Source organism: Notamacropus eugenii, chromosome 5 (genome assembly GCF_028372415.1).
Source record: "Notamacropus eugenii isolate mMacEug1 chromosome 5, mMacEug1.pri_v2, whole genome shotgun sequence".
Classification (NCBI taxonomy): Eukaryota; Metazoa; Chordata; class Mammalia; order Diprotodontia; family Macropodidae; genus Notamacropus; species Notamacropus eugenii.
Genome location: NC_092876.1, coordinates 320,314,454 through 320,891,169, shown reverse-complemented (window position 1 = coordinate 320,891,169; position 576,716 = coordinate 320,314,454). Strand labels below are relative to the sequence as shown.

The following is a 576,716-nucleotide window of genomic DNA, read 5'->3' as shown; positions in this document are numbered from 1 at the left end:
TCTATTTTCCTCTAAGGGAACAGAATAAGATGGATCACAGAGAAACTGTTGAACTCTGATATAACTTAGGCACTTATCTTAAGCATAAATATATTTTGGATCCAACCTCAGACCAAGTGTGTGAGTAAATGTAGAATATAAGTTCCTTGAGGGCAGGGACTGATTGGTTTTTGTCTTTTATTTCCAGCATCTGGCTCAGTGTCTAATACTATTTGGTGGGGTGTGAGGAGGAAAAGAAAGGAATAGTGACCTGCATTTGAGATTCTACTGGTACAAGGAACTCCAGGTAAGAAAATTCCCTCTACCAATGAAGGTCAGCTCTCTTCTATGACTTTTAGTATTTGAGTGTTCTCAAATTTCTCACAGAGACTTGCCCACAACCAATGTCAGAGGCAGAACTTGAACTCAGGTCTTTCTTATTCTGTGGCCAGTTCTCTGCCAGAGTAGGTACTGAATAACTTTCCTCCTGTAAAATGAAGGGGTTGCACTAGGAGCCAGGTGGCACCATAGTGCACAGAGTGCTAGGCCTGGAGTCAAGAAGACCTGAGTTCAAATTTGTCTTCTGACATTTACTAGCTGTGTTACCTTGGGCAAGTCACTTAACCTCAGTTTCCTCAACTGTAAAAATAGGGACAAAGATAGCACCCACCTTCTCAGGTTGCTATAAGGATCAAATAAGTTAATATTTGTAAAACACTTATTACCAACAATATTATTATTACTGGATTATCTCTTATAAATCTATGATCCCAAATATCAAATAGAAATGAAAGCAATTGGAATAATCTATAAGAACAAAAGGAAAAATGGAGAAGTTTCAAGCAAATGCTTTAAAGTGACCCAGCCTTCAACAGTTCTTGCAGAATTCTCTATCCCGCTCAAGAGTATCCAGAATGGAAGATCATCATAATGTGGAATTGTGAGTCTTGGAGTTAAATGTTGAACTTGCTGGGGCAGAAACAGAACACCAAGGCAGCTTCGCTTCATCAGAGAAATATGAGGCACTGACCTGAAATTAACTCCAAAAGTCAAACTTTTTTTTCTGAGTATCCCTGATGCTTTCCAGACAGCATGTGGATGTCAGGACCCCATCAGGAATGTGATGGGCCCCCTTGGAAAGCTGTTGCAGAAAGAAAGCAGGTGACTCAAGTTATGTTTCCAGAAGACAGTAGGGGCTAGATGCATTTCTCCTTCAATAACAGACAGGTTTCTAATGATTTCTGCTATAGTCAAAGTACACAGAGCTAACAACAAAAACAAACAGAAACCAAGCACACATTTCATCCCTAAATGGCAATGGACATTTAAAATCAGAAAGGACCTTAGGCCTCTCATTTTAAAAATAAGAAAGATGGTGGCCAAAGAGACTCCCATTTTGAATTTCCAAAAGAAATGGAGGTAGAAAGTAGTAGACTCAGAATTCAAATCCTGGCCTTCTGACTATCCTGCCTCTCAAAGACAAGAGAAAGAAAGAAAGAGAGAGAGAGAAAGGAAGGAAGGAAGGAAGGAAGGAAGGAAGGAAGGAAGGAAGGAAGGAAGGAAGGAAGGAAGGAAGGAAGGAAAGAAGGAAGGAAGGAAAGAAGGAAGGAAGGAAGGAAGGAAGGAAGGAAGGAAGGAAGGAAGGAAGGAAGGAAGGAAGGAAGGAAGGAAGGAAGGGAAGGAAGGAAGGAAGAAAGACAGAAAGGAAGAGAAAGAAACTCTAGGAGACCTTGGCAACATGGCTTTGAAGGATTAAGAAATTTTATATTGTGGAGAAGTGGATGTGGATAATAGAGAGAACTTTTATAAAGGGTGGCTGTTCAGGGCACCACATAACACAGCAGAAGTCCTCTCACTGAAGGTGTTCTGGTAGAAATGATTAAGCCATTGTACAAAGGAGGAATTCCCACATCAGGCAGGAAGTTGAATAGATGACCTCACAGGTCTTTTTACTGAAATTTTATGAGCACAGTGGGGAAGGACAGCCTGTAAGAGGAAAGCTGAAAAACAAACCTGAAATTTCACAATTTCTCCATGGGCTGACCCAGGCTTTCTGAGGGTAGCGACTTTTACTCTAACAAGCAACATCAGAGATGTTGCTATAAACCATGAGGTCCTGTTGGCTTTGGCGCCTTCCAGTCAGGTTCACTACTGAAAGGGTTCCATAATGTTCAGGGGAGAAGTACTTTGAAAATCAGGACATAGGAAGAAAGATGCTATCTGCATCCAGAGAAAGAACTGATAAATAGAAGTATGTCTAGAATAATTTTAGATACATATGTATATATATGTATGTATGTATGTGTGTATATATGTATGTATGTATATATATATACATATATTTGTATCTAATGGTAGCCATTTCTAGGGTACAGGAATGGGAGAGGGAAAAAAATTGTAAAATAATTTTGTTGTATATTTGAAAGGAATGAATTGGTATTCATGCATAGTAGATTTGCAGTTTCATTATAATAGTCTTTTTTATTGTACTATGTTATGAAAATGTTTGTTTTATTCCAAAAATTAAATTTTTTTTAGGGGATGTGTAGAATCCAGTGGGTGACAGACTTTGACAGATTCGGAGTCCAGGTTGAACTGGAAGGTCCACGGGAAGGATCTGTTCCGCGGGGGTAAGCCCCCAGCGCACAGCGCAGCGCTGTCAGCGCAGCAGGGCGGAAGGGACCTGAGAAGCCCGAGAGTGGCGGGCGAAACCAGCGGAGCAGGAGACAAGCCAAACTGAGCCAGTGAGAGCCGCTGAGCACCAGATATCAGCGCAGCAGCCCTTGAAACCTTCAGCCTGAAGACTAAACTTCGGTAAGTCATCTACTGGAACTTCCGGGAGGTAGGATGGCGGAGTGATCAGTAAATGCTCTCTCCTCCCCCCTGATGACCGTGAAAGAACCATAAAATTCTTCCCCAGATAAATCCTGGATCAGCGGGAACAGCAGAAGGGGGCAAATAGTCTCATAACACCAGAGGCTAGAAAAATAGCAAAGGGGGATTCTTCCTACTGTGGCGGAGGCGATCTGGAAGGACAGACGACCCAGGGCAAAGAAAATTCGCACTGAGACCCAGGCAAGCCTCAGAGCCAGGAGACAAGCCCCAGGCAGGGCGGAACACGCATTAGCTTCTAGGCATGCCCCAGCCCTCCAGGGGAAAAGGGAAGACAATAGGGAAGCTGGGATCACCATCCCCTGACCTTGCCTTTGCCTCAGGTCAGCTGAGGAGATCCCCTGAGACCAGACCACCCCTCCCACACACCTAACAAACTAACTCCAGGGTTGATCTGGGAAACAAAAAAAAAAAAGCCTGCTTTTAGCCTAGACACACATCAGCTCAACTTAAAGATCTGTACCTTCTGACTGAAATTTTTTTTAAAAAAAAGAAAGAAAATCAGGTTCAGTGTTTGAAAATATTAATCTCCCCTTGAAAGAAACAATGAAAAGGAGTAGATTTATCTCTATTTACCAATGCATATCTTAGTGCCTTAAACTCTCAGGGTTGATAAGCCTGGCCCAGGATCCCTCTATTCTGATCCTCAAAATTTCGACCCATTAGTTAATCAATAAAATATTATACTGCCTTTGGTCTTTCAATCCCTTACCCCATCGTTACATCTTTGCTAACCACTCCAAACCAAAACCCTGGGTTACGCCCCACCTTCCACCCTTTCAGCTTTTGTTCATCTGCTATTGAATGCAGTTGCAAGAAGTCACAGAACCATGCTAACCAGGTCTACCACAAATTATAGTATCCAGTCTCAACTGAACCTTCATTGTTGCCTGCCAAAACTTTGATTTTTTCCTCCCAAAGTAGGTATTCCAAACTTAAGCTTCCTTTCCCAAGTACTTACTACCTTTCCTCTCCCTATCATCAGAGGGCTTCAGTTCAAATTTCAAGTCCTCTTACCTTTTGATCCAATCATGGAAGGTGAATGTCCTTTCTCATTGCCAAGTTCAATCTCTCTATTTATATATTTGAGCCCGTTTCCTCTTATATCAATGCAAGAAATTTCCCCTTTACATCATTATTTAACTCTTTCCCTAACTTTCAGTCTCCCTTTATCCAGTTACAGTACTTACAAGTTATCTTCAAACATGTCCAAATCTCTATGATCATTAAAAAAAAAAACACTTTCTCTTGAAACTGAAAATTGAAGGGATGTCCATCAATTGAGGAATGACTGAATAACTTGTAGCGTAGGATTGTAATGGAATTCTATTGTGCTGTAAGAAATGATGAGCAGGATGGATTCAGAAAAACATGAGAAGATTTATACAAACTGATGCAAAGTGAAGTGAGCAGAACCAGGAGAATACTGCACACTGTAAGAGCAACATATTACAATGATTGGATTAGATTATATAATTATAATGATGCCCACTGTGAAAGACTTAGCTACCTAATCGATACAATGATCCAAGACAGTTCCAAAGGACTCATGATGAAAAATACTATGAAGAACACTGTTCACACCCATAGTGTGTGTGTTCATCCTTCGTTGCCAAAGAAGACCATGCCATCAGAGAAACAATGACATGACTTGTACTTGACTTTATTTTGGGTGAGGGAGGATTGTCACATCCATAGAGATGACCTCTGAATGCAGATTGAAACATACTTTTTTCATTTTATTTTCCTTGGGTTTTTTTGAAACATGACTAATTTGGAAATATATTTTGCCTGATTTCACATGTGTAATTGATATCATATTGCTTGCCTTCTCAATAGGAAGGGGAGAGGCAGAGGAGAGCGAGAGAACTTGGAATCCAAAATTTTAAAAAAAAATGAATGTTAAAATAAATAAAGTATGTTTTAAAAAAAAAAAAAAACCTTTCACTTGACTACCATTTCCTCATGTTACTGTTAATGTATTTCTGCACCATTGCAAAGCCAAGTTCCCAGAGAAAGGATGGCTATACTCTTTGCCTCCACTTTGTCACTTCTCAATCCCTTGCAATCTGGTTTTTATCTCCACTGCCCAAATGAAACTGCTTTCTCCAACCGTTTCTTAATTTCCAAATTCAATAGCCCTTTCTCAGTTCTCATCCTTTACCTTCCTGTAGCATTTAACACTACTGACCACCACCCTCTCCTTCTGAATACTACCTCTTTCTAGTTTTCATATCATTGTTTTCTCCTGATTTTTTTTCTATCAATATGAGTCCCTCTTAGGCCCCTTTGCAGAATCATCCTCTATATTCCACTTCCTCTGTGTGGTTATTTCCCAGGGCATTGTCTTTAGTACTCTTATCTCTCTTTATTCTTTCTCTGGGTGGTCTCCCCAGTTCCCATGGGTTCAAATATCATCTCTGTGTACCGGATTCCAAAATCTCTACAACCAGCATTCAAGTGTCTTCTGAGTTCTAGCTTCACATCTACAATGATCTGCTAGACATCTCGATCTGAATGTCTCATAGGCCTCTCAAATTCAACATATATAAAACAGAACTCTTATCATTCCCCTTAAACCTCCCATCTTCCTGACTTCCATATTTCTTTAAAGGGTAACGCCATTCTTCTAGAACTCCAGGCTCTGAAGCTAATTAAGAGTGACCATTTACCCTTGACTCTTATTTACCACATTCCCATATATTGCCAAATCATCAATATTTCTTCCTCAGTATTTTTCATATCTGTTCCTTTCTCTTTTTTTCTTTTTTCTTCATTTTCTTTTTTATTTATGGAATAAAACAAGCATTTCCACAGCATAGTATAATTTTTAAAAACGATTGCACATGAAACTGTAAAACTGTTATGTACAACTTGTTATTCCTTTTAGACGTATAATAAAGTTATCATATAAACTTATTTCTTTCCTTTTTTCCTCTCCCCTGCCCTAGAGATAGCCACTAATGGTAGCGAGTATGTGTGTTTGTATATATATAATATGTGTGTATGTATATATGTATGTATTTATGTGTATACATATGGACATTTGTAAAATCATCCTATGCATACTTCTGTTCATCAATTCTTTCCCTGGGTTCAGACAGCATCTTCCTTCATAGGTCCTTTGTAGTGAATTTGGGTATTTATAATAGTCAAAATAACTTAGTCATTCAAAGTTGTTCTTAAAACAATATCGCTGTTGCTTTATACGGTGTTCTCTTGGTGTGGCTCATTTTGTTCTTCATTGTTTCATGCAAGTCCATCATTTCTTATTGTTATTCTTGCTCTTTTATCATACCACAACCCACCTAGTCCAGACCTTCATCACCTCTTATCTACATTACTGTAAAAAGCCAAAGGCTTCTGCTATCCCCGCCTCAGTTTCTCTCTTCTCTAATCCTGCTTCCATAGAGCTCCCAAATTAATATTCCTAAAGCACAGGTCTAACCATGTTATATCTCTGTTTGGGAAGCTGCAGTTCCTCCCCATTCCCTAGAATAAAATAAACACATTGGGGGGGGGGGCGGGTATCGAGGCATTTAAAGCCATGCACCAGCCCTATGATTTCCTAGATTAAAACACTCTTCCCTGGCCAGCAGTCCCCTATAGGTGTTGTCTTCCTGCTTTAGAATGCAAGAAGCCTTTTGTATTTTTATCTCCAGAGTTTATTGCAGTGCTTGGCAAAAAATAAGGTCTTAATAAATGCCTTTTCGATCATTCTCAAGTTGTAGAGCTGAGGAGAGAATGTATTCTAGATGTAGGGGACAGCTAGTACCAAAGCACAGAGATGGGAGACAGAGTTCCCTGCATGAACTTGTAAAAAGGTCAATTTTGTTGGATGAAAGAAGGGGTAATATGAAATTAAATTCAGTCAGAAAATGTAAACCTCTTAAGGACAGGGATTATTTCCCTTAGACCTTTTTAACTCCAATGCCCTGCACGTAGTAGGTGCTTAATTAATGTTTGAATTGAAAATGAATTGATGAATGGTAAAGAGGCCATTAGTAAATTCTCAGCTCAGTTTTCACTTTTCCAGTATAACCAGGCCCACTTCCTCTCACCCTCTTTTCCCAAGTCCTGCCTTCCAATTCTTTAATCATCTTTGTGGGCATTTGGAATTGCTAGGGTAAAAAAAAAATCTTTCAAATGTTTCTTATTTTACTGTATCCCTCAGCCCAACCACTGAAGTCAAATATTTATCCAAAATGTGTTGTGCTGAATTACTGACTCTGGAGTCAATTCTGACCTAGTTCAGACTCTATCCACAAGCCTTGATTACAAGAGCTCCAGCAGAGCTGGAGCTGAAAGGCAGAAAGATGGGCTTGTCAGCCCCTCAGACCCTTTAAAGGCAGTCAGGAATTATTCCTTGTTAATTCCTACCACATGGCAAATTAAATTCTATTTAGCTGGTTTTTAAAATATTCTCCCCTCTTGATTTAATAAAGGCTGGAGTCAAGCCTTTATTCATAAACAGGCAGGGAAACAAATCCGAGTGAGTGGCCGGCTCCCATAAAGTGTTCCATCTTCTCCCTTCTCAGAAATTCAGCTGCACCTCTCAGATTTCACTACCCTGACAGCTTTAAAAGCTATGTCATGTTGTTTTTAAAATCTGACTTTGTTTACAGTTGCAAATAGGACATGATTTTGTTTCAAGACATTTGAAATGGGAATATGAGGTGGTCTAGTCTTGACTGTTTTTTCTCAGCTCCTGCCCAAATTTCTTAGAATGATGATGTATAGGTGTGTGTGTGTATATTTAAGGGAAGAAGGGGTAGGGGTTAGGAAGAAGAGGTTAAGGGTCCCATCCATCCTAGTTAAAGCATGCTTTCAGATAACCTATACTCAATACACTTCGGATCTCTTACACATCAGACCCACCTTCTGTTTATGTGCATACATTGTTTATTTTGAAATAGAGTAGCTGACAGGCCAGGTCACCTGGGTTGTTACAAGAGCCTCCTGGCTTGTCTCCCTTCCTCCTCTAAACCATTCTTCATCCGGCATTACCAGGGTAATCTTTCCAAAGCTTAAGATCTTGCAATGGCTTCCCATTGCCTCCAGGATAAAGGCTAAACTCTTCTGCCAGCTTTTCCATGCTACTCTTTCACAGATACATGACTCTCACCAATAAAATGTATAATCCTTAAGGACTGAAATTATTTTACTTTTATCTCTGTGTTCCCAGCACCTAGTAATAGTATCTGATACATAGTAGGTAACAAAAGCTTGTTGAATTGAATTGAAAGATTCCATGCAACATTCTTCACTCCATAACCATCCCCCCGAGATGGCATTTTGCAATGAAATAAGATAACATATATAAAGTGCTTTACCAATTTTAAAGGACAATACAAATACTAGCTATGTTTATTATTACTATTTCATCAGCTTTTCCCTTTGCCTACAATGTAGCAATTCTCAAACTTTTTTTGGCCTCAGGATCCCTTTACAATCTTAAAAATATTGAGGACCCCAAAGAGTTTTTGTTTATATGGATTATATCTATCAATCAAATTAATGAATGGAAACAAAATTGATAAAAAATTTTAAATATTTCTCCATTCATTTAGAATAACAATAATAAGCTCAGTACATGTTAATAAATAACATTTTATGAAGAATTGTATTTTCTAAAAAATAGCAGTGAGAAGAGTGGCAGTTTTACATATTTTTGAATATCTTTTTAATGTCTAGCTTAACAGAAAGTTGCTGAATTCTCATATCGGCTTCTTCATTCAATTTGTTGAGATACATCATTTTGCCTGAAGTTTATGAAGAAAATCTGGGCTCACAGAGATATACAACTGGAAAATGGTGGAATATTTTGATAGGCAAATAATGCATTAGTATTATTATGAAAAGAGTTTTGATGTCCAGGACCCCTTGAAAGGGCTACAGGGATCCTTAGGCATACATAGACCATACTTTGAAAACTACTGCTGTAATGTACTTTCCTAACATTCTCCTTTCGGAATCTTCATCTTCCCTTCAAGACTCAACTTTGCTGCCGTCTCTTCCATAAACCTGTCCCTGGTCTCTCTCCCTGCGTACAAGAGCAAGTGCTATTATTGCTCAAATACTCCCAGAATACTTTCCTATATTCCCCCTTGGGTATCATGAGATCGCATAATCTTGAATTATCCTCATCTGTTTATATCCTTTTGAGTAGATTGTAAGCTCCTTACAGGGAGAAATAGTTTTGTCTTTGTATCCCAGTGCCTAGCACAGTATCTTACATAGAGTCAACACTTAACAATTATTTGTGGATTAGATGATTATTTTGTTGTTTTATTAGAACTTTTTGTATTGTTGTGTGTTTTATGTATAATATCAGATCAGTCGATCAACAAACATTTATTAAGCACCTACTACACTCCAGGCACTGTGCCAAATGCTGGGGACACAATAGCGAATAGCAACAGCCAAGACAATTTCTGCCTTCAAGGAGCTTATGATCTAAAGGGGAGATAACATGCAAACAGATACAAAACAAGCTATGTAAAGAATAAAGAGGAAATGATCCACAAAAGGAAGGCATTGGAATTAGGAGGGGCTAGAGAAGGCTTCCTGTGAGAAGTGAGATTTTAGTTGGGACTTAAAGGAAGCCAGAAAGGGTCAGTAGTTACAGTAGAGAAGGGAGAGCATTCCAGGCATAAGGGACAGCCAAAGAGAATGCCAAGGTCTGAGAGACAGAGTGTCTTGTTCGTAGAACAACCAGGAGGCCAGTGTCACTGGAGCATAGAGTATATGTCAGGACGTAAAGTATAAGAAGAATGGAAAGGTGGGAGAGGTTAGTTTGTAAAAGGTTTGGAAAGCCACAAAAGAGCATTTTGTATTTGTTCTTAACAGCAATAGGAAGTCAGCAAAGTTTTTTGAGTTGGGGAAGCAATGTGACATGGTCAGATATGCAGTTTAGGAAAGTCATTTTTGTGGCTGAATGAAGGCTGGATTGGAGCAGGGACAGACCTGAAGTGGGCAGAGCCACCATCAGGCATGAGGTGAAAAGGGCCTGCCCTAGAATGGTAGCAATGTCAAAGGATAATAAATTAGAGCTGAGAATTTATACTTTGTCTCCCCAGTTAGATTGCAAGCACCTCGAGGAGAAGAAGATCAGCAAGGAGCCGAATCAACCATGCATGTAGGCAAGCTAAATGGTCCCCTGAATGGTATGATATACCACAGTTTCTTCCAAAATAAACAAGTAGCATAAGGAAGATCTCCCCGATGAGAAATATCTTTCACACATTCCACCTACCAGAGATTCATCTGGTTTGACATATTCCATTGTTATAATACAACTACTCTCCAGGGAAGAGTAAACCTATTAATCATTCACACCTTAATTTTCCTCAGTTAATCAGATTGCTATCATCCTCCACTTTGAAATTTATTTACTTGAAACACTGGTTAAGGAATTAGTGGCAGGGGGATAGAGAGAAGGAAAAAGAGTCTCTAAACTTGAACTCCCATAATGGAAAAAAAAATCACCAGAACTATTAAAGAAAGTAATACCTTAGAATAGATGTAGAGAGACTGGTGCTTTGATGTTGCCCAGAATGACCGGTGATTTTGTTGCTGGCATGTATGCATGATAAAGGTATGACTGTAGACAAAGGCTGAGGCTCAGAGTCCTATGAGTTTTACCTAGCCTTTGTATCATTGCCCCTAGATTTATTTGCATGGCCACCAGGACCATTATAGAGCATCGGCAGGAGCTTCATCACCCATACTTATCTAACATACTTCCTTTGAAGTTTTGAGTAGAGTCGCCAAAATGATGTGAAGGGGCACAGATCTGTGATCAGGGCCATGACAGAAGGTCAAAGGAACTCTTTTCTCAAGGACTTCAAGCAAGAGCCAGACAAGAGTAAGTCAAAAGAATATAGTCTTAGTCTGAGATTTCTGCTGGCTTTTGAAATAGTCCTGATGTGTCAGAGAGAAGGCTAGGAATGAAGTCATTAAGATCTGGGATCCAAGGAACAGAGATGAGAACTATAAACGCATTCTTTTTCCATAGACCAGTTGATTCCTCTTCATACACCTCAAGAAAGGTAATAAGTATTATCGTCCAAAGCCAATGAAAGCCACAGGAAGCAGCTGTAACGTTTTCCAGCTGTATAAGCACACATAAATCATTTGACCTCATTGTACTCCTATTTCTTTATCTATAAAATGGGGATAACAATACCTATTTCAATTACTTCACACCATGGTTGTAAACTTAAACAAGAACTCCTATAAAACACTTTGTAAACCTTACAGCACTATATTAATTTCAGGTTTTATTTTGTTGACTGACTTGTTGGGTGTGATGGTTCATAGCTTTATTTAGTTTTTTCCTAAAAGAGATTTAACCATCTCTTATCTTCCTCACATAGAATGTGAGCTCTTGGAGAGCAGGGGATGTTTCATTTTTATCAAGTGATTCCTAGAACCTAGCACAGTGCATGACACACAGTAGGCACTTGCTATATGTCAGATGATTAATTGCCAGGAAGAGGCTTAGTAGGCTATGTACCTCCCAGCAGATGGTAGCAAAAAGCAACAGATGGCCCTGAAGAGTTTGAATAACTAAAGGAATCAGATCACAGAAGAGCAGCTCAGTGAACACCAGAATAGGGGATATCCCTGGCAGAGATCAGAGACCCAAATTCCAGCAGGGAAATACAGAGAGCAATACAATAATATCAGTATGGTACTCTAGCATCTCTGTAGCATCTGAAGAATGAGTAGCCCCACCCACGTGTGCCTCCCCTGAATATAGCCTTGACACACTTCATCCTGATATAGATCCCCCTTCATACATGTTCTTTGACTATACACATTCCCTATGCCTAATCTTTCTATGGGTATCCCCTGGCCATGCTTATTCTGTACACGTGTGCCTTCCTCCACTGTTGGTATTATAACCTTAGAAGAGTGTATTCATGCATGGAGGGGGAATTTTTTCTTATCACTAAGTTTGCTATGCTGTTTGATTAAGTGTCTTTTACTTTTAACCTAATGTGTCTTCTGGCCTTGTAAAATTAAATGCATCAGTGAAGATTTGTAAGCTATGGTTCTGAGTGAATGCTGCCCACAAAATTCCTGGAACTCACTGTGAGGGTAGAGAAAGAAGATACATGTGCTAAACAGAGAATATGGTATTATCTGATTTTGATTTAGAAAGGACCTCAGAGATTATCTAGTTCAGCCCTCATTTTACCTACGAAGAAATTGAGATCCATAGAGGTTACGCAACTTGTCCAAGTTCACACAGTTAGTGTGAGCTAAACCAAAGCTAGATTTCCAGTTCAGGTCTTGGAGTCTTAGACTGCAATTCTACTTCTTGTTCTACTACAGTATAAAATTAAATAATAAATGCACCTGCTCCCCTTTCTGCCACTGCAAAATAATATATCAAATACACAGGGCAAATAAATCCCTAGCTAAGGGGAAAAAAGCATTCCCTAAAGATAATCAAACAGCTAAGCCAGGCTCCTTATACAAAACATAACAGCAGCTGGCGTACTCTTGTCTAAGGAGTCGTATCTCTTAGGCTCCTGCCAGAAGCTTTAATTCGCTTCAAGTTCTTTGTTCCTGTGATCTCAGGCAGCAGACACCTTGGATTTGGGCCTTCTCCATTCTTTCCCCTCTGGAGTTCCTTGATAAAGGATCCCTGCTTCATTAGACATAGAAGGGCCAAGGGTAGAAAGCAGCTGGAACTTTGAATGTCTAGTTGTTAGACAGCGGACCTCAGTCAACTATCAGTGTCTCCCTTTGCTCTCCCTAAGCAATGAGCTCCTTCCTGAGTGTGATTAGGTTCTGGGGAGGAGGAATAGAAAGGAAAAAATGAAAGCCCTCCCAGACAGAAAATTAGTACCTAATATGTTCTGCCCCCCTACCCCACCCCTAGGGATGAGAAAAAAGGGAGAAAAGGATACTAAAATGTCCCCTAAGTAGGTGTACAATCTGAATAGATTGAAAAAGGAGGCAGAGCATTGATGGCAAGGTAAAATGCCCTAGGCTAGCAGTTCATAATTGTCTCATATACCCCTTTGGCAGTCTAGCAAAGCCAGACCCCTTCTCAGAATAATGATTTGTGCCTATATTCATCATAAAAAGAAACGTTAAATTTCATTTACAGGCGAGTGAAAATTAAGATGTATTTTTTCCTTTCCAAATTGATAGGCCTCTTGAAATCTATCCACAGGGCCTCTGTACCTAAGAACCCTCGTCCTACAGAACAAAGTGTTTAGAAGACAACAAAGAAAGCAGCCTTACTCAGACAAGGAGTTGATATCAGGGAATAAGATGAGACATGCCTAAAAGGGTAGATCCCAGAATGTAGAGAGCTGATTGCACTGCCTCAGACTGGTTCAACCTATACTAATTAAGGAGCCATTGAAAGCTTTTCAACAGAGAGATGACATAATGCAAAGAGTTGCCTAAAGATTATTCTAAGGGCAGATGTTTTACACTGCTTTAACCCCCTTGCATCAAAATCAATTCTGAGTCATGTAGTAGGTAATCATTCTCTAAAGGAGACCAGATGGAATATATCATTTTTTCTTGCTTTGTCTTTGGGATATTTCAGAAAGAAGCCTGGGGGTCATTTATTTAACCATACCCAACTGCTCAAGGGAAAGTATGTGGGATGGAAGATGGTCTAAGAGAGAATAGCTCCCCTCTACCCCCACATTTCCACCATACACGCAAGACCCCAGAAACTAGTAGGAAATACGATGCAAGTGCAAATGGTTACAAGTTACAATATACATTTAATTGGGAAGATAGGATCCCGCTTATCCAACATACAAGAAGAAATCATGCTCACAATCCTCTGGAATTCTCTCGTTTGTGAGGTATGTGGCAATGAGAACTGGTTTACAAAAGAAAGTTTCAGGAAAATGGAGGTACTCTGAGCTAAAGGCCGTTGCTGACCTGTAAGTACAACTAGCCAAGACACTCTACAGGGTATTCTTTTTCTGTAGGCCACTTGCCCTCCCTGCCCCCCCATCCCCACTCCCCCCGACTCAAAGAGATAAAATATTATATTCTAGAGACAAGGAGAACTTCAGGAAGCAGAGCTTTGGAGCAATTGAGGAGGGGGCCTGTATTGAACAAGCACCTACTGGGAGCTGAGACCTGGAAGAGGCAGCACTATAGAGGATAACAAAAGTAGCCCAGTGAGAGGGAAATATGGAGATTTAGGAGCAAACATCAGCTGACCCCCTACGTGGGATACCCACCCACATCACTGTATAAGTCACTGAGAGTATATCCATCTCTGGGAGAAGGATTGATCATCACTGCTGTATTTTCTATTGTCTGACATGAGTCCCATCCTTTTTTCATTAACTTGAAAATAAAACTAGCCATGTATTATCTCATAAGGCTATGTGATTTTTAGGGCAAATGGAGTATACCCTTAGATAGAGGTATCAGACACCAAATTGTCTGTGTAGGAACAAACCAGAGAAGCGAGAGGTCCCCAAGGTATACAGGGGCCCATCATATCAGGAGGAAGTTTCTGACAAAAAACACCCATACTACATGCCACTCTTCACTACCAGTTGAGCCATACAGGAGCACCCAATTACAGCATAGCTGCAGGTACAGAATACCAGCTGGGCCCATGATAGGATGTTATATGTATGATATGTACTCAGGAGACAAATCCTAAATTCACTGATTTTGTTTGTAGAATCTCCAAAGTATTACTCAACTAAAACCCAGGATTTCTCAAAGGAGCCAAAGCACCCCTAGTCTCTTAGAAATAACCAAGAAACAACAAGGACAGCGGCAGCTTTCCTTCCCTGTTAATATCCAACTTTTCTCCATGCACAGGTGAATGGTCAGGACACAGCCTTCACAGCGGGGGGCCAACCTGAACTTGGCATAACTGGAATTCCATGGATGGTTTTCATTCAAGTCTACTAATTCACACTTGGAATGCCACCTGGAAGCAAGTATAAAGGCAGACCCAGTTTTTTTAAAGGAAAACTCATACAATGGAGGCGTTATCTGAACTGACCCTTCATTCCATTACAGGAGGTCCACACCCGGCTAACATCAGCACTATCCCACTTGAATCCTGCGTAGTGTATGTAATCTAAATTAAGAACTTGATGATATTTTTCTTTGTCAGTTTTCACCTTCTATGTCCATGCAAGTTTCTCACAACTTTGTATAGCATCCTCATAAATTCTTTCATGCAGAAAGGAAATCCTCTAATGTTACTACCTTTTAAACAATAGTCCTTTGGGAAATCAATATTGAACCCCAAAAGATGAGTTTCTAACGATGAACTTTCAAACAGCATGAAAGTCTGGTGGAAAAAGAATTCTGGGAAGGAAGGATTATTCTACTTCTAAGTTTCATTAAACAATCTCCTATTCAGTCTATGCATAAAGTCAATGCTGCCTCCAACTGCCTTTCGTTTCCATAGCTCACCTCCTCTGCCCATTTTTATCTCCTTTCTCTGGAACCCAGCTATAAAAGGGAATAGTTAATTAATTATACAGGAATATCCAACTAAAATGTATAACCTAGCATTTTCTTCCCTAGGGTTTTATGTTGAAAAGCATATCCAATAACTTCTCAGAGAATAGTAGGGAGTCTCCTAGTTTTATTTAGTTAGTTAAATTAATTCCATTTTAATATTTCCATTAGCCATTTAATTCATTCTAAAACCTGGCACTGCAAAGTAATAAAACCTTCCAAATATTGACAGACAGAAAAGTAAATGTCATCCAGCTCTAACCATATGTTTTTCAACCAAATTCTTCCAGATAGAGAGCTTGCTGTCATAATCTATTTATCCATTAATAATAGACCTAGTTTTATCACCACTTATTCCCATCCCACAATTAAGTAAAAGAACCAGAGAGTCTCCACTAAGTCAACATCTGTGTTTGGTAAATTTTGAGAATCCATTGCTAGAACCTTCTTGGTCAGCAGGCTAAAAACGCTCAAAAAGGAACAGGAGCATGCTAAGTGATGAAGCTGAAAATTCAAAAAAAAAGCACCAGTGACACTTATTTCAATGAATCTATGATCTCATCCAAATAGGCACTCCCAGCAGTTTTACAGGTATGATCTCAACCAGGGCTGCTGTATTCTGCATGACTCTCATCCAAATCCTCCCATAAATCCTCTCTGGGAATTCATCAAAAGAATCATGGGTTTTCCTCTAAATCAGGGACTCATAACCTGGGATCTATGAACATTTTAGTGTTTGTTAAATTATTTTGAAAACTACATTCCAATATAATTCATTTTCTTTGAAATCCTGTGTGTTGTCTTACATTATTCTGAGAGGAGTCCATAGACTTCACCAGACTGTCAAAGAGATGCTTCACACACTCACTCACACACACACACACATACACACACACACACATATTAAGAAACCCTGGATTAGATCTTAGAGTTTCCAACTGAATAAATGCATTTAGAAACTCAATAACCCAGTGCTTGATAAACCAGAAAACAAGTTATTTTGGAAAGACTGCCCAATTTGATAAAAACTGCTAGGAAAACTGGAAAGCAAGGCAGAAATTAGGCTTGGACCACACCCTTATACCATACGGCACAATATGTTCAAAATGAATATTAAAGATTATACTATTAAAAAAATTAGAGGAGGAATAAGTTTTATGCCTCTCACAGCTATGGGAAGAACATATATTCTTAACCAGAAGATAGAGGCAATTAGAGAAGATAAAATAGATAATGCTGATTATGCGAAACTGAAAAGTCTCAACAGAATCAAAATTAAGCCACCTCATATAAAGGAAGTGTTTGAACAAGAAAAAATATTAGTATCATAGTTCTCTCTAAGGTTTTGTTATCTAAGATATATAAATTATTAATAGTCACATATGAAATGAAAAGTCATTCCCCAACAGATAAGTTGCTAAAGGATAAGAAAAGTCCTCAACAGAAAAATTATAAACTATTGCTCTTATGAAAGAATACACCAAATGACTAATACGAAAAGAAATGCAAATCAAAACAACTCTGACATTTGACCTCATACCCTGCAAATTGTCAAAGATGACAAAGGATGGGAATAGCCAATGTGGGAGGGCTATGGGAAAAATAGGCACACTAATGGATCACTGGTAGAGCTTGGATCAATAAAACCATTTTGGAAAGAAATTTGGAATTATGCAAATAAAGTGACTAAAATGTCTATATCCTTTGACCCAGAAATTGTATTACCAGGCTTATACCTCAAGAAGACCACTGATAACAAGAAAGCCCCAATATACAGTAAAATATTTGTAACAGCACATTATGTGATAACAAAGAATTGGAAACAAAGTAGATGCTCATCAACTGGGGAATGGCTTAACCAATTGTAGTTTATATATGTAGTGGAATATTACTGTGCACAATATAATACTGAGAACAATATGACAAATATAAAGAAGCATGGGAAAAATCTACATGAACTGATGCAGAGTGATGCAAGCAAAGTCTGGAAAACAAATATAATAATTATGAGAATACACATATACATATCTAAAGTGAACATTGCAAAATTCCAAAGAACACACATGACTCAAAAGACAGAAGAGGCCAAGCCCACCACTTTGCAGATGTGGTGGTCAATTTTCTTCATTGTTTTTCTCTTTTTTCTTTTTATGGGACAGAAAGATTTTTTTAAATATTTTTATATTGTATCACTCTCTGGAAAGGAACAGGGAAAAGATGCTGGGAGAAATTATGGTGGTGTAAAAAACAGATATAAGTAAAACTATTTTTATAAAAAAAAAAAAAAAAAGGAAAAATAACCTGAAGAATCCCTGCAGATACATACCAACGGACAACACAGATTGGTCAGGCTATGTGTTAGCTATGCCTTGAACTTAATACATAACTAATCTACAGTGACATTTTTTTTAATAGGTTTTGGTCATTTGTTTAAAAAAAAATTAACACTGCTCTCTTCTACCAATAGCGCACTACATTTTTATTTATCCAGATACTCATGGGGAAAGATCATCCATCAGTTTACAACTTGGATTCCCTTTCCACAAATCTACTAATGGTTTGATTTAATATTTACCAAGAGCTTACAACATACTCTGTGAGAAAGAAAAAAGAGTAGGGGATAAAATGCAAATGAAGTCATTCCCTATTCTCTAGAAACCTAATTGCTCAGTAAACAAGGGCAACCCATTTGAGTAACTGCAGCAATTAAGAGGCCCTTCACTGCTTGCTGTCCATATTGTTCACACTCTGGACTAGTGCCAGAAATAATATTTGGAGCCAGCCCCAATTGACCCCACAGGAGAAGGGACCAAAGTTCTGACAGATGTCTAATGCTCCCACCTTTCATGAATAAAGGACCTTTTTTATTTCAAAATTTTTCAAAGTGCTTTTCCTATCTGTGCTATGATTGGAAGAGCCCTGGATTTGGAGTCAGAAGGCCTGAGTTTGGATTCCTGTTCTGTCATTCACTAGATATGTGACCTTGAATAATTCACAATCTTTTCTGAGCCTTAATTTCCTCATCAGTGAAATGGGGAGGGGAGGAAGATACTGCCTACCTCCAGGGCTATTGTGAGGTTCCAATGATCAAATTTTTGTTTAATGCTAAACTATAAAGTGCTATATGAGCATCAGATATTATAAAGTTATATTTCTATATAACTAAGTCATCATTTTTGTTGTCATTCAGTCATTTTTCAGTAATGTCCAACTGTTTGTGACCCCATCTGGGGTTTTCTTAGCAAAGATACTGGAGTGGTTTGCCATTTCCTTCTCTAGCTCATTTTACAGATGAGGAAACTGAGGTAAACAGGGTTAAATGATTTGCCCAGGGTCACATGTCTAGTGTCTGAGACCAGATTTGAACTCGGAAAGATGAATATTCCTGACTCCAAACCCCACACTCTAGCTGCCCCCTCTGCTACCTAGTTGTCAGCAGGTAGCTGTTATTATTGTATCGCTGGTACTCATATCTCTTGTTTGTTCTAGTAAAGGTACTTAACAGAGTACACCATTTGACAATTTTCTGGTTACCAAATGAACTCAAAATTCCCACATTTCACTTCCTCATAAACACAATAGATTCAAAGTTTCAGTCTTGTTTCCCTTCTGCCCTTTTCCATAGTGGGTTTTCCCCTTCAGACAAGTTCCTCTCCTGATCATTGTAAAACTCATTCAAGTTCCCTATTTCAGTGGGACTGTTTTATGATCAAAATCGTACATGCTTGCCCTTCCTTTTTTCCCCTTCCATTTCCTTTCATTTTTAAAATAAGCTTTATCAATATAATTTGTCTTGATACTGTAATTTAATTTCCAATATTCGAAGCTTCCTTTGTGTCAAAGGAAAACAAGTAAGCATCTAATACAGTGATTATATTTAACATTGTATATCATATTCTGTCCAAGAAGTCTTCCACCTCACTGCCGTGAAGGAGGAGGTATGTTTCATTACACTTCATTTATCTCTAGGACCAGGATTGGTTTTCCTTTTTTAGGTTCATTTTATTAATGTCTTCTGTCTTTACATCAGTCATTTCTCACTAGTCTCTTCAGCCTGAACCCTGCTTCTGAAGAACAAAAATAGCTAAACAATGACATCTGATCCAGCAAACTTGGCCAACGGTATATACAATATACCCTCCTGGTAGCACCTCATCTTTCTGCTATGAAGGAACTAGGGATCTTTTATTTAGCATTCTTATTGCTTTTCTCATTAAGAGTTCAATTTCCTTTTACAGTAGTGATCATTTCACTTATATTGTTATAGTAATAGCGTATTTTGTTCTTTTGTTTCTATTTACTACACTCTGCATCAGTTAATGCTAACCTTGCTGTGTTTTTCTGAATTCTTTATAATTGCTTACTGTCCAATACTATGCCATTAAATTCATATGCCATAGGGTTTTAGTTTTTCCCCTAATCAATTGACACCTACTTGTTTCCATTTTTTTGCTACCTCAAAAAAAAGTGTTAGTTTTAAAATTTTGGTACATGTTTCATTTTTGTTCCTGTCTTGGACCTCCTTACGGTGTATTCCCCATAGTATAATTACTGGTCAATGGTATGGACAGTTTTATCACTTTTTTGGCATAATTCCAAATTGGAATCCAGAATATAAGACCACTTTATAGCTCCTCCAAGAGCATATCAGTGATATCCTGAAAAATGAAGATATCAAGAATCAAATTATGGAAATAATTAATAACTGTATAAAAAAGAATGATCATGACAAGACCATAAAGTCTGGGATACAGCTAAAGCATTTCTTTGAGGTAAAATTTTATCTATGAATGCATATATTAAGAAAATAGAAAAAAGAAATAATAGACAATCTGAATATGCTACTTAAAATATTTGAAAAGAAACAAACAAGCAAACACAAAGTAAATATAAATAAGGAAATCTTGAAAATTAGAGGAGACGGGTAAATTTGAAAGAAGAGCCTTTAGGACCGATAAACCAATCTAAAAACACTAGTTCTTTGGGGGGGGAAACGAATATAAAACTTTCATTAACCTAATGCAAAAGAAAAGGGTAGAAAATCAAATGGCCAAAATGAAAAATTAACAAGGCAAAATTAAAGCAAAGAAGAAATAAAAGTAATTGTCAAAACTGTAGAAGAAGGTATCTGCCTTACTGCAGCCCATCATCTCTGACATTTCTACCAATTTGTGTTGTGAGGTGAAACTCAAAGTTGTTTGGAGTTTTTTTGCATTTCTCTTCCTAGTGAGCTGGAACATGTTTTCATGTGTGTCCCCCACCCTTTTCTCATCCCTTCCTTTTAACAAGTCTTTATAAATCCTTTCTTTGTAGGCATAGTATCTCTACTTTATTTTCCAAAATATTGACCAATTCATTCCAAAAGTTTTTTGGAGACTAAATGTTGCTCAGTCTCCCTCTCCTCTGATCCTTTGCTTGGCTGGAATCTGCCTTTCCCACCCCCAGACATCCCTTGGCCTTCTGGAGCAGCTTATTGTACAAAATTCTCCTTGTAAATCTCTATAGTTCTATGAGACTGGAAGGAAAGAGAACAATAATAGCCCTATGTGATAGACAACAAAACTGAGGCTCAGACAGGTTGTGACTTGCCAGATCACACAGTAAGTCAGTGGATGAGGAAAGATCCCAACTCCTGGACTCAGCTCAGAGCTCTCTCCACAATAAAATACTAATAATAGTTGGCACATACGACATTTTGAAGTTTGGAAAGCCTTTCATATACACTATTACGTCTCATCTTCATAACAATTCTTTGAATTGGATATTTGATGGAGCATCATTCCCATTTTACAGATGAGGAACCTGAGACTCACAGAGTTTAAAGGAGTAGTCCATAGTTCACACTAGCATTGTCAGACTCAAATATAAATAGGGCCATTAAGCCGTACATAAGAATCCCTGATGGTACATACTGAAGTTTTTATTAAAAAAAAACAACCTATAAACATTATCTGTATTTTATTGTATTTTTTATTTACTCTGCCAAATATTTTCCAATTATATTTTAATCTGGCCATACTCTAGAGTATTGAGGGCTATGTGTTTGACACCTCTGGTTTCTACAGCTAGAAAGGGTAAGAGGCAGGTCTCCTGATTCCAAGTCCAGAGCTCTTTTTTACTATAAAACATTAATTACAACTGGCATTTATGAAGCATTTTAAGATTGGCAATGCACTTGAATTATGTTGTTATATTTTATCTTCTTAGTACTCCTAAAAGGGAAATATTAATAGGTATTACTATCCCATTTTATAGATGCAGAAACTGAGACTCAAAGCAGTTAAATAATCAGCCCTTAGTGGCAACTAATAAAGGATATGAGGCAGGATTCAAGATGGAATGTCCTAACTCCAAGTTCAATGTTCTTGTGTATGTTTCCTTTCCATGATTCCTCAACACTGAATGCATCTGCCCATTATTTAAAAAGGGAAATCATCGTCACCATCCCATCTACATTTGATGGATAAATATTGATAAATCTGTGTTTGAATTCCAGAAAATGTGTCCTATGCTGCAAAACAGCAGAGTCTTTACTGAACTTACAACCTACATGCATGCTAAGATGCTATGATGGTTTTCCCATCAGAGTCTTTTGCATGACTTCCGGAGCTCCTGTGGTCTTAAACTTGGGCTGAGGCTGTGTTGGACTAGGTCCCTTGTTCTGCAGATGCTTCCTCCAATCTGTTCTTGAGCTGTGAGGTGAGAAGAATTTGCACTGAGGTACAGCCTCATTGCTCTAACAGCAATTTTCTCCATTTGTTATCTACAATGTTTGGTCCTTAAATTATCTCAGCAAGCCCTGCTGACATCATCCCTGGAATCAATGAAGCTCAGCCTCCAAGCCAGGGGAGGGGGAAAGAATTTGGGTTTGCAGAGCCAAAAGACAAGTTCATAAATTTTCATTAAATTACTAGATGTTTTTAATTTATAGCCAGGCCAAGATGGCTTGCGTCTCTAAGGAACTGAGAAACACTCTGTAGAAAAGACTTAACAGTAGAGAGAATGACAGAAGTGTTGATTTGATGATTTTGTGGCTTTTTCAGACATTGAGATGCTATACAATAAAATGTTCATTATCCTACGATAATGGGCCACCTCTAGGGTATAATGGGGGAAACAGCTAGGGTAAGGGGACTTCAACATTCTTACAGCCCTATAATTTCATGTTCATGGGTGATACATTCACGCCTTAGCAGACCAAAGGATTGTAGATTTTAGATATGGAAAAGACCTTACAGGCCATGCAGTCCAATCCTCTCATTTGACAGACCAATATATGGAAGTCCAAAGCAGGTAAGTGAATTTGGCCAACACTACACAGAGAGTAGGTGGAAGAACTGGTCTCTTGATTTTATTCCTTAGACATAAGGAAAAAGGTGATGATAGAATGTCTGCAAGGGAAACCTTGTGGAGAATAAGGAAAATTAAGTAAACAAGGTTAATTTCAAGATGAAGAGGGGAGATCCAGCAAGTTTTCAACACTGAATATTTGAGATTTCAACACTGGCCTTCATTTGCAATGACTTCAATACCTCATTTCTGTGGCTTATGTATATTTATAACACACAAGTGAAAGGTGGAAACATAAGGAAAGGTATTTCATAGGATGGTAGATTTAGAGCTGGAGGTACTTATTTGCAGAGTTTAGAGCTAGCAGGGATAATGTACTCCATGCTCCTATTTAGGTAAAGAAACTGAAACCCCAAAAAATCACGAAATCTCATTGTACTATCTGGAGGAAAAATGCTGGAAGGCAGAAAGATAAAGTTAATGGCAAATTATTTAATTTCCCATCAAGTAAGAAGCAATCCTAATTAAGTACTGAAGTGTTTTGTTTTGTTTTTTTCCAATAAAGACCTAGACAGTTGAGTGATTTACTCAAGGTCACACAGGTGGCAGAATCAGAATTCAAACCCAGATTCTCTGATTTCCAATCCAGCACTCTTTCCCCTGCACTATGCTTCCTATCTGCAACAGTTGCTATGACCTAGATAATGTTTAGATACCGCATTTCACCAAAAGATTTTTTTCAACACAGAAGATTAAAAATAATTTATTTGGGAATTGTAGGTGGAAATCAGAAGGAATGGAAAACAATAACCTGACCTAGAGTGAAGGACACTGGATTTAGATTCTAAGGAGTTGGGTTTAAATCTAAGAGCCCAAGAAATACTTCTCCTTATGTTCCCAACTTTAAGTTTCTAATTGTCATAGTTACAGATATACCACTTTAGGGAGGTATTGAAGGCACTGAAAATGGGAGACGGCATTGAAATATAAACTCTGCAGTGCTGAAAAGTTACTGGATCTTCCCTCTTAAGCCTAAAACTACTCAATGCCTCCTTTTCCACTCCAACTTTCCACAAAGTTTCCCTCACAGGCTTCCTCTTGTCAACTTTCCCCTTATGTCTATGGAATTAAATCGAGAGGTGGGGCTCTTCTGTCCCTTGAGAATGATTCTTGTGTTCTAACATCTCTTATTTGGAATCCACCAATCCAACAGGAGGGTGGTTAGCTGGCGTTTCACAATTAAACAATAAGGTACAGCCCAGGGAGACTGGGGCAGGGGGGCCTGTGGGCCAAATGAGCCATACATAATCTGCCACCAGGTTATTATCACTTGATAAATACTCCTCTTGGAATCTCTCACTGCTATTACCAAAAGTCATCTTGGTGGGAAGAAAAAAAGAACTCCTGGCAAGAGACAAATATTCAGTTTACATTGTTGAGCAGTTAAGTCAGCAGCCAATTGCATACATTAATCTATCTTAAGAGGGCCCTGCTCCTTCCAAGATTCTCAGAAAGCTCCTGATGACAACAAAGGTTAACAGTAGTGAAGAGGGTGGGAGAAGAGAGGAGAAAGAAAAGGGGCACAAATAACTTTATCTTGGGAGTTTCCAACAATACAAAATATGAAATCATATTGCAATTGGCTGTCCAAAGGCTGATCCTAGCTCCCTGGGATTCATTAAGGAGCAAGGCACAGTGTTGGGGGGGGGGGGGGGCGGGCTCACTATTTTTTAGAGGTCAGATTTCTTTCTTTCTGAGAATCAAGGCAATGATGTCACTGAGAGGCAACTAGAAGGGACCTTGGAGATCATCTGTTCCAGCCTCCTCATTTTCAGATGAAGAAACTGAAGCCCAAAGGGGTGATTGAATCTCCTTAAACTGGAGGAGGGGGCAGAAGGGGGAGGGGAGAAATACTGAAAGGCAAGGAATGAAAGCTAATGGCAAATTATATAATTCACTATCAAGTAAGAATCCACCCTATTCTAGTACTGAGGTTTTTTCCAACACTGAATAATAACTAGCTAGAATTATTTTTAAGCACCATCATATGCAACTTTCTGAAAATGAAAGACTCGTTGCCTTTCCGTGGGTTACTCATTTTCCATGGAAGAATTGCATTGTATACTTAGCACACAGCAAAAACCCTGAATCCAGCACATTTCTTTCAGGCAGGAAAGCCTGGGGGCATGTGTAGGTATGGACAAAGGAATGTAAGAAATCCAACCTCCACATCCACATTCTGGAATAGCACATGCTGGGACTCTTGAAGGTGACCTGTTTCAAAACGAGAGCTCCCTAAAAAGAGAAATCCTTGTCTGCTTTTCAAAGGCCACAATGAAGAAAGTTCTGGAACCTCTTACTAAGAGAATCCCCAGCTTCCTTCAAAGCACAGCTCAGGTGGGCCCCTACAACTCAAGGCCGTTCTTTATTTTCCCCCAGTTATTAACATTCTCCTTCTCTTACAATTTTTTAATATGATTTCATAGTTATTTTGCAGTTACTGGTGTACATGTGGATAGAGTTTGAGACCTGAAATCAGGAAGTCCTGGGTTCAAATCTGCCCTTGGATCCTTAGATGTGTGACCCTGGACAAGCTTCAATTTTTTCATCTGAAAAACAGAGATAATAATAGCAACCCTCTCTTAGGGTTGTTGTGAAGATAAAGTCAAGTAATATTTGTAAGGAGTTTTGCAAATCATCATCATCGTCTTTGTTGTCATTTATCATCGATGTCATATGCCTCTATAAGATGTCAATAAGCTCTTGAGGTGCAGCCGCTGTTTAATTTTTTTGTCCTTGAATCACCAAACCCTAGGACAGTGCCCTGTACATATTAGGTGTTTACTATGTGTTTGCTAAATTGAACTGCTGAAACAATTTGTGGCGAAGTGGAATGTCTTTAAAGGAGCAATTAATAGCATGTCAAAAAAATAGAAGGGAAGAAGCATTTATTAAGCTCCTACAATGTGTCAGACACTCTGCTAAATGGTGTTTGCCAATATTTTCTCATTTGATCCTCACAATAAGCCCAGGAGGTAGGTGCTATTATCATCCCCATTTTATAGTTGAGGAAACTGAAGCCAGCAGAGGTCAAGTGACTTGCCCAAGGTCACACAGCTACTAAGTGTCTGAGGCCAGATTTGAACTCAGGTCTTCTTAACTTTAGACCCAGTACTCTCTCCACTGTGACACTGAGCTACCTTGAAACAGTAAGGGGAAAACTACCTACACTGTGTCGTGTTTCCCATTTTCTGACTTATTAGAGAATAAAATGATATCCTATTCTACCTAAGAGCATTTTGGACTTGGACTTACCAGAGCACATGAAAGATGTAATAGAGAACAAAGTACTCACATCCACTTACATCCATCTCCATTCTCAAACAACAGTCTTCTCTATTATTGACTGTAGTGGAAATTTAATTAAGAAGCTTGTTAATGAGCATCTTAAGAAAGCTGCTGCATTTTTAATGCAGATAAATATTGCCTTGGACATAGAATTAAGAGCAGTTAGGATTCCTAGCTTTCTGGAAGGCTCAGTTCATAGGCCACCCCATGATTTCCCTTGCTGTAAGTACTTCCTGTCCTCAACTCATGTTTATACTTAGCTGTTTGCACTCTTCTAAACCATAGTGCCCCCAAACAACCCCAAGCAGAATATAAGCTCTTTGAGGCCAAGAAATATTTTTCGTTTGTCTTTTCATTCCAAGTTCCTGTACATAGAAGATACTTGAAAAATGCTTGTTGGATTATTCTTAACCAGAAGTGTTAAAAGGATGGTCAGCAGGTCATACTGCTGACAATAGCCCTCCGGAGTACCCTGAGAACAGATTAAAATGCAATTGGGAAATATTTAATAAAATACTTAAAATAAAATAGCATATAGATAATGTTAATATCTTATTTTCTAAGTAAATATGCACCTGGCAGGGATCTTTATGTATATTTAGTGGTCCCCATTCCGATTTTAAGTTTGACACCACCGATCTTAACGATGCTGAACCTTTAAGATGCACAAACAAGTCTTATAACTGCTGTCATCTTTTTCATAATGTGCAGTTTTCAGAATATGTATGACTTCATATTACTCCCACCTCACCCACATACACATGTACACACATGCATGCACAGCTGCATGTCTGGCTTCACGTATACAGACAAAATAATCAGTGAGTAAACCAAACTTTTTCCCTTTCCCTCTTGGTGTTTCTGATATTCGACAGCTAAAAGTAGAGTTCTGAGAGTGGGTGTCTGATAGATAAGCTTCAAGTCAAGTACCATGCAAAACATGTTCTAGGTCATTGAAAATGATCTCAGTTCAAAATCACATTTCTGCAAAAAACTGTGCCACGTTTAACTGCTGGAATATCAACTCTGAAAGGGCAATTCAATACGTTTGTATTATTGTTATAGGAGAAAAAAACAGAAAAGAAACTGACCAACTGGATAGGGTTCCTATCATTTGAATCTGGTAGCAGGAATGTCAAAAAAGTTAACTAATTATATTAATTTCTAAGGTAATGTGCTGTAGCTTTAGAAGTATCACATTGCAGAATGGACGTCTACCATCACTGCTACACAGTGATGGAGAAGGGAGGAGGAGGCTAGAGTCCTAAGCTCTTAGCCCAAGGCCAACCAGTCCCAATGCTAAGGGTCAAATTATTCACAAGTGTACTCAGTTTGCATAGTATAGTAGAAGGACACAAGATTTGATGTGAGAAATCTTGAGTTCAAATCCTAGCTCTTTGAGTGACCTTAGAACCTCAGTTTCTTTCAACTGAAAAATTAGTTTAAACTGGATGATCTCTAAAGTCCCTTCTGTCTCCAAATCCGACGATCCTATGAACCAAGAAGATATTAATAATAACTGACATTCACATGGGATTTAAAGCCTGTAAAGCCTTTTGTGTGCACAATCTCACCTGAACTTCACAACAACCCCATGAGGTAGGGCATCACCACCCTCATCTTCCAAATGAGGAATCTGAGTCTCAGAGAGGTTAATGCAGCTACTGGAAAGTACCAGATGTGGAATTTCAACTCAGGTCATCACACCTCTTTGTATGATGCCACTCTGGGAATAGGGAAGGGGAGGAAGTAGGTCAAGGTAGAGACAAGAAAAGCTTTAGCATGGATCAGAGCACTGAGATTACCAGAGAGAGAAAGGGACAAGGTCTAAAGCCTGAAGTGCAAGATAATTTCAAGTCATAGAGACAAAAGCCATAGAATCAGCTCGGTGATATGTTTGTTGTTCAGTCACTTTCAGTCATGCCCAACTCTTCATGACCCCATTTAGGGTTTTCCTGGCAAAGATATTGGAGTGGTTTTCTGTTTTCTTCTCCAGCTCATTTTACTAATGAGGAAACTGAGGCAAATTGAGTTAAGTGATTTGCCCAGGGTCACACAAACATCTGAGGCCAGATTTAAACTCATGAAGCAGAATCTTCTTGACTTCAGGCCTAGTCCTCTATCCACTATGCTACCTAGCTGCCCTTTGTGACCTTAAAAAAGTTATTTAAATATTTTGAACCTCAGTTCCAACGCTTACTGATATAGTCCCTTGAATTAATTTCAGAAACAACCACAGAGCTTAGAAGGTTCCTCAGAGTCATCTGATCTAACTGTCTTATTTTTTACAGATGAGGAAACTGGAGTGCAGAGAGGAAAGTCCCTGTAGCTAAGCAAAATAGAACTAGACAGTCAGGGTTTAGCATCTGGACAAGATTTTTTGAGGGTGTCTCTAAATTTCATTTCAGGATTGATCAAGCATCCATTTCTAAGGAAATGGATGCTATGTGAGGGAGTTCTTTACATGATGGATCTTACAGGAAAAAAAATAGGTAAGGAAAACAAGGCAACAAGCATTGATTAAGCTCTTACTCTGGGCCAGACACTATGAGTTAGGATATTTATCATAGAATCATTGACACAGATCTTGAAAGGATTTCACAGGCCATCTGAAATCCAACTCCTTTTATAGATGAGGGAACTGAGGCTCAGATGGGAAAGTTGAAGAACTTTCCTAAGGTTACACAAGAAGGAAGCATCAGAGGCAAGAAGAGAATCCAGAAACATGATTTGACACTATAACCAGAGCATTTTCTACTATACCATGCTCTCCTTCAAACTCCCTAAAGGGAAAATAGGATGATAGATGAAGTAGAAGGGATCTAGGAAACCATTTAGTCCACTTTTATAGATAAGGAAACTGAGGCCCAGCGAGATTACATGACTTCTCTGTGGTCACATTGGTGGGCAGGATCTGATCCAGGCAGTTTGAGTGAAGTGACTTGCCTTAGGTCACATCGCTAATAAGTATCAGACAGTTCTTTCCTGATTCTAAGCAGAGCAGTAGGATGCTGTAATGAAGTACTGAGTTTGGAGTCAGGGAGACTTGCCTTCAAATCCTTCCTCCAACATAAGTTGTGTGACCATGGGCAAGTCATTTCACCTCTATTTGTCTCAAACAATTCCCTAGAACTTATCTAATAAACAATGACTAGGCTGTGATATGTGACCTATATTGGTGGAGAGAGTTTTCACACCTGGAGTCCTTTCCTGGATTCCCACATCTAAGTGAAAAGATCTGGTACTGAATTGGAGAGAAATGTTCACCTAGTCATGTGTGTTCCTGAAGAACGCACATCTAATGAAAAATTCATAATAAATATCCAGGGAGTCACAAAAGACATCGTTGTTCAATAACTTGTAGATGAACTTAGAATTCCTTTTGTGTCAGCAGATATAATCACCAATTCAAAATTGCTCCTTTGGTTTAAAATAATCAACGGTGACCCAGGAAACAAAATGCCCCCATTCAGGGTTGGGATTAAAAAATTTCACAGACAAGCTGAAAAATTTGGCTCAGCAAATGGTTACAAGGCAGTGTTGAACAATGAGGTACCAAAGTTCTAAAGAAGTGCCCTGAACAATTCAAACCAAATGAGGAATACTTTAAATGAATGTTTGCCATGCAGCTGCTTTTAATCTTTCCTGGTACCATAGAAGGACCAAGGACACCATTTACCTGCCTGGTTCATGTACTATGAAATTAGATTTGTTTATTTTATTTGGTGCCCTAAAACAAAGCTGATGACTGTTAAAGTTGGGACGGAAGAGACTTTACAGATCATCTATTCCGATTTCTTTATGCTATAGATAAAGAAAGAGAGGCCCAGAGAGGGGCAGTTACCCAGCATCCTGTAGTGAGCTCTAAATTCAGCTGGCCAGCCAGAGACACAGAGAGAAACAATTCAAGTGTTGAGTTTATCTAGACCAGTTACTTGAGTAAGAACATGCTTTCAGTCTTGCCCTTCTAGTCTCCTAGACTTTTCAGCAGCATTGACACTATTCAACCACTTTGTCTTTTTTAAAATTTATTTTCTTTTATACTGTCTACTTCCAAAAAATTATCTTGTTTATCTTTCTTACCAATGAATGAATGAATGAATATGATTGAATGAAACAAAATTTATTAAGTATTTACTTGCAGGCAGACAAGAACTCTTTCATTTTTGTCTTTGTACCCCAAGTGCCTACCATAGTACCTGGAAAGTAGTAGGTGCTTTAAAAAGTAAATGCTTGTTGATGGATTCCTAAATAACCCATAAGACTGGCTCTTCTACCTCTGATGGTTCCTTCACTCTCTTTTATTGGTACTTTGTCCTCATCCTGGCTGCTAAATGGAATCTTTCTCACAAAGTTCTATTTTAAGCTTCCTTTCCTTTTCTCTCTATACTCATTTCAATCAACAAGTGTTCATTAAGTTCTTTCTATGTACCAGAAACCATGTTAAGGTGGGAACAAAAAAAAAAAAAACAAACTGAAACCATCCCAACCCTCCAGGAGCTTCCATTCTAGTAGGAGAAATAACATATACACAGAGGAATATATATATATACATAATATATATATACATACACATATACACACACATATATGTACACACATACACACAAGTACATATAACATAGGTAGGTAGTTCAAGGATATGCAGCCCCAGCATCTTGCAAAACCAGGAAATGCTTCATAACAAGAAAACTGGTGGTGCTTGAGCTAAGTCTCTTGGTGATCGCATCCATTCTTGTGAATTAAATTATCACTGTAGTGCTAATAACTTCCAAATATCTATCTCCAAATCCTATTCCCTTTCTGAATTCCAGTCCAGCATTTCCAAATGCATTCCCAACTTCTCCTCTTATATTTGCTAACCAAACATTAAACTCAAGGTGACCCAAGATGAACTCAATCATCTCTTCTCAAAGTCTGCCCCAACTAACTTTCTCCTTGATGACACCATCAAATTCTCAGTCATCCAACTTGGTTGATTTTTTTAATCCTTATCCCATTTATCCAGTTCAGTGCCAAATTCTATTGATTATCACTCTATACAGGAGTGAGGAACCTGCAGCCTCAAGGCCACATGTGGCCTTCTAGGTCCTTAGGTGCAGCCTTTTGACTGAGTCCAAGTTTTACAGAACAAATCCTTTTGTTAAGGGGATTTGTTCTGTGAAGTTTAGATTCAGAGGACCATACTTGAGGACTAGAGGATGAAGACAGGTTCTCCACTCCTGTGAGGTCTCTTGCATTCCCACTGTCACTACTTCATTCAGATCTTAATTACAGACTACCTGGACAATTGTTGTAGCTTTCTAACTATTCTCCCATCCAACCCTACTCCAGTCTACCTTACCTACTGCCCCAGTGATCTTCCTAATTCACATGATTAATCATATTGTTCCCCTGCTAATGTCCCTTATTTGCCCATCCCACCCCAAATTGCTTAGAGTAGTAGTCTCCAAAATTGGTACCACAATCTCCTAGGGGATGTGGGAAGTGGAAGAGGCAGGGACAGGGAATGGCATAAACTCAAGGGATGTGTGATCAATCGTTGGAGAACGGAATAGTGGGTCACATCTCACCTTTCCCATGATAACCAATCATGGGCTTTTCTCCAACACAACTATACCACCTTTTTTACTGTCATAGGTCAATACTCTCCTACCCCATCCCTTCACTTCCCTCTTATTGCTGCACTAGCCATATGCCCTTTAGGGTGGTTATAACCTAAATGAGATTCAGGCACCCAAAATATTGGCAGACAAACTCCTTTCGCCCCAGCATCCCCATACTCTGCACCAGGTTCCCCTCAGTAGGTACCATACAATGCTCCATCATGAGATCTCTTCTTCTTCTATTTTATCTCCCTTGGTGATCCTATCAGCTCTCATGGGTTCACTTTTATCCCTATGCAAATGATTCTCAGATCTATATTTCTAGCCCTAATCTCTCTCCTAAGGCCCACTCTCAAATCGCCAACTGATTCTTTGTACATCTTGAGTTGGATGTCCTATAGTCATCTCAAATTCAACATGTCCAAAACAGAACTCATCTTTCCCTCTCCTCTCTTCAACTTTTCTGTATTGTGGAGGGTACCACCATTCTCAAAGTTAGCTAGCTGCACAACCTTGGTGTCATCCTTGATTATCCCATCACACTCATCCCATATATCCAATCTGTTAAATCTCTTCCCACCTTCACCATGTGCATGCGTGTGTGTGTGTGTGTGTGTGTGTGTGCATGTCCTATTAAGTTAACATAGCTATCACCCTTACACAGGCTCCAATTAACTCAAACTTAGACAATTGTGAAAACCTTCTGATTATTCCCCTTGTCTTAAGTCTCTTCTCACTCCAATCTACCGTCTACCCAGCTGCCAAAGTGATTTTCTTAAATGTTTTTCTTAAACACACACACACACACACACACACACACACACACACACATCAACTCAGTAAGCTCTAATGGTTCCTGATCACCTCCACGATCAATTATAAAATGCTATTTGGCATTCAGCCAACCTTTGCAACCTGTCTCCTTCTTACCTTTCTGGTTTTCTTACACTTTGTATACACTTTCTTACACTTATATACACTTCATATCTTCTATAAATTAATCAGATGGGATATTTATAAATCACCTAGTGATTATATGCCTGGCACATAGTAGGCGCTTAATAAATGATTGTTTCCTTCCTCTTCCTTTCTCTACATTCCAATAACATGGGTCTCCTTGCTATTCCTTGCACACAACACTTCATCTCCTGATTTGATGCCTTTGCATTAGCTCTCCTCCATTCCTAGCATGTCCTCCTTCCTTCACCCCTACTTCCTGGCTTCTTTCTAGACTCAGGTCAAATCCCACCTTCTATAGGAAACTTTTACTAGTCTCTCACCACTACCAGTGCTTTCCCTTTGAAACTATCTTACATTACACAGTATATATCTGGCATGTATACAATTATTTTGCATACTGTCTCCTCCTTTAGAATGTGAGTTCCTTGAGGGGAAGGTCCATGTTTTTGTATATTCTTTATCCCTTACACTTAGCACCAGTGCCTGACACATAGTAAGGGCTTAGTAAATGTTTGAATATATATCAACTGACTGATTGAATGGGCAGGCTCCACTCTCTAAGACAGTGGTGGGTTAAATAGGATCCTTTTCCCCATCCCAATTTTGCTGTTTGAAGTTGGTAAGAGTGACTAGTACAAGATTAGCAAGCTGGATGGGCTGTGACATACATTGCAGATATCAGTAGAGGATCTTTCTCCCCAAACCTACACCTCTTCCAAAATCCTCTATTTTCAAAGGCACAGTTATCTTTCTAGGAGAGTCTCTTAGTTTCTCAATTTCTTCCTTATCCTTGACTCATCACTCAACTGAAATTACTTTTTCTGTAGTTACAATGATCTTTTAACTGCCAGATCTGAGACAAGAAAGATCTCTTTCTTGATCTCTTTTGCAACATTTGATACTGTTGATGACCATCTACTTTTAGCTACTTATTCTCTGCTTTCTGGCTAAAAATGAAGTAAGTATGTCAATTATAAAAAACTCATATTCTCACACTTTGAAAAACTTGAAAATAGAGTTTTCCATCTTGTTTAAAAATCTTACAAAGTTTCAGTGGATTTTGAACCAATTTGTTAAAAATATAAAAATGCAATACCAGCTGATTATTTTGCAAAAACAACTGATTTATACCAGAGAACATAAAAATTTGCTAACTGAACATCACCAAAAACCTTAGCATATTTGGTAGAAGGATGAAAAAAATGAGTATCTTGATTTAGTAACTTCAGTCAGCCAAATACTTCCCCCATTTAGATCTATTTATCTTTGTGATATGTTTTGTGCAATTAGATAGCTATTAAAACTTGGTATCTAAATAAACTGAACCAGCCTTTTGAATTACTGCCTCACAAACTGTTAAACCAAGATTTTTAAAAGCAATATGGCCTATTCAGTCATATTGCTCTCATTAAAATATCATTATGATAATATTTTAGCAACAAAAGAGGGTTTATACCATTCATAAATAAAATATTTTTAAATACTTCATCTTAACCTCAAGTTTTTAAATTTCCATTTTTGTGTAAATCTTATAACATACACATAAAATTTGTAAATTGTATTTATATTGAAGGAGTATCCTTTAAAAAATTCCTTATAGAATAATGGGCTCAAGATAGTTTGGAAACCACTGGCTTAGAGAATAAGCAGTAGACTTTGTGGTCTAAAGTCAAGGCTTTGGGGTAGGCTTTATGTTCACTTTATGGAAAGTCATCAGAACAACCAAAACATTGATCATATAACTCAGTCTGGCTTCATGCTACATTATAGACAAAGCATTGGACTGGGAGTCCAGTTTTCCATGGACTCACTAGCTGTGTGACCTTAGGCAAGTCAACGCTTTCAATAATCTACCTTTTCCAATCTACCTTTTCCAGACTTAATTCACACTACCTTTCCTCTCAGTTCTATTTGTTGAATACCTCCTCTTTCTTCAAAACCCATTTCCAGTGAACCAGAGACAGGTTAGTAAATGTTTAGCACAAGTTTTCAAAACAAAAAGCACACACAATTCACTTTTAAATTTAATCTGCTTTATTAACATTATCTCCATCACTTTCTTAAGTCTAAATAACCAACAAAATAATAAATCAAGGCCTGCTTTGTAGCATTTGCCAGTTTCTGAAGAGTAAATGTTCACCCCAAAAATCTAACAACTGACTTACAAGCCAATTATCTCTGACTCCAACACACTCTTGGATGCCTCCCACTCTATAACATGAAGCCTCACTTAGCAAGATACAGTCAGTAATCCCTCTGTCCTGGAATTCTCATCTATCTCTCACAAACCTCTTGCAGTTACCCTCATTTTAACTTATATCAACAGATATTTGTATCCTTATCTTACCAACGGACTATAAGATCTTTTTAGGATAAGGACTTTTATTTTCATATTTATATACTTAGCATTTGGTACATACAATTCCCAGAATCCATTGCATGTAACAATGGGTTCTGCATGTACAATGTGGGAGGCAGCATGGTGCAATGAAGTGAGCATTAGCTCTTGCAGTCAGAGGAACTGGATTCAAGTAACACCTCTACTGCCCTTTACCTTTTTATCCTGAGAAAAGTGAATAGCCATTAGCTTCATTTCCTCATCTGTAAAACAAGGAGATTGGACTACAGATGTTCTGAGGTCTGTTCATATATCTATGTTCCCATGAAATACTGGGAAAGAGTGGAATGTAATGGGGCAGAATGGAGTATTTAATACCATCTAGATAAATCTTTTAGTACTTATATAGATTTTTGTGAGAGAAAAGCTTAAGCTTCAAGGAATAGCAGAGCTAAGCTAACGAGATGTCCCATCACAGAAAACTTTCACATTCCTGGATGAAGAATGAATTTAGAATGGAACCTATTATTGATGGCATTCAGGTTGGGTTGAACATAAGAAGCAATACATGAGTATGATGTATAATATTTTTGTCCATCTAAGCTATTATTAAGTTACTGAAGATAAACAGAAGACTCACGATGAAGAATGATATCCACCTCTTGATAGAAAAGAACTAGTCAAGGTGTAGAATGAGCTAGTTAATCTTCAGCTTTGGTGAGGGTAACATTCCTGGAAAATGGCATGAAAGTCAAAAACATAAATGTTGATATATTAAACCTATGGGAAGTAAGAGGTTAAGTTCTAGCAACCACCAAAAACTAATTTTTCACTAGACATTGCTGAAAATACACTTTTCTGCATACAATTCCTTATAATAAAACATTAAATCTGATAATGCGTACTTTTCCTAACAAAGTAACCATTAAATAATCCATAAAATGCAGTTATACAAAATAAAATTGGTAGCATGCAAAACATTTTTCTCACTAGTAATTCCCTAAAATTCTGTGACCTTTTGTGCTTACATCTCAATTTTTAAAAAAAACTTTGATTTCAGACAATATTCACTTTTTATAACACATGAAAGCTACAGTATCATAAATACTGTATAACAAAATTCTAAAAAGTAAAATATTTTTAACCCAGATCTTACCTTCCACTGTATCAGAAGGGAGTGTGAAGGTATTATACTATATACTATACTGCTGTAAACCTCTCTACCCTGGCCACCCTCTGAAAATCAAGGGAGAGGTTGCTAGGAATTTAGTCACTGCTGCCAGAAGATGCTGAGATGGGCAAAGTCTCAACACAACCTTAGAATCCAAAGGACTTGCACTATGTTTGGGGGACATAATTGCAACATAAAATTTTATTCTAAAAGCAAACAATAAAAATATGCAATGAATGCACAAGTAGCTCTTTATAATGGTAGAGTGCCAAGACCAGTGAAGAACAAAGTGGCAAACTTGTACCCATTACACCTTTCATTTTTTTTCTATACTGCACATAACTTCGAACATTCATGGTTGTCAACATGAAAGTGAAAATGAGATTACTAACAAAATCATGGAAATACTTAAAGTCACAAAAGTTAAATGTACAAATGTTGAGGATTGACATGGCCAATGTGGGAATTTGTTTTCCTTCACCATGCATATTTGTTACAAGAATTTTGGCAGATAAGTAGCTTGTGATATGGAGTGCTGGGCCTAGAGTCAAGAAAAACTGAGCTCAAATCCAGCCTCAGACACTTTCATGCTGTGTGACCCTGGGCAAGTCACTTGACTCTTGTCTGCTTCAGTTGCCTCTACTATAAAATGGAGGTAATAAAAGCACCTGCCTTCTAGAGTTGTTATAAGACTCAATAATTGTAAAGTGTTTAACTTGGTGCCTGGCACATAGTAAATGCTTTATAAATGTTAGATATTATTTTTATTATTGTTTTTATTTAGATTTTTTGAGGAGGAGGTTAAAGGTGGGAAGGAGGAAAAAAATAAAGCTTTTCAATTAAAAAAATTTTAAGATATGATAAGGTGCAGAAAATACATGAGGTTGGAAGAGGAAGTAGTTTGTTATCATTCTAGAATTTCCAGTTAAGATTCAATCCACTTACCAAAAGAAAAATATTAAATCTAGTAACACAGGACTGAGGAATTTAAAATATTCTGGGGCATAGTAAATAAAATTTTAAGAATGTAAAAGAGGTCAGAAAGAGGACATCCAAACTTACACTGACTTTTCCTTGACTCCATCTCCTTGCAAAATAAAGTATAGGCCAAAACTCTTAACCATCACTGTTGGCCTGAAAGACCATCTGGGTTGGAAGATAAGGAAATGGGAAATACATTCTGGCTCAATATCAGAGTAAATTTTTAACTATCAAAACTATCTAACAATAGAATTAGATACCTGGATAGGGAGTGAGATGCCAGTCATTGAAAAGTAAACCATAAATATCTAGATCAAGGTTCTAAACAACTTTTTTTTTCTGCCATGGATCTTTTGACCGTCTAGTGAAACCTAGGGGCTCCTCAAAATTATGTTTTTAAATGAATAAAAAACATATAGGATTGCAAAGGAAACCAATTATATTGAAATTCATTTATCAAAATATTTTTTTCAATTTCAGTACATGCATGGTCTCCTGAAATCTATCCATGGATCCCTTAACATAGTTATCTATGTATTAAGTAGATGACCATCCTTCAGGAAAGCTGTAGAAGAGATGTCAGCATTGCTAGACAAAAAAGGTTGAGGACAAAATGACCTCTAAATTTCCTTCCAACTAGAAATTTCATATATGTGTGTGTGTGTATATATATATATATATATATATATATATATATATATATATATATATATATTATATATATATATAATTCTAGATGTATTCATGACTGTGGAATTATACATATGCTTCATACTAAATATAAAAATCCTAAGTTTCAATTCATTATTGATCTGTCATCATGTCATAGAACTATATGTATATTTTACATATATGTCACATACTTCTTATACCAAGCAGTTGGGTTTCATGTGTATGTGTAGGTATGAGTGGAGAGAAACATTCAGTCAATCACCAGCAAAATCTACATAATGTCCAATATCTAATTTATATGTGAAAGATTCACATATTTTCACCCTCAAGATGTTTTCAAATTTCTGGATGTTTAGTATCAAGTAAACTGATATCCAACTGATTGATAGTGTCAGAAAAGATACTAACAGTTTTCTCTTCATTTTAGGCACCAGTCTGCCAGAAATAATTTTATATTATTTTAATATGTAAGTATTTCTAACCTAAAGAGTGAGATGTCCAACGTGACATAGTTTCTCCCTGGCTTCTGACTTGTCTCTCCACCACAAGATGATTTGAGGTAATATTTATAGGAATCTTGAACAAGAAAAAAATGACAATATGTTAAAATAGGATTTTAGAGTTAACATTCTGAAACAAGTTGCTATTACTCAGTTCCTTGCTGTCCTACTCCCCTTAAGTATTCTCCAGGAGTAACAACAGGGATATTATTCTGTGGGATCAAAATCTTCATCTTTTCTCAGTAGAGACGGATGGATCATTTCCAGTGGCTTCAAGGGGTAGGCAAAAAGCAGCCTACCTTTAGATGGGTTAATAGCCAAATCACTTCAGAGGTATTCTTTGTTCAAATATCAGCTTCCACTCTTGATCTATTTCCTTATTAAAAGACCTTTTTATCCAGATTCAAACTGGGAATCTGGAAAAGATTTTTTAGACCAGATGATATTTCAGTTTTACCAAAAAAAAAGAGGTTTTTAGTATGCTTCCACAATGGAATGTTTCCTTTTTCATCTAATGAATTTCAGCACCCAATGCAAGGAGAATTCTATACTGGATGGAATGGGTTGGAGGGAAAGAATCCCATAGAAGATAGCCTGATATGTGACTTTGAGAAAATGTGGAACAAAATTGATTTAAATGTTCTCCAGTAATGGAATTTATGCCCCTATCCTATTTCCTCACATATATATTCCATAATCAGCTAATCAATAAATATTTATTAAATATGTATTGTGTGCCTGGTACTGTGCTCTGCTTTGGGGATACAAGTACAGTCAATGAAATGACCCCTACTCAGAAGAAGCTATCATTCTAAAAGGGAAAATGTGACCAGCTACACAGTGGTGCCTTCTACAGAAATAGTGAAGTTTAGAAAAAGGGAAAGTTTGAAGGAAAGATAATGAGTTCAAGGAATGATGAGTTCTTTCCAATAGACTTAGATGACTGAATTACTGAATTCCCCATCCCACCCCCACTTTATTTTGCAAATGAAAAATAAGGCACTGAGACCAGAAGTATCATGCCCAAGTTTAAGCAGCTCAAGGATTTTGTAAGTTCTCTTTCAACAAAAGTATTTTAGAAAATATTATTCAAGCACCAGGCTAATGCACTGATCCTTATGTAAGTCAGTTAACTTTGCTCTGTTCCAAGGCCAAAGTCTGTGTCCTTAACCCTGGCTAGTCATCCCACTTGCTGTCCATTACAAAGGGTTTAGGGTCTTAGAGCTGGAACTCCAACTGTGGTCTAGTTCTAGTTGCTCATTTTCTATACGGGAGAACTGAGACCTGAAGAGAAGTGACCTGTCCAAAGTCACAACCCAAATTAACGATAAAGGATATATGAAGAAAGACACTGCCTGCTAGCAGAGAAAGAACTGATATGAAGTATGTATAGAATAATTTTATATATATATCTATTTGTGCGTAATGGTAGCTACTTTTAGGGTGGGGGAAGGGGAGGGAAAGAAAATATAAGAAATGTACATGATTATTTTATATTTAAAAGGAATAGCAAATTGTATATAATAAATTTGCAGTTTTGTACTCAATCATCTTTTTATTATACTGTCATGGGAGTGCTGGCTTTATTCCATCAATTTAAAAAATTAAAATCAAATGTTTAAAAAGTCACAGTGGCAGTAAATTGCAGAGCCAGGAATCTCTCACTCAAGTCCTCTTATCTTCTTACTTCAAATGTAAACTTTCTTATACATGATATAAGATGATACACTCCTTTCTACTCTTAGAAAAATAACTCAAATGTCTGACAAGAGCATGGAGTATATAAAGAACAGCATGTTACAATTTAATCAATAAAGTATGTAAATATTTTAGTAAAACATTATGTAGAGAGATGTAGATATATTATTCCTTATTAAAATTAAGGATAACATAGTGTAACAGAACATGGCATGACATGGCATGTTATGTATGATGTGTGATATGGTATGGTATAGAACAGTATGGCACTATAAAAGTAGTGTATCATAAATATGCTATATATGCTACAATACGCTAACTATAATACACCATATACTATAATCCGCTACAGGCAGCTAGGTGGTACAGCGGATAGAGTGCCAGGCCTAAATCAAGAAGACTCGTCTTCGTTAGCCAAACACTTACCAGCTGGGTGACCATGGGCAAGTGATTAATCCTGTTTACCTCAATTTCATCATCTGCAAAATAAGCTGGAGAAGTAAATGGCAGACTACTCTTTGCCAAGAAGACCCCAAATGGGTCATAAAGAAACATAACTGAAAAATGACTGGACATGTTAATATATGCACATATATAATATATGCAAATAATATATATATTTTATTTATATGTGCTATGTGTGTACATACACACGTATACATATTTATATATATATATATGTATATATGCTAGAGTGGAAAGTATACATTAGATTTCAAATCAGATTTTTAAACCCAACACTTAGCTTTTCTGGACCTTAGTTTCCTCACTTATGACATAAGAAAGTTTGCCTAAAGACCTATGAGGTTCCTTACAGCTCTGTATCTATGATTATACACACACACACACACACACACACATACTTTTATACTTGGGGCAGGAGGAGGATGATTATTTCATCAGTGTAGGGAATGGCTAATGTGGAAACTTCCTCTACCAATGCAGATCAGCAATGTCTGTGTGATGTCATGGTGTAATGTCATGGCAGTGACCTGGGCCTCTGAAAGGTGAGAGGATTTGCCTGTCCCCACACAGCTAGCATGTGTGGAGGCAGGACTTGAACCATGCCTTCTTGATTCATAAGCTGACTGTTCACCATTCTATACACAATTTTATTTGTGTATGTATCTTAATGAATATAATTGTAGTAAAAATATATGAATGTGTATATAGGCTCAGACACAGGCATCAACTCCTGGTAATGCATTTAGGAAGGTGGAAAAAAGGTTTGTCATAGAAATGTTGGAAAATTCCAACAATACTTAACGGCAGCTAAAAGAGGAAATACAAGAAGTTCGGAATGAGTCAGACTGTACTAAAAAGGTCGCGTTCATCTTCCTCTGATATTCATGGGAAGCCACATTATTTTCCTTGATTTTCTATGAGGGTTCAACTCAGACCACTACTGGAAGATGAATGTTTCCTTGTCCTCTGTAACACAACGATGGACAATGATGGTCATTAGGTCTTTACAGGAGGTGATATGAGGGTCACGCTCCCCAGACCTCCTAGGAAATTATCTCCTTGTATCCCCCATCCCAATATCCTGAAAGCTTTTCACAAAATCAAATATTTTTTCCTAAACAGACAGCTTAAGAGACTTCACCAGGCAGTTAAGGAGACTTAAATCAAGCATGCTGCATGACAAAGACAGATCTGGCTAGTATGTTCTGAAGTGTTCCCCATAAATCTTTCCAATGGAAAGTTTCAGATACTCTAGGGCACAGAAAGAATTTACAGCCAACAAGAGGAAGAGGACAATGGTGGCTTCTCCAATTACTTGATCTAGCTTCCATTTCCCACGGTCTGCTCTAGTAAGTGGGTCAGATCATTCCTGTGTGGGGGAAGATTCTTACATAAGGAAGCAGTACCCAGAGAAATGGGTTATCCTGTGATGGAACAGAACCCTTGCTGACCAACTCCCACTAGTCTGTGCCCCACCCCCTTCCAGAAGGGTGAAGCATGAGCTCATGGGGAGCCTTTGAACAGAATTCTAATCCCCTAAAGAACCCACATGAAAAGATCCCCTGGTTCTGGAACAATTCTCCCCATAAGCCATGCAAGACCCAATGCAATGGAAAGCCAACACATTATTCTAATTACTCCTCAGAAAAAGCAGAACAACTGACAATTGCCACCCACTTATAACCAGATCCACATTACTGATCCCTTTCCCAGAATCTAGTCAGATTATTATCACAGTAAACTCATGGGGCAGATGGCCAGGTTTCTAAAGTGAGTATACTTTGAGCAGGGTTTATGATCCTCCAACATTAGGAAAAAACAGTTTTATGATAAAAGCCAAGAAGTGACGAATGGAAGATGATGTGCTCTAAAGGCTACAGAATTCTCTCTTAGTGTAGATCTGACCATGTCACTCCCTTTTCAGTAAACATCAGGGACTCCCTATTACCTTCATTGACAATTATCAAATCCTTTGTTTGGCTTAAAAACCTCTTTATAACCTAACTTCTTCCTACTTTCCCAGTCTTCTTACAATACTTCATGATCCAGTGACTATTCCTTGAACAACACGTTTCATCTCTTCTTCCAGATATTGTTGCCCATGACCAGAATTCTGTCCCTCCTGACTTCTGCCTTCTGGTTTCCCGGGCTTCCTTCAAGTCTCAGCTAAAATTCCACTTCTGAATGAAGCCTTTCCCTGTCCTCTTTAATGTTTGTGCCTTCCCTCAGAGATTCTCTCCAATTTATACTGTCTATTTCTTGTACATGTACAAGAATGATGTACAATGTACATCATTGTTTGTATGTTGTCTTTCCCATTACACTGAACTCTTTGTTTGTCCTAACTTTGTATCCCAAAGTTTAGCGCAGTGACTGTCACACAGTAGGTGCTTAGTAAATGCTTGTCCATTTGACCCCAGTATCTTGGAATAAGGCCTTGATTTTATCTACCTTCCAACATTCTAGGCATCTGTTTACCCACCGAAAAGGCCAACAGTACTAGGGTGGATAATCTGAGGACCACTCCCTGCTTGGAGCTTCCAAGGGCACCTCTAGTGTTTCATCCTAACTATTATTGAAATAGTTCCTTGAATTCACATATCACACTTGTATTTTTTGAATAAAAAATACAAAAAAATAAATATAAAATACATCTGATCCTCACAAAAATCCTTTGAGAAGCAGAATGAAGGAAACAGGTTCAGAAAAAAACAATAACACAATCATGTCAACCAGAGAAAAACCGAAAGAACACACCAAAAACTCAAAGCTGCCTAATTATAATGACCAAGTTTAGCCCTGGAGAAGGGGTAAGAAAATGCACTTCCCTCCTTTCACTGCAGAGGTGAGAGATGATGGGTGTATAATACTGCATATATTGCCAGGGATTATGGTTGTTCTTAGTTTTGCTAACCCACTTTTTTTCTGTTTCTTAATCTGTGTTACAAGGGATGACTCACTGAGGAGGAAAGGGGAGGGATATAATTGGGAATGAATATTATGTGGAAACAAAAACAATTCAATGAAATTAGGTATAATTTTTTAAATAATAAGGATAAAATGGAAGAAAAACTCCTGTGAAGTAGGCAGTATCTTGCATTTAATAGCTGAGAAAACAAAAAACCCAAGCTTCCTATGAGCTCTGTCCAGCAGGAGCAGAGATGTGGATTTTTCCATTCTGTTTAAGAAAGTTAATTCAGTAGAGGCAAATTCTTTGTTGAAATTATGTTCAATCTGAGTTCACTTTCCCAGAAACAAAGGTGGTGTAGAGGAGAATGTGCCCCTAGGTTTGGGGAAAGGGAATATTTGTGCTTATATTCTTGCTACATCTTCAAAGGACATATCCCTTCATAAAAGCTAATTGATATTAATTAATAAATGGGACTGGAGTACTAATCACTGGTTGTAACACACGGAAATGGGGACTCAAGCTGATAACCTCAGGAGAGATACCTCAAACATGGCAGGGTACCACTAACACCCTGAAGGTGAGAGTAGCTTTCCATTGGGAGAGTGAATCCAGAAAAGTTACTAACTACTAACAAAGATAATTAGACACAAGATAGGGAGAGAAGTTTTGGAATATTTTGGAAAGACGTTATATGGAGGGGTTCTTGAGCTGTATCCTGAAGGGAAAGAGTGATTCTATGAAGAAGCATGGGTCCAGGGCAGCCAAGAGTTCAGAGCTGAAAACTTAATTGCCAGCCTTTAATAGTCTCATAAGTCTCAAGGGGCAGCTTTGTGGCTCAGTGGATAGAATCTGGGACTACAGTCGGGAACATTCATCTTCATGAGTTCAAATCTGGCCTCTGACACATCCTAGCTATGTGACCCTGGGCAAGTCATTTAACCCTGTCTGCCTCAGTTTTCTCATCTGTAAAATGAGCTGGAGAAGGAAATGTCAAACCACTCCAGTTTCTTTGCCAAGAAAACCCCAGAGAGAGTTATGAAGAGTCAGACAACGAAAAAACAAAATGACAATTAGTCTTGTGGTCCCTTCATCTCAGCAGAGAAATAGTTTAGCTTCAGGAAACAAGAGAAGTTTGGAAGAAGACCTCAGTTCTAATTCTATCATAAACTAGTTTTGTGAGTCTGAGGAAATGATAACTTCTCTGTGACTCAGCTTGGTCAGCTGCAAATGGGGAGAAAGAGAGAGGTGGTGTGGACCACTGGAAAGAGCATGGGATCAGAATTTAGAGGGCCTGGGTTCAAATCTTCTTTCTGATACATATTATCTGTGTGACTTTGAGGAAGTCACTTAACTTCTTCATCTGTAAAGTAAGGGAATAGATGGACCCTGAGGTCCCTTTCAACTCTAGATTCTTAGGATTCCTGTCCTAACTCCTTTCAGAGTGGCTATGCAGAAAGAAGATTACAAGTGTACTTTGGAAAATGTGAGGGTAATATTATTTTCTCTAACAAGAGCACCATGATAGGATGTGGTATTGAAAGGGTAAGGCAGGGGCAAAGGATGGTAGTGTTGTAATGCAGTACATTCATTCACATTGAGATATGCAGCCAAACATTTGGAATTTAGGGTTAATGACTTGTCTTCCAAGACATCTGCCTCAAAGAATAGGGACATCTCCCAAATAACTTAACTTTTATTTAATAACTCATTATGACTATCATTAATGAATTACTTTAAACCCTTCATAAAGCTATATTTATATTTTATATTTTCCATCTTTTGTTGTTTTTTATTAATGTCTGACACTTCGTGACTCCATTTGGGGTTCTCTTGGCAAAGATACTGGAATGGTTTGACATTTCCTTCTCCAGTTCATTTTTACAGATGGGGAAATTGGGGCTAAGAGCGTTAAGTGACTTGCCCAGGGTTACAAAGCTAGGAAGTGTCTGAAGTCAGATTTGAATTCAGGAAAATGAATCTTCCTGACTCCAGACCTAGAACTCTGTTCACTGAGCCATCTCACTGCCCATTTTCCATTTGCATCACTTCATAGGGTAAAGAGTTTCATAACTTTACTACCCATTCTGGAAAGTAAGGATTCCTTTTATCTACTCTAAGTCTTCTAGGGTCTAGATTCTCAAAGATACTCCTTCTAAATCCCTTTCTGGTGAGCAATCACACTGCCCATGTTACTGTTTTACATTCTATATTTCACAATAAATGAAGGGACCAACCCATAGAAGTCAATTAATCAAAAATTAGATATTCCAACCACTTCTAAACAATTCTCTATCATTAATAATTGCAGCTTTGTGCATGCAATAAAGCAATTAAGTCCACCTTCAGTATTCTGACCTACCAAGCCTCCCCATGACACCCTCTCCACACATACACTCCCAGCAACTCTGCCAGTGGCCCAGAGGGCACAACTGCTGAAAGGTCAAAGATTTTGCATCTTCAAGGTGCCAAGGGTCCTCTCAGGGTGTAACCTCAGAACTGGCCCTTGTCTGTTCACATGGATCTGTTCCTCCTGCATAGAATCAGCAGGCAGAGAGGATTGTTCTAACTTGCTAACACTTTAGAATTAGGGAGAAGGGGGAAAGTCAAAAGTGTAACTGTAAGGCAGGCACATTCAGAATAAACCTACAGAATTAAAAGCAGAGAGAGAAAAAAGGAAGGATGACACCCTACTTTCAATTAATTTATGGTCATATCAGTATTTTTCTGTTGTAATATATATCTCTAAGTAAGATATGTATGTTCATATGGGTTATCTAAACATAGATTCAGCTAGCTCACAGGTTGCTTAGATATTGCTAGAATCTGTTTCATCCCTCCCCAAGAAAGACAGATTTCTGCCTCAAGGGGAAGAGGGAAAGTGAGGGGATGAGAAAGTAACTAGGCACTTGTCCCTTTCCTTGACTGTCTACAAAAAGGAGTATTATCTGTTTCACATACACATATATGACTAATCTAGGGATACAGTAGGTTTAGAACAAAAGTCACTTCCCTGACCTCTATTCTTGAGCTTATCTTCACTGGTTTAACTCATCATCAAAGTCAGGTTACCCAAAAGACCATGGCAAATAGTAAATAGTGAGCAAACTCACTTATTCAAACAAACAGAAAACAGAAAAATGATATCCATTAAGAATATACCCCAGAATGCATGAGTCAAGTCAACATTTTTAAGTGCCTTCTATTTGCCGGGCACTGGGCTAAGTGCGGAGTATACAAAGAAAGACAAAAATAGTCCCCTGCCTTCAAGGAGCTCACAATTTAATGGGGGAGATGATATGCAAATAACTATGCACAAATAAGATCTACATCGGATAAACTGAAGATAATTTCAGAGGGAAGGCATTTAGTAATTGAGGTTCTTATTGCTCTTCCTTCATTCTCAAAAAGGATCAATGACATCAGAGGGTGATGTCTAGACTTGCAAATGAATTGGATTTAAGTGAGGCAGAGCTGTGCAAAGTCACCAGTCTCACTCCCCCATTGTCATCTGAGTTCAGTAGCAAGATATAGGTCAGGACAACTGGCAATGGATACAATTGAATCCAATGGAAGGTCTTCGCCTTTCTAAGCTAAGGTCATTCCTAGATCTCAGTTTGTCTGCAGCAATGCCAATTCAGTAATTTAAGGCTGGGTAAGAATTAAGTCAAAAGGTGGACTAGTGACTGGGAAACACATCTTGTGGAGGAGGAATTTTTAACTGGAACTTGAAGGAATCCAGAACAAACCAAGAGACAGACACCAATCTCACCAAAGGGAAAATTTTTCTCCAAAGTCTCGATAGAGACATGCTGGAAATCAAAGACTTATTGAGAATCTGACTTCCCCAAAATGTCTGCAGTTTTCAAAGTATTTTTTTTCTTTTTCTTTCATCTTTCCACAAGAGCATGTGGAACCACACATGTGTCTCTCCCAAGAAGCTTTTGTGCTAACTCTGCCTCTCACAGAGGGAGAGTTAGTATTTTCCCCAATTGAGACACATCTCTGTCCCTGAGGCAGAAGCATGCAAAATACCCCCAGGCTTGGGTGAAAGTCCAATTACACTGTGAAAACAATATAATTCAATCCAAGGTGACAGTTAGCAGAGATGAGACATCTACCTATTGGAGTCTTCCCAAATAGGATGTTCATTCTCATTGAGGTTTGCAGCCAAGAGTAAGGAAAGTTAGATCAAAGAAGAAAGTTGACATGCTACCAAGATCCAAGGCTGAATTGCAACACCATCTCTGCTATCAAGCACAGACTGTCCTGAGGGAGTTTAAGCTGTGTCTCATGTCCAGGAAGCCTGGAGGTCAGGGCTGCCCCCCACTCCAGCAATATAATCCTGTACATCCTGTTTAACTTCCCTCACCTGCAGACTCTCAATCACTCCAAGGACCACTTTACAGTGTCCTGTGATGCATGTTTCTAATTCACGCAAGCCTGACCCATCATATAATCTTCTGGCATGAGCCAATCTGTTTCATAAAGGTCACTTGGGGGAACTTGGAGAGTTTTCCTTTTATAAGAGAAAATAAGGGCTTTTCTCTTATAAACAGAACTTTCCATTTATTCAGCTGTCAGGCAAATCCAAACATTCAGGTTCAAATCCTAAAAGCTTTAAGCAGATTGAAAAATTTTGGCATTGTACAGTCCCCCACTCTGAACGGCAATCACAGGAAAGACATTCCTGGGACCATAACTACATTTTTTTTACAAATAACTTAGACCCAGGAGATTTCTAACATAAAGGGAAATGTCCCTCCTACTTCCCTAAAACTCCCCCACTCCAGGCCTGCTGGTCTCAAACCCCTTTCATTTTTAAGTTCTCATCCAAATGCATAAAAAAATATTCTTTGGAGTGTGCTCCATGCAAGAGAATGATTAAGTTAGTACTTAAAATTCAGTAAGAACCCATTGAAGTAGCTCATTACCACATGGCTTTAAATATACTACAGATCAAATCATCTGTCCCAAAATTTCCCCAAACAATATAGTAACAGGCTGAAGTAAGAGGCTTCACCTAAAAGAGACATCAGTAACCTCTGGCATTCACACTAAAGGATACACAGGGGTGCTTTTCCTGGTACAATTGGGCAGACAAAAACAAACAAAAACCGTGAATTTTGTCTTATGCTTCTTCCCACCTTCCTCTCTATGCCCCTCCAAGATTCTTCCTCCTATTTGCCACCCTCCTTTCTATTGCCCCTTTCCCAATCGCTTCCCTTTTTCCTCCATAGTCCTAGTATGAAATGTCTTCATGCTGTCCTCTGCCCTTTCAAAGTCCCTACTTCAGCACTCCGTCCTAGTCTTCTCTTGGCTGAAGTTCCTTCCCCCACCCCCATCCTTAGTTGCCCTGCATTTCCTGCCTAATCTCTTTTTCAACTTTAGCTAAGCCTTATTTTGACATCATTCATTGAGGTGTGAATGACAGTGGGTTTAAGTGGATGGAGATAGGACTGGACTGGTAATTTCATTGTTTAGAGAGCTCCTGGGTGACAAAAATCCCTCTGCTAACACAAGTCAGCACTTTCTGTTCAACTTACATTCTTAGAGTGTTGCCTAGAACACTGAGAGCTTAAGCGCTTCTCCCAGGATCACACAGTTGGTTTGTGTACGAGATGGGACTTGAACCTGATCTTCCTGACCAGGAAATCCAGTACTCCATTTCACACTTCTGCCTTGCCTCTTTCTGCTATATTAACTATGTGAGAGGAAATGTATATTTGTAGAAAAGGAACCTCTCAAGTTTAATGGACTTCCAATTAGTATACTATGTAAAGGAAAATTGTTTTTTATTTAAAAGAATTTATTTCAATAATTTACACTCCAACCTCCACCCTATTTTCCCCCAGAAAAATAGGAGTAAGCAATATGTCACCTCACTTCTGAAAAGCTTCCTGATTTGGTCTTAGATTAGAAAAAGAGAATCAGTCCTCTGCCCAGACTTCAATGTTTCTTCAATAACACAATAAGATGCTTAGAGCCACCTAGATGCAAAAACCTGAGAGGCCCCTCCCTCCACTCTTCCTTACCTTTACTTTGATAGATCTATTTATGGGACCACTGAGATTGGTCCCCCCCTAGTGCATAGAAAGAAGCAACTCATGGGAAGGTTACCATTTGTTCTTCTACCATGTTCTACCTAGTCCTGACTCAAGTGAGTGTGGAGGGATATTCAATGTCTCCCTCCTAAACCCATTCCATGGACCCTCTAGTGTCTAACTGTCTTTCCCACAAGCTCAGGTTTAGCAAGTTTAAACTCCAGGGCACAGCCAGGCCTTTCCCAACCCCTCTTAATTCTACTGTATTCCCTTTGTTAATTCTTTCTTACTTAATCTGTATATTTTTTGTATATATTTGTTCATATGCTGTCTCCCCCGTTAGATTATAATCTCTTTGAGGGCAGAATTTAGCATAGTGATTAATTGAAAAAAGGAGCTGATACTCCTATTCTTTCCTGCCAGTCTATGTAGTACTTTGAGAGAAGAAAATGTGTCATTTTTTTCCATTTTTATCACTCACTAAGATCTAGTACACAGTGTCTTCCCTGTACATGCTTTGCCAATGTTTACTGAATTAAATCAAATCAGTCTCGTGTTTATTATAAATGAGAAAATAGATCACAAATGAAAAAGTACTGGCTCTGGAGTCAAAGAACCTGGATTCAAATCCTGCTTCTGACCCTTACTAATCAATCATGGATAGATCACTTAACTTCTCTGGGCCTCGGTTGGGTTATCTGTAAATAGAAGGGACTAGACTAGATGACCTAGGCCTTTAGATTTATGTTCCTATTATCTCCCCATGCAGTGAAAATCTTCAGCCTGGTACTCTAGAGACCCAAGTTTATCTCTTTACTTCTGTTTACCTTGAAGGCCCTCTAGACCCACGTCAAGCGAATCTATTGGATACCTCACTACTAGTGTTAAAATATCATGGGAAACCATTTTATGAAAATTAACCTTCCTATACCACCTAATTTTGGCAAAATCTGTCCATTCTGTTCGTTGATTTTAAGCTGAAACATTGAAAGCCCAACAGATACGGGAAATCCCAGCTTCAAAGCCCAAAATCTGGTTGTATTCTGCTTCCTGTCTAATTCCAAAAACAAAGATTTGGTCCCAATCTACAAATGAAACGGAGGTATGTTGTCACTATTCAGAGTAACACAATTACCAAGTCATAAACTGCCCAGGCATTCATCTTTATGATTTCTAACAAGCCACAAAGGATTTCTTTAATGATTAAAAGCCTATAAAGCCCAGGCAAAGGACATCTGGGTGCTAGTGGCAGTTGCTAAGAAGCCTTGGCTTAACCATGTCCTTTGAGTCCCCTTGGAAGGCACATCATACAGAGACAGCTACCTCTGTAGTTAGTGGTCTATGGGAGTGGGAGTAGGCAGCAAGTGCTCCTGTTCTGGAGAGAATAATTTGGAGAGAATAAGAACAGTCTGATCATCAGGGGAGCTGATTGTGGGTTGAGCTGATCAGAAGGAAAAGTGAAATAAAAACAAAGCCAGAAACTTAATGGCCTTTTCTCTTGTCTGGGCTCAAGTTTTTGGCTTTTTGTTTGTTTGTTTGTTTGTTTTGTTTCTAATTCCCATAAAGTCTTCTCTGCAAAAAGGGAAATCGGGAGACAAAGGCACCCAGATGACAGATAGGATAAAAATCTAGACAGGAAGTTAATATGATGGTTTTGGGAGATTGATTGGGAGGGCCAACTGCTTCAGGAAGCAGAGGTTAATATGAATTAATGATAATAAATGCTTGATTCTATCTTTCAAGAATCCATGATTCTATGAGTGAAGGATAAACTTATCAACTTGGAATTTGTGAGTAGAGAGCCCTAGACTACCTTGAAACCTAAGAGAAGTCACCCCTTTAGGGACCCAACCAGCAGATGAATTGATAAAGCACTCATAGGGGGATACTAAAGAGGAAAATAAGTAGATTGTTAGGCTTGAAGCTAGTAAGATCTAAATTCAAATCTTTCTTCTGATACCCTGTGTATAACACTGAGACTATTATTTAACCTCTATATGCCTCAGGCAGCTCCCTAAAATGTATGGAGGGAAATTTCTCATAGCTACTACATTTAGAGATGTAGCATCCATCAGCTATCACTTGTTAGGTGTTTACTATGTGCTAGTCACTGTGCCTTTTATAGATAGTGTTATTTGAGCTGAGGTTTAATGAAAGCCAGGGAAGCCCAGAGGTAGAGGTGAAGAGAAAGAATATTCCAGGCATGAAAAGTAGCCAGTGAAAGGGCAAAGGGTCACGACATGGTGTGTCATGTGCTGGAAACAGCAAGAAAGTCAATATCCCTGTATTTTAAAGTTCTAAGAGAAGAGCAAAATAGAAGAAGATGGGAATGGTAGGAAGGGACAGGTTGTGAATGCCTTTAAAGCCAACCAGAGGATTTTATTTTTCATCCTAGAGGTAATAAGGAAACACCAGAATTTATTAAATAAGGAAGGACATGGAACATAGTCAAACCTGCAAATTTAGAAAGATCACTTTGGCAACTTAGTGGGAAATTAACTGGAGGAAAGGAGTGGAGATATAAGGCAGGAAGACTAATTATAAAGCCAATGCAACAGTCCAGGCATTAGGTGATGAGAGACTGAACCAGGATTGTGGTTATGTGAGTTGAGAGAAAGGAACATATATAAGGGATGTTGTGAACACAGCAATGACAAGACTTGGCCACAGATTGGATATGGGTGGGAGGGGGAGGTACAATGAGAAAGAGTGAAGAGTTGAGAATGATACTAACATTTCAAGCCTGGGTGACTAAGAGACTGGTGTCCTCAAAAGTAATAGAGAAGTAGGGAGGATGCTTTTGGGGGAAGGGAAAAAATAAATGCTGTTTTGGGCATCTTGAATTTGAGATGCCTGCATAATTTGAGATGTCTAAGAGATAGCTGGTGATGTGAGACAAGAGCTCAAGGAAGAGATTAGGACTAGATATATAGATCTGGAAATCATCTTCACAGAAATAATAATTAAATCAATGGGAGCTGATAAGATCACCATAGATTAGGGAGAGAGAGAGAAGAGGGTCCAGGGCAGAGCTGTGGGGGACACCTATAGTTAGCAGGCATGATGTGAAGAACTAGCAAAGGATACTGAAAAAGAATGGCCAGATAAATAGACATAGCCAGGAGAGAGCAGTAACATGAAAATTTGTACAATAAGAAGTATACAGAGGAAAACAGTCCTCAAAAGTGTAAAAAGCTACAAAAAGGTCAAGAAGGATGAGGACTAAGAAAAGGCCATTAGATCTGGCAACTAAGAGATCACTGACGATGTTGGGGAGAACAGTAACAGTGTGTCCTTATGACTATGAGATATACAAGAAAAGATGACCTAATCCCACAGCAGACCAAGACATGGAAAGCCAGAATCTAATCAAGTTGTAATTAATGTGGTTCAGATATTAAATAGCAAAGGAGTCCAGAGAAAAGCAATAAGTGCCATGGGGATTCAGAGAGAGAAAGAGGGAGAGAGAGAGAGAGAGAGAGAGAGAGAGAGAGAGAGAGAGAGAGAGAGAGAGAGAGAGAGAGAGAGAGAGAAACTAGTGAGGTCAAGGATGGACAAAAAAGTCGTCATGGGCACTCTAGCTGGGCCTTGAAGGATGAATATGGATTTGAATAGCCTTCAGGAGTAGAATGACATCCCAGGTAGAGGAGGGGGTGAAAGCATGAACAAGGGTATGGAGTAGAAAATGAATAAAGCATGAAGTTTTCAGGAGACAGTGAATGAATCAGTCTGATTAATTAGGTAGGTATTAAAAAGTAGTGGATAAAGATAGATTGGTATACTGGGGTCTAATAATTGAGAGCCTTAACAGGACCTTGAGAAGTTTAGGCTTCATGAAATAGATAAGAGGGAAACATAGGACTTTCATCTCTTTTCAGAACTACCTTATTGGACACTTCCTGATCCCAGAAGCAAATGCCTCCTAACTTTATACCACATACCATTTTTCCATTTCTGCCAGGGGCTCAAGAATAGGTAATTATACATCTAATTATGTTTCTTGATGATAACAGACATTTATATAACAATCAAGATTTGCAAAGTACTGTATAGGTATTATCCCAATAGAAGGTAAGGTCCTTGAGGCCAAAGACAGCTTTTGTCTTTGTCTTTGTCTCAGTGCCTAGCATATATTAAGTGCTTTATAAATCCTTGTTGATTTGAACCAAATATCACTTGATGCTCATGACAACACTGTGACATCATTATTTTATAGAGAAGGAAACTGAGGCTGAGTAGTTAAATGACTTGTCTTGGCTTTCATACCTAATAAGTATATGAGGTGGGATACAAACGAACTCTTCCCAACTCCACATCTGCGTGCCACACCATGCTGTCTCATGACGATGGCTCCCTTTCAGATCTAAATCTATGTCCCTATAACAGTGATGGTGTTACAGAAGGTCCTAAGTGTTAACAGAAACTATGATGTTTGAAAATTATTGCAGAGAGAGCTGAAATTCTCAACAGAAATGCCTGGAGGCTTCAGGGCAGCATATGTGAATTGAAAGGAAAATAACTATTCCATCTTCTGGGAAAACACCAAGTACCATCAAATACCTAGACCTTACCCTTTAATGAGTTCACAGGGGTTTCCTTCTCTTCTCCCAGAGCCTTTCAGTAGAGCTCTCATTTCTGGTTCACTGTCTCTGCTCACTCAGGGATGCATTTTTGGTAGATATTTTATGTGAAGTTTGAAACTGAGAATTTATAGAGTGTAAGAAAAAACAACAATATGTGTGTGTGGTGTTTTTGCTTAGACCCCATTACACTTTTCTCTAAGGATCATAGCATTCACTAACTAATCCTTAGACAGGTAAGGAATTTTCACCCCCATTTGTTAAATAAGGAAACTGATAAAAAGAAAACTGAACAACTTTACGATATGGTTGGTTGGATCATGACCCTTCACCCAGAAGAGGGGGAATGCGTAGATAAGGCCAGCTAATATGACTAATAAGTATCCAGAAGCACAACCCTGTCTCCAAAGGGATTCTTCCAACCTTTGTGCTTATCCTCATCAGAGCTACTCCTGGTTAGTTTTCAAACATAGCAGCATTCTACTTACTTTGGGTTGGGACATCCAGTTTCCTTTGTCTACAGAATAGCAGTAGTAATAGTAGTAGTAGTAGTAGTAATAGTAGTAGTAGTAGTGGTAGTAGTGGTAGTAGTAGTAGTAGTAGTAGTAGTAGTAGTAGCAGTAGTAGTAGTAGTAGTAGAGGTAGTAGTGGTAGTAGTAGTAGTAATAGTAGTAGTAGTAGTAACAGTAGTAGTAGTGATAGTAATAGTAGTAGTAGTAGTAGTAGCAGTATTTGTATACAGTGCTTTAAGGTTTGCAAAGAATTTTGTATCTTATTTTATCCTCACAACAATCCTGGGATGGGAGTGTTATTATCATCCCTATTTTATGTACTCCATTTACACAACAATCTTTTTCCATCCTCTCTAATTAGTTCTCTTTTAGAATGGTGTCTTTTTCTAGAATCTTCCTCCCCTCATTTCATCTCTCCTTTTTCTCTGTTCCTTGAACTCCACAGATTTTGATGTTTGTGTCTACATGACGATGTTAAATGGAAATTATGTATTAATTGGAAATCAATCAACAAATGCTCAATGTAAAGCTCTCAGAGGTCTAGCACAATACTAGGTGCTGTTGGGAAGGTAGAAAAAACATAGATATCCCTGCCTTCAAGGAGCTTGGAAACACAAAAGAACAATAGGATGAGGGCAATTTGTCTTCAGGCTGTCTATATCTGAATTCTATCAAATATGAGGAGGAAGAGAAGGAAAATAACAATAATAACAATATATCACAATATATAGCTCTTAAAAGTGCTTTTCTCATAATAGTGTTATAAGGTGGGTACTGCAAGTATTATTATCCTCATCTTGCAGATGAAGAAACAAGGCAGGGAAGGGTAAGTGACTTGTCCAGAGTTGCACAGTTAGAAGGACCAGAGTTGCCACTTAAATCCAGGTCTTCAGATGGCAAGTCTATTGCTCTCTCTCCAAGGATTTTCTCTTCCTGGGCTAAGATCTCTTCCCATGAGCTTCAGATCTTGTGCTTTCCTCACCCTCCTATAGAGATCTCAGCGCTCTAGCTCCTGAATATTCTCTCTGTGGCTTTTTGTCTCTGTCTCTCTGTGCCTCTCTGTCTTTCTCTGTCTCTTTATCTCTGTTTCTCCTTGTCTTTCTCTGTCTTGTCTCTGTATGTGTGTGTGTGTCTCTACCTCTTTCCCCCTCTATGTCTGTCTGTCTGTCTCTCTCTCCATCTCTCTGCCTCTGTCTCTCTCTCTCTCTCTCTCTCTCTCTCTCTCTCTCTCTCTCTCTCTCTCTCTCTCTCTCTCTCTCTCTCTCTCTCCAATGCTTCACATTCTCATATCACCCAGGACAAAAAATATTCCAGAAGACAGGATGAAGGAGAGGAGGGAAAAGATGGCAAACTAACTATGAGGGGAGTGACAAAGAGAACAATCCAGTTGCATATGCAGTGGTCCTTGGAGAGAGAGAGAACTGTCCCTCAGAAATTCTGGTCTATGCCTCCCAGGGGCATTGGGAAATGGGGAGAGGCAGGCCCCCAAAGAATGATGTTATGATGGCTGGACTATGGTGGGAAAGTTGACTTGAGGTTGGTGACAAAAGATCACAAGACAAGACACAGCAATAACAAGCACTGTAGAGAAAGAGGGCTCTGTTTTGAGTGGGGAAATTGTCTTACCTATTCGCTTACTGCTCTATGTGGACCATCAGGCATCAAATGATAAGGCTAAACTTCCATTACCCACTACTCTGAATCAGGAGCCCTCATGCTATTCCCAGACTTCCTCTAAACCGAATTTCTGTTCTCTTTCTTAACCTATGCTGCTCAGGAGGTCCACCCCTAACTTCCTGTTCATTATCAGAACTGAGATAACTCTTCCTATTCACCTAGCCCTGTCAGAGACAATGGGACTGAATATGTGTCCTCGCTCTCAGCCACTGACCCCTTCCTTTCAGGTAAAATGGTTCACTAACATGGAGGATTTTAAAATAGGAGGAAAAATCCCTCAGCACAGTTCAGATACACAGAAATGTCTCTCCACCACCCATAAGGACAAGGTCTAACATGCACACATGCAGCTAAAAGCATAGTAGAGAATGATTATTCTAGAATGCCAGAGAAGAAAGAGATTACTATGAGGTGGTCAGAGAGACTTTATATAAGAGGTAGGCTTTGAAATGTACAAGGTGAAGGAAGGGGGAGAGAGAGAGAAGGAAGTTAATACTGGCAGAGAGACCAGCATTTAAGGGGAAGTGAGCATTCCTGTCAGACGGGTTAGGGAGAGGGAGTGGGTGGTAACGTGACCGATTTGACTGCAACAGTAGGATGACAGGACCCAAAATAGATAAATGCTTTTTTTTATAAAAAGCTGAAATATGTTAAGAGCATGGAGAAGAAGAAAAAAGGGATATTCCTGCTGCACGGGGCAGATGGTATAATGTTAACAGATGATAGGGAAAAATCAGAACTACTCAACTGTGGCTTTGCTTCCATGCTCTCTGACAAGGAGGATGAATCTCCAAAATGGAAAGGGTAGAATAAACGTAAATAAGAAATCCATCTGTACTGGATGTCATGTGACACAGCGAAAAGAGGACTGAGTCCACAGTCAGAGAACCTAGGTTCAAACCCTGCCTCTGACACCTATTTCCTGTGTGTTCTTGGATAATTTGGTCTCTCTTGGTCTTTGGTTTCCTCATCTGGAAAATGATTATGCTTAAAAGCATAAGAGAGACTGAAATACGCTAGGATAAGAAAGAAGGAAGAGATCCCTATGGGCTGAAGTGGTCAGATTGGTCTCATATAAGGGGTAGGCTTTGAAATGTATGAGGTGAAGAGGGTGGATAAGATGGCCTTCCAATTATAGACGTATGATTAGTCATACTATACGACTGAGGCAATAGTGAGAAGAGGCAATGTTGTGTCATGAAAAGAAAGCTATCCTTTAATTCAAAAGAACTGGATTCGGCCTCAGTTCTTGCTACTTTGAACAAGTCATGTCCTTTTGCTGGCTCTCGGTTTCCTCACCTATAAAATAAGGATAATAATGTTTGTACCATCTTTCATACAGAATTGTTGTAAAGATCAAGATGGGTAATGTGCGTGACTTCGTAAACTTCAAGTGATAGATGGGGCAGCTAGGTGGTGCAGTGTTAGGGGACCAGACCTAGAGTAAAGAAGAACTCTGTTCAAATCTGACTTCAGACATTTGCTAGCAGGGTGAGCCTGGGCAAGTCACTTATCTCTGTTTGCCTCAGTTTCCTCATCTATAAAATAAGTTGGAGAAGGAAATGGCAAACCACTCCAGCACCTTTGCCAAGACAATTCCAAATTGGGGTTACAAAGAGTCAGACATGACCGAAATAACCAAGTAATAACATAAAAAATATATAAATGTAAGATATTATGATTAAGAGAGTACTCAAATACTAAAAACAGATCTGTGATTTCATCTATCTGGATGTTCCTTGCAATGACACAGATTCTGTGCAAGTTTCATCCATCTCCTCCTGTAAGTTCCACACCCAAAGGGTAGTCAAATAAGATAATGTTTTTACAGTGTCTGGCCCATAGTAAGTGCTATGTAAATACTTGTTCCCTTCCTTCCCTTCCAAAGGAGGGCTACTCACCTTGCGGGCTGAGTGCTGGGGACCTTCCTCATGTTCTCTGGCGATGATGATACCAGTAACACATATGAGCAGAGCACGGAAGAGACTCTAGAGATGATACAACCATCTCATTTTAGAGATGAAGACACTGAGGTTCAGAGAATAATCTTCACTATGACACTGGAACTTGGCCCCATTAGCATGACACTCTCACTTTCCTGTACCTCTCTGAGCTCATTTCATGAGGATTTTGTCCAAAATGTTCTGAATGTGTTCTTACCAAATAGAGAGGGAAAAAAAACTCTCCAGAGAGGAGAGTAGTACTTCCCTGAGTGGCAGAATTCAAGATTAATCAGGCCAGCCACCACCTGGAACAGATCCACTGAACTGAGAGGCTTCACAGATGTAACAGTGGAGGAAAAGAAAGTTTTTTTGGCCTTCATCACCGCCCTGGAATGTTAGAAGGAAAATGTCAAGAAATTTTTCAAATCACTTTCAATCTGTTTTATATTCCCCATTACTTTAACTGCCTTGTACAATGCCTTCATTTGCTTTTTGGTCATTTAATTATCAATGAATCATCAATGTGAAAATAAAAAAGTATAGTGTTTACTACTGCACCCTCAGTAATAGGAAGCCACATGGTATAGTGGAAAATACATTATACCTAAGGGTTCGAAGATTTGGGTTTGAATTCTGACTCTGACACTGACTAGCTATAGAAGGGAAAATGACTTAACCTATCTGAAACTCAATTTCTATACCTATTAAATGAGAACAATAATTCCCTCCCCCTTATACCTTGCAATGTTATTGTGAGGGAATATTTTGTAAACCCAGTAGAGATAGTCTGAGATCATAAATCCAAAAGCCTTAGGAGTTTTACTGCGCCCCCCGCCCCCAGGCCAATGGCCCTACTTCCAACCAGACCACAAAGTTGTTATTGCGGAAAAGAGGCTCAGCTTCCTTGCCACCAGCAATATCAACTGCTAACCAAATGCCATGCACTGACATGTAAGCCCAGGAAACCCTGGAGTGTCAGTATCCCTCCAACATACCTACTTCTGACCCAGCCCCCAAAGCCATCAACCCAAGAATCAGATCTCTTTGGGGATATGGCCTGAAACTACTTCCATGGATGTGGCAGCTATAGCTACCAAAGAAAGTTCTCACTACCAAAGTCCTTAGCATGGTCAAATATAATATGACCAAATACATAGTCAGTTTAAGAAATTGATATTTTTTTCATCTCTGGAAATGGCATGCAAGAAGAGACATCACAATCTGTTTTTTCAACTGCAACCTAAAGACCATTGGATGTTTCCATCTTACTTGCTAGTAAGACCTTCTCCTTTCTGTGGCTTCTATCCTTAGAATGTGAGTTCCTGGAAATCAGGGGCTACCTCGCATTTTTATATGAATCCCAGGCACCTAGCATGGTACTTTGTACATAGTAAGAGCTTAATAAATGTTTTTAAATTCTTTTGTTCATAAGCTTTAAAGAGCTACGTAAACATGCTATTATTAATAATCATACCACTTCATATTTATTTGCATATAGCCCTTTACAATTAGAGTCAGAAACACCTGGATGTAAACTACTGCCTTTGTGACCTTGGAAAAGTCATTTCACTTCTCTAGGTTTCCTGTCTTTTCAAATGAAAGTATTGGGCTACATTTAGAGTCAGAGAAACTCAGCAGAGATTCCACCTCTGCTACTTAATATTCTGACCAAATCACTTAACCTTTTTGGGGTCTCAGTTTCCTCATCTGCAAAAAAAAGGAGGCCTCTTCCCTTTCAGCTCCAAATCTATGATATTCTGATATCCAAGTTTCATTTCAATCCTAGGCACTGCGTTCTTTTTTTTTTAATTTATGGAATAAAACAAGCATTTCCATAGCATAGTATAATTTTTTTAAAAAACACAATTTAACATGAAACTTCAAATCCATTATGTACAATTTGATATATATATATATATCAAATAATCATGTAAATTTCTTTTTCTTTTTTTACTTTTCTTTTTCTTCCTTCCTCCCACCCCCACTTAATTGTGTCTATTAGACACAAATATGCATATACATGTAAAATCATTCTATACATACTTTTATTTGTCAGTTCTTTCTCTGGATGCAGATAGCATTCTCCTTCATAGGTCCTTTGTAGCTAATTTGGGTATTTATAACAGTCAAAATGATTTAGTTGCTCAAAGCTATTCTTAAAACAGTACAGTTATTACTGCATACAACATTCTCTTCATTCTGTTCCTTTCCTTTTTCATTATTTTGTGCAAGTCTATCTATGTTTTTTCTATGATCATCAAGTTCTATGTTCTAATGGATACTTGGCCACTTGTACCCCTGAAAACTTCTATGAGGTATATATATGTATATATACATATATATATATACATACATACACATGCAAATATTATTTGCATATCCCTATTTCACAAATTGAGAAACTATGGCTTAAGTGACTAATATAGCTTAGTGACAGACTCAGTTCTCTTGACTCCTAAGTCCAGGGATATTTTTATTGCTTTCCATATTATTTTATAAGGTTACCAATAAACATCATAACCCTTGAAATATAAATCCTAATCTCAAAATCATGTGACTGAGAACAAGACCTAACTAAGAAAGTGAAAACTGATGTCTTCCTGGGAGCCAAAAGAGTAAGAGTAGGAGGTGTAAAGGGTTGTTGAGACAAGCAAGAATAATAAAAGCCTAAAGAGGAAGAAAGGTATTCTCACTCACCTAAGAACGAATTATGAGGATAGAGATTAAAAACACATTTGAATTTTAGACCACAGAATTGGCAGTGCCCCTGGAAACCCAACCATATTATATATATAATGAGCTGCTAAGAATGCAATACTTCTCTTGCTAAATCTAGAGTTACAGTAGGCCCTACTTTAATTAAAGCTAAGTTTGTTATTAAAATTGTACATGCCCAAGTGTAACAACTGCCACCTAATTGCAAGGTCTCAGCAGGAGTTTCTATAATCAGAATTTAAAGTAATATCTCCAACTTCCAGCACCTTTCAAAAAAGAGGCTTAGAGATCTTTAGCAACATTAATTAATGTCACTCCAGGAGGTATAGAGCATGTAGGTTTTGAAGTTCCTGTCAAAATTTGGGAATTTTTCCAAAAGAGAATGTCTGCCTTCAGAAATCCAATGCATGCATGTATATACATGCATATGGGATATGTGTGTGTATGTGTGTGTGTGTGTGTGTGTGTGTGTGTGTGTGTCTGCAGGGCATTACAATTCCCAAGGCTTTTGGATTCACAATCCTGTACGATCTCCATTGAGATAACAAAATACTTTCCTGAAAACAACCTTGTAAGGTATAAAGAACAAGAATTGTTGTTTATATGTAGAAGAGAATGCTGGAGTCAAAAATCATACAGTTTCAGCACAGAGCCAAAATGGCAGAGTAGAAGCAGGAACCAGAGAGAGCTCTCCCCCCAAACTCCTCAAAAAACCTGTAAAAAATGACTCTAAACAAATTCTAAAGAAACAGAAACCACAAAATATCAGGCTGAAGCAATTTGCCAGTCCAAGACAATCTGGAAGGTTGACAGGAAGGATCTATAGCACCAGGCTGGGAGCAGGGCGCAATCAGCCTGGACTGAAACACAAGCAACTGCTGTGGATTCTAGACTTCTCAACCCACAAACGCTCAAGACAGCTTCAAATGTCAGTGAGAAGGGTCTCTCATCTGACTGAGAGGGGAGCATGGTCCAGCCCCAGCCCCAGGGCAGCTTCAGTCACTGCTGAAATGAAGGCTGCTTCTGGAGACTTCCACTTAACAAAGCTCAAAAATCAAGTAATTGGCTAGTAATGAGCAAATGGTAAATAAGAAACAGACTACAGATTATTACTCTCTCAGTGAAGAGGTATTTTCTTTTGTCATTGGTGACAAGGAAGAGCAAAACGTACCAGCAGAAGAAGACAACAAAGTCAAAGCTCCTGCATCCCAAGCCTCTAAGAAAAATATGAATTTGTCTCAGATCATGGAAGAGCTCAAAAAGGATTTCAAAAATCAAGTAAGACAAGTAGAGGAAAAACTGGGAAGAGTAATGAGAGTGATGCAACAAATCATGAAAATGAATCAATAGCTTGTTATAGGAAACCTCAAAAAATGCTGAAGAAAATAATACCTTAAAAATTAAACTAACCCAAATGGAAAAAGAGGTCCAAAAGCTCACTGAAGAAAATAATTCTTTAAAAATTAGAATGGAGCAAATGAAAACTAATGACTTTATGAGAAATCAAGAAATTATGAAACAAAACCAAAAGAATGAAAAAATAGTAGACAATGTTTTCTTTGGAAAAACAACTGACCTGGAAAATGGATCCAGGAAAGTTGATTTAAAAATTATTGGACTACCTGAAAGTCATGATCAAAAAAAGAGCCTAGACATCATCTTTCAAGAAATTATCAAGGAAAACTGCTCTGATATTCTAGAATCAGAAGGTAAAATAGAAATGGAAAGACTCACCTCCTGAAAGAGATACCAAAAAGAAAACTTCTAGGAATATTTTAGTCAAATTCCAGAATTTCCAGATCAGGGAGAAAATATTGTAAATAGCCAGAAACAATTCAAGTACTGTGAAAACACAATCAGGATAACATAGGATTTAGCAACTTCTACACTAAGGGATTGAAAGGCTTGGAATATGATATTCCAGAAGTCAAAGAAGATAAGATTAAAATCAAGAATCTCCTACCCAGCGAAACTGAGTATAATATTTCAGGGGGAGAAATGGAACTTCAATGAAACAGAGGACTTCCAAGCATTCTTGTTGAAAAGGCCAGAGCTGAATAGAAAATTTGATTTTCAAATACAAGAATTAAGAGAAGTATGAAAAGGTAAATAGGAAACAGAAACCATAAGGGGCTTATTAAATTGAACTGTTTACATTCCTACATAGAAAGATGATATTTGTAACTCATGAGACCTTTCTCAGTATTAGGATAATTAGAGGGAATATGTGTGTCTATGTAGGTATGTAGGTATGTATGTGTGTGTGTGTGTGTGTGTGTGTGTGTGTGTGTGTGTGTGTGTGTGTACAGAGAGACAGAGGGCACAGGGTGAGCTGAATATGAAGGGATGATATCTAAAAAAGAAAATTAAGTGTTGATAGGACTGTCCTAGGAGAAAGATAAAGGGAGAGGTAGAAAGTAGTTAATCATCTCACATAAAAGAGGCAAGAAAGAGCTTTTACAATGGAGAGGAAGAAGGGGAAGCTGAGAGGGAGTAAGTGAGCCTTACTTTCATAGAATTTGACTTCAGGAGGGAATAACTTACACACTCAATTGGGTATGGAAGTTTGTCTTACCCTGCAGGAAAGCAGGGGGGAATGAGATAAGAGAGAGAGCATAATAGAAAGGACAGCAGATTGGGGGAAAGGGTAATCAGAAATGAACACTTTTGCAGAGAGACAGGTCACAGGAGAGAAATGAATAAATGAAGGGTGGGACAATAGAGGGAAATATAGTTAGTCTTTCACAACATGACTGTTATGGAGGTCTTTTGCATGACTACACATGTATAACTTACATCAAATTGTTTGCCTTCTCAATGAGGGTGGGTGGGGAGGGGGAAAGGGAGAGAATATGGAACTCAAAGCTTTAAAAACGAATGTTAGAATTTGTTTTTGCATGCTAATAGGAAATAAGATATATAGGCAATGGGGTATAGAAACCTATTTTGCCCTACAGGAAAATAGAAGGGAAGGGGATGGGATGAGGGGGTGATAGAAGGGAGGACAAATTGGAGGAAAGGGCAATCAGAATACATGCTGTCCTGGGGTAGGGGTAGGGGAGAGATGGGGAGAAAATTTGAAATTCAAAATTTTGTGTAAATGAATGTTAGAAACTAAAAATAAATAAATTTCTATTTTTTAAAAAATCATACTGCTTCCTAGTTGTAAGTTCTGTCAGTGTCTATCTGGTCCAACCCATATCTGAATGACAATGCCCTCCACAATGTACCGGATAGGTTATCGTACAATCTCTAAGTGAAAACCTCTAATGACTACAACCTTCAGAGCTCCTCTGATGTGGCCAATGTGACCTTCAGCACATCACTTCACTCCCCAGGGCCTCAGCTTCATCATTACAAAATGAGGGGGTTGGACCATATGGTTTCTGGTATCCCTTTTAACTGTATTTCTAGAAACTTTGGAATACATCATTTACCTCCAAATTTACCTCTTTGCAATTCCATCCATGGCTCCTATGGCAGGAGTATAAGAAATATATTCCATTTTGCATGTGACAGCCATTCAAATACTTGAAAACAGTTATCATGTGACTCCTAAGTCTTCTATTCTTCATACTAAGCATCCCCAGTTTCTTCAGTCTATATGCATATGACTCAAAGTCCATTACCATTCTGGTTCCCCTCCTCTGAACATTTTCCACCTTATCAATGTCCCTCCTGAAATTAGGGCGTCCTAGAACAAAACATGATCCCCCCCAGAGGTAGTCAGTTAATCTGATCCAGGAAAGAAGAAAGGAAGGAAGGAAGGAAGGAAGGAAGGAAGGAAGGAAGGAAGGAAGGAAGGAAGGAAGGAAGGAAGGAAGGAAGGAAGGAAGGAAGGAAGGAAGGAAGCATTTATTAAACACCTACTATGTGTCAGACACTGTGCTGAGCATTTTACAAATATTATCTCATTTGACCCTCACAACAAGCCCGGGAATAATGTACTGTTATGATTTTTCCATTTTACAGTTGAGAAAACTGAAACCTACAGAAGTTCAGTGACTTGCCCAGGGTCACACAGTTAGCAAATGTCTGAGGTCAGATTTGAACTCAGGTCTATCCAATTCCAAGACTAGCAGTCTATCCATTGTTCCACAAAGCTGCCTCTGTCCAGGATCTATTAAAAGTTGGGAGAAAATAATTAGAGTGAGAGGTAGAGATTTTTGAAAGGAAGAGGTTAGATATCTGTTTTGAGACTAGTCTTTGACATCAAGACCATCACTTTTAAAGGCTGAATTATATGATACATAGAGCAATGATCTGAGAATCCTTATGAAGGCCTAGGTTATTCTACTTTCTACCACTAGCTAGTTGTATGGCCTTGTCCAAGTCAAGGTCAAATACCCAGTAAGCTCACTTAGGCATGTGCTGAAGGGACCCTAAAGTTAGTGGAAGTAAAAAGGCTAGTCTGGAGCCTTTCCTTCCTAGAAAGGCAACCCTTCTTTTATGGCCTGGGGAAATGAGAGACCAATTGAGTTTGGACTTCTAAGAAGCAGCTATTTCCTCTATTCCTTCCCTAGAGTCCAGACTCACTCATTACAGGGGAGAAACATCTAACCACTGAGAGCTCACAGAGGCTAGTTATAAGGGGACTATGTAAATTGTCTTCAGAACTCATAAGAGCCATGACTAGGAGAGAAGAGAAGTACAGATAGGAATGTGTTGTTTCCTTAGCTGCACAGGACACTTCTAGTAGCTTTAGAGGACCTAGGAAAGATTATCATTGTCCAAATGGAAAGGGGGGAAGAGAATAAGGAAGGGAAAATGAGCCGATTTTTCAGTGACTATGGGGCCACAGAGTTCTGAATATAGCCAGTTTATAAACTTTTCTCTACCCCAGTTTCCTTACCTATAAAATGGGGGCAATTCCTGCACTGTCCTTATAGGGCTGTTGTAAAGTTACACTGAGATCATGGTTATGATCATGAATGCGATTGTTTGAAATCATGAAGCACAAAAGGCAGCAAGAGCATTGGAGTTGGAGTTGGGAGAGACCTGGGTTTGAATACTTACCAGCTGGGTAACTATTAACAAGTCACTTAATCTTTATGAACCCCAGTTTCATCATCTATAAAATGGGGATAAAATAGAGTACCTATATCACATAGTCAGTAAAGATCAAATAAGGCAATGGATACAAAGGGCTTCCCAAACTTTAAAGTGCTCTGTAAATTACAGGTTTTTAACACATTTTTTAAAAGGTCTTCAGGGAAATGCCACAGGACCTGTCTCTGCCCTGTGTGTTTTGCCTTTTATTCAGTGATTTGAATAAAGATGTAAAGGGCATCCTTATCAAATCTGCAGATGACACAAAATTTGGAAGGACAGGTAACACACTGGATGACAGCCAAGATAAAAAAAATAACTTAACAGGTCAAATCAAATCGGATGAAATTTAATAGAGGTCAATGGAAAATTCTGCACTTGGATTTTTAAAAGTCAATTTTATAAGTACTAGGTATGGCCAGACAAAAGTGAATCTGAAAAAGATCTTGAAGTTTTAGCAAACATCAAATTCAATATGGCAGTCAAAAGAACTAATGTCTCTGAGGCTGCCGTAAGAGAGATTTGATATTATAGGAAGGTTTTTTAAGGGGGGAGAAAGGGAGAGTTGCCCAGGATCACACAGCTACTAAGTATCTGAAGCCATATTTGAATTCGGGTCCTGACTCCAGGGCTCTATCCTCTTTGCCACTTAACTGCTCCTAGTATATAGGACTTTGAAAATCAGCATGAGTACCAGACTGAGAGTTAGCCTGGAGTTCAGGTCCTACCTCTGTGGCATACCAGTGGTGTGACCCTGGGCAAGTCATTTAACCACAGAGTTCTTCCACCCTATCTCCCCTCCAAAAAAACTCTAGGACTAAAAGTTGCAGAATAATTATCAATTTGAGTTAAAAAGTGGGGACACTTTTCAGTGCTCCCAGAAAGCTCTCTAAAAATAAAAGTTCCAGAATAGGTGCCAACCAGCAATTCCTTTCTGAAGTTAAGAAGCTAGATGATATAGTGGATAGGGTACTGGGTCTAGAATCAAAAGACTGAGCTCTAATCTGGCCTCAGATCCTTCCTAGCTGTGGGACCCCTTAACTTCTGAGGCATCAGTTTAAAATGGATATCCTAATAACACCTACCTCCCAATGACGTTGTGAGAATCAAATGAGATAATTGTTAAGTGTTTAATACAGTGCCTGGTACATAGCAGACACTTAACAAATTTTTGCTCCCTTCCTTAATCTTCTTCCCTTCATGAAGGAGCTCTTTACATCAATTAAATCATAGGCACAGATCAAAAAAAAAAAAAAAGCATTCAGGACTAAGAAGCTGATAATGACTGCCCTGATTGGTCAACATCTGGGGTGTGACATTCAGTTCCAAGTACCATGTTTTAGGAAGGACATTGATAAGATGGAATATGTTCAATAGATGGCAACCAGAATGGTGAGGAGTCTTGAGTTCATGGCATATAAGAAGAGACGATGAACTGAGGATGGTTAGCCTGGAGAAGAGAAAGACAGGTTGACATGATAGTTGTCTTCACGTGTTCAGAAGAACTGATAAATAGACTTCTTCACCTCAGCTGTGAAAGGCAGAATCAGGACGAGCAGGTGGAAGGTGAAAAGAGGAAATTTTACAAAAGGAAACGTGTCCTCTCAATAAGAGTTTCCAGGTAGTGGACTGAGGTGTTTTGGGAGACAGAATTCCCCTTCCCAGAAAGTTCAGAAGTCAAAGCCGGATGAAGTTTAAACTTCAGGTTCCAGAAAACCTCTATGCTAATAAGACACAGCTAGGTCCCAACTAGCACAAGTAATGAATCCCATGAAGTGGTCCCATGTATTCATATTCGCATTATTTGAAGTTGTGATTATGTAAAGTCTGGTCATTGGTTCCTGCAGTACAAATTAAAATAATTCAGCTACTTCACAGGATTCATTATTCACACTAATCATGACCTTGTTAGATTCAAATTTCTTTAGACAACTTCCTTCCCCCCTCCCACCCTCCAAAATGAGTTATCTAGTTATTTGGCTCTGGAATGTTGTTGCTAAGGCAATATTTGGATGAGAGACCACAACACTGTGAGTGAAGTGGTCTAATGACTTTCAATGTTATCTTTAAGAAATTGGGTCAAGATTCCCAGAATCCAGACTAGAGCTCCCACCCTAGTCACAGTCTACAGGAAATTTATCAACAACAAACGTCATTTTTCAGAATTCAGACGTCTGGTGCCTTCTTACATGTGAAGCAGAAGGAGTCCCAGATTTTCTCTCACATCACAAGAGTGATCCTTGCTCATTCATCCTTCATGTGTGGATATTGCCCTCTTCAAGAGGAAGCCAGCTCTTGATAAATCTGCTGAATCCTCACATACCTCCCCAATGACAGCCTTTAAACAAAATAGCACTTATGTAACCACTCTGCATCACCAGCCAACAATCTCCATGAAATAATCCCATCAGCTAACCAGAACCACAAATGCGTTCCCACCATATTTTGGCTTTTTACCTCCCCAAAGGGAAAAGGCATCAGTGGGAGAAAGTCGTGTGCTGTATTTATCTCCCTCAGTATCAATCACAAACTTTAGCAGCCATCCAAAGCAGCATCATTGCCCTGGACAATCTTTGGAACCTAGGCAGGGAGAAGACTCCAGCCCCTTGGAATGGTAGTCTCTCCCAGGCCTAATGGACCCTGGAAAGAAACAATCAGTGCTATAGGAGCTGTTGATAATCACCACTCAAAGGTGCTTTGTGAATGTGCAAGATGCCAAGAACACAAAGAGAAGAAAAATTGACTGCCACTGCCCTCAAATGATTTGCTTTATTTAGGGGCAAGGCTGTGAGCGAAGTTTTAGCCTGGGAAGGGGAATTTTGGTACTCTTTCCCATACTGCAGGGAGATAAGGAGTTATACATTCTAGCTCTTCCCTGAATTTATGATTTGTAACTTATCATTCTGTCCTTAAGTATATGCTATCTTGAGCTATTTCCTAATTATTTCATATGATAAACCCATAGCTGGTTTCCCCAACTAAACACTAGACCAGCACTTCTCAAATTGTTTAGTCTCTGGACTCCTTTATACTCTTAAAAAATTATTAAGACACCTCACCCAAACAGCTTTTGTTTATATGGGCTTTATCTAAGAATATTAACCTAATTTGAAATTAAAATTTCAGTATTATTAGAAAAGTAGTTTTGACCCTAAAGGCCACCCAAAAGGGTCTCGGGGACTCCAAGAGTACACAAACCACACTTTGAGAACTTCTGCTCAAGACTGTCACTGAAGGGTAGGGGTTGAGTCTTATTCTTTCAAAAAGGTTTATCCTTTAAGCACTATCTGTGCCATAGTTCTTAACATAGGACTGGGCACATAGTAGGAACGCAGGGAATTCATTTGGATTGACTGATCAAAGTCACTGATCAAAGTTGAAAGTCCTTCTGTTTGGGATTTTCCAAGAACCACATAAGCTTTGATGACAGATTGCCCAGCTCCCAAAATCCCTCAGTCAGCAACATCTGCCTCCTGGCAGCTTCCCAAACCCAAAGGCCTGATATACTTTAATAGTTTGGCCTGCCTGAATTAAGGCATTCCCTGGATCCTATGATCTTCTAACAGAGCCTGTGAGTTGCAAATAGAAAAGAATGATAATTCTGTTCAAGGTCTCAGTGCTTAATAACAATATACCTCTTAGATTTAATATTAATTCAATAGTGAGAGAAGTCAACATTTAGCATTCAACAAAGTTACAAGCATTGTGTAAGGCACCTGGCACTAGAGGAGACACAAAGATAACTAAGACCCATCTCAATTTTCAAACTCAGTGAAGAGGATATTAGATGAACCACAAATAATATAGCAAGCAATCTGCCCAATATGTGTTCTAGCTATCTGGTTAGGAGATAGGAAATGGGTAGGAAAAGTGAGAGAAGTGGAAAAAATGTTGACCTAAAGCATGGAGAAGGAAGTGAACAGGATATATTCAGGGTACTTTAAGAGGAGTGACATGGTACTTAATAAATGCATGTTGATTTTGACTGATTGTTTCTTGGGTGCTGAAAGATCTGATGGAAGTGATTGGTGAGTCACTTCTCAATGATATGAGAAAGATTGGGAAGAACTCGAGGTGTAAATTGGGAATGGAAAAAGGCAAATACACTGATTTTCTAAAAAGAGAAGAGAATTTAATCTGGGTCCTCTAGATCAGTGAGAATGGCTTTTTTTCCTGGAAAAAAATAACCTGGTATTTATTAGTAAAGAAATAATTAGTGAACATCTAGAAAGAAGAGCAGTGATTGCAAAGATCTTGCATAGTTTCATTCAAGAACGGGTCATCCATCACCTTATCTGGATTTGTTAAATCCAGAATTTATTTTTAATGAACAGGTCACACTAGACTACTTTTATATCTGCTTTTTTTGCAGGGTTAAAAAAACCTGTAGATCAGGGAAATGCCTTATATGTAGTTTTCTTTAGGAAAGAGTTTGACAAAGTATTTCCCATATTACTCCTGTGGAAAAGATAGAGAAATGAAGGATAAATGAGAACATAACTGGATAGAGGACAAGTTGAATGTCCAGATCCAAAAAAACAATCCTTGATCATTCAATATAGCATCTAAGTGATACAGTGGATAGACTCTGGAAGTCAGGAAGACTTGGGTTCATATCTAACATCAGACACTTCTTGACTGTTTGACCCTGAGTAAGTTACTTAACCTATATTTGCCTCAGTTTTCTCATGTGTAAAATGAAGTTAATAATAGCACCTACCTCCAAGGGTGGGTCTTGAGGATCAAGTGAGAGAATGATTGTAAAGAACTTGGTCCATTGCCTGCCACATATAAGCAATATACAAATGTTAGCTATAATCATTATCACCAATATTACTTATAATGTTAATAATATAACAATAAATACATCTTCAGCACATGAAACACTCCAGAAACCTATGCTCAGCTGTATGCTATTAAACATTTTTATCAATGACCTGGATAAAGACACTGAAAACATGCTTATCAAATGTGTAGATGACATGAGACTGAGAAAGTTAATGAACATGTTGAATAATAGCACCAAAACCCAAAAAGATCTTGACCTGCTAGAACATTTGACTAAGTCTAATGAGATGAAATCTGGTAGTGATAAATGTAAGGTCTTTTTCTATTTTGTTCTATTTGTTGGCAGCCTCTTTAGTACCAGGGGTTACAGGAGTGTTCCATCACACCTGGCAGAATGAGAAGTCTTACACTTAGGTTGGAAAAACTGGTTTCAATAGTACACGAAGAGGGAGACATGGTCAGACAGCAATTTGAAAAAGATCTAGTGGCTGGCAAAACACTCACTCTCCCGCCTCCTCCAGGGGTATTCAAACAGCATCTGGAAGACTATCCTTCAGGAATGTAATAGTCAAGATTCCTACATTGGATGAGAGGTTAGCCTAGATGACTGAAATTATCTCCAAAAGAGGGGTCAATGATTCTAAACGAATGTCTTGTTTTTCTAATTCATTTGAAACTCTTGCAAAGTAAGAATAAATCCTTCCTTTTTTGGTAACCACAGAGGGAGCATGTGTAGAGTAGAATAGAAAAAGGCTATTTGTCCCCCTCTTCCCCCCCAAAAAAATCCTGCCAAAAAGTCTAGCTTAGGACTATGTGTTTAACAAACAAAAATTTTAATGAAAACTTTATGAAAATGAATGAGTGACTTGCAAGATCCACCAAATAAAATATACTCTTTGTGCCAGAATAGGCTACTTCACCATCTTTACCATCCAGAAGCTTACAATCCAGCTGTAGGAAAGCATTATATAAATGTTAGCTATAATTATTGTTAATGTTGTTACTGTTGTCATAAAAGCTAGGTGGTGCAGTAGACAGAGCTCTGGGCCTGGAGTCAGGAAGACCTACGTTCATATCCTGCCTCAGACACTTACTAGCTGAATGACCCAAGGCAAATCACTTAACCTCAATCTCAATTTCTCCATCTGTAAAATGAGGATAATGATAGTAGTTACCTTCTGGAGTTGTTGTGAGGATCAAATAAGGTAACATTTTTTAAGCCCTTGGCACAGTGCCTGGCAAATAGTATTCATTTAATAAATGCTTGTTTTCTTCCTTTTGTTGTTAAGAGGACAGAATTAACACACTTTCTCAAAAAATCCAATGTGGTTCTGATACCAAAACCAGGAAGAGCAAAAACAGAGAAAGAGGGGGGCGGAGCCAAGATGGCGGAGTAGAAAGACGCACATACACATAGCTCTGAAACCACAACCCATAGAACGGCTACAGGGAAATAACTCACGGCAAATTCTGCACCCAGAGGCCACGGAACATTGGAGCGAGGGAGATTTCTGTTCTGGAGAGACCTGCAAACCTCTCGCGGGGGGTCCTTCATGCTGCGGACTGGGCGCCGGGACTGGGAGCTGAGTGCAGCCCTGCCGCGGCCGTGGCACCGAGAGGAAAAGATCCGAGCTGGCTTCAGGGACGGGATCTCCAGCGGCCACGTGGGTCCCTCCACCCACAGAGGGACCTGCAAACCTCTCGCAAAAGGTCCGTCGCGCTGCAGACACGGAGCCCAGCCCAGACCTGCTGCGGCCGCAGCTGCGGCACCGAGAGAAACAGATCCGAGCAGGTTTCAGGGACGGGATCACCAGCGGCCACACAAGTCCCTCCACCCACAGGTGACAGGGGTCAGTGAGAGAGTGTCTTTGGTGGGTCGAGAGGGGAGTGGGGTGCCCCCATAATTCAGGCCCCCCCGGGAGGTAGAAGCTGAGAGGCGGCTGCAGACCAGGGCTCGCCAAGCGGGCGGGAGCCTGAATCCATTGTGGAAGGTCTGTGCATAAACCCCCTGAGGGAACTGAGCCTGAGAGGCGGTCCTGCCCCGACCTCAGCACCTGAACATAATCTCATACTGAATAGCAGCCCTGCCCCCACCAAAAGCCCTAAGGCTGGAAGCAGCATTTGAATCTCAGACCCCAAACGCTGGCTGGGAGGATCAGGAGGCAAAGTGGGTGTGAAGAGAATATTCAGAAGTCAAATCACTGGCTGGGAAAATGCCCAGAAAAGGGAAAAGAAATAAGACTATAGAAGGTTACTTTCTTGGTGAACAGGCATTTCCTCCCTTCCTTTCTGATGAGGAAGAACAATGCTTACCATCAGGCAAAGACACAGAAATCAAGGCTTCTGTGTCCCAGCCCACCCAATGGGCTCAGGCCATGGAAGAGCTCAAAAAGAATTTTGAAAATCAAGTTAGAGAGGTAGAGGAAAAGCTGGGAAGAGAAATGAGAGACATGAAGTCAAAGCATGAACAGCAGATCAGCTCCCTGCTAAAGGAGAACCAAAAAAATGTTGAAGAAATTAACACCTTGAAAACTAGCCTAACTCAATTGGCAAAAGAGGTTCAAAAAGCCAATGAGGAGAAGAATGCTTTCAAAAGCAGAATTAGCCAAATGGAAAAGGAGATTCAAAAGCTCACTGAAGAAAATAGTTCTTTCAAAATTAGAATGGCACAGATGGAGGCTAATGACTTTATGCAAAACCAAGAAATCACAGAACAAAGAGAGAAGAATGGAAAAATGGAAGATAATGTGAAATATCTCATTGGAAAAACAACAGACCTGGAAAACAGATCCAGGAGAGACAATTTAAAAATTTTGGGACTACCTGAAAGCCATGATCAAAAGAAGAGCCTAGACATCATCTTCCATGAAATTATCAAGGAAAACTGCCCTGAGATTCTAGAACCAGAGGGCAAAATAAATATTCAAGGAATCCACAGAACACCACCTGAAAGAGATCCAAAAAGAGAAACTCCTAGGAACATTGTGGCCAAATTCCAGAGTTCCCAGGTCAAGGAGAAAATATTGCAAGCAGCTAGAAAGAAACAATTCAAGTATTGTGGAAATACAATCAGGATAACACAAGATCTAGCAGCCTCTACATTAAGGGATCGAAGGGAATGGAATAGGATATTCCAGAAATCAAAGGAACTAGGACTAAAACCAAGAATCACCTACCCAGCAAAACTGAGTATAATACTTCAGGGGAAAAATTGGTCTTTCAATGAAATAGAGGATTTTCAAGTATTCTTGATGAAAAGACCAGAGCTGAAAAGAAAATTTGACTTTCAAACACAAGAATGAAGAGAACCATGAAAAGGTGAACAGCAAAGTGAAGTCATAAGGGACTTACTAAAGTTGAACTGTTTACATTCCTACATGGAAAGACAATATTTGTAACTCTTGAAACTTTTCAGTATCTGGGTACTGGGTGGGATTACACACACACACATGCACACACACACACATACATAGAGACAGAGTGCACAGAGTGAATTGAAGAGGATGGGATCATATCTTAAAAAAAAATGAAATCAAGCAGTGAGAGAGAAATATATTGGGAGGAGAAAGGGAGAAATGGAATGGGGCAAATTACCTCTCATAAAAGAGGCAAGCAAAAGACTCATTAGTGGAGGGATAAAGAAGGGAGGTGAGAGAAAAACATGAAGTCTACTCTCATCACATTCCACTAAAGGAAAGAATAAAATGCACACTCATTTTGGTAGGAAAACCTATCTCACAATACAGGAAAGTGGGGGATAAGGGGACAAGCAGGGTGGGGATGATAGAAGGGAGGGCATGGGGAGGAGAGTGCAATTCGAGGTTGACACTCATGGGGAGGGATAGGATCAAAAGAGAATAGAAGTAATGGGGGACAGGATAGGATGGAGGGAAATATAGTTAGTCCTATACAACACAACTATTATGGAAGTCATTTGCAAAACTACAGAAATTTGGCCTATATTGAATTGCTTGCCTTCCAAAGGGAAGGGGTGGAGAGGGAGGGAGGTAAAGAAGTTGGAACTCAAAGTGTTAGGATCAACTGTAATGTTCTTGCCACTAGGAAATAAGAAATACAGGTAAAAGGGTATAGAAAGCTATCTGGCCCTACAGGACAAAAGAGAAGACGGAGACAAGGGCAGAGAGGGATGATAAAAGAGAGAGCAGATTGGTCATAGGGGCAATTAGAATGCTTGGTGTATGGGGTGGGGGAGGGGATAAAAGGGGAGAAAATTTGTAACCCAAAATTTTGTGAAAATGAATGTTAAAAGTTAAATAAATAAATTTAATTATAAAAAAAAGAAAAAAAAACAAAAAAACAAAAAAACCAGAGAAAGAAAACTTTTTACCAATTTCTCTAATGAATATTGATGCAAAATTTTTTAAATAAAATACTAGGAAGAAAATTATAACAATATATTACAAAGACATACACTATGAGCTGGTAGGATTTATACCCAGAATGTAGGGTTTGTTCAATATTAGGAACACTATCAGCATAACTGACCATATCAATAAGGAAAACAACAAAAACCATATAACTATATCAATAGATCCAGAAAAGGCTTTTGACAAAATACAATACTCATTTCTACTAAAAACACTAGAGAGTATTGTCTTCTTCTGAGTTTGCATCTTGATCTTCCATGGCACCCTAGTAGTTTTTATGTACAAGTACTGTTTTTGCTGTTTGCTCATTTTTCTAGTCTATTTCTTCACTTGTAACTTTATGTTAAAGCTGGAATCTGCTTGGTTGGGGGCAGAGAGAGGTTTGGCACTGCCCCAAATTTCAGATTTTTGGGGATGCTAGTTTTCAGAGCTAGTTCTGAGAATCTGTAGGTTTTTTATATTTGCAATATGTTCTCCTGGCCTATGCTCTGTTTTTTACCCAAGAAGAGACCTGGCTCCTCTGGAGCTACAAATGCTAGCAGTCTTCTTGGCTCTGGAACTGTGACCAGGTCCACTGCTCCCTGTGGCCACAAGCACTACTGCTCCTCTTTACCCTGGAACTGAGAACTTAAACTCCACATGGGGCCACACAACAGGGTCCTGCACTCAGTGGCAGCTAAGTGTCTTTGTGATCTCTTTCTGATTAGTTGTCTGACTTCCTTACCATCTCTGGCTGAGAGCTTTCTGGAGAGACTGGTATTGCTGTTATAGCCACCTCCAAGCCCTACTGGTGGTATTACTGTCGCCCCCAAGGCCCACTGGTGGTGTTGCTGCCAAATGGTGACTGGGCCAGTCACCATCTCAATGTCGCAGGCTTCTTCTGAGAACTCCAAAGTTGTCTTGGACCAGAAAAACATCTTGCCTTGACCTTTTGTTGGGAAAATTCAGCTGAGCTCCCACTTCTACCCTGCCATCTTTCTTGGTTGTTTGGCAGCCTGTTAACAACCACCATGCATTTCCCCCTTACCTTCTGTGTGACAATAATGTTTAATTTTTCAATGAGAATAGTTTTCCATGACTTGCCTCAATATAAAACCATCGTTACTGGTATTAAATAGAGGAGTCAATTTTTTTTTTAAAGATTGACTTTTGTTTCTAAGAGAAGTTTTAGGTTCATAAACAATTAAAAAACAGGAGCAAAGCAGATATCCTTCTTACTGTAAGCATAATAGAAATTTAGAGACAGGAAAGATATTTATGGTAGGTGCTCAATAGAAGCTTGATTAAATAACTGATTGATTGAGCCAACATTGATTTGAAAAGACAAACAAACAGGACAGAACAAATAGAAGTTGTATAGATAGGCACACATTTTGGAAAAGGCTTTCTTGAATGAGGGTATGAGTATACATAGATGAGCCCAGAAACTTTCCCCCCTCTCTTCTAGACCACTTCCTGTGGCTCCAGAGCATCACATTGCTGAGTTACAAAATAGTCCAGTTCTGTAAATTACATAGAAAGATAAACCAAAAATAACTCATGAAGCAGACCCATGCAGGAAGAAGGTAAAGAGCTATGCTTGCAATTTAAAGACTGTGCCCCTCTCTCACCGTGACTGATATTTTCCCATTGACATTGGAGAAACAGTTTGTACCTGAACAGGCTTTCCACCAGGCCTCTTGGAGCAGGGGAAAGGAAAGACATTCCCACCTTTCAGACTGTACCTTTCCCCAAATATCTCTAGAGATAAGAAAATCTCATTGTTCCTTCACCATGTAATCACATCTGAGGGGTGTGCTATTGGCTCAAGTTCTGACATGCAGACTCTGCTCTCAAAGGACTCCTTCAGAAAGCATTAAATATTCGGAAGTATGGGGCTGCTGCTTTCAGAAAGTTCCAGCAAGTTGTGGGCCGTTAGCACCACCTTCTCAGATAATCACAGGCTCACACTGTCCTGGGTCCACTGAATCATGTTTAAAAATATTTCTCCTTCACTGGATCAGCTCCTACCACCACCAGGAAATCCTAACTTTTATTCTCAAATGTGAAAAGAGCTCAGCTTAAAAATGACGAAGAAAGTGTATCCACCTTCAAGGCCTTGTGTAACTTGATCCACTTTGTCTTATCTAATTTCTTATAACTCTCTAATATATCCTATCTCTTCTGGTCAGTGCAGTGTGCATAACTTGGAAGCTGAAGCAAATACAACCAAGAAGGAAGATGGATGGGGAAATTGAGAAGAGCCTAACTATGGCTGCAGTCAAGCTGGGAGGAATGCATTCTACCCTCCTACCCTGCAGAGAATCCACTCCTACCCTTAGGAGTTGATGAAAGAGGAGGAGGACGGGGAGGAGGAATATGTGGTCTCCAATGCCATGGTGGCAGGACCTTGGAAGTAGTGACACAAGAGTAGCTGTGCCTTTCTTTCAGCAATCCAGCCACATGTGGTATAGCAAATAACCATGAGACAAGGCATAAGGATGGTGGTCACTGTATGTAGGGAGCTCTGCCTCATCCTCATGCCCTAAGACACTGGCATTCTAGAACAAAACCCTCCTCACTCCAAGCTAATGATACCTCTCCCAAAGTGTAAGACTCAAGAAAAGTTCTCAAAGAGTCAGTACTCAAACATGAGATGAACTGAAAGAGAGTGTATCTGCTTTCATGGCCTTACATAACCTGGTTCACTTTATCTTATCTAATCTTATATCCCATTAACTCTCCAATACACACCATCTCCTCCAGCCAGCTGGTCCTCTGCTGTGGCCAGAAAAGTTCACAACCTCCTCTAGGCTTTAGCTCAAGATAGGAACATAGATTTAAAACTTGAAAGGACTTTAGGGACCATTAAGTTAATCTTCCCTCATTTTGCATAGATAGATCACATAACTAGTGTCCATTCAACTTCCCTGTCTCCAGCTCCACTCTATAATGCTTCTCATTTCCTATCCAGACATTATTTTGCAGGTAATCATATATATTTGGGGGTCTGAACTCATGATTTCATTGGTGCAAGGAATACCAGTGTGGGAAAAATCCTCCTCTGCTGTAGCTTGGCTAACAGTCTGTAATTTATAGCCTTATAGTGCTTCCTGGGGCACTAAGAAATTAGGTGACTTGTTTAGGGGCATGCCACTTTTATGCGCCAGAGGTAAAAATTAAACCCTAGTCTTTCTGACTCTAAGATAGGCCTTCTATCTACTGTCCCATATTGCCTCTCCATTTTATCACATGCTATCTTGGACTGGCATTTCAATCAATCAAATCAACAAACATTTATTATTTAGCAATGATTTGCCAGGCACTGTACTAAGCACTGGGGATACAAAAAAGGGCAAAAGACACTCCCTGCTCTTAAGGATTTGCACTTTCTCTTGAGGGAAATGGAATTATGACCAAAAGTATAGAGGTGCAAATGACCATAGCTTGGGAGAAACAGAATAAAAATCTTCTCAACTGGAGGAAAGATTTCATACCCAAGAATAACTGGAGATAAAATTGGTAAAGTGAAATAGGACTAGATTGTGGTGGGCTTTGAATACTAGGCTAAAGCATGATAACTTTATCAACACAAAGTTTATACTCTCATGAGGAAGACAAAATAAATGCATGGGAAAGGAATAGAAAAATTATTAAGGGGTAAATTGTGTGGAACAGATACAAAGTGCATTCAGAGTTTAGGGGTTATATAAACTTTGTTGTAGAAGAAAAAGCACTGGACTGGGAGGTAGAGGGCCTGGGTTTGAATCCTTCCTCAGCTGTGTGAGGTAAACAAATGGGCAATTTACTTGACCTCTCTGAGCCTCGGTTTCTCCAGCCATAAAATGGATCTTCCAATCCATAGCAATAGCCCTGGATCTTAAGCCAGAACTTCTCAGAAGATTTAGACCAACATTCAATAATGAAACCACTTTATTTGGGACATTTGGGGATGGATTAAGTGGCTCATCTGAAGATACCCAAGGCTGGGAATATAAAGGGGGAGGCAGCCAACCACAAGAGATGTACAACAAGCATCATAGATACACACCCGCATACATATGCATGTACATATACACACACATATACACACATGCAGACACATATGCACATGCACCCACATGCACACATGCACGCACATGCATACACACAAACCAGGATATAGCAGCCAGTCTTTTTTGACATCTACAAGAAGGAGAAATCGATGATGGTCACATGAGAACCAAAGCCACAACCACCTCTTGAGTTTGGGCAATCCTTCCACTAAGTTTTCCTTGCTCTTTGTGGGCAGAGACTAGATGTTTTGCTCCCCCTTATATCCCCAATGCTTAGCCCAGTACCAGACACACTTTTTTGTTGTTATTACATCATTCACTTCTGTCAGATTCTTAATGACCCCGTGGACCCACTGTCCAAGGGTTTTCTTAGCAAAGATGCTGGAAGGATGTTTTGCCATTTCCTTCTCCAGTAGATTAAGGCAAAGAGAAGTTAGGTGACTTGCCCAGGATCACACAGCTGGTAACTCTCTCAGGCAGAATTTGATTCGGGGTTTCCTGACTCCAGCCCCACACTCTACCCACTGAGCTATCTAACTGCCCTACCTGCCTCACACACCTAGTAAGTGTTTAATAAATGATTGTCAACTGACTGATACTTTGGAATTTGGGGTCCAGTGTCAGGGCAATTGGAGAATTATAAAGAGGGATGGGTTTTGAGGATAAGAGTAGAGTCTCATCACATCTGATTGGCTTCCCTCTCTGATATCACAAAGAAGGAGGAACCAAGGTTGTACCTTTGGGCACTGGAGACAGAAAGCTTTTGCAGGAACTTTTCCATGCATCGAAACTTCCAAAAAGGCAGTGAATGCCAGGCAGCCTGTCACAAAAAAAAGCTTAGATCCAAAAACCTAAGGGGTTTTTTTTCCCCAAACGATCATAATGGGAATAATACTACTTTTGCTACCTACCTCATGGTTGTAGTAACTGTCGTACCCTATAATTGTAAGATCCTATTATTAACCACTCTAAAATTTTGCCAGGAATTAAAATCAAACTCCCCAGTCAGAGTTTCCGGAGCCCTCCTTTTTTGTGAAAACAGGGAAAACTCCTGCCAAGCTCTTGCAGTCCTCAGTGGTTTTTACCTTCTCAGACCTCCTTTATTTTCCACTTACAGTCAATATCACAAAATCCATCCCTTGATTACGTTATTTTATATTATCCACTCATGATTTTACATATTAGATTTGGTTCCCATTACAAGGTAAGTTGCTTGAAGCCAGAGTCTACCTTATAAGAAACATGGGCTTTTAGAGTTCTGAGGAGCCCTTAAAGATTGTCTAGGCCAAGGTTCTTAATTTTTTGTGTCATGAGTCCCTCTGGTAGCTGGCAAAGTCTATGGACCTGTTGGCATAATAATATTTTGAAATATTTAAAACAAAATAAGAATATAAAATAAAATAACTACATTGAAATATCATTATCAAAAAAATTTTAAATAAAGTTCAAGGACCCAGGTTAAAAAACAATTCCTGATCTAGTCTAATATTTTCATTTACAGATGAATTATTGCCTCAACCACCATCATAACCAGTAGTAAATACCAGATTCAAGATCCTAACCCAAATTCTCCAACTTCAGATCTAGTGCTTATTCTGCTGCACCATCCGGTGTCCCCCACACCAATCTGCTTCTCCTATTCTTTGTTGGCATCCCCAACAGTGACCCAGCATTCAGGACCAGGAACGCTCTTGGAGCTGAATAAATATGTGTAGATTGACCCAAAGTTGGGTCTAGTTAAGTTTCCATGATTTTAAACCATGGAACAACCAACATGAGGACTTCTAGGAAAACTATGTTCCTTTCTTTTCAGCTACTCAACAACAGTCTTCTGCTTCTTGAAAGCCTACTGCCAATAAGGTTGGCTGCATGCTAGGCCAATATTTGAGAAGTCTTCTAAACATGAGAAAACTTTAAACCTTTTTGACTAGTGGACAGGCACATATTTGCTAAATAGTCCTAGAGGTCTGGAATGTGGGAAGGGCACATGATGAGAGGAGGAGATGTCTACCAGAGTCTGTTGCTGCGGATGAACTTCAGTCCCAAGCTCCTTGTTTGCATCCTCCTCTCTAAAGTGAGCTCAACTCCAGAAGTCAAGCATTCCAACCCTCCCACCTCTAGGTCTGGTCCTTTTCCTAACAGAGAGTAACGTACTGTCCAGATGCGGCCACACTAAATGATATTCCATTGGGCTATGTTTTTTAAACAAGGGATGATTTGTATTTTTAACTTCTTTTAACAGATACCTAAGGAAAGCAGCTGATTTAGGCCCAAGTCTTGCGGCTGGCAGACGTGACTTTGGAAGGGACGTTTCAGCCTCAAGGACTGTTCTAGGTATGGTACATCACTCTTCCTGAGCTTTCTCCTTTAAAGCAGATGATTTTCAGATGGGTGGCAATAGGGAGAAGGGATAGAAAAATGAAACTTTTAGCTACTTCTATCTCTCTCAAGTAACAGGAAAAGTCCCAAGGATTAAAACTGTCCCCTGAATGATTGATTGAATGAATGAGTAGATGAATGAATGAAAAAAGTATTATTACCCTATGGGCCAAGCACTGTACTAGGCACTGGTGATATAAATAGAAAAGGAGGACAGTGACTTTGATTAAATTTATATTCCAGCGAGAAAAGACAAGACATAAAGAGGAGTGACAGCCAGGGAAACTTGTCTTGGTCCAGGAAGTCACCTGTATGAGGAGAGGAACACAGGTCATTCAGCTGGTCCACTTTTTCTAGAAGCAATGGTAGTGTTGATTTGATTATAATTGTCAGATAATTGGGGGTTGGTAGAGAAAGGGAAAGATAACTCAGTATGGAAATGTAGAAAATGGTCAGAATAAAGAAACATGGTTTTAGCAAGAAATTTAGAGCTGAGTGGTTTGGAGATTAGGATTAAAGAGGCATCCAGCCTGGGTCATAGACTCCAGCTTTGCTGTTCAGCCATTTTTCAATCATGTTCAACTCTTCATGACCCCATTGAAGATCAGGCAAAGATACTGGAGTGGTTTGCCATTTTCTTCCTTAGCTCATTTTACAGATGAGGAAACCAAGGCAAACAGGGTTAAGTGACTTGCCCAGGGTCACACAGCTAACAAGTATTTGAGTCTGTGTGTGAATTCATGAAAATGAGTCCTCCTGACTCCAGGTCCAGCTCTCTACCCACTGCACCACCTAGCTGCCTAGGCTCCAGTTTTAGCAGTTCTAAATGACCTGCAGTTCTGACTACCTATGCCTCTCCCATAAAAAGGCTCATCTCCTTCATGAGGCTTTCCATTTACCTTTATATTTGGGAGATTTTAAATTTCTCTTAAAGACTAGATTAAAGCCTTGAACTACAAGTCAAGAGACCTGGATTTTAGTGCTGGCTCTACCTTGCATGGTGGCATGACCTTTCAACGATTTTATTTTTATATAATGTTCTTCATGTTGTAGTTGCTATTGTTTGAATTGCTTTTGAGGAGTAAAAATGAGCTGCACAGATCCATCCACAAGCTCCCATCTTACACAATGGTGTAGTCAAAAGAGCATTGGATTTGAAATTAAAGAGGGTGAGACTGGGTGAGACTCCTGCCTCTACCATTTACTATATATGTGACACTGCAAATCCCTTCACTTCTCTGAAGCTCAGTTTCCTTATCTGTAAAATGAGGGGTTCAGAAAAGATGATCTCTGAGTTTCCTGCCAGTTCCTACTTCCCATGATTCCTCCCTACTGGCAGGTGGCCCATCACTCAGTAACAAGACTTGATCCAAAGCCCATCAGCTGGTTTTTTTGTGTGGCCATCAGCCCCATGGAAAAATGAAGGTCTGGCAATACTGGCAGAGATGGACTTTCAGATGCTGGCATTCAAGTTACAGCTGGTTTCCTCCCACAGCACAGGCCACAAATAGTACATAATCTCAATCTCAGGGCAGGAAGTAAACGATGCCATTTGCAAGAAAGAAGAAAACATCGGCTCACCTCCCCCTTCTCTAGGGGGCCAAAGCCTTCATTGGAGGTAAAAGTCTCTCTGTAGTGTATCTTTACATTCCTGTTGCCCAGTAGGACCACCACCTCAGCCAACTACTATAAGTGAGCAGTTAGATCTCTCTCTCTATCTGTGTGTGTGTTTGTCTCTCTCTTCCTCTCTCGCTTCTAGTTCCGTCTTTCTCAGCAGAAGAGACACTATAATCTCTGACTTTCTTCAAGTCTCAGCTAAAATCCTACCTTCTACATGAAACCTTTTCCAGGTCCCCCTCAATGCTAGTATCTTCCCTCTGAGATTATCTCCAATTTATTTTTTATATTTCTTGTTTGTACGCAATTGTTTGCATCTGTTTCCCCCATTAGATCATAAATTCCTTGAGGGCAAGGACTATTTTTATTTTCTTTGTACAATGCCTGACACATAGTAGACACTTAGTAAATTGTTGACTTGACTTCCATTTTTATTTTTCAGCAATGCCATTGAACAACTCTCCCTCAGGCCTGCTTCATCCCTGTACCAGCCTTGAAGGGGTTTTCAAGAACCTTAAGAAAGGCCTTGGCCATGTCCCACCCCCTTCCCTTATGCACTGGCTGATGCCTGCAATTTCATTATCAGAGTTTCTTCCCATTAGTGTAGAGGGCTTGGGTCCTTCTACTACAAATAATTCTGGGAGAGGTCCCACTCTGCCCTGCTTTCCTGACTTGCCAAATGAGAGTGAATGAAGCTCTAAGAGCAATTTAGAAGAGGATTAGAGGAGGGGTACATACAGGCCCTAGACACCTGGGGACTGGAGGGGGCACATTCGTGATGAATGAACACAGAAAGGAGGAGGTTGGGGCACCAAAGACAAACTTTGTCAACTTGACAGTTTCACTGAGAAACAGTTCTTGTTGTTCTATAGACATGAGAAATAACATTCAGATTTTTCAAAAGCTTTAAAATTCAGAATTATTGCACACAGTGGATAGAGTGCCAGGCCTAGAGCCAGGAAGACGCATCCTTCTGAATTCAAATCTGACTCAGACAGTTACTAGCTGGGGGACCCCAGACAAGCCATTTAAACCTCATTTGACTCAGTTTCCTCATCTGTAAAATGAGCTAGAGAAAGACATTACAAACCACTCCAGTATCTTTGCCAAGAAAACCCAAAATGAGATCAGGAAGAGTCAGACATAACTGAAAAATGATTCAACAATAACAATAGACCATCTAGCCCAGCACCTTCATTTTACCGAGTAGGGAATTGAAGCCCACTAAGCGGGGCTGTTTAGTTGTTTCAGTCATGCCCAACTCTTAGTGACCGCATTTGGAGTCTTCTCGGCAAAAACCACTGGAGTTGTTTGCCATTTCCTTTTCCAGCTCATTTTACAGATAAGAAACTGAAGCAAACAGGGTTAAGTGATTTACCCAAGGTCACACAACTAGTATGTGTCTGAGTCAGATTTGAAATCAGGTGCCCCTGACTCCAGGCCTGATTCTGGAGTTTACTGTTCCACCAACCTGTCCCTAGTCACTTCCCAAGTGAGCAGCTTATCTGGAAATCAGACTCAAGTCTTCCAATTCCAAATCCAATAAATCCTATTAAATCTCTCTCTCTCTTTCTCTCTCTCTCTCTCTCTCTCTCTCTCTTTCTCTCTCTCTCTCTCTCTCTCTCTCTCTCTCTCTCTCTCTCTCTCTCTCTCTCTCTCTTTCTCTCTTTCAGACACACACACATACATATACACACAGACATACAAAACCCCAGAGTGATAATGCCATATAATCTCAGTAAGAAAAGCTCAGTAACTAGACCAGTCTCCAAAGGATTTTCCTTTCTCTGAGTCACTTGTGCTTGTCATTTTTTATTACTCCTTGCAGACATCTCTCAGTGGTTTTATTTTTAGGATCTCATACATCCCCAGTGTTTCTAAGCTTACCCAGACTTAAGGGTAAAGAAGTTTAAGCATGTTAAGATGGTTGCTGCCAATAGGCAGAACTCACCTAGCAATCTCAGACTATTTGAAAACTTGTCTACCAACCTCTCAGTTATCAAACATTGTCTTTGATTGTCCCTTCGCCTCCCTCATTCACGGGTTTTGCTAGGAAAGTAATTATCTGTGAAAAATTCTCTCTTCTCCCTCCTTGCCCCCTACTCAACATCACTCTGAGCAACCAGAGCAGAGTCATAGTTCCCCATCTGAAGATGGTAGAGTCAGACCTCAAATAAAACAAAAGACAGCATGCATCCAGTTCTTGCTTGGGCATTTCAGTCATATTCAACTCTTTGTGACCCTATATGGTATTTCCTTGAAAAGATACTAGAGTGGTTTGATATTTCCTTCTCCAGCTCATTTTACAGATGAGGAAACTCAGGCCAACAGGATTAAGTGACTTGCCCTAGGTCACAAAGCTAGTAAATATCAGAGTCCAGATTTGAACTCATGAAGATGAGTCTTCCTCATGCAAAACCCAGTGCTCTATCCACTATGCGATCTAGTTGCTGCCTCTCAGTAGAGCAGATCAGGACTGCTGAATTCCAAGGCTTCTGTATGAGTTCATGAAATTTAATGAGTGGGAAAAGAAGAAATGCTGGCTGGTCTGGAAATGACACCAGAGTTATTTGTCATGCCTCATTGTCCCTTACTCACTTCTAAAGAATTAAGCCCATCCTTCTTCTGTTCTCAAAAAACAGTATAAAAGTATCACATAGAAAAAATTACTCATTAACATCTCTGGCCAAGAATCTGTGCTATAGACGACATTATCACTGATAAATTTATAGAAGATGCAAATTGTGCATCTCTAGGTCTTAAGAGCTTTTCTACAACAGAACTTCCAGCTCCACTACTTATTTCTTGTGTGTCCTTGGGCAAGTCACCTAATTTTCTCAGTCTTATCCATGAAATGAGGGCCAGAGGAGAGAGGAAGGAGTTGAACATCACAGTCTCCAAGATTCATTCCAGTTTTGCCTCCTAGGAACTTCAGGATAGTCTAGAATAGGCAGAATCAGTTTGTCTCAGAGATGGAAGAGATGAATTAATCACTTGCTTAGTGCTGAAGAGTCAAATGCCTCTCATATATTTGCCAATCCTCCAAGAGATTCTGTTTAAAGAGCAGGAGAGGGGGTGGAGCCAAGATGGCAGAATAGAAAGACGCACATACACTAGCTCTTCCCCCACAGCCCATAAAATGCCTGTAAAGAAAGACTCTCAACAAATTCTAGTGTAGCAGAAGCCACAGAACAATGGAGTGGAGGAGATTTCCAGCCCAGGATGTCCTGAAAGGCTGAGGGGAAAGGTCTGTCACACAGGAAGCAGAGCCCAGCCCAGCCTTGGTCACACTGCATGGCACCAGAAGGATGACCTGAGCAGGCCTCAGGGGCAGAATCCCCAGCAGCAGTAGCAATGGTTTGCAAATCCCTCCACCCACAGGTGCCAAAGGTCAGTAAGAGGGTTTTTTTCAGCTGTCCAAGAAGGGAGCAGGGTCTCCCCATAGCTCCAGCCTCACGTGGCAGCAGAGGCCACATAGGTGGCAGCAGTTTCCACAGCAGCCTGCATCCATTGTTGGATCGTAAAGCCCCTGGGGGAACTGAGCAGCTGATCTGTACCTCATCCCTGTGTGGCAGCCCTGCCCCCACCTAATGCTGCTGGGGGAATTGAGCAGCTGATCTTTATCTCACACTGAATGTCAGCCCTGCCCCTGCCTAAAGTCCTTGGGGGAATTGAGCAACTTATCTGAATCTCAGCCCCCAGTGCTGGCTTTGTGTAACTGGAGGCCAGGTGGTTGTGGAGAGAAAACTCTACTACTCACAGATTCTGGGCACAAAAGTTTCTGGTTGCTCCCAGACCAGTGTACTAGCTTGACTGTGCCACCTTGGAGGAACTGAGATCTTACAGATCCCCAGTGACAAAGGACCCGAAAGTCAAGTAACTGGTTGGGAAAATGCCCAAAAAAGAGAAAAAAATAAGACTATAGAAGATTACTTTCTTGGTGAACAGATATCTTCTCCCATCCTTTCTGATGAGGAAGAACAATGCTTACCATCAGGGAAAGACAAAAAAGTCAAGGCTTCTGTATCCCAAACATCCAAAATAAATATTTAATGGTCTCAGGTCATGGAAGAGCTCAAAAAGGATTTTGAAAATCAAGTAAGAGAAGTGGAGGAAAAATTGGGAAGAGAAATGAGAGAGATGCAAGAAAATCATGAAAAGCAAGTCAACAACTTGCTAAAGTAGACCCAAAAAGATGCTGAAGAAAATAACACCTTGAAAAATAGGCTAACTCAATTGGGAAAAGAGGTTCAAAAAGCAAATGAGGAGAAGAATTCTTTAAAAAGCAGAATTAGCCAAATGGAAAAGGAGGTTCAAAAGTTCACTGAAGAAAATAGTTCTTTAAAAAATTAAAGAACAGGAGAAGGGAAGAAGTCACACTTTAAATTCTTCTCTTTCTTGGGTTCCTAATGGGATCATTTTATCAGATTCTTTCTTCATTAGGTTTCAAGAGTGAACTTGGTGATTTGGGGCACAGAAGACAAATTTTAGAGATTTCACTCAAATCACTGATTCCAAATGAAGAAGCATCAATATTTAGAGAAAAAAGGACAAAATAAAAGAAGTAACAGAAATGGGCCCTCCAAAGTACACATGTTGAAGTATAGTAAGTGAATAGTATGGTAGTTGGAGGGGGTGGGAGCAGCTAGATGGTGCAATGGATTGAGTGCTGGGCTTGGAGGTAGAGAAACTCATCTTTCTGAGTTAAAATCCAGCCCCAGACACTTACTAACTGTGTGACCCTGAGCAAGTCACTTAATCCTGTTTGCCTCAGTTTTCTTATCTGTAAAATGAGCTGGAGAAGGAAATGGTAAACCACTCCAGTATCTTTGCCCAGAAAACCCCAAATGAAATCACGAAAAGTCAGACACAAGTGAACAAAAACAACAGTAGTCTAGCAGTTAGAAGACTCTGGGTTCAACTCTATTATTAATTAGTTTTCTGATCTTAGCAAATCATTACAACCTCCTGTCCCCTCAGTTTACTTATCTGTAAAATTAGTAAACTACATGAAAGAAGGGAAGTGGAATGGAATTATTAGTATGAAATTAAATTATATATACATATATATGAAAAGGTAATGTAGGCCTCATTTCTTGAATATATAAGGATTTGAGTTAAATTTATAAAAATAAGAACTGCTGTCCAATTGAAAAACTGTCAAAGGATATAATAGGCATTTTTCAGAAAAAGAAAACAAACCTATCTATATTCATATGAAATAATGCTCTAAATCAATATTGATTAGAGAAATGCAAGTTAAAACAGCGCTGAGGTACCACCTCACATCTGGTTGACTAACAAGATGGAAAATGGAAAATGACAAATGCTATAGGGAATGTGGAAAAGCAAGGACATTAATGCACTTTTGGTGGAATTATGAACTAGTCCAACCATTCTGCAAAATAATTTGCAACTATGCCCAAAGGGCTGCAAAATTGTACATACCCTTTGACTCAGAAATACCACTAGGTTTTTTGTAAAAAAAAAAAAAAAAAAAAAAAAGGTAAAGGATCTATATGTACAAAAATATTTATAACAGCTCGTTTGTGGTGGCAACAAATTGGAAATTGAGGGGATGCCTGAATGACAACTTGTGGTATGTGATTATGGTGGAGTACTACTTTGCTATAACAAATGACAAGAGGAATGGTTTCAGGAAAACCTGGAAAGACCTATATGAATGGATGCAGAGTGAAGAGAGCAGAACCAGCAAATCACTGTACAGAGAAACATCAATACTGTAATGATGATCAACCGCGAAGACTTAACTTCCCTGATCAATGCAATGATCCAAGACAATTCCAAAGGACTCATGCTGAAAAAATGCTATCCACTTCCAGAAAGCTGATGAACTTCGAGTGCAAATTGAAGTATAATTTTTTTTTACTTTCTTTATTTTTCTTACTCTTTTGCAACATGAATAATGTTTTATATGATTTTACAAGTATAAATGATATATTACTTGCCTTCTCAATGGATGGGTAAGGGGCTAGAGGGAAAGAGAATTTTCAAGAAAAAAATTTAAGAATGTAAATATATAATTTTTAAGAAATTAAAAGGACTTCGTAAAATTAAATAACTATACAGTTACAGGTATTTTTCCTCTCCTTTCATTATTTTATGCTTCCATGGGGTACCCTAGTAATTTTGTCCCCTAAGATGACCTCAGAGCTAGTTAGATTACTGAAACTTGAACAAAATGAAAGGGGATTCATATTTCATTTATGGTAAGGTTTACCCATTCCTCAGTGCCAGAAGACCTGAATTCTAGAGCAGCACTGAAACTAATTAACTAGGTTATCTTGGACAAATCATTTAACCTCTCTGAGTCTCTGCTTCCTCATCTGTCAAGCATGGACAAAAATAACATGATATTCCTACCTTAAAGGGGTGTTTTGAAGATCAAAAGGGATCATGGATAGGAAGGTACTTTGAAAAGTTAAAGTTGTCACATATATAATGAATATCATATTGCTTGCCTTCTCAGTGGGTAGAGGGAGAGAATTTAAAATTCAAAATTTCAAATAATGAATGTCAAAAAAATTTTAAAGAAAAAAAATATGAAGTTAAAGTTGTACATTAACAGGCATGGCCAAGGTGGAAAAGGATTACATTTACCAGAATGTTGGGCCCCAGAATATTAATGCTCATTAGAAGAAAACAAAATTCCATTTCACATGTGGCTGTATGCCCACAACAGAGCTGTTGATTAACGAAAGTGGACGTAGGTAAGATGTCAGAGTAACAGAAAACTCAATTCAGTTTGTAATGCCTTGAGTAGAGCGCCATGCTCAATGCAAGCCTAGAAAGAGATGGATTCCAGATTAACCACATGTAGAAATGACAGCAAGGGAACAAATGTTGAGTAGACACAGGCTCCAGTGCAGTCTCCAGCCCCTAAGATCCATCTAACAGTGTGCCTGGCTCAAGAGTGAGCCTGTACCCATGCCTTCCTCATCAGAGTCACGAGCTTCAGAGGAGTTTCTGTCCCAGACTGCTCTTAAAGGAAAGGGAATGAAATTGTTCTAACAGCAGAATGTGATTAAGAAATTTTTTTGGTTGCTTTACTATTCATTTTTCTCTTGACTAAATATTGTACTGCTTTAATACTGTTCCTTGCCTGGATTTATTAACATGACTAGCAGCTGAATACCTAGACCCTTAAGTTAACTTTGGAAGTTCTTAATTGAGAAGGAGCAAATAAGCCAGATTTACTGATGAGAATCCCCCATGATTTGAATGCCAGCCTGTGAAAGATCCAGACCTGAGTGTACAGTGAGCTACATATGTGATTTAAGTTATTACTGTTGCTATTATACAGAGTACTTCAATACAATGTCTTATACATTTGTTGTTGTTTTCCAGTAGTTTCAGTCATGTCCAACTCTTTGTGACCCCTTTTGGGTCTAAGTGCCTTTGGCCCAGAACAGTCTTTTATGAATAGGAAGAAGGAGCCTATGGTGTGTGTGAGTACTTTCTTTTCTTTCTTTTACAGTTTCCAAAGATACTAGAGTGGTTTGCCACTTCCTTCTTCAGCTCATTTTATAGATGAGGAAGAAACTGAGGTAAATAGGATTAAGAGACTTGTCCAGGGTCATACAGAAGTGTCTGAGGCCAGATTTAAACTCAGGAAGATGAGAGCCCTGTACTCGGCCACTTTGCCACCTAGCTGCCCTGTTCCTATACATGGAGACCAATATATTTATTTGTGATGAAAATGTTTTTTATATGGTTTAGACTGATAGCTTCATTAGCATGAAGCATCTCCATGGGAAAACAATAATACAGATCAACAACTTAGCTGAAACTTAAGTCCTAGAGAGTTTTCTGGGGCTCTAACAGGCCCACCGACACACAACCAGAATGAGCTAGAAGCAGGTCTTCAATTCAGTTCTTCCTGACTTCAAGATTCAGTGTCATTTTATAGATGAAGAAACTGAAGCTCACAAATGTCATTTGCCCAAAGGAACAGAGCTAAGATACGGCCCAGCCAGGATTCAAATCTAGGTCTTCTGACTGGGAATCTATTGTACTTTCTCCTAGACATAGCTACCTTTCTATCTGGACTTATGAATAATTTACTAACAAACTCTTTTTAATGTTTATTTTATATTGTATCTTGACTAGTCAGTTCAGTCTGCCCCTTTCTTGCTCCACCAGATTCCTGATTGACTCCAAGTCCTGTAGAACAGATATTTGTTATTAAAGATCAGTAATACTGAAATACCTCTTCTGCAATGTGCCCTAATGAAAGGAGAGATGGTGAGAGAATCCAGAGACATTCAATGGAATACTAGAAGCAACTCTTTTCAGCATCTACTGCCACTGGATGCAGCCTCTGTTTCTCTCTGTTCAGAGACTAGGCACTGAGGAATAAATGAACAGAACTGTGGAAGTTTCACTGTGGAATTGGATTGCTAGTTCTTATGGGTTATTGCCAAAGTGCCTTTGGTCCAGAACAGTCTTTTATGAAAAGGAAGAAGGAACCTATGGTGCGTGTGAGCATTTTTTTCTTTCTTTTACAGTTACCAAGGTCCTCCTGTCCCCAAAAATATCAATCATTAATTTAATCAATCAGTGAGCATTTATTGAGCATCTACTGTACCAGGTGCTGTGGGAGATGCAAGAAAAGGAGACAGCAAGGTCACTACCCTCTCAGAGTTTATAATCTCCTGGGGGAAACAAAACTAATATGCGTGAAACGAGGAATAAGTAAAGGTCAAATCATATGCTACAGACAATAAATGCTATTGGATTCCAGAGAAAGGACAGATCTCTGTGGGCTAGAGCTGCTAAGGATAGTTTCATAGAGGAGCTTGGGCAAAGCTAAACCCTGAAGAATGGGCAGGATTTAGGGAAGGGAAAGGAGGAAAGAAGGCATTCCAATTGGAGGAAACATCAGGAGCAAGTATGCAGAGATGAGAATACAAATGTCACATTCTAGGTACCAAAAGGAAGTAGACCTGACTAAAACACACAATACATGAAGGGGAGGAGGTAGAAGATTAGGTTGGAAATGAGGGTGGAGATAGACTGTAGGATCTTATTCCCTTTCTTGGGACCAGTGCCAAGGGGAGCCCCAAAAATAGTACTGCCCTCCCCTTATGTCAGGTAAAGACATAGAGGAAAATGGATGTGACAAAGGTGGTAGTAATCGGCTTAAAATCAAACCCCACCACAGCATGCTAAATTGTCCCTGTGATTACTCTCTCTAAAATATGAGCCAGTGCCTGGAGAGGTTTTGCAAGCCGGCAGAATGGAAATGTGCTTCTAAATGCACATTTGAAATGTGGTGTTGGACTCTTTCCTTGAACCAGCAGCCAATACCCCTCCTCCTTCCCTTCCCTCTAGCTAACCCATAAATCAGCCTGCTTTTCTCTCCATCTGCAGGTTCCCTCCCGCCACCTCAGCTGGGCTACTGGGACTGAATTTTTGGTCTTCTGTGTGTTGAGACTGACAAGGTATTTGCTATGGCCAAAATGTTTAGGATGCCTGGATTGTTGTAACAAATTCTGAAATTACCTTTCAGCAAGAACAGGGGCAACCAGACCCCTGTAATTTAGTACATTTGGTATAACTTCCCTTTTCTCTGTCCACTATTCTTATTTTGCTCTTTCTTCCTTCCCTTGGGGTACCCACTATCTTCATGCTGTACTAGTTGCTTCCCAACAGGGCAAAATCATCTGTCAGAGTTTTCTGCTTTGGGTAGGAAGTTGTTCTAAGGTTTCTTTCAATTCTAAGGTGCTATGACTATAAAATCAACTCCATTTCCCTGAGTTGTATGGGGTTTAATGGCTCTAGTCTGGGTCATACTTCCAATCTTTTCCCTTGCCCATCTGTCAGACCACACAGATATCAAACTGATATTCTTAAAACATAGATCTAACCATTCCCCCCTCTACCCAAACATCTTCAGTGGCTTCATATCACCTCTAGAATGAAATATAAAATCTATTCTTTCAACCTCTATACAATATGGTTCCCACCTGCTTTTCTGATCTTACTTTCTACCACTACCTTCAGTGTACCCTACTCTGACCAAAAATTCTGCTAGTTCTGTATGCAACATTCAACTGGACTTATGTGAAATGTACTCACTGATCACCATCACTTAGAACCCCTAGATTCATTTAAAACACCTTAGGTACCACCTTCTACATGACACATTTTCTGATCCTCCCAGTTATTAGTGTTATCTCCCTCTATTTTTTTCTTTATTTTTTAACATTAGTTTTTTTTGAGTTCCAAATTCTCTCCCTCTTTCCAGTCCCTTCTTTACCCATTGAGAGGCAAACAATGTGATATGCATTAAATATGGAAAGTCATGCAAAATAAATTTCTATATTAGCCGTGTTATTTTAAAAAATCCAGAAAAATAAAGTAAAAAATAATATTATTTAATTTGCATCCAGAGTTCATCAATTCTCTCTCTGGTGGCAGAGAGAATTTTTCGTCATGAGTTCTTTGAAATTGTCTTGGATCACTGTATTTATCAGAGTAGCTCAGTCTTTCACAGTTGATCATTACAGTGTTGCTATTACTGTATATGCTGATCTGATTCTGTTCACTTCACTCTTCACATAAGTCTTTCCAGGTTTTTCTGAAGCCATCCCCCTCATCATTTCTTTACAGCACAATAGTACTCCATCACAATCATATGCCACAGCTTGTTCAGCCAATCCCCATTTGATGGGCATCCCCTCAGTTTCCAATTCTTTGTCACAACAAAAATATAAAATCTATTCTTTCAGCCTCTATACAATATGGTTCCCACCTGCTTTTTTGATCTTACTTTCTACCACTACCTTCAGTATACCCTACTCTGATCAAAAATTCTGCTAGTTCTGTATGCAAAATGTAAAATATATGTAAATATTTTTATGCATTTGGATCCTTTCCCTTTTTTGGGGGGATACAGTCCTAGTAGCAGCATTGTTGGATCAAAGGGTAGGGAGTTTTATAGCTCTTTGGGCTATATTGTGTAGGGGTTTAAAGAGCAGATTTTTTATTTTATATATCACCCTCTTGAAACTGTTTTGTATTACCTTGAATTTACCTACCTGTGTGTATATTATACAGTCCCACTCCATCTCCCATGTGAGCTCCTTGAGAGCAGAGATTGGGTTTTTTTGTCTTTATGTCCCTAGTACCCAACATAGTAGTTTGCACATCACAGGGGCTTAATACTTGTATGTTCCCTTTCCATGGAAATTTGCATTTTAAAAGAGGATCCTGAATGTGGCAATACTTGACCCAAAGGAATAGATCAACTAGATCAGCACCTAGCTTTGGCCAGGTTTAGAGACAATTCTTGCAAATTTCCCTCTCACTTGATATTCCGAGAGTATCTATTCTGCTATCTCATCTTCAACAGCCACCCCTTTTTCTAACTCCCTAAACTGTCTTCTTTCTCTCCATCCAGGTGAGCTTACTCCACCTCACTTACCTTTTTCTCTTCTGAGGAAAAACCTCTTACTCTTCCTCAAATTCCCTGTTTATCACTTCTTTTAAGACCTCACTCAAAATTCCCTTCCTCCAGGAAACTTTCCCCTGATGAGCAAAAGTCTTATAGTGCTTTTTCAATGAGCAAAGAGATACAATAGGGTATCTGATCTACCACCACTCTCCTCTTTGATCACTTTTTTATTTCAGCATCTCTTCGCTAGTTATTTGTATGGCTATGTCACTACTATTCACTAATGTGCTGCTCATTCCCATGCTCTTTGGTTAATGCAATAAACTTACCGAGGACAAGCCCTACAAGCCCTATAATTTATTCTTTAGATCCTTCCTCTCTCACACACACACACAATCACTAGCACAGGGTTAACATACAGTAATTTTCCAATGAATATGTGAACAAATGAATGAATCATCCTCTGACCTGAGAACTCCCCATAGAATTCACATCTATGTCCAGCTTCCTTAGTTCTTTTAGGACACCTTGTTAGTGTTTTTCAGTTGTGCATGACTAGCTGTGACCCCATTTGGGTATTTTTTTGGCAAAGACATTCAGGTGGATTGTCATTCCTTTTCCAGCTCATTTTACAGTTGAGGAAACAGAGGCAAATGAGATTAAGTGATTGCCCAGGGTCACACAGCTAGTAAGTGTTTGAGGTTTTCCTGATTCCAGGTCCAGCATTCTATTTACTGCACAACCTAACTGTTCTTTATGACAAAGTGCTTTATGATACCACTTAATTGTCTGCATACTTGTAAAAAATCTTAAAATGATATCTTAGTGTCAGTGATATTATTATTATTTGTATTTTTATTTCTGTCACATTCTCAAAGAAGGTTCTCTTCTGATGTCTCATCATGGCACAGAGAAGAATGGGTGCTTGAAGGCCATGTCAGGAGATCACAAGCTCTGGTAGGTCATCCCACACTGGAAAGGCTGTTAAAAAAGGCCTAGAAATGTGTGAGATGCAACCTAGATAACTTGGGGAGTTCATCACCAGGTTGGTCACATTGTGATGACCTTTTTTCATCCATGATAACTCTTCAACGCTAAGGCTGAGGGACTGCAATCTACACCAGTGGAGGCTGTGTCTACAATAATAAAATCCCATTGTGACAAATTGAACTAGGACTCAATGGCCCTTTGAATTAAGGCTCTACCTCTTACTACTTGTATAAACTTGGGCAAGTTCCATAATCTCTCTGAACCTCAATTTCCTCAACTGCAGAATGAGGGAGTTGGACCAAATGACCTCTTTGGATCCTTTTTAGATCTAAGATCTATGACTCTTGAAGTATGAAAACATCCAAGCTCAGGAGTTCAGTCACTGCATTACACACAGTAGACTCAATTGAATTTGTGAGAATAGCAAATATCATCTATCCTCTTCTAAAAATTTTCTCTTGGTGCTGTCAACAACTGAAATCAGACCTCCAAGTTCTGCATTTCTGGAACATTGGATTCAATTCAATTTAATTTGACAAATATGGAATTCATTTAACTTCATCAGACCATCCATGCTCACTCCACTTCCACTCTATTTTGAATCTCCAGATTTTTCTGCCTCTTTTCATACTTGGGACACTTCCTTCCACTACCGTGGCCCTCTACTCTGATTTATGAACCCTGGCCTGGACCACCATTTCATAACTAGCTCTACTCCTGACTCAGTACTTTTCCATATCCTTTGCAGAATCCTTGCACTTAGCCCTTGAATGCCCTTCTCTGCTTTCTAAATTCATTTTATGTGTTGTCTTCTCACATTAGAATGGAAGTTCACTGAGAGTAGATATTGCCTTTTTTTGCTTGTCTTTGTCTTCTTAGTGCTTAGTACAGTGTCTAGTACACAGTAAGAACTTAATAAATGGTCTCTCTATCTGTCTGTCTACCAAGTGACAGACACTGTGCTGAACTTTAGAGAAACAGACAATAACAAGACAGTCTCCATTCTGAAATAACTTACATTCTACTGAGGAAAACAAGTGTACAGGTAAGTAAATTCCAAATAAATACAAAATAGCTTCAGAGAACAAGGCACTAATTAAGGCCATCAGGAAAGCCTGTCGTAGAAGGTAGGACCTGAGCTGAAGTTTGAAAAGATCCGGGGGTTCAAAGATGTGTCGGTAAAGAGCAGGAGTATTGCAAGCATGGGAGGGTAGCCCTTACAAAAGCACACAGGTGAGAGAAGGAATGCCATGTTCAAGGAACTTACTGGGCTTATTCACAGCTCCTGGGTTAGCGGTATCCATGCCAAACTAAGCCTCGAAACTAGGCCTGAGGTGATTGGAAATTGTGTCAAGAACATGCAGCAAGATGACAGGTTTTCTGTCATCTGCAGCAGTCTCAATACTGGACTTGTAGTCTAATTAAGAGTCCAGATATCCACCTGGAAAGCTAAGTAATATTTTAAGACAACAAAATTACATGGCAGTATAGGAAAAGGGGTTAAAAGAGTGGTACAAACAGGAAATACATTAAGAGGTGAGAGAAGGGAGGGATACTGTGAGTCTGGGTGATGAGAGAAGGTTTCATAAAAGAGAAGTTGGGCTTTGAATGAGATGGCAAAATGAAAGTGGGGTGGAGGAAGTTTGAGCAATAAATGGGAAACCTAGAGGTGATACCTAGACATGTAGATGCCAAGACAAAAAGCGAAGGGTTATTGAATACTCACTTTACCTATTATAGCTTTGCCAAAAGCTTGACTTGCCCAAGCACATATGTCCTTGGTTAAGCTTCAATCCAGAGTCACTGTAATGAAATTGGACGCCTCTGAATGGACAGAATGCTCTTATCCTCTCATATGAATCCCATCTTTGTCTAGAACATCTCTGATTTCCTCTGAGTAGATCAAAGTACTGATAGGATAGCAACTTGAGGAAGTTCAAGAGTAGGTAGAAATCAATGAAATTCAATAAACTTCATGTAAAGTGCATCAATAAAACTTTTTTTAAATACACAAAAGAGCAGAATGAAGTTCAGAAGGGAACACAGATAAGTAGAACAGTTTGTTTATTGTCATACTAGATGAAATATACCCTTAAAGACAATATGTAACAGAAGTTCTTCATTTTATATCCAATCCCTTTTTCTGGTTTTTTGGTTTGTATTGAAATATTTATAATTTGTTGATGATTGTTAAGTTAATAACAAAAAAAATAAACTTCATTTTAAAAAATCATCATTTGTTTAAAAAAGATGTATGAGGAGGGTGAAGAAGTCATCTCTAAGTCTTAGGCGTTCATGAACCAAATCAGCTTCCTAGGGTATCAGATCTTCTTCCTGGAATTGGTCCAAGGCTACTCTTTCATTTGATTAGAAGACCTTGACTTGCCACTACTTTCCAAACTTCTTCATGAATTGAATTCTAGCTCAGTACACAGAATTTACAGGATTTTCTTTGGTCCCTGAACATTCTTGAGACCATTCTTGACCCTATTTACCTGTTCAGTCACCATCACCATAACCAGATGTCTTGCTCTGGTGACCTTTTTCTCCTTTCTGTCTAGCTCTTGGTGGAACACAAGAGTGTACTTTTTATAGTTTCTTTACAAGGGAGAAGAATATATACATGTAGCTACAGCCTGATAGTGTGGGATGATACTAGAGTAACATTGTCAGAACTAGTCACTCATACTTGCCCAACAGTAATGAGGTCCTCATCACTCCTCTCAGTCACTCAGTCACTTCCCTCCAATAAGTTTTTCCTTTCAAACTGAACCCAGGAGGAGAAAAAGGGAAGCATAATGGTACCTCCAATGCCAGTCCAACTCTTCAGGGTCCCCTTTTCTCCTTTCTCAACCCTCCCCACCTTGGACAGTCAGCTGATTCATTCATTTCCTAGGAGAAAAAATCTAGGTATTAGTATTCCCTCTCTGCTCTGGGAAGTTGGAAAAAATGTAATCAATAACGATTTTTTTTCTAGCTACTAAGTATCCAGCCAGAGCCATGTGGGCAAAAAATCATTGTAAATCTATGACTCCTCTGTATTATATTTGAATGATATACATAGATTAGTAATGCAATGGTTAACCATGTTTATCAAACTAGCCCAGCTTAGAAGACTAAATAAACAGAAAGGTAAACCACATTTAAAAAACAGAGATAAGCTTCCAGAAACTGTAACATTCCCTCTTAGGAGAAAAGGAGAAAGGAACATGAAGAAATTATGGTACACTACATATAATTCATCTACGCAGCTTTGATCCTGAAGTCCAGTGCTAAGGATCTCATGGCTCTATTGCTTGAGATATAAATATGAATATAGATATGGGTAGGAGTGAAAATCCTCACCCTTACATGTGAATAATGAAAGTGAGATGGAAAATTCAATAGATATAGATATATGATGCACACATGGATTTTCTCTCTCTCTCTCTCTCTCTCTCCATATATATATATATATATATATATACGTATAAATTTTATATATATACATACACACAGATACATGTACACACGCATATTTGCACACATGCACACACACACATATATATACACATATATAGATATATAGTGGTTGCCACACTCTTCCACTTCTATATGCTGCCCTGGTGCTGGCACACTCTCTGCTGAGGTGCCTTCAGCAATCCCCAATCCCTTAGGCAATGGAAAGGTAGCTTGTCAATCATCATCCAAACTGACAATCACAGGATCAAGGCAAATTCCCCAGGGTAAAGGAGGAAGGATGCTGAGGTGATTTCTATCCAAAGTAGCAGGAATCCATCTCCAGTATCCTGATCTTCTTGCCAATGCTAAGATAATTCTACATACAAAATCAGAAGTGAGAAAGTGCTCTCACTGAGTTAATTTTATTTTTTTAGTTAAATTATTTTGTTTTCAGTATTCAACAATCACTTCCATATATCTTAGATTTTTTCCCCTCCCTCCCCCTCATTCCCTCCCTCTCTTCCCACTCCCTCCCTGAGAGGGAAGACAATCTTATATAGGTTCTACACATACATTCCTATTAAATACATGTTGCATAGAAGAATTAAAATGAATGGGAGAAACCATAAAACAAAACATAATACAAAAGAAAATGTTCGTCTTCTATCTGTGATCCAATTCCATAGTTCCTTCTCTGGATGTGGAACACTGAGTTAATTTTAACTAGATTTACTGGTCCTTTGCCTTCTTCTATTGCCAAGTTATACTCTCATTTTCCACCTGAAATGTGTTCACTAGGGCAATCAAGGACCAAGAGAGAAAATGAAAAGTACAAATTCTTCTACTCACAGATGGAAATTTTGTTAATTTGGTTTCATGCTCAGTATAATGGAAAACATAGGTTCAAGTCCAGGCTATGACAATGAGAAGCAATATAACTATTAAGAAAACACTTATTCTCTCTCTTGCCTCAGCTCTATCATCTGTTAAATGGGGATATGAATACCTTCGTTAGCTATCTAATAAGGTTGTTGTGAGAAGAGTTTTACAAATTTTAAAGTGCTATATGAATATGAGTTATTATGATTATACCAGTCTGCTTCAAATAAGGAACAGTATCAAATGAGAAATTTGAATATACCTCCTAAATTCTTACCTCTAATTTATGATACCTGGATGGGTGGTGATTTGCTTTGACAGAAGAAATATGCCAAATAAACCATGGACTTTTCAAAGTATCCCCAGTTACTGCTACACCTCCTTCATTAAAGAGACTATGGACTGGTTTTTTTTTTTTTCATCAAGGGACAATGTTTCTACTGTAACTTCGTGTTATGACTTCCTATTTATGGCTTCTTCATGATTTGGAATGTTGGCTTTTCCATCTCACTTTTCCCATTCACATGTAAGGGTAAGGACTTTTCCCTCTACCCCAAATTAATGCAAACATAGAAGACCTTTATATTGAATCAGTCAAGCAATCAAAGGTGTGAACTACTTATGAATAAATCCTTAATCAGTTTGAGAGGAGTCATATTTAAGATGAAAGCAAATTATATTTCCTAGATGGTCGAAAAGAATCAGTTGCTCTCTGCAGGGCAAATGGACAAAACAGCAAGCCAGTCAGAGAATTTGTTCATTCTACTAGTGAAGCAGACAAGCTTTGGGAACTTCCAAACTCTGGAGCACCTAAGCTTCTAAGGATTTTAGACTTTGCCTCAGGGAAAATTCCCAAAGTCTTTTTATGTTTGACCCTGAGAGTGACCCTTAAGGGACTGGGTAGGTAGAAGAAAGAAAAAAGCCAAGCAAATGGCATGGGAGAAGCAAAAGGATAGGAAAAATATTGTGATAAGACATGTTGGGAGCTAGATCACAAAACAATAGATTTTAGAGCTGGAAGAGGCTGTCTAACTTCTCTCACTTAACAAATGAGGAAACTGAGGCCCAGTTAGGCAAAATTACTTGCCCATGGTTAACCAGCTAATAAATAGCAAAGTGAGAGATTTGAACAAAGATTTAAGCCCTAGTCCTCTAATTCTAAATATCTCCGTACCAAGCAGCAACCCAGCTTGAATCTATATGCAGAGCTCTGTCTTCATGGATGGAGTTCAACACAGTCAAGCATCCTTCAAGAAATGGAGACAAAGACTGAGGCATCACGAACAGAATCCCAGAACCAGCCAATGACCATCCAATATAGACAAACAGGGTGGTGCGAGTACGACTCTGTGATTTTCCTCCCTCTGCTTCTGTGTTGCACATTTGCCCCTCTTTTCTTCTAGCCACATTCCCCCTTCAAGGTCAGGATCAAACAAAAAGTATTAGGAGTAGTTTGTCCTCAGCTAAAATCTGAAACCCCTTGGGGCTTAGAAACTACAAGAAAAAATGGCTTGATCAGAGGGTACCTCTGCTCTCGCTTCATGTCCAAATCTAATTTGACAAAATCCCGAAAGGTCAGCTACCAGTCTAGTTTTTTTTTCTATATCTCTCAGTATCCTATCCCATTTATCCTTGATTGTATTTGGTTTACACTCTTTCCTACTCCCTTGAATCTGGTGTTTTGAACTCCCTCCCTGGATCTCAGTCTACCTCACTTGATCTCCCACTGAAATCACATTATACAGTACTTTCCTGGAGGACCTCTTGCCCAGTCCCAGACTCACCCAAAGTTACTGGCCATTAATGCCTTATCTCCTACCATATATTAGCAAGTTTCTGAGAAGAACAAGGATCAAATAAATGAGCTGGTAAGAATCTAAGTAGACAGAAAAAACCTGGAAACTTGCAAGAAGGGCAGAATCAAGCAAGAAGTCCAAAATTCAGGGAGTCAGGAACCAGGATATCTACAGAAACCCAAAGAGCAAAAACAAAGGTGGACCTGGGTAAAGAAGAGAAGGGATTATCTCAATCATAGAGTTTTTGTACTCTTTCTCTTAGGAAAATAACCAATATCCAACCATAGCTCTTAGTGGGAGGGAACAGGGAGATGGCAGAAAAAGAGTGGGGAAAACTGCTACTGGTGGGCAACTCCTTTCACAAGCAGTGCCTGACACCTAGACTTTTCCAGACACTATAATTTACCATTAAGCCAACTCTGGGACTGTTTAAGTGTGTAACAGAATAAAAGGTCTTGGGGGTGCCAATGGAGCTGCGATAGCCCTGTGATTTGAAAAATGATTAATGAAGAAAGAGCTGTTCTTCAAGTGAAGTAGAATGGACTGAACAAGATCATCTAGGGTTTATTGTTTTTGCTGAGAGCTGTCGACTAAATTTGAACAGGGTTGGAATGCCAGGGGAGCTGAAGCAAAATAAGCACTATAATTCACTTGATCTCATAGATGGAGAATAATCAAAGGAATGGAAATTCCCCGAGCTTAAATTCTTTCCATTCACAGCTTGGCTAGATCACCACCTGCTCAGGTTTCCAGTTTCATCAGAGACCAGATTAACCTGTCCTTATCCTTTGCTAAAGAACCCAGAACAGCTAAAATCCAATCTTGGAAAACATACAAGCTAAATGGTGTAATGGTGAGCCTCCCTGGTGCATTTATGTGTTAGTTTTTATAGATCTATAACTATTTGACCAAAAGACTGAAAGCAGAGAAATTGAAAGCTAAGGTATGAGGATCCACTGCTTGTGGAAGAGATCAGACATAAAGATAAAAACACCTCTGAAAAAAAGAAAGAAGAAAAAAATAATAAATAAATTTCTAAACCATGTCTGGAATAGTAAGGAGATGGGGGGAATAGGATTACCCTTTGTTTTTCAAAAATTGATTAAGAGCAATTTCTCATGAACCACCCGTTATGTCAAACGAGTCATTCTCAAATTCCAGTTCAATTCAATTAAACATGTATTTTTTATCTACTGTGTACAAAACTCAACTACACAAATTTAGATAAGACTGTCCCATATGGTTAGGGGGATATGATATTTACACAAATATCTGGTCTCATAGCAATCCTGAAAATATTTTGTGGTCTTCAGTGTTATAAAGAGAGCAGACTAAGATCAATCACTCATTTAACAAGCATTCATTGATCACCCATTATAGGCAGGCTGCTGTGTTGGGTACTGGGAATGCAAAGGCAAAAATCAAAGTCCCTTGCCTCAAAAAGCATAACATGTTTCACATATAAATATATGTATATATATACATATATATGTATATATACTCACACACATATGTGCATATGTGTATGAAAGTCTATTTGTGTGTGTGTGTTCGTCCTTCGTTGCCGAACAAGACCATGCCTTCAGAGAAATAATGACATGACTTGCACTTGACTTTGTTTTGAGTGAGGGAGGGCTGTGCAGGTCACTAGCCTCACTTCTCCTCCAGAGCCATCTGAATCCAGTGACCAGATATTCATCAGGATGACTGGAGATGACCCAGGATGAGACAATTGGGGTTAAGTGACTTGCCCAAGGTCACACAGCTTGTGAGTGTCAAGTGTCTGAGGTGAGATTTGAACTCAGGTCCTCCTGACTCCCGCACTGGTGCTGTATCCACTGCACCACCTAGCTGCCACTATGTAAGTCTATACAAATTATAGGGATAGGACCTGTGACTTGATTAGCATAAAATGAGAAAATTATGTGAGAATAAGTAAACTTCCTCTACTAATGAATCTCAGCACATTCTCTGCAATTTATAGTCTTACAGGACTAATGGTGACAACTCAGGACCCTGAGCCCAAGAGCTTTGGGCACAGCAGGGTCTGCCCCTCCAAACCACCAAACTCACTTCCAGCCCAAGTTCCACAGTCATCACTGAGGGTTAAAATTACTGTGGAGAGGGGGGCCTACTTTTTTCATCACTATCAGCAAAAACTGTTGACCAACTGCCACCAATAGTCAAACAGGTGCAAGATCCCTAGGAGCAGCGGCACCTCCCAGAAGCCCAGTCCTACTTCCAGTCCAGCCCTCACTGTCATTATCTGAGGAAGCAACTCCTGTGGAGAAGTCACCAGCCATCTCTACCAACTGCCACACACAGGGCAGACAAGTCAGCCTAGCTGAAGCAGTAAAGCTCCCTGACAGAGAGAGAAGAGGCGCCATATTTCAGGCAAGTCAAATCATCACCACTGCCTTGACCACTGTCTTCTAACATACCTTGATGAAGATAGCCCAGGACTCTAAACCCAAGAGCTTTGGAGACAGCAATGCTTCCAGACCAGCATCCTCAGCCATCACCTGAAAAACAAACTTTATGAAGATGCAGCCTGGCAACTGCTCTTGAAAGTGAAACAACCACAGTTACCATAGACTCAGAAAAGAGAATGCTTGACCCCAAAGTCCTTGGCATTGTAAAATATTCAACACCAGACAATCATATCATTTTATCAATGGAAATGACATTAAAGAAGAGATATCAACATCTGCTTTACTGCTACACTCTAAGGACCATGGCACTTTTCCATCTGACTTGCAGCTGAAACCTTCTATATGTTTTGTCTCTCGTTAGAATGTGAACTCCTTGAGAGTCGTGACTGCCTCAGTTTTCTATTTGTGTCCCCAGCTCTTAGCTCAAGGCTAAATGCTGGGGATACTAAGTGTTTTGCACATGATAAGAGATTAATGAGTGCTTCATTCTTTCACTCTTTAGAGTTCCCTAGAGCACAGAAAGTTCAATGACTTGACCAAAATCCCAGTCATTATATATCAGAGATAGGATTAGAACCTAGATCTTGCTGTCAGTTTTCTCTCCATCAAGTCATACTACCTCTGATATTCAGATTATCTGTGACTATATATAGACTATTGGCTACTGTTGAGGATTTGAATTGTTTTTCTAGAAACAGAAAAGCAGTGCCTGAATGGGATAAGGTAAATAGGAGTAAGAGAAAGAGGTTCTAGTATCTGAGCATACTCAGACAAATAGAAGGTAGCACTTGAGCTGAGTTTTGAAGGAAACTAGAGATTCTTTTTTAATATTATATGTTATTATATCTTCCAATTGTATGTAAGAAAAATTCAACCTTCGGGGTTTTTTTTGTAAATTTTGAGTTCCAAATTCTTTCCCTCCTTCCCTCCTCTCCTTATATCTCTGAAATGACAAGCAATTTGACATAGGTTATACATGTGCAGCCTTGCAAAATATATTTCCATATTAGTCAAGTTGTTAAAGAAAACATAGACCTCCCCTGCAAAGAAAAAGAAAAATTAAACAGTTTTTACAAGTATACTTTGATATGCTTTCAGGCTCCATCAGTTTTTTCACTAGAGGTAGATAACATTTTCATCATAAATTCTTCAGCATTGTCCTAGATCATTGTATTGCTAAGAATGGCTGCCATTCACAGTTGATCATAGTATAATATTGCTGCTACTGTGCACAATGTTCTCCTGGTTCTGCTCACTTCACTTTGCATCAGTTCATGGAAGTCTTTCCAAATTTTTCTGAAAATATCCAGCTCATTTCTTATAGCACAATGATATTCCATCGCAATCAGATCACACAGTTTGTTCAGTTACTCCTCAATTGAGGAAACTAGGGATTCTAAGAGGCAGAAGCAAAAGACAGAATCTGAACTGATCCCAGACTAATATTACTTTTAGGACAACAGCTCTAAGTGTGTGGTATTACAGTCACTAATGCCTGTATCTGGGCAATGACTAAGGGAGGCAATTTATGGAATGGAAGCAAAGAAGAAAGAGGAGGAGGAACAAGAGGAAGCTCCATAATCTGGTGTTAAAAAAAGCAAAGAACTTGAGCCATATACACGTAGTTAGTCCATAGACACCTCCTCCTTCACCACTATCAATGAAGGAAAACCAACAGAACTGCCCTCTCCCCACTTCAGTGATTTCTTGTTTTTTGAGAACAGATACTATTTAGTTCCTTTTAACCTGATTCAATCTGCATTAAATCAGGAAGGAAGCGAATAAAGGAAGGAGGTGATGGGACCAATACCACTCTAAAAGTGGCCTGCAGGTACCAAAGGGGCATGTTGCTCAGCTTTGTGAATTGTCAAAGTTCTGGGTGCCACTCCTTTGAGAGTCTGAAGTCCCTTGAAGCAACTAGGTGGCACAATAGTACTGGACCTACACTCTGAAAGACCTGAGTTCAAATCTAGCCTCGGGCATTTACTAGCTGTCTGATTCTGGGCAAGTCACAACTTCTGTCTGCCTCAATTATAAACTGGGGTAATAGCAGCAGCACCTATTTCCCATAGTTGTTGTGAGGATCAAGGAGATAATATTTGTAAGCCCTATATAAATGCTTATTATTATTAGCTTTCTACCAGCATTGGTACAATATCTCTTTTCCAGTGCTTTGAGTTAGGGTTGCATGTGTTCAGTCAACCCAGTCCCAGAATAGTAAATGATGGTAACTTACCTGCTAATCTTCCTGAAGTTCAGAGTATGAGCCAGAGTTACAGAAGACATCAAGGCAGAACTGGTCATCTGGCTGTTTTGTTGAGGCCACTGAGGGAGGACCCTTCCACTCAGATTCTCAAACCAGAGAGAAAGTATGCAGTTAAATTGTGTCTCATTAAACACTCTTTAGGGATTTATGTCTGCATGTAGTTTAGATTCACAAACACCAGCAAAAAGCACCATTTTCAGAACTTCATCTCTCCCTTCTGATGCCCCACCCATTCAGAGATTCTCTTCCTGAATCTTATGATCTGAGGTCCTTGCTATTAGCAGTCTGAGTGGCTGCTGCGCAGAAGAGTGCTCTGCAATTGGAGAAGGACTGATTTAGCCTCAATCTAAGGGAAAAAATCCTAACAATTAGAGCCAAGGGTTCTTACAGGCTTCAAACTTTACCTGGGAACAAAACTACCCAAAATTCTTTGTGTTTAACCTTGATCTTAAAGGCTATGGATCAGTAGAAAAATAGTCACACAAGTGAAATAATGAATTCCCTGTGACTGGAGGTCTTCAAATAGAGTAACATGTAAGCAGTATTATAGAGGGGTTACCAATTCAGGTACCAGATTGATCAGAATGATAAAAGAGCGCTGAGGTTTCTTTTATCTTGGTATTTCTGTGATTCTGGAGTGCCAGGTAAGACATTAGCAAGTAGGTAGAAGACTGAAATCTTATCCTTTCCAGGAGTTTTTGCATTTTATTTGGGGATATTTAGAAAAGATGAAAAACTTTTAAGAACCAATGGATAAAATCTGATCTCTAAGGTCTCTTTCAGGCTAAAAGACTAGGGCCTATGATTTATGAGCTGTTTCAGATATTTTGGCAATACAATGGAGAACAGACCACTTAGGGCAGCATGACTCTTTATCAGAGATGACAGAGTAAGGATTCTATCCTTAAGAAGATGGGTTAGCTGGATGATCTCTAAAGACAAATCAAGTCAACAAGTATTTATTAAGGATCTACTATATGCCAAGCACTGTGCTAAGAAATGGGGATACAAGACAAAGGCAAAAACAACCCCTACCCTCAAGGAAGTCACAATCTAATGGGGAGATAACATATAGGACAAGTTGGAGGTGCTCTCAGAGGAAAGGCACTAGCCTCAAGGGGGCCAGGAAAGGCTTTGTGCAGAAGATGGGATTTTAGCAAACACTAAACAGGAAAGCCTGACTTTCTGAGTTCTCTGCCGTCCAGTGGAGTTAAGAGGTTCCAGTTATTATGCTTATCACATAAAGCCATTCCTGTATGCACTGAAAACCCTACACACAGCTCCTGGCTCCTTGTGGACATTGCCACCTAGTTCTGCTGGTTCTTTGGAGAGGACTATATGCCCACATTTTGTGGTTGATTTTGCCACGCCTGGCAGCAAGGTACAGGATTATCCCTAGTGATGATAGAGCAAATATATCTCTCCTTGGGAGACTGTGCTGCGATGAGAATTATATATTTGGAGTCAATGAACTTGGGTTCAAATCCCAGCTCTGTCACCTACCATCTGCTGGACCTTGGGCAAATCACTTAACCTAGATGGAATTAAGTTTCCTCAGCTGCAAAATGAAGGGATTGCCTTAGATGACCTGTAAGACTCCTTCTATCTCTAAATTTCTTATCAAATGAGCCTGCAATATTATTATGCAGGTGAAAATCCTTTAAATTAAGGGTAGCCTTGAAGGGGAAATTTTATCAAGAAAGGTCCATGTTCAGCCTGAGAGTTAATGTGGAAGGAGTGAGGGGGTGTTGTTGCCAGGCAACCAGTCCTAATCTCTACTTCTGTCAATCAACAAACATCCTTTAAGTCTAGATGATAGCATATTTAAATCTCAGATTTTTTTTTTTAGTACAGATCTCCTTCTTCCCACTCACTGACTCCATACGCTCTGCAGGACAAGAACTCAAAATACTTCCTTCTAAGAGAAGATAAGTTTCCTACCTCCAAAGAGGTCACTTTCTAGTTAGAAAGATATGCATGTTCAGTGGTTGTCTATTATCTACTGGATTAAGTTCAAACTCCTCAACCCAAAGTTTGAAGCCTTCAATGATATGGCCCCAGAACATCTTTCTAGCCTCATCTTCTCTCCCCAATACAACAATCTGGACATTTCATTTCTACCCACCACACATTCCATGCTTATTCTCTAATCTATTTCTTTGTTTGCACAATTCTCCTAAGCTAGGACGACCTTGTTACTCACCTCTGTTCATCCAAATCTAACCCATCCTTCAGGACTAAACTGTTTCTTCTTCAGTGCCTCGAACATGCTATGAACATAGTAAGCACTTAGTAAATGTTTGCCATAGTTGAATCTAACTTCTTTTTTGAAGCTTCCTCTGACCATTCTACATCCATAAAGTGAAGGAATTGAAATAAATGACCCCTGATTCCTTTCAGTCCAGGATCTATGATCCTATCACTTTTGTCTTGTCTGAACCCTATGGTGTTTATAGTCTCTGCACATAACCTATTCCTCAATTCTACTGTTTTCTAATTATTTCATGTCTGTATGTCATTTTTTCCCTGACTAAATTATAAAATCATTGACATCAACGACTAGGTTTTCTCTTTCTCTGTGTCCTCCATGGTGTTTAGCACATAGAAAATGCTCTATAAAAACCTACCAAATGAATGGGTTCTTAAGTACCCTGAGGGTCCTGAACTGTCTTTACTCTCCACCATCCACTCCAGTGCTCACTCGCTATATTCCCTCCATTTGTGAGGGGTCTGTGATTAGCTCTCTAGGTCCATTTAACCACTTAACATTATTTGGCCTTTACATAGGTCAACATTTACTTCAAAGCTATAGCAAAAGAAAGCACAAATATTTTCCCCAACACCCTGGGGGAATAACCCTCCCTCTGCTACCTTTGGCTCAGAAAGAGTGAAAATTAGGCCTAAACTTTAGGTCAGTTTCTATATAACATTGGTCCGCCCATGCTGATGTCCAAATGCAACATGACTGCAAGGTAAGCCTGTGATTCAGTTACTCCCAGGTTGGGTTCTTGAAAATAATTCCCAAAATTTGCTCCTTACCTCAAGGTATCAATGCTGCATTGGCTGAACATCTGAATTCCAAAAAAGATGGGGTTTAGAGGAGTCCCAGGATCTCTCAAACTTGCAAAATCACAGGTTCTACTTCCCCCAAAAAAAACTTTCCCAAGAGCAATGAAGAAAAAAAATTACCAAAAACTATCTAGACTTCTTAAATAATTTTACAACTCATCAAAAAATCTCTCCTTCAATCTATGATTGACAGAATAGACTTATTTATTGAATGTCTAAGAATGCTCTGTAGCCTGTGTATTCAAAGCTCTTCCCTTAGAAGTCTTCATGATTGTCCCAGAAGCAGCTCTCTAGCATCTTCCATATGGAAAGGCCATCTTAACAAGCTGATAGGCTCTGTAAATGCACCAGACCCATTACAATAGTATTGAAGATACAATCTGGCACAGAAATTTCAAGACTTGAGAAAAAGAGGAACAGGATTTCCATGGGACGATTTGAAAAAGCCAGAAGCTGCCACCTCTCCAAGAGTATCTCTATTTTTGTCATTGTCTGTCTCCATAAGGCATCTAAGGATAGAGCAGATGGAATACTGGGTCTGGAGTCAGGAAGACTTGATTTCCAATCTGGCCTCCGATATTTATTAGCTATGTGACCTTGGGCAAGTCCCTTAACCTCAGCTTCCTCAACTGTAAAATTGGAGATAATAATAGCACCTACTTGTCAGAGTTCTGAGAATCAGATAAGATATTTGTAAAGCACTTAGCACAGTCCCTGGAACATAGAAGTGTTTGGTAAATATGTGTTCCTTCCCTCCTCCCTCCTATTAAAAGTATACTTATATCCTCTGGAAGAAATAACATTTTGGGTAGCTATTAATTTCATTCATGAGATATGTTTTGAGAAGGACACTAACGAACAGGAGATCGTGCAGGAAAAGATCATTAGAAGGATAGTACAGGAAGTCATAAGTACAGGAAGCCATGACATAGAAAGACAAGGTAAAAGCATTTAGAATTCTTAGTCTAAAGAAGAGAAAATTCAGGGATGACAGGATTGCCTTCAAGTAGTAAATGAGCAATTAGGTGGAAGAGGGTTAGACTTGTTCTTTTTAGCTCTATTGGCCCAATCTAGTCATAAGAAGTGGAGATTTTAAGGAGCTAGATTTTGGCTCCACATGAGGAAAAACTTCTAATGATCAGAGTTGTTCCAAAGTGAAGCATGCTGCACTGTTAGATGAGTTCCCCATTGCTAGATCTATTCTCCATATCTCCAAGAGGAAGCTAGAGGACTACTTATCAAGGATGGGTTGTCAGGCCTGAGCTTTGGCCAAGATCAGACTAGAGCTCCATCCCTGAGAATTTATGATCATAGTATCTGGCTATCAGATGACAAAGGGCAAGGCCCTAGGACCAAAGTGTGTGTGGGTGTGTTCATTTTGATTCAGGAAAGAGTGTGATGAGAAGCAGAGGACATTATGAGAAAACTGAATAAGGGGCACTGAAAACAAAATAAGAATATTACAAAGACAAATTTCACCAAGACTTCCAATTTTGCTAAGATCAGGTCCTGAAGACAGCTCTTAGGGAAATTCAGGAGGATACAAGAAGTATAGATGGTGCCAACTCTAGGAACAAAGTATGGGGTTGGAGAACTAGCTGGTCGGTGGCTCTCTCTTGAGCAGCCCCAAACTCAGGGTGAACTGACACTGTTCTCCCAAATGAGCAGCATGAACTGCCCTGAAACACATTTTTCAAAGTTTTTCCCTTGGTGGGAGCCTAGTCACAAGATGCCGACAAGAGCCAGGAATGCTGGGGTTTCTAAGTTTTTCTGGGATTTTTCTTCCCTTCCCCTCAGCTTTTTGGCTGAGGCCTCTCTTTTTCTTGGCCCCACTCTGCTGGGGGAAAAATGCAGTGGCAATTGGGATCCATTTGGGATACATCTGCAGACAGTGGCTTGGATACAGTTTGAATGGGAGGGAGGGAGGAAAGAGAAATTCTTGCCTCTGTTCTCCAAATCTGAAGTAGTCTCTTCTGCTTTCCAGTCAGAAGTGTGTCTCATTTCACTGATTAACCAGCAATAAATAGACAAGGATAAGGATCAGCCTGAGTAAGAAAACAGCCTCACTGAGGACTCACTTATTGGGATTTTTAGTTGCCATATGTATGTGTGTGTATGTGTATCTGCATGTGTATGAAGTATGCAGCAAAAGAGGGGAGGGAGGGAAGGATTTAGAGAGAGAGAGACAGAGAGAGAGAGAGAGAAGGAAGAAGAGATAATGTGCATGTTTCTTTGAATATGGATATAGGTAAATACATATATATGTATGTAATTACATACATGAATGAGTGAACAGAGATATACCTAAAACAGAATAATTAAAACTTTGCCTAGGATGCTCAATATCCAAAGTGCATGTTTCTTCCCAGCATTAGTCTTCCAGTCCATCAGCCCTATGCCTTCCATCCTTCATTGGGCTTGTTCTTTATAGAGCCATAACAAGGGTCGTATTTCTCTCCTGGTTCCTGCTTTTTATCATAAGTTGCTGTTACTCAGTCATTCAGTCGAGTCTGACTCTTCATGACATATACCATAACCCTTCCATCGTCCTTTATCTCTCAAAGTCTGTCCAAGTTCATGTTTATTGCTTCCATGACACTATCTATCCGTCCCATCCTCTGTCATTCCTTCTTCCTTTTTTGTTCCATCTTTCCCAATATCAGGATCTTTTCCAATAAGTCCCATCTTCTCATTATGTGGCCAAGTATTCAAGCTTCAACTTGAATTTCAATGAATAGCCTGAATTAATTTCTTTAAGTATTGATGACTTTGATCTCTTTGCTGCCCAAGAGAGTCCCAAAAGTCTTCTCCAGCACCACAATTTAAAAGTGTCAATTCTTCAGCTCTCAGCTTTTCTTAGAGTACAACTCTCACAGCCATTTATTGCTACTAGAAAAACTATAGTCTTCACTATATGCACCTTTGATGGCAAGGTCATGTCTCTGCTTTTTAGTAGGCTGACCAGATTTGCTATAGCTTTCCTTCCAGGGAACAAGTGTCTTTTAATTTCATGGCTGCGGTCACTGTCTGCGGTGATTTTTGGGCCCAAGAATATGAAATCTGGCACTGCTTCCATTTCTTCTTCTCTTTGCCATGAAGTGATGGGGCCAGTTGCCAAGATCTGAGTATTTTTTATGTTAAGCTTCAAGCCAGCTTTTACACTCTCATCTTTCATCCTCATTAAGAGGCTTCTTAATTTCTTTTCACTTTCTGCCATCAGAGTGTTATCATCTGCATATCTGAGATTGTTGATTTTTTCTCCTGGCAGCCTTAATTCCAGCTTCTGATTCATTCAGCCTGGCATTTGGGATGATGTACTTTGTGAATAAGTTAAATAAATAAGACAATATGCAGCCTTCTTGTGCTCCTTTTCCAATCTTAAACCAATCAATTGTTCTATGTTTGGTTCTAACTGTTGCTTTTGACTCACACATAGGTTCTTCAGGGGACAAGTAAGATGATCGGGCACTCCAGTCTCTTTGAGGACTTGCTACATTTTGTTGTGATTCACAGTCAAAGGCTTTAGTGCAGTCAGTGAAACAGAGGCTGCAACTCCCTTGTTTTCTCCATAATCCAGCAAATATTGGCAATTTGGTCTCTAGTTCTTCTGCCTCTTTGAATACAAGCCTGTTGTTCTGGTAATTCTTGGTTCACATTTTGAGGAAGCTTAGCTTCCAGAAAGTTAAGCATTCCTTTACCGGCATATGAAATGAGCACAGTTGTTTGGTAATCTGAACATTCCTTGGCATTGCCCTTCTTTAGGATTGGTACATCACATTTATCTTCTGCAATACAGTGACCACTGTCAAGTTTTCCAAATTTGCTGGCATATTAAGTGCCACACTTTAACAGTATCTTCTTAGGATTTTAAGTAGCTCAGCTGGAGTTCCATCATATTCACTAGTTTTATTGTTAGCAATGCTTTCTAAAGCCCATTTGACTTCTTCTCCAGGATGACTGGCTCTAAATCATTAATCACATATCATAGTTATTGGTGATGTTAAGAGCTTTCTTGAATAGTTCTTTTGTGTATTCTTGCCACCTCTTTATACTCTCTTCTGCTTCTGTTAAGTCCCTACAACTTTCATCTTTTATCATGCCCATTTTTGCGTGAATCTTTTCCTTGATATCTCTAATTTTCTTGAGGAGCTCGTCTTTCTCATTCTATTATTTTCTTCCATTCCTTTGCATTGCTCATTTAAGAAAACCTACTTATCTCTCCTTATTATTCCCTGGAATTCTGCATTCAGTTGAGCATATCTTTCCCTTTCCCCTTTCCTTTTCATTTCCCTTCTTTCCTCAGCTATTTATAAAACCTCATCAAATGGTCATTTTGCTTCCTTGCTCTTCTTTTTCTTTGGAATGTTTTTTGTTGCTGCCTGACGTACAATATTTTGAACCTCTGTCCACAGTCTTTCAGGCACTCTATTTACCAAAAAAAGACTCACTATCTCCAACTCTCTGAAATTTCACCTTCCTACCTGTCACCTCTGTCTCCTCAACCTCCTTTCCCCCTTTGCAGCCAAGCTACTCAGAGAAATTTCACAGACCTGGATATCATCTTCCCTTCACCCCCTACACTCAAATGAATTAAATCTTGGTGCTAATTTTTTTTAAGTCATAATTCTATGTGTGTTTATATGTGTGACTAATTATAAATTAGATAAGGTGTTCTCATGACATTGTGTATATTTTTCTTTCTTCAAACCACTTTCTGCCTCAATTTCTCAACATTTTCTCTCTTCCAAGTTCTTATTATGATTTTTTGTGGTCTACCCCAGGGGTTCTTAATCTGGGGTCCATGGATCCACACAGATAGATTTCATGAATTCTATAAACTTAGATGGCAAAAAAAATTACATTTATTTTCATTGGCCTCTAACTAAAATTTAGCATTTCCTTTTATGATGAATGTGAGCAAGAAAACATTCTGAGCTTCACCATGCTGACAAAGGAGTCTATGACACATGCAGAAATGGTCAAGAATCCATAGTCTATCATTTTCTGTGGTACCAGCTGGCCAAAATCATTGCACATATCTTATTTTAAAGGCACAGTGCTCTAAACAGAGTAGGTGCTTAGTAAATATTTGATAAAAATGGTCTCACCTCATCCATGAAGTTTTCTCTGACCACTCTGGGTCTATAGAAAGAAAGAACCAGACTGGAAAGCCTCTCAAGTCCTTCCAGCCATAAATCCATGATCCCATGTTCCTTTGCCTCTCTAAATTCCCACAATTCTTACAATGAAGGAGACGCTGGTAAATGTTTAATACTCAAGTCTTCAGGGAGGAGTGGGGGAAATGTGTGTAATACACTTTTAAGTTAATCTGTATTATTAATGTTTTCTTTGTCACATTTTTAAGTGTAGGCAATGAACAACAACAAAATTTGGAGGGAAGTGTAAATGATCACACAAAAAATTTAACAATTGGCTTTTGTGAACTGATTCAAGTAGCTTGAGTCTCTATCACAGAGACTGACTATGACTATGACCCATTCCTTGATTCTCTATTATCTTAATATCTGAGGTACCAATATTTATCTGGTAACCTGAACACTGCAAAAATAGGTTTCACATCATCTGGAAATTAATAATACTGGGAAGACCAATGCTAAAAATAAAGAGGCAGAGATAGAAGAAATTTCAAGCAAAAAAACATTTAAGAAGTGCCTCAAAGTTTGCAAAGCTCTTTAAACTTATTGTATCATTTGATGATAACACTGGGAAGAAAGAGCAAGGGAAGAGACTAAAGGATGGCAATGGACAAAGAAAGATTAAGCAAGGACATCAAAGACAAACTTAAGCACCTTAACATTTAGGCTCAAAGCCATCCCGGTCCCAAGATTAAATTCAATTAATTCAACAAACATTAAGTGCCTACTGTGTGCCAGTCACTGTGCTAAGCACTGGAGATGTTGTTGTTGTTTTTGTTGAATCATTTCAGTCACGTCCATTTCCTTCTCCAGCTCCTTTTACAGATGAGAAAACTGAGGCCAACAGGGTTAAGCAATTTGTTCGAGATCACATAGCCAGTAAGTATCTGAAGCCAGATTTGAACTTAGGTCTTCCCAGTATTCTATCCACTATACCACCTAGCTGTCCATAGCACTGGGGATACAAATAAGAAAAACAAATATAATCTCTGCCCTCAAGAAGCTTATTATCTAATGGGAAAAGACAACACATAAAAGGAAGCAGGAGAAGTGGGGAAGTCAGAGGGTGCCCAGCATCCTATTGTGTGGACTTCAAGTTAAGCAGAGTTGCAGATGGAAAGTGAATAGTGAGCTAGAAAGTGAATAGTGAGCTGAGGAAACTGAGAGAAGGAGAGAAGAGGCTAACAGAATTAGGAAGATGTCGAGTATCCAAGACTAAGTTACATGATGAGGAATCTTCAAGTGATCACTTCATCCAGTGATGCTGAGGAAAACTGGTACCAATTTTTCGGTCACAAACTTCCTAAGTTTTTAAAGAGAAAGAAAATCATCTGTCAAACTTTCTCGTTTTGGTCTAATCCAGGGGTGGGGAACCCATGGTCTCAAGGACACATGTGGCCCTCTAAGTCCTCAAGTGCGGCATCCAAACTTCACAGAACAAATCTCAGATCTCTAAGTGCACTGGGACATTTGGGAGCACTGTAAATTTAGGAGAGCTACGACTTTCATTGTAATGGTACTGTGAAGACAGTAAAGTTGACTGGAAAGAGCTCTGGCCTAAAGAGGTCAGAATATATGTGTTCTGGACCTGGCTTTGCTGTGGAGTATTTGTATGACCTTGAGCCAAGTCCCTTCCCCTATTTGGGCCTTAAGGTGCTTCCAGATTTAAAATTCTATGATTCTATATCAGAATTCTAACATCATAAAATTCCACTACTACAATATAAGCTCCCTGAAGGTGGAAAATTTTTTAAAATTTTTAACTTTATATCTTCAGTGATTCCCTCCCCCAAAGAAACAAGTATCTTCAACAACTAGCACAGCTCCTTGAAGATAACAAGCACTAAATAATGAATCAATAAGCAGTTTTAAAATAGGCACTTATTAAGCATCTACTATGTACCAGTTATTGAAAGCAATATAATTAATCATATTTCAAATAAAAATAACCCAAACCACAATAGTAAAAAAATAAGTATAGAGAAAGCCTTTGACAAAATACAATACTCACTTAGGCTAAAAAAAATTCTCCCAAGCATAGGCACAGAAAGGCCATTCTTCAATACAAATATATCATACGTATATAAATATATATCATAAATATTAGATAAATATACATAAATACATAGACACGTATATGTACATATGCATATAAGTGTGTGTGTGTATATAGATATATATTCCAAAGATCTGTAAGAGGAAACACAGGAAGCTTTCTCAATAAATACAGGGGAAAGGGCAAAATGTAACCTTATTCCATTATTTGACATGTTTTAGAAATTCTATTAATAAAAATAAAACAAGATAAAGAAATTAAGTACATAAACATTAGCAAGGAGAAGACAAAATTATCCCAATTTGTAGATGACTTTTTGGTTTGCATAGAAAACCCTAGAAAATTAGCAATGAAACTAATTTAGACAAACAATACTTTCAGTAAAGTATCAGGATATAAAATGCAACCACAGGAATTATCAGCATCTCTACATAGCAACAACAAATCCAGAAGAAATAACAGAAAGGGAAATCTTAGCTACAAAATGCAAAACATCTTGTAATCAATCTTCAAGGCTTCCATCAATGTAATTACAAAATAATCTTTAAAGAAACAGGATAAATTAAGTATTTGGAAGGATATTCCCTGTTAGTGGTTGAGTTACACCCCTGTAATTAAAAAGGTAATAGAATCTAAATTAATTTAATATTAAGTCAAACTACTAATGAGATATTTTATGGAGCTAGACAAAATAGTAACAAAATTCATTTAGAAGAACAAAATTTCTAGAATCTAAAGTCATAAAGTAAGAAGGAAAGAATAGCACTTCCAGTCCTTAAACTGTATTTCAAAATAGTGATCACCAATTTTGGTGATATTTTTCCTCTAAAAATAGAAAAATAGGTCAGTGGAACAAACTACATAAGCAAGGATCAGAAATGAAATATTCAATAACTTGTTGTTGTTTGTTTTTCAGTCATGTCCTACTCTTCATGACTGCATTTGGAGTTTTCTTGGCAAAGATACTATAGTAGTTTTCCATTTTCTTCTCTAGCTCATTTTACAGATGAGGAAACTGAGGTAAACTGGGTTAAGTGACTTGCTATGGATCACATAGCTAGTAAGTGTCTGAGGCCAAATTTGAACTTAGGAAGAGGAGCCTTCCTGACTCCAGAACTAGCACTCTATCCACTGCACCACCTAGCTGTCCCATTCAATAGCCAAGAATTCAATAAACTGGAGAATATATACTATATGGGGAAGACCTCCTGATTTGACAAGAACTCCTGGAGAAACTAGAAATCAGTTTAACTAAAGACCAAAAGCAAGTTCACACCGTGTACCACAATAAGTTCCAAATGAACACTCAAAAGGGAGAAAAATGGAAGGAGTAAACTGGGGGGAGGGAAATCTCTAACTAAACAAATTTAAGGGGCACAGTGTGGCAATGGAGAAAGAATATTGGTTTCATAGTCAGAAGATCTATCTGGGTTTGGATCTTCACTCTGCCACTTTCTGCTGTTTCTACCTTAGGTAAATTAATTGATCTCTCTGAACTTCAGTTTTCTCATCTGCATAATGAGAGGGTTCCTTCTAACTCTAAATCAATAATTTAATCTATGAAATTGAAACATTTTTAGAAGAACAAAATCAATGTATCTAGGATAAGGCAAACTTTTAACTGAGGAGAAATCTTTTTATCAAATATTTCTGATAAAAATCTGATATCCAAGGTATGTGAGGAATGAATGCTAATATATAGAACCTAGGCAACTCGGTGGCCCTCAGTGGATAGAGAGTCAGGACGATTTGAGTTTAAATCTGACCTCAGACACTTACTAACTGTTTGAGCCTGGGCAAGTCACTTAAACCTATTTGCCTCAGTTTCTTCATCTGTAAATTGAGTTGTAGAAGGAAATGACAGACCAGCCCAATATCTTTGCCAAGAAAATACCAAATAGGGTCATAAAGAGTAAGATACAACTGAAAACGACCAAACAACAAATATAAAATCCCAATGGGCAAGTGCCCAAAGGATACAAGCAAATAATTCTCAAAAACAATAACCATATGATAGATTGCTCTAAGTCACTAATATAAGGGAAATACAGATTAAAATAACTGAGTTTTGATCTCTTACTTATCAAATAGACAAAGGCAAGAAAAGATGTTAGAGAAACTGAAGACAGATACACTCATAAACTGTTAGTACAACTCTAAAGTAGTACAACCATTATTTGGAATTATGCTTTTTTAAAAATTTGACTAAAATGTCCACATCTTTTGATGCAGATATTCCTCTGCTATGCATAGAACCAAGAGAGGTCAAAGACAGAAAGGTCTCATACATATAAAAATATTCATTGAAGCACTTTTTGTAATAGGAAAGAACTAGAAACAAAGTAGATATTCATCAATTGGGACATTATTAAACAAATCGTGGTACATGAATGTAATGAAATATCACTGTAGTACAAGAAATGCTAAAACTGAACATGAAGAATTAAGAGAGACATGAAAAGACTTTTGTGAACTGAATATAGAGTGAAGTAACCAAAACCAGGAAAATGAGCCTTCACTACAATGATGTAAATAGAAAGAACACAAAAAAATAACTACCCAACACAAAATGCCATACAATTAATAATGATCAAACTTGAGCTAGGAAAAAATTAAGAATATGCATCCTATCCCATTTCTTCATTTCAGAAGTAGGAGACTATGGGTATGGAATTATAGATATGCACAAAGTATGAATCTTGAGGCCCAGGTGGATCAGCACACAGGTTGTGTTCTATGCACAGCTACATGTGGAATATTGTGTATACCAGATGCACGGTCACTGTGTTGGCTGGTTAACTCAACTGTGAGGTTTTTTCCATTTTTTAAAAAAGATTCCTATAAAAAGGAGCTGGGGCAGGGAAAAGGATATATGAAAGTGATCTAAAAACAAAACTCATCATAATGAAAACTTCATAAAGAAATTTAAAAGAAAAACATTCTGCCTCTGCCTGGTAATGTACAACTATCTGGCCAAAGAGGGAGTTCTCCCATGTGAATTGGCACCTACGCCTGTGCTATTTTGAAATACAAATGTGATTATAGTGTATTTGTAAGGCAAGAAGAGGGGTTAGAAGAGGCTATGGTTTTTAGAAGGGAAATTAATGAGCCAAATGTGTGGTAACAGGTGCATGTCAATTTATGTATTGAGGAAAGAAAGAGGAGGAAAATGACATCAGGAAAGCAGCAATTTAGCAATGTCACTTGTGGTGGAGGAGAAAATTTGTGTACAGGAAGTTTAGTCTCTATTTCTTTGTCTCCACATTTCTTTGGGATGTTTCTGCTTTCCTAAATCCTTTATCTAGAAAGAATAGTGGAGGGAAAAGAATATTGAAGTTGCATTTGGAAACTTGCATTTGATTTCTAGTCCGGTCTCTACCACTTGTTAGCCATGTGTGCCTGAGCCAACTTCACATAAGGTGAATGTCTATAGAATTTCATTTCCCTCAATGTTTAGAGCTGCAAAAAGATCACTCAGAGGCATATGTGTGAGAGAGAGGGCCTACAGCCTTATGACATTTTCAGATGAGGACTCTACTGGACCAGAAACTCCTACAAGGAAAGACGTTTACACAGCAGAGGTGATTAGAGAAAAAAGCACTGCTGGGGAAACAGAACACATGTTGTATGTCCATGCATGATATCATGGCTAGAAACCGATAATTGTAGAAGCAGCAGAGGAGAATGTAACAGCAAGGACTCCAGCATGCACAGGAGGAGCTGCTGTACAGGTTCTTAGATCTGCTTTTCTAAAAGGAAAGAAACTGTTGAGGGGTCATCAATCTACTTTAGTCAAGCACATATCATTCACTTAGTTCAGGGGAACTTCAGAGAAAATACAAACAAATTACAAGCAGTAATTACAAACAGAAAGACCAACAGACAGGGCTTCCAGCTGTCTGACCATAGACTATACACATGTCGTTACCAGAGAGAGAAGCACCAACATCTGAGTTTTCAAAGGATGCCCCGCCCCAGCAATCTTAACTGGCTGCCCAGAGTCTCATCTGCCACACAAACCTTCTTCCAAAAAGTAAGCCCCAAAGTAAAATCTCACCTCAGAGTATTTATACACTTTTCAGAGCCAGAGGGCAGGACTCTCTGACCCAGAGCCTCAATAGAAATTAACAGAAGGTAAGTGAACTTATCCACAGCATTCAAAACTTCTCCATTTGTTACAACTAATGGTTCCACATATGGATGGTGTGGTCGTGGCTGACGGAGCACCTGTGTTTTCTTGGTGTTAATTATTAGGCCAAAATTAGCACAGGCAGCAGAGAACTGATCCATACTTTGTTGCATCTCAGTTTCAAAGGCTGCATTGAGTGCACAATCATCTGCAAACAGAAAATCATGCACCAACACTTCCTGCACTTTAGTCTTGGCTTGTAGCCTTTTCAAATTGAAGTACACTACCTTGGTAGTATATTTTCCAGGGATGTACACACTGACAATGAGGTTGACACACACAATGCCATCACTAGCTCAGTTTTTGGGAGGTTCCGAAGAAAAGTTTGAGAGAGAAGATGTATTAGACTGACCACCAAACTGAATGTCTACAGAGCTGTTGTGCTGACTTCATTGTTGTACACCTATGAAACATGGACAATGTACCAGCTCTATGCCAAAAAACTGAATCACTTCCATTTGGATTGTCTTAGGAAGATTCTGAGGATCACCTGGCAGCATAAGGTACCAGACATTGAAGTCCTTGCTTGAGCTGAACTGTCAAGCATCCAAACTATGCTTCAGAGAGCACAACTCCAATGGACTGGCCATGTTGTTTGAAAACAAAAAGTATGCTTGCCGAAAAGACTATTTTATGAAGAACTCATATAGTGCAGGCGATCACATGGAGATCAGAAGAAGCGATACAAAGACACTCTCAAAGTCTCTCTCAAGAACTTTGGATTTGACTGTGTGACATGGGAGACACTGATACAGGACCATTCAGCATGGTGTGTCCACATCAGAAAAGGTGCTGTGCTCTATGAGCAAAGCAGAATTGAGGTAGCACAAAGGAAAAGTTGGATGCTCAAATTTGGAGTAACCACCCCAAATATTCACATGGACTATCTATGCCCAATCTGTGGTAGAGCATTCTGAGCTCGTATTGGTCTGATCAGCCACAGTCAGACATGCTGAAACTTCACTTTATCATGGTGATGTCATTTTGGTCCTCTTCCAGAAGGAAGGATAACAACCAACCAAGCAACCAACAAAACATATAGAGACCTATTAATGGGCTGGGAAGATCTTTAACTCTTCCCCCCACCTACCATTAACCTTAAATTACAATTACAGAGAGAGGCATCAGCATTCAGAAACATCAGCTACTTTCCTGTCCTAACTAGTCTCCAAAAGTGCCTGAGAGATACTCAAAGTATATAGCATTGCATTCTAAGTATCTTACATTGGGACTGTGAGTTCTGAAGTTGCTTTGCTGGAAACTTAGAGAAATTGATAGGGAATTAGACTATAACTCCCATAGAGATAAAAACCTAGCACTCTTTTAGACATGGATACAGAGAATATTTTATTACTAGATTCCTTCCTTTGCTATTTATACTGCTTCATGCCTTAATTAAATATTTGTGCATACGAATTTATGTTTCTCTGGTAAAAATAACAAAAATGTCAATAGTTAGCATATATATTCTACACTAAGGTTTTCAAAGTGCTTTATAAGTATCTTATTTTATCCTCACAAGATCTCCAAAAAGTAGGTTCTATTATTATCCCCATTTTATAAATGAGAAAACTGAGGCAAACAGATTTTAAGTTACTTGATTGGCTACTAAGTGTCTGAGTCAGAATTTGAACTCAGATTTTCCCTACCCAAAATTCAATGATCTATCTGTTTTTCCACCTACTTGTCTACCTCTGGTATAGTTTCATAATAGAGGCATACATCCAATGGATGTCTGTGCCATGGGTTGACTACTTACTATCCCCCCAAAACAGGCATGCTGAAGGAAAAAGTAATTAAGAGGGGGTAGTGTTATCTTTTTTTGCCTCAGCTACAAAATGGGGGTCATAACATGTGCACCACCTATTTTACAGGCCTGTTGTGGAAATCCAAAGAAATTATGGATGAGAAAATTTTATACAAACAAAAGATACCACCGTAATTCATCATACAAAATCCAACCCAGACCAGTCTTAAGAACAGAAAGAGAGTATGCAAGTGCCTTTATATTATTATTTGAAGCATATAAAACTCTGCCTGTTAAAAATACCTCCTGCACTGTCTGACACAGAACCTGAAATTCCAGCATTCAAGATTCATTCCTTTGAAGTTTGATGTTCTAGCATCCAAAGATAATGAAATCATAATCTAGCAGTAAAAGGGGATTGGAAGTTTATGGCAGAAAAAGAAAGATAGTTCTCTTTCTACCTATCTGACAAGACAGTTTGCTTGGTTAGATACTCATCTGGGTCAGGCTCATCTGGGCGTCTTCCAAGGTTCTAGCCTGAGCCCTCTCCTCTTCTTCAATACCATAACACTGAGTGATTTTATCAGCTTCTATGGAGTCAAGTATCATCTTAGATGATTCTCAGATCTATTTATCCAGCTCTGACCTCTCTGCTGACCTCCAGTCTCATACCTTCAATTACCTAATGGATATCTCAAAAGAGATGTCCCACAGACATCTTCAACTTCACATCTCCAAAACTGAACTCATTATGTTTCCTTCCAACCATTACCCTTCCTTTCAGACTTTCCTATTATTGTTGAGAGCACCGCCATCTTCCTAGTCACATCTGGACTATTATCATAGCCTACTGGTTGGTTTTACTGCCTCAAGTCTCCTCTCACTCCAATCCATCTGCCTCCATTCAGTTCAGCTTTCAAATTTTCTTGTTCAATCATTTCATTCATGACCAACTCTTCGTGACCCTATTTGGGGTTTACTTGGTAAACATATTGGAGTGGTTTGCCATTTCCTTCTCCAGTTCATTTTACAGGCATTCATTTTACAAATACAGAGGAAATTGAGGTAAACAGGGTCACACAGCTAGCAAGTAAGTATCTAAGAGCATTTTTGAATTTGAGAAGATAAGTCTTCCTGATTTCACGCTCAGTGTTCTATTTACTGTACCACTTGGCTGCCTTCCAATGACCCTCACACAAGACTTTCCATCTCCCAGCTCCCAGCTCTTTTCATTGATGGTTTTCCATACCTGAAATGCTTTCTCCCTATTTCCACCTCCTTACTTCCCTAGGTTTTTTCAAGTTTCTGCTCAAATCTCATCTTTTTTGAGAAGGTTTTCCTGGTCCCTCTCAATGCTTTGCTCTGAAATTGCTTCCAATTTACCCTGTTTATATCTTATATGTATAATGGAATTAGGAACATCTACACTGGAGACCTGCTTTGGGAGAATCATGGGGAAAAGGACCATGTGAGGAGATTCTGCATTATCCTTCCATGTGTTTGGGAGCAGCCTTTTCCCATTAGCTCTTTCTTTATCAGATCAATGCAGCAAAAGCCATGCCTGCTACTATGTCAGGCTCTTTTAGAAATTTTGACAGTTCCAACTGGACAGTTCAAGATAAAAACTGCTCCTAATCATGTGGTAGACTAATGTAGAATGTCCCTGCATGCTTCTGTCCTCCATGGTCTCCCTGAGAAACAGATGATCCCTATTGTGTTTAACATTGATGATGCCATCTTAGCAAACTGATGGTGTCTACACATGCACCTGACTCCCATTACACATGTTTATAGTTGTTTTAATGTTATCTCCCCTATTAGAATGTGAGTTCCTTCAGGGAAGGGATTATTTTTGCTTTTTTTTCTGTTTCTAGCTTAACACATAGTAAGCATTTGATAAATGCTGGTTGACTTGACTTGACTTTCTGGTCTACAACATAGTGCAGAGAAAACCAGTCTGTTCCCAACACCTCCCTTAGGCATGACTTTCTAGTCATCATCTTCAGTTTCACTCCATACAGGGAGAGTTTCCCTCAAACCTACCTTGAACAGGGGGAAAAAACTAGGGAAGAAGGAAGGACAATAAAACAATTGCCCAAAGAAAATTACTCCAGATCCCTACTTACTAAAGCCTTTTCTTCTTATGAAACTGTTGACCTGTTTTTCCTTACCCAAGGGAATCCACAAATGATCGAGATCCATTCTTGATCTCTGCTGTGGGGGAATTATAATATTGATTATAATTCTTTTTAATAATAGTTCCTTAGTTATAGCTGGAAAAATACACCAATGATATGGAAAGATAATTTCTTCTTCTTCTTCTTCTTCTTCTTCTTCTTCTTCTTCTTCTTCTTCTCCTCCTCCTCCTCCTCCTCCTCCTCCTCCTTCTTCTCCTCCTCCTCCTCCTCCTCCTTCTCCTCCTCCTCCTCCTCCTTCTCTCTCTCTCTCTCTCTCTCTCTCTCTCTCTCTCTCTCTCTCTCTCTCTCTCTTTCTCTCTCTCCCCCCCCATGTGTGTGTGTGTGTGTGTGTGTGTGTGTCCCAGAGCAGCAGCCACAGCCCCTTGATTTGTTTCTTCTTTCATTCCCCACAAAGACACAACCTCACGTGGAGAATGATGTCTTAGAGAAACCAGTTTCTTTCTGAGCACACTTGGCCAGTACAAAAATCAAACAGACTATTTAAAAGAAATAAGGAATGGGAAGCAGGTTCAGTATGAGAGGCAGAACAAAGTAGGACATAGTGAAGGTGAGGGGGAGGAGGAGCTTATCATTGTGCAGCCAACAGAGAACAGCTAGTCTTATTTTCACCATGCTCTCTTGCAAGTGCACAGTCATGGCATTGGCTGCTAGTGTTGTGAGGCATCCAGGTTTCCTGTGCTCTCTCCCTCCAAGTCTGTGTGTATCACTTGTGCTATAGTGTCATCCTATCAGAAGTGCCTTGGTCCCCTCTTACCTCATAAGATTCCAGTTTCCTCCTTCCTTTCAGACGAGAAGAGACAAAAACTTTCTTTTCAAACATGTTCACAGTCTCATGATAGCTGGAAGTCAGGTAGAGGAGATGCTGAAATTCTCTGTGGGTAGGTACCTGCTACAATAGCATTATAGAAATTTGGATCTAGAAAGTAATTTAGGGATCATTTTCTCTATCTCTCTTACTTTTACCAATAATGAAACAGGGCCCACTCCCTTTTCAATCAACCAGTCAGGTCTAATATTTAATGTTTCTGTGTTTATTAAGTACATTGGTATCCAGTGTCTGGTTATTCTTCTCTTTTGGCTTCCATAACACTCACTACTCTCTCTTAGTTTCCTGTCTCTTTAGCCATTCCTCAATCTCCTTTGCTGAAGCATCATCCATCTTCCATCTTCAAAGAACATGTATTCTCCAAGGCTGTGTCCTGAGTCTTTCTATTTTAGGGGTTTTCTCTTTCTGCAATTTTTTTCTCCTTGTCATCTCCTAAACCCAAGTGATTAGAATTATCTCTGTAGAGATGCCTCCAAAATCTATATATTCTACTTTAATCTCTCTCCAGAATTCTCCCTCAATGTCATCTGTCTGCTGGGCATGTCCACCTGGAACACCCCAATGGCACTTCAAACTCATAATGGTCAAAAATAAACTAACTACTTTCCCTCCTAAACCTGGCTCCCTTCCAAACTTCCTTGTTATTTTTTGTGGAAGGTATCACCATCATCATTCTGGTTACCCATGTTGACAAGCTTAGCTTCACCCTTGGCTAGTCCCCCTCCCTTGCCTTCCATAGCCAAGCAGTTGTCAAGTAAACAATTGTCTCTCCACAAAACCTTTTCCATCTAGCTCCTTCTTACCACTCAGATTGTCAAGACTATTGTTCAGATTCTCATCACCTCTCATGTAGACCATCACAATAGCTTCCTAATTAGTCTCCCTTCTTCTGCTCTCGCTTCTCTAATCCATACTCCACACAACTAACAAAGCGATCATCCTAATGCAGAAGTTTGGTTATGCTATAATTCTTTTTAAAAATATCCAGGGGCTCCATGTTACCCCAAGGATAAAATACATGTACCAAACATAGATGATAGCCTATAAGTAGCCAAGCAGAACAATGGATAGAGAACTGGGCCTAGAGACAGGAAATCTCCATTTCAAATCCAACCTCAGACACTTAACTAGCTGTGTGACCCTGGGCAGGTCACTTGACCTCAGTCTGCCTTGATTTCTTCAACTGTAAATGGAGATCATAGCAGTGCCTCCCTCCCAGGGTTCCTATGAGGATCAAATGAGATAATATCTGTAAAGCACTTAGCACTCTGCCTGACACATAGTAGGCACTTAATAAATGGTTGTTTCCTTTCCCCCATAGCACTTAGTTAAACCCTCCTTTTTCTTTTCTTCCCTTTCCTCTAGGAGAGGAAGAAACAGGACACTGCAATGTTAATAGGAAAGAAATTCACTGATTCCTTATTCTTCCATTTCTATTTCTCTCCTCTCTTCTCTGTTGTTTTCAGTCTCATAAATGTCAGAGGTAGAATTTTAATCCAGGTCCTACACTCTCCTCCCACCCCCAACCCCTTACCTGAGAATATAAGGTCTTTGAGGGTCTAGGAATCCTATTTGTGAAGAATCATGATTCTTTAAGTGACTTGGAGAGACTTTGGAGCATATATAACCATTCTTTATTCCATCTACCTACCATATGATGAGACTGAATAGCTAGAAGCGGGAGTGCATCCAGAAAGCCCTAGCTGACCAGGGTCTAAGGTCTTTCCTTCCACTGACTTCTCTCTGACAAGTGGCATTCTGAAGAGAGAAGAAAAACATAGTTGTGAGTGGAGAGGCCTTGGTCCAAGACCAAGATGTTGCCCCATGGTTCTTTGCCTTTAGTGCTTATTCTTTCATTTGAGGTGAAGGAGATTAGAGAGGACTACAACCTTGTGAACTCTGAGAGGTCAGAAGAGCAAGCTACCAGAAATCTGAGAGTCAAGTTCATGTTTAATTTTGAATCCAGCCTAGCTTGGAGGCCCCATAGAGCCACCTGACCTTCAGAACCCAGTCTATTGGAAGCTGAAATATGAACTCAACCAGCACCTGTACAGGATTCGTCCAATGCACTTGGTGTGACCAATGCAATTAGAAACTCTGTTGAATCTGAGCCTACTGAGGCAAAATAAGGAGATTATGTCCCTCAAGGTATTGAGGGAAACAGTTGTACTTCTGTTCTTGTTAAATCTTGAAAGTAAATATACCAATATAAAAGCTAATTGATGTTAATTGGTTAAATGGAACTAGGGTACTAAGCACTGGTAACTAATAGCTGGAAAATCACACCAGAAGGGGGATCAAATTGATTGTACTAGAGGAGAGATACCCCCAAATCATAGAACCTTGGAAAAGAAGTATAGCCAGCCTCACTTGAGGAGAGTGAGGCCTGAATTTTTGTTATAATGATATTCCCCCTCCCATCTCCACGCCTTTGCTCAAGCTGTTCTCCACGTCTGGACTCAGGCTCTCAGATTCCCTGGCTCCCTTCAAAGCTCAGACCAAAGGTTACCGACTACATGAGTCTTTTCCTAATATACCCAGCTACTAATGTCACCTCCAAAATTCGTTTTTATTAATTGCGTATTTACTGTGTATTTGTTTATAGATGAATGCGGTATTTCTCCAGATACAAAGTAAGCTCTTTGAAAGCAGGAGTTATTTCCTTTTTAGTTTTGTATCCTAACACCTAGTATAATATCAGGCACATAATAAGAGCTTATTAAATGCATGTTGATTATTATTCTTCAGTTTATATTGTCAAAGAGTTGCCAAGGGTATTGAGAAGTTGAGAATCATGTCCAGGCTCACATACACAGTACTGAAGGTGGACCTTGAACTCACATCTTTCTGGCTCTCTCTGTACTTTATCATGCTACCTGGCACACCATGATTACTTAATAGAAGAGAAGCTCCTTTTGAGTAAGGATTATTTCATTTATTATATTTTTATCCATAGAGCCTAGTTCATAGTGGGTACTTAACCAATGCTTGGTGATTAATTAATAAATGCCTGTTGAACTGAACTGAATCAGTATATGTTCATACATAGTGGAGAAGTAAATATGGGCTCTGGGAAATAACACCAGGGTGGGAAACTTACACTTTTTTTTAATCCTGATCACTCCATCAGCCTTAAAACTTAAATCTCTTGGATTTCCTGGCAGTCTGAACATCCCCACTGAAAGCAGCGATTCACACAGCCTTGAGCTGGAAGAGAGTGGTTTTTAAAATACTTAGGGACTATAATTAGCTGCCGATCTAACTCAAAGAAAAAAAATGGATAAATGCCATCTTTGGCAAGACTTTGGTCCTCCTGAAACTCCTACAAGGCTGTTTTCAAACAGTGAATACAGTGGGCTCTTAGAGACTCCCCTGGCTTTGGATTTCTCTGGAGAGGGAGCAAAGGGAAAATGAGGAGAGAGTCCCATGAGGAGCTTGGTTGTGAAGGCCCAGTTTCAAGCCTGACCTCAAATAGATGTCTGGTACTGCTAATGAACAACTTCTCAGGAGAGCATAGAGATGTTATGTACAGAGTTTTAGGCCTATAGTCTGTCTCCTCTGCTAGTCAACAGAGGGGAGTTTATGGGTGACCTAATTTGCCAGAACTGACCCTTAACAAATTCAGAAGATGACTTCTACTCCCTTCCTCCAGACTCCAGTCCTGCTGTGGTCCCCAGGCATTTTAGGCTATTTCCCAATTTTCCCCTGAGAACCAACCCTGGAAGAAGCTGTCACTACTGATTTCTTCCTATAGGACCTAAGCACATTGTGACTAAGGATTCCAGGGTCAGTTCAAGTAAGCTGGGTTTTTTTTTTAATCTAATTTAATTTGTTCAATTAATAAACTATTTTGTCTAAAGCCCACCTAATCTCTCTAAAAAAAAAAGGAAAAAGAAAAAGCACAATAAATATCCATATTCAAACAAAACAAATTCCTATGTTGACCATGTTCTAAAACTATGCTGATTGGATCCACTATTATTTTATGCTATATAATCTTAACTGGGTGCTCACCATGACAAGCAATCCTTTTGTACTTCTCCAATTAATTCACTATCCCACTCATCATAGCAACCCTTCTAAACCTATTCATCCCTTCTCAGATTTCCAATGGCTCTCCCTCACTCAGCTAAGAACTTTACCTCATATTTCACTGAAAAAAGTGCGGCCATTCACCATAAGATCCCTCTTTTCTCCTCCTCCTACTCATCTCACAGTGCCCAGGAGCCTTCTGCCACTGTATTCTCTTTCTACCCATTTTACATGAAGAAATCACCCTTCTCCTTACCAATGCAAACCTCTCTACATGCACAAGTGATCTCATTCTGTCCTTTTTTCTGTAACACATTGCCCTCCCTCCATCATCCCTACTCTCTCACTTATCCTTCATCTCTCCTTATCTACTGGCTAGTTCCCTGATGCCTACAAACCTGCTCATTTCTTCCCAATCCTCAAAAAAACTTTCATTTGTTCCATCCATACCCTGCAACTATTGTATTGCCTCATATCCCTTCTCTCTTTTGTAGCTAACCTTTTTTAGAAGGTCATAGGTGCCTCCAATTCCTTCCTCCTTATTCTTTTTTTAACTCTACAGTCTAGCTTCAAATCTCAGCATTCAAATGAAACTACATTCTCCAAAGTTACCAATGATCTCTCCATTGCCAAATCTAGTAACCTTTTCTCAGTGCTCATTCTTCTTGGCCTTTCTGCATCCTTTGACGCTGGCAATTGCCCTCTTCACTTTGGTTCCCTCTTCTCTCTAGGTTGCTATGACACTATTCTATACTGCTTCTCTTCCACCCTGTCTGACTGCTCCTCAGTGTCTTTTCTGGTACCATGGATGTCCTCAAGATTGTATCCTAGTCCTCTTCTCTTCTTTCTCTGTACTACTTCACTTGCAGATCTTATTAGCTCCCATGCTTTAATATTTTTTATCTCTATGCTGATGATTCTCAGACCTACTTATCCAGCCCTAACCTCTCTGTTAACTTTCAGTTGCCTGTTAAATATCTTGAACTGGATATTGTTTAGACATCTTAAACTTAACATGTCTAAAACTGAACTCATTTTTCAGCCCAAATCTTCCCCCTTCCCTTCTCTTCCCTTCCTTTCTTTTTCCTTCCTGTATTAATCCAAAGTACTGGGAATAAAAACCCACAACAAGGCAAAAACAGTCATTCTCATCAAGGAACTTACATTCTAATGAAGCAGACAACATGTAAGCAAGTGCATAAAACATGTATACAGGTTAAATTGGGATGCAATCTGAGAAGGAACTGCATTAGTAGCTGAGGCAACTGGGATAAACCTCTCATTGAAGCTGAGATTTGAGGTGAGCCAGGGGAACTCATCAGGGGAGGTGAGTGAGATGAGTATTCTAGACATGGGGCTACCATATACAATGGTACTGCAGATACTAAGGAAGATACAGGGATAAGTAAGACAGTGACTGTCATTGAGGGATTTTAAGAGACAGTCTCTATCATCTGATCTCATAGTGCTTAGTATTCCTCTTATGAACTTAGTATCTTATTTTTATTGCATTTGTATATTTTTTCTGCCCTTGCTTCACTCTCTTTTTTAAAGTAGGGATAATAATAGTAGTCCTGCTTACTTCACAGAGATATTCTGAGGTCCTTCTGTAACAGTAGATATTAATGATGTCTATAAGAATATATATGTATTAAAAGTAAGAATAATGGATGGAAAGATAGACAGATAGGCAGTCAGATAGATAAATCAGTGATAGATAAATAGATGGACACAGACAGATAATCAGATAGATAGACAGATAAATAGATAGATGATAGAACATTAAGTGTGTGTGTCAGATACTGTGCTAAGAGCAAGGGACATAAATACAAGGAAGCAAAACAGTCCCTGCCTTCAAGAAGTTTACATTCTAATGGAGGAAAGTAGCACATAAAGCAAGCTGCAGAGTGACGTAGTGGGGACAAGGAAGGGGTATGCTGAAAGTTGGATAGTTTGGAACTGGTAGCCAGAAGAGTGAAGGGGAGGTCTAGTTCTGGGCAAACTAAGACGAAAGCTCACCTATTGGGCCTAAATGTGATTCCAGGGGTATGGTACAAGGTTTCTGTGAGGAGAAGGTGGGAATGATGGCAGGAGTGAAGGTGGTATGGTTTGGAGTTGAAAGGAAAACTAAGGAAAAGAAAAGAAAAGAAAACTGTAAGGAAAAACCCGTAAACTGGCAACATGGAACCACCATCCCTCTGCCATCAGCTCCACTGAATGGTATGGCCCCTGCAGGCACTCACTCATTTCTACTCATGATTAATTTATTAAACATTAATTCATTAAGCTAACAATCATTTATTAAATGATCTCCCGCTCTTCCCTAGTTTGTAAAGGACTGACATGTAAAGTATTGCTTGCAGAAATTGTTGGTTTACTTGTTAGTAAGAAAAGGAATTACAAATATGTATGCTATGTAAATTGAATAATAGTGGACAGGCTGAGTAGCCCTGAGAAACTGCCCAGTGCCTGCTATGCTCTTAAGTTGTATTCTGCTGGAAAAGCTCATCTTTTTAACATTAATATTCTCCCAATGATATTCTATGACTGCAAACCATGGAACTTCATTATCCCAGAAGAATCAAAGTTGCAAGTGATCCAAAGGATTATGGAAAGATGCATGATGGGTAGGCTGTAACAAGTTACCCACAGAGGTATGTCAAAAAGTACCAGATCAAGTACAGGTTTTTCAATTCAGCACGCATTTATTAAAGGCTCTCTATACAAAAGGCATTATGCTACACAGCACATATATAAAAATAAATGGACATGTGCAAGTAAAAAAGGAGAGAAAGAAACAAGTATTTATTAAGTAACTAATAGGTACCAAGTACTGTGCTGAGTACTTTACAAATATTATCTCAGTTGGCCCTCATGAGATTCCTGTGCAGTAGGTGCTATTATTTTTCTAATTTTACAGTTAAGGAAACCAAGATAGTGGGTAGCCAGAAAATGAAGGGGAATGACTTGTTCAGGGTCACACAGCTAGTAAGCATCTAAGGTTAGATTTCAGCTCAGGTCTTCTTGACTTCAGCCCAATGCCACTGTGCCACCTAGCACCATATCAAGAGATAACAGATGATTGCCACAAAACAAAAAAAAAGAACCAGAAAAAGCCACCAGCATATTTGGTGGATATTCTTTGGAAACCATGGAATCCCCTGATCTAACCCTGTCACTTTCTTGTCAATAAACTTAGTATCTCTCTTCTGCCTCTAGTACAAATTCTGTTGGGTATTTAAAGCCCTTCATAACCTGATTCCAACATACACTTCCTGGCTTACTAAACACTATTCTCCTTAACACATTCTGTGGCCAAATGGGCCTTTTTGCCTTTTTGCCATACCATGCACCATGCCTTTGTGTAGGTTGTCTCAAATTCCTTCTTACCTCCAGTGTTTAGAATCCCTTAGCTTTCCCACTAGAAGGACCAGGCATATCAATTGACACAAAAGTCATTACTTTGAAATAAAAACTTTCAACTTGTCTCTATTTTCCTTACCTTATGGATAAAAAAAGTCACTTTACCAATTGATACCACTCTGTCCTCTGAGATATTCTTAATCTCCAGTCTTTCTTAAAGTTTAGCTCAAATACTTCCTACCTGAGGCCTTTTCTGAATCCCACAGATATAACTAGGAAAGGGACTATATCTGTTGTTTCACTAGGGTAGGGAAATCCCAGAGGAAAATTCCCTCTACCGGTAAAGGTTGGCACCTCCTCTAAGATCATATGAGAGTTGGCTCTTTCTAATCATAGAGAAATTTCATGATTTGACCAAACTTGTGGATCAGAGGTAGGATTCGAACTCAAGTCTTCCTGACTCCACCATTTTCCCACCTCCATGCGTTCATACACACTATTCTTTGTGTTTAAAATGTCCTCCTTTTCCTTTTTCATCTTTTGAATTCTTACCCATCCTGTTCATCCCAATTTATATGCCACCTTTAATAGGAAGTCTTTTTCAATATACTAGATTGGTAGCAACTTTACATCTTAGACTTCAGAGAACACTTTGTTTTATACTTCTTTAATTCATTTTTTATATGTGTGTTGGTTTTTTAATTCACGTCAATGGTACTTTAAAGTTTACAGAAACTCTTTCCCCAAAACACCCTGTTGAAGTAGGCAGCACAAAAATAATTGTATTATCCTTGTTCCAGAGATAATGAAACTGAGGTTTATAAATGTTAAAAGACTTGCCTGTGGTCACAGAGTCCTTGGAAAGAGGCAAGATTCAAGCCCAGGATTTCAGAGTCCAAATACAGCGTTCTTCGCACTATACCATGCTGCTGGTTTGGAAGTGGTTTGCTTGCATCTTCTAGCCAGTATTCTGATGCTAGATTTTTGAGTTAAATTGCTTCCCATTATTAGCACTCCAAGTCCCCAGTGCTAAAATGCAACGTCTTAAAAACCCCTGTGCTGGAAGCTGGCCTCAATTATGAAAATGCACCAGCTGCTGCCAAACACTCACTTTGGCACTAGAGGAGGATTAACTGTTTATAGCCGTGTAAAACATTTCCCAGAACCTCGAAAGATATGGATAAGCAGACTTCCTGCTCTTCTAGAGAAGCCAAGTGAAACCATTTAACTCATCTTAGGGTGGGGGAAGGGAGCAAAGAAAGGAAAGGAAAGGAAGAAAAAGAGGTTCACAGAAGACAGATTCAATAGGAAATCCTTATATCAACTTGGCATAACATCTAAACAAATGGATGCCTATGAAGTACCTACTATGCAAGGCTAGGCAGTGGAGATACAATGGCAAAAAAATGGAACTGCCCTCAAGGAACTTAAATTGACCTAGTGACCAAAAGTATGGATTCAGAGAAATCTGGAAGGATTTATTTGAACTGACAGCAGAGCAAAATGAGAAGCATCAGGAGTGCAATTTATACAATGCAACACTGTTAAGGAAAACAACCATGAAAGACTTACTAACACTGAACATTTCTTTTTTTTTTTTTTATTTAACTTTTAACATTTATTTTCACAAAATTTTGGGTTACAAATTTTCTCCCCTTTTATCCCCTCCCCCCCCCAAACCCAAGCATTCTAATTGCCCCTGTGACCAATCTGCTCTCTCCTCTATCCTTCCTCCCTGCGCTTGTCTCCGTCTTCTCTTTTGTCCTGTAGGGCCAGATAGCTTTCTTGAACCCTTACCCTGTATTTCTTATTTCCCAGTGGTAAGAACATTACTTTTGATCCTAACACTTTGAGTTCCAACTTCTTTAGCTCCCTCCCTCCCCACCCCTTCCCTTTGGAAGGCAAGCAATTCAATATAGGCCAAATCTGTGTAGTTTTGCAAATGATTTCCATACTAGTTGTGTTGTATAGGACTAATTATATTTCCCTCCATCCTATCCTGACCCCCATTACTTCTATTCTCTTATGATCCTTTCCCTCCCCATGAGTGTCGACCTTGAATTTCATTCTCCTCCCCATGCCCTCCCCTCCATCCTCCCCCCGACCCTGCTTGTGCCCCTGTCCCCCACTCTCCTGTATTATGAGATAGGTTTTCCTATCAAAATGAGTGTGCATTTTATTCTTTCCTTTAGTGGAATGTGATGAGAGTAGACCTCATGTTTTTCTCTTGCCTCCCCTCTTTATCCCTCCACTAATAAGTCTTTTGCTTGCCTCTTTTATGAGAGATAATTTGCCCCATTCAACTTCTCCCTTTCTCCTCCCAATATTTCTCTCTCACTGCTTGATTTCATTTTTTTTTTTAAGATATGATCCCATCCTCTTCAATTCACTCTGTGCACTCTGTCTCTATGTATGTGTGGTGTGTGCATGTGTGTGTGTGTGTACTCCCACCCAGTACCCAGATACTTAAATGTTTCAAGAGTTACAAATATTGTCTTTCCATGTAGGAATGTAAACAGTTCAACTTTAGTAAGTCCCTATGACTTCACTTTGCTGTTCACCTTTTCATGGTTCTCTTCATTCTTGTGTTAGAAAGTCAAATTTTCTTTTCAGCTCTGGTCTTTTCATCAAGAAAATTTGAAAATCCTCTATTTCATTGAAAGACCATTTTTTCTCCTGAAGTATTATACTCAGTTTTGCTGGGTAGGTGATTCTTGGTTTTAGTCCTAGTTCCTTTGACTTCTGGAATATCCTATTCCATTCCCTTCGATCCCTTAATGTAGAGGGTGCTAGATCTTGTGTTATCCTGATTGTATTTCCACAATACTTGAATTGTTTCTTTCTAGCTGCTTGCAATATTTTCTCTTTCACCTGGGAGTTCTGGAATTTGGCCACAATGTTCCTAGGAGTTTCTCTTTTTGGATCTCTTTCATGCGGTGTTCTGCGGATTCCTTGAGTATTTATTTTGCCCTCTGGTTCTAGAATCTCAGGGCAGTTTTCCTTGATAATTTCATGGAAGATGATGTCTAGGCTCTTCTTTTGATCATGGTTTTCAGGTAGTCCCAGAATTTTTACATTGTCTCTCCTGATTCTATTTTCCAGGTCAGTTGTTTTTCCAATAAGATATTTCACATTATCTTCCATTTTTCGAATCTGCACGCTATGTTCTGTGATATCTGTCTTTCTCATAAAGTCCTTAGCGTCCATCTGTACCATTCCAGTTTTGAAAGATCTATTTTCTTCAGTGAGCTTTTGAATCTCCTTTTCCATTTGGCTAATTCTGCTTTTGAAAGCATTCTTCTCCTCATTGGCCTTTTGAACCTCTTTTGCCAATTGAGTTAGGCTAGTTTTCAAGGTGTTAATTTCTTCAACATTTTTTTGGTTCTCCTTTAGCAGGGAGCTGATCTGCTTTTCATGCTTCTCTTTCATCCCTCTCATTTCTCTTCCCAGTTTTTCCTCCACCTCTCTAACTTGATTTTCAAAATTCTTTTTGAGTTCTTCCATGGCCTGAGCCCATTGGGTGGGCTGGGACACAGAATCCTTGATTTCTGTGTCTTTGCCTGATGGTAAGCATTGTTCTTCCTCGTCAGAAAGGAAGGGAGGAGGTGTCTTTTCTCCGAGAAAGTACCCTTCAATAGTTTTATTTCTTTTCCCTTTTCTGGGCATTCTCCCCAGCCAGTGGCTTGACCTCTGAATATTCTCCTCACACCCACCTCGCCTCCTGGTCCTCCCAGCTAGCGTTTGGGGACTGAGATTCAAATGCTGCTTCCCGCCTTAGGGCTTTTGGCGGGGGCAGGACTGCTATTCCGTGTGAGAATTAAGTTCAGATGGTCAGGTCGGGGCAGGGCCGCCTCTCAGGCCCAGTTCCCTCAGGGGGTTTATGCACAGACCTTCCACAATGGATCCAGGCTCCCGCCCACTTGGGGAGCCCCTGTCTGCAGCCGCCTCTCAGCTTCTATCTCCCGGGGGGGGGGGGGCGCCGAGCCATGGGGGCACCCCACTCCCCTCTCGACCCACCAAAGAGACTCTCTCACCGACCCTCACCTGTGGGTGGAGGGGCTTGTGCCGCCGCTGGAAATCCCGTCCCTAAAGCCTACTCGGATCTGTACCTCTCAGAGCCGCGGCCGCCGCAGGCCCGGACTGGGCTCCACGTCCACAGCGCGACGGACCCTCCGCGAGAGGTTTACAGGTCCCTCTGTGGGTGGAAGGACCCTCGTGGCCACAGGATATCTCATCCCTGTAGCCCGTTCAGATCTTTTCCTCACGGTGTCGCGGCCACTGCAGGGCTGCACTCAGCTCCCAGTCCCGGCGCCCAGTCCACAGCGCGAAGGACCCCCCGCGAGAGGTTTGCAGGTCCCTCCGGAACAGAAATCTCCCTCGCTCCAATATTCCATGGCCTCTGGGTGCAGAATTCACCGTGGGTTACTCCCCTCTAGCCGTTCTGTGGATTGTGGATTTGGAGCTATGTGTATGTGCGTCTTTCTACTCCGCCATCTTGGCTCCGCCCCCTCTGAACATTTCAATGACCAGTTATGACTCCAGAAAACTGATGATGAGTCAGGCTTCCCCACCTCTTGACAAAACAGTTATGGACTAAAGGTGCAGAATGAGACAAACTTTTTGAACACAGACTGTGTGTGGTTTTGACTTATTCTACTGTACTTATTTGTTACAAAATAAAGGTCACTTTATTTTGTTTGGTGGAGAGAAGAGTTATAAAGTTTGGGGGTGAGTGATAGTGACACAGAAAAAGAAAAAAAGAGTATCAGTGAAACATTTTTAAAATATCCAGGAGAGTGGTAAGAGGTCGGTCAGAAGGGGAGTCAGAAAAGCAAGGGAAATACAGTGTTGGGACTACCAGGTTAAATTGAAAATATGTTGCTCAGTCATTTTTCAGTCATGCCCAACTCTGAGGCCCTGTTTTGGGTTTTCTTGGCAAAGATATTAGAATGTTTTGCCATTTCCTTTTCCAGTTCATTTTACAGATGATGAAACTGAGGCAAACAGGGTTAAGTGACTTGTCCAGGGTCACACAGCTAGCAAGTGTCTGAGGTCAGATTTGAACTCAGGAAAAGGAGTCTTTCTGACTCCAGGCCCAGTACTCTATCTGCTTAGGGCAGCCACCTAGCTGCCCTAAGCAAATATACTTTCATATAAGCTGTCCAAAATAGATATTCATTTTTCTCTTCATTGTATAAGGAAATGTTCATGTTTGTTGATTTGTCAATTTAGTCATAACTAAAAAGGAAATTTAAAGATCCTGAATGCTGCACAGTTTTAATAACCAAACAGCCCCAAAAAAGAAAAGGCATCTCTCCTCACTTTTTTGGAGAGATGGAAGAACTTTGGCTGTGGTACCCTATATATGTCAGACTTTGGGGGAATATTTTGATTACTTTTGCTAAATTTTTTCTTCTTTTTTCTTCTGTATTATAAGTAATACCTCTCTGAGGGGAAGAGATCAAGGAGAAATACATTTGAAAATGGAGGTGAGGAAAAAACAAAAAATATCAATAAAAATTAATTTTAATTTTTTAAAACCCATAATATAATCCAGGGAAAACTTTCTAACAGTTAGAACCATTCGTTCAATAAGTATTTATTAAATGCCAACAGGAGGCAGCTAGACGGCTCAGTGGATAGAGTATTAGACCTAGCGTCAGGAAGATCTGAGTTCAAATCTGGCCTCGCTAACTAGCTATGTGACCCTGGGCAAGTCACTTAACCATTGTTTACCTTAATCCATTGGAGAAGTAAATGGCAAACCACTCCAGGAAAAGTGGCAAAGGCCAAGAAAACCCCAAAGATAGCACTGGTGTGCTGTGGTCCATGGGGTCACAGAGTCGAATGAGACTTAATGACTAAACAATGACAAAATGCCAGCTACGTTCAAGATACTGGTACACAAATATAAAAATGCTCAGTTCCTTCCCTCAAGGAACTCATATTTTATAAAGTGAGATGGAATGGTAGAGGAGCAGAGAGAACAGTATATACACAAAAAGGTAAATGTAGAATACACACCAAATTATTTGTGGTAAGAGGGCATTTGCTACTGAAGTTATTTCAGAAAAGGCTTTATTAATAGCTAGCACTGGAATGGAGCCTGGAAGGAAACTCGGATCCTAGGAGGCAGAGGAGAGGCAACTAGGTAGAACAGTGGAGAGAGAGCACTCTCCACTGGTGTCCTGGGGCCTGGCATCAGGAGGACATGAGTTCAAACCTGGCCTCAAACACTTACTAGCTGCTTGACCCTAGGCAAGTTACTTAACCCTGTTTGCTTCAGTTTCCTAATATGTAAAATGAGCTGAAGAAGGAAATGGCAAACCATTCCAGTATCTTTGCCAAGAAAATCCCAAATGGAGTTAAGAAATGTCAGACAACTCAAAATCAGTGATAACAATACAAAACAGAGATGAAAAAAATATACATTCCAGACATAGAGGACCTGGCCTACACCTGCCTTTCTGGGAAGAAAAATGCCATTCCATCATGCTCCTTCCTCAGGCCTCCTGGCCTGCTCTGTCTACAGTGGAAGGAAAGAAGCACCATACTATCCACTCCCCTCAGCAGTCCCCTCTCTTGAGCTGAATAACACCCTGAGAGAACTCCACTGGAAGACCAAATTCCTGGGGATTATGATAATCTTCCTGCGCTCATTTCTTAGTGATACACACACACACACACACACACACACACACACACACACACACACACACACACACACATACACACACACACACACACACACACACACACACACATCTCTTCTCCATTGCAGTGATTTTGAACTCCAGGATCCCGTTCTCTATCCTCCAATGCCCCCTTCCTCTTTCCCAACCCCATGATGTGCTACTCTAAAGCTACTCACCTTTCCCATTGTGTTCTCTGGAATTCCTGCTCCACGGATGACAAGTGTGCTTCTATCTTAGACTTTTTCCTTTACCACTACTTCCACCTTCTTGCTTTCACTGAGATCTGTCTCCCTTCAGATGATACTCTTTCCTGCCCTAGTTGAATGATTTCACTCCCCTCCTTCCACCATGGATGAAGTAAAATTGTTAAAATATTTCTTGCTCCCCCAATGCCACTTTCAAACTTTCCCTCTACCACCATCATTCAGTTACCTCTCCTCCACTGAGGTTCATTAAATACAAATTTACTACCCATTAAAATTTCTGGAAATTTATCTACAGATTCCAAGAAACTACCTTTCCTTCCTTAGTGAACTCAGTGCTGTCTCAGTCTTTCTCTGTTCCCCAGTTACTGGCCCCTCTTTTGTCTAGTTTCACATGAAGATGTGGCTCTCCTCTATGCCAAGGCAAATGCCTCCACATTCAGATTGCCCCTTCTACCATCCCTGCTCTCTCCATCTGCTGGCAGCTTCCTTACTGCCTAAAAACATGCCTAAATCTATCCCATCCTCAACAACCTCTCCTTTAATCTGTCTATTCACTCTGTCATCTATCATGGACTAACTATATCATCTCACCAGCTATCATTCCCTCTCCTCTTTTTTGCGGCTAAATTCCTCCAGCAGACCTCCCACAATTCATGTCTCCATGTCCTTTCCTCCCACTCTTTTCTTAACTCTACTGTCTGGCCTCCAATCTCATCATTCAATGAGAACTGCTCTCATCAAAGTTACCAGTTATCTCTTAAATGACAAATTTAATGGTCTTTTGTCAATTCTCATCCATCTTAACTTCGCTGTAGCCTCTTCCAAATATACCTGTACACTCCCCTCCCTTTTCAATTTTTTTTATGTATTGCTTTCCTCCATTAGAATATAAGCTCCTTGAGGACAGGAACTGTATTTCTTTTCACTTGTATTTGTGTTACCTGCACTTCGGATAGTGCCTGGAACATAGTAAGCAGTTATAAATGTTTGCTAACTAACTTGACACACATGACCTGAGCAACACTAGAAGAGTAGCCCTGAGCAGTCCATATAAAACCAATGTGTAAACTGATAAGCAGACAGACCAAATTACTGTGATCAGCCTCAGGCAGATTCTTCCTTGAGGCAGTTTGTAGTGAGTGAGGCAAATCCATAGGTCCTTGGAGGCCTAAAAAGGTGAGGTAGAAATACATCATGAACTCAACATCAGTTTCTGATGATATCCCTGGCCTCACTTTCAATGTATACATACATGGGCACATGACAAACTGAGTGTCCAGGTTTCCAAGTTACTGAGCTATAACAGGCAAATCAATGCCAGAAATGATAGATCAGCAGACCTTGCTTTTAAGCAAACCCAGTCTGTGAAAATCCAGATTTAGAACAGCTAAATAGGGAAATTGTTTGACTTAGAACACAATTCTTCACTTTACAAAAAGGCTCACCACAGAGTTTAAGTAATAGACTCCTCTATTGTATTTATTATATGGTTTGATTTTAAAAACCGTTATTTACTTCTCATGAATATATCTGTTTTTTAAACTGAATTGGACCTGTAAAAATAAAAAGAGAATGGCTGGAAGGACAAAATCATAAATAACCTACATTTATGGGCACAAAGAACTTTATATAAATTTGATCCTCATCAATACTCTGTGGGATAAATTATGGTAAGTATTACTATCTTCATCACTAATTGAGGAAAGTAGAATTAAATCGTCTTTCCAAAGTTACACATTTAGTAAATTGCAAGATCAAGCTTTAAACCCAGTTGTTTACATGTAATTGAGAAAAAAATAAAATCAAATCAATCAATCAATTAAAAATAAGATTTAAACACAATTCTTTTGATCCAAAAATATGATGCTGCCTCTCTCAAAACTGTGCTGACTTCTCTTCTCCAGGGAAGATCTGCTGATATCCTACTGTCATCCAACCATCTTATATGACAAAACTGCAGACTAAAACCACACTCTCATGATTCTTTTCCTTTCTCCTTTTTTCCTTTTTCTTTTCTTTTTTCTTCTTTTCATTCTTCTCTCACCTCTCCCTTTCCATCCTTAACTTCATGGTAGAAAAAGTGGTGGGTTTGGTGTCAGGAAAGACTGGGGTTCAAGTCATATCTCTGACGCTTACTGGAGGAGTCACTAGGAACAGGTTATTTAACCTTTCTGAGTCTCAGTTTCCTCATCTGTAAAATGGGGATACTAGCACCTACAACTGAAATAATGTATCTAAAATTCTGTATACAACCAACTATTATTTGCCCTCTTCTCCTATACAGACCTTTCTTAGTGTATAAAACTAAATCTCATTTCAGTAGGCAGGCAGGCAAGAAGAACTTATTAAGCATTTACTCAGTGTCAGAAACTGTGGTTAGAACTTGGAATATGAGTAAAAGCAAAATGAAAAATAGCACCCGCCCTCAAAAGGCTTACCTTCTAATGGGGGAAGACAGTGCATAGAACTGAAAAGGGAGGAAGGGAATAACAAAGCCTGAAGAAGCAGAAGCATAGCCAGGAGGGGCATGAAGCATAGCTAGTCTTGGTCCATCCCCAAAAGGAAAACAGAGAAACATTGTTGAGTCAAAATTCTGTATCATTCAAGAAGAGGCGGATATTTGTACCCTAGGTGGGGGAAAACGTATTTTACTAAACAAATGAATAGTGTTAAGTAAACTTGGGAGAAAATGCTTACTCAACTTCAGAAAACAAAATTTTTGAGAATATTAGCAGTTACCATTGGCATATAGGCCATTAGAATGATGATAATGATCCTTATACATTCATTATTGAAGGGTAGTAGAAAGACTCCTACTTAGCAAGACTACATTAGTCATAGCCTTGTATCACTTAATCACTACATGAAAAAACACATATTAAGTACCCACCACATTATAAGTACAATGAAAGATGCTAGGCTGGAGATGCAGAGAGGAAATTACAGTCCCTGCTCTCAAGCATCTTATAATCTATTAGAAGAAATAAAACACAAATAGCCAAGTACAGAGCAGAATATGTGTACAGGAAGACTACAAGCAGAATGGATTAAGAGATTTCTAACAATGATAAAAATTGTGTTTCTCGTAAGAGAATCAGCAGGTCAGATTTGTTTAATGTTCAGCCTGAATCAAGCTGAATTAAGCAGATTTTGCTGTTTCTATAGAAAATGTTGAAAAACTTGCTCAACTATTTCAATTACAAAGCCACATTTCCAGTTAGACCTGCCAGTACAGCTAACAATTTACCCAGGTCATAAGCCTTACTGGAATTTTATTTAAAAAATCAAATAAAGGCTATTTTGATATGTGGCATGTTGAAGCAAGATCTCTTAAAGGACCTAGACTATATAAACCATTTGGTCATTTTAAAAAAAAAGGTTGATTTCTTACAGACCACATCCTTCATCATAAGTGGAGCAGGGCAAATTCGGACCAAGGGGGAAATTCATTATCTGCACATCTTATCAATCTGTTTGAGTAAGAAAAGACAAGTTAAATTTTTTTAAAGAAAAAGAAATTGGTCTGCATGCTTCATTCTGCTATTCTTACAAATCCTCTCTATTTCAGTCTGCTTAAAAATATTAAATTTCAGTAGCATTCCAGTCTTTGACATTGTTTTAAATGTAATTTGAATAATGTGAAACAATTAAGAAAATTATTCATAGTAGTAGTTGTTTGAAAGGGGGAAACAATGTTGTTTTCATTGCAGGAAGCCTGTGGTTACCAGCCCGGATTCCTAAGAAAATTGTAAATGTCTAGATGTATTTTTCAAATACTATGCATATCGTAAAAAACTGAGCATGAGCTAAGGAAAATAATGTCACAATTCCACAGAACTCAGCATATACCCAGCAGAAAACTAAACCCCCCAAATCTTTTGTATATGAGGAACCAAAACTAGCCCTGGGCAAATCTGTGAAACAAGAGATATAGGAGAACCCCGAAATAGTAGCTTCTATCATAGCCCTACTGCTATTGGTGAGTTACTCTCTCCAGGCTTTCAACCTCTTATCAGTAAAATGAAGAGGTTGGACTAAATGACCTCTAATGTCAAGTCAATCAGGTCAAGAAGCACTTATTAAGCACCTCCTGTGTGCCAGGCTCTGTGTTGAGCACTGGACATACCAAATAAGGCAATCCCAATCCTTGATCTCTAGGAGCTCACAGTCCTACTTGGGAGACAACATGCAACTGACTTCAGAGACAGGATAAACTGGAGATAATCAACAGACAGACATTAGTAGCATTAAATGGAATGAGGAAAGGCTTCTTACAAAAAGTAGAGTTTTAGCAGGTACTTGAAGGAAGCCAAGGAAGCCAGGAGGTCAAGAAGAGGCGAGAGAACATTCCAGGCATAAGAGACAACCATGAAAATTCTCAATCATGAGACGGAACAGCAAGGAGGCTGGTGTCACTGGATCACAGAGTGTGTACAGGTAAGTAAGGCATAAAATGCAAAAGAGATAAGAAGGGACAGGTGATGAAAGGTTTTGAGTGCCAAACAAAAGATTTCATATTTGTTGCTGGAGGAAACAGAGTCACTGGAGTTTATTGAGGAGGGAGGGAGTAGACTGTGCCTTAGGAAGGTCTATTTGACAACTGGGTAGAAAATGGATTAGAAGGGAGAGAAGTTTGAGATGGAGAGACCAACCAGAAGTCGCCTGCGACAATCCAGGTTTGAGGTGACGAGGGTCTGGACCAGGGTGGTGACAGTGTCAAAGGAGAGAAGGAGGCATATGCAAGAGATGGCATGAAGGTAAAATCCACAAGGCAGGGCAATAGATTGAATATGGAGGGTGAGAAAGAGTGAGGAATTGAGATTTACACTAAGTTGAGAGCCTGGGATATTTGGTGAGACTCTTCATAGTAATGGGGAAGAGGGGATACTAGGTGGCACAGTGGATAGAGCACCAGCCCTGAGTTCAAATCTGGCTTCAGACACTTAATACCCATGTGACCCTGGGCAAGTCACTTAATCCCAATTGACTCAAAAAAACAAACAAAAAATAATGGGGAAATACAGAAGAAGTGGGGAGATTGGGGAGGGGGAGAGAAAAAATATTTAACTAGGGAAGAACTATGGACAAGTGTCTGGGTGTAAGTAACCTCTGTTATAAAGTGAAGGACTTGGACCAGATAAGACCCCTTATCTAAGGGTAGTTAGTTCTGATATTCTGTGTTCTAAGGGTAGCTTTCGCTCTGATATTCTATGTTCTAAGATCTATCCCCTCAATTCCCCTTCTGCTGCTCCTCTCCACCTGTTTCTTTGTTCAATGTTATTCACCTTAGCTCCCCTTTGGGGATATACTATCTTGAAGCTTTTCTCCTTCATTTAAGAAGAGAAAAAAACTACTTTCAGGAATAGATAAGAAAATCATTCTGTTATGAATGACTGATACAGCTTAAGCGTTAACTCTCCCAGGGGTATTTTAATTTTTACAAAGAAGCAAAGCTTTAAACTTAGACATTAAGCTCTAATGGAACTCTAGGCATCAGTGATGATTACCTGCTCAGGGATGGATTTGGGGTTAGGAATGAATCATCAGGACCTTGTATCCCCCATATCACACAGTATAGGTCTAACCAGAAATATGAGGAGAACCTATATAAGAAAGATGCTTCTTTAAGACATAAATCCCATAATTATTCCTTCCTTTCCCAGTCATAACTTATCTCTCAGTGATGCCTTACTGGATGACTATCTTTCAGTTTTGACTTTCTTGAGTCACAATTTCAAGTACACTTAAGATAAATTATCATGCAGATCCATAACTAGGGTGAGGATTATGGCCTTTGTCTCAGGATACTGAAATTTAGAGGGAGCTAAGAATATCTGTAGCTCTTTAGCAGCACAGAAAAATCTGAATTTAGTATCTAGTTAGCAAGAATAACAAAAATAGGAAAATACCCAATATCCTGTTTTCTCCTTCCTGTCTTCTTTCTGCCTCTAACCCCCCAACACACATACACACACACAACCCCACTTCACCCCCAAAAGTAAATTCACTCTTAAAATTTTAATTTGAATGCACAATCAGCGTCCAGGATAGTTTGTACTGCTTAGTGATACAGGATTTTAGGATCATAGATCTAAAAGCTGACAGAGACCTGAGAGACTATATAGTACAACTCTCGCATTTTATAGATGACAGCTCTCTTCTAAGCAATGCATTATGATTTTAGAGGTGACAGGAGAAAAAAAGGCAAAAGAGTTATAGGTCAAAAATATAAATGTAGCGTCATATGTATTTTAAATGTTTAAAAGAAAATAACAACGACTGCCCACTTGCAATAAATATGTCAATTATATTATTAATCCCTGGATGGGAATTTTATAAATAGGATAAGGATTCAGTTTTTGCAAATCAGTTTTTCTGATAACTCTGGGATCTCTGGGGATTGAGGAGGTAGAAGTTATATTAAGAATCTATAGAGGCTATCGGAAAATCTCAGCATCTCCACAGCCTAAATTGGGAGGGCGGAAATAGGGGAGAGTTCTATTCAGCCCATTAGAAATCACATTAGCCCAGACTGTGCCACTTGCCAACAGGAGCAATGATGAACAGGCTATCAGATCTCTTGGTGAAAAGTAGCAGCTAAAATGTCCAACACTAACCCCTCAAAAATAGTTCATTTTCCATTACACTGACAATAATTGGAAACAGAACAAATAGGAGAAATTGGACAATGGCATGGCATCTGCAGTTGGAAATAAAATAAACATCAGGATGATGCACATCTGATCAGAGGATGTTGCTGGCACAATGAGCTGGAAGCTTGCCCAGGACCAGCCTTTCTCTCCCTCCTTCCCACACTTCCTGATATTTAAAGACTCCTATAAAGGAGCACATAGCTCTTTTCCAGGAACTTTACAAGTCACATTTCCTTAACTGGATATTTACACAGAATTGCCTTTGGACTATATTGATTAGGATGAGGATATTGGTTTGGCCATTTGACCAGGGCCAAAGGGCAGATAGTTCCAGCATGTAATTTCACTTGACCACAAAACTTCATAGAACTTCAGAATTAGACAGACCTTCAAAGAACATCCAATCTGCTTGACAAAGGATCCCTTCCACAATTATACCCACAAAGTGGTCATCCATGCCACATTTAGAAACCTTTAATAAGGGTGGACTCACTTGTTCTGAAGGACAGCCCATGACACTTTGGGATAGCTTTAATTGTTAGGAAGTTTTTCCTTGTACCAAGACTAATACTGATTCTCTGCAACCCCTACACATCCCTCCTGGTTACTTTATCTGGGACCAAATGTAAAAAGTTTACTCCCTCTGCCACATCTTCAAATAACAGGATCACTGGTCTACCTCAGAGCTCACCTAGAACAACCCCCTTATTTGAAAAGTAAGAGAATTAAGGAAAAAGGAGTGCAGTGACTTGCCTAAGGTCACACTGTTAGTGACAGAGCTGGGATTTGAACTCAGGTCCTTTGACTCCAAGTATCTAATAACCCTGGAGACCACAGGAATTGGGGGAAAGAGAGGAAGAAGTAGTTGTAAAAAATAAAGAGGGGTTAGGCATGGGGGCAGAAATTACTATCTGCCACATCCTAAACTACTGGAGCAAAGTCCTTTTCATCCAACTCAAAATCACATTAACCTAGATTCTACAATCAGATGACAGGCCCTCTTTCTACAGTACAACAGTGCTCTCTTGAATGTTGCTGTCATGTACAACAGAATCTTCTTTTCTAGAGACTGAACATCTCAAATTCCTTCAATTAATCCCTGTATGACATGGTCTTCATTCCAAAGGGAAAGCAGTCATGCTCCTGCATTGAAGAGATATAGTTATTGATTGTCCCATAAAGGATCTGTTAGGATTGTCTCGATGCTGGAAATCAGTGGAGTTAGTTTGGAGCAAGTATGAATGAGAGCCTGGCCCCTGGGCACATATCTGTGACAGAATACGCGAAGAGTTATTAAGGTTGTGGATATGTTATATGTTTGTTATTAGATATGGTGAATCTGTACATGAATCTATAAGAAAAAATGATTTGAGAATGGCTTGTGAAAGATGTGTGGGCTGTGACTCCCCAGAAAGTTGAATTGCACCTAAAGTGAAACTTGATTTAAGAAATATGGTAAGAATGAAGATTTAGATGATTTAAAGAAGTGAGTCCCTCCAGTCTGTGCAACCAGTGACATTGAATACACAGATTAATTCTTGGTTGGTAGGTACAACTTAATCACACCCACTATATATTTCTCTGTTGCCCTTAAGGTAACTTTGCACTTGAATTCTTTGGAGACTCATCTCCATAGAACATTACTTCAAGAATTCTGTTGGTTAAAATATTGAAGGGCATATTCAGCAGTATTTATTACAAGGGCTTATCTGATGGCTAAATAAACCACATAATTCCCAGAGTCTTCCTTGAACAGAAAGGGATGGTAAATAGAGCTACAGTCAAGATTCTTCTCAAACCCAGGCGTGGATCTGGTCTACTTGCCCATTTTAATGTCTTTTGGCTCCATACCCTAGTGATGATTCATTTTTGGTTGCCCCATGTACAATGAAAAAAGAGCATCACCATCTAGCAGTTCAAGGTAACAGACTTAGGATACATTTGAAATGACTGGTCATTTTAAAAGGTAGGTTTAGAAGGAGAGGTAAGAGCCTCCCTCAGCTGAGTTCTTTTTTTGTACATAAGGGGATGAAGTCTTAGAATCAAAGACAGAGAGTTGGAAGGAACCTTAGAGGTCATCTGATCTAAGCCCTTCATTTTACAAATGAGGAAACTGAGGTCCAGAAGAGATGAAGTGCTTACCCAGTGTCACATAGGTGACAGAAATGGGATTCAAACCCAGGTTGACTAACTCCAAAACCAACACTCCCTCCACTATACCACATTGCCTCTTAATTGACAGCTGGCATTTCTTTAGTGCCTTCAGGTTTAATAAGTACTTTATTCACAGAAATCCTATGAGATATGTAATTTTATTATTATTATTATTTTCACCTTACAGATGAGGAAACAGTTAAGTAGTGATTTACTTGCCCAAGACCCTTGGGTAATAAGTGTCCAAATTGGAATTTGAATTTAAGTCTTCTGACTTCAAGTCTAGGGCTTCAAGTTGGGTAGGGGCTTCCGAATGCCTCTTTTTCTAGGTGCTTACCTGAAAGCTGACCTTATTTGTACCTTTTTGCAGTTCTGTTTACTGTTCAAACAGTCTATGGGCATCAGCCAAGAGGCAATGTCCACATTCCCTACTGCCTTGGTTTGTGCTGAATCTTACTGATTTTAGAAGGATAGGGTCTGGACAGTGACTCTGACTTAAGCTATTCCTCCCTTGGGGAATGGTACTGTCATTGACATCCAAAGAATTCCCCCAAAGAATGGGGAAAATTCATGAGACTGAGTGAGAAGGGTAAAATAGAGTCAGAAACTCCATTGGTGAGATCTCGCCACTGATCCTGAATGTTTTGTGTTAAATGACCAGGTGGTACAAAAGTAACCTTCCATAGCTGGGTGCTACTGTGTTAATAGGGATGGTGGGACTAGAGAGAGAACAGGAGGGGATGGGATGCTCAGTAAGTGGTGGTATCAAGGCAAAGCAAGAGAAGAAGAGTAAGTATCTCTCTTCTAGGGCATCTACATGGAGATACTTTCTTCCTGCAGTGGTTCTCCATTGGCCAGGACCAGAGTGACTGCTCTAGAGAAATAGACTTCCCCATGTCTACACTCTGAGTGGGTCTTGGAGTTCAAGTGGAGAGTGTGGGGAGGGAGGGAGAGGAGAAAGTACAATATACCAATGCTATGGCCCTATACAAAGTCCTCTCTTTCCTGTGATGCTTAACAAAATAACCATATACCCTTCTCTTTAGTTGAGATTGCCCCTATATTCCATCTCCTCCTATTGAAATAATCTTTTCCCTTTAAGACAAAGCTTGGGTGCCACCTCCTCCATTATGCCTTCTCTGAATGCCACCCCACCCTCGACCCCAGACACAAAGGACTTCCCCATTCGTATTTCCTACCTGCTGTGTCTGGAGAGCTTCTGTCTTATATGTTATACTTATGTATATGTACGTATGTCATATTCCTCCCCAATAGCTTATAATGGTAGGACACGTGTTTTTCATCTTTGTTTCCTAAACACTTAACACAGTGCCTTTCACATAGTAGATATTTCATAAGGGTTTATTGTGCCGAATTTTTGTAAACATATGAGCATCAATTAAAGAAAAGTGTAATAAGCACCTCCTATGTACTTGGCATAGTGCTGGGGATGCCAAAATGAAAGTCAAACAATTCCTGCCTTCAAGGTGATTATACAGGGGAGAGTCAGCATGCACATAAACAGATATATATGAAACACATACAAGATAATGATGGTGAGAGGGAATCACTGGAACCTAGGGGGTAGGAAACACCAAAAAAAGGCCTTATATAAAAGGTGGCACAGTCTTGAAAAAAAGCAAAGCTTCCAAGAAGAGGAAAGGAAGAAAAGAAAAATGCCACACATGGAGACAGGAAATAGAGTGTCATGTGTGAAGTCCAGCAAAAAGGCCAATTTGACTGGACCACAAAGTACATGGAAGGAAATAAACAATTCATCAAAAGAAAATTCAGTTGCGAATTCACTGCTAAAGAAGACTAGCCAATATGGTAGCAAAGAAGGAAGTAATACAGTCAGGTTTCCAACCCCGTCCCCCCAAATTCCCAACTACTCTACAAAGATATATGAAACACACCACATAGTTCTATTTGGGAAATCCAAGAAACACACACACACACACACACACACACACACACACACACACACACATACACACGTTATTTTTTTCCAGCCCAGGTCAGCATAGAGAAGCAAAGAAGTCTGTAGACACTAGGGAGAGGGTCTAGTCAATAGAAGGTCATGAGGAGCCTTCTAGTGGTTATGCATCAGACCAAGATAAGATCCCAAATCCAACAGAGAGGGACCTGATCTTGGGCAAAGAGCAGGAACAGGTGCCAATGGGCAATTTCATCATCTACTACCCACTGCTGGGTCACAGATCCTACACAGAATAAGCAAGGGACTTATGCCTAAGGGTGGTAAGCCAGCTCAACAGACTGTTGTGGTCCCTAATCTATATATTGAGCGAGAAGCAAGCACAGAATGAAGCAGTAGGTGTGTGGTTCTAACTCTAGCAGTAGATTGGGTCTCAGATCTAACTTCCAGTCTAGTCTGAAGTCAGCAGTCAACCAAGGCAGAAAGACCAGACCAAAGTGGAGCCTGCAGTTCTGTGACCTGGAACTTTCTGAGTTTTCCAGTTAGCCAACAGAAGCTGAGTGCAGTAGCAATCTACTGCAGTTCCAGTTACAGGCAAGAACAAAACAAGACCAAGTATGACCCAGCTATTCCCTCTAGAAGTGTGTAGAGTCTGGCACTAACACAAAATTCAAAATCAGGATATATTCTGAAAGAATGAGAAAACAAAAAAAGAATACTACCATAAGGAATGATTATAATGAACAGGACAGTCACATGACAACTCCACCTACCAACCCCCCACCAAGAAAAAGACAGAGAAAATTTTTAACACATTTTTAATTCAGAAAAAAACAAATTTTTAATTGAAAACTAAATTGGAAATTCTGGAAACTGAAGAAGAGATTAGCAAAATTAAAACAAAAAAGACACTGAATTATTTTTAAAATAGGAGCTGTTTTTAGAATAGATAATTAAAAGATAACAGACAATTTAATTATGTAAAATAGATAAAATAATTAAAATAGACAATTAATAAAATAACATTAATTTAATTTATAACAGGATGAAGAAAATCAAATTATAATTATCAAAAACAAAAAAAGAAGAATTTATAAGAAAGAAAAAAATCAGTAAAGGGAAATAGAACTTCTGGGAGTCAAGATGGTTGAGTAAGCAGTAAATCACCATAACTTTCTCATATCCATCTCCAAACAACCATGAAATAGCATTCCAAAACAAATCCTAGAAGAGCATAACCAGCAAAAAGACAGGATGAAACAATCTTTGAACCAAGAAACTTGGAAAATCATCAGGAAAAGTCTGTCTGACTCAGGTAAAAGGGGAGCACAGTCCAGGAGCAGTAGTGTCTCAGCAACACAGCAGCAAACTACACCTCAGCAAACCAGTGTGGTAGAGCAGGCAGACACCAAGACCTGGATCCCCATGTGCCTCAGTATAGCCAGGGGAATGGGAAGACTCCAGCATTAAGAATCACCAAGTGTTTCAGTACAGACCCAGGCAAACAGGCAACTTCCAGTGACCAGCCTCCACATGCTTCAATATAGCCCTGGGCAAAAGGGCAACCACCAACCTATGGGTGTCTAAACAAACAGTCAGTTGTCAGCACCAGCTCCTTCCACATACTTCAACATAGTCCTCAGCAAACAGGCAACTTTCAACAGCCAGACTGCCATGTGTTTCTGTGTATCCCTGGAGAAATGCAGAAAAATCCCACTGATCAGCACATACCAGACACTAACATTAGGACACCAGCCAACCACCAGCTAAGCTGCCAGACTCCTATAGCCTCCAGCATCATCAATCAACCCCCACTCCACCACCTCAGCACAGCACCAGATATGAGGGTCCCCCATGGGCCTCCCGGGGCAACATTGGTACAGTACCTGGTAAACAGCCAGGACCTGTAACCCATGGCACAAGAAGCCTGAGACAGTGCTCCTTCCACCCAGGAAGCTGAGCTCAAATTTAAAAAAAAGGAAAAAGGCCAAAAAAGATGAGCAGAAAACAACAAAAAAAAAGAATCTGACCATAAAAAAGTTACCATAGTGGCAGGGAAAATCAAGGCACAAACTCAAAAGAGGACAACAACGTAAATACACCAATGGGCAAAGGCCCAAACAAAAAGAAGTGGTCTCAAGCCCAGAAAGAACTTGTGAAAGAGCTCAAAAATGAGCTTAAAATATCATATAAGAGATGTAGAAGCAAAATTAGGAAAAGAAATGAGTGATACAAGAGAATTATGAAAAAAGAGTCAATAGCTTGGAAAAACAAAATAACTGCTTAAAAAGCAGAATTAAAAAGCAGTGGAAAAAGGAGATACAAAAATCCACTGAAGAAAGCAACTCTTTAAAAAGTACAATTGGCCAAATAGAAAAGAAAATACAAAAGTTAATTGAGGAAAATAATTCCTTAAGAGATAGAATTGGGCAAGTGGAAGTTAATGACTCTATGTGACATCAAGAATCAATCAAACAAATTCATAAAGATGAAAAAATAGAAGAAAATGTAAAAGAACATATCAGTAAATTGAAATGCAAGTTAAAAAAACTAGGAAAAAAGCAAATTAAAATCCTCAGTTGATTACCAAATTGGAAATCCTTAAAATCAAAGATGAGATTAATCAGATTGAAAGTAAAAATAAAACTATTGAGCTAATACAGAAATCTAGGAGCTAGTTTTATGGGGGGGAAAATGATAGATTATCCATTGGTCAATTTGATTTAAAAAAAAAGAAAGAAGCAAAGCAAATGTTCAGTATAAAAATGAAAAAGGTGAAATCACCACTAATGGAGAGAAAGACAACTATAAACAAATATCCCTAATACTGATGCAAAAATTCTAAGTTAAATAATAATGAGAAAACTAAAACAACATAATATATAATATATATATATGTATTATGACCAGTTTGGATATATGCCAGGAATGTAGGCACTGGTTGAATATTAGGAAAGCTATCAACATAAATGGCTATTCTTAATCACAGAACAACAAAACTCATAACATTATAGATTCAGGAAAAGATTTTGATAAGATACAACAGGCATTACTGTTGAAAAAAATAAAAAGCATAGGAATAAATGGATCTTTTCCTTAGCAACAATAATTAGTATCTTTTTTTTTAATCAACAAAAACTTATCTTCTCTCTTTACCACTCCCTACTCCCCAACTGACAGTAAAAGAAAAACAAAACCCAGGTTAGAAACCTATATAGTCAAGAAAAGCACATGTCAGTATTGTTGTATACACACACATACATACTTACATGCATGTATATAGATAATATATTATATGCATGTGAACATATGCATAGATAAAATTTTACCTTCTGAGTTTTTCATGTATCAGGAGGTGAGTAACATGTCATATTTAATCCTCTTGGAATCATGTTTGGTCATTATGCTGCCCAGAGTTCTTAAGAATTGTTTGTCTTTAAAAATCTTGTCATTGTATAAACTGTTCTCCTGGCTCTGTTTATGTTTCTGCTTCAGTTCCTACAAGTCTTAAGTATTTCAAAGTTGCTTGTCTTTGCAATACTTCAGTTATTGCATAAATTATTTTTGGTTCTGATCATTTCACTCTGCATCAGTTCATATAAGTTCTCCCAGGTTTCTTTGAAATCATCCCCTTCATCTTTTCTTACAGCAGTTTTCCACCACATTTATATAGAACAGCTTGTTCAGCCACTTTCCAATTGATGGACATCCTCTCAAATTCCCATTCTTTGTCACCTCAGAAAAAGCTACAAATATTTTTCTATACTCTTTTTTTGTTATGCTTACTCTCCCTCTGATTTCCCCCTCTGCTTTCCCCCCTTTCTCTCCAATTTTCCTGTTGAATGAAATGCATTTCTTTAGCCAGCTCAGTGTCAGTGTGTGTGTGTGTGTGTGTGTGTGTGTGTGTGTGTGTGTGTGCGCGCATAGTCTTCCCTCCTCTAAGCAATTCAGATGAAAGTGAAGTTGAAATATCAACCACTTCCCCCACCCCTTCCTCTTTGTTTGTATAGTTTTTGAGATGCACAACACAACTGCGTGATGAAATTTTCCCTAATTTTCTAGAGTCTGAGCCATTCAACGGCTCATGGCTAGACCATGTCAATATAATAAAAATAACAATACAACAAAAATTAATTTATAATTTTAATGCTATTACAATCAAATCAACACATTTGACAGAATTTGACAAAATAATAACAAAATTCATTTGGAAAAACAAAAGATCTAGAATATCAAGGGAATTGGTGAAAAGAAGTAAAGATGAAGGGGGAATAGTACTTTCCGACCTCAAACTATGTTATAAAGTAGCAATCATCAAAACCATTTGGTATTGTTTTAAAAATAGAGAGATGAATCAATAGAACAGAAGAGACAAGGGAGATTCAGGGAAAAAAGTGGAACTTAACCCAATGTTTGATAAAGTGGAAAACATAAATTATGTAAGGAAAAACTCCATATTTGAATTTTTTTTTTAAACTGCTGGGGAAACTAGAAAGCAGTCTGGCAGAAATGAGACTTAGACCAATATCTTACACCACATTCCACAAATACATTCTAAATGAATATATTTCCTTAACATTAAAGATCATACTATTTTTTTTGTTTGTTTTAGGGTTGTTGAGGGTTTGTTTTTGTTTTTGTTTTTTTGCAAGGCAATTGGTGTTAAATGGCTTACCCAAGGTCACATAGCTAGTGTCAAGTATCTGAGGCCAGATTTTAATTCATATCTCCTGACCCCAAAGCTGGTGATCTATCTACTGCACCACTAATCTGCCATGATACTATTTTTAAAAATAGAAGAGAAACAGATCACCTTTGTCACAGCTATGAGTAAGAGATATATTCTTAACAAATAAGATGTAGATAAAATTATAAGAGATAAAACAAGATAAGACAGCTGCTTACTTGAAACTGAAAAGCTTCTGCACAGATAACATTGTTGCATCAAGGATAAGAGAAGTGGTCAAATGGGAGAAAATCTTAGTATCAAATTTCTCTGACAAGAGTTTGATATCCAATATATATAAACTACATAAACGTATGTATGTGACTAATAACCATTCCCTAATAGATCAATGGTCAAAGGATGAAGAAACAGTTCTCAAAAGAATTGTAAAGTATTCACAGTCGTGAAAACAATGTTTCAAATCTCAAATCATAAGGAAAATGCTTATCAAAACTTTTACTTCATACCTTGTAAATTGAACAAAAAATTCCTCCAAAATGGCAGCAGTCAATGTTAGAGTCAATATTCTTGGATGAAATTGATCCTGTTTTTCACATAGTTGGACATGCCAAGTCTTAGATCCAAGAGTGTTAATATTTGTGAAGGTTTTTACATGGCTTCAATAGACAGGAAATGGGGGTGGGGGTGATATCAAGAACAGTGACTTCCCTTTAAGACTAGATGAGTTTATATGGTTCTAATGTGCAGAAAAGAGGAGGAAACAAAGGGAAGATGAACTGAATAGAACATAAGAAGAAGGGGGCCATTAGGGAGACACTTAAATTATTAAGAACCCAGCACCAGAGGGAAAACTAGATTTGGAGAAGCCAGAGAAAAATATAGCATGGCATAATGGCAAACACACTGACTTTGTACCTATGTTTCAATTTTGTTGTTAGCACTGTTAAGTTTGAACTTCTGCTATACGGGACTCGTTTCTTCAACTGTAATTGATGGGGTGCCATCAGTTGGGGAATGGTTAAGTAAGTTATGGTATATGAATATAATGGAATGTTATTTTAGAATGTTATAGGAAAAAACAAATATGAAAAATTCAGAGAAACTCAGACTTAAATGAACAGTAAGTAGAACCAGGAAAACAGTAAACTCAATGACTACAACTATGTAAATGGGGGGAAAAAACCCACTGAAATGAAACTGAACATCATACAATATAATGACCAACTTTGGTCCATCAGATAAATTGAGAAAATGCAGCCCTTTCCGTTTTTTTTTACAGAAGTGAGGGACTCTGGGAGGGAAGTATTGCATATATTGTTGCATGTGGTCAATAAGTTGACTATTTTTCGCTGAACTCCTTTCGTATTCCCTCTTTCTTTTTAAATTTCTGTTTCAAATGATCACTCACTGGGTAGGGAGTGGAGGGGGGTATATTCTGAAATGAATGTAATGTAAAGGTAAAAGGCATCAATAAAAATAAAATGAGGGGATTAGACTGGGTAATATCTAAGGTCCTTGCCAGCTCTGGCATTCTGTGATCTTATAAACTCAGATTAAATAAGAAGTCAGTAAAGATCAGCTTTGAATCTAATCTGTGCACAGATATTTCCCTGATTTGTCATTAGCACCCTTAGAATCTTCACTGTCTGTAGAAAAACTGTCACTGATGCCCTCAGGAGGATTGGTGGGCACAGTAAGTCCCTACAAGCAAGGGGACAGTACTGGGAGAAGTTGTGTTACAAATTCATTCCTAACATATGGAATCTCCAAAGACCCTTGGGTATATTAGACATGTAAAAGAGATGGAACTTCCTATTTCATACATATGCCTCACTCCTCCTACACCGTTTGACTTCCTTGGGAACAGCACTAAAAGTAAAGGAAGACTGGAAGGGGGAGAAGAGAAGGACGGAAGGTATTATTATGCAATCGTGGCATAATGGAAATAGGGATGGACTCAGAAGCAGAGAAGATGGGTTCAGATTCAGATTTTGCCAGTTTTAGGGCAAGTTCCTTAACCTCTCTTTACCTTAGTTTGCTCCTTTGTAAAAAGATTATGTTAGACTACCTACATGATTCCTAAAGTCCCTTGTAGCTCTAATTTCTATTAAAGTTCGATTTTTTTTTTATTGAATAGGAGAGTGGTTCTAATGCTATATACATGCCATTTTATAACTCAGGGATCTTGTTCACCAAATTTACCAGCTCCTGAGTTAGGAAGCAGAAAATAAGTAGACATTATTTTCTGCCTGACCTTCACACAAAAGCTCAAGAATTACAGTAACCATTTAAACAGACAGTCTGCCGCAAAGAGTTGGCTAAAGGCTTCTGTTTTGTTGGAGGTTTTTTTAAATCACAGTTGTTTCATAGTCTTTACAACTTGTGAAGAAACTTTTTTCAGCAATTACTATCTTTAATACAAACCAACCAGCTTTCAAGGAAGGAAGGAATCATGGGAGTTCCCAGGCTGGAAGGCCAGGGGCCAGGGGCACTGCTTTTCTCTATGATTGGCCTCCAAATTTAAGTTTGCTAGAAGAGGGAATTGATTTTTCCCCTCTTTTGCCCAGTCCCTATCAAAGGTTCTTGAAGGACAACCAAAAAAACTGCAAGTAAAAAGCAGCTTTTGATTGTGAAAGCCAAAGAAGACAGAAACACAATGTCACAAACCACCAAGGCTCCCTCCCTTCCTGCAGCTGTTTTGAGTCTTATCTCCCACTTCCACCTAAGACTGTAAAACAGAGTTTTCCTATTGAGACTTCTTTCAACCTTTTTTGTTTATTTGGTTTTGGGAGGCCTTGGCAGGGTGGGGTTTAGACTGGACCTTGATTTTATTAGTATAGGGAAAAACAAATGAAGAGACTCCCTCCACTAAGGCAGAGCTAGCCATGCTCTATAATTTGTCTTAAAGTTGCCTAGGGTGAGAGGATTTTTTTCTTAGAGAGGTTGTGACTTGAGGAGGGGGTCATGTGGCCAAACTGTTCCAGAGGCAGCGTCTGAACTCAGATTTTCCGGACTGATTCCAGCTTCGTTATCCACCCTATCCACTGGGCCACATTGTTTCTTATTGTCTCTAAATTCTTTCCACCTTAAGCCCCTTTAATTCTCATCAGCACCCCACTTTCAATGGGAGTTCTCAGAGGCATCATACTTTTTTTTTTTTTTAATGCTTTCTGGAATGAAGAAGGAGACTCAGTGTCCTTTTCTATGCAATGAATTTGACTATGTGATTCTATGGCTCCTTTCCACTCTAAATGCTATTGTCCTGTGAATCTGGAATACAACTGTAGGCAAGCATACTGCCCAATTACTGAATGCAGCCTTGCCCCGTTTAACAGAGAAGCTGAACTTAGGGGTTTCCACTCCAGATTGTCTTTGTCCAACTCAGCCCTTAATGCTCCTTTCTACCAAGCTGGGGAAGGGGGTGGAACTTGTGTCTTCTTTCTCTCCTTCTCGGTTCTTTTTTAAACCACTTTGTTTTATTCATACTTTACCCCACCCCCACCCTCTTGTCACCTTCTAACCTTTCTGCTAACCTCACAACCACATCATTTACAACCATTCCCCAGCCGCCACCACCCATTCACACTTTCTCCTTCTCTCTCTCTCCTTCTCTCTCTCTCTCTTTCCCTCTCTCCTTCTCTCTCTTTCTTTCTCCATCTCTCTTTCCTTCTCTCTCTCTCTTTCTCTCTCTCCTTCTCTCTCTCTTTCTTTCTCCATCTCTCTCCTTTTCTCTCTCTCCTCTCTCTTTTTCTCTCTCTCCTTCTCTCTCTCTTTCTTTCTCCATCTCTCTCTCCTTCTGTCTCTCTTTCTCTCTCTATCCTTCTCTCTCTCTTTCCCCCTCTCTGTCTTTCCCTCCCTCTCTTCTTCTTCCCCATTTCCCTCTTCTTCCCTCTCTCCATCCCCCTTTCTTTCTGCTTCTCAGTCTCTGTCACTATATCTTTCTCTCTCGCGGCTCTTTTCTCAATCCATTTCTGTCTTGTCACAAATCAGTACTGAAAAGAGCTCTCATTTACATGTAACACATTTAAACATGGTTTGTGTGAAATGGCAAGGGAGGGGCACCTAATACTAGGGAGAGAGAAATGTACCACAGACGCACAGTGTAGAACTCTCCAAAATATCTCAGGACCAACCTCTTTTGAAGACTAAAGTGGATTTAAAATGAATCCCAATGTCCTCCTGTACAAAGGTGCTGCTCCTTCCCCAGGTCACTTACTCAGTAATGGGACTGAATTGTAATGATACACACACACACACACACACACACACACACACACACACACACACACACTCACCCTCTTCTAACTTGCTAACCATCAGGAACAATACACATTTACTGGAGTACATACACACCCTCATCTGACCTGCTCAGCCTCAGCAACAGCACACCTTTACTGGGGCCCCAGGGTGCCTCCTGAAGCTGTGAAAGAGAGTAAAGGCAGCTGAGAGACTGGCCTCATTAGCCCCAGTTTCCAACCAGCTCAGCTACCATACCATTTGGAGGTTAGGCATTAGAAAACATGGTATAGAGGAATGTACTGCACCATTAGGCCCTTGACTGGAGACTTAAAAACTCACCTCTCAGGTGGAGACAAACAGTTCATGTGAAAACCTGGCAATGGAGTTTTTGCTGTCTATTAATTCAAAGGTAGGAAGCAGGAGAGACAAAAATCAAGGCCATTAGGAAATAAAATAAAAACATATCACCATTTCCCGCCCCATTTCTTTCTGTCTTCCTTTTTATATTTCCATGCTTTTTCATCAGGCATCAGGCCCCTCTGTCTTTATTGAGTGTTTAAAAAAACATTATCTTGCTTATGTAGTTATAAGGGGTGGTCATGCATCACAGTCTTGCATAGGCACCAAAAAAGCAGTGAGGAGAGCTTCAACAGAACACTTTGGAAATAAGATGTCCCAGTTTATCAACAAATCCCCAAAGGGAGTGGAGGGGCTGGGATAAAGAATGAGGTTCACTACCCTCTGACAGTGGATGATGCAATCTCTTTATCATTTGGCAGTAAACTAATGAAAGTGGGATCATTTACAAATCAGATTCTCTAGGGTTAGAGAATCATTAAACTGAAGAGTCAGAAGGACACTTTAGAAACCATTTTGTTCAATACTTTCATTTCACAGCTTGTGAAACTGAGCCCCAGAGAGGGGTGTGACTTGCCCAAATTAGTGGCAGAAGCAAAACAATCCAATTCTCCTGATTCCTAATCCAACTCTCTTGATGCTCCCCCTCCCTTAGAATATAAACTCCCTGAGGTTAAGGACTGTTTCATTTTTGTCTTTGTATTACCAACACCTAACATAGTTCATGACACATAACAGGCACTTAATTAATGTTTTGTTAATTAAGCCACACAGCTTCCCAGAGTTTAGCTATGTTAATCCTCATCACATAAAGAAAAACACCAGCTGTAACAAATATCCTTTCTGTATGGGATGCTAATCACTTCTCAGACATAATCATTGTATCCCTATAAATCTCTAAGATTAAGTCAAGGTCATCCATAATCTGCCTTCACCACCCTTATTCAAGCTTTTCTCCTTATTATCCACAAACTTCTTTGAGGGCAGGGACTATTTCATTTTTCTTCCCTCTCCTCTCCTCCCTGCCAATCTGTATCTAGCACATCCCATCATATAGGTCTTTAACAGAAAACTGTTAATTAGTTGTTGGTTGATTCTGGTATGATCACAGTCCCACAGAATATCTCTGAATCTGAGATTTTGTTGATCTCTCTACCTGTCAGTACAACTCATCCTTCAAAACCTAAATCAAATGTTACCTCTTCTTCCACAAAACCTTCCCTAAGTACCCTAATCTACAATAGCCACTTGCTCCAGTGAACTCCTATCCTACTCCTTTAAAAAAATAATGAAGTCTATTGTTTTTACATTGTCTAGATCTCCCCATATTCCTCTCACTCCTCCTTTCCACAGAGTCATCTCACAAAACAAAGAATTTCTGAAACACTTAAGTGAATTCCTCATTTGACACAATGTACATATTGTATACTGATTTGTATTGTTAACTATTCACCTTTTTCCAATTAGACTGTAAGTTCCTTCAAGCAGGAGCCCTGTGTTATATTTCTCTTGCATCCACTATAGCATTTAGTATAATGCTAAGCAAAGTAGGATCTGTTGCTGTTTTTGTTTTAGTATAATCAAGTGCCTTAGATTGAATCTTGCCTTTATCAACTGAGAGTCTTTTCTAGGAATAAAGTGTAGAAACAAGAATTTCTTTAACTAGAAACAGTATATGTATTTGTATTGTTGTTTTAATGTGTTAAAGTTCTTCCCATAAATGGGCCTGGGAAGATTTGCAGGAAGGCCCACACTTTTTGTTAATGAGGCACTGGTTCTCAAGGGTTGGGATGCCCTCTGGCTCTAAAAAGTATATAAAGACTCTGAGTTTCAATTTTACTTTGGGGCTTAGTTTTTGGAGGAAGGTTTGTGAGCCAGATGAGACTTTGGGAAGCTGCTAAGAAGCCCCCTGACTTTGAAAACCCAGATGTTGGTACTTCCCTTTCTATGTATATATGGTCGGGCAATTGCATCTGTCTGTCGATTTGTGATATGTCTGTTGCTTACTATTAGACAGTTTGAAAGTGCTATCTGTTGATTTAGATTTCTCTGTATTTTCTCTGAAGTTCAGGGTGCTGACTTTTTCCCCTGAACTAAGTGAATGATATATGTGTTTGATTAAAGGAGATTGTTAACCCCTCAAAAGTTGCCTTTCTTTTTGGAAATGCAGCTCTAAGAACCTGTGATAGGCCCCACTGTGTATGTCAGGGGGCTTACTGTTACAGCTCTTAATAAATAGTTTTTATTATTTTATTATTTATTATTTATTATTTATTGGTTCCTGGTTTGATCTAATTAGAAGTATTCTTCAATCATTACCAGAGTGTCTGGTCCTCAGTCTATCCTTTGGGAAAGTGTACCCCGCTATGAAGGGACACTCAAAGACAGAAGAAGGATTATTGACTCAGTGGAAATCAGGGATATAAACCATCAGACTTCACCTACTAAGCCCATACAGCTATTTGGGGGTGTGTGTGTGTGTGTGTGTGTGTGTGTGTGTGTGTGTGTGTGTGTGTGTGTGTGTGTGTGTGTGTGTATGTCCTAGGAATTCCAAGATATTAAAGCACATGAAGGATGATATGGGGGTATTTCTATCAGAAAGGAATTTCTCCAGTCCATTAGCTCTCTCCCAACCCTCAAACCTCTAAGTACACAGAGAGACTCACCCTCTACTCCTAGACACTAAGTGTATGTTTCTAACTGAAGACATCTCCAGTCATCCTGATGAATATCAGGCCACTGTACCCAGATGGCTCAGGAGAAGAAAGTGAGGTTGTTGACCTTGCACAGCCCTCCCTCACTCAAATCAAAGTCAACTGCAAGTCATGTCATCATCTTGATGACATGATACTCTTCAAGAACAAAGGACAAACACAATCTGTGAGTGAGTAGCAGCTCCTTTCCTCTCCTCTCTTCTCCTCTCCTCTGGTGTTCTGCTCAGTGGAAGGTAAACTCCATGGCCAAAAGCTGCCTTTTATTCCTTTGGATTTGCTGGCTACATTTCTTGCTCAAAGATCAAGCTTTCAATCCAATTCACTCCGGAGCTCATAGACTGGACAACAAGTTCCCACCCACCTAGCACAGAGTAAATGTAATAACTAAATAGTAATTGCTTCTCTTTTACCCAGGAACCCTGAGGGTCTTCCTCTCCCAATTTGATTTTTTTTTATTAAAGGGGCCATCCCTTGAGTAACTTAAAGAAGCCTATTCATTGAATGAGTGTATCTCACTGAAAGTGAGAATGTGATAAAACCTTAACTTCTGAGTGTCCTTTCCACACCCACCTCGCCTCCAGATCCGCATAGCCAGCAATTGGGGTCTGAGATTCAAATGCTGCTTCCCACCCTCAGGGCTTTTGGTGGGGCAGGGCTGCTATTCAGTGTGAGATTAAGTTCAGGTGCTCAGGTGGGGGCAGGCCTGCTTTGGGAGTCCCTGGCCATGGCTGCCTCCGCTGCTGCCTCCCGAAGGGGGCCTGAGTCATGGGGACACCCCACTCCCCTCTCGGCCAGCCAAAAAGACCCTCTCACCAACCTTTGGCACTTGTGGGTGGTGGGACCTGCGCAGCCACTGGAGATTCTGTCCCTGAAGCCTGTTCGGATCTGCCCCTCTCAGTGACTCTCGGCCAAGGCAGGGCTGGGCTCTGCTCCAGGTCTGGTGCAACAGACCTTTCGCGTTGGTTTTTCAGGGCTTTCTAGAACAGTAATCTCCTCCGCTCCATTGTTCTGTGGCTTCCGCTGCTCCAGAATTTGTTGGGAGTTCTTTATAGGTATTTTATGGGCTGTGGGTTTGGAGCTAGCATATGTGTGTCTTTCTACTCCGCCATCTTGGCTCCTCATGATAAGACCTTAGCCTGAAAGAGCCAGGGTCTCACATTGCATCCTGAGCCATCTCTAGTCATCCTGATGAATATCAGATCACTGGACCCAGATGGCTCAGGAGAAGGTTGGTGATATTACACAACCCTCCCTCACTCAGATCAAAGTCAACTGCAAGTCATGTCATCATCTTGATGTCATGGTCCTCTTCGAGAACAAAGGACAAGCACAACAACAATGTTTCTAACCTTCCTAACGTAAATATATTTTCACAGGCTTATCCACAGCTATAAGAATGCTCCACTTATGCAAAACCTCCATCACACCAAGAAAGATGGCCCCTCATGCATCAGTTTCTCCTCATCTTTCCCCACATTCCTTGTGAACACACCAAGAAATCCTTAGGAAAGCATCTCCATCTGTAGGTTATTCTAAGCCAGGCCAGGATTACAAGAAGCGGAAAGGAAAGGATGTCACAAAAGAATACTCCTATCAGAAGAGACATATGTCTGCAGCAAGAAATAGGAATCTTATACTAGTGTTCATCTGGAAGGGATATGCAGCTTAGGATATCACCTTCTCTGAAAGAGGATCATACCTCCCTGGACAATATATCACACCAGGAAAGGGAGTATATGAGTACCCAGGAGCAACTAGCACTCTAAGTCAGGGGAGATATATAACTAAAAAGAGGAAAACATTTTCATAGGAATAGAGGTTGCTCATGGTAAGGTCAGGGGAATGGTACCTCATGATTCAAAATTTGGAATAATTCCCACCATGCAATATTCCTTCCATAAAACATTCATTTTTTCATCAGTTTCTAAAGTCAAGATACAACAGAAAATAGGCAAATGATTCTAAGATCTATAGAGGCAATAAGAGAAATGTGAGGGAGCTCAAATTTGGTACTGTAGAAACTTTAGTCATATGAGGAATATGCAATGTATAAAAAAGGAGCAGGGAAAGGTATAACATAAATCAGGGAAAAAATCCAGAATAGAATAGGAGAAAAATGAACTGTGAGGAGGACAAAGCAAAGAAAATCTTTTTGGGAAAGAGTACAATGAAAAAAATATTAATTAAAATAATAGGCTAGAGGAAAGACAGGGAGAGAATATACATAGACAGAGGGTATGAGTATAAGGTGAATTTGAGGAAATGACACAAAAACATAATTAAGGAATGAGAAAGAGAGGAGAGCACTGGGAGCAGAAAGAAGGGAAAAGTAGAATGGGGTAGATTATTTCATGTGATTATCTATTATAGTGGAGGGGAAGATGGGAGGATGGGTGATGGGAATCACTCAAACCTTACTCTCATCAGTATTGGCTCGAAGAGAAAATAATATACACAATCAGCCAAATATAGAAATCCAACAGGATTTCTTACCCAACAGGAAAATAGGAGAGGGAGGACATTAAAACTTGAGTTGAGGCAAAAAAAAAAAAAAATGAATGAGTGGGCTAATGACCAGCAATTGACTAGTATCATAATAGTATAAGCAAAACTCATTTCAGAAACAAAATGCTTACTTAAAAGAAAGGGATAAGTACTAATACAATAGAAATAATATAGAAAAAAACAAGACTAACAGTCATAACTTTAAACAAAAATTGATGAAACAATCCAATAAAACAAAATAGTAAAACAAATTGTAAAAACCAACACTCTGCTATGGGCCAATAGTCGGAGTCAATATACATTTATTATCCAGAAGACCGAGCCTTTTGATGCAAATGCCAATACCTGTACAACCCAATCTTACTTTGGGGAGCTGTAAATACCTGTTAGCTATGAACTGCTCAAATTATGTAGATTGCCAAAAACTGGGGCAGAGAAAGCATCCAGAGACATACCTTGGATATAGTATTGTATCTACCCACCTATATATATGTTCTAGAACCTATTTAGTCCCTGAGCTCTTGGTCTGAACTCTACACATTATCTATTTCTCCATGTCTACCTTGAATTGCAAACCTTAACACATGCCTCTGACCCCAGTGGCTGCCTTTGCCTATTTCTTCTTGCCCAACTGCACCCCTCCATTTGTCCCTTCCCTGACATGAACCTTTGAGCAATGATCCTTGGCTCTCTGCTAATAGTCTGAAGCCTGCCTCTATCCATCTTCTAAGTTTTGCCTAGAATCAGCATGGAGTAGTGAAAATGGGGTCAAATTTGACATCAGAAGACCTGTGTTCAAAAATGCTTCTACTATTTATTAAACAGGGTGTCCCAGAACAAAAGATTCCACTTCTGAACTTCAGTGTCCTCAGCTATAAGAGGAGAACATAGGACTTTTAAGTGTCCTAGCATCATGATTTTTACTCTCAGGCTCTGAGTTTAGCTAGGGGGTGCAGTGGATAGAGCATGAGTCCTAGAGTCAGGAAGACCTGAGTTCAAATTCAGCCTCAGACATATCTTAGCTGCGCATTCTGGGGCAAGTCACTTAATCACTGCTTCAGTTTCTTCATCTGTAAAATGGGCATAATAATAGAACCTGCCTTGCAGGACTGTTGTGAGTATCAAAGGAGATAATATTTGTAAAAAGTGCTTAGCACAATACCTGGCACATAGTAGGTGTGCTATATAAATTTTACCTATTATAATTAGCTATGCATTCAAAATTCAAAAATTCTGCACTCTCTCTCTTCATGAACTGAATTTTCAGGCTTGATCTCTATTTACTGATCTAACCATTCCTTTTATAGGCCTGACCAACTGTTTCACTTGGCTTGCCCTGTTCTGTGGCCATAAATAACCCAATAGTAACAACATATTGAAAATGGGAACAATTGTCTGTCTTCAGAAATCTCTTTCAAATGGACAATTTCTCAGGAATTCTGGATTACTGTACGCAGATTATCTAAGGTTATATTCAATGTAATTCTATCATTAATAATTAAGTGTATACAATATATAAGGCACTATGCTAGGTTCTGGGGATACAGAAATAAAAACAAAATATGCCCTACCCCCAAGGAGCTTACCTTCTACGGAACAGAATATAATTTGTACACCATGTAAATATAAAGCAAAATAATTGGAGGAGGAGGAAGAAGAGGAGAGCTCAGATAACTTGGGGGATCTAGGAAGGCTTCATTGAAGGACTGAGCCTGGAGGGGAGACATTCTGAGATGTAGAGATGAGGAGGAAAGCTGAAGTATATAATACAGCCTCTGTCTCTGAGTCTGCAACATTCAGCAGGTGTAGTCATTTGACCTCAGATTCATACAATGGAGGGAAACTGAAAAGCAGTTTGGCAGAAAATAGATTTAGATCAGTAACATATCACATTAAAGGTGTAAGCATCATGTATCATATTAGACTTCTGATAGATGCTCAACTTAAATATAAAAGAACACATCATAAAAACAGAGGAGAATGGGAGAAGGTACCTTTCACAATTATGATTAAGAGGGAAATTCTTTTTTTTAATATTCATCTATTTTTATAAGTATTTGTCCCTCTGCCTATACTTACCCAAGATCACACAGTTAGTTACACAAATAATCCAAGAACTGGAAGAGTACATAAAAGTCATCTGCCCTCATATCAAACAACAAAAAAAAAAATTAAAATAAGAATCCTCATAACAACTTTTTATAGTCCAGAAAAAAATTCCTACATGGGCTATTACCAAAAATATATGCTTCATTCTGCATTTTAAGTCCATCACCTCTCTGGGAGGTACAAGTGGGTGGGGTTGAGAAATGTTTTATTTCAGTCCTCTAGCCTTGTGGTTTATTATTGCATTGGTTAGAGTCCAAAAGTCTTTCAAAGTTACAATACTGTTGTAATTGTTCAAGTTCTACTCACTTCATTCAGAAAGATCTCCCTGATTCCCTCTGAAATTGTCCATTTTGGCATTTCTTATGGCAAAAAAAAAATTCATATGCAACGATTTGTTTGGTCATTTCTCACTAGGTGAACAATCTCTTAATTTCCAGGTTTTGGCTACTATGAAAAGAATTTCTATAAATAATTTCGTAGATATACATCTTTTTTCTCTTTCTTTTATCTCTTTGGTGTATATAGGTCTAGTAGTGGAATAGATGGCTCAAAGGGTATGCACAGCTTAGTAACTTTGGTGGCATAGTTCCAAATTGTTTTCCAGAATGGCTAGACCATAGACCATAGCTGCCTCAACAGTGCATCGACTAGGGTTGGCTACATAGATATGAAGTCACTGGCATAGACATGGTAATTAAACTCATGAGAGCTGATAAACTTACCAAGTATAGATGGAAATGAGAAGAGGGCCTAGAATATAGCCTTGATGTGTACCCATAGTTAGTGGGCATGACATAGATGAAAATCTAACAAGAAGACTCAGAAGGAATGGTTAGCGAAGAGGGCAAGAAGGATGAGGTCTGTGAAAAGGCCATTAAATCTGGCAAATAGATTTTTTTCTGGAGAAAAACACTTGAGTTGAATGCAGAAGTCAGAGTGAAGAAGGTTTAATAGAAAGTGAGAGAAATGTAGTCGCCAAGTATAGCACACTTTTTCCAAGGACTTTAGTTGATAAAGGAAGGAGAAATAAAGGACATTCAGTAGTAGGGATGGTAGGATCTAGTGGGGGTGGTAAAAGAATGGGGAAGATATGGGTGCATTTGTAGGTAGCAGGGAAGGAACCAGTAAATAAGAAAAAACTATAAATGATAGTGAGGACAATCTGCTGAAGAAATCAGCAGGGGATGGGATCTAGGGTATCTTTAGAGGGACTGAACTCAAAAAGGAGGAGGTCCATCTATCTTCATCAGAAACTGGAGTAAAGTTGAAGAGGATAGAGGATGATGTCAGGAGGATGTGAAATGGGGAGAACGGAAAAAGAGGGAGCAACGTGTTTGGCTAATATATGTTTAACACCAAAATATATGCATATATATATTTAATGCTGAAATTGTTTCATGATTTATGGTGCCTTTAAATATAATACATTTTCACTATTTGTCTCTCTTTACTTTCTCATTTTTATTGTTGCCTAATCTAAGATTAAGACTGCTACTCCAGCTTTTTTGAATTCAGCTGAGACATAGTACATTCTATTCATTTTAACTCGATATACATTTTTATGTTGTAAGAGTGTTTCTTGTAAACAACAAATTGCTTGGTTTTGCTTCCTAATCTACTCTGTCATCCCCCTCTTTTTACCCCATTTACATTCACAGTTGATTGTCATGTTTGTTTTTCTCTTCATCAAATCTTATTTGTATAATATTATTTCTCTCCTTCCTCCCCTACGTCCCATCCTTTATTAAAGTGGGGGGAAAAAATGAAATCAACAGTAGGCATTTGCAGTTTATATCGCTTGGGACATTTTAATCCCAAGTCTTCTTACCTCTTCCTTCTGATCCAATCCTAACTCAGATCCTTGACATTTTTACTGAAAGATTCTTAAACATTAGGTTTTTTTTTAATTAACCCAGAAACAATAACAAAAAGAGGTCAACTTTTAAAAAAATGGACCAAAAACCCAACTTAAATATAGTCGCCATCAGTTCAATCAACAAACCATTTGGTTGTAAGAATCATTTAGTCTGAGAATCAAAGCATCAATAGACACAGGCCCTTAACTTGTGGATCATGAATGTACTTTAGCCAGTTAATTGTCTTTAAACGGAAGAGATGGGGTTGGAAATTTAATCTGAATTTCTCTTGCTGCCAACTAATTCAATTTCCATTCATCATAATTTTACTAAAGATGGAAAACAGCTGGTTCCCATCCTCATTATCCAGAAGTGTGCTACAGCAAAGATAGAGGTGTGTGTAATGGCACAGCTAAGTGCCCAAACTCTCCCCAGGGAAACTAGAATCTAACAAATTGTATTCAATATGTGGTATCCCTCTACCTCCACTCTCACTGCCATTTATGCCAGTAGACAATAAGCACTAAAAGAATGAGGGGCCATGGAGAAACTCCGAATTCTTCATTTCTTTTTCATTTTGACCACTTCTCAAGAGGAGAAAATGGAGGTGGGGGAAAAAAAAATCTCTTCTTGAGTTTACTGTAGTTGAAGGAATGTCAGTCTTGAGGGAGGCAACTATATTGGACAATATCTGCATACAGTTGGAATAAATAGATTCACTGTTTGAAATAATGTTGTTTTCATTTCCAATAGCAGACACACTCACTCTTAAGAGCAGAGGGATGGAGGAAGTATAACTATTGACAAAGCAGAAATCAGGCATTGCACTTTGGGGTAAACTCTCTAATGAGGACACAGGAATTTATTTTCATGAGGCAAAGAAAAGCTTATTTTTCTGAGGTAGGATGGCAGCTTCAAGAGGGTAATGAGATGCCCCTGCTGAGTGCGATGAGTTCTGATTCCTCAGCACTGCTATTCAAGTCTCCATTTATACTATTTACCTGACCTTTCATTGAGAGGCCACTTGATTTTTGGCTGCTTTTGGTCATCTGTACTTCCAGTCTCTGTTGGAACACATTAGGACATAAGCTTCCTTACCTGGGAGAATAAAATATGAGAAGAAAAAGGGAGGCCAGATGGGCATATAAAAGTGAATAGTGGCCTAAGGGACCTCTTCTGACACACCAACCTTTTATCAACTGCTGATACCAAAGCATAAAGATTTGGAGAATGCTGGAGTGCCCAGGCACCAAAAACGCAAAGACACCAAACTCATGTTGTCTCAATGGGCTCTGTCTCACTATATCACAGATAATGAAAGAACATCAGTTAAAATCTACAGGGAGGAAAAACCTTTCAGTAGATTCACAATGTGCTTCTATTAAGCCTTCTATTTCCAAGCTAAATGTTTCTCTTGATTAAGGCTTTTTACACAATAAATTTAGTTTGCAAGCCAGAACCCTACAAATGAAATGCAACTTGTGAAACATAATTTCTATTTTCTCACAAGATCTATTCTTGTTTGGTTGTTTCAGTCATGTCCAAATCTTTGTGACCTCATTCTAGGTTTTCTTGGCAAAGATACTGGAATGGTTTGCCCTTTCCTTCTCCAGTCGTTTTACAGAAGAGAAAACTGAGGCAAACAGCGTTAAGCAATTTGACCATAGTCATACAGCTAGTAAGTGTCTAAGGCCAAATTTGAACTTAGGTCTTCCTAACTCCAGGCCTAGTACTTTGTCCACTGTGCCACCTAGCTGGCCTCACAAGATAAATGAAAGAATTTTTTTGTAGCAGGCTTTTGGGTATGCCCCTCCCCATCATTCCTGGGAGATGCCCAGGGTGCACGTGGGGAAAGTGACATGCTTCCCAGAAAAAACGGGAACTGTGAATCTCAGAGAAAAGAAAGTGAAATAGACTAAGCTGCATGGATGAATTCACAAAGCTGCTCTGGGGAACTACATGTATGGAGGTGGTGCTGGCAGGATGGCGAGCTCAGAATGAAGACAAATACACAAATAGAGCCTCAACTAGAGAAAGAGGCAAGAGGAATGGAGCCTTAAAGAGAAACATCACAGAAGGAAGCCTGGAGAGAGACCAGGGAAGGAGATAACCAAGTGAATTGAGAAACAACAAAATATGAGACCTGGTCAGGGAAGGGTAACCCTGAACCTTGCCCTATGTGGCTATCACAAGTGGTCATTTGTGCAGATAGGAGGGGAAGGTTAACTCATAGAGGGATAGATTAGAACTGGAAGAGACCTTAGAAGCCATCAAGTACAGTCCTTTCATTTTATTGGAAAATTATTATTAATGTATTATTATTATAGGAAACTGAGAATTGAAAAGGTTAAGTGACTTAACCAGGATCATGAAGCTAGAAAATGTCTGAGGCAGAATTTGGGCCTCGTCGTTCCTGACTCCAAGTCAGGTGCTTTATCAACTACAATTGAGTTCTTGCCTATGACAAAAATAAGCCTCCCCAGGAGGAAAGTGGGTGGCACAGCAGATAAAGACCTATACCTGGAGTCATAGAGTTCTGAGCAAATCCAGCTTCAAATGCTTACTATGTGACCTTGGGCAAGTCACTTAATTTCTATCTGCTTCAGTTTCCTCATCTGTAAAATGGGGATGATAATGATAGTACCTACTTTTCAGGGTTGTGAAGACAAGAAATAATATTTGTAAAGCATTTGGCACCATGTATAGCATGTAGAAGTTGCCTAATAAATGTTTATTTCCTTTCAGGAGAGCAGGATTGACTGCCTGGGAACCCCAAACCATTTATGATAGAACTATAGGTGAGGGAAACAATATGTAAGAAGGAAGGAGAGTTTTATTGAATGTCTACGGGTTCAAGTATGAGTTCATTTTGAATTTTTTGTCAGATTAAAAAAAAAACACCTGTTCTAAATTTTATATTGTTTAAGCTGAGCATTTGCAGGGTTGTTGGGGGTCCTTTTGGGGAAGTCAAAACAAATGTCATTTCCAGGATTTCCCTGGAGGGGAGCATAAGCCAAAGAGATTTTGTGACATTCCCTGAAATCATCACCAGATCCATCATGTTAGAGGCAAGGAAAGTGACATGTCAGTTACCATGTTTATTTCTTACATTTCACAATTAGAAGCCACACTCTGCAACAACAATTTACTGAGCTAAAAAAACTCAATTATGCCAGAAGTCCTTATATTTTCCTTCACAATTTTTACATTTCAGAGTAGGGTTTCCTGGTTTCCAAGTACTGATAGATTTAATCAAGGCAAAAAAAAGTCTTCTTTGCATGGACTTAGCCTTGGGTATGAAACTTTAAAAGAGAAGCACAATTCCTGAATGTGTGGATTGCTCTTTCAATCCTTACGCATGATAGACAGACAGATGAGAAAATTCATTTTCTTTTTAAAATGTAAGTCCGTTTAAGTTCACAGATTAGGGCAGCTAAGTGGTACAGTGGGTAGTGGGAGTCAAGAAGTTCTTGAGCTCAAGCCTGGCCTCAGACACTTAGTAGCTGTGTGACCCTGGGCAAATCACTTAACCCAGTTTGGCTGTAACAGTATGGACCCCAGCATACTCAGGAGGGTCTCCTGTACAGGTTCTTAGATCTGCTTTTCTAAAAGGAAAGCTACTTTTGAAGAGTCAACAATCTACTTTAATTAAGCACATATATCATTCACCTAGTTCAGGGGGGAAAGTCAGCACCCTGAACTTCAGAGAAAATACAGAGAAGTAAATATTAACAGACAGTGTTTCCAACGGTCTGACCACAAGCAATACATACATCCCAGATCAACAGACATATCCAACTGTCTGATAATGTACACATAGTTAGTTACCAGATGGAGAAACACCAACATCTGGGTTTTCAAAGCCAGGGGGCTTCCCAGAGTCTCATCTGGCACACAAACCTTCTTTCAAAAACTAAGCCCTAAAACAAAACCTTACCTCAGATGACATATACACTTTTTGGAGCCAGAGGGTATCACAAACCTTGAGAACCAGTGTCTCATTAGAAATTAACAGAAGTTGTGGTCCTTCCAACAAAAAAAATCTCCATTAATCAAGCTTCCCTTAATGAGCAGGCCCATTAATGGGTGAGGAAGGTCTTTAACTTTCATTAGCATTACATTGACTCAGTTTCCTTCTCTGTAAAATGAACTGAAGAGGGAAATGGAAAACCATTCCAGTATCTTTGTCAAGAAAACTCCAAGTAGGGTCACAAAGAGTCACACATGATTAAAATGACAGAACAACAAAAAATTCACAAACTGAGGAACTTAGAAAAAGCTTAAAGAGGAACAGTGTTTTAGTTTTCTCACTCTCTCAACTCACAATTGTGCCAAGATCCTCAATTATATTCTATAATAACCCATTTCAGAACTTCTATTCTTGAGCAAAGACTGGCTACAAGTCAGCTTATGGGGCTACACTTCCTGTGATCAAAACCTGCTGAAAGAATAAATTGTATTAGGAAATGATTATTCATTTTATAAAAGTATCCTTCATAAATTGTTTTCATGCAAAAGAGTACTTTAGGATTTAATCAAAAGAGCCTCCCTATCACCAAGGATTCCTTAAAATAAGAAGGTGGTATAGTAGACAGAGCACTGGGCCTTGAGTCAGGAAAATCTGAGTTCAAATTTAGCTCAGACACTTACTAACTGTGTGACCCTCAGCAACTTACTTAATTTCTCTCTTCTCTCAGTTTTCTCAGTTGTAAAATGGGGATATCTCACAGGATTGTTTTTAGGATCAAAATGTGACAATAATTATAAGGCACTTAGCACAGTGCTTGGCACATAGTAAGCACTACATAAATGCCAGCTAACTATTATTATTGTTGTCAACATTGTTCATAAAATTTAATTCCTATTTTTATTACAAATTTAACAATCAGCCATAAACAAAAACATGTTGATACCATATACAAAGAACAAAGAGATTAGAACATGAAACTAAGTTTCTATTTCATACATTTTGACTCTATATTAAGTTTCAAAAGATAAAAACAAAATTTCTGTTTGTTTGGGTCTCCTAAATTTCTTTTCGCTTCCATGACGGAGGGAGGAAGGAAGGGCTTCGTTTTGTTTTTTGATGCTTTGATTGCTTCCCTGTAACTATCCACTAACTCACCTTCTCCAAGCCCATTAATAATCCTCTCTTATAGCAATCCTAAGTTTTATCCTAAGCATTAATTTTATCCGAAGTTTTCAGGACCATTTATGTCTATGTCTGTTAGGTAAATTAGAGGACCATGATAGTATGGAGCATGAGCTTAGGGAGGGTGAGTGCTGAAATCAGCTTGAATTGAGCTCAGAATCAAGTTAACTAATTTTCTGTGTGAATATTCCAAGCACCCTTGGAAATCAAAGTTGATTTATTGTTCTAATAATTGTCTGTACTCAAGAAAGTCATGAAGAAAGTGTTAATAATGTAGATTAACCTAAAAGGTGTGTTCTGCATATGTTTTTCTGCTCTGTTTTGTTGAGATTCAGTTGCTAAGCATTTACCACTATACCACTGTCTTAGGGACACATGTTGGAGTTATTAGACTGAGACCCAGACAGCTTCATGAGCAGAGTTCTGTTTGTGGTCTCTGTGGAAAGGGTTCTTAAGTTTTTGTGTGTAATGAACCTCTTTGACAACCTGGTAAAGCCTATGGACCCCTTCTCAGAATTTTTTGAATGCATAAAATAAAATACATTGGATTACAAAGGATACCATTTATGTTGAAATATAGTTATCAAAAATTTTTCCATCCACGTCCAGGTACACACTGAAATCTGTCCATAGACTCTTTGGGAATTTGAGATTCCCTGGTTAAGAACCCCTGCTCTGTGGCCTCAAATTTTCTAACCTAACTCTCCTCCTCACTTCAGTGTCATTCTGTGGCTGGCTGGCTCAGCTGTTAAGAGCTTGTTGCTAATGAAACCCAGGTCATGAGTTCAATCCCCAAGTGGACCAATTATCTTTCCTTTGTTCCATCCGTGGTCACAGGCAGTAGCCTTAGACCTGACCATCTGGCAATGCCATGCCCTTGATTTCAAGAGAAACTGGGCAAGAGAGTGTGGCTGGCTCAGTGAAAATCTAGCCCAGAAGGGCAATTCACTTAAATATCAGTAATAGTGGCCTGTCTGAAGGGTAATAATAGTCAAACATTCAATGAAAAAAAGACAATATCCCTCAGGAGAAGCTAAACTTTTGATCTGCTTCAGGAATAAGAAGCCAAGATCCCCGATTTCTCATGCTTACAAGGCCAACTTTTAGCCTAATTGCAAAGTAAAAGAAGTTTGTTCAGCATTCTCCTATCTCCCCTTTCTTCACTCTTCTCCTCCAACTCAGCACTCCTTCTCCCAGGTGCCCAGTGGCCTTCTGTTGCCATGTGACTGCCAGGATACCACACTGTGCTGTTCTTTGAAACCTTTATCTCCCATTAGCAATGTACCATGCCCTAGACTGGTGGACCCTAGACTATTTGGAGGGTAGGGGAGACAATCCAAGCAGTTATTGCAAGGAGTCTGAAAAGTAATTTAGGCACCAAGCATTGCCATTTAATCTTTATTTAGCTTATAAAAAAGTGCAAAATAGAACCAGCCATCTCATTAAATGACTCAGTACAAAAAAATATGCACACACCTTATGCAGTCAGAAGCAATGCCTCAAGCACATGTATAACTATTTTAAAATGTATGTAGGTGCTATTGTGATGAGAAAGATAAAAATTCATTTAAATGCTTTACTGGATTCATAGTAGCTTTTGGTCATTATGGATCATCTCAGTGAACAGACACAAATGGTGCAATCATTATCCTCTGGGGATGCATGAAACTTTTTTATGCTAAATAGGAGCTGTTTTCTACCAAAAAGAAAAAAAAAATGGGGAACTACTTTTCCAGGCCTACCTTTGCTCTTCTCCTCTTTCAACAGCCCTCTTCTCTCTGCCACACATTCCTCTTACTCTCTTGTCCCATTTCCTCAGAGTCCTGCTAAAGCATCAGACAAACTAATTCAAGTTAATGGCTGATAACCTCAGTAAGAAAGCTCAATTACCCAGGAGCTTCACAAGCATCTGGTTTAGGATTTTCCTATAGAATTAATCAATCCATCAAATTAACCAACAGGTCATTTATCAAGTGCCTACTCTGCTAAGTGTTCAGGGAGATGCAAAAGGAGAAAAGGACTCAGACCTTTACACAGAAGAACTCAAGATCTTACTGGGGAAATGTCTATTCTTACTGCTCCTGATCTCACCACTCTTGGAAGCCAGTCTACTCACTATTACTCATACGTCCACCTCCTTGCCTTCCATATGCTATTTCCTCTATGTGAAATATCCTTCCCTTCCTTTCTGCCTGCTCAAATGCTCATTAAGGACTATCCTGAATCCTACTTTCTCCATGAAGTTTCTGATGAATAAAAGTGTTGGAGAAAATGTCCATAATGCAGATTAAATTCAAGTGTGTCACACATATTTTTTTCAGAATGTTAAATATTACACCCCAGCTTAGGGGTCCCCAAGACTTTTTCAGAACGTCTACAAGATCAAAACTATTTTCATAATTCTTTTAAGATATTTTAATTTCTAATATGGTACATATCAATAGATATAACCCACATAAACCAAAGATGCTGGAGGAGGGATCTTCTATAACTTTTAGGATTGTAAAGGGGTCTTGAGATCAAAAAGGATAAGAATCACTGGGATCTACTGTTAGAAAAAGAGGGAACATTCCAAACAAAGAGAATATAATGGTCAGATCAGAGATGGGAATAAGCCTGGTGTGTTAACCAAATCTATGAGAAGAAGGCTTTGAAATGATATTCCCAAAAGAAAAGATGTTGAGAGATTCATCACTTGGATGTCATTCCTTGATGGACCAAATGTATGGGGTCCCTGCTTCTTTCTCCCAATACCCTTGAACTCCTTACAACCCAGATCTTGCTCCTTTATCTCTAAATCCTGACCCTGGTCTGGATCTGTCAGGATGGACTGACCAGTCCAAGCCTAGGAGAGCCTAGATCTCTAGACAGTTCTAACTTGTAAACAGGAGCTTCTAACCATATCTGATTCTATTCAACAAACCAGATATCATCTCCATTCAATTCAACAAGCTGTTATTATGCAACTCCTAGATACAAGGCTCTGTGCTAGATGCTGGGCATAAAGAAAACAGACTCGGTCCTCAAAGCATTTTGTTCTATTAGGAACTACAATGGGCAAACAGATAAGTAAATAAATATAAGATAATCTGAAAAGGGAGAGAACTAGGGGAATCAGAAAAGACTTCTCCTTTATCTTCTAAAGGTAGAGAAAGCTTTTAGTTAAAACATTCATCCAAGCCATTCACCCAGCCGCTTTCTCATTCCCCTAAGCCATAGCACCTTGCCATGTCTCCCCTCCACCCTCATCTTCCACCCCCTTCAGGGGGTGACCCTGAGCACTGCACATCATTAGAACTGCTGTCACCATCTCATTAATACTGAACTCATTACTGTGTAAATTACATTGGAATGGCTTGATTAAGAAAAGAATAACAGAATCCCAAATTATTCTCCTTTTGGATCAAATGGCAGCATAAATATTTTTTGTCACACCATGAAATTTATTCTGAATTTGAGCATAGGCAATTACTGAAGGAGATGAAAAGGATTAATGAACATTTTAGTGAGTTAAGCCCTGGAGCTCCAAGGGCTAAGGCAACATCATCCACCTACCTATGGGCAAGGAAATGATCTTTAAATGGCTATGTTCATAGTCTCTTTGATTCCTAAATATCAGTTCCTCTAGTTGTGAAATGAAAGTCTCAGGTTGGTACCAGGGAGGACCTCCCAGTTCTGAGAGAAGACTGATGGTATTATTTCCAAACTGGGTAGGAGTGGATTTGTATGTGTTCATCCTTCCTGGCTGAAGAAGACCATGCTATCAGAGAAATAACGGCATGACTTGCACTTGGCTTTGTTTTGAGTGAGGGAGGGCTGTGCAAGTCACAGCCTCACTTCTCCTCCAGGGCCATCTGAATCCAGTGACCAGATATTCATCAGGATGACTGGAGATGACCCAGGATGAGGCAGTTGGGGTTAGTGACTTGCCCAAGGTCACACAGCTAGTGAGTGTCAAGTGTCTGAAGTGACATTTGAACTCAGGTCCTCCTAACTCTTGCACTGCTTGCTGCTCTATCCACTGCACTGCCTAGCTGCCCTAGTAGTGAATTTAAGACCCTGATGAAAGAACTTCTGGATTTAGCACTTAGGAGATCACTGATAACTTCTAAGAGCAATTTCATTCAGGTGGTGGGTAGGATGAGGTTCTTCCTAGCTTTACGATTTTGCAGTTCTATATTATTAACTCCAAATCTTATTGTTGTGGTTGAACTTTCTAGAATATGTGGGTCATTTCCTTGTTTTAGTCAATACAGTCTAGTGACTATTACTAACCCATTTTTTAATGATTGAAGATCTTGCACTACAGTCATAATTCTGAAAATTAGTTCTTTTTTGTTATTATTGTTTTTAGCCAACATTTACATATAGGGCTTTAAGGTTTTCAAAGTGCTTTACAAGTATTACCTATCATTTTATCCTCATAACTCCATGAGATAAGTTCTCCATTTTATCTTTTTACATATTAGGAAACTGAGGTAGATGGAAGTAAACAATTTACCTAAGATTGCAAACCTAGTGTCTAAAAAAGGATTTGAACTTGATTTCTGCATTCCAAATCCTTTGCTGTTATCCCACTGGATAGAAATATAGATGATTCATAATGAATATAGACTACAGAGAATAACCACTGGCAATCAGTGGGTTTGGAATTCTGTGGTTTGTTTGTTTTTTTAATTAAACAAGTTAATTGGCCTTGGGAATCAGAAAACCTGTGCTGAATCCTAACTGCTACATTCTGTGTTAGTTTCAGGCAAGTAAACTATTAAGCCTCAGTTTTCTTCTCTGTAAAAATAAAGCTAATAGTCCTTATCTTGAAGTCCTTTAAAGATCTAATGACAAAATAGGCATGAAAAGTGCTTTGTAAATGGTAAAGTCCTATCCAAATGTATGACCCTGATTACCATTTTCATTGTAACTTTTCACTCTTTCCATTTATTTGCTTCTTTTATTCAAAGTGGTACATAGAAAAAAAAATGTCCAGTTAATTGAAGCTTTCAACCAATTGAGTTCTGGTTAATCAAGATTTTACTGGGATGCAGTAGCCAAGACAGCTCCCAGTAAAGACAGGAAATTTAGATTTCTTCAGTAACATCTTGGGTTCCAGAAACTGACAGTTATTTGCCTCTTTCCTCTGCTTTATATGTTGGAAGTCTTAGCCATTCCCTACATCCTAAAATACTATTCCAATCTGTACCCCTATCTTCCTAGAAACTTTGGCTTACCTTGATCCCAAAAGCCTCACTTGAAAATAGCTCACATTTCTGTAGCACCATAGGGTTTACTAATCACTTTGCTTAAAACAGCCTTATGAACTAGGGAACTCAAGTATACTCAATTTGCAGATGAGGGATTTGAGGCTCAGAAAAGGTAAGTGGTTTGCCCAAGTTCACATACTAATGACAGACTGAGGCCTCTGACACAGGTCTGTTTATTACCATTACAATTTTCTTTGCAATAATAAACATCAAAAGCCAATCAGGATTGAAAGGATTCCCTTTCTGCTCTAAATCATTATTGATTAGAGAAATATAAATTAAAACAACTCTGAGGTAACACCTCACACCTATCAGATTAGCTAATATGATAAAAAAGGAAAATGATAAATGTTGGAAAAAATGTGGGAAAAGTGGGACATTGATACATTGTTGGTGGAGTTGTGAACTGATCTAACCATTCTAGAGAGCAATTTTGAACTATACCCAAAGGGTAATCAAACTATGCATTAATCCGGCAATACAATTACTAGATCTGTATCACAAAGAGATCATAAAAAAGAGAAAAAATACCCACATGGACAAAAATATTTATAGCAGTTCTTTTTGTGGTGGCAAAGAACTGGAAATTGAGGGGATGCCCGTGAATTGGGAAATGGCCAAATAAGCTGTAGTTTATGAACATAATGGAATACTATTGTACTATAAGGAATAATGAGCAGGCAGATTTCAGAAAAACCTGGAAAGACTTACATGAACTGATGTTGTGTGAAGTGAGGAGAACCAAGAGAACATTATACACAGTAACAGCAACGTTGTGCAATAATCAACTACGATAGTTCTCAGCAGTTCAAAAATCTAAGACAATTCCAAAAGACTCATGATGGAAAACTCTATCCACATACAGAGAAAGAACTATGGAGTCTAAATGCAGATCAAAGCATACCTTTTTCTCTCTTTTTTGTTGTTTTTGTTTTTTGTTTCTCATGGTTTTTCTCTTTTGCTCTGATTCTTCCTTCACAGCATGACTAATGTAGAAATGTGTTTAATATGACTGTACATGTTTAGCCTATGTCAGATTGCTTGCCGTCTTGGGGAGGGTGAAGGGAGGAAAGGAGGGAGGAAAAAATTTAGAACTCAAAATCTTATAAAAGTGAATGTTGAAAATTATCTTTACATGTAATTGGAAAAAACAAAACACTATTAAAAGGGGCAATGGGAGTATTAAAAACCACTAAAAGTTCAGGAAAGTTGAGACTTGAAAAAAAGACAATTGATTTTTATTAATTATGAGGTAATTAATAATGATAAAATAAAAATTTCAGTAGATGTTTATATTCAGAACCCAGGTAGACTGCAGAATCTTAACAGGTGAGTGAGTTAGGAGAAAATGATGGTAAATAGGTATAGATCAAATCTGTACCAAACTTGAGATCCCTAGGCAAGGTGATGGTCCAAAGCGTATCAAAATGCAATTTGGAAATGTATAACATAATAAAAATATAAGAATATAAGAAAAGAAAGGATTCCCTCTGGTCTCATCTTATGAGGTCTTAGAAAAAAAGATTATTGTTCTTCAGGCTAAATTCATGCTTCAGTACAACTCTGCTTCTCAGAGACATTTATCCAATAGGGATAAGTGCCTTTTCATTCTTCAGGTGCTTTACTGGAAGTGCCTTACTTCTGAGAGAAAAAGCCTTGATACCTGAAGATATAGAACTACTGAGATCTAGACCTCATAGAGAGTAGGTACAGTTTCTCCTAATCAATGGAGTTCCATGATAACAAGCAGCTATTGTTATGTTGGAATGAGCAACAGTGCATCCCTATAAAAGAAGAAATCCAAGGAATAGAATGGAAGAGGAGGAGATATGTATGTATCTGTAGTCCTCCCTATGTTCTTAGAATTGGCCAAGACCAGGGCCCTGGGGGAATTGTATGCAATCATGGGTATGTGCATAGATGAGTATACGTACACACACACACACACACACACACACACACACACACACACATACACACACACACAACATAACCTTAAAAGGCAGGGTCATTTAATTTCTAGTCATCAGTTTCCTCATTCATTAAATGAATGGATTGGATCCAATGACAGTAAGAGCCTTTGTAGCTATGATCTTACAGTCCTGTGACTCTCTAAGGGAATCTGCCATATCCAGGATCCAAAAGCACCTCAGTAATCTTGTCTTCCTTTCTTCAGGAAGTCTCTTTCCTTTATTTTCATAACTGACTAGGAAAAAAAAATTTCCAGAATTCCACACGAATTTCTATTTGCCACATCTCACAAATCTTACCTTGGTCCACCAAGAAATGGGTTTTGCCTCTTCTAGGAGACTCCTCCATCTTCATTTCTTCATGTCTTTCTGGACATTCAAGAGCTTGGTCCTACAGGCCAAATTTTTTAAGACATTTCCCATGAGTTGGTTAGAGAAGGAATAGCTAGTCCTCTCATTTCACCTTGGAGGTGTATGTAAGCATAAAAGTGATTGGCCAATTTTCTTTTGTTCTTGATTCCAATGTCACATAAGTTCATATCTAATTTGATTCCACTGTCACCCACAAGTCAGGTAGCACTCAGTCGCCCACTAATTTTCTGATGATGACTTTCCCCTGAGTCTCTTTGTTTGAAATTTCCCTGCCCAAATTTCTCTACACCCTCTACCCCTCTTCCTAACCTCAGTGCGTCCCTTGGCATTGTCTGTCCATGTTAGGTTCTTGGCTTAGAATTCTCTGCAAAGATGGATGGCTCCATCTCTACCTGGCTGTCTTCCTTCTCAGTCATTTGAATTCTTTGAGACATGATGGTTTTGTATCTTCTGGACCCCGAGACATGTAGCAAACAAACATGGAGTTTGCTGTTTTCTTTACCTCTGGCTGCACTAGCAGATACTGCATGAATGAAACTGTGACTATTTCTCTAATATATTCAAGCAGCCCAGATGGCACTTGGTATTTTGCTGCCTTTGGTAGGTAGGTAGGTTGAAAGGAAACAATTCATCAGCATTAGGGTTAGGGTCAATATGATCTGCTTAATCCAGGGACAGGTGAGCCAAGTAACAATGGCATCTGAAAGAGAGAAAAAACACATACCTAGTACCCTGGAAGTCACTTCCCAGTGGCCTGCTGACCACAGCATTGTCTTCTAACTCAGAGAAGAATCTACCTTACCTAAAGGGTGTGATGTGGGGGTGAGAGGTAAAAGTGAAACGAGGGTAGTAGCCTGGAGAGGAAAGGACCAAAAGAGGGGCTTAGGTTTTTAGAGATTAACCAAGGCATAAAAGGTCCTCATCATACCCCAGAGGCAGATGCAAATCAAAAATATAAGGAGTTATTTGGAACTCCTGATACTCTTTCAATAGTTTCTTCAGCAGAAGAGAAAGGATTGCATTGAACCATTCTGATTTTTACCATACCCTCCAAAGGTACACATAGGGAGTGAGGGAGTGGTAGCTAGAGTTGAAATAGAATAGCCAGTGACTTGGTGAGACCAACTTTAAGAGGCAGAGGATCACCTTCCCATACACGCTGACTTAACCTCAGGAGCAGTTGAGTGTTGGCAGAATTTCAGCCATGGGAAGTGCTAATATACCCCAAATATACACAGTCTTATAGGCAACAGATGACAAGGCAAGCCAGTGTATAGGCATGGTGGCAATTCAGACTAAGACCTGGGACAAGTGCTTCCCAACACTTGCTGACAGCAGTGATTGAAAGCAAGAAAATATAAAACAGAATAAGAACTGATCTGTTGATCTAACTAAGACCAGTCAATTTGCCCTGGAAGCACCAGAGCAAGTTCATAATGCATCCACGGGAAGATTGTGGAATCAAGACAATGCCTACATCCACTGTAGTCAATGAGGAGTTGACTCCTCATGTATGAGGCTTTCTTCCATAGGATTCAGATCCCACAGGATTGCTCCTAACAGAGCAAGAATTCTTTAGACAGAAAACCTATTTGTCTTTGTCCATTTATGGGGAATATAAGTGAACCAAGGGTTTGACACAGAGTCTTTCGGAATATCTGACCATAGGCTCTGCTGACTTAATACACACCTTAGAGTTTCAATGCACTCCTTTGATAGTTAAAACAAAGCACCTGGAAAGGGATCTGATTCTTTGAGATAATGTTTATGACCACTTAGGGCCAATTTGTAGTGGGGGAGATTTTCTTTATTGTTAAAGGATTTATGTACAGTAACAAAAAGGGCCCTAATGACAGAATCCAGATTGATAATTGGGAGAGATCAAAAAGGTGGGATCAGAAATTTGTCCTAAATCTAGAGGAATATGAAATGGGTTTGGACCATATGGCATATAAAGTCTCTTTCAACTGTATAGCTATGATTTTCAGTTCATCTGCAACCTAAAAATTATTGCGTTTTCCATCAAGAGGAACGTGCAAATTATCTGGGACAAGAAAAATAATTTTAATAGTTCATTTTGTGACCACGGTGATCATAGGTGTTAGGTTTGATTCAGAACATCTGTCTTTGACCAGATGAAACCAAATTGAGCAGCTTTCCCCATTTTTAGTTAGTTCGCAGTTGAGTACTAGATTTTGTGCAACAGGCATGAGTTCTACTGTTTTCTTTTGTTGCATTTTGGATCCTGTAGTTTTTAAGAATGGATATTGCCTCAAAGAAGTATGAAAAAATTGTAGCTCCTACAGATCACACTTTGATGACATTGCAGCTGCTGTTAGTTTGAGGAAGCCAGATGTTTCAAGGATCATTCAAGGATCACTGGTAAAACAAGATCTGTCACACCAAAGGGCAAAGGAAAATGTAGTCCAAAACAAACAAACCAAAAAAACAGCGACAATTATTACTACAAATCAGCCTAATTAATCCACAGAAAATAAACAAAGACCTTCAGAGAGACCTGAAAGCTAGAGGCGTAAGAACCAATTGTTATTGGTTCATCTAAAGCAGGAGTTCTAAACATAAGTTCCATAAATCCTCAAAGCATCCACTGATAGATTTCAGGAGGTCCATAAACTTAAATGTGGAAAAAATACTTTTTTGTCACTAGATTTTAGTTTCCTTCATAATTATATGCACCTTATGCATGTAAAGACATTATTTCAATATAAAGGTCCAAAGATTTCACCAGCTTGTCAAAGAGGTCCAGCACACACACGAAGTTTAGAACTTCCTTATGTAGCATTGTATGGGCTTCCTGAAGTTGGAAGAACAGAGAGAAGACCAGTAAAAGATTTTTAACTGCCAAAAAGTTGCTGCAATGAAAAAAAGATTTGCCATAAGCAAGACAATACTAAGCTTGAAGTATTAACAATTGGGGGAAAAAAGCAATTTTTACTGATAAAATTCTCATTTTTCTTTTAGGATATATAAAAGCTTTTATCAGAAAATGTGCAGATAAGCCTACAAGATCTGGGCATCTTCATCAGACTGTAAAACATCCACCACACCAAATAAATGTTCTAAGTATTTCCTTTTCCTTCTAGTGGGTCTACAAGTCATGTCACCGTTGAAGAAATGATGAATTCTGACTCATATATTTATATTCTGAGAAGTAGAATTGTGGTAGAATTACAGAAATTCCCAAATAGAAATGGAATATTAAAACACTATCTTGTACCATACAACATATCATAAAATATTAAGAAAGTATCCAACAGATGGAGATCAACATGGATCTATGTCTTGGGAATCCACCTGATTTAAACTTGTGGGCTATAATCAAGGCTATAATTGGGGGAAATGGAAAATTTCTCAGAAGTATGCTTAATATCCAATATGATATGGAGAATTAATGAACTTGCAACAAAATCTTATGATTCAATCTCAAATTATGTAAAATAAATGATTTCTGCAAAAAGATGGCACATTGCATACTAAAAGCTTTTTTAATATGTCTAAATTATAAGGTTTATTGTATAAATCAACACATTTAATTATTTTACTTTGTCCCAGTTACTTTGCATAACACAATAGTTAATAAGAATTGATATAAATGGAAATCTACTGGATGGTAAGCAATCCTCCCCTCAATTCAGGTCAACTCCTCCTTACAATGTCTCCACACTCACTTTCCCATCAATGTTTGAAGGATCATTTTTTCTGCTTGCCCCCGATACAAAAATTGCTTGTTATGACTCTGAATGAGCCAGAAGTCGAATTTATATGTTCCTGATTACACCCATTCTTATCGCTAAGCAACTGCTTCATTTCTAAGTCATCCCACTTTTATCACACCTTTATATGATATGGCCAGTTAGCTCAGTTCCATATTTCATTTTGCCATGGACATGATATACCCATAGGATGCTACAAAGGGATAGACCCTGTAACATAACTATGTTCTTCCAATTACTATGATACCTCAAAATCCAATCTACAAATCTCTGACAGTGATCACCAGGGGAACCAGATTAAAAAATGTAATTGGATAAATACAAACTACATTCACTGTTTAATATTATGTTATGATGAAACAGAAGGATCTTTATACATATTTTAACCATTGGTAGACTTATTTGCCACCAACAGTCATGAGAGATTTCTCGTCTTAGATTCAAGGTCCTTTCCCTTTTCCATTCCTTCAGTGCTTCCATAACACAATGCATTCTGTCTTTTTTAAAATGCAGAACTACTTTACTACAGAATGAGAAAACCTCAGGGTATAAGCTATATATAGATTAGGTGAATTACAGGTACAGTATCTCAGTACAGAAACTAGCTTGACACAGCTTTAATTCAATCAGACTAGTATCATAGACTTCATTGCTAGGTCAACTTACTTACTCCTTTAACCTTGACCCTTTTTAAAATCATAAGTTCAAACAGAAGCTACTTTCTCCATAGCCACCCAATTCATAAATTCTCTTCTTTCTTGCAATCCCCTGTCCAGAAGTTCTTGAACCACTCTCCCTGTCTCCAACTCACTAGTTTCCAGTTCTTCTCTAGTGCCCACTCCTAAGTCTCAACCAACTCATTCTGCAGACTGATGCCCCTGCTTTTCATGTTCCTTGGGTTCTTCAAACCAGACCTTTTCCCCTAATGTCAGATATCCAGTTTTATACTAATACTTATCTGGTCACGCCCATCATGGGGATCACATTCAATTTATCTTAACTCAAAACAATTAGGATATTAAAAAGGGTCTTTAGTAAAGTAGTTCTATATTTTAAAATCTCAGAGATCAGGCACTAAGCTTAAGAAGCTTAAGGAAGACTTCTTGTAGAAAGTGGGACTTTTGCTGAGACTTGAAGGAAAACAGGGAAGCTAGGAGGCAGTGATGAAGAGGGAAAGAATTCCAGGCATGAGAACAGCCAGAGAAAAGGCCTGCAGTAGGGAGATGGAGTGTTTTGTAGGAGGAATAACAAAGAGGCCAGTGTCACTAGATCATAGAGTACTTGGTAGGGAGTAAGGTGTGAGAAGACTAGCAGGGTAGGAAAGGGTCAGATTACAAGGACATTAAAAGCAAAATAGAAGGTTTTGTGTCTGATCATTGGAGGTAATAGAGAGTCACTGGAGTTTGGGGGGGGGGGGGGTTGTCTTTTTAGTTGAGGATGATATGATCAGACCTGCCTTTTAGGAAGAGTAATCTGACATCGGAGTGAAGGATGGATTTTAATGGGGAGAGACTTGAGGCAGGGAAACCAACCAGCAGGCTCTTACAATAGTCCGGGGATGAGACCCGTACCAGTTATACAGTGTCAGAGAACAGAAAAGTCAGTACAATTCTGAAAGTGTGATGTTTCTGAAGGCTGAATATTTTTAGGAAGGTGGAGGACTAGCAGAGCTATGTTTAGAGGAAGAGAGCTATATTGAAGTTAAATACTAGGATAGAGCAAGACATGGAGCTCAAGACCAGAGCCAGCACTGAGTTTCTCTTGGAATGTCTTAAAGTGAAAATTTTTAGATTACAGACAAAAAGAAATGTCATTATTTTATAGTCATTTCTCTTCTTTTTTTAACCTAAAACAACATCATATAATTTACTTGCTCAATTATTCCCCAGACTTGGCTTCAAATAATCCTTGGATATTTTTAAAAATCCATTCTCTACAAGCAAAGATTTCCCAACACTAAGGACATTCTAAAGACTGTGTGCTATGGATTCTGAAAGGCAGAAAACCCAGCAGCTGGTGACAGCAACAGATTCCAGCCTCTTTAGGAGAAGGGAGATGAACAGCAAGGAGAGCTGGGAAGGCATGTATCTGAGAGGAGAAACTGGGGGAAACATTGGAATTAACTGAAGGGCTAGAATGTGGCACTGAGGCTGTAGGTAAAAGTAGAGACTTTCCCTTTGGCAGCAACTTTAAAATTGCTGAGCTTTGGCAGTACAGACGATCAGTCACATGAGTACAGACTTCACTTTGGGGTATCCCCACGATTTTGTCATTCTCCATCTCCTCCCTCCAGAATACATCCAAGTTGGAACAATCCCCCCAGGTTCCTGCCTCTTTGCAAGATATGTGGCCTAGAAGGAAAGGGTCCCAGTGGTCAGGTAGGTGGCTCAATGGATAGAGCTCTGGGCCCAGAGTCAAGAAGACCTGAGCTCAGACCCTGAGCAAGTCACTTAACCTCTGTTTTCTTGAATCTACTGGATAAGGAAACCACTCCAACGTCTTTGCCAAGAAAACCCCATAGACAATTCTGGCATGCTATATAACTCATAGGATCATGAGGAATCAGACACAACAGAACAACCACCTGGGGGCTAGCTCTAGAGGGAAACTAGGTCCTCTAAATATGGAATATCTTAACTCAGAACTGCTTTCACCTCAGAATGACAGACTGAGCTGCTAGCCGTTACAGAAGGCCTCAGTAAGAATACACTTGACTATTTGTAAAACATCATTCACATTCCCCTCAGTGTATCATTTCTGCCAACCAATGCATAGCACCTGACACATATTTAAAATTTATGATGACATCAATTTCTAAGTTCCTTCTAAAGATGTAAATTACAACCCATCTTTGCCTTCCCACCCTATGCAATTTTTGTCCACATCCTCTCATAACTTTGCTACAGTGGGTCATCCCTTACTACGTGACCAGCCCATGTTCTCTTCTTATCATACATGTCCTTGATGACAGCTATTACTCCTCCCTTTCTTTGGATTTCCTCATTTGATTATACATTGCAGCCTTCTTGTACCAGTAATGAATGCATCTCTCTATTTTGCTTTGTATAATGACTATTTTAACTCTTCATAAACTGCTATATTCTAGGTATCTCTGTCCAAAAGTAACACCTATCAAATATTAGTATGAAAAAGATGGGCTTTTATTTCCATGGGAAGCTCTCTGCGGTCCTGTTCAACTCTGACACATAATAAATGCTGATTGATTGATAGATGAACATATATCTCTAAATAAAATTTACAGTATAAAACTAAAGATCATTTGCACCACAGACCTGTTTTGTGCTTTTCAGGTAGATGTTTCTTGATCCCTCAGAAGGCTAACGATCAAAGAAAACCTGAGTTCAAGTTATCTACAAGACATTTACTAGCTGTGTGACCCTTGACAAGTCACTTAGCCTTTTGGGACTTCAGTGTCTTCCTTCTTCTGTAAAATGAAAAGCACTGGGTTTGATGACCTCTCAGTTATCTTCTACTCTAAATCAGTGATCCTATGACCTTTTTCTCTCTCTCATCCCCTCCTCTTTTCCCTCTAAAATTGTAAGTAAGGAATATCCAAATAGCCTAACTTTGCCCCAGGATGCTGCAATTCTGAAGGCTCTATTGATTGGGGAAGAGTTAAATAAACTGTATGACATGTGTGTAACACATGACTACTTTGGCCCTCCCTGTCTGAAAGTCAAGTAGGTTGGATTTCTCACCCCTCCACACCAGGACTCTCTGGTACCCTCAAAGGGGTAAGGAGTGTCTAGGTTGCTACAAATGGCTCCAGGACCCACTGATGATATTCTTGCAAGTCACTAACAGTTGGCTTAACTTTTACAGAGAAATATTTACTTCAAAAGGTATAATCATAAACATATAAACTTATTCTCTAAAACATAAGAGGCATAATGTTCCTTCTTCCCCTCAATCTCTAGTAAAGGGAAGGAAATTAGGTTCAAAGCTTAGCTCTGACCCTACAGGACACAGTCCCATTTCCCTCTTAAGTTTGGGTTCCAGGTGTCCTGGCTTCTCAGGGCTTCTCTACTGGGCTGGCTAGTTGCATCATTTTTCCTGGAATACTGGTTTCAAGGTTGCCATGGCTCCAACTCCTGGATCCAGAGGAGATCATCACTAACACCTAAGACTGAGAAGGACAAACTTAACAGAACAGAAACAAACACCCTGGCCCATTTTTTGAAGCCAGGATAAAAGTGAGGAAGAGAAGGGGAAAGAAGTCTTTCCTTCCCCTTTTATGAATTCAATTCATGGTGCCTGCACTGTGAATGAACTATGATCTTCACCTTCTGGACACAGTGAAAAGTAGCATGCAGGAGAGAGAGAGAGAGAGAGAGAGAGAGAGAGAGAGAGAGAGAGAGAGAGAGAGAGAGAGAGAGAGAGAGAGAGAGAGAGAGAGAGAGAGAACCTATTCTGGTTATGCAATCAGTCAAATGAGGGAGGGGCTGGAGCCATTGGCAGAGAATTTAGACAAATACTCTAAACTTTCCAGGGTGCTGGAGAACTATGGGAAAGGGGTGAAATAGAATATACCTGGCTTTCAGGCAGTGGGGGCCAGGGTAGCAAGTGTGTAATGGGGTTTTGGTTCATGCCCAGATCACCCAAGATGGAGGCACCTATGTGGGACACTCCACGAACCTGCTTCTAGAAGAAGGTATTATGTGTTTTCCTGTCACATGAGTCAAAGAAGCCTCTTTTCATGGGCTATATAGCCAGAATGATCCACATTTTAAAACTACCAGTCTGATACAGTTTCTCTCTCTCTTCCTTTCCTGTAGCAAAAAAAAAGGTGAAGATTTGGTCAAACAGTATGGGCACCGTACACCAAGCTGGGCGTGAGAAAAGTCATTATCTCCCTTCTCCTAGACCAAGTGGGCCCAAGAAAAAGGCTAATGGTTTTTGTATATTTTGTTTTCTTTTTCAAGTCTGGATATAAGGGGTAGAGTCCCAAGACTCAGGAGGGAGAGTCATGAGAACCTTGGAGCCAGGATTCCAGACTGGAGGCTGCAAATAGCCTAGCTGAAAAGCTCTGAGGGTTCTGGGACATAAGCCTAGGGGAGATTTGGATTTGAAACTTGGTGGGATTAATGCTTTAAAGGAACTGAATTATTCTGCTAACCAAATATCTGGCCACCCCTTTTCTCCCCAGAGAAACTGGGAGAGGGAGAGAATTATGATACCCAGGTATTACAGGGAATACGTTTCTTTATATTAGCTTGTTCTTGTTATACTTGGAAGTAAATATTCCTTTGTATAAAAACTGTCTAGGTAGTTAAATGAAACTAGGATGCTGGGGACTCCCTAAAAATTGAGAGAATATAATAGGTGGAGGTTTGAGTCAGACAGAGATGAGAGGACATCAGCCCTCCTCCCAATCCCCTAGGAGAGGAGTAGAATGTAACACATCTGGCCTTCTGACAGTAGAGCCAGAAAATCATTGTTACACATAAATATCATGGAATATTGCTGTGCTACCAAAAAAGACCAGCATGATGAATTAAAGAGAAGCATGGAAACACGTAAGCTGATGCAAAGGGAAATAAGTGGAGTCAGAAAACAATAAATACGATGATTAAAAACAAAGTAAATTAAAAGGACCACAAAACAATCAAAACTGAATGCTGTAAAATGATTATGAACAAGTTTAGTCCCAACAGGAGAGATATAAGAAAATACTTCCCTCTACCTCCTTTTCAGAGCTTGAGGTCTGGGAATGTGGAACATGGCATATATCAGACTTTTTTAAAATTTTGTTAATCAGTCATGCTAATTTTTTTAATTTCCTCCTTTTTCTTAAAAAAAATCTCTTAAAAGGGATGGCTTTCGGGGGAGTGGGAGGAGAGACTCAAGAGGAAGTCTAAGTGGTGTTTTTTTTTAAAAGGATATAAATAAAAATCTATTTTAAAAGAAATACATTTAGAGTGCACTGACCTTGCTTACATTCTTTGAATAGGGCAGAAACAACTGAGTTTAGTAGCAAGTTAGCAAAAATAAGTAGTCAAATTATGAAGTTACTAGATAGGACATTTATCCCATGTGAAGTCTCTCCTCTTCCCCTACAACCAAATTCCACAATGGAGCTTCCTTGCTCAGTCTCTATATTCTTCCATAATTAAATTTGTCTTTAAAAAAAATGATTTGGAGATACTTTTCAAGACCAGTTGCATTTTGTAAAGCTTGCCTCATATAAAAAAAAAATGCTAATTTCAGCACTGCTCTCCTGCTTCCCAGGGCACTTATCTCAGGTCCTATTGTATTATAATGGAAAGCAAACTAGACTGAAAGTCAAAAGATATGAGTTCTATTTAGAGATGTGCTGGTAAATGTTTAACAACCGACTCTCCTAAAAAAAAAAAAAAAAAAGAAAGGTAGGAAACAATTACGACATACTTTTACATTTAATCTTCAGTCTTAAAATTTTCTCCATAACTTTCTTGAATCTAGACAATCTACATAAAAATAAACCAAGCCCTGATTTGTAAGAATTTCTGAGGTATACATACTCACACTGAAAATTTGACAATTAGCTCTCTCAAGTCAGTATATCCATGTAATAACTCTGCCCCTACTTAGCTATATGACCCTTAACCAGGTCTTTCTACTTCTCTAGATTTCAGCTTCCTCATCTACAAAATAAAGGGATGGGATTAAATGGAACTAATGGTAGAACTGGAAAAAGCAAGGGAGATTATTAGGCTTTCAGTTGACAGAAGAGAAGCTGAGGCCCAAAGAGTTTGAGGGAGTTGGCCATGGTCATACAGCTATTGAAGTACAAAGTCAGATGATTCATAAGGTCCTTTTTAACCCTAAGGTGACCAAATTCTATAATAAAAATCACATTCTATAATACCTGCTAAGATGGTAACTAATAAGCATTTAAGGTGTAATCCATGTAACTGGAAGAGAATTTTTTCAACAACCTAATTATTAGAGATGAAGAAATTAAGACCCAGAAAGCTAAAATGATTTGTCAGTCATCACACAGCTACTCAGAGGCACAGACAGGCTGAGAACAAGTTTCATTATCCTCAGACCAGTGTTCTTCCCAGTTGATCAAGCTACCCCCCTTCCTGCAATACTGATGCAATAGACTAAAGAATCCTGAAGGATTTGTCATTCTAATCTATTACTCACCCTTTACTCTGGAATGTGGACTTCTGGTTGAGTCTCAAGACCTCCAGGAAGTATAATCATGTATATCCTCTTCTCTCCTTTCCCCCTCCTCCTACCCAACAACTTTCTCTCCCTATCCACGAATAAAAGGCAACTCAGTAAGCCATTTCAGAAAGGTTGCCAGTCCTTGTTCTAGACATTCAGCTTGCTCTTGTCCTGAGTTGTGGTCTGCCTTTACATTAGTGTCTCCCAAACCAGACTGTAACCTCCTTGAAATCAGGAGCTATGTGTCTTTTTGCATCTCCTCCAGGGCCTAACATAGGGTATGGCACATACTGTGGGAACTAAACCAATGTATATTGGATGAATAAATGAATTAGGATTACAAAAGAAAATAATTATATTGAAATACAGTTATGAAAATATTTTTTGAAAAAGTTTAGACCGCAGGTTAAGAACCCTCGTTCCTAAGAATGAGTTGCCCTGAAAGTCTATATTTACCATAAAAATGTCCCTACAAATCCCTTGAGGGCAAGACTCTATCTAAACTTTGTTCCTCCTCATCAGAGTAGCTTAGTGTGAGTAGGTACTTAGTAAATGCTTGTTTTTCTATGGTATTTTATTATCTAGTATACAGTAGTGTAGATTCTTTTGCTGTTCAGTCATTTCAGCCATATCTGACTCTTATTGACTCAATTTGAGGTTCTCTTGGCAAAAGATACTGGAGTAGTTTGCCATTTCCTTCTCCAGCTCATTTTGCAGATGAGGAAACTGAGGCAAAGAGGGGTAAAATGAGTTGTCTAGTGTAGTGTAGCATAGTATAATGTGTTAGGAAGAAAAAAAAGATGAGCAAAGTTTGTTTTTTAAGGCGTTTTTCCCATAGGGAAAGTGGTGTGTCGATTTACAAATTTAAGAAAGCACATGTGTAGGACTGAATGTTGTTGGACAGTTAGGTGATGTGGTGGATAGAGTACCAGGCCTGTAGTCAGGAAGACCTAAACTCAAATCTGGGCTCAGACACTTAACAGCTTTGTGACCCTAGCCAAGTCATTTAACTCTGTTTGCTTCAGATTCCTTATCTGTAAAATGAGCTGAAGAAGGAAATGAAAAGTCATTCTAGTATCTTTGCCAAGAAAACCCCAAATGGGGTCACAGAAAGTTAGACAGGACCCTGAACCACGTGCTGCTGTCTTTTAGAAAAAGAGTTTCATTACTTTTTTTTTAAGACAAGGTAGGTAAGGTTGGGGTAAGGGATTCAACTGACCACACCCATTTCCAGAGAGGAATGTCAAATATCTCAAAGAGAAAGAAATACTAGCCATTTTCCAGTTGGAAATGTAGTCTGAAGGTTAGTCTTGAAGGTTAGTCTTCTATAAGGGCCCAGTCAAAGTACTGAAGGAAATATCTTTGAAATCCACCTACAACCAAAGCAGCATTTCAGGGTATGTAAAGTCATTTCAGCTGAAGGATACCACTCTCCATCACCCTCCCCTCCTTTTCACCAGCGTACACAAGCTTAGAAAATTAACTGAATTTGTCACAGGCTGAATTTAAACTGTGATAGCGTGTGCCTCATGCATGGGGAGATAGAGAGGTAGATAGATAACACATGGAAATGAGTGTAGTTAAAGATGAGTTAAGCTCAAGATAAACGAAAAGAGAAGGGGCAGTTTAGTTATCTTGAGAGACAGGACAAGGGCCTGAAAGATTAAAGGTAGTCAGGCCTCAGAAAATGAAATGTTACTGCCTTAAAGAGAAAAATTATCCAAATGAATTTACCAAACATTTGAGAAAAGGAGTCATATGAACCATGAATTCAAAAGAATAAAGATGATACATGATACTCATATCCTAACAGAGAGGTGATCAATTTAAATATAGAGACATATATTTTCAGACATGGTTCATGTTGAAATTTTTCTTGCTAGACTATGCTTATTTATTATAAAGGTTTTATGGTGGAGGGTTAGTTTTTTGTTCAGTGGGGAAAGGGGAAGGCTACTGGGACAAAATATTTTTTTCAAATATTTACTAATTAACAATAAAAATAAGCTAACTGTAAAAAGAAACAGTCATCAAAACATAGAACCCAAGATAGTACAAGTATTTTTGAAAAATATCTGTCTTCCTAAGGGATTTTCAAAGTCTATCTGGCAAGCTCACGATCTCTGTGCTTTATTTTTGATTAACCAGTCCTACCATCCACCCCACCTCAACATTGCACTGGTTTGTGCATCCCATCCCTTTGCTGTGGTTATATCCATGGTCATTGTTTGTATATGCAGCAGATATGAATGGCATGGTTTTGATCCCTACCCTTCCTCAACTTTTTCCAGGCTCTTTCTTCCTGGATTGGGGTTTGTTTGCTCACCCCACTTTGCATTCATTTTAGCAGGATGGAATGGCTGCCCAGAGCTGACAGTCACACTGCTACAATTCACTCTTTCAAAATCCTCAGGGTAATCTTAATGTCAGGAAAATGCATGTCTACTACTCACAACTGTGGTTCCTGAGCCTTCAATGGTGTGCTTCCTATTTACACAAATCGGTCACTATGGCATCATTAACTTTTAATTGTGAAATATTTACTAACTGAGAAGGAAAAAGCAAGAATAATCATAAATTAACATTTACTCAATAGAAAGCAAATACAAGAATGACCAAAATATAACAGTCTCCAAAAGTCTGGATCACACTCCCTTATCTATGCACACAGTGTCCATGATAGGAGAATGAATGTAAACTTACAAAAGGCTAATATTAAAGCACATGAGCACGGAAACTTTTCCCTATCGCTGTACCCTATCCCACGGCTACTGGTGACTGTAGACTACAGACCTGGTTGTCTGGTCTCTTCAGGCAAAAGTCCACATGCCTGATTCTCTTCTGAGCCTCTAAGGATACCAACTAAGCAAAACCACTTCACAGCTACTCTTGGGCCACTGAAGGAAAAGTAAACTTTTAGCTAAAAGAGGTCTTAAATGTGGGTTATGTAAAGCTTCCCAGGTCTGCTCCCTTGGCTAGATACCAAGGCAACAATATCACCATCATCACAACATCAACAATAAAGAATTTTATAAATATTATCTCATTTGATCCTCACAACAACCCTAGGACATAGTGTGTTATTATTATCCCCACTGTACAGATGAAAACTGGGCAATGTGATTTACCCAGGGCCACACAACTAGTAAGTGTCTTTCTGACCTAGGCTCAATGCTCTACTTACTATTGATTGTCTCATGACCCTCTTTCTTTGAAAAATAGTTCTCTTTAATCTTGCAATCATCAAAGTTATTTAGGTTGGCATTCTATAGACTTTAAGAGATTTTCCCCTGTCAGGCTTTAAATGATAAAGCAACACAAATAAACCTTTAACAGGTTTTCCTCTTTTCAAGCTGAAGAAGGCACTAGGAGGCAACTAAGTGGTGCAGTGGATAGAGCACCAGTGCAGGAGTCAGGAGGACCTGAGTTCAAATGTCACCTCAGACACTTGATGCTCACTAGCTGTGTGACCTTGGGCAAGTCACTTAACCCCAGTTGCCTCATCCTGGGTCATCTCCAGTCATCCTGATGGATATCTGGTCATCAGATTCAGATGGCTCCGGAGGAGAAGTGAGGCTGGTAACCTCCATGGCCCTCCCTCACTCAAAACAAAGCCAAGTGCAAGTCATGTCATCATTTCTCTGATGGCATGGTCTTCTTTGGCAACAAAGGATGAACACACCCAGAAGGCACTAGACAGAGCAATGCAGTCTTTCCCTGATCCAGCTCTTCACCTGTAGCAGCAGATATTCCTTTCTCCCAATCAATTATTTAAAAGAACAGAGCTCTGATCCAATCAGATTAGCTCCCACAATAAACCTGTCTATAGTCAATTAGCCTCACCTTGTGCCAACCTCACAGCTCCACAGGATTCTGTGTTCTGGCTTCTGATACCACTAGTTCTCTTGTAGCTTCTCTTGTCAGTTTCTCTCTTAAGCTACTCTCTCCTGTACCAGCTTTCTTTAGTGGTAGATTCCAGATTTTTTCATCTCTGCCTTCTGTTCTATAAATCAAGGCTTCCTTTGGTTTAAGTGACCTAGCTCCACCATAGACTAAAAAACCTCAAATCCACATTTCCATCAAATATGTCCTCTAGTTCACGTATAATAATCATATATACAATATTCAATATATGAACATAATTCATATGCAATAGTCTCACAGTCTCCCAAGCAATTCTTTGATGTAAAGTTTCCCAGAAATAAACACCAAAGTCCTAAAATACAGTGGTATTCAAATTAGTTGCTGAGAAGCAAGGAACTGAAGTCATGTGCACCATCAATCAGAACTTTTGCTTCTGAGGAACTGTTCTTTCTCAGAATCCTTATCTGAGGTGTTGCTTTTCTCTAAGGTTCTCTCAACATAGTAAGTATTTATCCTTAAGCTGCTTTTCTTTGTGCTTCATTCAAAAGGTTCCTTTTCTGATCCTTTGAGCAAATAAAATATCTATCTAGGAAAAGGGGAGCATAGTACCTTAAAGAAAGATATACTGAATGACTGTCTATCTATATATGTTAACATCCAGGGTTCATTGATAAGAGTTAATGGATGATGGATATGCCAGATACATGTTTGGCACTACCATATAAAACAGAAGGACTCTCAGTATTGATTCCAACAATAGGAATCCAGGTTTCTAGATGGGAAGAGAGCTGGAGAAAGGAGTGAACTCAAGAGGAGCTAGGGAACAAGGCTAACGAAAGCCGCTCTGCCTAGACCTAGAGTTGGAAGTGGGAGGACAAGAAGTTAATGTTTCCTTCCTTGACTGGGAAAGTAGAGAAAAAGTCTTCAGAGAATGTTCCACTAGAATCAAGGATGGAAAAAGGTAGAAGATCATAGACTTTTCAGAGAGCCAAAGAAGAATGTGAGTTAGAGAAATAAAAGATAGAATTAGAGAGCTGGACAGAAGCACTCCAGTATCTACAGAACCCTATTGAGACTTGGCACCCTCAGGCTTCATGTGGTAGCGACAAAGGCAGAGAGCCTGACTGGACATCCCAGCTTTTCAGAAAGCCTTGTTCAGTGTTCAAAGACCTCATTTATTTTTGTAATTTTGGGGGGCTGTCTTTTCCTCCGAAGTTCAGTTTTTTGTTGTTTTTCATTTCCTCTTTAGTTCTTCCTCAAGGCTCCACAAACAAGTATCAAATAGGGAGTCCATTTCTTTTCTTTTTTAGGGAGTCCATTTCTACTGTCCAACCTAGTCATCTCCTATGATGGTACAAAAAAAAAAAGTTTTTATTGAGTACCTCTTGTGGGTACAGCCTTGTGTAGGGGCCATGAGAGATATAGAAAGAGAGAGTTAACACAGTAAAGTAGAAAAAGCACCAGGTTCAAGTTCTCTCTGTCACTTATTCCCTGTGTGATCTTGAGCATGTAACTTAACTTCTCTGTGCCTCAGTTTCCTCATTTTCAAAAAGGAGTTTGGAGTAGATGGCCTCTGAAGTCCATTCCAGTTCTGAATCCATGAGCCTATAATACATTTTCCTTGCCTTCTGCAAGATTGTAGTCCAGATGGAGATATAAAACTACCACATGTGATACAAACAATAATGCAAGATAGCAAAGAATCAAAGGTAAGTTTGTGTGGTTCCTAAGATCAGTGCTGTGGGGATCCAAAAAGGGATCAGTGTCGGCTAAATTACTCAAGGAAGGCTTCATAGAGGACGTAAAATTTACACTGGAGTGTAAAGGACTGGTATCATCAATTAGGGTTTGAATTCATCAGTAGCCTTAGACATTTCTACTCATGCTCTCAAACAGGAAGGAACATCACTGGTGAATTTATAATAAACTGACAGTCCTCAGGTTAAAAGATTTCCCTCATTCAGCAATGATTTAGTGAATATTGCTACGCAGTGCATACTTTGCACACTGAACTAGTCACAGAGATTCAAAGACAAATAAGACAATGATCCCTAGCCTCAAAATGACATGTGTAGAGAAATAATCATAATACTAAATGGAATGTGATAAATGTGCAAGATATTGCTATGAAGTTCTTTCCTATTTATCTCAGAGTATCCAAGTGCTATAATGGTTCTGAAAATGGAAGATCACTTGCAGCTAGGGTATATCAGGGAAGATTCCAATTAAAGTTTTTAGGGACTATCTTATTTATCCCTACTTCTTTTTTTCCTTCCTTCTCTTTTTTCTCTCTCTTCCTTTCTTTCTTTGCTTCTTTCCTTCTTTCTTTCTTTCAGAATTGGACCATTCTATCTTGCCCAGACTGAAAGTCCATTGGCGACTCAAGGACCAGATCCCAGTACTAATCAGCAGAGAAGCTTGAGCCTGCTCCACTTCGTTTCACCAGCCTCAGCCTCCCCAGCAGTAGAAACTATAGGCATGAGCTAAGTTCCCTTGGCTAACCCATGCCATAGCTATTGACTGGACTATGCAGATCTACCAGCTAAGTCATCTAGAAATAATGGGAATATATCCTCAGTTTATAGGACACAAGAGATCTCTCTGCTTCCATTGATAAACCAAAGCAAGGACCTCATAATTACTCCTTCATCAGGAATTTTTTTCTTATGGGATAGTTTTCTAGTCCTAAGTGCTATCTGCTGGGCAGTGCCATTGAAACTTTGTTAGATTCTGTTTTCCAGCATGAGTTATATTCAGTTTAGCATTTGACCATATACTGTCCTGTATTGTCCTGTTTCACACGTGTGAATCTTATCTTCCTATGCTCCTTAAGAGCAGAGACTACCTTTTCTTTTTGTATCTTTCACAACTCTCACTCAGCATGTAGCAGGTAATCAGTGCAAGCAGGTTAATTAGAACAAAAGGAAACAAATGATGGAAAGAAAGAAAGGAACAGAATGAAAGAAGAGAGGAGGGAGAGAGAAAAACAGAAAGGGAAATAAAAGGAAGAGGTATTGTGCAGGAACTACTCATCCACTCTTACATTTGTACAACACTACATATTTTTTGCCTCTCACAATAATGCAATAGCAGAGGTTGGAATGGGGTGCGAAGAGCAGACATTGTCCCCATTGTACTGACACAGAACCTGAAACACAGAGGTTCTGATTGGCCTCTATCCCTTACCGCCAAAGGGCCCCTTCTGGTGTCTGTCTCCTTCCTACAAGAGTTGATGCAGTAATCATCAGGACCATAAGGGACCATTACAGTTCCTCTTTTCTCTCTTCTCCCCACCAGGTTAAACATCAAAGAGGAGATCTAGTTCCTGCTCCCAACAAATTTACCATCTCTCTGAGAGCTGCTGTAGAGCCCCAGTGACAAAACTGACAGTGTGTGCCACATCCCTCTCCCACTGCCCTTTCTGACATTTATATATGGGTGCAATCAATCAGAAATGAAAATCAAAGCCTCTGTTTAAGGGGAAAGGTGAACATGTATGGAAAAAAGAAGGGCAACCCCATGAACTTTGCCTCAGTGACTTGAATTTATGGCTGAAATATATATGAGCCTTGGATCTTTCTTAGCTCCAGATAACTGATCATGTCCTCTTTCCTCAGGGGATATCCAACATCAGGCTAATCCCAATTTTCATGTCCTAGGGACAACTGTACAAGCAGGTAGGTGGTCCTAGTAGAGCTCTGGGCCTGGAGTTGGGAAGACTCATTTTCCTGAGTTCAAAATCTGGCCTCAGACACTTAGTGGCTATGTGACCTTGGGCAAGTCACTTAACCCTGTTTGCCTTAGTTTCCTCATCTGCAAAATGAGTGGAGAAGGAAATGGCAAACCACTTCAGTATCTTTGCCAAGAAAACCCCAAATGCGGTTACAAAAAGACATGACTACAAAACAACTGAGCAACGTAAAGGAACAACTGTGAAGACAGAGCAGACAAGCAGCATGATGGAATAGTCATTGAGCTGGGATTCAGGAGCCCTGGGTTCTCATTCCAACCTTGCCACTAATTAGCTAGTGACCTCCAGCAACCATTTTATCTCACTGGGCTCAGTTTCCTCATCTATAAAATAAGGGGTTGGACTACATAACCTACAGACTTCTTTCAGCTCTAATATTCTACGGTTCTGCTTTTGAGTAGAGGGCAGCTAAATGGTTCAGTGAATACAATGCCGAGCCTAGAGTTAGGAAGGACTGATCTTCCTGAGTTCAAATCTGGCCTTAGACACTTACTAGCTGTATGACCTTGGCCAAGTCACTTAAACTGTTTGTCTCAGTGTCCTCATCTATAAAATGAGCTGGAAAAGGAAATGGCAAACCACTCCAGTGTCTTTTCCAAGGAAACCTCAAATGGGATAACAAAGGGGCAGACTCTACTGAACAGCAATAACCTATGAGTATATACAAAAAGATATGTAAAGCTAGCATAGAGTAATAAATACAGGGACCAAATATTCACATTCTGCATGCGATCAAGTGAATCCCTTTCCCCCATTTTCATAAATTTTCCACAAGATTTTTTTTCCTCCAAAGTAGGCAGGATTTGTTTTGTTTTTACCTGAATTATCCAGATCACATAATACTCTCTGATTCTCTGCACTTGGCTTTAGAATGGCAGTATGGTGTTGTATAATAAACCAAACCCAAGAAAGAGAAAGGAGGTAGCACGTACCAGGCAAGTCAAATCACAGCCACCATTTCAACCAATGGCTCCCATCAGACTACTATGGAGACCAATAGGACCCTGAGCCCTAGTGTTGGGAATAATAGTGGCCCCACCACCATCAGCCTACCAGCCTTGCTTCTAGACCAGCCCCAGCAGCCATCAGGCAGTAAATCGACTCTTGAGGAGATAAGATCTGGAGACAGCTTCTCCAGGTTTTGTAGCCCCTGACTCCTCACCAGGCACAATTACTGGAGAACTAAAAAAGAAAGTTCTTGCCACTGGAGCCCTTTAGCACGGCCAAATCAAAGTCAGAAAGGGACATAGTTTTGTCAGTGGAAATAAAACAAAAGAATAAACGTCATTTACTTTGCCCCTCCACCCTGAGGACCATGAGACCCCTCCATCTCATTTGCAGTTAAAAGCCTATATGTGTTATCTCCCTGTGAGCTCCTTGAGAGGAGGGACTGTCTCACTTTTCTATTTGTATCCTCAGGGATTAGCACAGTCCTTTGCACTTAATAAATGTGTTCCCTATTCAGTCATTCATTCCAGAGAGTGTTGGATTTGGAGTTAGGAGGACCTAGGTTTGACAGAGGAGGTCCTCCAACACTATACTATGTTAATGTGGGAGGCAGTCTCTCAACCTCTCTGAACCTCAGTTTCCTTATGTGAAAATGAGGCTAATAACATCCATTGCAATGTAAGGTTGTTGTGAGCCGGGACTGATTCATTCTTTCATCCGCTGTGCCTAACGTAACGTCTGGCACATGGCCCTAATCCAAACTGGATTCAGTCAAAGGGCTGCATTTCAATACCTAAAGGGCCACATACGGCCTTGAGGCTGAGGGTTCCCCACCCCCGCAAATAAATACTTGTAGATTGATTGAAATAAAGTGCTTTGCTAACCTTAAGGCACTACAAAAATATCAGGTATTATTATTTACAATTCTGACTTCCTGTTCCATCAACAAAGTCTCACAGAAGCAGAGAAAGAAGCAGAAACTGAAACCACAGGCACTGATGAGGAGAACAGCATCTCACCACCATGCTGGTGAGACTCTCCTAGACTCACCAAGGCCTCTGAATTGAAGGGAGCCTAGAAAACATTTTACACTGCCTTCTTCTCAGGATATCTTTTGGAGTGAGATGGATTTTTTTTAAAAAATTTTTTCCTTTCCTTTCTTTTTTTCTTTCTTTTTTCCTTTCTTTTCTATTCTTTCTTCCCTCTTCACATCTCTTTCTTCCCTCCCTTCTTTCTTATTCTATTTCCTTGTGTGTTTCTATATTTTTTTAAATAATTTTTTTCCAGTTTTCCTGCATTAGAGGTTACTCGTATCTGCTACATTGCTGGTCACAAGGCAGCAAAGGAGGAGTTTGAGTGAGTCTGCCTATAGTTGCATTCGATCCAATTTTCAATTAGTTAAGCATTTATTGAGCTCCTACTGTGTACCACCAACTCTCTCTGATAGGGGAGAGCTCACCTCCATATTCCAACCAGAATCTGCTGATTTCTTTCACTTCCCTTCTTCAGACAGCCAAATTTGATTCCACTGTTGCTGAACAGATAGCCCTTAAATGGCAGGTGAACCAACAGCATTGTCCATTTATACCACGTTTACCAGCTTTGACCAGACCTGAGGAGGAACTCTGAAGGCCTTAGGAGTAGCTAATGCCCTGAATGATAAAATCCAGAAAATATTTAAAAATTCACAGGAATTTTTTTCTAAAGAAAGCGATAAAGAAAGAAAGAAACCTGTTCCAAAATATGGCTTTAAAGAAGCTTGGAAATTAGGCTTAAATTCCCCAGAAAGCTATTAAATTCAGGACTGAGCCTGGAGATCTAGTTGAGTCTTCCAACATTAATTCACTCCATTGGGCTCTCTCCTTCCATTTCTTGGCTCCTTTTCTGTCTCACTTGAAGCATAATTATCGGGAGTGTCTCTTCATTTTCAAGCTCTGAAGTGGGGTATGGGGTAAGATGGGCGGGTACTAGGAGGAGAAGGGCACATTAAGTCAAACTCCCAAGGTTCCCTTAACATAATTCTCTTTTGTGGTGGATTTAATTATAGCTGACCACCAATTAATTTGGACCTTGCAATCCTCTTTATAAGTTTGTTAGTAGGGAGTTTTCTTCTGCCCTATTGTGCAAGACTTATTTTGACCTCACAAAGATTTTGAGGAAAGATGAAGACACAGGTCCAAGAACAGGGACCATTCTCCTCCTCCTTCTCTTCCCCACCTCCAAAATACAGTAGAACTATGAGAGAGACAGAGAGAGAGAGAGAGAGAGAGAGAGAGAGAGAGAGAGAGAGAGAGAGAGAGAGAGAGAGAGAGAGAGAGAGAGACAGAGACAGAGACAGAGACAGAGACAGAGACAGAGACAGAGACAGAGACAGACAGAGAGACAGAGAGAGAGAGACAGAGACAGAGACAGAGACAGAGAGACAGAGAGAGAGAGAGACAGAGAGACAGAGAGAGAGAGAGAGACAGAGAGAGAGAGAGAGACAGAGAGAGAGAGAGAGAGAGAGAGAGAGAGAGAGAGAGAGAGAGAGAGAGAGAGAGAGAGAGAGAGAGAGAGAATAAAGTCTCATAATTTCTGTAACGTCAACTGGCTTGTAAATACACTATCTCGGAGCTGATTGACAGTGCTGCCCCCATGCTTAGTTAAGCAACATTACACCTATGCCAGGAGGAGAGGGAGCTGCTCTCTCTGGTTGATCTTTTGTTTCTCAGTCTCCAAAAGCTTCAGTACACAAGACTAGAGAGCTGAAAGTCAGGTTTAAATGACCTTTCTTTGGAATAATTTGAGGATTAAAGTAAAATGACAACGGGAATTTTATATCTAAAACAGAAATAACGTTAGTGACTTAAGCTCTTTAGAACCAGAAATGCATATCATTTTGAACTGCTGATCACAATGAGCTATTATTTCTTGTTTGTTTTTTTCATTGCTCTCAGGTTAGAGTTAGCATATTAAAGCATTTATGGAATAGTGTCTGCAGTCAGAGAGAACACTGTTTCAGAAGAAAAGAAATGATCTTGCAACAGATTCTTGTAACATTTATTTTCTGTACCATTCCATTCATTCTTTTATTTATTCATGGAATAAATATCTAAAACTTTTTGGTACTTGTAATTTGCCTTTTATTCAATTCAGCTTCACAAACATCTGCTAAGCATTTATCTGGAGCTGAGCATTGTACTGGCTGTTCTGGGAGATGGGAAGTGCGGATGTTCCCAATCCTCATGGAGCTTGTAGTCTGTATTATAACTAAAATACAAAATGGTAAATAGTAAATGAGTGTTGTTATTGTTTGGTCATTTTCAGTCATGTCTCACTCTTCATGACCCCATTAGGCATTTTCTTGGCAAAGATACAAAAGTAGTTTGCCATTTCCTTCTCTAGCTCTGCAGATTAAGAAAACCGAGGCCAACAGGGTTAAATGACTTACCCAGGGTCACACAAATAATAAGTGTCTGAGGCTGGATTCATACTCAGGTCTTCCTGACTCCAGTCCTGGCACACTATCCACTGCATCACCTAACTAGTTAGAGAGACTCAAAACCGTGTTATTGGTGGAGGAAGGGACTCAATTTCATCATCTAGAAAATGGGGGTGAAGATGTAGTACCTTCCAGCTCTAAATCTATTACTCTATGATCTATGACTGGATCAGGGAGGATTCTGGAGGTAGTATTTGAATTAGCCTGTAAAAGATAAGTAGGAATTCTACACCCAAAAAAGGAGGAAGGAAAGAGAACATACATATATTAAATACATACTTTGTGCCAGGCACAGCACTATGTGCTTTACAAATATTTTCTCAGTTGAGCCTCACAATAATCCCATGAGTGAGGTACTATTATTGCTTGCCTTTTACAGTTGAGGAAACTAAGGCAGACATAGGTTAAGTGATTTGCCCAGGGTCACACAGCTAATAAATGTCTGAGGGTAGATTTGAACTCCAGGCCCAGTGCTCTATTCACTATGAAATTGGGAGCACATTAGTAAAGTTAAAAGGAGAAAACACAAAATATTTCCAGGGGACAGAGAATAATTCTATTTGACTAGAGTGTAGAGTATGTAGAACACAGTAGCATGAAGTGACCCTGGGGAGAAATAGGACGGTATTAGATAGTGAAAGGCCTTGAAAACCAGTCAAAAGAATGTGAACTTCCCTCAAACTGGAGAGAGACGCTGAAGATTTCTTTTTAGCAGAGGAATGATGTGACATTATTTCTACCTTAGGAAGGAAGAGCTCCTTATTATCTCAGTTTCTTTTCATGAATTTTCTCTCCATCTCCCCAACTAGATTACTGTTGTTTGCCCTCTGTTTTCAAAGAGGACTAATTAAATCAAAGGGTAATGTCTTGACTTGCAGGTAAATTGGATTAAAGTGAAGCAGAGTCACACAAAGTCATCAGCCTCCCTCTCTCTTCCAGAGTCATCAAAGTTCAATGGTAAGAGAAAAGTCAAAATGGTTGGCAATGGCCCAGGATGCAGTGATGACCTTGGCTTCTTCGACCAAGCTCTAAGTACTCCACAGTGTCTGCTTCAGCTGCCTTCATAGCTGCTGGAACAAACTGTTCTTATCCTCCCATTCAGCCAGGGGAAGTCTTCACAAACTTGGGGTAGATAGCCCCCTAACTCACCCATGGTTTGAAGCCTGTCAGTTACTTTCAACTATATTATAAATTCCTCAAAGGGTAAAGACCTGAATCTTATACTATTTTGTAACTCACAAGTGCCCAGTCTAAAACCTGAACATGTCGGATACTAAACACATATTGCAAGTCAAATCTTATTAATTTGATGCTCAACTTTAAAAAATTGAGATCTGTGAAAGGCAGGCCTGTGGTTCCAAGGTTTCAAGAGCTATGATGGTGTTCAAAGCAAAGCATAAAAATTAGAGAAATATCAGCAGTCAACTAGGCATAATCCTTAGCATGTAAGAACCAACCCTAAAAAGAATGGACAGAATTCTTGGTCATTTAGGTAATGTACCATTAGCTGAACTCACAGAAGTGGCTGGGGACAAAAGCTAGATATTCAAATAAAACAACTGGACCATGTGATAATTGAACTTCATTCCAGCTCTAACATTCTTAAATGAAGGGCAGCCAGGTTACACAGTGGATACAAGTGTCATGCCTGGAGTCAGGAAAACTCATCTTTCCAAGTTCAAATCTGACATCAGAGACTTCCTAGCTATGTGACCCTGTGCAAGTCACTTAAGCCTCAGATCCCCATCTGTAAAATGAGGTGGAGAAGGAAATGGAAAACCACTCCAGGATCTTTGCTAGGAAAATGGTCGCAAAGTGTGAACAATCACATAGGGTATTACACAGGGCAGAAAATGGCTATGGTCTTAGGAAAGTCATTTCAGTCTCTCTGGGCTTCAGTTTCCTCACCTGTGAAATGAAAGATATCCAATTAAATTCAATAGGCATTTGTTAAGCACCTACTATGTGCAAGGTACTATGCTAGGCACTGGGGATATAAAGAACCAAAGTAAAATATCCTTATCCTGTAGGAGTTTGCATTCTATGGGGGGTGGAGTGGCAAGGGGAATATAACAGAGTGAGGATAAATAAATGCAATAAATATATAAAATACAATAAATCTCAATTATTATAAAATATATAAAAAAACAAACACAAAAATCAATCAAAGTACTTTCAGCGGTGGGGGCAGCACCAATGATCTTGGGGTAGGGGGACTTAGGGAAAGCTTCTAAGCTTTCTGTGTGACTAAGGTTAGGTGGTACTTACATTGAACCTTACAGAGAGATAGGGATGCCAAGAGGCAGAGGGAAGGTAGGAGAGGATTACAGACGTGGAAGACAGCCTCCACAAAGCTGGAACTGGAATGTGGTGTACAGGGAACAGCACAGAGTCCAGCTTAGCTGGAACAAAGAGTGCATGAAGGAGGATGGATGTGAAAATGGTCTAGAAAGATAGATTAGGACTTGACTATGAAGGGTGTTCAATGACCAACAAGGGAGTTTGTATTTTATCCTAACAGAATACAGAGTCACTGAAAGATCTTGAAGGTTGGACTAAATGATCTCTGTTGTACCTATAAAAATTCATCATCATTTTTTCCCTTACTCTATTTCATCAATTTTTTAAAAGACTGCTATTCACTGTGAGGTTTTGGTGACCACTCTTCAGCACTGAAGGGAATAGGGAAAGAGAAATCCATTTGTATCTCCTTTTCTCTCTCTTCATGTACCCTTCTGTTCTGGAGGAAGTAAGCATTCCCAGTCTCATTCTTTGCCTAAAGTATAAGCCCCTTTGGGGCTCTCAGGAGTCCGGGGCCTGTTAATGGTGGCAGATTTGTCAGTAAATCAATCAGTGATATTAATCAATCAACCAATAAATTCTGACTGAGTTACATTGTTCCATCACATCCAACTCTTTGTGACCCCATTTGGGTCTTCTTGGCAGACATACCAGAGTAGTTTGCAATTTCCTTCTCCAGCTCACCCTACAGATGAGGAAAATCAAGGTAAACTGGATTAAGTGACTTACCCAGAGTCACACAGCTAGTAGGTGTCTGAGGCAAAATTTAAACTCAGGTCTCCCTAACGCTAGGCTCTATACTCTATACCACCTCACTGCCTCTAGAGTTCTTACATGTACCACCTTAAAGTAGCATACAATTAAACTGGAAAGAAAAGAACTACATACATGATGGATACAGAGAGCAATGCTTGATAGGCACACATATAAATAAGTGCAAAATTGTCGCATGCAGACTAAAAAATAGGGCTATCAAAATCAAATGGGGATCAGGAAAGGGGGGAAAAGCTGTAACGGGACATATCATGGGTCTCGATAAGATTGTCCCTGACTTCTATGATAGAATATTGATTGGGTTAGAAAAAGGTTGGTGGCTAATTGGAGATATATGTTACAAAAGGGGCAGCCAGGTGGTAATTTGAAAAGAATTCTGGAATGCTGAAAAGATCTGAAATCAGAAAAACCTTAGTTCAAACCCAGCTTCAGGCATTTATTAGCTGTGTGACCCTAGACAAGTCACTTAACTTAAGTTTCGTCCCATAAAAATGGGAATAATGATAGCACCTGCCTCACAGAGCTATGCTGAGCTTCATAAATGTGATGTGATAACGATGAACATGATGAGAGGGAAGAAATACTAGTTCAATGAAGGTAAGGATTCATGAGGGCTAGGGTAGCAAGGAAGATTTAATGGAAGATCTATACTGCACATAGATGTTGCCTCCCATACAATACTGCAGTAGAGAGGTAGGCACTGAAAGATGCTCAGATCCAAATGAATATGCAAAATATGAAAGAACAAGAAGAAATAGGCAGGTAAGGGAGAACAACAGGAGGGATTTTAGGGTTTCCCTTTGTTCATCCCACTATCTTTTCATCTTCATTGAGTAGGAAGACAGTAAGTACAGTCTAGTGAAAACAGGCAGGACATCAAGAGATCTGGGTTTTAGTCCCGGTTCTACCAAAAAACTGTGTTGTGACTTTGGGTAAGTCAGTGCCTTTCTTTTTCTGTATCCTTATCCATTCCCAAGTAAAGAAGCCTCTCTCTCCAGTCTTTTCCTGCAGGTTGCTGTGGTGAGATAAGACATATAAAAGTGGTTTAGGAGAGAAAATGCTATAGAAATTCAAGGTGTTATTATTGTTATAACACCCTTGGGATGCATATTTGGTTTGGCTCCAATTTGATAGAACTACCTAAATGCAGCTTTCCTGCCAGAGACAAAATTTTATCTCCTTCAACTAGCTTGACCATTCCTGCTTGGAATATATTTGCAAAATCCACAAAGCAACAGCCTCCTCTCCTCTCCCTCCCACACCCCACTCATCCCTAAAGGCCTCCTCTCTTCCAGTATGGAAAAACAATTTTTAAAGGGCAGCCGTTCGATGGGGTTTGTTGATGAGGTCCAAAGGATCATCTATGATGGCAGTAAATAATTAGGTTGCTTCTGAGGTCAGAAGTTCCTGATGGGCAGGGAGAGAGGAAATGTCATCTAGTGTCTTAACCTTTTCTGGCAGTCTGATGGAACCTTCTCAAAATAGTGTTTTAAGATGCATAAAACAAAATACATAGGATTAAAAAGGAAACCAATTCTTCTGACATGTGGTTATTAAAATATATTTTTCAAAACAAGTTCACAGACCTCCTGAAATCTATCAACACAGTCAAACAATCCCTGGCCTATTTAATTAGTACATGCACACAGTCCAACCCTACTCTCCTCAGACAAGCTTTGGAATCTCTCTCTCTCTCTCTCTCTCTCTCTCTCTCTCTCTCTCTCTCTCTCTCTCTGTCCCTCTCTTTCAAAGTCTATTTTAAAAAGTACGTGGTAGAAAAAAAAAAGAATCTCTCACCAGTTTAGATCAAAAATGGATATATAGATAGATGTATGAAATTCACAATCATGAGGCTCAATTCTGAAACCCTGTCATAAGTCTAGATTTGGGACCAGATATCAGGACTGAAAGGCTCACAGTCAAAGCATCATCTATGCTTTGCTTCATGCTCAGCTCTATCCAAGTCATTCTCTAAAAATCGGGGTAGGGTCAAGGCAGGACATGATTTCTTCCCTATGTCCAGAGGAAGCACTCATGAATAGCCCATTTGGTCCATTCTCTTTATGGAAAAAAGAAACTAAGGCCTAAAGAAATGAAGTAATTAGCCCAATGACATTCAGCTGGCTACTTCCAAAGTCAGAATTAGAACCATATCACATGACTGACATATTGAAATTGAAGTTCATTAAAATGTCTAGATTTTTTTCAGGGAGGCTGTTGTCAAATCATGCCTCCCAACATACTTGGGGAATTAAAAGGAGAACTTAATGCTACTTTAAAATAAATTCAAGGAAAAACTAAAACAAAGGATTATATTCCAGAGTTGTTTATGGTTTACAACGCACTTTTTTCACACTCTGAAAGCTAAGTGATAGGCTAGTATCTTAGAGCTAGAAAATTATCTTATCTAACCCCCTCATTTTATAGATGAAAAAAATTAAGGCTCAAGAAGGTCATCATTTAAACAGGGTCATAAAGTTAATAAAAGATCTGAGATTCAAAAGTAGCTTCTGTAACTCAGCATTCTTCCTCAATGTAAAAGCCATTTCCATTTTAATAAATGAATGAAGAAATGAAGAAAAGAATGAAGCAACAAAGACCAAGGAAGTTTCAGTGGTTTGCTCAAGGTTACTCAGCTTTTTCAGTTAGTTAGCTACAATGGGATTCAGATCTAGAACAATAGATTCTGAATCCAACATTGGTTCTTTCTATCACACCAAAGAAATGTGATGATAATATTTAATTAAATGGGAAGTAGCAAGGAAAACTTTAAAGTATAAATGGATACAACTGAGAGGAGAATTAATATGGTAAGTAATAAAATGGCAGTGTTTTTTAGTATTATTATTTTGCTGAAAAACAAAAATGAGCTCAGAAAATGATTCAATTAGAAATTAGAAAATTGATCAAAATCATGAATTTGGAGATCAGATGAAAGGAAGGAAACCTCAGAATTATCAGGGTCCCAGAAAATATTTAAGCCAAAAATAATTTAAACACATTTCATGTTTGAGAAATAGTATAAGGAATAAGCAATACTCTCCAAATAAAAAAAATTCCTATTCCTATTCAATGAGGAAAATATCAAAGTTCAACTGATCTGAGTACCTTATCACAAAACTACAAAAGTCAACAGAGATGTGCATGTATGTATAATATGTGTACATATGTATGATATTGTATATGTTTTGTATTTGTATGCATTGTGTACATGCATTATATATGCATACATACATGCCTTGTATATCTATATCTAGGCAGAGTATAAATATCTAACTATATCTTTGTTGTTCAGTTATGTCCATCTCTTCGTGACCCTATGGATCATAACATACCAAAGATGTCCATGGAGTTTTCTTGGAAAAGATACTAGAGTTGATTTGCCATTTCCTTCTCCGGTGAATTAAGGCAAACAGAGGCTAAGTGACTTGTTTAGGGTCACAAGCTAGTAAGTGAAACTAGTAACTCAGGTCTTCCTGACTCTAAGCTCAGTGCTCTATCCACTGAGCCACCTAGCTGTCTTTCTAACTATATTTACCTAGAGCCATACAATGCTTAGATATAGACATATACTTTTGTCCCTTCCTCCCCAAAAGAGTTAATGACTTAGAATAATTGGTACTTTTCTATTTTGATTAATTAGTTACTATTCTTATATATGATCATTTTTTGGATAAATTTCTTTCTAACAATACCTCCCAACATACTCATGGAATTAAATGATGAACCAGATATAGCTAAATAATCTCAGGAGGAATAATAACAATAATTAACATTTTCATAGCAATTTAAAGTTGATAAATTATGAAAGTTGTCTTGTCTTCATAGAAGGAGAAATATATAATTTCAGCACTATATTTGTTAAATTTATTTATGATGTAATTGGACTTGGAAAAAAGTAGCAATCAGATGAACAGAGACAGAAAAATAATTAAATGAAATGGGAGTAGCTAATTAAAAGAGCATCAGAAATAAATGAAAAAAGATTGGTAAAAGAGAGTAGAGAAAAGAAAGGGAATTATGATACTAAAGTCAATACCCTAACAAAAGGTGAATTTAAACCAGAAAACATGAGTGACAAACAATAGCTGTCACTCTTAAAGGCATGACTGCAAAAGATAGAATATTATTTATGAATATAAATACATTAAATAATATAGTATTTAAATCTATAAAGGAAAATGCTCAGTCATGAAAGAGAAATTAATAAAAAATGAATGTCCATGTCAACATCCCACTATAAGAATATGACAAATCAAACAAAAAAATTTAAAAAGAAACAAGTTATAGACTTGAAAAATGTTGATCCAACTGGATTTATAGAAATGTGGAGATGATTTAATAGGAAAGGCCTGGAACATACTTTTTCCTAAAGACACAAAAATTAATCATGTTTTTAGTCAAATAGAAATCAAATAAATTGGAAAGACAGAAATTTTAATTAGTAGACTTATAGACTATAGTGAAATAAAACTAGAAGTAATGAAGAAAATAACATCTTAAAAAATAGATCACACCAAATGGTAAAAGAGGTACAAAAAGTCAATGAGGAGAAGAATACCATGAATAGCAGAACTGGCCAAATGGAAAAAGAGGCACAAAAATTCACTAATGAAAAGAACTCCCTAAAAATGTAGAATGGAAAAAGAGGTACAAAAGTTCACTGAAGGAAATAATTGTTTAAAAATTAAAATCCAGCAAATTGAAGCTAATGACTTTATAAGAAATAAAGAAATAATGAAACAAAACCAAAATAATGAAAAAATAGAAGACAATGTGAAATGTCTTCTTGGAAAAACAACTGACCTGGAAAACAGATCCAGAAAAGATAATTTAAAAATTATTGGACTACCTGAAAGCCACAATCAAAAAAAAAAAAAATAAAGACCCTAGATATGATCTTTCAAGAAATTATCAAGGAAAAGTGCCCTGATATTCTAAAACCAGAGGGTAAAATAGAAATTGAAAGCATCCACTGATCATCTCCTGAAAGAGATCCCAAAATGAAAACTGTCAGGAATATTATAGCCAAATTACAGAGCTTCCAGATCAAGGAGAAAACATTACAAGCAGCCAGAAATAAACAATTCAAGTATTGTGAGGCCACAATCAGAATAACACAAGATTTATCAGCTTCTACATTCAAGAATCAGAGAGCTTGGAATGTGATATTCCAGAGGGCAAAGGAGGTAGGATTACAACCAAGAGCACCTACCCAGCAAAACTGAGTACAATCCTTTAGTAGAAAGCATTCTTTAGGAAAATACCAGAAATGAATAGAAAATTTGACTTTCAAATAAAAGACTCAAGAGAAGTATAAAAGGTAAACAGGAAAGGGAAGTCATAAAGGATTTAATAAGGGGGAGTAAGTGAAACTTACTCTCATCAGAATTGGCTGAAAGAGGGAATAACATATACACTCAGCTGGATATAGAAATCTATCTTACCCTACAGGAAAGTAAGAGGGGAAGGGAATGGGGGTGTGTGTGTGTGAAAGAAGATAGGGCAGATTGGAGGAGGGAGTATTCCAAATAAAAACACTTTTTGAGGACGGATAGGGTGAAAGGAGAGAGACAATAGAATAAAAGGGGGATAGCATGGAGGGAAATACAGTTAGCAATAATAACTGTGGAAAAAAAATTTTAACATAGAGAACTGAGTCAAATTTATAAAAATAAGAGCCATTCCCCAATTGATAAATTATAGAAAGATTTGATCAGCTTTCAGATGAAGTAATCAAAGCTATCTGTAGCCATATGAAAAAAATGCCGTAACTCACTACTGATTGAAGAAATGCAAATTTAAACAATTCAGAGGGCTACTTCATACGTTATAGGCTGACTAATAGGACAGAAAAGAAAAATGACAAATGTTCAAGGGGATGTGGGGGAAGTGGCACATTAATGTATTGTTGGTGGAGTTGCAAACTGATTCAACCATGCTGTAGAGTAATTTGGAACTATGCCTACAAATGTATACCAAAAGAGATAAAAAAGAAATGGAAAAGGACCTATATGTACAAAAATATTTATAGCATCTCTTTTATGGTGGCACAGAATTGGAAATTGAAAGAATGTCCATCAGTCGGAGAATGACTGAACAAATTCTGTTATGTGATTTTGATGGAATGCTATTGTGTTATAAGAAATGATGAGCAGGGTGCTCTCAGAAAAACCTTGAAAGACTTACATGACTTGATTGATACAAAGTGAACTGTATTGTGTACAAAGTAACAGCAATACTGTAAGATGATCAGCTGTGAATGACTTTGGTAGTCTCAGCAATACAGTGATCCAAGACAACTCTGAAAGACTTATGATGAAAAATGCTATCCATCCCCAGAGAAAGAACTGATGATGCCTGAATACAGATTGAAGCATACTTTTTTACTTAATTTTTCTTGAGGTTTGTTGGGGGCATTTTTGGTCTATGTTTTCTTTCACAACATGACTTATATGGAAATGTTTTGCGTGACTACACAGGCATAACCTATGTCAAATTGTTTTCTTAATGGCGGGCGAGTTTGAGAAGGAAGAAGGGAAAGAATTTGGAACTCAAAGCTTTAAAAAGAACGATAAAAATTTTTTTTACATGTAACTGGGGAAAACATACTAAATAAATTTTTAAAAAAGGAATTAGGAAATGAACAAAATAGTACCCCAAAGGAAAGTAGAAAGGAAGATACTATCAAATTAAGGAATTGGTAGAGATTATTATGCACAGCTTTAAGCAAATAAATTTGAGCCTAAAAGAGATGAGTGGATATCTACAAAAACACAAAACATTCAAACTCTCCCTCAAAAAGGATTATATTCTTTAGATTGCATATTTATAAACCAAATAGAACAATCTTGAAAGGATAAATTGAAAAGACATTAATTGAGCTGACACATAAAAAGTCTCTTGAACAAACCATATATACAGGATTTTTATTTTGTTTCAGTTTCTTAAACTTTTAACAAGTGATATTTATTTCAAAAGTATAGCTAGAACAAATGCACGAATGTGTCCCCAAACCTCAGGGGTTACTTCCTTACATCACCTTGATCGCCGCGGGGGAAGTAGGTTCTTTAACTTATCTCCATTCCTGAATACCACTGGTTCCACCAAGTTCATGTCCAGGTAGGATATAACTTCAGGATAAATCCTGGGTCTCAGTTTCCACTGGCGTGAGTGTACAAGGTCACTCCAGTTTCATGATCCTTGGGATATGGAGGTTAGGATGGCTTTAAAAAATCTGGCCTCAAACACCAGAACGCCAAAGCAACCTACAAATTCTGGAAGACCAGGATCTAAGGTGACTTCTAGATGTTTCAAAGCTCTCAATGTTGAGGAGGTTCTACTCCCTTCTCCTAGAACATAAAAAAAAACAATTGCAAATTCCAAGGAAGAAGGCCCATTTCTCAGGATATATGGTCTCAAAGGAGTGAAGGCCCCAAACCCCTGATAGCCTTTCACTGTACCAGTGAGCAAAGGAATTACCAAATGACTCCATCTCTCCAGATGACTCACAAATTGATACTTTTAAGCCTTAAAAGAACATGTAATTCAGAGGTTTTGCTAAATATAGAGATGTCATAATCTAATCAAGTTTTTTATGGAACAAATATCATTTAGATTCCCAAACCTACCTAATCAGGCCGAAAAAGAAAACTATGAGCCAATTTCATAAATATCAATGCAAAAAATTAAATATTGACAAATAGAAGAGAAAATATTCCCACATTTCAAAGTGCTTTTCTATCCATTTATGTGGCCAGTCTCAATCTTCCAGAATTTAGGACCAGGAAATTAATTCATTCAACCTTGGAGTTCCCACCCTAGCATACAAGATGATTGGTGACTAAATGTGTGAAAACTACTTTCCCTCTCCAATTCTCAGCTCACTATATTTAACAGCTACCCCTAAAGACCAGACCATGCTTTAGCATCATATCCCATGCAGCCACATGGATCAAGACCATCTCACCATCTGCCTGTCACAGAGAACATAAGCCAATCTCTGGCTTTCTATCTTCCAAGAACAAAATACCCCTCCTTTATCATCATGTCTTCCCCATTAGAATGTAAGCTTATTACAGAGAAGAACTCTATTTTTAAAATATTGTCTCCCTAGTGCTTAACACAGTGTTAGCACATAGTAAGCACTTAATGAATGCTTTTTCATTTATTTCATTTATGTATCACCATTTGCCTGGTTTGACAATGTTATTCCCTACTTTAAAATCCTCAGTGACTAATCTATTGCCTAAAGAATAAATTAGTATTTGCTTAGACTGGCATGTGAGGCCCTACATGATTCAGGTCCTATTTAACCTTTGAGCTTTTCAAAATTCCAGTCAAAGTGGACCACTGGCCATTCCAAAGCCTATACCCAATTTCCAACCCTTGCACATGAGTACAATGGTATATACTCCCCAGGACTGAAATGCTTCTTCCTATCTGCTTCAGGCAACTAATTGGCACAGCGCTGAGTGCCAAGTCTGGAGTTAAGAAGATCTGAATTTAAAACTGGCCTCAGACTCTTACTAGCTGTATGATCCTGGGCAAGTCATTTAACCTCTGTCTGCAACACAGGGTGATAATAGCACCTACCTCCCGTAATTGTTGCAAAGGGTCAGCATATAGTAGGAGTTTAAGAAATGCTTGTTTTCTTCCTTTCTCTCAGAATCCCTTTTTTCTGTTGAGGCTCGATTCAGATGCTACCTCCTAGGTAAAGGCTCTTCAGACCCTATCTGTCTGCTCAGTTGTCCTTGTACTATACTTACTGGTGTATATGTTATAAAATTATTAGAGCCAAAATAGATGGAGATGGATTCAATAATATGAAATATAAATATTTTATACAAGAAAATAAATGTCTGGAATGCAATGAAAAACAGATGGGGGTGGGAAATCTTTGCAATAAATATACTTAAATATTTAGATTAAGCTCATCAGTGTGCATATTCCCTCCATTGGTACCAAGGGCAACCCTGCCATGACTTACCATCCAGTGTTTCTTGTCCACATTTTTCTACAAATCCTCCATAGCAGATATATTCAACATGTTGGAGTCTGTTAATTTTGCAGTCTATCAATGTGCGAGAATTTGTCATGGCCTAGTAGATCCAGGGTTATCCTTAAAGTCAGAAAGACAGGGTCTGTGTGACCCAGGGCACTACAACTTCTCACTGTACTCAACTCTCTAAGACTAAGAGTTGTCAATGAGTTGTTGATATCCATCCTTGGAGAGTATTCATACAAAGGATTCCTTACATCGATGAGATTACAGATCCCGACCAAAAAATAAAACAAAACACAAATGTAGAAATCAAGTTGTTCATCTACTTTCTCTCAGTTATTGCTATGTGACCACCCCACCTTCTTGTCTAATCATCTGTACCCCGAATGTTGTCTTTTATGTTGTTTCTCTTGTGCATGTTATCATCAGTATCACGCTGCAATCTATGGCTCATTGTGTATAGTTATAAGGTTTCCTGAGTGCTTTGTGTACATTGTTTTGCTCAATTCTTGCAACCAAAAAAAAAAAAACCTCTTGTAATATAGGAGCTGTTATTGGTCTCATTTTTCTGTTGGAGAACTGAAACTGAGAGAGATCAAATGACTTGTCCAGGGTCACAAAACTAAAAAGTGTTTGAGGTAGGATGTGAGCCTACATACTTAGCACATAGTAGGTTCTTAATAAATATTTTTCATTGATTGACTGATTGATCCCTGATTCTAAAAAACTACTCTACTGCCTGCCTGTATTATGAAGCTGGGTGGTAAATAGATGAGTGCTGGGCTTGAAATCATGAAGACCTATGTTCAAATTATGCCTCAGACACTTAACAGCTATGCACAAGTCATTTAACCTCAGTCTACCTCAGTTTTCACATTTGTAAAGCAGGGAATATAATAGCAGCTACTTCCCACAGTAGAAGCGAGAATAAAATGAGTTGATATATGTAAAGTACTTCACAAACCTTGAAGCTCTCTACAAATGTTTGAAATTTTTATTAGCTAAATACACCTACCACTCGTCTTTCTTGATTAGGTATCCAAGGAGCTGGGAAATCAAGGTGGTCCTGAACACTATCCCATCCCCCAAAATGTCACCTCTGGTTAATATATCTGAAACAAAGCACAACTCTAGAATTTAGATTGATAAAAATAAAACTCATTCGCCAATAAATCCTTAAAGGTTATGAAGAGGTAGTTTTCAGAAGTACAAATTGTTAGTAATCATTTGAAAACTGTTGTAAACTTAATAATCAGAGGTATGAACATTAAAAACAACTTCAAGGTATCACTTTACATTCATCAAATTTTTGAAAATATTTCGAAACCATAAAATTCAATGTTGGCAGTGCTGCAGGCAGACACATGAAAATAGATTATATTGTTGGTGAAAATCTATTTGGAGAGCAATCTTACAACATAGAATAAAGTTACAAAACTAACTACACCCTTTAACCCAGGTTTACTACGATTCTATATTAAGAATATAATTTAGAAAGGAAAAAAAGAGTAAAAAAGAAATCATGGTTGCTTTATTTATAATACAAAAAACCTGGCTGGATCAATCATACCACATTGATGTGATAATAGATTATTGCACTATAAAATTTACAAATATGAAGAATACAAAGAAATATTGAAAGACACATGAAGCAATACAGAGTAAAGAAAGGAGAATTAGAACATATGCACTGAATACAACTACAAAAAAAGTTAACAGCAACAAACCACCTTAAGTATACAGAAAAGAGATAAGAAGGCATAGAACAAAGAAATCATTTGTTATTTTGAAAATGGTCATTTAAAAAGACATAATGTAAATAGCTCAGATTTTATTCCTTTTAGTTTGTTCATATTTGTTGGAACTGTTCAGTCTATGAAAGTTATTTCAAAAAAACAAATTCTAGGCATCTTTTAAAACCTACCCTACTATTCACATGTTCAGGGAAACCTTCCTTAAGCACCCCTAGTCTAAGTGGTTTCTTTATTCTTGACACTCATATAGAACCTTTCTTCTCTTTTTTTTAGCCTCTCTGGATAAGGGAAGGATTTGAGAAGACATGATAGAAGCCTTCAGATATTTGAAGGTGCATTAGAAGGCAAGCTCATTAAAGGCAAAGACCATTGTTTGTCTTAGTAACCCCCAAGGTCTAGCAGATTAGAGCCTAGAACACAGTAGGTCCTTAATAAATGATTGTTGATAGCTTGATTGTCATATGGAAGAAGAGGTAGATTTATTCTGCTTGGTCTTGGAGGAACCAAAAGAAGTGGGACCAATAAGTTAAAGGAATAAGGAATTGTATTTTAGTTCAGCTTAGGGAGGAACTTCTTTAAAAAAGTAAATATGGAATTCCTAGAAAGGAAGAAAATAAAAACCTCCTTTATAAAGCACTTACTATGTGCTAGGCATTGTACCAAATCATTTCTAAATACTACTGAGAGAATTGTGGTGAATTGAAGTTAAATGATTATGCAGGGTTAGTGCTAATATGTGTCTAAAATTAGATTTGAACTCCTGTCTTCCTGAATCCAGTGAGTTACCTATTTCATTATCTAGCTATCTTTAGTTAAACAGGAGGATAAAGTAATGATATATCAGGCAAGTGGCAGAGTATTTGGTGATAGGAGGGTTCTTTCAGAACCCCTACACTCATACCACCTAAGTGACCACCTACAGTATTATCTTCCATATATACCTAACCCTGAATCTTGGCATTTAGTTAAGTAAACTTGGAAGTAAGTATATCAAAGTGGCCAATCCATCCAAAGACTTTCCCAGGTTAACCTTTTCCCCAGGTTAACCTTGTCCCCAGAGGTACACATGATAGCAGAATGAAGGAAATCAGTATTCTCCCCTAACCCAACATAAATCACTCGTCTTCCTGGGCAAGTGGCAGTTGCCACTTGTTTGGGAAGACCTGAGAAACTCATTAGTGTGCCTGCCAATCTGGAATAATTCAATCACTCTACACCTGTGGCCAATTATTTTTCAGACTTTAAAGCTGAAAATTGGGGAAGCGTATTCTATCCCCACATGAGTCTTATTATGATTCCAACCTTATCCTCCTAAAAACCTCAGTAAATACTGCAAAGAACTGAGTCCAATACATAATATTTCTGGAAGAGAGTCCTAATTTCAAGCAGGCTTTAATAACTATTATACTACTTTCAGTTGTTTTTAAAAATAACATGCTCACTTTTTTATTGTTCATTGAGTTTTCTTTAGGGAGTGTTTCTTGTTGTTCACTCATATATATATGTATATATATATATATATAATATATATTTTTCTAGTGAGATCACAGTTGTTAGAAATGGAAAAATACTATTAAGTCATTGGGGCTCAGTCCTCTTTATTCATAAAAGATGGTGTGCCGAGAGATGTATTAGCTCTGCATTGGCATCTCAAAGCTGGGAACTTCTAAGATTTGTGGACATGTAATTTCCCCCTATAGAATATGAGCTCATCAAGGGCAGGAAGTATTTAGGGTTTTTTTTGTGTGGGGTCAATGCTTAATAAGTGGTTGTTAAATCAATATAAATCAGTCAACAAACATTAATTGAGTGCCTACTATATGCCTCATGGGGGAGCACTTAAAAGTGTAAGATACAGTCCTTGACCCTCAAGAAGTATGGAATTTAATTGGAATGGCAAGCCATGCAGTTATAAAAACATAGTTAATAATACTAGGCAGGAGATAATAAGTGTTGAATGAACCAATTTGATGTGTTAATTTGAGTGGTTTAGATATTTTGCATCATCAGACTTCAGAGGAGGATTAGGTTACTCTGGACTGGAATAATCAGAGAGGGTTTCACAGGAAGAAAAAAATCTTGGTATTAGGGCTCAAACAAAGAAGTGGTGGGATCTGAACTGGATCATGAAGAAAAAAGGAAGAAGGATTTGGATAAATATAGAAGAAGAGAGGTATTGTACAAGGAAAAGAGCACTAGGTCTAGAGTCAGGGGACCTGGGTTCAAATCCTGTCTCTGGGAATTACTACCTTTGTGGCACTAAATCCTTCCCAAGGTCCCAGTTTCCTCATCTCTAAAATGAGAAGGTTGGACTAGATGGTCCCTGAGTTCCTCTCCTACAGATTGGCAATATGAGCCTAGAATTTCAATTCAAATAAACAGTATAAGAGAAGTCATGGAGATCTAGAGGGAACAGAGTGATGTAAGAGATTAAAGACACTGTTCTTGAAAGGGTCAAAAGTTATAGAAAAAAAAAGGAATTATGCAGCCTCAACTTTCCAGATGGTTGAGAAGGGATGACAACTGACAAGTATAAAGCAATCACATAGTGTTAAGACAGTCTGAGAAAGGTTGACTTCAGGTTTTAAACAGGAACACACCCTTGGGTGGGGGAGAGAAATATTCCTAGGTGTACACTCTATGCTAACTTTTTCCCCTGCAAGTTAGTATCCCAGCAAGCTAGGTGATGCAGTGGATAGAGTTGCAGGCAGGATGAGGGGAGTAGGGGGTGGTGTAGGATCGGGGAAACTAATCTTTATGTGTTCAAATCTGGCCTCAGATACTCAGTAGATTGTGACCCTGGGCAAATCTCTTAATCCTACTTGCCTCAGTTCCTCATCTGTAAAATGATCCGGAAAAGGAAATGACAGATCATTCTAATATCTTTGCCAAGAAAACCTTAGATTGGGTTACGAAGAGTCAGACGTGACTGAAAAAACAACTGAACAACTGTCATTCATCTACCAAACATTCACCGAGCACCTGTGATAGTTGAAGACCTTCTGGTGCTAGGAAATGGGCTGGCCATGTGGCGAAAGTGAGGAATAGCAGGTGAACAGCTGGAGTCTTCCCCTAGTATCTGTTTCTTATAAGGAGAAAGCCAGGAAAGGCCCCAACACATTGGATTGGGTGGACCCCCTGTGGCGAAGTTATGGACATGAACAAGAGCTGACAGTATGGGCCAGCATGGATTTTTTGCAGGGCTGAAGGAAAAATCTAAGTGGATCCACACCAATGCATTTGGTATCTGGGCATTTTGAGGATTATTATGTAGAGCATAAAAGATCTTACAATACTGAAGCATTTTCAGGAATCTGTAAATCATAGCATTGTCTTTGTGAATTTCTGCTCCTTTCATCTAAAATTTCATGTTATTCCCCTCCCCCCATTCTCACCCCAGGTATCATATAGTATTTATTGGGCACTATATAATCTAATTTGACACTTCGAATAATTCTGTAAGCCAGGTAGGGCAGGTGTTATATCTTCATTTTCCAATTGAAGAATCTGAGGGTCATTGAGGTCAAATGATTTGTCCAGGGTCACACAGCTACTAAGTGACTGCAGTGGACTGAACATTTATTTAGGTCTAACTTTGTATATATTTTTTTCTGTTCTCCTACAAGTCATAGACATGTTATACCCCAACCTTGGGCGACACAGTTAACGCCCAGGAAATAGGGAATAATAAGGATGGGTCAATGTAAACCTATTTCATTTCTGGGAAAGAAGTCCCCAAGTTTATGTTCTGCTGAAGGTGGGATAAGAAATAGCATCCTGTTTAATAAAGACAGCAGCACGTTGTGTTGGTAAGAATTAGAGAGGAAATCATCCTTCACTGAAGGTCTTCAAAAGACTCACATCTAGAGGATTAATTAGGTAACACTGAAAGGTGATTAAGAGGTGGGAATCTCTCATACTGTATAAGCCCTAAGAATTAGCGCTGTTATTCCATTTTGAAGCAATCTGCTGACCACAACAGCGCTTCGACTTTATTGGAGGGAAAAATACCTGCCCTGCCTTTGAGTGTTTACAAAGACTGGAGCTGAAGCTCCCCCGAGACCCCCATTCTGAGCTTCACTACCCTGGGACTTCTGAGGCTCAAGCCGCAAGTCCCAGGGAAGGTGAGATGTCTGTTACTCAGACCAGGGAATTCATTATCTGCGAGTCCCCAAAGATAGGGGCAAGGTACTTGGGACTGCCCATTCATCCAAAGAGGTGTACACCAGCCGTGGACAGCGTGTTGCTACTGAGTGGAACCTCCTCAGCAGATGCAACCTCCTTCCCGGGATATTTTGTTAAGGGTGGTGAGGGGCTAGCATTGAACTGATCATCCCTGCGCACACACAGACACATACATACATCCATACACACACACACACACACACACATACACAACCACACACACACACATACACACACATACATACACCCCCACACACACACATAACCACACACATGCACACACACACATACATACACCCCCCTACACACACATATACACACACACATAACCACACACATGCACACACACACACTACATACACCCACACACACATATACACGCACGCGCACACACACATAACCACACACATGCACACACATACATACACACACATACACAACCACACACACATACACACACTACATACATCCCCCCACACACACATATACACGCACGCACACACACACACACTACATACACCCCACACACACACATGCACACACACACACATACACAACCACACACACACATACACACACATACATACACCCCCACACACACATATACACACACATAACCACACACATGCACACACACATACACACACTACATACACCCACACACACATATACACGCACGCACACACACACATAACCACACACATACATACACACACATACACAACCACACACACACATACACACACTACATACATCCCCCCACACACACATATACACGCACGCACACACACACACTACATACACCCCCCACACACACACATGCACACACACACACATACACAACCACACACACACATACACACACACATACATACACCCCCCCACACACACATATACACACACATAACCACACACATGCACACACACATACACACACTACATACACCCACACACACATACACACGCACGCACACACACGCACACACATACACGCACACACATGCACACACACACATATACACGCACGCACACACACATAACCACACACATGCACACACACACATACACACACATATACACGCACGCACACACACACACATGCACACACACACACACACACACACACACACACACACACACACACCCCTCTCCTAAGGAGAACACCCCCCCTCACAGTTCTGGAACGACCCAACCTTCCCTGCTTCCCAGAGGAGGCCCCCGAGGCTGACCGAGGGCAGGGTGACTCCTTCAAGGTCACGAAGCTGGTGACTGGCCGCGGAAGGACTCGAACCCCGGCCTCGGGCCAGCTCCGCCACGCCGCGGCGCGGGCTCACTTCAGGTTCCTCCTCAGACATCATGCGTTAGACCGCCTCCAGTCTGCAGAAGGGGATAAAGGGAGTCCAATCGAGCGGCCCGGAGACACGAAGAAGCTCACTATTAGTGTACACAGCCATCTTTTTAAAGGACCCCCAAAGTTAATTCCGAATTCAAATTCGGCAAGGGGATGCAGGAGAGGAAGTGAAGTGAAAGACAGCAGAGGTGGGGGGGGGAGGAGAAGAAAGGCGCGGGCGGAAGAGAGCAAACGAAAGATTCAGGGGGGCGGGGCCGGAGAGGAGGGGGCGGAGCGGAGGCGGAGGCGCAGGAGGGAGGAGGACTGCAGGCTTTGCAGGGACGCGGAGAGAGCGTGAGAGGGAGGGCGAGCGGCCGAGCGAGGGAGTGAGAGCGCGAGCGAGGGGCCAGGAGCGAGCGCGAGCGCGGGCGCGAGCCGGGAGCTGCGCGTGTGTCCGCGTCCGCCTCGCCGCGCCGGGGCCGCCGCCGCTTGCAGCGCTGAGCTCGGAGCCCGGCTGGCGGCGGCGGCTCGGGCTGCCGCTGCGGCAGCGGGCGATGGCGCTGTGCATGCCGGGCTCGGGTCACCGTGCGGAGGCTGTGGGAAGCCAGGACTCCGAGTAGCCGGGCCGGGAGCCTCGAGCCCCCCGCGGAGGACGCCCGGGCCGGCGGCCGCGAGCCCGAGCCGGGGAGCTCGGCGGCAGCCGCGGCGGCGTCGGGAGGAGCCGCGGGCGGAGTGGTGGCGGCGGCGACAGCTGCTGGGCTGTGGGGGGGCGCGGGGGCGCGGCGCCCGGGGCTGGGGGGGGTTGTTTTCGCTCGGAGCGCTCCCCTCCCCCGCCACTCTCCCCGATCGCCCGGGTCGCCGCCGCCGCCGCCGCCGCCGCTGATTCGGGAGGCGGAGGAGGAAGAGGACGCAGTTCCAGCGACTTTGGAAGCGCCAGGCGCAGGCTGCACGGATTGATTGACGCCTCCCCGCCCCAGTTTTGCGGTGTCCCTCCCGCGCGGAGAGCCTCTCTCGGAGTTGTTTCAGCTGCTGAGCTGCGGACATCGGGACGGAAAGGGGGAAGCTGACGCCCCGCTCCCCTAAAAAAAGCAAAGCAAAGAGAAACAATCCGGTTCTTGCGTTTTCCTCGAAAAACGTCCAAAGGGAGGAAAAGACCCCGAAGCAAAGGTTGCGGGGTCTCCCGTTCTCCCTCCCCCCGCCCCGTTCCCCACTCCCCGAAGGAAAAAAAAATCCCTGGGAGATGGTGACACATGAAGCGAGCCGGGAGGACCATGGTTGAGAGGACCAGCAAGTTCTTGCTGATCGTGGCCGGCTCGGTGTGCTTCATGCTGATCCTGTACCAGTATGTGGGGCCGGGGCTGAGTCTGGGGGCGCCCAGCGGCCGCGCCCTGGCCGATGACCTGGACCTCTTCCCCACGCCCGACCCGCACTACGTGAAAAAGTATTACTTCCCGGTGCGCGAGCTGGAGCGGGCGCTCACCTTCGACATGAAGGGCGACGATGTGATCGTGTTCCTGCACATCCAGAAGACGGGCGGCACCACCTTCGGCCGCCACCTGGTGCAGAACGTGCGCCTCGAGGTGCCCTGCGACTGCCGGCCCGGCCAGAAGAAGTGCACCTGCTACCGGCCCAACCGCAGGGAGACCTGGCTCTTCTCGCGCTTCTCCACCGGCTGGAGCTGCGGTCTGCACGCCGACTGGACCGAGCTCACCAACTGCGTGCCCGGAGTGCTGGACAAGCGGGAGAACGCGGCCCTCAAGACGCCGAGGTGAGAGGGGGGACCCCTTCCGTGCTCTGTGCCCCGGGGACGCCCTGAACTGGTGCTGGCGGGCAGGGGGGCGCCTTCCCTAGTGCTTTAGCGCCCCACATTCCATGCTTTCTGGCTGCCTACTCATTCTCTCACGGACACCCCTTCTCCCATCTTTTTACGTTCTTTCATTTATGTCCCTCTTTTCCTATCTGCGTCCTTTCCCTGACCCTGTCCTCCTTTCTGGCACCTACCAACTCCATCACCCCATTTCTTTTGCTCCCTGCATATGGTCCATTCCTTCCCTACCGGGTGTCTTCCCCGAGCCGTTATCCCTGTTCTCCCCCTTCTATATTGGATTCCTCCTTTAATTCTTTCCTTTGCTTGATCTGCCCACATCCACCTCAAAACTGGACTTCACCTTTTCTTCCGTTGCTTTACCGGACAGTTTTCCACTTCATTCTCTGCTCTCTGGTTCCCCAAGTCAATTCTTTCATTTTGGGGGTTTCCTTATGATTATTATTTTTTTTTTGCTTCCCACTCATACCAACAGAGTGGCAGTGTTGGGTTTTTGGGTTGAGACTTATTGTTTTGGTATGGAGGGTGCCCCACGGAGCAGATAATCTGGTAAGTGGTTAGGTTTTCTGCACCTACCCCAAGTCCTCTCCCTAGCGTTCACCTTAGGGCATTGGTGTGGCCCTCCGATGTCCATGGTCACCGTTCAGCATTATATAGCACCCTTTCCCTCTCTAGACCCTGCATCCTTCAGGAAGGGCAGCACAGGTTTTAAATTCCCTAGAAATTCTCCTCCTCCACCTTCATCTCCTACTTCTCTTCCTCCATTCATTGACTCAGTCAAAGTTCTCTGAACTGGCAAGCTGTCCTCTTCACTTAGTCTTGTATTGATGAGAGAGAGAGAGACAGAGACAGAGACAGAGACAGAGACAGAGACAGTCGGATAGACAGACAGACAGGTGTGTGTGTGTTTAGGAGGGGAGATTGTGTTTGTGTTGGAAGAGTATTCTCTACCTGCTTCACCGTAAAACCGTTCATTTACCAAGCCATAAAAATTGGAATCGATTACCACTCCTCACTAACCTGAACCCTATAATATGAAGGATATGGTCATGTCTCTTTAGCGTATGGTAGTCCTGGACTGGATCTTTTCTCCCCACTGACCTTTCTAATGCTCGCAGACAATCTGATTTTATGCCTCATGGAGCCAGTAAGCTTTTCATGGGCTTGTCACCTTTCTCTTTTAACTAGGTCTTAGCAGCAGGGTTCCTGCACCCTGATCCCAGGGGGCTGATGGAGGTTAAGGTATTCCCAGAGACTGAATTCTCTCCACTTTGAGTAGAAAGAACAAAGAACTGTGTGTCAATTTACTAAGTTGGGGGCTGGGAGAAATCTACTGTTTGTAGCTTAGTTACCCTCAGGACCCTTAGGCAGAATTACCTTCAAGTTCAAAACCTTATTAAAAAAACAAGCAAACAAAACTATGTATCATAAGACCTTTTCCCCTCCCATTGCAGACAGAAACAGGTTGGTTGGTGGATTTGTTTGGGGATTGAGTTTTCTTTAAAAAAAAAAAAAATCAGGAATGTCTAAAATGGACCCAACCTTTCTTTCATGTTCGTCCGGGACTCTCTGAATCAGGTAGAGAGCATGAGCTAGATATACAGCAGACTGTAGAGAAGGCACTAATCTAGCCAGGGAATCTTGAAGAGGTGCTTATTAGCTCCAGTGCCAGCTAGTTTGTTTAGCTGCTCGCTTCTCAAACCTGGACTTTGGTTTCTAATAAGCATCTTTTTTCTTTTTTTTTTTTTTTTGAGGAGTGGTGTTTTGTGCTGGGGGTCAGTTAGAGTGAGGGAATCTTGAGCTATTTAGTAACTCTCACTGAGAAGACTTTAGACCTTCAAGGCCTGAGTGGTGCCAATTTCCTAGTCGTTAAAAAAAAATGGGATTTTTCCCTCCATTGTTTCTGTTTATGTCGGGTTAGCTTTCTGGAGTGACCCCCAACTGCCTGCCTCCTTCTTTGGTCCTACAAGTTCGGGAACCGGTCCAAGTGTTAGTTTTTCTCCGCCTGCCTTTTGTTTACCTAGCCCAGAGCTTGTTTGCCTAAGGACTGAATTTTCTCAAGTGCTGGGGCTGCTGCGATTTCTCCTTTGTTTGTTGTTACTGGCATTGGCCAAGTTGTATGACAAGTTGGTTTCGGGGTACCTGCCTCCTTCTTAGGAGCTGTTCTTATTAGATGAATTATCAGTTGATTGGGTAAGGAGGTTGTATGGTCCTCCAATGCTGCTCCAGCCTAATTTAAACAGTGAAATTAGGGTACCTGAGCCAGAGACATTTTTTTAAGATAAACAATTCCTTTATTTTATTTTCCAAAAGGATACTTTTTCACATTGTCTTTTTTAATACCGACAGCTCAAGGATGACCCGTTATTTCATTTCATCCTGTTCACTAGTGAATGGCTGCCAGGGTTGTTATAAGCTCTCTAGTTTTGGGATTTGATTTGTTTTTTAAACCTGGTGCGAGTGAATCCAGAGACCATTCCTGTTTTACTACCAGTCATATGCCCTTTGTAAAAATCGCAACCCAGCCTTAACTAGAGTATATCTTCCTTTTACCCATCCTGTCTTTTGAAACTTGAAAGGTATTCAGCAGGGTCCACCTGCAAAAAAGCCATAAGTCAAAATCCTCATGCTTTCCAAGGAATTGGGGTCTTATCATTGTACAGGCTAGGCATGGTACATAAACTCCCAGTGTAGTTACACCCCCTTTTATTGTTCTGGTGCTCCATGTTGGATTGAACAATGGGGGAAATCTTAGAACCATCGGAAGATCACAGGATTCTGTGTTCCGGTGACTGATCATCATTGAACAAAGCAGAAAAAGGGACAGGGTAGATGTGCTAACTTAGTAAACAAAGTCGGCTGATTGGACAAGAGCTTCAGCTGTTTCCTTTTCTTGTGGCTTTCTAAATCCTGACTTATCTATAAATGGGTATTGCTTTGGCTGCCACTTCTCAGAGTTGTAGGGAGGAGGGGAAATGTATGTGCAAAATACATGCTTCTCCATCTTCAGAGACTTTACAATCCTTTGAAGTGATGTTGTTGGTGAATCAGAGATATCTTAGTTTCACATCAGGAAAATTCCTTTCTTCTTTCTGTGAGCGAGCTTCTGCAGCTCAGCCTCTTCAGACTAAATTTCATTTTGTGTAGACTATGTAATGGTCCCCTGTCTTAATTTTTCCTTTCCTCCAGTAGGAGTAGCTGGAGCTTGCTGAGCTCTTTTGCAAACTACTCAGAAAGACCAGTCAAAAAGTGGAAGAAAAGCCAAAGGATGGGGTTGGAAGGAGTTGGGTTTGGAAGAGACATCCTCTTTGCTGGTCAGATCTTCTCTCCTTATTCCCCTAAACCCCTCACCTCCCCTAACTAAACATACATTTAGACAAAACATGGTTCAACAACAAGCAGTTGGAAATGAGTTCTGATTAACCAGAAATGAAACTGAACAATCTCAATGCCTTCCTGCCATCTTACCTTCCCAGTTGAGCAGGGTATGAAAGAACTCCAGCTAAATTGTTTCTAGTGTTTCTCAGGGTCATGGGTTACAGAGGTGGCCCTGAAATGATAAAGCATGATATTTCCTTGTAAAACCCAGTTTAAGTACGAGGAGGCATCTGCTTTGTAAAACTATGTGTTCTCTATCTCACTGGGACTATATTGTGGCTTCCGTATTACTTCCCCCCCCCCCCCCTTCTCCCTTCTCAGTTTAATTTCTGTTTCAAGCACTGGGTAGATTGCTTTTTTAATGAGCCTCCTCAAGAGGCTAACTTAATCTTGGCTTTGTATGTGCATAAGCTGGTCTGTCACCGAGGTTTACCTGCTGAGCTATTCATTGAAACATTTCACTAACCAGTGTTGGAGAGATGGGGAGATTGGGGGGAGGAAAGCCCCCATCTGTCTGGAGACCTAAGAACTGTCTAAATATGGAAAAACACCCTTATGAATCTAGAGGAAAACGTGAGCTTTTGCTGCAGTTTTTAGAAATCCTTTGTTGTCTGCCTTTGGAATACCTATATCAAGTCTCTCCTAGCTTAATATGACTTTTGTATATTAGTTTGAATTTTGGAAAGACCAGCCCTAAGAGATGCTCACAGTTGTTAGTTTTCTGGGAAAGTGTGAACTTTCACAATTTCTTATCTCTTATTTTCTCCATAGTGACTCATTTGCATTTGATGGAAGTTGGCCTATGCTTTTAGGAGCCTCAGAATACTGAGGAGATGGATGGAAGTGGAAACATTTTATAATTACTTTCTGAGATGAAGCTTGGAAATCTTTAAAAATCATTAATATCCTTTTCTTGGGTAGTGGGGAATGGGGGAAGCAGGCATTCGCATGTTAGGAATTGAGTTGGCAAATGTTTGTCTTTCATTTTGTATGGGTTGTATGCTGTCTAAACCCTGGGTTGTGTCAATATTAGCCAGAGAGGTTTGGCTAATGTTCAGTCTTTTGATGAAAAAGCCAGACAAGTTTTGCTCATGATCTGACCATAGAGAGCTGTCACCCACACGTAATTGAAATGCTAATAATTACTGGTCCTTTAATGATGCTGATGTAGTGGTCATACTTGCTTTGGATCCATGGTGTTGATGTTGAAAGCTCCTTGGCACTTCCAATTTCATATCAAATGAGAGAATGTATATGGAATGCTTTATGAACCATAAAATGCTATGTAAATGTAAGCTGCGATTACATGGCATGGTGTAGTGGAGGCAGCTACCTAGGGCGGTATTCTGTGGATAAAGGAAGTGACTAAAGAACTAGCTGTGGAGAACCACAAAGTCTCAAATGCTTTGACTGATCCCCTTGGAACTGTGTGACTCTGGGCAAGTCACTTAATCTTTCTAAACTTTCTTTTTGGCAGCACCATATATCAAAGTAACAGAAGCTCTGGAGGAAAAGAAACCCAACAACTGTCATTGGCCAGACCACCCAAGCTCAAGTTGGTGTTAATTGTAATTTGCACTTTACTGATGGATAGCTAACTTATGGATTACTTAACTCCTTTGTCTCTCTCATTTCATCCCTCCTTTGCTTCTTCAAAGGGCTAAACTGTTCTTTTTCAAATTGTTTTATTGGTCTTTTTTAAAAAAAACTTTACTATAACTTTCCAGTGATGCCACTCCCCCCAGTAGAACCCTTACTTGCAACAAAGGACAAATAAGCAAAACAAACACTCACAAAAACATTTATGTTGGCCATGTGTGACAACTTTTACTTCATTCCATACCTTTCAGTCTTCACATCTTAGGTGAGGTTCTTGAGGAATCACATTTATTATCTTTCTTAGCCTTCTTAAACTTTACTTGAAAATGGAGGTTTATTTTAGCGAACTGCAGGTCATACCATTTTATTTTGTTTGAAACTATTGTCTCTTGGGACTTCAGGCTCACCTTGCCTCCACAGAGCTTAGCTTTACTGACACATTGAGATGTCTTCATTTGGGGACTCTTCCTAGATCATTCATTAGATTTAATTGCACTTGAAGTGAACTTCCTTGACAAGTAGGCAAGATGACGTCTAGGAATGATTATAATCCTGTTTATTGCATGTGATCCAATCACCCAGGAACTGCCATATTTAGTACTGTTACCTCCTTTTAAATAAAACATGTAGAAACAAGAGTTTACTCATCATGATTCTTTATGGCCTCTAGGAACTTGAATTGCTTCTTGTAACCCTCCTGTCTGACACACCAACATTCTTCTGTGAGTCATACTGAAAGAAATCCAAGGGAAGGAGTGGGGTATTCAGGTGTTTAAGCACGAGTTATTACTATACTCCAGAACCTGTGTTTGTTGCTCTAGGGCAGTGGTGTCAAATAGAAACAGATTTCCAAAGGCTATACACTAACTTAGAAAACCACAAATTAACATTACCTATGTGGTATTGTATTTTGATTTATTTTTGCTAAATATTTCCCAGTTACATTTTAATGGAAGATTTCTGCTGCAGCAAATTTGGGAATTTTTACACAAAGGTTGTGAATTTGACATCTCTGCTCTGGTGAGAGAGAGGAGGTCAAAGGAGATCAAGAAGTCTAGGATACCATCCCTGTACTAAGAATGCTTATTGTCTAGTTGGGAAGATAAGACTATAGGAAAAGATCACTAAAAATAAAAAGTACAAGCAATAAGTTCTAGAATTCTGAGGAGGTAAAGATACCTAAGGGTCCATCATAAGGTTTGAACAATAAAGGATATACACTATCATCCAATGATAGAATCACAGATTTAGATCTGGAAGAGACTTTTAGGGTCTTATTTAATCTGATCTCCTTGTTTTTAATTGAAGACGATCACGCCCCAAAAATGTGATATAACTTGTCCAGACTTCCCAATAGCGTCTGAAATTCAAACTATAATATAACACAAAACAGGAAGAAAACATTAGCTATTATTTGGGGGCCTCTATAAAAAGATTAAAATATTAATGTGTCCTTTCTTTTTTTGCCATATATGACTTGTTCTTTTTATATTCCATCGCTATTTTTTTGCTTCAAAATTATATGACCAGGAAGGTCTCTCTAGGAACAATCTGTCATTCTTTGTCATTTTACTGTACCAACTTTTCCATAATTTTCATTTTCTTATTTTAACTGATTTTTTTCCTTTCATAAAAGTCTACATTTTTCCTTCCTAATTACCCTTCCTTATTGAAAAAGAAAGATTAAATCTTGTTATTCAAATTGATGTCTTTTCTTTTTATATCATCTTTTTTTTTCCACCCAAAACTGATCCCTCTCTTCCCTTGGCAGTGAAGCCCTGAGTTCAGATTCAGTGCTCTTTCCACTACCCTTCCCTCCTATACTATGCATCTTTGTCAGAGAAGTCTTCAAGGAAAAATCGAGACACAAGCTAGGCTTTGAAGAGTATCAGACATGCTCAGAAACACGATTCCAAGTTGCTAGGTTTTTAAAATTAACTTCAGAAAAAAATGAGTGAGGAAGAAAATTTCCAAATCACTCACTGCCAACATGTTTTTAACACAGCTCTTCTGAATTGTGAGATGAGTTCTCCTCTGTAACTCATGCAGTCTTTAAAATGTCACTGAAATGGTGAAACCAAATCTTCTTGCTCATTGATGTTGTTTGAAACTCATTTTCTTCCCAAGTATTTTAAAACCAATAAACAAAATAACACCAGTGTTAACTTGGGAGAGGGAGAGCAAGATCGCCTAGAGTTTGGCTTATGCAAAACAAACATAGGCCTGGATTCAGAATGCCACCTGGGCTCTTGTTTGTTTCAAGGGTCAGATTTTTCTGTTTCTGCAATTCATTTCCCTCCATCCCGATTCTAGGCTTCCATGTTTCAGGCTGGATCCCATGGTATACTAGACAAATAACAATTCCCAAGTCATTGTAGCATAGATTTTCTTTTCATAGAGGGACATTAGAGAACTTATTTGTTGGTTTTAAGGGAAAAAAACTCGGGACTAAGAGTCCAAGGGAGAACTAAATTCAAAGAACTGAGTTCTACCTCTGACGTTGGCTGAGAGATGATGGACAAGTTTCCTCATTTGTAAAATGGGTATAATGATCCCTGCTGTATCTACCTCACAGGGTTGTTCTGAAAATCTGATGAAGTAATTAATGAAGGCAAAGTGTTTTGCAATCCTTGAAAGGGCTACATAAATGTTAGCTATTATTGTTATTATTGATGGCTGCTACTGCTTCTGGAAAAGTCAGGTTGTGATGATTCGCAATTCAGATCTTCAGCAAGACATCTTTAGGTGAAAGGGGTGTGGTGGGAAGTTGCTTTTTAAAAGAGAAAGCAAGCCTTTATGTCCCAGAAACTAAGGTGCTGGTGGCTAAAGAAGAATCTGCTTAGCCTATAAGAGACCAGAGGAATATAGCCTTGTAATTGGAAGAGACCTCAAGAGTGATCTGGTCTAGCCCTATTAGGACTCAGGCTCAAGTCAGCTGTCACTTTACCTTTTGCCTTATCTGTAAAATAGAGGCGATAATGCTTGCCCCACCCACTTCACTGACTGTTGGGGGCATGAGATTACATAAAAATGTGACACTGCTTTGCAATCCATACAAACTTGAAATGATATTATTTATTTCTGGGGCCATTAGGAAGGGCTCACTGTCCCTTGCCCCACCTGCTGGATGTTGCCTGAAATAATCCCTTGAAATTGAAACAAAGCCTTTTATTGATCCTAAAGATTTATGGTACAAGCTGCAGGTGCCTGTAAGTCACTCAGAGGATCTTGACCTTTTTTTTTTTTTCACATGTACCCCTTTTGGGATCTGGTAAAAACTGTAGATTCTTCAGAATGTTTTTAAATGACTAAAATAAACTATATAGGATTAGAAAGAAAACCAATTATGTTGAAATACTTACCAAAATACTAAAAACAAAAGCAACGCAAGTTTAAGATCTCAGGTTAAGAACCCCTGCTAGGAGGAAGCACTCTGTGACTTAGAGGTATAGGAAGAAAGAAGTCAGAGCCTTGGTGGGGATGAGGGAAACAGTAATGAGAGCAGGAATGGGGAACTGAAGATGTTAAAGGTCAGCCTCATAGTCCTGATAAAGGCTCTGCTAGCCTATATAAGGAAAGAGTTTTAAGAAGAAGTAAAGAACTAATAAATTTCTGTGTTGTTTTTTTTTTTTAATTTTGGAGTATAGCCCACATTCAATTTCATTCAGCAAGTACTTATTAAGAACCTATATTATATAGTCAAGGGGCAGCTAAGTGGTACAGTGGATAGAATGCCAGGTCTGGAGTCAAGAAAACCTGAGTTTAAATCCAGTCTCAGATGCTAGCTGTGTGACCCTGTGCAAGTCACTTAACTCTGTTTGGCTTGGTTTCCTCATCTGTAAAATGAGCTGGAGAAGGAAATGGCCAGCCACTCCAGTATCTTTCCCAAGAAAACCCCAAATGGAGTCTGGAAGAGTTAGATGTGACTGAAACAACTGAACAGCAACAGTGATCAAGACACTACTTCGAAAGATAAAAACAGTTTTTTCCTGACCTCAAGGAATTTATAGTCTTCCAGCAAGAGAAGTACGTGGGGGAAGAGAGGACCAGAAAAGGGGATATATCTTTAACTCTCCTTGTTACCAGTCAGTCAATTCACAAACTTTAATTAAGTATCCACCACATGCCAGGCACTGTACTAAATGTTAGTGATACAAAGACAAAAAGTAAACAGTCCCTGCTTTTAGTGGGCTTGTATGCTCTAGGCTGTGTTGGCTGCTTCACTGGTTTTCAGATTGTACCTCTTATACCGGGTTTCATGTTGGACTGGAATGCAGTGATTGTGACTCAGTTGTTTTACATGACACATTTAAAAGGAGATCTTTTTGAGGGTAATTTAGTGTGCACACTCCTATTCTTTGATTTACTGGAAAACATTTGGCAAAATTTTGTGAGTAGCATTAGGACGATGCATACCATATCCATTTCATTCTTAATGATTGTTGCTGACCAGATGAGTGGATGTCAGATATTCCTTTGTAGAATTAGAGCAGTTGGTTAAAATAGCACTCTCCCCCCTGAAATTACTTTGTATTCTTTTGAATGTGATTTATGTAATCCCCTCCCCAGAAGAGTATAAGCTCTTGGAAGGTAAGAACTGTTTCTTTTATTGCATTTCTAACCCCAGCCTTAACACTGCCTTGCAATAGGAGATTCTTACTAAATGTTTGATCAGATTTGTTGAATTAAATTAATCTGTGGCATTTTTGAACACAGTGCGGAGTGCTTATCATTGTTACCTGCTGTCATACAGCAAATTTCATTTGACCCTCACTGATTCAATTCAGTTGAACTCCCCAAAGCTCACTCTTCAATCCAGTGACACTGTTTTCCTGGCTATTCCACAAACAAGACCCTCTCTCTCTCACATCTGAATATTCTCCCTGTGATCCCTCGTCCCTGGAACGATCTCCCTCCTCACTCTGACCACAGACCTTCCTGGCTTCTTTAAGTCTCAACTAAAGTTCTGCCTTCTGCCTTTCCCTGGCCCCTCTTAATTCCAGTGGCTTCCTTCTGGTAATTGTTTTCTATTTATTTTGTATGTCGCTTGCTTTGTATGTCTTTGTTTGCATGTTTTCTCTCCCATTGGGTTGTAAGTTTCATGAGGGAAGCAACTGTCTTTTGCTTATTTTTATATCCCCAGCATTTAGCACAGTGCCTGTCACATCGTAGGCACTTAATACATGTTTACTGCATTGAACAAGCATTCATTAAACACCTGCAATGGTGATATTGGGATAAGAAGAGAAATCTAGGGTAGCTGCATGGTCCTTGTTCTTAAAACAACTCATAGCTGTCATTACACAGTGCTTCGAGGTTTGCAAAGTACTATACATATATGTGTGTGTATATGCATGTGTGCATACCTACATATGTGTGTGTATATGTATGTGTGCATACCTACATATGTGTGTGTGTATATTATATAAATCTCATTTTATATCACAACAGTCCTGTCGGGGAGGTTATTATTCCCATTTTACAGATGAGAAAACCAAGACTGAGAGAGATTAAGTGACTTACTCAGGATCACACAGCTAGTGTCTGAGATAATGGAATTCAGATTTTCCTGTTACCAAGTCCAATGCTGGCATCATGCCACCCAGCTTCCTCCACTGGAAAAAAAACATACAAACACACATACAGTTAAATAACAGTGGAAAACAATATGTGATTAGGGGAGGTATTGTGTATGGAAATAATGTTAGGGTCAGGAAATATATTCCAATCCAAACTCTGTCCCGTACCATCTGTGTGGTCTTAGCCAAATCACTTAGCCTGTGGGCCTCAGCTCCCTAATGGTAACATGAAGAGTCGACTAAATGTTCTGAGTTCTAGATCCCATCATTAGTGCAAAAATGAATGTTTCAAAGAAGTGTGGCTGTAGCCCTCAGAATCAATCAATTAACAAGCACCTTCATGTTGGAAGTGAACACTGGAGAAATCAAAAAGAATAGTGAATTCTAGAATGGGGGACAATCCCTGCCAAGATACAGAGATGGAAGATAGAATGTTGTATATGAAGGAAATAAGCCTTTATATAGCTTATAATGGGCCGGGTACTGTTAAGTGCTTTTTACAAATATTGTCTTATTTGATCTTCACAACTACTCTGCCAAGGAGATGCTATTATTATCCCCATTTTACAGTTGCAGAAATCGAGGAAAGCAGATTAAGTGATTCGGCATCACATCTTCAGTTCCTTTTAAGGGTCAGATTTAGTGCTACCTTACGCAAGATATCTTTCCTGACCTCCTTTCCCGCCCTCACCTCAAAATATCTTTTGCATTTATTTTGTGTACTATGTACATTTTGTCTGTTAGCTCTCTCTGTTCCCCTCCCCGAAAAGAATGTTCTTTGAAGGCAGAGACTATTGTGTTTTTGTCTTTGAATATCCAACAGCAACTCACACAGTGCTGGGCTCATAGTAAACATTTAAATAAAACCTTACTGAAATTGAAATTAACTGTGAAAGATGGATGGAACCTTGAATTGGCTGTGAGAAGAACACACACCCAATTTGATGAGCAAAGGTGCAGAAGAAAGAATTATACAAGGTGAGTCTGGGGTTTTGAATAAAGCCTGGATGGGTTATGGGGAATATCAGATCTAAGGTTGGAAGAGTAGGATTCAGCTAAATTATAGAAGTCCTTGACTGCCAGTTTAAAGAATTCTAACTTGATACTGTTGGTAGTGGGTACCCAGAGCCTAGCACATTGTCTGGCATGAAGACAGTAGGCTTGTGAATAAAATGCTTGTTGAATGAATGAATCTGAGATGGAGGAACCAGGCAGTTACATTATGTAGGCAGTAATTTAGGAAGATGCATCTGGGAGGTATACAGAATAGATTGAGGGAAAGAGGCCATAGAGAAGAATAGCAGAATTTTGCCTTTAAAACCCACGTCTATATAGCGCTTGAAGGTCTGCAAAGAGTTTCACATACATTGTCTCATTTGAGTCTCACAAAATCCCCACAAAAATGTGAGGTCATTGAAGAAATTAAATTACTTCCCCTTGGAAGTCACACAGCTAAATAAGTGAAAAGAGGACTGGGTTTGAATCCCACCTCTACTATATCTGTGTGACATTAAGCAAGTTACTAAACCTTTCTGGGTCTCAGTTTCCTGTGTATTTGTGCTCATTGTCAGAGTAGACATTTGAACTCACACCTTTCTGACGCTCCCCCTGACAATCCAACACTCCCTAAATGCTGCCTAATAGAATCCAGACCAGGATGTATGAAAATGCATCCTTGCTCCATCTGTGAAGGAAATTACCATTAAGCAGTTAAAATACTGTAAACAACATTTTAAAAGAAGAAAAGTGTTCAAGCACTTAGGTGGGGGAGTGTGGTGTAGTGGGGCCTGGGCTCTAATCCTCTGCTGCCACTTAACCAGTCTTTGTGACTTTGGGTAAATCATTTCACCTTTCTCTTCAAGTCTAAGATAAGTAGGTTGGATTAGAGGACCTCTCAAGCCCCTCCCAGTCTAATTCTATTTTCTCTTCTGACCACCATCTACTCATTAAAGTGAATTACTTAATTCCAATACTTTATTGACCAATAAGGAGTCATAACATATCTTTTTAAAAGGAAGAGCATTTAAAAGAGTACTTTAAATTATTACATAGTTCATATTTTTCATGAGTTCAGATTGATCTCTTAGTTATTGGAGTTCTACATTTTCTTCAGATAGAAGACCTCTCTCTCAGAGAAACCTGACTCAGTTTTGGTCAGCCTACCCTTTGTGTCTCAGTTAGCTCACCTGAGTTCCACTGTTGGCTGATGAGTCGGGGGAATTGGGCTGAAAATTTCTTTAATTCTTAACATCAGAAGAAACATGCCCAAAATGGGTGTCTGGTACATGTGTAACAAATCCCATATTTCAGATTCACTTACTTAAACAACTGTAATCCCTCTCTTCCCTATTCAATTCAAGGCATTTATTTTCAATGCTTTTTATTTTTAATTTATGAGATAATACCAGCTTTTCCATAACGTAATAAAATAAAAAAATAGATGATTGCACATGTTTTGCAAATCTGTTGTGTGCAACTTGTACATGTAAATATATAATAAAGTTATCATGTAAATTTCCTTTTTTCTTCCTTCCCCCCAGAGATGGCTACCATTAGACACAAATATGTGTGTGTGTATGTGTGTATATATATACATATATATATGTAAAATCATTTTATACATTACTAATGTAATGTTTATCAGTTCTTTCTCTGGATGCAGATAACATCTTCCTTCATATATCCTTTGTAAAAATGACTTATTCACTCAAAGTTCTTAAAACAATATTGCTGTTTCTGTAAACAGCGTTCTCTTGATTCTGCTCATTTTGTTTTTCATTATTTCTTTGTTTTTCATTATTTCATTATTTCTTCTATCCATGTTTTTCTACAATCAAGGAGCTCATCATTTCTTATAGTATTCTATCACAATCATATACTGGATCTTGTTCAGCCGCTCCCCAGTTGATGGGCATCCCTGTAATTTCTAGTTCTTTGCCACTACAAAGAGAGCCTCTATAAATATTTTAGAACATATGGGTTCTTTTCCTTTTTCCCTAATCCCTTTTGGAAATAAATCTAATAATGGTATTGCTGGGTCAGAGGGCATAGGCAGTTTAATAACAATTTAGGCATAATTCCAGATTAAGTACATTGACTATAACTTCTTCCCTGAAACCCTCACACCCCACTGACTGTGGCTTTCCCTCTTAACTCCTGATGTCTACTATGGCTTTCATAAAGTTCAGAAGTGTGTGTGTGTGTGTGTGTGTGTGTGTGTGTGTGTGTGTGTGTGTGTGTGTGTGTGTGTGTGTGTGTGTGTCTGTGTGTGTGTGTCTGTGTGTGTGTGTGTCTGTGTGTGTGTGTGTGTGTGTGTGTGTGTGTGAAAACAGACCCCATAAGAAAACTGCTTGGGTAATTTTTACAATTTAGTCTGGTTTTCTTTTCAAGGATCTGGAAAACAAACAAATATCCTATGGGAGATTCTGCTTAATTTACTTGGGGGTGAGTTGGGGGTGGGAGGAAATTACAAAAGAAACTATAGGTCTTTGTTGAGGAGTTTTACAACCTCTGAGTTTGGGTGAGGAGTTGGGGTGGGGCAGATATACACACAAAGGACATTGTAAGCAACCATTCCAGTCAATATATTAGAAAATACATAGATATATGTTAGAAAAGATTAGATATTATATATTAGAAAATGGTACATAGATAGATAGATAGATAGATAGATAGATAGATAGATAGATAGATAGATAGATAGATAGATGGATGTTAGAAAATATTGATAGAAATACATTGAGCTGGACCTTGAAGGATAGATAAGATACAGATAGAAAAGAGAATCTGGGTGGGTAGGCATTCCGAGTGAGGGAGTAGAAGTAATCTTCCCACCACTCTGATGTGGTTGGTCTGGTGTGGGGTCGATACTTAGGAAAAGTTTGTTTTTCTTTGGAAAAGAGAAGAAGAAGAATGAGGTACTTATCTTAAAATCCAGACTAAAGCCCTAAAGTTTTCTGCCCAGTGACTTTTAAGGATACCCCTCAGAATAAACAAAGGCGAGACAGTCTCCACCAGTCAAATTCCCTAGGAGCTCTTTGGTTGCTTGCTATATAAGTTTCTTTGTAGAACAGGCAGTATTTCATCTGATTACCCCACACAGAGACTGGGATGAGTTTGCCCCTTTTAAATGTATCCCTTTAGGAGCTCTTATGTTGGTTTTGGGTTTTTTGGATTGGGGAGGGGGGGGGAGTGTTTGTTTTTGGTGCTCACAATGTCTCAATCCCAAAAACTAATAATCCAATTGAATGAGAATAATGGAACGTAAGAGTGACCTAAACAGTCTTAAATTCTTTTGTGGTGCTGCTTTTTCCCAGGAAAGTTTTGTATACATTTTTAAGTTCAATCTTTTGTCCCTTTTCAGACACTGAGTTTTTTATTCACTTGAGTTGTGGTTTTCTTGAGATCTCTGACTTTTGTATTAAAAACATTTGAGGAGGAAGGCCCTAAACCATTTAAACGGCAATTGGTCAGCTCTGGCTCATGTTGTCATGTCTTACATTGGATAAGACTTGATAGTTCTTGCGTACTTCTCTTCATCTCTTTTTATCAGTGAGTGTCATCTGTGTGTATGTGTGTTTGTGTGTGCGCGTGTTCTACCCTCTTTCACTAAAGCCCATAAAGGAAAGATGTGTGAGCTATGGACAAAGACACTGGGACTTCCTTGATTGCTATATTTTGGGCCCAGCCTGTGCCTGTGAAATAAAATGCTGAGCCTCATTCAAAAACTAACTCTTTAAAAAAAATCATGCCCTTTGTGCACAGTATTAAAACCTCTGTTGAGAAATTCTGCATGAGAAAGCCCTGGGTTGAGCAAGTCCAAAGGTTCCAAAGCTCTTCAGGATAATTTGAGAGAAGTGAAAGTAAATTGACCAGCATACCCCAAAGTGGTCATTCAGAGAGAGAGAACAGGAACTGAGTCTTGTCAGATTGGAGGAATTAGTCATTGGTTGGTATCTGTGACTTACTGATTACTTTTCTCAGGGAAATACTTCTGAAGGTAAGAGTTGGTCAACTACCCCATGACCATTTAATGACTCTTGAGTTTCTTTAATCTAAGATTTTGCCTCCGATATCTTTTAAATGATGACCTTGAATCATAAAATAAACAAAGCACCCAAGATGATCCTTGGGAGGTTATGGCTAGTCTTCGGTGATACCTTCTCAAAGATTAGGCACACACACTCCAACCAGATTTGTTTTCCTTAATACAACATGTTTCTGTTATCCAAGAAATTATCTAAACCTATTTTGATACTATGAATCTTAAATTTCTACAGCTTCTTGGGATAATGAGGTTAATCAATTGACTTCATACTGTGTGAAACTGTACTTCACTGTATTTCTGAGGGATATCCTTGAGTGTCAGTATGCAGAAAACTACCTCTTTGAAATATCACTTCATTTCAACAAGTGCAAAACACATGCCGTAGACCCACGAAAGGAGTGTCATATCATCCCTGACTATAAGGTACTTATCATCTGGTTGGAGAAAGAAGACCTGAGCATAAGTAATAATATATATGTATATGTATGTGTGTGTGTGTGTGTGTGTGTGTGTGTGTGTGTATACACACACACATGCTTAAGACAAAATGTGTGATATAAACTATGGGCAGTGGGAGTTCAGAGGCAAAAAAGTCTTTAGCATGGTTTTGGGAAAAGGGCACTAATTTTCAATTTATAATCTAAGTTCTAATCCTGGCTTTGTAGCAAATCACAATGGGGAAGAAGAAGGGGAGTGAGAGGAGCAGAATTTGAAACTCAAAATTAAAAATAAGAATAAAAAAAAAACCTTCGTTTCCTCATCTGAAAAAGAAGGGCATTGAATTACGTGTTCAATTTCTTTTTTAAAACCAATTTATTCCTTTTTAGTTTTCAACATTCACTTCCATAAATTTTAAATTTTCTCTGCATGTCTCTCCTCCTACCTTCCCAAGATGGCGTGCAATCTGATATAGGCTCTACATATACATTCTTATTAAATATATCTTCACATTAGTCATGTTGTACAGAAGGGTTAGAACAAATGGGAGGAACCAGGAGAAAGAAACAACGAAATTTTTTAAAAGAGAGCAAATAATATGCTTTGATCTGCGTTCAGACTTTATATTTCTTTCTGTGGATGTGCATGGCATTTTCCATCATGAATCTTTTGGAATTGTCTTAGGTCCTTACATTGTTGAGAAGAGCTAAGTCTGTCAGTCTTCACACAATATGGCTGTTACTATGTACACTGTTCTCCTGGTTCTGCTCATTTCACTCAGCATCAGTTCATATAAGTCCAGGTTTTTCTGAAGTCCTCCTGCTCATCATTTCTTTTTCTTTCTTTCTTTCTTTTTTGGGGGGGAGGGGGAAGGCAAGGCAGTTGGGGTTAAATGACTTGCCCAAGGTCACACAGTTAGTGTCAAGTGTCTGAGGTCAAATTTGAACTCAAGTCCTCCTGACTCCAGGACCAGTGCTTTATTCATTGTACTATTTAACTGCCCCTGCTCATCATTTCTTACAGCATAATAGTATTCTTTACATTCATATACCAGAACTTGTTCAGCCATTCCCCAATTAATGGGCATCCCCTCAATTTCCATTTCCTGGCCACCACAAAAAGAACTGCTATAAATATTTTTGTATATGTGGGTCCTTTTTTCCATTTTTATGATCCCTTTGGGATACAGCCTTAGAAGTATTATTGCTGGGTCAAAGGGTATGCAAATTTTTATAGCCTTTTGGGCATAGTTCCAAATTATTCTCCATAATGGTTGGATCAGTTCACAACTCCACCAATAATGCATTAGTATTCCAATTTTCCCAAATCTTCTCCAGCATTTATAATTTTCCTGTTTTGTCATGTTAGCCAATCTCATACGTGTGATGTGATACCAAAAGGTTGTTTTGATTTGCATTTCTCTAATCACTAGTGATTTAGAGCATTTTTTCATATGATCGTAGATAGCTTTAATTTCTTCCTCTGAAAACTGCCTGTTCATATCCTTTGGTCATTTATCAATTGGAGAATGACTTGTATTCTTATGAATTTGACTCAGTTCTCTATATTTTAGAAATGAGGCCTTTATCAGAGACATTGGCTGTAAAAATTCTTTCCCAATTTTCTGTTTCCCTCCTAATTTCGGTTGCATTGACTTTGTGTAAAAACTTTTCAATATAATGTAATCAAAATTATCCATTTTGCATTTCATAGTGTTCTCTGTCTCTTGTTTGGTCATAAATTCTTCCATTCTCCATAAATCTGACAAATAAGCTATTCCTTGCTCTCCTGATTTGCTTATACTGTCAGCCTTAATATCTAAATCATGTACCTATTTTGACTTTATTTTGGCATATGGTGTAAGATGTTGGTCAGTGCCCAGTTTCTGCCACACTATTTTCCAGTTTTCCCAGCAATTTTTATCAAATAGTGAGTTCTTATCCCAGAAGCTGGGGTTTATCAAACAGTAGATTCCTATTACATGATCCTATTACAAGGCTTCTAAAGAAGCCTTTCTTTTCTGAATTCTGTGATGTGGTCAAGAAAGTCTCCCTGGAGGAGGGAAGTCTTAAGACGGGCCTTGAAGGGTAATTAGGATTAGGACTTGTATAATAGTAATAATAAAATTTCATTAGTATATTTCTTAAAATGTTTTACAGCCTGCTTTTCTCATCACTATCTTGTAAGATCAGTTTTGTCACTCTTTATCCCCATTTTATACACAAGGAAACCAAGATGATATAATGTTAGATGTTATTCAACAAAGACATAATTCAATTTAATAAACTATTATGAAGTGCCTTCTACTTGTAAGGCATGATGCTAGGTTCTGGAGATGGTAAGATAAAAATAACATACCTCCTTACCTTCTTGGAGCTTACATTCTATCCTTGTAGAGTAGCAGAGAAGACTTGTAAGTGAAGGAGTCATATAGAAAAAGGCATAAAGGTGTTAAGTGAACATGACATATGTCAGAGGGAGTGAAGAAACCAATCTTAATTAAGTAGAGGATTCACATTCAGGGATTATTGAGGTACAAAGTTAGATAGGCAGGAGACATGGCCTATAGAATTCTTGAATTATTGTCAAGTTCCTTGGTTGAGAGCTCAGGTGATAGATTCTTTTCTATTCCAAGTTGAGCTCCAAGTTACATTAACAGTGGGGCAGAAGGTAAATTTTAGCAGTCGTTGCCAGTGTTTAGGAGACTTCAGCCTACCACAAAGCACAAGGTAACAGCCTCTGACCCAGAGTAACCAGTCTTGCAGAAAGGAACAAACTTCAGAGACCAGTGACAAAGCCCTGTGTACAATGATGACTGACAGCAAATTATTGTTGACTGACTTTAGCATATAACTTTTCCCCATCTCTCATCCAGTCTTTAACTGAAGCCAAGCATCAACCTTTTGAGTTACTTGTGACATTTATTCTTTGTGGGTATATGCATGTTTGTATAAATAAATATAGGCTTACAAAGAGACAGTATATATTTGGGTTGGACATCCCTCGTGCTATCTCATGTAGTCATGTTATGTGAACAGCTGCATAAAAAAAAATAAGGGAAAGAAAATCAGAGAGCAAATCAATAATTGTGTTAAAAATATAATAACTGAAGGGATTAAAAGCTCTGGAGTTAATTGCTTGCAAAATTGTAGAGCAATTTCTCTTAAAGTTTTTGGCTGCCTTGGGTGACCCACCTCTATAATGCTCAGTTAGCTAATCGTCTTCACTTGAATCTGGACTTGAATCATTCTCTCTCTCTCTCTCTCTCTCTCTGCCTCTGCCTCTGTCTCTCTTTCTCTTTCTCTCTGTGTATCTCTCTCTCTCTCGCTTTCACTCTCACTCTTCTTTTTCTCGTGATATTTGTGGCAGTCTTAGGGTAGAGGGAGGGGCTCTGCAGGAGGGCAGGGTATGCTGGCTGGGGTAGTTAAAGATTTTTGTTTCATTCTTCCTTCGAGAACTGATGAAAGAGTGAAGGAGACCATGTCTTTCTAAGAAGGCTCTTTACCTCTATCTCCCCACCTTGAATTGGGAGAAGGGAAGAAATTATTGGTTGTGAGCAGCAAGTAGTAATTTGTCATGTGTTTAAGAGGGCAACATAGTAACAGATTTCAGCATGTATACAGTGGCACATCACTAGTCACCACTATGCAGGGTTCTTTGATCTCACAGCCAGTTCTGTAGAAAACACAGGATACAAAAGAAAGGGCTCTGAAAACAATCAAATTCAGTGTCGCAAAATCAATTTTAAAAGTTCATGCCTTCAACTTCAGTCCCTCCTCACTGTTACCAAATGATTTTCTTTCAGTTTAGATTTGACCATGTAATTACCTACTCAATAAACTTCAATGGCTCCCTATTGTCTACAGTTTCAAATACAAACAATTATTTTTTAAAGCTCTTCACAACCTGACCCCATCCTATCTTTTTGCTTCATTGGACATTATGTTTCTTCCTCCACTGAAATTCAAACAAAGCTTTCTTTTTGTGCCTCATGAGCAGCTGAGAATACCTCCCATGACTGATCTCCCTGCCTTTGCTCTAGATGGCCTCTATGCTTGGAATGTACTCCCTCCTTACTGCTGCCTTATAGAATCCACTCCCTTTAAGGAAAAGTTCAAGCTTTATTATTTCCACAACTTCTTTCCTGATCACCTCAATGGATGGTGTCATTGAGGATCAACTCAATGGATGTAGTCCTCTCAAACTACCTTGTCTTTTCTCAAACTACCTTGTTTTTTAACTGCTTTGTATTTATTTTTTCGTTCATTCATTCATTCACTTGCTTATTCTCTTTATGTTTACTCTCTATATACTTACTCCATATTGTCTGAATATAAGTTCCTTGGGAATAGAGATTATTTTATTTTTATCTTTGTATCTTCATTGCCTAACACAACGTCTGGCACGTAGTACATAACTACTTAATAAATATTTGCTAATTGGTTGATCCTTTTATAGCAAGAAATTTTTAAACTGGGGTCCATGAACATTTTAAAAAATGTTTACAACCATATTTCATTGTATTTAATTTCCTTTTTAATTTTGTGTATTTTATTTTACGCACCTAAAAACATTATTCTGAGAAGTGGTTCGTAGACTTTAGTAGGCTGCCAGAGAGATCCATAACACACCTCAAAATGGTTTAAAATCCCTGTTTTAGAGACACACAGTCAGCAGATGGCCTCATGGTAAAGAAGGAGAGAGAAAAATGATTTTTAAAAACACAAGAAAAGATAATTCAAGATGCATAGCCAGAGGCAGTTAGGTGGTGAAGTGGATAGAGCATGGGCTCTGGAGTCAGGAGGATCTGAGTTCAGATTTGGCCTCAGACATGTACTAGCTGTGTGACCCTGGACAAGTCACTTAACCCTGGTTGCCTCAGAGAGAGAGGGAAAGGAAAGGGAAGAAAGAGGTAAGAAAGAAAGAGAGAGAAGGAAAGAAGAAGAAAAGAAGATGCATAGCTAGCTTAGGACCGTGTGATGGAGAAGTCAGACAAGCCAACATTCCTCAAAGCATTGGCATGATAGCACACTAAAGCAGCTGGAGTTCAAATTGATTACCTGGGATCAGCAAGAAAGGGTAAAATGATGTTTAGCCTGTTCTGTTTTAAAAGGAAAGAAAATGTATGGCATATTTTATAAAGATTAATACTTAACCCTGACTAAAATGAAGTTGGTTTGAGGAGAGAAACTTTAGCTACCCAATAAAATGGCTTCTTCCCCATAACAACATATAAATGAAATACTATTGTTCACAAGTGTCCATTACAACTTTTGCCAGCAACTCAAAATGAACTTTTTTTTTCACTTTACACTTGTGGGAGCATTGCCCTCATTGTCCTTCACTTAGTTTGCCCAAATAAGAGCTGGTGCTAAAGGACAGAAGCGTATCATCCTGTCTTCTCCCCAACCCCGTGTTTTGTTGTTACAAAAAAGAAGGGAAGAGGGTCAGGCAGTCCATAAAATTAGGAAGACAGAATAATTAGAAAATACAAAAGGGCTTTGATGAAAGAAAAAAATCACATCATCCTTTTTTAGTTTTACCACTTAGCTATTCAGAGCACTTTTTTGGTCATCATCTCATTCAGTCTTCGCTACTTTCCTGTGAGGAAGAAAGGATAGGGATTCTCATCTTCTCTATCTGTATATTCATCTGTAAAATTTATTCATTCTTTCTACAACAGTGTATTAAGTGCCAACTATGTGCAATGAATGTATTATGTTCTCTGCCCTTAAGGAGTTAGTAGGGCATCTGTATTGGTCTGGGCCATCTTTCTGCTGCTATGGGGCTTAAATATAAGCAACATATTGTCAGATGTTTGATCTGAATTCAAGAATAGGGGGAGAGATGTAAAAGGATGAAAAAGTGGTTGGAGAAGGACAGAGAAAAACCTACTTTCCTAGGCAGGGGCTTAGTTCAATCCATTGTCCTTCTTCTTGTATCCTCCTTGCCTTAGAGTATAAACTCATAGATTTTTATTACAGCTTCAAAGATCCTTAGAGATCAGTGTGACATAGTATAAGGGAATTGAATTTGGAGTTGAGAGACCTAAATTTGAATCCAACATCTGCCACTTGCCCTCTCCAGGCAAATCACGTTCCCTCTTGGGATTTAGTTTCTCTTAGCTACAAAATGAAGATGTTGGACTAGATGATGTCTAATATCTCTCCTCCACATTCTGTTTTGAGATTTGAATCAGACCTCATTAATATCTGTTAAAATGAAGGACTTGAATCCAGGTCCCTTGAGTCCAAGATCACCGTAACAAATCCAGATGTTTTTTCTTTCGTAGACATTTGGATGCAAGCTATCAAAAACCCATTATCCATTGCTTGTCATCAGCTATTGAGTTTGTCTTGCTGAGCTGTGTGTTTGACTGGCATTAATGCTGATGCTCCTTAAGTCATGGGTTTCTTTTGAGCCTTAGATACATCTACACTAGAGTGTACCTAGTGACTGTTTCCTCATTCAGCCCATTAGGATTTTCCCTATTGTTTTTGAATGGGAGGAAGGAATGGAGAAGCCAGAAAGGTGAGGAGTGTCATCCAGGTGGGGCAGGAGAATTACCCTTGTTCTTTCCTGAACCATCCTGTGTTTGTTCTTTTGGCTGAATTTTTGGAATCTCTTTTGAATGACAGAACTATGTGTATCTCTAAATGTATGTTAGACTATTTAGCTCAATGGGGCCTGGGCATGTCTAGCTTCATTCCTACTCTCTGTTCCCTGATTTGTTGACTAGAGGGAACACTTCCTGCAGAGTGCATTGCTGGTTTGCTTTACTTCATGCAGCTATCACTGTGTTCTTTCAGAAGATTTGTGGATTTTTTTTGGTTAATAAAATATGTTGGGGATGATTACTACTGTGGAGGTACCCTGAGGCAATGTGGCCAGGAAGAACTAGGTTCAGGTCCTCTTTTTAATATTTACAGTGTGATGCTGGGTAAGTAGACAGAGCTTAGAATCTATATTTCAATGAAAGGGCTGGCCATGTATCCATAAAGAGTTTCCTCACCCAGGAATTCCATATACTAGTGAAATCATGGGTCCAGTGTCTGTCCCTGTGTTCTGACTTTCTGTAAAGTGAAGAGACTCTTTAAAAGCCATATACTGCCCTCAGTTTATCTGATTTGTTCATTTGAATGTCTATTTCTCACATAATGATAGGCTGTCAGATCTGGAATGGGTAATAATAATAGCAGCCCACATTTATATAGCATTTTGATATTTACAAAACATTTTCCTTAGAATGGTTATTCTAGTGAACAAGTAGTAATATTGTCCCTGTTTTATCAAAGAGAGAATTGAAGTTTGGATCAATTAAGAGATTTGCCCAGTGATGAAGCTTGGCAGAATTATAGCCTTAACCGGAACCCAGGTCTTCTGACTGAGTCTAGTACTCTTTTCTGTGATGCCACCATGTCTCTCATAGATAGTTTTTCTTAGAGATCATTTAGTTCAATATCATCATTTTTAACAAGTGACAAAACCAAGACCTAGAAAAATTGTGATTTAGCCAATGGTATTTATTTAGCATATTAGTGGCAGTCTCCTGACTAGTACCCTTTCTTCTGTACATGGCATGCTGGATTTTCTTAATGTGGGACTTGTCTATATTTCTTTTCTAGGAGACTCTCCTCTTGGGTTACTATGTTTTTCCACCCCCACCCCCACCCCACCCCACCCTCCACAGCCTTAATACTGAAATATTTGTACTACTGACACTTGTACCTTCATTTACAGAATTTGGTTTCCCTGATACCTCTCATTTTACTCTTTCAAGTGGAAAAAATTTTCATTTGACTCCTCAGGTTTCCTAAATGTCCCATCCCTGGAGAAACATATGCGGATAGATTGTTTCCTAAACATTCCCTGAGAAATGTAGAATGAGTTTTGCATTCCAGACTGCCCCAGCTTACACAATTTCCATCCAGAAATTCTATAGTATTTGCTCTAGGATTCCAGTGGGAATGACCCCCGACAGTGGCATTTTCTTGTCCTCGTTGATTTCCCCACCAGCACGTGAAAGTCTGGGACTTCAGGTGGAAGTTGAACATAATGGCCCTATAAATCACCATCCATCTGTAAGTTATAAAGTCTTTACAGTATGATTTATGGGGCTCTGTGTACAAACTTGGGAGAGTGTTTGTGGCCAGTGGGTGGCTGGGATGAAAGCCAGCATCTGTTGTCAATGTAATGTTCATTAATGTTCTTCATCTAAATATTTATTTATTTGAAACTTTGGTTCCTCTAGAAAATTAGAGCCTGGAAAAATGGAGGGTTTCCTTTGGAAATCCAGATTGCTTAATTGTTGTGGAAAAAGAAAAGGCAAGAAGCAGATGTATTATCTCAGAGCCACCAAAACTTTCTGAGAGCATTCATCCAGACTGTCTACCACACCTGGGATGTGGTCCCTAGTCATCTCCACTTGTCAGAATCCATCTCTTTTTTCAAGGCTCTCTTCAGGTGCCACATTCATCAAGAAATCATCACTAATGCCCTGAAATGGAAAGTTTTCTCTTCCTTAGATTTTCTTACAGCATTTCTTCTGGATTTCTCCATTTGCCCTTTTCATAGTTCACCTGATGATATTCCACTTATGTTTCCATCTCATAATAGCCTGTAAACTCCTTAAGGGAGTTCTGGCATCTCTTGTGCTGTTTCAACTTGGAGCTTCCCCTTAGCATATGGTATGTCTTTGCCCTGGATCATCCTATGACTTGCTCACCATGGAATATCCCTCTACCACAAGACTTGTGTGCCCCCTTCTCGCCATTTGTGAATTCCTCTTGCAGCCTCCATTTTGCAAAGAGGCCCAGGCTGACCTGCTATTCCTCTTCCAAACCTGTTCCTAACTTTATAGACTTAAAAATCAATCTCTCTGCTCTCCTACTATCATCCCCTCCAACTCACCCCCACTTTTTGGCTCCCTTTTGTGTGTTGTTTTCCCCCAATAGAATGTAAACTACTTCTGGGCAAGGACTTTTTTTAATTTTATATTTGTAATCCAAGTGCTTGACACGAAAGTCCTTAATAAATACTTGTTTTCTTCCTGCCTTATTTTTAGGCAGAAACTGTGTTGCCTTTATACTTCTGGTGCTTAGCATAGTAGTTGTACGTAGTAGATGCTGAATAAATGTTAGTTAGGTGAATCAAAGCATTTGTGGTGGTAGGTAGAGTACACCAGAGGTGTCAGACATACAGTCCGTGGTCTATTGCAATTGAATGCTACGAAGTTCAACCAAACCAGATTAAACTATAATTAGGAAATATTAACAAATTAAATAAAAATATAGAACATAGATAATGTTAATGTGCTTTTCTAAGTCAGTATGCTTCCCACAAGGACCTGTTCTCATCTTCCTGAGTTAAAATCCAGCCTCGGAAACTTACCAGCTGTGTGACTCTGGGCAAGTCACTTAACTCTGCCTCAATTCCTCAACCATAAAATGAGCTAGAGAGGGAATGACAAACCACTCCCATCCCTTTGCCAAGAAAACCCCACATGGGGTCCTGAAGTCATGGGGTCAGGACTGAATGATAACTGAATGATATCAACCATTAGTGACTTCCATTTCTGTTTGACACCACTATGGTACACCATCAGTCAGTCAATCCATCCATTCATGGGCATTTATTAAGCAACAATTCCTTCCCGCCCCCCAATCCTTAAAGAATTTACAATCTACAAGTTCAGGTGGCATAAACAATATGTACTTATATAGCTATACACAAGATAGATATAAGATAATTTTGGGAAGGAGAGAAGGTACTAGTGGCTGGTTAGAACTGAAAGGTCTTCATGTATAAGTTAGTACTTGAGCTGATCCTTGATGGAAACTGGAGAATATCAGAGACAGAGGTGAGAGAGTAGCACATTCCAAAACTGGGGTACAGCCAGTGCACAGGTGTGGAGACCTATAAGGGCAAGCAAAGTAGGATCTTTTGCTGTTTTTGTTTTAATATAATCAGGTAGTATAATGTCTCTAATTGAGTCTTGCCTTAATCAACCAAGAGTCTTTACTAGGAGTAAAGTACCAAAACAAGAGTTTCTTTATCTTGAAACAGTAGGTATATTTATATTGTTAATGTGATTAAAGATCTTCCCCACTCATTAATGGGCCTGGGAAGATTTGTAGGAAGGCCCACACCTTTTGTTAATGAGGCACTGGTTCTCAAGGATTGGAGTGCCCTCTGACTCTAAAAAAAAGGTATAAATATTCTGAGGGTGAGGTTTTACTTTGAGGCTTAGTTTTTGGAAGAAGCTTTGTGTGCCAGAAGAGACTCTGGGAAGCCGCTAAGGCTTTGAAAGCCCAGATGTTGGTGCTTCCCTCTCTGGCAACTATGGTCAGACAGTTGGACCTATCTGTTGATTGTGATATATGTATTGCTTATGTCAGACAGTTTGGAAATGCTGTCTGTTGATTTCCTGAACTAAGTGAATGATATATGTGCTTGATTAAAGGAGATTGTCAACCCCTCAGAAGCTGCCTTTCCTTTTAGAAAAGCAGATCAAAGAACCTGTGATAGCAGACTCCCCTGTATATGTTGGGGTGCTTACCAATACAAGACCAGAGGTAGAGCGCCATGTATGAGGAACAGTAAGGACACCAGTTTTGCTGGAGGGAATATTTGTTGTCACTTGTTCACTGTGTCTTACATGTCTAGCCTGCTCAGATTATAAGCTTTGTGAGGGCATGTATCATGTGTTCTTCTGTATCTTCCAAAACACCTCTCAGAGGGCTAGGCATATATACTGAACAATACTTGTTATGTTATTCAATTAATTTGGAACTCCCAAGCCCTTTCCATTCATTTTTTGTTGTCAAAAAAATATAAAACATCTACATTACTTTGCTGTCTAGTCCAGTTTAATAATTGTAAGTATATTTTTTCTAACCGCAAACCTTTCAGGTAGTCTCATGTCCTTCATGCTAAGTATCAGTGACCTTTGAGTGAAGATGAAGAAGATGAACTGAGCACAAGAAATAGTTTTGAAGTTAAATTTTAAAAAAAAATCTGCTATAAGCTTGTCATCTTAAAGTGTTAGGCAGCAACATAAAATGGTTAATTGAGGTCTCTTTTTCTTTGTAGTTAAGGTTTTGCTGTAAATTGAGCTGTTATTCTCTGCTAGGGCATTTGCTCACTTCTGTCTGCTGTAGAAGGATGCCTTGGTTTCCTTGGCTCACAAAACCCAACTCAAGGCTTGTTCTGTAGGACTGTCCTAAACAGGTCCAATATATGGTAATCCATTCCCTGTAAACTGAAGAAACCCATAGCAAGTTTTTGAAAGATCCCTATACTTTATTTCAAAATTATCTTCCCAAGATCATTGCATAATCTATTCCCTTTCTACCTCTTCTCTGGAGTCCTTGAGGAACTACTGCCTAGTCTGAGATTCTGTTTAACTAGAGTAATTTTAAATCTCCCTATACTTCCTCCTAGATAATTTTAGATGGTTGGGGTGGGGGGAGTACAAAAAAGTGAAGACGTAGTCAGACATGGGAAAAGGTAAAGTAGATTAATTCCTAAAGGAGTTTTAAGACTCTTGATATAGTCTCAGCAAAGGAGCCCTTACCCTTATGTGAGGTCTGTACAGAACTGCAAAGCACTAATGAAAATGTCATTTCCCTAAGTGGTCCTTGGGTACTTCAGGAGTGCTCTTGGGGTAAGAGGCAGATGGATCCTAATCACATGAGGGCTTCTCAAGGATGGAGAGCAAACAACCATGTTTAACAAGGCCATTTTGGATCCTAGGCGAAGCATTTTGCATCCACCTCTACTTCAGACTCAGAGAGCTCCCCTCACCTTGCCAGTAGTTGATCTAATTCTGTGCTCAAGGGAGTGTAAAAGAAAGAAAACAAACCAACCTAAATCAGCCCCGGGTTTGAAGAATGAGGTGGTTACCCTAGTGACTGGCAGTCTGTCTTGCTCTTGGCTTTTGTAACCCACTTGAACGTGACTGGCAATAAAAGCCAGAGCAGCAGTTCAGGGGAATGTAGAGAGTTGGGGTTTTTTTTCCTTTTTTTTCCTTTAATCTCTCTTTTTTCAAACGTGGTACAAGTTGGAACAGAGACCTAGTTGTTTGACTGTTTAGCTACCTTGTGAACTCCATAAAATTTCATTCCTTCCTAAGTAATGTTTTAAAATTCTCTCGCAACCCAGTAAGGATGTTACAGACTGAATGGAGAAGTGTGTTTCTTAGCTTTCTGAAAGAGCTGGAAAAATGCCCATTAGAACTTTTTTTTTCTGAAAGATGATTAAGCTGCAATTAACCAGACTAAAATATGGGGAATGGGTAGACTGAGAACCTGTAATAGGGATAGAAAATCTTCCCAGCTCTCAATTGGATCATCTTCCCAGAGACTGAGGACAGCTAGCATGAGACAGAGCAGTTAGTGGATAGAGTTCTGGCCTGAAGTCAAGAAGACTCATCTTTCTGAGTTCAAATCTGGCCTCAGACACTTATTAGCTATGTGACCCTGGGCAAGTCGCTTAACTCTGTTTACCTCTGTTTTCTCGTCTGTAAAATGAACTAGCGAAGGAAATGGCAAACCACTCCAGTATCTTTGCCAAGAAAACCCCACATGAAGAGTCAGACACAACTGAAAATGACTGAATGACAACAACAACAACAAAAAACATTAGAGTCAAGATAAGACTGGCTCAATTGCAAGTTAGTTCAATTCAATTTAAGAAAAGTATTTATTGAGTAGCTAGTATATTAGAGTGGAAGCGATCTTAGAGATTATGTAAGATCTTTTCTTTCATAGGTGATGAAACTGAGGTCCTCAGTTTTTTCATCTATAAAATCAAGAACTAGATGGTGACGCTTATCCAGCCAGTTATTCCACAAAAATACCAGTCAGTCAGTTGGTCAGCATTTATTAAGCTCCTAGTGTGTGCCAGGCACTGGACTAAATGCTAGGGATTTGGAAAGCAAAAGATAGTTCTTGCCCTCAAGGACCTCACAATCTAATAATTAGTTACTGTGTATGCCATTGGGTGATACAAAGAAACCCAAGACAATGTCACTCCCCTAAAGGAACTGACATTTAGGAAGACAAGATTTATAAGTGAATGAATGAAGACTTACTAGGTGTCAATTTGTGCTAAGAAGTAGGTATAAACATTTTTTAAAAATTCAAAGATAGCCCTTGTATTCAAGAAGCTTACATTCTGCCAAAGGAGCGTGGTGGGTGTTTTGGTTTACAGGTGTAAAAATGACTAACATAGTATGTAACAAGTGCCTTGTGAGTAAATCAGAACAGCTCAGAGAAAGGGATGATCATATTGATTTGAAATGATTAGGAGAGGTTTCTTGGAAGAGAAACATTGAACTGGACAGTAGAGGATGGCTAAGGTTTGGAGGCAGTCTTTAGGGATAGGGTTCATTCTAGAGAAGCTTCTTTACTGTTGTTTCTAGCGCAGTGCTTTTGCACAAAGTAGGTACTCAGTAAACATGCATGAAATGTTTCATGGTGTGGAGGCCAGGGACTGAAACCACAACTCTTCCTGGTTCAGGGCAGGTGACTACCAGGGTAGACTCAAGAGTTGGAAAAAGAGGGGGCTCTAAGAGGTTTCTATGAATTCTCCCCTTTCCTTAGTATTTTTCCCTTCCATGAAAGTTTTCTTTAGACAGCTGCTTTATTTGCTGAACCGAGGAGGAGGAGGAAAAAAAATCATCGTTCAGTGTGAAGCTTCAACAACTTCTTGCTTTTCCCACCTGCTTGAGCTTGCTACGCTTTCTTTACTGGAACCTACTGCAAAGCACCTCTGGATTTTAGACTTTGGCTTCCAATTGTTTGTTGTTGTTCTTCCAGAAATCCTATGTTGTCACACGTTGTATTCAAATCATTATCACAGAATGAATCATAATTGAGACAACTGTCAGCGGCCTCCAATGGTTTTAACCCCACAGATCTGTAAATTGATCTTTCCTTTGTTCAAGTAGTAACAGTTCTATAATGTGCTACCAGGAGAAGCTCAGCCAGTATATTTGGTTTATCATTTATTTAAATAGCTGCTGTTTTGCTCAGATGCAGACCAGGAAGCTTTGAGAGAGCTGAGAAAATGGCCCAAGATATTACCTGTATAGCAGAACCTTCTTGCCCTGAAGCAAGTCATTTTCAAGGAAATTCAAAATGGATTAAGTCTATTATCTGAGATCAGCAGCAGCATTATTACATCTCCTCACTTACCTCCTGTCTCCACCCTCCAACTTTCAATTTTGTTGATTATGGTAGCGAATTTTCCCCTGTCCTTCTCCATAACAGTATAACTAAGAGCTTCATCTTCTAGCCAAAACTGGGCAGGTTTGGTAAACCACACATTCATGTAGCTCTTTCAGGATGGGAAGAAGATGCAGTGAGGAAGACATGTCACATTTTATTCGCTTGGCTTAAAATCGCTGATCAGCTAATCTACTGGAAGAGACTTTGTGGTTTATGAACAAAGTCCGGTTTCAGTTTCAGAATTTTAATATTGAAACTGGAGCTTGGCAGACATCTGCAGTATCATCTTGTTGGATAGGTAGAACCAAGAGGCAGGAAACTGAGTTATTACTCCTGCCTCAGAAGAAACAGTCTGAATAGTTTCATATGCTGTCCATCTTGCCCAGCTAACTGGAAGAAGACTAGGTGTCCAGCTGAGGAAATTGTAACGTTCATAGTCAAAACTGGATGTAGGTACTAGGATCCCTCTTGATAAAAAGAGACACGGCTTGGTTGTTAAATCCATCTTTGAAATAGTTATCCAATCAAAATACCTTCTAAAGATGAAGAAAGCAGAATTAGAGCAAGCTATGCAGTGACTACCAACTAAGTTTTTTAAAGATTAGAAAATTCAAGGGAGAAATAAACAGAAGGAGGAAAAAGTCAGAAGAGGGACCTGAAAGCAAAAAGCATGTTTAAGTTAATATACCCACTTCAAAACAAATTAAAATACTTATTGAGTCAAATTTGAATTGCTTCTCTTGTCTGAATTGACCACCCCATCCTTTCCACCTATCCAAATTATGCCATCCTTCAAGGAAAAGCAGAAATCCCACTTCTTCCCTGGAGCTTTTCCTGACTGTTCTTTCCTTCTCCTATTTCTTTAAGATCTGAGTTCAAATCCGGCCTGAATCACTTAGTAGGACTCTGGACAAGTTATTTGCCTCAGTTTCCCCATATAGAAAATGGGGATAATAGTAGCACCTTTGTCTCAGGTTTTGTGAGGATCAAATGAGATCATCTTTGCAAAGCACTTATTACAGGGCATTGCCTGGAACATAGTAAGCACTGTATAAATGCTAGTTGCTATTACTGTTATTATTATTAATAAACCTAGCACTTACAGTCCATGTTATATACAACCTAGTATTTTATTATAGTGTGGCTTGTTCCCTATTGTTCCAGGTGTGTATTTTGAATTCCCAAATAGACTGTAAGCTTCTTAAGGATAGGAACTATGTTTTCTTCCATACCTTCCTCAGTACCTAGTAGGAGACTGGGCAATTAATAGCCACACCACAAGTGCTTGCTGTTTGATCCAGTTGATTGGATCAGCTACCTTTAGCCCAGACCTGGCTTTCTGCAGAAAGTCAGTGTGATTTATCTGATGTATCAAACGAACATGCTTTCTTTTGAAAGAGAACACAGTTCAGTAGTCACCATGGATTTTCCAGCACTTTTACCACTGAAAGCTAAGGTTCTATGATATGTTAGTGTCTTTGCTCCCAACTCATTTGTGTGACCTTGGGCAAGTATCTTCACCTGGGATTTCGTTTCCTCATCTGTAAAGGAAGGAGTAAGGACTTTAAGATCCTTTCTAATTCTAACATACTAGACTTCTACTAAAGGAAATATGGTTACAGACAACAGGTCTCAAGCTGTTACTGTTTTGTGATTTCACCCTCTACTATAGTAGTAGAGATAAGTCTTTCTGATGAGTGCCGCAAGGTATTAGAAGTTGAGCAAAAGAGCTGTAATTTCTGGATTAGAGATGTTAAGTCAAATGATTTTTTAAAAAATCATAAGCCTCTCTATCATCTCCAAAATGTGCAATCTTTTGTGTTGTTATTCAGTCGTGTTCAATTCTTCTTGATCCTGTGAACCATACTGTCTCTGAGATTTTCTTGGTAATGATACTAGAGTAGTTTTCCATTTCCTTCTCCACTGAATTAAGGCAAACAGAGGTTAAGTGACTTGCCCAGGGTCACATAGTTAGTAAGTATCTAAGGCTGGATTTGAACTCAGGTCTTCCTGAATCCAGGCCCAGTGCTCTATTATTCACTGAGTCATCTAGCTGCCATTTATCTTTGCCTATGTGAAGCTAATACCAGTGGATCTACCATAAGTATTCCATGAAATTAGAATAATTTTTTTTTCAGAATTGGTCCTAAATTTGCATCAGTCCATTCTTTTTTTTTTTTTTTAAGCCACGCAACCCTTATTTTTAGTAACATACTGTGTGATGAGTAGCTAGGCTCAAAACTGTAACTCTAGAAAAGAACAAGCTAAGATTGTGGATTAGAGGCAGCAACACAGACAGACTCTAGACAACTTTAAATTAATTTGGAGTGGTAGCGCCAATAAAAAAGATAATCAGAGAAACTGCATTTTGATAAAAGATACTATAAATAATGAAGCAATAGCAGAAATTTTTACAAGTTTCTCTGATAAAGGCCATGTTTCTCATGTAGAGAACTGTGTCAGATTTATAAAAATAAGAGCCATTCCCCAATTGATAAATTGTCAAGAGATACAAACAGGCAGTTTTCAGAAGAAGACATCAAAGTTATTTAATAGTCATATGAAAAAATCACTATTGATTGGAGAAATGCAAATTAAGACAACTCTAAGGTACTGCCTCATATATCAGAAATGACAAATTCTGGAAAGGATGAGGGAAAAATAAGTACATAAATGAACTGTTGGTATAGTTGTGAACTATTCCAACCATTCTAGAGAACAACTTGGAAGTATGGCTGAAGGACTATAAAACTATGCATCATACTCTTTGGCCAAGCAATACCACTGGGTCTATACCGCAAAGAGATCAAAGCAGAAGGACCTGTATGTACAAAAATATTTATAACAACTCTTTTTGTGGTTGCAAAGAATTAGAAATTGAGGGAATGGCCATCAATTGGAATGGCTAAACAAGTTGTGGCATATGATTGTAGTGGAATACTATTCTGCTATAACAAATGAGGAGAAAGTTTTCAGAAAAACAAAACAGAACATGGGAAGACCTATATGAACTGATGTAAAGTAATCTGACTGGAACCAGAAGATCATTGTACAAAATAAGAGCATTATTGTAATCATGATCAATTGTGAAAGATTTAGCAACTCTGATCAATACAGTGATGTAAGAAAATTTCAAAGGACTCTTGGTAAAAATGCTATTCACCTCTAGAGAAAGAATTAATGAACTCTGAGTGCAAATTGAAGTATAGTTTTCTTACTTTACTTTTCTTGCTTTTTTTGTCATGATATGACTAATATGGAAATGTTTTGCATGATTTCACATGCATAATTGATATCATATTACTTGCCTTCTCAGCAGATTGGGGTAGGGTGAGAGGAGGGAGAGAATTTGGAAGTAAAAAAAATTCTTTTAAATGTTTTTAAATAAATAATAACTTTTTTTAAATAAAAAGGAAAATAACAAAGCTGATTGGCCCACATCAGGTTAAAACCTTTGACCTTTACCTCATTTTCACTGTGCTTTAACCAGACTCTAAAGCAGGGTTTCTTAATTTTGGTCCCCAACTGATATGTTTCAGGGGATCCATGAACTTAGGTGGGAAAAAATTTACATCTTTATTTTTACCAATCTCTAATTGAAATTTGACATTTCCTTCAGTTATTTAAAAACCTTATTCTGAGAAAAGGCCCACAGGCTTCACCAGTCTTCCAAAAGGGTGCATGACACAAATAACCCCTTGTCTAAAATACTAATGATAGGCATATCTCAGTAAAATATGGATTGTGTTGAAGGAATCTGTAACCACAGAATCATAACCACAGGCTGCTGTAGCACTCCCTCACTGCCAACTAATCCACAAACACAGTCTTTGTGTTGCCAAGGACAGTGCCGTGTATTTAGGGGGTCCTTATTCAGTATTACTTGATGTAGATCTCCCCCACCTTACCTATTTCACAGGAATTTTAGAAGAAAAATGCTTCATAAATTATAAAATACTATATAACTCTGAATAATGGTTGATTTCTTAACCTATCCCAGTAATGTAACTGCTTATTAGACCCATGGAAGGAATCTTTAAGATTTATCTGTGACAGTGCTTCCTTCCCCATGCTAAGTTCTGAAGTAGCTTTTAAAAAGAGTTTTATCAGTGCATATTTTTATGTTATAATTCTGGATATATATATATTCACTGTGTCTCCTCTCCCCAGTTAAATCATTCGTTTTAACAAAGAAAAGCAAAAATCCTTTTTTTATTTTAGGGATATTTTTTACAGTACCATCATCCCTCTCCCCATCAAAGCCATCCCTTTTAACCAAAAATTAAAATTAAAGAGGGGGAAACACAGTTCAGCAAAACTAAATAATACATCATAGCTAGCCTTTTATATGATAGCTAGTATTTATAGAGTGCTTTAAGATTTACAAAATGCTTTACATATTTTTAACTCATTTGATTCTTACAACAGCTCAGTAAGGTAGGTACCATCATTACCCCCATTTTACAGATGAGAAACCTTGGGCTGGGAGATGTTAAGTGACTTTCCTAGGGTCACATGGTTTTATGCCAGAGGCTAGATTTGAATTCAGGTCTTCATGACTTTGTATCCTACCTTTACCCACTGTACCACCTAGCTGCCTAACAGTACATCAACTGAATCTGAAAGTATGTGGCATGTTCCATAGCCTCTGCAAAGAAGGGAGCAAGGTCCCTTTTGTTCATCTCAACTTAATGGACTAGCATGGTCATTATACTTATATGTGCACTTTTACGTCATGATTATTTTTGGATATATGTACTGTGTCCTCTCCACAGTTAAATCCTCTATTTTAACAAAGAAAAGCAAAATACTTTCGTATTTTAATGATTTTTTTTACATTACCATCATCCCTTCCCCCTTCCATCAAAACTGTCCCTTTTAACCAAAAATAAAACTTAAATAGAAAGTGGCCGGGAAAAGGGGAGTTCAACAAAACTAACACATCATAGCTAGCCTTTAAATAATAGCTTTTTTCTCTCTACTGACATTGGCCAAAATATCTTTTAAAACAAACATTTGCATTTCTCCCATTGTGATTTTCAGACTTAAGAAGAAGTTTGTTTTGTTTAAAGGAAGGATAACTTTTCTTCTGTTCCTCATGTTAGAATATTGGATATCAGCATCAGAGATGGAGAAGGAGTCAGCATGGTGGCAAGAAAGAGAACAGAATCTAAAGACGCAGAGTCAAGGGCCAGTTCTGTTACTTACTACCTGTGCTACCTTGGGAAAGGCAGGCGTATCTCTTTGGACATCAGTTTTTCTTCTGTGTCAAATGAGGACATTGGATTAGATGATCTTTCAAACTCTTTCCAGCTTTAAATCCCTGAAATAATGATTCATCCTCTCTGAGTCTCATTCCATCCTTACTGCAAAGATGGTAGCCTCTGAATGGGAAATAAGCAAAAGATTCCTTTAGCCTCCCGTGGTTCAGCAATCAGGGCCCTCCTTAGCTGAGCAGGCATCTTAATCCAACACTGCAGCTTATAGGTTTCTTAGGTAGTCATTTGTCATCTTCCCATTGACTTCCATTTTCATAAGTAAAAAACTTTCAGAATCATAGACATTAAGAGCTGGAAGAGACCTTACAGGTTATCTGGTATTAAAACAAGCACCCTGACATACACAGGAGGGGGCCTGCTATCACAGGTTCTTTGATCTACTTTTCTAAAAGGAAAGGTAACTTTTGAGGGTTTAGCAGTGTCCTTTAATCAGGCACATACGTCATTTACCAGTAGAGAAAAATACAAGAAGAGAAATAAAGACCAACAGACAGGCTTCCGACTATCTGACCATTACTTTTATACATAGTTACCAGAGAGGGAAGCACCCACATCTGGATTTTCAAAGCTGAGGAGCTCCTTAGAGGCTTCCCAGAGTCTCCTCTAGCACACAAACCTTCTTCCAAAAACTAAGCCCTAAAGTAAAAACTCACCCTCTGAGTATTTATACATTTTTTAGAGCCAGAGGGCATCACAACCCTTGAGAACCAGTGCATTAGAAATTAACAAAATGTGTGGATCTTCCTACAAATCTTCCCAGGCCCATTAATGTATGGGGCAGATCTTCTTTAATCACATTATTCAATCAGAGGCTAAAACAAAAACAGCAAAAGATCTTAATTTACTTGCCATTATATCTGGTCATGGAATCTGAGTTGGAAGGGTCCTCAGAGGACATCTAAAACTGTTTTATGGAGAACTGACACAGAGCAAGCACTCACATACTGGTCAGAAAAAGTGATACAAGGACAGGTACGATTTCTTAATCCTTGAAGGGCAAAAAGTCGTGCATTCGGGAAATGTTTATTTGCTCTGCCATGTAGACAGCAATAGAGAAACCATTCCTTCAGCCCTCCAGGAGCTTACATGCTGAGAGAAAACTAATACAAATCAAAATGACTGTAATAATTAAATGTTTAGCAGTAATACAAGTCATGACACCAGAGATGACCCAAAGCAGTCCTTAAGTGCCAGAGAATGGTACCATCAATGAAAAAATCTTGCATTCTGTTCTCTTTGTAGAGTGGAGTGACTATTGAAAACTTCATTTGGACTTACGACTTAGTTACAGCTTGAAGGATTGTATATTTTGGAAAGGGAATAGAACATTCTAGATAGAAGGAGAAGAATTAGCAAGGCTAAGAGGCACTGAAATTGCATTGTTTACCCACCCTCAAACCCCACCACCACCACCACCACCAAAAAAAAAGGATAATGATAATATGCCTTTAGGGAAGGTGGAACACTGTCTCCTGAAATAGTCTAGGGTGGTTTGCACTAGTGGCTGTTCCTTTCTCGCCACCCCCTCACCCTCATCCAGCAGCCACCATTTGCTCCTAAATTGTCAGCATGTGGAGGCGAGCAACCCCACGCTCACATTTGGCAAACCTACAGCTCAGTTGTCAGAGCTCGGCTGAGGCTTCAGGAAAAACCTTCCGGAGTACTTCGCCAGACAGAATTAGACACTGCCATGACTGATATTTTGGACAGTGCACTTAGAACAATACATTTCATGCCTCATTTGTTACCAAAGTTCCGGAATTCAAGTCATCATAGGATAATTAATACCTTTCCCCCCTCATCTGTGGCACAAGGCCCGTGTTTTCCTATGTGTGCCGCACTGTTGCCTAAATCAAGCCCTTGGCTATTGAAGTCATGTAAACATGACTTCAGCTTACATGCTGTGGAAAAAGGAGGGAAAGGGAGGAAAACAAACCAAAACAGTCTCTCTGTCTCCCAAAAAACCTTTATGTAATTGTACCACCATCCCTTGCCCTCCTAGGTTTCCATTTTATAGAGTCTAGAGATACTCTTTTGATAATGGCATATTAAGTTCCTTCTCTCTGGTTCATAGCAAAACAAATAGAAATAGAACTTCCTATAACATTTAGATGCCTGTTTTAGGTATGTTGATAATCCATGTTTTTGGCATCAGCATGATGTTCTTTATAGATTTTATAGAATATCCAATCTCTGATGCTTATTGCCTCCATGACCTTTGGTACATTAATCTCTCTGGGCCTTTTAGTTTCCTTGGAAGTAAAATGAGGAAGGAGGATAGGAGTGAACTAGATGACCTCTGGAGCCTATCCTTAGCTCTAATCTACTTACTTTGAAAATACTTTATGTCATGATAGGTAAGATAGTATGAGAATCCATCAGGGGCTAGATGAACCCAGCACCAGGAAGTGGAAAAGAGCACAGAAAATTAAGTGAAAGCGTACCAAAAACAAACTATACCTATTTTAAAATTCTGTCTAGGCTAGCTCTGTATGCATGCCCCAAAAGAGAAGAAGAAGAAAATTCTTTCGTTTTCCTTTCTGTACCACATGGTCCCTGGCTCTCAGGGCTCAGAATCCAGGCTAGTATTCCCACCACTAAAGTTGAACTACATTATGAGTTTAATGGGATTTGTGAGCTGGCCTTTCTAAAGGGAAAATGTATTTCTGAGTTCTGAACATCTATCTTACAAAAGAATGTTTGCAACACAATCCATTTCTCACCCAGAAATTGCCTTATAATACAGAATTGTTTTAGGGTGTATGTGAAAGGCTCCCAACATGCTTCCGTTCATCCTTTCTAAGGTTCATTCTGAAGCCTAGTCCTACAAAAAGCTCAGTTAATAACACCTCCAGAAAAGTCATCAAATACAGAGTGGAAGTAGTAGAACCAGGAGAACAATTTATATAGTGAGAACAACACTGAAAAAAAAAACTTTGAAAGACTTAAGATTTCTAATGGATTTCTAATCCATTAAATGGTCAAACATGATTCCAGAGGACCCACAATGAATCATGCTACCCCCACCTCCTAAAAGAGAGCTGATGTACTCAGGCCTCCATATGAGATCTCTATTTTTTGGAGATGGCCAATGTGGAAATTTTTTTTTTGTTTAATTATTTGTTAAAAAGGGGTTTTTTTTCCTCCAATGGAGTGGGGAAATAAAATAGATTTTTGGTAATAGAAAAAGAAAATTCAAAGATGTTATGAGATAATAAATGTAAAGGAACTTTTTAAAGTTTTTAAAAAGTGATTTATAAAATTATGATGTTAATAATATAGTAGCACTCTACTTGTCAGACTTATGGTATCCTTTCTATCCCATCTGTGGGGGAAAAAAAACAGAATTAAGAATCCAGAATAAGTTTGGGGGTAAAGGCTTCTTAGCAACTGAAATAACTTACTCCAAGTAGTTACAAAATTCATGTTCTAAAGCCTATTCATTTTACCCCAGCATACTTCACTCAGCCCAGTTATTCTCTATAGACACATGTAATCATTTTCATTATCTGGTTTCTCCAGGTAATATCATATTAAAGGCAGCAAATTATTATCAGAGGATCATAGATCTAGAACTAGAAGGAACTATAGATGCCATTTAAGTTCTCCTTCAATTTTATACAAAACTGTATCCCAGAGAACAGAAGTGACTGTGATAATAAAAAATGTCTAACTTAAAATTTGAACCCACACCCTCTAGCTTTTAATTCCAGCATTCTTTTCTGTATAGCACCATTCAAGGACTTGTTAGAGCCACCTAAACTGTCTGCAGCAAGAAAAGACAGATGACGGTGTGGGAGAAGACAGAAAACTATAAAAAGCAGATACCAGAATTGCAAGGATAGACAGTAAATACAGCACCTCCCTAGGCTCTGAGGGGCATCATGGTGGGACAGATCAGTCCATTCTGTGGTAAGAATGATCCTGATCCTGGAGAAAATAATTAAATTATCTTCCTTATCTCCATTGGAGAAGGTGTGAAAGTGTATAATGCTTTAAAGCACAACAGCCATACCCCCTTTATTCTGAAAACTCACTTGTCTGGAACAGCTCATACTGTAATCAGACAAACCACAAAGAACTTTTGTTCTCTGCAGAATCAGAGGAAGAAGACCTTGGCAGCCTGGTTCCACCACTCACTAACAGTGTAACCTTGGTCTTCTCAACTTCCTCTGTACAGTGAATGAAGTGGAGATGATCTCCCAAGACCTCAAGCAAAGATGATTAGTGTCACCCTCTCTCCAGGGAAAAATCTGTACTGCTTCTCCTCACTTCACTACAGTGAAATTCTGGGAGAAAGAAAATGCTTAACCTGGAGTTAGTCAGTCTATCAGCAAGCATTTTTTAAGCCCCTACTGCAAGCCAGAATTTGTACTAAGGGCTGAAAATACAAAGGCAACAGTGAAACAGTTCCTGTCCCCATGGTCTTACATTCTAACGAGAGAGACCAGGTATGTGTGTATTATAAATACGTGCAGAGTAAATATGAAATGAACAAAAATTAATTTTGAGAGAGAAAGCACTAACATGGAGGGAGAGGGGAATGGATCAGATCAGGAAAGGCTTCATGTAGGAAGGGTTGCTTGAACTAAAATTTAAAAGGAAATTAGAGGTTCCAAGAGGACGAGGTAATGAAGGAATGAATTACAAGTTTGGGGGACCGTTAGTACAAGGGCTTGGAGGTGAGAGCTGGAGCATCTTATGTATATTTCAGCAAAATGACTTGACCATTGGCCTCTGCCTTCCAGAGAGTTGTATCCAACACCCTCTCTTTGGTGCCTACTACCTCTCTGAAACTTAGGCAAGCTACCTTTCAGGGCCTCAGCTTTCTCATCTGTAAAATGAGGGGACGAGGCTAGATGATGTCAGAGGTCCCTTCTAGTGCTAGCCTTTTGACTCCATTCAAGCTGAACAAATTTTCCCTACCTCTCTACTATTTGGGCAGGCAGTTCTTTTCCACTTCGTTGTTTGGGGAAAAAGCAAAGCTGCTGGATTATTTGGCTGAAATGCCACTTCTTCCATGAGACCAACCTCCCCAGACTGTCCCTTAGATGACAGTGATCTCTCCTTACCTTGAATTCACCTAGTACTTACTGTTTGTGCTACACACTCAGCACATATACTGCTTGATATGGCTGGCTTTTCAGATTTTATCTCCCTAGGTCTTTGGGGATAATAGGGAATAACATGTCTTTTCTTGTGCATTCCTACTATGCTGAACACATAAAAGTATTCACTACCTCTTAAACTGAATGGTTTGTGGTTGTGTTGGGGTTTTGGTTTTGTTTGTTTTTTTTTTGAGGTGGGGAGGAGGTTGTATAGTTCATCGTTTAGTAATCATGATGGCATCATGTAGAGGTGCAGAAATAAGAAAAGGTAGAAGCAGAAAGTCACTGCCCTCAAGGAAACCACAGTCTAGTTGAGGTAAGGAAAGCAAGGTGGGGATAGGTAGAAAACAGGTGAAAATGAGAGAGAAAGGAAATACAGTAGAATAGAGTTGCCATATAAGCCACACTCTTGAGTGTTTCATCATGCAAAGCAAGAGTTCTCCAAGGGTTTCACTACGTTTTGATGGGATGTCAAATTAGGTTAAATAAAATTTATAAATAATTTTATTTAGTATAAACTTTACTTATCCAACATACATTATGTGACAAATATTTACAATTTGCAAAACAAAAACAACTTGTCTATTGTACATTTGCACTGCCTCCCAAATAAGTCAGACCTTGAATTCACAAAGAGTCAACAAAAGTAGCTGCTTTTATGGAACAGAAGCTTGCATGTGCATAGTCTCTCAACTCTCCCATAGGGTTGTCATCTTAAAAGTTGAGCATGCTGCAATTCATCATGGCATAAAAATACTGCTCCCCAAGCAAAAAAAAAAAAAAAAAAGATTTGAGAACACTTGATTTAAAATGTAATCCCCACAGTTGTCCCAGAGTAGTATGTGTGACACACCAATTGTCTCCCAATGAACCTGGGGTCAGTGACTATATCTTGTCAATGGTGTGAAAGAGCAAATAGGCAGGAAAAAATTCCAGGTGAGACTTGGCTTCCTGTGCCATTGTTAGTGTCCATATTAGGCCCTAAACCAGACCTGTCTCCTAGGGATCTGCTTATTCTATTGGCTATCTCCCTGAATGAGGAATCAGAGATTGGGTGGTGGCCACCTACTCACCTTGGGCTTGAATCTTCAGGCTTGACCTCATTAACACCGCATCCTAACCAGGTGGCCTCTATGGCATATGCTCACTTTCTGCGACATGCAGTTTGAGTTATTTAGAGTATGATATTTTTAACTCATCAAAGTGACTACTCTTCCTGGTGAAGCAGATCCTAGCCTATCCGTATTTATCCATCTTTTATGATTCTGGTCCATGCCCTCTCTCATAACCTTCAGAGTGTGTCCATTGATATCCTGAGGACCTTCCTTAAGTTCTCTTGATATTGTGTGGATACCAGTGGAGGGAATGCTCTTTCTGTATGCTATGCCTCATGGGATCAACCTATTTTTTTTTCCAGTCACACATTTTTCTGATGATATCTCTTACATTGCTTCTCCTACAGCATAGCTTGTTAGTAATGTGTTGTGGTAGCCCTCCACTGCCCTTTGATCATCAGCTTCAGATTTTTTTTGACCAGAATGACTTCTAGCCATACAGCATGATCGCAGAAGAAAATCAGACTAAGATGTGCACCTTCAGCTCCTTAGTCATCATTTCCCTCTTTCCTATTTGAAAGGTTGGGGGACAGAGCTTTTTATATCTGAGTTTAATTATTTAATGCTTTTTATCAGCCTCATCCATTTTTTCTCCAAACTTCCTCAAAAGTGCTTTGGAATTTGAGTAATACTTCTTGTTGTAACTTTAATAATGTAGATGATTTAAATAATGGTATACTGTCTTTTACTTTCGCCAACGACTGTTACATCTCTTATCTCACTTGACCCTCACAACTGTCCTCTGAGGTAATGAGAAACATATTATCATCTCTGTTTAGAGGCAGTAAGAATGTTGGGACTAGGGTCAGGAAGACCTGAAGTTAAAATCCAACTTCAGACACTTACCAGCTGTGTGAACTGGCTAAATCATTTAATCTCTCAGCCTCAGTTTCCTCACATGTAAAATGGGGGTGATAATAATTGCATCAACTTCCCAAATGTCATAATATTTGTAAAGTACTTAGCAAAATGCCTTGCACATAGTAGGTGCTAGATAAAAATATTAGTTGTTATGATGATAGTGATGATGCATATGAGGAAACTGATGCCCAAAGGAGTTATGTAATTTGCCAAAGACCACAAACCAGTAAATGGCAGAGCTAAGATGAAAACCCAGATGCCATGATCTCTCTATGTTCTCCTTCTCCCTTACCCTACTGTAACAGATCTTAGAGATTCTTTAGCTTACCCTCCACTCCTTATTTTGTAGATAAGGAGTCTTAGGTAAAGAAAAGTTAAATCCAAGGTCACACAGCAAGTTGGTGTTAATAAGCCTTTAAACTGCCTCTATCCTGGTTAAGACTTGTTTCCCTTTAGTCATGTACCAAGTTGCCTGCAAATTTATAATTTTGAAACTAAACCAAGCAAAGAGTCATTCTGTTTGATAAATCTAAGTGCAATACAGAGAGAGCTGCAGTGACCTGAGGAAATGGAAAGTCAGTTCACTTATTTTGATGGTAACCTTTAGGAGAGAAGTGGTAGTGTTACCAGAGAGAATGTGTATAGGACCCGTAGAGTACACTGAGTGCAGTAGAATGGAAGTTCCCTGAAGGCAGGGACTGTTTCTGTTTTTAATCCTCAGTTCCTATATTCAAAGATTTTTTTATCTCAAAAGCTTGAAGTACAAACTAAATTTACAGCAGTAGGGGAATGTTTGAATAAATTTTGGTATATTAACGTAATGGAATATTGTAATGCATTCAAGATTGACAGGTATGAGGAGTATAAAGAAATCTGGAAAGACTTTTATGAAATAATACAAAGCAAAATAATATAGAACCCAAGACAGAGTATAAAAAGTAAATGAGGATATGTGGCCGGAGAAACCCAGTGGAGACAAAGGGAGTAAAAAGGAAGTTATGATGGCTTATGCACTGAAATGCATTTACTTAAAGGTAAATACTTGTCAAGTAATTCATTCATTTTATGGATATTTAGGAAGAAGCTCATAATCCTTTTTTCTTAAGGACTGCAACCATTTCAGTCATGTGTCTTTTTAGGCTGAACATGCTCTGGTTTCTCAACTCTTTTTACAGAGTTTGATCTCTCATTTTCTCACCATTATGTTTGTCCTCTTGAGAAATGCTCCAGCTTTTCAGTATCCTTTCTAAAATAAAGTAGCTAACAATTAAAAAGCACTTTAACGTTTCCAAAGCATTTTATTTATATACATATAATATATGTATGTGTATATATATGTATATGTATATATATATATTATCTCAGTAACAACAACCCAGTAAGGTAGATGCTGTTAGTATTCCCATTTTACAAATGAGGAAACTGAGGCTGAGAGATTAGATGACCTGCTAATGGTCACATGACCAGTAAGTGTCAGAGTTAGAATCTGAACATGGGTCTGACTCCAAGTCAGGTATTCTATCATTATGCCACCTAGCTGTCCAAGCTACAATATTTTATGTTAAAAAAAAAAAAAGAGTACAGTATATGACTTCATCTCTTCCTTTACCCCAAGGAGAGCATAACTTCCTTGTGGACAGGGACTGTGCAGTTTTTAAACTTTTATTGCATTCTATGTTCTTTGCACATAGAAGATGCTTAATATTTGAGTTGCATGTGACTTCCCCAGTTGTAGACGCTATAAAAAAATCAGTGCATCCTGAGATTGCATTTGCTTTTTAATGCTGTTGACTCATTGTGTTTTGTAGTCTTCTTATCTTCTTCTTTGTTGGGTTTTTTTTTTTTTTTTGGTGAACTTTTAACAACATCTCCCCTGTCCTGTACTTGGTACAAGTTATTTTTTTTTTTAACTCAAGCACAGAACTTTACATTTAGCCCTATCCAATTTCATCATACTAGAGTTGGCCCATCTTTCTAACCGTTCAAAAAATTTAGATCTTAAATCTGTCACCTTTGCACTAGCTATTCCTCCTGACTTCGTGTCATATTCAGTTTGATAAGGACATTATCTGGGCTTTTATGCCAGTTATTGATAAAAATACTGAACAGAAAAGGAACCCTCAGATAGTGAATGAGTGAGTCTGTTGTTTTAAATGGGCAATTCTTTTTTCTCTCCTAAATGGAAAGTACCCAAATTAGGCTAAGCAAGCTGGCAGAAAGGTGAGCTGGACTGATAGGATAGAAGAGAAAAGGAAAGAGAGGAGAAATATAAGCCAAGTTAATAAGGATGTTCTCCTCTCCGTGTCTTTGTTAAGATGGCATCACAACTTTTCGTTCATTTTATGGACAGGTAGGTCTGTGGCTTGAAGTAGCCTCATCCAAACTTTGTCACTTAGTGTAGTCAGGTAAGAGAAGATGTGTTCACAGTCAGGGTGTCCTCACTGCCTCCTGCCTTTATATGCTCAACTGTGTCCAGGCTGGCTGAGAATGAGATGTAAAGATAAAGCCAGAGTGCCTGATTAAAACCGACAAGTGCAGGAGTGCTGCTCCTTGGCAATTCTCTGATACAGAGTGTTTTACAAAGCCCGTTCCTTTGTTAGCACTTCAGTCATTATTTATGGATGCTGCATAACAAATGGATTACCTACCCTGCGCAGAGAGAGCCAGTTTACTGCCTACCAACAAATTAAGGACCAGTCTCTTACATTCTCCACAATTTCACTCCAAACAGTCCCAGTTCCCAAGCAGTCCATGTTAGTAGATTTTGCGGGCAACATTTGTGTGTTATCTCAAGTCCCATAAAACACTGTGCTTATTATACAGACAAAACTCAACTATATTTAATATTCACCTGTCCTGGGGTCTTTGAGAGCTCCCCGAACTTCCAAATAAACACATGCTAATCTCCTGTGTCTTGGTGTAGGACCTACACCAACACTGCAGATGAACCTGAGACTAGCTGATGTGGGAAGAACAGTGTGTTCATCATGAGACTTCCACGATTAAAAAGGCTTCCCCTTGCCAGAAGGATAAAGTTCAGAACCTTTAACCTGGCATTTGAGGCTTCTTGTGTTACCATCCTGCAGGGAATAAAACCCTGTGCCCGGAGTCGGGAAGACTTGATTCCAATCCAGTTTACCTAGCCCTGTGATTTCGATGACACTTTGCTCTGTGACCTTGGACAAGTCATTTAACCTCCTCCTGCCTGAGTTTCCTCATCTGTAGAATGAGGATAATAATAGCAACTCTACTCTCAAGACAGTTCTTGTTACATTACTGCCACAAATCTCCTTCTATTTCCAAACTTACTTTCATTCCTGTCCTCATCTCCAATATGCTTTGAGCATTCCTGCCTCCATATCTTGGTTTGTCTTCCCTCACCTGAAACGTCCTTCCTATTCCTTGCTCCTTTTCAAAATTCTACCTGCCCTTCAAGTACAGTTCCAGCTCAGCAATTTGTATCATCGTAGAAAATGGCTGAGAGCTTAATAAACTTTCCCAGGTTACATAGATACTATGTGTTAGAAAGAATATGGAACTCATCTTCCCCATTGGAATGTCAACTCTTTGCAAATAGGGGTTGTTTCATTCATTATATTCGTATTTCCATTTCTAACATAGTCGGTGACACTTGGTAGACACTTAATAAATACTAGATTGATTTCTAACACCCAGACTAGCCTTCTGGATACAATGTTGGACATGGAATTAGGAATAACTGAGTTAACATCTTGCCTTAACTAGTGACATGACCCTGATGAAGTCACTTGCCTTCTCAGCCACCATTTCCTTGTCTGTAAAATGAAACTAATAATAGCATTTACCTCACAGAGTAGCTGAGAGGAAGGATCAGATAGATTATATATGTAAAGCACTTTGTTCTCCTTAAAAAGCTGAATAAATGCTTGCCACTATTGTTTGACCAGGCTGCTTTTGTAAGTGGTACTTAGTGGGAGTTCAGAAGACAGACATTAAACTGTTAGTTTTTAGTACATGAAATGACAGTTTAAGACAGAGATTATTAACCTGAGATTGGGGGTGGGGGGGAGGGAAGGGAGTCCATGAACTTGGATGGGAAGAAAATTATATCTTTATTTGCACTGACTTCTAAAATAAAATATAGCATTTCCTTCTATTATGAATATGGGCAGTAAACATTATTCTGAGAAGTGATCCTTAGGTTTTTCTGCATTGCCACAAAAAAAAGTTAAGACAGAAGCAAGCAAATAATTTAATTCACCTTTTTTCTTCCTTGCAATTAGGGAAGGGAAGAAAGTAGGAATACTTTTGTAGAAATTTTAGTACTAAGACTTAAATATTTTCACAGAAAGTAGAGGAAATGTCATCTGACAGCCTGTTTTGAATGGCACGGAGGAAGGTTTTTTTTTTTATTGGTTTTTGAAGTGTTTACAAATTTTACAAGTAAAAACTCTTGAATTTGGGGATTCAAATGCAAATCCTCACAGCTCAAACTGACCCTCATTGCCTTTTGATTTTTAGTTTTTGTTTGATGTGAAGACAGCCAAGAAGGGAAATGAAAGGTTTACTAGTTTGGATCCATTTGAAGTCAAAAACCTGTCTCATTAGAAGTGATGACTGTAGGTTCAGGGAGAGTGAGAAAATTTGCTGCTGTGGGCTACCTTCACAGGAAATATCCACGGTCATCTTTGCTGCACAAATCCCCATCTCTGTGAGACCCCAGTACAAGGAGAGATGAATATGACCCAGAAATCAGCCAGAGAACTGGGAAAATCATACTCCCTGTATACTGCCTTGGTCACCACCAGTAACTTGTTGTCTACTGCATCAAATATGAAATTCTGCCTGGCTTTTTTGGGGAGGATAATGGGGTGATGGGGAGGATGTTATATTGATATGAGTCTGTTAGGGTTTTTTTTACATCACTGCCATTTTGAAGTTGTCCACCCTCAGCCATAAGTACAAGGTGTGCTGTAAGTCTTACTGCAGTAAGATTTATGGATGCTCCCTTTAGTTTAACAAAACAAACCAATATAATTACTTTGTTTCATTCTTTGCCTATACCCCACCAACTGCCAACACTAGGGCAAGGTCAGCCATCTGGAGTTAGGATTGGTTATTGCATTGACCAGAATTTTTTCAGTGTTTTTACATTTTTTTTTTTTACATTATTGTGGTCAGTGTGTAAACTGTTCCTTTAGCTCCAGTTACTTCCCAAGTTTGTATAAATTTTTTACAGTCATCATTTCCTGTGATGCACAATTCCATTTCATTCAGATATCACAATTTGTTCATCCTGTTCGTTCCCTGTTTTGTTTTTTTTTTTTTGTTAACCGTAACTACTATATAAATTTTCATATATTTTAGACTTTTTTCTCTGCATTTGACCTCCTTTGTGTATGCCCAGTTATATCTGGACATGACTTTCAGGGCCTTCCCACAGCCTCCCTTAATAAAAGGATTTGTTCTTTGACGTTTGGATTCAGTCAAAGTCTATACTCAAGGACCTAATAGTCCACGTATGGCCTCAGGGTTGCAGATTCACCATCCCTGGTGTAGGATTTCCCTAACTATCCCACTTTTTTTTCTCCTGCTACTTCAGACACACTCCAGTTCAACTCCATATCCTCACACACTACTAAAACATCCTGCTTATTCCTGCCTTCCTCCCTTTCCTCCCCTGCTGGAACTTCCCACTTTCTCACCCCCAATCCAAAATGAGGCAACCCCACTGGCTTATAGCTTGTGTCCTGCCACCTTTAGGAAGGATGTTGCTCACTGCCCATACTCTCTCCCTTACTCTTCCTCATAATTCAAGCCCTCAGTGCCTCTTATATTGTTCATTATTGTTTTGATGTTAGACTTGTTGCCTCCTCCCCCATATTGGATTGTAAGTTTGGGGGCAAGAGCTATTGTCTTGCCTCCTATACCCTTAAGCAAACCTCTAACAGGGCAGAGCACAAGTTGATTGACACGTGAATATCCAAAATAGGTCAGAAAGCCTTGTGACCTGGACTCTCACCAATGAAGACAAAATTAGGGGGAATAAACTTCGACGGCAGCATGGGCAGCTTAGGGGTAGCGCTATAAGGAAACAGAATGAATTAACCACAGGAGGTGCAGAGTCTTTCTCAGAGCCTTTTGAAACAACTTTTTTCCCTGATTCAGATGTATCCTTCTTGGAGGTAAAGGTATAGACAAAATGAACTGAAAGATACCTTTAGTTCCAAGTGTCTAAGATTGAAGGACAGTGGTACATGCTCAGCATACCTTGTTGCTTTTAAAAATCTTATCTTGTTGACTGATCTAATTGTCAGAGTTTGTTTGGAAATGGGGAGAAGAGAACCATGGCTTGTTGGGCAGTAAACAGGAGAAACGACCTCCATTGTAATCTCTTTTTACTAGAATGGGATCTTAATTTTAATTGGGGTCCTTGCCTCACCACTATACATGAAAGCTGTGTTTTCAGGACAAGAGCTGTTCCCAGAGCTTTGGTACAAAGATGACATGGGATAGGGGCAGCATGGACCGTTGAGTAGAGAAAACCACCAGACCCTTAAATAGCCAATTTATTTAGAGGAAAGTCAGAAGAAAGGTTGGAAGCTCCCAGCACTAAGCAATAAAATAGAGCCCAGTCTGTTCTTTCTTTGATCACACAGGTTATGAGTCCCAACAGGTGAGTTAAAAGAGCAGCAGTAATTACTGTCATTACCAACCTGGAGAGGTGACTGTTATTCAAGTGACATTTTTACAGTCTAGTGACCCTTGACGTACTGTAAGTTTTCAGAGCTCCTGCTGTGTGCTTGGCCCTGTGCTAAACAGTGTCAGGCATGATATGGGGAGTGAAATTCAAAAAGACCTGAGCTGTGGCCTCAGGGGGCTTTTAGGTGTAGAAAAGGAATTCTTAACCTTGACCCCATGAATTTACTGGGTTTTTCAAAAATACGTATTTTGATAACTATAATATAATTGGTTTCATTTTTAATTCTGCATTATTTTATTTTGTCCACTAAAAAACATTATTCTGAGGAGTCCATAGCCTTCACCAGACTGCTTAAGAAGTTCAAGACACATAAAAAAGTTAAGTATTCCTGGACTACAAGAAGGCTGAAATACAAGAGGAAATAAAGAAATTAAGTAAATAGTATAAAACTCAATTTGGTTTTAGAATCCTAACAGAGAGGAGTCCAGATTAGAAGATGAGGAAGAGGGGATGTCAGCATGATCCTGGAAAAGTACTGAATTTGTTCAGATATAATTCAGTTGGTCCTTGGATGAAAGGGTTATGGTTCATCACAAGGCATATACACCAGAGCCTAGCCATTTTGGGATAGAGTCTCTCCACTGGCATAGAGAATACAGCGTCTCTCACATGCCATGATGTGGTAATGAAGCAAGATCTCACGGGAAATTGCAGATCAGTAGTAACCTTTCAATTCTTTAATGGGAAAGTATTGAACACTCTTTATAAATTTAAAGAACTTTCTCTCCATCTTTTTATAATCATAGGATATAGACCTGGAGAGGACTAGCCCAAGCCTCTCATTTTACAGATGAGGAAATGAAGTCCCAAAGACTTGCTAGAGATCACTTACGTTGTAAATAGGAGAGCCAGAATTTGAAGTCTCATCCTCTCATTCCCCATCGGATGCTCTGTCTGCCACACCATATTGCTTCCCTCCCCCCCCCCTCTCTCCCTCTCTCTCTCTTTCTCCCTCCCTCCCTCTCGTTTCAAATTTAGGTTTCTGACAGCTTTCAGGACTGCATTTTATGCCAGCCTTTATTTGTTTGTTTGTTTGTCTCTCCCATATTTGCTAGCTAATGAAAGCATATTTATTGAATCCTGTGTAGGTACAAGCTGGGGTCTAGAGTTTAAAAGAAGGTCCTTGTCTCCAAGGACTTTACAGTCCACCTGGGAAAAATACAAGGGAAAAGTTAATATGGGCTAATACGTTGAATAGTAGATATTGGGTAGGAAGGGCCTTCAGATGCCATCTGATCCAAACCTCTTTTTACATATGAAGAAATCAAGACCCAAACAAGTTCAATGACTTGCCCAAAGTAATACAGATAGAAGCACTGGAGGTGAAATGTGAAACTCTGCCTTTGACTCTAGGTCCCCTGTGTTGTCCTGCTTGATATAGTAAATGCCAAGTGATTGAAACAGACAATTCCATTTCATAGGAGTTAAACAGAGAGATTACTTGCTGTGATATTTTTGAGGATGCGGTAGTGGACATTTTTCTCTAGCTGTTTTATGCCTGATTTTCTCCCTGTTAAGATTGTAAGTGGAAGATCCTAGTTGAGGTTTGGGCTCAGACACTTAATTAGTTTTATGTCCTTGGGCATGTCACTTAAACTCTGTCTGCCTATAAAATGGAGATAATAATAGCACCTCCCTGCCAGGTTTGTTGTGAGACAAAAATGAGAGCTTATATTTGTAAAGCATTTTGCAAACCTTAAGGTATTATGTCAGTACTAGTTATTGTGATTATTGCTTGTGTCCCTGTTAGTGTCTAGCTTAGATATAAGCACACAATGAGTGCTTGTTGAGTTAATGAATCCTAGTCTTAGCTCCTAAGTGGAATTTTGTTGAGGGAAAAGGGTACTGGAGTCTTCCTTTAGCCACTTGTCTTGGTGGAGGGGACTCCACAAAAATGCCACTATATTTTTTTATTTCATTTTGAACTTTGAAATAAAACGTGTTTACGTAACATAGTAGAATAAAAAAAGCGATACCAAAAAAATTATAGAAACACAGAAAGTTAGAAAGAGACCTTATTTCTCTAGTTGTTTCTCTTTTTGTTGTTTGTTTGTTGTTCGAAGAGGACCAATGATGTCACAATCTAAGCAGATTTAAGTGTGGCAGAGCTATGCAAAGCCATCTGCCTCACTCTTTCCTTCAGACTCATCAAAGTCCAATGGCAAGACATAAATCAAGACAACTAGTGATGGTCCTGGGATACACTGGGTGGCCTTTCTAAATGAAGGTCTCAGACAAACTGAGGTGTAGGAAAGACCTTCAATTCCCTCTAGAGAAATTGTCTAGTGCAGTTACCTTATTGTACAAATGAGAAATTGGAAATTCAGAGGAGAGTGGTGACTTGCTTAAGGGCATACAGCTAGTTAGAGGAATACCCAAGATTAAAACCTAGTTCTCCTGACTTCCACTCTACCACACTGCCCCTCATTTCTTGACACAGAGCACACACAGTACTTAACCATTCTAAATGTATGACTTTTTAAATCATATTGTCCTGCTTTGCCATGTGGCGTACATTTGGATACATTTTCATTTTCCCCTAGGACAAGTCTGTGGTTGGTTCTCTAATCATTTATCTGTTTTTGCCAGCTCTGCCCAGAACAGAGACATAATGCTCCTCCATTTGGTGGGTGGAACAGGTAGCTTGAAGCCTGGGATTGGTTGGTATAAGGCCTAGGACTAAGGAGTACCCACAGAAACATTTCCATTTATGCAGAAGAAGCCAGATTTGCAGCATCTCAGACTTCTTGGACTTTCCTTCTCTGACCATATCACCTTCTTTGATGCTGCCTCATCACTGATTACTGACATTCTAGGAACCTAAATTTTTTTTGTTTTGTTTTCCTCTCTTTTTTTTATAAGTGGTTGACACTTTTCGAGTTTCCCCTCCGCCCCCTTGTTGAAATTCCTTCACATTAGTACCCTTTAAGAGCCAAAGCAATTTTCCACATGGTGGCTTTATGGAAATAGGCAGCCGCTCTCACTGAGCATGACCAGAACATTAGAGGAAATGTATTTTCATGGAAGATTTGCTGCAATTGCCAAACAGGGAGGGGGTTTTGTTCTGTTAATGGACAACGGTGAGCCATCATGTGAATCCTGTCTATTAAATTAAATCAGTTGCCTTCCCCTCTGTTGCCAACTCCCCAGTGAAAGTATAGGCAGTGGTTGGTTCTTCTCTATTCTGAGAAAGCCGTGTGATTTGACCGGCATGAAATGTCTCAGGTTGAACACAGTGCGCTGCGAATATTAAAAATGTGGAGGTTGCCATCTGTGGTAAATTATGAGTTTGTCTGATGACTCAATAGTCTGAGCTCCAGAGCCTGGCTTTCCAAGCCCTTGAAAGGCTCAGCCCCAATATACCTCTCCAGCTTTACCTCCCAATACACCACTGTCAGTACGGACATTCCATGCTCATGCAAATTTATTCATGCCATCACCCCTTCCTCTCCACTTGTCAAAATCCTACCCATCTTTTTAGTATTACTTAAGTAGCAGTTCCTTGTGGAAGTCATTAGTGATAAGCCAGCCCATAGTTTTTTCTTCTTTCCCTAAATTCCTGTAGTGTAGCTCTTTTGGTGCTTTACATATACTACCTTTTGTTCTTATAGAGTTTCTTTTTTCATATATGTGTGCTATTTTCTTTTCTTCTAGACTGTAAGCTTAAGAATAGGACCATATTGTTATCCCTTCAATGTCTAACACAATAGGTACTTAATAAATGTGGTTGGTTTGGTTGATCTTCAGTTAAGTTCTATTGATTTAATAAATATATGGGCTACAATTGAACTTGGCTCAACCAAAGCTCAGAGTGTTGCCTGTGAGTATTTGGATTTTACATCGCCTACATTTCTAAACGTATCCTTCCTCCATCCTGTCTCTTAAAACCATTCTTTTTATAATAAAGGATGAAAAAAGGAAGATGGGAAAAAAGTTCTGCAAAACCTGCATCATTATCAGAAAGGTCTAATGTTACATGCAGTATTCTACATCCGTGGTCCCTCAACTACCACAGAGGATCTAGGGAGCTGCATTATGATACCTTTTCTTTGGAGACGGTCTGAATCATTGTAATTTCACAGCATTCACTTTTCATTCTTTTGTTTTTAGTTCTTTCCCTTTACATTGCTGTAATTTATGTGTATATTGTTTTCCTGGTTCTGGTTACTTTATATCACTTCTTACAAGTTGTTCCATGTTTCTGTGTTAATATGTATTGTTTTGTTTTGTTTTGCAGCACAGTAATGTTCCGTAAAGTTGATAGATAGCTATAACTATCCATATCTCTATTCATCTATCTCTCTATCAGCTTTTTAGCTGCTCCCCAAATTGGTGGGCATTTATTTTGTTTCTAATTCTTTGCTGCTGTAAATATTTTGTTGTAAATAGGGACTTTCTTTTTCCATTGATCTGCCTTGGGGGACGGTCATCTCCAGACCAAAGGGTTTGGATCTTTTAATGACTTTCTTTGCATTTAATTCGAAGATTGCTTTCCAAAATGGTTTGCACCAGGTCACAGTACAAAACCTACAATCCATTAGGGTGTCTGTCTTTCCATAATTCCTCCATCTTTGACTACTCCCATCTTTTATCGTCTTGGCCACTTTGCACGGATGAAGTGAAACCTTGTGGTTATTCTTTATTTTCATTTCTCGTTATTAATGGTCTGGAGCATTCCTTCATGTGATTGTTAATAATTTTCAAGCCTTCTTTTAAGAAATAAAGAAGCAATAAGTTTTGAGACAATACTATTTTAAGATACAATAATAGCTGGCATTTGTATACCACCTACTATGTGCCAGCCATTATGCTTTGACCTCTTATCTACTGAAAAATGGTAGGACTTTTTTTTTCTTATTTTGTTCATTATGTGTATATCTTAGATATCAGACCTGTATGAAAGATCTGCTTTTCTATTTTTTAACCAGTCGCAGATGGGTTGTGATGAATGCTACTTTATAAAATGACTTGTGGTCTAGAGATTCCTTCTTCATTACTTTTTCCATTATTTCCCTTGTCATTCTCAGCCCTTTGTTCCTCAGATGAATCTTGTTGCTATTTTGCCTAGCTCTATAAAGTGTTCCTTTGGTCGTTTGATTAGTATAGTACTTTAACCTTTCTCCCAGGAAGACTGACCTTTTTGGGCTTATCTCATAGAATGAAAGGTTCTATGAAAGTGGATTTAAACTATCCAGGAGTGGAAATTTCTTTTTCAGATAGGGAGACTTTAACCCCCTTAAATCTCATTACCTTAGTAGTGCCATGTTTTGCCTACCTGTGTGACCAGCCTTAACTCACAGATGAGGATTCCTATTCTAGGATGAGTAGCTGATCTTATATTCAAAACTGAATGAAGGTCAGGTTTGGTTCAAAGAACGTTGTGATACTTTTGGGTTCTGATCAGTCAGCTAGCTTTTATTAAGTGCCTAATATGTGCCAGAGCAAGTGTAATAATTTTATAAAATGTACAAACTTGGTTGCTGCCCAGTTTCAGTAAGTAATCATACTATGTTGGAGCACTGTAGTCTACCTTCCTCTTTTTTACAAATAAAGTAGTGAGGGAGGAGTATAAGGAAAGTGTGTTCATTTTTAAAAAATTAAAAAAAAAATTGGTGTGCAGTACAGGTTTTTATTTTTAAATTGGATTGATTTTTGAGGTCAGGAAACTAACATTGCCTATTCTGAAAAAAAAAAAAAGATTCTTGTTTTTAAGTCCCTAGGTTTGCCTTGGGCATTCAGCATTTAATGCCTTCAGCATTAAACCAGTAGGATATTTCAATTTTGGACAAAGGTTTATTTTTTTTTAAAAATTGAAGTAACTGCTAACAGCGCCTACACCTTGACTCCCCCATCCCTGAAAAGATTGCCACTGGCTCCTAGCCACAAGGAACACAAGAGTTGATCCAGCGGCAACTACTCATGAGGCTGCCGCCCCAGTTGATGGGGTCTGTCTGGTGCTAAGGGAATCATGACCCCAGACACACTTAAATGAGTGTCTGCGGGGAGAATCGATCCTATGGTCTGCCCAACTCCCACATGTGGGCCAGGTGATGTGGGATTTACTCCTAACCAGGGCTGGGCTATTTCCTGAAGAGCTCTCCTTATTGACCTCAGGGTGTGTTTAATTCTGATTATCCCAGAACCTGGGAAGAGGCCTGAAGAGAGACTTCAAGACCAAATTCAAATCCTACTTCCTCCATGAAGCCTTTGTAGGCGAGTACATTCATTGGTGGTTTTCCCCCCTTCCTGGCCACTGAGAATAGCTATTTAAACCTTTCATTTTGGGACTCAGTTTTATTCAGTTTAACACTTTATTATCCCATATATCATTTCAATTTCTGTGAATTTGTCTTCTCTCCTTAGCTACACTGTAAAATCTTCAAGGGCAGGTGGATTACTGTGTCTTCTGCTGGATTCCCCTTTGTCCTTAGCTTAAAGCCAAGCATCCAGTAGGATTTCACTCAGCAAAAATATGCTGGAGTGAATAGGATTGAATTGAAATTTCTAACAGCTTGATTTTTGTAAGTTGAGAGTCAGGCTTTTGTGAAGCTTATTTTCCCCTTGAGGAAAAACAAATAGAATCAAACTCTTTAGGAAAGAGATGACTCAAGAGTCTTGCTAGATGAGGCAGGTCCAGAGTCTGCTGGAACCATCTCATACCAGGCTAGATCCAATAGTTAAATTTTCATTGAGCATTTAAACCTCAGAAAAAAGCGAACACTACACATCAACACTTGATTTGTTGTTTTGTTAATTATCTAGGCTTAAGGAAGTGGTATTAAATGAGAAAATGTTCATGCAGATTGAACTTTAAAAGTATGTTAGGAGCACATAGTTTTATTTTGTTTTGTTTTGTCCTGGAGAACTTGACTGTTAAACATTTGCCAGCACACCGTTTCCCAGGTCCCAAATCAGCCCTGGCATGACAGCTACAAAGGAAGAAAGTTAGTCAACCTAGTGATGACTTTGTTTACATCCCACTAATGAAATCCAAACCACTGTATATTGATTACCTATTGTAGACAATCAGCTTGTGTTCTCACAGCCCCCCAACTAGGTTCCTCTACTTCAGTCTCCTGGGTATGTCCAGCTACAGTCACTTACTTTTCCTCCCGTTCACAGTTCCCTTTAACTCCCTTTTCAGTGGCCTGTGTCCATCAAGGCCCAGCTTAATCTCCATTCTTAGGAAGCTTTTCTAATGAAAACTGGGCTCAATAATAGGGTCATAAATCTAAAGCTGGAATAGCCTTCAGAAGTCATCTGGTCCATCCCCTTTATTTTATAGATGAGCAGAGCCCAGGGAAGTTAGGTGATTTAACCAAGATGGCCCAGGCAGTAAGCATCAGTTAAAAAGATTTGAACCCAAGTTCTCTAGCTTCAGAACCAGACTCCTTTCCAGTGCACATACCTCTATACCTCTTCAGCACTCATGACTTCAGTTTGTAATCTATGTTAAGAGTTCTTTATTGAATCCCTACTTACTCTGCCCCACCCAGCTGGTTTGTGCGTCTGCGTGTACAGGAGGGTGAGAAGCCACTATTCTCTGCCCCCTGACAAAGAAAAATTGAAAATAGCCTGTGATTAGGTGCCAAACCATGTGATACGGATTCTAAATATTGTCAGGAGAGGGGAAGCTATAAGAGGGCTAGAAAGCTGTGAAAGCCTTAATGGAGGAAAGGGAATTTGAACTAGGCTGTGAAAGCTGGGTAGGATTCAGAGGGGAGAGGGGAAAGCATCTCTTCCCAGGAGATTTTAGCTAAGGCTTAAAAAGGAATGCCACAGTCAGATAGAAATGTCCTGAAATGCCAGACTGCAGAGTTTGTGTTGTTTCTATGAGCTCCTTGAGTGTGGGGGCATGTCTTTTTTTAATCTCTTTTTCTTATTCTCCTACACCAGCCCAATATAGTGCTCTGAATATCGTAAGTGGTAAATACATACTTGGTAACTGATTAGCCTGCTATCTCAAGTTACTCTTCCTGGCCTGTGAAATAAAAAGAACATGGCAGCCTGGAAGGCAGTGTGGGGTAGTGGATAGAACAGTGCATAGGAATTAGGGACCTGGGTTCAGATCATATCTTAGACTATGTGAGTCAAGGAAGTCACTAAGTCTCTTTGAGCCTCAGTTTTCTAATCTCTAAAATGAGGGAGTTAGATTCATTGGCCCCTTAGATCCCTTCCAGCTCCAAATCTATCACCTTGTGATCCCGACTACGAGACCAGACTGTGCCTTGACCTGTCTTTTTCTTTTTTCTTATAATACCTTCCTTGCTGCAGCTGCCGCTTCTGTTGCAGTGGCTTCCCCAGACAGAAGGGTCCACTACTGTGTTCCGGGATGTCACCTGTGGTTAACCCTCAGGTGCTCGGGAAGAAGTAAGGAGTTTGAATGTCAGTGTTTGGTTTAGTTTTGCTGCCTTGGATAAATGAACTCCTCCAATCCATTCCCCTCATCAGACAAACCTAGGATCTTGAATAGTTATCAGAGTGACCTGTATGTAGTTAGTATTCCCTGATTGCTTGAGGTTGGTTGAGTTCCTTATTGGAGAAGGGAAGGTATGTTTCTTTGTAGCCAGAATATTTACGAAGTCCAAAACAGCCCAGGTTCTTCTGAGAACCTAGTTGACACATGGATGTTTCTCTTGAACTTTAGGGTGGATGAAGGTTAGAACCTGCTTCCCCTTTTGACCAAATGCCGTGTCCTTTCAGCATATTAAAGGAGGACTCCCAGTCAGGTTATATTTCAGTGTCTGAGTGTCAGGGATTAAAAACTGGCAGCTGGGAAGATAGTGATGGGGGGAACCACCTGCCTCAGTTAATCTCCAAGGGCAGCAACTTGGCCTGGGAGATCATTCCAGGGACTAGGATTTATAACCTCCTTTCTCCCTAGCCCCCACCCTCCTTCCTAACCCAGACCTCTGTGGAGACAGACCTAATCCTTTTTGTAGCTTGGGCTCTTGTTAAACTCAGAGCCTGGAAGGAAACTTGGAAGAATTAGAGCTATAAATCTTGGGTCCTGACTAAAAACTAAGTTAGCTCAGTGGTTCAGGCCAGTATGGGGAGAGCTTATGCACTGTTGTTATTGTCATTGTCCTGAATCTAGCACTTTTTGTAGTGATTGAGATCCCTGGAGAAGGAGACTTCTAAGGACTTTGGGTCACCCCCAGCAGATGCAGCCTCTTAGCTTGAGTTGTTGACACCCATTAGTAGGTATGCTATTACTGAAGTCCTTCAGAGGCCATGCAGCCCTGAGAATACTTGACAATCAGACTGAGTCTCCAGGGTACTGCAAGGTCATGGCACTAGCACCTTAATAAGAAAAAACATCTTTTTATTTTTCTTTAAAAAAAATAGGGATGCTTCATAAGTGAAGGTCCTCTCTACTTTCCAATTACTTCATCTGGAAATGGCTTGGCTCTCAGAGTCCCTTTCGCTTACTTTCAATTTCCCATCACTATTCAATTCCAAGTCATTGAGTGGGAAAATGGCGGTTCTCAAGGGCAAGTATTACTCAAATACACCTATGATCTCAGTGATTTGGGGATTCTTTCTAATGATGCAAATTGCAAGCTGTCCATACCTATGTGTTCTTCGCAATTCTTGTCCATGTTCTTTCATAAATTTGTCACAAGGGATCCATGCAGTGTTCTCCAGATATTGCCAGGGTACCAGTGAAACACTGATTATCCTCCCTTGCTCTTTGCATCCAGTTCATCTTTTCTTTCCATCATACTTTTCCTTGATGACATATTTAGTCTTGTTTTGCTTAGAGGTTGCTCATGGGTTATGTGTTGCATCCTGTTCAAACCCACTAAGCACCTGTCCACTGCTCTCTATGCCAGTCATTTTTGATTCTTCAGGGACTGTTATATTCCATGACTCACTTCCTCCATATGTCAATACTAGTAGAATGTTTATATTTTTAAAAGTCAACTTTTGTTTCCAGGGGAAGCTTGGGATCATTTGAGGAATTTCACAATTTGCTGAAGGCCCTCTAGCTTATTCTTTCCTTCTATTCAACTGCAGGTCCAACTTATTGTCTTTCTGTACTGTCTGTTTCAAATATATTACTGAGAGATAGGTTTTCTATCCAAATGCATGTTATATTCTGGGTAATAGATGTTCTTCATCCACTTGGTTTTTCCTATGTGGATAATCAAGCGAAACTTTTCTGAGTTATTACATATCTCTTCTAGTACAGTCTGCAGTATTTCAGAACTTGATACAGTCAGCATAATAATAGAGTCAGCATCTGCAAACAGAAACTTCTGGAAGACCTAACCATCTACCTCATCACCTTGGACTTAGCAATGGCTCTTCCCTCTAACAGTGGCAAACACCTTTGGCAAGCATAAGTACTGTTATTTTATGCCTTACATGACGTTTAAAATCAGAGGACTATTAAAAGTTATTTCATTTATTATGTTTTTCAAGAAATCTTGAATGAATGTTATATAGATGGGAATCATCTTGTTGGAAAAGCATCTTTAAGGTGGAATATTGTTTTACCTCATCATATTATTTTTATAATAAATGAACAGTGCACTGAATTGAATCTTATTTACATCTTTCATTAACATTTCATTTTATGTACATCTTTCATTTGGCTGTGAAATGGTAAATATGTGGTCCTTCTTTAAATATCTATTGTGAAAGTCTGCTTGTTCCTTACAAATGTGCTTATCAATACACCCTTAATTCATTCATTAGGTGTCTTGAATAAGTTATATAAAGAAGGATTTTTGCATATGTTGGACAATAGGTAAATAGATTAGTAGTTATTGATATTTTTGTCACTTTTTTGATATTAAAAAATAACAAGAATTTTTCCATGCTTTTGGTATAATTCTGTTGTTCATAAGAATAAGCCCCAGAATCTGAAATAGTTTTAGAAAGAAATTAATTAAGTAGTTTGGTAGAGGAGATCAAGCCAGAAAGGTGAGACTCCTTCTCCTTTAGGCTCTAGGAGGTTTACATCATACAAGATTTAGACAAGAATATCCGTACACAAACCACTTGTATGCAGTTAAGCAGTTTTGCCAGTAGGGCAACTTGAAAGTAAGGTCGATTGAGTTCAAGATCAGTAAATATAAACATTCAGTAAAATTTGGAGAAAGCCAAAACACAAGGGGAACCCAAAACACAACTTTGGCTGGGATGGATCCAGGACCTGGGGAAACCCAAAATTCCTTGTACACATCTCTGGCATTCCTGGAGAATTACTGAGGTAAGGGCAATATTCTGTGTTCAAACGCTCTCCAGTCACATTAAGTTAGATTTAAACAGTGTAATAAAAATGTTTTCTGAATAATGTATTAAAGCATGTTGCACATTACCTTCCTTCAGATACCTCACAATCTCTCAGCATTCTCACAACTATTTCTTCTCCAATATGGATTTTCCTCTATTTACACTTGTTCAAAAATTTGGCTGCTTTTCCTATCTTTGGTCTCTTAAGTGTCATTTCTGCCTCCCCTATAAGCATAGGGATCCCAGCTGTGATATTAGAATCCAGTTAAGCATTAACTATTGCTTGTTGACTGATTAATGGTCAAAACAAATTTGTTGTATAATAATCTTCACAGATTTTTTCCATTTTTCTTATAATTGTTAATCTTCCATTTTCATCCTTAATTACCTTTAGGAAGATTTTGCTTAGTTGAATCTCTTGCTATGCTTTGTTTAAACTGATTTTACCCTTCATTCTGCTTGTTGAGACAGTAGCACTCATAATCATCTATCGTCCTTCATGAGATTTTACAATTGAGGTTATATCCTAAACTGGTGTTGGCTTTGGCTTGACAAGTAAGTCGCATGATTGTTGCCTGAGGTGCTTCTGGGGATCTTTGAGTCCCTTAATGTGACATTTGATTTACAGCAGTTAAATTATTATAATCAATGTCATTGTCACTTATGATGTCCATTTCCCATTTTTCATTACTGATTACTCTAAAATAGTTTAAGATTGAGTTGTTTCAGCTGTACACATCATCTTTTTCTCATCATTATTGTCCCTTTTTGCTTTTTACTGTTTATTCTTTTTGCCATTAACAAGTTCATGATCTGACAGTGCACTGCCAAATGATTCAGAGATGACTCAATCTCATTCAGAGATGCATCAATAACAAGTATTTTTCTGTCTGTTAAAATAGCAGTTTCATTCCTTTCAGTGTTATTGGTGCTTGCCATGTCCTTTTGCTTACCCATTATTTTCTTGAAGAATGTATTCGTGATGTAAAGATGTGAAACATCTCTTTTGTCTACATGCCCAAGTCTCTTTTTTCTTGAACCATCCCTTCCCATATTTTTCTCATTTCCTTACCTTTTCCCAACTTTATGTGGAAGTTACTGAGTATCAGAGTATATGTTAATTTGATATGGAGGGTCTTATGGAATTGTTCATAGAATTTTTCTACCTCTTGATCCTTAGTAAATGATATTGGTGCAAAATCTGAGATTGTTTCTATGTGTCTCTTTTTGTAAATACATATCAGTCCTGTACTACCAGATGACCAGATATGGTATGAAATAGAAAGCCTACTTCATCAATTCCTTTCTTTGACTCTCAAAAGAGTACCTGTGGGCCAAACTTCTGTGGTCCTACAGTCTCCTCTTTTTTGATTTCATGTGTAGCAAGAATGTTGAGATTGATATGATTCAGCTCTTCCGGCAATATGTCTGCTCCTTGGTCAGTGGATAAGGATCTTAGATAGAGAGTACCAACAGTTTCATTAAAGTTGATAGGCCTAAATACCCTGTGGTTCTTAGTTTCCACCATTTTGCCCCTATCATAGAAGTGGAAGAGCACATATCTTAGTGCCATTTTGGATTTTTTTTTGTTTCATGGATTGTTGTGTCTTAAAAAATTCATCACCAAATGACCAGCCTGCTGGTAATAAGGCTATCTATACTTAGAGAAGCTAGTCCTCAAAAAGCAGACTCATTCTGTAGCTGGGACCATAGTTGAATCCTTTCTAGCAATTAGAAGCTTGCCAGAGCTTGCTGCATTCTGCTGGCATAGCTTTTGAGAACCCATGGATACCTCCCTGTCATGATAAGGCATTGAAGTAGGACTGTAGAGGCCAGGGTAGGTAGCATCACCTCTCTTTATAGATGGGGAAACTGAAGCTTAGAAAGGTCCAACAAACATTTGTTGACTATCACCTATATTCATGGCACTGTATGTATTAGGTATTACAGTGGAGGCAAAGTTGTATAACATGTGAGTGTTGTATAAAGAAAGCTACTTGGAGAATGAGCCAAAAACCCTGCTTCTAATACTAACTGTATGACCTGGGGCAAATCCCTTAACAAACTCATCTATAAGATAAGGATAATAATACCTAGACTACCTGCCTTGCAAGATTATTGTGAGAAAAGTGTTTTGTGAGCCTTAAAAGAAGAGAGGGAAAGGGGAGAGAGAGAGAGAGAGAGAGAGAGAGAGAGAGAGAGAGAGAGAGAGACGAAAGGAGGGAGGGAGTGAGAGAGAGGGAGGAAAGGAGGAAGAGAGGGAGGGAAGGAAGGAGAGGGAGAGAGAGGTGTCCATAAAGTCTTAGTGCAGCCTCAAGCTATTAAAGCTTTAATAAATGTAACAGCTCTAATAGCTGTAATGGCTTTAAAAGCTTCAACACTCAGTATATGAATGTGTGTCCATTTATATATGTATATATGCACATATACATATGTAAGAGAGTTGTGAAATTGTTATCAAAACTCAGTCCTCTCCCTCAAGAAACTTTCATCCTCTGGTAAAAGCAATTAAATTTATGCTTCAGGAAAACATGGACTGGATGACTCCTAAGGGTCCTTTACAAATCTAAGATTTTAGAATACTAACCAAGGCAGGTCTATATCCCTGGATTTGAAATTGGCAGACAGGGCTTCTAATCCCAGATTTCCCAATGAGACTAGCTGTGGGACTAATTGGGAGTAGGTGACTTGACATCATTGGACCTCCCCAGTTCAGTCTAATGATACTTATTAAGTACCTGCTAAGGGCAAAGTACTGGAATAGGCTTCTGAGAATACAAAGCTGAAACGAAAATCCTGTTTTCTTCTCAAAATGAGGAAGCTGACAGGAACTGAAGTCAAAGGTCCCTCCTAGCTGTAAATATGATAATATGACTTACCTCAAAGGAGACAGAAGAGCCAGGAAAAACTGCAAGTATTTTGATTTCCAAGCCCCATGCTCTTGCTAGTGAACCCTCAGGATTACCTTGTACTGGGTGACACCACAAGTTAGTGGCAAAAATGAGTTTAGAATCTGTGATCTGAGATTGTTGGGCTTGGATGTCGCCACTGATCCCAGCTCTGTTCTAGGAGATGAAACTTGGTTCATGTGTGCCCCTTTCCCAAGCAGAACTTCTAAGACTTAAGTAGAGGAAGGGTTATGCCTGTGATTTCTTCATAGAGCAAAGAAAAAGTAAGAAATAAATCTTGAAGGATTTGGGGGTGGGGGTGCTTAGCGTGATTCCTTTGCTACTGGGGACCAGCAGAATCCCGTCTGATGGCCTGTTGACAGCCTCTTCCTGTCTGTCCACCTGACACACTTCCTCAAAACTTGACTATAGAATTGGCTGTGGACCTGGCTAGTAGATGATAAAGAATGTCCGTAAAGAACTGCTTCTCTTTCCTTCTCTTTTTAACATGTTTATGGGATTTTATTTCTTTTTATAAGACCATTAAAAAGGCAAAAATTGGCAGATGTTGCAACAGTGATGCCTGAAAATGATTTGAAGTGGAGAAGGGGAGAACATGCATTTATTAAACACCTACTATATGCCAGCCACTGTGGTAAGCACATTACAATTATTATCTCATTTGATGCTCACAACAACCCTGGGAAATAGATGCAGTTATCCCCCTTTTACAGTTGTGGAAACTGAAGAAGGAAGAGTATAAGTGACTTGCCCAGGGTCGCACAGCTAGTTAGTGTCTGAGTTTAAGTTTGAACTCAACTCTTCCTGCTTTCAGCCCTTCACTCTTTATCCACTGTGCCATCTAGCTGGAGGTTGAAAGAGGATGCCATCTTGCCTGTCTTTTAGAAGATAAAAGAGATGAGAAAGGATGCCAAGGGAGAATAGTGGTTCCCTTCCTAAGGAAAAAGCATCATCCTTAAAATATATTAAATAAATATTAGCAATTGTCTTGATTCTTTTCCCCAAGTGCTCTAGACTCCGGCTGTTTAGGGTGGGGTTGATCAAATTTGGAGTATAAGTAAGTGAGCCCTAATACTGTCTGTGGAAATTCTGATTTGCTTAGTCACAGATTAAAAGGAGCTAGTCAGGGTAGAGATCTGGGAGAATTCATAATTGGTTGTTTCCCATGTGTATGGGTGTGTATGGGACACCCCTGTTATTGTCTATCATGCTCTTTCTTACAATGCAAATTCTTCAATCACTTGGTGAAATAAAATGTTACTTGTCATAAGTGTATGTACATACTGTGTTTCCATTAAAGAGAAATTTATTAATTTTTACATTTTTATACTATTACTAAAGATTAAGGAGAGGTCAGCATCTGTAGCAGCAAGTTAATTCGTGAATCAGAGTTTGTGTATCTTTCACATGTATTATGAAATATAATCATTTGTTAAGTAAGATCCCTTGCCCTCGTTACTGATGCTCATTTGTGGAAATGTTGATCCAGGATTCATAGGTATAGGCAGTCCCAGCAGGGAATACACGTCATAGTCCAACTGTGGCTTAGTAGGTAGTCTTTGAAACCTAGAAGGGCTAAAATATGCATAACTCTGTGGTCAACCTGGTGATAATCCTTTCCAACTTAGCTAAATTGGTTCTCTGGTGACAGACGTACAACCTGTCATCAGTCCTGGGCTTGAAGCTTTCCGGTCTGTTAGGACCAGTCCAACCTTGCATTCCATGAATATGGCCTTCAAGATAGAATTCAGGGTCACTTCAGTGTCCAGTGTCTCAATGAGGCCTTAAAATGTGAAAAGTGTATTTTTGAAATTCAAATATATTGCCATTTATCCATAACCATACAGGATATGGGTATTGAAAGTAGATGATCAAAGTAAAATCCTTCCTCTTTTCTGCATATCTAAATCCCACCAGTACGTTCTTAAGAGTCCATCTCAAATCGTACTTCCTCCAGGATGCCTTCACAAACCATTCCAGTTCATACTAATCTCTTTTCTTTCTCTGAACTCCTGTGTCATTCATGTGAACTGTCTGTATCACTCATGTTGACAATGTCTTGCCATGTTTCATTGCTTGCTTGTTCTTGTTTTGGTCCCCCCAGTGAGATTATAAGCTCTTTGTGAGTAAAAGGACCTGTGTCGAATGCTGCTCTTATCTCCCGTTGTTGCCCTAGGACAGTGTTTTGCACACAGTGGATATTCAGCACTCAATGAATTAATGAGAATTGACAGTAGACATATAAATAGAACCCTGATTTATGAATTTGCCAACTGACTTTTACCTGTTACAGATACTTATTTCCTTTGGGGTCTTTCACTAATACACCTATAAAATCAGATAGTTACTGGATTTTTGTTTGGTAAATGTTAGTTTCTAATCAATCCATTCACCCACAAATTATTAAAAGTTGTGCCAAACATTGCGTTGGGTGCTAGGAACACAAAGACAAAAGGACCTTCTAGCTGCTAGTCCAGCTGAAGGAAATGTGCATATATAGGTTTATATAAACTATATAAGTATATACAAAATAGATACTATAAAAGCTAGGGGAGTGGGGAGGAGGTGGTAGGGCCTGGAATCAGGAAGACCTGGGTTTAAATCCAGCCTCAGACACTTACTAGCTGTGTGACCCTGGGCAAGTCACTTAAACCTGGTTGCCTCGGTTTCCTCATTTGTAAAAAGAGCTGGAGAAGGAAATGGCTAATCACTGCAGTATCTTTGCCACGAAAGCTCCAGGTGGGGTCACAAAGAGTCAGACATGACTGAAACGACTGAATAACAGGAAAAGCTTTGGTGGGGAAGGCCCTACTATAGAGAGGTAGTGTCACATATTATAAAGTGTTCTGTTCTCAGAGCAACAATGTCTTCAGTGCTTGGCACAATGTCTGACATGGAGTAGGCACTTAATAATATTTTAGTGACTGATAGTAACCAAGACCTTAGTTCATATCGTAAAGCTACTGTTTGCTAACTGTGGCCATAAGCAAATCATAACCTCTGAGCCTCAGTTATCTCATCTGTAAAATGAACATAATAATTGTACTTGCCCCCACCTTCATCACAGAGTCATTATGAGAAAAAAGTCATAAAATGCCACGATCTATCATTGTCATTCCATGTTATGTTGTGTGAAAGCATTGTTGCCTGTCTCACAGTTTGGTTTTACCTTCAAGGTAGGAATTTATAGTAGGTCAAAACCAAAAAAAAAGGCATGGATCTTCCCCTCACCCCCATGAAGCTGCTGTCTCCTTTGTGGGTTGCATGAATAAGTGTTCCAGTGAAGTCAACTCACATTTTATGTACCAGGGTCACAGATGGGGCAAGAACTGTACTTAAGCTGTATTTAGTAGTGACCAGACTTGAAGAATCCATCCTGAACACCATTCCTACTGAAAAAGGGATACTTTGTTCCAGGGATCCCTGGTTGTGTTATTCCTTCTGAAAAGGGAAGATTCCTCAACTCTATCAGTATCTATTTTTTTCTGGTGACCCTAGTGAGCTGGAAATCTGGAGACTTTAATATAAGTCCTAACTTGGCTATTCATTTGTTCTGTGACTCTAGGTGAATCACCACACCTCCCTAGGGCTAAAGTTTTCTCATCAATAAAAATGAAGGGGGTCAAACCAGGTGATCTCTGAGGTTTCCCAGGAGTCAAAAGACTAGAGCCAGGTAACAGGGAGAAAAGGGTAGCAATTAAAATGGGCCACCATTCTCCTTACATGAGTGAAGTACAATATCTATTATCCTGCATTGCTTTGAAAAGTTTTTTTTTTCTTAAAGAAGGGGGACAAAATCAGATTTTGAATGATCTAAAATGGAATAAGAGAGCAAAAAAAAAAAAAAAACCAAAACAAAACCATCCACATGGATCTACCTAAATCCTAGAACTGAGGATTTCACAGAGTGAAGAAGAATTCTCAAACTCTTCCTCTTTCCACCATCTCTTCTTGCCACAAAAGATTGATAAATCACATCTTCACTGAGTGCCTGTCATATATCTAAGCCTGGCTAATACATAAGCAATTTTTCCCCTTAAGGAGCTTATAGTCTATTGAAGGAGACAAGATTCATACACATGAAACAGAAGGAAAGGCCAATGTAATATATAAGAATATTATGTCATACTTTAACATTTAAATCACTTGTTCTGAATTGGCATAGTTAAGTCAAGGGCAGCTCCATGCCAAAATGTTAAGCTTTAATACCGTGAAACTGTGTGAAGACTTTTTGGACACCCTCTGTTTTCATATATCATAAAGTACTAAGGTGCAAGGCAAAAAATATGATGAGAACTGGACAATAAATAAAAAAGGTATTTAAGATGGGGGAGATAACAAGTCTCTGAACTGTGGTGATCAGGGAAGGCTTCATGGAAGAAGCTGTATAGTAACCCTTCCTCCTTCCATTCTAAGACCATGACAACAAGTTATGTAAATATATTTCCCCCCAAATATATTGCATTGGGTCTGTGGAACTAACATGTTTAAGAATGAGTGAGTATCTCTTCACTTTTTTCATGTGTTTACAGGTTAATTCTAGATTGTGCTAGTGCAAGAAGGATAAATTATATTATGAGATGGGGAAAGAAAACAGGAGGATGGAATCCTGTTGGTTACCCAGAAACACTTTAAGAGAAAAATGAAGAGGGCATTGTTCATCCTCACTCTGTATGATAGCACTTTCCAACCTTTGTCATTCCAAAACATACTTGTAGATTGGTAATTGTGTTACAGGATGTCATTAGAGAATGGTTATATGTACACAATTGAAAAGGATAAAAGAGAAGAATGCTTTGGTTCAGACATAAGAGAGACTAGAAGGAGAGAAAAGATGGTGGGGTGAAGATGGTATGGAAAGGAAAAACATGAAGGAGAGAGTCTAGAGAAACAAAAGATATTGGAGACACAGGTGAAAGAGGGAGGTAGAAAACAGGGAGAGGTGAGGTGAGAAATAGAGAGGAGAGAGTGTAAGGGTAAACAAAGTACGATCTTTTGCGGTTTTTGTTTTAGTATAATCAGGAAGTATGATACCTCTGATTGAATCTTGCCATTATCAACTAGTTGGTTGTTAGTGCTTCCCTCTCTGGCAGCTAAGACAGTTGGACCTGTCTGTTGATTTGTGATATATGTATTGCTTATGTCAAACAGTTTGGAAGCACTATCTTTCGATTTCCTGAACTAAGTGAATGATATATGTGCTTGATTAAAGGAGATTGTTAACTTTTCAAAAGTTGCCTTTCCTTTTAGAAAAGCAGATCAAAGAACCTGTGATAGCAGGCCCCCTCTGTAGGTGAGGGTGCTTACTGATAGAGAGAAGGTGAGAGATGGAAAGAATATAGGAGAGGGAAGGTAGGAGACAGAAGGGAGAAAGGAGGGGTCTGGTGGGGGACATGGAAGAAGAAAGACAGAAGGAAGTAAGAGAGAAGAAACAAGGCCGAGGAGTTGGCTGATCTGTGTGGGCCATTGCTAAGAATAGTTTCTACCTCATAGGGTTGTTGTAAGGATCAAATAAGGTATTTGTAAAGAGCTTTAGCATAGTGTCTGGCATGTACTAAATGCCCAGTAAACGTTTGTTCCCTTTGCTTCCCATTGAACCAAATGAGAGGATATAAAAGTTGCTGTCTGTTTCTGGCTAGGCCTCAGAAGTCAACACACTGAGTGACCTTGACAAAGTGACTTCCTTCTTTTGTATGTAAGCTTTCTCTTGTGTCAGTACCCTGAGCTGCTGCTGAGTCACATTCCAGGGATTTGCAGAGGGAAAGTCTGATGAGGATTGGGGAAGGGCTGTGGGGTACACAGATAAACGCAGTCTTCAGAAAATCCCCTACCTAAATTCATTTCAGTCACTGGCTTCAGCTTTCTCTTATAAGCTTAGCAAGCTAGGTAGATTCCGTTTTTCATCTCCTTTAAACCCCTCGCTTAGTTCTGAGAATGATGCTCATAAATAGACAGGAGAAGGTGGAGGTAGAGACACCTGGATTATCCCACAAACTGGATAACCAACTCCTGGATAACTGACATACTCTGGACAGCCACTGGATAAGACACCACTCTGTATCTTGGGCTGTGGAGATCTCATCATCATTAAGTACATTCTCCTGGGAGATGGAGATAGGAAGTAACCCAAATTGTTCAGAATGAGATAAGGATTTTAATGATTTTAATGACAAAGGGTGAAGTAAACTTTGGAATAAGCCAGAGTCTTGCTCCTCCTGGCTTAAAAGTAATTAGGAACTGACCATTTATTGGGAAGATCTGGGACTATGTTGTAGTAAAAGAATCTAACGTGATTGTGTAAAAGATGAACTCTTGGAGCAGCAAAGGTCTACAGCATTTCCATAAATTCCTTTAGTCCTGTGGTCTATATGTTTGCTTTGCCTATAGTACAGGCACTTGAGCCTCAGTTGTTGGCATTTGGGGCAGGGCAGCCCTGGAGGGAGGTTGACAAGGCAATTGGGTTGACTTGCCTAGGGTCACATAACTCTTAAGTGTTAAGTGTATGAGGCCAGATTTGAATTTCGGTCCTCCGGACTTCATGGCTGGCGTTCTATCTGCTTTGCCATCCAGCTGCCCCTGGTATTTTTGAATGTTTTTTTTTTTTTTTATTATATTCAGATCACTCTGATAGATCTTAGGGATATAACATATATATGTTCCTGACATCAAGGACCTCACAATCTCATGGTGGCATACCACCTGGATACAGGTGTGATGCAGGTTACAAGGGGCTCACTTTCAGTTGGGGAAATGGTGAATGTGGGCCATTAAAGGAAAAGAATCTACAAGTCGAAGGGCTTTTTAGTGTTCAGTGATTAAACTCCTGCTTCTACTAGCCTTGACTGAGGTCTGTAATGATTCCTGTTGTGCCTTCCTCCTGGGGTAGGGAGACAGCAACAATTGATTTTTACTTATAATAAATATCACTCTCTCCCAACAAAGGCTTGTAGTCAGAGCTAGTCAGCCGCAAAATTTTGAGAAAAATCAAATTTTGTCCTTAGAATCCAAGTCATTGAATAGCTTTGGTTTTCTTGTGTCCTCAACCATGGTACAGTGGAAGAAACACTGGTTTTGTAATCAGAGCTGGGTTCAAATCCATAATTGGCTATCTCTATGTCCTTGGGCAAGTTTCTTAATTTTGCTAGGTTTACTTTCCTCATCTGTAAAATAAAGGGTTTGAGCTAAATCTTTGGTGTCAAACTCTATTAGAAATTGGACCACTGAATTGTACGTAATGATCCCTGCAGGTTGCATGTTGATTTAAAAAATCACATTAATCTTATATATATTTTATTGTATTTTTATTTATTTTATCAGATATTTCCCAATTACATTTTAATCTGGTTTGAGCCTCATTCTGGAGGCCCTCTTGACTAGATGACCTTTTAGTATCTTTCACAGCTCCATCTCTGATCCTGTCATTCCTAGACCTTGGGTACCTCTTCTCTACTGTACCCTTCCCCCCATATGCCTCTTACAAGTCCTTGTGGTCCTTCTGCATCTCCCATTCCTGTTCTGTTCTTAGGACGGCATCTAGTACCAGTCATTTACATCTTAGTGCACATTTAAGACATTATGGCAGAATGCAAGACTTTGTACCGTCCAAAGAATATTTCAAGAAGCTAGTAAGGAGAGAAGAGTTCTTTTTGCAGGAGCAGGCAGGGGAGTCTTCATTTTGCCCTTGAAACTATGCTACACATCATGGGGGCAGTCTCATTTTACAAGTGAGAAAAACAAGGTGCAGAAACCTGAATGCCCAAAGTAAAAAATGTTTCACACCAGACCCTTTCTTCATACCTTATCTTCCTTCTGAAAAATAGAAACTGCCTGAGTTTGGGCTGGGGAGCAGGGGACCACCATGTGGATTTGGAGTAATTCACCTCCAGCTTCCCTAGCTCAATTAATTAAACCCACACTGCCTGAGTACCCATTGAGGTCTGACCTGTGGGGGAATACAAAGGAATTAAAAGAAACCATGCCCATTAGCTCCAGGAAGCTTACCATTTACTGTAGTTTCAGGACACAGAAGTATAAATGGATTGAGGACAACTGCAAACCAAGTATCACAGAGGGAAAAGTATCCGCTGTAAACCAAGAGCCCAGGGGAAGGATCAGAAAGTCTCCCTCTCCTTACATAAGGGCAAAAACAGCCCAGATTGGATCAATTTAATTCAAGTAAGGCTTTTCTGGGTTCCTACTCTATATGGTAGTAGAGGCTACGGCTTTACAAGAGAAATAAGATTTGCCTCCCCCTGTCGTGAAGGAGCTTACAGTCATATTTTGGAGACCAGACTTTTTTTACATGAAGCAACTGGAGAACCAGACAAAACAACATATAATTAGGCACTGGATTGAATATGATCAAGTGTCAGAATAAGCAGTATAGACAGGAGGAACTGGGGGGTCAGGACGAGTGAAAATCAGTTTTGAACCTTGGAGTCACTGCAGGGGAAGATCATGAGATGTTCATGTTTTGACTGAAGCTTATCCCAAAGAATCCACTTCTCAATTGAGAGAAACACTGAACAAATAACAATATGGTAAAAATGCAAAGAGAATTGTAATGAGAAGCTCCCCGTGGGCCTCCTCCTGTCTCTCTAACCCTCTGTGGCTTGAGGCAAGTGGAGTCTCAAGCTCTCAGTTTTCACTTTCAGAAATGAATAGCCTCTGGGGGAGATAAGGGAGAGAAAGGGTTGGGAGAGGAATCCAGTCAATCAACAAGCATCTCTTAAGTGCCTACTATAAGGTTAAATCCCCTGATTTTATGTCATGATCTGGGCAAGTCATTTAGCATCCTAGTACCCTAGGCAACCCTTAAAGAGAAGGTGCTAATCTACATTGGTAAAAGGAGCTTCCTCATGTGGGAATTCCCTGTATCAGAAATCTTACATCCAGTCCCTATCCCTAGAGTGGCACCATTCTAATAAAGTTGATGATGCTGTTTGTCTAAATTAGAACCAACAACCCATCCTAGCTGCTATTGCTGCAGCTATGTATGTTGTGCTGGGATGTATGTGAATGTTTGTATCTGCACCTTCCTCCTTTAAGCCATAATCTCCACTCTCCTCCCTGCTGGAACCTCCGATTCTACCCTAGAAGTGTACTGGGCTTTGACTGTGTAGCTCGTGTTCAGATCCAAGCCTTCACCTATCTCACTTATCAGCCATCTGCACTTATCCTGCCATAGCTCAGCATTTCCATCTCCTTACCCCACCCCCTTCCAGTTTCCTCAGGGACTATCATGTTTGTATATATGTCTGTCCACAGCACTTAGCACAATTCCTGACACATAGTAAGCACTTTATAAATGCTCAGGTGCTCTCCCTCTCCCCTCCCCCTCCATCCCTCCCTCCCTTTCTCTTTTTTTCTCTCCATCTCTCCATTTCTTCCCTTTAGACAACTCAAAAGTTCTTCTACCTGCACTGGTGGAAGTTTCCTCATCTGAGAATTCCCAGTGAAACTACAGGTCTAATCTATGTGCATGCATGTTTGTATATATGCTTATAAATGTTTGCACGTTTATGTATGTGTATATACCCATACGTGTATCCATATAGATGTCAGAGGGCTGACTAGTATGATACAGTATTAGAGGAATTCAGAAAAGGAAAAGGATGGGATTGACTTCCTGAAGGAGACAGGCCTTGAAATATAAGCAGTATTTCTGACTTTTTTGTTTTTAAACCAGGAAGCTAAATGTAAAAGGAATTGCTTGGTCAGAGTGGTGCAGGCATTATAGTCTAGGAAAAGCAGAAGGAATGACCAGTAGCCCATGTAGAATGCAGAAGTCATTTGATTTGCAGTGAGTATTGAGCCTTTGCTTTCAGTAATCCAGGATGTTTGAAGATTGCCCTTTTCATCTCCTGGGCCCCAGACCTGCCAAATGTCTCTCTCTTGTTCTCACCATGCTATACAGTCCACTGTGTCAGATGGAGCTGGAGAGATCAATGGAACCATGAAAGAATAATTAGTCATTTTTCCCTTTACCCTAAATTGAATTTTCATTCTCTGTAGTATTGACTTTTTGCAGTTTATTGAGAGAGATTTGAGAAAGTCTAGCCCTTTGCAGGCAGACTAATCGCTCAGTCACTAATAGACCTGTGACTTTACACCACCACTTGGTAATAGATTTTCCATTGTGGCATCCTCATCGATCAGATAATCGGGTGTGGAGGGTGGACTGTGGCATGAACAAATAGCAGATTTCAGCACATCCTCAGTTTGGATTTATTTCTTTTTTCCATTCAGCAAACCTTTCCTGAGATAAGTGTGCCTAGCACTGTGCTAAGAACTTTGGGGGATGCAAGAAAAAAAAAAAACAATCTTTGCCCTCAAGGAGCTTCCAGTTTGTCTAGGAACACAAGAAATAGAGCAGTTCAAGGTAATTCATGGCCATAGGCTAATTTGGATATTTTAAAAATATTTTTGAATGCCCAAATCAATAATGTAGATCTTAAGTGGTTCTGATGGTTAAAGTGAGAGCACCATGTTTGCTAGCATAATCGGTGCAGGGTCTAGAGATAGAGTTATACATGTTAGAATATGGGTCTAAGTGAATTGTAGACACAGCAACCATCATGAAAACTGAGACTACACTATAAGGTCCTTGTAAGCAATACTTTGTTAGGAAGTCAGAAAAACAAATTAGGCAACATAGATAAAAAATTCCCGAAAAGAAACTGGCGCCTAAGAATTAGGAAGCCAAGCAAAGAGTCTAGGCAACAGATACAAGGCCCCAGGAGTAAACCGCAGTTTGCTATTGAGATGACTTTTTGCCACCTCCTAGGACATTTTGTATAGTTCTGATCTGGGTCAGGAGCTAGTCGTTAAACTTGATTATCTTAGAACCTGCAGGTATAGGTAAGTGGAAGTACCCAGTTGGAGTGGAGAGAGGAGGAAACAAAAATAAAGTGCCAAGAGATAGCTCCTGACTAGGGCAGATAATGTTGAAGGGGGACTGCTGCTTATGTCTGCTTTTATGTAAATTTGAGAAATCCATAAAGAATGCAACTGTAGGATGGAAAAAATAACTGCCTCAAGAAATATGGATTAGAGACTGAATTGGCTCTTCCATCACAGCGTCCCATCTAGACACCTAAGTCTCTAACTGAAGGAATAGGTAAGAATCTGGTCAGTAATAGGATTCTCTATCCTGCTTAAAGAAAGGTATTTTCCACTGGTCCCTGCTGCTTTGGTGTGTGGGAATAGATGTGTCTGAAATTAAGGTTAGGCTTTTGAGGAGAAGAAAAGTAGAATGGTTTACCCATTTATTCTCTCTTGCTATACAAAGTAGTAGGATAGTTTTAGGAAAAAATTAATGGGAGTTGTTACTTGTGCCCAGAACCAGATACCTCCCCTGCTCAAAACAAAGGAGCAACATTCTCTGTCCTGGAATTAACTAAAGAGAGACTAGAGGGACCCTGTGGGTTCAGAGGTAAGGATCATCTCTCCTCTCTGCCAGTGAGAAGAATACTAAACTTTTAAAGCATTTGATAAATCCCATATTCCACTGAAAGATTTATTTTTTCCTTCCTTCCTTCTCTCCCTCCCCAAGTTGGATGTAAAGCCCAGCTCCACTCCTAATTGGCAAGGGAGCTTTTGATCTGCTCTGTTTCCAGCTTGGCCCAGTTTGCCCCTCCTTATGCTGCTGGTCCCCCACTTCCCCACCTTGCCACAGTGATGCTGAACTTAGTACAGACACCTGATTGGCACAGGTCTACTGCAGCTCAGAACTCCACCAGCTTCAGCCTCCCCATTAGCAAGGATTACAGCTGTGTGCCACCTCACCTGGCCCAGATTAATTTTCCTCACACATCATTTTGATCATCTCACTGTCCTGATCAAAAGCCTTTAGTGTGACTCTTCATGGCTTCTAGGATGAAATTCATACAGCTCTGTCTGCACTTGACCCCCACCCCCAGTTTGGCTTCAGCCTGCCAGTTCTGTCACATCTCCTACTCTTTCACAAACTTCACACTAGTTAAACTAGTCAAACATACTGTCCCTCCAAATGTACTGGTGTCTTGCCACTTCTTTTTTTATTACAGTGTTTAATGCCTTTTTTTCCTCCTCCTCCCTCATCCCTGGAATAGCCTCCCTCCCACTCTTCCACTTAATCATAGCCAAACCTCTATCATTTTAAATTTTATTTTTATTGAAGTCATCATTTAAGGCTGAGCTCAGTTTCTTCCTCTTCCAAGACCACCTCCAAACTCATAGCGATGATTGGTACACCCCCTTCAGCAACTGACGGTACTCTCAGCCTCACTAAATACTTGATTTGATTAGGTTTCGTTTTGATTCTTTGGCCCCTCTGGTGCTGCCCAATTGGTATATGTGCCCTGCAGCCCATGCCTGGGGATAGCCTTGTTTGATCCAAGGGTAGTGAGTGACTATCATGGGCAAGCAGAAAACCTCCTAACTGGTAAAAGACAGTAAGGTAAGGACCCCCAGCACCCTCAGTGAAACTCTTGTCTTCTCACCTTTGTGGCAAAAATCCCAGGTGAATGAATGACCCTGGGAAGCAATATTAGGCTACAATTTGGAGTTTCACAAACACATCTTTATTAAAGCTTCAGTTTAGAGAGGAAAAATGATCTGCTAGCTCCTGAGGCCTGAGCTACCTAAACCTTGAGCAAAATCAAAGACCAGATTTTAAGTTTGCATTTCTTTTCCCAGAAGAGGTCAAATTAGATCTTTTTTTTTTTTTTTTTGCTCCTTACCCCTATTTTAAAAGTTAAGCTGTTGCTTCATCTTCCCCCTGGCCCTACCAAGAGTGCTTAGTCTCTAGACATGCTGCTTTCTCCTCCTACCTTCCTCTTCCAGAAAATGAGGTGCTTGCTTTGCAATTAACTAGCGCCAGCATTTCACATATTACAAAGTTGTGATGAGACTAAAACGAGCTTCCCTTAATTAGCTGGGCACATACCATCATGAAATGCTTTCTTTTCCCTTGTCCAAGGAAGATGCTGTGATTTTTTTAGGTTTAGGCATCATCCTGTCATATTTGACTATCTAGCTTCTTCATGACAGATACGTTATTATAAAAAGCCTCTTGCACACCTGGCCACATCTCCCCCTCCCCAATAAGGAGCGATTTTAAGTACCGGAGTTGAACCTGTACAAGTTTGTGTTTATTTAAGGTTGGTGCCCAGCCTGCTTGCAAGAGGATTTAACACTTCAGTTTGTAACCTTATCAATTAGTCATTCATTCAGCAAGCACCTCCTCTGTGCTTAGCTCCTAGGATACGGACACAGATTAAACAGCCCTTGCCCCCAAGGAGCTTTCATTCTGTTGAGAAACAATATATATATGTTACAAAAATCCTAAATTTTTACCACTAAAAAGATGCTTAAAGATTATCTAGTCCAAGTATCTCATTTTATAGATGGCAAAACTGAGTCACACAGCAGGAAGGGACTTCCCCAAAGCCCCACAGTTCATTAATGGTAGAGTCAGTGCCAGGGTTTCCCCTCCAGACATCTCCCTCTCCCTCTCTCCCTCTCTCCCTCCCTCCCTCCCTCTCTCCCTCTCTCCCTCTCTCCCTCTCCAGCAAGGATCTTCCAGATACCCTGCAGGCATTTTAGCAGGGGGAAAGGGACTGAAATCTCAGACACACACACTGATTTCCCTCTTTATGTCTAATTTGGGGCAGTCCTTATCAAAAACCATGGGAAGGACATTCCAGTCAGAGAAACTGGGAGCTGAATCAAGTACAGACTTGCATTGTGAAATAATGGGAAACGTGGTTGACAAGCCAGTATAAGATGTTTTATTCCAAACTGTGCTTAATAGTGTAACCCTTTACATACTGGCCATCACTTCTGTTCATTCTTCCATTTGTTAACATACATTTATTAAGTGTCTTCTGTATGCTAGCTAACATGCTCAGTCATGGGGATACAAAGACTGTAACCTCAAGGAACTTCCATTGTACTCATCTAATCATGCCCAGGACAGGACCGGACCTCTAAGGATCGGTATTACAGTTCCATTGTTACAGACTAGCACTAGCCAGTTCCCTATAGGAGAAGATCTCACTTGGCTCCCCAGGGTGCCTCTGATCTCAGCCATCTGCCTTTTCCATCTGGTTGTCTAAAGAGAAGCATTCATTCTTCAATGTCTTCCCTCTTCTCTTATCCCAAGATTCTGGATTTAGATAGAATATGAGATTTCCATTATTGCTTTTACATTTCTTTTTGAGAGATTCAGGCTTTCCCATCACAAATGTAAATAACCTGCTTCATAACATAAATACTTCTTAATTAACTTCAAGTGAATTTGAGGTGAGATTCCTACCTGTTTATTGCCATATTCTTTAGCAGCTTTGTGGAGAAAGAGCTGGAAGTAAGGAGATTAAGGTTTGGAATCATCCAGGGACTTTGGTTATCTCTAATCTCTCTATCCCTGGTAGCTGTAGCTGTATAGCAATGTGAAGAATTGTTCCTGGTGCACTTAGGTACACTATCTACCTATTCCTGCAAAGAGCCAACAAGTAAAGTCTCAGTGAAAAATATCTGTTGGACACAAGATGAACAAGAATTCCTGGAAGACGTAAAAAAAAAAAGATAATGATAGAAGGGGAAAATGTGAAAATAAATGGAGTAACTTGAGTCAAGAAATTGATCAGAGTTCCACCCAAAGGGATATTTTTTACTCCCCCTGTCATCCACCCTTTCCAGGCCCAACACATGCCTTTGGTCCTTAGACATGCTGCCAGCATGTGCTTCAAAAGCCACGTAAGAGGAATCCTAGCACAAGTTGTATTGCCCTGTGATCGTGGTTCAGCCCATGATGCCAGGATTGATGTGGGAAATGTTGTCCCATGTAGTCTTCTGAATTGTCCTCTCTCCTGATCCAGATCTGAACCATCCTTTGTCGCTCTAGGGTCAAGTCTTCTCCCTGAAGCCTTCCCAGTCAGTTCCTGGTCGTATGACCTCTTCCTTCTCTAGGCTCCAATAATCTAAACTTCGCAGCCCAGCATTCAATAATGTGTGTGTTTTGTTGTCATTATTGTTGTTTGGTACGATTTATCTTATCTCTCTGATTAGACTGGTACGTAACATGTCTGAGAGAATCATTGAAAGTCAGCAAGTTAGAAGTGGAAAAGATCTCAGAGGCCAGCTAATTCAGTTTATGCTAAAAAATACCCGCTACAGTTTATCCAACAATCCTTCTCCTCACACCCTGGGTGTGCCCACTGCTTCCTGAGACAACCCACACCACTTTTGAATGACTCTAATTGCTAAGTTACTTCTCACCTCAAGCCTAAATTATCTTTTTTATAACATCTGTTGTCCCTAATTCTACCCTCTGGGGCCAGATGATGTTAATAAAAATGATGATGATGATGATGATGATGATGATGATGATGATGATGATGACGATGACGACCACAGCTAATATTTATATAGTGCTTACTTATGGGCCTGCCACTGTGCTAAGTGCTTTTCAATTATCATCTCATTTGACTCTCACAACAACTTTGAGAGATAGATGCTATCATCCCCATTTTTACACATGAGGAAACCAAGACAGGGTTAAGTGACTTGCCCGTTATCACACAGCCAGTAAGTGTCTGAAACTGGATTTGAACTCAGGTCTTTCTGACTCCAGAACCAGTGCTCTATCCACAGCATCACCTAGCTGCCTCTTCCTGGGGACAAGATGGGACAAGTTTTACCCCTTCTTCCATGTGATAGCCCTTGACCTACTTGGAATAGCTGTCAAATCTCTCCTAAATGTCCATTTCTCTGGAGTAAGCTTCCTCAGTTCTCACAGTACAGGATGCTTAATCTAGAAGCTATTTAACCTTCTGATTATATTCTTCTGGACACCTGACACAAGTTTATCATTGTTGGGGAACTGAAGACAATATTTAGGACAGAGTACAGCAAGATTGTTACCTCCTTAATCTTGGATGTGGTCTTTGTCTCTAGCTGTCTCTCTAAAATTGAATCCCTTTTATTGTACCTTAAGGTATTTGGCTGTTTTCTCTTTTGGGGGGCATGGGATACCACCTAAAAACTTAATTTGATCACCACCAAGACTCTCGAGAGCCTCCTGCTTCTATGATACCCCAAGGTATCAAGGCAAAAATCAACCTGATAGGCAGGGTATGCCCGGTCCACAGGGCATCCTGTCCTGAAGTCTAAAACAAGAGTTTGTCACCTCCCCCACCCTTTAACCATTGCCTTCTTAAGCTGTTCCATGTGTAGACTTTTCACTTGTAACTTTTGTTGGATTGGATTGTAAATTCCTTGAAGCCAGGGAATCTTATCTTGTCTCTGCCCCAGTTGATAGAGAACACAGGGCTAGGCATGCAGCAGGCCTTAGTAAAGACACACTCTGAACATAAAGTAATAAGATTGATTATCTTGGGGAAATCTGATATATAGTAGAATGTGGAAGGGAAAGGAAATAAGAGAAAAAAACAGCCCCAGGCATTCATTTATTAGACAGACCTAACACTGTGAATATACTATAAACTAATACAGGATGGCCAATGCTTAATCAGTCAAGAATTGTTTAGCCCTCCATTCTTTTGGGGGTAACACCATGAGTACATATAGTTCTTGTGAAATACATAATCAATAATTACATAGTACTAAATTCAGGATATGCTATGTATGGCCAGGGAAGCCCAGGAGATCAGGATGACTGAAGCAGTTAGGGCAAGCTAAGTGGAGGGACTGAGATTATTTGGATGAGCTGAGGGGACTGGGGAGGAAATTCCATTTAGAATTTCCCACAAAGCTGGGAGCGGGCATTGAATGATTTTGAGGTGGACAGTGAATTCTGGTGCCCCTCCTCTTTTATGACTTGTTTCAGTGGGGACTTTTAACTCATCGCAGGTACAAATATAGAAGTACAGACTCAAAAGAACCAAGGGGTGAGATGTATGTCAGTCCCCTAGGAAGTACAGTGGATAGAAAGCTGGACCTGGAGTCACAGAGACCTGAACTCATATCCAGCCAGAGATATTTACTAAGTTTGTGACCCTGAGCAAGTCATTTAACCTGTCTTCCTCAGTTTCCTCATCTGCATGATGAAAACAGCACCCCCCTCCCAGGACTGTTGTGGGGATCAGATGAAATTATATTTGTAAAGCATTTTGTAAACCTTAAAAAGAACTCTATAAATGCTAGCTGTTTTTATCATTGTTGCTATTAATCATTGCTGATGTTGTTGTTTGTGGTGTAATAAAAGGAACCCTGGTCTTAGAAACAAAAGAGCTGGGATTAGTTCTGTGAATTTGGGCAAGTCAGAATTTCAGCCCCAGTCTACGCATCTTTTACTCATGTAAAATGGAATAGGATGTTGATGATGCCGTGTTTTACTGTTTACTTTGCAGAATTGTTGTAAGAATCAAATGAAATAATGCATGTCAGTAGCATTGTCAACTTTGAAGTGCAGTATGAACTTGAACTTACACTGGCAGGGTTTGGTCTCTCCCTGGAAGCTAATGCATGGCCTATGAATCATTTCCCCCCCTTGACACAGGTTCCAGGAAAAGATAAACCCTTTAACAGCACCTTCCCTCCCTGAGTTGTTATGAGGATTAAATGAGATAATAATTGTAAATGCTTAGCATAAGACCTGGAACATAATAGGTTCTGTAGAAATATTAGCTGTTTTATTATGAAGGCATAGAGGGAGAACAGAAGCCAAGTTTTATCTATATTCTGTTTCTCCTTCTCCTGCCCCAACCATCCTAAACTTTGGTCAAATTCAGTCAGTTCCTTTAAGAAGATGAGCTTCTTGCTTTGACTAAGGCTTCTTAAATATGTTTGCTGAGTCAGACTCCGTGAAGTGAAATGCAAACACAGCTTTTACTTGCTAACAGTCTTAAAGCAGTGTCCCTCCCACCAGCTACTGGAGTTGGGTAGATTAGAGTATTGGATTAGAAGTCAGGAAGACCTCAGTTCAAATCCTGCCTCAGACACTTAATAGCTGTGACCCTGGGCAAATTCACTTCACCACTCTGCCTCAGTTTCTTCATCTGTAAAAAAGAGGATTGGGCTTGATGGCCTCTAAGTTCCCTTTGGGCTCTTTATGATCCCATGATCTTGTGATTCTGTCCAAACAAATAACTTGCATCTTCAGAACAGAAAGCAAATGGAAGTGTGGAGTGAAGGAATTTTCTAATTCTTCCCTTATTTAAACACAAGGACATTTACTTCAGTCTTTGTGAAAGAAGGCTGTTGTATAATTTGGGCCCAGAGATTTGCTGGTCAATTTCAATCAATTAGGAACCTTTGAGAGTTTTAAGAGATTCACTTTATTAGTATTGGAGCCTTAAATATGAAAAGTATTAAAAGCTCATTCAGGAAGGGACCCCCTTTGGTTGGGGAGGTGGTGCAGCCAGCCCTTCATAGCCACCACCACTGTCCCCCCACCCCCAGAGGGGTAGCATGCAGGTGCCTGCATCTCAGTGCTCAGTAACCACAGATGTTAAATTTGTTTTGCAGCAATTCTTGCTCAAAATAATTTATTGCCATTGAGGCTCACTAGGTCTCAAGCACAACAGGCTTACAGCGGCACTTCTTGGTGAGGTTTTCCATGCGCTTCAGAATGACAGACAAGATATTTATTGTGTGGCCATTCCTATTTTATTGAGCCAATAATCTTCACTTACCCAAGTCTGGGAGCTCACATCTCCCTGATTCCTGGTGACATCCCTGGACATAGGGGACCCGCTGCTGACTCTGGAATTACCTGCAATAAAGAAACAAAGGTTGACAGCAGTGCTGTAAGAGTAGCCTTTTCCTTAATAATCATAATTCAGCCAACCTTAGATACTCTTAGTGGCCACCTTGAGGCTTTATGATGTGCAGGTGGAAAACATTTTTTTGATTGTGGCTAATGCCCAGCCTTTCAAAGGACAGTAAATCAGAGCTGATGAATTGCTCATGTTGCTTACAGACGTTACCCCAGTTCTCTGACTGCTTTGGTTTTTGGTAGGAAAAAAATAACAAGTTTATTCCAAGTTTAGCTTTACTGAAGAAAGAAGGCACTTCAGAAACTGGCAGTTACCCTTAAATCTACCGATAAATCTGCTGCAACCCCAAGATGTTGACATAAACGAGATAACTGCAACTTGGTGCCCAAAGCTTGGAGTCAATAGGGAGAGCAAATGAGCAGCTCCCCAGCCGGCCAGTTCAAGGAAAGATGACTGATAAGCAGAGAAAGAAAAAGCTGAAGCTTCAGGGGATCTTGAAGGGAAACTGCTTAGCAGCCAAGAAACGTCTGAAGGAAATTCATGAAATCTGGGAGGGAAGATAGGACGATGGTATGAGGAAGATGGAGCCAAGGAGGGAGAAAGCTCAGAATGGTATTTTAAAAAAGCTAAAAACAAACACGTTTAGCTTAGCAGTCAGAGACACTGGAGGGCAAGGAAGAAAGGAAAACACAAGTTTAGCAAGAGCCAGACTCGTTATCAGTCTTAGCTCTTATATTTTCTCGCACTTTGTAGTGATTATCTGCTCCCACATACACACGCCTGCAGTTCTTTCCTTGGTATTTTTTTTTTATCATGTTGCCTTCTAATGGGAGTGGTAAGTGCTCTGATAAGTGGAATGAAAGGTGGTCTGATTTCACTGTAGCTTCTGCAAATGCCTCGGTGTTCTGGGCTGGAATGCAAGCTGGTAATTTTTTTTGGCTCGACAAATTGCACTAAGGCCTTATCGCTGCTGCAGCAGCAGCAGGGAAAGCTGACTTTAGAACAGACTGGAGAGTTCACATTTGGTGGTCGTGCTCTTTGTCTGGCCTCCAGTGAGAAGCATGTCACCAAGTAGGAGAAATCCCTTCCTATAATTGTGGTCCCATATTTCATTTCACATCTTTTTAAAAGATCCGCTTCTTTGTGTTCCTGGGTTTTTGAAGTTGGCATGGACCTTAGAGGTGGGTCAATTTACAGATGAGGAAAATGAGTCCTAGAGAATGAAGTGATATTCTCTCGGTCACACAGGTAGTAAAGTGGCACAGCCAGGATTCAAACTCAGGGCTTCTAACTCCAAAGCTAGTTTAAATATAGGAACTTAATTTAGATCTCACTGAAGAAAACTGGTAATATATATTCTTTGAGGATCCTGGCAGCATAACAGGATGATCTCATAGGAGGGAAAGAGCACTGACTAGGAGCCATATGGATTCTAGTCCCAGTTATATCACTGATTTGTGACCTTAGCAAGTCAATTAACATCTCTAAATCTTACTTTCCTCCTCTGTAAAAAGTGGAGATGTTTGCCTTATCTTATTACCTCACCCGGGTCTTAAGGACTGGAAAGGATTTTATAACACTATAATGCTAAGCAGATATCAGGATTCTGGTATTATCCTGAGTATACAGATTTATTTTCCATCCTTTCAATCTTCTGGTATTCAGAAGGGCATGGATTTGAGGGGAGGGCAGAAGTAGGGGTGGAAGGAGGACAGTTGTTGGTTGAGAGAATATTATTACCACCAGCTAAAGTAACACATCATCTTTCCAGTTATTTATATTCAAAGGAACTTTGTACCAGAAATTCCACTTATCTCTTGGTAAAAATGGTGATAGTGGGTAGCAGGTTGCTCAGTGCCCGAAGAGTTATGATTAAAACCTATTTACAGCTGACAACACCGTTTTCTTAATGTTATCCTGTTTCTTCTGCTCTCATACTGACTTCTGGGATAGTACAGGAATTACTTCTTGCTTCCTTCACTAACTCCTGCGTGGCTGGTGATTTCCAGCCTAGCCCTAAAACTTTTTGTAATTTACCCACTAGTACCTGGAAAGGAGAAGAACAATTAGCAAATTCATTAAATAGGGAATTATTTATATGCCTGTGTGTTAATCAAGGCTAATCATTTGTTTATCTTAGGTGGAATTTCTGTTTTCATTAATGCCATTGTAGCTATGATGAGAAAATGTGTTTGCATTTCCATCTGTATGTTTGAATTTCAGTCATCTTGACTTTCATGACAAGGATCTGAGTTCAGTTACCATACTAATAACCTACAACGAAAATATTTTACTTGGGCAAAAATAGATTATCCCAGTATGATTGTAAATGAGACCCTAGTTTGTGAATTTTCCATCTTTATCTTGGACAGAAATTGAGGTACCTTCAGGTTCCCTTTTTTCTGGCCGCTATAGACACCATGAATGTGATCTGGTTTGCTCATTTTTAAAGGACTCCTTACAGCAGAATTTAACACAGATCTTTCTAGCTTCTTGACAGGAGTGAGGTAAGAGACAGAGGAGGAAGTATGGGATAGTGAAAATAATTGTTTCTTCAATCTGGGTATTTTCAGCAGTATTGAGAGTCCTTGGACAGCTCAGGGACCTGGTAGTTTATCTCCTTCTTATTTTCCTTCTTACTCCTTTCTTTCCCCTCTTCTCCAAATTGCGTGATCACCAGGACTCCCAGAAGGTAACAATTGCTGTCACTTGTCCCCTAGATTCACAGGCTGGCTATAGCTCTTGGAAGGCAACAAAATTCTAAGAAGGGTGGGCAGTAAACGATTCAGGATCGATGACCAGTGAAGTTGAGTGAGGATCATGCTGAGTGTCCCCTCCCTCCCCCTTCACCCCCCAGTGTTCTTTCCTGCCATTCATAGGCGCTTGACACAATGGTCTGTCTACCACCTCTCTCCCTCAAGGTTTTTGTCCTAAGCCAATCAGATCTCTTGTGGACCCTTTCAGCCACAAATTCCACTTTATATGAAGCTAATCACTGTTGTCACTGGAGACAGGTGCATAATGGAAGCCTAAAGCGTGAAAAGAAAGGCTAGGCAGTCAGGACTGGTTTGGTGAGTAGTAGACAGGGAGGGCAGATTGAACAAAGGAGCTTTAGGAAGGGGAACAGGCGTGGGAGGGGAGGGAGGAGGAGGAGAAAAGACCCGGGAGGGCCCCACTATCTTAAGATGCTATTATTGACATTTGTCCCATTCCCTTGACCATGGGGTACAGGAGCGGGGCTATCTGCTGGGCCCTCTGTGGTCGAGTACAAAAAATAGTCAGCCCCTAATCTATCCCTGCCAAATACTGGGACGGAAATGGTAATGAAAGGGAAAAAGGTCTTTGGGGCCAGTGGGACATCTTGGGCTTATTTGTGACCCTGATTGTTAGGGCAGGAGGAAAACTCCTAGCCATATTCATTCCCATCTCTTTGTCTTTGTTCATGCTTCTCGCCTATCCAAAAGCTACTCCTTCATCAAGGCCTAACTCATCTAATCAGTTGTCTCTAGCTCACATTGGTCTCACTTTTTTGTTGCCTGAATCACTTATTTTTGGCTTTTACACACACAGGCAGAGAGGTGAAATGTGGCATAGTAGACAGAGAACTGAACTCAGAGTCAGGAGTACCTTAGTTCAAGGCTATCTCTGACACACACTGCTCATATAACCTTAAATAAGTGCCAAATCTATCAAAGCTCCTGGCAACCTTCTAATTGCCGAGAAGGCATTGATCTGCATTGGTAGAGAAAGTTTACCAAAAACTTCCTATCCTATTAAAATTATAGGTCTGATTAAAAAAGAAAAAAGGAAAGAACTCTTATACAATAGCCTGCATTGGTATTCATTCTATATATATATATGTACATATATATGGAATGAATATATAGAGAATATGTGTGTATATATAGATAGATAGAAAATCTTATATTACCAGCTAAATCATGAACTCACTTTGAAACAGACTTTTCCTTGTTTTGTATCTGTCACACGACACAGCACAGGGATGATGATATAAAATATTTGTTGAAATAAACAACAGAATGAAAAGAATACTTACTCTTAGAGGTGAAAAAGCTAGGTCCTAATTTCCTTCTCCCACCCAAACTAGATGAACTTGGACAAGTCACTTTGGGCCTTAACGGCCTCAGTGGCAAAATGGTCATAATAACTTGCCTTCCTGAAAGTAGAAGACTGGTGATTTCTTCTAGTTCTAAGATCTATTTATACTTCTTTAGAGTTGCATTAAACCACTGCTAATTTTAGAGGGTGACCCCATTTTGGGGAAGTCAGAATAGAGGGTAAAAAAAAAGAAGGGAAGTCTATTACTGGGGATGTGAGTTAAAATTTTTCCTGTTCTTGGAGTAGACTTGAGGGAAAGCTAGCTTTTTGTTGTTGTTTTAGTGAATTGCCCAGTGCTTTGTAGCTGTCTCATGGGAACAGAGGAACCCAAATATCTCCTGGTTCTAAAGAGACTGAGTAGAAAATGATTTAAATGGACCATTCTTAGAATGTGATATGGATATGTTGGAGAAACTGGGCCAGTTGCCATAGTGCTGACCCCAGGTTATATGAGTTTTTTATTAGGGTGGGGTATTCTCAGAAAAAATGCTATATAAATGGGGGGAGAAAAAATCCTAACATATACTAAAAGGATAAGCTTTTGGTGAAAAGGTGAGAAAAGCCAAGGTTTCTTTTCTTAAAATAAACTTTAGAAATACATCTTTTGTCTAAGCTTTTTTTTATTCCCTGCTTGAGAGCTTTTGAAAAGAGATGTGTGTGTGTGTCCTAACCCCACTCAAAACCCCTCATGACTAATTCAAGAAGAAAAATGGGTCACCATTTGACCTATCTGCTTTGACAGCATCCCTTCCATCTAAAGATTTCACAGAGAAGTAAAGTGATACATTTCAACACAGATTTTACCTGCAATTCTTCATGTTCTAGCCCAGTAGTGTCAAATTCTAATGGAAATAGGGACCTCTAAGCCTTACATACAGATCTCTGCTGGTGCATAAAGACTTAGAAAACCATATATTAACATTATCTATGTTCTGTTGTACTTTTATTTTGTTAAATATTTTCTACTTATATTTTTTATCTGGTTTTACTAGCCCTTAGGACTTGCTACCCACTCCTGTCTAGACCTTGCTCTGTGTTTGATCTGTCTTCAGATAGCACCTCTTTCTCAATCTAAGAAACTCAGGTTGAGTATTTCTCAGATTGCATCTTACATGGGGCCACAATTACCTCTTTTTCCCCACTGTAGTGACCTTCAAAAACACCAGAATCTGGTCCCCCAGAAGAAGTGGGTGGGTGAGAACAGAGCAGCCTTACTGGTCAGACAAAATAATTGTGGTCTACATTTAATCAATACATCTTTAATGATCATCTAATACAATACTAAACATTGTTGGGAAGAAAAATAAACATTCACAAATTATGAATATAAGAAGAAAGACAGCGTAGCTATGTTGTGAATATAGAATCAGACTTGGAAGGAGGGTTTTAGCTTTGATTCAAATTCTACCTCTGACGCTTGCTTACTTTATGACCGTTGGCAAATGAGTTGAATTAGATGGTTCATTCCAGATTTAAATCTGTTGTAAGTATAGGCATCTCTACCATAAAGGGTTGTTGTGAGGATCAAATGAAATAACAAAAAATTTTGCAAACCTTAAAGCATGATGTAAGTGCTCACTTTTATTGTGTGTTTTAATAATTATTTTACCAAACATGGTGGTTTTGATGAAAACACAAGGCTAGTTGAAACAACATTGCAGATGATGCTTTGTTTTTTGGGAAGTAAGTTACAAACAGAAGATACATTCCTGGGCTACCAAAATTCATACTACAGAAATTTCAGTTGGATTTTTGCAGAAATCTAAGATAATAAGTCATCCTAACTGAGGTCTTGCCACTGGACTCCAGTGACTTGGAGGAGAGAGTGAGGGTGCTGACTTTGCACAACTCTGCCTCACTTAAATCCAGTTCATTTGCAAGTCAGATATCACCCTCTTGATGGCATTGACCCTCTTCAAGAATGAAGGACAAACAATGACAAAATAATATATTTTAAAATTATTGATGCTTTTTTTTTTCTTCCATTTCTCTGTGTGCCTCCACTCCCCCTGCAATCTCCTTTTTAACCAAGAAAAGCAGTTAAGTCAAGTCAATCTACATAGTAATTGTATCTAACAGATACAGCAATTATATTTAAGAACACTCTGCATGCTGTACACCCTCCTGGTCCCCTGGCCTCCACCCACCCACCCTTCACTAACTGGAAAAGGTATGTTTCATTAGTTCTTGTTCGAGGACCTTGGTTGCTTTTTGTTTCATTGTTTAAAAAAAAGACCTTAAAGATCCAGCATGCTTATTTTACAGATGAGGAAACTGAGGCTTAGAGAAGGAAAATATTGTCCATACGTCATGTAATAAATTATGCCAGAACCAAAGTGTTCCCTACATTTTCATCCAATGATACATGGAACCTCTTCTGTTTCAACACAGAATGTCCATAATGCATGGTATTTGACAGACCCTATTACTGAAGCTTCCCCAGATTTACTGCTGGTCCTTTCTGCTGTTACTACCTGAGAAAGTGAATATCTAATTTCTTTTCATTGTATCATGTCCTTGGGGACGAAAGCTTTACCCTGTGACTCACCCAGTACTTTTCCTCAGGGATATCAGACTTAGCTGGCCTTTTCTGAACACAAAAATCTAATATATTGTAGTATGAGGAAATAAAGGGTTTGTGAGGGTGTATACATATATATATATATATATACATACATATATATATACATATATATACGTATATATATGCATATATATATACATACATATATATATATGTGTGTGTATATATATATATATGTATGTATATATATATATAATTTGTCCATATCAGTCACGTTACTGATGTGAGGAGCTCCTGGCTGTTGAAACGTCCTCCAAGTTGTCTGTAACCTACAGTCTTCTAGAGGAGCCTGGAACACTGAGAGTTTTAGGTTCTTTCCCCTAATCTGGGCCTTCCTGACTACAAGGTTATCTTTCCGCTAATGAACATTATATAGGTCAGCCAATTATAGATACTCAACAGAGCTGTGGTGCTCAGCTCTGTCCAGCTTGATATGTACATCTCATTTTTCTATGTTTCTGTCTCAGGTGAGTCAGTCTGTCTCTTTGGGTCTCAGTGCTTGAGGAAAAGTAAAGTCTACAAAGTTATTGAACGAATAAATGAGTAAATGAGTCTGGAGTCAAAACTCCATTGCTATGCAGTACCTTTCACTGTCCTACACCTAGAACCTTCTGAACTAGTCTCTTTTACTAGTTTGAAGAAAACACATAGTAAAGTATTATAGATAGAGCCCTAGAATGATGAAGACTGGAGTCTCTAACATTTATTGGCTTAATGACCCTGGGCAAATAAATTAACCTCTCTGAACCTCAGTTTCCTCATCTGTAAAAATGGAGATAATAACCCTTTCCTCATAGGTTTGTTTGGAGGATCAGATGAGCTGAAGTACCATATACAGCCTTCTGCAGGAAGCTACTAGAGCCTTTTGTGTACTTTATATCTTGTGTATACATGTATGTGTATTTATACACATATCTTGAATAGACATGTATACATGTATATATGTATATGTTGTCTCACTGATTTGAATATAAGCTCTTTGAGGGTAAGAATGGACAGCTCTTGCTCTTTCTTTGTATCCTCCAGCATTTACCACAGTGTCTGGCCTATACTAAGTGTTTAATAAATTAGTGGATTGATGTATAATGAAGCTAAAGTGTCTTGCGAGCCTTAAAGCCTATAAATGGGATCTATTATTATTCGACCCTCTAGCCTAAGGACTGAGTGTCCAGTCATCACTTCCCTCTATACACCCTCCATCCCAGTGGTTTTTAACCCTGCTGCCTTACAGCCTCTCTGTTCATACCATCTCTGGCGCCAAATAGTCTGTTTCACTACTGTTCCTTCTTTCCCTCACCCTTCTCTATTTAGAATGAGCCTACTCCACTTTATACAAACACCAAAAAAAAAAAAAAATTAAGCCTTAAACCTTGCATTTGCAATAAGTGTTCTCATTTCAATGAAACAAACATATTTTGACAGGGTGGAAGGGTGAGTGGGTTTTCACCCCAAAATAAGAAAGTCTAAGAAAGCACAGTCAGCCCCAGGATCACTGAATGGAGGGAGAGGATCCTGTAGAAGCTCAGCTCATTGGGGGTGGAAGGAAACCGCAGTTTCTAGTTTCAGCTTTTGGTCTAGAAAACAAGGAAATTATTATTTCATTCATCATCTATCCAAATAAGTCTACACACTGGATGGACACTACTGTTTATGCAAGGAAATTATCCATTAAAAGGGTAATAGCTGAGGATAAAAAAACCACATGTTGCTGTTGTCTCCTACAAACCCAATTTACTTCCTTCCACCTTTCCTTCCTCCTCCTTTGCATCCCCTCATGCTTTTCTTCTTAATAAGTATTCTCAGTCCATCACAGTTAGTCTTTTTTGCTCTTGTTTTGGGTGGATGGGCTTTGAATAAAGCAAAAATCATCCTGCTTATTCAGATTTTTTATTTATTTTTATTTATTCTTTGAGTTTCTACTATGTTCTCTGTACCATCTACATCAGCAATTATTTGTGAAGTATCTGCTCTATATTGGGTACAGTGCTGCTGCTGATGATAATGGTTGACATTATAAAGTGTTTCAGTGTTTGCAGAAATGCTTTATACACATTATCTCATCTAATCTTCACAATGACCCTATAAAATAGGTACTATTATTATTCCCATTTTATAGATAAGGAATTGAGTGAGAATTTAAGTGACTTACCCAAGGCTATAAAGTTGGTAGTATTTGATTTGATTCAAACCCAGATTGTTCTAACTCTGAATCCAGCACTTTACATTTTGCAAACAACTTTTATATATGTGTGATTATTTTTCCTATTTCAAAAATGAGAAAATTTAAGTTCATCTAGGTTAAGTGACATATCCTAGGTCACCCAACTAGGATATGTTTGTGGCAGGATTTGAACCCAAATTTTCTTGGTTCCAAATCTACTTTTCCAGGATGAACACAAAGAGACACTAAACATAGTCATCATCCTTAAGTATCTTCCAGTATACTTGGGGAGATAGAACTAGGACATAAGCGATAAGTCCTGTGGACTGTATAAAGAAGGATTAAACTTAGTCCCTGCCCTCCATGAAAACCTAGGCCAGTTGGGGAGACATAAATGAAACAGGAGAACATACTGTCATGTAATATATTGTTAATTATATGAGATAGTCAATGAGATAAAAATAGACTGGATCAGTGGGATTTGAACTCATAGAAAGATGAGCTACCCTTCTAATGACACAGAATTGGAGATGTGGAGAGGAAAGTGGAGGACATTCTAGGCAGGGATACTGAGAGTCCCTTCCCCACAGACTTTCAGGCTGGGCTGAGTCTCAAATCCTTGCAGTGCCCCCAGCCACTAGCCCCAAGATGTTACCTCTTGCCTGTGTATAAAGCGAGAACAGTAGAGGCGCCTTGAAAGTCTGAATTCAGGGCCCTGAGGGTTATTGAAATACTTCACAATTGGTGAATCAGTATTTTGTCCAAAAAAAAACCATCATGGGAAATGACAGGATAATAGCTCTGTGAGACGAAGGGAATCTGTCTACATAATGATGAAGTTGTTTTCCTATCACAAAAGATTGTTGAGAGGCTCAGGCAAAGGAGCACTGCCCCACCCCCTCCTCCTGGTCTGTTCTCAAAAGGTGACCGGATGAGGGCTCAGGAAAGGCTCTGCTCTTCGTTGTTTATCTTAGGATGGACTCTTGATAGAAGAAACTTTGCCAAAGAGACTAACTTGGGAAGAAAGGTTTTGATTGGACTTTGGGGCCCAGCTATCTCCGGCAACATCAGTTATTTTGGGAGGGAGTTGCTCATCATTGTGGGCAAGGAAGAAACTGAGGAAGTAACTGGGAATGACAGCTGGGATTCAGGTGTTGAAACTCAGGAAGGAACTTGAGTTGGTCCTGCCATTGGATGAATACATTTAATTCAATTCAGTGAGGCTTTATGTACCATCTCCTCTTTGTTCATGTGGGCACTGAGTGCTATTGGAAATACAAAAGAATTATGGCTAGGGCATAGTTTTTGCTCTTGTGGTACTGACTCAAGGAAATTGTGTGTATTTGTGTATATGTATGTATGTATACATATACATATATGTGAAATAACTAGGAACAGTGTGTCATAGGCATTTAGGGTGAAAGTTATCAAAGACATCAAAGGGTTAGGTATCAACAGCAAACTCATTGTGGATTATGTAGAAAGAACACCACTGGGTATCTCAGACCAAGACTCTCGTATTGGTCCAGCTTCTCCCCAACTGTATGACTTTAGACAAGTCACTTCATCTTCCTAGGCCTCAGTTTCCTCATGTTTTAAAACAAAAGGGTTGGATTAGATGATTTTTAGATTTCTTAAAGGTATAAAGCTCTGTAACTCTGAACTGTTTTTTTAGTGGTCCAAACAGTCTTTTGCCACTTTATTCCACTGGGGGAAGGTAATTTGAAGGTACAGATTTGGAATTGATACACAAGTCATGATGAGGGAAGAAGAAGACTAGCTATCTATTAGCTGAATTACTCAAATACTTTGGGAGGGAAGGATACAAGCATATATTAAGTGCCTATGTTGTGCTATCCACTATACAATTATTATCTTTTTTGATCCTCACAACAGCCCCTGTAGGTGCCCTTATTATCCCCCCCATTATACAGTTCAGGAAACTGAGGCAGCCAGAAGTTAAGTGACTTGCCCAGGATCACAAAAGCATTTGAGGGAGGATTTGAACTTAGATCACAGTGGTCAATCCATTCTTCCACCTAACTAGAGGAACCACTGTTGTAGTCAGTTCACCTATCCTTGCTTAATCCAGATCCTATAAACTAGTGCTACAGTCTCTCACCTTTCTCTACTATGATCAGGGAAGACTTATAGAGCAAGTAGAGCTTGAGCTGAATCTTAAAGAATGAGTTACATTTGGATAGACCATTGGGAAAGAGAGGGCATGTGTCCCCCCCTTTCTATGCCACTTCCCCTCTTTAAAAATGGAGGACATTGTACTCATTTCTCACGGTCTTCAGAAATTCCATGAGAAACCATAGATACTTGATTATTTAATATATTCATTTATTGTCTATAGAGCACTGAGCCAGCTGCTGGGTTAGATAGAAATTCCATCTCTGTCTTCATGGTGTTTGCAGTCTAGTAGGGGGGTAGGACACATACACAGACAACTATAGTGCATTAGTAATAAAACAAAGTGCTCTGCAAAGTCCAAAAGGGTCTGGGATGATCCAGGAAAACTTCTTGGAGGAGATGGTATTTTGAACTGAGCTTTAATGAATAAGTAGGAATTCAGTAGGGCAAGAAGGGGACAGAGGGCATTCCAGAATAATGTCAAGCAATAGCCCAGAGAAGGAGGAAATTCAGTTTATTCAGGGGGCAGACTCAGACCCGGGAAGGGGAAAGAATTCCTAAGGGTTGGCAACGGCTCACGCATGAATTTACAGTATCTTGGTTGGTCTGCTTTAGATAAGGAAAGAAAATCCCATACAGGGCTGCAGCATAGCTGTGAAATAGGCAAGTCCTAGATACCCTCCTAGTTTCTCCTTTCTGCATCTCTACCCCACTCTACATTGTACTTGTACCTCCAAAGGTATCTAGCTTAGTGTTTTGTGCTGGCAGTGCTCTGATCTCGGTTAGCTGTCATAGTTGAAAACCCTCTGATAAATACTTAAGGTAAGCTAGGTGGTAAGGTGAATAGAGAGGCCTAAAGTGAGAAAGACTTATCTTCCTGAGTTCAAATCTGGCCTCAGACACTTACTAGCTGGGTGACTGTGGGCAAGTAATTTAACCCTATTTGCCTCAGTTTAGTAATCTGTAAGATGAGCTGAAGAAGGAAATGGCAAACCACTTTAGTATCTTTGCCAAGAAAACCCCAAATGGGATTAAAAAGAGTCAGACGCAACTGAACAACAACTAGTAAAATGTAAATATCAAGAAAATTCACATTTCAGTACTAGAAGGATGGCCTCTTGTATACTAAGAGGCGGCCTATAAGATTGAAAGGAACAAGTCACTAATGGTATACTTTCAGACCAGTGGGGTAAATACTTCTGGAATGGATTCAGGAATGGATCATGAATGCTGCACTTAGGTATTTCTACCTTCTCTAAGGTATGCTGCATTCTTTTCTACTTTCCAATGAGGCAGGCCCTGACCCTAAGGAGAAGGAAGAGCAACTTTTGGGGAGAGAGCTTCGGTTTCTGAATTTTTGAACCAAGCACTTGTCCTTGGAGACCCCCCTTCCCTCTTCAGATAACAGACATTGCTTAAGAGCATTATCAGCTAGTACTTGGGGGACAGTTTGCACAGTTTCTCTTCCGGTTGTTAAAGAGCTGACTTGTCCATTATTTCTCTCATACCACTCTTGGCCCTCTTTCCCCCAGGCTATTTAAAGGAATGTGGCTTTGATTTTTAACAAATTAAGAGCCTACTCTTAAAGCTGAATGCTTAGGATTCATTGAGGCAGGCTAAACTATTACCATGTTGAAGACTGAGGAAGTTTTTAAGCCCTTCTGTTTTCCTCCATAGATTATTTGTGCCCATTTTTAAAAAACAGAATCAACTGGAAACAAAATTGTACCTAAGTGAAGTTCAAACTCCTAGCACTCAAGGCCCTCTACAATATGGCATAAGACCCCCTTTCAAGATTCTTCTCTTAATTGCTCTCCACACCTTCTGTGTGAATGCCAAACTAGATCGCTGTCCCTATTATTCCTTATGCTAGAATGCCCACCCCCTCAAATGTCTGCTGGATCTTTGCCCATCCTTTAAAGCCAATTGAAATGCCCCTTTTTTCTGGGCTTCCTTCCCTAATCCCCCTGATTGGTAATATCCCGATGTTCCCTTGATACCAGTTAAGATTAAGTTAGGTTTGTGTATTATCTGTCTGTTTGCTTGTCAGGGGGATCATACCTTATATAAGTATTATATCTCTCCCAGTGTCTAACATGATACTTGGCACAGAGCAAGTGTTTAGTAATTGACTTATTACATGATTTTTGTAGGCCTAATCCAAAGTCTGTCAATAATAGTGGTCAGTGTATGCCTTGTATATTTGCCAGGTGTGATCCAAGAGGCCCATGTTGGGGGAAGAAAGGTCAACTTCCAAGCCTCAGCTGAAGTTCTGTGTCCACCAGAAACTCCTTCTGGGCCATTTTAACCCTAATGGGTCTCTCCCCTTTTCCAGACTCAGGTCGCCAAACTGCTCACTTCCCAACTCTCCCCTTCTCCTAAGAGTGCCTCCCCTCTGAGATGACAACCTATTTACAATATTTATCTTGTACGAATATAGTTGTTTGCATATTGTCTTTCAAGTTAGAATATCAGCTCTTTGAGGATCAGAGGGACATGTTTCTGCCATTCTTTGTATCCTGAGCAATTAACAGAGTGCCTGGTATACAGTAAGCACAGAATACTGGTGTCTGACTGTTGACTGACTGGCAGACATGCAGGGAGGGGGAATTCCAGAGCGCACACACACACACACACACACACACACACACACACACACACACTCTCTCTCTCTCTCTCTCTCTCTCTCTCTCTCTCTCTCTCTCTCTCGCATTTAAAGGTTTCTTGAGCCTTTGAGTACTATTTCTTTTTTTTAAAGAAGAATCTTGAAGTATCTTTTAAAGCTGTTCGCATTAGGCCAGCTCTCTGGAAATCACTGCTTTGATGGAAAACATGTCAAATATGCATGAAGGCCTTGAAGACTGAGGGGGGTGGGGTAGGAGAAATGGAATGCAAGGTTTTTCCCCCCCTGTTTTTATCAAAGAGGAAACCATTTGCTTTCAGCCTTACCTCTAATCCTCATAAAAGAGTTTATTGAACTCAGATGTTTTTCGAAGAGCACAGGAGGGCATGGTCTAATTTCATTTTGCAGCAAATGTTGAAATGCTGTTAGTGCCTTCTCAGTCTCCATGTCTTCCTTAGAAAGATCCTCTATCTTCTTCTCATTTCACCACCCCTCAGACAGACAGACAGACACACACACACACACACACACACACACACTCACTCACACTCACTCACTCAACTACAGGCCCTTTGCTTAACAGTATACATTTCCATGCTCTCTGAAAGGACCACAAGGAATTCTACACAAGTTGGGAATAAGCTTTCAGTTGCTCCAAAGCATTAGAAATGGGTGATGGGTCCACTGATTAGTCACACAAAAAACTTTCTAGACAATGGCCTAGCCATCAATCCAGGGAAAGGGTAAGAAGGGGCCCAGTGCTTTGGATTTACTTGTTGGCTCGTGGAGAATAAAACTTTGTGGAAAAATAAAAACCAACGAGTACATTTTCTGTTTTTTTGTGGGGTGTGTGTTTTAAGTCTTGTCTTGATGGTGTCTTTTCCTATCTTTAGAGATACAAGAAGGTAACAGAGTGTCTTTGACGATGAGCTGGTACTGAACTTTCCCCCACCTTTCCTGAGGGTTCCTACTAAGGAAATTTGGAACTCTTTGAGCTGCAAGAGCGGGAAGGGAGAAGAGTTGGACAGGACAGACCAGATGAGGCTATGAAGCTGCTTTAGAACAAAGAGTGACAGACTGTATTAGTTTGCAGTGACCAGTTTAGTGTCCAATTACTTAATCCTTAGAGATTGTCCACTGCAGTCTCCTGGTGGGAGTCAGAATCCCAGCTCTGCCATTTACGACCTCTTGTGACCTTCTACCTTTTTAGACTTCATCTGTCAAATGGGGGGAGTTGGAGTGAAGAGTGGGAGTAGATGAGCTCTAAGGTACCTTGCTATTGGAACTTTTTGATCCTGATGTTTCACGTGAAACATCCCTGGGTCTAATGTACTTTAAAAAAAATTTTTTTATATAATTGCATTTCAGTACAATTGGTTATTTTGTAAACCTGCATATTTTATATATGCGTTTAAAGGCTTTATTCTGAGAAAGGGTCCATGGGCTTCCCAGACTGCCAAAGTTGACTGAGGACTAAGAAGCCCTAAATTACACCTTGCTGAAATTTCTTCTTAGCATTTTCTTCCACCACCAGTAGGAGAGAGCCGTTTTGAAGACTCAGCTGGTCCCAAGCTATTAGGTGATTAGAAGGGGTGTGAGTTTAGGAGATGTCTGGGGAGGGAGGGGAGCAAGGGGTATCTATTACCATTGGTATGTTAGACCAGTGAAGCAACTTGTTTTTGCCAAGGACACCGTCTTTCTTTAATTCCAGCTGGGAAAACCCTGACCCTAACCTAGCTTATTCACCCTCTCCAGTGCCTCCCTCTTCTCTGTAAAACATACTTTATTGGTGAAGCCTGTGAACTCCGACCTACTTGGACTTGGAATTAAGTGAAGTTTTTCTTCTGAGGGATAAGGTTCCCATCTCAAATGGGGATCTACTGACTTAATAGAGGCATTCCCCCAGGGAGAAGTAGACCATATGATTACAAATGCAAGCAACCTGGGAGCCAGTGAGGGGAGACCCCTGAATTAGAAAGGAATAGGAGAGGGTGGTGGGGAGGATTAGAGGATGTGTGTGACAGTGTTTCATTAATAGACCTTTTTCTGAGTCATTGATGTTGGCAGGTAGCTCCCTATCCTGGGAGTAAAAAGTGATCACACACACACACACACACACACACACACACACACAATTCAAATCCCAATTCTGCCTACACTGATCGCTCCCTCTTCTGAACACCTTTTGTTCTTAAAGTAGGTGGCTGTTATCCTTTCACTTAATCGTGTGTTAATCCTGTCTTCCCATCTAGCTTTTAAAAATGGTCTCCTAAGGAGCAAGAACTTGATGATCTGCTACTTTTGTCATCCCCATAATACCTAGCATAGGGCAGCGCACCTGTCAAGTGAACAGTATGTACTTGCTTGAATCCTATCTGATTGTATTTCCTTCATTCACCTCTTCCCTTGGCCTTTTGTTATATAAGGTGTCCTCAAAGTTCTAGTGCATCCTTAAGCTATTAAAATGTAATATGTATTTTCCAGCTATTTAAGTTCTTACAACTACATTGAGACTTTTGGGACACCCAGTATTGGTAGAATGTAGATTCTCTGAAAGCAGGGAGATCGAGTCTTAGTTATTTTGGTCTGTATACCAGCACCTAGTACCTTGTATATTATAGTCACTTGATAAGTATTTATTAAATAAATGGACAAATGGTGTCTCTTTCTTGCCAAAAAACCAGCAATGACTTCCTGTTTCATGTGGGTCACTTTGGAAACTCCTCAAGCTATTGCCCAGTCCACTTCTGGATTCAGATCAAAATTCCCCACCCTGTTTGCTGGGAAGCAAGGGAAGATCCTTTAATAGAGTGTGAATTAGTTTGTCAGATTAGTTGGGTTGTTTTTTTCCCTACTTTGCAAAGTTGAGAAGGAGGGTTCTGAGATCTTTGATAGAGGACCCAGAAGAGGGAAAGGTCCAGATCTTGGAATTTTCCTAAAGAAGCTAGACCTGGGGCAAATGGGGGACAGAATGAGGGCCATAAGTGCGTAAAAGATGATAAGAGAAGTCTAGGTCTAGTCCCATCATATAAAAAAATGCAAATACACATATATATGTACATGTATAAGATGTATATATATGTATAAATTTCAAAATTCTATGGCAGTTCTAATCCTGGGACTTAGCCGGCAAAGAAAGCTTTGCTTATGTCAGACCTGCAACACATAGCATTCAGCTAAAAGGCCCCGTGAGCTAGATCCTGACTTAAAAGAAATAAAAGACAGTTCCTTTGACCTTGTGAAGGAGAAAGTTCCCCTGGCACACACTCTAATTTAGTTCATTTCTCTTGATCACGGTAGCTATGCTGTGTAGTGGGAGGACTTAACAAGGCTGAGTTTGGGGGAAGGGGTGGGGAGAAAGGATGGCGCCAACCACAGATGCATTCTTCTCTAGGAATGCAGGGTTAAAGCCTTTGGATTCTCCACATTGTCTGGAGTGACCCTGACCTCTGATAAACTCTATATGGGCCAGCATGGACTGGAATTGGTGTTTAGAGCTGGGAATAATTTGCTGTTGAGCAGCATCTGAGAGGCTGTGTTCAGAAAGTAACCACATGACCCACAAAAAAGAATTACTCACCTCAGAATGCTTGGGCCAGAGAAGGGGGATGGGAGAAGAGAAGTGCAGGAATAATCAATAAGTGTGATTTCAAGCTGCTATATGCTAATAGACAAAGTGGTGAAATGTTGGCAGCTGCCAACAGCTGCTAACTACAAATTTGCCATAAGTCATTCATCCCATGAAATCAGACTTGTTCAGAAACAGCTGGTGGGAAGATATGATTGGGCACATCCCTGGCTAAGAGGCCTTGGCATTCAGGTATTCAGAAGATCAAAGAATTTAGAGCTAGGAGAGACCCAACAGATTATAGTGCCTGGCACTGTTCAGTCGTGTCCAATTCTTCATGACCCCATGGACCATAACACACCAGGCTTTTCTGTCCTCCTCCGTTTTCTGAAATCTGTCCAAGATTATGTTCGTTGCTTCCATGACACATGTATCCATCCCATGCTCTGCCATCCCCTTTTCCTTTTGCCTTCAATCTTTTCCAACATCAGGCCCTTTTCCAATGACTCCTGTCTTCTCATTATGTGGCCATAGTATTTGAGCTTCAGCTTCAGTGTCTGACCTTCCAGAGAGTAGTGTGAATTGATTTCTTTAAGTATTGACTGATTGAATCTCCTTGCTGTCCAAGGGACTCTCAAAAATCTTCTCCAGCACCGTAAATACTTTTTATTTGACTGATTTATCTAATTAGTTCCAATGAGGAACCTGAGACCCTTTGAGGGGAAATGGTTTGCCTAAAGTCACACAGGTACCAAGCAGCAGATTTTTGGAGGCAGCTAAATGACTACAGTGGGCAGCTAAGTGTCTGCAATACCAGACCTAGAGTCAGGAAGAATCCTTCCTGAGTTCTAATATGGCCTTAAATACTTATTAGCTGTATGATCCTGGACAAGTCACTTAACCCTTCTTGCCTCAGTTTCCTCATCTGTAAAATGAGCTGGTGAAGGAAATGGCAAACACTCCAGTGTCTTTGCCAAGAAAATGCCAAATGAAGTCACAAAGAGTCGAACATGATTTAAAAAATGACCGAACAGCAGCAGTAGCAGACTTTTGCTCAAAAGATGGGCTCAGAATTTTGGTAGTTCATACTCTCCAATAAGTCAGAATAGAGCTGAATTTATTGTTGAAGAGAAAGAATGGGACTGGAGGAGAAAGAGAGAGAGAGAAGCCTATCATGCCTTTCCTTTACAGTTTCCCTCTGATTTCTGGTTATTCGAGTGCTATATAATGACTATATTATTGTCAGGGGAAATCCGCCACTTAATATAGTAGCTGTTTGACTTGGGACAAGTCACTTCCCCACTTTGAATCTCAGTTTTCCAATCTCTAAGATGAAGATCATAATACTTGCCTACCTTACCATTAGCAAGAAAGCATTTCACAAACCTTTATACACCATATGAATGAGTTACCCTCATTATTATCATCACTACTAGCCATTCTTTCTACCATCATCTTGTGCCAAGACTTTATTTCCACATAGTTGGACTAACTACAAAAGTCTTATAACTCATCCTATTTGTTTCTTCTCTAATCTTTTCTGCCAGACTCAGGTTTCTTAAATCAACACTTTCATTGTATTTCTCTTACCTAACACATCAAGTCACCGAATCTGAGTCAGATTGGAGGTCATCCAATACAGCCCCTCACCTAAATCCCTTTTATGACATATCCATCAAAAGATAATTCAGTTTCCTTTTGAAGATTCCAGTGATGGGCAGACTTACTACCCAATTCCTCTTTTGTATAGTTTATTTCATTAACAAGAGCATCCATATAACCAGCTGAAATCTACCTGTCAGCAACTTCTACCTCCAGGGCCAGCCAAAACAAGTGGAATTGAAAGACAGGTACCATGTCCCATAAATCATCTCTTGTCTACAATAAACATCTTCATTTATTTGAACAGATTATTCAAATCTTGCCTCAGACCCTCACCATTTGTAAAATCTTGGGCAAAATTACCTAACCACCCAGGATGATTGTAAGGAAAGTACTTTGTAAATCTGAAAGCACTACAAATATTTGAGCTTTAACGATGATAATTTTGAGTCTTCTAACTGTTGAGCTATGGTTTGTCAGTAGTCTTCTATAAAAGTGATGCCAAGCCAACCCAGGAACCTGGGCTCACCCAGACCTAGATCAGATGTCAGTGTTAGACCTTGTCCATTCCTAATAACATACAGTCCATTCCTAACCTGGTACTGTAGGAGTCGACTTCACTAAAGGAGCTAAAGGCCCAAGCCATAAGAAAGTTCTCTGGAACTGGAGAATTCTAGGTTCTATTGTTACAGTACCAGGCTTTCTCTTAATAGACCAGAAAGTGTTCTATATTCCCTATATCCAGGGACAAAACTCAGATTAACAGGCTTTTATCACGAGGAAGTATATTGTATTCTGTGAACTTGAGACTGGAAACGGGAAATACATACACACACACATATACGTATGTACATATGTATGTGTCTCTGTGTGTATGTATGCATAGGCTAGGTGTGCTTATGCATGTTGTTATAATTAAATAATAATTACTGACTTTATATAGTATCTGTATATTTTATAAGCATTTTACATATGTGGAATGTCCTAAAAGAGTATACTTTAAAGCTTTAATAATTTAAAAAATATTAATGTTATAAAATTACAAAAATCACTTAAGTTTAATTATCTAAATTTTTATGCTTAGTTCTGTGAATTTTGAATGATACATTTTTTAAATTTTAATAAGACAGGCACCTTGTCATTATACAGTATGTGTGTGACAGTTTCTGGGTATCTTTGGTCTTTCTCAGACCAGAGGGTCAGTAGAGGATGTCCCCCTGCTCAGCCACCTGGGTGACCTGATCTGTCTTTTTCTCCATTAGACCTTCTCTTATGTGGTCATGTCAAAGCTGTCATATTATACATCAAAACCTCATTCTTTGGATGCTGTTAAGGCTAGCAGTCCTTTCTGTCACTGAGCAGCAACTGATGAAAGTTTTTACAAGGTTCAAAAATCAACTAGAGCAATGTATACCGTCGTTAAGTTGAATTTTAACAAAAACATACCATTACTTTTTTAATGTAAATAATTCATCTTTCAGAGGTTTTTTTGCAAACTTGAAGCATTTATACTTCTGAAGTTAACATTTAAAACTACACAATGACTTTTCTTTGGGGACACCCTGTATTATCTCATTTGAGCCTCACAAACATCCCTCTGAAATAGGTACTGGAGTTATTATTAACCTCATTTTACAGAGGAAGTAACTGAACCCAGTGACTACTTGCCTGTGGTTATTCAGCTAAGAAATGTTACAGGTGAAGTTTGAACTCAAATCCTTCTAACTCCGAGTCTAAAATTCCATCCACTTTCCAGGGGTGAGGAACGTGTGGCCTTTTGACTGAGTCCAAGTTTTACAGAACAAATCCTTTTATGGAGGAGATTTGTTCTGTGAAGGTTGGATTCAATCAGAGGACCACACCTGAGGACCTAGAGGGCCACATGTGGCCTTGATGCTGCAGGTTCCCCACCCCTGCATGACTATACTATGATACCCCTTATTGGGGTATGTCTGCATTGTGCTTATTGAAAGAGTATGTGTGTCAAGGATGTGGTATCAGAGAACCTGATTTCAAATTCCAGATGTCCTATTTGACCTCGGTTTCCTCATCTGTTAAATGAGCGAATTGAACTATATGACTTCTGAAGTCCCTTCCAGCAGCTCATCTATGAAGCTGCAATCTCAGCTATGTCCTATATGGCATCTAATTTCATGTTGGGATTGTGGAGGGCCTGAAAAAAGTTGGCTTGATCTTTTATGGAAAGGGCACAGTTATGAATGGCACTGAATGAGCAATTGTGGCTGGGTCATGCTCTGCCTGGAAGTATATCCCTGTTTCCTCCTCTGTTCCCTTTCTTGGTTCTTGCTTTGGAAATACAGACATTGACGGGGTCAGGGCATCATCAGTTTTGTTCAGTGTTTTAGTTACCTCTGTGGGTGTCTAAATGAAAGTTGCATGTTGGAGTTGGTTGAAGTGGCCAACAGAGGCAGCCTGTAGAATTTAGGTCATATTGACTTAAATCCATCCTATGTTACAAATGAATAACATAAAATCCTTTCCTGAGATAAGGTTTTGGTAGGGAAGAGGTGGGGATAAAGAAGCTTTTTGATGTTGGGCTTTGGGGAAACAGAGGGAGAGGAGATGACAGGATAGTATGAAAAGGAAGTTTTTGAGCACAGATCTGTTTCCTGGCTCTGCCACTTAATAGCTGCATGACCTCAGAAAAAATGACTTTTCCTTTCTAAGTTTTAGCTTCTTCATTTGAGCTAAACTAAAAGATGTGCTGTTTTCTAACACACATCGTATTTCTGTGATCTTTCTCAGTTTTGTAGAAGTCCAGTCCCCAAGTTGATGTTGATCTGTGATAGCCCAGTTGGAGAATCCTTGGGAACAACACCACTTCAAGCTGTCAAACTAAAATGTAGATCCATTTGAGAATAAATTAAGGCCTCTTCTAACATTGAAGTTACCTAATCTTCCAGGAAAGGTTTTTGAATCTTTTCATCGTTAGCACTGCTTTTTGGAGAGGAGTTATTTGTCCTACTGGATTTGGGACTGTTGATTGCTGGAAAAAGACACCTGGGGCTACAAAAGGGATTTGTCGAAAGAATGCTGATTTGGTCATCCAGTCAGCCCAGGCTGCTAACCAAACCCCCTTTGGAGCCAGACTGCTGACTCATCTAATTAATCCATGAGCATGTGTTCTGTGCCTCATATGGGCCAGGTAATGTGCTAGGATACTGGGGGTGCAAATACAAAAACAAACTTCAATTCCATCAGGGAAGATTTTCTAAAATATCGACAGAAGTGAAAGCAGGAGAGCAGAATTAATGAAGTAGTGGGCTCTGGGAGCTGGGACGCTTAAGATTCCAATCCGGAATCTTCTTTCAATTCACAAAGACTGTTGAGGGCACTACCTTCCTCCTAATCAGTTACTCAGGTGCAGTGTCTTCCTCAACTCCTTATTCTCATCCTACATGTCCAATCTTTTGCCAAATCGTGACGTGTTTTACTGTCATTGCATCTTTTAAACTTGTCTTCTCTCTACTTACGTAGCCATAACCCTAATTCAAGTTCTTATGGCCTCTCTCATGGCCTATAATAGTAGTAGAGTAGACTTCTAACTGATCCCTCTGCTTCAAGTCTCTTCCCATTCCAGTCCATCCTTCATTCAGCTTCCATATTAATTTTTCTCAAGTACAAGATCAGACCATAGAATCTCTACCCATCCCCATGTTATTGATCTCCAGTGGCTCCCTATTAACCTCCAGAATCAAGTATAAGCTTTTTCACTTTTGTGTGACCCTATGCTACCTTTCTGGTTTTCTTAAGCTTTAATATCTTCCACATACTCTAATGAAGCTACATTTCCCACCCACATGCCTTTGTACCGGCTGTTGTCCATGTCTGGAAACACTCTACCTCCTCACTTCCTTTTTTTGGTTTTCCTACTTTCCTTCAAAACTCAGTTCAGATTCTGCCTTCAGCAAGACACCTTTCCTGATCCTCCTTACTGCTAGTGCCTTCCCTCTGAAACTGCCTTTCTCTATTCTCTGTGTATGATGTAGGGACACCATGGTTTACATGGTTTCAGTGTGACCTTCTTAGGGGTACGGACTTTATCTACCACTAGCAGTTTGTAAAGTGCCTGGCATAAAGGAAGCTCTTAACAAACAAAGCTTGTTGACTGGCTGACTTGGACAAGTCATTTAACCTTTCTATACCTCAGTTTCTCAATCTGTCATATGAATACTACAGTTGTTTAAGATCTAATGGGTAAAAGTTACAGGTAGACTTGTAGTCCCTGAAGCTGGTAGACAGTTGTGCTTGGGAATTCTGGGGTGTAGTTGGCTAAGTGTGGCACCAGAATGGTGAACCTTCAGAGTGAAGGGGTTGGGGTGAGGAGAGGAGGACTGCCCAAGAAGGGGCACATTAGCCCAGGTAAGAAATAGAGCAGGTTTTGCCTTCTCAGTGGGGTGGGGAGGTGATAGGAAGAGAGAAAGTTTGGAAATCAAAGTTTTAAAAACAAATGTTAAAAATTGTTTTTACATGTAACTGGGGGAAAATAAAATAATAAATTTAAAAAACAAAGAAAGAAAGAAATAGAGCAGGTTGAAACTCCTATGTGAATCAGTAGACATATAAAGTCTGTGCCTCGGCAAGACTGGGACATTCAGTTTCAATAGTAACAACCACAAAATTTGAAAGAAACCATATTTCAGCCTAGTTGAAACTGTCCAAAAGTGGAATAAACAAGCTTCTTGAGGTATAGTGTGTGATAATCGCCTCCACCATAAGTTGTATGTTTCCTCCATGCTGAATATATATTCCCGGCCCCCCCTCCCCCATAGTATCTAGCATATAGGGCAGCTAGGTAGCACAGTGGATAGAGTGCCCAGCCTGAATTTAGGAAAATTCAGCTTTGTGAGTTCAAATCTGGCATCAGACACTTACTAGCTGTGTCACCCTGGGCCAGTCACTTAATCCTGTTTGCCTCATTTTCCTCATCTGTAAAATGAGCTAAAGAAGGAAATGACCAATCACTTAAGTATCTCTGCCAAGAAAACCCAAGTGGGGTCAAAGAGAGTTGGACGCAACTGAAAAAAGTGAACAACAGTCTATAGCACATGGTAGAGGTTTGAGATTTAGTACAGATTGATTGGTTGAACGGAGGCAGCAGTAGGGAGGGGTGCAGATGGACACTCTCCCCACCAATACTAATCAATCAAGTCCATTCTTTGCTGCAGTTTTAAAAGTATCTAGCACTCAGCTCTTGGATGGGCAGTGACTTAAGTCACGTTGATCTTTGTATGTTCTTAAATACCTACAACAGCATTCCAAACATAGTAGATGCTAAAGTAAATACTTTTTTTAAATGAGTAAGTATCTGGGCCCTGTTCCATATTCTCTGTCCTAGGGACTCACTAGCCAACTCTCTAGGTACTGAACAGGAGGCTGGCATGGAAGAACAAGGTGGAGAATGGACACTCTGCTCTGTTCAAAGAACCTTGGAGCCCCTGTGATCTCCAGGCTGAGGAGATTTAAACTGACAGTCCTGACTGCAGGATCCCAGCTGCTAGTCGTCTGCTTTTGTCAGCAGGGTGGTTCTTTTTCTTCCCATTCTTTCTGGGGACTTGGTGCCTGCTCGGAGACTCGGTCTCCCTTAAGAGTCCTTTGTGCCAAAGGAACCACTCAGCTTTTCATTCCTGGAGAATATTTACTGGCTGCCTTCCCGACCCCTAATCATTTATTCACTTATTCTAATTTATAAGCCTTATAAAACACTGTGTCTTCGAATCACTGTGGCTTAGAGTTTAGAATAAAGAGTACAAAATAAAATCACATCTAATGCCCTCTATCCAGAATCTTTCATTCTCAGACCAGCCTTTCTGCTCTCACGTAGATCCCTATGGTTTTAATTGGGGATATAATAAGGAAAGAGTATTAGCTGATGGCATTTCTTCTCTGCTGCAGGATTTGAATTTGATTTGGTGGAAAAGTGGATTGTGTGGTCTATCCTGAGCCGCAGCCTGCCCTTCCTAATGGCCCCAGTCATTTCCCCTTGCTCCTACAAGGAGCCATTGCTCAGAACTAACAGCCAGCCTCATTGAGGGAGCACAGCCTTGGCTAACAACGTGGTCATAAAGAACACTTGACAAATGCCCAGCTACCAAAGGAGTTCTAGGCATGAATTTGTTGTGTGAACTTGGGCAAGTATCATCTGATTTTTTTCTGAACCTCAGTTTCTTCATCTGTAAAGTAGGGACCAAAAATATTAGCCCTGCCTATCTCAGAGAGATACTGTGATTATAAAACGAGATGATGTAAATGAAAATGCTTTGAAAAAAGTAAATTCAAAGGATAAGGGACCCAAGTCTTCCTGGCTACAAGGACAGCTCTCTATATCCTACTACCATTATAAAGATCCATGTAAATACTATAAAAACAGAAAATTATTCTCTCTCTCCCTCTCCTCCATTTTGCTTCTGTCTCTTCCCCTCTTTCATTCACACTGCCTTTCTTTATGCCCCTTGTTACTCTCTTCAGTCAGTTCCTTAGACCTTCCTAATCTACCAGGGGAACTGCTCAGCTCAACTGGGATCCTTCGAGGCTAAATAGGTCACTGACCCCTGCCCTAGAACTTTCCCATTAATACCCAACAAGTCCATTTATATTGCCATGTGATATGTAATGAATTTCCCAGGGTCAATATTCCTGTTGGGAGTACGGTAGGTCAGAATCACCAATTGATATCCCATCTACTCTCCTTGTACATCTCTCAGGGGATTCAGTGCCTGGACAGGTGAAATTCAGCCTTTGGGTTAATGGAGTGGATGAAGAAAGGGTTACCTTTCTTCAGAATTTTGAATTTAAAATAGGAATTTGCCAAGCAAATCCAGAACTAGCTACCTGGATAGTCCATAGATTTTTGTGGAAGGGTGGGATTGGAGACTGGAGTTAGGGTCTTTGTAGTACAATTCCAAGATTGATTTAGAAGGTAGCACTCATACCCATCAGGAAATGGGCAACAGGCAAGACCTGACAGGCATGGTCTGTGAACTCTCTAGGATCTTGGCTTCCCTTTCCAGATGGTCTTAGCCAGTTCCCAGAACTCAGTGGTGGGGTCCCTTTAGCTAGAACAGGTCCTTACAGTTAGACCAGGAGTCAGTATACAGAGAAGCCTGAATGGTGGTGACTCAAGGCAGGCTAAGGGGGAAGGAACCAATAAGGAAAAAAAGCTGGGGATGGACAGTCTCATGGTATGAGGTGAAGCCAAGAAAGATAGCAAACATCTGTACTTTCCTTACTGCTTATTTCCTGCAGTGTGCCTCTAGGATAATCAAACCATCCAAACCTTGATTAGGTTCCTTTACCTATAGGATAAAGCTGACATTTGAAGCTGTCTGAAGCCTGGTTCCAACCCACCTTTTTCCAACCACTGCTGTTTCTCTTCATGAAACTCCACGGAGATGTAAATCAGCGAAGCAGTTAGCTGCAAGGCTTCTTATGGATCTGCCTACTGGGCTTGGTGGCCAGAGGAATAGAAATCCACAGCCATATGCCCCTTAACAGGTCAGAAAGATTTAGACAGGAATGAAAAAAAATAAATATATGTATGTATATATATGCCTTATATATTCAGAACAGGCACATAACACACACACACACACACACAAACGCGTATATAAAAGAAAATTGTTGTTTAGTCAACTAGTTGTATGTGCTTCATGACCTCTTTTGGGCTTTTCTTGGCAAAGATGCTGGAGTGGTTGGTCAATTCCTTCTCTAACTCATTTTACAGATGAAGAAACTGAGGCAAAGTTACATGACTTACCCTGGGTTATACAGCTAGCAAGTGTCTGAGGCCAGATTTGAACTCAGGTCCTCCTGATTCCAGGGGTGACACTTTATCCACTAGGCTGCCTAGCTGCCTTATAAAAGAAAATATATACATATATACATACATATGTGTGTGTATATCTACACGTGTGTGAAAAATATGATATTATGTATTTCCAGTACATATATATAACAGATACATGTAAGAAAAATATATGCCTTAATTATCTGCTCGACACAAGTAGGAAAGAACATACGTGGGAGGTGACTGAACTTGAAATAAGAACTGAAGACTAACAATTTCAGCCATTGGCCTTCGTTCTCATCTCATTCCCTCCAGACAGACCAGTTGGTACATGTTGGAAGAATTTTTTTTGCTATAAAATTTGTTAGTGCTTGTAAGCTAAATCTCCTCTGCGTTCTCTAAACATACCTCGAGCCTTTCTGCCTCTTTGCCTTTGCCACATTATTCTGCCTTTCTTACTCCCACCTCCTATCCCTATCCCCCATACTCCCCCACTCTCGGGAAATCCTCTTCTCCCCACTGTGTCTACACCCTTCAAGGCTAAGCTGGAATCCTCCTTCCAGAATGAAACTTTGACTGATGACTATTACTCAGTCACGAAGATATTTTTTTTCCTCTGAACTCCTAGTTAGCACATATCGTCTGTATGGTTGAGAGGTCCTTAAAGTTTATTGTGATTGTGGATTCATCTAGGTAGCATAGTTCATAGAGTGCTTATCCTGCAGTCAGGAAGATCTGAATTCAAATGTTTCCTCCCAGACTTGCTAGCCCTATAACTCTGGACAAGTCACTTAACTTCTCAGTCTCATCGGTTCTAAAATGGGGATGATGATGATGATGATGATGATGATGATGATGATGATGATGATGATGATGATGATGAAGAAGAAGAAGAAGAAGAAGAAGAAGAAGAAGTAGATGTATACTGACGACTTGAGGGAGAAAGGGATGGAACTAGAAGTTATCTTGGATTCCTCTCTCCTTTCCTTCATGTCTAGTCAGTTGCCAAGACCTTCCAGTCCTCCCTCTATGATGCTTCTCCTGTCTTTCGCCTCCTCCCTACTTATGCTTGGCATCACTGGCCTAGACTACTATCATAACCTTCTAACTACTCTTTCTGTCTCCATTATCTCACCTCTCCATCCTCTCCCCCAAGCTGTTGCCAAAATCATCTTCCCAAAATCCAAGGCCTGATCACATCACTAGAAGGCCTTCAGTAGTTCTCCATTGCCTGTTTACATAACTACATATATACATGAACATTCCTTAGCCTAGAATTCATGGCCTTGCAGGGTGTCCTCTTTCCCACCTGTCTTTGCAGCCATATTTAACACTATTCCCCTTCTCACACTCTTCATTCCTAATTTCATGCTACCTATTTTACCTCTGTGTATTCCTGGACGGCCTCTATGCCTCTATCTGTGCAAATTCTCTTCATTTGAGGCCCAGATCAAAGAAGGCTAAAAAGAAACAAAGAAAAGTAGGACAGATCTTGTTAAGTCATTTTTCAGTTGTATCTGACTCTCCATGACCCCATGTGGGTTTTCTGGGCAGAGAATGAATTGGCAGTGAATGGTTCACCATTTCCTTCTCCAACTCACCTTACAGATGAGCAAACTGAGGCAGACAGAGTTAAGTGATTTGCCCAGGGTCACCCACATGATAAGTATCTGAAGCAGGATGGTCTTTCTGACTCCAGGCCCAGAATTCTATCCACTGCTCCACCTAGCTGTCTTGACCTTATTATACACTGCAAAAGAAAAGCAAGCAGTCCGTATATAGTAAGAATTGGAGGTTAGTGTACAGTTGTTTTTCTGTTCTACTATGTATGTGTATGTACATGTGTATGTATATATATGCAGATGTCTATTCTGCTTGGCATTTTTAAAGTTTAGATTAAAAAAATTTTGAAGACTCAAATCTTCTATGAAGTCTTCCCTGATTTCTTGCCCCCAACTCCAATAAAAAAAAACTTCACCTCCTTTCACTCTCCCTTTCCTCTCTGTTCAATTTCTTCTCCATACCTACTACAGTCTAGTTCAGGGGCAGCTAGGTAGGGCAATGGATGTAGAGCACTGAGCCTGGAGTCGGGGAGCCCTGAGTTCAAATACAGCCTAACTAACTCTGTTAAGTGGCAAGTCCCTTAACCCCTGTTTATCTCAGTTTCCTTATCTGCAAAGTGGGGATAATAACAGCAGTTACCTCCCAGGGCTGTCATGAAGATCAAATGGGATAATTATTGTAAAATGCTTGGCACACAGTAAAGTGCTCCATAAACGTTTGCTGTCTTTATTAGTTCATATCATAGGTTCTTGTATACGTGGCTTATTGCCAAATAAAACTATGAGGTCCTTGAAGGGACAGACTGCTCCCTCTTCTCCCCATCCAGTGCCTGGCCTGGGGAGCCTTAGTGCATTTTTGCCTCTATGAGTTGAATTGCGTCAGTGAGCCTAAGAATGGAAGAATGGAAGAAAGAATGGAAAGAATACCTTCCTCCATCTTCCATCGTACTAAAAATATGCAAATACAAAGTTTTCTGTCCCTCTCGGGGGTCCCCTGGGGCCCATCAGTGAATTGAAGGGCATAGGTCACTTTGTACTAAACAGCTTCCTCCTGGGGCCACTGCGGTAAAATCTGGCTGATGTAACTGCAGAAGTCACTTGTTGCTCTCAGGTGACTCACGTCTTTGCTCTCTCAGGCTCAAGGAGCCAGGGGAGAAAGAGCCAAAAAATGGATCTTTTACTCAGTGCTCTCTGATGACCTCTCTCTGTTCCTCAATATTAACAAACCCTGGTATCTTTCTAGCATCTGCTTCCCCACACACACACTTCCTCCTACCCACCTCCATTCATCACATGGCTACCCTCTGTGTACAATACTCAAAAGCCTTCAGTGACCCCGTTGTGGGGGAGTGGGGCAAACCCCAGGCTCCTTAATCAAGCAGCAAATATTCATTAAATACCTACTGTGTGTTAGGCACTGAGAGTACTAAAAATAGGAACAATCCATACTTGCAAAGAGCTTACATTCTAAGCAGGGGAGGATGACAAGCTCCTGTTTAAGCATACAAAAAATAAATACAAAATAATTAAACCCCAGAAAGGCTTCCTATAGAAAGAGGTGTTTGGGCTATGCTGGCATGAAGGAAGGATGGAGTCCTGTGAGGTGAGGGGAAGAAAGACGATTGGGTTCTAAGCACAGGGAAGCAGAAAACAAAGATGTGGAGAGCAGAGGTGGAGGTTGCATGTGAGAAACAGAGAGGCCAGTTTGGCAGATTGTGCCATATGAGAAGGGGAGTAGTGTGCAGCAAAACAGGAAAGATAAGTTAAGGCCAGTTTGGGAAGATCTTTAAAAGCTAAACAGCTAGTAAACTCCCAAGTTTATTCAAGCATCTCCATAATCTGACACCATCCTATTCCTCCACCTTTATCTTCCATCCCACTGCTTCCCTTCAGGTTGATTTCCTCAGATGTTCCTCATTTGTGCATTGTGTATTCTCAGTTCCATGCCATTGTTCATGTTTCCCATTGTTGAACTACCTTTTTTTGTTCTTTAAATCTTATTTAAATTGTACCCATATTTCAAGACCCTGCTCAGATCCCAGCTCTTTCATGAAGCCTTCCTTTCCTGACCACACCAGTCCAGTGATCTTCTCCTGCTCTGAACTTTGATAGTGCTTACTGAAGGCACCACACATTTGGTACTTAATATGTGCTGCATTATTACTCTACATCTTCTCCTCCTTAGCTTTGAGAAAAGGGGCAATATCTCAGTTTATCGTTCTCATCATCACAGTACCATGTACGTGACAAGTGCTTGGTAAATGTATTTTTATTCGTTGAGTCAGTCATCTGTCAGGGTGACTGTAATCATAAAAGTATTCAAGTCTTTACCCAGTCTTTATTTCTGTGTTCACTCAGTGGTTGGATGTTATACTTACTTCTTTCTAAATTATTCCTCTCTCTCTTGAAAGTTACAAGTTCACCTTCACATCCCTGTGTTCACTGGTTGAAAACTACTCAGTGAGGAAGCCTACCAAGACCCAAAACATTTTAGCATAATGTTCTGTTCTCCACTTAGAAAATCTGTGTTGTCAACTTTTATTAAGAAAACCAAAATTTCCTATTACATTCTCAGTTCTCTTTGGGTGGGGCAGAGGAAGCTATCACTGTATTTATAAGAAAGAAAAACAACCCCTAGCACCCTCTTCTCAATTGAAGTTTAATCATTTAACTAATGGTTTTTTTCTCTTTTCTTTTTCATGATTATGTAATGGTCTGTGACCCATTGGTGCATTTAGGTAAGTCCATTTTGGTTGCTTTCCTCTTTTCTCTTCTCTCCCTCTCCCCTAACCCCAACCTCCTCCCCTTTCTCTTGTGAAACACTGTTATTTCAATCTGTCAGGTTATCGTTAGGGATGGCACAAAGCTTCCTGTAGACTGCCCCTCTGGGGACCCTTCACCTCTAGCTAGGGGAATGTTCAGTGACCTCAATCTCTCTTAGTGACGGTGGCAGGACAGGCCACCAGGTACAAGGGAAGTTAGTGGCTTCCCCAAGGGCCACAAGCAAGACAGGACCAGGGTGTGGTGTAACAACAGAGAAAACACTCTTGCGGCTCATTCACAACAAAACATTAACTGGTTATCTCTGATCCCAGAAAGTGTTCCTAAAGACTGCTCTTTCTGAAACATTAAGCTCACAACATTAACCAGAGAAATCTGTCTTGGGTTCATCTCTATAGCCCATCTAGCCTAGGTGAGGTCTAGTTGCCCTTCCTGATTTCATCCTCACAAATTATGTCCCAAACATCCTTATCTAACTCTTTCAGATAAAGCCACTGTGGGTATGCTGTCCAGGATTTTACCTAAATCGCTTTAGAATTCTATTTGCACTTTTTACCTTTTATTCCAGGGAACTATTCTAGACTTGAAGGCTGATTGGACCCCACCTCCTATACCTACCTGCAATGTGATCTTGGACAGGTCATTAAATTCCACAAAACATTGATTGATTCATCTGTAAAATGGGGATATTAATGCCTAAATTACCTGCCTCAAAAGATTGTTGTGAGAATTAAATTAGATAATCTAAATCTGAAAATTGGTTGTAAGCATCAGCTTTACTAACTCACAAGTATGCTGCCATATTTGTGGTGTATTTTTTTAATGTGAACTCTTCACCTTATGTAATAGAAATGACTCTGAAAATAGGATGAACATTGATTTTAGTGAACTAAATCCGAATTAAATGTATTATTGAAGCTACCTGTTCAAAGGAAGCCTTTCCAAAAGCAGAGTATGCTTCCAAAGTTTCTATAACTATCCCTAATTTATGTCTTCTATGAACTGGATGTTCATAAACTAGATTTCCTAAAAATGGGGTTGCACTGCTCTGAAATGTAGCGACTGAGCCATTAGTACTTTGAACCAATCTAACTCTTTCCTCAGTCTTCTTTCACATTCTCCTTTTCTCTCTGCAATGTCCAAAGAGTAGCCACCAGGGGAGAGAATGAGAAGCAGCTGAGAGCCTAGATAATATGAAATGTGGTTTGGAGATACGTGTGTAATAGACCCAGTGTTGTATAGTGGGGGAAAAAACTAAACCTAGGATTCAGAACTGAGTTCTTTTGGTTGTAGTCATTCTGGTAGGTGACAGACTTTATCAGTCAAAAACCATTGACTGAGCACATCCTCTATCCAGGGTTATATTACTGACTGACCAGGTGACTTTGGACAAGTTATTTGATCTCTTTAAGGCTTCAGTTCCATCATCTGTAAAGTGGAGGGGTTGGGGGGGGAGCCACCATCGCCCTCCCCACCAATGTTTCATGCTAATTAAGTGCCTTATAAGAGTTGTTGTGAGGGTCACATACCATTTGTGCTGAAATTCTCTGGAAAAAGACATACACATACCTGGGATTGTCAGTAATAACTGGAATTTACCTGGGGATTTAAATTATTGCTGTTCTCTTCATGCTACCTTACCATGGAAAATGGAGAAGGATCTAAAAACTAATTGCACTGAAGTGGTTGAAAGATGCACAGAGGGCTGAAAGACCACTTTTACCTTTGTATTCAGACAGTAGACAGTATCATGTAGAAGTAATTTGACTCACTAGTGATAGTGCTACCTCTGGGAGGCAAATAAAGAGCTTTCAGTGTGCTAAAGGGTCAAGAATGCAAGATTTTTCTTCTGCTAATTTAGATGTTGATTATTTTGTTTAGTAAAATAGGATTAGAATGGGTTTTTTTTCTCTTTTCTTTTTTGAAAAAAAGAAATGACGTGCTCAAAGAATGCTTATCCTCAGGCCTTCTTCGTGTGTGTGTGTATGTGTGTATGTGTGTGTGTGTGGAGAGAGAGATTTGTCCCTCTGCTCTATTTAGATTTTATAGAAGGAGATTTAAGAAGAAACGATTGTGTATAAACATATGGGATTTTATTTTAAATCCCATAATAAAGAGGGTCGTGTGAAATAAAGCAGAGTTGTTAAATTGGCTATTTAAGTCCAAAAGGCAGCTTTTGGATAAACTGCGGACAGCTGGGATTTTCTAGAGGAACCAAGATGAATAATTCTCCTACCCCTTCCCTATAGACTGAAAGGCCATGCATTAGAGGCACGAGGGAGAGGAAGTGATTACTAAGTGAAATAAAATATGTCCTTGTTGGCACATGGACCAGACTGGGTGAGGGGCTCACTGTTTGAGAATCCATCAGAGTCTCAGTCTCAGAGCCATAAGAACCTGGTTTTCTTAGAGAAGTAAATGGTTAGATTTGTCCAGGACTTGATCCTGAACTGATTTCCTCCTTCTCCCAAGAAACTTCTGCCTTGTCTGTCTTGTAGAGAGGTTCTTCTTGCTTTTGAAGACACAATATGGTGTCCCTGCGAGCCTTAATCCTTGCTCCATCAGTAATAGAGTCACCTAACCTCTCTGGGCTTTGGTGTTCTCATCTATAAAATAGGGATAATAATCCCTACTTTACCTACCTCAAAGGGTTGTCAGGTGATCTAATAAGAGAATGGATGTGAAAATGCTTTGAAAGCCTTTACGGCCTATACAAATGTGAAGAATACTGATGATGATGGTTGGAAACCATTTCCTCATTGAATAAGAAAGGGAGAAATAAGGTACAGTCTTCTCTTTCCCCCCTCACTAATGCTGAGTTCTAAAGTACTACAATGATCTCCCTCTTCAATTCCACCTCCTGGCCTCCTTGGCTTTCTTCAGGGTGGCTCCAATCTTGGTTTCTGCAAGAGACCTTTCCCAGCCCAACCCCATGGCTTCCCTCTGGAAGTACCTTCCATGGGCTCTGTCTGTGTCTTGTGTGCACAGTTGTCTGCAGGTTGTCTCTCCCTCCCTTCGGAAAGCTCCTTAAGGTCAAGAACTGTCTTCTGACCCTTTTTTAGTATCCTCGTTGTTTACCATAGTACCTGGCACATAATAAACACTTAATAAATGTTTGTTGACTGTTACAACAAATTGGGAATTTAATGCAACAATTCTAAAACATTATGTTGGAGAGAAATGAAAGTAGAAAAGAGGGAGGAAAGCCGGGGAAATTAGTTTTCAGACTGGTCTTCCTGTTGTCCCTGGCCTTTGAGTTTAAGCCATGGAGAATGAACAGTTCCATTCAACCTAGCTCTATGGTGGGTGTTCTCAGGGAAACAAAGGATAATGTGCTGGGTCCCTGTCTTCAAGGAGTTTACACTCTAATTTGGGGAGACTGAGCAAATGAAGTACATGAAACAGAAAATGGTATAAGACAGTATGATTTAATGTCAAATAGCTCTTTTTTGGTTTTTTTCTGCTATCAAAAGCAATGTATGAACTGGCTTTGTAATCCCCCAAAGCATTTATTATAGACTTGGAAAGCAATAGCAGTACATCAATACGTTGGTACTGTAATGTGGATGTTCCCGTGGGTTAATGGCATCTTAGATAGTCTTCCATTGTGATTCTTGGGCACCTGCCCTGGGTTGCAGGTTCTTGGGGTTCACTCAGCTGTGACTTAGGCATGGCAGAGGCCAATACAGAGTGCTGCTCACTTCTTATAGTACTTGGGAGGCTCTGGAAATACCTGCCAGTCCTCATTGAAGTCAGACTTTAGCCCTCAGTTGGTACTGTTCTTGCATGATTGTGGAAAAATATTTATCAGGGCAAACTGTAGCCGGTCAGCTGAGGGAACTCTTCCTGGTGCTTGGTCCTAGCCAATCAGATGTAAGGAATATTTACTGTTCCTCTACCCAGTATATACAGCCTGAACCCAAAGCCACCCTCCCCTTTATCTTAGCCCCCTGAACTACTTACATTTCAGATGTCTCAAGTGGAGACTTATAGGATAACATAATAATCACTTGAATTGTGTTTTATCTTTTCAAATTACTCATCCATTTTCTCCTTAGGGCCTCAGAACAGCCTTTTGTGAGATTGGTAGCACAAAGATTATTGTCATCATTTGACAGATCAAGCTGTTCAGAGTTTGAGGGGCTTGCCCAGAGTTGCTGGTATATCTAGTGGCAGTACAGACACTGGAAGCCAAGCCCTTTTACTCCTTCTAGGACTGCAGTTTTACATTTATTTAGCCAGGCTGCTTCCTCCCCACAGATGGCAAACAGGAGGGTGAGGCAAGTGACCTGGAGCAGCTGAGTCAAAGGGGAGATGAGAAGGAGGCGGGGAAAAGTCAAGGAAGGGTTATAAGCTCTTTGAGGAGGCCATCTGTTCCTATGATGTGGGACCTCAATAGAAAATCAAGTCCTGGGCTTCCATGGTAGGGTTTACAAAGGCCATTAAATGGGATAAGGAATGGGCCCGGTGGCTCTTTGCTTGTAAGGTGAAGACCCACAAGTCATTGTCTGTCAAGAGGTGCAGGGTGAATTGGCCACTGGAGGATGGAGACATTAAATTAAATGTGGTGTAACTGTCACACTGGAGACCCTCAGAGTTTCTCATTATTTTGATGGTTGTGGTTGCTATCGTCCCTTCTTAATAAAACCCGGTACTCTGGGGCCTCCCTCTGAAGGCTCACCTGCCTCTCTGTGATCTACAAGATAAAACCCCCTCTCGTGTGTGTGTGTGTGTGTGTGTGTGTGTGTGTGTGTGTGTGTCCCTTCATCCCATCCAAAGTGCTTCCAGGATCACTACTTCATCTGATTCTGACAGGGATCTTTTGAAACAGTCAGGGCAGGTATTATTTTGCCTGTTTGATGAATTGCTTCATTCTATAATTCATAGAAGTTAATTGACCTGTGCAGAGGCCAGAGAACTGGGTCTAGAACTCAGGACTCCTGACTCCAGGTCTCTCTCTGCTGACTCACACTGCCTTTCTTCTTCCTTTCAAACCAGTAACTGCAGGAACCCTCCTGGATCTCAGGGAGGATTGTTGTCACCTTTCCATGACCTTTCTATCCAGACAGTGGATGGGAGGGAGGGTTGCATGTATGTTAGGGGGGAAATAATACTTCACACATCTAGAAGTGGCAGAAGCAGGGGAAGTTACAGCATATAAAATATGAATGGTGCTTTGAGCCCACCACAGTTCACACTCCAGTGATCTGAGCTGTACTTAGGGACTTGACAGAGCTTCGTCCTTGGGTTCATCAACTGGTCAAGACCCACTTATCTTGAGAGAGCTGCTATTTTAAGAGACAGGGTATCATAAAAAATAAAGAGAGAAAAACTCTACTTCATATCCCCTTAGAGGCCAAACACAAAGGTTCCCAGGCCTACTAATATCCATGTGCTAGCAGGAGGGAAAAGTCACACAGATGGTTGTTAGTAGTGACTGAAGACAGTTATTTTAGAGAGAATTAGTCTTTTTATTTTTGCTTCTTTTTCCCTACCCTTTCCAAGGCAGGAGAAGTTTCAGCTGGGCAACTTAGGTCTTAGGAAGAAAGAGCAGAAAATCTGCAAGTTAGAGAAATGGGAGTCAAACAGGAATGAGAAGTGAATTGCAGCAATAGTTTGCCACATTTGTTTGATATTTTATTCCTTCCATAACTCTAATATAATATTAACTCATTCAAGTCTCAATTTTCCAATTAGTAAAGCAAGGCAGCTGTTCTCATCCTCCCTACACAGATGGGAAAACTGAGGCCCTGAGAGATGAAGAGACTATATTAGTGATGGAGATAGAACTAAAGCCTGTTACCTGTTTGCTTTGTGGCTGACTTAGAGAAATGGAAAAGATGGTGGATTTGGAGTCCAGAGACTTGGGTTTTAATGGTAGCTCTTCTACCTATGTGGTTTGAGGCATATCAGATCTAGTTTAGGGGCCTCAGTTTCCTCCTGTTTAAATGAGGGAGTAGATGATCTCAAAGGTCCCATCTGAGTTCTTACAGTCTTCTCTGGTTTCTAAGATCCTGTCTTCAGAACCCAGTGTGACCATTCTACTGAACAGTGCTTTTGATGACTCACCTATGTAGGCTACATAGGCAGACATCTTAAGAACTTTGCGCATACTTTGATGGATCTGTAATCTCATCCATATGTGTACTCCCTGTATTAGCATCATATGGGCAGCTTTGCCACACCTTCTCATCTTGTGTGACTGCTATCTGTGTCCTCCCATAAATCCTACACAGGAAGGACATCACAGTTAGACCTTGCTTTCCCCTGTGTGACCAAGCCACCTCACTGCCCACTCATATGGTACCTCTCCATTAAAATGAGCCTTTAAGTAACCCTCAATTTGAATTCTGGGAAGACTTCATTTTGTGATATAGCCATACAGTATAGTATACATTTAATAAGTTTATTGAATATGATTATCAAATACTATGAAACCTTTGTCTACCTTTTACCCACATAGCCAGGGAATGAGATCATTAAAATGCCAGTTGGGTTGGCATCAATCATGACTTCCTCCAAGCAGGGGGAATAGACCTCTAAGCCAGAGTGGCCTCCTCTTGTAGGGACTCCACATTTAGAATAATAGATTTCACACTGGAAAATGCCTTCAAAGTCATCTAGTCCAATTCCTTCTTTTTGCAGATAAGGAAACTTCAGTCAAGTCTGCAAGACTCCAGACCCAGTGCTCTACCCACTTAATAATAATAATACAATAATAACATAATGATTGATGTACATAGTACTTTAAGGTTGGAAAAGCACTTTACATACATTATCTTCTTTGATCAGCATTAGCACTGGGAGGAAGCTGTGATTATCCCCATTTTGCAGATTAAGAAACTGAAAAGTGGTTAAGTGACTTAGCCTGGGTCAGACAGCTTGTGAGTGTCAGAAGCAGGATTTATACTCAGCTCTTTCTGACTCTAAATGGAACACTATCCTTATGTAACACGATTTCTGAAACTCCATGCTGGGAGTTTACATGAGAGAAGTGACAGACAGAAGTCCAGTAGAAATGACACTTGTGTGCTTTGCCATCATCTTTCCGTGTGAGCTTGGATGACTCAGTTTACTTCTCTGGGATTCAGCTCTTCCATTTAAAAAAAAAAAAAGAAAGGGGGATGACAAAGCCCTGCCTGTCTCATAGCTTCTTATTGTAAAGATCAAAATGTAGTATTTAAGGGGAGGGAGAGGGAATTCAAAATACTGTTGGAAGATACAATGATGTCAGCATCAGCATAATTAATTCCCCAAATTGCCTGAGGGTGTTCCCCCATTTTAGGGGCTTAAGGGTAAAAGGCTAGAAATTAAATCCCTTCCTCCAAAGTAGAAAAGAAAATTCCATCTGGCCCGAGGGCAATGAAAAGCTGGGGAGGAGGCCAGAATACTGAAAACAATTAAAACTGTAACCTCAGGCTGGAATAATGACTCTTCTTGGACACTCGGATGCCAAACAAACAGGTTTCTAGCGGTTGGGAGGGAGTTTGGGAGGGAGATTTGGGAGAAGGTGAAGCTAAAGCCGTATCCTAAGGCCAAACCATCCTTCCAATTAAATTGTCTGGCATCCCCCTTTAGTGTCGAGAAGTCTCTGAGAAATATCGGGGCTGTAGGCCTGGAGCCAGGAGCTACCTCACTGAGAGAGTGGATTAACTTGCTACTGTAATCTCCCCTGAGTAGGCTCCAAGTGTCAAAAGATCTGTTGGAGTCAGGTCTTTAACCTCACTCAGAAGTTAATCCCCTGAATCTGTCTGGGAAGTCCTAATAGGGTATAAGATGGCACCCAGTGGTCACCATGGACTCATATTAGCACCTGTGGAGCAGTCGATGAGATGAAATTAGGGATATAGAAAACTACCTAAGCTGTCTTTCCTTCCTTTTCTCTCCTCCTTCCCACCCCTAGAAAAAGGAGAGCCATCAGGCATTCCTTATCTGTCAGCTCTGCCAGAGGGCCTCAAATGAACTAAGGTAGATAAAGCACTTTAAAAGCCATCTTCTGCTATGGTTAATGAAGAATGATTTTGATTTTATTGTGTTGTATTGAAGGATGGAAAGAAAGGAAAGTGAAGATTATAAAAGATATATGGCTTTTCTATAGAGCAGTGGAGAGTGGACTAGAAGTCAGGAGATTTGGTTTCAAATTCCATTCCTGCCAATAACTAGCTTCGTGATCCTAGCAGTCACTGTACCTCTCTCTCTCTCATCTATAAAATGAAGCAATTGGACTAGATGACTTCCAAGGTCCCCTCCAGCCCTAACAATTTATAAATCTTCTTTAAAAGATAGTATCAAATAACTGGTAATTTTTAAAAAATTACCTGGTAATCACCAGTTGTTGCTTTGGTGGTGAACAGGTCAAGGCTTTTGATAGAACATTAATAACAATCCCATTCATTTGCCTAGCCCTTTATAATAATTTGTAGTGTTTTTGTTTTTGATGTTCATAATAATCCTAGGGGGAAATCAGAGAAACTTTATTATTCTATTTTCTATATGAAGAAATCTAGAAAGAGTGGGCAGCAAGTGGGCATCCTGAGGTAATGGAAAGAACTTGACTCAGAATCAGGAGACGCAAGCTCTAGGCCTGCCTGTGCTTCTGGTTCGCTGGGTGCTTTGGGTAGTCTGCTTAACTTCAGTTTCTTCACCAGTGAAACGCAGATGCTAATGCCTGGCTTCCCTACCTCCATAAAGCTGTTGTGAGAATCTATGAAAGTGCTTTCTTTTTAAATTTTATTTTTCAGTTAACGATCATTTGTTTTCTCTTCTCAACTCTCCTTCTTTGGGGGAGAAAAAAGAAACAACAACCCGGTAATTAATCTGTGAAGTCAAGCAAAAACACATCCCCTTCCCTTGTTCCTGTCCAAAAATATGTCTCATTCTGCGTTGTTAAACCATCCCCTCTGCCAGGAGGTCAGTAGAGGACTTCCTCTTCTGGCTTCTAGAACCCTGGTTTGTCATTGTCTTCATCAGAGATCTTACATTGTTTGTGTGCAGTGCTGTTGTTATTGTGTAAATTGTTCTGGTCCTGCTTACTGCACTCTGCATCAGTTTCTACATGTCTTCAAAAGCTCCCAAAGGGTGTAGATGAAAAGCATTATATCATCATTGCTCTTATGACTCACTTTGACCTAGAACCTGCCTCATCTATAGAAAGGAATCCTAGGACAAGATCTTATAAGTTTTTACCTTCGCCTTTGAGCCCCCTTATCCCCAGTCAACCTCATCCACTGACCCAGAAAGAGATTTTGTTTCAGAACAATGGTCAGGTAACAGCAAAAAGAGGTCACCCCAACGGACTGGTTTTCCTCTTAAAATGTATAGAATTAGAGAATATGATTTCTTTCTTTGTCAAAGGAAGAACACTGCACCTGTATCTCTTCTGGAAAATAGCAATCCCTGTGCACACTTCTGAGTTGCCATGATTTTCAGTTGATCTTAAGTTTAGATTTTTCAGAATGATTTTCTTTACCTCTTAGAGTATTCCCCCTTTGTTTCTGTTTCTCTCCATCAAAGATTCTTAACTTTTTTTTTCTTGTAATAGATCCCCTTGGCAGTCTGGTGAAACCTAGGGACTCTTCTATGAAAATTATTTTAAAATGCATAAAATAAAATACAGAGGATTTCAAAAGAAACCAATTATATTGAGAAATGATGATCAAAGTATTGAAGAAGTTCACAGACTCCAGGTTACCTTCCCTAGATGAACCCTTTGCACCCTCATTCCATCTCCTCCCAATGAGTCTGTGATAAAAAAATTATGTGTCTACTCTATATCACGATGCCCTGTGCTTGATACTGGTAAACACAAAGACAAAGCTATTAGAACTTAAATTCACAATAAACAAACAAAAAACTAAACTAAAAACAGTCTTGGGTCTCAGGACTTCCCCTTCCTTGCCAAGGAGATCCCTGATGTGCATAGACAGGTAACATATATGGTAGAATGGGATAGGGGGAAAGGAGAGATCCAGACCAGCTGTTCTGCAGTGTGAATCAGAGAAGGGCCACCCCTTTAGCATAAAGTCTGGGGATAGGGAAGGCTTCATGGAGGAGAACCTGAGCTGACCTTCCTTGTTCTTGAGTTAAGAATCAGAATGTGCTAGGGTTTGGGGTTTTTTTTTGGTTGTTTTATTGTTTGTTTGTTTCCATGTCTCTACATAGAGACCTGACAAGGACTCAGAGGCACTATAGTGGATAGAGTGGTAGACTTTGGACTGAGGAAGTCCTGAGTTTGAATCCTGCCACAGACACTTACTAGCTGTGTGACATTGGGCAAATCCTTTCTATGTTTCAGTTTCCTCATCCAAAAATAAGGAAAATAGACTCTTATTGGCTTCCAAAGTCCCCTCCATCTCTGAATCTGTGATCCTGTGACCTTCTCTCCAATGCCAAACCCATCAAGGTCTATAGAGTAAAAAGAGGCTGAGAACAGCTCCACAATCAAATATACTTAGCAGTCAGAACCTGGTGTTTAGCTCTTAAAGTCGCTAGACAAAAGCAGATGTTTATTAAATTCTTGCTTAATTGAAGTGGAGTACCTGGGCCTATTTCATCACAGAGCTGTAGAACAGTCTCACTAGTCTCTTCTTGATTGGGACATCCCTGACCCTGATTAGAATTGGCAGTAGTTTCAGCTAACAGATCCTGTAATGACGTCCATATTAGTGATCTCCTCCCTCTCTCTGCAAATGTGACACAAGCTTGTATTTCCCAAGGTGAGAGACCCAATCCAGTGCCTTCCTAGCCTTTCCTGACTGTGATTGATTTGGTGGTGGTAGAAGAGCCCCATCATTAAGGGGAAAGTCTGATAAAACTTCCCTAGGATATGATGTTGACATCAATCATAAGTACTTGTATATTCCTCCCTAGCCCCTGAATAAAAGGACGAGAGCTACTAGCTCACCTCCAGGCTGTCAGAGGGTTTTCGTTAAAGAACCCAGTCACAACATTAGTACTCCTTCCCACCTACCCCCAACCCCTACCTACCCCAGTCCTCCCCACTCACAACCAGACTATGCCATCTGACCAGAGCCACTGACTCATGCCTCCTTCTTCCTGACCTGAGCTGCTGCTTTTCCATGAGCTCCTCCACCCCCAGCAGTAGCTCTCCTTTAAGAGAAGGGGAGGTTCTGTCTGTTTTTAAGCCAGTCAGTCAACTGCTCTGTCTTAGTTTTGTCTCTTTCCATTCTAGTAACTATTTGTCTTATATCTCAGCCTGCTGATCCCAGTGTAGGCCAAGTTTAGTCACAATACATTGCTCTATCCCTACCCTATAGAATTTAATTAAGAAATATCAGATGTGAACTGCCCTTCAGATTCACCACTTGAATTTGAATGTCTGTCCTAAAATGACCAACCATTCACCACTTATGCAGATTGCAAAGTTGGCCCTCAGAAAAGTGAGTCATCAATATCTGTCTTCAGTGTTCCACTTTTTGTGCCTTTTCTGACTTTCAGTGTTACCTTTCTCTCATGTTTCCCTAGGCCCTTGGATCATAGAAGAAAGTGACCTAATTCACAATGAGGTGTTAAGGAGTTAGTATGTTACCCTCCTCAGGGTTATCTTTATTTTAAAAGCTAAACCTGGTTGATGCTTAACCCTAAGGAACCATAGTCTCATGGTGACATTTTTTGAGGGAAGGCAAGGAAGGGTTCCCATTGCTTGGCCTTTCCAAGATAGGCTTATTAATACACTTATTCACACTCTACTGTCTCTTCTCACCCATAAAGCTAATTTTGGTCACTCACTTGTTTCTGCTGATAATTTTTTTCTCTTCCCTTTTGGTTCTCAGGCCCATATTACTAGCTTAGAATAGATTTAAATTCCCTGATCTTCTCTCTTCCTCCATCATCTCCTTTAGGAAGGGGTCCCAGCTGACTTTCTTGGCTACATAGTTCTGCGCAACCTGCTATCAGAAAGGGGCTAAGGGCTTCTAAATTCAGATAACAGCTTCCAGAAGCAGTGATTTCCCTGAGTTTTTGTCAGAAGTTGTAAAGGCATTACAACATCACCAGAAGAAAGCATAGGCAGGTCCAATTAGTACTGAGGAGGAAAAGAAGAATTTGGCCCTAGTAAAGTCTAATGTCAGGCCTGGAATTCTGGCATGAAAATTCATTGCTTTGTGTATAATTGTACAACTGGAGAGAAAGGGAGGCAGTTAGGAAATGAAAAATTCCCTGTGACCAAAAATATCTCTCTTACTCCTGTAATAGTACCTGAAATTTGACCGTCTTTTGTTCATCCTTTGAGCATCCCAAAAGCCTTTCCTGTTTAGAGTCAGGACAGTCCAAACACACTTCTTTATCACGTACTTTATACCAGGTAAATGGCCTTGGGAAGAGAGGCAGTACCTTGAGCTATTATCAGCCATTATATCTTCGTAGTGACTGATTTAATAGGTTTTTCCCAAAAGCTACCTAAAAAGAGGTCTTATGGAATGAAGACACAGGATATGATAGATTCAGAGGGCAAGGCACATAATAGGAATCAAGAAAGAGAAGGAGGTACAGAAGTCTGACTATGCTGACTTCTTTTTTTTGCTAAAGAACAGCCTACTGTCAAGGGAAGGTAACGTTTTTCTGGTTTACACTTGTTTTAGTACAAAACAGAATTCTAGAATTGTCGATTCTTAGAAGTCATCTAGTCAAACTTGTCACCTTATAAAGAAATTTTCTTTATAACATCTCTAACAGCAAGTCAGTCTAGCCTTTACTTAATAGTTCCATGACAGGGAACTCACTCCCTGATAAGGCACTCTCTTTTGCTGTTGGATAGCTTGAATTGTTAGCAAGTCCTTATTTATATTTTCCTAAATCTGTCTCTCTAGAACTTCTGTACATTGGTCCTTTTTTGCTCTTTGGAGCTACACAGAGTGAGTCTGAGCTTTCTTCCATATGACAAATATGACAAGTATTTGAATACAGTCAACACATCTTCCCACAGTCTTCCCCATCCTGTACTTATACAGTTGATTTAAAAAAAAACACCTAAGTGCAGAGCTTCACATACATGCCTATTATAAACCAAACTTCCTCGTGTAGAGGAAGGAGCTTGTGAGGCTCCTGTCTGGTCCCCAGACATCTTTTATGAACTGACATTTTGACATCTGAAGCATGAATGAAATCACGTACACTAGGATTGTTTTTCCCCTGGAATAATTGTGTCTTTGAAGATTAAGGGAAGAATTCTTTGGTCTGGATTTGTCCAAAACCACAAAGTTGGATGACAATGAACAGTTTTCGTTCTATTCCCCAATGTCTCCTATCTTTGTCAATCATTTTTCAGTTTTATAGTGCTTTAGTGAAAGCAGTAAAAGCCAGTGAACCAAAACCCAAGGAATTTGGTGACACCATAGCCATTACACAGTAGGAGTCAGGAGAACTAAGTTCTCTTCCCAGTTGTGCCATTTACCATGACCTTGAACAAGTTATAATCTTTCAGTGCCTGAAAAATGAAGCTGTGGAATAAATGGTCCCAAAATTATAATGATTCCATATCTTCCCTATTCTGTCTTTAAAAGACACTCTACCTTTCCGTACTCCATTTTTCTCCATCTGTGAAATGGGAATGGAAAGCATTGCTTATGATTCCCCTGGGAAAGGATAGAGATTCACAGATAGGTAAATTACTTTAATTAGGTATTGCAATTTGAAAATACATCTATTTTCCTAAAATTTGTTCAACTTTGTAGCAATGAGCAAACATTTTCACTCCCACTTATAACTGGTGTTGTCAGAGGAAGCTGTCAAAGTATTTCCTAACTCTTAAAAATAATGCTAATTCTCTGTGCTCTTTAATAGCCTGGCATTTTGTAATCAGAATGGGAAATACATTTTTCTACAACTTAGTAATAATAATATCTTATGTTCACATAGTGTTTTCAAAGTCCTGCCACATACATTATCTCATTTCATCTTTAAAACAAGAGAACAGGCATTATCTCCATTTAAAATTGTATTTTATTTGAGATTTTTATTACAAACTTAATAACTGAGCAAGTACAAAGAAAAAAATATAGTCAGAACCCAAATAAAAATATATCTCAACAATTTATATTTTGGTTAAAAATAATAGTACAGTATACATTTTTAATGTTTGTTCAGTGGTACCTTTTGTTCACTTTCTGACTCAGTACTTAAAATGTGTTTTTGTTATTATTTGTTTTCTTATCAATATATTTCTCTATTATTCTGTGTTTATACTGTTTCTGTAATTCTCCTCCTCTCTTTTAGGAGGCAGCATAGCATAGCATAGAAGAGTCAGAGGACCTGGGTTCAGATTCTGTCTTTACTGCCCATTTTAGCTTTCTGTTGCTCTACTACCTGTTTGACCTTGGACAAGTCATTTCACTTTCCTGAGACTCATGTCTTCTCATTCAATGAGAAAGTTGGCTTAGAAGGCCTCTGAGTTCTCTTCTAGCTCTAAATCTATAAATTTATACTCTTTATAAGTCTAGCCACATTTCTTTGAATTTCTTCAAATTTTTATAAAGAAATTTTTTGTCATCTTTTATAGCATAATTGTATTCCATTTCATTGACCTACTGTAATTTATTCAGAAGTAATTCACCAGTCATTGTACATTTTGGCTTTATTTACAGTTTTTTGCTATTTTAAATAAGGTAACTATGAATATTTTTGAACAGGTAGATGTTTTTTTTCCTTTTAATTTCTATAGGATATACTCTCCACATTGGGATTCTCAAGATAGAGGGTATGATCTGCTTTGCAACACTGATTTTTCCAGATTGTTTTCCTAAAAGATTTTCTTTAAAATCTGTGGGACCTCAAATCCAAAGTTATGAGGCATCATCATACCAGAAACTAGTGATGGAGCCACAATTAGAACCTGGGTCCCCTGTTGAGTGAATGCTTTTCTGTGGTGACAGTAACCATGGTATTTTCAGCTTCCCTTGAAAAACAGCTTCTCAGGCTTTTCCCACCACTATATAAGTCATGACCTTCAGAAATGGGCAAAAGCGTATTCATCTCATTTTTCATATATAGTAGGTGACACTTGGAAAACTTTCAGTGTTTTACCTCAGGTTTCTCAGTGAGTCATTAGTGAGGTCCACAGGCAAAGCTAGGCCTCTTTCCCCCTCCACTAGACCAGATAATCAGTCTTCCCACCCTCCTAAGAAAAAGAGCATTGAACCATGTTAAGAATGGAGAGAGGTCATGAATTGTGCCTCCTTCTAGGACCTACCTTAGTTATCCCAAAGGGAGTCACAATCTCAGAAAACTTTCAAAATTAATTTTATTTCACTTAGTTTTAAATCACTTATCAATCAAGTTTTTTAGCACCTCACTATAGACAAGATACCATGTAAAGCATTGTGGACAATCCAAGAGAAGTATTAGACATGACCCCTATCCTTGGGCACCTCATAATCTACTTAGGTAAACTAGAGTACTGCACAAAAATTTAGACAATACATATGAGGTATATGAGGTCTCAAGGCACGAACTTAAGACAAAGGAAAAATCATTCTATTTAGTCACAGAAGGCCTCATGAAAGAAGTAGGTCTTACACCATTTGGTTCTTTAGTTTGGGAAGGTCATATACAATCAAATTGGCAGCAGAAGTATTTCATAGCTCCACAGATTTGAAGATTCTTTCTTCTAGAGCATAAGGACATGTGTGTGTGTTTTTCATAGAATTACAGAAATATTCAACATCCTCATGAAAAAAAAGGAGAAAAGCCATGAAACCTGCACTTTCTTACCCTTCCTTGAGCCCTTTCTTCAGATCCTGCCTAACTCATATCATACCTTCTCCATGAAGCTTCCCCCCATCTGCCCTTCTCTGACTGATTCGTTAAGCACTTACAGGGAGAAAAAAAAATGATAATCAATAGTGTCCAGGGTGGATTCACAAGTCATGCCAAACATAATTTTTTTTATGGATAAGATTATCAGATGGGATGATATAGACATAGAACCATAGAATGATAAACTGGAAGAGGTGTTTAAAGAGACCTACTCCAAACCACTCATTTTGCAGATGAGGGAGCTGATAACTAAAGAAGCTGTGACTTGCCCAGAGTCACACATCTAGATTATCTTGATTTGGTAAGACATCTGACCAAAAAAGTCTCTCCTGATAACCCCCTGTACAGAATAAAGAAGTATGGGTCAGATGATAGTACAACTAGGTAGACTCATACATAGCTGGCTGAGTAGCAGTACCAGATTGACGTGAATGTAAAGAAATTCTTCAGCGAATGCCACAGGCTCTATTCTTGGTCCAGTTTTGTTCCATCTCAACCACTTGGATAAAGACATATCATAGGAGGTCATTTTATTCATTAAATATACAGATAGTGCAAAGCTGGGAGAGATCAATAACATATCAGATGACAAAAATCAAGATTCTCAGAAAAACCTTGAGAAGCTTAAATAATAGATGAAAACCAACACAACAACGTTACTTAGTCGAGATCAGTGTAAAGCCCTGCATCGATCTTCAGAAACTCACTTGCACCAGTACAGAATTGAGGGAAGATCTGACTTAAGAACAGGTCTAAAAGAAAAGAGGGTTTTACTTGGTCATGAGTTCAGAGCAATAGCACAGTATGAGATGACTGCTTTAAAAAAATTTTTTTTTACATTCATTCACTTTTTGGCTTCCAGAAGTATTACATCAAAAAGAAAACATTTCAAAATATGTCCCATTGCATTATCAACTGACCAGACTCTATCTGAGGTATTATATCCTGTTCTGGCTGTCATACTTTACTCCAACAGAATGGAATGTATCCAGAGGAAGGTGGGGCTAGGATAGAGAGAGATCTGAAAATACTGTGACCTGAGAAACAATTAGGAAAATTAGCGATTATTTTTTTTAACCCAGGAGAAAGCAGATACCTTGGGGGAGGAGGAGGTGACAATATCTCTCTTCAGATATTTGAATGAAGTAAAAGGAGCATGAGGTTTATTCTTTTTTGCTCCAAAAGGGTAGACCAAGACTAGAAGGTTATAGATTTAAAGTTAGAAAGAACCTTAGAAGACACTTATTTAGTCCAACTGAGGACCATTGCAGTTAAGTGACTTTACTGGAGTCACACAGGTAGTGACAGAAGTGAGATTTGAACACAGGTCTTCTAATTCCAGATCCATTCATTTTTCTACTCTACCATGCTGCCTCAATCAGTAAGTAAAACTTGTCCCTTTGGCAAGTTTTGGTTTAGTGAAAAGTCAGTCTATTAGACTTCTCCAAAAATGAAAAAGGTTGCATCTCAAAGAAGTGAGTTCTCTGTCATTAGACTTGTTCGTGCAAGTAATGGATGACCAGTTTCAGGGAGGGGGAGATTGAGGAGATTCATACTCTGATTGTGAGATTAAACCAAATTAACCCAAAGACTCCTTCTAATCTTAAGATTGGTTTTTGTGATTATGTGATTTTTCTATCCCATATACTGGGGTTTGGTTTTTTGTTTGTTTCCTGTGTTCTGGTCTTCTTTCCCTAGCCAGATACTAAGCTTTTGAAGGTAAGAACTGTTTCTTCTCCCCCTTCTGTATGTCCCATAGGGCCTAGCATAAGATTTAGTGCAATATGTAATCAATAGATGCATGTTGCATTGAATTCAGTTATTTGAATTTCTTGATAGCCAGACCGGCAGCTCTAAGAGATGTCCTCATTTCACTGAGGCTTAACTTCTCAAACTTTTCATGGAAGCAAGGATCTGTTTTAGGACAAATGTAGTATATCCTCACAAGCACATCACTACCTCCACAATGAATGTAGTGTTGGGGTCGGGGTGGGAGGTAGTTTAAATGAGTTGTCTAGAAATACCCACCTACCTATTGGAAGAAAGGTCTAGGTTCAGTTACTGAATGTGACACTTGAATATTTGCACCAGCACAAGGCATTAATTGGCAGTTACAGGACCTTAGGGGAACTATGCTTGAGAAAGGAGCCTTCAGTGTTTAACCTGGAAGGGAGAGGAGGAAGAGAGAGGAAGGAAGGAAGTGAGGAGGTGCTGCTTAGCTCATTCTTCACAAATCCATTCTTAGTTGAAATGCGTTTTCTTATCCAAATGAGAAGTTACAGTCTCACCATCCTAATAACCAAGTCATCCACCTACCATAGTTGGTAAGATTGTCTATTAGTATAATAAAAGTCACTTTTATATAGTGCTTTAAGTGCTTTCCTCACAACAACCTCTTATGGTTTAGGTGGTGAAAGTATTATTAGCCCCATTTTTTGAATGAGGAAACTGAAGTTCAGAGAAGGCTAGTGGGGATGGTAATACAAGATATTAAGAAATAAGTTCTGTTCTTAAGGGGAGAGTCAAATCAGCAATTATTTATTAGGTACCTAATCTATGCCAAGTACTGTATTAAGTTCTGGGGATGCTAAGAAAGGCAGAGGACAGTCCTTGATCTCAAGGATCCCAAACTTTAATGGAGGAGACAACAAAGAAACAAATACATACAGATAAGATATATGCAATTTAAATTAGAGATAATTAACAAAAGGAAGTTACTGTAGCATTAAGGGGAATTGGAAAAGGTTTGTTGTAGAAGATTAGTTTTTAGCTGGGACATGGAGGAATCCAGGAAAGGCAGCTGATGGAGATGAAGAGAATTCCAGGCCTGAGGGGACAACCAGTGACAGTGCACAGAGTCAAGAGATAGAGTCTTGGGTGCAAGGACCAGCAAGGAGGCCAGATGAAGGAGTGAGGTGTTAAGAAGACTGGAAAGATAAGAGGAGAACAGGTTGTTACGAGCTTTAAAGGATGGGGGATTTTATATTTGATCCTGGAGCTCATAAGGAGCCACTCTAATTTCTGGAATAGGGAGGTAGTGTGGGCAGACCTGCACTTTAGTAAGATCACTTTCATCGCTGAGTAGAGGGTGGACTACAGTGGAGAGACATTTGAAACAAGGAAATCAAACAGAAGGCTATTGCAATGGTCCAACACCTGGGTGATGAACACTTAGATCAGGGTAGTATCGAGTCCAAAGACTTGACTGTGTGGGACCATGAGTAAATCACTTAACCATTCTGAGCCTCAGATCCCTCATCTGTAAAAGGGAAAGAAGAATGATAAAGCTTATACCATCTGATTCACAGATTCCTTATGAGGAAATCTTAAAACCCTCTATCCATACGAGTTATTACTATTGGCAAAGCCTAAGTCACACAGTGAGGAGGTGGCAGTGCCAGGATTCAGACTCAGCCACCCTAATTCCAAGTGCAGTACTATCCCACCTTGCCTTTCCAGCAGTCATACAAGGTATGATATGAGGAGGCTAATATAGGTTGTAAAACAGATCCAGGTAGGTGGTACAGTAGGTAAAGTGCTAAGCCTGGAGTCAGGAAGACTTGAGTTCAAATCCAATCTCAGAAACTTACTAACCTGGGCAAGGCACTGAACCTCTGTTTGCCTCAGTTTCTTCATCTGTAAAATTAGAGTGATAATAGTACCTCCTAGGGTTGTTGGGAAGATCAAATGAGATAATTTTTAAGGTGCTTAGCACAGTGCCTGATAGACAGTAAATGTTATGTAGATGTTAGCTATTATTGTTGTTATTATAACCTCCATTTCTACTCCATTAAATGCCTAAAATTTCCACTATTGGAAGTGTTCCTTTGGCGCTGTTACTATGTAGCATAAACCATTATCTCCAGCACAAGTTAGTTTATAAGTAAGCTAGGAATTCTAAGATGAAACATGGAACAAATGTGCTTTTTCTTGCCTAAGCTGTATGACTATTTGGATAAAGTTTCTTGTCCTTGGACAAATAACTTCATTTCTCAGAACCTTGGGTTCCTCACGATGATCTCATCGTTCCCTTCCAATCTAAAACAAAATTGTGTGGATTTTAATGATAGGTGAATAGGAAGAAGGGAAAGAGAAAAGAAGGTAGTTCAGAGTCTGGACTACTATCTAGGAAGGTATCTAAAATGTTAACAGAAATCTTCTTATCTCCATTTTAATAGTGAATAATGACCTATTAACAGGCATCATCAATAGGCAGTTGGTCTATTGATGAATAAAAGAATATCTCCCTTTCTCAATAATGAGTATATGGCTCTAGCATATAATCACTCCTGTGGCCAGTAATTTGTTAAATACAACCACCTACAAAAAGTACACTCTTGAACATGCATGCGCTCTCTTTTTCTCCCTCCCTCCCTCCCTCTCTCCATCTCTCTCCCCTCTCTCCCCTCCTCCCTTCCTTCCTCCACACACAGCCACACATATGTATATGTATATATGTGTGTATATATATACATGCTTGTATGCATAGTGTGTGTATATATTTATATATCACATATTTGCATATTTACATATATGTGTATGTATATGTATATATGCATCAGGGACAGAAGGAAGCTCTATCTGGTACCCACATTTTAAAGCAGACAGACTCCATATGAACTGAGCTGTCTCATTCACCTAGATTCTGCTCTTTACCTCCATTCACCTAGAAGCTACCCACTCTTCAAGGCTTAAGCCTCATTTCTTCAGAAAACTTCCTGGAACATTCATGCTCACAGCAGTCTGTCCTATACCATGGGCAGTGCTCATGTTGGTCCATTTAAGCACATGTTGGAGAACCCTGCAAAAGCCCATGCCAGGCGCCTAAGATCCTTGCCTTAGTACTTTGTAGTAGGAAAAACACTGAACTCAGAGTTCTGAATTCTTGGTTCTTCAAGTTTCTAGTTTCCAGAGGGATCTTGTAAGTATTCAATACATGCCTGCTGACTGAAATGAAAACTAGCTGAGCTTCATCGGACCACACTGTGAAAGCCATTTAGTCTCCCAAAGCCTCAGTTTCCTCATCTGTATAAAATAAGGGAACTGGACTTCATGGCCTCTGAAGTCCCTCTAGCCCTAGATCTGTGTTCTTCTGTGACCCCATCCACCCATATCTCTCTAAATCTACCTGGCTATATTTAGGGCTTTCCTGCCTTCCCTTAGGATGAAGGAAAGTAGTTTGAAATGATTATGGTAACCTCTGCAAAAAAAGAAAAAAAGAAAAAGACAGAAAAGCTGAAATGGTGTCAGGGTAGCTGCTGACTCACTCACTGACTCTGCAGCCTGCATGACTCTGAGTGGGAGCGTGTGGGCAGACCTCTTAGGAATAAAATGGCAACACAGGGAGGGTAATTGGGGCAGGATAATAGAAGGTTTGCATTCACTACCTGCCAGTCCCCAGTTGTTCAGGCTGTACCGAACATTCAGCAGCCATGTGCCTAGCCCTAACATGAAACAGTTCACATAAGAATTTTGCAAAATGGGTGACTGGAGACCTGTAATGAACTCTTATCAGTCAGCCAACCAAATAGAAAATATTTAGTCAATACTGCTCTCTATTCAGTTTTTTTCAAGGCTCTCAGTTACTAAAGAAGACACAGACCCCATCCTCAAAAAACGTATGCAGTCTGGATGGGGAGAATAAGACTTAACATGACAGGGAGAACAGTACAATGCAGCATACATTCACGTGCTAAATTAAGTGTCAGTGAGAGTGCTATGCCTGTATAGGAAGGAGGGAAAACTATTTTAGAATGGACAGAGAAGTTTTCTTGAGAGAAGAAATGGGTAGAATTTAGATTAGCAGAGACAAGGGAAAAGTTTGTCTAAATGGAGGTCACTAGGGACAAAGTGTGAAACATATATTCTGGGATTTCTGGTTTCTGTGACCACAGTTGGTCTCCGGCTCCATGTTCTCCAAGTAGGCATCAATTCAGCATGTACCCTGAAGAGGCAGTTAATGATGCCCTTTCTTGTGCCAGGGATGTAGCTAGTTGTCATTCTATTGGTAGTTTTCTGTTTGAAAATGTCTATTCCAAATTCCATCTGTGGATAACACCTAACAGACTTAGGCAGGAAATTAGGAGATTCTCTTCTCTCCCTTGCCCTTGAATCACATCACAAGTTGAAGAGGTCAAATTTCAGAAGACCCAGTGATGTCAACCTCTTACAACTATGGGGAACCATAGCTTCTACTCTACTTATACCCCATTTTCCTAATTCCTCAATTTCTATATTCCTCATGACATGTACCATGCCAAATCTCTTCTTACTTCATACTATCACTAGACTGTGTTTGGTTCTAGGGGCAGCACTGAAAGAAAGAAGTACATTGACAGCTAGCAGAATTTCTAGTCCAGAAATGGCAAGAGTATTTGACTTGCTCAAAGTCACACAGCTAGAGAATCAGTTGAAAGAACAAGCCTAGAGAAAAGAATTCTTATGTAGAAGCATAATAGTTGTCTTCAAGTATCATACTTTTCCAAGTATGTGGGAAAAGGATAAAATTTTTTCTGCTTGACCCTAGAAGGCAAGACTAATAACAATGGTTAGATGTTGCAAAGAGGAAGATTTAGTATAAGGAAAAGATACTTAACAATTAGAGCTTTCCAGAGGTGGAATGGTCTTTCCAGGAGGCGATAGTTTCCCATCTCCAGTGGCCTTAAATGAAGACTAAAAGATCATTTATCAGGGATTTAGGGGATCAGACTGAAAGATCTCTGAAGCCCCTTCTAATTCAGAGTCTGTGATTCTGCTAAAAAAATGCGTTTTGTGCTGTACATGTCCAAATTCTACACATCCTGCACGTCTGTCTCCTCCATGAAACCTTCTTTGACAACCCCATTCCACAATGCACTCTCCCATCTTTGAACTTTATGTACCACTTGACTAAATATCATCTTGCTTAGTCATATAAATGTATCCATGGAAAAGAGGATTGATTACCTTTTGGTTTGGGAGTGGGAGGTAGGGTAGGGACAACAGAGGCTCATGGTTTTTAAGATAACTTCCCTGTGGGACATTTATTTGTGTAACTATGTATGTATATATAATATATTATAAACAGTATATAATATAAGCAATTTTGTTTAAATTCTCAGTAGCCCCAAGGCCAGAATAGTTCAAAGGTCTGGTCTAATTCCATATGACAAAAAGTGAGAGATTAGTTCCCCAGTAGTGGAGGAATTACTGGAAAACTGATGTAAAGGGATACAGGTAGATAACTGAAAATGTCTACATTAAGGGATACAGATTGGTTGGCCCAAGAGTAACTCTTACTGGTGGGTTTTATCTTCTACAAAAGCCACTAGTATAAAGAACAAAAACAGAGAGTTGATGCCTGGAGATAGGGCTCAACCATAGGAAGCCCCCATAGACAAGAGTGGCTCATGGAGCCATTGCCTCAGGGAGTCACCGTAAACAGTTTGCCAGAGAACAGTTTCTTCAAGGTTCCAGCAGGAGTAGCTGCTGCTGACAAAAGAAAGTACTAGAAACAAAAGACTTTCCTCATCTTCTTGCCCGAGAGCAAGAGGAGGAAGACTTTATTGCTACGAGTTCTGCGGTCCTCCTTGCCACCCCAGATTTGTGTCATTCTTGATAGAGTTGGCCTGTGGAAAGGCACCTTGAAGATCAGCTGGTTAAAACCCCTCCCTGCCATTGCAAAAATCCCTTCTGTAGCATCTGTCATCCAGCTGTCTTTTATTAGAAAATGAACTACAACTTATTAAAAAATTCATCCTTATGTTGGATCAGTCTACCCTCCTATAACTGCCACCTATTTAATTGTTTACTTAACACCTGGAGTTTTTGGGGAAGAAACATTTATTATTGGCCCTTCTTTATTAAGGAGAAAGAAGTTCTCAGAAACCCTGAGCCAGCTCTAGAGATCTTGAGACTTTGAATTGTAACCCAGTCCTTGAATTGCAAGTCAGGACTTTGTGACCCAATAAGAGAAGATTACATAATAATGTTATGTGTTGCTTTTTAAATATATGTTTGTTGCAGAAGTAGGTCATCAATAAAGACTTCTGGACTGACTGATTGATTAGGATCTTAATAGAGAGTCCTGCTGACATATTTCCTTTCTGTTCTTTTCAGGCCTTACTTGGCACTACCCAGTCTTGTTACTTTGCTACATACTGTGTTCCATTCCTGTGATAGAGAGGAGGGTGTCCTTGCAGTGCTGTATTTACAGCAGAGAGATTGGTTTGGCCATTTTCCAGCTCCACCAAGAGCGGCTGAACCGACCTTATGATAGCCAGAGTTGTCAGTGCTGATTGATTTCCATGGTCAGAGAAATGTGAAATGCTTTCATATTGGTGATTTCTCTCTGGGGGTGATTGGTCGGGGTGGGGGTGGGAAGGTGGCTTTTATTAGTCCTAATAAATGTTATCACAAGAGTAGCATTGGCTTTTTCAGGCAGACAGAGATGATGAACACAACCTGCCGTAGAGAAACTGTTGTCAAAGTGCCACACCCAATAGATGACAGTCCTGTTTGGATAGTTAGGGATTACCTCACCAAAGGCCTTGCTGGGTAGAAATATCCAGGAGGAACTTGAAAATGTTATGATTTTTATCCATAATTACATGAAGATCATTCAAGGATTTGGGGATCAAGAAGAAATTTAGTTTCTGCGTAAAAGTAACTCTTCTCTAAAGGAAAGAGACTTCTCTCAAAGGATATGTATGGCATGGAGGAGAGGCAAAAGAAAGGAAATTAAGGAAAGAAAACTCTCTAGATGTGATTATTTATCTTGGTTCTGCCACATGCCAGTCAGATCTGTCATTGCTATTGGCCTTAACTCCTCTTTTGTTGGCTGCATCTGTTCAAATCATTTTCCTCTAAGGTAATATAGCTTAATTAGCAGTGTGCTGCTTTTTTCAAAACGAGCTTCCTCTTTGATAAACTTAGAATCAGTGGTTAAAAGATGGGAAATTCTAATTGAACATCCATAAAACTTCTTTGGGGTAGGGGTGGAGGGAAGAAGTCATTATTTGCATTAATCAGGACCCAGCAGAAGACATGGGAATGTCTTCTGAGGTAGACCTGAGGGAGAATAGGGCAGGCAGTAATTATCACAGGAATATAGAGTCCATAGGAGAATAGGAATGCTGACATTAGGACATCAGCAGATCATAGTCAAGAAATAAGGGATATAAAAGAGAGGGAAGTAGGATGAAAGCCTAAGCCAGTAAAGCGACAATATTTGCAGAGACACCAGTAGAGGATGAGAATAGATACTTGTGGGAAAATGTTAGTGGCTGGAAAAGAACTAAAAATATATAACTTGATCTTTTTTTGTAAATGTGACTTTCATGTAACTGCCACTTATAACTCATTTATTTTAAAAATCCCATGGAGTCTCTGACCCAGGAGACCTTCAAGAAAATAGATGACCATATGTCCTGAGTGCTCCAGCCATTCACCAGCCTTAAGGCAAGCAGCTGGGCCAGAGGAGGTCTTGAATATGGAGCAGATTGGGAAGTACTGTGTCTGACTTAGCCTTTTTGTTCAATTAAAAGTCCACTGTGTGGACTATTCTTATCCAACCCAGTTGCTGTGTTGGTTGGTTTTGCTTTGCTCTTTTTCTTTTTTTGAAGGGAAAATTCACTTGAGGGTGGTGGTGTGGGATATGGGAAAGTACCATAATATAAATAATGAGGCATCAATAAAAATTAATTAATTTTAGCCCACTTAAAGCCCTGCAAGGCAGCTGGAGGCCCTTTAGCTAAAGACCCTCAGTGTGCCTTGTTTCCCATTAGATAGAACACTTAACTACTAACCTTTCCTTGCATCATAGAGGAGAAGGGTGGTTTAGAGTCTCCAAAGTCGAGGGTCAGAATGGACTCTGAGATGAGAAGTCATCTTATCTACCCTCTTGCTTTCAAACAGAGCCCCTCTATCCCAGCTACATGACAACCAAGCATTAATTGAATACTTTCTATCTATTTATCACTGTGCTGGGCACTATGAGAAACGAAAAGATATAAACATGACCCTAAGACTGTATCCTTATTTTTAGAGGGTACAGTTCTGTCCTCTCAGCTCCTGCTGCTCTCCTTGCCTGTATCATTCCCTTCCTGTACTTTTCCCTGAATTATTATGTTTCCTATGTATATCTATTTCCTGTATTCCCAGTTAAAATCCATTCTGTGAGGGAGTGATGTCTAGAACTGAGCTCAAGTCTCCAAATGTGGTTTGACCAGGGCAGAGTACGTGGAACTGTCACCTCCTTAGACCTGGACGCTATGTCTCTTTTAAGGAAGCCTAAGAAAGACATTTGCTTTTGCAACTATCATTATCACACTTTTGATCAATATAACAATTATCCTAAAACCTCCAAATCTTTGGATGAACTGCTCTCAAGCCATGCCCACCTCATTTTGTACTTTTTTGTTGACTTTTTGAACCCAAATGTAATACTTTACATTTATCAATGTTCAATTTAATCTTACTTGAGTTGGCTTAGTATTCTTCCCTGTCAAGATCTTTTTGAATATTGACTTTGTCAGCTTTTCTGTTAGCAGTGGCTCCCAGCTTTGTATCACATTACTCTCTGCTTCATAATAATCCCAAAAGTGCCTTTTTCTAAGATTTTTATAAAATTCCAAGCAGAGATCCCTGTCCCATTCTGCTGGGGACAACCTTCCAAGCAGACACTGAACTATTAATGACTTTTTTGAGGGTCTTTCACTCAGTCAGTTCTGATAGGGTTATATCTAGCCTGGATCTCTTCATCTTTTCTACAAGTATCATGAAGGATTTTATGAAATCCTTTGTTGACATCTTGGTAAACGATAGCTATAGCATTGGCCAGACCTACCACTTTAGTGACAACGCTGTTGTAGTTTTCCGTTTACTCTTCTTAATGAAGCCAGATTGGCTTTAGTGATCACCATGTCCTCTTCTAAGTAGTCATTAACTATCCTTTTAATAATATAACTGATGCTTTTGTCAGCAAGCAAAGTCAGACCTACTGGTCTGTTTTTTTGAAGGCGTTATTATCTGTCCTTCTTTGAAAATCTGTCCGTTTGTCCTTTTTGAATCCTGCAGCACCTTATCTGTTCCTATGATCTTTCAAAGATCGTTGACAGTGTCTCAGAAATTAAATCTCCCAAGTCTTTTAATACAGGAGGATGGAGTTTGTCGGGGCTAGGTGACTTGGACAACCCACAGGGGCAAGTAGGTGTTTTCTTTCTCTCTCTTTACTTATAATGACTGTCAGTTCCCTTAGCCATTCTTGTTCTGTCCTTAAATTTCTAAAGCACTTAAGAGCCTATAATGCACAGGTAGATACAGGATCATATATAGCCCTGTATGCCTTTGTTTCATGTACATTGATAGTACATGTGTCAAATGTCAAATCACAAGGTCCTTGAAAACTAGGTCCCTGTGGCATCTGGTACAGGTCTAGGCACATGGTAACTACTCGATAAAACTTTCTTTGATTCCTCTTTTGGTCCAGTTGTACCTACTATGCTTGCTTTAGATTATGATACCAATCCGTGTAAGTTGGGCTGTGTAGGTCAGGGAAAAGATGAGGGGCAGGGTGAGTTCTGAGTCTCTGGGGAGTCTTATGCCTTACTCTAAATATGTACTAATTTATTTTGCTACTGTGTGGGATGGCCCCAGGGCACCAGGACCCAAATTAAGACATTAAAATAGAACAAATGTGATGCCAGAACAGGGACCAAAATGGGACATATGAAAGGGTGTCAGCCTTAAAACAGCAAAGTCCTGTGGAGCAAAAAAAAAAAAGCCTTATACTTTGGCCCAAAAAACTAGGCTTCAGAACAGGACATTCCAGAAGTAAGGACTCTCTGCAGAGGCTCTGGATCTCAACCTCTTGGGGGAGAGGCACTAAAGCATAGAATCCTGGCAGAGCCAGAGGTCACCATCACTACTCATTTCTGTGTTGTGGCAGAAGTAAGATCACTCTTAGCTGTTGGGCTGGTGGTGGCACTCTTCTCCTGAGATGGCATTAACATGATTTGGAGGGGGGTTACCCTGTAAGTTCTTCTAAGTACCACCTTCAACATACTAAGCTTTTCCTGATCCTATCCCAAGTACTAATGCCCTCCCTCCTAACTCTCTTGCATTTAGTCACTCAGTAAGCATTTATGAAGTACCTGCTATGTGTCAGGCATTGTGCTAAACCCTAGGGATACACAGACAAAAGTCAGTCCCTGCTCTCAAGGACCTCTCAGTGTAATGGGGAAAGACAATATGAAAACAAACACGTACAGACAAGGTACATAGCACATAAATTGTAGATAATCAAAAGAGAGACCGCATTAAGGCTTTAATTAAGAGGATCAGGAAAGGCTTCTTCTAGAAAATGAGATTTTAGTTGAGACTTGAAGGAAGTCAGGGAAACCATGGATGGGGAGGGTAAGGGGGGTCCCTCTTTGAGGACAAAGGATGAACAACAGTAATCTGTGTGTGTGGCATATATGTGTGTGTATACACTTACGTATGCACCATACACATAGAGAGAGCATCTATAAAATTCTATCATTCTTTGAGTTGAAAGTGACCTTATAGTTCTCCAGGACTCTAGTGTAGATACCATCTAATTCAACATTTTGGTTTTCCAAATGAGGAAAATGAGACCCAGAGAGGTTGAATTCCAAAGTTAAATAGGCCCTAAGTAGCAGAGTTGAAATTTTTCTCCTTCCTCCAGAATTCCTTGACTTCCTTCAAAAGTAAGCTTAAATCCCAACTTTTGTTGCAGACCTTTCCAGGTCTTGGAATTGCTAGTGGTGACCCTCTCAGATAACCTTCCCCTTAATCTGTATGCCTCTTCTCATTTGAATATGAATTCCTTCAGGATAGGGGCCATGCTTTACCTTTCTTTATATATCTCCTCAGTACTTAAAATAGTACCTGACAGAGTAAGTTCTTAATAATTTCTTGTTAACTGATTGACTGCAAATCCCGTGTTCTTTTCCACACATCATGCTATTAGAGGAGGCAGAGTGAGCACTTAGTAGGTACCACTTTAGCATTTGTCCCTTTGCAATACATTAGGTGCCATGTTGGCAGAAAAATAAAGGCCACTTCCAAGGTGGCTTTCCTTTCTTTGCTTTATCCAGGTATGTGCTGTATTGGGCATTTGACCGTGGGTTGCTTAAATAAAGGCTAACAGGCAGACAGCGGTAATGCTCCAAAGTTCCTTTGTTCCCACAGATGGTAGGACTGAGCCTGTCTGTTTTCAGCGCCACTCCAATCCATAGCAGTCTCTAGAGAATCACCAGGGGAAGAAGGAAATCCAGACTGGCAGTGTCCTGGGAAGAAATCACTGTAGACTTTGGTTCCCCAGCTTTCCTCTCAATGGAAGGAAATTCTTCAGTATAGCATTGAAACAAGTTTTGTTTCACTGTTGCTGGCTACACCTGAGACAACAGAAAGGAAACAGGGTGAATGGGTGTGTGTGTGTATGAGTGTTTTGGACTTAAATTGGCCACTTCCACCTCAACTTCCCCTCTCTCTCCCCAGACATTCACAAAATGCACACATACTCACCTCTAGCATCAACAGCCAAGCCGAGCTACAAGGCTCATGCAAACCCCAGCCCCAGTGGAAATTGGCTTCTTGCTAGGTTTGCTCCCCTGGGTGTGGTTTTGCATTTCAATGACCAGCTTTCCTCTACCTTTCCAATAGTGAAGAGAAGTCCCTGCTGAGAATTCTTACCCTGACATGGCATGAAGAGCTAAGCTGTTGTGTCAGCACCTTTAGATTAGAAAGAGAAGGTGGCAGTCGAATGACCACAGGTTGGGGGTAAAGGACGTTGTTTAGCATGTTGGGTTTTGAAAAGGTATTTGCTAAACAGTCAACTAAGAGCTATTTCCCCCCTAGCCATTAGTTAATGGAATAATACTCTCTTTTATTTTGATGAATTTAGATTTTCTAAAGCATTTTCATGTCCATCCTTTCATCTGAGCCTTACAATGTCCCTGTGAGACAAATAGGGCAGGCAGGATTCATTAATTCCATTTGTCACCTGAGGAAACTGAGACCTAGAGAATTGAAGTGACTTCATAGAAACACAGGAAGTCACAGGTAAAGCTGGCACTACAATCCAGGTTTCCAAGTATCATCATGCTGCTTCTATTCCAGGATTGATACCTGTCATTGCTAAAAATTCTCAGGTCCTGGGGCCAGTGAAGTCGCTGAAAAAATATGCACGGCTCGGCATGTTACTAGTAAGCGTGTTGAATCCTATCAATTTATAGTGCCAGTTGTTGGAGCATAATGCCATGACCTCAGGAAATCTCCCAAGCCATTACTCAGTCTCATGTGCATCCAGCCCTGTGTTTGGAAATTGGGGGGCAGAGGGGGAAAGATATAGAAAGTTTAATGTAACTGCTTCAAGGGATTAGTTATTGACACTTATTGAGACCTATCTATACTTGTCCCTACCTCAAAGGAGCTTTTAGTCTATTTGGAGACATACTTGAAGCAGTTCAAGAGCATAGGCCAAGACCGAGAAATATGAATTCTTAGCCTCAGCTTTTTCAAGAACTCCCTGATGACCTTCCTCTCTTTTGGCCACAATTTCCCCAGATGATAAATGAGATTACATTGGATGATTCTAAGATCTCTTCCAGTTCTAAGATGTTTGATGTGAAAAGTAACCTGGTTTAATAGAATGAATGCTGGACTGGCAGTCAGGACAAGTGGGTATAAAACCCAGCCTAATTCACTGAGACCTTGAACAAATCAGTTGACTTCTTGGGCCTCAGTTTTGTCATCTGTAAATAGAAGGAATCTAACTAGATGACCCTTAGAGTCCTTTGCTACTCAATGATTTTATTATTCCAAGTGCTAAAATATATGGTTCAGTTGAGGAGACACCATTATTAGCTAATGACTGTGAATTTGCATTGAGAAGAGTTAAACTCTCTGCTCTGCCACAGGATACCTGAGTGACTTTGGGGCAGTTATTTAACCTCTCTCTCTCTCTCTGGGCCTCAGTTCCCTCTTCTGTAATGTGGGAAATTGACCTGGATGATCTCTAAGGTCTTTTAAAGCTCTAATCTCTGGCCTAATTTATGACTTTCAGATGGTTAGAGAAAAGAAATATTGATCGGGGCTGGAATGATTAATAATAACACCTACCTTCCAGGATTGTTGTGAGGTTAAAATAAGATCTTTATGAAGTACTTTGCAAACCTTAAATCCTATATGGAAGAAGGAGGCCTCGAGTTGGGGTTTGAAGAAAGGGGAGAGTTTGGAAAAGTATGGAGAAGAGGGAAAGACGTAGGAAATGGCCTGAGCAAAGACACAGAAGTGAAAAGAGAGAGTCAACAGCTTCTTCATTTGCATTTAGCTTGTATTGGCTTATGTGAAAACTCTCAGCATCAGACTTTTAGAATCCCTGGCTTTCTCTGCAGCTCAGTTCCTAGTCCCATGCTTGCTAAACCTTCCATTTCCTCTGTATTTATGTTGGCTGTACTGATATGTATGATACTGATATATTTCATTTTAACATATTTAATATTTTAATACTATATATATATAGTGTCTCCCATTAAAATGCAAGTACCTTAAGAGCAAGAACTTTATTTACTTTATCTTTGTACCCTGAGTATTTAGCACAATACAGGCACATAGTAAGTACTTAATAAATGCCTGATTGACTCTTGAAAGCATGGCCAACACATGCTTTTTAAAAAAATTAGCAGTAATAAATAAAATCCCTTTACATATTGCATTGGTGCTATGGACCTGCTCTTTGCAGGATGGCTTCCCACATTTAAAGTTTCTTTGTACTCTGCCACAGATTGCTTTTTACTTTTGGAGCCAGTGACATAAATGAGACCTGTAGAGAGTCTAAGAGTTACCCAACATTTTGAGAGGGCTCTGAGAATCAGTCAGTCAGTAAACATTTATTAAGTGCCTACTGTGCAAAAGTGCTAGGATAGGCTCCTCTGCTACTGAAGCCTAAATGAAGTATGGACCTCCTGTTTTTTATATTATGTGTGTGTGAGAGAGAGAGACAGACAGACAGACAGACAAAGAGAGAGACAGAGCTCTGAGAGAGAGTTTTTCCCTAATAAAATTAACTTTTACATGCTATTTTCTTCATCTGTCAAACTGCTATAGAATCTTTGGCGGCCTCCCTGAGACCTCTGCTTTCTGACTGGTTTTCCATTTATAGCTGGTATACTGGGCTGTGCAGAACTATGAGGAAACCGGCAACTGTGGCAGCAGGAAGTCCAGATATCATTTGGAGGGAAGGCCCAAATCACCTAACTTCTCTGGGCCTCTGTTTTCCCTACCTGAATAATGAGGGAGTTAGACCACGTGATTCCTAAGATTCCTCCCAATTCGACTTAGGGATCCATGTTCCAAAGAACCTCAGACCTCATTGATGTCTCCTAGAATAGCCTTCCATTGGTAACCTCCTAAAGCCCTGAGGTAAGCCTGCAAATAAAGAACCAGGTCTTCTGTCCTTTGGCTTTCTTCCTTGTGATGACTAATGCCGGGTGTTTTGGTAGTGACTTATGTTTGTTTTTGGATTATGGCCAGTCCTGTGGTCATCTCCCTTCTCCAGGGCACCATAAAAGCCCTAACATAGACTCCCTGTGACCAAAAAGAATAATCAGAATCACCACCCAGGGGCAGCTCCCTGGTCCCCACTTGAGGCCAGAACTCTGTCTCAGGGGCAGTTTGGGGGAGGGCTTGTTGGCCCTTTCCTAACACCACCTTGCAGGCCAGAGGAATGTTTCAAATACACTGAATTCCCTTTAATAATGTGCAATGAATCCATCATCAATCAATTTATCAGAAACCTTTGTTGAAGCTATTATATTTTAGGTTTAAAGATAATCCCACTGTTGTCATCACATTCACTACCTTCCTCCTTTCTAGTTGACTCCTTCCCCTGTTCAACATCTAAAAGTTTGACTGATTCTCATCTTGCTGTTTGAAAGAGTATTCAAATTCTTGCAATCAGATTATTAGTGGCAAAAGAGACTTTAGAGATCATGTAGTACAGCCCCATGTCCTAAAAATAAATTTTATTGTTGGCTTTTATTTTTCTATCACTGTAATTTCTGGATATACCCTTCCTTACAACCAATGAGTCCTCCCTTGTAACAGAGGAAAATGAGCAAAATAAATGAACAGACTTACCTCATTTGACAACGTATGCAACAGTCTGCACCCATCTTTCTGCTGAAAAGAAAGGAAGTGTTTCTTCTCTTTTCCTCATTATAGTTTCTCCATTAACTTCATTTTGTGGTTCTTTTCATTTAATTTCATTCTTTGCCATTCTCCTGGTTCTGCTTACCTGCTTTAGTTCACCCAATAAATGTTCATTGAAAGAATGAATGGATGAATGCAATCTTACCCTACTTTTCTGATTCCTCATAATCAGTCTACCATGCAAGACTCCTCATTTTACTGAAGAGGAAATTTAAATTTAAATTGAGAAAAGTGACCTGCCCAAGGTCACCAGTTAGCAGCAATTTAGAGAACAAAATCTAAGATTCTGTGGGCTGAACATACCAGCCAAGTGTCTAAGCTATTTGATCTTCTTTCCCTCCTTCAAATTTCCAGAATTAGTCTCTAAATCCTTTATTCCCATATTTGATCATCAAAGTCCATGTTCATCCTCTCCAACTCTTTCAGGATATCATAGAAGTTGATTCTCGTCCTTTTTCAGACTTGAATCTTTCCAAATAAATGAGACCTTCTTTTCAGTTTCTGCCTATATGTAGCACTACCTCCTCTAGGTACGTTACATCCTTCTTGAAGTGCAGCCACCAGGTGAGCTATACACAAAGCAGGGACACCAGGGTTATGCCCTTTGGGGATGGGAGGAACAATTTCCTGCTGTCTTTGCAGTACCCGAAGTTTAACTTGTCTGTGGCATGGCTTTGCCTGGAAAATGGGGCAGATGGTACCATCCTGTCACAGAAGACATGAATCAGAGCATTGTAAAGCACTTTGTGAATTTTTAGCCTTGATAAAGGCTTCTTCAGCACCCTGCCTGGGCCCAAAGCTGAACTGGATGCAATGCCAAGAAAGTGAAGCCAGCAGACATACTACTCTTTGGAACCTGTCTTAGTGTTTGGGTGAGAGCCCTGTAACAGCTAAACACAGAGCGTTAGTAGGTGTCCTTTGAAAGTCTAGGAAAAGGATCTCAAAAAACCTAATACTTGTTTCTCCCTGGGTGGAATGAAATATCCATCATAAGCATTTATTAAATGTCTCTGTGTGCCAGGTGCTATATTTAAGTGTTTGGGATCCAAAGGCAGAAATGAAACCGTCCCTGATGTGGAGATTACATTTTATCCAGAGAAACAAAATCTACAAATAGAAGTAAATGCAAAATTAATGCAAATAATTTGGAGTGAGGTAGGAGAGGGGATGGGCCAGGAATTCTGAGAGATGGAGATGAAGAGGCGTGAATAACTGTTGCTTGTGCAAAGGCAAGAGATGAAATGTCATGTGTGAGGAATAGCAAGGACAATAGTACTGTATGGCGTATGGTGGGGAGTCATGTAGAATAAGTCTGGAAAGGTAGGTTGGGGCCAGGTCCTGGAGGGCTCTAACCACTGAACAGAAAAGTTTGTATTTGATCCTAGAGGAAACAGGGTATATCATTCCTCTCAGAGCTGAAAAATTATGAATCAGTACAATAAGATGTTAAGAGCTGGAAGGTACTTTAGGTATTATCTAGTCTGGTACCTTCCCTCCATCAGATTCCTTAGTACTGAAGCCCTGTTCTTTCTTCACTCAACCTCCACTAATCTAGTTTTCCTGGGGGGTGGGGAACACTAAATAATCTCCTTTCTTCTCATATAGCAACCAAGGATGAGGTTCTGTTTGTGGTTGAAAGAGAAAAATAGGATCATTGACTGTCCCTGCCTTTGTGGAACATGCTGTATCTCCATCCTTCCCAAGGCAAATTTCAATACCTCCAGTAAGCACATTTAATCCATATCCACATGAAATTTGGCATTGGATCTGTAGAAATACACACATATATCATATCTGTTTTCATAAGATTTTGCCCCAGATAAGTCCTGTTAAGTAATACTCAAAGCAGGCCTTACAGAGTGTTAGTTAAGGAGGCAGAGTTTGTACCCAGTACTCCTGTTCCTAACTTCCTTGACTGGGCAATCAACTTTTCCCTCCATTGGGCATCTAAGAATCCACGTTGTCCCTTACCCCAATCAAAATTTCCTCTAAGGAAATGATGCAGTAAATTTAAAGAAATATGTGAATAAATGAGGTTTTAAATATTAACTCTTCCAGGGTGACATATTTTAATAAGAGATAAAGCCCTGTTTGATTTAAACCAAAAAAGACTAGAGTTCTTATGGTAGAGTTTCAGGTACCACTAGTTGTAGTGGAAGAGATATTTGGGAGCAGAAACCCTCTCACTGGTGCCTCTGAAATCATGCCAAGTAGATTATGACACTTAGGTATAATACCAACCCTAATGGCTGATCTTCAGAAATGCCTTTGGAAGTCCCCTCTGTCAGTCACTGCTTGTCCCTCTCTCTGACTGTCTCTCTCAAGTCCTCCCATATCTGCCATTACACCCTGGAGGAGATACCACAACTACTTCTAATGAATCAAAGTCCTTTGGTCTCAATAGCCAGACACAGATGTTAAAGCATTTTTCCAGCACCAGGAAGGAGTGATGTATGCTGGAGCCAGCCGGCTAGCCTGCTTCCTAAGCCTCCTTTCTCACTCTGCCGATGGGGGGGAGGGGGGAAATAGAGGTGGAGTGGTCACCAGAGGTGCAGGTGTAGAGTGGACAAAGAAACTGAAACCCTAATATGTCACCAGGTGCCCTGTTAAAGAGTTACCTTGGAACTAAAGGCTTCTATTAAGAAGTGTTCTTTCTTCATATATTGAAGAGGATATGCTCTGTGTGTGTGTGTATTTTGTGTATATATATCTCAGATTCTTTAATCACTCTTGGGCACATACTTCAAAGCAACATCTGTTTGCCCAAGAACAAGTGATTCATCTTCTGCCTGTGACTTGCATGCACCTTGACCTGCAGGGCAAATCTGAATTTCCAAATGAAATTTTAAAAGATTCCTACTATGTACATGACATGGTATGAGCAGCCTGAGAAAATCAGGAAACAGGGCAAGAAGCTTGCCATCTAGTTAGAGACCCATGAGCTTACACACCTTAAAAAGTTACATAACAGCATGAGCAGCAGCACCAGGTAGCACATGATTAATTTCCCCTTGGTTTTTAATCTCAGATTGCCCTTTCTGAAGCAGCTAAGGGACTCCTCCCAGGTTCCTGCTATCATCTGAAAGTGAATCTAGTTAAACATGAGGCATAAGTAGATGATTCTTTCTGAGGGGGAGAAAAAATACTGCATTTTTTTCTTTGTCTTTTTAGTATTTGAGAAACAAATGACTGAGATACAGGAAGACCGATGGCTGAATGTGGGTCAAGACCAGTATGGCTTGACTAAATGCTGAGAAACTGCCCCTCTCTCTTAATCTTTCCCACCCACCCTTGCCTCCCATCCCCATTCCTACACACGTACCTGTGGGTTTAGGCAGGCCATAACAGGAAGGATTTGTCCCCTGTCTGATAGAAGCCAAATGAAAGTATTCTCCTATACTGTGACAAATTGGAAGAGGAGAATTTGGGAATATATGTTATCAACAGTAACATTTCCTCACATTTGTACAATATATAGTGCCTTTATATTTTTCAAAACCTCCTCACATATACAATCTCATTTGATCCTCCCAAATGTTTCCCTACTAAGGAGAGGGCAGCATTGTCATCCTCATTTCCTTTTCCACAACCATAGCTGAAGATACTGCAGGTATGTTCTCTCTGTGCCTTGGACACAATAAGCATTTAATAAATAAATATTTGTTGATTGGTTGAATGAATGCCTCTGCAATTCTCTTTCTATGAAGACCCATGTGGTCAATTCTTACTTGGGTTCAGTTCAGAGAAAAATATTTTGCTTGGAAATGCTTACCTAAGATGCTACAAGTATCTGTTTTTGCTTCCTTTAGAATTATGGCTTTTTGGCTATTTTTTTTTTCTTTCATCTTAGCTTACACCAGATTTTAATCTTTCACCACCTCAAAGTGTCTTAGAGGCTATCTAGTCTAATTTATACCTCAAGTCCCTCCAGAAGTAGGCAAGATACTTACTGATGGAAGTTGGAGTAAATATCGTATTAAATAAATATCATGCAAATATTAAATAAATAACATAGTTAAAAAAAAAAACAAACCTTGGCTACCTAAGAAAATTAATTCTCCAGGAAGCCTTCCCCAACCCCTCTTAATTCTAGTGCTTTCCCCCCTTACTTGTCTCCTATTTATTCTGTCTGTAGCTTGCTACATATATGTGTTTGCATATTGGCTTCCCCTTTGTAAGCTCCTTCAGGGTAGGTACTGTTCTTTGTCTCTTTTTGTATCCCCAGCAATTAGCACAGTTATAGACACGTTGTTCAGTCATTCAGTCATGTCCAACTCTTTGTGACCCCCGCAGACTTGTCCGTGGGGTATTTTGGGGAAAGATACTGGAATACTTTGCCATTTTCTTCTCCCTCTCTCTCCTTACCTCTCTCTCTGTCTCCTTCTCTCTCTTTTCCTCTCTCTCTCCCTCTCTTCCTGTTTCGCTCCTTTTCCTTCTTTCCCTGTCCTCTCTTCTCTCCTTTATCTTCTCTCTTCTCTGTCTTTTCTCTCCCTCCAGGCACTGACTGTGGAGCAGTTTCAGCTGCCAGACAGTTGGGTTCCTCCCAATGTGGCCACAGACCTCCCAAACTGCTCCTGGCTAGAGAATTTGCTTTGGCTGTATTCCTCTGTTATTACAAGGGCCCCTGCTGGAGTAGACTGTAGCAAGAGGGGTCTGCATCTTTGAGGGAGGGCTGCTCACTGTCTGATTAACAATGATATAGCTCATACGATTAGTGCCAATTTGTAGCATACAACCTACAAACTTTGTTTTTTCTGCTCTGATTTAATTTTCAAAGTAACTTATGATTACGGATAGCAAACTGGACCTGTGATTTCACCAGTAAAGGGAACTCCCAGGTAAGGAAACTGATGGGAACTTTATCTGCATCTTACAGCCTTAGAGGGTTCCCTAGAACACTGAAAGGTGACTTGCCCAGGGAAGCACAGCCAGTAAGTGTTGGAGGCAGAACTTGAGCCAAGATTTTTTTTGGCTTTGAGGACAGCTCCCTATCCTCTTCACCACACTGCATTTCCATAATTAGTAGTAGCTAGCATTTATATAACACTATAAGGTTTGCAAAGCTCCTTACGTATGTCGGATCAACTCGTTTGATCCTCACAAGAGCTCTGTGAAGTAGATGCTGTTCTTATACCCATTTTACATATAAGGAAACTGAGGCACAGAAAATTTAAGTGTCTTGCCCAGGATCTCAAAGCTAATAAATGTCTGAGTCAGGATTCCAACTCTGCTCTTTTGACTACATATCCAGTGCTCTTATCTCCTACCATAACACCTAAGAGACATTTATTATGGTGATGATAGTGAAGACTAACACATGTAAAACAAAAATAAAAAAAATCACTTTTTTTGCCTTTACCCTATGTATGGACTTTGGGTATCTAAACAGTCTAGTCCAGTGGTGGGGAACCTGCTGGCTTGAGGCCACATGTGGCCTTCTAGGTCCTTGGGTGCCTTTTGACTTGAGTCCAAGTTTTACAGAACAAATCCTTTTATGAAGGAGATTTGTTCTGTGAAGTTTGGATTCAGTCAGAGGACTGCACTTGAGGATCTAGAGGGTCACATATGGCCTTGAGGCTGCAGGTTCCCCACCTGTCTACTCTCATTACCATTACTTTCTTACCACCCACACACTCACTTTTCAAAGCCTTGTAGTTAGGCTTTTTCCTCTCTAACCACTCTGCTTATACAGTCTCAGAGGTCACTTTTCCTGTCACCAAATCTAAGCTTTTCTCAGTCCTCACTGCCCTTGACACCACCACAGTGTTTGACTTCCCCCTCCCTCTCTGATTTGATGTTTCCTTCCACCCTTAGACTCCAGGACATGATACTGTGTGGTTTCCCCTATTTCATCTTTCATTCTATGTCCTTTATGGACACTCTTAGTCCTCCCACACTCTGAATGTGGACGTCCTTCAAGAAGACATCTGTCATCTCATCCTCAGCCCGCTTCTCTCACTACCCTCTCCCTTTCTGATTTCCACCCATGTGATTATGGCCATCATCCTTAGTCAGATCAAGCCAAAATCAGGGTCTAATCTCTCCCCTGAATTTCATTTCTGCAGCTCTAAGTGACCAGCAGGACATCTTTACCTCTGTTTCTTGTAGGAATCTCAAATTCAACACTTATAAAATGAGACAGTCTCCAAAAATCTCCCCCTTTTGTCTTTACTATTTCTGTCTGTGGCACTACTCTGCTGTGTGTAAACCTTCATGTTATCCTTGACTTTTCCTTCTTACTCCCACACCTCATATCCATTCAGTTGCCAAATGCTCTCTTTTTTTTTTTTTTTTTTTTTTTTTTACCTCCTGAATACCTACGACGTCTATCCCTCCTCTCTGTTCCCACCACCACCGTGCTAATACTGGCCCCCATTACCACCAGCCTGAGTTGTTATCATACCCTCCTAACAGGTCTTCCCACCTCTAATCTCTCCCTCACCCCGCTCCCATATAGCCTTCACACTGTTATCAGGTAAATCCTCCTTATACTTACATTTAGTCAGAATACCATTCTGCTCAAAACCCTTCAGTGACTTATCATGTATGGAATAAAGTTCAGATACCTGAGCCTAGCATTCAAAGACCTCCACAATCTGGTACCACCCTGCCTTTCCAGCCTTATGCTAATGATACCTTGTATATACTCTATGCTCCAGCCAAATTGGACTATTAGCCAGTCCTTATCCGTATCTTATGCTTCGATCCCAGTGTTTCTTGGTGCACCTAGATGGCCCAGTGGATAGAGCACTGCTGAACTTGGAGTCATGAGGACCTGAGTTCACATTTGGCCACAGATGCTTACTAGCAGTATGACCCTGGGCAAGTCACTTAACCTCTTTGCCTCAGTTTCCTCATCTGTAAAATGACCTGGAGAAAGAAATGGCAAATCACTCCAGTATCTTTGCCAAGAAAACTCCAAATGGAGTCATGAAGAATTAGACACATCTGAACAACTCCTTGCATGTCCCTTCTGCCCTTTTTCCCCACATTCAACCTTGACTGTTAAAATCCTACCCATCTTTTAAAGCCGAGCTCACATACTCTCTCCTTCAAAAACCCCATCTCCCAGTCAGTAATGAGCTTCCCTCCCTCAGACCTTATCTAGCACTTAATCCCTCTCTTATGTGCTTGTCACGGATTGTTATGTAGAATAGCTCCCTGAGTATGTGTCATCTCCTGCTTTGGGGCTACAATCTCCACCTGGAAAGGGATTGTTTTCTCTCAAATTTCTTTCAGGAGTCTGTTGTAGCACCTTGCACATAGTAGATACTTTGTAAATGTTAAATGAATGAATTTGCAATTCAGCTCAACAAGATTTATTAAATTCCTGCTTAGTGCTGACATGACAAAGACAAAAATGAAAAAGCCATCCAGATCCTTCCAGAAGCTTCCCTTCCACTAGGCTGTAACTCCATTCTAATCTGATTGAAACCATCTTTATTCTTAGAGACCATAGACCCTTCAAGCTGGAGAATTTAACATATCATTATTATTTTTATTCACATCTGTTATCGCATGGGATCTTCACATAAACCTATAAGAGAAGTGGGGCAGAGATTATTATACCTATTGAACTAATCTGTCAGCAAGGATTTATTGAGCCCCGTCTGCATGCCCAGCCCTGTACTGTGAAATCAAGTAGCCAAAAGGCTTTATGTTGGAGAGGAGGGAGGAGCAGGATATTCCAGGAGGGGAACAAAATGAGTTCAAGGAAATAGGAATGAGTTCAAAATGTGTAGACAAACAGGTGAGATAAATTCTTAGAGTCAGGGAATATTAGTAGCTAGTCCCCCTTCCCCATTTCATTCGTAAGAAAACCAATGCCCAGAAAACTAGGGTTGCAGTCTGATTAGTGGCTGAGCCAGAGCCGGAACTAGGGTCTCCTACCTCCAAACCCAGGGGTTTTTTAAACTGTGGAAGGCATTATTTGTAGTAGGCTTGACCTTTTATTATGGAGATGAAAATTACAACAGGGGAAACTTTCTCTTTATTTATTTACTTGACATCTTGAACAGGAGATTCTGAGCTCCTTGGAAAGGCCCCTGGCTGCCTAGCTCTGCAGGGTAATTTCCCCAATCTGTATGTGATTTCTGGCATGCGGTGGTTTAGAATACTCAGACCCTGACCCAGAGGGCAGGCTCGGAACTGTCGGAGCTGTCATCTCGTCTTTAAAAATAACTTCTCATGACTACAGACTCCATGGGAGCTCTGGAGGCTTTGAGGACATGATCTCAGCCTGTCTGGCCTAGGGGAAAGGGTCTGGGGCAGAGACAGATAGAGGGCAAAGTAAGATAAATCATAGACTATTAGGCCTAGACTTTTGAGATTACCTAGTCCCACCGCCTTCGTTTTAGAGGTGAGGAAACTGAGGCCCAGAAAGGGTCAGTGTCTCACCCAAGGTCACACACATAGGGGATGTTGGACATCATCTAGCCCAACCTGTTCATTTTACAATGAGGAAACCAAGACCCAGAGAAGTTCAGTGAGACCTAGGACCCAGCTTCTCTGCCTCCTGATCTGGTAATCTTACCATTTGCTGCCTGTATTTTTGTTTCTGGAGAGACCAGAAATTTGAACCAAATAAAGTGTTGGCTAAGGTTCAGTCTTAAGCATATTTTTGTGTTCTGGTTTTATGCCAGTTTAGCTGTTTCAGAAAATACATAGGTTTGGCCCAAGTTTAAATTGGTTTACTGAATAACCACTTTAGTTTAGTTCGTCATTGTTGTTTGTCAGTAAATATTCAGGTTTAATTTGGTTTGAGGTTCAAGCAGGGGATTGATTTTGGTTCATGCTTTGGTTACAGTACTACTGAAGGCCCCTGGGACACTTGGCACTTTTTTGGTTTAAAATGGCAAGACTTTCTTTTCAGAAGGTATTTAATTCTTCCTGAATGAGTATTATACCTGAAATTTGGGTAACTGCCACCTGGTGAACTAGTCAGGCATGGAAAACTGGTTCAGAGAACAGTTGCCATGTTTTTCTACTTCTTTGTTCTTTATGCATTAAAAGAGAACAGTTTTCAGCCATTTGACAGTGAATGGGTTTCTCCACAGCCATATGGTGCAGATAGATGGCTATCTAACTAGATGAGTTGGAAAAACCCAGGTAAAGATGACATGACCTTTCAGGAAGAGATATCTTATTGTCCACGGATTCTATGCCTGGGTGATCTTCCCACCCTATAGCAGCTATAACCACAGCCCAGTGATGTTTGGTGTTTCCTTTGACAGGTGCCTCTGAATTGAAAGAGGTCTTAATTATTCTAGGCTGGGCTGAGGAAGTCCCCCATGGGTGACTTGTAACCATTTTAGAAACTAAATTGAATCCTATTAAATTAATTAAAGAAGGGTTTCTCCAATGCTTACGCAGCTGTTTGATAGAAGAAAAGCAGATTTGCTTCTCATAGACCCCAGCTGCTTCTAGGTTCCCCACTTTATCCACAAGACAGAACCCAAAGGTTATTCAACAGGGGACAATGGAGAGTACAACTAAGGGTGCAGATTGAGAGCTCAAGATATTAAGAAAGAAACAAAAAGGCACCTTTGGTAAGAATGATACTGTGTGAGTTGTGTTCTGGTGATTAGAGATGAAATCCTCTGAGACAGTCAGTCACAATCCCATCCTATTGGGTATTTTTTTATATTACAGATTTGCAAGGTTATTAACCAGGTTTAGGGTTCACTGTATGACCAATGACTGTGTGAATGGAAATTCTCTCTGGGGAAACCTAGGTGGCTGAAATTCTCCCCAGAGAAAGGTAAGTGGGCCTAAATGTGTATTGATCCTATGGCCTTGGTCCCAGGGACATCATGTACAAGTCAGTTTGCCCAGATTCCAAATAGGAAACCCATGGAACTAAATGGGTGTGGAATGGGAGTGGGTTTTTTATAACTCAATGGTCACAAGTTGCTTTCTAGCATCATCAAAGATTGCTTCCTTGTCACCCATGGCAAGGTGATGCTGATAGAGACCAGATGAGTTCAAGGAGGTGGTAATGGAAAACTCAACTATTTACTTCTGGGTCATCAGCTCAATCTGATTTTGTTTCCATGGATATTGAAAGGCAGCCATCTCACAGAAGTTTGGGCATCAGTGTAGGAAATAGGGACTTTAAGTGAATGTTAGAGCTGAAAGAGACCTCAGAAACTCTTTAATCTAGACTCATTTTACAGGTGAGTCCCAGTGAGGGGGTATCATTTCCTTACTTTGAGAGGACCTTTTAGGGATTATCTTCTAGTTCAAGGATTCTGTCTCATCCCACTGCAGTCATCCCATGAAGTTCCTGTACCCTCAACTATTAATCTACTAGACCAGTAGATCAAGGATGTTATGAATAAAATATTTTTAAATTTTTAAAATGGCATTTAATAGTCACATAATCTCTAGACAAGATTGAGAGATGTAGGCTGGATAGTGATAGTACAGTGAACTGGAATTGATTCATAATCAAGATTAGACATAAAGAAGGTATCTAGGAGCATAATACTTGTCCCTGACCTGTTAAGTCTTTTTTATTGGTAAACTGGGTAAAGATAACACATAAATCTTGACAATGAAGTTTGGTTATGACACAAAACTGAAAGCCAGTATATTAAAAGAGGATCTTGACATGTAGGGACCATCAGGCCAATGTCAGTAAGGTAAAACTTAACAAGGATGTAGGTGAAATTCTTCTGTTAGACTCAAAGAATTAGTTGCACAAATCAGGCCATGGGAGACACGGCAAAAAGAGCAATTCTCTGCTGTACAACAGTACAGTCTTTACGCTGATGTTTCGTCATTATTTGGATGGGAACCCCAGATCCTTGAAGGCTGTGCCCAGGTAGAACACAAGCTCTGGCCATCCCTATCAAGGGCCCGATTATGTACTGTGTATCTGTTGTCTAAAGGCCCACCTAACAAAGTTATAGAGGCCTGTCACCAGATTAGATATATAAAGATATAGATATAAGTTGATGAATTTTTCATCCATAACAACTCTCCATGATCATCTAGTAAGTCTTTTAAAAGAATCACAATCTGCACTGATGAAGGGAAAATCTATACCAACATAATCCCAGGTCTTTAAGACACAAACTCACAATGAACTGATAATATCACAATTGTTTATAAAAAGAAAAGCTGCCACAGTCTTGGGCTGTTTTGAGAGAAATATAGTGTCCAAGTCAAGAGAAGGAATAGCTATCTTACATACTCGGTTTTTGTTTTGGTCAGATCTTGTCTGGAGTATTATATCTAGTTCTAGGTAGCACAGTTTAAGAGGGATATTGACAGACATTCAGAAGATGACTGTCATATTGGGGAGAGTGTGAAACCATGTCACGTAAGGAATGACAGAAGAGAAGACTGTGGAAAGAGGAAAGCTGTCTCCCAGTATTTGAGGAGCTGCAACATGAAAGGGGAAGCAGAACCAGGGCCATTAGGTAGAACTTAAAGACATACAGATTTCATCTTGCAGTAAAATAGGTTATATCTCAAAAGTCACCAGAAGCTTTGAAGAAAAGGAAGGTGACAGTCTGTCAGGTATGCTGTAGAACTAGGGTGGAAGGTTGGGCTAGATGACTTGGGATCCCTTCCACCCCTAGGATTTTATGTTTCTGAGTGACTATGAACCCAAGTCTTCTCACTCCTGGCCTGGTAATCTAACCTCTGCTCACCACATGACCCCCATAATGATCACTACAGCATTAGCTTTGGAGGGCACTTGCTCAGTTGCTGAGCCAGAAAAAGAGACCCAAGTCTTCAACATTTCACCCTTCTCATACCTTTCATCCCTACAGCTAATCTGCCTTTCTTCCTGCCCCCCTTCCCCACCAACCAAGAAATGCCTCTGGAAGCTTTAGCTAGTCCACTCATTCTGAGTTATCCTATTGTTCAAGTAGCTAGCAATCACTGAAGAACACCCTCATGCCCCCAGCAAGAGGTACCATTTCACCATGAGGGAGTGGTATAATGTAGAGATGCCGGCAGCCCTTTGTGCTCTGAGAATAGCAGCGGCTTTGCCTAAGCAGTGAGTTCCCCAGCAGTTGTGATAATTAATCTGCGGAACATGAGCTCCCCAGCTTGGTGTTTTTGACAAGTTGACAGGGCTTTGAAACATGATAGCTCTCAAGGGCTTGGTCCAGAGGCCAAGGGGGCTGTGTGTGTCTTGGAAACAGATCCTCCAACCTTCCTCCCCCACCCCTACCCCAAGGGAGTAGCTGGCTCCATCTAAAGAGCAACCACTGAGATGGAGAATGGAGAAATTTGGGAGAGAGGGAAGGAGAAGAAACAAAGGAAAATTGAGGCGTAAACAGAAGGGTACATTTTCCTTTGGCATAAACATATATGATATAAACAGTATTTACATGTGTGTCCTATGTACACATTATTTAAATTTACAGCTCATCAACTTTTATAAGGGACTGATAAAAAGACAACACACTAATCATAATACTACTTTAAATTTTGGGGATGTACTCATATCAAGGAAGAAGAAAGAAAATAAGCATTTATATAGTGCCTACTGTGGGCCAGGCACCAGGCTAAGAGCTTTACAAATATGATCTCATTTGATCCTCACAGCAGCCCTCCCAGGTGGGTGCTATTATCCCTATTTTATAGTTGAGGAAACTGAGGCAAACAGAGTTTTAAGTGGCTTTCCCAGGATCACACAGCTAATAGTTATCTGAAGCTGGGTTTGATCTCAGATCTTCCTGACTCCAGACCCAGCACTCTACCCACTGCACCGCTTAGCTGTCTCTGCTGCTCACGTTACCCATTATCTTACTTCAACTCATTTTCATTAGGCAGGATTTCCTTCCCCTCATTGCCAGAAGAAACTGGGGCCCAGAGAGCTTAGTTTACTTTACCAAACTGATTAGTGATGGAGTCAGGAAAAGAACCTAAGGCCCTCAACCTCCCAGTCCAGTGCTGGGTTCTCAAAAAATGTACTCATTTTAGATATCACTAATTCATAGCTAGTGATGATTTCAACTAGGAGCTGTATCAACATTAGCTTTTTTTTACTTTCTATAGAGAAATATTTGCCATGCAAATGGAATAAATAGGAAAAGTAAAGTTACTGGATGGAAGTCTGTCCTTTTTAATAAAATGTGTTACTAGTACTTTTAAAATCCCTCTGGTCATACCATTTGCATACAAACTGCTATTTTCAAATGTTTTAATCTTCTGGGTGAATTAGGTTATTGAATGTTAGAACATTCTTCCTCCCTCTTGAGAGATGGTAAGTTACAGTCTTGGAATGTAGTCTAGATCATCAGTAAGGGTTACAGTTATTAATTGGTTTTGCTTAATTTTATTTTCATCAGTGACATTAGGGAGAGTAAAGGGGATGGTATTAGGAAGTGACTCTGGGAGAAAAAATTAAAAGATGCCAGCAATTCAATTCAGACATTTGTTTAAAGTACCTACTGGTACTTTAGGCTAGGCTCTAAGGGGCAGGGACTTCCTTGTACCTAGCACCAATGCCTGGCCCATGCTTTGTGAAGGCTTGTTGATTGATTGATAAAGACAAAACTCAAACACTGTCAGTGCCTATCAATTGATACAAAGACAAGAATGAGATACAAAGTAATTTTTTTAAAAAAGAGAGAGTGCTAAAATTGGGGGGAAACAGGAAAGGCATTGTTTTGAAGTGGTACCTGAGCTTTATTTCAAAGGAAGGTAGGTATATTGTAAGGCAGAGGTGTGGAGGAGGTGTTTCCCAGACACTGGAGGCCACTCATGCAGTGACACAAAAGCAGAAGATGAACTGTCATGTTCAGGGAACAGCCAAACATCCAGTTTGACTGAAAAAGGGAGTATACAAAGAGAAGTAAGTAATAGGAGATAAGACTGGAAAAGTAGGCAGACTCCACATTGCAAAGAACTTTATAAGCATCCCACTGACGATCTTGCATTGTATCCAGTTAACAATAGGGTGCCACTGAAGATGTTTGAATATAGACCTGTCATGGTCCAGTCTTCTTTTGGAAATTTCTGTTGTGTATCAGATTGAGGAATGTGAGCAAGGAGACTAGTTAGAAGCTTTTTGCAATAGTCTCTGGGAGAAGCAATGAGGACCTGTGGTGGTATTAAGGCTTATTTTAAAGTAGTAGTAATAAAGTTTACATCCTTGACAGAATCCATTGGGTAGTAGAGGAAACCCTAGATCAGGATTCAGGAGTCCTAAGCCCTAGCCCAATATCTGCTCCTTAAAGAAACCATATCCCTTTAATAGGCCTGAATTACTTCATCTATAAAATAAGGGGTTTAGATTGTTCACTGAGGTCCATTCCAGCTCTTAACAATCTATGACCTGTGACCTCTACTTGGTAATACTTGGTTTGGTGCTATACCACATTCTTAGAAGTAATAAAGTTACATTTCCTTTTTTTTAAATAACCTATACACCTAACTTATATCTCTAGTTTTAAAGTTTATGAAGCATTCTTCTCATTTCCCTATGAGGTGTAGGTAGTACATATATCCCCATTTTACAGATGAAGAATCTGCAGTCAGTTAAGCTAAATGATTTGTCCAAGGTCCTATGGCCAATAGGTGAAATTTGGCCATTTTCACAGATAATTTGACCTTATTCCCCATAAGCCACTCAAGAGAACTACTTAGGCCAGGATAAAATTGGGGGAGAAGCAAGAGGGAACCCCATAAGGGGAAGGAGTTATCTTTGCTGTTACTGCTGGTACTGTTGATTTTAATGAAGCAAGGCCAGCATCATGGGAAGTGATGATTCCTTTCCCCTCTTTCACTACTTCTCAGAAGTCTTTCTTTCCCTTTCTCCCAGGCCTTTGCATACTTCCACACCACAAGTTAAGCCAGGCTTTCAGAGAGAAGTTCTAAGCTTCTTTCTTGCCTGGCTGTGGCTTTTATTAGGCATGCCATAGCCTGGCCTAGGTATTTGAGTCTGGATTCCTATCTTAGTTAATCATAGTGGGAGGAAGACCCAGACCTCTGCTGCTTACTTAATCCATTAATTTAAGAAAATACCTCCACCACCCCCACCACTATTCATTTCTTCTAATTCAATTTCTTGGAAATGGCAGCTTTATTGAACACTAAGGGACTGGAAGAACTCAGTTTTGGGGGTTTTGTTGTTGGGTTTTTTTTTTTTTTGAGTGTGAAATCCATGGGAGAAAGACCATTGGGTTAGGTGACTTTGATTAGGTGAGTATTGCCATAAAGCAGAAACAGGCTTTCAAATTCATCTGAAACCCCTCTTTTCCTACTACTTCCCTAAACATAATATTCACAGCAACTATACTGGCCTACTCATTTGAATCTACAGGTGCCACAAAATTCTTTTGTCTTTCACATTTGTTTGCATCATTCCCTGCCTCTAAGATAATTCCCTTCTCCTACTCCTTCTCCTACTTAATCCTCTGCATCTTTGAAGAGCTGCCTTATATTCCATGTCCTCCAGGAAACCTTCCCTTTCAGCTGTAGTCTAGAGAAATCTTTCCTTCTGAAGCTCTTTTTCAAATACAGGAGCACAGATTAAGAGACCTTAGATGACCAGAGTTCAGTTCCCTCATTGTTCAGGGTTTTTTTAATTAAGTTTTTATTTCAAATTAACAGAAATCCACCTTCTCTCCTTCCTGCCACCCCACCTCCGTCTAAGAAAGAAAGAAAAATAAAATTCCTGTTTCAGAAATGTGTAGTAAAGCAAAATAAATTTCCACATATTTTTTTAAAAAGTTGTGTTCTATACCAAGACCTTCACCTCTCTGTCAGGAGTCAGGTGACACATTTCATCATGAGTTTGTGGAATTGTGGTTGGTCATTTTGTTGATTAGAGTTCTGAGTCTTTCAGATTTGTTTGACTTTACAGTATTGTTTCCTTTGTATAAATCGTCTTCCTGGTTCTTCTTACATCACTATGCGATACTTCATTTCATACAAGTCTCCCCAGGTTTGTCTGAAACTATCTCTTCTATAATTTTCTATTCAGTTTTGTTGAGCAAGTTATTCTGGTCATAAGTTTATATCCCTTTGTCTTCTGTAATAACATATTCTAAGATCTCTGTTCCTTTATATTTAGGGCTACTAAATCTTATGTGATCCTGATGGCACTCCTTGGTGTTAAAATTCTTTCTGGCTGCTTGCAATATTTTTTTCTTTGACCTCGAAGCTCTGAATTTAGGCTGTAATATTCCTGTGAATTTCTCCTTGGGAGTTTCTGTCAGAAGGCAACTGGTGGATGGATACTTTCTATTTGGTTCTAAGAGATCTGGGCAGTTTATGATTTCTTAAAATATGATGTCTAGGCACTGTTTTGGGTGATGGTATCCAAGTAGTTTAAACTTAAACTATCTCTTCTTGTTTCTGTTTTTCAGACCATTTGTTTTTGCTGAGAAATGCCTTATATTTTCTTCTATTTTTCAGCCTTTTGACTTTTTTTAATATTTGTTGTGTCATTATCTTCTATTTAGTCCATTTTCATTTTCAGGAAGCTTGTTGTTTGGGCCAAGTTTTTATATGTTATGCCAAGTTATTCTAATTCTTTCTTTCATGAATCTCATTTCTTTTCCTTTTTTCTTTTTGCGCTCTCATTTATGAACTCTTTTAAACCCTCCCTTTTTTTTTAACTCTCGCTTCATCTCTTCCAGGAATTCTAGTTAAATTTGTATCCAGGTTGTCTGTGTCTTTCTTTGAAGTTCTGTTTGTAGATGTTTTAAAGTCATTCTCTTCTTATGAGTTATATCTTTAAGTGTCACTGTTACCATAATAGTGTTTTATGGTGAGATTTTTTTACTTATTCTTCCAGCCTACTTGCTGACTTCAGACTTTATGTTAGGGCTGGGCTTCACAAACTCAGAAGGATTATCTGGGTTAGTTTTCCTGCTCTTTTTGGATATTGAGTGTTATACTGTTCCTGGATCTCAGAGATAGCTCAGGTCTCATTACCTGTAAGGTTTTTGTTGGGGTTTTTTGTGGTTTTCAGTGCTTCCAAAGTAGTTTGATCCAGGGCAGAGGCTAATAATGAGTCTTCTCCCTTCTTCTCTTTTTTGAGCTCTGCAAGTTCCTGACCTGGATTTGGGTCTGAGCACTATGCCAACGGGCATGCCTCATTTGGAGTTTCTATAGACTGCTTCTGGACCCAGCCACTGTCAGTCAGCTGGGCAGTTCTGCTGCTTCAGAGTGGCACAACTGTAGGCTTGCTTTTGATCTAGGATTCCTGTCTTGATTATTCTTCTGCAGGCTTCAGACTGATTTTGGAAGTGAGGCCCTGTTTCTCTTCTAGGGTCAGAGACACACAGTTGCTGCTTGCTTCTCAACTTGTTCCTTTCTCTTCCCTGGATCCATGACTCAGAACTGGGTAGTGTACAACAGAACTGCCAGCTGGCACCTGTTCCCACACCCTGTACCAGTTTAGGCTCCTCTGTGCTGGATCTGGGACCTCAACTCGCCCTGGCACACAGCCTCTCCCTAATCTGGAATGCTCTTCAAGGCAGTTCCTAGTCAGATCCTGTCCTTAGTGCTCAGAGAACCGTCTGTCATAGGGAGACCACTTATTGACCTGGGCTGGAAAAATGACTCACTGTGATTTTTTTTTCTTGCATTTTCTAATCAGAATTAAGTCTGGTGCCTCTTTTCATTTGGAGAAGTAGAGGAGAGGGAGAAACTCAGTGTACTGCTTCCTGCTACTCCACTATCTTGGCTCCATCTGTTTTACACCTATTAAAACATTGTAACTTACCTTATAGTATTATCTTCCTGTTTTCTCTATATGCTTTCTCTTTCAGAGATAATAAACTCCTCCAGGGCAGGACCAACATGTTTTTGTTACATTCCCTACCAACACAGGGCTAGCAGTACTACTCAGCAAAGTCTTGCTGAATTGAACTGATTTTAATTTTTTTAATTCAGTTTTATTTTCAGTTCCAAATTCTCTTCGTTCCCCCTTTCTCTACCCATTGCAAAGGCAAGAAAAACAAAATCCACTACAAATATGTGTAGGTATACAAAATAAATTTCCCTGTTAGACAGATAGACAGAGAAAGAGAGAGAAAAAAATGTGCTTCAGGTCTGCACTCTGAGTTCATCAGCTCTCTATGTGGAGGTGGATTGCATGTTTGTTCATGGGTCTTTTGGAATTGTAGTTAGTCTCTGAAGTGAATTTTAAACAATGGAATAGCACTCTCAGGCTGGAAAACTGACTTTTTGTGAGACCCAGTTAAAGGTAAGTCTCAAGAAACAAAGGTTCCTGGTAAGAGCAATGGAAGAAAAGTCCAGTTTCACAAGAGTGTAAAGTAAATCAAGAGGAGTATTGTGAGATGAGGCTTGCAAGCTAAGTTAGACTCCTATATTTCGTAAATCTTAAAGACCAGACTAAGGAATGTGGGCTTTGTTCAATAAGTAGACTGTGAGGAACAATAGAAAGTTGTTATGTAGAAGATGATGTGATTAGATTTATGCGTTAAGTGTAAGATTATTCTTCTTATAAAATGAAAGCTAGATTGGAATGAAAAGAGTTGAGAGTGGGGGGTGAGTAGAGAAGAAAAGGCAGGGGGACCAGTTAGTGAGGTTGTCATATGTGTGTTGTATGTTAGTCCTTCGTTGCCGAAGAAGACCATGCCATCAGAGAAATAATGACATGACTTGCACTTGACTTTGTTTTGAGGGAGGGAGGGCTGTGCAGGTCACCAGCCTCACTTCTCCTCCAGAGCCATCTGAATCCAGTGACCAGATATTCATCAGGATGACTGGAGATGACCCAGGATGAGGCAATTGGGGTTAAGTGACTTGCCCAAGGTCACACAGCTAGTGAGTGTCAAGTGTCTGAGGTGATATTTGAACTCAGGTCCTCCTGATTCCTGCACTGATAACCTAAGTAAATGATGAGAAGAATCTGAACTTGGGTAGTGGAAATGGAAAAGGGAGGCTACAGATGCCAGAGATATGATAGGTGTTTTGGAGGACTTGATGCTTCACTGAACATTTGGTGGTAGGGCACAGAAGAGAGATGACACTAGGTTTCAGATGTTGGTAATTGGAGAAATAATGTGGTTCACAGAAATAGAGCTATAGTTTGGTTTGAGACGTGTTGAGCTTGAGATACCCCAAACCAAAACCCAGAATAGATTTTTTTTGTTGTTGCTTTTCATTGAACAGTGAAACTTAACCATATGACAAAGTAACATTTCAGCCTTACTTTTGTACTTGTATCTACAGTGCCTGGCACATAATAAGCATTTAAATACTTTTTGATTCGTTCATCCATTAATTTCATTCATTCATTTGTCTGTTTATTTTGCATTTGGTGGGAAAATAGAGAAGACAGTAAGACAGATGTTTATTACCTCACAGTTAAATCAAGGAGAGCAGCCTACTGTCCATTCAGATACAGAAAAAGCCATGGCTCCACAATCTCAGAACTGGGAGGGATATCAGAGGTAGACCCATACCTGGACAGGAATACATAAATTTAAAAGTACATACCTGAATTCACAATAAATCAGTTCAAATATAATGTAAGGGTGTGAAACCTAATGTTCAGTCTAAAGGAAAATGCTTCACTGAATGGTCTGTCTTGCCTCCAGTGCCTCAGTAGAGTTTAAGCTCCTGGCCATCCAGGAGCTGATTTGTTTTTGTGCATTTTGTAAGGGCTTATTAAGTATTTGCTGAATTGACAAGAACACCCATATGTATGATTTAGAGCGGGACATCTTAACCTTTTTGGTGTCATGGACTCCTTTGGCAGTCTGGGCAAGCCTATGAACTCTTTCTTAGAATTTTTTTTAAAGGCTTAAAAATTTAATACATAGGGCTGCAAAAGAAACCAATTATATTGATATATGGTTATCAAAATATTTTTGACAAGTTTGTAGACCCTAGTTAACAACCCCTAATTTAAAGGATACCAGATAGGCCTTGTTGTTTCAGAATATCTCTTCCCCCCCATCCCGGCCTTGCTAATGCCTTAGGTTACGCCATTATACCTCTATTACTTTGGGTTCAGAATTGTTCATTCCTGACCTTTCTTAATTTAAAAGGCAAATATGTTTAGGAGAGGTAGGTGACACTCTATGTCCTCAACATCTAGGTGAGAATGACTTTGTCAGATCACTTTCCTCTCCTAGGTAGTACAGCAGGGGAGTCCTGGTAGCCAAAAGGGCAGAGAGATTACGGGAGTCTGGAAACCAAACTTTGCACCTTCACAATTTGGCCTCCGCGTGGCCAATCATTGGAACTGATCTTGAAGCATTCATCCCACCCAAGGGCAGATTGTTAACTTGTCAACAGCCTTTTTTTGAAGATGATTACCCTGAGGTAGAGCCATACCCACAGGCAAATGGAGTTAGGAGTCAGGAAATTCAACCATCAGCCACAAATGAACTGAACACCTCACTCTGAGCAGCTGCCCAAGTCATTCAGGCCTGGAAAATCCAATCTCAGGAGTGATTTCCTTGGCAGGCCATTGTTTGGAGCGGAATCAGATTTGCCTTTGGGTTCTGGGAGTTTAGCTTTTCCCAGTGGAATTGCCCCCAAGGGTGTTTGCAGGAAGGGTATACTATGCAAGCTGAAGCCTGGCTGATGAGCTAAATCAATTAAAAAGGAAATTGTGCCTGATAATAATAACTTCCTCCTCACCCCCACATTTAGCCTGGGCTAGTTTGACTGCAGGAACTCAGAATCAGAAAGAGAACTAGAACAGAAAAGCATTCTGACTGCAGCAGTGAGCAACAGAGTATTTTCTCCTATGTCCCTCTTAAAAAAAAAAGTTAACAAGTCAAAAATCTGTTCCTGTTATTGGTATCATGAATTAAAAAGCAATATGGATTAAACAAGCAGAGTTATTCTTTCATCTCTCTGCTATTCATACTGACCCCTCTTGCTACAGGACAGGGCAAGCCAAGATGGGGAGTTTAGCTAGACAGGAAATGAGCTGGCAAATGCTATAAAGTCAGGCAGGCCAGTAATCATATTCAAAGAAGCCAGAAAAGGCAAGGACGAACAAGCAGTTTCAGACTCCAGGCAGTTAAGCAAAGGATGGGGGGGGTACACACACAATAAGTCTAGGTAGGCAGAAGTCTATTATCCTAGTGAGCAGGCAACAGGAATCAGTAAGCCAGGTTTAGGAAACCAAATGACAAAGAGGATAGGCAAAGGGACTGGGCAAGATGGAGTCCTGAGTCCAGACCAACAAATCTGGAAAGAGGTTTAAGGGGGTAAAGAATACTGGATGCCAGCAACAGAAGTGGAGATGGATACTGAGTCAGCCTCACCTCTCCCCCAGTCAGTGGCTCCTTATACTTCCTCTACCCAAAGCTAAAATTGGGGTCAGAACGTGTTGCCGCCAAAGCCTAGAATACCTCGCTAGGATTGGAAGACAAAGGTAGTTCCTGACACAAACTATTCTGCTCCTCCACAAAAAGAGTCAGGAAGCACCCGCCTGGACATGGGGTCATAGATTTAAAGCTAGAAGAGATCTTAGAGGTTGTCTACTCCAACCCAACCCCTAATTTTACAGATGAGGAATAGGCCCACATAGGTGAAGAATCTTGCCCAGGGTCCAACAGAGAATAGATTTCAGAGCCAAGATTCAAATCTGCATCTTTTGATTAAAGAGCTGGAGTTCTCTTTACTATGATAGAGGGGGTCTTCTGGGTTTTGGACAACCAGGAGGCATCTAGAATAGGACAGCCTCCCTTTGTCGGATCCTGCTCTTTTTCTTGTCTACTTTTCTCCCAGCCCCTTCCTCTTCCTTTCCCCTCCTTTCTCCCCCGCCCCCACACACACATATTATATTCTGTGAATACATTCCAAACCCTCTCTTCACCCCCTGACACTTTCTAATGGAGTCCTCAGAGGAAAATGAACTCTTCCCCTGGCCCCTGAAGACAGACAGTGGGCTCTCTGGATTCTCCTCTGGGGTGATGGTGTCATTCAAAAGGGTCCGAAACAATCATTACACCCTCACTTCATTCTTTCTTCCCTGAAGCTGCCTTTTAGGGTTATTGATGTAGACAGGCTATTCTCCCCCAAGTTAGTCTCTAGCCTAATTAAAAGATCCCTACCTCCTCCCCCATCCCTGCTCTCCTTTTCCCCTCAGGCCCCTGATGATTTCTTTTAGTTTATAGAACCTGTCAAACTCAGGTTCAGACACACCCTTGGAGCCCCAGAGCTTTCAAAGGGGATGTTTTTAGCATTCAGATATTTTTCCCCCTTCCCTTGACTGAGGGAAGCAGGGGGCCTTTCCTCCATCCTCTGGACATGTACTAGTGTCTAGTTGTTCTGTAGTCTTGGCCCTGTTCTGTTTAACATATCCTGATGGGAAACTCTTCCTGAAAACCTTGCCCAGTGGGTTAAAACTTCAGACCCCTTAGGTGAGATGTACTTTCAACACTAAAGTTTTAAGAACAAAGAAAACCCAAGTGTTTAGTGTGAAGTCAAGAGAAAGATGAGAGAGGGGAGGGGGAAACAGACTTAATAAGATTAAAATTTGGCAGAGAGACTTAGCCTAGGATGTAAATTCAGCTTGAGTCAAAAAAGAACAGTAAAATATAAATTTCTCAGAGTGTCAGGCGAAAAGATCTTAGACCAAGGATGGATCAAATTCTGGGACCACAAAAGATGCTTCTAGACCAAAGAAAATCAGTCAGAACTCTCTAGAATCAGACTCTGTCTGTTCTTTGTGCTTGTGATTGACTTTTAGCATTTGTCTAGTCTTATTTGAAATATCAAACTCCCCTCCTTTGTTAGTAGAACATTATTTAATTGATAAGAGTATAGTTCAGAGTGGGGGAACTTTAAGTGGTGCTGGACTAGATCTTTTAAGGCCCCTTCCAGCTTTAACTCCTACATTAAAAGCTCTTTGAAGAGGAACCAGAAATGAAGAAAAACGTGGATCCATGGGAAAATAAGATTCTTTTTATAAAAATCCAGTTTATCGGTACCTGTCTTCTAGACTACATCATTTCCTTAAAGTGAGGTACCCCTCTACCAACCTTTCTGAGACAACCTCTGCCTGTTGAGGGCTATAACTCATGTAAATCCAGTGTTTATGAAAGAATAGGGAAGTCTCCTTATTAAGCATAATATAATGGAAAGAGAATGATTTGGAGTTTAAAGATCTGATATGAATTCCTAGTTCTCTTATTTTCTGCTTCTACGACTTTCACTTCCCTTCTGCAGGCCTCAGGTTTCTAATCTGTAAAATGTTGTCCATAAATTGAATTTCGTAAGGGGAATCCTATTTTCCCACGAATTTGCATTTATCTCCATGAGGGGGTTGCTGTAGATGATGTGTAAAAATTCTTTCTGGCTCTAAAATGATATGCATTGAACATTAAATATTACATTTTGGCTTTTCTATGTTCTTTGCTAAAAAAAAATAAATAAAATAGCGTAATATCAATTAAATATCCATTAAGCTCCTACTGTGTGCCAGGCAATGGGCTAAGCACTGAAGATACAAATTTAGACCCTGCATTCTAATGGGTGAGACTACATGGATTCAAATGTATATAATATAAATGTTTACAAGACACATACACAGCTGATGCAAGGTACCTTGGATGGGAAGCCACTGGCACAGAAAGGACCAAGAAAAACCTTCTACCAAAGGTGATCAACTGAGAGAGATGAGAAGAGAGAGCATCTCTCTTGGATGTTCTCTTAGATGGGGAACAGCCAATGCAAAAACACATAGAGAAGAGATAGAGTTCTATATATGTGGTAAAGCAAGTAGTCCTCTATGGGTAGACCTTAGGGTTCTTGGAGAAGGGAAATACATAAAAGAGATAAGAGAGATAGGAAGGGACAAGCTTGTGAAAAACTTTAGGTGCTAAATTAAAGGGTTTATATTTGATCCTAGAAGTAATGGGAAGTCAGTGGAATTGAGTAAGGGGGTGATAGCATGGTCAATTTTAGGAAAATCACTTTGACCAACTAGCTAATGATTTCTTTATTTTTTTTCTTTTTGTTAATGTTTCTGCTGTGGTGGCATTTTTGGATCTCCTCTAATTCCACCTGTGTTCTGGCCATGATCATTCACAGGTAAGTTAATTGGCCTGTATTTTATTTTTGTGAATGCATGCATGTATTTATGTATTATGACTTTGCTTTCTGGATAAGTACTGGCTGGGTGTTTTACAACTCTCTAGGAAACATGCCCATTAATCCTTTAGTCCTTAATTCTCCCCCCAAATTTTAGTTCCTTCAGGTTTTATGGGAAGAAAAACTGGTTTCCAAAGAAATAAGTGAAACACTGTGTAAGGTTTTGGTAATTCCCAGTTGTTAATTTGGAGCCTAAACTCATTGATATAGTTTGTGGAAGGTGAAAAGCATATTTCCTTTCTCTCTGAAAAAAAAAAAGTGAATTCAGAAATTCAGGAGTGGGAATGTTGTTCAAATAAAGACTAGATAACTACCTAGTTGCCTTGTCATGAGTGATACAAAAGAGTAGGGGAACAGAATAAGACATCTCCTGAGGTCCTTTCAGTCTGACCCTGTCCCATGATTCTGTGACTGGTGATTGAGATTGAACATGTAAACAGAAAAAACCTGAAAAGCAAAAATCTGAGTCTCTCTGCACTGGATGACCTCTTCATCTCTCTCTCTTGTCCCAAATTAGCATAACTGACCCTAAAACTGAATACAGAATCAAGTAAGGCAGCACATGAAAACCTTAAATGCTAGCTATACGGTGATAATGATGATGATGATGGAGGATAAAGTCCCATTATAGCAGATCCCAAGGACTGTCCTCACAACTCTATGTACTAGAATTTGAGTGCATCAAATGCTTCTTGAAATGAGTCATTAGTTGGGGTTTGGACATCTTTCTGTGATACAGAGATTTTAATATACAAATATATCCCTTTTAAACAAACTATAAAAATATGTACTTACATTTTAAAGGTTTTTGGGAATGTGATTTGTGGGATAAAGACCTCAGGAATATTACTTGTTTTACAAAAGAATTCTCCTTTCTGGAAACCATAAGGTTCTTGAAAAATGAGTTATCTAATGCTTTTAGCATGATTTGATTTATAGACAGATAACATGTATGACAATATTTGTTACTGAGCTATGAAGCTTCTGACCCTGTCTTTTGCCTTCTTTTTTTTAATATTACTGTCCCTTTCCTAAGTGCTCCATTTCTTCTCACTACCACAGAACTTTCTGTCCTAACAAGTAAGTTTAACCAAGCAAAAGAAATCAACACATTTGTCCTATCTGAAAATATGTGCCTTGTTCCACACCTATAGTCCACCATCTCTCTGCCAGAAAGGAAGAGGCAGGCTTCACCCTCTGAAGTCAAGCTTTCAGGGTTGTTTTCCTTTACATTCAAGATAAACTTTCCACTTTAAACCTCTTCAAGGAAAAGGAAAAAAAATAACCATTTCACAATATTAATTCAGTATGATGAATCTTCTGTTTACCTGTGGTTCTATTATCACCTCAGAATTTTAGCTAACATATTTTCTTTTATAATGTCTGCATCTCTGTAAGCCAGGGACTGCTTCCTTGTATAGAAATGTGCAGTTTGCCATAGGTTTGGGTTTGTAAGACTAACCTGGGATCCATGAACTTGCTGGTTCGGATTTTTTTTAACATTTTGATAACTACTTCAATGTAATTGGCTTCCTTTGTATTTCATTTTATGTATTTAAAAATACTATGCCTCGAAGGGGTACATAGGCTTCACCAAAATTCCAAGATGGTGCATGATGAGCTAAGAACCCCTACTCTTTCATTCTCCCTACTGTGTGGCCTTGAGGCTGCAGGTTCCCCACCCCTGTGCCTGGGCACTGCCTACAACTTGGGTAACTGACACTAAATGAAAAGTGGGGTCTAGATTGTAGTTTCATAGACTAAACAGCTAGGTTTCCCATTGGTCTGATTTTTTTTTTTAAAACAAGGGACAATTCTTTTCTCTACCTACCACTGATTATTGACATGTGCTAGTTTGAGTGTGACTGAACAAGCTAAGCCCTGCCATACTCATTCTGAGGGCTGGTTTCACTGAGCAGAGAAGTTGAATCTTAGGTGGGGCCCAGTCTTGGCAAAATTGTTAAGTTGGTAGTTGGTAGCCTCCTCCATTGACCACCCTCTTTTCCCCCACTTCTTCCCACTCTCCATTTCTAGTACTCAAAAGTCACTTTCTGCCTTGGGCTTTCTCACCATGGCACCGTCCCTGGGCCTCCTCTTCGCACCCCTGCTCTTAGTCATATCTAAAGTCATTTCTTCAGCATCCCTCTTAAGTTTAAATGTGTTCCTTCTTCGAGGAGTATCAGCATTGTCTTAAGAGCTGCTTTACCCAAAGGAATAAATGCTTAATCAACATTTCAAGCCTTGCAGGAGGAATGAGTGTATGTATGTTTTTCTTTTTGGGGGGAGAGTAGCAATGGAAGAGCCTTCCCAAGGTCCCTCAAATCACACTGTCTATCCAAGGATGCCATATTTAGGACTAAAAGGGACCTTGGAGTTCAATCCACTCATTTTATTGATGACAAAACTGAGTCTAAGAGAAGTTACTTGCCTAAGTTCTTACAACTAGTAAGTGTCTAAGGCAGGATTTCAACCCAGATCATCCTCTCCACTGTGCAGTGTTGTCTTTACTCTTGCCTGTGCACAAGGCAGGGCCCAATCCTGGTTCTCTGTTCCTGTGGTGACAGTAATTCTCAAAAAGATGTCCCACCTGTACAACAGACCTGTTCTCCAAGAGACAGCCAATCGCGCCCTCTTAGTCATCAAAGTCCTTTGGTGATTGTAGAGAGGATATGTTCAGACATGCACCTCATTTTAGTGTTGCACCTTCCTTCTTATGCAGGCCGACTTTGGCAGTGGACTCTTTCATACTCTGTATCCAGATGAAAAGAAAATTCAAGTATAATCACTCTAAGAAACAAAAGGAAAGTGTTGATTCATCCACTCAAAATCTATAATTCTGCTTTCTAGATCCTTCCCTACTTCCCTGCCACACTCTCTACCCTTCAGTGACTCAAGAAACCTCCAAGACAGAATGGAATAAGTCCTGTTTGCACAGTATTTTCTTCTCCTGCTGGGTGACCCAGAAGGTTGAGAAGAGTGCATTCTTCAGGAAGGCACATAAGGCCTTATAAAACCACAGGCCATAAGAATCAGAAGACCTGAGTTCAAATCCTAATTCCACCGTTTAGTAGCTGAATGACCAGAGTAAAGTCTTCTCTGAGCCTCATTTCCCTCATGGGGATAGGAATAAGGTTAATAATAAACTACCTACCTCACAGGCTTGTGAGGAAAACACTTTGCAAATCTTCAGTGTTATATAAATGTAGATCATTGTTATTAACTGGATTGAGAGAAATCAAGGAGGATAGTGTTTGTAAAGCACTTTGCAAACATGACTGCATTTCTGTTCTTGTGGTACTTAATAAACGTTCACTCCCAAGTGAATGAATGAAGGAGTACAATAAATCATTCATAAGGAAGGACAGTTAAGAAGCTTCAGAAGAAATTATAGTCTGTACTCTTCACCTCACCCCTTTCAGAAATCTGTTTAAATTGGAAGATATTTTGGTTGATAGCGTTTGATCTAGGAGCTTTGGAAAGAAGCAACGCCCGGGAGGCTCATAGGAGATCCACAGGTTCACTAGTAGGGGTGGGAGAGACATTGAGCTTGGAAGGGGCTTTCTTATCACCTCCAATGTTTGACCTCCCACCTCTGAAGGTCTGGAGTCTTAGTGGCTTACCTGATGCTTTTTAGGCCCTGGGAAAACTGGCTCCTGCTGCCTCAAACCACTCTGAAATTGTTTTTTAAAAGCCAAATTACTATAAGAGAATAGTTCTTCCTAATAGATAAGTGGACTTAGAAAGCCAGATTTATGTCAGAGGCTGCTTGGTAAGTGTATAGGGTCAGAGCTAGAAGACATCTTTAGGGAGATACCTGCCTTGGGAGCCTAGGCCTGCCTCGAGTTTGGGGGTTTTTTTAATGCACTCTCCTTTTTGTAGTCTTCCAAATGACCCCTTCAGGTCTGATTGCATTAGTCTTTACAACATAAATCCTTAACTGCTTTAGGAAGAAAAAAGAGAAAAAAGTATTTATGAAGTGTCTGCTATATGCCAGGCGCTTTACAGATATCTCTTGATCCTCACAACAACCCTGGGAAGTATTATTTTTTTTTTTTGCTATTCCAGATATTTTAATAAGAGTTCTCTGCAAGGCATTTAAAATGAGGATAAACTCTGTTGGAGAGAGAGAATACAGAACACAGGCAGCCATGGAGCTGAGGAATTTTCTTGATTTGGGGCAGGATCTGAGAGTCCATTGTTTTCTGATCAGCCTTGTGCTATTCTGTAATCTCATATTTCTCTTTTTCTGTATCAAAAATCTCTCCTTCTTGAAATAAGCATCAATCAGATGATTTGGAATTTTTATACCCAAAAGGTTAACAACCCTGGTCGAGATGGCAATGACAAATTTCTGATGGGCCTTTCTCAGAGGAACATGGTTGATGGTCCAGTCACCAGTAACAAGCCACTAGCCAACTGCTTCAGAAAAAACCACTTGCTTGCCCCTGTGGCAGCCAGTGAGCGTGATCAGAATGGTGCCTGGGGTGATGCTAGCTTGAAGTCTCCTCACATGCTGACTGAAGGGCTTTTTGCCATGACTTAGCAGCTTTCTAGGAACATCCTCAGTTGAGGGGGTAATACTTAGGCATTTTGCAAATCTTTACCACATGGGTTCCTCCATTCTTATCGACACCCACTCGCTTTGAGATAGTAGCAGGTACCTTCTCTTTCTTTTTCCTTATAATCTTGGTTTTTGGTGCAGCATATTTCCATTTGTACATGGCTGTCTGGAAATACATTGCAGACTTCAAGTATCTACCAATCCCTTGAGCCATGACTGGGTTCATACTGCAGTGCTTTCGAAGCTTTCTCACCACCTTTTCAGCCACATCTTCCTTTTTGGTTTTCTTTTCCTTTGGTTCCTTTGGGGAACCACCATCTTTTCCGCCATCTTGAGAGAAGGGAAAGAGTAGTAGATGCTATTATCATCCCTATTTTATAGGGGGGAAAACTGAGACAGACAGAAGTTTAGTTACTTGACCAGCATCACACAGCTAGTAAGTGCCTGAATTCAAATCTTCCTGACTCTAGACCCAGGGCTTTATCCACTATGCCACCTAATTGCCTCCAAAAGGGTCTAGTAGACACTAAGCCTCCCTTCCAGATTTTCTCTTGGGACACAGCATAACTCAGCAGAAAAGGAGAAACGAGTATAGGTGGCCTTCTTGGTTTTGTTAAGTCAGTTCTCCCTTTCTTTCCCGTTCCTTCAAAGCAGTCCTGCCAAATTCCCTGTCAGCATGTCTCTCTCTCTCCACTTGTACTAGTTCATGCTTTAACTGTGGTGATTTTGGGGTTTTCATCTGCCCTAGATACAGCTGTATCTAAAGAACTGGCATCTCTTTGAAGTGAGATGTTAGGCTCGTCTGTGTTCTGGCTGGGGCCTTGATGTTGGTGGGAGTTGGAAGCTATGTGTTTGAATGCAGTGTCATTTAAAACAGGAAGAAGGAAAAAAAAGACAACCCCAGAAAACAGGTTTATAATCTTCAAACAGAAGACTTGGTGGTAAGAAAGAAAGAAGTACCAGTTTGCAGGTCCCTGGGCAGGTATCTTCTTGTCAGATGTTTCAGGCATGGGCAGCTTAATCTTTGGGGTGGCAGTAAGAGAACAGTGAGAATACTGGAATAAAAGAAAAATAGAATGCCAGTGTTGTCAGATTGTGTATCTCTTCTATGGGTGATGAACCTAATGCAGTAGAGTGGATAAAGTAATACTCTGCTTTCTCATTTCCCCATGGACGTTAGTTCTTCATGACCATACTGTAAGCTCCTTGAGGACAGGGATCCAACACAGAGTGGTACACTAAATAAAAATTTATCAAAGGGAAGAGAGAACAAAAAAGAAAAAAAATTCCTGGGATATCACACTGTATTCCCTATAAGAAGTATTTCCAGTGGAAAAAGCAAAAACAGTCACCCTGATAGTTTCTTGCAAGGTAAAATGTCAAATAGAAATCCCATATGAGGGTGAGCAAGTAGCTCCCTTCAGTCACCTGTCCTCCTGTCTCCATTTCTCCAGCTAACAAAGCCCTTGTCTGTCTCTGTCTCTACAGACTGTGCTTAAAACCTCACTGGGTGTCTCTCTTCTGGTCTTGACAGTATCTAGCAATCATTAAAGATTCTGTTCCACAGAGCTGTCTCTGTCCCCGGATGTGTTAAGAGTCGTCAGTTATGGTTAACACTGGGGCATTGAAGGCTTTGTACTTTGATGATTTTGTGTGTGTCAGAGTGAAGCAGTGTTGTTTGTGGAGCTTGGGCATGGCACGCTATCATCAGACACACTGGCTGGGCTGACAGGCAGGCCTGCTGACTGGCTGCTTCAGGGCCCTTCTGAGAAAACAGATCCCTTTAGGGCAGCTAAAAGAGGCCACTCAATTTGTAGTTGAATTGGGGACGTCATCATGAGATTGATGGCATCAGTTATTTGGGAGGCATTTTGGAGACATCAGGAAAAAACCCTGGGTTTGGAGTCAAAAGTGCTTCATTCAAATCCTGGTTCTGCCTTCTGTGTGATGTTGAGTAAGCCCTTTGACTTGTCTAGGCTTCAGTTTCCTCAACAGTAAAATGGGAGTGTTGGACTAGATGATTTCAAAACTCTATCCAGCTCTGAATTATGATCCTGTAAGATGGTAGTAGAGCCTTAGAGCCAGCTAGAAGACTTACGAGGGCAGAGTGTCTGCTGTGAGACTCCAGTCAAGCTGTTTTCCCATCAGGACTTTGATTATCACCAGTTAATCAAATAATCAGTTATTAAATGTCTCTTTGTGCTAGATGCTAGGGAAGCAGGTACAAAAAAGGAAAACCTCTGGCCTCAAGAAACTTAACATTCCATCAGGGAAGACATGTACACCTATATATAAATATGTACAAATGTATAAAAATTAAAATGAAGTAGGTTTGGGGATGGGGAGGCACTAGTAATGGGGAGGAGGAAGGAGGGAACCATGAAAGAACCCCATGAAGGAAGTGGAATTTGAGCTGCCCTTGAGGGAAACTAGAGATTCCAAGAGGCAGAGGTAGGGAAGATGTACCCATCGTAAGTATGGGTCAGTACCAAAAATCCAAACTTGATGAGTTCTCTTGGATCACCTTGGATCATCTCCATATAAAATTCTCTGCTGGGCAAAACACAAATAAAGCAGGGATAATTATCCCTGCCTTCCTTATAGTGAAGGCAAACGTACAATTAAATCAACTAAAGTGTTTGAATACAGCAGCTCAACATTTCACATGGATATGTGGGCCCGCAATAACTTTTGAAGGAGGTAAGTAATTTCTGATGAAATTGCTGAGAGTCTCAGGGCATACATTTGATTTGTAATTCAGTTTGCCATTGGAAACAAAAAGGTAGCTAATAAAAGTTTCCAAATATATTTTGGTTTTCTGGCTTTTTGTAGCTTTTCATAAAATGTTGTATATGGAAAGAAGTTGAAAAGTTATGTGGTTAATCTGAGCGAAGTAGACAATTCACAGATAAATATGATTAAAATGTTTTAGCTTAGAATTTTAAATATGTGCAATCATTTTTATTCTAGTATGTCATGGAAATGTTTATTTTATCCCATATGTTAAAAATAAAAAATTTTTTAAAGTATACAAAAATATTTAAGCTTAGAAACAAATTCAGTGCAGCTAACATCTATTAAGTTGTCTTTATTATACAAGACATCCTAGCTGGATGCTAAGGATACAAAGATGAGACAATACCTGCTCTCAAGAAACTTACATTCTACAGTAGTTGTTTTGGTACATAGTCATTAAATTGACCATTTTAGATAGTGGTCTTTTGGGGTCATTTTAATGACCAGTTTTGGCAGAGGTAACTAATGTTGGTCATGATTATGATTGGATGGAAAGAGAACTAGAGTGAAGTCAACACACTTGGGTTCCCATACCAGCTCTTTGGCAAAGTAACTGCATGACCTTATGCAAATCATTAAGTCTTGAATTTATGAAGTGGGGGTGGGGAAACTAAATGATCTCTAAGGAATAGAATGATAAGATGCTAAATCTTAGAGGAATTTCACATTATCTAGATAAGTGTTTATCTGGTCCATACATTTTTAACCAACCCACAGTAACACCTTCACAATGAAAGGTCTTTTTTACATTAAACCTACAGGCTTAAAAAATTGGCCTTCTTTTCCTCTTTTTTCTCTGAAGCCAGTTCTTCCTGCCCTGGCTCCCATCCCATTCTGTCTGGCTCTCCAGTTCTCCAGTCCGCAAGCCATTGAGAGCCAGAGTTTTGGGGATGAAACTGCGGAGGGTACAATGAACTACAATAAAGAGGTTAGGTTATTGCACCAGGTTTGCACTTTAGTTTGGAATAGGAAACACCAACATGTAGCCAAACCCCTTCATTTTCACCTCCCTGAAATTCTGTGATTCTGTAACTGCTCATTAATGTAGGTCAAAGAATCCCAAGCCCTTTGGAATAAAGGTGGATAGACAGCCAAAGTGTGTACTAATAATAACAGTACATGGAAAAATCAGGACAGTTGCTTGGCAGGGCCATGCTGCCCCATTCCTATTTTAGAATCTCCTTTGTTAAAATATGGCACAAGGCTTTGAAGACATGTGGCATCCTACTTTAGATCAAAAGGGATCTCTTTGGTCACATTCTGGAGGGCTATATTGTCTTGTGCAATCAAATGAGCAGCCCATGTATTTATATTCAGATGAATGCCCTTGTTGTAGTAGACAGCTGTCTGGGGGCATTTGGCTCATTCAGATAGAGCACAGTGTAAATGAGACCAAGGTCATAGTTTTAATCCTTGTATTGGACAGTTTTCTTCACAGAATGGGGGAAAAAAACAAAACAGAACCCACCATGCCTTGATGCATCCCTGACCTCAGCCTGGCTGATGAACAACAAAAAGTACACTCTCTACTGGTGATGGCTAGGTCAATAGTAACATCTTCATACATGGATTGGCTCTTTTTAAAGAACACTCACTATAGGAAATCAGACCTACAAAACACAGTTATTAGGGGATAGTTAGTCATGTTATGAAGTAATCCTTCACCTTATTGAAAGATTCCCTTAAATATTGGTTCCATTTAATGGGAATACCCTCTACCAATTCAGAACACAAAATTGTAACCCATCCATGACTTAGTAAATAAGTCTTAGGGAGTTTGCCTGAAGTATATACAAGTTAAGTGAGTCAGAGGTGAGATTCAAACCCAGGTCTTTCTGACTCCAAGCTCACCACTGAATTTACAACACCAAGCTATCTCTACAATACACCTACAACACTGAAAGTGTTACCTACCAAAATAAAGTTTACCTATACCTTTTTAAGAACACTGCCATTTGGCAGAATGGCTTCCATGAGTAATTGTTTTGTCAAGTTAAGAAGGAAAGGTCCTTTAAGTGGGAAATCCTTAGTGGTCTAATAAAGAATTCAGCCATGACATTACGAGGGAGACTCTCCTGGCTTCTCCATCCCCAGAAGATACTCTTAGGCCATCTGCACCTACAGGAAGGAAGTCTATGTGCCAACAAAATCAACAGTGTGAACAGCTTTGAAAGCAAGCAATTATTGTGTACCCTTTTTTCTCCCCAGACCCTTCCTGGGAAGGTGCCTTAGTAGAAAAGAAAAGTAGACTCATTCTCCCCACATATTCTGTTTGTAGAATTGTAGAACGCTAGCATTCTCCTTCAGGTTCTGAAGAATGAAGTACTACTTCGCATGGATTCCTCCACACACAACAGGAAGTGTCAGAATGACAGGAAGCCATCCACATTAGAGAGTAATGTTGTATTTGGGGATTTGGAGTCTTTCCTCCTTCCTTTCCACAGCCCTTTGTTTGTGAAGGGAATTCTATCCTGTGACTTGGATGTTCAAATTTAATGTGTGCCCATTGATTGACAAGGCCTGATTTAAACCCCAGAGAGTCAACATGAAACACCAAGGAGCCCCTACTGGAAGGGGAGTTCTCTGTAGATATTTATTTCATGAGATAGTCATGTTATCCATGAGTAGCAGCAGCAGCAGCAGTAGTAGTAGTAGTAGTAGTAGTATCAGTAGTGGTGATGACAATGATGATGATTGATGATTGACAATAACTAATATTTATATAGCACTTGCTATGTTCCAGGCACTGTGCCAAACACTCTACAATTATTATTTCATTTGACCCTTACAACAATCCTGGAAAGTAGGTACTATTGTTATTCCCATCTTACAGATGAGAAACTGAGGCAAACAGAGATTAAGTGACTTGCCCAGGATCACACAGGTAGTAAGTGTCCAAGGATGGATTTGAATTCAGGCCTTCCTAATCCCAGACCCAGTGCTCTATCCCTTGCAACACTTACCTGCTCCAGACAGGTGAGGCAGAAGTATAGACTCCACAGAGAGGGCCCAAATTTCAGAATTGCCAATGCCATGGTCAGTCTAATACCCTTGGGTATGGGCAGAACTTTTCATTTTTCCAAATATTTTCATGTCTGTGATCCTACTCAGTCCTCAAAACACACCCATGAGATAAAATAGTAAGTAGAGCAGGTGTTACTGCTATATCACTACCCCCCTCATTAAGTTATTGGAAGGAAGGCATCCTGCAAATTGTGGAGCACCAGATAAATTTTGTTCCCTGTTTAACAGATAAAGAACTGAAGTTCAGCAAGTAGCTTGGCCTGAGGCTTCCCAGGGAGCTGGGACTTGAAACTACATGTGTTGACCCCCAGAGCCTCCACTCCTTGGTTTCTTTCACATTCAGTTCAGACTTTTGTGCTATGTGCCCAGCACTGAACAGGGTGCTTTTTTTAGGCACAGTTCAATGGGACAAAGTCTGCCTGTTAAATGTGCCCATCCGTCTGCTCCTACCTACATAAGAGCTACCGTGGTGACATAAAGGCTTTGCTCCCTTTGGAGATTTCCCACAGATCGCATTTTGGAAAGCAGACACTCCTGCCTGTGGTTGACAATGGAGTTCATTTTTACTTTCTCGTTTCCTTTAAAGAATGTGTCATTAGGCAAAGGAAGTGGGGGGAAGGGTAGGTTTTAGTTATTCTTGTGTTTATTGTCTCTGATTTCTTCCCCTTCCTCTGTCAGCCATGGAGCTTATAGGAAATATTGATAACTGTAAAGTATGAGACTGTAAGTGAAAAAGTAAACTCCTCAGGTGTTTTTGTCAGACTTTCACCTCTAGTGCCCAGCATAAGAGGTATCCAGGCAGAGAACCCTTCCTGTTTTGCCAAACTTCACCTTATTCAATCCATATTGTTGCCAAATTGATATTCCTAAATCACAAGTTGGATCACATTATTCCCCTACTTCGGAAGCTTCAGTGGCTCCTTGTTCCCTCAAGGTAAAAAAGAAATTCCAGAATCTGACATTTAATGTATCTTTCCAGACTTGAGATCTCATATTACACCCCCCCATACCACCCCGTTCTTCTGTCACAAACTGTTGCTCTACCATTCCCCTCTCCATCATTTGAAATCTCTAGCTTGGGTACCACTTTGTCTGTTACCACATTTCCTTATGCCTTCAGGTCTTAGCGATCACTTCTCTTGCCCCTAAAATTACTTTGTCTTTACTTTTTATTTAGTCATTTATGTATACATTACGTTCCCTACCCTTCCCCCTTTACTGTAAGTTTCTTAATGGTAGGGACTATTTCCTTTGTAACCCCAATATCTAGCACAGGGCTTTATGTGACAGGCACACTTGAACTGATCTGTCTTTTGAGCACCTACTTCAAGTTTAGTGTGATTCTGCCACTGGAGAGAACAAGGAAAAAGGATGAGCTTCTTTCCCTGGAGAAGCTTACAATCTGTTTGGGGAGATAAAACTAGCACGCTTGAAACAAAGGATAGTACAAGGTAGTGTATGTTTGTGCTATATGATATAGCCAGGCTTACCCCCAAAAAGGCAACTAGGTTGTACGATAGACAAAGCCTTGGGCCTGGAGTCAAGAAAATGAGTTCAAATCCAACCTCAAACACTTGCAAGCTGTGTGACCCTGGGCAGATCACTTAATCTCTGTCTGCCTCAGCTTCCTTAACTGTAAAATAGGGATCATCATCGCACCTCCCTCCCAGGGTTGTTGCAAGAATCAGATGAAATAATTTTGTAAATTTGTAAAATGCTTAGCACAGTGCCTGGCATATAGTAAGCACTGTATTAAAATGCTTATTCCCTTTCCCTCCCTCCCAAAGAAGAGATACCAGGATGTATCTGTTTTCTGCAGATGTGGGGAACCCTGTATAATATTGGATTTGATTAATACATTGATTAGTTTTGTTAACCTCCTTTTTGTCTTTTTTAAAGTCTGTTATAAGGACTGACTCTCTGAAGGAAGGATGAGGGAGGAATATATTGGAAAATGAAGGTTATATAAAAACAGAAAATATAATAAAAATTTCAGATAAATAGTATGGTGCTGTGGGGATACAGGGGAAAGGAAGATTAATCATCACTAGGTAGAGTAGCAGTAATGGTAATAAGAGCTGACATTTATATAGCACTTTTCATATTTTATTTCATTAAACAACAAGTCAGGGGAGGTAGGATTTGAACAGGACTGTTAAGGGCAGGTCCAAGTTAGCTAGGCAGAAAGGGGAAGACATGTTGATGAAAAACAATGGCCTTCCAGAAAGAAATTCCCACACAGATAACAGTCTGCCGTAGCATCAGGCCCAGGTTGTGCTAGGTTACATATTTAGACTTACAGCCTCTCCTGGGAATCAGATTATTTTTCTGATATATTTTCATTTAACAGTAAAAAAAAAAAAAAATCAAAGGGCTGTGAATTCCGCACTACTTTGGATCCTACTTTGGAATTTCTTCCTAGAGATTAGCATTTTTCTGTGTAAAATAATGCTGTCTTAGAAGTGTTTTTTTTTTCTTTTTCCACAAAGCCTATTTTTTAAAAAAATTGATATTTTCTTTTTAGGTATTTTCTTCCAACATGCCATTGTAATAGAGAGCCATAACTCAAGATTTGGGGACCAGTGAGTCTGAAGCGTAGGTTTGATTGAGGAAGAAAGAATTGGCATGTTTCAAAAATGGCATGTCCTAAGATTATTCCCATGAATGTTATTAATTGGCCAAATGATAACTGTCTTTTACACCCTGGTCTTGCTTAGGAAGGATAGAATGTCAGTGTTCACAGTGGTTGTTTGAAGTAACTTGTCTTAGATCTTCACATACCTCCCTTCATAAGATTGTAGCACCAGAGCTGGAAGGGATCCTGTGGGTTCCCCAAGCAAATGTGACAGGTACTGTGCTAAGCACTCCACAAATATCCTTTTTGTTCCTCACAACACTTTTTTTACAGGTGAGGAAACTGAGGCAGATAGAGGTTAAGTGACTTGCCTGGGGTCACACAGTAAGTGTCTGAGGCTAATTTGACCGCAGGTCTTCCTTACTCTAGACCCAACGCTCTTAGCCTAAGATCCCTTCTAACTCCAAATACAGTGATTCCTAGTTCTATGAATCTACTTCACATGAGTAAGTTAAACTATGGTGTTCAGTATGAGCCCTGTAAGAATTCACAGGAGGGTGAAAGCTCGAACTTTACACATGAGAAAGCTGAAGCCCAGGGAGGTTCCTCTCCTCCCAGAGATTTTTGCAAGTTCACATAGCTAGTAAGTGGCAGAGCTGAGATTACAACCCTGGTCTCGATTCTTTTTTTTTTTTTTTTTTATTATTAAATTTATTTATTTAACTTTTAACATTCATTTTCACAAAATTTTGGGTTACAAATTTTCTCCCCTTTTATCCCCTCCCCCCCAAACACCAAGCATTCTAATTGCCCCTATGACCAATCTGCTCTCTCTTCTATCATCCCTCTCTGCCCTTGTCTCCATCTTCTCCCCTGTCCTGTAGGGGCAGATAGCCTTCTATACCCCTTTACCTGTCTTTCCCATTTCCTAGTGGCAAGAACATTACTCGACAGTTGATCCTAACTCTTTGAGTTCCAACTTCTCTTCCTCCCTCCCTCCCCACCCCCTCCCCTTGGAAGGCAAGCAATTCAATATAGGCCATATCCGTGTAGTTTTGCAAATGACCTCCATAATAGTTGTGTTGTATAGGACTAACTATATTTCCCTCCATCCTATCCTGTCCCCCATTACTTCTATTCTCCTTTGATCCTATCCCTCCCCATGAGTGTCGACCTTGAATTGCACTCTCCTCCTCATGCCCTCCCTTCTATCATCCCCCCCACCCTGCTTGTCCCCTTATCCCCCACTTTCCTGTATTGTGAGATAGGTTTTCCTACCAAAATGAGTGTGCACTTTATTCTTTTCTTTAGTGGAATGTGATGAGAGTAGACTTCATGTTTTTCTCTCACCTCCCCTCTTTATCCCTCCACCAATGAGTCTTTTGATTGCCTCTTTTATGAGAGATAATTTGCCCCATTCAATTTCTCCCTTTCTCTTCCCAATATATTTCTCTCTCACTGCTTGATTTCATTTTGTTTTAAAGATATGATCCCATCCTATTCAATTCACTCTGTGCACTCTGTCTCTATGTATGTGAACGTGTGTGCATGTGTAATCCCACCCAGTACCCAGATACTGAAATGTTTCAAGAGTTACAAATATTGTCTTTCCATGTAGGAATGTAAATAGTTCAGCTTTAGTAAGTCCCTTATGACTTCACTTTGCTGTTCACCTTTTCATGGTTCTCTTCATTCTTGTGTTTGAAAGTCAAATTTTCTTTTCAGCTCTGGTCTTTTCATCAAGAATACTTGAAAATCCTCTATTTCATTGAAAGACCATTTTTTCCCCTGAAGTATTATAGTCAGTTTTGCTGGGTAGGTGATTCTTGGTTTTAGTCCTAGTTCCTTTGACTTCTGGAATATACTGTTCCATGCCCTTCGATCCCTTAATGTAGAGGCTGCTAGATCTTGTGTTATCCTGATTGTATTTCCACAATACTTGAATTGTTTCTTTCTAGCTGCCTGCAGTATTTTCTCCTTGACCTGGGAACTCTGGAATTTGGCCACAATGTTCCTAGGAGTTTCTCTTTTTGGATCTCTTTCAGGCGGTGTTCTGTGGATTCCTTGAATATTTATTTTGCCCTCTGGTTCTAGAATCTCAGGGCAGTTTTCCTTGATAATTTCATGAAAGATGATGTCTAGGCTCTTCTTTTGATCATGGCTTTCAGGTAGTCCCATAATTTTTAAATTGTCTCTCCTGGATCTATTTTGCAGGTCAGTTGTTTTTCCAATGAGATATTTCACATTATCTTCCATTTTTCCATTCTTCTCTCTTTGTTCTGTGATTTCTTGGTTTTGCATAAAGTCATTAGCCTCCATCTGTGCCATTCTAATTTTGAAAGAACTATTTTCTTCAGTGAGCTTTTGAATCTCCTTTTCCATTTGGCTAATTCTGCTTTTGAAAGCATTCTTCTCCTCATTGGCTTTTTGAACCTCTTTTGCCAATTGAGTTAGGCTAGTTTTCAAGGTGTTAATTTCTTCAACATTTTTTTGGGTCTCCCTTAGCAGGGAGCTGATCTGCTGTTCATGCTTTGACTTCATGTCTCTCATTTCTCTTCCCAGCTTTTCCTCCACCTCTCTAACTTGATTTTCAAAATTCTTTTTGAGCTCTTCCATGGCCTGAGCCCATTGGGTGGGCTGGGACACAGAAGCCTTGATTTCTGTGTCTTTGCCTGATGGTAAGCATTGTTCTTCCTCATCAGAAAGGAAGGGAGGAAATGCCTGTTTGCCAAGAAAGTAACCTTCTATAGTCTTATTTCTTTTCCCTTTTCTGGGCATTTTCCCAGCCAGTGACTTGACCTCTGAATATTTTCCTCACACCCACCTCACCTCCTGATCCTCCCAGCCCGTGTTTGTGGTCTGAGATTCAAATGCTGCTTCCAGCCTCAGGGCTTTTGGCGGGGGCAGGGCTGCTATTCAGTATGAGATTATGTTCTGGTGCTGAGGTCCGGGCAGAGCCACCTCTCAGGCTCAGTTCCCTCAGGGGGTTTATGCACAGACCTTCCGCAATGGATTCAGGCTCCCGCCCGCTTGGGGAGCCCCTGTCTGCAGCCACCTCTCAGCTTCTACCTCCCGGGGGGGGGGCCTGAATTATGGGGGCACCCCACTCCCCTCTCGACCCACCAAAGAGACTCTCTCACCCACCCCTGTCACCTGTGGGTGGAGGGACTTGTGCGGCTGCTGGAGATCCCGTCCCTGAAGCCTGCTCGGATCTGTTTCTCTCGGTGCCGCAGCCGTGGCCGCAGCAGGTCTGGGCTGGGCTTTGTGTCTGCAGCGCGACGGACCTTTTGCGAGAGGTTTGCAGATCCCTCTGTGGGTGGAGGGACCCGCGTGGCCGCTGGAGATCCTGTCTGTGAAGCCTGCTCGGATCTTTTCCTCTCGGTGCCGCGGCCGGGGCAGGGCTGCACTCAGCTCCCAGTCCCGGTGCCCAGTCCGCAGCGCGAAGGACCCCCCCCGCGAGAGGTTTGCAGGTCTCTCTGGAACAGAAATCTCCCTCGCTCCAATGTTCCGTGGCCTCTGGGTGCGGCATTCGCCGTGAGTTACTTCCCTGTAGCCATTCTATGGGTTGTGGGTTCAAAGCTATGTGTATGTGCGTCTTTCTACTCCGCCATCTTGGCTCCGCCCCCCTGGTCTTGATTCTTAATTCAGTGTTCTTTCCAGGACACTGTTCTGCTTCTAGCCAAAAAAGGATGAATAAGTTTTGGTTTTTTTTTTTTTTAAAAAAGGAGAGGGGAAAGGAATAAGATGAATGAATCAATGGAGGAAAGGACAATCATGTGTATTCTTAAAACAATAAAGAAGCTGGCACCATTTGAATAAATAGAAAGTTCTTGTTTCTCCCTCCCATCTCCCTTCTCCTTTTTAATCAGGTGACCTTCTTCCTCTCCCTTATATTTAGCTTGGTTAGGATGGCTCAGTGGATAGAGTGACAGGCCCGAGGTCAGGAAGACCTGAGTTCACATTTGGCCTCAGACACTTTCTAGTTATGAAACTCTGGGCAAGTCCATTTGGGGGGGAGGGGGAGAAGCCATTTGCCTCAGTTTCCTCATCTGTAAAATGGGAATAATGATAACCTATTTATTGTTCTGAGAATCAAATGAGATAATAATTGTAAAGCACTTAAAATAGTGCCTGGCATACAGTAAGCACTGTATAAGTGTTTGTTATTATTACAGAGGGTACAAAAGTCCTTTTATATAGGAGTATTCTGGTTTGGGACTGGAAAACAGCATCAAAGGTCATGGGACTAGTGTAACACTGAACAATTATTCCCAAATTCCATACAGGTACACCTTGCTTTACATAACTTGGAAGTTGGCATGAGGATTGGATTTTGGCAAATCACACCATCACAAACACAGCAGGGGAGCTGGCTCTGCTAGAGGAACCTTATGGGAAGTCCCTTTTTGTTTTCTTGTAAAACAAATGTATTTACCTACTTTATGAATGTGCCTAAACAACAGAAAGTTAAATGTGTTTGTAGAGCTACTTTTATTTAGCATAAAACAAGGTACAGTCTTTGAAATGGTCATTTATGTAAAGGGAACAACAGCCAGCCATGTCTGTCAGCTAGCTTCCACCGCTTAGCCAGGATTAGGTCCAGAAAGAAAACCTTTTTTAAAAAAAAAATAGGAATTCAATCAGCCAGCTAATTATTGTGCTGAATTTTGACTGTTTGAATTGGGGTTCCCTACAAGGCAGGAGGGTGTGTAGGTTAAATGCTTTACAAGGCCAAGAATTCAGTGAAACTGTCCAGCAGCTGCTGGAATCTGTTCTAAGATGGGAAGATTTTATAGGAAAGTATAAACTTGCCTGGGAACTTCCCAACCTGATCCACTGCTGTGTTTGACTGGCCCTAAAAATTTTTGTGTGTTAAAAAAGAAAAATGCAGTTTGATGAGCTAAAAACACACAGGCCTTTCATACATGCCTTTAGCAGATGTGGAATTCAGAACCGAGGCCAGCAGCTCTTGTGCTAATGGGGTACTGAGTTTAATGAGCTAATTAAGACAGTTTTATACATCAGGCTCCTCCAGCTTTAGCTGAAGCACTTAAGGTTTTTTTGTATCCTCAATGTGAACCTTGACCCCTGTCCTCTAAGGTCAAATAGTTTCTCACACTGGAACCTAGCTCCTTCCCTTTGGTGACTCCTCACTAAGCTTATTATAGAGATGAACAAACGGAATAAACTCCCTCTGTCTTATCTCAGCAGTTACCTGCTTACACCATATTTGTCTGCATCTGTCTGCCAGGGTTAAGCCAGGTTACATAGAGCTCTTCACTATGAAAAAGGACAGCCTGAATTTAACACTACCTTCTATTTTCATGCCCCTTAAAGTTCTCCTAAGCAAATGTCTCCCTCTTAAGAGTTTTCAGATGTGGCTTCAGAATACAGTAAAACCCCATTAATCTAGGCTTCAGCTAAAATGAATTTAGCGTAGTTCGTTTAAACAGGGACCACATTAAAGCATGTCTGTGTGCTGCTCTGAAAAGTGGGTATGTTTGCTAAAAAGGTACATTGCAAGAGGAAATGTTTATAACTTGCCCACAGGAACAAACTTTTCCCGTTGTTATGTTTGATAAGTATTTACTGAATTGAAGTACTAATGGGGACCTGAGTTTAATGAGCAAATTTAGACAATTTATACCTCTTGACTCCCTTGCTTTAATTTAGAAATGGCCATTTACATAGAGACAGTAGATCTGTTCATTACAAATTATTTCTATCCATGAATTAAAGCAGACCCTCAGGAGATCTCTCAGTTGGCCAACAATTTTGTCAGCCTTCTTATCATTAAGACACTAAAAGGCATATATTTGAAAGAAATAAAACTGCATTTTGAAAAAATATGTTATTTGGATTTACTGTTCATTCAAATAGAATTTCCATCAGATAGTCCAAATTAAAGTTTGTATTGGCAAAAGTATTGTACTAGCATACCTTCTTCTGATACTTATTATATGTGTGACCCAGAGCAAGTTCCTTAATTTCTCTGAATCTCAGTTCTCTATCTGTAAAATGGGGATAATAATAACTAATAAGTACATTAGGAGCATGATGAGAACATGTTTATCAAGTACCTTGCAATCGTGAAAGCCTCACAAAAATACCAACTATTTGGTAAGTAGTATTAGAGTTTATGGAAAGAGTCAACAAGCTTATTCCCCCTTAAAAAAAAGACAAAGGGAGTGAGAGATTAGTGCCATTAGTGCCATATTCTGGTTGAATAATTGTGGTTCCTGTGTCTTGTCAATTTAAATACTCTGTGACCTTAGACTGAGCTTCTGTGGAAAAGATTGGGAATGTGATCCCTCTGGGCACAGTCCTCCAACATACAGCTGCTCTTTCTCTTTTCAGACTGGATTTTGTGGTCCCTTTCTCAGCCCTCTATTCTTCTGACTGTCCAGCAATTTTGCTACCACGTAAAAGACTCAAGAGCTTGTCTCATTTTTGTACTGGACAGAAAGTGCTCATGAATCAAAAATGGAAAAGCACCTGTTTCATGGGTATGAAACTTTTTTTTTAAATTATCATGTCAAGAGAGAAAGGAAAGATCCCTAGATCTGAAACTTAGGGAATAACTAATTTAATCCCATTTCTTCCAATATAACTCTGTAAGCTTGGGTAATTAGTGTGATACAGCAGATCCTCTGGCTTTGGATCAGATCTCTAAGCTAATTCCTAATAGCTAACATTTATATAGCACTTTCAGGTTTGCAAAGTGCTTTTGTATATTATTCCATTTGATCTTCACAACAACCTATGAAGTACATGCTATGATCACCATTTTACAGATGAGGAACCTAAGGCACAGAGTGACCAAGTGACTTGCCCAGGATCACACAGCTAGTAAGAGTCTGAGGTGGGACAAAAGCTCAGGTCTTTCTGACTCCAATTCCATCACTTTACTATGCTGCCTAGTTTTAATATTATAATCCTCTGACATCCCAGGGACTCAATTTCCTCATCTGTAAAGCAAGTGGCCTAGTGAACCTTAAGGTCCCTTACAGTTCTGACAGTCTGTGGTTCTACAGTTTAAGGGCTATGAAGGTCTTATGGACCTGTGGTGGTTATGGTGAGGCAATCTGGCTCTGACTGTCTTCATATTTACCACACTGAAGGACTGCTGTCCTGGAGTGGTGATGATGGTGATGGAGAAGAGGGAAATACCAGAACACTGACATGAGATATGACTGCCATGGAGCTCACAATTCCTGAGACAGAAAGGAAAAAGAAAATTCTCCATTTCTTCTACATGACAGTGACCACTCATTCATTGTCTGTCATTTCCTTGTGAACTGTTGAAAATGGGCTTAAGATACTGTCAGTCAATCTGTTCATCACAGTTACTTCAGATTTGCTGAAGTCTGTGCGTGCTAACTGGATTAAGAGCTCCAAGGCCAGTTATGAAAATACAATTATTTTATATGAATTCATGAAACTATAGGATTTTATAACTGGAGAAACCACTAAGATCTCTTGCAAACATTTTTTGAACCCATCTTACATATCCAGATGAGTTCTGTGGGACATAGTAACGAGAAAGACCTGATCCCTTGTGTCGTACAGTGTTTCCAGGAAGACAAGGTATACAGATTGATTCAGGAGTAATACAAGACTGTGTGAAGTACCAGACTGAATGTAAGTAAATGCCAAAATATATGGTACAAGCTATGAACTCTATGGGAGCTTGAGGAGGGAATACGCACTGTCACTGGGAGTTATTGGAAATTTCCTGGAAGAGCTGGGCTATTTGGTGGGATTTGGATAGGAAGAGGAAGGGAGGGGGTGGATTATTCCATCAGGGGAAGTAACATGAGCCATAGTAAAAAAAATGATGAATTCCATTCAAACCCACAAATACTGACTGTACATAGAAAAGTGTGCTAGGAGCCAGTGTAATGTACACATAGAGTTAATAGAGGGATGGGGGTAGGGGGAGGTACAGTGCAGAGAGAGAGTTAAAGATCTTCCCAACCCATTAATAGGACTCAGATTCCTTTTGTTAATTTCTGGTGAGGCACTGAGTCATGAAGGTTCTGCCCTCTAACTCTGAAAAGTGTATATATTCTCTGAGGTGAGGTTTTACTTTGGGGCTTATTTTTTGGAAGAAGTTTTCAGTGCCAGATGAGACTGTGGGTAGCTGCTAAGGCTTTGAAAACTCAGATGTTGGTGCTTCTCTATCTGGTAACAATACATGTATTGTCTATGGTCAGACAGTTGGAAGCCCTGTCTGTTGATCTTTCTGTTTGTAATTTCTGCTTGTAATTTCTGTTTTTCTCTGAAATTCAGGGTGCTGACTTTTTCCCCTGAACTAAGTGAATGATATATGTACTTGATTAAAATAGATTGTTGACCTCTCAAAAGTTGTTTCCCTTTAAGAAAGCAGATCTAAGAACCTGTACTGCAGACCCTCTTGTGTATGCCAGGGTCCTTGCTGTTACAGCTAGCTGTCTTTATGGTGATTGACAGTCTTATAGGCAGTATGATTCAGTGTACATATTATAAAATACTACATGATAAATGGACAGAGGTGGTGCCAGCAAAGTTCCATATGAGACCCCAGGGGAGATTAAGAATGATGTGACATTTTTAACAATTGGAGTAAGACAAAACCCTAGATACTCTTTGGATGCCATTCCCCATCATCATGCCTTTGTACCAAGTACTTTCTCCCTTCCCCCACCATTTTAATCTTTCTTTTGTGTGTTGTATTCCCCTCTTTAGCGTGTAAGGTATTGAGAGCAGAGGACCCTCTTTTCTTTTCTTATTTGCATCCCTCAACCTTAGCATAATATCTGGCATAAAATAGGTGATTAATAAATATTGCACTGTATTATAGGGAATGGTATGGACAAAGGCAAAGACCAGAAATGTGTGAGGTATGTAGATGGACAGTGGGTCCTATTAATTAAACCATAGAGATTGTAGGGTGAATCATAGATTTAGCACACTAGAAGAGACCTTAGAAGTAGATAAATAAGTTAGATAGATAGACAGACAGATAGATGATCTATTCCAACTCTTAGATTTTGCTGAAGTGAACAAATGAGGTATTAAGATAAGAAAGGACTGACCCAAAGTCACGCTGATAATAAGGAACAAATCCAAGATTCAAACCCAGATCTTTAAATTCAACATTCTTTCCATTGTACCACACTGACTACTAAGTATGAGATGAGACTGGGAAAGTAGCTTTAAGCCAGATTTTGGAGAGCCTTTAATGGCCCACAAAGAAGTTTGAAATTCACTGTAATGGACAATTGGGGGTCATTGAAAGCTTTTGATCAGAGGAGACGGGAGCACATCTCTACATAAAGAAGATAAGTCTGGCTGGCAGCAGTGTAAAGGAGGGATTACAGGGGCCAAGGAGTAGAAGCTGAGGGAATTACTTGAAGGCTTTTTCCATAGTCCAGAAAGGTAATAATGAGGATGATAGTAGAAGGAATTGAGAGAAAGGACAGTTCTGAAAGATGGACAGAGAGAAATAAAGTGTGGCGGAGGAGATAATAGAGTGTCCTGACTGAAATGGAGGATTCTGGAAGAGAAGCTAAAGAAAGAAAATAGAGGGAGACTGTGGAAAGTTTTGAATGTCAGGGTAAATAGTTTGCTGTAAATGTTTTGAGACTTCGCTTAAGATCCTGTAGTTGAAAAAACTGTCTTGGGGAATAATTTTCCCCTGTATCCTTGAACTCTGAGTAGAATTGCCCAAGAGAAGGGGGAGAGCAGGGCCAGGTGAGCCAGAGGGACCCAGAGTGTAGATTAGCAATCATTACAGACCTCAAGCAGGAAACATTCCTCCTGGAACAAATCTGGGGCCTCCAGCCCCACTCCTGAAGCAAGCTGAAGTGATTGGAGGAGGCAGCCTTGGCTAACAGCTGCACAGCGATGGGGAAAGCACATGGTGCCCCTCCTAAAGGCAAGAGGGAGAGAATGTGAGGAGGGAATGTAGCAGGACAAAGTACCGGTCTTCAGCAGCAGATAGAATTATGGCTTCCCCAGCTCCCACCCACACCCACTCCCCCTCCACTCCTGGGATTGTGAGTGCCATATGTGTGCTTATGTAAGGCCAGCCCTAGGCAGCTCCCCCTTCTCTCCAAGGGGTCCCCCTGCTTCCTGCTGAGCAAAAACAGCCTATCTTCTTGCCAGCCTGCCCAGGAGGCAAGACATGACATTTTGGAGGCTGTCAGGAGCTTGTCATGATGCTTGTTGGCAAAGCTGGGATGAAGCATTTGTCCACTGTTGGCAGAGTTTAAAGATTACACACACACGCTCCTCCCGTGTGTGTTACTGTCCACCTGAGGCTTTCAGGCTTTCCCAAATGTTGAAAAGTCTCTCTCCACATCTTCTTCCCCATACGTGGTGCTCTGGGCAGGTGCCTTTCTCACCTATTGCTGGCATTGCTTAGTCGTCTTCCAATATTGTAAAATTTCCCAGCCCAGCTTTGAAGGAAGTTAGGCAGAGGCCTGGTAAGGTTCTCAAGTGAGCATCCCCATCTCTGCTCCGGTAGCTGATACCAGGAAGGAAGAAGAGTCACCCTTTTTGTGGGCCCCACAAGAGAGACTGCTCAGACTCAGCAGAAAAAAAATACTGCTGTACAGATGTTCCTGATGTTGCATCATGGTCTTTGTCCCTGGAAAGTTATACAGGATCAGAAATTTGTCCATAGGGGTTGGTTTTCTCACTAGTTTTGGTTTTTCTCTCACTAGACTAACATTGACATTTCCAAAAATGCTTTCCTTTCATTTCTGATCTATTCAGAGGTTTCTCCACACTCTGGCCTTAAGCTCCTCTTTCCCCCAGTCTCATATGCAATTGAACGTAAATTAAAAACCTCAAAAAAAATTAAGTTCAGTCTCCTCAAAGCAGGGAAAGCAGAGGGAACAAGGACAACTCAAAGAGTAACGGCAAAGTGCTGGAGAGGAAATTACTCTGGAGACCATGATAGATTCTGGATGTAAGAGAGAAAGATAAGAAGAGCTTATCTTAATGGAACCTTTTTTGATTAAATATACTTTTTTATAGCAATAATTTATATTACAGTTTTCAAAGCATTTTCATACATGTTAGCTTACAGCCCCATGACATACATGGAATAAGCATTATTAGTCCCATTTCACTGATGAAGTGAATAGAGGGAATTAATTGCCTCCAGTTTATGTAGCGACTCAGTGCTGGAGCAAGGAGTAGAATTCAGATTTCAGAACTGCTAGCACAGTGCTTTTTCTACACTATATACCTCCATAAATTTCCTTAAGCCAGAAATACCTGTCCCTCCTCTTTGACCTTCCCACTGTGACTGCTTTGGGGTTAAACTTGCTGCTTTTCTGAGACCCTAGTGAGTCTTATGAGTGAACAAAGGAAAGTCAGGAAGAGGCAGTGAGGAGCCCTTTTATCAGTCCTTTTTAGAAAACAGTAGAATTAAACCACAAGGGGAATTTAGGCTAACCTAAACCTTCATAAAAAGAATTTCCCTTTGTCGTTGTTGTTCAGTCTTGGCTGACTCCCTATGACTCCATTTGGGGTTTTCTTGGCAAAGACACTAGAGTGGTTTGCCATTTCCTTCTCCAGCTCATTTGACAGATGAGGAAACTGAGGCAAACAGGGTTAAATGACTTATCCAGGGTTATACAGCTAATAAGTGTCTGAAGCCAGATTTGAACTCAGGAAGATGAGTCTTCCTGACTCCAGATCTGGTACTCTGTAGTCAGGCCACTTAGCTGCTCCTGAATGTCCCTATACTTAAGGATAATTGGTGACCAAGTGAGGCTGCAGAGGACAACTTTAAATCAAGCATTCCCTAGTAGAAAGTAAGACTCAAGGACAGGGGCTGCTTCCTATTTTGACTGCCTTGGTCAGCATATCGTGTTTGATATATAGTTGTTGGTTGATGACTTGTTTTGAAAAAGGTGCTTGGAGAACCTCTAGTGTAATATAAATTTATTGATGCCTTTTATCTGCGTGAGGAGGAATGTTTTCAGTGGGAAGACAGCCCTTCTGAAGTTGAGGGAAAAGGAATATGTGTGCTGCTCTGGGGCAGACAGCAGGACTGGCGTTGGAAATTGCATTTTAAAAACACTGTGCTCTTCGATTTGTTCATCAGTGAGCTTCTCTGATTGTAGCATCCAAGCCTGGAGCGAAGTCTTCTTACTCATTAGAGAATGATCCAGATGCCAGCAGACTCTTGTTGTCAGCATCACACACTGAGTGACGAATGCCTCTCAGATGCCATGCCCTTCAGTAATGAGAACCGCCTGCTGGCCTGTGAGGCAGGCCTGACACCTGTCAGTCATCATCTTTGCTCTGCGGGGTTCCGTGTAGTAGGAGAGATTGTGTGGTGCCCTAGAAAGGACCATGCTCCAAGTCAGGAGACTCGGGGTTCAAATTCTGGCTTTGAGACTTTCTACTGCGGGACAGTAGGCAAGTGATTTCACCTCTTCAGGACACCATGAAAAGGTGTCCTTCAGGGCATCTCAATTGTGGATAGAAATCCTTTTGCTCTCTCTCTCAAACTTGTGAGGAAAGCTCTCTGTAAAACACGCTACAGGTGTAACGTTATGATTAACGGCTGTAAGATTAGAGCTGTGGGTAGACCAATAGTAGACTGTTCAGTAGACCAAAGTATTTAGTGCCAGCTCAGTTTCTTCATCTGTAAAATGGGGTGTTGGGCTAGATGGTTGTTAACCTGGGAGGTCCTTTCCAAATCTAACATTTCTCAATCAAGTTTTTATGGTGCGTTCATTGGAGAATCTAGGTTAAAACACCAGGTTAGGTCTAATCTTCTCATTGCAGGATATGGAGAAGTTTTAATGCCTATGTAGGAAATTACATATATACCTGTATGTATATATGTATGTATACATATATAAGCATGTGTGTATATATATATGTATATGCATGTATATATCTTCCTTCACTTTTCCATTTTGAGATTGTCTTTAAAGCCTAGAGAGTACAGGAAAGAGACTTCATTTAAATATTTTTAATTTGTGCTTATTCCAATATCAACTGAGCTAGAGCTTATACCTTATATTATCTGTATAGAAAAGGGCTTACTAAATAAATCAGAAGTGTCAATAAAGATGCAAGAGAGACTGTCTATTTTACAATGATGTCCTAATTATCCAGAACTTCCCAGTAAATAAGGGGTTTGACCTCATTGAATTGTCCCGTAAATTGAGACTTAACCTTTTAAAGTATAAAAACTATTTTTTTTTTACTTTACCTGCTTTTGGATAGAAATGTTCCTAAAATATAACTGCTTCCCAGACTTTTTAGCAGAGGATTCTGAGCCTTAATTTGATAATTTTTGATAACTTAGAGTGAACATGATACACTGTGAATCACAGTTGACTTAAGAATTCTCAACAAGTGGTCATCCGTGTGGGGGAAAGATCTTTGGAAATGGGGAACCCCTTATTTGCTGACACCCCCATTTCCCAACCTTAGGCAGCTCATTCCATCTGAGAGTTAATTGTTAGGAAGTTTTTCTTCATGCTAAACACTGCTTCCCTCTAGCTTCTTTTCATCCATTAGTGACCTTGAGGGCCAAAAAGAACCGGTCTAATCCCCCTTCCACATGAATTATTGCATGCTGTTATAATACAATGACATCCTCAGGGCTTACTTAGGTAGGCAGGAGTGTTTGTCCCAACGCCAGAAGGGCCAGATTCTGGTGCTTTCCTAGTCGTTACACCTGCTTTTTATAGTTGAGCAGCCTTTGACGTGCAATTTGGATACAGCACTAGCTACAGATTAATCATACCGGTTAAAAATTAAACCAATTCTTCACCCCAAAGTGTTCCCCCTCCAGCTTTATAAGCATACTAGAGAGGGGGCCTTGAAATTTAGATTTTGTATGTTTCTTTTAAAGTGATTTCCCAAAGCATCATCTGTTGTTTCACTTGTGAAACTTGCTGTGTATAATGGCTAGCCAGTATTAATCAGAATAGACCTTGTGTGAGGGAACTTTTTTCCTTCCCTTCCCTCTTTTCATATCTGGAAAAACTCATTCGTTGACTAAATTTTAATTGGCAGATGATAGGTTGGCAGTTACGCAGGGTTTGCCTCCCATCAAGTCTTAACTTTGCTGCTGAGGTATTAGAGACCTTTGACACACTAGGACTAACTGAGATATACGGTTGGGGGCCACCACCCCTTTCAGCCCTAGCCTGCCTCTGTTCATTCTGGGACTGGCTTATGCTAGTGACAAAGAGACCGACTGAATGGCAGCTCTCTCTTTCTTTCCCCCTCTTTGACAATTCGGGAATGTTACTATTCCCAGGATGACAATGAGGGGCCTCCTCATTCCATCCTCCACCATGAAAACACTGTCTGGGGAAGGCAACAGTATTGTCAACCACACGCATGTCTCATTGATCAGTAGAGAGTGGGTTATTGTGAGGGATGCACTTTGTAAAACAAAAAAAGTGTGTTATAAATACGAGCCATTATTATCAGGGACGCTAATGGGAAATATAGAGAAATGAATCTATGCCTTTTAGGGTTTTGGGGGTTTTTTAAATACTGCCAACCTCAGAGCAAAGTGGGAGGATAAGGAGGAGAATAGGAGAGATTCAGAAAGTTAATTTAATTTAGAAGTAAGTAAAATTTCAAAATAATTACTGGGTGTGCTCCTTCAAAATAAGATAGGGATGTGTTGTTGTTTTGAGTATATAGGTTGTTGTGAAGAAATTGTTTTATAAACCTTAAGTACTCTATGAATTATTTGTAGTTATTATTACTCTGAGGTCCCTTTCAGGTCCAAAACTATGATCCTGTAATGTTGTTGCCTAGACCAGCCTTCCCAGAAATTTGAAATGAAAACTCTGTCCACTGATGCAGATCCAGGACTGTACAGGAGAAACAGCCCTGGATTTGGAATCAAAAGGCCCACATCTGCTCCTGACACCTAGAGGAATCTTAAACAAGTCCCTTACCTCCCTGGACCTGCTTCCTCCCCTGTAAAGTGAGGGAGTTACATGGCCTGTAAGTCCCTCCTGATTCTAAATCTGTTAATCCTATGAACCAACATTCCTTCTTCATGAAAACCTCTCTGCAAAATCCCATCACAGTCTCTTAGTTCTGAGAGTTGTTCTAGCACTTTATGTCTAGATCACTGGATCAGCACTTAGACACATCTCTCTGTATTGCTAAGTCACTAGGTCTTCCTTTCTCCTCCTCTAAATTGTCAGTTTCCCAAGGGTAGAGAGGCCGATCTTCTCTCTTTTTTTTCTGTTATACCCCTTACACAATCTAGTACATAAAACAGATGCACAACAAAAAAAATTTTAACTTGAAAGCTTGAACTAACCCATAGTAGAGTCCACTGTGCCTCTCTGTCACTTTGGTAGCAGCATTGAAGGTAAGCCTTCCTCCAGCTTCAAGGTGGTCCTGTACTTTTAACAAAGGTTTGCCTTTCCCCTCTTAAGGTTATTGTGGTTGCCACGTCAGAACAGCCTTCTAGGGTAAATATATAAGATGACATGGACAGGAATTATACAGCAACACAGACCGAAGTGGATTTTTTGTGATTTTCCTTACCAGAGGGAATTTCTCATATTGATAAGATCATAGCTTCCATCTAAGTAGTTAAGTAAAGGGTACAGCTACGTGGCACAGTGGATAGATAGTGCTGGGCCTGACTCATCTTCCTAAATTCAAATCTGGCCTCGGACACTTCCTAGCTGTGTGACCTAGGCAAGTTGCTTAATCCTGTTTACCACAGTTTCCCCATTTGTAAAATGAGTAAATGGAAAACCACTCCAATATCTTTTCTGAAGAAACCTTAAATGGGGTCACAAAGAGTCAGACACATCTGAAATGACTGAACAACAACAAAAATTAAATAGAGTGTTTATTGGGGGAATATTATGGCAAACAAGTTGAGTTACCTTCCCTTAACTTGATTTTATTACATGTGTACGGGACTATTTGCTCTCTCATTTAGAGTGCCACAAAGCAGTTGGACTCATTAATGGATAATTAGTTAGACCAACCCCCAATAGCTTTCTGGCTGAGCTAGGGGCTGAAAGGCCCATTTTCACCTTTCCAGAACTTGTAAGCTCATTAAATGCTAATAATGAAGAGAAGATTTTTTTCTATTTCCCTGGGAGCTTTTCCTGATCGATAGCCAAGTGTATGTATGTGTCTGTGTGTGTGTGTCTGTGTGTGTGTATGTGTCTGTGTGTGTGTGTCTGTGTGCGTGTGTCTGTTTGCCTGCTCTTGGGACAGCAGAGGAGTCTGGGCTGCCAGGGCTGGTGAAAGTAGAGCTTGGGACCATTATTCAGTTGAAGGGACACAACAGAGCTTATTCAGCGGTCTTGGAGAAAGGCTTTCTGTTTAAAGCGACACTAAGCCAGCTTACATTCACCTACATTCTATAGCCACCTCTTGACAACACTCAAGTTACTTGGTTTCTAAATGAAGAAAAGTGTTGAAAAATGAAACAATGGAAGAGCTTAAAGGTCCCTTCCGGCTCTAGAATTCTATGACTCTGTGACTTCTGTCTCCCAGAAGTCCCTGAGAGATTGGTTTTTCTTTGTGTATACCTTAACAATTCATCTAGCTCTTTCTTCCTCCATTGAGTAGGAACCAGAGAAACTGAGCTGTTTTGGAAGTATAAAGACAGAGTACAGTTCCTGTAAAGGCTGCTTTCTGTTTTAAGGATAGTCATCAAGTAGGATGTAATGGAAGGAGCATTTGACTCAGTCAAAAGACTTAGATGAAAGTCCTAGTTCTGACAGTTAACCTCTGTAAGCCTTAGTTTCTTTTTCTGTAAAGTAAGGATGATGAAAATCTCATTACTTGCCTCGGAATGTTGTTGTAAGGATCAGAATGAAATGATGAATGAAAACTATTTTGCAACCTAACAGCAATAATGACTGCAATTTGAAATACTATTTTAAATTCATTTTTATAAAAATGCAGGCTCTTGTGGGAGGTTTGAAAATCTTGTTTTGAGGACCAGTTCTTGAAAGCCCTGTTTAAGAAGCAAGGCCTAAATTCCCTATTTTGTTCACACTGAATGATTTGAGATCACTTCTAGTCAGCCTAGTCGAAGAGGAAGACAATCCAAAAAGTCAACCTAGCATCCTCTTGCTAGGTAGGCAAGAGAGAGATCCCTCTTTCCCCTATGCCCTCCTACCATGGTAAAGGGAGATGGCAACATTTGAAGGAGATACTTCCAGTCATTTGTCATGACCATTGTAATTAGCAGGGAGCACCCTTAGATCTACAGTATAAAGAAACAGCTAAAAACCAGCCCAGCTGTATCCCAAAGATACAGTAAAGGAATGCTGTTATGCTATAAGAATTGACAAACAGACAGACTTCAGAAAATCCTAGAAAGACTTGTATGAACTGATGCTTAGTGAAGTGACCAGAACTCGGAGAACATTTTACACAGTAGCAACCACAGTGTACAGGGATTGATTTTGATAGACTTAGCCCTTCACAGTGATGCAAGGACCTAAAACGTTTCCAAAGAACTCATGATGCAACATGCCATCCACATCCAGAGAAGGAACTATGGTGACGGAACACAGAATACAGCATACTGTTTTCTCTTTTGTTGTGTTTAGTTTTGTTTTCCTCGTGAGGTTTCTCCTATTTGTTTTAATTCTTCTATGCAATATGACTAATGTGAAAATGTGTTTAATAGGAATGTATGTGTAGAACACATATAAGATTGCATGTCAACTTAGGGAGGGAGGGAGAGAAAATTTGAAATTTGTGGAGGTGATTATTGAAAAATGAAAACAAATAAATGAATAAGTTTGAGGGGAAAAAAGAAAAAAATGGATCATTTAAGAGGTAGCTAGGTGTCTCAGTGGATAGAGCACTGGCCCTTGAGTCAGAGACACTTGACTTTAAATCTGGCTTCAGACATTTGACACTTAAGCTGTGTGACCCTGGGACTGTCACTTAATCCAGTTGCCTTGCAAAAAAGAAAGAAAATGAATCATTTCCATAGTGTGTTCAATGTTTGTATTATTATTTATTGTAAAAATAATTATTATTAAGGTTTATACTGAGATAACCCTGTTTTTAGGACTTGATTTTTTTTAGGAGAATTTAGTTTACTAAATTACAAAATTAAATTTCTTTAGGAGAATTTAATTTACTCTTCATTTTATTTACTTATTTTAACTGAATTCTGTGATTTTAATGATATAAGAAAGTTGCTAATGGGGAAACTCTTCATACCACTGCAAGTTAACAACTAACATGTAATCTGTAATCTTAGAGATTTGTCACTCTACATGGAAAAATAAAATTGCAGTTATGATCTTAAAAAAAATCAGCTCAAGTGAAACTTGCTTTTAAGTAGAATATGTTCATTTTCTTTCATGTTCATAGGCCCTTTCCAATGTACCATGTAATACCTAGGGCAGTGCCTTGTGCAGAATAAGTAGGTGTTTAACAACCTTTGAATTGAACTGTTTCATTTTCCTTTTCTGTTTTCAGTCAACAAATGGTGGGTCTATTGGTAGAATTTTTTTTAATTCCCTTTCATAGAATGCTAGAAATTTAGAATCGAAACAGACTTCGTAGTTTCACCTAAGCTAAGTTCCTTTCCATTTCTCTTTGGTCAGCTATTCAGGAGGCAAAATACAGCCTGGCCTCGAGCTGGCAGATTTTCTCCCTACAGCACCACTTTCATTCAATTCAATTCAATGGACAGTTATTAAGCACCTATTTTTCTCTATGCAGGGCACTGTCCTAGGTATTACATGGTCCATTGGAAAGAGCCTATATCTAGAGTCAGACCACATGGTTTCAATTCACACTGTAGACACTACCCAGGAGACCTTAAGTAAATGACTTTACTTCTTAGGGCCTCAAAGTCCTTTAAAAGAAGGATATTGTACTAGATACTCTCAGAGGTCTCTTCCAGCTCTACAGTGCTCTGATTCACAGATGAAACCACCACACAACCCCTGTCCTCAAAGAGTTTATAGTCTCATACAGTGATAAGTCATGTGCACAGAGAAGTGTTATGTGGTTTAGTTTGGGATAAGTGCATAGGAGAGATCAGAAAGGGGTGAGAGACTGGGGGAGGGAAAGAGCACTTCTAGCTGAGGAAATAAGGAATTAGGCTGCTTCATCTGGCTAAGCTTTTTGGTTCACATTCCTTCCATATTAGGTTCCCCAAAAGAGTTGCTCATTATGATGTAACAGAAACAACAGTGAACCAAGACCCCACAAGTTTAGGTTCTAATGTTGGCTGTCCCACTAACTCATTGTGCAACCTTGGGCAAGTGACTTGAGCCTCCTTATCTCAGATTCATATTGCAGTTGAACTCCCATTTGTAAAATGGGATGATTAAATTAGATGATCTAGCTTTATTAAGTATCTGATTTAATTCAGTCCAACAAACATTTTTTTCAGGCACTTAGTACATGCAAGGTGCTAGAGATACAAGTGCTAGATATACAAATGTAGAGAGTTAAAATAGTCCTTAACCTCGAGGAGCTTATATCCTGCTACTTACTAGCTCTTAAATTCTCTTATATAGAAGCATAAATTTCAAGGTGAATAGGACCTTGAAGGTCATCAAGGATTTCAGCTTGGCCTTAGAGGATGGGGGAGATTTAAACAGGTGGATAAGAAGAAGGAGGGTATGTCTCCTTCTGTATATCTCATTTTATTCACTACACTCTTCTACCTATTCCTTACACTCATAATATCCTCTCAAATGTTACTGTTCCCATGCCACAAGAGCTAGAAACCAAAAGCCCCATTGGAGTCAATGGGCGGCGGTTGTGCGTGCTCTAGCATCTATTGCCAAGTCATGCCCCCCATGGCAGGTACTGCAAAAATAATGGAGGTTGATGTAGAAAAAAACCAGTGGGGCTGCTGGACACTGTCCCAAAGCAATTTCCCTTTCATGCCTCTCTGACTGTTAAGAATTCCACACATGCATTCTTCTTTCTCCCCTTTCTGTCTTCCTAAGTCCCCCAAGCATACCTTGCTTTCTGTTCACCATCATCCCTCCTGGGGAATTCCAGCCCCCTTGCAAAGCTCTTCCTGAATTTAGGGAGAAGGTGGTATTTGGCAGGTTAAGTCTTGCCTTACCGAAAAAAGACCTCCACATCCAGACTCTGAACAGAAAAAGCTGAGAGATCTCCTGCCCTGAGGCTTTGTAGAATAACTATCAAGTGTAATTTTTGCATGGGAATTACTGTTTGCACAGTGCAAAAGATTGCTGGGTTGCCAATTCCACTGACAGGACAGACAGAGAAGGAAGATCTAACCTTGCCCATAAGAGATGGTATCTGAGAATTGGGGTGGGAGGGCGTGGGCACAGGAGGGCAGAAAGGGAAGGGAAGTAGAGAAGGGCTGTCTTCATCTTCCATTCTGAGTTTTCTGAGCTGTTGCCCTGGTATAGTTTTATACCCTCATATATACTTCATCTCACTTTTCCATCCATCTCTTTCAGTCTTCCCTAATGTAGACTTTCTCCCCCAGGCAGGTTTGTTTCCTAGTATTCTCCATACTCATCGTGTTCATTTGTGTCCATGTTTATCTTTTTTTCTCTCTCTAGTATATCCTCCTTCTTCCTAGCTGCCTGTCCAAGTCTCCCCATCTTCTCAGGCCAAGCTGAAATCCAGCATCCTCCATGAAACATTCCTTGACCTATAACTTAGGTTGATATCTCTACTCTTGGGGCATGTAGCACTTAACCTTTAATCAGATAGTATAACTTAAATTATTATAGTTATTTGTGTTTATGCCCCATCTCCCTACTCCCTTGTAACCTCTTTGAGGCCAAGGTCAATGTCACTTCATTTTTCTGTAACCAGCCCCTTGTACAAAGTGACCTTCATAGATGTTTGTTGAATTGACTAGTGGTTTCTTGTGGTTAAAATTGCCCAACCTTCTTATCTTGTACCTGGGGAAACTGAGACCTAGGAAGGTTAAGTGAGGGGTAGGGAGGGATCCTGTCTTTTTCTCCTCTGTATGCCTCACAGAAATTAGTAGGTGTTCAATTAATACATATTGGATCAATATTCTATGCCTGTAGGGAAAAGGATTCTCTAGTCGGATCACCATACCCACAGAATCATCCGCTTTGTTTAGGTAGTCAGGCAGAAAATAAGCATTTGTTGAGCATTTACTCTATGTCAAACATTATTCTAAGTGCTAGGGATACAAATATGAGGAAGAAGGAGAAGAAATAGCTCTCCTTGTTCTCAAAGAGCTTACATCCTAATGAAAAAAGGCAACACACAAAAGAAAGCTGAATTACATGGAGGCACTTGAAGTAAGCAAGGGGTGCCTTGGTCAGTCAGTCCGCAAAATGAAAGCCCCAGGAAAAAAAACTCAAAAATGAAAGAAGGTGACAGAAATGGGGGACAGATGTTGTAGGTGCAGAGGAAGCTCCAGATGCTGTAGCATGTTCCAGAGTGAAGAAAGGAGAAGTTTACAGAAGAAACAAATTGGACAGTCACTCTGCCTTAACTTCTGAGTCTAGGTAACCAGTGGTAAGGGTCCAAATGTCCCTACAGCTACGGGAAACTGCCTGGACAACCCCAAATCACAGAGTGTTAGAACCAGAAGAACCATTAGGGTCATCTGGTCCAATACTCCCACCCAGCAGTTGTCTTGACTCCCAATCCTATATTCTTTTCACTACCAAGGCTACCACAGGACTATGAAAAGGAAATGAGAGGAAAGAAAGAAAGTCAATTCTTTCCAATTGTGCTAAAGGAACTGCAGGGGAAGGGGAAGTGTCCCAGAAAGAGAGGAGGGAAGCTCATTAAGAACAAAAAAGAGAACAACTGAAATATGACATTTCTATCTCATGGTTAGAAATCTTAAGATTTTATACTCACACACCCCTTTAATAACATCATTTTGCATTTACATGGTGTAGATTAAAAGGTTTTTATTATAACCAGTATCCTTTGATCTTCCTAAGACCTGTGAGATAGGTAGAATAAGTAGTTTATCTCCCAGTTTTCAGATAAAGAAACTGAGACCTGTGACATTAAATGAGTCATGGGAAGCCATGAAACAAAGACAGTAGCAAAATATCAAGATAGAACTTCCCCCCTTCACCTAGGACTAAACTTTAGGTCCAGTGTGACCTAAAAGACTGCCTTATTTTTCTTGGTCAGATGGTTCTCTTGTCTTGTTAGCTAGACCTCATTGTACTTCCTGTCAGGGTCCCCTGATAGGTTATAGGGTTGCCTTCCAGGGACACCAGGGAATATACCAGAATCAACCACTAAATCAGAGAATCAAATTTTAGGAGTCAGTGCAGTTAAAAAATATGAGAGCTAGAAAGAGACCTAGGTACTTATGTGTCCTCTTCATTTACAAATAAGAAAACTGATGTGTAAAAAAGTTAAATCACTTGCCTGAGGTGATGTGTCTACTTCATGACAGAACTAAGGATAGAATCTAGGCATCTTGCTCTCCAGTTCTCACCCATATACCAAAACAGAATCCCATAGGAGGAATCCTGAGGCTCCTGACATTGACTTTTGTGGGGCACTCTGCCTCCTTACAGATCACAGTGCCAGAACTCCAAGCTCAGAGGTGGAATCCAGGTATTTAAAACCTTCAGGCTGCAATATTTTGCGCACCCTTCTTCCAGAGATCGGGATGGGAATCATCACTCCTGGAGGCAGCTGGTCCCAGGCAAGAAGCTGAGTCAACATCTTAACCAGGGCCAGAGAAGGACTCTGACACTACAGAATTAGGTTTGAAAAGCACTTTTTGGAGGGATCCTCCTTCAGTGACTTCTTTTTGAATGCTAACAGTATATTCCCCTTACCCTGAGACCTCCTAAGAAAGAAGCAACTAGCCTGATTTTAGCCTCCTCTTCCCTCTTTCCCATACCTACTGTTCCAACAGGGCAAGACAGTGTGTTTCAGATTTTTATGTTCTGGCCAGAATCTCGCCTCAAAGGGGATTGGTACCGCAACTTTCTGAAATGGTATGAAAAATAGAAGGGAATGGAATGAGCATTTATGAAGTTCTTCCTGTGTGCTGCCAGGCACTCTGCAAAGTGCTATACAAATATGATCTCATTGGAGATACCTTATATTTGTAAAGCTCATCATAATTTTCAAAACTCTTTCCTATCCATTATCAACAGCAGCAGCAGCAAGCATCTATTGAGCTTCTATTATGCAGTAATCACTGGGGATATAAAGATTTAGAAGACATAATCCCTGCCCTTACGGAGTTCACTTTCTTGTTGAAGAGACTCCCTCCTTTTCCCTCCCCCTTCTTTCTCTCTTTCTCACTTCTCTGTCTTGCTTTCACACACACATTTCAGGAGATCATAGATTTAGAGCAGGAAGGAACCTTAAAGGTCATCTAGTGGAACCAAGTAAACCGAGGCCCAAAGAGGTTAAGTGACTTGCCTGAGGTCACACAAGTGTTAAGTCACACACCCTCTACCTCCAGTGCTTTTATTCAATACACCACATACACATGTATGTTCAGTTTTCCATGATTCACAGCCATGATCTCATAGATAGTTTTAACTTTTCCAGTGTGTATGTATGTATATATGTTGTCTGTGTGTATGTATATATGAAGAAAAGATATACTAAGACATATACTATGTATATGATATACTATGCCTATATACAGTATATATGTGTAGATATCCTAGATATACTGTACTAATAGACTAAGATATATTTACGGTGCATGGATTGCATTATTATACTTATATATGATATATGTGTACATGTACATATAGCATGCTACACATACTAACATGCTGTGTATATTTATGATATATATGTGTTGTGCAAGTATGTAGTAAATGTGTACATATACTATAATACTAAGATAAGCTGTACTATGTTGTATATGTGTGTGTTATGCATATATATCATTTCTCTGCATATGTATAGATAGATACATAGGGATGTGTATTTCGCACATGCTATGTACTATAATATTAAGATAAGATATACTACATGTTGTATATATACTGTGTTATACAGATATATCATTTCTCTGCATATATATATATATACTAGAGATAAATAGATATAGATGTGCATGTCACACACACTACATGCCACACATACTAAGACAAGATACATACAAGGATAATCTCATCCTCCTCACTATCCCTGCAGCCTCTTCAATAGGGCTGTGGAAGGAAGGACCACAACCTGGCAGTTCAGGGCAGCATCCCTTCAGTTCTAGAAGGCACAGTGGGAGGTGGTGGGATGGAACTACTCAGTAGCCAGACTGGAAGGTGGGTTTTCACCCTCATCCTCTTAAACTCCCTGATGGCTATGCAAGACGCTTTCCCGCCTCCTGCTTTTCCTGGCACAGGAAGCTATTGTTTTCTTTCCTTCTTGGAGCACTCTGGGGAGGGGGTTTAGAGGAGCTCACTGTGGATCAGACTGTGTTAATGTGTTGTGAAGCATGTTCCTGAATGCTCACACTGTGGGGGAGGGGGAGGCGAGCCCCTGGCCTCAGCAGGAGGCAGACAGTGGCCTTTCGCATGGTTGGGCAGGAATTCTCTACATTTTCCCCTTTGCACAGAGCTGCCTGTTACCTGGAGCATGGAACAGCTCAGTGCCCAGAATGGGATTGGGAATATTATGATTTGGGAGGGAATGCAGGGGATAAGAGTAGAAGAAAAGGCTTTTATCCTGAATCCAAAGAGAAAATCAATCTTTCCAAGTTTCATGTTCCTGCCAAAGGATGTCATAAGAAAGGCGACACGGCAGAGTTCAGCTTCCTCTTTCCCCCCTTCTCCCCTTTTTTTGTGAGGGAATGGCATGAGGGTGAGGAGGTGGTCTATTTGTATTTCTAGATCCTTGCGCTTTTCCAGTTCTTCAATAAGAGGCCAGCAGGATTCCCACCCTGCTGTGAAATGTGGCAGCTGTCTGGTCTCCTCTCCCTCAGTCAAGGGCTAGGCAGGAAAAGCTTTTGATCTGTGACAAGCAGGAAAGCACTTACCCCTTCCCTGCCATCCTCCCATCCCCTTCTTTCAGACCTGATTTTCCCCAGCCCAGCAGATGGGAGGCTGAAAGGGAAAATGGCAAAGTCCCATCTGGGCTGTAGACTCTCTCCTCCTGTTTTAAGCTCTTTTTGCCATGTTCAGAAACAACACAGAGTAAATTTGTGGTCTTTAGGACCCAAGGCCTTCTCTTTATGAGATCTGTCACATCACCTGAGTCTCTGAGTCCTGTAGGACTTTTATACTACAGAATCCCCTTGTGTGTATATGTAGAAGGAAGGTAACTCCTCTAACCCCTGCTAGAAAGGAAAACAATAAGAATTTAAGGTATTCCTCCTCCCGGGCTCATTTCATTGTGATACAGTCACTCTCAAACCAGTGAATTAAAAAAAAATCATACAAACACCATCAGAAATGGAAAAGGATCTTAGAGATGACCTAGTTGCACCCCTTCCACAATTTTATGGATGAAAACCCCCTGGGAGAGGCACAGAGTTTAAGTGACTTGTCTCAAATCACATATTAAGTGATTTAAACCCCTGTCCCCTGACTTTATAGTGGGTCACACTGAATTAGTTTGTCATTCCAGTTTTATCACAACCATCAGAGCTCCCTTAACTCAAGGCTTCTTAACCTGAAATTGGTGAACCTTTTTTTTCAAATAGAATTGGTTTTCTTTTCAGTCCTCCATATTCTGCTTTATTCATTTTAAAACATTTTGAGACAGTGTCTTTAAACTTCATCAGACTGCTAAAGGGCTCAGTGGCACAAACTAAGAGTGCCTGGTCCTCTGGTCCATCTAAATCACCATGGCAGACGCTGACCAAGCCACAGTTCTTCTACTGGGTAAAATAAGTCACAGTTAGGATCTACTGTGGAATCTTAGGCTCTTGAGCCATCCTGCATATCTCCAGATTGGGGAGGACAGGCTTGGATACCTCAAGGCAAAGTTCACAATAATTGGAATAGACATAGGATACCAGCCAATTATAAGTGGAAAGTTTTAGACCTGAAAGCAATTAATCTTTAAAACGGGCAGGTTTGGGTATGTGTCAGGCTGGCAGGGGAGCAGACTTAGGGTAGGGGCACCCTTTGAGCATCCCTCAAGTCATATCCATTAGGCAGCCACCTACTCTGCTTCTGATTAGGCTACAGTTCTGGGCCAGAGTATTACTGATTCTCAGTCTCTCTTCCTCTGCTTCAGGAAAGGAGGCAGTAAATGCCACTAATACTTACCCTGCCAGCTGCTAATCCCCTCACCTCCTCCACCCTCTCAGGAAGTGGGCGCATAGAACTGCATAGCTATATTTCTGTCACATTTTTCATGTAAAGAAGCATTTTAAAGGGGTTGGGCTGGACTTTAAAAAAAAAATCAATAACCATTAAATATGAAGAGTCAGCTTGCCATATAATGTGCTACTGCTACAGCAGAAAATCAGGCCCTTCTCAGTCAGCATTGCTTTCCTAGACCTTGCAGGGAAGGATTCTCTAATGGGCCTTCATTGCCTAAAGGTTCAAGGTGCAAATTCTCACCCAATATTCAAGGCTTTCCATAATCTTGCCCAAACCTACCCAACAAACTTTATCTCCCACTATTCCCCAGTGGATACTACTGTAATCATGTGGAAAAAGATCAATGCTCTAAGAAGTCTTCCTTGAATACTGTAGTTTAGGGTTTCCTCTTGAGTTTCCTCTCCAAGTTTCTAGGCCATACTTACCATTTGCACCACGTCATCCCTGATTATAGTCTGCCTTAGTTGTTCTCTGTTTGTTGAGCATGGCTGTATGTTATTTGTCCAACTAGATTATAACTGAATCCTTTGTCAGCCAGGACTGTCTTCTCATCCAGTCTGGGAACTGGTACAGACCTAAGAGATTTAGTCCAAACCAATCCCGCCCCCTCATTTTATAGAAAAAAAATCTTCCTCCAGAGAGAAGTAATTTGCCCGTGGTCACACAAGTGCTGTTCAAACTAGAACCCTGATCTCCTTACTTACTACTGATACAACGCCCTTACCACTACACTGCTTTGCCTATTCTTTTCTATTCTATTTCTCATAAATTTCCTGATATTAAGGCACAATTCTTAATATTGAAGTGCCACAATGGATAGAGCGTTGGGGCCAGAGTCAGGAAAACCTAAGTTCAAATTTAACCTCATACTAGCTGTGTGTGACCATGGATGAGTCATTTAATAACTTCTGTCTGCTTCAGATTACTCATCTGTAAAATAGGGATAATAATGTACCTACTTTCCAAGGTTGTTGTAAGGATCGGGTGAGGTAATTCTGCCAGCAGAATGCCTGGCACATAGTAGGTACTATGTAAAGGCTTACTCCTTTCTCCCTTATCCTCACAGTACCTAAACAGACCTTTAATAGCTTTTCCGTAAAATACATGCTGAAATTAAGAAGTTAAAATGGATGATGCTAAGTCCCTTCTAAGTGCTGACATCCAGTTATTTCACTGGAATGACAGGAAAGTGACTTGACTATGCAAATAACCAAAAGCTGAGTTCATTAGCATCTGAGGACTCCAACATATTCCTGATAGCCTTGAGTCCAAGATCATCTCTGATTTCCTATGGAACTCATCCAGGATCAGGCACTGACCCTTTATTTGATTAAATGCCACTTGTCTCATGGACAGCTTGGTCTGGGGCCACCTCCCCATGAGACAGAGTGAAGGTAATTATCTGTGAGCTGAAGAATGTCTGCTCTACCCCGAAGGGAGCAAAGTTCTGGCCTTTGACTTATGTGTTCATCCGGCATCTTAGGACTTTTGCTCTCTTGTGGTGAGGATTTTTTTTATTGGTTTGAAAGTTAAAAGGTAAAAGCAGTAATTGAATGAGAATTTAAAAGGAGAGGAGAATTCACTTTGAAATATAAAAAATTATTATCATACGTGGAATATTTATACAGTGCCTGTAATGGGTAAGGCACTGTGCTAAATGCTTTACAAATCCTATCTCATTTGTTCCTCATAACAACCTGCTCTTATCACCCTTATTTTACAGTTGAGGAAACTGAAGCAAACAAGTTAAACAACGAGTAAATGTCTAAGTCTGGTTTTGAGCTCATGTGTTCCCAACTCCAGGCTCAGTGCCCTATTCATTGTGCTACCTAGCTGTCTCCAATCTTGAGCTGCATAAAAAGATAAAAGATGTAGTGTCATCCATCCTTCATGTAAATAGTCTTTTTTCTTCAAATAGACTATAAGTCTCTTGAGTTAGAAAAGTATTTCTATCTTTTCATATGTCTTTGTCTCATCAGGGCCTATTCTAGTAAATTGTTGTGAAGTTATTTCAGTCACATCCAACTCTTCGTGACTCCATTTGGGGTTTTCTTGGCAAGAATACTGGAGTGGTTTACCATTTCCTTCTCCAGCTCCTTTTACAAATGAGGAAACTGAGACAAACTGAAACAAGTCAATGACTTGCCCAAGGTTACCCAGCTGATGTCTGAGGCCAGGTTTAAACTCAGGAAGAGGAGCCTTCCTATCCCCAGGCCTGGAACTCTCTCCACTGCACTACCCAACCACCCTATTCCAATGAATAGTAGCAGTTTTTCCCTGAGCCCTCTCTATTACAGTCTTCATTAAAGTCCAGGATTAGAAACAAGTCAGATCCATCTTTGATCTATTTCAGGGAAATGATTAATGAAGTGCAGAAAGACCCTCATAAGGCAGGCCAGTCCTCAAGGATTACGTTATCTGGGAACTTTGAATACTTCCTAGGTACCTGCGTCCTGATGGAGCTAACAAAATTTTGCAAGCTATGTAATAACTCAGAGTGTAATGATTGCAGTTTTGTCTATGGCATCCAAGACATTTTACATTAAAAGCTTATCTCATTAATATCATTACCATCAAACATTTGTAGGGCTACAAAGCTGAGTGGATAGAGTGCTGGACTAGGAGCCAGGAAGACCCAAATTCAAATGCTGCCTTCAATATTTAATAGCTCTGTAATGCTGGATAAATCAACTCACCTCACTTGAACTCAGTCTGTTTATCTACAAAATGAAGGGATTGGACTAGGTGACCTCCAATCCCTTACATTTCCAAAAATGTGATCATTTTATTCATAGAGTGTCAACTGTTCAAGGCACCAGAATAGACCCTGCTGAGACAAAGACATTAAAAAGGTAGAAATCTGCCCCTTCCAGGGCTTAGAGTCTGCTCTTTATTTTATTTACATAAAAGATAGATGCAGTTATAACTTTTATCTTTTTATGAAACTAAAGATTGGAGGCACCCATGTGGTACAGTTTGTCTGAAGTTAGGAAGAGCTGAGTTCAAATCTAGCCTCCAACACTTGCTAGCTGACCTCAGAGAAGTCACTTTAAAAAAAAAATCTGCCTCAGTTTCCCCCACTGTAAAATAGAGATAATAATAGAACCTACCTTCTAGGCTTGTTGTGAAGAACAAACAAGAAAACATTTGTAAAACACTTAGCATAGTGCCTGTCATAGTAGGCGCTATATAAATACTATTTTTATTATATAACATCGTCATCGTCATCATCATCAGGCATTTACTGGGAGCCTATCATGTATCAAATGAGTGGTACAAAGAAGAGTGCTATAGGATTTTAGAAGAAGAAGGTCCTGTGGTATTTGGGGAATCCTTTATGGAAGAATTGTTTGAACTGGGCCCTGAAGGATGGAAAAAATTTAGATGCATGATGAAAACCCAGATACCCCAAATTGCTTTTTTGAAAGACAGGGTGAACTAAGCAGAAAAGGAGAATTATGATAGCAGTATATACACAAAAACAACACTAAAATGAAGCCAAGAATTGAATCATTGAACTGACCAGAGAAAATGTGAGGAATCCATAGAGAGGTAGGGAGCTGCTGGTACAGAATGTTGTATGCATTGTCACATGTGGTCACTAAATTGGCTTGTTTTCCTGTTTTTCTGTGTTACAAAGAAGGATTCATTTGATTCAGGCTTGGGGTCTTTACAAAGGAATGATTGATATAAAAAACAAAGATATTGATGGAACTTGTTTTTGCAGTATTCAAGAAGATACTTGTGATTTTGTGACTTTGATCAGAACATTTGAAAAATGGGTGTGACCCTTTGGGAAGTGATAGCAGAATTTCAGGACACCAAAAAGCATGTAACTGGGACTCAGAATTGCTTAACCCAAAGTAGAAACATTGGGGGTGGGGGGAATGTGTGTGTGTGTGTGTGTGTGTGAGAGAGAGAGAGAGACAGAGACAGAGACAGAGAGAGAGAGGTGAGGGGGAAGAACACCTAGAAGCAGGTCCTGTCCATTACTTAATGCAATCAATATTGGCTTCTGGCTATAACCAGACAATTAGTTGAGTCTTTTTCTTCTCTCCCCACACCTCTTGCCTTAGGCCAGATGTCCCCATAGGGGGAACCCTGAGCAATAACTAATAAACCTAGTGTTACAGTTTGACCTGAGCCCCCTGCCTCCAGTCCACATTCCAGCAACTCCTTAGATCTGTTAGTTCTCTGGACTTCCCTGTCTGGTTGTTTTTTATGACTTTCCTATTCAATGGAATTTATTTCAGGCAAGGGTTCTTAAACTGGGTTCCATGAATTCATTGTTGTTGTTTTTTAATATTTTGATAACTATATTTCAATATAGTTGACTTCCTTTGTAATCCCATGTATTTTATTTTATGCACTTAAAAATCATTGTTCTGGAAAGGGGTTTATAGACTTTACCAGAGTGTCAAGGGGTCCAGGATAAAAAAAGTTTTTCAACCCCTGATTTAGGTAGGGTGTGTTTGAACTACTGCCTTACATTCCAGCTTTATAACTCTCCCATTCAGTTGTGGCATGCCCAGCCTTCAACATTATCTGGCTTTAGTGGAAAAGATACACTATTCATCAGCCTTATAGTTTGTCAGGTGAGCTCAGATCACATCAGCATTATCTGAAGCAAAAGAGGGAGAGAGGTAGCTGGTTAGTTGTCAGCGTCCATTAGCGCCAAGCCATGCCCTTCACTGTTTCATTAAGAGACTTCAGAACAAGAAGTTTTTCCAATGCTAGGTCCCCAACCATGTATCATGATATAGTTAATGACGGTGGTGTAAGACTCAGAAAGGATTTGTTGACTTAGAAAACCACATATTAACTTACCTATGTTCTATTATATTTTTATTTGTTTTGTTAAATATTTCCCAATTACATTTTAATCTGGTTCTGGTGGCATTTTGGAGTGTTTCACTTCTCTGGTTTATGGAATTAGAGCTGGAAGCAACCTGAGGCCATCTAGGCCAACCCCTTTACTTACTAAAGAAACTGAGGCCTGGTGAGGCTAAATGACTTGTTCAAAGCCACACAGGTGGGTAAGCATGAACGCTGGGATTAAACCCGGGTCCTCTGAGGCCAGAGCCAAGTTTCTTTGACTTATTGTAGTGTATCTGACGGAAGGGGAATGAAATTAACTATAAAACAGTAGGGTCACAGGGTCATTTATCTTTTGCATATAAAGAAAAAGATGGTTATCTGCCAACCTTTTAATCCATGTTACTATTATATAACAATGCTTCTTTACCAGTATTTTCCACTATACTATGTGTCCCAAGCACCACCATGACAAATGTCAAGCACCAATCATATATGAGGGGCTTACTCAACATAATAATTTCTAGAATATGGCATTGGATCGGTACCCATTCAGCCCAAGTGCTGTACTCCCTTTACCTAGAGAAAATACAGAATTCTAGCTCTGAGAGCTAATGACTGTAATGTTGAAGTCACATATCATAAGTCGACAGTGGTTTCAGAGCCAGAAGAACTAAGGCAGAATCCTAGCTCCTACTATTCAGTCAAGTTGTCTCACCTCTTTAGGCCTCACTTTCTTCATCTGTCAAATAAAGGAAGTGAATGAAATTATCTCTAAGGTCCCTTCCAGCTCTCAAGGCTATATATGATCCTATGAACCAGTGGTCTGCCTAGAAATTCCTTTTAAATTATTCAAATCTCTCCAGTGCCAATTTAGTGCAAAATTTTGTTATCATATGTTGTGGGCTTCAAAAAATTGTTCATTCCTGTGTGGTTTATGTGATAGTTCCTAGTAATACTAATAGGTAGCATTTGTATATAGCTTTTAATGACCCCCAGTTTCTCTCTGAAGCAAAGGCCATCTTTTTAGCCTCTGTATTGTTCTATTAATGCTGTATGACTGTGAGTCACAGAATACTACAGTCTCCAAATAATTAAGGTTGCAAGATACTCAAATGGTAGTGGAGTACCACATGATGAATATGACTAGTTTCTCTGGCTTCCATCAAGACTCATCTTACCTTCTGCAAGATTCCTTTTCCATTCCCGGCAATTTTCTCTCATAGCTTCCCTCTCAGATTACCTTCTGTCTACTCTGTATCTATCTACTTACATATCTCCTCTATGAGAATGGGAGTTTTTTGAGGGAAAGGACAGTATCTTTTACTTTCATTGTATCCCCAGATCTTAGTATAGTGCCTGGCACATAGTAGGTCCTTAATAGATTCTTATTGACCAACTGACTGACTAAAACATACTGCCAACAAGGATTTACACAGAGCATATGTCAGAAAGAGTATCATCAGAGGAACGTATGACTAGAAAAGGGGTGGTGGGCCAGTCATATAGTAAGTGAGAGTCATGGACGGCCCACATGAGCATCCATCATCAAGAGATTTAAATGAAGGCTTCTAGCCTGTTGGGTGAACCCTTAGTGGAGAATTTAGAGAAGCATATGAACACAAATCAAGCAAGATGAGAAGACACGGATGGGCTATGATCTACACAGGTGAAAAACAGCTCTGTAAATAAAATCCTGACTCTGCAGCAGGGCTTCTTAACATTTTCCACTCACAACACCTTTTCACGTTTCGACAGCATTCGTTGGCGTTACGTGACATGACAGTATGCACCGTATAAAGTGTGCATGCTTTGTGTTCAGAACCAAGGCTACAGCGAAGTTACCCAATGCAACACAGGCAAGGACTGCCAGAAACTCCTCAGATTGATTACACGTTTGATTTTTAATTAATTTTTGGTCATTGCATGTTCAGAAATCCTTTACCGTTGCCAAATTTTTGTCAACCTCATATGGGTTGTGACCCACAGTTTAAGAAGCACCCTAGTCTACAGTGCTCCTTAACAAAATAGGGGCTTAATAAATTGATTAGAAATTTAGTAGAAGTTCTCCTTTGTCTGCTCAATTCAGTCTTTCAAAAAGGCAGTTTGGGATATCTGGGTTCCTGTCATGCCATTTAAATTTTTTTCATCCTTCATGGCCCAGTCCAAACAATTCTTTCATAAAGGATTTTCCAAACACCACAGAGCCTTCTTCTAGAATCTTATAGCGCTCATTCTTTGTACCACTCCTCGGTACATGATAGGCTCCTAGTAAATGCTACTCAGTAAACACCTGATGATAATGTTATAGAATAATAATAGTAGCGTTTATATATAGGTCTGGATCTCAGTCAAGTCATTTCACCTGTGTTTGCCTCCATTTTCTCAACTGTAAAATGGGGATAATAATCGCACTGACTTCCCAGGGCTGTTGTGAGAAACAAATGAGATAAGATCTGTAAAGCCCTTAGCACCATGCTTGGCACATAGTAGGTGCTGTGCAAGTGCTAGATCTGGAGCTGAAGGAGCCTCAGAGGCTGTCTAGCCCAGCTCCTTCATTTTCCAATCAGGAAAGTCAGGTGAGAGTGATTTTAAGTGACTCACCCAGGGTCATGCAGGTAGTTAGCATCCAAGGTAAGATTTGAATTCAGATCCTCCTCCATGGCTCTCACATTCATGATCTCAGTTGATCCTCAGATCACTAGAGGAAGATAATCTGGACACATGTTATTTATCCCTTTCGACACGGGAAGAAATTTAGGATTACAGAGTGAATGACTGGCCCATTTTCATAGGTAATGACAGTTTAATTCTGGAAAACCTCCACTCCTGACACTTCGGCCTCAGGACTGATTCCTAGACCAATATTCTTTCTTTCCAGACCATGCTGGGAGCCACAGAAATATCAGAAATTGCTTCTATGAATGGGAGTCTTTTCGGCCCCTGGATTTAGGTAATCTCAGTAAGAGCTTTTACTATGAGGCATGATTTTAGTTCTTTAGGCCACGTAGCATATGAGTACATTTAGGTGCTCATAAAGTATAACATGAAGATGTCTGTGACTCTTGAAATGTGTTTCTTCCATTAAAAACGAAAAGACAGTTGTCAGCACCCATTGGTTTGGTTTATATATAGCCCTACCTGAAAGCAGGGAATCATTTTAATGCCCTCTGAAGGCCTTTTTAGTCAAGAGGCCAAGCTTTTTTTATTATGAAAATCAAAAGGTATGCATGCTTTATCAGCTTCCAGTTCCATGGGCTTCACTGTGACTGTCAGACAGAATCTGACATAAATAAATGATTGGCCAGTTTTCCTCAAAGCTCAAATGAGATTACCATGAAATATTGTAGTTTGTGTTTCTTAAAGCAAGGAGCAGGCTATAACTTGCAGTCACATTTCCACACTTAGATTGCTTAGAAAAGATGACCCTTAAAATGATAGATCTGTGTTTATCTAATCTCTCTCTATTATCACAATTCCACTGACTTTGCAAGAAAAATAAAAGTTAGCTTGATTGTTTAAAACACATTGTTAATGAAGACAGGGTTTAGGGATTAATCTCCCTATAGGACAGTTTACTTGAGCCTCTTCTTTGTCTTGCTGACTCCAAAACCTGACCACAGGCTGATTGCTCATCCTGGCCACAAACAGTCCCTAATCTGGAGCTATGATAGTCCCAAACTGGCTACAGACTGACCCACTTACCCTGTTTAGACAAATGAGTGTCCCTGTTCATGGTGGAAGTCTGAGGGTGAGGGGACAGGATAGCTCTCTGCTTCAAAAACTACTCCAAATTCAGTGTCTTAATTATAATGAGCCTTTGGCATCCAGAACCGTGACTAGTGTCGGATAAATGGGGCTATGTACCACGGGGCCAGCAGTGAAAAGGGCATACTCCCTTTCCAAACTGGCTACTTGAACACCTCAGTTCAGGGTCTTCTGCCAGACAGGACTGCTAAGTGGTACAGCTGCCACCACTGCTACAGCCTCCTGGTGTCAGGTTGCCCCCTGTGCTGATAACACCCTCTTCTTTCAACAGTTTTTCCTCTTAGTTATGCCTCTGATGACACCATCTTCAGTTATGTCCCCTTTCAGAGCAATAGCAGGGCAGGTAATCAGAAAGTGAGCGTTTGTCATTTCAGTCCACAATAACCCTCCTCAGTCTGGGCCTTTGGCACCATAGCACACCTGTTTCTGTCCCCTAGCTGTTGGCTGAAGCTGGTGTTCATAGTTTGCCATTAGAATCAAAACCAGTTGCCATGTTATCTGCAGGAAGCTGATTACCGCATCTGAAAGTCCTCCCTCTATCAGCAACCCTCCCTCATTTTGTTTTGTTTGGTTTGGTTTGTTTTGTTTTCTCCAAATGCCATCTGTTAAGTCATTAACCCAATCACTTCTCATCAGTTGAATCATGGCTCCTTTTGGCCCCTGTATTAGACCGTCCTCATTCCCTGGATAGGAAGAGGCAGGCTTTTTTTTTTTTTTTTTGCAGATGTCGCTCTTCCTGTTGAGGGCTGGAGTGAGTCAGGTGTCAGCTGGAAAGGAAGCATTGGTTCCAGCCTGAGTCTCTTTCCAAACCTAGGTGCCAGCCTGTTCCTTCAGGGCTCCGAGTGCCAACTTCTATGAGCTGGCTTCGCTCCAGGGGTGCTCATGGTAGCACCTTTATTAATGGAAGCAACAAGCCACCTTTACCTCTCTAGTTCCTTCCTTCTTACCTGGGCCCACACACTCTCTCTCTCATTGCTGCTATCCTGTATTTTCCCTGATCAGAAGTGCCCTAACTCAGCAGGCAGGCATCCATCAAGCCCATGGCACAGAGTAAATCCTGAAATGGGAGGCACCTTGAATAAATAGAGGAGCAGCTGCTGGGGAGTTCCTGGGCATCCATACAGGACCTTCTTGTCAAGGGGGTACAAGAGCGTGTACGCACACAAGGAAACATAAGTGCACACAGGAGGAACCTGGATGCACAAAAAGGACAGAGACACCAAAGTCATAGAATGCTAGAATTGGAAATTATCTAGAGCATCACACACACACACACAAACACACACCCCTCCCACCTCATGCTACAGATAAGAGAGAAGAGAATTTGATTGCAAACATGAAAGAGCCAGGAAAGAACCCAGGTGCAATATTCTTACCTTGGAACACAAAATGTACTACCCAGAAATATGAATATACAATCTCTCCTCCCTCTCTGTCTCTATCTCTTTTTCTCTCTCTCTCTTATACGCAAACACACTCCCCAGTCCTGTATTAGAGACAGACAAGTAAAGAGAGCTTTCTCTGAGGACTCACATTATAGTGCCTGGTATCCCCTCTATTCACTTGCTTTCTTCCAGCACCTTAGGGTGTTGAATGAATAAAAGACTTTCCATTTTTTATCCTTCAGCCCTTCAAATATGAGTCTGTGTCTTTTGGTCCAAGAATGAGTTCCTGGGGTAGCGGAGCACCAGACTCCAAAGCACAGAGTCATGGGGAAGGTAATCAGATTTCTTTCCAGTAATTTGTAGGAAATGAATTAATTAGGGGAGCTGTTGATGAGCTCTTAGTCCCAGTCCCAGACCAGCCTGTATGATGCTGAGGGGAAGTAGGGAGGAGAGCAGAGATAAGAGAGTAGCTCGGTGTTCCCTCCAAGTCTCCCACTCCCTCTGAGGAAAATATGAATTAGGAGACTAGGACACATAGAATAAGGGACAAAGGAAGGTTACACTTTTTCTCATTCTTGTCTTCAATTTTGCTCAGCCAAAAGTTTTACATTAAATATTGTGTGGTAATGGAAAGAGCCAAGCAGAGAATTGTGGCCCCGCCTCCAGTTGGCTTTGGACAAGGCCTCTGAAGAAGCAAGGGAGAAGGTTCAGGACAGAAGCTGGGGAAGGGAGTGTACTTTGAAAGTTAGCCATATCTCTGATACCCCACCCACCCACTAGTGTTTTTGTTTATTTGTTTTTGGGGAGGCAATGGGGGTTAAATGATTTGTCCAGGTTCTTACAGTTAGTTAAGAATCAAGTGTCTGAGGTTGGATTTGAACTCAGGTCCTCCTAATTCCAGGTCCATGCTCGATGCACTGCTCTACCTAGCTGTAACTAACACGCACACGCATGCAGCACCTGAACTGTTGGATTCAAGGTGTGCGCTCTATCACACGTTGACTACACCAGGCAGGAAACCCCAGGCTCTGTGTTCTGAAATGTGGCCACCACTTGTAAAATGTCTGAGCTTGCAAGGGTATTACTCATGTCATAAATAATCACAAGCTAGCCAACCAGTAGGGCAGGCCTGAGCAAGGTGAGCCTAGGCCAAAGGATTGAGCAGGAGATTGATGAATGGGGCAGATGGAAGAATTCATAAAGTGAAAATGTCCTGACTGAGGTCAGACGGTTGTGGCAGGGTCCAAAAAGAGAATAGAAGGAAGGAAATTTAAAGGAGGGGGAGAGGGTTGTGCTGGGGGCTTGGAATATCCTACCTTTTCATTTCTCGTAAGCCTACTTTCTCCCTCTCAGATCTTATTTCCCATGGCTCTCCTTTAGGTTCCCTCCACGGTCAGATTGATCTGTCTGCTGACCCTGTCCCATGCAGTGGTCACTCCCACCCCAGTCCCTACTTTATTCTGTTGTTTTTTGCTCTCCCCCTTCTCTATAGGAAGTTAAGTGTTATAGCATCATGCCCTCAAGTCAGGAAAACATGAGAAGAAATCCAGCCTCAGACACTTGCTAGCTTTGTGACCCTGGGCAAGTTATTTAACTTCTATTTGCCTCAATTTCCTCAACTGTAAAGTGAGGATAATAGCAGCACCTGTCCTTCCAGGGTTGTTGTGAGAATCAAATGAGATAAATCTATAAAGTGTTTAGCACAGTGCTTGGCACATAGTAGGTGCTGTATAAATGCCTTGTTGCCTTCCTCCTCCATTATCCAAATCCTGCCTGTCCTTCAAGTCTTAGATCAAGTGCCGCCTCCTCCATGAAGCCTCCCTCGCTTAACCGTGCAGTCAAGATCCCTCCATGCTCTGAGTTCTGTAGCACTTATCTGTAACACTCATCATCATCATCCTTATCAATAAACATTTATTCAACATTTGTTATGTGTAGGGCACCAAACATGTATAAATCTTGTCTACCCAGTGACACCATAAACCCCTGAAACATAGAGGCTTCTCATTCTCATGTGCTTTCTGCAGAATCAAACACTGGTTTATGTACATAGGAAGATGCTTAATAAAGACTTAAGCGAATGAGTAAACGAACAAGACGCAAGCTTCATGTCCCTTGCGTATGCAGTGATGTACTCCTTAAGTATTGATTTCACAAGCCTAATATTGATTTACTGATTTTGTTAAATGTTACAGTGTTTTGTAGCATTAGAGTGAACTAATAGGCCCATTTGACCTCTGGCTTGGTAGGGTATCCCAGGGACTAGAAAACCTTGAAAAAAGTTAAAAGGTAGCAGGAAGGAATGAGGGATAAATGAGGAAGGGGGCCAGAAAGTGAATGCAGTGAGGTGGATGCAGGGTCTCATGAAATCTTGGAAATAGCTCCAAGCCCATTGGTCAGTGTGGTTAACAGCTGCTAAACTGGTAGGAAAGACTAAAGATATCTTTCACTTTTTATCCAATGAAAACTTTTTTGAGGAGGAAAGGGAGATAGGAACTAAATAAAATGAAAATGGACATTTGTGAAAGAAAGAAAAATGTAAAGAGAAGAAAAAAACAAATCATGTGGGCTGGCGAATTTAAGAATTTTTTTTATTTGCAAAAGTGTTCTATGGGTTGTTTTGTGGAGAAGAGAGAATTTTAAAGGTCCCTGGAGAGGAAAGAAAAGATCTATAAAGGGGAGTATATAAGATTTAGCCAATGGTCAGAAGGTGCTTTAGTGTACCAGAGGATGAATCATATTCTGCCTCATTTTCTCTGAAGTTCATAGGCCAAGCAAAAGGGAGAATCAGAGTCTGATCATATAAACAAATTGCTGAATTCTTCCCATCTTAAAAAAAAGATGAACCAAGAAGATTTACCACACAGGACCATCACCATTCACAGCTTTGAACATAGATGAACAGCTGGGTGGTGGTGGTCGTGATGGTGGTAGTGACGAGAATGAGAATCGCACTCTGAATTGGGTAGTACTTTTACCTTTTTCCCCAGGGTGCTTTTGGATACAGTATATTACCTCACTTCATTTCCATATTACTGTGAGGTAGGGAGGGCAAATATTCTTATTTCCATATCATATTAAAAAAGAAAAAACTATGAATCCTAGAGTGGTTAAATATTACCCAAGGTCATACATAGTGAAGTCAGTGTCTGAGCTGGAGCTCAAGCCCAGGTGTCTCCTGACTTCCAGTCATGCTTTGCTGTTCGTTAAAGAAGATCAAACAGTCGCAGACAGAAGACACAGGCTCTGCAGCAGACATGGGTGCCTCCTTTTTCATCCTCTAGGGATAAATCTTTCATCATTCTCTCCTCTACCCAAAAAAAGTTACGCCAATTTCAACCCTCTCCAGCATTTTAGTGGGGCATTTGTTCTGGCTTGTGCTGGCTCTGAAAGAGGAGAGGTAAGTGTTGATGACAACAGTGATGTAAAAAAAACTTTGTAGTTTTTCGGCAACTTTTTTCTTCAGAGTGTTTTTTTTTATAGTTCAATTAACAAGTCTTTACTAAGTGAGCATCCTGTGCTGGGTAGTGCTGTAATAGATATATAAAAGAAGGAGAAGGCAGGGCATCTACCTTTTGAGAGCCTAAAGTTCTAACTTTAGAGACAAAACATGCATCTGTACAGAATGCTATAGCATTGCAGATAAGCAGGTGCCTTCAGCTGTGTGACAGGAAAGGAAGCTACGAGTGTGAACGCACAGGAAGGTTTCATGGAAAGGTGGGATTGAGCTGAGCATGGAAAAATGATTAGAATTTGAATCAACAGAAAGGGGGATGAGTAGAGGTGAGAATAACATAAGCCAAGAGTGAAAAGCAAGTTAATTCATGTCAGAAGGGGGACTACATCTTCCTAGTCAGTCGATTGTTTTTTGGCTTCCAGAGTTGTAGGCTGGATCACATCAGTTTCTTTCCTACTTAGGACAAATATTTACATTCTCCTAGCAATTCCAGCTGATGTGAACTGAGGACTCTTCCCCTATTGTCTTTCCTTTGGGAGAAAGAAGAAGGTACTTCTCTTGACTTTCCCATCTATCCAGACTTCATTCACTAGACTCCAGATCAAAGGAGTCCCCCTTGCCACTCAAAGTTGGATGGTTTTGAGAATAATACAGGAAGCCAGCTGTCAAATTGGATAGAGCTCTGGGTCTAGAGTCAAGAAGACCTGAATTCAAGTCTGACTTCAGTTATATCAGCCACTTAACATCTGTTTGTCTCAGTTTCTTCAACTGCACAATGGTGATCATATTAGCACGCCCTCCCAGGGTATTGTGAAGATTAAATGAGATAATATTTGTAAAAAAAAAAAAAAGGTATTATCCCATTGCCTAGTGCATAATAAATGCTTACTCTCTTTACATCCCCCCTAAAATAGGAGCTTATCTTGGAAGGGACTTCGAAGAACTATCTCATCCAACCCTTACTTGAAATACACACCTTGTTCATGGCATCCCTGACAAGTGGTCATCTGCCTTCTGCTTTGACGACTCCACAAACAAAAAACTCTTCTTCTCTCTTCCCCCCTACCCCAAGGGGAGGAGAAATGAGAGTGATCTCATTCCATTTTTGGAGAGCTCTAATTATTAAGAAAATCTTTCCTTATGTTGAACAGAAATCCGCTTCCCTATAACTTCCACCCTCTGCTACTAGATCTGCCCTCCGGGGCCAAGGAGAACAAGCCTAATCAATCTTTCATCCATATTGACAACTCCTCAGATACTTGAAAGCATCTATGATCTAAACCTTCTCTTTTTCAGGCTAAATAACTAGTCCTTCTGTGGAGACACCTCTAGTCCTCTTACTGTACTGATCTCAGTTCTGCCTAGACTTCAGTTTGTCAGCACCTCCTCCAAAATGACTTATCGCAGAATGGACAGGATGGTCCAGATGTGCTCTGTCCAGGAAGGGAGCGCAGCAGGACAAACAAAACAGGCAGAAAGGTGTCTGGCCCCACACCTCCCTGGGAGCAAACTTCAGAATCTTCTTATTCTAGGAAAGATTTACCCACAAAAATATTATAGAGAGAAATAATAGGATAAGGGGAAATGGAGGGGATGCCTAAGGTTCTTTTGAGATTGATATCAAGAAGGGTAACCTGGACCTTTATCTCAACTGTACTTTGGAGCTGTTTGATGGGAAGGGTTGTGTGTGACCCCCATGCAAACATTTGTGGTGTCAAATTCTACTCAACAAAGATTAAGTGCCAACTGTGTGCAAGACTTTACTTGGGAGGAAACAAAACAATATTTATTAAGATCTACTATTTGCCAGGCACTGGCTAAGCACTTTATAAATGTTATCTTATTTGATTCTCACAACAGCCTTAAGGGGTGGGTGCTCTTTCTATCCTATTGAGCAATCTGAGGCAGACAGATTAAATGGCTTGCCTAGTCACTTAACCCAACAGCTAACTAGTGAGTATTGGATGCTAGATTTGAACTTGGGGCTTCCTGACTCCATGCCCATCTCTATCCACTGTGCCACCTAGCTGCTATTTGGTATTAAGAATACAAAAATGAAGCATGAAACAATAAAACAAATAAATTCTGTAATAAAGGCAAATGAGAGAACCAAAACAAAACTGAGAAATTTTAAGCACATTCAGAAACAGGAGAGGCAACCTATAGGAGCTGGCACTTGAGCTGAACATTGAAGAAACAGAAAAATTTCCACATTTGGAGATGTAAAGGAATTTTCTTCTAGGAATGGAGCGTGGTCTGGAATGCAAGACTGGGTGGAATGCAAGACTGGGTCAAAACAAGTTTGAAGAACAACCAGTATCCAGTTAGACTGGAACAGAGAGGGTGTAAAAGGGAGTAACATGAAATAAGATGGGGAAGGTATGTAGAAGCAGATTGTGGAGAGCCCTAACAGCCAGATCAGAGAGTTTGTATTTAATTTTTAGGCAACAGGGAGTCACCGGAAGTTATTTTTGTTTGCATAGGGAAATGGCATGATCAGACCTGCAAGTAAAGAAGCTTACTTTTGCAACTCTATAGAGACTGAGTCAGAGAGGGAAAAATCTGAAGGCAGGGAGTCTTTTAAGAGGCAATTGTATTAGTCTGAGTGAGTGGTGATGAGAACCTGAACTAGAAAAGTAGTGAAGATCAGGGGACAAATTTGAGAGAGAGAGAGAGAGAGAGAAACTAAATAAGACTTGGCAAATAATTTGATGTCAGGGATAAGGGAGAATGAAAGGCAAAATGACAATCTAAAACTAGATAACCGGAAAGAATGCTGGTGCCATTGGCAGAAATAGAGAAGCCAAGAGGATGAGGCAGACATGGGAAAGAAGAAAATTAGTTGAGTTTGAGACCCAGGTTGAAATGCTCCAACAGGTAACTGAAACTCTGGGGTTGGATCTCAGGGAAGAGATTGGAGCTAGAGATAACAGAGATGGGAATCATGTCTACATAAAGGTGATAATTGAACCCATGAGAAAACATCACAAAGGAAAAGAGAGGAGAGAGAGAAGAGAAAGCCTAGGACAGATATTCACCCTGGGTTTACAGGAATCATCAGATAAGTCAGAAAAGAACCTGGACAAGGGACAGCGTCAGAAAAGACAAAGGAGAATGTGAACATTCTAACAATAACACAACATTCCACAGTTATGGAGTTTCTGAAGTATTTATCAAGTATTCTCCTCCTAATAACTCCCCCATGAAGTAGGCATTTATATATGAGAAGATAAAAGTTTAGAAAAATAGAGTAATTTTGGCCATGGTCATGCAGCCAGAAAGTGGTAGAGCCAAAACTCCAAGCCTAGTCTTCCAATCCCAAGTCCAGAGTTCGTTCTACTGCATGATAATATACCATGTAGGAAGGCTTATCTTCTAACAGAGAAGCTCTAGATTATCGAGGAAATTTCTGACTCAGCTGCTCCAACTGTTCAGACTTTGGTGCTTAATTTTTTTCTTAATTTTCTTTCATATTATGAATTTAACTGTCATCCACAAAAGCAAATTTCTCCATGCTAAAAGAGCAAGAAAGAGGATTGTCTAAGAAACTGAACTTCTGTTACGTAGTTTGTTTTTGTAATTAATAATAATAGAGAGTAAAAGATGACTCAGGGTTCTGAAACTGGGTAACTAGGAAGAATGGTGGTACCACTGGCAGAAATAGAGAAGCCAAGAGGATGAGGCAGGTCCAGGAAAGAAGAGAGTGAGTTAAGTTTAAGGTCCAAGTAGTAATAATTAATAAGAATAATCACGACTAGTATTTATACAGCATCTACTAAGCACCAGACACTGTGCTAAGCACTTTACAAATATTGTCTCATTTGGCCCTCACAACCACCCTGGTGAGTGATATTTAACAGATGAGGAAACTGAGGCAGACAGAGATGCTACAACTGCCTAGGGTCCAGTAACCAGGAAAGGTCTGAGGCCAGTTTTGAAGTGAGATCTTCCTGACTCCACGCCCAGTATTCTATATTAATTATGCCACTGAGTTATCCCATGAATATGTATATGTGTGTAGACATGTATGTGTGTCGGTATGTCTGTGCATGTGTGTATATACATATGTATTTACACATATGTCTTTCTGTGTATGCATATGCAGTACTTTTATATGATATGTATGACATACACATATATAACATCTAACAAAAGTAGTAGCAAAGTTGCTCTATTTGTGTCCTCTTCTGTACTTTGATTAGCTTTGGGGGATATAAAAAAAATGTTTTATTAATGTTCTTTTTTTTTGTACACGTACTAACTTACCAGTACTGTACCCCAGATAGAAGCCTTTTCTTGTCACAGGATCACATAGTCTGTTGTTTAACTTCTCTGGGGCCTCAGTCTACCCATCTGTATATTCTAAATCTTTCCTCACATTGACTGCCTCCCTCTCGGGAATACTAGGACTTTGGATGAAAGGAATTAATTCTATTATGCAGACAGAAAACTACTGAGTTATTAAGTACTAAAATAGGGCAAAACAGAGTATGTGGGATGAATAATTCTTTCCTAGACTCATTTGGACTTGCCCTGGCTCCAAAAAGATGGCTTGAGGAATAGTGGGGACAGCCCTATCCCTAACCCCCAAATTCTTTCTGCAGAAATGCCTAGACACAAATACCCACACACTTTTAAGTCCCTATAGAATGTTTTCATAGGACCAAAGAAAGGAAAAAAGCTGGGGAGTGGGGAGGAGAATATGGAGAGCAGAGACCAACCAATGACAAGACGAGAAATGCAGCCAGTGTGTCAGCGAAGGGGAGCTCCCCACTGGGCTCTCCAGGGGTGCTTTTGGATGGAGAATGGAGTTCAAAGAGCCAGCCCTTCCAGACTGGACAAAACCTACCTAAAGAGATTATCAGTGGCTGTGATTGTGTATGAGGTTGGTTATTTTACACGATGCTTCTGATGTCTGTTTCTGTTCCAGAGATGGAGCTAAAAAGCTCAGCTTTGTTTACAGTGCTTTTTGATGGATGGGAGGTGGTAAAGCAATATTAGAGAAAGAGCAGGGAAGAGAGGAGAAAGTGACCAATGGAAAGGAAGAAGACAGAGCCAAAAGCACTTGAGTCTCAGTCATTTCATAGTCCTCTGTTTTATGTATGTTAGTCTCCCATCTGGATTGTGTGAGCCTCATCTCCAAACTGATTCAATTCAACAAGCATTTATTAGGTACCTACTATGTACAAGGTACTTTATTAGGCACTAACAGTACAAAGACAAAAAACAAGACAGCCCTTGCCCTCAACTTTACAATACAATGTTGTTCAGTCAATCATTCAGTCGTGTCCAACTGTTCTTGACCCTATGGACTATAGCACACCAATACTGTCCATGGGATTTCTTGGCAAAGATGCTGGAGGGGTTTGCCATTTCCTTCTCCATGGATGAAGGCAGAGAGAGTGACTTGTCCAGGGTCACACATATAGTAAGTGTCTGAGGCTGGATTGGAACTCAGGTCTTCCTGACTCCAGACCCAGCACTCTGTCCACTGAGCCACCTAGCTGCCCCCTTACATCCTACTAGCAAGATACACCATGTTCACAAATACATATAAAGCAAAGAACACTGAGGAGAGAGAGAATAACAACTGGGAGAATCTGGGAAAACTTCAAAGGATGTGCATCTGAATAAGCCTTGAAGGAAGAAGAGGATTCTGAGAACTAGAGATGAGGAGTTAAGGCATTCCAGGCCCAGGAAACAGCTGTGTGAATACCTAGAGGCCAGAAAGAAGTGGCGTGGTCAGGGAACAGAGGCTCGAATGCCATGTTTGTGTAGAAAAGTGTGAAGTAGTACAAGAAAGGCACTTGGAGGACCTTGAATCTCAGGCTGTTTTTATTTTATCCTATAGGCTAATATGCAATTTAGAGCCATTAAAAACTGCTTAGCAAGATAGTGCTATGACCAGACCCACTCCTACTGAAGATTTATGTTATCAGCTGTGCAAAAAGTGGATTGGAAGAGAGTCTGTGGAAGCAGGAAGACCAATGCTTCTCATGAACCCCTCTCATTTGGTTCAGGGTTGAGAACACAGTAGGTACTTACTAAATCCTTACTGATTTGCCTGACAGCTTATAAGATCACAAATGCCTCTGGTGTTCACAGCAGTCTAGACCAAGCTAGACCAAGTTATGAAGTCTGGAACTACTCTCACTTCCAGACTGAACCATGTAGACAGGGAAATATAAGCTGAGAGTTCTGGCAACAATTGGATTGAATTGTTTCTGAGCAACCCTTACTCGTCCCTACCACACACAATGTGAAACAATAAAAAGGGGGAGGGGAGGGGATGGGAAGATTACCAGAATCATTGAGTAGCCTCCTTGGAACATAATATTGGACTCTGAATATGAAGGCACAAATTCTTAGTCCTAGGTATGCCACTGACTTGCTGTATAGCTATGTAACAAATCACTTAGCCACACTGTCACATATGTAATATAATATATTTATAATAGCACATAATATTTGTAGAGTTCTTTGAAGTTAACAAAGCCCTTTACATATGATTGGACATATCATTTGATTATGAGGTGTCTCCAAACAGGGATAACAGTCTCTGACCTGTTTACCTGTAGGGGTATTGTGAGGATTGAATTAGGATGGTGCAATGGATAGAGCACTGGGTCTAGAGTCAGGAAGACCTGAGTTCAAATCTGATCTCAGACACTTAATAGCTGGGTGATCCTGGGAATATCACTCATCTGTAAAATGAGCTGGAGAAGGAAATGGCAGACCACTCCAGTATCTTTGCCAAGAAAACCCCAAATGGGGTCACAAAGAGTCAGACATGACTGAAAAGGACTGAACAACACAAAGTTGACATGACTGGACCTCAAAAGTGACAGACATATAAAGAATTATTATTTCTTTATAGCCATGGTCTAATACATGCGAATAACAATGTTCAGATCTCCAATATTCTGAGAGTTAGAAGGAATCTTAAAGATTGGCTAATCCGGCTGCATTCTGCCTAGGAAGTGATCACAGCATGGCAAACAAAACACACAGGGAGGGAGTCTTACTTCCCACCTCCCAAGGAACACACTTCAGGGTCTTTTTATTCTGGGAAAGATTTACACAAAAAAAATTTATAGAAAGAGAAATAATAGGATGAGGGGCCCCTTCATTTTAGTGATAAGGAAACTCAAGCCCAAAGAAGGGACTTATCCAGGGTCCCAGAGTAAATTAATGGAAGAAACTAGAAACCAGCCAGGACCAGAACCCAGGTCTCTTGACTGCAGAGCCAGTATTTTTCCTACTATACCAAGGATGCCAAATACAGGCATCATAACATTTATGAAGTGCCCACTCTATGCCAAGCACAGTGCTAAGCATAGGATAGAAAACAATGAATGCAAAAACATTGTAAAGCACTCTCCAAAATTCCATTCCAGCTATTTTTGTTTTTCTCTGTCTTCTCAGAACTCATGCTCGGGCATCGGTAGTCTTGTATAAATAAATAGTTAAACATTGGAGCCCCACAGGAGTCCCCTCCCATTGTGGTGAGCAGCCATTTAAAGTACTGATTAATCATCCATCTCTGCCTGGGATCCGCTAATATGTTCACATGGAAATAAAATAGTTCTTTTCTCTGGGAAAGGAGAGGGGAAAGGGACACAGAGTCTGCCTCTGTACAATACTCCCTCAGGCTGCACCGACCCAGACAGGACATGGAATCACCTCATATCACAGGCAGCAAATATATGTGTTTCATGTCTCTCCAGCATTGCCGTCAACAAGGAAAGCCTGTCTAATTTACCTCCCCCTCTCTGACATCACAGCAAGCGTTCAGGGAGAGGGGCTGCCTTTTACATGATTAGTGTCGGCAACTTTTCATTAATTTTTCCAGCTGACGGGGCTTTGATGCTAATGCTAGCATGTAATCCACAGCTAGCGTCTTCAAGAGCCATGGCTTGTTTGGGTGGCCCCTGCTGTTTTGTGGAGTCTTACACTGGGGCCTTCCCTCTTCCCCCATTCCCTCAAGAGACTACAAACCTCGTTGTTCCAGCTGTCATCCTCATCCTGTGAGCACCTGAGCACCAACCCTCTTACTTCACCACCTCCAGCAGGCCTTCTCCCTTCCTACCACCCTGTTCTCCGCTGTAACATTAATATCTCTTTACTATTCTTTCCTGTCTGCACATTCTGTTTAGACTTCCATCAGTTAAGAAATCTAAGGAAAGACTGGTCTGAATGAGTGATGGGACTCATTTACAGATCACTCTCAGAATTAGAAAATGCTATTCATCTTCAAGAAGGTTTAGCAATTTAGGATCGTGGGATTTTGGATTCGGAAGGGACCTTAAAGCAAATCTAATGCAAGCCCCTCATTTTACAGCTGAGAAAACTGAGACCAAGAGAGGGAAAATGACTTCCTAGGACATTCCAGTCAGTGGTATAAGATCTTGGCATTGTGATACAGTTAAAGAAATGAATCTTACTGGACTGGAAGAGCTCTGGGTTCAGGTTTGAGCTGTGCTGCTCATTGGCATGTGGCCACAATGTCAGTTAACTTTTCTAGAACTCAGTTTCCCCATATGCAAAGCAGATATCACAAAATGTGTCTTTCTTATCTAAGAGAGCAAGTCAAAGTATCATATGAGAACAGATGTGAAACCACTTTGAAAAATGGAACAGGTTTCAGTGAGACAACAGACTACCGGTGACTCAGTCATATCGTTCCCTTTTTGTCTTTCCTTCCCCACTACTCCCTAACAGGTAGAGCCTGAGATCCTGTTTGCCCAAGTATGTCACCTGTCGAAGAGAAATCATTTTTAGCTTCCTTTGCTCTCCCCACGGTGCCATGCTTCAGTGAAGCTTCCCACTCCACATATACCTAGGGAAGCAGCAGGTCTCCACGGGCAGCTGGGGTTATGTTTATTCAGGAAGCAGCTGGGGGCTTGCCTGGCTGGCCACATGCCTGCCCCCTGCTGCCTTGCTCTTCCTCTGCTGAGGAATAGAAGCTGCCAGGGTGAGCCCGATGTAGGCCTTCCGTTTGCGTGCCAGAAGTTCTGTCCTTCATGAAATAAGCCAGCTGAACATTTGGGGGGGCTGTCGCCAGGCAGGACTGACATCTCAGTAAACATTGGGTAAGAATGTTTATTTCAGGTCATTGGCTCTCATTCTTTTTTATTTTTTTTTTAATAAGACTGGGTCTCACCATACCAACCAGGCCAGAAGTACAGGAACTATTCACAGCCTAATCTCCCTACTGACTGGCATGGAAGTGTTGACCTGCTCCGTTTCCTACCCCAGCCTGGGACATTTTGTCTTTTTGCCCCCAGCTTGCTCCCAGGGGGCTCACCCTATGGGTTCCAGACTTAGTATAAACATCCCCCTGTCATAGCCTGCTGCAGCCCAGAGCTCCTGAGCTTATGAGCTCCAGCCTTAGCCTCCCTGGTAGTTGGAATTACAAGGGTGCACCATCACACTTAATGCTTTGTCTTCTTCTGAAAGCTAGCATTGGTTTAAAAAAAAAATGAGACTGAGTTCTTCTTCACTGAGTAGCCTTTTTTTCTGTAGCATGGAACTCTTGGCTTTATTCTTGTTATAATTCCAGTATCAAGGGCAAGATAATACCATTCATCCATTCCGTTTAATACAAGTCAACAACATTTTCCCAGATTTTTTTTATATTATGCACCTCCAGAGCTCAATGGAGTAGTTAGGTGGTACAGTGAATAAAGTGCCAGGCATACAGTCAGGAAGACTTATCTTCCTGAGATCATATATGACCTCACACACTCACTAGGTGACCCTGGGCAAGTCACTTTACCCTGTTTGCTTCAGTTTCCTCATCTGTAAAATGAACTAGAAAAAGAATGGAAAACAACTCTAGTATCTTAGCCAAGAAAACCCCAAATGGGATCACAAAGAGTCAGACATGACTCAGTAACAACATAGAGCTCACTGCTAGGCTCTGGGATGAGGTCCCTGTCTTTATGAAATTTACCATCTAATAGGGAACGTGAAACATTAAAAAATAACAATAATATATAATAGATGCATAAGAGAGATGTAGAGTGCTATATCATGTCCAAGGCAGTAGGAAGGCCATTACTGACTGGGGGACCAGAGGAAGGAATCCGGAAAAAGTTGGAATTTGACAGGATAGGTAGGAATTCAAGAACACGGGACAGTAGTGTTAGAAAAATGAGGATGCACAAGCATATGTGGTAGATGCCAGTTTGGGCTAGAATATAAAATAAATGGGGGGGCCATAATATAAGACAACACAATTTATAAAGCATCTATTTTAGGCATCTATTTTATGTAATGAGGGAGGCAAACCATGTACCCCTATGATAGTGGTTTACTCAGTTCAGCTCAACCAGTCTCTCTCTAGCACCTCCCATGTCTTTATCCCTTTGCTAGATTCATCAGGTTATTCAGGAGATGTGTTCCCTGCCTAAAATCTAAGCTGTTAGACAGAATTTATTACCTTGAAGCAATAATTCATGCCTGAAATAATAAGTCAAGGCAGCATATGGTTGAGTATCAAAATGAGACACACAAACAATATAGAAAGGGAGAGTTTTATAGAGGGGAGAGGTTATCTTGGGCCAGAGTAATCAGGGAAAGCTTCAGCAAAGGATTGGGCCTTGAGCTAAACCTGAAAGTATAGGTAGCATTTGAATAGACTGAGAAGGACACAGTTTGCCTTGTCTGGCCAGAGGTCTTTGGTGGAATGAAAAGAGTATTGAATAAATAAGATTTCCAACCTCAGGCTAACTAGTTGCTTGACCTCCCTGGGCCTCTATTAGCTTATCTGAGGCAGAGCAAGGAGACTAGACTAGATTCCACCTCTAACATTCTATCACTGGCTTCATTACAATTGAGTATTCTCTTTTTCCATCCTTCCCTTTGGGCAGCAGGACTTTAGAGACTGCAAAATGATCTAACTCAAAAACCATATTGTTGCACAATATAGTCTCTTCTCCTTTTCCTACTGACTTTATGTCCCTGTGAGCAGTGTCCTCAGCCTAGTGTTTACCGATCAGAAAAGGGAACGTGGGCACATCCTCAAACTGTAAAGATGTTTGTCTATCTGTCTCTTTCCAGGACCTCCAAGTAAGGTTGCATTACTCATTCAAAAGCTCCCAATTCTCCTGGGCCCCTGTGGGGAGTGAAAGGCCTCTGCCTTATCTTGTAGCAAGATGTTGTTTCCAAGGCATGATATTGCTTTAGAATCCTTTTCACTAGAACCCCAAGCCACAGGGTATTGTGTGATCCTATCAGGAAGACAAGAAAGGGATCCACAATCCATGGCAAGGCCAGAGAGGGGTTGGATCCCAGGAGGAATTCATGGCCTGATGATCTGGAGAGTTGGACAGCCACATCTGCATGTGTGTCTGTCTTTCTTGTACAACATCCCTTAAAGGGATATGAGCAGTAGATCCAGGAAAAGGAAGGCAGTAAAGTAATGGTTCACATTTCTGTGGTGCTTTAAGGATCACAGATTGCCTTTCTCAAAAGAACTCTGTGAACTAGTGCAAATATTATGATGCCCATTTTACCGACTGGGAAACTGAAGCTCAGAGAGGTCAAATGATTTTCCCAAGGCTATGTAGATTTTAAGTACCAGAACTGGGACTCAAATTCAGGTTTCCTAATTCAAGGTCCATATCTTTTTTCATTACTCTATGTTACCTAGTGGAAGGAGTGAGGAATGGAAGGCATGGGTTCTAATCCTGGCTCTTCACCCTATTTGATGTGTATTTTTGGGTGAGTGACTTGATTCCTCACTGTCTGTTTCCCTGTCAAATGAAGGTAACTTTCCCTGCAATACCTACCTTAGAAGATGATTGAATGCTTGGATCAGAAGTTGAAAGTGCTTTGAAATAAAGCCTAAGGGATGTCTGTGGTGTTCCTAAAGGTGTCCTGTGGTGTTCTGCCTTCTCTGTGAGCCTGCAGGATTCTCTCCACACTCCCATACCTCTAAGAACTAGCAAACATGCCCAAGAATCACTCCTGTGATAAGGGGACTGTTAGGCGACACCAGTCATACACATGCTCTGATCCATGCCACAGCCAGTGGATGCTGGACCATCTATCTGCCAACTTCATAACTTTATCCAAGGATAAAACCTGCCCTCATTCACTCCCCTGCCACCCTGGAGAACTGTAGCATCCCAAAAAAATAGGATTTCTGGTCACTATACTTTCCCCATCTTCACAACTTCTGAGATGTTGGGCAGAGCTGGGAGAGGAGCAGTGCAGACTAAAAGTCCTAATGTATAGACCCTGGACCAGATTGGGCTCCTTGTGTTTCATTCTGACCTGGAGGAGGGGAGAAGAACATCTTGCGTGGGGCCTTAAGGCCATAGGTTTCCCTGCCCTGGTCCAGAGGGAATTGAATTTTTTTCACTTCAATATAATTTATTAATATACTGTTCTAGGTACTAGAGATACCAAGACAAAAACAGCCACTGATTTCAAAGAACTTATATTCTACTGGATGGATACAGTGTGTACCTAGTAATAAATCTAACACAAGCTAGGTAAAGGCAGAGATGGGCAGAGGAGGAGGGTGATGGTATGGGTATTTCTTCTTCATGGAGGAAAGAAACAGAGAACCTTCAAGGAGATCAAGGATTCTGAGAGGTAGAAATGAGGAAAGAGGGCATCTTTGATGGGAGGGGAAGGAAACTTGGGAGTATAGTAGTTTCCAGGAAAAAAAGGGCAGGTAGACCTGGGTGATAGCATGAAAGAATTGGGCTCCAGACTGGGAGGTTGGAGTAAGGAGGGGGGTTGGCAGACAAAGACAAACTTTGTCAACTCTGCAGTTTCACAGAGGGCATGTGAGCCAAGGTAACTACCTAAAAACATTAGAAAATTATAGGGGATGGGGGAGGGGGGGAGTTTATCTTTTGAGAAAATCATACCTTCAGTGGATTCATTGAAAACTCTTGCTGGGTAATTTGCAGTCTGTTTGTGTTTTCAAAAGTATATTTTTGTAAAATATGAGAGTCAAAGGAAAATGTCCCCTAATGATTCAGATCTGCCACTTTTTCCCTCACATTCCTTGCAGGAGGAGCCATTAGACACCAATAATTCTAATCTCTTGCCTTGTGTCTAATGGCGGCAAGCCAAGAAGGGTTTTAAGGAATAAATCAGAGCTCTTAGAGCAATGACTTCCAGTTTTGCCTAATCTGTGCAAATTGATGACTTAGAGCTCTGAGCACTGCAAGCCCACTGGGGCATTCGCCTGGCATGTCTTTCAAGTTCTGTAATTCTCTTTCCCTGCCCGCCTACCAAGTCTGGCCCTTCTGGGCACCAGGAAGAGGCCTCTGAATTGAAAGCATTTTTACCTTACATTTATGCGTGTGACAGACGTTCTTTTTTGATCTTTTCATGAATTTAAATGTCCAAATTCAGGTTAAAGTACATATATACTTTCACATGTAGATATACTTTCACATGAAATATGTGTGTTTGCATGTGTATACATACATACATGTACATACATATATATGTATATCTTACATAGGGTTCCTAGTGCACATATCTTGTTATTGTCTAATATTGACTGTGGTAGTTTAGTTAAATGCATTCTGTATATGACATATTGTGGCACTGTCTACATATAGTATATGATTAGAATATCCTACAACTTACATGGTATATAAATCACATATATACACATGTACATACATGTACATGAGAATAGATATATTGAAGACATGTATTACAACAAATGGAACTGGTCACGTTAAAAATGAGACAATAAATGGACAGCCCAAGTGCTGTGTTGCTGCCATCTGTAATATTATGTATCTATAATATTATATGTATCTCTTAATATCTATAATATTAAGGATGGGGGGTAGCCTTCCAGTGCGTTGTAGGGCTGCACTGGATGGTTCATGGATAGATAGAGAGAGGTTTCATTTTGTTTCACTGAAGGTAAGTATAGCTTCATCTTTGTGTGATTTACTAGGAAGTGCCTCTAAAAGGGTAGTTTATTTTTTAGTTTAATTTTGGTTTTTGTTACATTTTTAAGTTCTGAACGGTTACCCTCCTTCCCCACTTCACACTAGAGAAGGCCATAATTTGATACAGATGTGTGTGTCTGTGTGTCTGTATATGTGTGTATGTACACACACACACACACACACACACACACCATACTTTACATACTGATGTTTATTGGTTTTTTCTCTGGAGGCAGATAACATCTTCCTTTTTAGCATCTTTGTAGTTGACTTGAGTATTTATAGTATTAAGAATAACTTAAGTCGTTCACAGTTATTCTTCAAACAATATCGCTATTACTGTATACGACATTCTCTTATTCTACTCATTTCACTCTTCACTATTCCATGCAAGTCTTTCCATGTTTTTCTAAAAATCAACCTGTCCGTCATTTCTTACAGCACAGTAATATTCCATAACAGTAATATATTACAACTTGTTCAGTCATTCCCCAATGGATAGGCATCCCTTTTTAGAAGTTCTTTTCCCTTTTCCCTGATCCCTTTGGGGAAAAGATCTAATATTGGTGTTGCTCGGCCAAAGGTATATACAGTTTGGACATAATTATAGTTTACTTTACATAAGCCAATAAGGAGAAATCTTGCTTCATTTAATAGATTCCTAACTTGTTAGAGCTTAGGAAGAGAGCATGGTGTAGTAGAAGAAAGTACTGATCTTGAGATCAGAAGGCCTGGGTTCCAGTCTTAACTTGACCTTGGGTAAAAATTCCTTTACTTCTCTGGGTTTCATTTCTTCATCCAATTTGGGGGGGCGGGGTGCAGGGGGAAGGTTGGACTTCTATGATCTTTAAAGCCTCTTCAAGCTCAAACCTGTAGTTCTCTGATTCTAGTGTTCAAAGGCATCTGGTCTAGTCTCCTCATTTTATAGACCAAGAAACTAACATTCAGAGAGGTTAAGTGACTTACCCATGGTCACATAGCTAAGAAAAGTTGGAGCCAGGACTCAGATCTGGGTCTTCTGACTCTAAATACAGTATTGCATCCATTACCTCACACTGCCCAATCCCTCTTATTTTACAGATGAGAAAATGAAGGCCCACAAAGTAAAGCAATTTGCCCAAGTTTACAAAGATAGTAGAACAAATTTATGGTAAATAAATGAAATAACAACATTGAAAGAGGATTTTTTTCTTTACAGAAGAACTCATTGCAGGAAGGATTTTATTTAAGTAGAAAGTTGAAAGGAAGAATCCAAAATGGGCGATGAAGTCAGCAAGACAAGTCAACAAACATTTATTAAGTGCTCACTCTATACCAGCACTGTGCTAAGGGTCAAGAAAAAATAGAGAGATCTTGATAAGGCTATGTTAGGAGTGCTAAGACAGAGGGAGCATTGGCCACTTACTTGGAAGTCCAAAGATCTAAGTTCTAGACTTCCATCCATCATTGACTTGCTCTGTGACCTTGGGCAAGTCATGTGACCTTCAAGTTTCCACATCTGTAAAACAAAAGGAGTGAACGAAATCTCCAAGGTTCCTCCCACTCCTTTCATTGCACAACTCCAAATTATGCTGCTGAGAAGGAAAATGTAAAATCAGATATATATTCATTATTTCTGGGCTGGCCTAGTCCTGACTATAGGCAGAATTGGTGGCTGCCTATATTGTAAAATATGAGGGGTGCCCAAAAAAGCCTCCTCCAACAAAAAAATATGTTACTGACCTTCCTGACACAGGACCTGGAATTCTACTTTTGAGTTATACTTTAAAGGTTAAGTCCTCCCTTAAATAATGTATTATCCCCAGATGGAATTACATATTAGCAGGGATTAATTTATTTTATTACCTTATTAGCACCCATTGTCAGGAAGCTGACAGTGTAGTTCTGAGTATATGGGACACAGAAGGTTTTAAAGAAAGAGGAAATTGCAGAAGATTATGGAACATATGAGACTGGGGAAAGGACCCTAATAATAATGGTAGCTAGCACTTATATAGAGATTTTAAATTCAGTGCTTATAAAGTGCTTTACATTTGTTATCTCATTTGATCCTCACAACAACTTTGTGAAGAGGTGCTAGCATTATCTCCATCTTACAGATGAGAAAAATGAGACATAGAGAGATTAAGTGACTTGCCCAGGATCACCCAACTAGGGAGTATCTGAGACAGGGTTAAAACTCACATCTTCTGACTTCAATTGAATACCAAAAGGAGGTTACCAGAGGGACTGGGAGGAAGGGAAAAGATAGACAGGTTTCTGAATGAAGAAATGGTCATGATGACAGTCACAGGTTAGAAGACTAGAATTTAAGATAGAGAAAGTGGCTCTGACCGAACTGTGAAATTTGAAAAAAACAAAAGAATAAGTTTAGTGTAGGGCCAGACAAGTAGGGCTTCCAGAACACTTGGAGTCTGCTATCAGGGAGATTTCAAGATTCCAGCTAGCATGTATTGTTTATTTTAGGCAAAAAGCCAGCATATTCTTGCATAGGGAGAAAACCCTGTTGCCCAACGTGTGGGAAGATAAGTTCCAACATGCTTAGTAGCCAGAGATGGCAATTAGCAGAGAAAGCCTTGGAGCCTTTTGAGGGGGTGGGTTTACTCCCAATATCAGATTGGAGCTCAGAGCTCTTACCCCTGAGGCAGCCATTACTCAATTTTGCTGGAAAACAAGTGCCCTGAGGTAGTTGCTTGGAAATAATGAAAGTTTTATGAATCCTTTCCATTTTTCACACAGCTCTCTGCTTCCTGGCCATAGCAGATGGACATAAGGTATTGCTGGAGGTGAGGAGAAGCTTGGCTCCAAAGAGCTTGTCAGTCCCCTCTCCTATAGTGAATTGGCTCCCAAATAATGTGGAGTGCCTGTTAACTGAGATGTGGTGCTTTATTGTTGTTGTTAGCTTAAAAAAAAAAATCAGTCTTATTTTAACCCACTGAGTATAAATCTTATTGGGAGGCAGGGCTCTTCCTTTTGCTAGGAAGCCTTCAGCCTCCTTGGGCCTGATGTTTCTCTTAGAACAAATAAAACTGCCCCAAAAGAGCCACCTAGTACAGGAGGGCCCATTTTAGGTTGGTATTTGGCTCCCCCTTTGCCAGAACAGGGACACTGGGTCACAGAGCAGCATTGTTTTCCATATATTGGCAAATCTCCTTCATGTCTGGTTTCATAAAAGACAGTTGGATTCTGATAGCTGCTTTTACATTTCGATCTATTATAACATGTTGTTTTGTTTGAAATATATGAAGAAAATAAAGCCTTACACTTACAGCACCTTAATATTAGTATGAATATAGTTTTAACCTCACAGACTCCTTGAAACAGTCTCAAGGACCCATGGGGCTCGCAGACCACACTTTGAAAACCACTCATCTGAACCATACTGGACTCAAAATGCGTTAGTTCAAAAAAAGAAAAAATTCAGTGCCAATAGAAATAATAAAGAAAGGCTTCATGGACAAGGCAACACTTGAGATGAGCCCTGATGTATATAGAAAGGACAGGGAGCAGAAAAGAGAGAAGAAACAAGGCAGGTGAACTGGCTAACGTGGGCTATTTTGCTGATAATAACACCTACCTTCCAGGGTTATTGAGGATCAAATAAGATACAAGCACAATGTCTGGCACATAGTAGGTGCTTAATAAATGCTTGTTCCCTTCCCCTGCCCTCCGTTTATGTAAGTAGAAAGGACTAGGAAAGGCATAGCAAGCAGGGGGAACAGTATAAGTCATAATGACATAGTTCTATAAGTTTTGCAAATCATTTTAAATATATTATCTCATTTAACTTTCAAGATAACACCATAAAGTAGGGATTGCAGGTACTACTATTCACATTTTTTGTATGTGGAAACTGAGACTCAAAGAAATTAAATGATTTGATGATGAGCACACAGCTAATAAGGTGGGAAGGGACCAGGTTATGAAGGGATTTGATGAAAGGCATCTATCTGCTTTGCTACTGCCCTCCAAGGGCCATGGGACTTTTCCATGGGACTTGAAGCTAATCTGTTGTCTACCACATTAGAATGTGAATCCTAGTTCAGCAGGGACAGTTTTACTGTTTGTTTTAGGGTTTAAGATAGCGCTTTACATGTAGTAAGCACTTAATAAATGCGTTACTCAATCATTCCTTGATTCCAATCAATCATGCATTTACTAAGCGCCTCCTATATCCTAGGGACACAAATAACCAAGAATAAATATGATAAAAGGTTTAGATTAGGTAATCTCTAGAGTGCTTTCAGTCTCTAACATGATGCTTTAATTCTCATTAATGTATTAAGGACTTTAGGAAGCTCAATAGACTGAAATTTGCTTATTTAAAAAAGGAACATTTAGCCCAAATAATGAGGCTTTCCCTTCGGAATTTCAATTACAAGGGAACTTAAATGGGGAAGCTATTCTTGAGTAAGGGGGCCTCTAACTACCTAGGAAGCCACCCTGCAGGCAGTCTCTTAAATCAAATCTCTTGTCAGCTCTGACATCCAAGGTTTTTTTATACGTGTATGTTAAAGTAGAAAGATGTCGCAGATGCCTCCTCCAAGAATAGGTCATCTTACATTATAGATCTATGTAGGTATTTGGAATATGTCTGGGATACACAGAAAGGACTGATTTATTAAAGGAACACATGTCCCCAGTCTTTGAAAGAAAGGCTTCATGAAGGAGAAATTGCCTTCAGGTCAGACTTATACACTTTGGTTTGAAAACAATTAGCCATACAAAAAGAAGCAACAGAAGTAACCACAATAGTTGTTTAAAACTGACATTTATATAACATTTTAAAGTTTGCAGAACACTTAACATACATCTCGTTTTCCATCTGCAAGATAGATACCCCATTTTGTGAGTGGGGTATCTATCTTGCAGGGAGTTAAGTGACTTGCTTGTGACCAAACACCAAGATGTTATCGGAGGTGAGATTCAAACACAAGTCTTCCTGATTCCAAAGAAAAGTCTTATGGAAGGTAGGGTCCTGAGTCTGCCCTTGATTTTAAAGTGCCCCAAGCCTTGGGGATGGAGGTATGAATTGTTAGAAAAGGTGGATATCTGATCCAAGGTTGGCAAAAACTAGAGAGTGAGATAAAAACATAGAATGGTTTCTCAGAACAGCATGAATGTTGCCAGCATTCGTCTGGCTTTGTAATTTGGAAGTACATGTCATTTTAAACATCAGAAATCAGTCCACAGATATCTATCAAACTCACTTTGTGCCCAGCCCCACACATGACCTTGTACTAGATACAGGAAAATAAAAGCCATTGCTGCTGCTTTCAGAGATTCTGCAGTCGAATTGCTGCTTTGGGGGTTTTTGTTTTGTTTTGTTTCCAGTTGCTTCTTCTTGCCTCTCAGCTAACCTGTAAAATCTTAGAGAAAAAAAAAAATTGGGTCTATACTGTCTGTAGAACTAAGTGCCAGACCGAAGAAGTGGATAGAGAAAGACCAGAAAGAATGCTAGAAGAATGTCTCGGTAGTTTCTAGCTCATTGTTTGATTCTTTGTAAACCTTTTGTAGGAGATGTTGAAGAGGCCCTGCCCTAAACGTGATAAATTCCATTCAGTAAGTGCCAACTATACTCAAAGCACTGAGCTAAGTACCAGGAGACACAAAAATGAAAAATGACAGTCTGCCCTTCAGTGGTTTTACAGTATAATGGGGAGATACAATATACAGACACAAATAAATGTGATACAAAGTAGAATGGGATAGACAGAAAGAAAGGATCCAGACAGCACTCTAAAGAAGTGTGAAGAGTGAGAGATCACTTTCAACCAAGGGCACTCAAGCTGGTCTTAGAACAAACAGAAGAATTTCAGTAGGAGGGGTTATTTCATTTGTACATATGTACAAATGCCCAAATACATTGTAGGCTCCTTAGGGCATGGGACCACATATTCTGCTTCAGTATCTAACCCTATTCCTCCTAATACCTTGCGTGCAGCTATACATCAGTAAATCCTGGTTGATTACATATGGGTTATCCTGCTGGGAGAACTTGAAAGCCCCACTGAGAGGTTGGAGTAAATGGGTGCTTCTGTTTTCCTTGGGTGGTTACGAATTGGTTGCTGTAACTTAGTTTCCTAGAATAGCTGAGGCTAATGTTACAAGGACTGTGCTATATGGCATTAGCTTTCTCGGAGCCTGGAAGCTTTCCAGAGCCCCACTGATCTCTAGTGGTCCCCAATAGTGTTCCTGACGTCACAGGCAAGTCTCTCCAGGACTGTTTAAGATGTCCAGCCAGGGCCCCTCTGGATTTTGCAACAGCACTCCACTTCTCAGCCAATGGAATAAATGAGCTATGCTTATTGAAGTTAGCAGTTCTAGCAGAAATGAAGTATTGTGGGGCTTTGGGGGAATTTATCCAGCAGGTTGGCCGTGACATCTCTCAAATTTTCTAAAGAAAAAAACCTATTGATTTCCAAGTCTATCTTGTAAAATAATATAATGTTTAAGGATATCTCATTGGTACCTTTGATAGATTTTGGGATGTATCTAGCTAGCTTTGGCTTCAATCAGTCCATAAATACTAAGTATGTACCCATCTCTTTGATGATACTATGAGGGAGGGATCCCAAGGAGTATGAACATCACCCTTAATCTCGAGGATCTCAGAATCTAATTAAGAGAATAAGTTACATACACATGAAAACGCTGCTAAAAATGTAAAGTGGTTTGCAAACCTTAAAACATAATATAAATGTTGTCATTGTTACAAGCTAATGTATGTAAATATCTTTATTTTCACCAACTCGTAGCTGAAATTTAGCATGTCTTCTTCTGAGAATAGGAGGGGGAAAGTACCAAAGGTAGCCAAGACATAAAATAGATTAAACACCACTAGCCCAAACTCTTCACTTTTTAGAGAAGGAAAATGGAGACCTAGAGAGATCAAGTGACTTGGTTAAGGTCACACAGGTAATAAGCAATAAAGCCAAGATTTCAACTCAGGTTCTCTGACTCCAAATTAAGCAGTATCCATGTAGTACCACACTGCTACATGGAGAAGACTTCATAGAGGAGATTGACCTGAAGGTAGGCCTTTTAAGTAGGGGAATAGGATAAAAGAAGACATTTTAGGCAAGGGAAAATATGAGCTAAGGTGAAGAGGCAGGAAAATACAATATATGTTGTTGCTTTTTTTTTTTTAATGAGGAAATAAGTCTGGTGACAAAAGAAGTTTCCAGCAAAAGTTTCCAGTAGGGAACTTGTGGGAAATTATGTTGGAAAGATAGCTTCCTATGTCACTTTTTAATCAAGTAGAAATATGGTTATGCTTCCAGCCCAGTCTTGTTTCAAACTAGAGCTCTGAGGAGGGTTCTTGAGATATAATCCAACAAGAAATTACAGCCATAATCATGATAAGAAGGGAAGCATAAGCCAGAAGCACCAAGCAGTCAGGAGAGGCAGGAGGTTTTCAAGTCTAAGCCTAGGTATTTTACCAAGATTCAGTCTGTCTGCTGAAGGACAAGACAAAGAGGTATGACCTACTAATCTGACTGAGACTGTCAATTTCAGAGGAAGAGGAGGGTATGTTCTCACTGTTAGTGCTCTGAAGTCAAGATGGATAACTCTATTGATCAGAATTCTGATGTTTATCAATATTGTTTTCCTTTATATAATTGTGGTCATTGTCTAAATTGACCTTGGTTCACTTACTTCATTCTGTGTCAGTTTATATGAGTCTTCTCAAGTTTTTCTGACCATTTCAAATCAATTCTTTCTTACTGGTCAATAATCTTCTATTACTTTCATATTTCACTGTTTGTTCAACCATTCCCAACTGACAGGCATCCAATTATTTGCTAGCACAAAATGTGCTATGAATATTTTTGCATACATGGAAACTTTCTTTGACTCTGACATTTGTCATCGTTCATACGTTTCAGTCATGTCTGACTCTTCATGACCCCATTTGGGATTTTCTTGGCAAAGATACTAGAGTAGTTTGACATTTCCTTCTCCATTGCATTTTACAGATGAGGAAACTGAGGCAAACAGGGTGAAGTGACTTGCCCAGGGTCACATAGCTAGTAAATGTCTGAGACCAGATTGGAATTCAGGAAGATGAGACTTCCTGACTCCAGGCCCACCTCTCTATCCACTATACCACCCAGCTGCCTACCATCTGACATCCTTAGGGTATGTGCTAAGTACTAATATCTCTGGGTTAGTATGTGTGTAAAGTTTGTTGACTTTTTCTAGAATAATTTCAAATTATTTTCCAGAATAGTTAAGCCAATTCATAGCTCCACCAGTTCTGAATTAGCATTCCTAATTTTCCACAGCCCCTTCAGCATTTACCATTTTTATCTTTTGTCATTTTTACCAAGTTAAGAGCAGACTCAAGTCCTCTAACTCCAAATCCAATGCTCTTTCCACCACATCATATTATTTCTACCTCCTCTCTGACAACTCTAACCCTCAGTAATTTGTCCTTTTTCTGCCTACAACATTTAGAGTCTGCCCCATATTTTGGTATTTATCATATTTACCTTTGTACTAGTTCATAAAATCGCAGAATCTCAGAGGTGGAAAAGACAAGAGGCCATGTAATCTAACTTATGCCTGAACTCTAATTCCAGAGCACCCTTAACAATGGATCATTCAGACCTTGCTACAAGACCTCTTCTGAAAGAGAGACAATTCTTCCCTTCCTGGGGTGTCCCCTGCCTCATGTGCATAGCTCTAATTGTTAAAAAGTTTCCTTTATATTAAGACTAAATCTGCTTCTGCAACTTTCTCCCATTCCTCCTAGTTCTTCCCACTGGGACCAGGCATAACAAATTTAATCCTTTTATGTCACAGTCCTTCAAATATAGAAAGATAGTTATCATGTCTCCCCAGGCCCCTCTTCTTTTCTCCAGGTTAAACCTTCCTCCAGCTCCTTCAATCAACCCTTATAGATCATGGCCTGTGAGAATTACCATTTATGGAACATTCTTTGGTTATGCAGGGGGTTTGATTTTTGCAGTGCTTTGGCTTCTAGGTTAGACCTCGTCTCACATAGCCAGTTAGAGGCAGAGCCAAGGTTCACCAGACTGGTATCCCTAACACTACCTGTCTCACAGAATTGTTGTAGAAAAAGTGCTTTGTAAACATTAGAAGCCCTATATGAGTGTAAACTATTATTTTTTTTTCCCATACTGACTCTCAATTTTATATCCTAGTCCCATTGTTAGTAGCTTCCAGGAATAAATAAAAGAGGCCTCCATCTCTCTCATGAAGACCCAGGCCAGAATGACAGATAGAATAGAACAGGGCAGAGATTGCAGGTAGAGTTCACAGACATGTTTGTTTTGAGTGTTGAGGTCAAGGACACGATTTTCTAGATTGTGAGCTCCATGAAGGGCGAGGCAGAATGAGATAAGAGCCAGTTGACCTGGGTTCGACACCATTTCTACCATTCACTACCTTTATGATATTGGACAAGGCACCTAAACTCTTTAAGTCTCTTTTTCCAAATCTGTAAAAATGAAGGGGTTTGTGCTAAAAGATTCCCAAATCTGTCATCCTGTGATTGTTTGTCTCTCCCCTAGGACCTAGCGCAAAGCTCTTACACAGAGTTGGTACTTGGTAAATGCTTATTGAAGTTAGTGACATTGAAGGTGTCAGGCCCAGCTGGAGGATGCAGGCAAAATTCAGTCTCGTCCGGCATGTTAGGGGGGTCAGCATTCAAAGGATCTAACTGGGAAGGAGACTAGAGCAGAGATTTTACTCAAATGTATAAGCCAAGAGTTGGTGTTTAGAGACCCAAGCCAAGCATTAAGGTACAGGCCTGAGTACACAGGGAAGGGGCGGGTAGAAATCAAGCTATGCATGAAGAGGGGCATCTTAAGATCAATAAGAGATTCATGCAGGAATGCAACAAAGACATAAAGTCTGCCCTCTGCTCTGGTTTTAAGCTGCCTTCCTGGTGTAGTGAAATAAGGACTGGCAGAATGAGGGAGGCTGTACTAGATGATACTGGAAGTTCCTTTCAACTTTCAAGTTCTGTGAATCTGCTCCTGTGCTGCTCCCCAAAGTAAGGAAGGGCTCTGAGGAAACCTGTCTTCGAACACTGAGCTCAAGGGGAGACAGGATTCAAACAGTGACTCACAGAACAGGACATGATACAATAAAGTGCTAGATGTAATCAGTCAACCAGCATACACTAAGCACCTATGTGTAATGAGTTTATGTCATAAATTCAAGGACCAAAATGTGTAATAATAGATACTAAATACTATTAGGAGTTTAGAAAGATATAAGATGGCTGGACTGAAGCTGTCCGAAAAGACTTCATGGAGGAGGTGTGACTATGAATGATGGGTAAGATCTGGATAGGTAGAAACAGGGAGAGGATATGTGATTTTGTAAATATAGATAAAATTATGCACAAGAAGAAGACTCAGTGCACATGTGTAATGTGTGAAGAGTCCCAGACGTTGCTGATTTAGATGGGAGTGGGAGAAAAGGCAGGAGAGGTGCATGATTATGGATTCCTTTTCCCATGAATGTAATTGAATTTTGTGAGGTTTTTTTTTTATTTCCTAGAGGGTGTGGGGTGTCAAAATTGGCCTGTTTTCCTCAAAACTCACAAAATGATTTTAGCATTCTTCAAATGAGGACACATTCCTAGAAACTTGCATTTGCCTGAAAGTTGCCAGTTGGGCTATTTTTCAAAAATGCTCCAGGGGAAGGAAACAAAAAAAATCTATATTTAGCCTGAACCTTTAGACATTTGAGGTCTCAAAGGGACTGACTTCCTACACAGTTGGGAAAAACTGTGGAGACACTTTAAGTCTGTGTGTATATGTGTTGGCTGCAGTAGTGCTGGTTAGAGTTTGAACCTCTACACATTTCCAAAGTTCTTGAATCTCAATATTCTTAGAAAACTGGCACCTGACAGATTCTGGGTTGAAGTCTTTTTCTTTTCTTTAATCACAGCTAAGACCTTTCTCTGAAGCTTGAAAGTCAGGGATTATGGCAACATGGTGTAGTGGAAAGAGTTCTGGCTGGAGGGGCAGGAGATCTCAACATTCTTTCTAACTCTACTGGTAGCTTAACATTTAGAAAGAAAAAAATTTCTCTAGGCCACAGTTTTCCTCATCTGTAAAATGAGACTGTTGAACTAACATAACTCTAAGACCCCGGAAAGTTCTAACGTTCCGTGATTCCATTTTCCTTTCTGCATAAAACAAGTAGGAACACCCTTAGGTCCTAAAGTCTAGAAGCCACAACCCTCCCCTCCAGTCCTTCTCCAGACCCAAGCTTTAGTCATTGCATAAAAAGCAACAAATAACTCCAGTAGGTGATTGTAAGAGCCTCTTTTAATGAAAGGCAACCACCCAAAGCAGAGTTTTCTATTGTTCTGTACCCTCTGTGGTTGTTTTCTTATTTGATGGGGGGAAGTTAAGTCAGGCGGATTAACTGTTTTCTGCTTAGCAGGTTTGTGCACTACTACTACTAATTCTCTCCTTTTGTCTTCTGTTTCCTTCTCCCCTACCTCCATGACTGTCCTGTCGCTTTGATGTTGCTGTGTCTTCCCCTGATTCATCATCCCACTCTGAATTACAGGTAAGGCAAAATTGCTTTAGTTTTTCAATGTAGTAGGAGTAGCTTCCTAGCTGTTGAGGTGCTTAAAGTGGAAGTGTCCAAAGTGGGTAAGAATAAGTGGTGCCAAAAGTATTCTGCTCTGTTTTCTGTCCTTGAAGGCCTGACTGATAGGGTGAAACAGAAAGAAGGTAGGAAACATGGCAACATTTTTCATTTCCTTTGAAGGATTTTTATTGATAGGTACACTAGAAATCCAGGCCTCTTATGGCCATTCATGCTTATGGTAAGGATCATTGAGATGGATAATCGAAAAATACTTGGCTCCACAGTGTGTTTTTGTACTTCTCTGGGAACATGACCACTGGGTGTGTTCCAGGGCTTCAGAATTCTCCAACCCAAACAACGCAACAATCCTGTGAAAAGGAGTTTAGAAAGTTACTGGTCAGCTCCCCCAGCTGAGCCAGTGACAATTGCTCCCCTTTAGCTGCTCTAGGGATGGCAGCATCAGCTGTCAGATCCATCTAAATTTGGATCTGAGAAAAGCTGTTCTCCCTTTCTGTACCCCCTGCCTCACACAGGAACTGGGAAGGAGGAAAAGGAGAAACCTTTTCTATAAAATGGGGATACCTCAGGGTCTACCAGAGGTGAGAACATCCTGGGTGCCAACAGCAAAGACAGGATGTCTAAGATTCCCTGGCAGGGTTTTTCATCAGTGGATTGCCCAGAGAAGGATGAGGACTGGAGAAGAGGCAAGCCTGTTCCATCTCTTTTCCCAGATAGGGAAGGAAGATGACCTCGTTGCTTTGGGCATCTGACCCAGGTAGTAAAGGGAACTGTCTTGAGGATCAGTCAGTCAGCTGGCTTTTATTAAAGGCTCTTATGTGCCCGTCTCTAGGCTAAGCATTTAGGATGCAAAGGAAGGCACAAAACAACCCCTGCTCTCAAGAAGCTCGGAGGCTAATGGACAGGAAACCATAGGCATAATGGGGCTGTTGGCTCTCCTCTCTGTTTCCCAATCCCCAGTATAAGAACCCATTTTTCCTTTCTCTTCCCTCTTCCTTTCTCATACTATCTTTCCTCCTGCTCCTCTGTTACATTCATTCTTTATATTTTCTCTCATTCTCCTACTCTCCTTTCCTTTTACTTTTCTTTGTCCCTTCATCTTTCCTCCCTCCCCCTCCTCCCTTTTCCTTCCTCTGTCTTGTTCACATTTCTTCCTACTTCTCCCTGTCCTCCCTCTTCCTACTTCTCCCTGTCCTCCCTCTTCCTCTCCTTTCCTGTCCTTTCACAGATGAGGGATTTCTCCCAAGTGGCTGTCATGAACCTAGGTTAACCCAGAGCACACACAGCTGGACTAGAAGATCCATGTTAGTCCTACTCTGGTTTCTCTTCCAGATGGAAGGAGTAAAAGAAAAGCCATAGGGAGCCATTGGTTGGATTTCTACATAAGCCCTTGCCAGTCCTCCCAAATTCATCCATCCCTGTCCTTCCAGGAGCCCAGCATTGAGCTTTCTTGGGGATTAGACACTTCGAAGCCCTGGCTTCAGTCCCAGCAGCAGCAGGATGTGAAGGGAGAGAGGGTGGATGGAATAGAGAGGGACAGTACTGCACTGTCTACCTTCAGTGACCAAAGCCAGCTCAGAAAAGCAAGAGACCCCCTGAAGACTTGATGAATATAATTAGCTGCAGCTCAGAGCGTGTGTCCTCATTAGGTAAAACATGGTAGGGGTTCTGTGCCAGTCCCACAGCTGGATTGACAGAAATAGTTGGCTGCATCTCAGGGGGTATAGAAGGAGGGGTAGAAGGAGACAGCCAAGGAACAACAACACTTTAAATGGAGTTACTGCCAGTTTAGTAGCTTACGTTGACATAGCACGGTGCAGTTACAAAGTACTAGAGCACTTTTTATCTCCTTTCATCCTTATAGTAACCTTGTGAATCAGACAAGGCAGGTGATATCCCCATTTCACAGATTTGTAAATTGCTCAGGAGATCATTACATGAACTGCAGACTTCAGACTCTGAAATCCAGTGATCTTGTCTCTTTTTCTGATAGACAGCAGTGCTTGTGATGACAGTGAGTGAGTCTGACTAAATTCGACCTGGGTTTTCCCCTCTCTGCCTTTGCTCACAGTGTTGTCATTGCCTGGAAAGTCCTTCTTCCTCTTCTTTACCTGGGGATTCCTATTCATCCTTTCAAGCCTAAGCTAAGGCCTTCTTGATAAAGCTTTCCTTTATGTCTCTCCCTGTCCCCACCTCATACTCAGATTGTTAAATCCTTGGGACTTAGCTTGCAGATGTAGGGAGGCAGTATGGTTCAGTGGGAACACCACACATTTTAGACTGAGAGGAAATAGGCTCATATCCTGATTCTGCCCTTTCTCTTACTAATATTGGGAAATTTGCTTAATCTGATTAGGTTTCAGGTTCCTCATATGTAAAATGAAGGAGTTGGATAAGATTACTTGAAATGTCCCTCCTAGCTCTACATCTGTGATTTTTATATTATAATTATTTGTAATTTTTATTATAATTATTTGTGTTTGTATTCTATCCCTCTACCAAACTGTAATCTCCCTGAGGGTAGGAATTAAGTCCTTAAACTTTGTGCTCTGCATCCCTCTGAACAAAACAGGTACTCAGTGAGCACCAAGTGACTTAAATCCATTGACCCTGCATGGTTGTTCTCTATCTTGTTTCATCAGGGTTAGTCTTGTCTCTAATCTGACCATGCTACCTACTGTGCCCACCATGGGCCTATCACTTCCCCTTAGTTTCCTCTCCTGTATAGAGATGGAAGAGAAAATAGATGACACCTGGTAGCCCTTCCAGCTTCTAACATTCTGAGTCAGTAATAATAAGTTCTCTTATTCTTTCCCTTGAGATCTGATGATGAGAAGTGATGTAAAGGAACCATCTCCCCAAAGCCCAGGGTAGAGCCATTGGGGTTCTGGGGTAACTGGGGATGTGGGGTAAGTTTTCGTGGTAAACAAGTAAAGTACCCTGGCACTAAGGGAGTTTTCCAGCATTCAACCCTGTTTGCACAGTACATAACAACCACAGGCTACAGCATCCAGGTTTCCCCAGCTCTGCTAATGCAGCCACTACATCCAAAACTGCCTCACAACTACCTTCAAACTCTTGTTTGAATCTTTATAACCTGTCTGGGCCTCAGTTTCCTCATCATAAACTTGAGAGAGTTTGGCTAGATTATCTCTGCAGTTCTATTCTAAATGACACTTGGCTGACTCCAGGGGTCAGGTGATCATAATTCCTCTCTCTGTCATTAGGACCTGGGTAGATTGGTCTCACTTATGTCTCTTTCCTCCTTCAGGTCCCTTTGTCACTACCTATCTTACAGAAAGCATTTATTAATCATGGCACCCTACCCCCAACCCCACCCTCACACTTTGGACTTTTCCCTCAATTAATCAATCAGCAAACATGTAATTAACTGCCTGCTTCATAAAGATCCCAGTTCTTGGCCCTGGAAGAAATCCAAAGGGAATACCTAGTCCCCTCCTTCAAGGATCATTTTGGTTTAGTAGACGTTAAGATAACACAAATGGCTTTAATGTACAGAAATACACAAGAAGTACTTGCAAGTTAGAAGAATGAGTGCAAAAGTCTAAGGGAGAAAGTATTGACCAGAGGGATCAGATAAGGCTTTATGGAGGAGATAGCATTTCACTTGGACTTTATATGAGGATCGCGAGCTCAAGAGGCAAAGATAGAGAAATAAGACTTTCATGCCATTCAGTGCTTAGGGAAAAATTTGAGGAAAGGTGAGAGTGCAGGGAGGGAGAAGACAGAGTGGAAAGGAGTGAAAAGTTGTCCTGTTTGTCTCTCTCCCCTCCTTCTATCAAAACCCCCTGACTTTTGTCTGTGTCTTAGGTGTATTGTAGAAGCTAATCTATTCTGCTCGTTTTTATTGACAGCTAAGGTGTTAACAACCTTTGATATTTGGCTTTTGTTAAAACTTTTTTTCAGTTAACAAGCATTTTTTTTCTCCTTCTTACCTCAGCCAATTAAAAAAGAAAAAACAAAGACAAAATATATACATATGTATGTGTATGTATGCACACACATGCCCATACGTATGTATACATAGTTGTAAGAAAAACAAATTCCTTGGATTTAACGAGCCTTCAATGTTCCTTTTAAGCCTCAGGGAGCTAAATAATGTAGAATTTTATAAACGGAGCAGAATTAGATCATTAATCTAGTTAATACTTGACCAGATGCATCCTAACCTTTAATGTCTGCTTCAAGCTAGAAAAATATCCATCCTTTTCATAATCCCAGAGTATATTGTCATTGTTCTCATGAACATTTATTGAACACCTACTTTACTTGGGGTGCAAAAGCACGATCCCTGTTAGAAAAGGATAACAGTAGAACTTAATGACTTCCTGAGTCATAGATAGCAGCAGTTTTCCATAGGGGCAAATTTAGTTGATGGGGTTGGCACACCCAAGCATAATAAAGCCCCACAAAAGATGTGATCACCCCAAGATCCACAACTTCTCCTCTACACAATTCAGCTCTTGCCTCCCTCCAAGGAGGCTGGTAAACGTCATGGTGTGACCCAAAGCCTGAGGGTAGTAGCCAAGGATAGTTCTACCACATGCTGCCAGGAGGAATGTGAGATGATTCAAGGAGCAGCCATGAGGAGGAAGCATACCATCTTCCCACCAGATATTGATTCCCTAGGCCCAAGCCCCATTCACCCCGTACTAGTTCTAGCTCTCATGAATGCCAGATTAGAAACAGGGGCAACAGTGTGAGGAAAGGCAGAGAGGTGGAAGCAAGTGTGGTTTGTTCTGGGAATGAATAGCTGGGTTTGTTGGCTGGGGTGAAGGGTACAGTCGAAAATCTGGCTAAAAGGAAGAGTTTTCCATTGTGATTCAGTTTCAACCTCCCTGTTACAAGGAGATTCTGGTTTAAAATTCAGTCACATTCATCATTACTTGGGGGAGGGGAATCCTTTATTCTTCATCAGTCAATAATAATGGAAAACTTTGGGGGAAGATTATTTGGCAGTAGAGGTAGGAGGTAGATGAGTTATAGAGGGAAAAGCTTCTGAAGCAACTTTTAATTTATTTTTTTAAAATCAGAGGCTTTGTTCACCTCAGATTCCCTTGATTGGCACTCCTCAAAGTGCCTTAACTAAAGAGCAAGGGGGATTTTTCCAGTCAGTCAGCATGTGAACTTAGTCTTTGTAGAAATATAAGCCAGCGAAAAATCATAAGTCAGGCTAAGATGAGGACAGCTTCCCTGGTGAAAGGCAAGATCCCAAGTCTCTCCTCCTCCCACAGAGCCTACATCCGTTCACATTCCATCGCTGAACATAAACTTGAAGTGAACTTGGAGAAGCTTATTCTGAGGTTGTTAGCCTTCTTTTCCTTTACCCTGTCCCTCCTCCATGTACGTTTAGCCTTCTTTCCTCTTCTCTCTCCCCTAGGCCTCTTCCCTTTTCCTTTTCTTCGCCTCCCCCAGCTCCACCCTTTCACCTTTAAAAAAAAAGGCAGGTATAGGTGGAAGGTTCTAGACTCACACAGACTAGTTACATTTAGGCTTGTCAGGTTGAGACCCAAGTTGAGAAATTTGAACCCTTTGGGAAGACTATTTGGATTAGGGATCAGTAAAGAAATTAGGCAAATTAATTTCTTTACTGATGTGTGTATATGCATATATTGTCATAAGTGAATTAATAAGCATTGCTTTTTATAGTCAGTACTAATAATATAATAGCTAACAGTAGCTAGCATTTACGTGTTTTAAGTTTGCAAAGAGATATACAAATATTATTTTGTCATCCACAAAAAAACTAGAAATGCTTCAAACATACTGTATCCATCAGTCTACCACAACAATAGGGTTAGAGTAGGTTTGAAAAAAAGATTTCCACATCCCTCATTTCACCTTCACAACAGTCCTGTGAGGTAGAGGCTGTTATCATCCCTATTTTACATAGGAGGAGACTGAGTCTGAAGAGAGGTGAGGTGACTTGCTCAGGGTCACACAGTGCTTTACCTAGATAAAACTGGATAAGAATCCAAGGTTTGCCATGCGCAGTTTGGTGTTTTCTACTCCAGTCTGTTAGTAGGTAGAAGTCAAACAACTAGTAAGTGTCTGAGGCAAGATTCAGGTCTTACTGACTCCATGCCGAGAACTCTGTCCATTGTACCATCCAGCTGCCTCTTATGTTATCATTATTTACATATGTATATGTGAATAATTATATTGTGCCCTAACAATAGAGGGAAGTAGAAAACACCAAAGTGGGCATAGAAAGACTTGGTTTCTTTCACCCAGCTTCATCTGTATAACGAACTGTGTGACCTTGAGCAAGTGTCTTCTTTCCTGGACCTTGGTTTCATCATCTACCCAAAGGGGATAATGATGCCTGCCCTACTTTACTCCAGGCCTTTTGTGAGGATCTGATGAGTGAATCTGTTTGAAAGCTTTGTGAAAAGTTAAAAGTGTTCTACAAATGGAGAAAACATGATGCCATCTCTCACCTGGGCTATATGATTTCACAGGTTATTTGTTTGTCGTTGTCACCAGTTCACCTCATGGGTATCCATGCTTTCCCCGATAAAGAGTGAGATCTGATACGATCATAGCATTTAAAGCTGGAACAGACCTTAGATAGCAATTGGGCCTACCTGTTCATTTTACAGATGAAAAACTGAGGCATAGAGGGTGTGCCTAGGGTACATAATAATAATAGATAACAGCTAACATTCAGACAGCTCTTTCAGGTTTTCAAATTGTCTTACATGTTATCTGATTTGATCCTCACTCCATGAGGTGGGAGCTATTATTGTCCTCATTTTACCAATGAAGAACAAAGGCTAAGAGAGATTAAGGGTCACACAGCTAGTACATATCTGAGGCAGGATTCAAAATCAGTTCTTCTTGATTCCAGACCCAGTGCTCTGTCCACTGTGCCACTTTGCTGTCTCAAGTTGTAGAGCTAGGATGCATTTTTGCCCTAGTTCTAGGACAGTTCAGTGGTCTCTTTGATCCTCTGACTCCACTCTAGACAAGATGGTCTTTCTTGGGGGGGGGGGGGAGGGCAACATCAATGCTGGCAGGAAGAACAGGGCTCATTTAGAGGTTTGGGCACAGGTGCCCAATACTATTTGACAATGATGGCACACATTCTCATTTCAGAACAGCTCACACCGAGGAGGCATTTGATTGAAATTCAGATTTAGTAGGTACATTCATGCATTCAGGAAACATTTATTAAGTACCTACTGTGCAAGAAATACTGTGATGGATATCCAGGACCTAAATTTTGGACACGGTGACACAAGCCACCTCATGGAGCTTACAGTCCAGTGGAGGAAATAGGACACATATAGGCAATTATAATACATAGCTTCATATAAGTGTATCAGAGGGATAAAAAGTAAAGTGCTGTGTGAGGTCTGAGGGGAAAGGTCTTTACTGACTGGCAGGGAGGAAGGGAGATTTCAGAGATCTGGCATTTGAGCTGAACTTTAAGGGATGGGTAGAAATTCAACAGGTGAAAAGGGGGGAGGAGGGCAAACATTCCAGGCATAGTGAACAGTATGAGCAAAAGCATGAAAGCAAAGTGGCCTATTTGGGACACACAGAGTAGTTCAGTTTGACTAGAATGTGCAATGTGCAGAGGTACGTAATAGTACCAGACTTCCAAAGCCCCTTCATCTGGGAGCTCCCAGAAAACTGCCCAAGGTTCTAAGTTTCATGAGTCAGAATATCTCCGGAGTATAGCTTATCAGGCCTCAAGACATGCAGAGTTCAAATAAGAGACGTTTATTTAAAAATGAAACAGCAAATTATCTGCAGACCTCTCCCTGCCTCATCGGGAGCTCATGGTCCCACAAATATATCCTCAAAGGGAGATATGCCCACCTGGGAATGTAGGTGGCCAGTGCACACAAAGGGAATGACCATTTTTGCATGTGATGCTTCAGATTCACTGCTAATGTCATGACACTGTTTTCTTCTAGGCTTGCTCCTCTCTGGATGTCAAGTCTCCACCGTACCACTTTTAAGTTTCTTGTCTACAGCTCCCTTTGGTCTTCAACTGTCTCACTATCTATCCACTCCCTAGCTGTCTTCTTGGCAGTTTGACAGCCACCTTGCGTCCCAGACCAAACACAGCGTCCCCAGTCTATCCTAGCAACGCTTCCCTTTGTTCCTCACTCCTTGGTCATCTTCTCCACAGCTATAATGGGATCAGATCATTTCTGCCATTTTTCCAGTGCTTAGCAGCACAATGCCCAGAACACTAGGTACTTAATAAATATTAGTTGACTGACATTTCTCTGCAGGGGAGGATCATTGCTCTTTTAACTCAACTCTTTTTATCACCTCTACCAGCTACTCAGGGTTGTTGTTGTTAGAAAGCCTCTACAGTACAGAAGGGTAGTACCAGCTCTTTCAGTCTCCTACTAGGCCTTAGATATATTTCATAGTTGAAGTGCTGTATTCAGAGCATCCTCCCACCATCCACTGGAGGTATTCTGGTCTGTAAGTCCTGTAGGCAAGAGCTGTAGAGCCTCTGTTAGCTCCGAAGTTTCTCTCCCAAACCAGGCTAGGATCTCCTTAGCTCTTTTAACTCTCCCCTCTTGTGCTACATCCTTGGCCTCCTCAGTTCACCTGTCATTTGACTTATGGTCAGAACCCATTTAAGTTCTTGAATTATACGTGTGGATGAGGCAAATATTGCCAAGACTCTTATTTCCCCAAATAGAAAAGTTGCCAACGTCAAGCAATGAAGAAATTGTTTTCCCCACCCCCTCCTCCACTGTTCTTCCAATTTACAAAGACTAGCCTGGTTACGGAAGATCTAAAAGGCTGGTGACCTTTGATCTTCCTTCCCTCACTCCTGCTTTTCCCCAGCTTTTATTCTCTTGTCTTTCTACATGAGTAAACAAGACCTGAAAAGGTAAAAAGACGTGGGACAAATTTTTAAAGCCCAGTAACCAACTTCAGATATAAAATTAAGGAGTTTTGACCAAAAGAGGAAGTCCTATCCAATTAACACTGCCTTTGGAGCCTATTCCTGATGAGGGGATCGCTAGAGTTCAGCTGGTCTAGCTACTTTGGCACAGGGGGATATTGTGCCCCTAACCTCAGGCCATAACCCTGCTCACAGACTCACCCCTGACTTCTCCCCCTGTGCACACTGACCCCAGCTACTGTTGACTACTCTCCTTGACCATAGACTCACATGCAAATCTCTCTGGAGCTCCAAGTCCAGACCTCTCTCTGAGCAACCATCTAGTGACAATAGAAGCTCTTACTCAAAGGGAAGACCAGGTGAGAGAAAGTATAGATAGCTTTGTACAAACCCATACCCTCCAGAAATGTAGTTCAGAGTGCTTGTCCTACTGACAAGCTGCGGGCCTGTGTCGTCATCAGGGACCAGTGAACAACACATTTATTGTTGTACTGGTTACATACCTTGAGTCAGGCCAGCTTCACCCACCTCTAACAAAGAGAATCATTCTTAGCTTTTCTTCTTTAAAAGAACCATGCCTTTGTTCACGTTCACTAACATGACCTCAAAGAGTGAGTTAGCTCGTTGCCATCCTCAGACTCCAGGGAAGAAAAAATAAACTTCTTCTAAAAAATAAAGTAACCCTTGAACATTGTGCAATGTTGACTACAGAGTTTGGCTTAAGCCCTGCATTCCTGGGGTCTAGCCCTAGGAATCAAGTTTTTCTGCCTTTCCAGTAAGCAGGGTGCCTAGGCAGAAATGAGAGGTGGGTTTCACAATCATGCTAGTTTCTCCATCCCACACTTGACTAGCTTTCCCTCTCCTTCGCCTCCTCAGTCATTGAGGCCGGTGAAGCCATGGAGTGCCAATATTTAGCCCTGTAGGTGAATACACAATGCAAGAGGAGATGCAAGCCCGGACTTCAAAGAACTCAACAAACTGATTGGGGAGACCAAGACTAACTCAAAAAACAACTCGAAAACAAGGCATTGCGTGATTAAGTGCTGCAGTGAAGACACAACATGCAATAAGAAGAGAAAACAGTGTGAGCCATTGGGCTAGGACCTGAGCCAGTTTGTAGGATTTAGAGATGAAAGGGACCTCAAGGGTCATCTAGTCTAACGAAGGGCCAGAGAAGTAAAATAATTGGCTAAAAGTTACATAGGAAGTGTGTTGAACACAGAACTTCTGGCTCTAAATCCAGCGGGGGTTTTTTTTCACTGTAGCATATGTGAAGGGGGAGGGAACAGAGGGGAAGAAGGAGAAAGAGAGAGACAGACAGACAGAGAATAGGGAGGAAGGGGAAAAAGGTAGGAATTGGATGAGGAGTAGAATGGTGGTGAGGAAGCAGTCTATGCTGGGCAGGGGACTAAAATGAGAAAAATTAGAGGCAGGAGGAAGAATCTGGCCTATTTGTTGGGGGCAACAAGAGCTGGGCCTAGCTAATCAGGGTACCATTGTTGAGGTGTACAGTTGCAAGAAATAATATTGGATGGATAGGTGGGATCTAGATCCTGGAGGGCCTTAGAAGTTAGGCAGAAGAATCTGGCTTTAATGTTGGAGAGAGAAAAGTACCCTTCCTGGTTCTTAAACACAGGAGGCTCTGGATAAGTTTGTTTGGAGCCAGGGTAGTGTCAGATAAATGGATCATGGGTGGGTGGGTAGCATTTATATATCCCTTTAAATTTTGAAAAGTCCCCTAAATATGTTATCTAACTTGATACAAACCACCACCCAAAGATCTAGAATCAGGGCCCTGAGGAATTTTTCTGTTGCCATTCCCAGCCATATCAGGGTCAGAGTTGACTGATCACATCACAGCTGACTAAGGAAACGCCTAAGTCTAAGAGATCTGCCAAAAGGAAAAGAAGACCTCACATCTCACTTTCTAACCAAAAAACCTTTAGGGGATGTTATAATCTCGTAGGTCTGGACCTTCTTGGCTTTCTGCATTTTTAAGAGCTTGCTGTCTCCTTCCATGTAGGAAACTACACGCATAGAGCTAGATTAAAGGAGTTTGTGGGAAGGGGAAGGTGGGTCTAGATTTTCTAACATTATCTTTTAATATAATAAAATATTATACTGAAATACTCTCTACAGTGTAAACATATATCCAGTTATTTCCTTGATAGAAAGACAGTACATGTGTCATCTCCATTTTACAGGAGAAAGCTAAAGCACAGAAAGGTTGCATAGTTGCCCAGCTAATAGATGTCAAGTTGGAATTGAATTCAGGTGGTCTGACTTCGGGGCCAGCATTTTTTCAATTATATTTTCTTTATTTTTGTCTTTATATCCTATATTTCTTGTATTTTTTAACTATACCACGTAGGGAATGAATCATTGTTGACTCACTGATTCATTCATGCCTCAGAAGGATAGATAACAACAGTGTTAGGCATAGGCTAGGTCCTCATCCCCTCACCCCTGAGCTATTTCTCCAGCTTGGCTGGCCTCTCTGCCTCAGGTCTCACCCCACTCAGCTGTCAAGGTGATCTTCCTAAGGAGTTGGTCTGACCAGGGCAACCCCATATTCAATAAATTCCAGGACTTCTGTATTATCTGCAGGATCAAATGTAAAATCTTCTGTTTGTTCCTATTGTAACCCTTCATAATTTTCCCCAAGAATATGTCCAGTTTTTATACACCTTACTTCCCTCCAGGTACTGTGCAATCCAGTGACACTGGTCTCCTTGCTATTTCTAAAACACAACACAACGTCTCCCCTCTCCATGCCTTTGCATTGGCTGTCCCCCCATGCCTAAAAGGCTCTCCCTCCTTGTCTCTGCCTTCTGGCTTTCCTGGCTTCCTTCAAGTTTCAGCTAAAGTCTTGCTTTTTGCAATGAACTTTTACCAGTTCTCATCAGTGTTAGCTCCTTCCCTCTGAGATTTCCTCCAGTATGTCCTTATAACAGCTCATCTGTATATACCTGTAAATATTTGCATCTTGTCTCTTGTTAGGCTGTGAGCTCCTTGATAGCAGGGACTGCCTTTTGCCTTTCTTTGTATCCCTAGCACTTAGTTCAGTGCCTGGCACATAGTAGACAATAAACGCCTGGTGACTTCACTGGCAGTGTGGAGAATGTAGGAACTGTACTGTTCCTTTGAGAGGTATACAATAAATGGAGGAGATAATGATTATAATAACCCACATTTATATGGTGCTTTAGGCATTTTTTACAACTACTCTGTGAGGTATGACAGGTATTCATGATGATAACAGTACAAGAGGGTAAATGTTAAGTGCTAAATGTATAGGCAAAAAGTGCTAAGAAATCTAGTGGCAGAAAAGATTATTTGAGCTGATTTAATTCCCGCTCCTCATAGAGGAGTTAGAATTTTCTTTGTAGGAAGAAAATGAATGAAAAGTGGTAGGAATTCATTTATTTCTTTTAATTAGGCTTACTTTTGTCTTTCCTTACATTACAGTCATTTCACTGAGCCTGGATATCTCACTGTCACCCCTACCTATATCCCATTGAAAGAAAAAACAATTCAGCAAAACCGCCCTGCTTCAGTGACCCTGTCTGACAGTGTACCTAACAGTCCATATTCTTAATTCCCCTACATCTGTCCCAAAGGAAAAGGTATCAGAAGGGGTTTGTTAGAGTAGGCTTGAATCAACTTGGGAAAGCTGATTGTTACATTTTCTGTGTGATTATTTATAGTTCCTGCTAGAAATAAGGGGCTTGATATACTCTTTTATTGATTGTCTAGACTTAGTATTGATAATGCAGATTAAACTTAAAAGTGTGTGTGTACATACGTTCTCCTTCTCACCTGTTGCCCAGTTGTTACATATTTCCCAGAACACCACTGGGTGCAGCTCACTTTCTGAGACCAAGCTTGGTCATTATAGTTACTCAGAGCTTGACTTTATTTTAGCGATCTCTGTTTACATTCTTAGAGTCATTGTGTATATTGTCCTCCTGTTTTTGCTCACTTCCCTCTGCAGCAATTCATAAAAGTCTGCATAAAGTAGAATTTTGCCAGTAATGCTCCTGGACATTCACTTTTGTCAGCTTCTGTGTACTAAGGCATGGAATGACTGTTTTGGAAGGAATTCAATTTTCTTCAGATAAGCCACATTAAACACCTATTGTGCTAAGCCCGTAGGCATGCAGCAATAACAAAGAAAGTAGATGCTGTAGTTGTAGAGCAAAAAGATGGACAGGAGGCAGCATGGTACCAGAGTGCTGGATTTGAAGTCACTAGATGTGGATCTGAATCCAGGATCTGACACTTTCTATCTTGGACAAGACAATCTCTTAGGGCTTTTAGTTTCCTCTCCTATAGAAATGAGTGGGAGGAGGAGAAGTGGACTAGATTTTCCCTGAAGTCTCTTCCAGCTCAGACTCTGTTATCTCCCAGCCCACCCCTCAGGTGGCTACCTCACAATCCACCTTTGAGGATTCGTTCCTGTGGATATTCTGTAGATCTTGTTCCCAGGAGTGGCCTATGACATCTCGATGCCTCTGGATATTTTGTTAGATGATACCTTTAAATTTGGCTGCAGCCACCTCTCCTTGGGTTAGGTTTATCAGACCCTTTGGCAGGTGAGGAGTCTGAAACCCTTCAGGACTGGGAGGCACCGTCAGGAACAGATCTTGAGCCTGGGCCTAACAGAGTTTTTGATTTTGTTTTTGTTTTAATTTTACAGCAGGGAAATATTCCTACTCCTCTGGCCCTTCTAGATAAGGTAGTGAGTACAGGCCGACACCCTTGTTTCTTAGAGGAGAAGTGTGAGCACATGTCCTGCTGTGGAATGCCTATGCTTTCCCTCATTGACTGGAGAATCTTGTGGTATGGTTGGTCTGTACTTGCTGTGAATACCGGAGAGGCCCTTGGCTTCTGGGAACCAGTGAGGGGGTTTGTCTGGAATGTGAAAAACGAGCTTGTTATGGCCCAAGCTCCTCCTTAATGCATCCTATGTCCAAAATATCCATCCCAGGAGGACCCTTCTGGAAGAGTGGCTGGAGGAGGCAGCTCCCACCCCTCCCCCAAACACACACCTGGCTCCTGTGCCCTCCAGCCTTTCTCATAGAAATAACTCCTGGTAGGAGTGCTTACCTCTCATTATGGCTCCATGCCTGTCTTCTTTGTCCCAGTCATTGTTTGCTGCCAGCCCCAAGAGTCTAATTACCACCTAAGAGATGTTAACAGCCAGATCAGGAGAAACTTCTAAAAGGTTTTAATCAAATGAGAGTGAGATGTAGTTTATATTTGGTGGCTCCAGATACTGGTAACAGCTAATCTCCCAAGGTAGCCAGTGTAGACCGAACTAATGAATATCAATACGCTCTAGTTAGAGCTTTTAATCAGGAATGTAATTGAATCTGGTAGTCTTTTAAAAATTTTAACTATCGAGTTTGGGGTTGTGAAGGGAGAGGGGCCGGCAAAGCTTGGAGTTTTTTTGGTGTGTGGGTGTATGGGTATGTTTCCCATTCAGGGACTCCAGCAACTTCTTTCAGTGAGTGTTATTTGGAGACAGAATCTAGTGTTCATTTACCTCATATGGTGGAGTAGCCAGTCTGCTGTCCAGACTTCTCCAAAGATGACAAACAAATTGTTGACCCTGTCCCAGAGCCCAAGTACACGCATATGCACTCTTGTTTTAAAATAGAGCCAAGAGGATCATCTTCCCCAAGCAGGAGGACTTTAAGAGAGCCCAGTTTATGAGTCACCACAGTCACTACCAATTCATTCAGGGATGGCTCCTTCCTCTGAACTAGAGGCAACATGGTAGTAATTTTAGAGCCAGATGACCTGGATTCATATCCTGGCTCTGATATCTATGACCTATGTGACCTTAGACAAGTCATATAACCTCTCTGAACTTCAGTTTCTTCATCTTTAATTGAGGATATTGGATTATATTTCAGGGGTGTGCTAGAGCCAGCTTGAACAGGCTAGAGAACCAATTTCTAAATTTTCAGTGAACATTTATAACTCAAAATACTATGAATCAGGGCTTAATTTATTGTTTTGTCGATTGTCTAGACTTAAGTAAATGATAAGAAAAATCTTAATGACATAGATTAAACTTTAAAGTGTGTCATGGGTGCATTTTTTTCCCTGTAGAGAAGGTTGTTAAACATTTAGCAGCACACTGCTGATAGATGGCCTCTGTGGTCCCTTCTGGCTCTAAATCTATGATCATATCATTCTGCAACCCTTTAATGGGGGAGCGAAAGGTTCTAGCCTGGAATGTACAAGCTTATCAAAGGGGATTAAAAATTTTACAAAAAATTAATTGATCTCTTTATCTTTTATTTTATGCACATATATATGGTAAAATCTAGGGTTTATTTCCTTTCATATTGAATAAGGGGAGTGGGGAGGTTTACTGAAAGCCCAGGGATATGAGGACTGAAAAAGTTTGAAACTCCTGCTCCAGTCCTGCATTGTCTTTACAGCTGTCCTACACCACCTTTTAGGGGGTTAACTGCTGTAGATACAGAGAGAGAGAGTTGGGTTCCTTAATTCCTCCAAAGAACTCCAAGTTTGCTGAACGACTTCCTTCTCTTGTATTCCTCCCCAGTCCCTGGGGACATAAAGAGAGGTGTTGAATAAAGACTTTCATCATTGGCAGCTAAGCTTTAAGGGCTGGGAATTGATACCAAAGAGGTGCAAGACCCCAGTAGCAGGCTCAGAGTTAGAGTTGTCAGCCTGCTAACTTTAAACATCTCACCTGAGCTCCTCCACCTCTGTGGGTGCCTGGGCCAGGGAACTCCTGGGGCCCTACCATTTTCAAGAGGGAGTACTGTTGCCATGGAGAGTCAGAGAGCCCCAAGGTGACTCCTGGCCCCAGAACAGCCCTGGCTAGAAAAGCAGGGATGTTCTGCCAAAAGCTGGCATCCCTGGGGTCCTCTCCCCTCCCTTCTGCTCCCATGACAACCACGATGACTACCCAACAAACAGCTCTCCAACCAGCAATGAGGAGAACCAAGGATTATTGACTGTTCTTTGCTATGGTTAATAAATCAACCATGACTCATTTATTCATATTTTCCTCATTTAATAAACCCTATCCTCTATTTTCTCTTTGGTAGTTTTCTTTTGGTCAACATTAGATTTTTCAATCAATTAATTAACAAGTATTTACTGAGTTCACCTAATAGAGATCCCTATGCTGGGTCTTCTGGTGTTACAGAGACATATGTGATCACCAAGATCTCTACCTTCCCAGATGTGACAGAGGACAAACTGTACTTGTGAAAAAATAATTAACGATATTGACCATTGTATGTTAAGAGCCACAGTAGGTTCAAAGAATGAAGTGATCGTGGAAGGACCCAAGGAGGAAGTACAACTTGATCTGAACATTGAAGGTGGATAGTATTTGGATAAACATCGGGGTAGGCATAAGAGAAGGCACAGATTCAGAAAAAAAATAAATGTTTAAAGGATAGTGAGATAGGGCTAAGGACTGGACCTGTGATTTCATCAGTGTAGGGATACCAACCCTCCCACACAAGACTTTCCCTCTGCTGATGCAGGTCAACATTTTCTCTGCAACTTGTAATCTTAGAGAGTTACCTAGAGCACTAAGAGGTTGAGTGATTTGGCCAGAATCGCACAGCCAGTATGTGTCACAAGCAGGACTTGAATTCATGTCTTCCTGATTTCCGGGCCAATTGTCTTTCTATAACATACTGCCTCTCCAGAGTGAGTTGACCAAAAGTCAAAGAACCCCAAGTTTTCAAGAGACTGTTATGTTCTTTTGCATATGCCCCAGCTTCCATGCTGGCTTTACCAAAACGGTACTAAATTCATGGGTGTCTTCGTGTTTTTGAATAACTGAAATAGGATACATTTTCTTACAGTTGAAATGTTGTCCATTGCATCTTAATACCTTCCTGTTGGAATAGAAATTAATTTTCCTTTTACCTCATCCTTAGTGAAAATAGAAACTTGAAAATAGCTTATTTTATTTCTGTTACAATAGTGCTTCTGTAATGGTGACCTCAGGGCCAAGATCATGTTTTGTGTTCTGGGGCTAATTTATCTGTGTATAGGTATGAGGTTTCTGGGGGTTATGCTTTAGCTTTAGGATATGCATTTCCATAGGAAGCAGAAACAAATTTTAACCACTGTATTGTAGGCTGTTGTTGGGTTTCAGTTGTCTCTTTATTCCAAACCTTAATAGCCACGTGTCCACAGGCAGGTCACTTAACTTTCCATCTCTTCAGCTTCTCCATCCATAAAATGGAACAAATAATGTATATTAAGTAACTTGAAAGCCTTAAAGTACTTTATAAATATCAGTTATTTCTTAAGATGAGTTTTGGTTGGATCATACTGAGTTTGAGATCAAGGTAGGGATGTCCAGTAAATAATTAGAAATGTTGGACTGGAGCACAGGAGAGAGATTAGGGCTGAATAGAGAGGTAGGAGTCATCTGGTTAAAGATGATTAAACCAGTGGGAACTGATGAGCTTCAAAAAGCTTCAGACAGAACCTCAGGGGAACATCCCTTCTCAGGTACCAGAAGATGTGTGATGGTCTAACAAAAGATACTGAGAGGGAAGCTCAGATAGGTGGGAGGAGATTATCCTTCATTGTCAAAGAGGACCATGACATCAGGAAGGTGATGCCATGACTTGTAAGTGAATTGGATTTAGGTGAGGGAGAGCTACTCAAAGTAGGCAGCCTTACTTTTTCCTCCAGAGCCATCTGAGTCTGGTGACAAGATACAGGTCAGGATGACTGGAGATGGCCCTGGATGTACTTAAATTATTAAAATTTAAAAACTTAAATTATTTTCTCAGATTTCTTTCTATATTCTAAGAGGCTTAGAAGGCAGCACAGGGAACCTCAAGCATCTGTGGCCAGAGGACAAAAATCAAAAACAAACTTCATCATCTTCCTTCTTGGCAGAGTCCTGACCATAAGAGTGAGCCAGATGACTTGGTATTTTGACAAGAGCACTGGAAATGTAATCAGAAAACCTGAGTTCAGATCAGCTTTTATGCTTTTCCTGTGTGATTTGTGAGTCATTCCTCCCTTCTGGGTCTTTATCTTTTCTACCTCTAAATCCTCACTCTTCTTGCTGCCTTTTTGGCTCCTACTGGCTTTGGAGACTAGAGTTGTTTTCCTTCCCCACTGTATATAGTACAGTCAGGTCAGCAGAGTTGTGGCCATCGTTTAGTCATTGGTCCAAGGTCAGGGTTGAGTCATTCTTCTATTCTCCACTTCTTTTCTAATTCTGTTTACCTTTTAACATTTTTACATTTTTATCTCTCAGAGAGGGTAGCAAGAAAATGACATTAAAAAAACATTTTTGTCCTCAAAAGTTATTTATTTGGGGAAGATCATTAAAAAAAATTTCACAGATACTTGGCTGATTTCACCTGTTTAGTTTCCTTAGGACTTTTGATTTAGGAGCTGAATGGTTTCCATCAAAAGGGATGTGGTGATACCTCTAATAAAGAAGTACCTTTGTAATTTCATGGAAACTTTACTGGTGAAGTGGGTTAGAGAGAGAGATAATCCCCAAGGCTGGCCATCTATAGGAGGGGTAAAATAAGGAAAATCTGTTTTCCACCTCCAGCCTCCTCTTTCTACCCTTTTTCCTCTGTATTATAGCCCTCCTTGCTTTTACCTTCAAATACTGAACATTCTTCCCTTTTGTCTCTCACTTTCTCAGAAAAAGATCTGAGATCAGTCATCGATTACATTTAAATAAATATATTGCTAGATTCACAGAAGATCAGAGAAGACATGAAAGGTCCAGTGTTTCCCAAGTTGTGAGAAAATGTCAGTGATGATTTTTTCAGTTGCTAACAATGCAGCCTCATCCCTGAAAGATGAAATACTGTGGACAACTAGAAAAAAAAACAGTAGCAGGAATAGACATCGTGGCAAAGAAGAGAAATCCCATCCTAGCAATTTTGATGTTAAAGGGTCAACACCAGCCCTGTCTACCCCTGGGTAAGGGTGCACCCACTACAATAACCTTCTCTCTACTGATCTTCCCCTTTTAGTGACAGCACCATTGTATCCCTCCAACTGTCCTCCTTTCTTGTCTTTACCTTCTCATCCCATTGCCCAACCATCAACATTTAGGAATTCTCTAGATGTATTTAAGCTCAAAAGTGTTCCGTGGCCAAATGAGTTCAGGAAACATCGGTCTATTTTAGTTCAACAAACATTAAGCATTTATGCACAAAGAACTGTGCTTATCCAGCCCCCTCCAGGGGTATTACTATTTTAAACCTTATTTCTGATGGTAGAGTGAAAAGTTCACCTCTTTTTTTTCAAAAGGGATTTTCCAACATTAGAGAGTAGGAGAGGAAGATTTGGGTGGAACAAAGGGGATTTTGTAAAGCATCACTGAAATCAAATGGTGTAAGTCTGTATATACAGTAAGACCAGACTTGATGCCTGGACCCAAAAGGCTTTCCTTTCAGTTGTGCTGGCAAAGTCCCCAATGATGGCACGAACCCAGAGGGTCTCTGTCTAGCAGGAGTCTGTTAGCCTCTGTGATTAAAGGAAGGATTCATTGGGATTCGATGCCCTGTTTTCCTGGAGCAGATTAAATTAAACTGAGTGTGTGTGTGTGTGTGTGTGTGTGTGTGTGTGTGTGTGTGTGTGTGTGTGTTACAGCTGGTCACATAGGAGAAGAGTTGAAGTCGTCACAGGACAGTCATAAGAAGCTCTGTCTTGAGGGTTGTTTCTAATGCCACAGCTGGCACTGGACATACACAAGAAGTGAAATACCATCTAGTGGACAGAAGGGAAAACAGGCTTGCTGATTGGAATGCTGCCCATTTTCTTTTTCATAGAAACATTTAGCTCAATTCCTGTCAGTCTGTTTTTATAAGATGCTTGTGACACACGGAGCCCTTTTAGGCATGAACATAGAAATGGTCCCTGTCCTCAGAAAGTTTGTGGTTTTTTTATTAACTAGCCTTCATTTAGCCCTTTAAGTTTTTCCAAAGGGCTTCCCTCTCCATAAATACTTTAAAGTAGTTAGAAGTCTCATACATAGAAAACAATTAGAGCACACTACAACCTGGCGTTTTTGAAGCTGTAAAGTAGGTAGAGGGCTGGGCTTGGAGTCCAGGGAGCCCTACGTTCAGACTTCTCCTGTCGCAACAGTTCTGTAACCCTGGGCAAGCCGCTTCAATTTCTGTGCCCCTCATCAGGCAGCAGGTTTTGTTATTAGTACAGGGCATTGTACTAAAGGCTAGGGGTACCAAAAAAAGGCCAAGACATGATCCCTGCCCTCAAGGAGCTCACATCCTAATGGGGAAAATAAAATGCAAGCAATTATGTATGTACCAGATAAATAACAGTGTAAAAGGGAGGAAATCTCAGTGGGAAATAGGGAGGAAGGGAAACTGGAAAAGACCTCTTGCAGAAGGTGGGAGTTGAGTGGGAGTCTTAAAGAAAGCTAGGGAAATCAGGAGAACCTAAGCATGGAATACTCATTTAAAAAAGGCTCTGGGTTCAGAGAAGAAATGTCCTGTGTGAAGAAAAGCAAGGAGGCCAGTGTCACTAGATCATAGATAACATGGAGGGGCATAAGGTGTAAGAACCCTGCAAAGGCAGGAAGGAACCAGGTGAAAAAGGGCTTTAAAAGCCAAACAAAGGCTTTGATGATTTCTTGTCTTATAAGTATCTTATGAACATCTCTCACTAGGAATTCCCTACGCTGATAATGACAATAACAGTAATTAACATTTGCATGGTGCTTTACGGTTTGCATAGTGTTGTTCTGTATATTATTTTATTAGATCCTCACAACTCTAGAACCTAGGTGGCCTTATTGTCCCCATTTTACAGATAAGAAACCTTAGAGTATTCAAGGAAAAAAGTACACAAACAAGTATCAATTTAAATAGCATTTGAATAGTCACTAGGAATCTAGCGTAAGAGCAGTTGTCTGACCTGGAAAATGGCAGTGATGTAAATATCATTCAGGAAACTCCCATAAAAACATTCAGTGCTTCCCCTTCCTCCATACCCAAAAACATATTTGTCCAGAATTTACCATTAGGACCCTGGGTGGAGTCTGTGCTCCCACAACCACCATATGCGAAGCACAAAGAAAGTCAAGAAATCCCTACTATCAAGGAGCTACCATTCTAATGAGGGAGATTAACATGTAAACATATGTGTACAGACCAGATATAGGCAAGAGAGAAGGTACTCAAATCATTAGGAACAATTTTCTGGTCATCCTAGTGAGTCATTCAACTGGCAAGAACAAGGCATCAAACCACCCTTCATTTTTCCCCATGGATAAGATGACTACATTTGTTAGAATGTAAGTTCCTTGAGAACAGCTGCTGTTTCATTCTTTGCATTTGTATCCCCTAGCATTTAGCACTGTACTTAGAATCTAAGAGGTTCTTAATAATTGCCTAATGATTGATTAACTAATTGAGAGAAGTTTGTTTCTGGAATACCTTCTCACATCTCAACTGATTCTTAAAAGTCTGCAATCAAGTTTTATCTTTTCCATGAAACTTTCTCTGACCTCCCTAGCACACAGTGACCTCTTCATTCTTTGATCTTTTATAGTGTTTGTAGGCTCTCCCCACAATATGGGGCCTGATTTTATACTGTTCTGTTTTGTTCCTAATTACTTCTTGGGTGTGAATGTTGGCCTAACTGCACTTCAAGCTCCATGAGGGCAAGGACTGGATTTTTTAATTATTTTGTGTATTCCATTGGCTGCACAGTGCTGAACACAGAGTATTCACTCGTTAAAGACTTATTCAATTAAATTAAATTATTAACAAAGGGCATATGTGAAGTCACTGAGACATCGGAATCTTCATACTCTTAAGCATCTCTGCATCATCCATGAAATTCCTATTTCAACCATAGAGAATTTCATGAAGTCACCTTTCACTTAGTCACAGCATTTTTAGTGGAAAGAACATTGAACTAGATAATCAGGAGATGTGAATTCTAGTTTCCACTCTGCCACGAAATCACTCATATCCTTTTGAATGAATCATTTAACTCATTCATTTTCTTCATCAGTAAAACAGAACAGTTCAGCTAGATTTCTAAGGCCTTCCCAGTTCAAAACTTCTGATTCTGTAATTATTAAGCATAAAGACATTCTTTAGACCCTTTTTCTCTCTTTCTCCAAAATCCTTCTGTCTTATTTTATCCCCTAAGCAGAAGCCAGGTGGTGTTTCATTGTGTACAGCAGAATTGAGATGATGCTTTTAAGGATTTTTACAAATCGTTAAAGGATTATGTAAATAAGAGCTAGGATTGGAACACTGACAGTAAGGAGAATAAAGAGTCAATTTGTTACCCAACTTGGTATGTGCCTTGAGAAGCAGCCTTCTGTCAGTTGAGTTGAGCCATATTTAGTGTGATCCTGCACTTTGTAATTATACAACCATACATAAAGAGGTTGCTTTTCACCTTTCAAAACACTTTCAGATCTATTACATTATTTGATCTTATAAAAATTCTATGAAGTAGGTGTTCCATATCCATCTTTGATCTGTAAAGAAACTGAGGAGCAGAGAGTAGAAGTGCCTAGAATTTAGGCACTAAATGCCTAAGGCAGCCAGATGGCCCAGTAGATAGTGTGCCAGGCCTGGAGTCAGGAAGACTCTGCTTAAGTTCAAATGAACCTCAGACTCTTAATAGCTGTGTGACCCTGGGCAAGTCACTTAATCCTTTTTGTCTTAATTTCTTCATCTGTAAAATGAGCTGGAGAAGGAAATGGCAAAACGTTCCAGTATCTTTGCTAAGAAAAAAAAAAACAACCCAAATGGGGTCATGAAGAGTCAGACACAACTGATAAACTACATAGCAAGAAAGAACTTAGGTCTCTTTCATGCCCAACCCCAAGATTTATTCACCATACTACACTGCCTTAATCATCAGATTTTATATTTAGAAGGGACTTCAGAGGTTAACTTCCTATATACTAGAAGAACTCCCACTGCAAACATCCCTGATAGCTGGTCCTTCAGACTGCTTAAGTACTTGCAGTGACAGGAAGCCCATTCCTTTATTGAATAGCTATTATGGTTCAAAACTTTAGTTGTTTTAAATGTTGAGTCAGCCTCCTTGTAACTCCCATCCCATCCTAGTTATCCCTCTGAAGCCGCGAACAATGAGTTTAATCCCTCTTCTTCGTGACAGTCTTTCAAATATTTGAACATAACTATTATGTTTCCTTCTCTTTTCCAGTTTAAATATCCTCAATTCTCGTAACTATTTCTCTGGAGAGACAGCTATCCTGATGATCACTTCATTATGTGCATTCCATTTTATGAATGTCCTTGTTCAAATGTGACACCAGACTAAATACAGATGTTGTCTCATCAGTCCAGAGTACAGTAGAAGTATCACTTTCCTTGTTCTTTAGATACTGGAATCTTATATCACATCAACTTTTATGGAAGTCACATTATAAGGTTGATTAACATATAGTTTGTAGTCAAGTAAAATCCTTAGGTCTTTTTTTCAGACTGCTATTAAGCCAGTGTTCCCCACAGAGTATACTTGTGCCATTGATTTTTTGAATCTGAGTGTAAGATTTTACCATCATTCCAGTTACAATTTTATCTTGTTAGTTTTAGCCTATCCTGTTGTGTCAAGAATTTTAGGCATACTGATTCTGTCATCCAGCATATTTGCCATCCTTCTCAGGCAATAAGCAGCTTTCTAAGCCACAGTCCAAATCAATAAAAAATGTTTAGCAGGACAGAACCTGTGCAAGACAGCTGGAGATGACCCTACTACAGATTGACACTAATCCATTAACACTTTGAGTCTGATTGTTCAACCAGCAAGAAATCCAACTACATAGATGGCTTCTTCCTCTGCTTGACAAAGATATGAGACACTTTGTCAATTCCCTCGTTGAAATCTAGGCATACTGTGTCTATGTCATTCTTTCTGTGTATCAGTCTATTAACTCTAAAAGTGTGTGTGTGTGTGTGTGTGTGTGCGTGTGAAGTTAGTTTGATTACATTTCACAGAAGGGACCATCTAGTCCATCCCATCCATGATAGGAATGCCCACTTGTCTAACCTCTGCTTGAAAAACTCCATGGAGAGGGAACCAGCCTTCTCTTAGGGCAACCAGTTCCACTTTAGGACAGATATATTTGTAAGAAGTTGTTTTTTTTAATCAAGTATTAATCTGCCTCAGTCAATCTATTTACGTTGCTTACACTCACATCATGACAGAAAGGTGACAGACTCAAATACTGAATGAGATGCGTGTACACACATACATACACACATACACACATACATCTACAAAAGTTATGCATATATATACATAGGCATGTGAATATTTGTTGATTGAGTATTTATTATATATATATATATATATGACTTAGTTCTTGCCTTATGGAGCTTATAGATCAGCTGTCAAAACAAGATCTACACACAAAGGTAAAAAACATACAGTCAGATGGGCTTGTTACCGGGCACACAGGTACAAGAAGATGCTGTCCCAACTGAACCCTGGTATAACTGGTCGCCATATAAAGTGTCTTCTCTGCCATTTCACGTGGTCTTCTGGCTTGGAAGCGAGAGAAGTCCATTTGTTTTTGTTTTAAGAGTCCATTCCCCACCAACCTCAGTGCACATTTTCGTTCTCACATGAAAAAAGTTGACCCTCAGGACTGATCTACTTTTCCTGGTTCACTACTAGTGACCAGTGGTGAATGCTGTTAATCGAGTTCTACTGTAGGAAAGAAAGCCCTGGTTTTCTGAACCTCAGCACCACACAGGTTCCAGGCATCACTGAAATCAATTGATGTTTAAGTTTATATATACAGAAAGACCAAACCTGATCCCCGAGCCCAAAATGCTTTCATTTAAGTTGTGCCAGCAAGGATCTCAACAAAGGCCAGAACCCAGAGGATTTCTGTCTAGCAGGAGTCTGTGTTAGCCTCCATACATAAAGGATGGAGGCATTAGGAGGGATTCAAACCCTACATTCTTGCTCTTTCTCTTCTGTCCCCAGGTTCCAAAACAACTTGGCAAAGACCCATTTAAGGAACTGTGTAAACCTGAGGCCTCTCAGGGGTAACAAGTAAAACTAACCTGGGCTAGGCAGCTAGAGAGGCAGCACAGTGGGTAGAGGAAGACCTGAATTCAAATCCATCCTCAGATTCTTACTAGTTTTGCGACCCTGGGCATGTCATTTCATATATGCCCACCTCAGTATCCTCTTCTGGAAAATGGGAATGATGATAATAAGAGTACCTACCTCCCAGTTCTGTTGTGAGAATCACGTGAGATAATATCGTTGACTTGCTTCCAGTGGCTTTCTTTTCTTTCCTGCTTATATTTAGGGAAGAGGAAGGACATTCCAGGACAAAGAGCCAACTAGGTGGATCAGTAGACACAACCCTGGACCCGAAGTCAGACAGACTTGAGTTCAGATTTGGCCTCAGATCCTTATTAGCTGCATGGCCCTGGCCAAGTGACTTAAGCCTCTTTTTGCCTCAGTTTTCTCCCCTCTAAAAATAGGGATGATCATAGTACCTACCTCCCAGAGTTATGGTAGAATGAGACAACCTTAAAAAGCTATATATAAATGCTAGCTAATGCTAATAAATGTTATTATTCTTATGGCTCTGTCTTTTTGGAAGGACAGTTTGAGGAATGGTGAAGATACATCAATGTGCTAAGAAAAAAAATTGATTTCCCACCTACTCATCCCATCAGTTATAGCTGCTGTCTTGAGAAGAAATATTAATGGATTTAAGGGCTAGGCCCAACTACTAGATCATGAGCTGGAGCAGCTAGCCAAGGGTGTTATGTCCTAGGAAGCCTACACTTCTACACTTGGCCAGACAGAGAAGTGGTGGGATACACTGGACAGAGCACTAGACTAGGCCTTAAGAGACTGGGTTTCTGTTGCCAACTCTGCTGCTAATTTGCTGTGTAAATTTGTGCAAATCAGTTAACTTCCCTGACCCAGTTACCTGCCTCCTTTACTTCATAGGGGTTTTGTGAAGCTATCCTGAGACGACATACTCAAAATTGATTTAAAGAGCTGATTCATGGTTCAGGGATGATTAATATGCAGCCTAAGGAAGTACCTAGAGCCCCTTGACAGGGCCATTTCTCAATTTCTGTTCAGGACTTAGTGTAGTAGAACAGCGGTGATCTGGGAGTCAGTCCTAGCTTTGGCACTGACCAGCTTTGTGACCCTAAACAAGTCTCCTCCTTTCTCTATGCCTCAGTTTCCTCATCTGTAAAATTAGGGAGAAGGACTAGGTAATAGCTCATTTATATATCACTTCAAGTTTTACAAATCACTTTCCTCCCAACGTGCATCTGAGGTAGATCTGATAAACATAATTGGGTCCCATTTTACAGATGAAGAAACTGAAATTCAAGAGAAGTTATCTGATGGTTTCAAAGTTATATAGATGGGAAGTGGCAAATTTTGAACATGGACTCAGCTCTTCGTACTCTGATTCCAGGAGGGAGGGAGTCTCTCCACAATAGCACGATTGTTGCTCTAATATGCAATCGAAGTATATAAAGGGTTTTGCAAATCTTAAAACATTGTAAAATGTTAGCTATTATTAATACTTTTGTTGTTCCATGGTAAAACCCTTAAGAATGTGTCATTCCAATTGTGTCCTCCGCCTATTTCCCTTCCCTCCTTTTCCCCTTTCCTTCCCTGCATCACTCCCTTAACCTTTCAGTGTCCTCAGATGAATCCTCAAGCTGTAGACTGCAGAACACTTGCAAAAAGCAGAGGAATAAAGCACCTAAGGAAGGAAAGGATACCTGATCCAACCACTGACTACAAGCAATAAGTGTCTGTTGGGGAAAGAAAAGGGGGCAGTACTTTTTTACTCTGGCAAAGGAAACAGTTTCATGCCAAAATGCCTGATCCTCTCCAGGAGGAGGTTGTCACTGGCACATCATTCTGCTCCAGCTCTGTGCTCCCAATGTGGTCTGTGGTCAGGGAAGCTTTCATCACTTGGGACCTTTCATTGTGTGTGGTTTGTTTTTTGATCAGGTGTTTGCTCTAAGTTGGTTCCGGAGTAATTAATTAGAGACAGTAATGCCAAGGTGGCTCAGGGAGAGCTTAAATAACAAAATGATTGATTAAGGGCCTCTGCTTGACCTGATATTCTTTTTGCTGTGCAGTAGCATCTACAGGGAATGCTAAAGAGAGATGATGCTACAGCCCTTTCATTACTTTGGGTAAGGGCTTAGACTAGACCATTTCTCCACTGATGTCTTCTTACATTGACTAGAGAACATTGACCACTTCCCCACAACCTGACCATTTTGGAGTTCCCACAGCTGGGCTCCTCATTATACACTCATCCTTTCCTCCATTCTCCTAAGGTACATTGACTCTATAATCCTCCTTTCTATATGTATACCTGTAGCAGTGTGCCCATCTTGGAATTATGGGAGGAAGCCCAAAACGACAGGTATTGTGGTCATGATCTCCAAATTTGTATTAACTGCCTACTTTGCCTAGAATGTGGTCAGCCCAGAGAAGTAGAGTTCATGATCTCCTCCATGAAAGTACAGAAAGCCTAGTTCATAATACTGTAGTTACTTTAGAGCTAGAAAGGATCTTACAGTTTACCTGGTCCAACCCATACCTTTAAAGTGACTTATAAAAGGTCACATTGGTAGTAAGTGGCAAAGATAAAACCTAAGTCTTTGACCCCAAATCCATCCCTCTTTCTTCTGAATCTGACTGCCACCCCAGGCAATTAAGGTACTGGATAAATGCTTGCTGGAGGTGATGATGGGGATAGCCATTGGTTACGGAGAAGGTTAGCATGACCTGGGCAGCCTATGTGTGAATGCTCAGGAAAGATACAGTAGGTCACACTCTCTTCAGGAAGCTCCCTGAAGAAAAATAACTCACATTTATGCAGTTTTTACTCATTTGCTTTTCTCATAAAAACCCTATGAGTGGGGTAACACAAATATTATTACAGATAAGGAAACTGAGGCTAAGAAAGATTAATTGATTTGCTCTTGATCACATGACTAGTAAGTGTTTCAAGGCAGAATTCAAACCCAGATCTCTCCTGACTAAAAGTCCCTTTTTTTCCAATGATACCATATTGCCTTGAGAACAGAGGCCACATTTCCTGTCTTTCCTGTGACCTCTTCACTAACCACCGTAGTGTTGTTTATATGGTAAATGAGCACCAGCCTGTCACAGGTCTGTGACCATCTTGCCATGTGTAGTTGGAGATTAGTGTATTATATAGCCTTGTCACTTAGCGTATTTCTTATAGTTTAGGTTGTACCCCATTAGAAAGCAATCAGTAATGATCTGTGATCACTTCAAATATTAAAGTCGTGACTGGATGATGGTGCTATATGAACAACAGACTAGAGCATGCACAAATGGTCTTCGTTGTAATCAAATGCAGTTTGCACCAAAGGGAATGATGCCCATAATCTTTTTGTTGTGTTCTGGTGGTCTATTTGTTGATGTAAATGACAGGAAGTTCACATAAATAAGTGTAATTAGTATTGTTTTTATTCAACCAGACCCTCTTTCTCTTCTCACTTTGTTACTTCTCTGAAATCTACAATCAGCATGAGTATGTCCAGTTTGCCTTCAGTTCCATCCACCATTTAATCATCTTCCATTGACACAAAATAAAAACCTAAGCTCGGAAACTTCTGTCCAGTAGTCGTACCTCCATCCATGCTATTATTAGTCTTTCTTCTCTCACCACTGAAACTTGTAAGCTTTTTTTATTAGGTACTTGTTCCCCAGCCACATGCAGGATGTCCTGAGTGTTGGAGCACTTAAGGCATCAGAAGAATGGAGGGACCAGATAAGAGCCGAGTAAATGCACGGAGAAGCAGGGTGGGAAAGGACTAACAGTGTAGAATGTGACACACATTGTCAGAGACGTTTGATATGTCCCTTGTTTTTGCTTAATTGATTTTAGTTTGTTACAAGGAGAACGGGAGTAAGAGAAAAGCATGTTTGGAAATGCCTGTGATGTAAAAAGGGGAATCAATTAAAACTAAAAGAATAAGTTTGCATCCTGAAAAAGAAAGTGACTCTGAGCCTTGCAGACATGATGGAAAAAAAGCCTATTTTAGTGCTTTAAGATTTGCAAAACAGTAACTAATTGCAATATCCAATTCAAAGCAGGGACCTCAAAGTCAGAGAAATCTTCCTACGATTACCAGGCTTCTGAGTCATCGGGAGCTATGCTTAGATTTTTGTTATTTTAGTTTGGTTTGTTTGTTTGTTAAATAATCAAAAATCAAATAAAATCAAAGATCTAGAGAAGTTGGTAGAAAAAAGAGACATCTACAGAGTAGATGACCAGACCCAAGTAAATGGATTGGCAAAACATTGCCTGCAGTAGAGTATTGTATAAAGAAAGAGAAAGCAAAGAAAAGATAATCTGGTTTCTCATCCCAAATGTGAGCTTAGGCAAGTTGCATCTTTTCTTTGGACCTCAATTTCCTCATCTGTTAAACAGAAATAATGGTATCTTCCTTTACTAATGCACAGCTATGAGAATATAGTATGGTAACAGATGTAAAAGGACTCTTTAAAAATGTAGTGTTGTAAAAAAAATTACAGATTCCCCAAATTTTAGATTTTAGTGGCTATCTAGACTAACCACTACTTGAAAAAGGATCCCCTTTACATTTGTTGTTTAAAGCATATTATTTAAAAAATAGATGGACCCTTCATTATTGTTAGTTAGTTTTGCAATATAGACAGTATTAATGTGATCTCATGTTTGATAATTCAAGTGAAAAAGACCAAAACACAAAACTTAGTAAGCAACAAATAGGTTTTTTCTTGAAGGAAAGGCAAGTCAAGTCATCAAATCAATAAGCATTTATTAAGTGCTGACTATTTAGCAGGCACCAAATTGACCGATCAGAAGAAAGGGCCACAGGGGAGGAGTAATCTTGCAGGGTGAGAAGGTTGCTTCTGCATGGAGAAAGAAGTCCAGTGAGTAGGAACAGAGACCCCAAAGAGCAATGAAAGTGGCAGAGAGTGGTTAGATTTTTTGTTCTGTTTCTCAAACATTTCATACCCATGTTGTGAAGGTTAATGAATAATAGACACCTGACAGAGGTCTTCCCCACCCCTGTGCCCACACAGGTTACATTTTGTTTGCTCAGTCCGCACTGCAAGTCAGCATTGGCCAGCTGGATCAGTGCAGCCATTTAGGCTTTCTCTGGATGCCCCCAAATCTTGGATCGTAATAAAGAACATTACCCATGTTCCTTGATTTATACCAAGCTGTCATCTTAGGGCACTGCCTCAGGGTGAAGTTTCAGAAAGTCCTGATGACATAGAACTAAACTGCTTTCCAAATGGTGCTGGAGCATAAGTTTTTAATGAGCCTGGAGCCATCCCAGACCCCCAGGTCCAAGAAGTTTTCTTTTTCTTTAATTTTTTTATCATTCAGATGATCTTTATCACATCTGTCATTTTGAAAAATGAGCAAACAGCATTCCTACAAAGTTCAGTACTCCCAGCACACACACACTGCCCAGTCTCCATGTTCACAGAGCCAGGCCCTCTCCAGGCTTTGGGAACAGATTTTATTCCCTCAGGAGCTGGGGCTTCAGCAATTCCAGATCTCAGAATTAGAAGGAACCTCAATCTTATTACCTGAAATTTGAGCCTAGAGAATAAATATAAAAGTCCAAGTGAGAAAGAAGGGATGAAAGGTAGATAGGGGAAACCAGAGGTAAGAAATTGAACCCCTGATGTGTTATCAGGGCTCCAGATGGTTTCCCCTACTTGAGTTTACTCTATTACATCATTTTCTTTTAATTCCCATTTTTCTCCCAGTTAACTATTACCTAAAGGCCATTATAATCTCCTAATGGTGAGGACCAGGGTAGATCAAAGACTGTGCAGGACTTAAAGATGCTGGTTTTTTTCTGCTGTGAATAATGCCCAGACCAGCCTTCCCTCTGAAGTTATCACAATATTAATTCAATTCAGTGTAACTTAGCAAACATTTATTAAGTAGCAGTAGGTACTAGTACTAGGAACAAGGGATACAAAGATTAAAATTGAGAAAATTCCTGCCCTCCAAAATGTTCTAGGCTAACAGCTAAGATGTGGTAGGTACACAAATAAGTAATGTACCAGCACTTGGAATATATAGTGGGCAGAGGAGGAGATCCAACAAAATCAGTCATTAAACATTTATCAAGCACTTATTTTCTAGTGCATATTGTGCTGGGAATCAGGGATACACATAAAAATAATAAAACAATACCTAGTCTCAAGGAGCCTACATTCTACAGATAAAGTGCTCTAGGAAAATTTGAGGAGGGAGCAGTCACACTTAGCTGGGAGAGAATGGAGCAAGAATGTGGGAAATCAGGGACAGCTTCAAGGCAGAGGGGACAGCGAGCTGTGATTTCAAAGAAGAGAACTTGTATCCCTTCTCATCTTGGCTGCTCACCATCCACTGCTTCCATCAAGGCTCAGTTCAGGTGCCACCTGCTACATTGTCTTTCTTGCTACATAATTACACCCTTGTTAGTGCCCTCCATCCTCTCCTCACCCCCATTACTTTGTATTTATTTATCTGTATCTGTTTTACCCGCAATAGAATATTAACTCCTTGATGGGAGGATCTCTTTCCTTTTGGTCTTTATATTAGAGCTGCCTAGAATAATGCTTGGTGCATAAGTTGGTTAAAGACTTGAACTCAGCTAACGCTGATGTCCCATTCAATCAGGGGAAGAACTGTGAGCTAATGGAGATGGGTCATAGAGTTTCTAGCCTGTCATTGAGAATGGCTGTACATTTTAGGTGTAAAACTGTGAAAATGTGAAATTGATGAGGTATCCAAAAGCTATTCTGAGACTAAAGAATTTGGAGAGTTATGCAAGAGTTTCAGAGAAAGAAAGGATTTGCCTTTTAAAGAGCTTAGAGTTGCATTTTTATTTCTTTTTAAATTACATTTTAAAAGTGATTAAAAGAGATGAGGAAGGAATCTATTGCAGTTAGAGAATTACTGGTCTTTTTGAGTTACCTGGAACCAGCATCACGGAATTTCAAAGTTGGAAGGGACCCTGAGAAGCATCAAGTCCAGCCAGCATCTTAACAGAAATCCCCTCAAAAACATGGTGCGCAAATAGTGGTCTGGAGTCTGGAGTCCTTTCCATTGTTCTTATTTCTGCCAGATGGAACCAAGCAGAATAAGATGACTCCTTCTTCCATGTGACAGACCTCCAGCTTAGCAATGTCCTTCTCAGAACTGAATACGGTACTCCAGCTGTGGTGTGGGTGGAGTAGAGTACAACAGCACCTGACTGCTACGATCATAGCTTTACAGGTGGAAAAGACCTTAGAAGGCTATTGAATCTGACTCCCTCATTTTATGGGATGGGGACATTGAAACCCACAGGACTGAAGTGAATTGCCCAGGGTCACATAAATGTCTGAGACAGATCCTTTCAAATTCAGGTCTTCCAGATTCCAAGTGAGTACACTAACCACTACACCACCTAATCAGCACCTTGTCTCTATCAATGCAAACTAAAAAAAAATTAATTTTTAATTATTATACTGTTGAATCATGAGATCAAAACTACTTAGTATCCATGTTGCCTTCTAAAACTGCCTGATCTTTTTTCAAAGAAACTGCTGTCTAGAGACGTCTCCTCTGTGTTGTATTTATAAATTTGATTTTTTTGCACCCAAGTTTAAGATTGATTTCTGTTTATCCCTATTAAATTTAATTTAGAAAAAGATTTGGCTCCACTTCATAAGCTCTGGGTTTTGGGGAGCCCTACTCTGTCATCTCTCCTATTATCTACTCCTCCTATCTGCACATTTTAAAAGGATATCATCTATGTTTTTACCTAATGCATTGATAAAAACAGTAATGACACAGGATCAAGCATCCCAAGATAGTTCTTTAGAGGCCTCCTTCCAGGTTTGTCCATATCTTCTGTGTAGCTATACAGGAAATCCCAATAGTGCAATTTTAAGTTTTAACAGCTTAAAATTTTACTAACACTTTTGAAACAACCAGTGTAAATGTGAACTGCTAATATTATTATAAAAAAATTCAAGAACAATACAGATTTGCAGCAAAGGGACAGATCATTGTAGAATGAAATCATTAGAGAAGGCTTCATAGAGGAAGTAAACTCATCTCTGGTAGTAAAAGAAATTTGATAATTGGCTCCCATGTGATTAATTTTTTTTTAATTTTTGCCACAGCAATTTACAAAGTTTTTCTAATAAGGCATAAAGGAGTTGCATAAAAGAGATTAATTGTTATTGTTTTAAATTCGTAGAAAACCAATTCTAAAAGAGAAAGAGAGAGAGAAGTGACCATTGTAGTTTAAACACAAAGGGATTCAGTGATAAATAGCATCCAACCACCAGCCTCTCCAGGTGGGAAGAGGAGTGAGGAATTATTAATTCTCTACTGAGGCATAAGCCACATGACCCAGGAATTGCAATTAAAATGAGGGTCCCATTACACTGAGAGATGTCACTCTTGAGCCACTAGCAGTAAGATTGCATTTCTAACATTGTTTTTCCAGCATCTAGGATGACATCTATACTTACTTGTCCACTTCCCCTTGAGATTGGTGGCAGGATGACTGGCCAGGATGACAGAAGAGTGTGTGCCTAAGATCGTAAGACAGAAGAAACTTCAGAGTTCCTAGACCAACCCTCATTTTACAGATGAGGGAAATGAAGCTCAGAGGGATTGTAGTTTGTCCAGGGTGCTATTACAGCAAATAGCATAGGCAGGATTTAAATAGAGAGGTTAGTCTGTGGTCAGGGTTGGAGTTAGTTAGCCTTTGATAAAGATATACATTTAAGCCCCAGGTAGGGAAAGTTCTGTCACCTAGAGGATAGCCACACCAGTTCCAGAATGTTAAAATATCATTTAGACATCAGCATTGCCACTTTCTTTACCCTGATTTGGGAATTCACCATTTATAACTTGGGCTATAATACAAAGAATATATGATGGTTTCATAATTGTGTAAGGAAAAATATACCTTAGGATTGTCTCTAATTTTTTAATGTATAGCCCTTTTAAAAAAAAAATTCTTGGTTCATTTTTTACATCATAAGTCATTTTGGGTTATACTTTTTCATAGAAATACACTTTGTATTGGGGAGTGGAGGTGGGACAGGTAGTGAAACTGGCAAACAAAAGACTCAAATCCTGGCTGTATTAAACATTTCATGTCCATAGTCTCCTACCTCACTATCAAGAGGGAAGTAGTATTTTTGAACATCAGCTTTCCACAGTCTTATCATGATAGTTAATATTCTGTCCCACTTTTAATGAGTCATGTTACCTAAAACCTATTTAAGCGAGATCTGCTCTTAACATTATCGACTGAAAGAATATAATGGAGCCTGTACTGAGTTATGCTCATGTATTATTTGAATAGTGTTGGTCAACCTTGTGAAGTTATTTTACCAGAACTCCCCCGATATCCAGAGCTGAATCTAATTCATCAATATTAGGCAGCAACAAGGTAGCGGATAAAAACACTGAAGAACTAAGGTTTAGACCTGGCTCACTACAATATCACTTTAGGCCAGTCATTTCACCTTAGATCTTAGTTACCTTATCTGTAAAACTGAGGTTGAACAAGCTAATTTCTAAGATCTCTTTGAGCTTAAAAATCTATTATTCTTTTTTTAATCCATTATCCATGTGATCCCTGATAATCTAACATTAAATGAGATTTCCTGTTTTCCTTTCTTTAAGAATATGTAAGTGGGGGGCCACTTGCAATCAGAAGACCACATGTGAACCTCATTTCTGCTATTTTTAAACTCTGTGATCTTCAGTCACTTCACAGCTTAGTGCCTCGGTTTCCCCACATGTGAGATGGAGATAACATTGCTATCCCTTATTTACACCACATTTCTGAGTTAGTAAAATACTGAATGTGAAGCTCTTTGTAAAGCATAAAGCAATATACAGATGTCTATCATTACCGTTATTACAAAGTCTGCCTTGTTCATTTTGTAGTCCCAAGGAGAAGAAGCGGTTTAGCCCGCCAAAGCAGGTAGACAGCCATATCCATTTGACCCTTGAAATGCTGGTCGTTTCTTTGTAATTTTATTAAAAGAATTGGCAAAGGCTGCAGAATGTATCGAAGGGAATGCTGAGCAGCTTGGAAGCAGGAAGACCTGAGTTCAGATGTGGCCTCAGACACTTAATCACTGTGATTTTGTGCAAGTCTTTGGATGTTTTTGAGCCTTCGTTTCCTCATCAGTAAAATTAGAGAGTTAGATTCAGTTCCCTCTAAGGTCTCTTCCAACTTGAAATCTATGATCCTAGGAATGTATGGATTTTAGGAAATTTGGAGTTAAAAGATAATGATGCATCTGAGGAATTCCGTTCTTTTTAAACGAACACTCATTGCCAGTAAGAGTATAGGGTTCCATGCTGAAACGGGGCTTAATCATCATCTAGCCTAACCTCTCCCCCCTCATTTTGCAGCTAAGGAAACAGATTGAGACCTGCCCAAGGATGCTCATCTAGTAAGCATCCCAGCCAGGCCTCAAACCCAGTTCCTTACCTCCTAATACAGTCTCTCTCCCCTGCCCTATGTTGCTTCTGCTATGATAGGTAAAGATGCAGAAAGAATTGCTATTAGAGGAAAAGCCAAAATTCCCAGCAATACTCTCAAAAAACAAGCGGTATAATTCTGATGATAAGATAAAGCTAAAATAACTGGCCTTATTTTTTTTCATAATTAGAAACTTAAAGTTCGGAAATGAAAGACTTTAAAAAAAAACAGAATCAGTAAAAGGCCACTGTGAGTTTCAGACAGTAAAATTTTAATGCCCTAAGATGCTATATAAGTAAATGTGAGTTGTTAAGATCGGAAGGTAATGACGTTCTTACAGTGCTCAGCCAGGATAAAACAATGAAAAAGCCACTGTAAATAGGATTGTTAACTATCTTAAAACACTAAAATTAGCCTGGTTTGTAGGTTTTTTAATGTTCTTTACAGAAGTCCCCAGAGGGGCAGCTAGGATCTGGAGAAGCTAGCTCACTTTATGAGAGCAGTTTGCGGGCCAGTACCTCTCATTTGCTCCCAGGAAAGATGAGGCTTTACCTGGGCTCTATGGCCTCAGCCATTGGGTGATGTGAGGACTGGGCAACATATATTTTAGATCTGGGGAAGTAAGAGTTAAATAAATACCGATCAGTCCTGGGTAGAATTCAGCTCTAAACTCTCTAGACCTTGTTTCCCTGTCTAAGGTCAAACTGTCCACTCCCCAAAGCCTATAGCTGAGGTTGGGTCATTGTAGAGCAAGAGTTCTTGATCATATTTTGTGGTCTGAACCACTCCATCAGTCTGGTGACATCTGTAGACCCCTTCTCAGAATAATGTTTAAAAATGTATAAAATTAAATACATAGGATTACCAAGGAGATCAATTATATAGAAAGTGTGGTTATCAAAATATTAAAGAAACAAGTTTGAATACCCCAAGTGAAGAATCCCTGTATGGAGTGAAACTAACTGGCCTACAAGTTAGAGGGACCTATTGGAGGCCACTGGGTAGGGACCCAAAACAGTAATCCAGGAGATCAAGAATCCTAGAAAACTGGGTTCCAGCCTTAGCTTTACCACTAACTTGACCTTTCTGAGCCTGGTTTTCCCTCCTCTGTCAAAGAGGGAATTGGACCAAATAACCTCAAAGTTTCCTCACAGCTCTGATCTCTTATGATCCCTATATGACCTTGGCCTCAAAACTGGGCATAGTCCCGATTAGTTCCTTTGGCATTTGTTTATGTCTGCTAAGTGAGGGTCCACCAAGGATCAAATTCCCCATGCCACGGCTCTCCGTGTATTCAGGAATAACAAAAGGCAAGGTTGCCAAGGGAATATTGAAGTGTAGGAGGTGGTACTTCTCTGCTCTGCTACAATTGGATTTATTATCCTGTTACTCTCCTTAAAATAGAGCGGGAAATTAAGAACCTAACAGTGGCTCGGGGAAGACTTCCATCTCAAGGTCCAAAATAAGCCATTGAATTGCAGGCCATTAATCTTATCTTTCATGCTGAAGCAACGTGGAAATTACAGACTGTGTGTCCTGTCTGCCAGTTTTACCACCTGTCCAGCTTTGGCAGTCTGACCGAGGAAGGCAGTTCATTTCTCTGGACCTCAGTTGGCTCACCTCTAAAATGGTCAGACAAACCAAGAAGCCTGAGAAAAGAGGCTGAATATGAGGAAAAGTTAAAAGTGCCTTCAGTATTCAGCCTGGAATGAGAAAGGTTGAAAAACATCATGATCAAAGACAAAAAGCTCATAAATGAGACTGAAAGGGAACCATCAAATTCCAGACAAGAGAACTAAGGGGCTCTCCCCTCCCCCCCATCACACACCACATGCACCCCCAGCTCAGAAGAGGTGGTTTTAGGACAAAAGGTCAGCTCCCTTCGCACAGCCAAGAGTGAACTCTGAACCCTGTTACTCACCCCCAGGGCTGGACAGCATGCAAATATAAACAGCCTTTAAGGCAGCTTTAGCATTTTTCATCTCCACTTGGCCCATGATTCTGTGCTGCGTTCCTAGTATTCTCTCATTTGCAAGTCTTCTCTCCCCGGCTGGAAAAGAAATTCTTTTCCTAAGTAATAATAGCTTATATTTCTACTGTGCTTTAAAGTTACAAAGCTGCATTGCATTTGTCATCAAAGGACATGGGTTCACAGTCCAGCTCTGCCACTCAGTACCTCTGGGACTTTGAGCAAAGCACGTCTAGACTAGACCTCCCTTTTGGCTCTTAAGCCACGATCTTATGATAAGACCCAAGTTTGAATACAGCCTCCTACACTTAGGTGAGCTGTTCCTCCTTTTCTCACCTATAAAATGAGGAAGTTGTACTCAGCAGCCTCTAAGATCCCTTCCAGGTCAAATTCTAAATCAGTAAGTTAGCAGAGTAATATTAGTAGGATATTATCAAGTGATTAGATTGTGAAGAGAAAAGAATCAAAGAAAACTCAAAGACAGCAAGGCTTCAAACCAAATTGACTTGGGCAACTAGGTGGCACAGTGGATAATAGATGTAAGGAACTCAAGAAGACCTGACCTTCAACACTAGCAGTGTGCCCCTGGACAAGTCACTTAGTCTCAGTTCTCTCATCTATAAAAGGTGGGTAATAATAGCACCTATCTCCCAGGGTCCTATTTCCTGGTCGTGAGGATTAAATGAGATAATTTTTGTAAAGCTCTTAGCACAGTGCCTGGCACAAAGTAGGCACTATTATAAATGTTAGCTATTATTGATGGTGGTTACTGTGATGGTGGTGCTGATGCTGGTCATCGTGGAACTCAAAGACCAGTACTCAAGACATTGCTGCCCAAATAGCAGGCTCCTACTAGCAAAATCCTGTGAGAATGAGAGTCAGGAAGACTTCTGGTAGGGGACTTGAGAGTAGCCAAAGAAGTAGTAGGGGGTCATAGCAGGGCATGGTTGAGCGATCTAGAATTTTCTGATTCCACAGTTTTGCCCTGAGAAACCACCTGGCATTGGAAAAAGAAATCGCCCCTCCTAAAATCTGTAGTTGATCATATTGGACAAAGGGATTAGAGAATTGGAAAATGGTGAGGAAGTATTGGCTCATGGGAAGTTCTCTTCCAGGACTCTTTTCTTTGGGGGATTCTTGGAGGTGAACTGAGAACTACCAGGGGAAACACAATAAGGTGAGATGAGGAGGAGCCATTCTTTTTGACTTGTGGTGAGGGATCATACTGGAAACTTACAACAGAAATGCTTCACTGAAGGAGGATTAACAGCTGAAAGCATATTTTAATGGTCAGCAAAGGGAAGGGGGAGGATTTTTTCAGAAAGCATGGTGAAATTTAGATAAATTATTAGAGGAAATATGTAAGTATAGACAATGTCACTTGTTCATCAGAGCTCTTCTAGCTCAGGGAAACCACAAAGGGGGAAAAAAGAAAAAATATCTAAAAAGGGACTGGGGGGCAGCAGGGGAGGCTGGCAAAGGGAACACTTAAATCTGTCTTACCTACATATATGATGTCAAAGAAAGCCATTTGTCCTTGTAGATCCCTAGAAGACTTTATTTGGGGGGAGGTACGGTAGTGGAGAGAGAGGAGCATTAATGGAAACTTGAACCTCCTTGGATCTCCTTCCCTACTCCACATATTCAGGGAGGACCTAATGTGCTTATGATTTGTAGGATGCAAATATAAGATGCCCTCTCTGCCCTCAGGAAGTTTTTAGTCTGGTTTAAGAAGCAACATTTACATCCATGAAATAGTTAATACAACCTTAGTGTGGGATAAATGCTAAAATGAGCATGACCAGACAGTAGTGGCTGTGGGAGAAGCAGGAGGAATGAGGGTCAGGATGTGATCATGGAAGGCATCCTGGTGGAGTTGGGTCTTGCATTAGCTCTTGAAAAACAGACAGGATTCAAGGAATTTGAGGAAAGAATGGGTAAGAACACTGTTCGCAAGGAAGAAGAAAAACATAAAGCCAAGGAAACTGGAATATATTAGGCATTTTAGGAGGGGACGATGAGAAATATCTGTGTGACAAGAATAAGCATTTTGTATAGGAGGCAGCTGGGTGACTTAGTGGATAGAGCCCTGGGCCTGGAGTCATGAAGACCTGAATTCAAATCCAGCCTCAGACGCGCAATAGCAGTGTGGCCCCAGGCAAGTCACAGCTTCTGTCTGCTTTAATCCACTGGAGAAGGAAATGGAAAATTGTTTCAATCTTTACCAAAACCTACCCCCCCTCCCCCCCTGCCCTGGACAGTATTGGCATGCTGTATAGTCCATGTGATCACCAAAAGTAGGCCATAACCCATTAATAGTTAGAACAGTAATTCCAATATAAACTTGGAAAGGGACTATTTGTGGAGGGCTTTGAATGCCAACATAAGTTTGGATTTCATCCTCTAAGTAGTAGAAAGGTATTGATGGCTTTAGGAAAATTACTTTCCTTCTTAGTCTTTTTCTTTCTCTTTCATCCTAGCCAAGTAACACCACCTTAGGTAGTAGACCTGGAATCAGGAAGAACTGAGTTCAGATCCTGTGTCACACACTTATTTTCCCATGTGTGACCATGGGAAAGTCATTTGACCTCATTCTTTAAGATGAGAATAACAGTAGCATCTACCTCAGAGTTGTTTGTAAGGATCAAACAAAAAAGGATGTGCAAATTGCAGCCACTCCATGGCTCTTGAGACATTTCCCAGAACATTGCTGGCCTGAGAAGGCGTTGGTGATGCCAGGACTGCCAAGCAAGGGACCTACTGTCACCATAGCACCAGGGATCCAGAGAGTCCCCAGGAGAGCTCTCTTCATGTAGAGACAGATAGGACAGGCCATGAAAAGAGTTGTCAAAGTTTGTTTTTACTTCTCTCCCTTTTTAATGTCCTCACTCATTTGTTGCACACTCATTCACTCCCTCAGGAATCCATGCCACCCACTTTCCTTCTTCCTTCCCTCTCCTCAAGACTGAAAGGAAACATGCCCCCTCACCTGAGAGTGCTGATGTCTGTTCATGACAGTGAGTTAATTCAATAAACTAATCCCAGCCAATGCATTATCCCTCTCAGGTAGCATAATGATTTAACCCACTTAAAATATGGACACTTGAGGGATTTCAGTAGCTTGGTAAGCTGGAGTAAGCAAAGGTTTGGGGTCAGAAGCATCTTTTAGCCTCTTCAAATAACATCTATTTTGTTCATGCTGACCCTACCCAGTGATGCCCCATGAGATTGATGTTTGAGCACAGACTTCCAGAAACCCTTGGGATCTAGAGGAGTTTCATCTCCTGAGCATGGGGTTAGACTAGATGACTCCAAAGGCACTTTTAGCTCATGAGTTCTATGATAGAGTTCTTCTTTCATGCTGGAACAGTGCCCTCATATATATATATATCCACTGTGCCACCTAGCAATACGTGTGTACACATGTATGTATGTTTATGTCTTATATATGCACATATGTGTGTGTGTATATGTATACATATGTTCATATATATGTGTGCTCCCTGATGGAGCTCACATTCTGATGGGGGGAAACAATATGTAAATAATTAGGTTTTACAGGACATATGGATATCTAAGATCTATATCTTAGATAGGTGTCTATACAGATACCTGTACAGGCATACCTCAGGCCACCACAGTAAAGCAAATATCTCAATAAAATGAGTCACATGATTTTGGGGGCATTTCCCAGTGCATATAAAAGTTATATCTACTATACAGTTTATACTGTCATCTATTTAGTTTATTATTATGTCTATGTGACTACAATTTGCATATCCGTTTTTGTTTGATCCTTACATAAGTGTAGTATTATGTCTAAAAGAACAATATACATACATACCTTAATTTAAAAATATTTTGTTGCTAAAAAGTGCTAACCATTTTGCTAAATGCTAAGCACACCTTCAGCGAGCTGTAATCTTTTTGGCAGTGGAGAGGTCTCGCCTCAGTGTTGATGACCGCTGACTGACCGGTGGTGGTATTGGGGAGATTTTTAAAAATAAGACAGCAATGATATTTGCATCTATTGACTCTTCCTTTCACTTGAACACTTAGAGGCTATTGTAAGGTTATTAAATGGCATAATTTCAATGTTGTATCTCAGGAAATAGGGAGACCTGAGGAGAGGGAGAGAGACAGGGAACAGCCTGTTGGTGAAGTAGTCAGAACCCACACAACATTTATCAGTTAAGTCCGCCATCTTATATGGGCATGGTTCATGGCACCCCAACGCTTACAGTAGTAATATCAAAGATCACTGATCACAGATCACCATAACAGATATAATAATGAAAAAAATTTGAAATATTACAAGAGTTACCAAAATGTGATATGGAATCACAATATGAACACATGCCATTGGGAAAGTGGTGCCAGTGGCCCTGCTTAATGTAGGTGCCACAAACTTTCAATTTGTAAAAAATACAATATCTGTGAAGACCAGTAAGGCAAAGCACAATAAAACTAGGTATGCCTGTATAAGATGTATGACACATGTCTTGTATTACCTTGTATTTCCTCCATCAGAATGGGAGCTCCACAAGAACAGGAACCATGTTTTTGTCATTTTTTTCTATCCTTACTACTTTTCACAATTCCTGACACATAGGAAGTACTCATCAACTGACAAAATGATCTCCTGCTTAGGTGCTGGATAATTGAGGCCAGCAAATCCCCATTTATTCTTTCAGTCCTTAGGGGTCTGGTGTTTGAGGTGTTATGACTCTGACTCCAACAGTTTCTCCAGAGTATCCACCTCTAATCCTTGATGGATTTGACCCATCTTTTGACCAAGCAAAAATGGGAGCTTGGGCTCATTTAGAGCTTTTTATAAATATAATCTCATTTGATCCTTACAACAACCCTAGGAGATAGGTGCTGTTATCCCCATTTTACAATTGAAGAAGCTGAGATTAAATGACCTGGCCATGGTCACATGACTAGTCAGTATCTGAGGCTGGATTTGAACTCAGATCTTTCTGATTCCAGGCCCAGTGCTGTGTCGTCTCATGTTTAACTTTGGAACCTTCCAAGAATCACTTTGCCAGCCACATTCTGGGTTGTAAGAGGTAGGGGAAGGGAGGGGGAGAGTAAATGGCTGTTTCTGAGTTATATTAGCGGAAGGAACCTTCCCCGCCACCACATATGAGGAGAACAACGTCGGCAGTGTTTAGCATCAGTGTCTGTCGCGTGAGCATCTGGCATCCGTCACTGAGGCCTGTGTCTCTCCTCTGTCATCCCTTATCCCCATCTGTCAGTGGTTTCTTAGCACTGTTTATACATATCATAGCAGAATCCCAGGCAAGAGAGATGAATCATTATTATAGGCTGCTGTTTAGAGGGGAGAGGGGAGAAAGATTGGGGTTTGGGGGCAGGGGAAATGGGAAAACCTTTAGTTATTCTTTTCCCGTTCTACAAATGCTTCTTTACTAAGCTGCGTGTGGTGCTTTGAGCATCTTAGGGGATGACGGTCCATTCCATGGAATTGGAATAACTCTTGAAGAAAGTCTACATTTTGGCCAGTGATGACCCATTCTTGGGAGGTGACTCTATTAGATAGGAAAAGTGCCATGCTGGAAACCAGCACATCCGTACTCTTTTCCCTGCTGTATCCACCTCAGTTGACCTCAAGCTCTTAGAGCTTTTTATCCCACTCATTCTACCACCACCCTAACTTAGCATCAGGGCTGCCATACCTTGTGTCTCCCAAAGTACCTAGAGGAGAAACATTGTTGACCTATTTACAAAAACAAAATAAAACAAACCTAAGGCTGAAAGAGAACTTTAGAAGTCATCTAATCCATCATCTAATCCAACCCTTTCTCTTTATAAATGAGGAAAATGGAACCCAGAAAGGTTTGGTGATTTGCCCAAGGCCACAAAGCTAGCTTGATCTGGTGTTTTTATTTTTTTTAAACCCCTCATGTTATTTTACAATCTCACCCTGTATAGCGAAGTACTATATAGTAAAGATAGAAAATAAGACCATTTCCAATATAATAATTCCAAGAAACTAAGTTTAAGGAATGTAAGAATTCGGGGGGAAAAGAGTATATAGACCACTGTAGTCTGGGAATGGAATAGTTGAGTCTTGAGCTGAACCCTAAATGGAAACCTGGAGGAAGGGTAGAATTTGGGTGGGAGAAGTATTTTGAAACCACAGTCAATCTCAGAGCTAGAAGGGACCTCAGAGGTTCATCTTGTTCAATCTCACCTAAACTAGTGGGGAAATTAAATTGTTATTGGTTCACAGACCCAGACTCTTCCAAATATGAGGTATCTCTAAATTCATATTCATTCACTAGCTTCATTCCTGTAAGATTCAGTTCAAGTGCTAGGAGGCCATACCTGATCTCCCTAAAGTGCTAGTATGTACCCTTTTATCCCCCATTAGAATGGAAGGCCTCCAAGAGCAAGAGCCATTTTTGCTTTTCCTTTGTGTCTCCTGCATTTAGCACAGGATCTGGCACTCTGGATAGAACGGTGGACTTGGAAGTCCACCAAGAAAACCTGCACGAGAATCCTGCTTCAGACACCTACTAGCTGTGATCCTGGGCAAATCATTCAATCACTTAGCCTCAGTTTCCTTCTTTGTAAAATGAGGTTAATAAAAGCACCTACCCCAGGGTTGTTGTGGAGCTTAAACGAGCTAATGTAGGTGAAGTGCTTTGCAAATCTCTTTTCTTTACAAATACCAGCTAGCAGCGATAATAGTAGTGGTAGTAGTAGTGGTGGTGGTAGTAATAATTGTAATAATAGTGGTAGCAGTGGTGGTAGAGTAGTAGTAAAATTAATAGTAGCTAGCATTTATATAGTTCTTTGCAAAATATTTCATGTTATCTTATTTTATCCTAACAGAAATCTTGTAAGTTAATGCTTAAGAAACACTTGCTGACTGATTCTCAACCCTTCTCCTTTGTTCTTCTTCTTGTTTATTTCAGAAAATTCTACTATATTACGCTGCTGAGAGACCCCGTGTCCCGCTACCTCAGCGAATGGCGGCATGTTCAGCGCGGGGCCACCTGGAAGACCTCACTGCACATGTGTGATGGGCGGACCCCAACACCTGAGGAGCTGCCCCCGTGTTATGAAGGCACAGACTGGTCGGGCTGCACCCTGCAGGAGTTCATGGACTGCCCCTACAACCTGGCCAACAACCGCCAGGTAAGGATGCTGGCCGATCTGAGCCTGGTAGGCTGCTACAACATGTCCTTCATCCCTGAGAACAAACGGGCACAGGTCCTCCTGGAGAGTGCCAAGAAGAACCTCCGGGACATGGCCTTCTTCGGCCTGACGGAATTCCAGAGGAAGACCCAGTACTTATTTGAAAGGACTTTCAACCTGAAGTTCATCCGGCCCTTCATGCAGTACAACAGCACCCGGGCCGGTGGTGTGGAGGCGGACAGTGAAACCATCCGGAGGATTGAGGAGCTGAATGACCTGGATGTGCAGCTCTATGACTATGCCAAGGACCTCTTCCAGCAACGCTACCAGTACAAGCGGCAGCTGGAAAGAATGGAGCAAAGGATTAAAAATCGAGAGGAAAGACTTCTCCACCGGTCCAGCGAGGCCCTTCCCAAGGAAGAGGCAGAGGAACAGGGACGTTTGCCCACTGAAGACTACATGAGCCATATTATAGAGAAGTGGTAGCCCAGGGGAGCCTTTTCTATTTGACAGCACCCAAGAATTCTCATGGGGGGGGATCATATGGTTGTGTGACAGAAACCCACAAAACTTTATTTAAAAAATCCCAAGTCTGTTTAACAGAAGGTAGATGTGTCTGAAAAATACACAACAGGGAGGGAGGGAGAGAGGGGCTGGGGAAGTGTGGCTTTTTACTGTTTCTACAAGGCCAGACATTCTTTAAAAAATAAATAAAGGAAAATTTTAAATGGGTCACATCCAACTTGTACTTAACACAGAACCACCAAGTCAGCTCCTCTCACCTGAGGTCCAGGACTGCACAAATGGTTTGTGCCCCAAGCTCACATTTCTTTGCATCTGTGCCCTGAGTTTCCAGGCCAGTGGGAGAGAAGGCAGTCAGTGGCAACTTTTAGAAAAGAAAAAGAAAGTCTAGGGGACAGGATAGCTTGGCTGTCAGTCCATCATCTAACCACAGAAAGCAGCAGTGCTCAGGTTGAGGAAAACAGTAAAACAAAGATAATTAAGGAAAGGCTTCAAGCACAAGGGGGAGTGGGGAGGACAGGGGATTTTGAAGCTGTCTAGGATGCACCCCATGCTAAGGGACCCTGATCACTTCATCTATAACTCAGAGGTCTTCTTCAGAGCGCAAGAAAGAGAAACCAAATTTGATTCCATATAGAATTGGTGGTGTTTATGTGCACACACAGACATACACATATACATATCATCCCTTCCCTTCTCTAGGTACAGTCCATGGAGCCTTAGAAAAAGGTCAAAATACCAATGTTTTGTTTTGATTTGTTTTAATTCATCGGGCAGATTCTTCCTGTAGAACTTGGAGACCATCTCACTCAAAAACCTGAAGAGACTCAGACAGAAACCATCACCCATGCCTTTATTACACTTGTGAGCATCTGAAATATTTATGCGAGCAGGTACCTTTCTTTATTCAGGAAAACACAATTGCTTCTTTTGAATTACCTGAAGAAGTTTTTTGGGTATTTTTTTCCCCTGAACTTGCCCTCCTTTCGAGCATTCCTAGCTTTTAAGGTTTGCCTAGAAACTAAACAGCCTCCTTATTTAGAGAGTAACACAACAGAAAAGCCACAGGAAGAAGGAAGATGACACGCATTGGGTCTTTGGCTGGAGTCCTGCTGGCCCCAAGTGCCATTTCAAATCGTTTTCCCCGCAATGAGTCGGATTTCATTCTCCTGCTTTATATCAGAATCTCTAACTGGAGTTGATGCCTGTCAATTGGGGACCAGCGATAGAGTCCTGCCCCTTCCCAGCTATCTTATTGCACATTCTCCAAACCACTTGGGTATCTTTGTTGCTGTACTCCACACTTATGTAATGACATGGAAATTATTTCGGGTAGAAGGGTAAAAGTATTAGACTTTATTAATCATCCCCTGGAACTGAATCATTTTGGAGGGTAGGCAGTGATCAGAGGAAGGCAGTTATATGTTCCAAAGCTGTGAGCAAGCCTGTGATATAAGAAAGGGGCCCTGGGAGTTAGGCCCACTGAGGTATTTTTACCCAGCAGCTCTCACTCCCCAGGGTCAGCCAGCACCATGTCCTGCTTTTGTGTCACTGCCTTTATCCACGGAATCTGTGGCTTCAGAGGGTATCATCAGAGGGTGTCCAACTGGTTTAAATGGAACCTCCATCCAGCACTCCATCAACCAGTTATGTGGCACCAATTGGCCCGTGGAAATGTTACTGCCTAAATGGGATGGCACAAAGCAGGAATGAGGCCAGTCTCCTGAACAGGATGGAAACCTCCCCTGAGTGTGCATAATGTTCTGGAAGAGACCTTATGGAAGCCCTCCTAAACTTTCCTTCATGTTTGGAGATTTACTAAAGGATTCAGGATGTGACCCCAGTCAAAAACTCTGCCCCATGCTTCAAACTCCAGTTATTTTCACATGGCTTGTTTGTCTTATAGATAAATAGAGTGAAACTCAGTTCACAAAAATTAAAAATTTCTAAAATCTCAATTAAGAACAACTCAGATATAGGACCCTCAATTAACCAGAATTCTTTTTGTGGGATGGGGAGGAAGGGAAGGGCAATGGCTGCCGTTCAACTTTAGGTGAAAAAAATGTAAACCACAAGGAACGATACTGGTGTGAAGGACTTAGCCAAGAAAATAATTTCCAAGGGCTGTCCTGAGCCCATTCTGAATTCAGCTCAGTTCCCCTACACCGTCTCTCTCAACATCAGACAATCAGAGTGGATGTTCAGGACGATGTCCTTGAGGCCCTGGGTCAGGAAAGAAGAATTCCATTAAGTCATGCACACATCTCTGAAGGGGATAGGAAAAGGAGGGGACTTGGGTATTTTAGAAAGTCATCAGCAGAGATTGGTACTGAGAAGAGGTGTATGACTAACTTGTTGCTCAGAAGTTCAGCTAACCAGAAACTCCAGAGGGTTTTGCTCTCAGCCTCTTGCAATCTCTGCCTGTTCTAAGTGACAGGCCTTCAGCGTGTTAAGCACCTCCCTTACAGATTTCAGTGTGATCCTTTGGCCCCTGGGGTGTGTCTTTGCTTTCTGGTGAATACTATTTTAGAGCCACTTTTCTCATCCATTAAACCTTTTCATCGTTTTCCCCACCCACCTTTCCAGTCCACTGGCCAAGCCCCCAAGGCAGCATTTTCTCTCCGGATCTCTGTGGTATCTTTTCTTCCTTCATCCTGCTTGCTTCCTTTCACCCTCCTCCCTGCTTTCTCTCTCCCTCTTTTCCTCTTTCCTTTTTTTCTTCTTCTTCATCCCACACTGTTTCCAGATCTCCATTTGCCGTTACTTCCCTCCCTGTCTTTTTCACTTTCCCACCCCCATCTTCCTTTTCCTCTCTTTTTTCCTCCTGTAGCCATTCCTTCTCCCCAGATTTCCTAGCCTGGTACCCTCTCTGGTCACTCTGTAAAGTGAGGTTTGGAAAGAAAGCATTGTTGAAGAAAAGGGATTCTCAGTCCTGGGGCATTCCAGCATGGTCTCATTGCATAATACCCTTGCTCTATGGAATGACCTAGTATCAGAATCCAAAACCAGGCTCCCCTCCCCACCTTTCCCCAGCAACCCTGGGAGACTGATTAGGCAATCTATTCTAATCTGAACCTAACTCAAGTGGGTACCCTCTTACCCCCAACCCGAGATGCCACCTGCATTTTCTAGCAGAACCAACCACTAGACATTCCGACCCTTCAACCAAATGATCCAGAAATGTCCTCAGTGGCATCAGCAGCTCTGAAGAATCCCTACGCCCCTCTCACTTTGCAAAAGCTTCCCAACACTAGACAAGGCTTTGGATGTTCTTGCTCTCTAGGTGTGTGCCCAGCAGGCTGCCTCTTCACCCCTTCTTTCCTGGAAGCGCAGCTGAGTTTCCAGAACAGGTTGTGACAACAGCCTGTGGAGTAGAATAAAAATACTGTAGCTATGTTTAGCTGTTCCAGGTGCTTTCACATCTATGAAGTGATCCTCGTGACACTCCTTGAAGCTGGTATTCTTATCTTCTTTTGATAGATGATACAATTGAGGGAGACCTAGAGAGGTTTAAGTGACTGGCCCAGGGTCACACAGTGAGTCAGAGGCAGAACCTCACCAAGAGAGCTCCTGAGAAGAAGACTAGGTACAAACTTCTGTATCAAGGTGTGTTACCAAGGACCTTTCTTAGCCCACCTTTCACTAGGATATCTAGGTTTAAAAAAAAAAATCACTGCAGAGAAGGGGGAAACATTTTTTTTTCCTGGTTTGATTTCTTGCTTTAGTGCAGCATGTCCTGGTATCTGGGCTGTATTTCCTTATACACGAGGGACTGAAGAGGAATCAAGCACCAGATGGGATGGGTTGCTAGCTTGTATGCCATGGCAGAGAGCAGTTGGCTCATTGGAAGGTTTGCCTTCCCAGCCTATTTCTGCCAACCTGATTAAAAATGCACATCATAAGCTGGGTACATCACATAGACAGATGATTGGGTAGGTGCTGGTTACATGCCTGGGGGGATGCAGATTATGTGCTTGGGGGTGCATGTCATATGCAAGAAATTAAGGTGATTCTGTGGGCAAATTTAGTAGAGTTGGCCCTTTTAAATGGCAAACCAGTAATTAGTGGTTTAGCTTTGAAAATCTTAATGGAGAATTTCTCTAATCAAAACGATCAGCTGTGGTTTGGAAGAGGGACAGGGATCTCTCACCAAGATTAGTGTGGGCTGTAGAACCCACTTATGCTTCACTTGGTGTTACTCCCGCATTCAAGAAGGGACTTTTCATTTGCCAGGTACACTGGCCCGAGTACGATGTGGAAGGATGCAGCTGCATTCCTCTCTTGTAATTCCCCTCGCACCAAGCCTGGCACTCCCTTGGAGGACTGAATCAAGAGACTTGTACTCTAAAAGGCTGATCTTCTTTGAGAATGGTGCTGGGAGCACATGATTTGTTTTGTACATATTGAAATATGTTTTAACTTATTTTTAATTGCCCTAATTCCCCTCGAAGTGATGATTTTTCTGTTTCTTCATTTGCATTTGGAAGTTTAAAAAAAAAAAGAGGTCTCTTATTCTTTCCATCACCAACACTTCGGGTACCCGTGAGGCAGAGCAAACCCGCAGCTGCCAATGACCGTCCTCGAACTTTCAGTTCACACTTGGCTTTTGATTGAAGGCCTCACTTGTACTACCTTTCATTTCAGCATCATCTTGGAAACATTAAGGATGATCCAGTGGAGAAGGGGAGTTTCCCCTCACAGTTGCCCTTTCTGATGACTTTATCTTCTAGAGAACTCATGGGGGAAGAGGGAGAGAGGGTGTTGCCAAGAGGGCAAACTCAAAACTCCAGTAAGGTAAAAAATCAGTCCCTGGCCCAGCCCCAACCTAGGCCCAGCAGACCCAGGTGTTCTCCTGGAGCTAAGAAAAAGGAAAGCCGGGGTTTTCTGAGCAACGAGTCTGCGACATTTTCAATTTAACTTGAGCCCGGTAACATTTAAAGCTTTTATTTATTTATAGCTTCTTAACAAAAGAAAAAAGAAAAAGTTGTGTTCATTGAGAAAGAATTGTTTGGTTATTCGTATAAGAAAACGGTTCAACAACAAAAAAATAATCTTCTAATTGTTTTTGTCTAGGTCAAGAATGAATGTTAGCAAATGAAATAAATCTTCAAATTGAACCCTGGCTACCGTGTTGTCTGTCACTCCTATTCTGTCATCCGCAGCCACAGTGCTCTGGAAGTCTGGCCGCTCTTCCAACAATGTGCAACATTTTTGTTGTTGTTCAGTTGTTTCAGTTGTGTCAACTCTTCCAGACCTCATTTGGGGTTTTCTTGGCAAAGACACTGGAGTGGTTGACCATTTCCTTCTCCAACTCATTTTGTAGATGAGGAAACTGAGGCAAACAGGGTAACAGGGTCACACAGCTATTCAGTGTCAGGTCACGCTGGAATTCAGGTCCTGACTCCAGGGCCAGGGCTCTACAAACTGCACAATTTTTGCAAGACCAGCATTCTTGAGGCTGTATGTTTAGGTGTATTCTTTTGGTCACCTGCACAATGCTACCCAGATAGTGTATCATCACAATGATACCAAACAGTGTGAATAACAGAATTTAGCAGTTTCCATTTTAAAGATCACGATTTCAAGGTTACAATCTCAAGCATGGCAGTGATGGATCATTAACTACTGTATTCAACATTCTACTTTCACTGCCCCCTACTCCACCCCCATTGCCTCCTGGGAGTAGATCTAGCTCCTCAAAGCATTCCCAAAGCTTCACTCAAAGAGTTAATGTGCTAGAATGTGCTTTTGGAATCTCTTAAAAGAAGTGTTATCTAATTCTTTCAACCAATCCTAACACGTTTCTGTCATCTGATTTATCCATTAACTCAAAGCATTTCAGTCACCACCAACTTGCTTAACTAGGTTGTTTTCCCCTACTTTATGCTTTTGAATTATTGTTCAGCTCATTCTGTAATTCGGTCAAAGAAGCAGTCTCACCTGATAAATGTGAGGGCATATCAGGGCAGAGAACATCTTTGTTAGCTATGTTAGTTGGGTTTGGGGACTATGAAAACCTCTTTTACATTCTCCTGGCTACCCCCAGCTTAGGACTTATCATCTTCCAACAAATCCATTGGAATACATTTGGCAAAGTCCAAAGTCCCAAATCAATCAGCCATAAATATTGGCTTAATAAATATTTAAGCTCCTACTATGTGCTGAGAGCTCTCTAGTGTATACACGTTTTCGTTTTTGAGTGTCATTGCCAGTTTCTCATACAAAAAAGTCTCAAGAAAAATCATTGTGGCACAGTTCATAGATTGGGAAATGAATATTCAACACACAAAGCATCAAAGGTCTTCCCCATCTCAAAAACATCTCAAAAGAACAAGGCTTTCCCTCTGAGAAGAGAGATTTTATTTTCTTTCTTATCACCCCCTCACCTTTAGGTAAAAAAAACAAAGAGTCCCAGATGAAAAGTCTTCCATGACTTCCTTTAACATAGGGAGAAATGAACAAAACATCTCCAGGTATCCCTTTCATACACAGAGCACCCCAAGTATCCTCAGGAAAACTTTTTACTCATAAAGCATTCTCACTGGAGAGCCAGACATAAGTCTTCTCTGGGCCTTTCTTTGTATGATACGTCACCTGAAATTTCTCCCCATGGAGCCCCACCAGTCCAAAAGAAGGTTCTAATTCTCCCTTCACATAGGTTTACTTAAAAGGAAAACAAACTGCAAAACAGCCCAAGAGGCTGTACCTCCCACAAGGGAATTCAATTTGTAGAATTGATTGCTTGAGGTTTCTAGGCCCGCAGGAAAAAAGATTACTTAAAAAAAAAAAAAAAACCTCACCCTATGGACTCACAGTCCATATGGCTTTCGAATAAGCTTTCTGGACTCATGTCACAAATAAAGCAAAAATCTAAGATGGCTTAAAAGAAAAAAATGGACATTTATGAACTGTCGTAAAGGGTGGCACTAGTATTTTAAGAATGAAAAATCTACACAGCTTTTAGCTTTCATATTCCTAAGTATAAGATTATATGACATATTTCTACACTAACCAGCAAATATTGTCACTGTGAAACTAGGCATCCTTGTAAGGTAAGCCATGGAAAATAGATTGTCCAATTAGAGGAAGAAAATTTGCTAGGTTTTTTTCCTAGTGGATCCTAAAAACTAGGATTTTCAGTCATTCTAGTTCCGAGCAACAGATTTCCAGTGGATCTCTACAAATTCAAAGAGCCCAGTGCTTACCCCAGGCAAGGCCCTTACCGTATAGCACCTTTGGATATAGAATAGAGGTATGTCTCTTTCAAAATGAGAATAAAGAGGGGAATCGGCTAGCAAGGCAAGTTAGAAGCAAGGAAAGAGCAGGCAAGACTCCATTTATATTCCAACAAGTACCAGAGGTCACTATTACTATGAGACTGAAAACTCCTTATTACTTTGGAACCCTTTTATTTGTTCACTTTCCTCTAGGCTTCCTAACAGTTACCCTTCAATTCAATTCAGTGAATATTTTTTTAATGCCATTTTTAAAAGCTTTTGAATAATCTGAAAAAAGAAAAAGCAATTTTTTTAACTTCCTCTACTTTTGAATGGTTCCATTCAACTCCTCAGAAATATTTTTACATTTGGACACCATAAATTCAGTCTTTAAAATGTCTGAGAAAATTGGGTTTTTCGTCTCCCAAATTATAATTTTAAATTACAAAAGTAATAAGAGTAATAGCTAGCATTTATGTAACACTTTAAAACTGGAAAAAGGTTTTTTATATATTATCTCAGATGATCCTCCCAACAGTCGCTAATAATTACATATCACTTTACAATTTATACAGCCTTTCATGGCTATTAATCTCATATGCTATCTCCCTGCCCCTCCCCTCATGACCCTGTGAAACAGTTCAAATTCTTTTAGCCTCAAATGACAGATGGGGAAACTGGAGCTCGGCAAGGTAAATTAATTTGCCCCATGTCAGAGAGTGACAGAGATGTGGGACTCCAGCCCTGGTCCTCTTGACTCCAAATCCAGTACCAATACTCTTCCCAAACCCAAGCTCATTTGTCCCTGTGCTTTTCAAGTGATGAAAATTAGAGAAGGGTTCTGCCATGTTGAAAATCCTGGAGAACCACTGATCATAGAAAACATCTGTGACAATATCTGCCTGCACAGGGACAGCACTAATTTGCAACCAGATGCTAAAAGCCTGAGTTCTATGTTCAGTCCTCTAATGGGTCAGTTCTCTCTTCCAACAGATCATGTTCCTAATTCTAGGGGTCTCTTAAGTCTCAGACTTTTTTTCATCATGAGAAAGATCCTGCCAAAGTTAAATGGCTTAGCTAAAAGCACATCCTAAGATTGGACAGATCATTCCCTACTTAGCCTGAGAAATATCCCCTTTTTGGACAAAAAACTTCATTTTGATTATTTGCAAAGACCAATTGTGGCATCAGAGAAGTGTGCCTCTTCCTTCTAGTACCTTCTGATTTTCTCACCTTCAGATTACTGTGAATTAATTTTAACAAAGATGTTAGCGGATAATAGGTGATAGGATTTTGAGCTGGAAGGGACCTTAATGGTCATCTAATCCAGTCTCCTTTCATAGGAAGGAAACAAACATTTATTAAAAAACCTACTAGGTACCAGGCACTGTGCTAATAAGCACCTTACAAATACCATCTCATTTTATCCTCACAACAACCCTGGGAGGTATGTGTTATTAATATCCCCCTTTCACAGTTGAGAAAATTGAGGCAGACCTTGGTCAAGGTCAAGGTCACACAGCTAGTAAGTGTCTAAGAGCAGGATTTGAACTGAGGCCTTCCTGACTCCGGGTGCAGTGCTCTCTGTACTGTCACCTAGCTGCCTCATAACAAGATATTTTTTCATTCTCAGCTATGGCCAATGTGTTTGTCTTACTTATGTGTATTTCTTTGTTACAAGGGAAGATTCTTTTGGAGAGGATGGACGATGAAAACAAAGCATTGATTAAAGTTTTTTAAACTGGTAGTTTCAGGTCATCTGCTCATAACAGAAATATTTGAGGTGAAGGGGGGTTTCTCAGAACCTCCTCAGATCATGGCATTGAAATAGCAGCTGACAGTTTCCACGATTTTAAGTTTAATTTTCTCATTTGATCTTCACAAACATCCTGTAAGATAAAGAACATTATTATCCCCATTTTGCATATAGGGAAACTGAGGTTTAGGCTAGGTGCATTGGCTGTAGTCTTAGGACACAAAACAAATAAGTTATTGAAGCTGGACTTCAACTCCAGGTCCTTTCTGACTCCACGTTCCATGTACCTCCCATTCCACCACACATAAAGGGGCCCTGCCAACACTAATACCCACACAAAGACCATGGTCATTTCCAAGAAAATACTACTTGAAAACGATGAAGAAATCACTCCCTGGACAGCCAGGAGCAGCTACAGTCATGGAATTCCCACAGCCCCATCTCTAGAGTGTTTCCTTCTTTACCTGCTGCTAATTTTAAACACAACTTTATTTTTTTTAAGATGTAATCTTCTCTTTGCACTTAGTTTTTTTTCCAAATTACATGTAAAGATAAGTTTTCAACATTCATTTCTGTAAGATTTTGAGTTCCCAATTTTTCGCCCTCCCTCCCTTCCGTCTCCCCTCCCGACAGCAAGCAGTCTGATACAGGATGTGCATGTAAAATCATGTTAAACATGTACCCACATCTGTCATGTAAACACAACTGCAGATGACAAAGTCAAGTTCTGCTCAACAAGGCGATTGTTTTGTCACAAGAAGCATCTCACTTTTCCAAGGGGTCAGTTCAGGCCATTGCCCTTTTCACTCTGATAAAGGAGATTTTTGCCTGAGTTATCCATTTCCTGATCCTCTATTTCAGTTCTCAAGAACTACTCAATAGCCTTTTAAACAAATATACAAAGTGTCCTAAAAGTCTTAGTGAGGTTTAAAGCTATTATGTGCATTTATGCTAAAACTGCACTAAGACTTTTGGGGATACCCTCTGTTGTCCCATTTCGGCTTCTCAAGAGTACTACGAAGTAAGGAAAGCAGATATTCCTGTTCCCATCCTACAGATGAAGAATCAGGTTCAGGAGCGACAGTGGGTGTTCAAAACCTGGATCAGGCAATTGTCAAAGATTTAGAGACAAAGGGGGGCTTTTAGATCCCTGTAGTCTGAAATTCCTCATTTTATAAGTGAGAAAAATGAGGACCAGAAAGAGAACACGGAGTCAAAGAATCTGGAATCAAATCCTGTGTCTGAGGCTTATTATCTATGTAACCCCGGAGAAGTCACGCTTGGCCTCGTTTCCTCCGCTGTAAAATGGGGTGGGGATTTGAACTGAGTGATTTGGAGCTTATGATTCTGTGACGTGCATAAAGGTAACAAGTAGCAGAATCAGACCTTGTGTCCATGTCTACTTTAACCCTCTCTAGTCTGTGATGCTGCTCCAAATGGGCAAACAGTTTGACCTTACCCCAAGGGTGTACAGGTAAATGTCTAACAGCTATTAATGGGGGTGGGGGCACATGTTGTACAGAAGATACATTTTTAAGTTTAGTCTTCATTATTAACACTTTCTTAAGCCAATAATCAATCAATCAAGCCCTGATTTCTAACATTTGTAAGTGCTCTCGTTGAACACTAACCAATCAGTTCTTTCAAGCAGGATCCAACAAGCTCTAGGACAGCCCTGCTCTGCACACAGGGGCTTTCTCCATAGCCTGCTTTCAGGGAATTCAGGAAGGCCCCAACTCCCAAATAACTTCCCCTTATCTGTAGCAGATGTTTGCAATTCCACCGTTATTCTTTCCATAAGTTGCTAAGTCTACATCTTTGATCCCTATTAAAATACAAATCCCCAAGTTACATATGACTTTAAGAAGCTCTAGGTCATTTACATCTCAGAATCAAGGTCTCAGATCCTTTCCAACCAACAAGTTGAGATGGAGAGCAAGAAAAGTTTGCTGAAATCTCTTAAACAGGAGCCAGTGTCTTTCATTTCACAATGAGGCTTAGAAGGCAGATTCCTCTGGGAGACGAAACAGTGCCCTGTGTTCAGCTTGGACTGACATAAAGAGGACTTCTTAAGTGTCCTTTACTTTCAAGTTCTACTCTCCTAGTTCAGATACTTTCCTGAGAATAAGGTGAGCAAAAAGGGACTGAGAGACAAGGGATGGGAGTTAAGGAGCAGAAGAAGCCTTGGCATGGTGTAAGAGGGAGGTTGGAGAAAGAGAGATGTTGGCTTAACAATTACTGTAGGACACACTTTTAAGTTTAATCTGTATCATCAACATTTTCTTCATTGAGAGATAAGCACCAGAGTCAGAACAGTAAATCAAGCCCTGCTTTGTAGCCTTTGCCAATTTCTGAGGCATAAACACTCATACTGAAAATTTAACAATCAGCTCAGCTCTTGGAGCCCATTCCAGCTAATTCTAGCACATCACTGGTCAGAGGCCTGAAAAAACAAATTTAACTCAACAAACACATATGAAGTTCCTCCTATGTACAAGCAAGAATGGCATCACCTAAATTTCCCTCTCTGGAGCCATCCCAAATGAAAAGAATGTTTTAAGAGCAAACGAGGAAGATAGAAAATAAATTACCAAAACCAACTGATACATTGAAAACAATCTAAAAATAACTGCTGTGTTTCACTCCTGTGGACTTTCCATCTCTACAAAGGAATAATTGGAGGTATCTTCTCATGTCTTCTTTGGGCCCTGTGGCTTTTCAAATTTACTGAGCGCCTACTCTGTTCAAGGCACTATGTCCATTTTTATGAAGGATGCAACCATGAATAAGGCATAGTGCTTGCCCTGGAGTTCCTCGCGGTCAGAGAGGGAGGGGATTTTGCCTTACATGTTTCCCATAGCTTAGCCTCTTGACCTGTCTGTGAATGCAGCATTGGAAAGTCTGAAAGCCACTGCTTGCAAGAAACCATGACATCACCAGCTGAGCTCTCGGGGTGTTGGCCTCCTCAGGGCCTCCCAGTTAGCTTTGGCTGCCTCTCAGAACAGCTGAGTCAGTAATATTCCCCCAAATTCCTTCCCCACCAAATAAATCCCAGAGGGCAAGGTCTGACTGCTCTCTAGAACTAAAGATGGATGGAGATGAATGATATCAATGAGCCCTCCAAAGGAGGAACTTGCAGCTCATTTTCCTTTTGCCCTTCCCACCAAAGCCATTCTCCTGGGCAGCTGTGATGGGATCCAGATGTGCCTGTTGCAACCAAATATCGATGTTAAATAATTCACACACACTTCATGCTGCTTTGAATGTCTTGACGGCCATTAGAATGTAATTGAGACATCTCTGCCTTCATCCAGCTAAGTCTCAGTTGGGCCATAAATAGTAAGGGAACTCCATCTGGCTGGCCAGAGTGAACTGGAGCTGGATACCTGAAACTTGATTAGCACGGTGAGTCACCAGTCACCAGCATTCAGGTGTTTCCTATGACAGTGGGCCTATAAGCTTTTTGCTCTTTCAGGATGGATGGGTATTTTCTACAGGCATGTGAGTAAGAGGGCAGAGGGCCAAATAAATGCCTTTTGTGGGAAATAATGCTTTGCATCTAGGAAAGCTTAAAGTGAGATGTAAGCCCAGAACCGGCTTGACCAAAAGAGGCAAGAAGATCCTTTTTTTATTGACCACGTCACCAAAGGGGAGGCTTCGTCCTGCCCTTCAGGAGTATATGATGGTGGGAAGACTTGTATGAGCTGATACAAGGTAGAACCAGGGGAATAATATACACGGTGACCTCAATAAGGTAAATGAAAAGAACAGTCAATGAAGCCAACAACCAGTCTTGGTCCTAGAAGAGATAAGGGGGCACCTCTCTTCTCTTACTAGAGAGATGGGGGACCATGGTGCCCCATGTGGAATGCTGCCTATGCTATCAAGTATGGTCATTATATCTGTTGGTTTTAATTGCTTATGGTGGGGGGAGTGTTGCAAGACAGGGTTAATTTGGAATGGGTAGGGGAAGCTTTGGGAAAAGATATTGGGAAATGCCTATGATGTAAAAACAAAAGGCATGAGTAAGAGTTATTTTTGAATGAATGTCACCAAATAAATGCATGATTCTTTTAAACAATAAATAAATAAAAAGTATATGTTGACCAGGGACCACTCCACCCTGGATTTACTCTGAAATCCTATGTGAAACCAACCCACATTTTCCTACAGCACAAGTAGGGTTATTATATATAGGAAAGAAGAAGTAAGACTGGCCCTTGGAATAAATGTAGGCCTTTTTATTGGATGATTTCAGAAGCACCCTCCTTCTCTCAAAATGATTTCCCCATCTAACTCACTGATACCTGAAATTCTTCCTTTAGAGCTTCATCCTTTGTCTGCAGGAAACCACTGATAAAGCACAAATGCCCTTAAATCTTATTAATGATATCAAGCATTTATATATCACTTTAAGATCTGCATGGCACTTTGCAAGTATTATCTCATCTGATCCTCACAAGAGCTGTGGAAGTAAGCATTATTATCATCTCCATTTCACAGATGACAAAATTGAGGCAAACAGAAGCTAAATGACTTGCCCTACCTAGTTGTCCCAAAAAGTACAGAGTTGAATAAAAAACTGCCCTTTGACCTGAGTCCCTGTTCCACCTCTTTCTCTTACTAATTGATTGACTGCAAGCAAATCACCTAATTTCCGTGAGCCTGTTTCCTTATCTGTGAAATGTATCTATAGCTATATCCATCTATCTGTATATGAATATATTAAGTATATGCTTAATATACTTAAGAATATAATAACTCAAATATATGTACATACATATGTTACTATCATTACAAGGTTGCACAGGGTTCTTTTCAGAAAATATAGCCCCAATGCTGGTTAGCCAGGTGATACAGTGGTTAGACACTCTCAAGGTCTCTCTAAAGAACTCTGGATTTGACTGTGCTACATGGAAGACACTGGCACAGGACCACTCAGCATGGCGTGCCCACATCAGAAAGGATATGGGGCTCCACGAGCAAAGCAGAATTGAGACAGCACAGAGTAAATGCAGGATGCACAGTTTTGGGATATCCACCCCAAATATTCACATGGACCATCTGTGCCCCACCTGTGGTAGAGCATTCCGAGCTCGTATTGGTCTGATCAGCCACAGTCAGACACACTGAAATTTCACTTTATCATGATGGTGTCATTTTGGTCCTCTTTGAAGATGAAGGACAACAACCAACCAAAAGTGGCTCAAGTGCTAGGCACAGAGTCAGCAAGATTCATCTTTGTGAGTTCAAGTCTGGCCTCAGACATTTACTAGCTGTGTGACCCTGGGCAGGACACTTAACCTTGTTTGCTTCAGCTCCTCATCTGTAAAATGAGCAAGGAGAAGGAAATGGCAAATCATTTCAGAATCTTTGCCAAGAAAACCCCCAGACTGGGTCATGGAGACTGAAAAATGACAGCCCCAGGATTATCATCTATGTGCTTGAAAATAATAGTTGACATATACAGCACTATATAGGTTTGCAAAGCACTTTACATACTTTTTCTCAAAACAAGCCTATAGAATGAATATTGTTATTTTTTCACCCCCATTCTTTCATTAGAAAACAAAGATCCTGAAGGATTAAATATCTTGCCTCATGAGGGGCCTCATGATTTGGAGTCAGGAAATCTGGTTTCTAATCCCAGCTCTTCTCCTTATGATCCATATACCACTGGGTATGTCATTTCCCTATTCTGAGTCTCAGTTTCCTTATCTGTGAAATGAGGAAGTGGTAATCGATGTTGCTTCTGGCTCTATTATGCTACAATCATAAATGACTGAAGTCTTGTCTTCCTGACTTGAGGTCCAATCCTATTCACTACATCTCTCTGCCTCTGTGGGGACTGGGATGGGAAGAAGAGGGCGGGGTCTTCACTATACGGGAGGATTCGCCACCAGGGTCCTGTCAGCTGGAAGCCCAGGCTTAGTGCTTAAAGGTATTTGCTTACAGACCATTAACTACTTGACAGGGAGGCTAAGGAAAGAAGGGATTTGCTACGCAAACATATGATTTGCACATAGCTCTTGAGAAAGAGGAACTCTTCCACTAGACAAAGTAAGGACAAGTCTAACTAGGCTCCTCAACTCAAAAAGGACATGGAAAACACGGAAGGCAGTCATGGAATGGGGAAGCAGACTGTACATAGCCAAGAGCAGGACTGCATTTTGCACTCAATATACAGCAACTTGGGCAAGAGGAGACTGAAGAACACTTACAAATGGTATTTCAGCTCAAGAAAAGGACAAATTTAGAGCTACAATGAGGTTGGGGCTTTTCCCCCAGGGTGATAGCCACATGGAAACAACTGACCATAGCATCTAGTTAGCAAAAACAAATAGTTAAAATAGAAAGCTACCAGATGGCACGCTTCTGCCATCCTTTGGCTGAGACTCAGAGAAATTAGGTGATTTGCTCACAATTAACCAATTAGACAAAGAGGTAGAACAGGAACTCAGGTCAAAGGGCAGTTTTTTATTCAACTCTATACTTTTTGGGACAACAAGGTAGGGCAAGTCATTTAACTTCTGTTTGCCTCAATTTTGTCATCTGTGTAACGGAGATAATAATAACCCAGGTATGTTTCTGCCCAGCACAGTCCTATCCGACATCACTATCCCTACACTCACATACCCTGAATTATTGTCTAAAAGAGTCCTGAGGGATTCCTGTCTTCTTCCTCCACAGAGTATTGTGTCCCATGTTTGCTACCTCCAACTGAATTGTCTTAAAAGGCTGATGAGAGGGCATATTTATTGCTACTTACCCTGGGCACATTTTGTGAAGATTGCCATGGGCCCCAAAACTGCTAGTTTTATTTCCAGATAAAAGATACACTCTTCATGGAATCATGGAGCTAGACAAGAACTTAGAGATCATCTAATTAAGCTGTTTCATTTTATAAATGAGGAAACTGAGGCCCAGATAAAAGAACTGGCATGCCTATGGTCACCCAGTAAGCAGCAAAATCCATCCCCAAATGTAATTTGATTGTGATTGCAAACCTAACACTATTTCCATTATATTCTACTCCCTCCTTCCTCATTCCCCAATGAAATGTACCAGTTCTGTGCTTAGTTCCTGAGAGCCCTGCTCTTGGCTGAGTGGTAATGACCGTGGTAGATGAGAAAGCTGGGAGATCTTCACCCCACTAAGCTCCTGGAACATCTAGTCATGTGGTCTCATCCAGGGAAGACTTGCCTCTGACCAGATGCAGGCTCTACCTGCATCTGCCCACAAGCTCTTCCAGAGGGTAAACTGGTGTCTGTGGAAGGGAAAAGACCAAAAAGAATGGGGTGTGCCTATCTATAGCTGACCCCAGTCTCCCTCCACATAGTGTGATGGAAAGAACACTGCACATGTGTGGAGTCAGTAGACCCTGGACATGGCAGTTACTACATACCAGCTGGGTGAACTTGGACAAGTTACTTGCTTTTCTGGGTCTCAGTTTCCTTAACTATAAAATGGGGGAAGGATTGGACAAGGTGGACTCTAAAGCCCCTTCCAGTTCCTATGATCTAAATAAATCCTTAACAACCATTAAATACCTTACCCTGCCTATGTTTATGGTGATAACTCTCTGAGAAAGGTTGAGACTAAAGGCTGGATAAATGTTGAATAGAATAGGTGAGTAGCATAAGGCTTTCTGACAGGGATAGTGGGTCTGTTGGATGTGCTAATTGTGTATGTGTGTATGACAAGGAAAAATATCGTAGGGAGAAACTGGAAAATGACAATGATGTTAAAAAGAGCATCCGTGCTACAAACAAAGCAGATAAATGTGATGCATGTGTGGAACCGCTGTTCCTCCTTGTTTTCAAAGAGCACCAAGGACATCACAGAGTGACATCTTCTTGAGTATGAAATGGATTAAAATGAGGCAGAGTTACATGAAGTCATCAGCCTCATTCTATCTTCCAGAGTCCTTGAAGCCCAGTAGTGAGACAAAGTCAGGATGACTAGTGATGACCTAGGATTCAGTAGATGACTTTGATGTCTTTGATGTCTGACCAAGTTCTAAGCATTCCATGGCACCTGCCTCAGCCTTCTTTGTGGCCATTGGAACAAGTTGTTCTCATCCACCCATTCTGCCCAGGGAAGTCTTCACATGCTTGCGTAGATACTCCCCTGACTCATCAACGATTTTGAAGTCAATGTGGCTTAGCCCACCCAAGCAGTTTTACCAGGGTGTGGCCACTGCCCATGCTACAGCTTCTTGTAGGCAAAGGTGAGAGTTGGGTGCCAGGAGCTCACCGAAAGTGGATAGGCAACCTTGAAAAGGGCTAGGCAAACCCTCACAGTAGAAGTGGTAGACCTCTGTGAGTATCCCATGACTGTGCCATGAGACATAGAGAATATGAAGGATTCAGAGAAGCATAGGAAGACACAGAAACTAATTCACAGTGAAGTAAGGAGAACCAGGAAAACAATATGTGAAATGACTACAACAACATAAATGGAGAGGAGGGGACGTGGGGGGGGGGGGTTGGGGGTGGAAATTGAACGTTATACAATTACAATCACTAAGATGGGTCCTGGGGAAAAATTAAGAAAATGTGTCTCTCTCCATTCTCCAGACATAGGTAGCTGTGGGGGTGGAATATTGTCTATACCCTCAGGTTTGACTGATGCTTTGCTGAACTTTTTTATTTTCTGTTTTAAATGTTTTGTTACAAGGAAAATGGATTGCTAGGGAGGGAAGAGGGATGGATAGATATACTTGAAATGAAAGCAATGCAAAAACACATCAATAAAATCCTTTTCAAAAAGAATATCAATAAAGCATTTAGAAAGAAAAAGAGAGTGAACCTAAGGGAGACACTGCAGTGGAGGTTCCTGGGCACCCAAGGAACAGAATCATAGAATTTGTGTGTTGGGGGAACCTTAGTGGCTAGTCCAGGATCTAGTGCTACCCATCCACTAAGAGGAACCCATCCTATAATCCACTAGACAGGAGGGCATCCAGCCAAGGATGTGGATGGAAAGTTTACCTCTTGAGGCAGCCCATTCTACTTTTTAAAAAAATCCAATCATGGGGGGAGGAGACAAGATGGCGGAGTAGAAAGATACACATATGCTAGCTCCAAACCCACAGCCCATAAAATACCTGTAAAGAAGAACTCCCAATGGATTCTGGAGCAGCGGAAGCCATAGAACAACGAAGTGGAGGACATTTCTGTTCCAGAGAGACCTGAAAAACTGACCCGAAAGGTCTGTCACGCACTGGACCCAGAGCAGAGCCCAGCCCTGCCTCGGCCACGTGGCACCAAGAGGAGCAGATCTGAGCAGGCTTCAGGGACAGAATCTCCAGCAGCCACGCAGATCCCTCCATCCACAGGCACCAAAGGTCAGTGAGAGGGTCTTTTCAGCTCACCAAGAGGGGAGCAGGATGTCCCCATAACTCAGGCCCCTCGGGAGGCAGCAGCAGAGGCAGCAGCAGACAAGGGCTCCCAAAGCAGGCAGGAGCTCAGATCCATTATTGAAGGTCTCAGCATAAACCCCTTGAAGGAACTAAGCCCCGTGTGGTGGCCCTGCCCCAACCCAAGCAGCTGAACTTAATCTCACACTGAATAGCAGCTCCGCCCCCGCCAAAAGCCCTGAGGCTGGGAAGCAGCATTTGAATCTCAGCCCCCAAGCACTAGCTGGGCGGATCTGGTGGCAAGGTGGGTGTGGAAAGGAAACTCAGAAGTCAAGTAACTGGCTGGGAAAATGCCCAGAAAAAGGAAAAAAAATAAGACCATAGAAGGTTACTTTCTTGGTGAACAGATATCTCCTCCCATCCTTTCAGATGAGGAAGAACAATGCTTACCATCAGGGAAATATATAAACATCAAGGCTTCTGTATCCCAAACATCCAAAATAAATATTCAATGGACTCAGGCCTTGGAAGAGCTCGAAAAGGATTTTGAAAATCAAGTTAGAGAGGTGGAGGAAAAACTGGGAAGAGAAATGAGAGAGATGCAAAAAAAACATGAAAAACAGGTCCACACCTTGCTAAAGGAGACCCAAAAAAATGCTGAAGAAAATAACACCCTGAAAAATAGGCTAACTCCACTGGCAAAAGAGGTTCAAAAAGCCAATAAGGAGAAGAATGCTTTCAAAAGCAGAATTAGCCAAATGGAAAAGAAGGTTCAAAAGCTCACTGAAGAAAATAGTTCTTTCAAAATTAGAATGGAACAGATGGAGGCTAATGACTTTATGAGAAACCAAGAAATCACAAAACAAAACCAAAAGAATGAAAAAATGGAAGATAATGTGAAATATCTCATTGGAAAAACAACTGACCTGCAAAATAGATCCAGGAGAGACAATTTAAAAATTATGGGCCTACCTGAAATCCATGATCAAAAAAAGAGCCTAGACATCATCTTTCATGAAATTATCAAGGAAAACTGCCCTGAGATTCTAGAACCAGAGGGCAAAATAAATATTCAAGGAATCCACAGAACACCACATGAAAGAGATCCAAAAAGAGAAACTCCTAGGAACATTGTGGCCAAATTCCAGAGTTCCCTGGTCAAAGAGAAAATATTGCAAGCAGCTAGAAAGAAACAATTCAAGTATTGTGGAAATACAATCAGGATAACACAAGATCTAGCAGCTTCTATATTAAGGGATTGAAGAGCATGGAATAGGATATTCCAGAAGTCAAAGGAACTAGGACTAAAACCAAGAATCACCTACCCAGCAAAACTGAGTATAAAACTTCAGGGGAAAAAATGGTCTTTCAATGAAATAGAGGACTTTCAAGCATTCTTGATGAAAAGACCAGAGCTGAAAAGAAAATTTGACTTTCAAAAACAAGAATGAAGAGAAGCATGAAAAGGTAAACAGCAAAGAGAAGTCATAAGGGACTTTACTAAAGTTGAACTGTTTACATTCCTACATGGAAAGACAATATTTGTAACTCTTGAAACTTTTCAGCATCTGGGTAGTTGGTGGGATCACACACACACACACACACACACAGAGCACAGGGTGAATTGAATAGGATGGGATCATATCTTTAAAAAGTGAAATTAAGGGGTGAGAGAGAGATATATTGGGAGGAGAAAGGGAGAAATGGAATGGGGCAAATTATCTCTCATAAAAGAGGCAGGCAAAAGACTTTTTAGTGGAGGGAAAAAGAGGGGAGGTGAGAGAAAAACATGAAGTTTACTCTCATTACATTCAACTAAAGGAAGGAATAAAATGCACACTCATTTTGGTATGAAAACTTATCTTACAATACAGGAAAGTGGGGGAGAAGGGGATAAGCAGGGTGGGGGGATTATGGAAGGGAGGGCAATGGGAGGAGGGAGCAATTTGAAGTCAACACTCTTGGGGAGGGACAGGATCAAAAGAGAGAATAGAAGCAATGGGGGGGCAGGATAGGATGGAGGGAAATATAGTTAGTCTTACACAACACAACTATCATGGAAGTCATCTGCAAAATTATACAGATATGGCCTATATTAAATTGCTTGCCTTCCCAAAGGGAATGTGTGGGGAGGGAGGGATGAAGAGAAGTTGGAACTCAAAGTTTTAGGAACAACTGTTGAGTACTGTTCTTGCTACTAGGAAATAAGAAATACAGGTAATGGGGTATAGAAAGTTATCTGGCCCTACAGGACAAAAGAGAAGATGGGGACAAGGGAAAGGAGGAATGATAGAAGAGAGGGCAGATTGGTGATAGAGGCAATCAGAATGCTTGGTGTTTAGGGGTGGGGGGAGGGGACAAATGGGGAGAAAATTTGGAACCCAAAATTTTGTGAAAATGAATGTTAAAAGATAAATAAATAAATTTTTTAAAAAATCCAATCATTAGGAAGTGTTTTCCTTTTGCAACATCTGCCTGTAGTTTCTTGTTCTTCTTCCTGGGGCCAAGCCAAAAAGCCTAATCTCTTCTCCTCATAACAACCCTTCATCCATCCAGGAAGTCCAGCTTGAGTCTTCTCTCCTCCAAACTAAGCATCTCCAGTTTCTTCCACCAATCCTCATATAACATGTACTCTTGAGTATCTGGAAGGAGTCACATCAACTTAAAAAAAAAAAAAGATTCAATTCCACTGTCTTCATCTACTCCGGACAAAGTAAGCCCTGCATTAATTGGTGGAGAATGAAGTTAGTAGAACCAGGAGGACAATGTGTGCAATGACACCAACATTGTAGATATGAACAATTTGGAAAAACCAAAGAACTGTCATCAAAGCAGTGATCAACCACAACTCTAGAGCAGGGTGGGGGAACTTGTGACCTTGAGGCCACATGTGGTCCTCTAGGTCCCCATGTGTGGCCCTTTGAATCCAAACGTCACAGAACAAATCTCTTAACAACAGGATTTGTTCTGTCAAACTTGGACTCAGTCAAAAGGCCCCACCCAAGGTCCTACAAGGCCATTTGTGGCCACAAGGCCACAGGCTCCCCCACCCTGCTTTAGAGGATGAGGACTGATGCTCAAAAATGCAACCTCCTTGTCGCTGTCACTAAATAGACAGAAAGAGATATACATTTTTGGACATGGCTAAAAGGCAATTTTTCCCCCATAACTGTGCATATTTGTTACAAAGGTTTTGTTTTTTATTTTCTTTTTTTTAATAGGAGGAGTGGGAAAGAAATGGAAGACAGAGAAAATAAATATTTGTCTATTAAAAAAATTTTTTTTAAATCAGTCTTAAAAAAAAGAGTAGGTCCAGCCACAGGAGGAGGCTGGGTGTGGTCATGTACTTCTTCCCTCACCCTTCCCAGCAATGACCCTTCCCTACCCAGGGAAGGGGTCAAAAGCTAATGAACTTTTCTTTCCCCCATGGGGAATTCCAGCTGGCAACATCTGTTATCTCCTTTTTCCAACATGTGCAACATCTGTATTCTCCTTTCCAACAGAGATCTCTGTGGGGAGTTTCCACTTTCTAATGAACAGTCATTTCAAGAGCAGGAGGTCAAAGGGCTTCTCCTCCAATTTTCCCTCAGGGTTCTGGAAACCCTCTGAATTCTCCTTGGGGCTTCTTAGACAGATTCACTAGAGAGTCATGTCAGAGTCTGGGTGATTTGGGAGTGGGGGAGCTCATTTGATTAAAATTGCCTTTTGTATTCTTCCAATGTGGTTATGCTTGACCCAGAGGCAAACTTTTCCTCCTATAATCTGAGGGAAGCTGTGTGGAAAGAGAGCTGGGAATCCAGTGAGGAAGTTAATTAGGGAAAGGACAAAAAGTGAGGATACTAAGTAAATTTCTCCAGCCTTCTGGCAACAAACTGTTCTTCCAAATGTGGCAACCCTTCCCGGACCTCCTCACTGTGGCTGAGCAGGTTTTCAGGCTCCTGCTTGTTCTAGATCAAGTGGATATTTTCACCTTCTTTCAACAAAGGGAAAAACCTACATTAATAATGTAAGCAATTATTTTTACAAGATCAGCAGCATCTGTTGCAAGGGCCTAAATTAGAAGTCCAATCTCCATATTTCCCTTTGAAATACCATTTTGTTTTTCTTGGTTGAGTCCTTTGGGAATCTGTTAACTTGGAAGGCTGACTGGTGGCTGTGGATTTTTCCATCAGGGATGTCTGCCCCCTTAGGGCCTCTGCAGTATTATGGGGTTGAATCTTCTAGGAATCTCTGGGTCATATCCCAACGATAAGGGTCAGAAATATAACCCAGATACAATTGCCAGCTCCTGGGGAGAAGACAGGCTGATTTATGCTATGAGGAGGAAAGCAGTTCAAATTCTAGAGAAAGACTCTCTAGTCCAAAGCTTTAGCTCTTCATATTTTGGGGCCTCAGTTTCCCCATCTGAGGAAAAAGGGGAATTACTAGATGACCTGATTGAAGGGAATATTTAGACTGCAGCAAAGATGCTCATGGTGAGACACCACAGCTGACCTCATATGTTTCAGAAACTGTCACACAGTATAGAAGAGTTAGATTTGTTCAATGATGCTCCAAGATACAGAATTAGGACCAGGAGATGTAAATTATGAATAAGCAGATTTCAGCTCAATTGATGCTGCCTAGTTATGAAAGGGGTGGCCTCTCAAAGTCATTTGACCTCCCAGTAGAAAGAGTTGAGCAGCAGCAGGGTGTTGTAGAAGGAATTCCTGTATTTGGAAGCCTGCAGAGAGTGGAACTAGATGTCTTCTGAAGACCCTCCCTACTCATAGATTCTATGATCCTAAGCTCTAAAATCCCATGATCCTATGAGACAAGACTTCAAAATGAAAGTCCAGTGCCAAGCTCCAATAGTCCAGCTCCTAGGAATGATGGTGACAAGTTACCCATTAGAAGAACTGAGGTTATGGGTTCCCTGCTTGGCTGAGGCAATCAGCCTGAGAGCACAGAACTAAAGTTTACATTCTAAAAGGTTCAGGTATACACTGATATTAAGCAATTAGGATCTATTCAGGTGGTGGCAAAATCTTAAGGATTTAAAATTTAATTTTACAAACACACTCTAAATAAAATTAAGTTGAAACATAATCACTGTTTACTGAGTATATCCTTTGTGCCCAGCTCAATGCAGATGCTGTGAGGGATACAGAGGAAGCACACCCAAGGGGGAAAAGCTTTGGACCAAGTATCAGAGAATCCAGATTCAAACTTTGGCTCTGCCACTTAAAAGCTGTGTGACTTTGGATAAATCACTTAGCCTGTTATGAGTGAGCACTAACCAAATAGGCCCCAGATACAATAGCCAGCAATCGCTGGTTTCTTCTCAAAGTCCAGAGAGAAGGTATGTTGAGTCACTTCAGTCATGTTCATCTTTTTGTGACCCCCATTTGGGGTTTTCTTGGCAAAGATACTGGAGTGGTTTGCCATTTCCTTGTTGAACTCATTTTATAAATGAGGAAACTGAGCCAAACAGGGTTAAGTGACTAGCCTGGGGTCTCACAGCGAGTAAGTGTCTGAGGCTGGATTTGAACTCAGGAAGATGGGTCTTTTTGACTTCAGGCCCAGTCCTCTTTCTATTGAGAAGGCAGACACATGGAATTTCATACCTTAGAAATTGTCTAGCCAGTGCTATCATATTCTAAATGAAGACATTTGGAGCTGGAGATATTAAGTACTTACCCAAGGTCATGTAGGTAATAGGTAGCAAAGTCCGGATTCAAACCCAGATCTTCTGATTCTCAATGAAGAGCTCTTGTTTGAACTCAAGGTCCTCTAGGAAACCCCAGTGGCTGAAACCAGACCTCTAAAGAGCAGGCATCAGCAATAGCCACCAAGTCCTAGTGCTTGCGGGTGTCAGACACCTCCAGTCTGAACTCATGCCGCCTGTCTTCAGCCACCTTAAGCACCCAAATCCTCTAACTCCCTGAGCCTGGCTGCTGAGCATTTGGGAGGGGCAGTGGTGTGATGATAAGGAAGGAAAAGCCTGGACTTCTGAGCTCTGTGTGTGAGTGAATCACAAGGTTTTTCTCAGGAGTTAATTGCAAAATAATTTTTCAAAATATAATGAAATTCTTGCTCTAATTCTGAAATTTGTTTGTCAGATTCATCGTCTCCTCCTATAGTTGATAGGATGGATGAGCACTTTTTTTTAGCTTCTCTTGCTCCACACCTCATCCCTCCTGGTCTCTCATTGTATTATGAGGGAGCTTTTACATAGATGTAAATGCTACCCTTCCCCCCATCCTGAGCAGTTTTCTACTCTGCCCCTCGCGCTCCTGAGCTTTTTCTTCTCCAAAGGGTAGTGGCACTTTCCTTATGAAAGATGAAATCTTCTTCTCGACAGCCCATAGCTCCAAAGCAGTTCATGTCATGTGTGCATGAAAAATTGACAGCTTCAGATTCATGTGCTGACTGAAGGCCATTCATTAATGCAACCAGAGGACACTACAAAGGTAGCATCAGCTCAGCAGGGAGCTGTCTGACTCCTGAGCTAGAAAAGTCTTTGTCCCTTACTACCAGAAGCCTTCCCTCACTCCTCCAGCTAACAGAGATCTCTTTCCCTCCTTCCCTTCCTTCTTCCTTCCCTCTTCCTGTCTTCCTGCCTTCTCCTTTCTCCGGTAAAATCCAATGGTCCAAAATTCTATAAGAAAAGCCAGCAAAAGAGGATGATATTTTCCAGAGTGAAATCCTAATGACATAAAATAAGAACAATGACAGTTCACATTTAGAGAGTACTTTTAGTTTTGCAAAGTGTTAGTTTGGAGTCACTGGCATAGGGAACTTCACGGTAAGAAAGTGACTTCCCTCTATCAATGGAGATCTACCATTGTTGAGCAGTTTGTAGTAAGAGAGTTGCCTGGGGTACTGGGAGGTTCTGGGACCGGCCTGGTGTCTTGCAGACCATAGATTTTAGAGGCAGCACGTGAATTTAGGTTTTTCTGACTGAAGTCAGATCTCTGTCTCTTGGTAGCACTATGTTTATCCCCATTTTACAGTGAGGAAATTAGAGTTTTTAGAGAATAGATGACTTGCCCACAGTCACATAGGTAGCAAGTGTCTGAGGAAGGTTCATATTCATTTTCCTAACTGACTCCAAGTCCAGGACTCTGCCCACTGTGGCACACTGCCTCTTAAAGACAAAGTATGTAGTATAGGGGCAGCTAGGTAGCATAGTGGATAGAGTGCCAGGTCTGAAGTCAAGGAGACTCATCCATCTGAGTTCAAATCCACCCTCAGACATTTATTAGCTGGGTGATCCTTGGCATGTCACTTAATCCTCTTTACCCCATTTTCTCATCTGTAACATGAGATGGAGAAGGAAATAGCAAACTATTCAAGGATCTTTTCAAAGAAAACCCCAAATGGGGTCACAAAGAGTCAGATACAACTGAAAATGACTCAGCAACAACAAATATAGTGTAGGGTATTAGCCACAGCTCCATTTCTGTCTCTTCTTCCTTCTCTTTTTCCTTCTTCTGCTCCTGTTTTTTCAACAACTTTGTCATCTGTGCCATCAGCCATGGGATTTAATTGTCAACATGTCATACAAAGACAAAGACAAAGACCACCAAGAAACACCCTTCATGTGCAACTTCAGATGTATTTACTATGCTTGATTAGTCATAGATTCAGGAATTTAGTGTGATTTAACTTTAGTTAAATTTAGTATTAGCCTTTAGTATGATTGAACAGAACAGAGATTGTTTCATTGTCAGAGTTTTCTATGATATGCTTGCTTCCTTAGGAAAGAATCCAACTAATGAGGACCTAGATGCCATGATGAATGAAGCTCCAGGTCCTATAAATTTTGCCATGTTCTCCACAATGTTTGGAAAAAAGTTAAATGGAAAAGAACCAGAAAATGTCATAAAAAAATTCTTTTGATAAAAAAGCTACAGACACTATTCCAGAAGATTATTTGAGAGAATTTCTCATAACAGTGGGAGGCAGGTTCCCAGATGAAGTAGATGAGCTTTTGGTCTGGTTTTTTTTGAGGGGAGGGCGGGGTTGTTGTTCGGCAATGTCCAACGCTTCATGGGCCCATTTGGGATTTTCTTGCCAGAGATACTGGAACAGTTTGCCATTTCCTTCTCCAGCTCATTTTACAGAAAAGAAAACTGAGGCAAACAGGGTTAAGAGACTTGCCCAGGATCATGCACCTAGTAAACATCTGAGGCTGGATTTGAACTCAGGAAGAAGAGACTTCCTGACTCCAGGCCCAGTGTTCTATCCACTGCACCATCTACTTGCCCAGGTAAGCTGTATAGAGAAGCAACAATTTAAAAAAAGGAAAATTTTAATTGTATTGAGTTTATACATGTTCTTAAATTGTGGCGCAAAAGACAAAGAAGATTGAAAAGAATGTCAAATTCACATCAACACTTTTTGTTTTCATTTTGTTCATATCTGAGACTTTCTGAAAGAACCTGTTGGTGTGCTCTCTAGCTTTACAATTTTCACTCTTGTATTTTTTTCTAAGACATTTGGGCACCTCTGTAATCGTACTGAAAAAGGTATATCACTTTTTTTTTTTTTTAAAGATAAGTAAAACAGAATTGGAGAAATGGTCATTGACTAGTAAACACCTAAAGGATCTTTCATTACAAATTGACTGCTAATCATTCATGACTATTCTTTGTGTTAAGCCATTCCATCACTTAACTGTTGTATTGTCTACCACATCCCCATTTTTGTAAAAGAATAATATGAGATATAAAACTGGAAACCAAAGGGTTGCCCATCAATCAAGAAATGGCTAAATAACTTGTGGTTCATGAATTCGATGGAATACTATGAGGAAATAGAACATTTCAAAAAGACATGGAAATACTCGTGAACTGATGCAGAAGTGAGCAGAACCAAAAAACAACTTATAACAAAACATCAATATTACAAAAATAAACAATTTTGCAGATTTTTATAAAACTGATAAAGAATAAAATTAGTACAATCAACAAGTAAGTATAAAAGTGTAAAAACAAATAATTTTGAAAGCTGTAGGAACTATGATCATAGAATAAGTATTCATTATTCTAGAGGATCAGTACTGAAATATGCTATCCAGTACAGAGAGGTGATGGATGTAAGGTGCAGAAGGGGAGAGAGAAAGAGAGGAGGGGGAGGGAGAGAGAGAGAATTTGTTTTGTTTGACTGTGTGTTTGTTGCAAGAAAATTGTTTTTCTTTTCTATTCCATTGACATAGACTAGAATTAGGAGGAGAAAAAATAGATTTTTGCTAATTTTTTTAATAGAGAAGAAATTTCAATAGGTGTAAGACGTTGCATGCACTTTCAGATGAGGTCACTGTGTGGTTGATCTTAGATTTTTGTGGAACTCAGCCTCACTTAAATCCAATTCACAATTCACACAATTGTGATGTCAAGGTGTCACCCATGATATTGGTTCTCCTCAAAAAAGGACAAGCAACAACTTTATTAAAAGAGACTTACAAATCTGTAATGTTAGAATATAAAAACAAAACACAACAATAAAACTTTTTAAAAAGTATAAGATGAGATACTCCATCAATGAAATGTTTTCCTAATACTAAACTGTATCTACTGTTTTCCTAATATATCAGTAAAGAAAGGAAGGAAGAAAGAAAGAAAGGGAGGGAGAAAAAGAAAGAAGGAAAGAAAGACAAAGGAAGGAAGGAAGAAAAAAGAAAGAAAGAAAAGAAAAGAAGAAATTTGATTAGTGTAGCATAATCTCTCTTGGTAAAACCATGTTTGCTCCGTGATCACTATTTCCCCTAGTAGAGAGATGTTCACTAATCATTCCTTTAATAATACATAGAATTTTGCCATTAATTGAAGTCAAGCTTAATGGTCTCGAGTTTGCAGATCCTATTTTTCTTCTTTCTTTTAAGATTAGAAGAGCTGGGATTCCACTCCATTTCTTCCAATATCTTGTGTTCACTTCTGAGCATCATCTTTTAGGAAGATAACTCATCAGGTTGGAAGGACAGCACAAATCACCTAAGAGGGAGTAGGCACCCATGACAAGTGAGGAGATATGGAGAAAGCAGATGGTTGTCCTTGATGAGACAGGACTATCCTGGCCAAGAATTGGCTGTGAAATGGCCATTAGGTTGGCCATGAAAGAAACAAACCCACAAATCACACCATGGCTCTTAGTTCTATGTGGTAGAAGACCTACAGAAGGGATGTGCTGTTTGATCTTTTTGGGAGGGGGTGGCGGAGTAGGGGGGAATGTACACATAGCACATTTTGAAGTTTAGTCTGTGTTATTATCACTTGCTTAAGTCTGGGCAATCAACAAAACAGTAAATGAAGTCTGGATTTGGAGCACTTGCTGAAATCCAAGTTATAAATGTTCACACTGCAATTTTAACAATTAACTCTCTCCAAATGGTTTGAGCTGGCTCCAGAACACTCCTGGTCTAGAGGTTGGAGGAAGCAAGCCCAGAAAGTCTAAAGAATTCCTCTCAGTTGTTCCCAGAGGCAAAGGAAAGGAAATTGATAGGCGTTTATCAAACTTTTAGACCTAGGGAAAGTATTTTACAGTCAGGCTCCAAACTACCTTTGCAATCTTTATTATACATGACTCAACCCCTTACAATCTATGATTGATCCTAATTTGCTTTCCTCACACTTAACATTCTATTTCCTTCCTCCTATCTTTATGCTGCTGTTCGGAATGCCTGGAATTCACTCCTTCTTCCCATCCACCTCTTAAAATCCCTAGTTTCCTTAAAGCTCAACTGAAGCTCTATCATGAAGCCTTTACCTATACTCTCAGATTTCCCCCCCCGCCACATTACCTTGTAAATACTTTATGTATGCCTATACATGTACATGATATCTCTCAGTAGAATATATACTACTTGAACATTGGGATGATTTCATTTTTGTCTTTGTATGCTCAGTGTCTAGCAGTGTATGGCATATAGCTGGCATTTTAAAAAGGATTTTCAGTTGATTGGTTGATTGATCCAGATGCCTGAGGTAAAGAAGATATAGAATCACTAAATCATAAAACCTGGTGTTGACTATGAAGACCAGGCTACAGATGTTATGGGTATGAGGTGTTCTTGACACCTCAGTGAACTTTTGTATAAGGCTAGAGATAGATGGGAACTGGAAGAGACCTCAGAGTTGAGATACCTGGTATAGCATAGCTTTTGATCTGCAATACTCTACTCTCTCTGGAGAGATAGAATAGGATGCATACCATAACAGTTTTTTATCTGAGTGAAAAAAAAAAAGCTAGCAATATCACCTATAGAGACTTGTAGGTGGAGCAACATGTAGGTGATACATTGATAGAGAATTTCAGTAGGAAATATATCATCACTTACTAGTAACTGGGGAAAACTACAAGAGGAGCGATGATCACCATCTGCTCAGCGTGGTGGAGAAATACAATAAAAGTCAATAACTAGGGAATTGCAAAAAGTCATTCCTGCTAAGAACATATCTTGGGCATGACTGTTAGTAACTGAGTTAATGCAGATCTCTGGGGAAGCCATGCTAATTGGCAACTGGGTTTATTTTCTGTGGGTTCTATTTTATTCAGTTTGTGAACAACACTTTACCATTGTTAACTTTATGGATTATGTGTTTGCAAGGGGAGTTGGTGACAACATACTGCATAGTGTCATGTAGAGAAACTCCTTGATTTAGTAGGGAAAGGCAGAAAATACCTGAAGTGAAATCCCTGAAAGTGTACCCAGACTCATCCTATCATGTGAGAAACTCTGACAACATTAGAGGTAGAGACAATTAGTGCCCTGTTGTACACTTTATGATCTTCTAATTACAGTTTTGTGTTAGGTTTCTCTCTGCTCCACAACAAGACTATAATCTCCTCCAGGGCAGCAATATGTCTTCTTTTATCCTTCCCAGGATGATATTATAAAGAACCACTGGGACATTCTTTCTCAACTGTCCCCCTCAGGGACTTCCAAGGACAAAGAGAACAAGTATTTCTAAACCTAGCTCTGCTGCACAGCCTCAAAATAATGATAACTGTAACAAATAAGATAGGTGAACAGTAGCGAAGAAAGATGGAGAAAGGAAAAAAAACTTTACCAGAAAAACCTTTCATAAAGTTAACAGAGAAATTGAAATGTATAAGCAAAATATATACCTCAGTATAATGAATAAATACTATGGGACAACTCCAGAAAGATTACAACAGCAATTACTTCTCTAAAGGTGAGAATGTGTGTATTGGAAGGACCTCCACAGTGGTTTAATATTCCCATAAGAAACATAAAGGATGATTTGGCCATCTATGAAATTGGATGTACAAAAACTGACAAAGTAGAAAATAAAATGGAAGATCTCAGGGAAGCAGTAGACTGTCTAAAGAACACAGAGACTCAGAGAGAATAAAAAAAATGTAGTTGGGTGAACAGGGAATGTAGATTAAAAAACAAATTTTAAAAAAAGGAAAAAGACCTCAGATTTCTACACACCAAAGCAATAAAACTAGAAGATAAATCTGGACAATGCAATCTGAGAATTGCTTATCTACCAGAAAAATTATGAAGAGACAAAGGGTCTGTGAAGAAAATCAAATTTTTAAAAAATCAGAAGTATTTGAAACAGAGGGCAAAGGATAAAGCAAAAGAATCTACAGGATGGCAGCAGAGAGGAATTCTAAATTTGAGTCACCCAGAAATTCTGTGGACAAGGTTAAAAGCTTCATTGTCAAAGACTGAAAAGCAGCTAGAAAAAGAAGTCCACATATCAACAGATATCAGCTTAAATCACCCAAGACTACTTAAGAAACACAAGAAAAATGAAAGAAGCTAGAATATTGTATACCAAAAGACAAGGGAAATTAGCCTTTACCCCAAGATTACCTAGGCATCTTTTTTTTTTATCAGTATTGTGACTTGTATTGATAAAAATCGGGAGAAGTAATATAACTAGCTCTCCCTAATACTCTCTACTTTAAAAAAAGTTTTGTCTTTGCCCCACAGTCATTTCTAGAACAATTTCTACAAAAATGTAGTTAGGAAGTACAGAGGCAGCTAGGTGGAGCAGTGGGTAGGTTGCTGAGCCTGAAGTCTGGAAGGCCTGAGTTCAAATCTGATTTCAGATACCTTGAAGTCAAAGGACCTACATTTGAACCTAGGCTCTGCCACTTACTACTGTATCACTTCCCCTCACCACGCCTCATTTTTATCATCAGAAAAATGAGAGAATTAGACTAGATGACTTCTAACACTCCTTTCCAGTTCTACAATCTACAAGGGCGGGGGGGGGGCGGGGGGGGGGTCGGTGACGATTAACCAGTACATAAGTATCCCTGCAGGTCACATATTGATTTGGAAAATCACAAATTAATATTACCTGTGCTATATTGTATTTTTATTTATTGTATTAAATATTTCCCAATTCCCTTTTAATCTGGTTCTAGGCACTTGGGCCACAATATCTGTGGGCTGTGTTTGACAGTTCTGATCTTTTGTTACTAAAGTGTGAATCCCCAATACCCCCTTAAATCTGCCTCATATAATTTCTTTTTAAAGAAGACTCATTAACCCTCAGAAGTATGACAAAGGGAAATGAATGATTTGAAATAAGGATGCCACTGCGGATCAGAAAGACCTGAGTTCAAAGCCAGCCTCAGACACTTACTAACTATGTAACCCTTGGCAAGTCACTAAACCTCTTTTTGCCTCAGTTTCTTCAACTATAAGAAGGGGATAATAACAGAATTACCGTGAGAACCAAATGAGATATTCATAAAGTGCTTAATTCTTTGCCTTGCACATAGTAGGCACTATATAAATGATTATTCCCTTCCCCAAAAGATTCCCCACCCTTTATTTCTGCCTTTTAACACAGTAATACAGTTAAGCAAAAGCAATTGATACAGTGACTGTACTTGATAAGATATATAAGATCATTCCTTAGAAGTCCCCCACCTCTCTCCTATGAAAAGAGGTTTGTTATCTTTTCTCCAAGATCATCATTTGTTTTTCTGATATTAATTGGCTTCCAGTTAGTGGTATTTGCATTTATATTGTTGTAATTTTATATACATACCATATAAATAGTTCTTTAGGTTCTGCTATTTATTCACTCTGCATCAGTTCATATAAATCTTACCATAGTTCCCTAAATTCTTTGTATCCATCATTTCTTATTGATTGTTCAATATTCCATTATATTTATACATCATTTTTTTCAACCTTTTCCCCATCTATGTTTGTTTCCAATCTCTGTTATCACAAGAATTCTGCTAAGGGATATTCATCCGGTAATGGAACCACTGGATCAAAAAATATGAACAGTGCAGTCCCTTTTCTTATATAAATAAAAATTAATATCTAGAATGGTTAGACAGATTCACAGCTCTGTCAATGTGTTAGTGTGCCCATCTTCCCACGGTCCCTCCACCTTGGCTGCTCCCATTTTGGGGTTTTGTCTTCCTCATACATGTTCATCTTTTTCTTTGTCTATCACTCTCCCTCTCTTCCTTGTTTACCAATAATTTCCCATTCCTACAAAAAGAAAGCAATAGCAGGACACACTGCTCTGAATGCTAACAAGTACAGCAACACCTCACTTGGACAAGACATTTAACCTTTCTGTGCTTCCATTTCTCATCTGTAAAATGAGGAGTTGAACTAGAAGATGATCTCTAAGGTCTCTTCCACCTTTACATCTGCCATCCTATGTAAACACGTAAACTGAGTCACTTACATGATAACTTCGGTAATCCAGAGCATGGACAAAAGCCAGAAAGGTAACAAACATAAAGTCTTTGATCAACTAAAAGAGAGGTAATAAAGTTCAATGTAGAGATGACCTAAGTACCAGAATATCAGAGTTCCTTCAGACACAGATTTCCATGGAACCCCCTCCCCAAAAGGAGATCACACAGATCCAATTTCCCTAAGGTTCACCTTGATTTCTTTCAGGGCCCAGACTTGAAGGTAGATCACTCTCTCAAATGGGTATGGCTTTCCTCAATGGCCTAAGGATGTAAACCTGGAAAGTATCATTCAACTCATCTAATTCAATCCCTTCTTCTTTTTTTTTTTATCAGTGAAGGCACTGAGAAGTAACTGACCCAAAGTCACATAACAGTTTAGTCTTCTGACTTCCAATCAGCTTTTCTCCCACTGAGAACTTCATTCCTGTTCTTTGACTCAGTTTAGAATGGAGAGATTGAGGGTAAGAACAAAAGCATTTCCACCCGAGGATTTTTTCCTTGCTTCATCTTCTCATACTTTTTGGGCATGCACAGACTAGCTATTACCCTTACAGGTAGCAAGCTCCTTATGGAAATCTGTAATATACCTTTGCCTGTCATCTGCTATGAAATTTCAGTTCTTTGAATTTAAATTGAATATTGACTACCTGTCATGTCTGGTACTTTTCCAGCTATGCCAGACTGCATATAATACACATTTTCAAACATGCTTGTAGGTTATGGGGACCCAGATATCATTTCAACAATTCCCCTGTTGTCTAATTATCTTTATCATGGATGTGGTTTTTTAAAAGGAGGTTGGGAGAGGCAAGTCAAAACACCACCATCTTAAAACTGCCCTAGTTTCCCAAGTCCTGTTATAAGTTTTAGGGTCAAAGACTAAATTTCATCTGTAGTCTTCAGCTTGTGTTTGTCATTAGTGAGTTGTTTTCAGTTGTGTTTGACTTTCTGTGACCTCATTTGGGGTTTTTTTTGGCAATGATACTGGAGTAGTCTTCAGCAGGGAAGAGCAATTAGCATGTTCCAGAATGGTATTTCCCTTTACTTTTCAATTCCGAAGGTTGTTAGTTTAAGTTAGTGTGTGTACTTTTACCTTAGTCAAGGATTTTATAAATGATATTGTATAAAAAAGATAGTGGGACTTAGATCCACAAATTCCTGAAGTTCCAATAGGTTTAAAAAATTCAATATGATATGGCTTATTAATGGCTATTAATTAGTTAAGACAAGTTTTTGTAAAATCCTGTCAGCTAAATAAACAATTGCATAGAATGAAAGCTGTCTGATAATTCATGAATTTGTTCACTGATCTTTCTTCTATTCAATATTTGTTAGCTATGACATAAGACAATTGTAACCCATTCCCTCTACTCCACTACACTGCTTTTTCATATACACATAACAGAAGACAGTATAGTATGGCATAGCATGGCATTATATGGTATGGTATGGTGTGGTATGGTATGGCATGGTGTGGAGTGGTGTGGCATGGTATAGTATAGCATGGTTAAATATGAGAAAGCAGTAATAGATAAAATGTACATATGTATATTCATATCACACGTCACATGTGTCAGCATATGCTTAATTCAGAACAATTCAATTTACTGTGTATCATTCCCCTACATCAGTGTTTGAAGTAAATTAAACTTATATCATGGCCAGGTAAAACACAGATTCATCTATAACAGACTCTGTGTGTGTGTGTGTGTGTGTGTGTGTGTCTATTTGTGATTTCCATTTGGGTCCCCTGATTGTAGAAACATCATTCATTCCTAGGTGTTATTGATGATCTCATAACACAGGAGTGGCAAAGTGAATCAGAGCCACCAGTGAATTATGAAAGGCCATAAATAAAGGAGGGGAAATAAATAATGTAACTACCAACAAGGCATAAGATATTTTCTTTAAAGCAATGACATCCTCTGTTTCCTCCCCCCACCTCCAAGTCCTGAAGTGGCTTTAGTTAAGGTGTCTGATGAAACTATCTCTCTTTAGAAGGTGAGGATGGTCTCTGCACCACAGTCTGTTGTAAGGAGTATACAATGGAATTGTGCTGAAGGAGGGTGGGAGAGAGAGAAATGCAGAGACACTGGACAGAGACAGGGAGTCAGAGACAGAGAGTCAAAGACAAGCACCCTTCAATCCACCCTTGGAGACAGTTTTTCTGACTTTGGGATAACTCTAACTGCTAGGAACTTTTTCCTTATATCTAGTTGAAATCTGTCTGTAATTTTCATTCACTGATCTTAGTCCCACCTTCCAGGAACAAACAAAACAATTAATCTTTCTTCATGTGATAGTCTTTTAAATACTTTTAAATATTTGAAGACAGCTATAATATTTTCCCTGGCTTCTTTTTTTTCAGCCTAAACATTCTCAGGTCCTTCAACAAACACTTATATAGTATGGAGTTTTCTCCTTGCTTCTAGAACCAACCCAGACTAATGTCCTTATTAAAATGTGGAACCCAGAATTGGTATAGGTAGAATCCAATGAGGCGATACCTTCTCTCATTTTGGACAACATTAAGGTAGACCAATGGGCAGCTAGGTGGCACAGTGCATAGAGTGCCAGGTCTGGAGTCAGGAAAGCTCATCTTCCGAAATTGAAATCCATCCTCAGACACTTCCTAGCTGGGTGACCCTGGACAAGTCACTTAATCTGTTTGCCTCAGTTTCTTCATCTGTAAAATGATCTGGAGAAGGAAATAGCAAACCCCTTCAGTATCTTTGCCAATAAAACCTCAAATATGGTCACCAAGAGTCAGACTGAACAACACGAAAGCCAAATTAATGTCATATTAGATTTTTTTGGCAACCATTTCACAGTGTTGACACTTAGTAAAGTTGTAGTTCACTAAAAACCCAAGCTCTTTTTCACATGGATTATTGCCTAGCTATATCTCCTTCATTCTATACTTATAGAATTAATAGTTTAGAGTCAAGCATTTATGTCAATTAAATTTCATCTCATTAGATTTCAAGATCTTTTTGAATTCTAGTTGTCATTTACCAAATTAGCTAACCTTTCTAATTTCACATCATCTTCAAATTTGAAAAGTAGACCATCTATTCTTTCCTCCAAATCACTATAAAATTTTGAATAGCGTAAAGCCATATAGTGTTCCTCTGACTGATACCTGGGAAATCACCATCACAAATCACAAGTCACCAGGAAGGTCAAGATTCTTAGAATGGCTTTAATTGGCAGCTATTTGACTGTGACAGAAGAATATTGGGTACTTTTCCATCTAGTCATCTAATGGGATATAAAACTACTCAGCACCAGAAAATGGTAGATCATCATCCCAAACATCACTGAGCCCTTCCTACTTGGCAAAGTCTTCAACATATTTCAAAATCAAGAATTCTGTGCAATTCTGAGACACTATGGAGGTGATGTAAGTGTCTCCTGATCCTGTATGTTCTTGTAATAGACCTCACCTATAATTACCACTAGGAATATTCTTGTACTTCCAGACAAGTCATGAATCCTGACTGGCCAGGCTAGCACAATGAAGATAACTAACAATTACAGTGTGTGAAAAGGTCTATGTGAACAAACGTTAAGCGCTAGGGTTGTGCTATGCCAAAAAAAAAAAAAAATGAGAGAGAGAGAGAGAAAGAGAGAGAGAGAAAGAGCATTTCTTATTGCATGATCAGGAAAAGCTCCACAGAGGAGATGGGCTTTGCATTGGGATCAAAGGATCATTAGGATTGTAAGAGGTGCATAGGGTGAGGTAGAGTTTGGGAGGGAAAGCATTCCAGGAGTCAGGGATGGGAAATGGGTAATTTGAGCAAATATGTGGAGGTATGAAACAGATGGGTATGTTAAGTAAATGTAAAGTGGTCTAGATTGGTTAGAGCACAGAAGAGTAGTGGGAGATAAGTATTGAGTAATCCATTTTGAGTCCCACTGAGGCTGAATGACTTGCCTTTATCTAGCTGTGTGACCTTGGTCATATCATTTCACCTTTCTGAGACTTAATATTTATCAGTTTACCACTCTACAATTCCTTCCCACTCTCGAGCCCATAAACCTATAAAATGGATATAGACAGAAATAGTCAGAAGGGCTTTGAATGGAGGAAAAGTATCTTGAAGCATGGCCAGGATTTGGAGAGTTAGAGGGAAGTGTTTGTTTTCCTTCAAACTTTGTACATCCATCTTATTTTTTTAACTGCCTACTTCTTAATTTACTAAGATAATATCAATAGATTCAGAAAAAAATTTGATAAAGTACAACACTCATTTCTATTAAAAACACTTGAAAGTATAGGAATCGATGGACTTTTTCTTAAATTATAAGAAGCATTTGCCTAAAACTATCAGCAAGCATTATTTGTAACAGGGATAAGCTAGAAACCTTCCCAGTAGGATCAGGTGTGATGCCCTGACGGATGCCCACTATCATCAATATTATTCAATACCATATTGGAAAATCTAGTAATAGTGATAAGAAAAGAAAAAGAATTAGAAGGAATCAGAATAGGAAATGATGTAATAAAACTATCTTTTTCTGCAGATAATATGATGATATACTTGGAAAATCTTAAAGACTCAACTAAAAAGCTAATTTCAACAAAGCAGCAAGATATAAAGTAAACCCACATAAATCATCAGCATTCCTATATATTATCAACAGGAAGCTATAGGAAGAGACAGCTAAAGATACTCCATTTAAAATAACTCCAGACAGTATAAAATACCTGGCAATACACCTACCAAAACAAACCCAGGATCTATATGAACTAAACTATAAAAAACTTTGTGCACAAATAAAATCAGATTTAAATAAATGGAGAAATATTAATTGTTCATGAGTAGGCAGGACCAATATAATAAAAATGACAATTTAGTCAAAAGTAATCTATAATTCAATGCTATCTGAATTAAATTATCAGAAATTATTCTACAAAGCTGGAAAAAATAGTAATAAAATTCATTTGGAAGAACAAAGGGTCAAGAATATCAAAGGAACTGATGGGAAAAAATGTAAAGGAAGGTTTAGCAGTACCAGATCTTAAACATATTATAAAGCAGCAATTATCAAAACTCTCGGGTATTTCTAAGAAATAGAAAGGTAGATCAGTGGAACAGAGTAGGCATACAATCTACAGCAGCAAACAAATATAGTTACTTAATGTTTGACAAGTATAAAGACTTAAGTTTGGGGGATAAGAATTCACTATTTGGTAAAAATTGTTATGAAAGTTGGAAAGCAGTCTGGCAAAAATTGGGCATAGCCAATATCTTACAGGTCAAAGTGGATACATGATCTAGGGATTCAAGAATATTTGAAGAACATGGAATATATTAAACTTATAGATAGGTGACCAATTTATGAACAAACAAGAGATAGAGATGGTCATGAGATGTGAAATGGATGATTTTGATTACATTAAAAGATTTTTATACAAATAAAACAAATGTAGCCAAGATCAGAAGGAAAGCAGAAAACTGGGGGGAAATTGTATAGACAGTTTCTCAGATAAAGGTTTCATATCTCAAATATATAAAGAACTATTTCAAATCTATAAGAATGCAAGGCATTTCCTTGTTGATAAATGGTCAAAGGATATGAACAGGCAGTTTTCTGATGAAGAAATCAGAACAATTTATAGTCATTTGTTCATTAAAAGTCTAGTATCTTTTTTTTCAGACAAATTGTTACTGAACTATGCCTCTTTCAAATTGAACTTGTGAAGTTGATTTTTTTAACTCAAGTGTAAGATTTAACATCCTTGTGACTCCCTAGACTAAGATCTCTTACCTTGCCACTACTATATATAGGTATTTTTTCCTTATTAGAATGTAAGTTTGTTGAGGGCAGGCACTGTCTTATTTTGTCCTTATATCCCCAGTACTTACCATGTTACATGGCCCAAAGTAAATACTTAAATACTTTCCCATCCATTCATTTATTCTTTTACATGTCCTTATCCAATTTCATCTGATTTGTTTTGACCCTATATTCCAGCCTCTCAGTTTCATTATGAATTTTGATTCTATCATCTGGTGTATTACCTGTGCCTCCTAGATTTGTGTCATCTTCTATTTTGACAGGAATTCCATCTAAGTCTTTATCTAATTCATTAATGAAAATGTTAAACAGCAGAGGGCTAAGTACAGATCCTTTGAGTTTCCCACATGAGAACTTCTTGCAAGTTGACATAGATCCATTAGCAGCTATTCTTTGAGCTGGACCACTTGATCAGTTCAAAATCTGCCCAGTTGTATCATAGTCTAGTGCATATATTTATTGAGTTAGTCATCAAATGCTAATTATGTTCCAGACTGCTATGGTATCCAATAGTTAATGCAATCATAGGTCATATTAAGAGAGACATAGTGGTCAGGACTAGGAAATGACTGTACTTCTGAACTCTATCCTTGTTAGATCACATTTGGAGTAATATGTTCTAGTTCTAGGTCTTATATGTTAAGAAAAAAATACTGATAAGTGACCTAACATTCAGAGTAGGACAATCAGGATCATGAAAAGTCATAAATATACACCATATAACATATGACCATCAGTTTAAGAGAAAGAAGTAGTTATATCTGGAGAAGAGAAGACTGAAGGACAGAGGGTGTGGAGGAGACATGATAAGTGTCTTCAAGTGCTTAAAGAACTGTTACATGGAATAGTGAAAAAATTTGTTCTTCTTGACTAGAAAGCAGAACTATGAGCAATGAACAGAAGTTATAAAAAAGAAATTTTGGCTTGTTATAAGGAAAAGCTTCCTAACAACTGGAACTATGGGCAAAGTGGAATGAGCTGCTCCCCTTTATTGGAAGTCTTCAAACAAAATCTAGATGACCAATCAATCAAAAAGCATTTATTAAGCACCTATATTCAACAAAAACTGTTAGAAAGACTGGAAGGTAGTCAGGAAGAAATTAGATATAGACCAACATCTGACACCATATACCAAGATAAGCTCCAAATGTATATGATTTAAAGTAAAAAGTGACATTATAACCAAAGTAGAGGAGCAAGGAGAAATAAGTTTTCTCAACTCAAGATAGAGGAAGAGTTAATGACATAACAAAAGATCCAGAAAATCACTAAAGGTAAAATGGACAATTCTGATTGCATAAAATCTTAAAATTTTTGCACAAACAAAACCAATGCAGTTAAAATTGGAAGGAAAGGAGTTAATTGGGAGAAAAATCTTTGCAAAAATTTACTCTGATAAAGATTTCATATTCAAAATGTATAAAGAACTGACTCAAATGATAAAAACAAGAGCCATTCTCTAAGAGGTTAAAGGATATGAAGAGGACATTTTCTCTTTTTTCATTTGTTTTGCTTTTTTCATTTTATTTTCAATTAACAAACATTTTCTCTCCTCCCACTCCTCCTTCCAAATTAAAAGAAAAATGAAACCCTTATAATAAATATAGACAAACAAAATAAATTCCCATATCCAAACACCTATATCTCATTTTGCATCTTGAATCTATCATCTTTCTCTAAGGAGATGGGTAGCCCTCACCATCATATGTCCTCTGAAATCATGATTTGTCATTGCATTGATCAGAGATCTCGAGTCCTCAAAGTTTTTTTCCTTAAATGCTATTATTTTTACACATATGAATTCTTTTTCCTCTTCCTCTGATGTCTTTGGACTATCAGCCAGAAGAGGTATCACTGAGTCAAAGTACATATGCAAAGTTTAGTGACTTTGGGGGCATAGTTCCAAATTATTATCCAGAATAACTGTACCAATTCATAGTTCCCTCAACAGTGTACTAATGTGACTGTTTTACTCTAAAGACCCTCCAAAATTTGTCATTTTCCTTTTCTGTCATCTTGTCAATCCGACGAGTAAAAGTGAAACTTCAGTGTGCTTTATTTGCATGTGGCTATTGAGAGTTTGTCTGTCTTTCTTTGAAAACTGATGAACAGGAAGAATGAAATCAGAAGAAAAAAGAGAACAATTTCTACCATGACAATACCATCTATCAGATTGACAAAGATGACAACAAAAAAAACAACAAATATTGGAGGGTCTGCAATAAAAGGCACATTAATGTACTGTTATTGTACTAAAGTTGTTAGGCTCTACAGAAACCTTTGACCCAGGTATTCTTCTTCCAGTTCTACACCCCAAAGAAATGAAAGAAAGAGAAAAGCGACCCATATGTACAAAAATATTTATAGTAGCTCTTTTTGTGACAACAAAAAACTGGGAAACTAAAGGAGGTACCACCTATTGGGAATGACTGAACAAACTATTGGTGTATGAATGTGATAGAATATTATTGTGTTGTAAGAAATTATGAAAGAGCTGATTTCAGAGGATCCTGAGAAGACTTGTATGAATTGATGCAGAGTGAAATGATCAGAATCAAAAGAACACATGCAGTAGCAACTAATATAAAGAAAACCAACTTTGAAATACCTACAAGTTCAATCAATAGGATGACCCATCATGAGGAAGTAGGATATGGTAGCTGGCCCGTACTAGAGAAGTGATGGAGTCTCAAGATGCAGAATGAGATATACATTTTTGTACATGACCAACGTGGGATTTGTTTTGCTTGATTGCGCATATTTGTTATGAGGGTTTTGTTTTTCTTTTTAAATTAAGGGTGGGGTATGTAGGTGGAAAGGAGATGAGAGCTAGAAGCAGGATACACCCTCACTCTAAATGAGAAGAGAAAAGAAGGCATCCCTGACAAGCAGGATGGCACTGAAATTTATATGCTGAATTTATTACATCCTCAAAAAGAAAAGCAAGCTCTAAATAATATAGATTCATAGTTTCACATACAAGCTTCTCCTTCTGTTTTATGATCTATGTCTCAATGCTCATTTTATCTGGTGTTTGTTACATTTTAACTTTTTAAAGGGAAAAATGTATGTTAGGGACTATACTAGGCACTAAGGATACAAATTCAAATGTAATACAATTGCTCCTTCAGGAAGCCTGTATTCTACCTGGTGGATATGACGTATTCACAGGTAAGTAAATACAGGATACATACAGAGTGATTGGAGAGAACTTATATGGGGGGATTAAGGGAGGTCTCTTGAAGGAGATGGCAGAGGGAGCTAGGGGGTTGAAGGAGGGAGAACATTCCAGGCATGGGCGACAACCTTTGCAAAGTCTCAGGGGCAGAAGATGATGTCTCATGTACAAGGAACATCACGTTGGCCAATTCGGCTAGAGCACAGTGTATTGGAAGAAGAGCACTGTGAAATAACCTTGGAAAAAAACAGATTAGACCAAATTGTGAAGACTTTTAAACTAAAAGAGGGGAGGATAAGGATGGAAGATGAAAGAAGGGAGGGAAAGAGGAGAGGGGGAGAAAGGAAAAAGGATATGGAGAAGATAATACTTTTTAGAGAAAACAGGGAGCCATTGAATCTCCTTGAGCAGGAGAGTGATGTGGTACTTTAAGAAACTCAATTTGGCAACTACATAAAAGATTAGAGGGGAGAGACTGAGTGCAGAGAGACCACCTGCCAAGTATTGTAGAGGGCATCCTTTCTGATACAGCTTGGACTAAATAGTCTCTCTGGTGCTTTAAAACCCTGGGATTCTGGGAGATTTATGCAAGCTGCTATTAGATGTGGGCTGGGTAGCTAAGTGTATAACCTCAGAGCTTTTTCTTGGTGCCAGAGTATTACTCCATACTCAAAGCATACAATGCCATATTTTCAGACCGCTAGGAAGAATTTCCAGAGGATCAAATCTTCACACTCCCCCTCACCCTTAAACAAGGTCTGACTACTCCAGCCCACACTGTTCTTCCTGTTTTCAGAATTTCTCACTAGCAAATTGTTTGTACTATACAATTTAGCACCTAATTTTATAATGTTTTGTACTGTTTGTGAATTGTTTCTTACATATGAGTACTGTGAGTTCCGTAAGCACAAGAACCATATGTTTTCCTTTTTCTCTATCATCCATCCCACCTAGAACATAGCTCCACATGTAGGCATTGAGGCTTTGAGACAATGAAAGAGATAGGTTAGTTCACAAACCAGTGGACACATACGGATCTGCTTCTGGGCATCTTCTCCAGAAGAGCTAAAGTTTAGTAAGAGGAAGCCACAGGGTCACCCACACTGTGTGAGCTCATAAAATTTTAAGTCATTCATTTGCTCTTACATCAGCAAAGCTGGATATGTCTATGGTACAGTGGGAATAGTTTGACACTGGAGACCTGGAGGCCTTTGTTCTAATTCTGTTTCTGCTAACTGGGTGACCTGGCCAAGTCATTACCCCTTTGGGCCTTAGTTTCTTTGTATGTTTAAATGAGGAGATTTGATTTGCTAAGGGGCTCTTGACCTTTTTGTGCCATGGATCCCGTTAGTGTTCAGTGAGACCTATAGATCTCTTCTCAAAATATTTTTGTAATTTCATGATTAAAGGAAAAGTTAGATGTCAGTTAGAGATTGGTGAAAATACAAATTTTTTTTTCCTGTCCAAGTTCACAACTCTCTAAAACCTATCCATAGATCTTCCATGGGCTCCTGATTAAGATCCCCTGGATCAGGTGATCACTAAGGTATCTTTAACCCACTGCTAACCATCTATTATTCTCTGATTTGGACTGTTATAAGGAAGCAAAAGGGATAATGTTCTACCAAATCCTACTTCCCACTCTTGATAGCTGTGTGACCATGGATAGGTCAGAACACCTCTGTAAGTCTCTGTTTCCTCCTCTGTAAAATGTCATACCTTCCTCATAGGGTCTTGTGAGACTTAGATGAGATGTTTTGTCAAGCACTTTGTAAACCTTATAGTGCCAGACAGCTATCACCATCATCATCATCATCACCAAAGTCTCTTGTCATGACTCTTGTGGAGATGATTTCTGCTCTAATAAGGACTGGATTATATAATCTCTGAAGCCTCTTTAACTCTGAGATCCAGGGATAATGTGGAAAGATGGCTCTGACAAACTAGAAGACCCAGTGGAATAGAAAGAATCATGATGTGTTGGCACTTGAGGTATCCAGCAAGGTGAGTCATGGCCAGGTGAAGCTGTTCACCTGCCCCTCTAGGCCTCCCTCTGTCTTTATCCTAAGCTATCCCTCATCTCCGGGGAAAGGGATAGGGTTTCCTACTAGCACATCTTATGTTCTATCTTCACCAGGTTAGACACAACAAAACACTACTAAAGGGAGCCAGCCAGCCAGCCAGCTGTCATCTGGGACCTAACATCCTTCAAGGCAAAAAGGCTGATGTGTCAATCACCCTTTGCACTGGAAAAACACAATATTCCAGTTGGATGCATTTTGCCCAGAACAAATATCACCCCCACTTAAACGTTGCTGGAAGCCTGCAGAAGCTTAGACGCCCCCAGGTCCTATGGCAGTGCAAGTTCGCCATCTAGAGGTCACAACTGGTAACACAGCCTACCAATCAGCATCATAATATCTCCAGGTGCCCCTGGACAGGTGTTCCTGAAAAGTTGGGTATCAATAGGATTTTTGTGGCAATAATAAAAACCAACTTATACATAGCGTTTTAAAGGATGCAAAACAATTTTAATACACAATGTTCCTTGATGCTCCTTATGTGTTAAGTACTTCTTTCCCCCTGCTAGATCTGTACCCTCATCTGTTGACTAAGATCTCCACCCATCCATGCCTGCCTCCCCTCTGCCCCCGCCTTACCCCCATAATCAGTTTGTTGCAGAAGTTCTGCTTACCATGCTGCGGAAGGATGTCAAGTGGTCCTGAGCTGAAGAGGAGAAAAGAGAGAACTCATGAAAAATAATGAAATACTGCTCTGTACTCCCACGGCACCTGACTGCTATGTGACCCTAGATAAGTCAACTGGAAAAGGACAACAATAATAGTTAAATCAACTGTAAAAATGGGGATGATAATAACAGCTCCTACTTCCCAGGGCTGTTGTGAGGATCAAATGAGATAATATTTCTAAAGCACTCAGCACAATGTCTGGTACATAGTAGGAGCCTAATAAATGCTTGTTTCCTTTCAATAAGTGTTTATTGGATCATTTTTAATATTTCTTGCAGTTTTGAATCTATGATCTTCTGATGAGCTCTGGTAATTAGCTTCTGGGTTCCAAGAACTCCAGATTATTTTTTAAAAATATAATCTGATATCTTTTAACTGATAAGCAGTTTCATTTGACCCATAATGGTGAGTAGGGCAGTGTCTTCCTTAGCTCTTGTACAGGTTGGTCACAACAACTCTTGAAATCTCTACCACGTGACACAATCACTGGTCCCTGAATTCTTAAAGTAAGTAGACTTTGGCAAGGAAGAGAAGACTTGAGAAAAAAATAACTGAGGCAACATAAAAGACCCAAGTCTTCTCTGACTCCTTTAGCCCACGATGTTCTCTTTATTTCTTAATCACCCTGTCATAGTCACTAGCCCACACATACCACTTGATGGGCCAATTGATGACTCCATGGCCAGAATTCTCTAATTCTCTCCTCCTCACCTCAGCCTCCCTGGCTTCCTTCAAGTCCCAGCTAAAATCCCACCTTCTCTGAGAAAGCTTTCCTGATCTCCCTTAATTCTAGTGTCTTCTCTCTGTTGATTATCCAATTTACCCTTTATAGATCTTGTTTGCACATAGTCTATTGCCTGTTGTTTCCCCCATCAGACTGTGAGCTACTTGAGGACAGGGACTATCTTTTGTCTTTCTTTGTTACTCTCTGTGCTAAACACAGTGTCTGGTACATAGTAAATGTTTAATAAATGTTACTGACTGGATTATGAACATTTGTTTTTTTCTTTTCAACTGGACCAGCCTTTGGGGGCAGGAGATATGTCCTTTATCTTTCTTCTGTTTCCTATAGCACCTCACAGCAGCTAGGTGGTGCAGTGGATAGAGCAGCAGTGCAGGAGTCAGGAGGACCTGAATTCAAATCTCACCTCAGACACTTGACACTCACTAGCTGTGTGACCTTGGGCAAGTCACTGATCCCCAATTGCCTCATCCTGGGTCATCTCCAGTCATCCTGATGAATATCTGGTCACTGGATTCAGATGGCTCTGGAGGAGAAGTGAGGCTGGTGACCTGCACAGCCCTCCCTCACTCAAAATAAAGTCAAGTGCAAGTCATATCATCATTTCTCTGATGGCATGGTCTTTTTCAGCAACAAAGGACGAATAGACACACACACATACACACACACACACACCACCTGACAACGGGCACACAGTGGGAGCTTTGATGACTAACTAACTGCATTAATTCCCTCATCAAGGTGCACTGAGGTGAGGTCGTATTACCTTCACCTCAACAGAGTAATAGCATAGTGTGTTGGACTGGGATTTAGGAAAAAAAGATTCAAATCCTGATTCTAATACCAGAAGAAGAAGACTGTGGTAAAATCAAATAGTCTCTCAAAGCTTTAGTTTGCCCATCAGTAAAGAGGCTGTTATGAGGTTCAAATGATGCCAGGTATGTAAAATACTGTTCCAACTTTAATTCCTATAGAAATTTCACCTATTAATATCCAGAGATTAATGATACCCTGAGAGGCTAGGACTGACACAGGAAGTACAAAGGATTGTCTGTGGGGAGTACATCAGTGCATCTGCCACAAAATGATCAACAAGCAAATTATATCAAATACAACACAAATATTCTTTGAGTAACAACATAGGCACCTGCCAACCAAATATATGCTGCTGCTCAGCAGGGGGACCAGGCAAGAACGAATGTGGACGCCTTAGTGCAAATCGGTCCCCAGTGCCAAAGACACCGTTGAGAGCCTACGTTGTAGCAAGGGGAAACTGGGCTCCCAAGCCTGTTTGCAACAAGAGGGCAAAGAACCTGTAATGGTGAGTCTTGCCACTAGGTGCCACCTCTCCCTATTAAATCAACAGGCCTCGAAGGCAGGGGTTCTTAACTTTTCTGGTGTAATGGATCCCTTTTCCGAATAATGTTTTTAAATGCATAAAATAAATATATAAGTTTATAAAGGGAAACAGTTATATTAAGATGTAACTTTACCCATCCAAATTTACAGACACTAAATCTATTCACAAACCCCAGGATTAGAATTCTAAGGGCTGAATGGTGGTCCCTAGCACAATCCTCCAAGCCAAAGGAAATACATTACAGAGTGAGGCAGTATTTCTTGATCAATGACAATCACTACTCCTACCATAACTGTGTGCTTCATCCATTCCTTCCTTCCTTCCTTATTTCATTCATTCATTCATTGAACAAACATGTATAGTCCTAAGCATCTATCTTATATAAGGGTCCATTTCATATATATTACACACACACACACACACACACATATGTATGTATGTATGTATACATACATATATATGTACATATTTTAAGGAGGTAGCTAGCACCATGCCTGGAGTCAGGAAGACCTGAGTTTAAATCTGACCTCAGACACTTACTAGCTATGTGACCCTGGGCAAGTCACTTAACTCTGTTTGCCTCAGTTTCCCCATCCATAAAATAAGCTGGAGAAGGAAATGGCAAACCACTCCAGTATCTTTGCAAAGACAACCCCAAATGGAGTCATGAAGAGTCAGACATGAAAGAGCAACTAGGTGATGCTATTTTGACTTTTCGTCTCATGGTTTTTCCCTTTTGTTCTGATTCTTCTTTTGCAACGTGACTACTGTGGAAATATGTTTAACATGATTATACGTATATAACCTATATCAGATTGCTTGCTGTCTTGGGGAGAGGGGAGAGAGGAAGGGGAGGGAAGAGGAGGGAGAAAAATTTGAAACTCAAGGTCTTACAAAAATGAATGTTGAAAATTCTTTACATATAATTGGGAAAAAGATAAAATACTATTAAGTGCAAAAAGGAGGGGAGGGGAGCTAGGTAGCACAATGGATAGAGTGCCGGGCCTGGAAACAGGAAGACTCATCTCCCTCAGTTCAAATATGACCTCAGACACTTACTAGCTATGTGACCCTGGGCAAGTCATTTAACTCTGTTTGCCTCAGTTTCCCCATCTGTAAAGTAAACTGGAGAAGGAAACGGCAAACCACTCCAGTATCTTGGCTAAGAAAACTCTAATTACAGTCACAAAGAATTAAACATGACCAAAAAGACCGAACAGGAATTTATACTGAATATACAGTATAGACATATTGAGGGCATGGGATGGGGGAGGGGGGAATGGGGAGACACTAGCCTGAGGAGATCAGGAAAGACCTTTTGTGGAAGGTGGCCCTTGAGCTGATTTTAAGAGGCAGAAATGAGGAGGGCATAGCTTCCAGTTATGAGGGACAGTCTTTGCACAGGTATATGTATGAGTAACATCAGAGCATGGAGTACAGGAAGGGGAGGAATGTATGGTAAGGTAGGTTTGGAAAGTAGGGTCGGGCCACATTGTGAAGGCCTTTCCAAGCCCAGAAGAGAGGCAATAGGGAGCCATGGTCATACCTTCATTCTAGGTCTTTGGCAGCTATGGGCAGATGGCACAGGAGAGGGAGGAGAAATAAGACATTCTTTCCCAACTCCATGAGATCATTGTGAGAACAGTATACATGTGCATTCAAGGGCATCCTTGTTGAAGGCATGAGAATTGAACTGGCAAGTTTTCACAATGTTGCATGGTAGACCATACTTTTACAGTCACAAAATTATTGTTTATAAAAAAGGAAGAGATCTGGGAAGAAAGGAACAGACTTTAACAAACACCAGGCATTATGCTAAGTGCTTCACAAACATTATCTCACCTGATCTCTACAACAACCCTGGGGATGTAGGTGCTAATATTATCCTCATTTTACAGGGGAGAAAACTGAGGCAGCCAAAGGTTAAGTGACTTGCCTACGCTTACCCACCTAGTAAGCTTCCGAGGCTACAATTGAACTCGGGTCTTCCTCACTCCAGTCCCACTGTGTCAGCCAGCTCCAGTAGATTTGGTAGAGCAAAATATCACATTAAAGACTTTTCTCCCTCCAGGCTTCTCTCCTGCATGTTTTAAAACCTTACTAAGATCCCTTGAAAAATGTAACATTAAGTAACTTTGAGTCTGTGGCAAAAGGACACCAGGAAACCTTGCCATCTGCCCAGTCACTGCAGCATTAGGACTTTGGGGCCTTTCCATCTGTCCTACAGCTGACCTTCCATTTATTGTGCTATTACCCACAATTAGAGTGTAAGCTCCCTGAGCGATGGGCCTAGCTTAATTTTTCTATTTGTATTTCCAGCCCTTAGCACAGTGCTCAAGATATAGTAAGCAATTAATGTTTTTGTTTTCATTCATTTATGTCTAATATCAGGTGAGGCATAAAACAAAGAGACAACAAAGGTATTTGCTTCTATCAAGGAATACATCCAGCAGGAGTCCAAATGGAAGAGATTCCCCAAAGCTGGTGGGATCTAGAAAGGGCCAAGTGACTAGGATATCACCCCAGACACAAGGTACTGGCACTACTTGTATGCCTTCTTCAGTAAGCATAAATAACTCACTTAGAGTCTAATTAGCAAGAATAATTAGTTAAAATAAGAAGCTACCAGATGTCATGTTCCCTCCCAGAGGCACCCCAGGTAAGCTCTTTTTCAGCCTCCCTGCTGTCCACAAAGACTCAGCAGCCACTTCAAGGTGTTCTGGCCAAAGGGGTCAGGCATGGTCACTCTGGGGCTTTCTCCTTCTCAGGAGACCTTGAGTCTTGAGGGTTGAGGTTTTCTTTCATGGTCTTTCTACCCAGTTTCCTACCTGCCCCAGGTGTGTTTTTTGATGCTTACCTCAAGCTTCAGAACAACTAGTTTTGACTTTATATGTGGCCAACAGTTCCTATTTGGGAAGGGGGCAATCACAAGGTCTGAAGTTCAGGGTTTTTCCTTCTACAAATCTGGTTTTCTCTTCCTTCTTCAGATGCGACCCTGAACAAGTCACTTAACCTCTCTGTCTGTCTCACTTTCCTCATCTGTAAAATGGAAATAATAACAACTCCCAGAGTTGTTATGAGGATCAAACAAAACATGTAAAGCACCTTCTTAAAGTTCTTTTTTAATGCTATTATCTTAAGAACTGATCCCTAAATGCCCTCAAAATGTTGTTGCCTCCAGCAAAGACCTGCTCTGAATATATTTACTTATTCAAGTCCAGCTTGCTGTCCCCTTTTTTTGTTCCTTTCATGCTGTGACTCTTTCCTGATGCAGTCATGAATTGGCGATTATAACAGAGTTCAAACATGGTGGCTCTGCTGTCACTGGTGGAGAAAAAAATTTGCTAAAAAAATTTTTTATTGATATTTTCCATTTGCAACTGTATCTTTAGCCCTTAAAGGCCCTTAAGATAATACGGTGTAGCTGGTTTTCTTGCCAAGCATTTTTTTGTGTTGGACTGGCCTTGTGATGTTTTCTAGCATAAGAAAATCTCTCCTTGAAGATCAAATATAGACTCCTCTGTTTGGCTTTGAAACCCTCCATCACCTAGTCCCTTCCCACCTTCCCAGTCTTCTTACACTTTCCTTTTCCACCAATCCATCCCTACTCTGTGGTCCAGACACATTGGCCTTCTTCCTGTTCCTCACACAAAGCCCCCCATCCCTGATCTCTTTCTCCCACACCTGGGACCCTCTCCCTCCCCATTTCCACCTCCTGGTTTCTTCAAGGGTCAGTTAAAGTTGCACCTTCTGCAAGCAATCTTTCTCAGTGTATAGTCTTTGTGCTTTCCTCTGTATAGCCTGTCTATATTTTGTTTGTTTACAGTTGTTTGGGACAGCTAGGTGGTGCAATGGATAGGGTACCAAGCTTGAAATCAGAAGACTCATCTTCCTGAGTTCAAATCTGGCTTCAGGCACTTACCAGCTGTACGACCCTGGACAAGTCACTTCACCTTGTTCGCCTTAGTTCCTCATCTGTAAAATGAGCAGGAGAAGGAAATGCCAAACCCCTCTCCAGTATTCTGCCAAGAAAATCTAAAAATAGGGTCATGGAGACTCAGATATGACTGAACATGTAGTTGTTTGCCTGTTGTCTCCTCCACTACACGGTGAGCTCCTTGAGAGCAGTCTGTTTTCTTTTACTTTCTTTGGATTCTCAGCGCTTAGCATAGTGCTTGGCACATAGTAGGAGCTTAATAAATGTTTGATGACTTGATTTGATCTCTACTAATGCAGAAAAGCACCTTGGAAAAATGCCTGGGAGCAGTGAGGGGTTAATTACTGTCTGGAGTAAGACAGCGTGTCAGAGGTGGGATTTGAACTCAGATCTTTCTGACTCTGAAGTCTTTCTCTCTAACCACCATATTATACTGCTTTATTCGTACCAAGATTTTGTAAACTTTTTCTTTCTAGCTAGCATTTATATAATGATTTAAGATTGAAAGTGCTTTACCAATATTATCTTATTTGATATACAACCACCATGAGAGAAAGGTTCTGCTATTATTCCCATTTTAAAGATGAGGAAACTGAGGTAGAGAAAGGTGAACTGCCTTGCCCTGAGTCACACAGCTAGTATGTGTAGATGTGTAACATTATAGATGCCTCATGTCTACACAAATCTGAGGCCAGATTTGAACTTAGGACTCCAGACTCAGCATTCTATCTACTCTATACCATTGGCAGTCAATTCAACTAACACTGATCATAATAATCTTCCATCCTCCTGTGGGATTTTAAAAATGAATTTACATTCTAAACCAGTGTTATCGATAGTTGTATCATTCTCCATGTGGCAAAATGATATTCTTCCAGTCACTCAAGTTTCTAGCCTTGGAATTACCCTTGACTCCTCACTCTTGCTCATGGCACATGACCAATCAGTTAACAAATCTTGTTTCCACATCCACAAATCTCTCACATCTAACCCCTTCTCTCTATATGTAGGTACCACCTAAGTTGAGGTCCTCATCACTTTATGCCTGGACTATTGCAATGTCCTCTTAATTTGTCTCTCTATCTTTACTTCACAAAGACTGATCATTTCGAAATGATCACCATATTGGCTACTGATTACTTTCTGTCTGTTAAAATACATTCAATTTCTTTTTTTTTATGATGTTATATGGTATTTGTCATGTTAGGACCAACTAATTCTCTTTTCGAAGAAAGTATTAATGATCTGTAGATGTGAGGCATCGTTTGTAAGCCTTTGATCTTATTCCTTTTTTCCTGAACTATATTTTTCAACATATCGTCATCATCTTTCCTTGTGGCCTTATTTGCATTAAAGATACTGAGTATTAACATTTATTATTTAATTTGGAATGTCTTGTTGAATTCTTCATAGAAATCCTCAACTTCTTAATCCTTTGAAATAGATGATGCACAAAACGCAATTAATTTTATAAGGATTTTTTTTTGTAAATGCAAAATTTATAAGCATTTCAACAAGAAATAGTATTCCATGAAATCATGCTTCTGGTTGCTCTTGGATGTATGACAAAACCCATTTTACCAAGTCCATTAATTTGCTTCAACCAAAGAGAACCAGAGAGTTATTCTTTCATTTAGCTGTAACTTCCTTTTGTCTTCCAGTTTTACTTAATTATACCAGAATGTTAAGATCATTGGGTTTCATTTCTTCCAACCAACCATGTGTTGGTCACTGGACAAGAGTTTCCCATTCATAATACAAACAACTTAATATTTATTTATAGGCGATATAAAAACTGTATAATTGTTAGCACCCTCTGGGTGAGGAAGATCTTCCTATTCTATTAACATTACAGATGCCTCATATCCACATATCATTAACAGTTTCTTCAAAAAGAGAATTAGGTGACATTGGGCATAACAAGGGGGTGAATGGGACAGGTACCGAGGGCATCATGGTTAAGACCAGTCAGACACAAAACTGGGAAGGGAATGAAGGATGGCCAGCCTGGGTCTCTCTTCAAAAAGAAGGCCTCAGAAAGGATTCACCAATGGGAAAGGGGGCGAGCCAGAGGATGGCACAAAGGGGCAGAAGGATGTTTCAGAGTGAGAAGGCCACAGGCACTAAGGGAAATTCTAGGGTGAAAATACAAGCAAAGCATGATGGTGAAGTCTGGAAAGTCAAAAGCAAGAGTCAGGAGATGAAACATTGGTTTGGAAGTAGCTTTTTAGGAAGATTTGACCAAGGTGAATCGTCTAGTAAACAGGGTTTGAATGTAGCTATTCCTGACACCAGGTCCAACCCTCTACAATAATAACATACAGTGCTTACTAGATGCCATGCACTGTGCTAAATACTTTACAATTATCTCATTTGATCCTTACAACAAACTTGGGAGGTAGGTGCCATTATTATTCCCATTTTACAGATGAGAAAACTGAGGCAAACAGGTTCAATGACTTGCCTGGAGTTACACAGCTATTAAGTGTCTGAGGCTGGATTTGAACTCACGTCTTCCTGACTCCAGGCCCAGCACTCTATCCACTGTGTCACCTAGCTGCCCCACTCCCTGTGCCACCCTGCCTCATGTCAAATCTTTCATTTCCCTCTGCCACACTGCTGGGGCTAATGAGTCTCCTTTAAAAAAAAAAAAGAAGAAATAGGTTATCAGGATTCCTACTTTAGACCACCACTGATCAGAGGTGTCACACACAGCCCACAGATATTGTGGCCCAGGTAACTTGAACCAGATTAAAAGGTAAGTGGGAAATATTTAACAAAAATCAATAAAAATACAATACTACATTGATACATTTAATTTGTGGTTTTCTAAGTCAATATGTGACCTGCAGGGATTCTTAGGTATAAATGTTTCTATTTGAGTTTGAAGGGAAGGGACCCTAGAAGTCATCCAGTCTAATTCATTTTTCAGATGAAGAAAACAAGGGGCTAGCAGGGGAAGTGAATAATCTAAGGTAGTAAGCAGCAGAGTCTGAATTCAAACACAGGTCCTCTGACTCCAAAATCCAATTATTTTACTACTCTATTGTACTACTTTAGTCTAAATTAATCTACTCAGCATGTTTTCTTTTTTTTTAAAAGGAGACTCATTAGCCCCAGCAGTGTGACAGAATTGGAAATGAAAGATTTGATATGAGGCAGGGTGGCATAGGGAGTGGGGCAGCTAGGTGACACAGTGGATAGAGTGCCGGGCCTGGAGTTCAAATCCAACCTCACACACTTGGTAGCTGTGTAACTCCAGGCAAGTCACTGAACCTGTTTGCCTCAGTTTTCTCATCTGGAAAACGGGGATAATAATGGCACCTACCTCCCAGGTTTGTTGTGAGGATCAAATGAGATAATTGTGAAGTATTTAGCACAGCGCATGGCACCCTGTAAGCACTGCACGTTAGTTATTATTATAGAGGGCTGGACCTGGTGTCAGGAATACCTACATTCAAACCCTGCTTACTAGCTGCATCACCTTGGTCAAGTCACTTCATCTGTCAACTTCATTTTCATCAGTTGTCAAATCTTAGGGTTAGATTTGACCTCTCAAGTCCCTTCCAGTTCTAACGTTATGGTTTTATGATTTCAGGCACTAGAAGGAAGACATTTTGGGGGTGAGAAAGCACAGCTGGTCCTTCCTGGGAGTTAGCCCCGTGAGGTGCCTATTTGTCACAATTCTTTCGATTTCTCCACACTTTTTATAGAGGCTCTCATCTCAAGCAGAGTAAGTAAGTCAGGCAGGAGCGGAGGGGAAGCCCAGGATTTGTACCTCTAGATCACACATAAATGAGGACTGCTTTTTGTCATACCCTGTTTGTACTCTACAAGTCTTCTCTCCTCTGCTATATAGCCTATAACATCCTTCAGGCCCGGAACTAAGTCCTTTGTGGCTTTTTACCCTCCACCTAGAATCACAGACCCCAGGGTGACCACATGTACTTCATTTATTTTTCTCTAAGGTCAGGGGTGATCTGCACCTCAATAGACAACTACTATGATCATTCCACTGTCTATTAAAAAGGCATTAAATTGCTATCTTTAGGAAAGGAAGCTAGCTCTTTAGCAACAGAGGAAGTAGGGTAGTGGAAAATCCACTTATAAGAGAATTAGCAGATTTGAGTTCTAATCCGAGCTCAGTGACTAATTCTTTGTATAATTCTAGGCAAGTTACTTTTCCTCTCTGGGCTGCAGTAGTAAAGTTGGGAATTTGGTCTATGCTCCTCCCAATAGCTATACAGTCAGTCCTGGTGAGACTGTGGACTGGGAAGGTTCTTTGTCCACAGACCATGCCATCATGATATACATCTATGTGACAGAGCATGAACAGAACTACAGGTGTGTCCCAATATTCTAAAGAGAAGTGGGATTAAGGAATAAAAAGATGACTAACTTGAAAACAAGCAACAATCTCTTGATCATCAAAGCTATTTAACTCTGAAAGTAGTGAGGGTTTTTGAGTAATTTTCTTCAAGCTCCTTGGCCACAGAGGTGTGGGTCATTCAAAAACCTCTGACAATTCTTTCAACTCAGATTTTGATTTGTCAGGAAATTTATTAAGTGTCTTCTATGTACTTACTGAGGTTGACTGTATAGTAGGGTGTTTGAAGCTTTGAATGAAGCTATGATGTTTGGTATTCATAGGTAGAAAGGGATCCAGAGGCAGAAACCAACCAGATCTATTTCCAGGGTGGTGGGGATAGCTTGCCATAATCAAAGTAACAGAGTGATAGAATGTTTTTAATGGAAGAGGAGTTATCTAATTCCCGCTACATCAGATCACATGTGGTCATCCCCCATTGGGATGAGAGATGAAGGGGCAAGGAGACAATGACTGGGAATATTGCTGGGCTTTCAGACAACCTGGGCACTTTCTAAATCTAGAAAGCTTCGTGGGGATAGAAACGTATTATACAGTTATTCCCCTAATACTCCTGGAACCCATTTCTAACAGTAGGATAGCTGTGAATGGAAAAGTAAAAAATTTGGTTATTATCTGAATCTTCAAGTGCATGGTACAGTAAAAAACAATGTACTTGATAGTCAGGAGACTTGGATTCTAATCATGATTCTGCCATTAACTAGTTGTGGGATCATGGTCAAGCAAATCAATCTCTTAGAGACTCAAAGTCCTCATCTGTAAATAAAAAAGGTTAAATGTTAAAAAACAAACAAACAAAACAAAACAACTAGGATGATTTGAAATTCCTTTCAGTTCTAATATTCTGTGGTCCTATGTGCTTCTTAAATGTAAAGTGTGAGTGACAGGAAGAGCAGACAGCAGTTTTAAAGAAGGGAGGAAACAGTTTATTATGTTGAGCAGGCCTCATTTGCATTACAGTTTGAGGAAATTCATTTTCAATTTACTTCTGGCTGCAGAGTTCTGCAGACATTTAAAATCCCAAAGCTTGCTCCCAATCAAGTGTCAGCACCTGAACTCCGCATTGCATTAATTAAGAGAATTACAGTAAAATAGAATATTTAAAAAGATTAAAAAAGTACATAGTTTCTTTAAAATTCTAACACCCTTTTTTCCCTTTGTACATGTTTGCCCCTTCATTACCACAGATTCCAGTAGCTGAAAGTAAATCTTTATGAGAATCTTTTTATGAGAATCCAAAGACTTCTCAACTGTCAACTTTTAGCGAATTTTGTTCACTCTGCCCCTAATTTTTCTTTTTGGAGGGAATCATCTCAGGAAACTCAGATGGTGAGAAGCATAAATTAAACTTGTATTTCCAATTAGTAAATGTTAAAAAACCATCTGGAATGTTCTAAAATAGCTAAGCCAGTGTTATTATTTATGACAGGTAGAAAAGGGGTGTGAATTTCATGTTACAAATCAATTTGTTCCTACTCTTAGCCTCTGTGCTGTTGAGGCTGGTCGTAAAGTCAATCAAATCAAAGCTTAAAAAAAAAATGCCCAGTGATAACACAACATATCTGTGAGAAGCCATCAACTTTTATATAAAACACTGATCAAGATGGTCAAATATCCTCCCTGTAACTGGGTAACTGAATTCTCTTCAGGGATTCTTGTCTGTAAAATCATTATTGATAATAGGTAGTTTAAACAGTGAAAAATATTTGGGGAGGAGGGGGAATCTAGGTTCCTAAAGGGGGTTTCCATTAAAAGGCACAATCCAAATAGAAAAACACTTGATGAAATCCTGAGAAACTGTTTCTTTCCCACAGTTTTATGGAAATTATAAGCATTATCACCATGTAGTATAATTCTAAACTTGTCTTTTTCCAAACTTGTGATACTTCTATATCAACTACATAATTCAAAGAACCAACTACAGACAAGAAATCCAAACGAATTCTGAGTCCTAAAAGATGCACAGTGTTTTGAAATCCAAATGATTATTTGACAGAATATGGTCTACTTATTTTAACATGTACCAGATACTGGCATTACAAAAACTCTGCTGAGGAATTTTCCCCCCACACATCAGATTAGGAAACATAGAATGAAATTAAAAGTATCACCCTGGTCAGACTAAAGAAATCATCAG

General features: G+C 40.0%; 1 protein-coding gene, 2 long non-coding RNA genes and 1 pseudogene across 3 annotated transcripts; 3 read left to right on the top strand and 1 right to left on the bottom strand.

Annotated features, from left to right (window-relative positions):
- Positions 1-915: 915 nt before the first annotated feature.
- LOC140506354 (uncharacterized) lies at positions 916-10,812 on the top strand. Its single transcript, XR_011967894.1, has 4 exons — positions 916-1,140; positions 2,518-2,793; positions 9,951-10,037; positions 10,626-10,812. It is a non-coding gene; the product is annotated as an uncharacterized lncRNA (long non-coding RNA).
- A 77,685-nt stretch (positions 10,813-88,497) lies between these two features.
- On the bottom strand, positions 88,498-134,486 carry LOC140506353 (uncharacterized). Its single transcript, XR_011967893.1, has 5 exons — positions 127,133-134,486; positions 125,410-125,544; positions 106,211-106,326; positions 103,984-104,064; positions 88,498-98,318 (listed from the first exon to the last, which is right to left on the bottom strand). It is a non-coding gene; the product is annotated as an uncharacterized lncRNA (long non-coding RNA).
- A 90,805-nt stretch (positions 134,487-225,291) lies between these two features.
- Positions 225,292-524,506, top strand: HS6ST1 (heparan sulfate 6-O-sulfotransferase 1). Its single transcript, XM_072613482.1, has 2 exons — positions 225,292-225,809; positions 518,645-524,506. Exons 1-2 carry the CDS (start codon positions 225,292-225,294, stop codon positions 519,351-519,353), a joined length of 1,227 nt encoding a protein of 408 aa, XP_072469583.1. The 3' UTR covers positions 519,354-524,506.
- A 17,683-nt stretch (positions 524,507-542,189) lies between these two features.
- On the top strand, positions 542,190-546,079 carry LOC140507912 (myosin regulatory light polypeptide 9 pseudogene; annotated as a pseudogene).
- Positions 546,080-576,716: the final 30,637 nt, after the last annotated feature.

Bases quoted from the DNA above. Each gene is read 5' to 3' on its own strand.
- HS6ST1 (XM_072613482.1), top strand. From the start codon at position 225,292: ATGAAGCGAGCCGGGAGGACCATGGTTGAGAGGACCAGCAAGTTCTTG. The intron at 225,810-518,644 runs GTGAGAGGGGGG...TGTTTATTTCAG, and splicing joins GCGGCCCTCAAGACGCCGAG to AAAATTCTACTATATTACGC.